The sequence below is a fragment of the Schistocerca serialis genome, chromosome 6 (assembly GCF_023864345.2).
Source record: "Schistocerca serialis cubense isolate TAMUIC-IGC-003099 chromosome 6, iqSchSeri2.2, whole genome shotgun sequence".
NCBI lineage: Eukaryota > Metazoa > Arthropoda > Insecta > Orthoptera > Acrididae > Schistocerca > Schistocerca serialis.
In genome coordinates, this window is record NC_064643.1 from 347,153,200 (window position 1) to 347,714,920 (window position 561,721).

At 43.1% G+C, this 561,721-nt stretch overlaps 1 protein-coding gene across 3 annotated transcripts; it reads left to right on the forward strand.

Moving 5' to 3' along the window:
• The first annotated feature begins 95,105 nt into the window (after nt 1-95,105).
• On the forward strand, nt 95,106-385,529 carry LOC126483607 (dystroglycan 1). 3 transcript variants are annotated; one of them, XM_050106644.1, is made up of 14 exons: nt 95,106-95,143; nt 329,064-329,388; nt 345,010-345,249; nt 345,743-345,871; nt 346,078-346,200; nt 357,985-358,143; nt 373,047-373,334; nt 377,417-377,563; nt 378,082-378,362; nt 381,416-381,562; nt 381,646-381,997; nt 382,777-383,019; nt 383,143-383,313; nt 383,402-385,529. In XM_050106644.1, exons 2-14 carry the CDS (start codon nt 329,092-329,094, stop codon nt 384,332-384,334), a joined length of 3,510 nt encoding a protein of 1,169 aa, XP_049962601.1. In that variant the 5' UTR covers nt 95,106-95,143; nt 329,064-329,091; the 3' UTR covers nt 384,335-385,529. The 3 variants fall into 3 exon arrangements, with proteins under 3 accessions (XP_049962601.1, XP_049962600.1, XP_049962599.1); XM_050106643.1 differs by lacking the exon at nt 95,106-95,143 and adding an exon at nt 236,388-236,407; XM_050106642.1 differs by lacking the exon at nt 95,106-95,143 and adding an exon at nt 279,357-279,388.
• The last annotated feature ends 176,192 nt before the right edge of the window (nt 385,530-561,721 follow it).

Genomic DNA, 561,721 nt, shown 5'->3' on the forward strand with positions numbered 1-561,721 from the left:
CTCTCACGTAAGTCTCAAGGGATGATTTCCACACTTGGAGCATTAGTACACTTCCACACCCACGCATTAGTTACAGTTTTTGAATTAATATTCACTCACACATGAGTACAGTTTATGCTAGGGGAAAAAAATTAGGCGATTATTATAGCAAAATTATTTTTCGTAACACAGTTCAATTAAGTTTTTATCATAACTATTTATTGGCGTCGTTCTTTTATTTCACGCAATGAAATTAGCGCTGGTGAGACGATTTACAGTTTTACTTTAATAATAATTTGACTCCGAGCGCCCAATAGCAGTACTGTAGGCTGCTACAATCGAAAGTTACTCAATCAACTCGAACAGAACCACAAGTCCCACTGCCCTCTTTGTTCTAACAGTTAACCACATGTTCACTTACGCCGATGTACACTCCTGGAAATGGAAAAAAGAACACATTGACACCGGTGTGTCAGACCCACCATACTTGCTCCGGACACTGCGAGAGGGCTGTACAAGCAATGATCACACGCACGGCACAGCGGACACACCAGGAACCGCGGTGTTGGCCGTCGAATGGCGCTAGCTGCGCAGCATTTGTGCACCGCCGCCGTCAGTGTCAGCCAGTTTGCCGTGGCATACGGAGCTCCATCGCAGTCTTTAACACTGGTAGCATGCCGCGACAGCGTGGACGTGAACCGTATGTGCAGTTGACGGACTTTGAGCGAGGGCGTATAGTGGGCATGCGGGAGGCCGAGTGGACGTACCGCCGAATTGCTCAACACGTGGGGCGTGAGGTCTCCACAGTACATCGATGTTGTCGCCAGTGGTCGGCGGAAGGTGCACGTGCCCGTTGACCTGGGACCGGACCGCAGCGACGCACGGATGCACGCCAAGACCGTAGGATCCTACGCAGTGCCGTAGGGGACCGCACCGCCACTTCCCAGCAAATTAGGGACACTGTTGCTCCTGGGGTATCGGCGAGGACCATTCGCAACCGTCTCCATGAAGCTGGGCTACGGTCCCGCACACCGTTAGGCCGTCTTCTGCTCACGCCCCAACATCGTGCAGCCCGCCTCCAGTGGTGTCGCGACAGGCGTGAATGGAGGGACGAATGGAGACGTGTCGTCTTCAGCGATGAGAGTCGCTTCTGCCTTGGTGCCAATGATGGTCGTATGCGTGTTTGGCGCCGTGCAGGTGAGCGCCACAATCAGGACTGCATACGACCGAGGCACACAGGGCCAACACCCGGCATCATGGTGTGGGGAGCGATCTCCTACACTGGCCGTACACCACTGGTGATCGTCGAGGGGACACTGAATAGTGCACGGTACATCCAAACCGTCATCGAACCCATCGTTCTACCATTCCTAGACCGGCAAGGGAACTTGCTGTTCCAACAGGACAATGCACGTCCGCATATATCCCGTGCCACCCAACGTGCTCTAGAAGGTGTAAGTCAACTACCCTGGCCAGCAAGATCTCCGGATCTGTCCCCCATTGAGCATGTTTGGGACTGGATGAAACGTCGTCTCACGCGGTCTGCACCTCCAGCACGAACGCTGGTCCAACTGAGGCACCAGGTGGAAATGGCATGGCAAGCCGTTCCACAGGACTACATCCAGCATCTCTACGATCGTCTCCGTGGGAGAATAGCAGCCTGCATTGCTGCGAAAGGTGGATATACACTGTACTAGTGCCGACATTGTGCATGCTCTGTTGCCTGTGTCTATGTGCCTGTGGTTCTGTCAGTGTGATCATGTGATGTATCTGACCCCAGGAATGTGTCAATAAAGTTTCCCCTTCCTGGGACAATGAATTCAAGGTGTTCTTATTTCAATTTCCAGGAGTGTATATACCTCGTAATTCGTACTCACAGAAATAATCGAAGCACTTCCAGTTCACCAAATATATGCTTGCACACTTGCCCATTTAAACAGTACTCTTTGTCGAAATAAATCAGCGCGAAAAATTCTTAACTCAAACGACCAAATGGGCCACCCACCGGCCAACTTCGCCACCCACATGCTCACCAATTGGCGAACGACTGCCCAAGGACTCACCCCTTTGGCCAAGGTGGCCGCTCGCTTTTATAGGCTCGGATGTCTACCTCCCCTGGTTATGCAAGTACCAATCTCACTAGTTAAGGTTACAAATTTTGACGCATACATCTCTCAACAGAAATAAGTACACTATCGGAACCGCGCTAAAAAGTACGTCTTATTCAATGTTACATTAATTTCTAGGATTATTCCTTCGCCCGTAAATCAAGTTTTAGTTCCTGCAAAATTTCGTCACTTAGCGCAAATTTGTTTGTTTACATCTGTGCTGCAAAGTTTTAACATAGAATTGCATATGGCACTGTTTTTAGACGTAATCTACAGCGATCTTCACATTGCACTGCTCAAAATTTTCATATCTATAATAATTAATTAATTATGGGCAATAAATGTTAATAATAATTTGCAAACAATGGAAACTATTGCAAGTTAAGTGTACAGTATTACTTAATTAGTTTAAAAGAAGTGTGATGCCACCCAAAATATTATATAGTGCCGTTCTTTACGTCATAAATTTTCTATTGCATTTTATAAACAATTTCCCATCAAATTTTGTTTATTGCTTTTTACGAGCCTAATTATTTATCAATCTTTACATATGACTACGGCACTCGATCCTATGACGAGACGTTTCTAATGAGCCCTCGCTCATCCCTGTAAGTTGTTATTTACTATTTTTACTAATCTTTCAGTATTTGTGATATTAAACAATTTTCAAGTTGCTATCACTTTTGCGTCTCGTGACTTAAAGATCGATCTTTCAGAAGGTGCATATTGCTGACCATAATCCACTGCCGCATCACTCTTCACCGTAAGTTACATAGTTTTCGCGTAATTCGCGAAAAACCAAACAATTCCGCAATCTGCGGGTCACGTGGCCGCCCGGCGGCGGAGACATCCCACCGACACGCTGCAAATCTCGCGCGGGCGCGCCACGCACCTCCGCCAATGGCGCACCATGTCGTGCGCTCGCTCTCCACAAAGCAATCCTTTCATACCAGACCTATTCATCTAATAACGGGGGTTGGTACCGCCACACCATACTCCGGATTTTCGAACCTTCCACATCGCATGCAAATGTCGCTCGGTGGAGAGACGATCACAATTCATCACAGTTGAGATTTCTCTAGTACACAAACGTGGATCTTATGGATTAATGCGTTTACACCATCTTCATCAAATCCTGAATGCCTTCCTGAACATGGAGTATCATTAATGCCAAATGATCCTCCTTAAAACGAGAAAACCATTTTCTTGCCGTGCCCTGACCCCATACACACTGCAAACGTTTGTGGCTGCATCCACTGCTGTCACCTCTCTATCCAATTCAAACAGAAGAATATGTCGGGAATGTTATGAGTTCTCCACCTGTCACATCACTCTTTAACGTCCACAGCTCTACTCACTATGCTCAGAAGACAAAATGACACTACGTGAACTCAAACAGCAACAGTGAACTACAAATAAAAATGACAGACGATAAATAAACCCATGGCAACCGGTGTACCAACATGCAAAACAAAGACGCTACGAACTTATGCACCAACCAATCCGACAGGAGATTAGATTAGATTAATTGTTAATTCCATAGCCCCATAAAAGAGGGAATCCTCCTGGGTGTGGAACATGTCAGATAAACACATTACAGAAATGTAATTAGAAAAACTTGAGTTTCATTAATTTTAATGATCCTCAGTCAATAAACAGTAAAATTATGTACATGGATTAAATTTAAACTTCTAATACACTCCTGGAAATTGAAATAAGAACACCGTGAATTCATTGTCCCAGGAAGGGGAAACTTTATTGACACATTCCTGGGGTCAGATACATCACATGATCACACTGACAGAACCACAGGTATAGACACAGGCAACAGAGCATGCACAATATCGGCACTAGTACAGTGTATATCCACCTTTCGCAGCAATGCAGGCTGCTATTCTCCCATGGAGACGATCGTAGAGATGCTGGATGTAGTACTGTGGAACGGCTTGCCATGCCATTTCCACCTGGCGCCTCAGTTGGACCAGCATTTGTGCTGGACGTGCATACCGCGTGAGACGACGCTTCATCCAGTCCCAAACATGCTCAATGAGGGACAGATCCGGAGATCTTGCTGGCCAGGGTAGTTGACTTACACCTTCTAGAGCACGTTGGGTGGCACGGGATACATGCGGACGTGCATTGTCCTGTTGGAACAGCAAGTTCCCTTGCCGGTCTAGGAATGGTAGAACGATGGGTTCGATGACGGTTTGGATGTACCGTGCACTATTCAGTGTCCCCTCGACGATCACCAGTGGTGTACGGCCAGTGTAGGAGATCGCTCCCCACACCATGATGCCAGGTGTTGGCCCTGTGTGCCTCGGTCGTATGCAGTCCTGATTGTGGCGCTCACCTGCACGGCGCCAAACACGCATACGACCATCATTGGCACCAAGGCAGAAGCGACTCTCATCGCTGAAGACGACACGTCTCCATTCGTCCCTCCATTCACGCCTGTCGCGACACCACTGGAGGCGGGCTGTACGATGTTGGGGCGTGAGCGGAAGACGGCCTAACGGTGTGCGGGACCGTAGCCCAGCTTCATGGAGACGGTTGCGAATGGTCCTCGCCGATACCCCAGGAGCAACAGTGTCCCTAATTTGCTGGGAAGTGGCGGTGCGGTCCCCTACGGCACTGCGTAGGATCCTACGGTCTTGGCGTGCATCCGTGCGTCGCTGCGGTCCGGTCCCAGGTCGACGGGCACGTGCACCTTCCGCCGACCACTGGCGACAACATCGATGTACTGTGGAGACCTCACGCCCCACGTGTTGAGCAATTCGGCGGTACGTCCACCCGGCCTCCCGCATGCCCACTATACGCCCTCGCTCAAAGTCCGTCAACTGCACATACGGTTCACGTCCACGCTGTAGCGGCATGCTACCAGTGTTAAAGACTGCGATGGAGCTCCGTATGCCACGGCAAACTGGCTGACACTGACGGCGGCGGTGCACAAATGCTGCGCAGCTAGCGCCATTCGACGGCCAACACCGCGGTTCCTGGTGTGTCCGCTGTGCCGTGCGTGTGATCATTGCTTGTACAGCCCTCTCGCAGTGTCCGGAGCAAGTATGGTGGGTCTGACACACCGGTGTCAGTGTGTTCTTTTTTCCATTTCCAGGAGTGTATTTACAGGTTTAATACTTACATCTGCTTTCATCAAATCCATCATGCAGACATTTGCTACTTTCTTGGCTATTACAACCAAGTATTGTCAAAAGCTAAAGTAAATTATTCATTTGAGTGATCCTCAGTTAAGAACAGTCAGATTATGTACAAGATTTAAAATATAACTTCCACTATTTACAGACTTAAGACTTACATCTGCTTTCCATTCATCCATCATTCACACAGTAGGTAGTTCCTTGGCTGCTACAACCAAGTGTTGTCAAAACTTAAAGTATAATAAATTTTCATTAAAATGGTCTACTGCACTTGTTGAGAAACTCATGGATGGAATAGAAGGAGTTGGCCACCAGAAATTCTTTTAAATTATGTTTAACTTGTGCCTTGTCTGAAACTAAACTCTTAATGGTTGCTGGTAACGTATTGAAAATATGCGTTGCTGAATACTGGACTACTTTCTGGGCAAGAGTAAGTTATTTTAAATCTTTATCTATATTGTTCTTATTCCTAGTATTGATACTGTGTACTAAGCAGTTAGTTGGAAAAAGAGATGTATTATTTACAACAAACTTCATTAAGGAATAAATATACTGAGAAGCTGTGGTTAATACGCCCAATTCTTTGAACAGGTTTCGACATGATATTCTTGGATTTACACTACTCATTACTCTTATTACACTCTGTACTCCCTGTTTGTGGAGTTACCCCAAAATATGATACCATATGACATAATGGAGTGAAAATAAGCAAAATATGCCAGTTTTTTTATATTTGTATCTCCTATGTCTCACATCATTCGCATTGCAAACACAGGCTTGTTTAGGCGCTTGAGCAGTTCGTTAGTATGTTGCTCCCAACTGAATTTATTATCAAGTTGTAATCCCAAGAATTTTACACTCTCAACTTCTCCTATTTTCATGTCATCATATTTTATACACACACCAGAAGGAAATCTCTTGGAAGTTCTGAACTGCATACAGTGGGTCTTTTCAAAGTTTCATGACAGTGAATTGGCTATGAACCACTTATTAATGTCAGTAAAAATTTGATTAGCTGCTCTTTCTAAATTTATATTTCATTTACTATTTATTGCAATGTTTTTATCATCTGCAAATAAGACAAACTTGGCATCTGGTAATGTAACAGATGACAGGTCATTAATATACACAATAAACAGTAGTAGATCTAGTATGGAACCTTGGGGAACACCACATGTAATTTCTTCCCAGTAACATGATGTCTGATGGACTACTGCTGAAGTGTTACGCAATGACACCCTTTGTTTTCTATTAGTAGGATATGACTGAAACCACTTTGCAGTACTACCAGTGACGCCATAATATTTTAATTTACTTAAAAGAATGCTGTGATTCACACAGTCAAACGCCTTTGACAGGTCACAGAATATACCAGTTGCCTCTAATTTGCTGTCCAATGAATTAAGGACATCATATTAACAGGATCTTCCGTCGGTTCTTGGTAGAACAACATTATAATAATAAATGAAAAGCACCAGTTTGCTTTTGTTATACAATATTACTTTTATTGCTAACCGGTTTTTGGCTTACAAGGCCATCTTCAGCAAACTGGTGCTATTCATTTATTATTAATTAAGGACATTTTTGCTTGAAGTTTAAATAGCTTTCTCAATATCAGAACCCTTAAGAAACCCAAACTGTGACTTTGACAGTATGTTATTTTCACTAAGGTGCGTAAGTAGACGCTTGAACATAACCTTTTCAAAGATTTTTGAAAAAGCTGGCAAAAGTGAGATCGTTCGGTAATTTGACGGCATTTCTCTGTCCCGTTTCTTGTGGAGAGGTATAACTTCAGCATATTTAAGCCAGTCCGGGAATGTTCCTGTGACAAGTGATTGATTAGACAAATAAGATATGACTAAGCTCACATGAACACTCTCTTATTAACTTTGTTGATATGTTATCGTAACCACTAGAATGCTTTGATTTCAAGAACTTTATGATGGATTCTATTTTTTTGGGTGACGTAAGTGTCAATACTATACAGGCTTAGCAAAACGTCCAAGATCTACCGTATTCAGGGTTGCTCCTTACTGGATAACATGAATAAACAACCATGCGTCTCTGGGCACTCATCTGGTGTGGTTGTAGAGCTCCAGTTTGATCGCCATTGGGTGGAAGTCCTCCTGGAGAGTGCCCACCGTCAGCTGCTGGCCGCAGCCGGAAGCACATGCCGGCTCGCCCACTTCCGGCCTCCTCCGCCGCAGCCACGGGCGCCCGCATCTGCGCTGCATTAGCTGCATCACGCCATCCAACTTCATCCCCCGCCGCTCGCTACTTCGACAGTTAAACGCCGCCGGAAATTACCTCGAGCGCACGTTGTTTTGTAACAGCTGTGGGTGCCTAGCGTGCACATGAGAACTGAGAGCGCAACAGGCACCGATTAAAAGTACTGTACGACATTTGTAACGCGGATGTGACACGAGGGTTGGAGCTTTAATGCTGGCAACTACTTACGAGGGTCACTCCAAAAGAAATGCACATTATTTTTTTTAAATCCATCTTTTATTCTACATGTTTAGGAATAATATTTTCATTCCTCCACGTAATTTCCACCCTTCTCAACTGCCTTACGCCATCTTGGAACCAGCGCCTGTATACCCACACGGTAAAATTCTCGACCAACCTGTTGGAGCCACTGTTTGGCAGCGTGCACAAGGGAGTCATCATCTTCAAACCTTGTTCCATGAAGAGAGTCTTTCAGTTTCCTAAAGAGATGAGAGTCACATGGAGCCAGGTCAGGACTGTAAGGCGAGTGTTTCAGTGTTGTCCATCCGAGTTTTGAGATCGCTTCCACGGTTTTTTGACTGACATGTCGTGCAACAGCAAAACATCCTACTTTTGCCGATGTAATCGAACACGACTCAGTCGAGCTTGAAGTTTCTTCAGTGTCGTTACATATGCATCAAAATTTATGGTGGTTCCACTTGGCATGATGTCCACAAGCAAGAGTCCTTCGGAATCGAAAAACTGTTCCAGCAGAAAGTGTGGTTTTTTTTTTATTTGCTTGGTTGAATTTGCATGATGCCACTCCATTGATTGCCTCTTTGTCTCTGGTGAAAAATGATGGAGCCATGTTTCATCACCTGTCACAATTCTTCCAAGAAATTCATCTCCACCATCCTCGTACTGTTCTAAAAATTCGCTGCATACCGTTTTTCTTGTTTCTTTGTGAGCCACTGTCAACATCCTGGGAACCAAGCTGGCACTAACCTTTTTTTACGCCAACACTTTCAGTATTCTGCCAGCACTTCCTTCCCCTATCCCAACGTAGCGTGACAATTCGTTCACTGTGATGTGTCTGTCAGCAGTCACCAATTCGTTAACTCTCTGCACATTGTCTGGAGTGTGTGCAGTACGAGGCCTGCCGCTGCGAGGACAATCCTCAATATTGCCGTGCCCGCTTTCATCGCGTAACCTGCTTGCCCACCGACCTGCGACCGACAGCAGCATCTCCATACACCTTTTTCAACCTCTTGTGGATGTTTCCCACTGTCTCGTTTTCACAGCTCAGGAATCCTATGACAGCACGTTGTTTCTGACGAACATCAGGTGTAGCATCCATCTTGAAGGCATGCTGTGACGGCGCCACTCACAGGAACAGGTTGAACTAAGTTTGAAAACAAGCGGGAAGGATGTATCTACACTCTGTAAAACTTTCACACATGCAGAGTGAAAACCGTATTTTTACAAAAATAGTTTGCATTTCTTTTGTAGTGACCCTCGTATTTACAACTTATAGAAAATAAGAGGTTTGTCAGAAAAGTAATGAGACTGATGATGACACAGCGAGCGACATGGCGACGTTATGTTGTTCTACTTGCGTAGACCGGTGTGTTCATCCTTTCCAGATTCGCAGTCCGAATTTCAGATCCGTACAGACACACGTAATTTTTGAAAGCGCCAATACTGATGTTTTTTGTTCTTCGATACGAAAATAGGACAGCGGAATTTAGAGCAATGTTATGCAATAATTTTTTGTGTTAAACTTGTGGAATCCACGAGTGTAAACTTGAAAATTTGTAATAGGCCTATGGGGAACTTTCTATATTTAGAGCACACCGACATAGTTACGTTACACACCACCATTTTAAGCGTTACAATTCGGGGACCTCTAGCAGTGGAGGTCTGCGGATATGTAGACATCAAGAATAAAGATATAGAATCTTAATAAAGTTTGTTTTATTTAAAAACCTTTAGCAGTTTTCACATTAAAATTCGGAGGCATTACTTTTCAACATGCACTCGCGTATAAGTGTGGCCGCTGCAAGAATTATTACAACTAATTTCGTCTCTGAGTCCACAGAGGTAAAATGCACACCGCTTTTCAAGTAGCTTAGGAGAAAGAAGTGGGGATGTCGAAAGCCAATGTATTGGTCGTCTCCTACCTATTGCTCAAAGTACACTCCTGGAAATGGAAAAAAGAACACATTGACACCGGTGTGTCAGACCCACCATACTTGCTCCGGACACTGCGAGAGGGCTGTACAAGCAATGATCACACGCACGGCACAGCGGACACACCAGGAACCGCGGTGTTGGCCGTCGAATGGCGCTAGCTGCGCAGCATTTGTGCACCGCCGCCGTCAGTGTCAGCCAGTTTACAGTGGCATACGGAGCTCCATCGCAGTCTTTAACACTGGTAGCATGCCGCGACAGCGTGGACGTGAACCGTATGTGCAGTTGACGGACTTTGAGCGAGGGCGTATAGTGGGCATGCGGGAGGCCGGGTGGACGTACCGCCGAATTGCTCAACACGTGGGGCGTGAGGTCTCCACAGTACATTGATGTTGTCGCCAGTGGTCGGCGGAAGGTGCACGTGCCCGTCGACCTGGGACCGGACCGCAGCGACGCACGGACGCACGCCAAGACCGTAGGATCCTACGCAGTGCCGTAGGGGACCGCACCGCCACTTCCCAGCAAATTAGGGACACTGTTGCTCCTGGGGTATCGGCGAGGACCATTCGCAACCGTCTCCATGAAGCTGGGCTACGGTCCCGCACACCGTTAGGCTGTCTTCCGCTCACGCCCCAACATCGTGCAGCCCGCCTCCAGTGGTGTCGCGACAGGCGTGAATGGAGGGACGAATGGAGACGTGTCGTCTTCAGCGATGAGAGTCGCTTCTGCCTTGGTGCCAATGATGGTCGTATGCGTGTTTGGCGCCGTGCAGGTGAGCGCCACAATCAGGACTGCATATGACCGAGGCACACAGGGCCAACACCCGGCATCATGGTGTGGGGAGCGATCTCCTACACTGGCCGTACACCACTGGTGATCGTCGAGGGGACACTGAATAGTGCACGGTACATCCAAACCGTCATCGAACCCATCGTTCTACCATTCCTAGACCGGCAAGGGAACTTGCTGTTCCAACAGGACAATGCACGTCCGCATGTATCCCGTGCCACCCAACGTGCTCTAGAAGGTGTAAGTCAACTACCCTGGCCAGCAAGATCTCCGGATCTGTCCCCCATTGAGCATGTTTGGGACTGGATGAAGCGTCGTCTCACGCGGTCTGCACGTCCAGCACGAACGCTGGTCCAACTGAGGCGCCAGGTGGAAATGGCATGGCAAGCCGTTCCACAGGACTACATCCAGCATCTCTACGATCGTCTCCATGGGAGAATAGCAGCCTGCATTGCTGCGAAAGGTGGATATACACTGTACTAGTGCCGACATTGTGCATGCTCTGTTGCCTGTGTCTATGTGCCTGTGGTTCTGTCAGTGTGATCATGTGATGTATCTGACCCCAGGAATGTGTCAATAAAGTTTCCCCTTCCTGGGACAATGAATTCACAGTGTTCTTATTTCAATTTCCAGGAGTGTATGTTCTGGTTCTGCAATATGCGCTGGGGCCCCATCACGCTGGAACCACATCCCCACATCCTCTCTCTTATACGTGTGGATACCTTTTCTAGTAGCGTCGGCGGATACTCTTGCAAGAACTCTCCCTCCACTGGCCTCCCGAGTCGAGGAGGCAACATATGGGGCCCAAGTAAACAGTCACCCACGATATAGGCCTTCAACGATGTCTGAAGACGTTAGATTTTGCTTATCTCCTTCGCCGCGGGCGTACGTACGCCTACTTACTGCTCACTGAATATACGTTTCCGACGCCCGATTTGTTTTCAAAATACATTTTTTGTGGGCTCCGTTGTAATGTATGTTATTTTGGTAACTGCATTTTGGAACACCCTGTGGAGATGTTCTGTGTACATTGCCAGAAGTAAAATATCGGCATACTCTTGTCAAACCACACAATTTGATACTGCTCGCACGTGCACAGTGAGGCTATCGTCCGCCTCGCGAACCCACTCGTATCGCCGCCTGTGGAGGACCCCTTTCGCCCTTTCGTTGACGGTCCACCTGTCTGGACGGCCGTTATGGATGGCACTCCTAAACAAAACACCAGCGCTGCCGTCGCTGATGGACACTCGCAGTCTGTGACGCGCCTCCTTGTTTGTTTTCAGGGTCATCAGTCAGCGAGTGGCCTTCTTTACGAGACAGGGCCGCTCGTTTGGCTGCCGGCTTTTTTACTGGACCAAGCATTGCGTTGGAAAAGTTTCAGAGCAGTCAACGCTTATTCACGTTTAAAAACTATCAGAAAGGTGTAACTTGCTGGGATTCAGCAGCACAGTGCGTTATGATTATCACTGCACACGAGCCATTTATTCTTATTATTTTCTTTCTTTATGTTTTTCCGTAATTGTGTGTTTCTATGAACTTCATGTGTAACATTTTCCCAAGCTGATTTCTCAAATTAAGGCCAATTCTTTCGGTTCGCCTGGTCTGTGGCCCCCTCTTCAGATGCTTAGTTCGTTGCTAATTCCATATCTGCTACGCCTCAATACTTTCCTCTTACTCTAGATTAGTCTTAGTCCATAATGCATCATGAGTAGACTATTCATTCAACTGAACAAAGACTGTAATCCTGCCTCACTTTCAGTGAGGACACTAATGTCATCAGGCAATTTTATGATTAATATACTTTCGTTCTGAACTTTAATCTACTCATGAACCTTGCTTTTATTTCCATCATTGCTTCTTCAGCATACAGTTTGAACAGTACAGGAGGAGGACAACACCCCTGCCTTACAGAATTTTTAATCTGATGACTTGATGTCTTCGTCTTCCATTGATATTGCCCCATTTTGAATATTGAATGTATTGTATATTAGTCGTCTCTTCATATAGCATATTTCTACTTTTCTAAGAATTTGCAACATCCTGGTCCATTTTACATTTGTCGATTTTGTAGGTTGACAAATTCTATGAAAAGCTCTTGATTTTTCTTAAGTCTTGTGCATTGGACTTTCCCAAAACCAAGGTGATCGACATCTAATAGATTCACAGTTTTCCGTTTTTCTGTGTGTTACCCATGTCAGTAATGATTAATAACAAATATGCACACAAAACATTTTGCCCCATCAAAATGACGTTTTTAAACATCAATGAATGTGTTCATTTGAGCATAAAAATCACATTTACATCGTTTGGTTTTCAGATGACAAGCTGTCAGTGCAGGACACCATACAGATGATATTGCAAAACTATACAAGGTAAAATCAAGATAAGAACAAAAGCGAACGAAAACTGTCATTAGGCCTCATTTTGTTAGTTCAGTTACAACCTAAAATACGTTTAGTTTTCACAGTTGTTCTATAAACAAAACCCACTCATAATGGCACAGAGGTGCCGAAACATGTTTGGGGATAAAAAAAAGTGTTTTGTATAAAACCGGAACCTATACCCAGTATTTTATACAGCATAAAGTAGATGATCATTTCGGAAGCGGTGATTATATCAGCATGACACTCACCCTGTCACAAAGCAGCATCTGTTGGTTGGTTGGTTTGGGGAAGGAGACCAGACAGCGTGGTCATCGGTCTCATCGGATTCGGGAAGGATGGGGAAGGAAGTCGGCCGTGCCCTTTCAGAGGAACCATCCCGGCATTTGCCTGAAGCGATTTAGGGAAATCACGGAAAACCCAAATCTGGATGGCCGGACGCGGGATTGAACCGTCGTCCTCCCGAATGCGAGTCCAGTGTCTAACCACTGCGCCACCTCGCTCGGTGCAGCATCTGTGATCCAATGGTTTGTGGACAACAACATTCCTCAAATGGACTGCAATGCCCTGCCCAGAGTTCCGCCCAACTCAGTGTAACATATTTGGAATGACTTAGAAGGCTGACTCCACTCCAGACCCCAGCGTTCCACATCCCTGCCTTTCATCTGCCTTGGTAGCTGCGCGGTAAGCGCTCACATTGCTAACCAAATGGTCCCAGGTCGATTCTCCGCTTGGGAACTACATCTACATCTACATTCTACATCTACATTTATACTCCGCAAGCCACCCAAAGGTGTGTGGCGGAGGGTATTTTACGTGCCACTGTCATTACCTCCCTTTCCTGTTCCAGTCGCGTATGGTTCGCGGGAAGAACGACTGTCTGAAAGCCTCCGTGCGCGCTCTAATCTCTCTAATTTTACATTCGTGATCTCCTCAGGAGGCATAAGTAGGGGGAAGCAACATATTCGATACCTCATCCAGAAACGCACCCTCTCGAAACCTGGCGAGCAATCTACACCGCGATGCACAGCGCCTCTCTTGCAGAGTCTGCCACTTGAGTTTATTAAACATCTCCGTAACGCTATCACGGTTACCAAATAACCCTGTGACGAAACGCGCCGGTCTTCTTTGGATCTTCTCTATCTCCTCCGTCAAACCGATCTGGTACGGATCCCAAACTGATGAGCAATACTCAAGTATAGGTCGAACGAGAGTTTTGTAAGCCACCTCCTTTGTTGATGGACTACATTTTCTAAGCACTCTCCCAATGAATCTCAACCTGGTATCCGCCTTACCAACAATTAATTTTATATGATCATTCCACTTCAAATCGTTCCGCACGCATACTCCCAGATATTTTACAGAAGTAACTGCTACCAGTGTTTGTTCTGCTATCATATAATCATACAATAAAGGATCCTTCTTTCTATGTATTCGCAATACATTACATTTGTCTATGTTAAGGGTCAGTTGCCACTCACTGCACCAAGTGCCTATCCGCTGCAGATCTTCCTGCATTTCGCTACAATTTCCTAATGCTGCAACTTCTCTGTATACTACAGCATCATCCGCGAAATGCCGCATGGAACTTGCGACACTATCTACTAGGTCATTTATATATATTGTGAAAAGCAATGGTCCCATAACACTCCCCTGCGGCACGCCAGAGGTTACTTTAACGTCTGTAGACGTCTCTCCATTGATAACCACATGCTGTGTTCTGTTTGCTAAAAACTCTTCAATCCAGCCACACAGCTGGTCTGATATTCCGTAGGCTCTTACTTTGTTTATCAGGCGACAGTGCGGAACTGTATCGAACGCCTTCCGGAAGTCAAGAAAAATAGCATCTACCTGGGAGCCTGTATCTAATATTTTCTGGGTCTCATGAACAAATAAAGCGAGTTGGGTCTCACACGATCGCTGTTTCCGGAATCCATGTTGATTCCTACATAGTAGGTTCTGGGTTTCCAGAAATGACATGATACGCGAGCAAAAAACATGTTCTAAAATTCTACAACAGATCGACGTCAGAGATATAGGTCTATAGTTTTGCGCAACTGCTCGACGACCCTTCTTGAAGACTGGGACTATCTGTGCTCTTTTCCAATCATTTGGAACCCTCCGTTCCTCTAGAGACTTGCGGTACACGGCTTTTAGAAGGGGGGCAAGTTCTTTCGCGTACTCTGTGTAGAATCGAATTGGTATCCCGTCAGGTCCAGTGGACTTTCCTCTATTGAGTGATTCCAGTTGCTTTTCTATTCCTTGGACAATTATTTCGATGTCAGCTATTTTTTCGTTTGTGCGAGGATTTAGAGAAGGAATTGCAGTGCGGTCTTCCTCTGTGAAACAGCTTTGGAAAAAGGTGTTTAGTATTTCAGCTTTACGCGTGTCATCCTCTGTTTCAATGCCATCATCATCCCGGAGTGTCTGGATATGCTGTTTCGAGCCACTTACTGATTTAACGTAAGACCAGAACTTCCTAGGATTTTCTGTCAGGTCGGTACATAGAATTTTACTTTCGAATTCACTGAACGCTTCACGCATAGCCCTCCTTACGCTAACTTTGACACCGTTTAGCTTTTGTTTGTCTGAGAGGTTTTGGCTGCGTTTAAACTTGGAGTGAAGCTCTCTTTGCTTTCGCAGTAGTTTCCTAACTTTGTTGTTGTACCACGGTGGGTTTTTCCCGTCCCTCACAGTTTTACTCGGCACGTACCTGTCTAAAACGCATTTTACGATTGCCTTGAACTTTTTCCATAAACACTCAACATTGTCAGTGTCGGAACAGAAATTTTCGTTTTGATCTGTTAGGTAGTCTGAAATCTGCCTTCTATTACTCTTGCTAAACAGATAAACCTTCCTCCCTTTTTTTATATTGCTTTTAACTTCCATATTCAGGGATGCTGCAACGGCCTTATGATCACTGATTCCCTGTTCTGCACTTAAAGAGTCGAAAAGTTCGGGTCTGTTTGTTATCAGTAGGTCCAAGATGTTATCTCCACGAGTCGGTTCTCTGTTTAATTGCTCGAGGTAATTTTCGGATAGTGCACTCAGTATAATGTCACTCGATGCTCTGTCCCTACCACCCGTCCTAAACATCTGAGTGTCCCAGTCTATATCTGGTAAATTGAAATCTCCACCTAAGACTATAACATGCTGAGAAAATTTATGTGAAATGTATTCCAAATTTTCTCTCAGTTGTTCTGCCACTAATGCTGCTGAGTCGGGAGGTCGGTAAAAGGAGCCAATTACTAACCTAGCTCGGTTGTTGAGTGTAGCCTCCACCCATAATAATTCACAGGAACTATCCACTTCTACTTCACTACAGAATAAACTACTACTAACAGCGACGAACACTCCACCACCGGTTGCATGCAATCTATCCTTTCTAAACACCGTCTGTACCTTTGTAAAAATTTCGGCAGAATTTATCTCTGGCTTAAGCCAGCTTTCTGTACCTATAACGATTTCAGCTTCGGTGCTTTCTATCAGCGCTTGAAGTTCTGGTACTTTACCAACGCAGCTTCGACAGTTTACAATTACAATTCCGATTGCTGCTTGGTCCCCGCATGTCCTGACTTTGCCCCGCACCCGTTGAGGCTGTTGCCCTTTCTGTACTTGCCCAAGGCCATCTAACCTAAAAAAAACCGCCCAGCCCACGCCACACAACCCCTGCTGCCCGTGTAGCCGCTTGTTGCGTGTAGTGGACTCCTGACCTATCCAGCGGAGCCCGAAACCCCACCACCCTATGGCGCAAGTCGAGGAATCTGCAGCCCACACGGTCGCAGAACTGTCTCAGCCTCTGATTCAGACCCTCCACTCGGCTCTGTACCAAAGGTCCGCAGTCAGTCCTGTCGACGATGCTGCAGATGGTGAGCTCTGCTTTCATCCCACTAGCGAGACTGGCAGTCTTCACCAAATCAGATAGCCGCCGGAAACCAGAGAGGATTTCCTCCGATCCATAGCGACACACATCATTGGTGCCGACATGAGCGACCACCTGCAGATGGGTGCACCCTGTACCCTTCATGGCATCCGGAAGGACCCTTTCCACATCTGGAATGACTCCTCCCGGTATGCACACGGAGTGCACAATGGTTTTCTTCCCCTCTCTTGCTGCCATTTCCCTAAGGGGCCCCATTACGCGCGACCGCCCGGATCTTGCAGACTGAGGGGCAACCTCTGGAACAGGACAAGCAGCCATGTCAGGCCGAAGATCAGTATCAGCCTGAGACAGAGCCTGAAACCGGTTCGTCAGACAAACTGGAGAGGCCTTCCGTTCAGCCCTCCGGAATGTCTTTCGCCCCCTGCCACACCTTGAGACGACCTCCCACTCTACCACAGGTGAGGGATCAGCCTCAATGCGGGCAGTATCGCGGGCACCCACAGTCGTAGTCCGATCGGGGGATGCGTGGGACGAGCTGGCCGTCCCCGACAAACCCCCATCCGGACCCCCACAGTGATGCCCATTGACAACAGCCTCAAGCTGTGTGACCGAAGCCAACACTGCCTGAAGCTGGGAGCGAAGGGATGCCAACTCAGCCTGCATCCGAACACAGCATTTGCAGTCCCTATCCATGCTAAAAACTGTTTTGCAAAGAACGTCTGAACTAATCTACAGAGAGCGCAAACAAATCGACAAAATTTAAACGGTTATTAAAATACAAGATTGCCTAGTAAATGCAGTAATGCTGCTACTTGTGCACTGCTGACACTGCTCGACAGCGGAAGGAGACTACGCGAATTTACACTATTCAGGTACTAAAACGCGATGCTACAACTCTCAAATACTATAATACGCCCGAAATTTACGAATTAAACAATGCAAGTATCAAAAACACGCAAAGAAATTAAGAATTAAACTATGTAACAAATGAGTGAGCTAGGAGTATACGACTTGCTGCTGCAGCTGCTTATCGTTATAAGTGACATTCCACTGCTGAAGGTGGCTTTATTGGCAGCGGGCCGGTGTGGCCGCTACGGTCGCAGGTTCGAATCCTGCCTCGGGCATAGATGTGTGTCATGTCCTTAGGTTAGTTAGGTTTAAGTAGTTCTAAGTTCGAGGGGACTGATGACCTCAGCTGTTAAGTCTCATAGTGCTCAGAGCCATTTTTTTTATTGGCACCTCCCCAAAGCCAATAAATTAAAAAAAAAGAAAACACTATCACCTGCTACGGAATCGGTTCTCGATAAAGAATGGGCTTCTAAAATTGAGACACGTTATTGAAACTGTCTCTAGCAGAGTGCCAGTCTCATAAAGACCAAGAGTGGACGCCTTCCTTATTGATGTCCACTGTAAACCAGTCCTAAGCAAAAAAAGGAAAGCGTGTCTATATAAGGGAAATGTACTTGAAAGCAATATTACAGAAAGGGAAGTGGACGTAGATGAAGCTCTGAAAGACCTAAGTCGTAACAAGGCCCCGGGAGTAGACAACATTCCGTTAGAACTACTGACAGCCTTGGGAAAGCCAGACGTGACAAAACTCTTCCATCTAGTGCGGAAGATGTGTGAGACAGGTGAAATACCCTCAGGCTTCAAAAAGAATATTCAAATTCCAAAGAAAGTAGCTGCTGGGACTTCAAATGGCTCTGAGCACTATGGGACTCAACTGCTGTGGTCATAAGTCCCCTAGAACTTAGAACTACTTAAAGCTAACTAACCTAAGGACATCACACACATCCATGCCCGAGGCAGGATTCGAACCTGCGACCGTAGCGGTCGTGCGGTTCCAGACTGTAGCGCCTTTAACCGCTCGGCCACTCCGGCCGGCTGCTGGGAGTTGTGAAAACTACCGAACTATCAGTGTAATAAGTCATGGTTGCAAAATACTAACACGAATTCCTTACAGAAGAATGAAGAAACTGGTAGAAGCTCACCTCGGGGAAGATCAGTTTGGATTCCAGAGAAATATAGGAACAGGCGAGGCAATACTCACCCTACAACTTACCTTAGAAGATAGGTTAAGGAAAGGCAAGCGTACATTTACAGCATTTGTAGGGTTCGAGAAAGCGTTTGACAGTATTGTCTGGAACGCCCTTTTTGAAATTATGAAGGTAGCAGGGCTGAAATACAGGGCGCGAAAGACTATTTACAACTTGTACAGAAACCAGACAGCAGTTATTAAGAGTCGAGGGGCATGAAAAGAAAGCAGCGGTTGGGAAAGGAGTGCGACATGGTTGTAACCTGTCCCTGATGTTATTCAATATGTAATTGAGCAAGCTGTAAAGGAAACCAAAGAAAAATTTGTAATAGGAATTAAGCTCCAGGTAGAAGAAATTAAAACTTTGAGGTTTCCAGGTGATATTTTAATTCTGTCAGAGACAGCAAAGGAGTTGGAAGAGCCGTTGTAAGAGAAGGACAGTGTCTTGAAAGGAGGACATAAGATGAATATCAACAAAAGTAAAACAAGGATAATGGAATGTAGTCGAATTAAAGCAGGTGATGCTAAGGAAATGCTAAGGAAATCAGATCACGAAACGAGACACTTGAGTTAGTAGATGAGTTTTGCTATTTGGGCATCAAAATAACTGATGATGGCCGAAGCAGAGAAAATATAAAATGTAGACTAGCAATTGAAAGAAAAGCATTACTGAAGACGAGAAGCATGTCAACATTGTGTATAATGTGTCAGAGAGTATTTGTCTGGAGTTTCGCCTTGTATGGAAGTGAAACATGGGTGACAAACAGTTTAGACAAAAATAAAATAGGAGCTTTGGAAATGTGGTGCTATAGAAGAATGCTGAAGGTTAGATGGATCGCTCCCGTGACTAATGAAGAAGTACCAAATAGAACTAGGGTGACGAGAAATTTATGGCACGACCTGACCAAAAGAAGGGATAGATTGATAGACAATTCTGAGACATCAAGGGATCAACAGTTTAGTACTGGAGGGAAATGAGGGGGTAAAAGTCGTAGGGGGAAACCAAAAGATGAATACAATCAGTAGGTACAAAAAGATATAGGTTGCAGGAGTTATTCTGAGATGAAGAGGCTAGCGCAGGATAGAGTAGCATGGAGAGCTGCATCAAAACAGTCTTTGGACTGAAAACAACAACAACATGTGTCAGGATATGTTCGATCAGGTAGAATATAACATTCAGTAACTCAAAATGACGTTCTCGTGGCTTACCACTTTCTTCATTCGACCGCTTCTATTGTACAGACTATATCTATTCACTTGAGCATATGTTTAACTTATCTCAGGAGAAGGGTGGAGGAGACAATAGGTTTCTGGAAATCAAGTTTACAGGAGTAGGGGAGTCACCAGGCAGAAAATAGAAACACATGCTCCACCCGCTCCTCCGTCAGCCAGAAAAACTGCGGGACGCGAATAGGAGCAGGTCCGTTGTCACTCTGCCATGAAAATGCATCACACATATCGCGAACGTCGCCGTCTCATTAAAATTCTTTTTGCAAGGGAGTGTAATATATTCATTGCGTGCCGCAGGCAGATTTTCCTCGGTGACACACAGCGACGTCAGCGGCCGCAGTGTCCACGTAACAGCCGCTTGTAGCGGCACGCTCCCTACGACCACAGGACTCTTGCACGCTGTGATGCATAGTAAGTGCACCTGTGATCTCAACCTTGTGTTTACATCCGAGAAAGCGAAATACTCAGTCATAAACCAGGTATGCTACGTTACTTTTGTCAAGAAGGTCTTGGTCAGGGGCCTCTGTAGTATGTCATTAATGACATCTGTTGTGTGAATATCGACGTCAGTGTCGGGTTGATAAAGAAATATAAACAATACACTGATTATGTTACGTCATAAGTGTCCTTTAAATTGAGAAAAAATTGACAAAGCTTTCCCAGCATATTATAACGGAATTGAATATATAAATCTTTCTCGTAATTCGGTTATTGCAGAGTTAAATAGTTCTGCTTCAGAAGGTGACGATAGGTTACAGGGTTGTTTATTTTCATGTGTTGTGATCAGAACTGTTTATTTCTGGTCCGAGCTGCCGGAGTCGGCTGTGAATAGTGCGTGAGGTATGCTAGTTTGTGTGAATGAATGCTGTGTGTTTCTCTTTCTTCTTCTGACGAAGACTGTGGCCGAAAGCTTATGTGTAAGTGTCTTTTTAATAGCGCCTGTCTGCAACTTGAAGTGTCGTCTTTACGGTAAGTAGCAATGTATATTTTCCTACGTAACTGTTTATTTCTTTCTTCACTGTTTTCGCCGGCCGCTGTGGCGGAGCGGTTCTAGGCGCTTCAGTCCGGAACCGCGCAACTGCTACGGTCGCAAGTTCGAATCCTGCCTGGGGCATGGATGTGTATGATGTCTTTAGGTTAGTTAGGTTTAAGTGGTTCTAAGTTCTAGGGGACTGATGGCCTCAGATGTTAAGTCCCCTAGCGCTCAGAGCCATTTTGAATCTTCACTGTTTTCAAAGGATACAACAGAATATTTACACAACACATGCACTGGTCTTCTCTTTTGGTTTTTAGAAACCCACTTTCTCGTGAATTTCATTCGGTTTATATGTACTCTTTTAACTCAAAAAACTTTGTTATAAGTAGCCTCACAATGTTCCACTGTGTTTGTACCCACGCATGATTTTGATTCAGTACTGTGTTATTGCCAATACTTTTTTGTTGCGATTAAGGTTCACTTTGAGAATATAATGTTTCCGTGTTCATTGTTTAAATTTCTATTCACTGTAATGTAATACTTGTGTCGAGTGCAGAACCGGATAGTTAATGTGATATATTGGCTCTGAGCACTATGGGACTTAACATCTATGGTCATCAGTCCTCTAGAACTTAGAACTACTTAAACCTAACTAACCTAAGGACATCACACAACACCCAGTCATCACGAGGCAGAGAAAATCCCTGACCCCGCCGGGAATCGAACCCGGGCGCGGGAAGCGAGAACGCCACCGCACGACCACGAGCTGCAGACAATGTGATATATTGTCATATTTCTTTCTGAAAATGTTTTCTCACTTCTTGTAATATATGAGCTGGGTATCGTTAATCGTATACCGTTGATATTGTTTGTTACGCAAAGAACAATGATGATGGTACCTCCTTAAGTACATTTTTCTAAAAATTCTTTTTCAAATGCCTTTGAAGAACGCGCCTGCATCAATATTTAGAAACATGAGCTAAAATTAAATTGCTTCTCTATTATACAACACATAATGTCGATAAATTTTTAAAATTAGTTTTTGTAGCTACAGTCTTCATGAAAATAACAGCATTGACCATTGTGTCATTCACAATCAAGCCTTTTGATAAACTTATCACATCAAGGGACGACTTAGGGGAGAACAAATCTAACATATCGTAAAAGATACATTTTGCGGATAGATAAAAAGAACACTTTGGAGACTTCTTGTTCTTTGAAAACATCGTACGCGCTTGGTCGTCAGCTCCGTCTCTTTAAACAACCATTGCGAACTTCATTGTAAATATATTTTGCTTGGGAAAACACTGAATCAATAAATAAGTGAACTTCCTTACTGAATACCTACTTCGTGTGCACAGTTTATCAGCTGTATGTCGCTTTTTCATTTACTCTGATAGGACTGACTACTTTTGTTTAGTTATGTATTATGTTGAAGAAGGATCTCTGTCACCAACAAAATTTCGATATCTATTAGTTCCTGAAATTTGCATGGCCGTATATGAGAAACTTTGGTACTGGACCAAAACCCCCCACCTGTCCCCAGAAGTGTTGGTTGTAGTGACAGACTAATCTGTAGCGCAGCCCATGATGTCTAGGAGGTGACAATTTGGTTGAGAATGTGAAAGTGGAAAATCTTGTTGTGGTAACAAACGGGTAGGTAGCGAACCTTAATGTTTTACGTCCGCTCCTTGTTGAAAAGATGTAAGTGGGCTCCAGCACGTAAGTTTTACCGAAACTTTTTGCTATTTTACTATCATCAGATGGAAGGGTAAAACTGTCTTCTGGAAATTGTCGCGGATGCAAATACTGTATTTACAATTTCTTCGTATGTTAAAGCATGTGTTTCCAGTAACGAACAAATTTTCCAAAGACAGAATACCAATTTTTTCCACTCTCCTAACGAAGTACAACCACAGCAAAAGCTATAGTTCTGTAAGAACAGAAAAGTTTATGTGAAATGTGTTAATGAAATTCTGTTCGCAAGGTACAACGTAGGCTTTCGAATATCTAAACAGTGCAGCGGCTATCAGAGGGGGAGTAAAACATTTAGTTCAGGCACTCTTTTTCCTGTAAGAAAGTCCAGTCGCCCCTTTTACATCGCTCTTCCTCTGTCCGAGCGAGACTGTGCATTGGCAAGACTGGAAGCTCGCGTGAGAGGACGCCAGTTCAAATGTCCGTCAGACCAGAGAGATTTACGTGTTCCGTAGGTTTCCTGAACCTCTTGCGGCAAATGGCAATATAGTTACTTTAAAGAAGACATAGCTGACTTACTTCCCCCATCCTTTCTCAAACACGAAAAAATAAAGAAACAAGCCCACTTGAAACTCAAACCTGACGGCTGAATCACTGGACTAAGCAGACTTCAGTTCAACAAACTTCACTGCACTTTTGATTGTCGAGCATAATAAAAGTTGAACCACAACACCACCGGCAAACTTCCAGAGCTGGTACTATGAACCAAAGCAAGCAAGAAAAGTGTAGTAAGTACGGTCCATAAAGGGCATAGCTTAAGGCCTATGGACACTTCCTCAGCGGAAGAGAGGTTTCACTCTAGTAAAGACGAACATGTGCTCATAGCTTTTACGGTATGCACTTTAGAGCCCAAGTTTACTGTACATTTCTTTCTTATTTTGGTAGGTACAACCAGTTCTGAAAGTTTGTCGGAGTAGTTCTGGTTCACCCTCTATTTGAGCGTCTTTTGTTTGTAGCCTAACATCAGACTTTATCGCTTACGGGCTTTCCTCGCACTACACGCTACTAGCACAGAGGGACCCAACAGATTTCAGTTGTTTATCCAAAATTTACATTCAAAGTTTTATGTTCGCACTGACATCAGCACCAAGCGTTGCTCGAGAAGCATCGAAACGGTAGTCAGTTTCATTCGACACAAGAATCAATAGGTCCCTGTTTATTGAATAGACATCTTCAACAATTCGATTTCTCAGCTCTTGAAGAGTAATTGAGGTAGGTGAGACAAAAACCGTATTTTATGTACCCCTATAGAAAACAAAATAGTAAGGTATGAGGTCTGGTGACCTGGGAGGTCAAAGACAATGAACAAGGTCTTGTCCATCATTTCCAATTCACCATTTCTGATGGTGTAGTTAACATAACGCCGCACATAAAGGTGACAATTTGGCGGGGCGCCGTCATGCATGAAAATGGAAATCATTGGAATGTTCTGAAGTTGAGGAAACAACCAATTTTGCAGCATGCTCAAGTGTGACATTCCTGTCAGTTTCCCCCGCAAACAAAGAAAGGTCCACAAACTGTGCGAAGAGAAACAGCACAAAACTGATTCAGTATCGATGAGTCTCTTTCATGTTCGACGCCAGGATTTCGTGCCCCCAAATTTTTCAAATATGGAGTTGTATTTTACCCGATAGATGAATCGTTCGGAAAAAGTGTCCTCTGCTATATACTGAAGAACTGAAATGCAAAATTCATATCCTCTGTTACGGTCGCCGGGACGCAACAGACGCAGTAATATAACTTGCAAGGTTTCATATACAGGAGTCATTTCAGAACACATCACACCAATCTTTGAAGATCTGGCCTGCTCAGTGTGAACATATGTCGGATATGCTCGGTATTTTCGTCAGACATGTGTGGCCGACCAGTCCTTTTCCCTTTACATGTGCAACCAATATTCTTAGAATGTTGTACGCAAGTCATAAATCTTCCTGTGCAGAAGCAGCTTCCTGCTTAATCCACGGCTGAATGCACGTTGCGCTTGAACAATGGGCTCACTTTGCACAAATTCCAACAAACACTAGTCACCATGTTGCTGCAAAAAAACGAGGGGGCAGTTGTGTTAAAACTTTGAACCTTCCTCTGCCCAGTGAGAGTCGCGATATTTTTCTGTCTTTCATAGTTTGCCTGTAATAAACAACTGAAATTTGTTCTTTCTTTTCATATCACCCAGAGTAAACTTAAAGCTAAAAACGGTGCTGAGAGCAGTATAACAACCTCTCCTCCTTTCTCATCGAGTATGAAAAGTCTTTAAGAAATCACTCTTTACGATGACAAAGTAATCTGAAGTCACTTCTCTTTTAAAGTAGTTGCCGTGTCACGGCTGCTGCCCTTCTCAAGCAAAGAAAGGCCCATATTTTTGTCACTTTTTGTCGGCGCCATCTCTGCTGCGCTCTTGAACAATGGGAGGAAGCGCACACCGTTCAGAGGTCGTGAGTAGCATTGGAACACCGACCCATGGCAGCCCACTGACTGCATTAGCCTGACGTATAGTCCACCCACGTTTATAGCCTTTATTGTATTTAGAAAATTGTTTTTCACACTGTCGACTGGAATATACGCTTTGTCGTTCCGACGTTATCGGGGGTAAGAGACGGGGGGAGGGGGGGGGGGGAGAGGGAAGGGAGAGAGAAAGGTTGTGTAAAATCTGTACTATTAGCACAGTGCAAACTGATAATAAGGACCGTTGTTGACTATAGTAATATTAGCGCAAGGTAGGTAGGCATGTAGAGTAGTATCAAACCTAAGGAATCGTCGTTGATTTGCTTCAAGTGATTTAAGGAAACCTCATGTACCTCTAATTTCAGAGAGTTCTGCGGTGATGGTTTTTAAAATTACTGCGTGTCTGATGTGTTTAGCTGACGTGTACATAGGCCAGTCAGGTTGAAGTACGTCAGTGATGTTTACGACGAGCGGAGTAGTTCTGCTTAAAACTACCTGTTTCTTATGTATCCAGTTCCGTTCGCATATCTGGTCTTCGTAGACGAATATAGGGAGGCAGCCAAATTGCATCTTACGCAGTACGGCAGTGCCGTAACTTGATTGTATACAGGCGCTTCGCTATGTGAATACTTCTGTTGACAGTTTCGTAACAGACCGCAATTCCAAAGGCCCAATTGGGTTTAGATCGTGTGGTATTCCAGTCCTTTCGCATAGTCTGATTAGGGCGATAGTTTAGTTTTAAAGCGCCATAAATCTGAACCATTTTGCTTGTATGTCAGTGCCCGTTATATAGCCGGAGCCGAGAAAGTAGAAAATGACGTATCCCGTGCCAGAACGAACTGAGGTGAGATGGGTCTGTGGAATCTTGTCAGAAGAATCAAGTATTTCGAACAGATGTTTCGTTACGCGGGCTTGATTTCGCGGAGGATGTTGACGGTATGTTTGTTGTATATTTCCTGGCAATGAGTCCGTATATTCTTGAATTCTAGTCCTCCCGCGTTACAAGGTAAGGCTGTGGTTTGGAAGGATGCTTGCAAAAGTTTTTCCCGTCAAATATACCAGCGCCCTATAGCAAGAATACTTTTTGCACTCTCACTTGTCCATTGGGCAGGTGAACTACATTCTAGTGTAAAGTTACCAAAACATACACTGGCACACAGAGAACAAGAAGAAATTACATTTTTTAAGGGCAGAATTCTCAACATACAGGGTGTTCTGCTATCAAACAAACTAAAGGATGCGAGTAGAGGACAACGATACAAGAGAACAATACTAATAAACGTACGTCCGGCAATCAATGCTATTACGAGTTGAGTACATGAACACCTTATAGCAGTCCCAGAGCTTCCAAACAGCAGATATGCACTTGAGGACGTACACATTACAATAGGTGTTCCCCATGGCCGCCGTTCGTGAGAGGAGGATGGCTTCAACATGTTTCCTGATGGACGTCCGCACAGATTCAAAAATACCAGGTGTGTTCCGAATGCGTTGACAACCATCTACAATGCATTGCCAGAGTTCATCAGTACTGTCAGCAGGCTGGAATACACAAAAGCTTTTGAATATCGCCACACAAAAAAAAAACAACGGGTTCAGGTCGGGGCACATGGAGGCCATTGTATCGGCTAGCCACAGTCGATCCGCATGTCGAAGATTCGTACTACACTATGGCCGTTAAAACTGCTACACCAAGAAGAAATGCAGATGACAAACGGGTATTCATTGGACAAATATATTACACTAGAACTGACATGTGATTACATTTTCACGCAGTTTGGGTGCATAGGCCCTGAGAAATCAGTACCCAGAACAACCACCTCTGGCCGTAATAGCGGCCTTGATACGCCTGGGCATTGAGTCAAACAGAGCTTGGATGGCGTGTACAGGTACAGTTGCACAAGCAGTTTCAACACGATACCACAGTTCATCAAGAGTAGTGACTGGCGTATTGTGACGAGCCAGTTGCTCGGCCACCATTGACCATACGTATTCTATTGGTGAGAGATCTGGAGAATGTGCTGAGCAGGGCAGCAGTCGAACAATTTCTGTGTCCAGAAAGGCCAGTACAGGACCTGCAACATGCGGTCGTGCATTATCCTGCTGAAATGTAGGGTTTCGCAGGGATCCAATGAAGGGTAGAGCAACGGGTCGTAACACATCTGAAATGTAACATCCATTGTTCAAAGTACCGTCAATGCAAACAAGAGGTGACCGAGACGTGTAACCAGTGGCACCCCATACCATCACGCCGGGTGGTATGCCAGTATGGCGATGACGAATACATGCTTCCAGTGTGCGCTCACCGCGATGTCGCCAAACACGAATGCGACCATCATGATGCTGTAAACAGAACCTGGATTCATCCGAAAAAATGACGTTTTGCCATTCGTGTACCCAGGTTCGTCGTTGAGTACACCATCGCAGTCGCTCCTGTCTGTGATGCAGCGTCAAGGGTAACCGCAGACATGGTCTCCGAGCTGACAGTTCATGCTGCTGCAAACGTCGTCGAACTGTTCGTACAGATGGTTATCGTCTTGCAAACGTCCCCATCTGTTGACATAGGGATCGAGATGTGGCTGCACGATCCGTTATAGCCATGCGGATAAGATGCCTGTCATCTCGACTGCTAGTGATATGAGGCCATTGGGATCCAGCACGGCGTTCCGTATTACCCTCCTGAACTCACCGATTCCATATTCTGCTAACAGTCATTGGAACTCGACCAACGCGAGCAGCAATGTCGCGATACGAGAAACCGCACTCGCGATAGGCTACGATCCGACCTTTATCAAAATCGGAATCTTGATGGTACGCATTTCTCCTCCTCACACGAGGCATCACAACAACGTTTCACCAGGCAACGCCGGTCAACTGCTGTTTGTGTATGGGAAACTTTCCTCATGTCAGCACGTTGTAGGTGTCACCACCGGCGCCAACCTTGTGTGAATGCTCTGAAAAGCTAATCATTTGCATATCACTGCATCTCCTTCCTGTCGGTTAAATTTCGCGTCGGTAACACGTCATCTTCGTGGTGTAGCAATTTTAATGGCCAGTAGTGTATTTAGTTGAACTGCTATCGGCGTACAAGCCCCGTGACCAGTTATAATTATCATCAGAGGGTGTACAGTGTTGGTGAAAAAGATTCTACACGTGTATAGTGAAGTGCAAAAAACGGAGGATATGTCACCTTTGACAGTACAGTAGTAGCGTAGTTGAAAACGTTAAGGCTAGACGTAAATAAATGTATAGGGAACATATCAGAAAACATTTAGCCTACATACTGTGTGTGTGTGTGTTTGTGTGTGTGTGTGTGTGTGTGTGTGTGTGTTTGTGCAGTTATTGTCTGGTGTCCTGGGCGTGTTCTTATGTTCTTTCTTCACTCGTGTCTTAGTGCTCGTTGTTTCTGTTCCAGGTGAGTCGTCCTTTGGTGTCCAGAAGCCAGGCGCCTAACGCTTCGTCTGCAGCCGTAAGTAGTTTTTGCGGCAGCGCGCAAGCGGCTGGCGGTAGCCTTTCTTTTGTCTCGTGAATATCTTTCATGTTTCTCTCTTCCGCTCTCCGATGAAAAGGCAGCTGCACCCGGTCTGCTGTCTGCGCGGTGTGAATGCGGCGCTTCCATTCGCCCTTAGTTCCCTTTCCCTTTTCTCCGTTCCACAGAGTATCGTTGCCGTCTCAATGGCTCAGAGTACACGCTGCAAAGTTTAAACGAAGTGCTCTTCAGTTATCTTCCATGTGAAGTAGCTTGTCTCGGTGATACTGTTTTAAAAGAGCTCTCTTAATGTTTGCAGGTTTGAAAAACCTGCATTTAAAATATTTTGCTTCACTTTCATATGTCCTTCTGCCAAAACGCAGAGGTGGTTTTTTGACTAGAGTAGTGCCCGATTCACTCTGAAGACGCCCTTATTCCAGAGAAAGTGCTCCTTTCGACATTATCTTTCCAGCACAGTATGTGGAACAAAACGTCTATTACACTTCCCGCTGCCAAGAAACACGTTTTGTATCCATCCCACTCCATTTTTCTCCTTTTCGTTCAGTAAACATTTCCACATCATATTCAATTCCTCACTTTCACAGTTCGTTCCTCAATCCGTGCTTCTTCAGAACTTCTATGACGCTTCATTCTGCTTCCAACTTGCTACTGTGTCTCTATTTTCGTTACCTTAAGTCATCTGCAACACTTGCGCGCTTAAATAAGATTCCCCACTGTACAGTTTTGAACATGGCTGTCTTTCAACAACCGTATATAAGTTTCAACGAAGAAATAACACAGCCGTACGGTTGCAAAAAATTGTTTCGTATACTGACCTAAATTTAGACACTTCTAAGGATGTCTTAATCAGAATGAAATTTTACAATTTGTAGAGCAGACACGATCAAGCCAAAAACTAAAAGCTAAAAATGATCCAACCTTCAGTTCATATAAAGTAACAGCATCTGACTGTTCTAAACTTTGGCTGTTGTCTTCTCGCAGTGTAACTTCACGAATTCCAAAATTTCATTGTGATGAAGACATCCTTGAACGTGTCGAAACCTAGATCAGTGTACTAAACAATTATTTGCAACCGGTTGGGTGTGTTAGTTCTCTTCGTTGGTTCTCCAGTGTGATTCCTCTAATGATGTGTTTTACTCAGAAGCTGGTTTTTTCTTTTCTCTAGAGCACGTTTCGTTTCCTGCTTGATGAAAGATACTCTTTCATCAATCTGGTGTTTTGTCATCGTATTTTCTTGTTTTTAAATTTTTGCTGAATCTCCTAATGACCCAGAAGGAAAGCTGCAATTCGTAGAGAAATTGTCATCTGAAGCAAAATGGTTCATACAGATATGGTTTCTGAGCAAAAACGCTTGGAAATCTTTTATGGAGTATCGTAATTTGTCTGGTTACTGATTTCAATCATCTCACTAGGCCTATACTTTTCCATAGTACACACGACATTTTATACACTATGCATTCACTGTAATGCAGTTTTACGCAAAAAAGGAAAGGAGGATTATGGTTTAAGGGAGGCCGACTTGGACCAGGAGACACACCACAGGACATTTTAATTTCCACTGTTTATACTTTTACAAATAAATTCATAAAACTTTGTCAGCATGACCAGGAAGGATTCAGGAATGTGAAATTTCATCATTTTTTTCACTTACTAAAGTCAGTATTTGTTGCTACAGGTACACTTTTCTTCATAAGTAAGAGAGATTCTTCCATGAATTTTGCACAGCATACAAACCATACTTAAAGGTGTATGAAACTGCAGAATTTTCCAAATCTATTAAAAATTGTGATAAAAATTGAGGTAATTAACTACAAAATTTGTGTTTTTTTCTAAACATAAAGTTTAAAATGCAACAGCTCATTCGTTTTTTCATAAATTAAATAAATTCTAGAGTTTCATACACCTGTATGTATGGTACGTATGCTGTGCAAAATTGATCGAAGAATCTCTCTAACTTATGAAGAAAAGTGTATCTATAGCAACAAATGCAGCTATTAGTAAGTGAAAAAATGATGAAATTTCGCACGTAAAAAAATTTATTTTGTTATGTTTTCGAACTTCCACTGCAATGAGTTTGAATCCTGAATCCTTCCTGGTGATGCTGACAAAGTTTTATGAACTTATTTGTAAAAGTATAGACACTGGAAATTAAAATTTCGTGTGATGCCTCCCCTGCTCCAAGTCGACCCGTTTGACGTCCTACACCCCCCTTAAGGTCTCGTCAATGACAAGATCATTAGAGATGGAGTATCAGCTCGGAGTTGGGAAGGAAGTCGACCGTGCTGTTCCAAAGGCACCATCCCGCCATTCTTCTTATGTGATTCAGGGAAATCACAGGAAATGTAAATCTGGACTGCCGAAGGTGATTTTAAAGTTCAGTGGTTTACCACTGCGACACCTTGCCCGGTTTTAGTTTTGCCCCGTTCCGACTGAGTTTTGTCGGTAGAAGCGACGCGCGAGCGGAGGGTGGAACTTTGGCATCGGCTTATCAGCCCATTCCTTCGGCTTTGACTCGCTTGCTTTGCGCATAGTATGACTATGACACAGTGTGTTGCCCTCGTTTGGCGTGCAAAGGAAAACATGACACACAGACGTGCGAATAGGATTGGTTGGTGTATCTATATATCCTTATGGTACAGCTATTTCTTCCGCCTTATGCTTATTCTTCGCCCTTACGTCATTAGCTTGGAATGGGCCTTAGTTGTGCGTTCTGTACTTCATCACTGAAAAGCCTAACGAAAGCCGTACAAGCCAGAGTAGTACAGGGTGATTCAAAAAGAATATCACAACTTTAAAAATGTATATTTAATTAAAGAAACATAATATAACCTTCTGTTATACATCATTACAAAGAGTATTTAAAAAGGTTTTTTTTCACTCAAAAACAAGTTCAGAGATGTTCAATATGGCCCCCTCCAGACACTCGAGCAATATCAACCCGATACTCCAACTCGTTCCACACTCTCTGTAGCACATCAGGCGTAACAGTTTGGATAGCTGCTGTTATTTCTCGTTTCAAATCATCAATGGTGGCTGGGAGAGGTGGCCGAATCACCATATCTTTAACATACCCCCATAAGAAAAAATCGCAGGGGGTAAGATCAGGGCTTCTTGGAGGCCAGTGATGAAGTGCTCTGTCACGGGCTGCCTGGCGGCCGATCCATCGCCTCGGGTAGTTGACGTTCAGGTAGTTACGGTTTCATAACTAACCTTTTTCGTAGGACTCTCCATACAGTTGATTGTGGAATTTGCAGCTCTCTGCTAGCTCTGCGAGTCGATTTTCCTGGGCTGCGACAAATGCTTGCTGGATGCGTGCTACATTTTCATCACTCGTTCTCGGCCGTCCAGAACTTTTCCCTTTGCACAAACACCCATTGTCTGTAAACTGTTTATACCAACGTTTAATACACCACCTATCAGGAGGTTTAACACCATACTTCGTTCGAAATGCACGCTGAACAACTGTCGTCGATTCACTTCTGCCGTACTCAATAACACAAAAAGCTTTCTGTTGAGCGGTCGCCATCGTAGCATCAACTGACGCTGACGCCTAGTCAACAGCGCCTCAAGCGAACAAATGTACAACTAAATGAAACTTTATAGCTCCCTTAATTCGCCGACAGATAGTGCTTAGCTCTGCATTTTGTCGTTGCAGAGTTTTAAATTCCTAAAGTTGTGGTATTCTTTTTGAATCACCCTGTATATACACTGATCAGCCAGAACATTGTGTCCACCTATCTAAAGCGTTGTCGCATGAAAGTCGTGAGGATTTGCTACTTCGAGCTCGCTGAAGGGAGTTGGGACCACTTGTCCCCTAAGCCCCCTAAATTCCGGGGAGGGGGCGATGATATCTGGCACCACGTTCAAACACATCGATTTGTTCGATCTGGTCCTGATCTGGCGAGTTGGGGGTGCCGGAACATCAAATGGAACTCGCCACTGTGCTCCTCGAACCACTCCATCACACTCCAGTCCTTGTGACTTGACGCATTATCTTGTTGAAAAATGCCAATGTCGTCGGGAAACATGACAGTCATGAAGGGTTGTCTGCAACCTGTGTGTTATACCCCTTGGCCTTCATGGTGCCGTGCACGAACTGCATTTGGCCCATGGATTATTCACGTGAATGTTTCCCAGTGCTGTTCCCCTGGAAGATGACTGATTCATGCCCTCCCATCGGCATGATGGAGAAGGTATCGGAATTAATAATATTATGCAACGCTCTGCCATTGCGCCAACGTCCAGTGCCGATGGTCACGTGCCCATTTCAGTCGTAGTTGCCGATGTCGTGGTGTTAATGCGTAGGTCATCGGCTGCGGAGTCCCAACGTTAGGAATGTTCGGTACACTGTGTGTTCAGACACACTTGTACTCTGCCCAGCCCAGCCACAGTTCGCCGCCTGTCCTGTTTTATCAGTGCGCCCAGCCTACGACGTCCGGCTTCTTTAATGAGTGCTGACCGCCCAACCCCACGATGTCTAGATGTGATTTCACCTTGGTTTCCTCACGTGTTGAAGACATCATCACAGCACGCCTCGAACACTCGTGCAGTTTCCGAAATGCTCGTACTGAGCATCTGGGGCATCACAATTTGATCTCGGTCAAAGACAGATCGCGTACCTTCCCCATTCTACGCACGGACAGCACGCTCTCTGATACTAAAGACACAATGGATGTGTCCGACTAGCAGTCATTTCTCTCCAAGTGACGCTGCTGTCGCTTGGGCGTCTATATCGATAGCAGGTCCGTGTTTATACGCAGGGTGATTCAAAAACAAGAAGCTTACGAACTGACGTGACACATCGAGCATACGACAAGGACCAGTAATCACGGTCATGAGATCGAAGCTTCACTGCGAGTGTCCTCTTCACCCATGAAGCTGCGTTCTTATTCGAGGATGTGATGAACGTTCACAACTTCCATAGGTGGACGGATGTGAACTCACGTCCGTCACGTACACATGCCCGACAATGCAAATTTACTCTAACGTGTGGATACATTGGGCTGTTCATTCTCCCGGCCGAATTGACAGTCGCACCTACAAAAGTACTAACGTTAATCAAGGACCTATTCGTAAAATAAGATAACTATGTTAATGAATAAACCTTATTCCTGAGAGATGTTCTGCCGGGCATGATGAATGATGCTTCCATGCCTATCCGGAGCCGCATTGGATTTCAACACGACGGAACCCTGCGCATTTCATCAGACAGGTGAGGACACTCCTGCAGTCCTTTTCCGGCCGCTGGATGGATCACGGTGGGCAAGTCGCATGGCTACCACGATCACCTAATCCGTTCCCAGTCGATTTTTTCCTGTGGAGGCATCTGAAGGGCCTTGTGCATGAGACACCTGTTACATCGCCGGTATCTTTGAGAGTATCCGCCACTCAATACAACATCGATGTCAGCATCTGCTGTAGTGGGCATCCATTTGTAGCGTGTAACTAAATAACTGCAACGCCATTTAGTAGTCCGGGATGGCCTTTGCGACCCTCTTCCTACGTGATCATTGATCCTTGTTGTGTGTCCTGTGTGCCATGTCAGTTTGTAAACTTTTTTTAGTCACCCTGTATCGTACACTACGGTGCGCTATTTTGTGTTCTTCCTCGCCCTCGGTGGTGATTTGCGATTAGAATATTACTAGGGAATCTGATTCACCTGAAACTTTGCAATTCTACCCATTCGCAGATTAAAACCATGGGAAATATTGTTGCTGTAGTTACTGTCTTTACAGATCCTTAGGTGGAAAAGTCTCTCTCATACCCTGTATCCCGATGATCTCAGCCGATCTACACATTCATTTTGTGCGACTTTAATTTCCAGTCGAGGTTTCCTTTGCAACACCAGTAAACAAAGCTCAACATCAGAGAGAGGGAGGAAGACAAGCGGACAGAGATGGGAGAGGAAATTAAGAGGATGAAATGAATAAAGGGGGGGGGGCGATGGAAATTAGGACGTACGTCCCATTCTCATGTATATTTACCTATTGCGAAGCATTACCGGATTCGCTAGTACTGTTATGATACCCATCTAGCCGCTTATTTAAGTTGATCTGAATTATCGAATCACTAACTAGTTTTAGAGCCACTAAAGGCTCATCGTAGATGGAAGTGTTAAAACAGATTTATAAAACCATTGGTCGCATATAAAGTACATAAACCGTCAACAGTTGTTCATAACGTTGTTAATAGATGATGATGAATATCTTCAACACTTACGTTCTTTTCCTTTCTAATCGCATAAATTCATTGAATCGTAACATCTATAGTAAAACTGTATACAGTTACACAATGAAACTGAAATTCTGCTTTATATGCTTTTAATTCGAAAATAGCTTCAAATGCAATTTTTGCAGGATAACAAATTTTCGTCGGTTCAGCTCAGGGGTCTGTGGAACCTAAATATAGCTCTGTAACACACACACACACACACACACACACACACACACACACACACACACACACACACAACAAACGGCGCAAGAACGCGATATGGGACGCAGGGATGCGGTTCAGTTCAGTATTTGCGTTTGCAATAAACAGGAATTTGCTACTCAGTCAACAGAACAGCCACATTTTGCATTTGTGCAGCTGCCGTAACATGTTCACTAAGAGCATGCAAATGGACATATCTGCACTTTGAAAAACAATCTTCATTTTTATCCGTATCTGTAGCTCGGCCCCTAATTCTATTAAGCGGAATACTCCGTCCATTTTGCGATGTTCTGTCCCCTTTCCACGACGGCAAACCGTTACCAGTTCTGTAGAAGGAACATATATGCCGTTTCGGTTCACGTTTCAGCATGTGTTCTTCCCCATTATTTGATCACTGCTCACTGAACATTACTGTTAACCATCAAATTTTCTTTTGCTACACTGTCATTTCTTATTTGAGCACTTATCATTGATGTGACAAATAATTTTACTACATTCCTCTTCTATGCCTATCGTAATAACGACGTATTACGACCCACAACAGGATGGCCTCAGAAACAGCCAACCGGTGCTGCTCATACACAGACGGAAAACTAATCACTATATCAATAAGGATTTACGCGACGTAAATGGAAGTTGGTAGGCGTGTCTCTACATATGAATAACGTTGTCTGTTCAGATTTTGCGCCAGTTTCGTAAGAATGGCGCTAGTAGCGCTAGTGAGGGGATGCAAATCAGATTTGCTTTAAATACTCGCTGTAACGGACATGAGTATTAGCTACCTTTGCGATTGGTCTTTGTGAGTTGTTGTTAGTCAAAAAAATTTTAAGGTGACAAAAACGCCATTGTCAGCACCTCACTGAGTATGAACGAAGTCGCATAACAGGGCAACGAGAATCCGGAGGTTCCTTCTGCGATATTGCAGAAAGACTTGCCATGAATGAAACCACCGCACCCGGTTGCTGGCAACGGTGGGAGAATGTGCGGTCGCAAGAAGATCGGGCTCTAGTCAGCCACTTAGCACTACCAGGAGGGAAGACCATCGTCTTCGGCATATGGCTCTGTCGCACCGTACTGCATCTGAAGCTACAATCTGAGCGGCAGTTGGCACTACAGTGACAGAACGAAGTGATACAAATCATTTACTTCAAGGACACTCCGAGGCAGTCTCCCTGTAGCGTACATTCCACTGACCCCAAACCACTACCATTGGCGACTTCAGTGGTGTCAGTTGAGCCCTAACTGGAGGACTTGGTGGAAATGTGTTTTCTGATGAAAGCTGGTTTTGCCTCGGTGCCAGTGATGGCCATGTGTTGGTTAGAACGAGGCCAGTTGAGGTCCAACCTGTCCGTGTGCTAGACATACTGGACCCAGACGGTCAGCGGTGCGATTTCCTATGACAGCAAGACCACTGCTCCGGTTATCCCACGCCACTCTGGTGATTAGACGTGTTGTGCTGCCATTCATGAACAGCATTCCAGAGAGCGTTTTCCAGCAGCATAATTCCAGCATTTGTAGACTTAGAGAAAGCTTTTGACAATGTTGACTGGAATACTCTCTTTCAAATTCTAAAGGTGGCAGGGGTAAAATACAGGGAGCGAAAGGCTATTACAATTTGTACAGAAACCAGATGGCAGTTATGAGTCGAGGGGCATGAATTGGAAGCAGTGGTTGGGAAGGGAGTGAGACAGGGTTGTAGCCTCTACCCGATGTTATTCAATCTGTATATTGAGCAAGCAGTAAAGGAAACGAAAGAAAAGTTCGGAGTAGGTATTAAAATACATGGAGAAGAAATAAAAACTTTGAGGTTTGCCGATGACATTGTAATTCTGTCAGAGACGGTAAAGGACTTGGAAGAGAAGTTGAACGGAATGGATAGTGTCTTGAAAGGAGGATATAAGATGAACATCAACAAAAGCAAAACGAGGATAATGGAATGTAGTCGAATTAAGTCGGGTGATGCTGCGGGAATTAGATTAGAAAATGAGACACTTAAAGTAGTAGATCACTTTTACTATTTGGGGAGTGAAATAACTGATGATGGTCGAAGTAGAGAGGATATAAAATGTAGACTGGCAATGGCAATGAAAGCGTTTCTGAAGAAGAGAAATTTGTTAACATCGAGTATTGATTTAAGTGTCAGGAAGTCGTTTCTGAAAGTATTTGTATGGAGTGTAGCCATGTATGGAAGTGAAACATGGACGATAAATAGTTTAGACAAGAAGAGAATAGAAGCTTTCGAAATGTGGTGCTTCAGAAGAATGCTGAAGATTAGATGGGTAGATCACATAACTAATGAGGAAGTATTGAATAGAATTTGGGGAGAAGAGGGGTTTGTGGCACAACTTGACAAGAAGAAGGGACCGGTTGGTAGGACATGTTCTGAGGCATCAGGGGATCACAAATTTAGCATTGGAGGGTAAAAATCGTAGAGGGAGACCAAGAGATGAATACACTAAGCAGATTCAGAAGGATGTAGGTTGCAGTAAGTACTGGGAGATGAAGAAGCTTGAACAGGATAGAGTAGCATGGAGAGCTGCATCAAACCAGTCTCAGGACTGAAGACCACAACAACAACAAAAATTCTCGCCCACATACCGCTGTTGTAACCCACCATGCTCCACAGAGTGCTCGATCACCAGATTTATCTCGACTCGAGCACGCATGGACTATCATCGGACGATAACTCTTGCGTCACCCATAACCAGCATGAACCGTCCCGATATTGATCGACCAAGTGCAACACAACTCGGTTCCATTAGCTGACATACGGCACCTGTACAACAAAATACATGCACGTTTGCATGCTTGCATTCAATATTCGGGCTGTTACATGGGTTTTAGTGTAACAGCATTTCACAGTTGCAGTGGTATCGTTAGAAAACAGTAAATTTAGCATTTTTCATCAGAGATATGGAGTTTGCAAACACACATTTTCCTAGGAATCGAGGAAAGAAAATTCTTCGACTGCCGCTTACGCACCACTGAGGCTGTTAAACGAAAGCGCAGCTGCATTAGCGGCCGAGAAATCTGGTTGCCAAACAGAGAACCCGTGTTCGATTCCCAGTTGTATTCTGCAGTTCATTTGTATTTTTTTCCGTTTCGAAATTAGTAGGCGTAGGGTGGATAATAAGGGAAGTAAATCAGTAGGAAACAATAACAACGTAGGCAAATAAATTTCTTTAACGCCTTTAATTAGTAAAGAATTAAAATTTTAAACCTCCTTGTATGAAAACAGTGCCTTGTAAGACTGCTGCGAAGACGAGCTATCGACGCATGTTATCACATAACGGCAAAAAAATAACCCTTCTCGCAATTTCTAGGGTACATAGAGTAATGCATTCGTCCACGGTGCAGTATTCCAGCACAGCGTCTAAAAAAATTGTTGCCTGAAGATTTCCTGTACTTATGCGAAACTAATTCCGTTCCCTTCCATTCCTTCTTTAAGCTGGAGACGAAGCCGACACTACACGAAGCGACTGGTTCATAGCAACCTGTCTGTAATGTCTCTGCGATCAATAGTGCAAGTTGTTGCTGAGCTAGGTGATACGAGTCCGCATTGATCCCAAAGGGGGCGAGAACCTTATTACGTAATGCGCACACGTTTGTGGCGAGGGAAGTAGTGCTGATGAAGGCATTCAGTACACCACTAAAAATATAGGTTGTATCAAAAAGAATCACCCGATTTGGCACGTCTATAATTCTGAAACCAGTAAACATAACCAATGATATTGTTTTTTGATGAAAAGGAAACTGAAAGTTTTATTTTCATACCTTTTCAGAGGTATTCAGTATGCCCCACTCGAGATGCACGGCATATGTCAATGCAATATTCAAATTGTTCCCACACTGCAGCGAGCATGTCTTGAGTTATAGCTTCCACAGCTGCTGTTACGCGATGTCTTAGTTCATTCATTGTTGTTGGTAACGAAGGCACATAAACAGTTTAAGAAATAATCACAGTCAGGTCCGGTGACGTTGGAGGCCAGTAATGTAAGGCTGAATCATTTGGTCCAGTGCGACCGATCCGTCGTTCAGTAATCCTTTGACTTAAAAACTCCCCACTTCCAGATGCCAGTGTCGTTGTGCTTCAACCTGTTGGTAAATGAAGTCGGTTCGAAACAGTCTCCTACTGTGGAAAAAGAAAATTCTCAAGCCTATCGAAGTATGAGCTTCCTGTAGCAGCGTTCTCGGGAAAGAAAAATGGACCATATACGTTTCCACATGAAACTGCACAAAACACGTTAAATTTTGGAGAGTTCCTCTCACGTTGTACAACTTCATGTAGTTGTTCTGTACCCCATATTTTCACATTGTTTGACGGTTCACCTTTCCATTTAAATGGAATGTTGTCTCGTCACTAAACACTAAACGTGAAAGATAACTTCATCCTCCATCTTGCCAAGAACGAAATTACACAACTCCTCACGTTGTTGTCACCTTCATGAAGAGCTTGCAGTTGCGGAATTTTGTATGGTTTCATGTGTAAACGTCGACGCAACACACGCCAGACGGACACTGGGCGCAAGCTGAGCTGTCGAGCTGCACGGCGAACGGATTTCTACGGACTGCTTGTGAAACTATGGTGAACGCGTTCGAGGTCTGTATCAGACACTTATGAACGACCCGGCGATTTACCTTTACAAAAACAACCTGTTCCTCGGAATTGTTCGTCCCATCGTCTAATGCTATGTGCTGTAGGAGGATCCACGCCATACTTAGTGCGAAAGTAACACTGAACAGTTATTACTGAGCGACACTGCACAAAACATGGAATACAAAACACTTTTTGTTGTCCCGACACCATTTTTACTAGAACTGAAGTGGGCGCACACTGCTGCTACCTAGCAGGAACCATGTGAAACTCGAGAGTTCGCTCTTACCAACGTTACGTTATGATTATTTTTTTTTTAAATCGGATGGTTCATCTACATCTACATCCATACTCCGCAAGCCACCTGACGGTGTGTGGTGGAGGGTACCTTGAGTACCTTTATCGGTTCTCCCTTCTATTCCAGTCTCGTATTGTTCGTGGAAAGAAGGATTGTCGGTATGCTTCTGTGTGGGCTCTAATCTCTCTGATTTTATCCTCATGGTCTCTTCGCGAGATATACGTAGGAGGGAGCAATATACTGCTTGACTCTTCGGTGAGGGTATGTTCTCGAAACTTCAACAAAAGCCCGTACCGAGCTACTGAGCGTCTGAGGTTCTTTTTGATACACCCTGTATTTTTCGTTACAAAAAATGGTTCAAATGGCTCTGAGCACTGTGGGACTTAACTGCTGTGGTCGTCAGTCCCCTAGAACTTAGAACTACTTAAACCTAACTAACCTAAGGACAACACACACATCCATGCCCGAGGCAGGATTCGAACCTGCGACCGTAGCGGTCGCGCGGTTCCAGACTGTAGCGCCTAAAACCGCTCGGCCACTCCGGTCGGCTTTTTCGATAAAGATCATATGCAATACTCTAAGCATCAAACATTAACGTTTATTGTGCTGGTACCACTTCCGGGGGGGAGAGGGGGGCACGGGGTCAGATTTCAAAGCCCCGTCCGCCCATGCAAGTTTTCAGTGATTTCCCTCAGTCGCCCGAGGCAAATGCCGCGACGATTCGTTTGAAGTGACACGGCCGATTTTCTTCCACCATACTTCGCCAGTTGTATTTTGTGCTCCGTCTTTAATGAGACCGTCTAGGGGATTATAATTTTCACACTCTCATAAGTGCACGCAATTGTCAATTGTCATGCTGTTTTAATTTTCTTGAGGCATCAGTCTTCTGATTGGTTTGATTCAGCCCGCCACGAATTCCACTTCTGTGGCAACCTCTTCTTCTCAGAGTTGCGCTTGCAACCTACGTCCTCATTTATTTGCTGGATGTTTTCCAATCTCTGTCTTCCTCTACAGTTTCTGCCCTCCACAGTTCCTTCTAGTACCATGGAAGTCATTCCCTGATATCTTAACACGTGTCCTATCATCCTGTCCCTTCTCCTTGTCAGTGTTTTCCACATATACTTTTCCGATTCTGCGTAGAACCTCCTCATTCATTACTTTGTCAGTCCACCTAGTTTTCAACATTCGTCTGAAGCACCACATGTCAAATACTTCGAGTCTCTTCTGTTCCGGTTTTCCAACAGTCCATGTTCCACTACCATACACTGCTGTGCTTGAAGCGTACTTTGTCAGACGCTTCTTCCTCAACTTAAGGCCTATGTTTGATACTAGTATACTTCTCTTGGCCAGGAATGCCCTTTTTTGCCAGTGCTAGTCTGCTTTTGATGTTCTTCTTACTCCATCCGTCACTGGTTATTTTGCTGCCTAAATAGTGGAATTCCTTAACTTCATCCACTTCGTGACTATCAATCCTGATGCTAAGATTCTCGGTGTTCCCATTTCTGCTGTTTCTCATTACTTTCGTCTTTCTTCGACTTACTCTCAATCCATATTCTGTACTCAGACTGTTCGTCCCATTCAGTAGATGACGTAATTCTTCGTCACTTTCACTCAGGATAGTAATGTCATTAGCAAATCGTATCATTGATATCCTTTCGCCTTGAATTTTAATTTAACTTCTGAACATTTCTTGCTTCTTCGGTGTACAGCTTTGGCGAAAGACTACGTCCCTGTCATACACCCTTTATATTCCGAGCACTTCGTTCTTGATCGTCTCTTCTTATTGTTCCCTCTTGGCTCTTGTGCGTATTTTTTATTACCCGTCTCTCCGTATAGCTTACCTTTACTTTTTATTTCAGAATTTCAAACATATTTCACCATTTTACATCTTCGAACGCTTTTTTAATGTGGTATGTTAATAGGTGATCACAGTATCGAAAAAAACAGGTAACCACAAACTCCTGTGCTTTCCGATGCACTCGCAAATGGAGCGAGAGAAAAATGACTGTAGAACAAACGCTAATTTCTGTTACCTTGTCCTCGCGGGCTTCACACGAAATGTACGTTGGCGGCAGTAGTATCGTTCTGCAGTCAGCTACGAATACCTGTTTTCTAAATTTCCTCTATAGTGTTTCGCGAAAAGAACGTCGTCATACCTCCAGGGATCGCTGTTTGAGTTTATGAAGCATTTGTACAATACTCTCATATTCTCAGAACTCACCGGTAACCGCTACGGTCGCAGGTTCGAATCCTGCCGTGGGCATGGATGTGTGTGATGTCCTTAGGTTAGTTAGGTTTAAGTAGTTCTAAGTTCTAGGGGACTGATGACCTCAGTAGTTAAGTCCCATAGTGCTCAGAGCCATTTGAACCACCTGTAAGTAGTCCAGCTGTGCGCATCTGCATTGATTCGGTGTCTCCCTTTAATCGGACCTGGCGGGGATCCCAAACACTCTAGCAGTATTCTAGAAGAGGTCATCTAAGTATTATATACGTGATCTCCTTCACAGATGAGCAACACTTGCCTAAAACTCTCGCAATAAACTGGACTTTTCGCCTTCCCTACTACCTTCCTTTAATGAGCTTTTTCCATTTCGTACAGCTTCGCAACGTTACGCCTAAATATTGAATCGACGTGACTGTATCAGGCAACACACCACTGATGCAGTATTCGAACATTACAGTATTGTTCTAGCTACTCGTCTTTAGCTGACATTTTTCTAACGTAAGTGCAGGCTATCTTTCATCACACCAAATAGAAATTCTAAGTCATCATCTATTCTCATAACGACGACACCCTCCCGTATCTCCCCAGCGCCGTCAGGAAACAGCAGCAGATTACTGCTCACCCTGTTCGTTAGATCACTTATGTATAAAGGGCGTTCAAAAAGTTTTGCATAGTCGTCTCTAACTTTTTTATTTTTTGCAGGAGGAGAATGAACTTTTTTGTGAACATACTTGGAAATTTTAGCTATAAGTTGGAATATGAAAGTATTTTATTTACAGGTGAGACAAGATGGACCGTGAAGTAGATGTCAGGTTGCGACAGTGGTCTTAAAGACCGGCGATGACTCTGCCACATAGATTCCCAGGAATTTGCTCCCTGTTTATGGGGAGGACACAGCGGTGTTTGCAAATGTTTAAAGAAGGTGATTTCTCTTTACTGGACAATCCACCATGCGGTAGACCATCGATGGCAGTGAGTGAGTGAATGAGACCATTGATCAAATCATCCAAAATGACAGATGTGTGACGACACGACAGTTTGCTCAAATGACTCGTTTGTCGTTGAGTACTGTAGTATCACTAGCACAGTCACTAGGGTACAGAAAAATCTGTGCACGTTAGGTGCCTAGATTATTGACAAAAGAAATGAAAACGACGAGAAAGAATATGTTCGAGGGTCTCATGAAGACCTCTCCTGAAGAGTGGAAACAGTGTTTTGACGGCGTCTTTACCCAGAATGAAAGATGGTTGTTTTTGTCCAAACCTGAGAGCAAGACCCAATCCATGGGCTGGCGTCATTCCCCTCGAACGAAGAAACCAAGACTTTCACGAACAGCAGGCCGAAAGGGCCTCCTCCTTCTGGGATCAGTGTGGTGTCATTTTCATTGACTTTTTGGAATCTGGCTCCACAATTAACTGGGACTGTTACTGTTTGTCATTGGACAAGCTGCGACGTGCCATCAAGACCCACAGGTTCAGCTCATAAGAATACACCATGACAATGCCAAAGCCCATACAGCCCTTATGACGCAGGAGAAAATCCGGAAAATGGGTTGGAAAATTGTTCCTCATCCTCCCTTCTACCTCTCTGGTCCTCTGAAGGCCCATCTGCGTGGTAAAACATTTGATAGTGAGAAAGTCCTTATTTCCTGCATCAAGCGATGGTTTAAAAGTCAATCCCCAGGATTTTACCAAAGTGCATTTACATCATGGAAAGAGCGTTGGGCCAGATGAGCCACAGCAGATGGAGGCTACATTGAGTAGGCTCAATGTATAGCTAAATATTCCAAGAATGTTCACAAAAAGTTTCATTCTCCTCCTGGAAAAAATAAAAAGATAAAGATGACTGTGCAAAAGTTTCTGAACGCCCTTTGTATGTAGAGAATAAGAGTGATTCTATCACACTTCCGTGGGGTGCTTCTGACGATACCCCAGGTCTCCGATGAACGCTCTCCGCCAAGGACAACTTCCTGGATTCTATTACTAACAAGTCTTCGCGCCAGTCAGGTATCAAGGAACTTATTCTGTATGATCAGACGTTCGTTAAGCCTGCGGTGGAGCGTTGTAAAACACTATCTGGAAATCGAAGAATATGGAATCTGCGTGTTGCGATTCGTCCATGTCTCGCAGGGTATCGTGTGACGAAAGGGCCAGTTGAGTTTCGCACCAGCGATGTTTTCTATAACCGTTCCGATCTGTGGGCAGAAGCCGTTCTGTCTCAGGGACATCATGTTCGCCGATGCGTCCACCTATGGCCGTGCCATGCTCGTTTTCCATTGAATGTAACTGCCTTTTCCAATGCTTATTTGCAGTTAGATAGTCTCCATATCCATCTTTGCGCTTGATGGGACCTAAAGTTGAAATCGGCCTGCAGTGCTGAACAAAATCTGTCGAAATGTTAAAGAAGGAAACAAATTCCAGGTTGCAACTTTATTGCAATCCAGGGTTTTTCCTAGATCGCATGAATGGTCGTCATTAATAAAACAACGTCCAAAAACTGCAGTAAATAGATGAACGGACATCAAAGTTAACAAAATATCACGTATCTTTGGCTTAAATGGGCAGAAAATATGGTCACCAAATTGAGCCGAAAACATGGATTAGTAGTTTTCAGTCCAGACGCTTTCCTACATAAATTGAAATGGCACGGATTAAAACAACGAACTATGTAAGAGATGCACTGTTTTTTAAGGTGGGTAATTTCATGATGGATCAAAACAAAACAATAATTGTATGATGACGCTAATTATACAAGCAGTCAACATTGCGTTGTAGGCTAGATTTATAAAATAGACAGAGAACTGATAGTAAAAGCGCCAGAAAGCTAATCTTTTTACGTGGAAATCTTAAGCTGTAGTTATCATGCGGAGATTAAAATGTTTTGCGATACATAACAAGTTAGTGATGTTCTTTTGTAAGAAAGTATTTAGCTTTTACTATTACACTGAAGCGCCAAAGAAACTGGAATAGGCATGCATATTCAAATACAGAGATACGTAAACAGGCAGAATACGGCTCTGCGGTTGGCAACGCGTACGTAAGTCAACAAGTGTCTGCCGCAGTTGTTATATCGGTTACTGCTGCTACAATGGCAGGTTATCAAGATTTAAGTGAGTTTGAACGTGGTGTTATAGTCGGCGCACGGGCGAGGTAGCGATGAAGTGGGGCTCTTCCCGTACGACCATTTCACGAGTGTACCGTGAATATCAGGAATCCGGTAAAACATCAAATCTCCGTCATTGCTGCGGCTGGAGAAAGATCCTGCAAGGACGGGACCAACGACTTCTGAAGAGAATCGTTCAACGTGACAGAAGTGCAACCCTTTCGCAAATTGCTGTAGGTTTCAATGCTTGGACATCAACAAGTGCCAGCGTGCGAATCATTCAATGAAACATCATCGACATGGGCTTCCAGAGCCGAAGGCCCACTCGTGTACCCTTGATGACTTCACGACACAAAGCATTACGCCTCGCCTGGGCCCATCAACACCAGTATTGGACTGTAGATAACTGAAAACTTGTTGCCTGGTCGGACGAGTTTCGTTTCAAGTTGTATCTAGCGGACGGACGTGCACTGTTCAAACTGGTGGAGGCCCTGTAATGGTGTGGGGAGCATGCAGTTGGAGTGATGTGGGACCCCTGATACGTCTAGCTACAGCTCTGACTGGTGACATGTACCTAAGCATCCTGTCTGACCACTTGCATCCATTCATATCCATTGGGCATTCCGACGGATTTGGGCAATTCCAGCTGGACAATGCGACACTCTCAGACGTACAAAATTGCTGCAGTGGCTGCAGGAACACTCTTCTGAGTTTAAACACTTCCGCTGGCCACGAACTCCCCACTTCGTGTTGCGGCACTTCTGCGTGTTACACGATGTTAGGCGAGTGTACAGTTTCTTTGGCTCTTCAGTGTAATTCCAAAAGCTCAAGAAGCTAATCTTTTTACGTTGAAATCTTAAGTAGTTATCACGTGGAGAACAGAATGATGTGCGATATATAACAAGTTAGTGACGTTTATGTATAAGAAAATATTTAGCTTTTGCTGTTTTGCAAGGTACTAGTACACACACTGCTAGGGCTCCCGAGAACCTAAAAGCCACTCCTTGTTACACCAACAGGTGTGCTTACATTGAATCGGAGGGGGAAAGAGTGGTCTAACTCTGACCCTGAAACAACACCGAATGAGTATCTGTCTATACGAAAGTTTTTGCTTCAGATAACCGTCTGTCAGCCTCTCGGAGTATTGACCTTTCCTCCTGGGTAATGGCATCTTCGTCGACAAGAAGTTAAGCTCTAACCTTTTTCCCTCGGCGCGCGACCCGCTTGCCCTTAAAGCAAGGCGCTCTGAATAGCGGGGCGCAGCGCGTGCTTCGAACGCTCGTCGGAACAAATAACAGACGAGAGCTCACCTCTTGGCGTCCGTTTGTTTATCCCACTCAGAAGCCTTCATTCTCTGCGTAGCGAACAATAGATGCGCGATACGCTACGGACGGGACATGTCGATACGTGTGCGTAGATGATACGAACTGCCGGCAGTACCAGCGAATCGACCTCGGAGATGTAACTTTCCGTTTGGGAATAAGATCCACAAAGACAATACTGAACATTCTTGACTGAATTTAACTCGGTGACTGATAAAGTCTCACATGAATGCTACAAATGAGTGCGTCACATACTTGTAAAAAACGACGCCGGTTGGGAAGAAGGAAAAAGTGGCACCAATTACCAGCGAGTGTTCAGGAAGCTGTAAAAATGTATTACTCGATAAAGTGATCCTTGGGCCGGTCGCAGCGTGTAGCGATTCTCTTTTCTATTAATTTTGAAATGATGTTTATAACCCGAGCCAATGAAGTTTTTGTATCGCTGCACTCGGGTGAGCATTAATTAACCAGCACACACTTTGTCAGCGGACCTGGACCACGCATCTTACTACTTGAATAATGTTCAGCTCCCAGTAAATATCAGAAGAACACTCATAAAACAAAGCTCTCACAGCATCACTCATTGGAATTAAAAATGGAAAAATCAGGTAAATTGACTGAAAATAAGACACACATTTTTTCATATCACTCGGTAAAAGAAACAAATGTTTGCAGAATACAGGCAGCTATATTCTTGATTAAAGTACGCAATACGCCTCGCGTTTGTAAACTTCTGACTTTCAAAGGAATGGCTAGACCACGGAAACCCTAGAAGTCCACAATGAAAACAATATAATTACTGATGTTATACGATGCGTGTTTTTTAAGTAAGTACCGTCTTGAAATTTAAAAAAAATGTGCTAAGATATCTAAATTTTATTTTTACATGAAAGCCTGTACCTTAATCTATCCACTGACGCCATTACAGTCTGATTGTTCCTTGTTTACGTTGTGTACTGAGTGTTTAAGATGTCTCCGATAATCGTGAGTCCCTCCGACTGTGAAGTAAAAGCTGTTATAAGATTTCTTAGTGCTAAAGGCCTAAAAGCGATCGATATTCATCGTGAGATCTGTGCAGTTTACGGATAAAACATTATGAGTGACGGACTGGTAAGAAAGTGGGTGAGAGCATTTAAAGATGGACGCACAAATGTGCATGATGAACAACGGGGTGGGCGTCCTTCGGTCGTTAATGAAATTTTGGTGGAGGAAGGTGAGAGAAAACACACGCCTTACGATTTCCTCCTTGCGGGATGACTTCCCTAATGTTTCTCGTAGTGTTTTGTATGGCATTGTGACCGAGCACTTGAATTACCGAAAATTTGGCGCACGTTGGGTACCGAAAATGTTGACGGCTGTGCACAAAACCAAACGTTTAGACAGTGCATTGACTTTCCTTGAGCGGTAGCACAACGACGGTGATGTTTTCTTATGCCAAATTGTTACGGGCGATGAAACATGGGTGGCCTACGTCACACCAGAATCAAAGCAACAGTCCATGGAAGTTGAGCAAGGGCATCGTTTTGCTGCAAGACAATGCCCGTCCGCATGTGGCGAATCAGACCAAAGATCTCATCACATCTTTTCGATGGGAAACTCTAGATCATCCTCCGTATAGCCCCGATCTTGCACACAGTGACTACCATCTGTTCCTGCACTTGAAGAAACACCTGTGCGGTCAGTGTCTTAAAGACGATTACGAAGTCAAAACAGTGGTGATGCAGTGGTTAACAAGTCAGGCGACGGACTTCTATGAGGAGGGTATTCAAATACTATTACAACGTTAGGAGAAGTGCATCAGTAATGACGGAAATTATGTAGAAAAGTGGATTAAGATACATGCTTTCATGCAAAAATAAAATTATTGTGATATCTTAGCACGTCTTTATTTAATTTCATAACCGTACTTACTTAACCCTCCTAATACCACGGGGTCTATAATGACCCCAGGCCGTAATTTTCTGTAAAATATACCTTATTTCCCATTCCTAAAAATTATGAAAGATTCGGACTTTTCCTGAATTAAGTAATGAGTTTGTAATATATTAATATAACTTTTCGAAAATATTTAGTTTTACAGAAAATCAAGAGAGAACCACTGAATACCATTGGGGTTAAATGCGACCCCATTTCTCTCTTGCAGTATTATTACCCAATAATGCTGCATTAAATCCGTAACTGTTGCTGTATTTCCTTTGTTTTATTCTTGTAAATATTGTTATAATGTGTGATTGTTGCCAACTTTATAAGCCGACAGTTATTTGTTCCATACAAGTGGAGACCACTATTGAGTGTGTTGCATTTAGTGGAAACTGTCTCGTCACCTTTCCGAAGATGAAGTGCTTGAAATATTACTGAAGAATAATCCCCTATCTGGAGAATCAAATAGTGATATCAGCGATATAGTTTCTGATGTCTCATGCAGCGATGGGGAAATTGACGTCTTAGAAGAGAATATTCCTCAATCAGACGGAAGTTCAGAAGAAGATATGGACAGCGCAGATGTCCAGCCTGAACAGGAAATAACACATGTTTCTGACTGTTATGTGTAAGTACACACTGTATTTTTGTAAATGTGCATTAGGGTCTAGCGCCAAGATATACCCTTTGTATTTTTTATTTTTTTATTTATTGTAGGTCTAAAAACAAGAAGAATTGTGGCACAAACACAAGTTGAGAAGAGCTTTTGGAAGAGAAGAGAGATGGAACATAATGCGAGTAAAGTCAGGTCCAACAAAATTAGCAGTAAAAAATGTAGACTCCATATAATCAGCTTTTCAGTTGTTTCTTAGGAGAAACATTGTTGATGTAATTCTTAAGTGGACTAACAAAGAGGGTAGTCTTGTTTACGGTAGTAAATGGAAACCAGTACATGATATTGACCTGAAGTGCTTTATCGGTGTCTTGAGCGTAGCAGGTGCTTACAGGATGCATAATGAAACAGTTACACATCTGTGGAACAAAGAGGATGGTAGACCCATTTTTAGTGAAGCAATGGCTAGAAATCGCTTTGCGCAAATTTCAAGGTGCATCTGATTTGATGACGCAGATGTGAGACATCACGACCATGCTCCTGACAAGCTGGCTTCCATTAGAGAAATATTTGATATGTGAGTACACACATTTCAAGAAGCATGTGTTCCTACAGCAACGTAACAATTCATGAACAACTTGTGGCATTTCGTGGTAGATGTTCATTTTGGCAATATATTCCTTCAAAACCAGGAAAATATGGGTTGAAATTATGGGCTGTATGTGATAGTGAAACGTCTTAAGTTCTCAATCTCCAAGTTTACACTGGTCGACAAGAAAATGAGACTCGTGAAGTTGGTCATGGCAAGAGAGTTGCTTTAGATATGGTGAAAGGCTTAGAAAACAGTGGCAGAACTGACAACTGACAATTTTTTCACTAGCCTTAGTTTGGCGAGAGAACTTGTGAAAATCAATCTCACACTCTTACGAACAATTAGAAAAAATAAAGAAGTACCATAAGCTTTCACTCAGACCAAAGGTCGAGTCAAATATTCAACTGTTTTTGGATTCCAAGAGCATACTTCAATTGTTTCATATTGTCTGAAAAAGGGAAAAGTTGTAACTTTGCTCAGTACAGTGCATTCAAGGAAGGAAGTGGAAGATCGGAAGTATGCAAGCCAGTAAAGATTCTGGATTATAATAAAACAAAATCAGGAGTAGATACCATGGACAAGCTGGTTAGAACGTACACTACAAAGAGGATGAGCAGAAGGTGGCCCATTGTGTTATTTTACAACATGATTGATATCAGTGCACTGAATGCATTTCTCATATGGCTACATCTTACACCAGACTAGGCAGAAAGGACCAACTACAAGAGACGGGCATTTCTCATAGAATTAGGAAAGCAGGTCGTCGGAAGAAAGCCAGACAAAATTATTTCCACAGTACTTTCAACAACAGGACAGACAAAAAAAGAGGAAGGTGTCTGTTTTGCAAAAGGCCTGAGAACAGAAAATTCACCTATAAATGTTCAAAATGTGGATGTTCTGTCTGTAAAAACCACTCTGCAATTTATTACTGTAAGTGTAATGCGTCATAAATGTCAATTCGGAATTTAATCAAACATGTTTGTAGTTTCATGAAATTGTTTGTAAATTTTACAGAAACAAATAATTTTAAAAAAATGTGCATTTTAATTTAATGTAATGTCACTGACGTTATGTTTTAGATTGTGGAAAAAAGAAGGAATGTGATTTTATTCTACCATTATTAAAACTATCCTCAATAAAAAACAAATTCCGTTGGGGTCACTAAAGACCCCAATGGTGCGCAGTGTAACAAAAAATACTCGGTATTAGAAGGGTTAAAAAACACGCCTCGTGCAATCAATTTTCAGTGTTTGTTCTTCAAAAAACATCGGCTGGTTGTGCTCGCCGTGCCTGTTGTTTCTTAACTATTGTTCTGTCGCTCCGCCGCTTCTACATTGGTCTTCACGGTACTCCATACCCCGGGATTCGAAATTGGCTGGAGGAAGTTCTTAATTGACGAGGATATGAGACTTTTTTTCCACGAATATTAAAAAAAGTATATTCCCCATTTGCTATTCATCTCCCATCATTCAGAACAATATGCAATTACTGTTCCTCCTCACTTGCATTTGATATGAACACTGGGAGTTTCAAAATTAATTTCAGCGGTTTAAGGTTTTGTAGCATTTATTACATTCAGATCGCTGCTATAAACAATACATCAAAAGGAAGAGCAATCAAACAGCGCTGATAGTATTTCTGTCACACGTGCATGCACTGTTACTTCTGTTGTCTGTTAGAAAGCGCTACTGACTGACAAAGATGGCGACTAACGAACAGAAATATTTTGTGTTTTACACTTTGCAAGCACTGAATCTGGTGTTCATGTACATCTACAGGGATACTCTGCAAATCACATTTAAGTGCCTGGCAGAGGGTACATCGAACCACCTTCACAATTCTGTTATTCCAATTTCGTAGGCCTATAGCGGGCGGAAAAAACGAACAACTACTTTCCGTGCGAGCTCTGATTTCCCTTATTTTATTATGATGATCGTTTCTTTCTATGTAGGTCGGCGTCAACAAAATATTTTAGCATTCGAAGGAGAAAGTTAGTGAATGAAATTTCGTGAGAATATTCCGCGGCAACGAAAAACGCTTTTGTTTTGATGATGTCCACCCCAACCCATATACCATGTTAGAGACTCTCTCTCCACTATTTTTTGGTAGTAAAAAATGTGCTGCCTTCCTTTGAACTTTCTCGATTTAGTCCGTTAATCCTATCTCATAAGGATCCCACACCGCGCAGCAGTAATCCAAAAGAGGACGGACACGCATAGTGCAACCAGACGCTTTAGTACATCTGTTGCATCTTGTAAGTGTTCTGCCGATAAAACGCAGTTTTTGGTTCGCCTACGTATTTAGTTGAATTCAACTGCGCGGTTATCAGCGTCCGTACAATCCCAACCTTTGCTCAGCCCAATTTCGCCACTTGCCTGGATGAAGATGAAACGATGAGGACACTACAAACACCCAGTCATCTCGAGGCAGGTGAAAATCCCTGACCCCGCCGGGAATCGAACCCGGGACCCCGTGCTCGGGAAGCGAGAAAGCAAGACCACGAGCTGCGGACAACTCCTATTTATGGTGTTTTGCAATGTTCACTTAATACAGATACCATTTTTCAGTTGATTTGAACTAAGGGTGACTTACTAGACAACAGCCGACCGGAGTGGCCGAGCGGTTAAAGGCGCTACAGTCTGGAACCGCACGATCGCTACGGTCGCAGATTCGAATCGTACCTCGGGCATGGATGTGTGTGATGTCCTTAGGTTAGTTAGGTTTAAGTAGTTCTAAGTTCTAGGGGACTTATGACCACAGCAGTTGAGTCCCATAGTGCTCAGAGCCATTTGCACCATTTGAACTAGACAACAAACGACAGTCTAAGACGGCTGCTCAGATCGTCTCCTAAAAATAAGAAACAACAGAGGGCCTATAACACTACCTTGGGGAACGCCAGAAATCTCTTTTGTTTTACTGGATGACTTTCCGTCAGTTATTACGAACTGTGACCTCTCTGACAGGAAATCACGAATCCAGTCAAATAACTGAGACGATATTCCATAAGTACGCAATTTCACTACAAGTCGCTTATGAGATACGGTGTCAAAAGCCGTCTGAAAATATAGAAGTACGGAATCAATTTGAAATACATTCTCAGGAGCACTTAACACTTCGTGCTTGTAAAGAGGCAGTTGTGTTTCACAAGACCGATGTTTTCTAAACCTTTGTAATCCTCCATGTGATAAAGACATCCGTCATCTTCAGTTTTAAGACATAGGCTGTCTTTGCAAGGGATGACCAAGAGTGGATGAAGAATTTATTGGACGAGTTGGTATCTTCAGAGTGTCGCCCTAAGAAATTAGTTCGGAAGGCTACTCCTGAATTACAGAACACACTAACAGATCAATGAATAAAGGAAGAGATCGGAAAGAAACATCACTAGGCGTCTGAGCTCCAATGAGTTGATTCTGTAACGGAACAAAACGTGAGTGGTTAAGAGAAAGAAAATCTCCTTCCTCTGGCTCCCACCGTCATGTTCACATGTATCCGTCAAGTAGATACGTGTGTATGGAAAAGGGAGACAAATGTCTCCCCGTTGCCACGTCCAGCTTTTGTCGCAGCCTTGTTCGTCGGAAATTCTGGAAATTTTGTTGAGCTTCACACACCGTTCCCATGGGAAGGGCAAAGTTTTGTAATTTGCAGACACGCTGTGGGCTGTATATTTTGTTTGAGGAAAAGTGTCTGGAGACCTCATACAGCAGCATACCGGGAAGTGGGCAGTTGAGGACTCGACTCGAAGTTGACTAACAAAGCAGAGTTCTCACCCCTTCCACCAGTTGTTTCCCGTTCTGCTGTAGAAGGCAGCAGTCTTCCGTTCCGCCGCTCATTCTCCCCCGAGCTGAGCCAGGAGGATAGTCCTTACAAAGGCTCGTCCGACTGCCCATACGTCCCCCTAGCTTGAAACCTTGCGCTTTAATTGACCGGGAGCTCTTTCAGAACGTGCGAAAGTTTCTCCTGTTTTCGTCCCAGCTACAAGATTCAAATGGTTCAAATGGCTCTGAGCACTATGGGACTTAAGATCTGAGGTCATCAGTCCCATAGAGTTAGAACTAATTAAACCTAAGTAACCGTACGGGCATCACACACATCCATGCCCGAGGCAGGATTCGAACCTGCGACCGCAGCAGCCGCGTGGTTCCGGACTGAAGTTCCTAGAACCGGCGACCGGCCCCAGCGACAAGAAGTTCCCATGGTCGAGACAGGTTGCATTTAACGGAAAAACTACACTGAAGAGCCTACTGGTATACCTGCCTAACATCGCGTAGGGCCCCCGCGAGCATGGAGAAATGCCGCAACACGACGTGGCATGGACTCGACTGATGTCTGAAGTAGTGCTGGCGGGAACTGACACCATGAATTCTGCAGGGCTCTCCATAAATCCGTAAGAGTACGAAGTGGTGGAGATCTGTTCTGAACAGCACTTTGCAACGGATTTCAGATATGCTCGATAATGTTCATGTCTGGAGAGTTTGGCGGCCAGCGGAAATGTTTAAACTCAGTTGAGTGCTCCTGAAGCCACTCTGTAGCAATCCTGCACGCATGGGGTGTCGCAATGTTCTGCTGGAATTTCTCAAGTCCGTCGGAATGCATAACGGACATGAATGGGTGCAGGTGATCAGACAGGATGCTTACGTACGTGTCACATGTCAGAGTCGTATCTAGTCATATCACTCCAACTGTACACGTCCCACACCATTACAGTGCCTCCACCAGCTTCAACAGTCCCCTGCTGACATGCAGGGGCCGGCCACTGTGGCCGAGCGGTTCTAGGCGCTTCAATCCGAAACCGCGCTGCTACTACAGTCGCAGGTTCGAATCCTGCCTCGGGCACGGATGTGTCGAATGTCCTTAGGTTAGTTAGGTTTAAGTAGTTGTAAGTCTAGGGGACTGATGACCTCAGGTGATAAGTCCCATAGTGCTTAGTGCCATTTTTTTTTTCTTAGTGCGTGGTCCGTGAATTCATGAGGTTGTCCCCCTACCACTACACGTCAATCCGCTCTATACAATTTGAAACGATGCTCGACCGACCAGGCAACATGTTTCCAATCATCAACAGTCCAGTGTCAGTGTTGATGGGTCCAGGTGAGGCGTAAAGGTTTGTGTCATGTAGTCATCAAGGGTACACGAATGGGCCTCTGGCTCCGAAAGCTTATATCGGATATGTTTCGTTGAATGGTTCGCACGCTGTCACTTATTGATGGCGCAGCATTTAAATCTGCGGCAATTTGCGAAAGGGTTGCACTTCTAATACGTTGAACTATTCTGTTAAGTCGTCGTTGGTCCCGTTCTTGCGGGATCTCTCTCCGACAGCAGCGATGTCGGGTATTTGATGTTTTACCGGATTTTTGATGTTCACGGACTCTTAAGACGGTCGTACGGGCAAATCCTCACTTCGTCGCTACATCGGAGATGCTGTGTCCACGTTCAAACGCACTTAAATCTTGATTCCATGGCATTATACCAGCAGAAACCGATCTAACAACTGCGCGAACTGTCTTATATACGCGTTGCTGATCGCAGCATATCTCTGAATCTGAATACACATGCCTATACCAGTTTGTTTGGCACTTCATTGTACTATCATAATGAAATGTTCTATTAGATACTGAGGAGTATTACCTACGTCGTTACACGCTGCCTCTTAGCCAGTCAAATAATCAGCACGCAAAACTACACTAATGCTCATAAATTAAGGATAATTAGAGAATGTGGGTTCCACACAATGTGGCATTACACAAAACTGGCGCTAATAGCATAGCCACATAGGGAACACGCACGACACAGTTCTGTAAGTCCATGGTATTGGTGATACGTTGAGAAAACCGTCCCGAGACACATGTGCTACAAAACGCCACTGTTTCCTCCGCATGTACCCCGACATCAATATGGGATATGTTTACCAAGCACACGTACACGGGCTGCACAACGGGTTGGCATATTCTGGATCAGGTGGTCGAGCAGCTGCTGGGGTATGTCCTCCCAGTCTTGAACCAGTGCCTGTCGGAGCTCCTGAAGTGTCCTAGGGGTTTGAAGACGTGCAGCGTAACTCTACCGAGGGCATCCCAGACGTGCTCGATGGGGTTTAGGTCTGGAGAACAGGCAGGCAACTCCATTCACCTGATATCTTCTGTTTCAAGGTACTTCTCCACGATGGCAGCTTGGTGGGGCCGTGCGTTATCATCCATCAGGAGGAAGGTGGGACCCACTGCATCCCTGAGAAGGCGGACATACTGGTGTAAAGTGACGTCCCTACACACCTGACCTGTTACAGTTCCTCTGTCAGACATGCAGCGGTGTACGTGCACCACCCCACCCCACACCATCGAACCACGACCTCCATGCAGCCCCCTTTCAAGGACATTAAGGGGTTGGTATCTGGTTCGTGATTCACGCCAGATGAAATTCCGGCGAGAATCACTGTTCAGACTATACCTCCACTCGTCCGTGAACATAAGCTGGGACCAATGTTTTAATGACCATGTACTGTGTTCTTGACACCAGGCTTTACGGGCTATCCCGTGACCAGGGGTCAGTGGAATGCACCTTGCAGGTCTCCGGGCGAATAACCCATTTCTGTTCAGTCGTCTGTAGACTGTGTGTCTGGAGACAGCTGTTCCAGTGGCTGCGGAGAGGTCACTAGCAAGGCTACCTGCAGTACTCCGTGGCCGTCTGCGGAGTGTTTTACACTGTGGACGTCCCGTACTGTAGCGCCTGGACACGTTTCCTGTCTGCTGGACTCGTTGCCATAATCTTGAGATCACACTTTGTGTTATGACCTGCTGTATTTGACCAGCCTCCAGTCGCCCTAATATTGTACCCCTCATAACGTCACCAATATGTGTTCTTTGAGCCATTTTCAACACACGGTCACCATTAGCACGTCTGCACACTTACTCGCTGGACCGTACTCTGACATGCACCAACACACCTCTGCGTATGTGGACTGCTGCCAGCGCCACCGTGCGACGACTGCAGGTCAAATGCACCGCATGGTCGTACCCCGAGGTGATTTAAACCCGCAAACCGCCCACCAGAGCGTTGGTTCACCATGTATCAGCATTATCCTTAATTTATGAGCATGAGTGTAGTAAAAAGTCGACAAATAAAAACTGGATCTGGAAGTAAACGAAGCAAGAATGTCTCGTACTCAAATTCAATTTTCAAATAGGGTAAAATGTGAGGAGAAAGACCTGAAACAGGCCGCCGCCTCACTGCTTTGTGAGGGTATGGGTATAAATGTACGCTTTCGGGTGGTTGCTTGTGGCCTCTGACCAAAGACATGTGATGATAGCGTTTGCCGCCGGTGTGCTGCTGGCCTCGTAAGTGCAGGCGGTCCCCAGGGAGCGCCCTGACGTACGCGCCGGGCGGCTGCCCCGGGCCCTCCCAGCGGGGCGGCTGATGTGTGTCCCGACATGATGGCCACCGTAAGGGGCGCGTCCCCACGGAGTAACCCAGCTGCACCTGCAATTTGCGACCTTGTCGACACGCGCCATTCTACCGCCCTTGACGTCTATTCTTACGTAAGCTCTTTCATTTTTGTCGGTATTATCGAAAGGACATTACGTTCACTTGTGCCATGTTAAGCAGAGAGAGTTACATCTACTTCTATGCACTGCAAACCACTGTGAAGTGTATGGCAGAGGGTAATTGCCGTTATACTATGCGTTAAGGCTTCTTCCATTTCATTCACGCTTGGAGCTCGGGGAGAATTGAAAAGTGTAAATGAAAAACGTTCTAAATGCCATATTTTTCGAAAAATGCGTTTTCAGTGCTCTGGGTACTCCATGGCATGTCTCTCGACTCGATACAGATGCTAACCCATGGAGGAAGTCTTTCAAACATGCGTTAGTAGTTGACGCATGGGCTTTGTGCCAAACTGTGCTTCTCTCTGGTGTTCAGAAATTTAAAAATTGTGATAAGTGGTTTTTGTTGATTGCACTTCCACCAATCAAAAACTTCCTCATCATCATGAACATTTCCGGATTAGACGTATTTGCCTGTTCCGAAACCAAGCTATGTAAAGCTGATCGCACCATCTTCTTTGTTTTCTTCCTATCCTCCTCCAACCCTTCGGTCTGTAGTCATAGCCAGTTTTGGTCCATAGGTAGTAGTTGGTCAGGCCATTCCTTACTATGTTGTTGTATCTTTTGTACTACTTATAGATCACAGAGCTCCTCTCTTGTCTCACTGTTGTTTGTTGATCATCTAACACGTATGCTGGCAAAGGTGTTGGAAGTCTCATTTCTGCCACTATTCTACTGTCCTTGATTGCTCGTTAATGTCGATACTTCGGATCCAACAGCTGTAAAGGTACAGTCATAATGTTACAAAATGTAAATGCTATGTCTTTCCGGGTTTTGTTCAGGAGCGTTCAGTTAATCGCACCTAATATGTGTAAGTAACTTTGTAGTTTCGGTGTGGGACCATTATCATAGGCATATGAGATACTGTAGCCCCAGTACCTGAATATATGAACTCGTTCCGATATGTTACTCTCGACTATGATCCTTGCCGTAAGATGTTCTCTCCCAGAAACTGTCATAATTAGAAACTTGTTTCTGTACACAAATAAACCGTAGTGCCGCAGTATTAATGTCACTTGCAACAGAAGCTTTCTTCCAGTTATTTTGTCGAAAACTGACATTTTTGAGATCGTGACTGCGTACAAAAGACGATTCTTGCAAAAAAGGAAACGGAAACCAGCCACCGATATTAAAGCTACTCATTTGCGCAAAAAGCGCCGTTAGCGGTTTCGAGCTGACAGGTTCAGTTTCAGACGGCTGTTCAAGTTTATATCACATTTATTGTCGCTTACATTAGTTGTTGCAAAAAAAAAAAAAAAAAATTAAAGAAGACAGAGAGAGAAGCGAAGCTGTCGGTTCGAAACCAGTAACAGCGCTATTTGCGCAAATAAATAGCATTAGCTGATTGCCGTTACCTTGTCTGCAATTCGTAAAAATTTTCTCATTGGCATTTACACTACTGGCCATTAAAATTTCTATACCACGAAGATGATGTGCTACAGACGCGAAATTTAACCGACAAGAAGAAGATGCTTTTCAGAGCATTCACAAAACGTTGGCGCCGGTGGCGACACCTACAACGTGCTGACATGAGGAAAGTTCCCAACCGATTTCTCATACACAAACAGCAGTTGACCGGCGTTGCCTGGTGAAACGTTGTTGTGATGCCTCGTGTCAGGAGCAGAAATGCATGCCATCACCATTCCGACTTTGATAAAGGTCGCATTGTAGCTTATCGCGCTTGCGGTTGATCGTATCGCAACATTGCTGCTCGCGCTGGTCGAGATCCAATGACTGTTAGCAGAATACGGAATCGGTGGGTTTAGGAGGGTAATACGGAACGTCGTGCTGGATCCCAATGACCCCGTATCACTAGCAGTCGAGATGACAGGCATCTTATCCGCATGACTGTAACAGATCGTGCAGCCACATCTCGATCCCTGAGTCAACAACAGATAGCGACATTTGCAAGACAACAACCATCTACACGAACGGTTCGACAACGTTTGCAGCAGCCAGCTCGGAGACCATGGCTGCGGTTACCCTTGACGCTGGACCACAGACAGGAGCGCCTGCGATGGTGTACTCATCGACGAACCTGGGTGCACGAATGGCAAAACGTCATTTTTTCGGATGAATCCGGGTTCTGTTTACAGCATCATGATGGTCGTATCCGTGTTTCGCGACATTGCGGTGAATGCACATTGGAAGCGTGTATTCATCACCCGGCGTGATGGTATGGGGTGCCATTGGTTACACGTCTCGGTCATCTCTTGTTCGCATTGACGGCACTTTGAACAGTGGACATTACATTTCAGATGTGTTACGACCCGTGGCTCTACCCTTCGTTCGGTCCCTGCGAAATCCTACATTTCAGCGGGATAATGCACGACCGCATGTTGGAGGTCCTGTACGGGCCTTTCTGGATACAGAAAATGTTCGACTGCTGCTCTGGCCGGCACATTCTCCAGATCTCTCACCAATGGAAAATGACTGGTCAGTGGTGTCCGAGCCACTGGCTTGTCACAATACGCCAGTCACTAATCTTGATGAACTGTGGTATCGTGTTGAAGCTGCATGGGCAGCTGTACCTGTGCACGCCATCCAAGCTCTGTTTGATTCAATGGCCAGGCGTATCAAGGCCGTTATTACGGCCAGAGGTGGTTGTTCTGGGTACTGATTTCTCAGGATCTATGCCCACAAATTGCGTGAAAATGTAATCACATGTCAGTTCTACTATAATATATTTGTCCAATGAATACCCGTTTATCATCTGCATTTCTTCTTGGCGTAGCAATTTTAATGGCCAGTAGTGTAGAACGAGTTAGTTTCCTCGTATGTCATCTTAAATGTTCTTAATAAAGTACTTAATTTCTTCTTTTCTAATTTGCGTTGATATGGTAAGCAGAATAATACTATGATATCAGAATACATTTTTAGTTTCTTTTTTTATGTATATAAATCAGTTGTGTACAAATAGAGGTACATTGTTTTTTCATCCTTCAGACAAATTTCAGATTGGGAGTTAGAACATTTTCCATTTCCACTGAACTATTGCTTAAACGCCTCTCTGTAACTAATCCAACATATACATGATCCCTACGGGAGCGAGGTGTAGAAGGTTGCACTACATTTCTTGCACTATATTTCATTTCTTAAAGCAGGCTCTTGTAACTTTGTAGGTAGGCTTTTACGGGATAGTTTGCGTCCAGTTTCAAACGTCTGCCTGTTTAGGTTTCTCAGCATCTCTGTGACGTTCTCCAATGCGTCAAATAGCCTGAGACTATTAGCAGAGCACTGCATCCTCATGGGGAATCACTACGCACACGCACGTGGGTGGCAGTTCACTCACTAGGTGTGACGTCGCGGTCGCTCACCATGGATAGGGAAACATAGACTCTACACAGCTTCGTCACAGCGTATCGTCACTAATGCGCCCGGCAAGCGTTGGAGCGGAATTACTATTAGAATTTGTTTTTATCAGTCGATTTTCTATACTTGCTATGGAGCAAGTGTATACTGTATACGTGAGATTCACGAAGTGTTACCACAGTATAATGAAAATTAAAGTGATAATCGAATACTGAATGTTACTGAAGCTCATTGTTTAGCTGTGGAACTGTATATTTGTGTGAAAGAGTAGTTGATGTAGTAGTGCTCATTTTTAGTCAGCTGCTAAAATCACACTGACATTGAGACATATTCTGAAAAGAACAAATTAAAAAGATTCATGTTCAGAAGTGTGACGACAGACTAAACTGTCAACTTTGTTTGTAATTGACAACAAAAAAAACTTCAATCCAGCTACATCGTAGGCTTTAGTGAGTAAATCGAGCAAATGAACTAGTAAGACTCGTTACAGTTGATAATATAAACGGAAAGAGAAAGGAAGCCTAAGGTGTAATGCTGAGAAAGAGATTATCTCTATCTGGACAATTATTCAAGTAAGGAGATCATTCAAACATTTGTTCGACAAAAATAACCTGTAACTTAAATAACGAATGGCAAACAATGTTACTGTATTTTCTTTGCTTACTTCTTGCTCTTAGTCTGTTTTCCTCTGGTTCAGTGCATTTTCTGTTCTATAAATAATTTATTAACGGTTTGTCCACGCACGTGCGTTAAGTTCGAAACTAAAAAACTAAAAGCTTAGAGTTCGATCCCCGACTGGTTCCATTATTTTCTCTGTACGTATCACATCTTTCACCTATAACAATGGCAACAATGCTAAGTCAAGTTGCATCGTATTTCGGAGCACATGTTGAAATGTAATTCCGCCCGCTAATTGGCTGCATAAGTCTATTCATAGTTGAAAGGACACTCCTACTTCCAGACGCACCAGTTTTGGGTCGAGGACTGATGACCTCACTGGTTGGTCATCTCCCCCTCCCCCCTAGCCACAATAAACTAACCAAGCAAAAATAGAGATCGTTTCATCACATGCAGACTGCAAGGTGGATGTGGAAGCTTCTTAGGATAAGAAATGCTTTATTTTCTGACTTCTGAGCAAATGAGTACACACATCCCACCAATTCCCTAGATTTATACCCAATCAAGAAACTGAGGAATCACTTCGATCGAAGTGTTCTCGCCATGGCTCCTCAATCGAGAAACCTAGCGCTGCTGGACAGGACATTCGTGTCAGTATGTTTCTACATCCCTATCAGTACCTTCCAGAATACCATTGTCTCTCTTTCTGCACATTTGGGCTGCAGAGGGTAGTTACTCAGGCTTTCCAAAGGTGGCCACATATATGTGACCGGATCGTAGAATAGTGAAAGGAATGTGAAAGAAATCGGATCATGAGTTCCGAATGGTGATTTAATTTGGAATAATTTAAGGGGGAATCACAACGCATTATTTGCCAAAAACTACAGCAGAATTTTTTTTTAAATGTTTGCTGAAGAAGATTGTGAGTCAAAAGTCGTATATCGTTATTATGATTAAAAACGAATTCAGGAGTGCCTTGCATAAGCATAACGTATTTTCTTTACTGTCAGAAGGACAAATCTGCGAAAGTCAGATGAAGTTTCTGCTGAGATGGTAGAATAAAAAGCAGTTTCTCTGGAAACTAATTTAAAAGAAATGAAAAGTACATTCATTTAATGAATAACAAAGAACTGGAGCAATAAATGGCACTGGATTTTAGATTTTTCTTTTATTCTTGACACTATTTATTCACAGATGGCGAATAAGTGTTTTTTTTTTTCGTGTACGTGAATAATATTTGGAAAACTAAACTACCAGATAACACATAATAATATTAATTCGAATTTACATTTTACACTCAAAACAAAGAAGAAAAAATTTTACCCTATGTGTGTGCCCTCTCTTCAGCAATAGTCATATCTAAAACCAACTGATGTACTACCCCATGTTTAGGAAAGCTATGTGACAAATTAGTCAGAACCGTCAAATCCTGCAATTACAAAACTTCATTTTATGTGAGAGTCACTGCAGCCCATTTCCTGTTCATCACCAAGAGCAAAACAAATTTATTAAGTTAAAGAGGTATTTTCAAAATCACTTGCAATGACTGCAAAGAACTGTAAGAATGTATTGGTCAGACAGGCAGGGCCATAACAATTAGGCTGATTGAACACAAACTTCTCCTTTGAAGAGCGTGCTGAAGGAAGGACACAAATACCAAGTCCACGCAGAAGTACTACATATAGCCAATAAAGGAAGAAAAGTAAGCCTATTGGAAGCACTTGAGGTAAGCAGACATTTAGCTCAAAATCCCCATGTGCATCCTATTGATCGATTACAGCTGAGCACATATCCGCTTTTAAGTTTCACATGATGCTTTCAACCAGCCACACACCGAAAAAGCGCGACAATGACACGTACTGCTACACGAAATGAAAGAATAATAGAATTTCTTATTCCTTACCCCACAAACTACAATATAACTTATAATACTTTAATATTGTATATTTTAACCATGTACCATATTTAATATTGCCCAATGCATGAAAATAGTATTTATAATGAAAAGATGTCTGTTGTTCAACAAAAGGTACTAGTGCTCAGTTAGACAGTTCTCAACTGATGTCACGAACTCACAAATTATGGAGTCATAACCATACAACCTGTAATACTGTAAGATTATGTATTCTAATTGTTGTTTATAATACTGTCCATTGCCTAAAGTCTAGTTTGCAGTGTTCAAAAACACGTTTGTTGCACAATACACATGAAGAGTACTCAGTTCATCAGTTTCTCAGGCAATGTCAATTCCGAACAGGAAATATAACAGTTCTACCTGTAATATCGTGTAGTTTATTTATTGTGCTGAACATTGTCCGTTGTGTGAAGTGTAATTTCAACGTGAAGAAACATGTTTGATGCACAACACTCGATGCAAGTGTTTGTATCTTTGACTATGATGTTTGGTTATCAGAACCAGTGTCCCTCTAGACGCTAGTCAGTTGTTTCCTACAGATGGCCTAATAAGCCGAAAACTAGTTCGAAGTAAACAAAAATCAGTAAACAAAAACAGAGCCATTTGTTATTTAATCTTAAATATGAAATTGTTCTACCAGGAAGTAATGAAAGAATGCATAAATAAAATTTATATCTGTATTCGTTATTTGCATAAATTTCACCCAACTCTGGTCGTAAGCGAAGCGCATGACGCATGCGCACTGTGCTAATTCGTATCCTTTGTGCAAGTGAGTGCAAGCGCGTGAAATCGACGTGACTGCAGCCAAGCGTTCATGCGGCTGTGCCAGCCCTGTGTCCAGTGCATATGCGTTCTCGCGGTTGTCATTGGCATCGGTAATCTTCGACAACTTTCGCCAACGATCGGTAAAAGTTTCCGGACTCGCTCTCGCACACCACAGTGGCGTGCGGACACTCGGATTGGCCATGCGCTTCCAGGGCTCTCCTGAACTGTCCTCCTTCGTACATGTTCAGTATATGGTACGGATTCTACACACTTGAACAACATTCTCGGATAGGAAACACGAGTGTTTTCTAAGCAATCTCCTTCGTAGATTGGCTGCATTCCCCCAGCATCGTACCAATGAACCTAACTCTGCTACATGCTTTACCCTACAACCGAGCATATATGACCTTCCCATTTTATATTCCTGCAGAGTTTTACACATAGGTATTTCTGACACTTGAATAACTCCAACTATGATAAATTGTTGGTGTAACCATAGGAGACAACTTTTTGGCGTATTCAGAAGGATATAATTTTGCATTTCTGAAGATAATGTTATGAAATGTTATCAATAACTGACTGAATGTTTGTGAAGCTTTTTTATTTTCTAAGATGGTATTGAACGAAGGTTATTTTTTACCATGTCTACAATTAAAATCAAAAATGTTTTATTTGCAACACGTAGTACCAACTTTCCAGTACCGTCGTCACAGAAGGCAGCCACAAGTGCTTTCAGCCAATCCTCCACGCTTCTGCCGCTCATTGTTTGTGCCAAAATGCTGTCCTAACTAGCTTTTCATGTAAGCAAAGAGATGAAAATCAGAGGGAGCCAAGTCCGGGTTGCTTGGTGACTGACCAAACACTTCCCATCGAAAACACTGTAGGAGCGCCTTTACTACAGATGCAGGGTGCATCCGAGAATTGTCATGAAGGTCAATGCTTGATGACAACATTCCTCTACGCTTGTTCTGAATTGCCCTTCGCAGACGTTGAAGACTCGTGTGTATGAAGCGGCAGTGATGTTCAGGACACATTCCGTGAATTCCAGCAACAAAACTCATTTTCGCTCCAAGAACACAGCATCCATACTCCTAGTGGAGAAGCAGTTCTTTGATTTACTCGGGGAATGAGAATGCATCCACTGTTTGAATGCTTTCGCTTCTTCATATTCTAAATGGACCTATGTCTCGTCCCCTGTGACAATTTTGTTCCAAAAATATTCTTCATGGTAGCGCTGGAGAAAAGTTATGCGGGTCTCTAATCGTTGTGTTTAGCGATTGTCGGACAACATCTTGGACACCCATCTCTCACGACAGTATAGAAACCTGACAGTCAAATTTCGGAAAAAAATCACTCTACGCAGAAATGTGAACCGACGGCATTCTCGAATCGCCGGATCAACCCGCTGAACAAGATCATTGTTTGAAACTCGCTCCCTTTCCTGACCGCCTGTATCATGGACCTCTGTACGTCCTGCTTCAAAGTTCTAGCACCCCTCGGCACGAAGAAATCGAATGACAGCACCAACTTTACACTTGGTGGGAGACAGTATTGTTGGAGGAATGTTTACTAGCTCACTGCGCGCTCGGAATTGACAAGTGCCGGCCGTTGTGGACGAGTGGTTCTAGGCGCTTCAGTCCGGAACCGCACTTCTGCTACGGTCGCAGGTTCGAATCGTGCCTCGGACATGGATGTGTATGCTGTCCTTTAGGTTAGTTAGGTTTCAGTAGTTCTAAGTCTAGGGGACTGATGACGTCAGATGTCCCATATTGCTCAGAGCCATTCGAACTGACAAGTGTAACGTGACGTCATCGACGGGCATATTGGAGACACTACGCAACACATCGGTGAAAAACTTCTTAGGATTTTCACTGCGGTTTTAACTTCGCGGCCGATAGAACCTTCAAAAAATGGTCCCCTTAAATAACTGTCGAAAAGTCGATGTTGTCTGCCAGGTCATTAATATGCTATGACGCAAGCAGATTAAAATTAATGACAGTAATGAAGCATGAATTACACAAAAAAATACAAACATTACCTGGTTCATTCTTGCATGTTATCGTATGACAATAATACTAATAATACATCAATGAAAATAAAACTGCCGGCCGAAGTGGCCGCGCGGTTCTGGCGCTGCAGTCTGGAACCGCGATACCGCTCCGGTCGCAGGTTCGAAACCTGCCTCGGGCATGGATGTGTGTGATGTCCTTAGGTTAGTTAGGTTTAACTAGTTCTAAGTTCTAGGGGACTAATGACCTCAGCAGTTGAGTCCCATAGCGCTCAGAGCCATTTGAACCATTTTTGAAAATAAAACTAGTCGGTCATGCGACCAGCCGCACTCTGCTTGTTCGTACAAGCCAATCAATTTCCGTCTCTCCTCCCCTTAGCTTTCATATTCCAGTGAACGCTACGGCGACCTCGGAATAAATATTCCAGGTGAACTATCACGAAAAATGACGTCTGTAACCAATCGTCAACAGTGCAGATGTCTAAGCCGCCGATGTAAACGGTATAGGTAACTTCGTCAGAGAGGTTTATGACATTATGTGCCTACCAAAGTTCATACAGGTAAGTCCGTTTCTCGTTAGAGAGTCAGAGCCAACTATAACATATTTATGAGGTAACTTATGCTTAGTGTATTCTGCGATTATCGCGGTCACAATGTACAGTCGTGGACAAAACGAGCGAGACCCCTCGCCTTTTCGTTATGCTAATCCGCACAGCTTTAAAGTCTGCTACACAGCATAACAGGCAAGGAAGCTATCTGCGAGGATCATGAGACTGCAAAAAAAGTACAGATAAATTTATTATATAGTAGCCAGGCGATTCGTGTGTTTGTATCTAACTTCGTCTACTGTTGTCAACAATGGTTGGTTCTAGTGACAGTAGCTTTCGAATACATTTTGGAAAAAGTTATTGTGGCATTTAGACAGTTCATGCTTTCAGCTGACAAGTGCTAGAATCCAGAATGAGATTTTCACTCTGTAGCGGAGTGTGCGCTGATATGGAACTTCCTGGCAGATTAAAACTGTGTGCCGGACCGAGCACTTGCCCGTGAAACGCAAAGGTCCCGAGTTCGAGCCTCGGTCCGGCACACAGTTTTAATCTGCCAGGAAGTTCCAAGTGCTAGAATCTTTAGAAATTGTTTTATCTCACTTACTAGAGAAAGTCACAAAGAAGACAGTGCGTTTCAGTACCGCACAGCAAAAAAACTCTTGTTAACAAACAGAAGCTGAATGAAAACTTTGTCGTCCATGTCGGGCTGTTGCAAGGAAGTGCGACTGTTTGACAATAAAAGTTCAAATAAAACAATAATCTGTAAGAGTCACTTCCACGGAGGGTTTTGAGAGTTCATGCACTCATCTTCAGTTGGAAACAGTTATATTGTTACATATTTGCTAGTTGGATGCAGCCAGTTGTTTGTTATGGTTTCATTTTGCTGAAAAAACGTATAATAGGCACGTGTTACAGTAATATGGCGCTAAGATTATTAATTTTAAACGGTGATAGAGCTACTTACAATCTGTTTCACGCATAGAACTGGATTGTAAGTAACTCTATCACAGTTTAAAATTTATAATCTGCACCCAATTACTTTAACAAGTTCCTGTTATACATTGTTGTAGCAAAATGAAACCACAAAAAGCAACTGGCTGCATCCAGCTCACAAATACGTATCATAATATCATTGTTCCAACTGAATATGAGAGTATGAACTCTCGAAACGCGTCGTGAAATGAAATAAAGAGAGTGACTGACACAGATACTTGTTTCATTTGAACTTTGATTAGATGAATGAAGTCAGGATGCGCGTTAGAAGTGTTCTATGAATTCACAAGTAAAATTTTACAGACAAACCTAAGAACCTTTGGTCGTACGTCAAGTCAGTTAGGTGGTCGAAATATTCCATTTAGTCGTTAAGTGACCATACTGGCACTGAAACGGAAGGTGACGGCAAGGAGACGGAAATACTGAATTCTGTCCAAAATTATTTCACTGCGGAAGTTTCTCCTTTCAATCATAGTACGAATTTTGAAATGACAAATACTGAGATATTTCATCGCGGAATTAAAAAAAAAAATGCTAGAATCACTCAATGGTGGAAACATATGTGGACAGATGAGCTCTATAAACCTCAGTGACATACTTTACAGTTGACAGAGAGGTTTACTGTTAAATTTCCCAGAGTTCGCGCTCCAAGAACTCAGGCAACGTACTACAACCTCGAACGTATGAAGATAGGGGAAAAAAAATGTGAGCATAGCGAGAAATGCAGTCTCGAACATAAATGCAGATGCTAGCAAAGCCTGCAGATTACACTGTTCTATTTGACCAGGAACGGCGCCTGTGCAAGTTCCTCAACATGTTGTGTCAGTCGGGTGAGAACAGTGTTCTGAGTCGAGTTCATTATGTAACTGAATCCGAACGTGGGCAAATTTTTGGAGCTCCTATGGCGGATGCCTCCGTAACTAGGGTAGCCGGAGAGTGGTGTTTCAAGAGGCATCGTATCGAAGATTTACTCCGCATACAGGGAAAGTGGAAACAAACATCATCCGCTAATTCACAACGTGGACTAAAATCCGTGTTGTGTGATCGTGACGAACGGTCATTGAAGAGGATTGTTCAAAAAAATGGTTCAAATGGCTCTGAGCACTATGGGACTTAACATCTGAGGTCATCAGTCCCCCAAAACTTAGAACTACTTAAACCTAACTAACCTAAGGACATCACACACATCCATGCCCGAGGCAGGATTCGAACCTGCGACCGTAGCGGTCGCGCGGTTCCAGACTGTGGCGCCTAGAACTGCTCGGTCACGCCGGCCAGCTGAAGAGGATTGTACGAAAGATACAAAAAACAGCTGCAAAAGTCACTGCAGAACTGAATGTCGTATTCATGAAACGTGTCGCAATCGAAACAACACGAAGTTAGCTTCATAAACAAGGAATCGCAGTGGGAACCGGAATCCCAAAACAACTCGTCACTGATGCAAATGCCCGTAACTGGAAAACGTGGTGACGAACCTTTAAAACCTGGACCATGGAGCAATGGAAGAAAGTTATTTGATCGGATAAGTCTTCTGGAACTCTGCTTCCAACTAGAGCACGGAGAAAGGCCGAGAAACTAGAGCTCACACGGGGCTCTGTGACATTCTTGCTTCCCACATACTGCCCACATACCATTCGCAAATGGAGCAAGGAAAGGGGCGTGGGGATCAGACAGAGGCACGAGAAGTATCTTTCGCCACGAACCGTATGGTGGCTTGCTGAGTATAAAAGAAGATGCCACTCATTTTGAGTTCGTAAGACTCTGTACAAGATTGGGTTATCCCGTACTGTAGAAGTTGTTTTTGCCGACAGAACGACGTTTTCTAGTTATGTAATAAATTCATGCTGTCTGCTACACTGGCTCATTTCTACATTACTTTAGAGCTTTATAATATGAAAGTATATAGAAATTGTAATAGATATAACTGAAACAAAAAACGGCGTTTTAATAAATGAGTACGACAAGGGCGTCCAATATCACTCATACTCTTTATAATAGTTTTTTTTTATGACAAGACCACGCGCAGTATCGCCGTTTGGGCGGGGGTGGGGGACTTGTTGCTTGGTTCCTATCTGAACTAGGAGCTTGCGATGGAACGCTTTTCGTGTAGCTCGGTTCAGTGGCCATTTGTATAGTCGTTCGAACATCCGCCTTACTACAGCTGTATTACAGTACATTAAGCAAGGTCCGAACGACGAACAGATCCAGTGCCTCTTCGTTAGTTAGCTGGTCTCCCATTCTAATCTTCAGCAGTCTCCTGTAGCACCACATTTCCAGAGCTGCTACTTTCTTCTTCCCTATACAGTTCACCGTCAAAGGTTCACTACGATACGTAGTTGCTCTCTAGACAAAGAATAACAGAACATTCTTTCCTATTTGATGTTGACACACAGCTACTTTTCGTTTTCATTGAAGGATTTTGTACTATTGAAGGCTGCATATTTATATTTCCTTTATTTCTGTTATTATGTATTTTTCTGCGCAGAATGCAAAATTAGTCTGCTAATTTGTCTCATATGCTAATCAAATCTCCCCCCCCCCCCCTCCCGCATCACATGCTTTAATTAGACCATAATCCTTTTTATGTTTGTGATTGTTCGTCGTGTAATTTTCAGTAATGTAGTCCACACCAAAACTTGAAGTTTAAAGAGTTCAGCAACGTCGGCCGCTGTGACCGAGCGGTTCTAGGCGCTTCAGTCCGGAACCGTGCTGCTGCTACGGTCGCAGGTTCGAATCGTGCCTCGGGCATGGATGTGTATGATGTCCTTAGGTTAGTTAGGTTTAAGTAGTTTTAAGGCTAGGGGACTGATGACCTCAGATGTTAAGCCCCATAGTGCTTAGAGCCATTTTTGAACTTCAACACTCGGATGTTGTCTGAACTACTGTTAATGGCCAGTTCGGGCTCATACACTTCAATTCGGTACATATAAATGTGTGGCTACGCACTAAGCCTTGCAATAGTTCTAGAGTTGCAGCCCAAGTGCGGTAACCACAACACGGCACTTCACTATTGTGTGGCCAACAAGCAGTCGACGTAAGTGACAAACTAAGTAACACTCTAAAATAGCAACACATTTTAGACAGGATATCACAATGGTCTTCAACTCGCGTAGGATCATTGTTTGTTAGAAGTGCACAGTAAGCCTTTATCCTCATTAAACAACACTGCCATTGTGGGTCATTCTTAGAGACCGACACAGCCAATGGTACCACGAATAAGTTCACATTAAAAGTATCAAAAACTACGACTCAGTTACACAGTACTAAGCGGCAGGGCACAAGACACGTCGCTAGCTCGGTAAACGTTCTTGGTTTAACGTATCCACCGGACCGACTACGGTACATTTCCATATATACATGTCATACAGGCAGATGTACACCTTTACAAACTCAACAGAGATTGACTCTTTCGTTGTAGAGATGGGTCTTATGAACAGTCGCTTAAGAACGAACTGTTATTTTGGAAATTACAATTTTTTTAAAAAATTGGTTAGATTGGAATTTACTACTTTCGACGAACTACAAGAAGCAATGGAATATTGGATTAGAGAAAAATGTTGCTGGTTTCAAATTTAGAAAAATATAAGGACACTATTTTTCTTTTGCAATGTGAATCCCCTTGTTTACATGAACATACGCCATACTGAAAATAATATTACTCTATAGGTCTGTATGATATTGTTAATTAAGTAATTGTTTAGTTCTGTACGCAAGGTTATTCAGGAAGTTATAGGCAACAGAAGTATGTAAGCTAAGTCCGGACTCTCACAGATGGTATTAGCAGTTAGAACAGTTTACAGTGGAATGTGTCCGCCTCTTTGAACTTCAAATTGAATTAATACGGAAGATAATTAATTTCAGGAAAAAAAATGCGTTGCTTGAAAATCGGAATATTGTGCTATAGAATACGTCATTATACTGAAATGTGTATATTAGCTCATTAAAATCTGCAGAATCGTACTGTATTAATACTTCTAGTTAATTATACTTTCTAATTATACTAATGGATTCACAATAATCAGATGAATGATTTGAGTAATAAAGTTAAATTAGGGTTATTTTCGGATTTGCAATTGTGTCTCTTTGTCACACACTTTGCCAATGGCTTTATCGCCGATAAAAGAAATTTGGGGAAAAAACGTAGCATATGGGTGTCGGTACTCAGGTTGTTACGTTTCACATTCAACTGTCCTTCAACTTCTTTACTATCTCTGACAGAATTCCAATGTCATCGACAAACTTCAAAGTTATCGTTTAGTCTTTCTGAATTTAAATTCTATTTCCATGCCTGCCCTTAGTTTCCCTTAGTAGTTGCTCAGTGCACAAATCGAATAACATCGGGAATAGGCTACAACCCGGTCTCACTCCCTTCACAATAACTGCTTTCCTTTCAGTCTGTTTCCTGTACGAGTTGCATGTAAACTTTCGCTCTTTGTATTTTATCCTTGAAAATTCAAAGAGCTGCTACTATAGGTTAAGGCAACGTACTAATTTTAGCGCAGCGAGCAGATTTACCGAGATGAACCGGCCCGAATATATCTGAGGGCAGCCGTCTTTTACGAGCGCGTTAACGCTGGGTGAAAGGTTTAATCAGTGCCTGTGTTTGCCCAGCACACGGGAAACCCGGGCCGTTACCCGACCGTCTTTATTGTCAAGAACCGAAGTGTCTGAGGGTAATAGCAGTTCTGACGTGCTAGAATTTAATTTTTTCAGAGATTTTTTTTAAAAATCTTATGGTACTTAACTGCAAAGGTCATCAGTCCCTAAGCTTACACACTACTTAACCTAAGTCATCCTAAGGACAAACACACACACACACACATACACACACACACACACACACACACACACATGCCCGAGGGAGGACTCGAACCTCCGCCGGGACCAGCCGCACAGTCCATGACTGCAGCGCCTTAGACCGCTCACTTTTCCAGAGAATGAAAGCACTGTACTGAAAGTTTGCAATTCTGAGTTCTTTCAGTCAACCTCGGACACTTTCACCTGTGTGGTTTCTGTATAAAATACGCTGACAAAAATTTGAAAGCGTTTCTCCATAAATACCTTGACCTAACGCTACCAAGGTAATACTAAAGTATTTCAATTGATGTGAAATATGTGGATTAAAATTTAATCCGTATGCAAGCTTATTACGAGTACAGGAAAAATCATTCCTCTAAATGAAGAATGATACATGTCTTCGTTGGCTGGTTGGTATGCATCACGTTGCTGGACGTTTTCAGGTGAGACTCGCAACACAGTATGCAGTATTTGGAAATTTGTGGTAAGGACTATGGGACCAGACTGCTGAGGTCATCGATCGCGAGGCTTACGCACTATTTAACTTATGCTAAGGACATCATACACACCCATGCCCGAAGGACGACTCGAACCTCTGACGGAGGGAGCCGCGCGAACCGTCCATGACGCCTCAAACCGCGCGGCTACCCCGCACGGCCAGTGTGCACTGCATGTACAGTTTTTTCGCCATTTTTCGAACGGAGAGAGTAGTCAAATCACTGTGATAGGGTCAAGTGAGCTTCATACTCAAAATGGTTGAAATGGCTCTGAGCACTATGGGACTTAACTGCTGTGGTCATCAGTCCCCTAGAACTTAGAACTTCTTAAACCTAACTAACCTAAGGATATCACACACATCCATGCCTGAGGCAGCATTCTAACCTGCAACCGCAGACTGAAGCGCTTAGAACCGCTCGGTCACCCCGGCCGGCAGCTTCATACTAACAGATCGCCCACACAATTGGCTGACGTCCCCATTTCTTCCAGCGCAATGGAAGCAACGAGAATGAAGTACGATGTCTCCGATTCGCAGCGTCTCTCTGGAGATGACTGAGCATTTCTCTGTGTAACTCTCTCGCGTCAGCTAAATAAATCAGTGGTCAACTTCGGAATACTGTCTGTCATTTCCCTTATGTAATAAGTTCAGAATCGCAGTACTCTAGAATCAGTAGGCTGCATTTCACCTGTGATCTCGATGAAATCATCTGAACCTGGCGAACGAAACTGAGGAAAAGAGGCCACAAACCACTAAGGATGGAAATCGAACGTATAGGACCGCTGTATGCGGCGCAGCTTTTTCCGGCGACGTCTGCCAAACGTTACCGAAACCGCGCGTATGCAAATTAACCTGCTAAACAAAATCACGAAACTAGCTGAGTGATCAGAAATTTTCGATGGCGTCGAGCCACAGTCGCGAAATACTTTTGAAAAGACTAAACCGCCATTTGACTGTGTATTATCATATTTATTTTTTATGCTATCCAGATTTAGGCATTTATGCCATTATAGAGTACCATTATTAAGTCGTATTTGTTAAGGCAGTCCAAGGGAGGTAAACATGGCTAACACATGACTGTTACATTCTAAAGACAGGTGTTTGCCTTATTTACCAGCTTGGGACTGTCTTAACAAATATGACTTAATAATGGCCTAACAGCTTTTAGCATTGTGCTTAATAACGGAATAAAGCCTAAATCAGGATATTACAAAATATAAATAATGCACAATCAAAGGGCTGGTTACTCTTTTTCAAAAAGTGGACTCACACACTATCTTATCCAAAGTATCGGTACACCTGTCAGTGAACGTTAGTACGGGGAGTGTCCACTCTTCGGCTTTGACAGCTTGAATTCTGCCGGGGATGCTTTTAACGAGGTCTCCAAATGTATGTGGAGGAATGGCAGCCCAATTTTCCTCAGGAGCTGAAAGCAGAGAAGTTGGAAGCTGGGCTCTGGAACGAACTGAACATTCTAACTCTTCAACAACTGTACCACTGGGTTCATGTCATCGCTACCTCAGAGATGCTGTGTCCCATTGCCCGTTCGCCGACCTGTTCAAACCCATTTAAATCGTGATAACCTCCCATTGTAGCAGCAGTAAACGATCTAGCAACTGCGCCAGACACTTGTTGCCATATATAGGCGTTGGGGACCGCAGCGCCGTATTCTGCCCGTCTACATATCTCTATATTTAAATACAGATGCCTATACCAGTTTCTTTGGCGCTTCAGTTATAACATTTCTGAAAGCAGTATACAGTTAGTCTGAGTAAGAAGGACGCTAAGTCATTTGAGTAGTTCTTGGATGCAATTAAAAGAACTACGGTGATAAATGAAAAAAATGTTCACTTAAAATAAATGCACATAAATAGATTTACCATAAAGGTTTTTGACATTTTAGATCAAAAAACAATAACTGATATCCCCTGACTTAAAAATACCAAAGAATCCCTCCAAACGTCTTTGGCGAAGATCTGGTACATAAAGAGATTTTTAAAACAAGACGCCTTGCAGCTTGGGACAGAGAACCGCACAGAAAACCACACATAAAGAACGAGGAGATTCTGGGCTCAGAAAAGCTAAGCTTGCTGCCAAAAGCCACAAGACTTAAAGCGGTTCTGATCGACAAAAACGAACAAATAAAATAATGAAGTTGTATGTTAATATTAGCGCTTTCTTTCGTACGATATTAATAATAGTGTTTACAATGCTCAAGCATTTGCGGATAAAGCATTTTTACGTCATAAAAATTTCGTTAGTAATCGGAAGGCATATTTGTTCGCTGTCTGTTTTCTTTCTCTTCTTTTAATTTCTTTGTTGTGATTCAATAATATAAAACTTTTTGAAACGCATTATCATTGGCTTTGACTATTAAAATATAGTCATGAAATAATGTAAATCAATTTTTGCTCTTTAGCCATTTTCAAGTGGCAGCTAGTGTAAAGTGCAGAACATTGTACACATTGAGATTTGAATGATTTCTGTTACTTGGTGCCATTTTGTAAACAGATGAATGACTCAGTGCTGTATGTGCATTCTCCTTATGCAGTGCGCTGTACTCCAATTGAAAATGGTCAAATTGCCGAAATTGAAATTTTGGATATTGTTGTATGGTTTTAATAGTCAAAAGGAGACAATTATGTCTTTCAAGAACAGTCTACAAGTTCGGAACATGACGCTCTCACCTTTCGCCCACGGGAGTGATTCATGAAACGATTAGAAACATCAGAACGTGCACAACGCAGAAGACTGCAGCGATTTATTTAACAACTGCGGAAAGTTGAGCAAAAAGTCGAAGAAAGTCCGAATTATTTTAATAACTAAAATCTGTCCAACTATTCAAATAAATCCGTGACGCACAAACAGCACCCTACATCTCTGGTAGAATAATTTTCTTAACTTGCATAGTAGTGGGAAGAGATATTCCCATCTAAGTAAATAACTGGCCAAGGGGAAAAAAAAGGAAACTGAAATCGTCAAAACGCGGAAGTCCACTGGAGCTGACGGAATATAGTTCGATTCTAGATCGAGTATGCGAAAGAACTTGTTCCTCTTCTAGCGAGAATGTACCGTAGGTCTCTCGAGGAGCGAAGCGTTCCATATGATCGGAAAAAGCGCAGGTCATTCCCGTTTTCAACAAAGGTCACCGAACAAAGACATAGAACTTTAGGCCTCTATCTATGATGTAGGTCTGTTGTAGAATTTTGTAACGTATTTAATGTTCACGTATTATGACAATTCTAGAGACTGAAAATCTCCTCTGCATGAATTAACATTGGTTCAGAAAACAGCGATCGTGTGAAATCCAGGTCGCTTTGTTTGTCCATAAGACACAGAAAACAGTTGGCAGAGGCGCCCAGGTAGACGCCGTATTCCTTGACTTCCGGAAGGCGTCCAATACAGTTCCGCAGTGCCGCCTAATGAAAAAAATTTGAGCGTGCGGAATATCAAACCAACTGTCTGATTACGTTGAAGAGTTTCTAGCGAACAAAACACCGCCTGTCACTGTCAATGAAGAGGAGTCTTCGGCGTACTCCAAGGCAGTGTTGTAAGTCCTGTGGTGTCCGAACAAGACACAGCCAGACCAAAAGCACCACAGACGCAAAGACGGGAGCTGGTATCGGTGCCATAGAGACACGCCATTGCGCTGAGGATGAACATAGCGACTTCGCCTCGGCCAATTGCCGACGAAGTACAATCCGCCAATGACCGGACGACAACGGACAGTAGCGTGTTCGGAAGACAGAAGAGCAGCTCTCGCCCACTTGGTTATAGATCATCTTGGAGAGTTATCTTAGACAGGGAACGTCGTTTAGTGAATTATTAGAAGTGGACAGACTTATTGTAAATCGCATTTGCTATGTACTGTGAAGTTTACCTACAATTATTTGCACTTAGAGATTGAGGGCCTTTTTTGTGTTATATTACAAACAATGTTGCAGACTTCGTTATTCAACTAGTTGCAAAAATAAGTAAACATTTTAACTCATTTGTGTCACTTTGTTACTAATTTGTTGGAGTGTTGTAGAACCTTCGTTCTCCTATCCTGTTACCTGACCCTGGGGCATAGGAGAAATATTTTTAGCGGTGTGCTGCACCAGAAGCCGTTTCACGAACTCAGCCTATCGTAAAATAGTGGCAACTCGGTCTCCACAGTACTAGCGACGAGGCCTTTACAAAACTGGAGACGAGGGTCTATAAAAATAAGACTACTACTTTTCACAATATATATAAATGACCTAGTAACAACATCGAAAGTCGCATGAGGCTTTTCACGGATAATGCTGTTGTTTGCAGAGAAGTCACAAAACTAGAAAATTGTAGCGAAATACGGAAAGACCTGCAGACGATCGACGCTTGGTGCAAGAAGTGACAGTTGGCATCAGTAGTTGCAGAACGGTCACTGGACGCACTTAATTCCATAAAATATCTAGGAGTACGAGTACGGGAGATTTGAAATGGAACGACCACATAAAATTAATCGCAGGTAAGGCATATACCAGATTGAGATTCGTTGGAAGAATCCTCAGTAAATTTACTCCGTTGTTCGAAAAACATTTCGTTACTGCCATATAAGATTGATAGAGGAAATACAGAAGATCCAAAGAAGAGAAGCACGTTTTGTTAGTTTCATTTAGTAAGCGCGAAGTGTCACGGAGATGCTGAGCTAACTCAAGTGGCAGGTGCTGCAAGACAGGCTTTCTGCATGTAGGTGAGGTGTATTGTTAAAGTGGCGAGACCGTAAGCTCGTAGAAGAACCAACAAATATACTGCTTCCTCCTATGTATATATCGCGAGAAGGCCATGAGAATAATTAGTCTGTTTCGAATCCACATGGAGGCTTACCAACGATCTTTCCAACGAACCATCCGCGACTGTAGCAGGAAAATGGGGAACTGACACATAAAGTACTCTCAGCCACACACTGTAAGGTGGTTTGCGGAGTATAGATGCAGTTGTAGTATAAAATAAGTCATTCTTATTTGTATTTTCATGTTTAATTGGAACTTATCGGGAATAACTGAATACTTAAGTCATGTTAATCACTTCTGTAACGAACTGTGAGAATTTTTTACCTTTCGCGCCGTACACAAATGTTACGTCACCTTTACGCAGAACTGTTAACCAGTTCATCACGGTGTTCATTGTCACGCAGCGTAACTTCATTAGAATACGTAACATGCGTTCGACCTGGCACGTGCCCACACCTAAATGCACTGTCCGCTGTAAATATTACCGTACGTGAAAAAAAAAGTCAACAGTAGTCGTTCTTTCGAATAGCAGTGCAGAATAAAACAATGTTGCACGTTGTAGTTCTGTCAGACAGTGTTTAGAGGGGGAGATAAAAAGAATTTCAGCAGTTTAATTTGAATCTCAACGTGCTGTGTTTTCCTCATTAACGAGGATGCAGAGTCCCCGCTTTCAGCAAAAACGGAAAATGGAGACTGCATACGTATACAGTGACTCTGAGAAACCGCGCTTCGCGATTCTGGATAGGCAGAAGCATTCGCCATTTGGCGCCTCTGCTCTTGTCTTCTTCTTAACATGAGTAATAAATGGAAGTCCCCTGCTCGCTTTTATCTGTATGTTCGTGTTAATGTCACGAGCTACTGTTGTAACTTTGGTACGATTTTCACTGTTAGGTAGAACGATTTACGTCGCTGAACTGTGACGAAGTGAAGGCAACCACCGTTGTACTGTTGTGTAAACGATGTCATTGCTATCTAGCGGTGAATGGTGTAGCTGTCATCGCTGGCTGGGACTGCGCGATTGCGAGCGTCTGTTCATATCTCCACCGCTCCTTGCAGAGTTACGATTCTCCGCTCGCTCCGACGCACCATCTTCGCGGTTCTGTGGTCCTCTGTCGTTGTCCGTTCTCGCGTTTGTATGCCCACGCATATTCATGGATCAGCCCAATGTTGCCCATTACGGATATGAACGGGCGTCTAATTGAAAGATCTGCACTAGGCCACTGGGCCATACGAACTATTGATACCACTTTTTGTACAGCTCTATGTATCATCATCATCTTCTTCTCTTTCTCCTCTTGCTCCTCCTGTACATCTTACAAATTAAAATCGTCTTTTACTTTTTTTTATCTGTATCAAACCTCAGGAACAACTGCGAAGATTTTGATAGGGTTTTCAGTAACAGGTAGACTGATCCAGGGCCAACCGGGCGGCTTAGTAGCTCACAACTGTCATCATTGCCACGAGATGTCACTCCGAACGGCAACTGCCTTCTGAGAACTCTCCTGCTGTGTGCTGCTTACATCGTTAAGTTATACGAAAGTGATATAATTCAGTTGTCTAACCTTGTTCTCTGGACTTTAATCACAGCTCTACGCACTGGCCCATAAATATAATTACCGCTAAGCCACACAAGTGGGCCGGCAGTAGATAGCGCTACCCCTGCCGTTCGGGGCGGCTCGATAGTAGCCTTGCAATTGAGCTTTCCGGTTCCATGACAGCAGTCGCTAAATTGCTCGGAAATGATTCAGCACTATCCGAAGGCAACTGGTTCAAATCAGGACGATGAAAAATTTTACATCGTAGGAGTATCCCTATCAAACGAAAAAACTATACTTCTTGCCAACGAGTACTGCAACAGCATGTTGTGTTACACTGCAAAACTATCCTCTGCGTTTTGCGGAGCGAGGAGGATATGACTAATGAAGTACGTCTGTTAGGTGGGCATGTTATATTCATGGGTTTTTGTATTTATATTTGTTTTATTTATGCGTTATTTATTTATGCGTTTATTTCAAAATGTTCAAATGTGTGTGAAATCTTATGGGACTTAACTGCTAAGGTCATTAGTCCCTAAGCTTACACACTACTTAACCTAAATTATCCTAAGGACAAACACACATACCCATGCCCGAGGGAGGACTCGAACCTCCGCCGGGACCAGCCGTACAGTCCATGACTGCAGCGCCTCAGACCGCTCGGCTAATCCCACGCGGCGCATTTATTTCACCTGGGAACATTAGGGCCTGCAGGCCCTCTCTTACATACAACCAGACTATCTTCCTGTGGTAACGTTACAACTTGTGTAGTACGTTGAGCAGTACATACAGATTATTATTATTATTATTATACAGGGTGACTCACGAAGTTTTCCCCCGGTTTCTGGAGGGTATTCCTTAGGTTATTTGGAACCGAAAATGTAAATAAAAGTATTGGAACCAGACCCATAATTAAGGAGCTACGGTAATTGAAAAACTCTTGAAAATGGCAGAAAAAGACTTTTACTGTAGGATTTCACTATCAAAAATGCACGTAATAATTTTAAAAAAATTTGTAGCAGTCCCTTGCATTCAGGATGGATTTAAAGCAAGTGTTCAAAATTTCCTCCCTGCATTTGAAGGCAAAGATTTGCACGGGAGCGAACCGCTTGAGTAGAATTTTGTAATTTCACACGCTCTTTCCGGCATCGAAAATGCGTTGTATCAATCCTTCTCGTGTTTCCACCTTAACTTCGTACACGATGTCTTTCATCCACCCCCAGACGCAGTAATCCAGGGGTGTTAAATCTGAGTATCTGGCAGGCCAGTTGATAGAGCCCCTGACCTATCAATCTATGTGGGAATTGCTGATTAAGATAAGCTGTTACCATATGGTGGAAGTGTGCAGGTGCCCCTTCATGTTGGACGTACACGTGGCGTCTTGTTTCCAGAGGAACATCTTCATGAAGCTGCAGTAAGTCTTCTCGTAAAAAGTTACCGTACATCTGACCATTTAAATTTTCCAGGAGAATAAACGGCCCCAGTAAATGGTCACACACAGCACCACACCAGACACTGGCATCGAATCTGCGTTGAAACTGAGATACTACTGTGGCACGGGGATTTTCGTCTGCCCAGACATGCATGTTATTGATGCCATCCCTTGTAAAGTGAACATCATGAAGCGATAGAGCTGCCGATTTCCATTTAACTAGTTACAAAAAAGCAAATGGTTGGCACAAACGTGTGGCTCTAAATGGTGAACTTCCTGCACATGAAAATGACATAGTCCATTCTCATGAAGAATCCTACATACCTTTGTGAAACGTTCAGTCGGGTAGCTAGGCGTCTTGTACTTGAATGAGGACTGCGCTCTACTGAATTAAGAATGTTTTCCTCTTCTTGAACGTCACGATGTGTTTCGGAGTGAATACGAATACTGGCAAGAGTACCAGTTTCTAGCAATGTTCGATATGTTCCACTAAATGTGTTAGTATTCGGAATCCTACGATTAGGATACCGACTGTGATATTCGGCAACTGCAGCTTTCGCATTACCATCACAGAAGCCCAACATGTACACCATCTCTCCATACTCCTGCGACGAAAACTTGTACGGCATCGCAAAGTGTACTGCACACAGAAGACAATAACAGTAAACAGTGACTGCAGTATCAACAACGTGGTTGTTTTGCAAACGTACCATTCGCTGCACTTGTCTACCTAAGACTGATTGTGTGTCCTGTGAACACAAGTCTAGCGCTCCATACACCGTGGCATGTTTCGGAACTCTTTTGTCGCTCCTCCAGCAACTTGGGGGGGGGGGGGGGGGGGAATTACGTCGTGACTCACCCTATATGTGCAAGTCACCTAGCAATTGTGACGTGTATTTCTAATATTTCAGTTTAAATTTTTCTTGTAATCTCTGCCACAGGGTGGTTATAATTAAACTTCCGCTGCTTGAGCAATTAAGGACGGAAAACAGTTTAACTTATGGGTGCCCAACTTTATAGGAGTGCTGGCCAGGCAGTGCGCTGCAATATTGGCGTTGCTAATAGTGTTAGTGTCACGACTTGCCGCTAGGCGCCGACACTGGTACTGCGACGTAGGGTTCAAACACAAGCACCACTGTGCATTACAGCTGCAGACAGTCAACGTGGGTCTGGACAAGATGTGCAGAGCTTTACTCGTAAAGCTGTTTTATCAACTAATAACGCTGCTACTTTTCGCGAGTATCGACGCATTAAAGGAATACTGAGAAGTGCTTTTTCACCACCGGAGTTGAAGACCATGATCCAGAAGTTCGAGATAACTGGCCATTTGGGAATTGCTCCTGGGAGAGGCCGACGGCCAATTGCACCACAGGGTGTTGAAGAAGTTACTGGTGTCGTGGCTGAGAATGCTGGACGTAATGTGCGATCTTCAGGCAGCACACGAGTTGTGTAACGACAGCCGAATATTCCGTGGACCACCGATAAAAAAGTACTGCGAACAATTGCGAAATGGTATCTCTAGAGCGGCTACAGGCTGTCATGGATGCAGATGGTCGTCATACTGAGCAACGTTTGTAGCACGTTATCCTCTCTTGCGGAAATTAAAATATGTTTCTTTCATTGGTTTAGTCGTTACTTCTCTTCAGCATGTCGTCACAATTGTTTTCACAAACTGTCATTGTCCTAAGATCACTCGTTTTTCACGGGGGCCCTCTCAAGTAGAGAAAGTCTAATTACAACCACACTGAACAATTCACGTGGCGTACGTTGTAAGAAAGATCATCGGTTAAGAAGAGGAAGTCTGTTCGTGTGGAACGTGATACGCCGACAAAATGCCCCCTACCCACCCGCTGCGGATAGCCAATAAGGAACGTGGGAGGGAAGTCATGTTGCCGCATGGAGCTTCGATTTCGGGCCGGAAGCTCACCGAGGCTGACTTGCGGCAGGTGACGACGTGATTCTTTTCGCAATCCTTTTTCCGGATTTTGTTCCTACATCATAGTTAACTTCACCTCGTGGCCCGCCAACACGAGCTGACGGCTTCACATACCGACATTGGGGCGGCAGTCTGTATTCTGTACATTGAATATACTGTTATCAATATTTTTAACCGTATCTTTCATTGATTAATGATGCCCTCATCCTCGCCAACCTGATCAAGTCACTTCTGCACATATACAGAAATGTCATTGTGTCATGTTATTTCCTCGTTTCGTTCTTGTCGAATGTAAATATATCTAACAGAAATGTGTGGCAGTAGTATAGGAGGAATGAATGTGGAGAAGCCAACTGGTAACAGAAATAGCCAGAAAAAATAAGATAATATTAGGAGACGAGTTGGAAGGAAGTAAACAGAAATAGAAAGGGCTGGTGAAAAACTAGATTACAGTATCAAAGAGATGCTGGTTTCCTGATGGACGAAAGGATACGTAGTAGGTGGTACGTACAGAAAGGAAAGCTCGCTGATGATAAAAGATAAAGGTACGAGCGTATGGATTAGATTCCCAGATATGTGAGTGGCTCGAAGACTTCTTAAGACTTGAGTAACAGGTATCAGAACATACATACATACATACATACATACATACATACATTAATCCTTGTTCCGTGGATCATGAATACGACATTTCGTAATGATGTGGAACGTGTCACTTTAACATAAGTTTTTTTACACATTTTTTTTGTGCAATTACTGCTTTATATCTAAGAATTCATCTATTGAGTAGAAGGAGTTGTCATTCAGAAATTCTTTTAATTTGGTTTTAAATGTTGATTGGCTATCTGTCAGACTTTGATACTATTTGGCAAAAGACTAAAGATTTTTATGGCAGCGTAATGCACCCCTTTTTGTGCCAAAGTGAGATTTAATCTAGAATAGTGAAGATCCTTTCTTCTAGTCTTGTAGGTATGCACTTCGCTGTTATTTTTTCACTGGGATGGATTATTAATGACAAATTTCATAAGAGTATATGTATGTATTGCGAAGGTACTGTGAATATCCCGAGTTCCTTAAATAACTGTCTGCAAGGTGACCATGGGTGGGCTCCAGCTATTATTCTGATTATACGCTTTTGTGCAATGAATACTTTCTCTGTTAATGACGACTTGCCCCAAAATATGATGCCATATGAAAGCAGTGAATCGAAATAGGCATAGTAGGCTAATTTACTGATATATTTATCACCAAAATTTGCAATAAACCTAACCCTTTCAGCAGATCATCGATGTGTTTCTTCCAATTCAATTTCTCATCAATGCACACAACCAGAAATTTTTAGTATTCTGCCGTAGCAACAGACTTGTGTTCATAGTCTATATTTATCAATGGTGTTATTCCATTTACTGTACAGAATTGTATAATCTGTGTTTTCTCAAAATTTAGTGAGAGTCCATTTGCAGAGAACCACCTAATAATTTTCTGAAAGACATTATTTGCAATTTCCTCAGCTGATTCTTGCTTGTTGTGTGTGATTACTATACTTGTACCATCAGCAAAAAGAACTAGCTTTGCATCTTCATGAATATAGGGTGGCAAGTCGTTAATGTATATTAAGAACAAAAGGGACACCAGTGTTGATACCTCCCCAGTTAGAGGACTCTACGGCAAACAGAAATCAGAATGTAACTCTTCAGGCTTTCCCGGCGATCTAATGACATCTTGGGTTGTCGGGTGTTCTGCTGGATATCAGCGTCGTACTTGAACGATATTTCGGTCACGTAGCTCGAGACCTTCATCAGGTGCGACCTGAGACTGCTCCTCGAGTGGGCCTGGTCCAGTATTTATGCCTATGGCCTTCCCGCTCCACCAACGGCTGCAGGCGCTTCCTCTGTGGTCCGCGCCCATTCCCTGTGACTTGCTGGAGCGTTGCTGCTCCGTTTTCCGTCCGCTGCGGTTCTAGGTGTTCCCTCTGCGGTCCGCGCCCACCAAACCCGCTCCTGGGGGTTTCATCTACGGTCTGGGGTACCAAGCGTTCCCCCTGCGGCCCGCGCCCGCTCACCACGACCTGTTACAGCAATGCCGCTCCGTTTTTCGTCTGCTGCGGGTCTGGATGTTCCCTCTGCGGTCCGCGCCCACCAGTCCCACTTCTAGGTGTTCCATCTTCGGTCTGGTGCTCCTGGCAGTCCGTCAGGGGCTCGTTTACCATCTCCATGTCTCTGGTTCTTCTGTTTGTGTGGTGTTGCAGCTGGCCCCGTTGCTCCTTTAACAATTCCAGAGCCGGATCCCAGGCTCTGCTTAGCTGGTACCCTGTGTCACGATTCATAAGATCGTCAGCCATTTTAATCTCAATCGATTCTCTTATAACACTGTCCCAAAACCTGGATGTTTGTGCTAGAATCTTGGTATCCTCATACTTCATGGCATGATCTAGTTCTAGACAGTGTTCAGCAATGGCTGACGTAGTCACCTGTCTTAATCTAGTGTGCCTCTGATGTTCTTTGCACCTGATCTCCACAGTTCTTGTCGTCTGGCCAATGTAGGACATGCCACATTGACAAGGTATATTGTAAATCCCTGGTTTTCGTAACCCCAGGTCGTCTTTGACACTCCCCAGCAGTCCCCCGATCTTGTTGGATGGACAGAAAACACACTTGATATTGTGTTTACGCAGGATCCTACTGATTCTGGCAGAAATAGAGCCAGCATAGGGCAGATATGCCACCTTCCTTGCTTCATCTTGGTCTTCTTCAGGAACCTGTGGTATAGTGGGTGGTCGGAGTGCCCTCTCAATTTGTCTGTCCATGTATCCATTCTAGGAGAAAACTGTTTTGAGACGTTCTATCTCTATGGGTAGATTCTCTTGGTCTGATAGGGCACGTGCTCTGTGGACTAAAGTCTTCAGAACCCCATTCTTCTGTGCAGGGTGGTGACAACTGCTGGCCTGCAGATATAAATCAGTGTGTGTAGGTTTTCGGTACACACTGTGGCCAATTGATCCATCTGCTTTCCTCTGGACTAGTACATCCAGAAATGACAGCTGGCCATTCTTCTCCAGTTCCATGGTGAACTTGATATTAGGGTGGCATGAGTTAAGATGTTCAAGAAACTCATTGAGCCTGTCCATCCCATGTGGCCAGATCACGAAGGTGTCATCCACATACCTAAAGAAGCACGTGGGTTTAAATGTGGCTGTCTCCAATGCCCTCTCCTCAAAACTCTCCATAAACATGTTGGCAACCACAGGGGACAGTGGGCTGCCCATAGCTACACCTTCAGTTTGCTCGTAATATTGGTTTCTGTACAGGAAATACGTGGATGTCAGTGTATGACTGAACAGGTCCAACAGAGCACCATCAAATTTCTCTGCAATCAGTTCTAATGGGTCCTTCAGTGGGACCCTGGTGAACAGGGATACCACATCAAAACTAACCATGATGTCCGAATCTGTGATGTGCAGTTGCTTGAGGCGTTGCAGGAAATCTTCTGAGTTGCGGATGTGGTGAATACATTTCCCCACATATGGAGCCAGGAGACCTTTCAGGTACTTGGCTGTTGTGTACGTAGGTGCCCCAATATTACTGACAATAGGACGTAGGGGTACACCCTCCTTGTGTATTTTAGGCAGACCATACAGTCTAGGTGGCACTGGCGCTTTTTCCCCTAGTTGTCTGATGATCTTATCGGGCATCCCTGTTTCCTTCAAGAGAGCACTAGTCTTCTTGGCCACCTTGTCCGTGGGGTCACACTCCAGAATTCTGTATGCAGGGTCTTCTAGAAATTGGCGTACTTTCTCATCATAATCCACTCGCTGCAAGATGACAGTGGAGTTCCCTTTGTCTGCTGGCAGTACCACAATGCTGTTGTCTTCCCGTAGTTTCTTGAGTGCAAGCCTCTCCTCGGTTGTGATGTTCGATTTCGGCGGCCTGGCCTTGGTGAGGGCCCTGCAGGTCTCTCGGCGGACTTCCTCTGCCACATTAGGTGGAAGTGTGGCTGCAACGTGCTCTACTGCACTGACGAAACCTGAAATGGGTACGTTTCTAGGGGTCGTAGCAAAGTTGAGACCCCTGCTGAGTACCTTTAAGGTTGTATCATCAAACTGTATGCCACTTAGATTCGTCACCGTGCGTGTCTCTTCCATCTGCTGTGCTTTCTTGCTCATGCGGTCAAACTTTGCAGATTGGCAAGATGAGGCATTCCTTCTAGCACACTCAGCTAAAGACCAGGAGGCACGGTCTACCCAATACAACCTTAAAGGTACTCAGCAGGGGTCTCAACTTTGCTACGACCCCTAGAAACGTACCCATTTCAGGTTTCGTCAGTGCAGTAGAGCAAGTTGCAGCCACACTTCCTCCTAATGTGGCAGAGGAAGTCCGCCGAGAGACCTGCAGGGCCCTCACCAAGGCTAGGCCGCCGAAATCGAACATCACAACCGAGGAGAGGCTTGCACTCAAGAAACTACGGGAAGACAACAGCATTGTGGTACTGCCAGCAGACAAAGGGAACTCCACTGTCATCTTGCAGCGAGTGGATTATGATGAGAAAGTACGCCAACTTCTGGAGGACCCTGCATACAGAATTCTGGAGTGTGACCCCACGGACAAGGTGGCCAAGAAGACTAGTGCTCTCTTGAAGGAAACAGGGATGCCCGATAAGATCATCAGACAACTAGGGGAAAAAGCGCCAGTGCCACCTAGACTGTATGGTCTGCCTAAAATACACAAGGAGGGTGTGCCCCTACGTCCTATTGTCAGTAATATTGGGGCACCTACGTACACAACAGCCAAGTACCTGAAAGGTCTCCTGGCTCCATATGTGGGGAAATGTATTCACCACATCCGCAACTTGGAAGATTTCCTGCAACGCCTCAAGCAACTGCACATCACAGATTCGGACATCATGGTTAGTTTTGATGTGGTATCGCTGTTCACCAGGGTCCCACTGAAGGACCCATTAGAACTGATTGCAGAGAAATTTGATGGTGCTCTGTTGGACCTGTTCAGTCATACACTGACATCCACGTATTTCCTGTACAGAAACCAATATTACGAGCAAACTGAAGGTGTAGCTATGGGCAGCCCACTGTCCCCTGTGGTTGCCAACATGTTTATGGAGAGTTTTGAGGAGAGGGCATTGGAGACAGCCACATTTAAACCCACGTGCTTCTTTAGGTATGTGGATGACACCTTCGTGATCTGGCCACATGGGATGGACAGGCTCAATGAGTTTCTTGAACATCTTAATTCATGCCACCCTAATATCAAGTTCACCATGGAACTGGAGAAGAATGGCCAGCTGTCATTTCTGGATGTACTAGTCCAGAGGAAAGCAGATGGATCAATTGGCCACAGTGTGTACCGAAAACCTACACACAATGATTTATATCTGCAGGCCAGCAGTTGTCACCACCCTGCACAGAAGAATGGGGTTCTGAAGACTTTAGTCCACAGAGCACGTGCCCTATCAGACCAAGAGAATCTACCCATAGAGATAGAACGTCTCAAAACAGTTTTCTCCTAGAATGGATACATGGACGACAAATTGAGAGGGCACTCCGACCACCCACTATACCACAGGTTCCTGAAGAAGACCAAGATGAAGCAAGGAAGGTGGCATATCTGCCCTATGCTGGCTCTATTTCTGCCAGAATCAGTAGGATCCTGCGTAAACTCAATATCAAGTGTGTTTTCTGTCCATCCAACAAGATCGGGGGACTGCTGGGGAGTGTCAAAGACGACCTGGGGTTACGAAAACCAGGGATTTACAATGTACCTTGTCAATGTGGCATGTCCTACATTGGCCAGACGACAAGAACTGTGGAGATCAGGTGCAAAGAACATCAGAGGCACACTAGATTAAGACAGGTGACTAAGTCAGCCATTGCTGAACACTGTCTAGAACTAGATCATGCCATGAAGTATGAGGATACCAAGATTCTAGCACAAACATCCAGGTTTTGGGACAGTGTTATAAGAGAATCGATTGAGATTAAAATGGCTGACGATCTTATGAATCGTGACACAGGGTACCAGCTAAGCAGAGCCTGGGATCTGGCTCTGGAATTGTTAAAGGAGCAACAGGGCCAGCTGCAACACCACACAAACAGAAGAACCAGAGACATGGAGATGGTAAACGAGCCCCTGACGGACTGCCAGGAGCACCAGACCGAAGATGGAACACCCAGAAGTGGGACTGGTGGGCGCGGACCGCAGAGGGAACATCCAGACCCGCAGCAGACGAAAAACGGAGCGGCAACGCTGCAACAGGTCGTGGTGAGCGGGCGCGGGCCGCATGGGGAACGCCTGGTACCCCAGACCGTAGATGAAACCCCCAGGAGCGGGTTTGGTGGGCGCGGACCGCAGAGGGAACACCTAGAACCGCAGCGGACGGAAAACGGAGCAGCAACGCTCCAGCAGGTCACAGGGAATGGGCGCGGACCACAGAGGAAGCGCCTGCAGCCGTTGGTGGAGGGGGAAGGCCATAGGCATAAATACTGGACCAGGTCCACTCGAGGAGCAGTCTCAGGTCGCACCTGATGAAGGTCTCGAGCTACGTGACCGAAATATCGTGCAAGTACGACGCTGATATCCGGCAGAACACCCGACAACCCAAGAAGAAATCAGAATGTTGTCCTCGACGACGGGTGTTCACCAGCAACAATGCTCGAGTCTGGAGTGCCCCAGGGAACTGCGTTAGGACCGCTGTTACTTTCTATACACACAAATCATCTGGCGGACAGTATCGGCAACAATCTTCGGTTGTTTGCTGACGGTGCTGGGGTGTATGGGAAAATGTGGAAGTTGAGTGACAGTAGGAGGATACAAGTGACTAAGACAAAGTTCTTGGTGGTGTGGTGAATGACAGCTAGCTCTAAATGTAGAAAAATATAAGTTCATCAGATGAGTAGGAAAATAAAGTTCGGATGCAGCATCAGTAGCGTCCTGCTTGACGCCGTAACGTCGTTTAAATATCTGGGTGTAGTGTTTCAAAGCGATATGAAACGGAACCAGCATTTGAGGATTGTGGTAAGGAAGACGAAAAGGCCCGCCCTGTTAGCCGTGCGGTCTAACGCACTGCTTTCTGGGCAGGAAGGCGTGCAGGTCCCCGGAACGAATCCGCCCGGCGAATTAGTGTCGAGGTCCGGTGTGCCAGCCAGTCTGTGGATGGTTTTTAAGGCGGTTTTCCATCTGCCTCGTCAAATGCGGTCTGGTTCCCCTTATTCCGCCTCAGTTACACTATGTCGGCGATTGCTGCGCAAACACTTTCTCCACATACGCGTATACCATAATTACCACGCAAACATTGGGGTTACACTTGTCTGATGTGAGACGTTCCCGGAGGAGTCCACCGGGGGACGAACCGCGCTATAACCCTGGGTTCGGTGTGGGTAGGCGGTGGGGTGGGTGGACTGCTGTGGTCTGTTGTGTGGTTGTGAACCACTGAGGGCTACGGCGGGGACGAAACCTCTCCGTCGTTTCTAGGTCCCCAGTTCAATACGGTACAAAAGGAAGGCGAATGTTTGGTGCATTGGGATAATTTTAGGAAAAATGTTGTTCATCTGTGATGGATACCATAAATAGGACGCTAGTGCGACTTGTTCTTATGTACTGCTCAAGGTTCTGGTATCCCCATCAGGTCGGATCAAAGGAAAACATCAAAGCACGGTAAGAGGCGGGGTGCTAGATTTGTGATCGATAGGTTCGTGATCGGTGCGAGTGCGCTTTTGGTAGTCACTGTGCTCGCCTATCTTCGCTCAGAGATTTCTATGGCTTCCCTGGCCGGCCGTGAGAAGGCATGGCCTGAAAAGGTGATTTAAACGACTCCTCTAGGGACTGCAGCGCCTATGAGCAGTTTCCCTCGTGGCTGCTGGCTGGTCACAAAACCAAGAGTCGGCTTGGCCGGCGATTGCTTATGAGGGTGCGCGGCGGACTGGGATTTACATAGGTGTCGGTGTTCGAGGGGCACTGATTAGATGGAATTGTCTTTCAGAAAGGAGAGTAGCGAAAACGTATGAATGTTGGTCAACTTTTGTAACAAATGTGGACTGATTTCCGCCGAGAAAAAGTTGCACATGGTTGTCACTATTGTCTCGCCTGTAATTACTGTTATTCAGAGGGTGCTGCTGGTCGACTATTCAGACGCAGTTGATCTAATGTTACTTTAGCACATGAGCTCGTGGAGGCTTTTGACTGACAGTCAGGTGGCTCACTATAAATTTTGAACTGTCACCCATAAGCGGAAGCAATCTATGGTGACTGGATTTTGAACGTCCTTGCAATTGAAATAAAATTAATTTTACTACTTGCGCCTGTTCATGTAAGGCAACTAACATTCAGTTCACTGAAACTTGGCATTTCGCCAGCTTTTTTGGCGTCTGTGCAGCTCGAGTAACCTCGCATTTCAGCAAAATTGCCGTGTATGTATATTTCCTTTAAAATAGTATTCCTTGCACAACTGCAGTTGAATAACTGTGCCTCCCATTTAATTAAGAGGCTTAAGCTGAACAGTCCTTGTGTTTTCTTTTAATTTGCTTGCCTGTTGATTAAAATGTTTTGTTATTACGGATGCACTTTTATAAGTATGTTGTTCTCTAAACGCACTAAGTCACCTTCTCCGCAATCCTGCCAAACAGCGTTTGCATACAAATTGCTTTGCCTTCTGCTTCCTGATCGTCTCCTGCGAAACCTGTTTTGAATTTTCTTCGTTGTATGTTAAAACGCCTTCTCCGTTCCCTGTTACGATTTTGGAATTTTCTCCAGTAATTGTAGAAAGGTTATCTGTTGCTATTTTGATTAAAAACTGTTGTAACTCTTTGTTAAACAGGTATTGATAAATTCTTGTACAGAGGAAGGGTAAACTTCTTTTCTAGGAACACTATTCCGAAATTTCAGAGAAACGCCATCTCAGTCTGACTGCAGATTGGGTCTACTGTCGCTAACATACATTTCTTAGAAGAACCGCGAAGATATGATACGAGAAATTAGGGCTCATAGGATGGCATATTGGCAGTCGTTTTTCCCTCTCTCTATTTGCGAGTGGAACAGGAAAGGAAATGGTGGTAGTGGTACAGGGTACCCTCCGCCAAGCAACCTACGGTGGCTTGCGGAGTATGAACATAGATGCTGATTCAGTTTAAAGCTTCGTATTGAATGTAGGGTAGTATTGGACAAGAGGCGGGCTATACGGCAGTTTGTTACACAGTCATAAGACTGAAGTGAAGGAGGAAAAGGTGGAACGAGATTTAGTGGTACGCAAGCAAAGGTACAATGGAGGTGCTGGACCTGTCCGATTTGATACTGCAGTTACAGAATGATGGTATTTAATATTTAAGGAGAGGTATGTCCAAGGCTTTTTGTTTTGCTCACCATGTACATGGCTAAACGGAAATCTAAATTTGTAATCATTTTCTGTAACAGATGAGCAACGTAAATTGAAGTAACTTGTTTCATAACATCTTGCTGTTAATAAAACAATAACTAACAACAAATATTAAGATGGATTTTGTACTATTTTTCCCCATTTTTATTGGAGTGTTGCTGCATCTATAATTTTGTAACTCTGTGTCACATAGTTTGGATTGGACACATCACATAAGACAGGAGATTTGTCACGTCAGATGTGTGTGAATCGACCCTAACAGTGTTGCCTCAGGTTTCAATACCCCTCAATGCCTGTTATTTCTTTTTGTAAGAATCACTTTCGTGCCGCCATTTATTTATGGGCTGTCTGCCGCTGTTAGCGCTGTTGTGGCCGTATTCAAGAGGTCGACATGGCAGTATCGACCTACTTCCAGTCAGTCATAGTTATTTCAGTGCAACCCAGCTGTCGATTACAAAACACGACATTCGGCTACAGCAATCAACTACGCGCAGTTAGTTCGTTTGCAAAAACTGATGCGGTGTACCTTAACAACCTTTGTGGTTCATGATGTCGACATAGTTAAGTTGCAGCATATTACTGAAATAGTCCTCAGTCTCACTAAAGTTACCTAACAGTAAATCATAATTACCGTAGTCAGCCGTTTTATGCCGGGTGCTGGATGCAAAGAGCGCCACAGCTATGCGCGTTGTACTCGTATCTAGCTAGGCCGGTGTGGGCGTAGGACTTTTTCTCCAGGGTTTTTGCTCCTAGTCCTCACGTCATGCATCCTTCTCCATACAAATAATTATGATACAGTACTCTTAAATTTCGCCAGAGCGTGAGTAGTGCAAGAGCACTAACTCCGAGAGTTGTTCACTATCATCAATAGGGGGTGGCCGAACACCGTCGCTCTATAGACCAACAATAACATAATAATGTTCGTAATAAAACCTTATACGAGGGCGAGTCAAATGAAAACCTTGTATATATTTTTTAAATACTATTTATTGTGCAGGAGTGGTACAAAGCTGTGTCACTTTTCAACATAATCTCCCTCACGCTCAATGCAAGTCCTCCAGCGCTTACAAAGTGCATAAATTCGTTTGGAAAAAAATTCATTTGGTAGTCCGCGCAACAACTCATGCACCGCGTGGCGTACCTCTTCATCAGAACGGAACTTCTTTCCTCTCATTGCGTCTTTGAGTGGTCCAAAGAATATGGAAACCACTTGGTGATGAGGAATGGTGCCATTCCTTGCTCGCTCTCTTCGTTTCCGGTTGGTGGAAGTGAACCCAGGTTTCGTGCCCAGTAACGATTCTTGCAAGGAAGCCATCATCTTCTTGTTCAAAGCGCCGAAGAAGTTCTTCACAAGCATCAACACGTCGTTTTCTCATTTCGGGATTCAGCTGCCGTAGCACCCATCTTGAAGACACTTTGTGAAACAGGAGCACATCATGCGCAGCATGGTGTGCTGACCCATGACTAATCTGTAAACATGTTGCAATGTCACTCAGTGTCAGTCGCCGGTTTCCCTTCACTACGGCTTCAACTGCTGCAATGTTCTGTGAAGTCACAACTCGTTGTGCCTGACCTGGACGAGGAGCATCTTCCACTGAAGTCACACCATTTGCGAACTTCCTACTTGCTGTTGTGACAAACATACATCACCGTACTGAACCTTCATTCGTTGCTGAATTTCAATAGGTTTCACACCTTTACTATGCAAAAACCGAATAACAGAACGCCGTTCTTCCCTGGTGCAAGTCGCAAGTGGGGCGGCCATCTTTATACTGACACGGCGACGGTATGTGTGCATCTGCACTATGCTGATATCTACAGGCCATTCTGCTCGCTGTTTGTAGCACGCTTACCAACTTACAGGATAACGGCGCGAAATTTCCATTTGTTATTACAAATTTAAGGTTTTCATTTGACTCACCCTTGTATAACGACATTTCGGCTATTGCCATTACATCATCGGATCTTATACCTTGTAAAACACCTTTAGTTGAGTTGACAGCCAACTTAGGCAGAGGTTTCATTCATACGACGCTGAACATTTCTTTCTTTCTTTCTTTCTTTTCCAATTTCTACGCTTTGATCTGATGACAGTGGCTTGAACCGCGTTTAAACAGAAAGTAATAAATTAAGCGACATTCATAAGCTACGGTTTATTTAGTTGACCTCGACATTTCCAATCCACTAGCTGACAGATAACGTTGATATCAAACACTGCATGCAAATTTTCACCACTCTAGGCATGGCGCTTACCATAGTTACGAACGCCATCATGGTTGAAGTGAACAATACAAACGGGAGGAAGTTTAGCACTTCAGTGCTGCACTGGATAATCCATGTACAGAACTGAACTCTGGATTTAAGAACATTGAGCCCCACTATTTGTGGACTTTGTTTACGACAGGGATGTAACTGCTGTTACGCTAGCACTCTCCACACTCTATTCAAGTGCACATTTGACGGAAAAGTTGACTGTTGCTTATAGACGAATCTTTTTTCCACACCATCTAACACTTACTCTTCGATTTACACTGTGCAAACAGATTTTTGCTCGGAAAGTTGATCAGAATTCTGTGGTTTAAATGGCAGAGTCCCTCGTAATCTTAATGCATATCTGCAAGGTCTTCCATCTTCCACAACCGGTCATGAATTGTAAACTCTGGTAATGATTATGTGAGCGAGGCCCACTCGCATTGCTCATTTAAGACCTTGCATCGCCTGAAATTTTCATTTTCGTCTGTTAGTGCCATATTTCAGAATACTCATTCTACACTTTTTCATCAGGCTTCTGAGCTGTTTGATGTGGCCCGCAACGAATTCCTCCGCTGCGCCAACCTCATCATCTTAGAGTTGCACTGAAATTCTACGTCCCCAATTACTTGTTGGATATATTCAGACCTCTCTCCCGTAGTTTTTGCCCTCTCTATCTCCCTCTAGTACCTGTCCTTTATTCTGGTCAGTGTTTTTCATATGTTCCTTTCTTCACGAATTCTGTGGAGAGCACCTCATTCCTTTCTTTATCAGACCACCTAGTTTTCAGCATCCTCCTGTACCACCACATCTCAAACCCGTCGATTCTCCTCTTTTCCCCGTTTTCCTACAGTCAATGTCTCATTGCCATACAGTGCTGTACGCTCTACCTACATTTTCAGAAATGTCCCCTTCACATTAATGCAGATGTCTGATGCTAGTGGACTTCTTTTGACCATGAATGTGTTCTTCACCGCCTTCATATTATTCACAATGAAGCTTTAGCCCGCCTCCTTTGTTTACTCACTTCTTAGCAATATTTGTTTGTGTTCCAGGTAAGCTGTCCTTTCGCGCCCAGAAGCCGTATCCAATTCCATACGTAAGTAGTTTTCGCAAGCTGTTACAAATCTGTTTTTTTCTCATGAATACTTTCCATGACAGAGATAATACTAAGTTCCTCTGGGCGCATAAAATGTTTAAACAGCAGCCGGCTTAAGTCTTAGACACCTGTACACACCCTCACTTTAAAGGAATAAATGCAACAAGAGAGCGCCGTGCAAGGAAATTCAGAACCTCGGCATGCAGAAAACACACACACACACACACACACACACACACACACACACAGAGAGAGAGAGAGAGACAGAGAGAGAGAGAGAGAGAGAGAGAGAGAGAGAGATACCTTCTGAATGGCTCAGATTGCACGCATTCCTCATTAAAGCTAGAATTGTTATATGCGCTACCGTGCGACGCTGCAGTACTATAAACAGTAACATTTAATGAAAGCAAGTGAATATTTCATTTGTGACTCCAATAGTTTCGCCCAAGATTGCAAACATGTTATTCACTCAAAGAACTACAACTAATATTATTTTACAGCGTTCCTTTCTTACATACAATTTATTTTTGAAATAATTTAATTTAATGATTTAACATTTTAAGGCAACCTCTGTTACTTGCATCACAATAAAAAAAACTGTATTTAATCATATAGCATCACATATTCCACACATCTGTGTGCAGCAAGCAACATGTGATGGCGCTCCTAATAACGGTTGCTTACGAACATGGTAGAGGATACTTTCGGGCACAACTATCTCGCACATGAATTCTGTGTGCAAAAAGAGAAAACTGCGACTCTAGCTGCACACAGAACTCACGTCTGAGTTAGTTATGCCAGTAACTATTCCGTCGTTTTTCGGGAGTGCATCCGGGATATTATTAACTCTTGCTCCGTTTACCGGTTTGTACTTTCAAGCTCATAGATGCTACCATCCTTCGCGAACTGTGAGAATACATAAAACTTTAGCACACAGGGCTCATGTAGTATCGGACGCTGACAACCTGCAGAGTGAACTGGTACACTTGGATGAAATATTCCGTAAGAATGGATACACAAAACATCAAATTGATATAACTTTCCAAACGAAAATGCCAGACCAACCAGAAGAAGAAAAATAAAGGTTTTATCATCGCCAACCTACATAGACAGAAATGATCGTCATAATAAAATGAGAGAAATAAGAGCACGAGCAGAAAGTGCTCATTTTTCCGAAGCACTGTTCTGGAGTGGAAGGATAGAGAAATAGTCCGAAGGCGGTTCGAAGAAGCCTCTGCCAGGCATCTATGTGCGAACTGCAGAGTAGTCTTGTAAATGATGCTGAAGAAGAGAGAGATGTGAAGCCTACGGGCTTTCTACCGTACGTGGGAAATACATCTTCAAAAATCACAAGAATAATGAAAAAGAATAAAGTGGATGTGATCTTCCTTCCACAGGGAAGAATGATTTGCTTTTATGAAAGGCGGGTGTACACGAAATTTCTTCTTAGCTGTAAGTGGTACATAGGGCAAAAAATACGCAATGTAGAAGAACTTTGAATTGAACCCCAGCGATACACTCTCGTATTAGAGCCCAACAAATCTGTTGTGGATGACCATTGTATCTCCATTGACCAGTCCATCGATTATGGGAGAGTCAAAATACTGGCGACAGTCTCGTCCTACAGGGATTCAGTAGTCAAGGAAGTTGGAAATATAGTTAGGAGACAAATCATGGAAACCCCCCGTTTCAAGTCTGCTTTCTCAAAGGAAATTTGTTCTAGGTCTTCACTGCTCGTCATTCCAACATATGTCGTCCATAATAACCAAACAAATACTTCGTAAGCACTGTCGATTCACTGACTCTTCGCTTACATTGTTTTACTCTTAGTGGCGCAGAGATTTACCTGTAACTGACGCCCTTTTTACGAACAATGTTACCTCTGACGCAGGCGCGTTTACTCCACAGTATAAAGTGATTTAAAAATCTTGTAAGCGACCCATCCTGAGAATGGCTGGAGAATTGTCATCCGAATTATCGGTACAGGAGTTAATAATGTCCTGAATGCACTCCAGAAAAATGATGAAATATTCGATCCGCCGGCATAAATTCGAGAAACGTAATACGCTCTTTCAAATTCTGAAGGTGTACAGAAACCAGATGGCAGTTATAAGAGTCGAGGGACATGAAAGGGAAGCAGTGGTTGGGAAGGGAGTGAGACAGGGTTGTAGTCTCTCCCCGATGTTATTCAACCTGTATATTGAGCAAGCAGTGAAGGAAAAAAAGAAAAGTTCGGAGTAGGTATTAAAATCCATGGAGAAGAAATAAAAACTTTGAGGTTCGCCGATGACATTGTAATTCTGTCAGAGACAGCAAAGGACTTGGAAGAGCGGTTGAATGGAATGGATAGTGTCTTGAAAGGAGGGTATAAGATGAACATCAACAAAAGCAAAACGAGGATAATGGAATGTAGTCGGATTAAGACGGGTGATGCTGAGGGAATTAGATTGGGAAATGAGACACTTAAAGTAGTAAAGGAGTTTTGCTATTTGGGGAGCAAAATAACTGATGATGGTCGAAGTAGAGAGGATATAAAATGTAGACTGGCAATGGCAAGGAAATCGTTTCTGAAGAAGAGAAATTTGTTAACATCGAGTATAGATTTAAGTGTCAGGAAGTCGTTTCTGAAAGTATTTGTATGGAGTGTAGCCATGTATGGAAGTGAAACATGGACAATAAATAGTTTGGACAAGAAGAGAATAGAAGCTTTTGAAATGTGGTGCTACAGAAGAATGCTGAAGATTAGATGGGTAGATCACATAACTAATGAGGAAGTATTGAATAGGATTGGGGAGAAGAGAAGTTTGTGGCACAGCGTGACTAAAAGAAGGGACGGTTGGTAGGACATGTGTTGAGGCATCAAGGGATCACCAATTTAGTATTGGAGGGCAGCGTGGATGGTAAAAATCGTAGAGGGAGACCAAGAGATGAATACACTAAGCAGATTCAGAAGGATGTACGTTGAAGTAGGTACTGGGAGATGAAGAAGCTTACACAGGATGGAGTCGCATGGAGAGCTGCATCAAACCAGTCTCAGGACTGAAGACCACAACAACAACAATAGCCTGGTAAGAAAACTTCATTGAGGACGCCATCAGATGTTGCATCCTCCACACAGAGCTGTGAAATATATGAGAGGTATACTGCAAGTAAGGCAGCACACTTTATTCTCCGCAAATTTCGGTTGAAAAAATACGGAATTTGTTGTGGCACATCTTGGAATATTCCCGCTTCAGCCCCTATAGTTTACCGAAGTTCCGATAGGTGGCGGCGCTATAAATAGCTTTCAGTTTGGCGTCTGTAATGGAGTGCATTCCAAGCAGAGAGCGGACATTGAGTTTCTTTCGGCGAAAACCAGAGCATGGAAGATATTCAGAGTGTTTACGGAGACCTGGCAGTGAACAAAAGCACGATGAGTCGTTGTGCGTGGGGTCTGTCATCATCGCAACAAGGTCGCGAAAACCTTTCCGATCTCCCGCGCGAAGGCCAACCGCACACACCCCCAGGAAATTGAAGAAAAGACTTCAGCGTGTTTGTCGCCACAGTAATTCAAACCAACTTCTCCGAGACATCCGAAGGCCTCACAAAAATCTGTTCACCTGAGAGGCGCTCACAAAGCTTCTTTGGACTGTTCTTCTCATCCACCTTAAAACCCGGACCTCGGGTCTTACATATATTTCAAAAATGAAAACAGCCTATGCAGGAAAATAACTTCCCTCAAGAAATTCACAGAGGCTGTGGATCCATCTACACAAAAATGTAATAAGTTTTGTCTTATGTGGAAGACTATTGTAAATTTGTTTCGTACTATTTGGAATACAAATTTAAGAAATGGATGTCCTTACTCGGTGGACACAGAACGTTCCTTTTTGCCGTGTATATATTTATGTATACTATAGATAAAAACATATATGGGCCATGGAGGAAATGTACATTTTATTAGAGCTACCATTACAACTTACGCTCGTCCATTTTGGTAAAAAACTGTTTGATGCGAACATCAGATACACATGACAATATTTATCTTTGGAGAGTGGTGCAGTCGGAAATTACGTCGAGGAACACGTTCCGTGTGATGCAGCGGCTCGCGTGTAAGCGTGCACGTACCACGATGGAAATCACGTCTGGTATGCTCTGAGACAGGAAACACGTCCCGTGTGAGGACGGCGTAACAAAGTGATACGTGATGTCTCCTCGAAGAAACCAGTACTTTTACTGTGTGCTTTATGTAGCTTACTTCCGTCGTATTAGGTCACGTTCTACGTAAGCGATAGAAGGGACCGTCAGCACGCGACAGTTTCAGACGACGAAACGCAACTGCAGATCTACTTACGGAAGTGTCCTAGTTGAACATCGTCCGCGGCGCTGCCTGTCCTCCGCTACAACTAGCGACGACATTTGAATTCGAACGTGTTGATCTAGTCGCTGCAAAGCGACAGCTGTGAGTCCTCGGCAAAGCGCTGGAGCGGACGCGCCGGCCACTATGAAATACTTATCATCCAATTTTAAGAAAATTATTCGTTTAAAAACTTCTATAATTTCTCATCTTACAGCTTGATACCTTAGCTCGCCAAAGGACTGGCTTTGTTTTCGTTATTCGTCTGCAGCACGAAACTAATTAAATGGCTGCACGGAATTTTTGAGTTTTTGCAGAGTAAAAACGCACTCAGTGGACTTCGCGTATAGTACATTTTAAGTCTTACATATCTGTGTATGAAATGTAGCCCAGATATCGAAATTGTATTTAAAGTTGAGAATAGAACGTTCTCTCTCTTCATTCTTGAGATTTTGTGTTGTACACTCATGTTCAGAAAAACAGGACATGCACATTAGTGCGTTCTGCAGAAGTGACTAGCATTTCAGTCACGTCGGCAAAGTACGTGTCCTGATGCCTAATAGGCAAATGGTCCACCATGTGCCCTGATAACTTGTTCCATGCACGATGGCATCCTGTGGTATAGCCATCCATGCTGCATTCATCTTTTTCCGTAGTTCATGTGTGGTGGTTGGTGTCGGGTCACTGCGCTGCACCCATCGTTTCACCAGATCCCATACAATTTCAATCTACGACAAGTCTGGTGATCTGACAGGCCAGGGCAAAAAGCTGACATCCTGTGACATCAAGTGTCACGTGTTCATGCAGCAACATGTGGTCGTGCGTTGTCTTGTTGAAAAACGGTGTCTGGGGTGCCGTGCATAAAGGTTACGGCTACGGGTCGCACGATGTCATTCACGTAGGTCACACTGCCCTGGACACGCACCAACAGTGATTTGTGGTTTTACACAATAGTTGTACCTAATAACACCCCACACCATAAGGCCTTGAGTTGGCGAATGCAGTCGCTGTGATGCCACTGCCACTGTCTGCAGCGAACCAAAGTGCACTAGACAGAACCTGGATTCATCCGAAATCACTGTGTTACGCCTTTGCTGTTGTTTCGAGTGACGTCATTTCATACACCAGCATGTTTCTGCACTTTCGTCAGAGGTAGGCGGAGAAGTAGACGACGCGCACGTAGCCCAATATAAATTGTGTGTCCCTTTGGAAGTCAGATCAGGAGAGATTGAACAAGAGTTTCTGACTGTTCTTCTCACCGACGTCGTCTTCTAAAGTTGTGTCACCAGGGCAGAAGACAGCTCGTCGGTCGTGGGATCTTCTTCAGCGGAGGCTGCTACTTTGTCAATTTGAACCTGTGATTGTGCTTTTTGCAGGATGGTACATCTCCAGATTAGTCTCCGTATCTACAGAGTGCAAGATCTATAATATTGACAATGATGGTAGGCGACACTTCTCATTAATGTATCCTGGTTGGTTATTATTCATATATTTACACTGTCTTTTACAACACTCGACATAGCTTTCTTAATTGTATGGTACCTTTTCCATCCAACTTCCCAAATACCATACACATGTCCGGCTCTCCGATGCTCCCTAAGTTACGCCCGATACAGAGTACAACATGTCCGGCTGTGGAGAACACCCGAAACAGAGTGACAATTACATATTTACATCTACGTAAAGCTCGATACTGAGATACGTTTCCGGCCCCCCAGTACGCTCGAAACAGAGTTAATAGCGCAGCCGAAGTACGTCTCCCAGGCGCGCCACAGCAACCCGATGGTGTCCGAAGCACTTCGGTTGCAATATCGTTACTCTTATGTTTCTCAAAACCAGTGAAATTTAATAAACAAAAATGATAGTCTCATGCGGTAACCATGGGAGACTGTCATAGTAAAAACTGGGTTAAGTACAATGAAAAGTATATAAATAATTAGTAAGAGAAGTTAGGCGTTTTGGCGCCTAGCACCGGAACGTGCCGATCAATCAGAAGCAAGTTCAGTACAATTGCCGGCCTCTCCCACGGGACTGGTACATATTGTACCATCTGTTACTTGTACCTCACTCCACTTTTGTATTATATGCTGCTTCACGTGTACCAAGCTGCAAGGCGAGCATCTAGTAAAATAAAATACTGGTGGCCACAGCCAGGAATATCATACCAGGCCGTAATAAACAGCGACGGACTGTCATCCCTGGTAGTATAAGATGTGTTACACTGCTCCAGTGCTGCGTCAGAGCCGAGGAGGACTCAGATCTGTCTTGCAATGCCAATCGAATGTGTCGGATGTTCTCGGATGGTGGTCTGGGTGGTGCCACCTGACCCATCCTGTCGTGTTCTAAGGCCTTCGCCGGCTAGGGTGGCCGAGCGGTTCTAGGCGCTTCAGTCTGGAACCGCGCGACCGCTACGGCCGCAGGTTCGAATCATGTCTCGGGCATTGATGTGTGTGATGTCCTTAGGTTAATTAGGTTTAATTAGTTCCAAGTTCTAGGTGACTGATGACCTCAGAAGTTAAGTCGCATAATGCTCAGAGCCATTTTTTTGACCTTGAATCTACAGGCCGACATGGTTCAAATGCTAATAATTTCTGCAGAACATACTAATGTACATTCCATGTGGATATGAACGTCCTATGTCTAGTCGTTCAGGTTGTTCTGATTTTTCTGAACATGTGTGTATATCTGGTGGACTGGTCGAGCGGGGCGCGCCCAATTCCATCCCTGTGCATCACGTGATCGTAAAAGTCGTCATATCTGGTAAACGGTTCAAGATATCGAAAATGACAGCACGCAGAGGATGTATTTTGCTGTCTGGTTAACACTGGAAATGATTTGTTAAACATTTAAGTGGAGCGACTCCCCACAAATTACGCAATAGATTTTTGTCGGAATCTTACAGCGTGTGGGTCCCGGTGAGGTGCGAACAGCTGTGGCGGACAGTGGGCGTCTAGGAGGCCACGGTGGGGCGGAGTAGGCGGCGTCGTCGTCGCCGGCCATCATCCCATCAGCAGCGGCGCAGCGCGCAATCTTGACCCAGGCGGCTGGAGGCCGCTAGCTGCTGCCCCCGGCTGACGACTTCCTCATCAGCGCAGCGGGCCCTCCCAGCACACGCCGTCGTCTCGGCAAGGGCCGGGCCTCGGGCAACTCGCCACCTCATTAACGCTCCCTGCATCCTCTGCTCCGCGCTACGCTGCGGGCTGAAGACGCCTCGCCACCACGTAGTCTACATTTGCATTAAAGCTCCGGCGGAGGTCGACGAATAATGCGCACAGGCTGTAGCTGCAAAGGAGCACTACGGGTCTATGAAATTTCAACAATAAAGGCCAAAGGCGGCCTGAAACTCTAGAGAATAAACGAGTACAGCGCGAATGGGGCGCAGTTTCACTGCTTGTCAATAAAATTGCAACAGGAAGGCTCAACTAACCAAATTTTACTTACTCTGGGTGTACAGTTTTAGCAGGATGGACAAACTTTTAGTAGCTAAGATCTCAATCAACACTTTTTATGGCTGATGGCCGGTTTCAACACTACAAGCGGCAACCTTAGGCACCGTCCTGGATCTGCACCTTCCTTATACAGACTACTTACGTGAAGTCAAGGATCACGCAAGACAACAATGGCAGAAAATGTGGAACGTTTCTCAACAGATAAAAGGCGGTTATTACGCAGTGCTACAACCTCGGACTCCTTCACAGCCGTGGTTCATGAGGGCACATCTTGACCGATCCACGATTTTTACCATCATAAGACTCCGCTTCAATCATGCCTCTTTCCCACAACATCTACATCGGATCAACGTTTACAGTTCACCAGCATGTGAGTATGATCCTGAGTCGGAAGCTGATGTCAACAACATCTTATTTATGTGCCCCAAATTTGACCGTGAACGGTTGGTCTTTCTGAAGACATTGCTGAGTATGGGCTACCATCTTCCTCAATCAGCTTCTTCTCTTTTGTGTACTAAAGACGTTCGTCTATATAAAGTGATAGTTAACTTCATCAAGAGTACTGGTCACAATCTGTAGGTTTTAATGGTGTACGTAAATTATAAATATGTCTTGCTGATCAAGATATTTCAGAATTGGTGTGAATTGTAAGCCAAGACACTTTTAATTATTTTCCAATTCAATTCAATTTTTAAAACATTATGTACAAAACTGTAACAGTTAAGCTTTTTATTTTTGTAAATATGCATTTCTATATTTGTTTATTCAATTATGTGTACATTGTCACTATGCCGGCCGGTGTGGCCGAGCGCTTCTAGGCGCTACAGTCTGGAACCGCGCGACCGCTGCGGTCACAGGTTCGAATCCTGCCTCGGGCATGGATGTGTGTGATGTCCTTAGGTTAGTTAGGTTTAAGTAGTTCTATGTCTAGGGGACTGATAACCTCAGAAGTTAAGTCCCATAGTGCTCAGAGCCACATTGTCACTATGTGTTGCCGATGGCTAAATTGAGTATACACTCAAAGGCCAAATAAATATTAAAAAGAAAAGACTGTCATATTCTGATCTTCAAAGAACTTGTTGTTACACGTCCTGTTCCATTATAACACGCACAGGTTTGTTAAAAAATAAAGCCACGCGGAGTGGCCTCGCGGTTTGAGGCGCCATGTCACGGATTGCGCGGCCCCTTCCGCCGGAGGTTCGAGTCCTCCCTCGGGCATGGGCGTGTGTGTTGTTCTGAGCATAAGTTAGTTTAGGTAGTGTGTAAGTCTAGGAAATGATGACCTCTGCAGTTTGGTCCATTAGGAATTCACGCACGCACGTTACAAATAAAGACAGATTTGTCAAAAATAAAAACAATACTGTTAAAACTCACCTTGTGTAACTAGTCATGTCGACACACACAACATTCCACTGATGCTTGTATAACGTTGAATTTCATAACACTCAACATTTGTGCACATGTACACATATACAAGACAAGTTAAATAAATCATGGATCCAAATTCTTTGAGGTACACGGTTCAATTCAGACCATGTGAATCCATGATGTACTTAATTCGTCATGTACAAGTAAACACGTGCACAAATTTGCACTGTTACATAGTACAAGCATCAGTAGGGAACGTTGTGTTTGTGGACATCCCTAGTTAAACAACTAGCTTTTTATGTGCATTGTTTTTATTTGTGGCACATGACGTGTGATAAAGTCATATTGGAAGAGGGCGTGTAGCAAGACGTCCTTTGAAGACAAGATGATGACAGTCTTAACTGTTGAAACCAGTTATCAGGAATAAATAGTATCGAATGCGATCAGGGCTACTAGAAGTTTCTTCAAAGCAAATACGATCGCTCCTTCAAATCTCTAATTACAAGAAATTTGAGTAATACGATGAATACATAAATTTGTAGGTGTTTTGTCGGGTATACGGCAAAAAAAGAATGCCACCCCTGGTAGCAAGAAAATCTACAGGGTGTTACAAAAAGGTACGGCCAAACTTTCAGGAAACATTCCTCACACACAAATAAAGAAAAGATGTTATGTGGTGTCCGGAAACGTTTAATTTCCATGTTAGAGCTCATTTTAGTTTCGTCAGTATGTACTGTACTTCCTCGATCCACCGCCAGTTGGCCCAATTGAAGGAAGGTAATGTTGACTTCGGTGCTTGTGTTGACATGCGACTTATTGCTCTACAGTACTAGCATCAAGCACATCAGTACGTAGCATCAACAGGTTAGTGTTCATCACGAACGTGGTTTTGCAGTCAGTGCAATGTTTACAAATGCGGAGTTGGCAGATGCCCATTTGATGTATGGATTAGCACAGGGTAATAGCCGTTTGTATCGTTTGTATCGAGACAGATTTTCAGAACGAAGGTGTCCCGACAGGAAGACGTTCGAAGCAATTGATCGGCATCTTAGGGAGCACGGAACATTCCAGCCTATGACTCGCAACTGGGGAAGACCTAGACGAGCACACCAGCAATGGACGAGGCAATTCTTCGTGCAGTTGACGATAACCCTAATGTCAGCGTCAGAGAAGTTGCTGCTGTACAAGGTAACGTTGACCACGTCACTGTACGGAGAGTGCAACGGGAAAACCAGTTCAAATGGTTCAAATGGCTCTGAGCACTATGGGACTCAACTGCTGTGGTCATAAGTCCCCTAGAACTTAGAACTACTTAAACCTAACTAACCTAAGGAGATCACACACATCCATGCCCGAGGCAGGATTCGAACCTGCGACCGTAGCGGTCGCTCAGTTCCAGACTGTAGCGCCTTTAACCGCTCGGCCACTCCGACCGGCGGAAAACCAGTTGTTTCCGTACCATGTACAGCGTGTGCAGGCACTATCAGCAGCTGATTGACCTCCACGGGTACACTTCTGCAAATGGTTCAGCCAACAATGTGTCAATCCTCATTTCAGTGCAAATGTTCTCTTTACGGATGAGGCTTCATTCCAACGTGATCAGCTTGTAAATTTTCACAATCAACATGTGTGGGCTGACGAGAATCTGCACGCAATTGTGCAATCACGTCATCAACACAGATTTTCTGTGAACGTTTGGGCAGGCATTGTTGGTGATGTTTCGATTGGGCCCCATGTTCTTCCACCTACGCTCAATGGAGCACGTTATCATGATTTCATACAGGATACTCTACCTGTGTTGCTACAACATGTGCCTTTGCAAGTACGACACAACATGTGGTTCATGCACGATGGAGCTCCTGCACATTTCAGTCGAAGTGTTCGTACGCTTCTCAACAACAGATTCGGTGACCGATGGATTGGTAGAGGCGGACCAATTTCATGGCCTCCACGCTCTCTTGACATCAACCCTCTTGACTTTCGTTTATGGGGGCATTTGAAAGCTCTTGTCTACGCAACCCCGGTACCAAACGTAGAGACTCTTCGTGCTCGTATTGTGGACGGCTGTGATACAATACGCCATTCTCCAGGACTGCATCAGCGCATCAGGGATTCCATGCGACGGAGGGTGGATGCATGTATCCTCGGTAACGGAGGGCATTTTGAACATTTCCTGTAACAAAGTGTTTGAAGTCACGCTGGTACGTTCCGTTGCTGTGTGTTTTCATTCCATGATAAATGTGATTTGAAGAGAAGTAATAAAATGAGCTCTAACATGGAAAGTAAGCGTTTCCGGACACATGTCCACATAACATATTTTCTTTCTTTGTGTGAGGAATGTTTCCTGAAAGTTTGGCCGTACCTTTTTGTAACACCCTGTATAACTCATGTGGTCATTGAGCCTGAGCTTCAGACACGGTTATGTCATTGTGCTACGTAATGAATGGAAGGGCTAGGTTGAGGTGGATGTGATACTTTTCTTCAAAATACATTACACTTTTTGTCGTAAATAAAAAGTTTCATTAAAAGAAAACAACAATATTCATAACTCACATCGAATCAGTTTAAAAGAATGTACATATATTTTGTATAGTTAAATGGATATACCTCCACCACTTCCTCCGCGATTGCAAAACGCAGCTAGAAGAATTTATGTCACAACACCTTAATAAAACAGTTATAAATCCCTCGGTATCCATGCATTGAAAAAACGGCTACGACATGATTGGCATTAAGCGTCAATAAAGCATAAAAGAATTCTATACATAATAAACAACCATCCATATTTGTCAACAGCCAGCTTGCCTTAGGACAGCCATACCAACGGTTTTCTCAATCGCTACCATAGACTTCCTGCATAGGAAGTGGGGCCAACCAGCACTTACGCGTAGCCGGCCGTAGTGGCCGAGCGGTTCTAGGCGCTTCAGTCTGGAACCGCGCGACCGTTACGGGCGCAGGTTCGAATCCTGCCTCGGGCATGGATGTGTGTGATGTCTTTAGGTTAGTTAGGTTTAAGTAGGGGACTGATGACCTCAGAATTTAAGTCCCATAGTGCTCATAGCCATTTGAACCGTTTGAACTTACGAGTATGCAACGAGATACACACAGAGGACCATTTGCACACTGGATCACTCGATGGTAGACGCCGCCATTGCCGATACGGAGCCAGCAAAGAAACATGTCCAGGGCTCTGGCGGCTGGACTCCGTCGATAGTCGCTATGGGTTCCAAGCTGGCGGCGAAAGAGAACTCGTGTAGTCACTCCACAGCAGACGGCAGCCAGCTCCGTTAAGGCGGCACAGCACTACAGTCGCACTGCTAACAGTACAGCCCAACACTGCGCGCGGAAGTTAGAACATATCGTAGCTGACCGAGGGAGGTGGCGCGGTGGTTAACACACTGGTCTCGCATTGGGAAGGACGACGGTTCAATCCCGATTCCGGCCATGCCGATTTGGGTTTTCAGTGATTTCCGTAAATTGCTCCAGGCAAATAACGGGATGGTTCCTTTGGAAGGGCACGGCCGATTTCCTTCCCCGTCCTTCCATAATCCGATGAGAGCGAACTGCTATTTCTCAGTACAACCTTTCCTGCAACATGCTTACAAGCTTTTCTGGCCACCATGTATCTCGTCGGTAGGACGATGATTTGAATCCTGCTACCTCTGTCATTGTCTTAGTGGATCCTTTGGACTGTCTTAAATTGACGAGGATGCAATTAGAGAACATAAATTTATGACTGCGTGTCCTTCAAAACAATCAGGGGCAAGGGAAACGCGTAAATAAGCCAAAAGTCGTCAAGTGTTCAGTGGAGCAATATGTCCACCTTCGTAGCTTTATTGGTCAGCTTGTTTGGGTACCATGTGGAGGGCTCTGAATTCGGTTCCTGGTACTGAATGGGTCGTTTATTAGAGGACTGGAACTGGGAGCACTGCCTTGTTTTGGTGTTTGAGGTGATACTTCAATAATAAATATCGGCTCAAAGTTTTGGAAAGTTGGCAACAGCCAGGAGAGCTGTGTCCTGACCCCACCCTCACCCTCAATATTGCATTAAAATGACGCCATTGGCAGACGATAACTTGGCGGCCAGTCGGTTGTGAACAGTCCGTTAGGGACAGAACACGGGAGAGGAAAGTTACCGTATATCATGATCATATGAAGAGTCAGAAATTAGTACATGAATACGGCTGCATATTAACTCTTCACTCATGCGTTCACATAACACTGTTTACTTAAATAACAGAAGTAAGCTTAAAATTACGTTACCCTACATAACCCGCTGGTATCTATAGCGCCTACTAAATTTCTGTTCGAATTCCCTTTTTATCTCTAAACTTTTCTTGATTACAACATAGCTTCTCTTACCAGAGCGGTAATACAGGCGAAGGCTGTAATATTGTCTTACCCACATCGTTTTTACTGTATAAGCTGACGAACGAATGAGTTTAAATCACCTAGCAAATGTCGGCGAAAGCTCAGTCCGCAACAGACTGGATTCAACACGAAAAATGGTGCACCAGTTAAATCCGGCCCCTTAAGGAACACACAGAGGAGTATTCTATAACACATACGAGTATCTTTGAATGTTCTATTTGGAATGTTTCTCCGTCAGTTGGAGAGACGACATCACAGTTACAGGTAAGTTTCCTTTAATTTACGTCTGTGGTCACAAACTGTTTGATAATATTGCCGGTTTCGGTCTTTAATGACCATCATCAGATATGTTTCATAAAAACAAAGTCCTAATGTACTGGAGCCATAGTGGCAGGGAGAAATTGTCTTAGCGGTGTACTGCACCAGAAACCATTTCATGAACTCACAAACTCAGCCTACCGTAAGAACAGTGGCAACTCGGCCCCCACAGCAGTAGCGACGAGGCTTCTACAAAACTGGACCACGAGGGTTTGCAATAGAAAGTATACGTATAAGTGGTGCAGAGACGAATGGGCAATGATTCTAGCGACGATACAGGCTGTGAATGGTAAAATCCACTGACATAAGAGACTTTGACAAAGGGCAGACTTTTACGACTCGGCGCCTCGGACCGACTAACTTTGAAATGCCGAAACTGTTTGGCTGTTCGCGTGGCCCACCAGTACAAGTTTCCCATAATGTTTGGATACTAAGTGTCTAAACTTACTATGAAGCGACTTCAGCACATACGCTGTCACATTACTGTTCACAATCGTTGCTATTCAAAAATTAATGAATTATTTATCGTTTAGTTGGGCTCATCTTCAAATCAAACACATCCGCCGACCAGTATCCGACAAAGTTTACAATATGCTGCTTCTGAGAAAAGCTCATTACATCGTAAAACTGCTGCCACGCGTTGTGCTAACCTAGGTAGCAGTGTTTATGTTTCGCCTGTTGTAAACAGATTACGCGCCTCATAAAATGTGTGTTACTAGCATGAAAAAGCCTGATGCAGATATGGATAAGAGCAAGGGAGATAGAGATTCGACGGCACGCAGGTGACGAGATCTCCAGAGACGAAGCAGAAGCTCGGAGAGCATTAGGATGTTGGATGAAACAGAAACAGTTTCAAACGAACCAAACGATCAGGTGTATTTTGTGGGAACTTGATCTCTTAAGCGAACTGGTAGATTTTGTTCAGTTCTTTCTTCAAGTCTCATTTTCATTTCAAACAGCCGCACACGCATTCTTTGAAGCAAATATTAAACTACTGTTCCCTTCTAACGCCTTCTATAGTACATATTACTTCGTTTAGCATCTGCGCTTCTTTCTTTTCTGTCCGCTCTATATTGAACACTCAGTATTAGATTTAATGTCCTATCAAAAAGCGAAAGACGTGGGCCTACCACTTTATTTGTTTACCGTGCCTTGAGTTTTTTCCGATACCACGCCTTTAAATTCGCCGTTCGTTTCAATACTGCTTATTAAATTTCTTAAAGGCGTTTTAAAAGAGGCGGCACAAACAAGACACGAAAAAAGAGGATGAGGGCTGCTTTGGCATTCAGTTCCCAGCCCTCGCCCCACCCCAGCCTCTCCTGCTTTGCTCCTGATTCTTCTTCTGCTGACGATGCAGCGCTTCCGACAAAACAAAATTTGTAAGAAAGGCCCTTATCCAAGAAAACTGAAGACCTTTTGCAGCAAACTTTTGATAAGAGTTCGAGGAAATGACTGCGCTAGTAACTCTGTGTGCATCTCATTGTGGAAAATAGTTTGTTAAGATAAACTACGAACTGCCGTACGTTAAAAAAAAAAAATACTCTTGCCCGCCATCTGACTGAATGCTTATTTCTAGTAAAATTCACAGGTGGCAATGAGTAGTCCAGTTTATTCAATTACAATTTTTTTTTTTTGGTAACAAACCATGGTTCAGCAGTCAATACGAAACCCACATCACGCTTCTTTTACAGTTCATTCATTCCCACCACTATACGGTGGCACGCCTCACTGCCTTCGCTCCCTCCCCCCCACCCTCCTCCCGGCCATCTTACTTTTACTAAATTTATGTCAGGTTTCGTGTTAAGGGAGACAGTTCCCTTTGGAAATTATTTTCCAAATTCCATCGTACAAACGACAAATTAAACAAATAAAATTCCTCTCTGGCAGTAGCAAATCTGTTTGATTAAAATAACATTTTGCACGATATTCACTCAGTTTCGCTTTAACTTAGTTTACCAGTAATTTCAATTTTACACGTTCCAACTTAAAAAGTTATTCTGTGTTCGTAACCATCTTGTGGAAAATACCTCTTTAGTTCTTGTCGGACACTCTCTTGAAACAAAGTTACAAGGAATATAAAATCGGAAAAAGGAAATACTTCTTATTCGGCAACTAACAATTTGCACACGATGTCTGAAATGAACTGGGCTTAAAGCTTTGATAAGAAAAGCGGTGGGGCATACCATGTTTTTTATGAAAAAGAAAGGTTAGTCGCCGCTATTCTTCACACTTTTCATTTGGTCGCTTCCTAGTCTGTCTGTTCGGTACAAATTATGCAATTGATTTTGAACTAACGGCCCAATGAATTTAAGTTCTAAAACTTTAAACATGTCTCGGAACTCAATGACAATTCAATATTAACTTATTTTCTTGTCTGCATGTTGGGGGGGGGGGGGTTGATAACGATTGGTAACATCTGACGCAGCTGCCCTGCAGCACTGGCATGTTGTGCAGATAATATCGAAATGCGGTCCAGGCGGTATTCGTGTATGGCTGAACAGAGAAAGGAGGGGGGTAGGAGATGGACGGAGAAATGGGGTCGAGCAGTTGCGTACAATACATGTAACACGTTTGCATGCGCGAAGCATGCATAAAAAGCTAGCTGAGGACCCGGCATTGTCCGGGTATGTATTTATCCCAATTTTCTATGAGTCCATCTCTTCCTTCCCCCGCGCTCTTTCTCCTTCATCCCCACTCTCTGACCAGTTCTTCCACCCATCTCTCTGTCCATTGCCTCCCCCTCTAATTCCATCCCCTCAGCCCTTCTCCCTCTCTGACCATATGCTCCTCTTTCCTTTCTATGTCCATCTCCTCTTCTCCCACCTCACAGTCCATTCCATCCTCCTTCGCACTACCTTTATCCATCTCCTTTTCCTCCCCCTCTCCTCTCGTCTGTCCATCTCCTCCACCTCACGTCTCTCTCGACATCCTCACCCCACCACACTGTACACGGTAAGGGTCACCCCCACAGTATTTTCTTTACAGGTCAGTTTAATATGTGTATCAAATGTGGTTGCAACCCCTCTCATGGGCTCTTGATCACATCAATTGGACCGTAAGCGACTGAAAAATCATGGTCTGGTTAGATAAGTCCCGATTTCAGTTGAAAAGAGCTGATAGTAGGGTTAGAGTGTGGTGCAGACCCCACGAACCCATGGACTGAAGTTGTCAACAAGGCACTGTGCAAGCCGGTGGTTGCTCCATAATGGCGTGGGCTGTGTTTACATGGGGTGGACTGGGTCCTCTGGTCCAAGTGAACCGATAATTACTGGAAATTGTTACTTTCGGGTACTTGGAGTCGATTTTCAGCGATTCGTGAACTTCATGTCCCCAAGTATGTCACCTTCCACACTTGTTCGGGATAGCCGTCTGGGTTGGACGAGCGGTTCTAGGCACTTCAGTCTGGAACCGCGCGACCGCTACGGTCGCAGGTTCGAATCCTGCCTCGGGCATGGATGTGTGTGATGTCCTTAGGTTAGTTAGGTTTAAGTAGTTCTAAGTTGTAGGGGACTGAGGACGTCAGATGTTAAGTCCCATAGTGCTCAGAGCCATTTGAACCATTTTGATTTTGTTCGGGATTGGTTTAAAGAGCATTCTGGACAATTCGAGCGTATGATTTGGCCACCCAGAACACTGACATGAATCCCATCGGTAATTTGTGGCACGTAAACGAGAAATATTTTGTGCACATAATCCTGCACCGGCAACACTTCCACAATAATGGACGGCTGTAGGAGCAGCATGGCTCAATATTTCTGCTTGGGACTTCAGGATTCTTGTTGAGGCGAATGTCACGTCGATTTGCTGCACTATGCGGGGATAAAGGAAGAAGCCAGACATCATATTACGAGGTACCTCATGACTTTCGCACCTCAGTGTATAAAATAATTTATTATAGTCACATACAAGTCCTATCTCCACACAGGATAGTCTTGAAAATTTGTGTTTGTGAATTTTTAATAGCTGTGTCATTGTTTGTAAGATTCCTAACGAAAAACGAGGTGTGAATGAAATAGGTAGGAGGTGAACTATTCATGCATCAGTTATAAACTGCATCAGCCCTGCGTTTTTCGTTAGAAAACTTACAAGTATTGTCACAGTTATTAAAAATACACAAGCACAGATTTTCACCACTATCTGTACGGGGTTAGGAATGTGTATGGGGGCTAGGAGAAATTATTTTATGCTTTTCATTTAGATTTAAAAACGTGTTATATAAAAAATATATTTTTATTTTAATAATTATTAGGCATTGTGCTGCACTTCACCGTGTTGCTGAGACTCTGCTTATGGTGCGGTGACACTGCAAAATGGCTTTTTAGTATGCCAAAGTGAAAGTCTCCTGAAATGAATGATATACAGCAAATTAGCAATTTATCATTCTTTTATTATTATTTAGTGACAAAATGCTTTCTTTTGTACTTCTAGTGTAATCTTTGTTCATCGTTAGTGGAACTAACTGACTACACATAACCATTCATCACGTCATAAGAATTTTGTTACTATTGGAAAATAACTACAGTGCTGTGGAAAACTTAATAACACGAAGGAAGTGATTCAGACTCCCAAGTTGTATGCAAAACTTACCTGCAGTTGTATACTACTAGAAATTTGGGCACACTTAGCGCATTGCTCGATAGTTTAGCCCCACACTGCTGAATTCTTCCAGTATTTATTGGCCCATGCAGTCACATAAGCAGTCCCTAGGATTTTCAGCGTTCGTGACAATTTATCTCGATACAACAATTCTTAGCAATATAATCAAAACTTACCTTTTTAAAAAGTAACTTTTTCTGCATCGACGAATTTCCATTTCCAACCGTAACAGCAATAATTCTCCAGAAACTTAGTAATCAATAACTGTGAGAACAGAACAAAGTGAAATACTGAATTTTCAGCTTAGTGCAAGAAGGTAATATCTTCATAACAACCTCACGTGGTTCTTACTAAAGGAAACATTTTTCTTTAATGAGGAAAGAAATTTTCTGTGACGAGGAAGGGAATTTAAAATGAATAATAAAGATAATTTTACTGTTGACATTGTAGTCATCATTTTTGTCTGGTGACTGATTCGATGCAGTGTATCCTGCGCAAGGCTCTTTGTCTGTATATTTTTTGCCAGCTATATCCATTTGAAACTGCATACTGTATTCAAATCTAGGTTCTCCTACACAATTTCACCCCACGGACATCCTTCCATTACTAAACTGACGATTCAGCACCACCTCATTACTTACTTGATCCACACATCTAATTTTCAGCATTGTTCAGTAGCACCATATTTCAGAAGGTTATATTTTCTTCTGATTTGAACTGCTTATCTTCCATGTTTTGCTTCTAAAAAAGCCTACACTCCAGAGAAATAACTTCAGAAAATACTCCCTAACATTCCAGTTTATATTCAATGTTGATAAATGTCTCTTCTTCAGCAACGCTTTTAGTGCCATTGCTGGTCTACATTTTATATCCTCCCTACTTTGGACATCATCAGTTATTTTTCTCCCCAATATCAAAACGCATCTCCTACTTCGTTTCTCGTTTCCTAATCTAATTCCCTCAGCATCGCCTTATTTAATTCAATTACATTGCAATACCCCTTGTTTTTACTTTTGTTGATGTTCACGTTACAGCCTCCTTTAAAGACACTATCAGGCTCAGTTCAGTGGTTCAGTTTTACTATTGCACTCAGTTACAATCAATAAACGTTCAAATCATTCATTATTCAATATGTAATTTATATTTTAGGATATTAATTTACAGCCAATGTGTATTTCTGTGATGATACAACTGATGTAGTTTCCAATAATCACTGATATTAAATAAGTGATATTGCACATATCGAGAAAGGGTGTATATATATAAACACGTTTTGCCAAGCACAGACGGACATTTCAATTTTATACGGAGCCTTCTACCAGGTTCGTCCTTGTCCTGGCGAGTGGTTGGGCTGCCGCGCTGTTGAAACCACGCGTATCCGCGACCACTGCCCGCCTGCATATGCAGAGGCAGCTCCCCTCCCCCGGATTCTTCACACGCGGCCAGTGTTTTTTGTTCTGCCGCGCTCAGTGTGGCGGGGACCGAGGTGTATGTCCGTGTTCGTGCCTCGGGCGCTTCCCACGACGACGTCCACCGCCGGTTACAGCTGTTATTGCATTCCGCGCGTCGGTCGATGCTACCCGCAGGCCGCAAAAACGACGTCGCAGCCGTTTGGGAACACCCCTCAGCCAGCACCCGGTGCCATTCTCTCCTGGATTCGCTGTGATTCACCCCCACACAGCTGCGACAAACCGTACACGGCCAAGTATAGGGACGGAGTGCTTACCATACACTCTACAGGCCATTAAAACAGCAACATTGGGAAGACTACGTGCAATAAATGTCAAACTGGCGAAAGGAGTAGTACACGCCTGGATTTTCAGTCGATTAACGTTGCAGGTGGGAGAAACACCATCTGCATCTACACTGGTCAGTCAGAACACTATGACCACCGACCTACTATCGATATAAACCAGTCCAGGAGACAGAAGCGTCACCTGTCGAGAAATGACTGCTAGTCAGAATCACGCACGGTGCTTGTGGTATCGGTGAGCGTGCTGTCCGAGTATAAAATGGCGAAGGCGCGCGATCTGCACGACTTGTCGGGTGTTCCAGGAGTGCTGTGCTGAGTGTCTTGGACACGTGGCGAAACCAAGGTGAAGGCACGTAGACGTCGTGAGGTTGGGCGACCACCCGTCGTTACAAATGTCGGACGTCGGAGGCTGGGCAGACTGGTAAAACAAGACAGGCGGCGAACTGTGGCGGAACTAGCATTAGACTTTAATGATGGGTAGATATAATTGTGTCTGAACACAGAGTGCACGGAACACTTCTGACGATGGTCCGCCGCAGCCGACGACAACGGTCAAGAGGCAGAACCTCGTCCTCCAGATTTCGTGTATGCACATTACGCAGCGTCCCTGCATGTTCCTGTGTCTGATAGGAGCCATCGGCACACAAACGCGAAGGAAGGGCTTGAACTGTTGTGTGATGTGGTTGCTGTCTGTGAGAGTACTCCTTTTGGTATAGCTATGCTGTCTCCCGACCGTTTCCATCTGCTTGGCCGGCATGAATACCGGGCCATTTTGCTGCTTACAGTACGCTGCGTCAATTACACAGTGTGCAACACACAAGGAACACACGGCACATGGTCAGAGAAACTTTCATTCGTCAGCGCCATCTACCGCGGTAACGATGCATTAACGGACAGATGTTCATTTGACCTCTTTTCCTTCATTTCCAGTCAGGAATTCGTTCCTGCTGCTGGTCGATTTTATTAATATTCACCCTATGCATAGGTTGTGTTAGTCACTGTTTTGGTCTCCTTCCGCGATGTCAGTTCTTTCAGGTGCTCTGGTCCAACACAGTATGCAGAAAACTTCTCTGAAATTTGCAAAGCAGGAGAGACATGCTGGCTGAAGTGAAACATCGAGAGCGAGTCGCGTCTGGATTGCTCAGTTGCTAAGGGTATTGCCGGTCAAAGTTGCGTTTTCGGTTTCGGGACTGTCTGTTTACGTGCATGTTATAGATTAAAGCCTTCCACCACTTTCTCTGCCTGTATGTGAAGGAACTACTGTAGGGTTAATGATACCAACACATGTCTTCATTTTACACAATTCGCTTCGCTACTTCAAATGGTTCAAAGCACTATGGGACTTAACATCTATGGTCATCAGTCCCCTAGAACTTAGAACTACTTAAACCTAACTAACCTAAGGACATCACACAACACCCAGTCATCACGAGGCAGAGAAAATCCCTGACCCCGCCGGGAATCGAACCCGGGAACCCGGGCGTGGGAAGCGAGCTACATCGTGACATCAAAAATTGCAGTACTCCTTACAAGCGACAATTCTGATTACGGGCCACTGGGTACAGTTACAATTATAATTCAGGGAACAACGTTAGGTAACTGAATACTAACTCCAGATTCTCCTACAACTTCAGCGATTTAAGCAGGGCACTCCCGAAAAGTTCTCCGGAGGCATGACTTAATCGAATTATATCAATATAGTTCAGCCAGTTTGCACGAAATACTTGTAAATTATAGGCAGAAATTTTCCTCGTGAATCAGGCTATTAGGAAATATGGTATCATTATTTACGTAAGTTTTCGGGTGGGTCAGCACGAGGAAAGTGTCTGAATTATTTCGTTAAGCCGGCCGGTGTGGCCGTGCGGTTCTAGGCCCTTCAGTCTGGAACCGTGTGACCGCTACGGTCGCAGGTTCGAATCCTGCCTCGGGCGTGGATGTGTGTGATGTCCTTAGGTTAGTTAGGTTTAAGTAGTTCTAAGTTCTAGGGGACTGATGACCACAGATGTTGAGTCCCATAGTGCTCAGAGCCATTTTTTGATTTCGTTATTTCGCGGAAAGGCGCGCGGAATTAATTTCGAGATTTATGGTTAAACCAGCATCGTGTGCGTGGATCATAAACTTTCGTGGAGCAACGCATTGATAGGAGGACGTAAATGAAAAGGCTTCAGTGATCGGTGATTACCTGTATAATTTCGTATGGAAACGTAACGTAGAAATGGTTACTATGGAATCAATGTGAAACGAGCTTAACTGTTAACACAGGGTTGGAAGAATTTAGACAAAGGACAAAAAACAAAATAATTTGGCTTGTACTGTTATTATTAGAAAGTGACAGATTTCCTTTTTTCAACTGAACCACTTCAATATATGAAAAATATAACAGGCACTTGTCGGCACTGGATATTGGCACTAGCGTCACACAGCCGTTTCCACTCTGTGCGCGTCCTCGAGCAAGCGGAGGAAATTATCGTTGAGAACCTAAACTGTTTTGTGATTTAAAAACATTCGTTGTTTTAAACGCCGGTTGTGATTAATTGTGAACAAATTTGTTTAAAAACAATGAAAATGTGATGATTTGCTTTGTTTCTAGAAATTTGGAAATTTGTGACAAGTTCTATGGCACCAAACTGCTGAGGTCATCGGTCCCTAGGCTTACACACTACTTAATCTGACATACGATAAGGATAACACACACACACCCATGCCCAAGGGAGGACTCGAACCTCCGACGGCCGCGCGAACCGTGGCAAGTCGCCCCAGACCGAACGGCTACCCCATGCGGCTTTTGTTTCTGGCAGTCAGTTTTAACAGAAAACTAATTTACAGCGTCTTCCCGACTTATGCCGATCAGATCCAGGACGGCAGGGTTTTGAAAACAGTACACGAAGTGTTTTCTTATACTGGTGATCAATTTACGGATTTCACACCCTCCGCTTTCTGACCGTGACGTGATGTAAGAGATTTACTGTTGCTGCAGTGCTCTAGTGGTACTCTATGGAAGTCTTTGCTCCTCATTATTTGCGGCTGATAAGCATAAGGGAAGTAATATGCAGAAATAAGGCGCACTACTGGTCACAGAATCAGAGTAACAATGTATCAGGCACTCCTCCGACAAGAATGTGGATATATCGCCATTTGCATCATAAGAATAGTGTACGTACGCTGCAACATATGATATCTAGAACGATCGAGGGTCTATAGAAAGTCCCACAGTCCCTTAAAATGAAACTTAACTGAAGCACCAGAAGTCCACGCTGTTCGACCAAAAACGGTGTTGGCAGAATACCTCTCGTACACCCGTGAGCAAATGTGATCGTGCATTCATACAATAGACTTAGTGTTTATTTAACCTTGTATAGAAAAAAGCTGCCATCTTTTGGTGTTAGTTGAAACAGTTTTGAAATTTGAAGCCATACTGCATCACAACAATGAACGGAAACACTATAAAATGTATTCGAAACTTTGAGGTACATGACTGTTTTCCAATAGGTAATAAAATATTTGGTATTACAAAAATAGGATACACCGTGCTATGGGTTTCTTGAAACACTTCTGTTTATGACGTTATATCACATGGTAAAAACGTCAGGTGTAAATAGAATACTGTAGAATCGTTTTTAAAAACCCAAAATATACTTCAGCTGTCTCCTTGAAACTTCTTTCTTTGAGCCTTCATCGCACTTAAGGAACACCACAACAAAATAATTCATATTTACATTGTGAAATTCTGAAAAAAAAAGATTTTTGATATTTTTTCCTCGGAAATCTTTAAATTCAGCTGCACAGTATTACTGTTCTGTAGCCATCAAAGCAACAACGATCTTCGTCATTGATGTCCTCAGTAGTTTTTTGTCTCAGGTGCGGGTCAGTAGGCGGAGGGCGTGAGAGTTTTTTTTTTTTTTTAAATGGACTTGTAGTCCGGGGTGATATGTTACAATACAGCATCACCGGTCTATTGCGGTCTAGCTGTGTTGGTGGGGCAGTAAATTTCCACAGGGCAGTGACTGCGTCACTGCAATTCACTTTGGAGGTGTGGCGGTGGGACTTGTAGTCCCGTACCACCCTCTGACGGTGATAGTACTACATGAGTCAGGCAAAAAATTTAGCCTAACATGGGCGGGTGAAAGTGCGTCATGGGGCGTGAGAGAAAACAGTCTCTAAATTCAAGCCATTGCCGGTTGAAATTGACTGCGAGAAACAAAACAGACTAACACATTTTTATATCTTTGTAATTATTGTTCTTAAACAAGTTTATCTACAATCAATCACAACCAGTGTACGTAATAACAAGTGCTTTTAAACCTCAAAACAGTTTAGTTTCTCAACGATTATTTCTCAATTATTACATATAATGCAATCACCTCCGTGGCCGAGGACACGCACCGAGCGGAAATATCCATGTGTCCTTTCACTAAAGTCAGAAAAATCGAGTCTGGTAGCCGCAAAAATGCGTTAACCAACGAAAGAGACAGTGGCAGGTGTGTAACTCATGTCCCCGCGACAGTACACAGTTTACATTTTATTACTGCAACGTCACAGAGTTATTACACTTTGCTGCGTTCAAAGGGTAATTCCTCTTCGCTGAATAGTAACTGGGTGTAAAATGTTGTACGCTACCCCAGGTAAGTCATCCAGCCGTGGATACTTAGTGCTATCCGTACGAAGGTGGGATAGGTAGCTAGTTCTGTATATTGAATACACGCTGTCAGTTCTTACACAAGTCTTTATCTGCTTCTAGTCTTCCTGGGATTCGCAACATTCCTTTAATGACTTAACGATGGTTACCGTTTCAATAACTTCTGAGTAGTTCTCTTTGTAGTTTTATTCCTATTCTGAAATTTTCATACGCTTCGTTAATTGCTTAATCGACGAACAATTTAAGCACATAAAATTACATTCGGGTATGAATAACTACTCCACCAACGACCCATTCGTACTGGCGTGAATTTATTAAATACATAACACCGTCACACACTGCAGTAAATCGCGTTTGGAATCGCAGTTTCGCACTTCTGACAACGGCAGTACCCTGTGCGTTATGCTACCCAGCCACCATTGCTGTGTTGCGGGCGGCCTACGCGTGCAGGCTTAAGTGCTCCGCTGCGCGCTGTCCGACGCGGACTGCTACACAGGAAAGGGTGCGGGGGCGGTGGGGCAGCGCAGCCCGACTGCAAAGCCGCTTAGCGGGCGAGCCCGTCTGGAGAGCGCTCGGCCGCTCCCTATTGTCCCGACAGAACCTCCGCAGCTTCCAGAAAAACACAACGCAGCATAATATTTTTCCCTTTAAAAGGCCCCTCTGTGAACTGCATGTTTCTTTTCAACGTCGGTGGGAGGTCACATCACGGAACAGCATTCGGCAGTGTATTGACGGTAGGCGGAACGTCAACACCACATCACATCGTCGCACTGCCCAGAGCTGATCGATGAAAGTATCCGACAAAACGGTGAAACACACTTGCACCACTGTTGAGCTAACAGTGGTGGGAGGACTAATGGCGAAAACAAAATCGTAATGGCTGTTTTTCACAAAGGTACCTGCCGAGATACAAAAAACACAGGTCGTTATTTTTTCACGAACGGTGGTCAGAGAGATTCACGTAATTACAGATCAATATCGCTAACGTCAATCTTCATTTTTAGTGATTCAGAGATTGCTAGGTATTGGGTAAAATCGATTGCTTTTCTTTTCGCAACAGCATGAACAACTTCCAAGTTGAAGGAAGGAAAATTTTGTGGTTATGGCGTGTGTTATTGCTCCCGATTTGGCATGTTTGTCTAACGACAGATCGATTAGTCTATTAATTCAGCATCGTAACGTGCACTTCCCCGAAACTTCCTGACAAATTAAAACTAACTGTTAAGTTTAGAATGTATCAGGGAGTTACTAGAAGCTGTGAAAGCGGATCGTGAATCTCAATCTGCCCGCGAAGGGCCAGGTATTGGATTCGTGTCTCGCTCTGTCATACCTTTGTTATGAGTAGTGTTGTTTAATCCGTGTTCTGGAACTTCATCCCTTTTTCAGATGTGACAGTTACTACAATAACAACTTACTTTGCTTCCTGCCAGTCACACGAGACGTAACTGGGAGTTTAAAACTGGCAAAGTTTCGTGAGGGCACACCGCGAACTTTAATGTTGTGGAGCATTCCCAAACTTCAAAGGCGGAAACAAGGCATGTCAGATACGAGTATGTGCTTCGTGGTGAGGAGTGCCGGCACTTTGAGGACCTTTGAAGAGAGGGGCGTTTGTGATACGATGTCTTATAAGAAAATGATCAGAAACTAGATCTTTGTGATTAAAGACTTTTCGCTTTTCGTATCATAACATGCGACTCAGATGATTCAGTTGCTGAACAGTTCAAAGAAAACTAAAATCTCATTGCAAATAGATACCCCACTCACACAGTAATAGTTGTTTGGTGGTTTGAGTCTACCCTCGACATGTTGGCGAAAATACATGTTCAAAGTCTGTGATAGACATAAAACGTCGTCCGAAATCGTTCTGAATGTGTTCTCAAAAAATTATTTTGAACAACTAGATCAGGAACCCACTCGAAGTATAAAAGGTTGCGAAAACATATTTGAACTCTTAGCAACAAATAATCTTGAGCAAATAGGAAGCATCTTAACGGACACAGGGATTAGTGACCACAAGGTTCTTGCAGCGAAACTGAATATCGTAACATGAAAACCCACCAAAAATAAAAACAAAACAATTCTACTTTAAAAAAAGAAGATAAAAATTCGTTGGAGACCTTGCTAAGAGACAGTCTCCACTCCTTCCAATATGAATATGTAAGCGTAGACCACATGTGATTTAAATTCAAATAAATAGTACCGACAGCTATTGAGAGTCGCATACCACAAAATTAATAAGGGATAGTACTGATTTCCTCACGGTACATTAAATGGGTAAAAACACTATTGCAGAGGCAACGGAAGAAACGTGCCAACTTTACAAGAACGTAAAACCCTTAAGACAGACGAAGGCTTACAGAAGCTCGAAATGTAGCGCGAACATACTTTCCACAACGAAACTGTCTCGAGTTGTGGAAGAAAATCCAGAGAGATTCTGATTATATGTCAAGTACACAAGCGGAAAGACAGTGCGCGGTAATGATGGTGATGTTACTGATGGAAGCACCGCTCAAGCAGGGTTACTAAATACAATTTTCCGAAATTTTTTCACCGAATAAGACGTAGTAAATATTCCACAATTCGAACGAAGAACAACGGCCAACATGAGTAATTTACGAGTAGATACCCCTGGTGTAGCGAAGCAGCTTAAAATACCTAAAAACGCAAGGCTTCCAGTCCAGGCGATGTACCAGTCAGGTTCCTTTCAGAGCATGCTGATACAGTAGTTCCATACTTAGCAATTATATTAAAGCGCTCGCTCGTAGGAAGATCCGTAACGAGAGACTGGAAAGTTGCATAAGTCATACTGATACCAAGAAAGGAAATAGGAGTAATCCGCTAAAGTACAGACCCATATCAAATGGCTCTGAGCACTATGCGACTTAACTTCTGAGGTCATCAGTCGCCTAGAACTTAGAACTAATTAAACCTAACTAACCTAAGGACATCACACACATCCATGCCCGAGGCAGGATTCGAACCTGCGACCGGAGCGGTCGCTCGGTTCCAGATTGTAGGGCCTAGAACCGCACGGCCACTCCAGCCGGCAGACCCATATCGCTAACGTTGATTTGCAGTAGGATTTTGGAACATATACTGTGTTCGAAGAATGCCATTTGTTGGCAAACAGCCAATATGGATTCAGAAAACGTTCTTGGGGAAACACAACTAGATCCTTATTCCCACGACGTAATGGCTGCTTTTGACAGGGGATGTGCAATTGTTTCCTGATTTCATCTCGGTTGTGCGGCTTGATTGGTGATTTACTGTCAGAAATTTCACGGAAAATCGAGTAAAACAGAAGTAATATCTACCATTATGCCGTAATAAAGAACCGAAAATGATATAATGTATTACTGGTACTCCAAGAAAATTTGCGTCGCGAGAACCACACTGAAAAGTTTAATATCAAGTTGAGGCGTACTTATTTGTGAATCTGGATATGCGAATGTGCACCTTAATCCAAGTTATGCATTTTAGTATGGCTTACGAAATTCCGAGCCGCTTTGAGTATCCTCTGATATCCTATTTCGTTTATGACGTAATGCAAGATGTCTTAATGCTACACTATGTGATTAAAAGGATCCGGAGACCCCCAAAAACAAGCGTTTTTAATATTAGGTGCATTGTGCTGCCACTTACTGCTAGGTATTCCTCGGCAGTCATTAGACATCGTGAGAGAGCACAATCCGGCGCTCCGCGGAACTCACGAACTTCGAACGTGGTCAGATGATTGGATGTCACTTGAGTAACACGTCTTTACGCGAGATTTCCATTCTCCTAAACATCCCTAGGTCCACTGTTTCCGATGTGATAGTGAAGTGGAAACGTGAAGGAACACGTACAGCACAAAAGCGTACAGGCCGACCTCGTCTGTTGATTGACAGAGAACGCCGACAGTTGAAGAGGTTCGTAATGTGTAATAGGCAGGCATCTATCCAGACCATCACACAGGAATTCCTAACTGCATCAGCATCCACTGCAAGAACTATGACAGTTAGGGGGGGGGGGGGGGTGGTGAGAAAACTTGATTTCACGGTCGAGCGGCTGCTCATAAGCCACACATCACGCCGGTAAATGCCAAACGATCCCTCGCTTGGTGTAAAGAGCGTGAACGTAGGACGACTGATCAGTGGAAAAACTTTGTGTGGAGTGACGAAGCCGGCCGGACTGGCCGAGCGAATCTAGGTGCTACAGTCTGGAACCGCGCGACCGCTACGGTCGCAGGTTCGAATCCTGCCTCGGGCATGGATGTGTGTGATGTCCTTAGGTTAGTTAGGTTTAAGTAGTTCTAAGTTCTAGGGAACTGAAGACCTCAGAAGTTAAGTCCCATAGTCCTCAGAGCCATTTGAGCCATTTGGAGTGACGAATCACGGTACACAATATGGTGATCCGATGGCAGGGTATAGGTATGGCGAAAGCCCGGTGAACGTCATCTGCCAGCGCGTGTAGTGCCAACAGTAAAATTCGGAGGCGGTGTTGTTATGGTGTGGTCGTGTTTTTCATGGAGGGGGCTTGTACCTCTTGTTGTTTTGCGTGGCACTAAAACAGCACAGGCCTACATTGATCTTTCAAGCACCCTCATGCTTCCCACTGTTGAAGAGCAATTCGGGGATGGCGATTGCATCTTTCAACACGATCGAGCACATGTTCATAATGCACGGCCTGCGGCGGAGTGTTTACACTATAATAGCATCCCCATAATGGACTGGCCTGCGCCAAGTCCCGACCTGAATTCTATAGAACACCTTTGGGATGTTTTTGAACGCCGACTTCGTGCCAGGCCTCACCGACCGACATCAGTACCTATCCTCAGTGCAGCGGTCCGTGAAGAATGGGCTGCCATTCCCCAAGAAATCTTCCAGCACCTGATTAAACGCATGCTTGCAAGAGTGGAAGCTGTCATCAAGGCTACGGGTGGGCCAACGCCATATTCAATTCCAGCGTTACTGATGGAGGGTGTGAAGAACTTGTCATTTTCAGCCAGGTGTCCGGATTATTTTGATCGCATAGTGTACATACTTGCGAACATACGTTATCATAGCTGTGCACACGCAGTAACTCGCCGGCAGTTATTGAGAACGGTGTTTGAAAAGCGTTACTTTCAAAAAAAAATTTCAAGATGAATTATGTTAGGTGTGAGAATGTGCTGCGAAGTTCTTAAATCATAGAGCGTTTGACTCTGATTTAAAGCCCAACACTTCGAGGGCCAGTCACTCAGAAGAAATTCGAACCCAAAAGACCAGACGTCTGTGTCATCATTTTTATTTTACTGGCACGTTTCATGTATCTTAAAGTGTCACACACACACACACACACACACACACACACACACACACACACACACACACAAAAGACCAATATTATATGTGGAAGCTTAGCTTTCTTGTAGCCGTACTATGCATGGTAATTTAAACCATTAACTTCCCCTGTTTTTATATGTTCGCACTACGTAACAGTGATGTTATTGGCTGTCCTATGCTCTGAATATCCGCTATCATCAGCTGGCGAGATCATCTGACATGAGCTATGATTGGTTTGCAAAAGGGCATCGCAATTTCGATTCCAGTGCTTCGGAAACTAACGTGCTGTATTTGGTGGAATTCGGATATATACTTTCGGAATGCGAAAATATGCATCGTGTCGTAATAAGAAAATATGCAGCGTACACGTTGCTGCACGTCAATGATCTTTCCAAAACGCGTTTTTTTTCTGAGTTCCTTTTTTTAAAGCGCTGGGAAGTTCTACGCCGGTGTATAAAACCTTAACCACTCAAGGGATTGATACGTTTACTGTTTCGAGGGATTATGCTGCTGTCACTTAACACGCAAAAGGTATATTTTCATCCGGGAAAACGTGTATTTTTAACCGGGAAATCCGGGAATTTTTCTCCTTGTCCGCATATACAGCCTGGATTTACATGAAAAACTGAGGAGGCAATCTGATCAACTATCTTAGATTGTTTGCAGATGATGCTGTCAATTAACGTCTTATAAATTCAAAACAAATTGCAAAACGATTTATACAAGTACGAAAAGTAGCAAATGATTTTAAATAATGAAAACTGCGAAGTCATCCTCACGAGTACCAAAAGGAATCCGCTAAATTTTGTTTACACAATAAAACACACAATCTAAAGGCTGTAAACTCAACTAAATACTTAGGGATTAGAATTACGAAAAACTTAAGTTGGAACGATCACGTAGATAATTTTGTGGGAAAAGCAAACCAAAGACTACATTTTATTGGCAGAACACTGAGAAAATGCAACAGGTCTACTAAAGAGACTTCCTGCACTACACTTATTCACCCTCTTCTGGAGTTCTGCTGTGCGGTATGGGATCCGCATCAGATAGTATCGACGATGGATATCGCAAAAGATCAAAGAAGGAATGCTCTTTTTGTACTATCGCGAAATAAGGGGGAGAGCTCCACGGATATGATACGTCAATTAGGTTGGCAATCATTAAAGAAAAGGCGTTTTTTGTTGCGGCAGGGTCTCGTGATGAAATTTCAATCACCATCTTTCTTCTCATGATGTGAAAATATTTTGTTGGCGTCCACCTACATACAGATGAATGATAATAATAAAACAAGAGAAATCAGAGCTCGCACAGAAAGATTTAAGCGTTCGTTTTTTCCGCGCGCTTTACGAGAGTGGAACGTTAGAGGAATAGCTTGAAGGTGGTCCGATTAACCCTCTGCCAGGCCATTAATTGTGAACTGAATTGCAGAATATCATGTCGATGTAGATGTTATGAAAGTATGTCGTTTCAGGGTATCATCACACTGAAATTTCATCAAAGCCACGTCATTGGTATGATTTGTCATTAAATGTGAGTTAATAACATACCAGCAATTTAAGCCTTCAACATGTCGTAAGATTAAAGACAGTGTTGCATATTAACTGTGAACATAGGATAACTGACAGATATGCTATCAGTGAGCTGATACGTTGCTAGTTCGCTTCCGCCTTTCGGCATTTCTTTTTATTCTTATGTTTTCAGAAATATGTTGGGACATTGTTATTAATGTAATATAAGTATGTTCGGAATATTAGATGATTTGCGTAAATAAAAGCACGCTTCATTCACGAGTGAGTTCTTTTCGATTTTGTGAACTTGCCAGGGAACATGAAACAATGAATTGCAAGAGTGCTGTCTACGTCACACGTTGATCCCTCGCATTTCAGTACGATGTGTACTACGGACAGAGTAACATGGCTACCATCTGGAGAAGGGCGGTAAAAGTGCTTTTTAATAGACGCAGTAAAAGGGGAACAGTGTTTTTACAACATTTAGAGTAACAACTAGCATAATAAATTTTGACGAGCCAAGGCGCTGTCCCGCGTGTTTAAAAAAGTAAAGTGCGTTAGACCGGAGGTAATGACTGCATAGGAATGACAAAGCAAATTTTTAAATATGCCCAACTATTCGTAGTGTAATCCATCGACGTGTGAGCGATCTTCTTGTCTATTTTCTCTGCTGGTTTTCGACGATCACTAACAGAGCTGAAGTAGCTACTTAATGCGCGTCCATTTTTGTAAAAAAACATGGTGGCATGAGCTCTAGATATGGTGGACAACTGATGGTGGAGAACGCTTAGTGGTAAATCACTATGAAGAGCTCGTTCCGTGTTATGCACCAGCTCGCGTCTGAGTGTGCACCAACCAAGTTGGAAAATCACGTGTGGCGTACATCACGATGAAAACACGTGCGTGTAAGGTCGTCTTCATGACAGCGTCTGACATTTGATCCCACGCATTTTGTTAATTATTGTGAAGACGAATTCACTTCTTGGCACCTCAGCGAAAGAAAATTTTCGCATTGTGCTTTACATTTTCTTCTTTTATTTGTTTATGTGCGGCACTGCGGAGATAAACGAACACGTGCTCAATAGAATTAGAGTGAAAGGTGTAATTACCATTAGGCTGTTCCACTGGAAAAACCTGATATTCCCATGAAGTGAATTTCGAAACAAGGGCTGCTCTGAGAAACTTCAGAAAATTTAAATACATGTAGCCTCAGTGTGTGAAAGCTTGTCTACCGCTATGCTGGTTTTGTGCAAGTTACTACCCTGTCTGTGAGGAAGGTTACGTGGCGTAACAGAATCATCTTCCCTTCGCTTCCATCTGCCCTCCACTGTCTCCCTTCCTGTTTTATTAATGAATATCGCACAAAAGTAAGATTGTCAGCACTTCTCTGTATACTTCCTAATTTCTCCAGTTTTTACTGCCAGTAGGCGAAATACAGCTGGATACAGTTGTAACGATCACTAAGAATGATACTAAGGAACTTATTAAAGTCCAGTAATTTTGTTTTTTGCTTCCGTTGATCTATAGAAGCACGCTGCAAACTTCAATAAAATCGTAGCAGATAGTTCCGCAGTAGATACTTAAATTTTTATTATAAGGTCAACATTTGGATAACAATAATATCTTCGCTGTAATTAAAAAACCTGGAAGTTCTTTCATGTAGGATCTCCTCCGTGCACTCCACCAAATGATGAACTCAGTTTTCTGGCCATTCTAGCATTTCAATTTAATAACAGACTGTTTCTTCATTGCATAAATCGAACCGTCTCACAGTGTATAAATGGTCTACACGGCGACTCTTGTTGGACAAACTCGATTATCTTGCATAGTCCTGGTAGCCATTTCCGCCGTATACAACATTTTACAATGAAAGTGTTAGATGACACTGCTTGAGTTCACAGTTAATTGGACTTACAAATACAAATTATAGTATTAGAAAACTGTATTCAAAGAAAATTTTCTGGAGTGTAAACGTTACAAAATTAATCTAGTCAACAATGTTTTTAATGTAGAGATAAAATACATTGCACCGAGCGAAGTGGCGCAGTGGTTAGACACTGGGCTCGCATTCGGGAGGACGACGGTTCAATCCCGCGTCCGGCCATCCTGATTTAGGTTTTCCGTGATTTCCCTCAATCGCTCCAGGCAAATGCCGGGATGGTTCCTTTCAAAGGGCACGGCCGACTTCCTTCCCCGTCCTTCCCTAATCCGATGAGACCGATGACCTCGCTGTCTGGTCTCCTTCCCCAAACCAACCAACCATAAAATACATTGCAATGAAGTAAACACGGCATGAGTCAAAAAGGACTTTACAACTTTAGAATGATACAGAAATTTTTGAGGTAACTTACAGAATCGGTAGATGGGTCTTTTGTAGCAAACAAGGTCAAGTTTGATTCACGTAGTGCATCAGTACCCCATTCAGCCTCCAGGAGCGCCAGCGTAGTGTACAGTTAAAATGTCTGCTTTCACCGCTGCGAAGCGTGTTTTCGTTTCATGAAACGAACACTGCTGTCCGTGTGTTTGTTCCTGCTCTACCAAACAATTTAGATTACCTGAAAAATGGAATCTACGCTGCCGCTTCACAAGTTACGCCTGATTTGCTGCAACGAGTGTCGAAAGAAATTGTTTAGCGGTTGGATGTTTGCCACATCACAAATGGTAGTCACATCGAACCAAAGTGACACTTGACGCTTTTACATGGAACTTGAGGTTGTTCACCACAAAATAACCTATCTACTGATTCTGTAAGTTATCTCAATAAATTTCTATATCATTTCAAAGTTGTAAAGTCCTTTTTGAATCACCCTGTATACACGTTAATGATATGTTTTCGAAATTGAAGCTGAATTTTTAACCTCTTGTGACCGTTACTTTGGAAATAAAAGATCAAATTTGCTTTTGAACATACGCATGGTTGACGCTTTTCAACAGAGGCAGTAATTCAGAATAAACTGTGTTTTGCATATTTAATAAGGTTCCTGTACTTCATTACAATATCAGATGCTGACTAATAAAGTATTGAGCAGAAATTTTCGGATTGTGGTATTTACGATACTGTTTCAGTTGCTTCACTATGAGAGTTTATCGAATGTTAAACTAGAGGTATCCGTGTGGTAGAATACAGTGGCTGTGGGAGTTCAGAGAGTAAGGGTATCCCTTTCTTTTATTGTCTCCCACTGAAGCTTGTTGACCATCTGTGTTGATTAAAAAGACCCCCTGACAAGCGAAGTAGACTGTTAAACCATTAGCAGAAGGAATGATGCTTTTTCCGTGTTATTTAAAACTCTTAAGGCAGCTGATGGGTTGGTCTCTTTTTAAAGAACGCGGTCGACTCTTCGTTCTGCGTCCTTATCCACTCTGATTTTCTTCTCCATCTATTAAGCTCGTGACGATTCTCACAAAGCCTCTGTCTGAAACTTCTCTCTGTTCTATTGATCTTACTTGGGTAGGGTCCCTGATGCACAAACAGTACTAATGTATTGGTTGAACAAGAGTTTTGCAAGTGCTTTTATTCGTGGTTTGCATTTCTTTAATTTCTTTCCTGTAAAGATAGTTCTGGTATATACAGAGCGACCAAAATAAAACTGTCCAGAGAAAATATTTCGTGCACCTACAGCTAGGCACCCCAACTTACATAAACTCAAGTTGCAGGTAATGTATGTTGGATTACCTTATCGGGCACGAAATATTTCCCATTGACAATTTTATAAGGGGCAGTCAAATGAAAACTAGACAGATCGAAAAGAATAAGTGAACTGTTTATTATTTCAAACACGATCGCCATAACTGTTAACACATTTATCCCACTGTCAGACAAGACTGTTACTGCATCCATAGGAAATATTTTCGATTGCCTGCTGAACGATAATTTCGTGCGAAGCAAATCGAATTCCACAAATGTCGTTCTTAAGGGCTCCAAAAATACGGAAATCGTAAACGTACGGAGGATGAGTAGGACGTTCCAAGCGAAAATGCTGTAGCTTACTCGAAAGAACCTCGGCAACGTGTGGGCCCGCCCGCGGGTACGCTGCAGAATTCTTCCGCTAGTAAATCCATACACATCTTCCATGCGCCCACACGTTGCCAAAGTTGTTTCGAGTACGCTGCAGCATTTTCTCCGGAAAGCCTTTTACGTCTATTATACAGTTCAGATCTCTCTGCATGCGGCTTCAATATTTGTGGAGGCCTGAAGAAAGACATTCGTCGCCGTCGATTTGCTTCGAACGACGAGATGCACGCCTGGGTGCAATCATGGTGCAGTAGGTAATCCCAAAAGTTTTCCGTCTAGGTATTAGATTGTCTTCTCTCACAGTGGTATAAATGTATCAACAGTTGAAATAATTAACAATGTACAACTTCCTGGCAGATTAAAACTGTTTGCCGGACCGAGAGTCGAACTCGGGACCTTTGCCTTTCGTGGGCAAGTGCTCTGCCAACTGAGCTACCCAAGCACGACCCACACCCCGTCTGTTCTGCAAGGTATGCAGGAGAGCTTCAGTGAAGTTTGGAAGGTAGGAGACGAGGTACTGGCGGAATTAAAGCTGTGAGGACGGGTCGTGAGTCGTGCTTGGGTAGCTCAGTTGGTAGAGCACTTGCCCGTGAAAGGCAAAGGTCCCGACTTCGAGTCTCGGTCCGGCACACAGTTTTAATCTACCAGGAAGTTTCATATCAGTGCACACTCCGCTGCAGAGTGAAAAATCTCATTCTGGTACTTATATTTATAGACAGAGAGAGTGACGTCAAGTATAAAAGTATAAGGACGTTAAAGAAACCTGCTGTTTCTTGTCTGTCTAGAACATGTATATACTAATTAATTCTTTCGTGGGACAATCTTTAGCCGTATAACGTCTCCCTCGTTTTCACTTTACTACCCGTTATATTTCGCCCACCCTGTACATTAGCCGCAGTAAAATCTATCCTGACAGACAAGTAGGTTAACGATGTGCGTGTCTATTTTTTGAACCTCGCACTACGTTTATCCGCGTTGCTGCTAGTTGTTACATGGAACGCTGATGACCTTCATATTTTCCTGACTTCCGCTGCAGTTTTCCGTTGACGCGACCTTTCTAAAAAAAAGACCATACGGCGTTTCGAACAGCCCCTGTGCACTGGAAACTTTATCTGCCACGTGATTTGCATACGCCAGGAACAACATTTGCCCCTGTCTTGAAAAAGAACGTAGTCGTCATTTTCTGCTTTTAATGTACTCTGTACGTATTCAGTGAGCGACGTATTCACGAAGAAGAGCCCGAGCCACGAACGTGGAAAAGCTCTCGGCGTGTGTACGTGTTTGAGGCGTCTCTTTCAACACACGGGCCGCCCTGCGCATGTGGCGGGTAGCCGTGCGTCCTGGTAGCTAGGCGTGCAGTGCCTTGCCGGCCATTAGCGGCTGCATAATGCACGACCGTGTGCCTGCCGAGGTGCAAGCGGCGCTGGGCGCCAGAGTGGCGTGCACCTGCTGCCCCATATAGCCCTGCCTGTAGTGCAATACGTCACGAGACGCGCCTTCACTATTCCATGGAAGGATGCGAGCCAGGCTGTGTCGAGGTCACCTGGATGAGAATGCTGAAAGAGAATTTGCGTTGGCTCGGAGCTCGCCGTAAGCCATTTAGGGAAAGGACGTTCAATTTGGTAACACATGACTCCAACATCTTGGTCCAAGACTACCGCTGGAGTCGGATGTGCCTCTGTCGTTGGGGATGATACCTTTCATTACCGGCTCCTTGACCAGTGTTCAAGCTTTACAGCTGAGCTTCTTGCTCCCTATCAGGCTGTTCAATATATCCGCCGCCATCGTCATTCTCCCTATGCCATCTGCTCTGATTCCTTGAACGCCATTCAGAGTCTCCGTGACCATATTCGGACCAGCCTCTCGTGCAACGAATTCAACGGTCCCTTCAGTCGCTAGCTGATACCGGCGCTCGTGTCCTTATTGTGTGGATTCCTGGCCACGTTGGTGTGCCTGGGAAGGAAGCTGCTGATGCTGCGGCCAAGGCCTCGGACAGCTTCCTTTTGTGTCCCGTCAACTGATGTTAGTGGGGTTCCTTGTCGGCGCGTTTCATCATTGTGGCATGAGGCTTGGTCCTCTCTCCATGAAAATAAGCTTAGGGCCATCCAACCGACCCCGACGGCTTGGACGACCTCCTCACGCCCTTCCCGGCGAGAGGAGGTCATTTTGGCCAGGTTGCGGATTGGGCATTGCCGATTTAGCCAGCGCTACCTGTTGTCCGGTGACCCCGCCCCGCAGTGCCCCTGTGGTCATCCATTGACGGTGCGCCATGTTTTATTGTTCTGTCCCCGTTTTATTCACTCTCGTGTTGTCCTGTCTCTGCCGTCGACCTTACAGGAACTTTTAGCTCCTGACGCTCGAGCAGCTGCTCGTATCCTTAGTTTTATTACATTGACGGACCTGTCCAAAGAGATCCAAGGTGGCTTACAAAACACTCGTTCGACCTATACTTGAGTATTGCTCATCAGTGTGGGATCCGTACCAGATCGGGTTGACGGAGGAGATAGAGAAGATCCAAAGAAAAGCGGCGCGTTTCGTCACAGGGTTATTTGGTAACCGTGATAGCGTTACGGAGATGTTTAACAAACTCAAGTGGCAGACTCTGCAAGAGAGTTGCTCTGCATCGCGGTGTAGCTTGCTCGCCAGGTTTCGAGAGGGTGCGTTTCTGGATGAGGTATTGAATATATTGCTTCTCCCTACTTATACCTCCCGAGGAGATCACGAATGTAAAATTAGAGAGATTAGAGCGCGCACGGCGGCTTTCAGACAGTCGTTCTTCCCGCGAAACATATGCGACTGGAACAGGAAAGGGAGGTAATGACAGTGGCACGTAAAGTGCCCTCCGCCACACACCGTTGCGTGGCTTGCGAAGTATAAATGTAGATGTAGATGTAGAACTCTTTTATTTTGTTTATCTGTGCCTTTGTAAGTCCTTTCTGGTGTTGTCCCCTTGCGTTTTTGTACGCTACGTTTGTGACTCGGCGCTAATGACCTTAGTAATTCAGCGCCCTAAACAAAAAAGAAACAAAAAAATCCAACATATTGAACATTCTTATCGTAAGGAGGATCGAATGCAGGATGGTTTGTTTTGTTTTGTTTTAGGGCGGAAAACAACTACGGTCATCCGCTCCCCATGTCGAAAGTAAAGAACGCGAAGACAGAGAGGGGAGTTAAATATGACTACACGTCCATCCCAGCTGACGGAAGAGAAGATAGCTAAAAACAGGGACGTAGAGAAAGTCTATAAAATACGCCACAGAGGAACGGAGGTCCAGAACTAAAAATTAAACGGCCTTCGCCATGTTGCTGGGACGGATAAAAAGTAAAACGCGGTCGACAGCCTGCGCGGAAATGGCGGACAGTAAAAAGCTGAGCGCAGTGTGCACAAACGGGGGAGCACCACATAACGATGATGATGAAGTCCCATACTCCTCGTCAGAGCGTAGGAGAACGATGCGGGAGACCGGCACCGCCGTACTAGGCAAGGTCCTAATGGAGGTTGTTTGCGGTTGCCCTCCTCAGGTTGTAATGGGGATGAATGATGAAGATGAAGATGATGATGATGATGATGATGATGATGATGATGATGATGAAGACGACACAACAACACCTAGTCATCTCAGGGCGGGTGAAAATCCCTGACTCCGCCGGGAATCGAACCCGGGACCCCTTGCTCGGGAAGCGAGAATGCTATCGCGAGACCACGAGCGGCGGGCACATAACAGATGGCGATGGCTGAAAAGACGGTGCCCAATAAGCAATCTAGTTAAAATGATCTCCCGACGGGAAGGGACGAGAGGAGGTCGTCCAAGCCACTGGGAGAGGCTTAATAACCCGGAGCTTGTTTCCATGAAGGGAGGACCAGTGGTGATGCCAAAGTGACATCACCTGCTGACAGACGTCAACAAAGAGACCATTGGAGAGACGAGGACTGCAACCTTGGCAGCAGCGTCAGCTGCCTCGTTTCCTGTCAGAACGGAGTGTAGATGCAATGGGCACGGACAACCTTTTGAGATTTGCAAGAAGCGTGGTCACATGAGAAACAATGCTCAACTTATGATTAATTCTTGAGAAAAGACTGAAGAAAGCTCAGCACACATACGAGGGGCGTTTCATAATTAATACGACACATTTGTTTTCCTCGGCCACTTTCAGTTGAAAAAATGTGGTCTTTGTTGGGGATTATTCCCTGTTCAGCCGATACAGTTTCATGAAGTTCCAATTGCTGACGGTGCTATAGGTGGCCTTCAAAATGGTGTCTGTAACGGAGGTACATTGCAAGCAGAGAGCTAACACTGAGTTTCTTTTCACGGAAAATAATGGCATCGCAGGCAACCATAGGCGCTCGCAGTATGTCTACGGAGATCTTGCAGTGAACAAAAGCACGGTGAGCCATTGGGCGATGCGTTTGTCACCATCGCAACAAGGTCGCGCAAACCTGTCCTATCTCCCGTGTGCTGGCCGTCTACACATAGCTGTGACTCCTGCATCGACCGATGATAAACTCAACTGGACGTCTCTGTCGGTAGTACTGACCCGCTTGTCCACCAGGTAGGGCGTTCGAAGGTGTGTGCCCCCTGGGTCCGACGTAGCCTAACAGAACACCATAAAGTGCAAAGAAGAACAATCTAGGCGGAATTTATTGTTCGTTGTGAGGCTGATTGTGACAGTGTTGTAGATCATCGTCACAGGCGGTGAAAACGGGTTCATCAGTTCGAACCGGAAACAAACAGGGAATCCATGGTGTGGCGCCACACCACCTCTCCTCCGAAGAGAAAGTTAAAAGCCGCGCTCTCAGCCGGCAAAGTCATGGCGATAGTCTTACGGTGTTGTAAGCGGATTATTCTATTTGATGCCCTCTTTCGCCGTGCATCGATCAACTCTGAAGTCTATCGTGTTACCCCCAGGAACTACTTCTCCATGACAACGCAAGGCATCACGTAAGTCTGCACACCGAGAGGAGCTCAGAGCTCACAACACTTTGTTGCACTGTTCTTCCTCATCTACCCTACAGCTCGGATCTGGCACCTTCCGATTTCCCCCTGTTTGGTCCAATGCGGATAATGGGGAGCTTATTGATGCAGCAAGATGTTGGCTCCGATGTCGACCAGCAGAGTGGTACTATGCGGTCATACAGGCCCTCTCAGTAAGGTGACGCAATACCGTGGCATTGAACGGAGATTGTGTTGAAAAATAGGATTCTCTAGCCAAACTAAAACTAAACCTAAACTCCTCCCGAACAGGCCGTGAAGGCCCAACGGTACCGACCGGCCACCGTGTCATCCTCAGCCCATAGGCGTCACTGGATGCGGATGTGGAGGGGCACGTGGTCGGCACACCGCTCTCCCGGCCGTATGTCAGTTTACGAGACCAGAGCCGCTACTTCTCAATCTTTTAGCTCCTCAGATTTGCCTCACAAGGGCTGAGTGCACCCCGCTTGCCAACAGCGCTCGGCAGACTGGATGGTCACCCATCCAAGTGCTAGCCCGGCCCGACAGCGCTAAACTTCGGTGATTTGATGGGAACCGGTGTTACCACTGCGACAAGGCTGTGGGAAATAAGATGATGTACTGTAATCCTGAATAAAACCAACCTGCCTCCAGAAGAAAATGCGTTACATCACTGATAGAATGCCTCTGGTATATTGCCTTAGTCGAGGCAGAAAAAGGGCTCGACCGGATAGACTGCCGAAACTTTTTAGACAGACAGAGAGAGAGAGAGAGAGTGGGAGGGAGAGAGAGAGAGAGAGAGAGAGAGAGATAGGCGTTAAGTATAAAGGTGAGGACGTTAAAGAAGCCCACTATTTCTTGACTATCCAGAACGTGTAGATACTAATTAATTCTTTGGTGGGACAATCTTTAGCCGTATAACAGGGACGTAACCGCAGCTGCCACCTTTATATTGAAGGAATACAGTGCTTAACATTCTGTACCCCGACCTCAAGGCCAAGCAGTTTGAAATCCAAGAAATATTAATTGTCTTCAGTCCTAGCTGCTTTGCCGAGGAAAAATTGGCAAGATGCGAGGTGGACCCACGCACTGAGGACTTCATGCAAACTTAATTATTTATATAGACAGTTCATCCATTCCGGGTTCAAATGGTTCAAATGGCTCTGAGCACTATGGGGCTTAACTTCTGAGGTCATCAGTCCCCTAGAACTTAGCACTACCTAAACGTAACTAACCTAAGGACATCACACACATCCATGCCCGAGGCAGGATTCGAACCTGCGACCGTAGCGGTCGCGCAGTTCCAGACTGTAGCGCCTAGAACCGCTCGGCCATCCCGGCCGGCTCCATTCCGTGAATCGAGGATATTGACGACATTGATACTGGCAAGATATCGCTCCTGCTTTCCACAACGTGTTAATTTCAAGTTCGAAGTCGGATAACAAATGAGAAAAGAAATATTTTCTTCGTGTGATATAACTATAAATGAAAAAATTCTGATTTTTTTACCGTTACTTGTACTGTGAAACCATTTTTCTTGCCAAATTTAATGATTATATGCCATAGTTTGGACAAGAAGAGAATAGAAGCTTTCGAAATGTGGTGCTACAGAATAATGCTGAAGATTAGATGGGTAGATCATATAACTAATGAGGAGGTATTGAATAGAATTGGGGATAAGAGGAGTTTGTGGCACAACTTGACTAGAAGAAGGGATCGGTTGGTAGGACATGTTCTGAGGCATCAAGGGATCACCAATTTAGTATTGGAGGGCAGCGTGGAGGGTAAAAATGGTAGAGGGAGACCAGGAGATTAATACACTAAGCAGATTCAGAAGGATATAGGCTGCAGTACGTACTGGGAGATGAAGCAGCTTGCACAGGTTAGAGTAGCATGGAGAGCTGCATCAAACCAGTCGCAGGACTGAAGACCACAACAACAACAACAACAAAACAACAACAACAACAACAACACGCCAACGGGAGGCGCCCTGCAGGTTTTGGTGAGTAAGTTTTCTAGTCTCAAAACATGTGATTAGAAGTTCCAAGTCTTGCTTCGCCGAAGGACCATACAGCTTAATACGTGACAAATTTGAACGTGATGCGTATACTCGTTCCTGAAAAGTCAAGAACTCCTTGGAGTCGGACGACAGCAAAGCGATCCCATAAGGGTTCTGTTTTTACGGATTGAGACACGGAACCCTGAAATATGGCCAACGGAAATCTGCCAGACTTCAGATTGGCTGATGACGGATTCAATTTCCCGAAATGCTTCCAAGTAATTCTGTCTTACAGAATAAATGAGGTCAGTGATCACAGGAGGAAGGATGGCGTGCAGGTACGCACATTGGGGGAAAGTTTAACGAACTAGATTGAAATTGAGAGGTCGTTTATTTGCAGATTGGAGAATACTTTGAACTGCATTAATCACGGAAAACGTATAAAGTCCTAACACTATGGTTCCATAAGAACTAACAGAGTTAACCGTTATTATTCAGCGGGGATTGACTGGGTCAGGGGGCGTTATGTGGCTGCACGTAACATTCACATTCAGTGTCTCATACATTCACGGAATTACTGAAGATGATGATCCCCATTTTCTCGCCACGATTTCGGGGCCCGGAATTTGTGGAAAGAGACTGATATCGAGGAGGTTTTCTGATTGTGTGGGCAGGGATTATGGTGACCACTCCAACACCTTTTCATGAAATTATACGGGTGAATCGTCAAGGTTTAACAGCTGCCATGTATTATCACGAGATCTTGGGACGGTTGTTGCGAGGTGCTGTGGATCGAGACTTCATACTGATGGACGATAATGGTCAATCTCATAGAGCAAGGGTGATTGGTGTTTTCTTGAAAGATATTGCACGCATGGTGTGGCCTGCTCGCTCTCCCGATTTGAATGCACTAGGGAGACGGCCTCAATCACCTCACCATCCACCAACCACTCTCCAAGACTGCAAGCAGCTCTGCAGGTAGAATGGGCGTTATTTCCCCAACATAAGATTGATGACATCATTCACAGCAAGCCCCGTCGTTGTCAGGCCTGTATTACTGGCAGAGGTGGTCACACCCCATACTGAGAACGTTAACCAGTTGCTGGAATGTGTGTGCAAATCCGTTAAGTTTGGAGATAAAGAAGAACATTTTCTTCTATCTTTATGCATCCAGAATGAGATTTTCCCTCTGCAGCGGAGTGTGCGCTGATATGAAACTCCGTTGCAGAGTGAAAATCTCATTCTGGAAACATCCGCAATATCCTTTCTTTCAGGATTGCTAGTTCTGAAAGGTTCGCAGGAGAGCTTCTGTAAAGTTTGGAAGGTAGGAGGCGAGGTACCGGCGGAAGTAAAGCTGTGAGGACGGGGCATGAGTCGTGCTTGGGTAACTCAATTGGTAGAGCACTTGCCCGCGAAAGGCAAAGGTCCCGAGTTCGAGTCTCGGTCCGGCACACAGTTTTTATCTTTATACATGTTGCAGTTGTTTACGTTATGTATTCTTTACATTGTTTCTACTTTACTATGATCTATTTATACTGTTTTGTAGCAAAATAAACGCAACTTTGCAAAATTTCCGTTTGTTGCTTTAATTTTGGACACCAGTGAATTTCCGGGTCTTCCCTGAAACCTGACCACTGAGCTAAGGGAACGGTCGCTCACTTGCGGTCCAAAAATATTTTTTTTAATTATCAATTATCTGACAATTGCACTTAGTCGGAAATGGATCCTTTGTCGTGACATTTGACCTCGATTTTCTTTTTCACAAATAGAAACATATTGAGCTCAAACTTTCACATAAGCAACAGTCGACTGGCCTCCGATTAGAATACCGGAAGTCAACGAAATGGTTGTCACAGCGTCGCGTCCTTGTCAGTTGTGAGTGACGCGATTGCGACTATTATTGTCAAAATGCTGGGGTCTCATGATCGGCGGTAACTGAAGAAAACTTCACAAGCCAAGATGGGTACGAAATCATTTTATTGGGTAACCGGTTTCGACAGAGCTATGCCGGCCGCGGTGGTCTCGCGGTTCTAGGCGCGCAGTCTGGAACCGTGCGACTGCTACGGTCGCAGGTTCGAATCCTGCCACGGGCATGGATGTGTGTGATGTCCTTAGGTTAGTTAGGTTTAAGTAGTTCTAAGTTCTAGGGGACTGCTGACCATAGCTGTTAAGTCCCATAGTGCTCAGAGCCATTTGAACCATTTGACAGAGCTATGTAACATCGGTTCCCGTCCGATCACCGAAATTAAGCGCCGTTGGACTTGGCTAGGACTTACATGGGTCACCGTCCAGGTCAGGCGGGTGCTTCTGGTAGACTGGGTCCAGTCAGCTCTTGCCAGGCCAATTGAGGAGCTACTTGACTGAAGAGTAGCGGCAACGGTCACGTAAGCAGACAATGGCCGGGAGAGCGGTGTACTGACCACATGCCCCTCCGTATCCGCGTCTGCTGACGTCTGCACATCGCTCCCCATTCCGATAACGTCAGGAATACATAACGCAATAGAAACGCTCCGGTCTCTCCCTCTCCCTCTTCCTCCTCCTCTCCCACGAACTTGTAAATTCCAGTGCGATGTTGCACCATCCTGCTGGAAGATCACATGTGCACTATGTGATCAAAAATACCCGGACACCCCAAAAACATACGTTTTTCATATTAGGTGCATTGTGCTGTCAGGTACTTCATACCAGTGACCTCAGTAGTCATAATACATCGTGAGAGAGCAGAATGGGGCGCTCCGCGGAACTCACCGACTTCGAACTCGGTCAGGTGATTGGGTGTCACTTGTGTCATGCGTCTGTACGCGAGATTTCCACACTCCTAAACATTCCTAGGTCCACTGTTTCAGATGTGATAGTGAAGTGGTAACGTCAAGGGACACGTACAGCACAAAAGCGTACATGCCGGTCTTGTCTGTTGACTGACGGAGACCGCCGACAGTTGAGAAGGGTCGTAATGTGTAATAGGCAGAAATCTATTCAGATCATCACACAGGAATTCCAAACTACATCAGAACCCACTGCAAGTACTATGACAGTTAGGCGAGTGGTGAGAAACCTTGGATTTCATGGTCGAGCGGCTACTCATAAGCTACACGTCACGCCGCTAAATGCCAGACGACGCCTCGCTTTGTCTAAGGAGCGTAAACATTGGACGATTGAACAGTGGAATAACGTTGTGTGGAGTGACGAATCACGATACACACAGTGCGATCCGATGGCCGGGTGTAGGAATGGCGAATGCCCGGTGAACGTCATCTGCTAGCGTGTGTAGTGCCAACAGTAAAATTCGGAGACGGTGGTGTTACGGTGTAGTCGTGTTTTTAATGCAGGGGGCTTGTAAAATGGTTCAAATGGCTCTAAGCACTATGGAACTTAACATCTGAGGTCATCAGTCCCCTAGACTTAGAACTATTTAAGCCTAACTAACCTAAGGACATCACACACATCAATGCCCGGGGCAGGATTCGAACCTGCGACCGTAGCAGCAGCGCGGTTCCGAACTGAAGCGCCTAGAACCGTTCGGTCACAGTGGCCGGCTGAGGCGGCTTTCACCCCTAGTTGTTTTGCGTGGCACTATCATAGCACAGGTCTACACTGATGTTTTAGGCACCTTCTTGCTTCCCACTCTTGAAGAGCGATTCGGGGATGGCCACTGCATCTTTCAACACAATCGAGCACCTGTTCATAATGCACAGCATGTGGCGGAGTGGTTACACGACAGTAACAACCCTTTAATGGACTGGCCTGCACAGAGATCCCTTTAATGGACTGTCCTGCACAGAGTCCTGACCGTAATCCTACAGAACATCTGTGGGATGTTCTGGAACGCCGACTTCGTGCCAGGCCTCCAGGCCTCACCGACAGACATTGATACCTCTCCTCAGTGGAGCACTCCGTGAAGAATGGGCTTTCATTCACCAAGAAACCTTCCAGCACCTGATTGAACGTATGCCTGCAAGTGGGGAAGCTGTCATCGAAGCTAACGGTGGGCCGACACCATATTGAATTCCAGCATTACCGATGGCGGGCGCCACGAACTTGTAAGTCATTTTCAGCCAGGTGTCCGGATACTTTTGATCACATAGTGTATCTATAGGGGAAGAAACTGAGGGATAGCAATTTTATCAAGCATGTCCGGATAAACGGTACCTGTTACTGTTTGTTCGATGAAGAAAAATTGCCCAGCCAAGCTGTCTTTCATCATCGCAGACAACATTCACCGTTTCGCTCTCTCTTACTCGCTCATGAGAACTGTGGGTGTTTTCCGCACCCCAGATGCGAATTTATGCCCATTAACTTTACCATACGTGTGGAAATTTGATTCGTACGAGAAAACGACATTTCCTAGATAGGGTTTTTTCTGATCTGACAAAACATCTTAACAGCAAATTCGTGGCGAAGTTTCAAGTCGTTTCGCTTCAATGCATGCACAATTTGAATTTTGTAAGCTTGAAAGCGAAGTCGTTAATGCAGCACCTTGTGAACTTATCTGGTGGCTCCCTTTGAAGTTCACACATTAGGTTCTCGTTTCTGGTAATTTTTTGTCACCTGAAACAAAACAAAAGGAATGACTTATAAGAAAAGTTAGATAACTTTGCGAGCTGCTTTACATAATTCTGCAGACCGCCAGTGTCCAGTTAGTTACATGTTGCAGAGATCATCTGAGCGGTACTTCTATTGGGATAATGTGGAACGAGTCAGTTTGCAGGTACGTATGCTTGATTAATGTTAACATTAATGAACGTATTATGTTTTAGTCCTACTCATGCAGCCGGCCGGGTATGGCCGAGCGGTTCTAGGCGCTACAGTTGGAACCGCGCGGCCGCTACGGTCGCAGGTTCGAATCCTGCCTTAGGCACTGATGTGTGTGATGTGCTTAGGTTAGTTAGGTTTAAGTAGTTCTAAGTTCTAGGGGACTGATGACCTCAGAAGTTAAGTCCCATACTGCTCAGAGCCATTTGAACCATTGTTCCTACTCATGAAAATTCACTTGTTTGTGCATGGATGGAAGGAACTGACCTGAACAAATGGCTTTAGGTTTGATTTAAATTTTTTGCTTCGTGATCTATAAGACATTTCATGTTTTTGGGTAAACGATAAAAAATTCTTGTTGCAGAATACTGTACAGTAGTCCTTTACGAGCCAATGATAGCTTTTATAATGAATAATAAAGGTCATTTGTCCCTCTAGTGTCCCATGGCCACCACTACTCTTCTCAGATTTTGATGGATTACTTATAAGGGATTTCAAAAGATGGTTCAAACGGCTCTAAGCACTATGGGACTTAACATCTGAGGTCATCAGTCCCCTAGAACTTAGAACTACTTAAACCTAACTAACATAAGGACATCACACACATCCATGCTCTTGGCAGGATTCGAACCTGCGACCGTTCGAACCTGCGACCGTAGCAGCAGCGCGGCCGGCCATAAGGGATTTCATCAGTGAATATGTCTACGAGGGAGATCTGATAAGTCCGGTAAATTTCCGTGAAAGAATGGACCATTTTCGTACGTAAGCTTGATTACTCCAGGGAACATTCAAAGATTTCGACAGTGTACAGCATGCAGTTCATTGTTGACAACCGTCTGAATGATACAGAGTTCATGCGGACTCTGCACCGTCATTGAAGACCATTTACTTTTCGAATGAAAATTCGTGAGACTGCATAATATCATGCATGGAGAGTTAGCTATGCAGAAGCTGTGTGCGAGTTGGTGCCGCGATTGCTCACAATGGACCGTATCCATCCAGAATAACGTTTCAAGAGAACGTCAGGCGATGTTTAATCGCAATCCGCTAGACTTTTTGCGCTGATTTGTGACTGTTGATGAAACGTGAATCCCTCACTGGACCTCAGAGTCTAAATGGTAGTCAAAACAATGGACGAAGGCTCGTGAAAAAACATCGAAAAAGCGAAGACCTTTTTGCTTATTGCCTTGGGAGGGCCAGCCGTGATAATTCTCTTCCAGGCAAAATGCCCTCAGACTTCAAAAAGAATATAATAATTCCAATTGTAAAGAAAGCAGGTGCTCATAGGTGTAAAGATTACGGAACTGTCAGATTGATAAGTCACGATTGCAAGATACTAACGCGAAGATCTTTGCAGACGAATGGAACAACTGGTAGAAGCCGACCTTGGGGAAGATCAGTTTGGATTCCGAAGAAATGTAGAACCACCCGAGGCAGTACAGATCCTACGACTTACCTTCGAAGGTAGGTTAAGGAAAGGCAAACCTACGTTTGTGGCATTTGTAGACTTAGAGAAAGCTCTGGAAAGTGTTCACTGTAATAGTCTCTTTGAAATATTTGAGAGTAACAGGGGAGAAATACAAGGAGAGAAAGGCTATTTACAACTTGTACGGAAACCAGATGGCGGTTATAAGAATCGAGGGGCATGAAAGGGAGGCAGCCGTTAGGAAGGGAGTGAGGCAGGCTTAGACTCTATTCCCGACGTTATTCAAACTGTACATTGAGCAAGCAGTAAAGGGAACAAAAGACAAAATTTGGAGTAGGAATGGATAAAAAATTAAAACTTCGTGGTTTGCCGATGACGCTTTAATTCTGGCAGAGGCAGCAGTGGACTTAGAAATGCAGTTGAACGGAATGGACAGTGTCTCGAAAGGAGGATATCAGATGAATATCAACAAAAGCAAAACGAGGATAATAGAATGTATTCGAATTAAATTAGGTGATGCCGAGCGAATTAGATTAGGAAAAGAGTCACGTAATGTAGCAGATTTGTTTTGCTGTTTGGGCAGCAAAATAACTGACGATGGCCGAAGTAGAGAGGATATAAAATACAGACTACCAATGGTAAGAAAAGCACTCTTAAAGAAGATAAATTTGTTATCGAGTATGTAAGTGTCAGGAAGTCCTTTCTGAAAGTATTTGTACAGATTGTAGCCATGTGTGGAAGTGAAACACGGACGATGAAAAGTGTGGATAAGAAGAGAACAGAAGATTTTGAAGTCTGATGCTACAGAAAAATGCTGAAGATTAGATAGATAGATCATTTTACTAATAAGGCGGTACTGAATGGAGTTGGGGAGAAGAGAAATTTGTGACATAACCCTACTAGAATAAGGGATCGGTTGGTAGGACACATTCTGAAACATTAAGGGCTCACTAATTCAGTACTGGGGGGGGGGGGGGGGGGAGGGGGGGTAGTGTAGGGGGTAAAAATCGTAGAGGGAGACCAAGAGATGGGCACAATAAGCAGATTCACAAGAATATGGGTTGCAGTAGTTGATCGCAGATGAAGAGCCTTGCACAGGATAGAGTAACATGGAGAGCTGCATCAAACTAGTCTCCGGACTGAAGATCACTACAACAAGATTTTTCTGATGGGTTGAAAAGCTGGAGGATCGCTGGACCAAGTGTATATCACTCAAAGGAGATGAGATGTTTACGAAACAAACACTCTTTTTTGCTTTTGTTTTGCCGAACCTACAAACCACCCTCGTATTGTGATGGAGCAGTTAGAATTGCTAACTCATTCAAGAGCGAAGGTTAACACCACATAATATCCTTACAGCTCGCTTTTGTGCAATCAGTAGCTCTTTTTAAGTGATGAGTAATCCTAGAAAATTACTTCTTATGGCATGACCCATTGAAATGTGCAACATTGGTTTCTTTATTGATTTGTTTCCAAACTGGCAGTTATAGAAAGAGCAAACGTCGTTGAACTTGTTTGAGAAGCTCCATAATATGCTTCTTCTACTTCAAGTTACCATCAAAATGCACACCAAAAATTTTGAGCATTCTACGCTATATACTGACTCTTGTTCATATGCTACACGAGGTGCTGGTATTACTCTGTCTCTCGAACAGAACTGAATATAACATGAAACTTCCTGGCAGACTAAAACTGTGTGCCGGACCGAGACTCGAACTCGCGGGCAAGTGCTCTACCAACTCAGCTACCCAAGCACGACCCACTCCCCGTCCTCACAGCTTTAATTCCGCCAGTACCTCGTCTCCTACCTTCCAAACTTCACAGAAGCAGTACTAGCACTCCTGGAAAAAAGGAATTAAAACTGTGAGGACGGGGCGTGAGTCGTGCTTGTGTAGCTCAGTTGGTAGAGGTGAAGGAGAGTGCATTTACAGAGAATCACTTAACAATTCTTTGAAAAACACCATTAATAATCTCTTCTGTTGATTTATTATAACGTCAGTAGCCTCTGCAAAATGCCCGGGAAAGGCAAAAGTCCCGAGTTCGAGTCTCGGTCCGGCACACAGTTTTAATCTGCCAGGAAGTTTCATATCAGCGCACACTCCGCTGTAGAGTGAAAATTTCATTCTAGGAACATCACACAGGCTGTGGCTAAGCCATGTCTCCGCAAAATCCTTTCTTCCAGGAGTGCTAGTTCTGCAAGGTTCGCAGGAGAGATTCTGTGAAGTTTGGAAGGTAGGAAACGAGGTACTGGCGGAATTAAAGCTGTAAGGACGGGGCTGAGTCGTGCTTGGGTAGCTCAGTTTATAGAGCACTTTCCCGGGAAAGATAAAGGTCCGAGTTCGAGTCTCGGCCCGGCACACAGTTTTAATCTGCCAGAAAGTTTTATGTCAACGCACACTCCGCTGTAGAGTGAAAATTTCATTCTGAATATAGCGTGATTTCTCAGTTTTAATGGAGAGTGCATTTACAGAGAATCACTTAACAATTCTTTGAAAAACACCATTAATAATCTCTTCTTATTATAACGTCAGTAGCCTCTGCAAAATGCACCAATTTTGTACGTTAAATGTCAATTGGAAGGTCATTCAGGTATATAAAGAATAGGAGTGGACCCAAAATTGAACCCTGTGGGGCTTCCGTGGTGATTTCTCGCCACTGACCAAAATTTTCTACCTTTCCAAAATTTTTTGAATTGTTCAGCACAATCTTTTGCATTCTGTCTGTTAAGTATGGTTCAAACCAGTTGTGTGTAAACCCATAAGTTTTCGTTTGAAGATGAGATAGCCTGTAGCCTAGAACACTTGCAGTCCGCCTCGCGCTGTCGCCCAGTTGGCCCCTCTGACGCGACGTGCCGCGTCTGTATTCCGCGTCGGTCCCGGTGTGGGGTGCGGTGCGGAGGCAGAAGAGCATCCGGCCGCGGGCGGCGGCACGCTGGTCACGTGGTCTGAATTACGCGCACCTGTCTCCCCTGCGGTGCTCACGCGACCCCGACGTCGCGACAGCACGTGCCGGCGCCGAAAAGCGGCGTCCTTCCCCCGCGGAGGCCAGGTTCCTGAACCCCTGCCGTACTGGAAATTCCGAACCAGCGGGAAAACTGGAGACGTCTTTCAAAGCTTCGTAGTTACATTTAACTAAACAAAGTTGATTGTAATGTAGGATATACACTGATCAGCTAGAATATTATGACCACCGACCCACTATCGATATACGAGGGGCGTTTGAAAAGTCTGTGCAAAGTCCGAGAGATGGCACCACCGGCGCTTATCGAGGTCATGTTTAGTTAGTAGCATCTTTGGAAAGAATGCACACCACGTTTCAGCCATATTAGTCTATTTATTTGTTTTTGGAATTCATGTGAATCAAGGAAGTCGAGTGATTGTCAAAAAATGCGAAAAGTGAAAGGTCCCCACTGTTGTGGGTTGGCAGGGTTACTAGAGGAAGCCGAAAGGCACGCGTTTTAGCTCACGCAGGCTGGCGTGAGGTCTGAAACAGGACAAGGAAATTAGAATTTAGAAAAACGGACGTAGCTGGTAACTTTAATCCAATAATGATGAGCGTCGCTCTTGACTGTACAAGATTCACAATATCAATAGTAACTGAACATGGCGCCTTGCTAGGTCGTAGCAAATGACGTAGCTGAAGACTATGCTAACTATCGTCTCGGCAAATGAGAGCGTATATTGTCAGTGAACCATCGCTAGCAAAGTCAGTTGTACAACTGGGGCGAGTGTTAGGAAGTCTCTCTAGACCTGCCGTGTGGCGGCGCTCGATCTGCAATCACTGATAGTGGCGACACGCGGGTCCGACGTATACGAACGGACCGCGGCCGATTTAAGGGCTACCACCTAGCAAGTGTGGTGTCTGACGGTGACACCACACCGACATGAATGACTGTGCTGATAAACCTCTTACATTATTTGCTTTTCAAACAGCTGAGCAAAACTGAACGTACTCAGACATTACTCTGTTTACTTACTCTGATCAACACTAAACTGACACACAATATTTTTAGCGCAACGCAGTCTGACTTTCAAAAATCCTTACAAAAGAATGGCCCTGACTAACAATAACCTATACCTTTCATGAATCACTTACCTCACAAAAATCTTCGTTACTCAAACTACTGCAATACAGCGAGCGCCAATACTGCCAGCTAAATAAAAGATTCTAACTACTGAAGGCACTAACTACTGATGGCATAGTTAGCAAATGAAAGATTTTGATAAAGAGAAAACAATGTATTTACCTTAATAGTGTTCAAAAGTCATATATATATATATATATATATATATATATATATATATATATATATATATATATATATATATATATCAGTTCATGACATTCAGTCATAAATTTACTGTATCTGATGGACACACGTCCAGATCATCCGCTCTCAAAACTCCGCCATCTCTCTCCCCACATCCACCACTGCTGGCGGCTCACCTCCAACTGCGCAACGCTTCGCGCTGTTAACATCCAACTGCCCAACACTACAATGGCAAACATTACAACAATGCCAACCAGCCACAAACTGCACACAGCACAGTCAGTGATTTTCATATAGAGCGCTACGTGGCGTTACCAACATAAAAACCTAAACAGCCTACTTACAAATGGACGAAAAAAAATTTCGTGTGGTGATTAAACATTACTTTATGAAAGTCAAAATTCCTCGGGAGACTAAAGAGAAGATTGATAAACATTACGGCGACTCTTCACCTTCGATTAGAACAGTTTATAAGTGGTTTCAAAATGGCTCTGAGCACTATGCGACTTAACTTCTGAGGTCATCAGTCGCCAAAACTTAGAACTAATTAAACCTAACTAACCTAAGGACATTACACACATCCATGCCCGAGGCAGGATTCGAACTTGCTACCGTAGTGGCCGCTCGGTTCCAGACTGTAGCGCCTAGAATCGCACTGCCACTCCGACCGGCTTATAAGTGGTTTCAAAATTTTCGGAGTGTCGATATGGGCACAAGTTATGCTGAACGTTCTAGACGCCCCGTGGAGGTTACGTCTCCAGATATCATTTCCAAAATCCATAATATGGTGATGGATGACAGAAGAGTTAAGGTGCGTTAGGTTGCTAGTGGTGTGGGCATCTCGAATGAACGGGTACATAATATTTTGCATAAACATTTGGACATGAGAAAGCTATCCGAAAGATGGGTTCCGGGATTGCTCACTCTTGACCAAAAACGGAATCGTGTGAAGTGTTGCACGGATGGTTTGCAGCTGTTCAGGAAAAATCCGCAGGACTTCAAGCATCGTTTCGTCACTGTGGATGAAACATGGATACATTACTATACTCCTGAGACCGAACAACAATATAAACAATGGGTTACCAAGGCAGAATCTGCACCAAAAAAGGCGAAGACCATTCCTTCGGCCGAAAGGTTATGGCGACTGTCTTTGGGGATTCGCAAGGGATAATCCTCATCGACTATCTGGAAAAGGGTAAAACTATTACAGTTGCATATTATTCATCGTTATTGGACCGTTTGGAAACCATGTTGCGAGAAAAACGCCGGCGATTGGACCGCAAAAAAGTCCTTTTCCATCACGACAATACACCAGCACACACCTCAGCAGTTGTGATCGCAAAATTAATGGAAATAGGATTCCAACTCTTTTCACATCCCCCCCCCCCCTATTCTCCAGACTTGGCTCCCTTAGACTACTATTTGTTCCCCAATTTGAAGAAATGGCTGGCGGTGCAAAGATTTTATTCAAACGGAGAGGTGATTGCAGCAACTAATAGCTATTTTACAGACTTGGACAATTCCTGTTTTTTGAAAGGGATCAACAAATTAGAACAGCGTTGGACGAATTGTATAAGTCTAAAAGGAGACTATGTCGAAAAATAAAAAAACTTTTACCCCAGACACGTAAGTAGTTTTTATTTTTGCACGAACTTTTCAAACGGCCCTCGTAAACCTCTCCAGGCGATAGCAGCGTCACCTGGCAAGAAATGACTGCTACTCAGACACACTCGCCGGCCGCTGTGGCCAAACGGTTCTAGGCGCTTCAGTCCGGAACCGCGCTGCTGCTACGGTCGCAGATTCGAATCCTGCCTCGGGCATGGATGTATGTCATGTCCTTAGGTTAGTTAGGTTTCAGTAGTTCTAAGTTCTAGGGGACTGATGACCTCCAATATTAAGTCCCATAGTGCTCAGAGCGATTTTGAACCTTTTTTTCTTTGTTAGACACACGCACGATGCATGTGTTATCAGTGAACGTGCTGTCCCTGTGTAGAATGGGGAAGGTGTGCGATCTTATTTTGACAGAGGGCACATTGTGATGACGCGGAGGCTCAGCACGAGCATTTCGGACACTGCACAACTTGTCGGGTGTTCGAGGAGTGCTGTGGTGAGTGTCTTCAACACGTGGCGAAACCAAGCTGAAACCACAACCACACATCGTGCGGTTGGGCGGCCAGTCCTCATTACAGATCTCGGACCTCGTACTCTGGGCATACAGGTAAAAGGCGGGACAGGCGGTGAACTGTGGCGGATCTGGGCAGAGTACAAGCGTTTGTGAACACCCAGTGTACCGAACACTCCAAACAGTGGGCCTCCGCAGCCGACGACCCGTGCATGCGCCAATGTTGACATCACGACATCGGCAACTACGAGTGAAATGGGTACGTGACCACCGGCACTGGACGTTGGCACAGTGGCAGAGCATTGCATGGTCTGATGAACCCCGATACCTTCCTCAGCATGTCGATGGGAGGTCGCGAATCCGTCGTCTTCCAGGAGAACAGTTCCTTGACAAGTGTACCGCGAGACGGAGACAAGCTGGCGGCGACTCCATTATGGTCTGAGGAACATTGTATTGGGCAACAATGGGTCCAGTGGAGCGCGTGCAAGGCACCATGACGGCCAAGGAGCATTGTACACTAGTTGCAGATCACGTACACCCTTTCATGACGGTCATGTTTCCCAACGGCAGTGGCATTTCTCCACAAGATAATGCGTCCCCCCCCTTCCACCTCTCAAGATCTGAACCTGATCGGAGACATCTTGGATGTGACTGAACATGGCGTTAGAGCTTACCGCCCCTCTCCGGAATTTAGGAGAATTAGCTGCCTTTTGTGTGGAGATGAGGTGCCAACCCACTCTAGCGACCTACCACGGTCTCGTTGCTTCCATGCCACGACGCGTCGCCGCTGTTATCCGTCCCAAATGTGGTCATACCGATTGTTAGGTTGGTGGTCATAATGTTCTGACTGATCGGCGTACAGTATACCGTCTTTAGCCACTGTAATCAAACAAGACGATGCGCGTTTCACTTTATTTTTTTATGTGGTTTTTCTTACAAACTGATTTTTCCGATATCCATTCATTTCTTACTCTTCTCGCCCTTTCGCTTCCTAAACCGTCCTCCGTTGCTTTCTTAACTGACTGTATCGGGAAACCGTATATCTCATTAACTAATCTCTGATCCTCCTCCAGTTCATCTAATCTTCGATTTAATGGTTGCTGATACGAACTTTTCACACTTTCCCCCCTTTCTCCTCCTGTTTTATCTTGGTCTTACTCGGGAAAGAGCCGGCCCGTGTGGCCAAGCGGTTCTAGGCGCTTCAGTCTGGAACCGCGCGACCGCTCCGGTCGCAGATTCGAATCCTGCCTCGGGCATGGATGTGTGCGATGTCCTTAGGTTAGTTAGGTTTAAGTAGTTCTAAGTTATAGGGGACTGATGATCACAGCAGTTAAGTCCCATAGTGCTCAGAGCCATTTTTTTTATGACTTCAGATGTTAAGTCCCATAGTGCCAGAGTCAGTTGGACCATTTTACTCGGAAAAGAAATTTTTGGAGTAACTGTAAAATGATCGGAGACACAACCTGCTTCTGTTTGTACCACCTCAAGTACCCGCTGCTTCTACACTATTACATAGTCTATAATTGACTTTAGGTTCCTTGACGGGCTGGTCCAGGTGCATTGACGTACTTTGTGCTCGAATTGGCCATTCATAACAGTACACTTCAGAACTTTAAAGACGTTAACGAACTCCCTCCGTTATCGTTTTCTACATCCTCTCCCCATTGTCCTACAACGTCATCATTTAAAATTTTTCCAATTGTCGGTTAAGTCCCCCATTATTAACCTCACGTTCATATGGATATTCGTCAACCGCTTCTTGTAAGTCAACGAAGATGTCCTTTTCATGAGGCGCGTTTTGGTTAGGTCCATACACCTCAATTTCTTTTATTCCATACATTTTTATTTTTACAGTGATTGTCCTTCACTCCCCTCCAATTAATTATTTCTTGTTTCCATTTTCTTCTTATAAGAACTGCTAATCCTGATTTTGATCTTTCATTTTTTTCCACTCCACTCCAAAACAGAATATAACCTCCAATTACTTCTCGTCCAGAGCCTTTCTTTTTCGTGGTCGTGCAATGTCTTGCTGAAAAATGGCGACTGGGATGTTGTGCAGAAAGGGTATGGCTACAGGTCGCAGGATATCATTCACGTAGGTGACACTGTTCTCAGTGCTCTGGACATGCATCAGCTGTGATTTGTAGTTGTATCCAGTAGCACTCCTCTCCATAAGGCCTTGAGTCGGAGCTGTATGTTTTGTGCGAGTTTAGCTACTGTGATGCCGCTCCTCCTGTCTCTGGCGAACCAAAATGCAACCATCATTTTCAAACAAACAGACCCTGGATTCGTCAGGAAACACTATCTGATCCCATTCCTGCCTCCATTGACGTTGTTCCATTGCCGTCTAGCATGTTTCTGCACTTTTGTCAAAGCTTGGTGGAGAAGTGGACGACGGACACGTAACCCTTGCCGTAATAAACGGCGATGGACAGTCACCCCTGCCAGCGTACAATGTGGAACCCATTTCACCCGTGATAGTGTGTGATGGGGACTGTTTCACTAGCGCCGAGAACGACGCGGATATATCGTGCAATGTCATTCGGATGACATGGCAATCTTCTTGGGGGATGGTCTGGAGTGGCCGCGCGGTTCTAGGCGCTACATTCTGGAGCCGAGCGACCGCTCAGGTCGCAGGTTCGATTCCTGCGTCGCGTATGGATGTGTGTGATGTCCTTAGGTTAGTTAGGTTTAATTAGTTCTAAGTTCTAGGCGACTGATGACCTCAGAAGTTAAGTCGCATAGTGCTCAGAGCCATTTGAACCATTTGATGGTCTGGGTGGTGCGACCTGACCCACCTCGTCTTGTTCTACGGACTTCCGTGAACTTTTCGGCACACACCCGAAGCACTGCCGAAACACTTCGTCCCACACGAGCAGCAGTTTCCCGGATGGATGCATTACATTCTCTCATCCAAATAATGCGCCCTTTTTCAAATACTCTGGTTTGACGGTACGGTTCGCGCATAGTCTGCAGAGTTCTGTTTTTTTTTATGAACATCAGTGTATATCCAGTTCACACATATATATGCAACAGCATAGCATTTTAGTGTTCGATAGTATGTAGAAGAACCAAGAGCGCACAATAAAAATGGAAGCCCAAGAAAGAAATGGTCGATTAAATAGTGTGTAGGTGGAGAAGCAGTTTTTTTCCCTTACTGTTAAAGTTGTACATCGAAACAGCAATTTTCGAATAAAGATTCAGATGTGGATTAACATTTAGGATGAAAGGATATGTGATAGATCCGACGATGATTTGCTATCCTCATTGAATGCGAGAAAGAATTGCAAGATCTATTGCATGAAGTGAACAGTCTACTGGATTGACAGGAAACTGCAAAAAGAGAACTAACGAGAAGCAGCAGAAATGAGAAAAGCGAGAAACTTAACATCAAAATTGTTGAGCGTTAAGTAGTTTTTAAGCTGAGGAAAAAAAATGGTTCAAATGGCTCTGAGCACTATGGGACTTAACATCTACGGTCATCAGTCCCCTAGAACTTAGAAGTACTTAAACCTAACTAACCTAAGGACAGCACACAACACCCAGCCATCACGAGGCAGAGTAAGGTGAGGAATTCTGATACTTCAGAAGTAAATTAGCCCTTGTTAGACGATGCAAGGAGGATATAAAAAGCGGGTTAGCAGCGTCAAAAAGGCATTCCTCGGCTAAAGAAAACTTGTAACATCAAACATTGGCCTTAATTTGAGGAAGGAGATTCTGTGAATACACGTTTGCAGCACAGCACAGTATGGTAGCGAATCATGGACAGTAGAAAAAGCGGAACAGAGGAGACAAAGCATTTGAGATGTGGTGCTACAGGAGAATTTGAAAATTAGATGGCTGATAAGAAGTGAAGAGGTTCTCCGTAGAATTGGCGATGAGAGGCACATAAGAAAAAACATTGACAGCAAGAAGAAGAAGATGAAGATGTGTTACGACACAAAGGAATAACTTCCATGGTACTTACGGGAACTGTAGAGAGTAAAAGCTATAGGGGAAGACAGAGATTCGAATAAATCCAACATTTGAGGACGTTGCATCCAAGTGCTATTCTGAAATTAAGAGGTTGACACAGAAGAGGAATTGTGGGAACGCATCAAACCAGTCAGAAGATCGCAAAACACTGTAGTCCGACCTGGCACTGAATGTGAAGGAAGCGCCATGCGAAATGCGAACTAATAGACATCAAGCACATGCTCTTGTTCACTGGTGGATCGAAACTGTTCAAAAGGAAGAGAAGAGATTATGTTGGAAACGAAGACACTGGAGTCTGATCTGGGAGGCCAGCTGTTCCAATAGCCGTTCGATCAACTAGAAGCCAGTTTTCCATGGTTCCCACAACTCGCTTAAGTCAAATGCCAGAATGGTTCCTTTGAAAATGAAACGGCCGATTCCTTTCATCTTCCTTCATTCTAGCTCGCTTCGTTCCTCAACAAATCGTTAAATATGGCTCCCACGTATATGCCGTGTTCCTTGAATTCCGTAAGGCATTCCAACTTCCGCACTGACGCCTAATGAAGAAGATAAGGTTTATAAGACCAGCTGTCTTGAGTGGATTGAAGAGAGCAGCAAATAATCCTCAACGGAGAGAAATATTCAGAAGAAAGAATAACTTCAGGCATACAGTATATATTATGGTTACTTGACACTGTCAGTAGAAAAGCGATGTCTGAATTTGAATGTCGTAGTCTTCTTACTAACGAAGTTTATTTACTCAGATCGCAATAAATATACACTGACAGCTAGTTTCGGCGAGTTATATTGCCATTTTCAGTTCATCTGCATACATGGACCATTGTGCCATTCTTTGCTGTGCACGGTCATGTAGTTATGGACGTATTTGGGAACGGCTTGCTGATGGAGACGCTCTAGTGTGACGTTACACATCGTACAATGAAAGCATGATTAAGTCAAACGCGTACAAACGCGTCTGCCCTGATCAAATACACGTGTCTCGTTGGAATGGCAGTTGTCCATCAGCATAAACAAATGAAACGTATTTCGGTTAAATAGGAAGGCACATTACTGAAATTTCCTTGCTGACTAAAACTGTGTGTCGGATCGAGACTCGAATTCTGGATCTTTACCTTCCGTGGAATAGGGCTCTACAGACCAAGCACTACTCACGATCCATCCTCACAGCTTTACTTGTGCCAGTATCTCACCTCCTACGAGTTTCATATCAGAGCACACTCCGCTGCAGAGTGAAAATTTAATTCTGGAGAGCCATTATTGTACAATTAAGCGATTGCAGAACGATCACCAGACGCATTTAATTCCATAAATCATGTAGGAGTGTTTTTACGGAGCTATTTCAAGTGGAACGAGTATGAAAAATTAATGGCGACTAAGGCAGATGCCAGACTGAGATTTACAAAAATCCTCAGGAACGTAGTCCACCCACAAAGGAGGCAGCTTTCAAATCCCTCGTTCGACCAGTACCTGAACACCCCTCGACAGTCTCGGATGCGTGCCACATAGGATTCATAGAGGAAATAGAGAAGATTCAAAGAAGAGCAGCACGTTTCGTTACAGGTTCGTTTAGTAAGCGCAAGAGCGTCACAGAGATGCTCAGCCTACTCGGTTGGCTGCAAGAGAGAGCTCTGCATCACGAAGTGTTTTACGGCAACAGTTCTTGAGAGTCATCGTTCCTAGAAGAGACAGCCAGTGTACTGCTTCCTCCCACGTACGTCTCGCGACAATAGCATGAAGGTAAAATTAGATTCGAGATCACACATGGCGACTGACCAACAGTCGTTCTTCTTGCGAACGTTTCGTGACTGGAACAGGAGAAATTAGAATTAATTTTTAATACCTGCTGCTGATGGGTGTTGATATATATCAACGGGGACAGGTGAAAATGTGTGCCCCGACCGGGACTCGAACCCGGGATCTCCTGCTTACATGACAGACGCTCTATCGATTTTTTTCTCATTTTGTTCATTACTGTTCGTTGTATTTGTTCGCGGCGGACGTCTCATGACGCTTGTATAAATTTATCGTTGATCCATTAACTCAATTTTTTTATTACAGAGGACAGCTATCCCTCTTTTTTGTTGTTTTTTTCTGGTAGATCTCATTTTGTTCTATATTGCTCGTTCAATTTGTTCGGCGCGGACGTCCGATGACACCCGTTCAGGTTATTCGTTGATCCGTTCACTCAGTTTTTTTATTAATCCATCTGAGCCACCGAGGGCACAGAGGATAGTGCGACTGCAGGGACTATCTCGCGCACGTCTCCCGCGAGGTCCACATTCTCACCTTGTATTTCCACACACTACATTCATACATTCATAGTGTCCCACTGCAAAACACTCATTACTCGTGGAAGACATTCTTGTCGTTGTTGTGTTGTGGTCTTCAGTCCTGAGACTGGTTTGATGCAGCTCTCCATGCTATTCTATCCTGTGCAAGATTCTTCATCTCCCAGTACCTACTGCAACCTACATCCTTCTGAATCTGCTTAGTGTATTCATCTCTTGGTCTCCCCCTACGATTTTTACCCTCCACGCTGCCCTCCAATACTAAATTGGTGATCCCTTGATGCCTCAGAACATGTCCTACCAACCGATCCCTTCTTCTGGTCAAGTTGTGCCACAAACTTCTCTTCTCCCCAATCCTTTTCAATAGTTCCTCATTAGTTATGTGGTCTACCCATCTAATCTTCACCGAGCGAGGTGGCGCAGTGGTTAGCACACTGGACTCGCATTCGAGAGGACGACGGTTCAATCCCGTCTCCGGCCATCCTGATTTAGGTTTTCCGTGATTTCCCTAAATCGCTTCAGGCAAATGCCGGGGTGGTTCCTTTGAAAGGGCACGGCCGATTTCCTTCCCCATCCTTCCCTCACCCGAGCTTGCGCTCCGTCTCTAATGACCTCGTTGTCGCCGGGACGTTAAACACTAATATCCTCCTCCTCCTCCATCTAATCTTCAGCATTCTTCTGTAGCACCACATTTCGAAAGCTTCTATTCTCTTCTTGTCCAAACTATTTACCGTCCATGTTTCACTTCCGTACATGGCTACACTCCATACAAATACTGTCAGAAACGACTTCCTGACACTTAAATCTATACTCGATGTTAGCAAATTTCTCTTCTTCACAAACGCTTTCCTTGCCATTGCCAGTCTACATTTTATATCCTCTCTACTTCGACCATCATCAGTTATTTGGCTCCCCAAATAGCAGAACTCCTTTACTACTTTAAGTGTCTCATTTCCTAATCTAATACCCTCAACATCACCCGACCTAATTCGACTACATTCCATTATCCTCGTTTTGCTTTTGTTGATGTTCATCTTATATCCTCCCTTCAAGACACCATCCATTCCGTTCAACTGCTCTTCCAAGTCCTTTGCTGTCTCTGATAGAATTACAATGTCATCGGCGAAGCTCAAAGTTTTTATTTCTTCTCCATGGATTTTAATGCCTACTCGAATTTTTCTTTTGTTTCCTTTACTGCTTGCTCAATATACAGATTGAATAACATCGGGGATAGGCTACAACCCTGTCTTACTCCCTTCCCAACCACTGCTTCCCTTTCATGTCCCTCGACTCTTATAACTGCCATCTGGTTTCTGTACAAATTCTAAATAGCCTTTCGCTCCCTGTATTTTACCCCTGCCACCTTTAGAATTTGAAAGAGAGTATTCCAGTCAACATTGTCAAAAGCTTTCTCTAAGTCTACAAATGCTAGAAACGTAGGTTTGCCTTTCCTTAATCTTTCTTCTAAGATAAGTCGTAAGGTCAGTATTGCCTCACGTGTTCCAACATTTCTACGGAATCCAAACTTATCATCCCCGAGGTCAGCTTCTACCAGTTTTTCCATTCGTCTGTAAAGAATTCGTGTTAGTATTTTGCAGCTGTGGCTTATTAAACTGATTGTTCGGTAATTTTCACATCTGTCAACACCTGCTTTCTTTGGGATTGGAATTATTATATTCTTCTTGAAGTCTGAGGGTATTTCGCCTGTCTCATACATTTTGCTCACCAGATGGTAGAGTTTTGTCAGGACTGGCTATCCCAAGGCCGTCAGTAGTTCCAATGGAATGTTGTCTACTCCGGGGGCCTTGTTTCAACGCAGGTCTTTCAGTGCTACATCTACATCTACATTAACATTTATACTCCGCAAGCCACCCAACGGTGTGTGGCGGAGGGCACTTTACGTACCACTGTCATTACCTCCCTTTCCTGTTCCAGTCGCGTATGGTTCGCGGGAAGAACGACTGTCTGAAAGCCTCCGTGCGCGCTCTAATCTCTCTAATTTTACATTCGTGATCTCCTCTGGAGGTATAAGTAGGGGGAAGCAGTATATTCGATACCTCATCCAGAAACGCAACCTCTCGAAACCTGGCGAGCAATCTACACCGCGATGCAGAGCGCCTCTCTTGCAGAGTCTGCAACTTGAGTTTATTAAACATCTCCGTAACGCTATCACGGTTACCAAATAACCCTGTGACGAAACGCGCCGCTCTTCTTTGGATCTTCTCCATCTCCTCCGTCAAACCGATCTGGTACGGATCCCATACTGATGAGCAATACTCAAGTATAGGTCGAACGAGTGTTTTGTAAGCCACTTCCTTTGTTGATGGACTACATTTTCTAAGCACTCTACCAATGAATCTCAACCTGGTACCCGCCTTACCAACAATTAATTTTATATGATCATTCCACTTCAAATCGTTCCGCACGCATAATCCCAGATATTTTACAGAAGTAACTGCTACCAGTGTTTGTTCCGCTATCATATAATCATACAATAAAGGATCCTTCTTTCTATGTATTCGTAATACATAATTCAAACTCTTCACGCAGTATCGTATCTCCCATTTCATCTTCATCTACATCCTCTTCCATTTCCATAATATTGTCCTCAAGTACATCACCCTTGTATAGACCCTCTATATACTCCTTCCACCTTTCTGCTTTCCCTTCTTTGCTTAGAACTGGGTTTCCATCTGAGCTCTTGATGTTCATACATGTGGTTCTCTTATCTCCAAACGTCTCTTTAATTTTCCTGAAGGCAGTATCTATTTTACCCCTAGTGAGATAAGCCTCTACATCCTTACATTTGTCCTCTAGCCATCCCTGCTTAGCCATTTTGCACTTCCTGTCGATCTCATTTTTGAGACGTTTGTATTCCTTTTTGCCTGCTTCATTTACTGCATTTTTTATATTTTCTCCTTTCATCAATTAAATTCAATATTTCTTCTGTTACCCAAGGATTTCTACTAGCCCTCGTCTTTTTACCTACTTGACCCTCTGCTGCCTTCACTACTTCATCCCTCAAAGCTACCCATTCTTCTTCTACTGTATTTCGTTCCCCTGTTCCTGTCAATTTTTCTTTTATGCTCTCCCTGAAACTCTGTACAACCTCTGGTTTAGTCAGTTTATCCAGGTCCCATCTCCTTAAATTCCCACCTTTTTGCAGTTTCTTCAGTTTTAATCTACAGGTCATAACCAATAGATTGTGGTCAGAGTCCACATCTGCCCCTGGATATGTCTTACAATTTAAAACCTGGTTCCTAAATCTCTGTCTTACCATTATATAATCTATCTGATACCTTTTAGTATCTCCAGGGTTTTTCCATGTATACAACCTTCTATCATGATTCTTAAACCAAGTGTTAGCTATGATTATGTTCTGCTCTGTGCAAAATTCTACCAGGCGGCTTCCTCTTTCATTTCTTAGCCCCAATCCATATTCACCTACTATGTTTCCTTCTCTCCCTTTTCCTACACTCGAATTCCAGTCACCCATCACTATTAAATTTTCGTCTCCCTTCACTATCTGAATAATTTCTTTTATTTCATCATACATTTCTTCAATTTCTTCGTCATCTGCAGAGCTAGTTGGCATATAAACTTGTACTACTGTAGTAGGTGTGGGCTTCGTATCTATCTTGGCCACAATAATGCGTTCACTATGCTGTTTGTAGTAGCTTACCCGCATTCCTATTTTCCTATTCATTATTAAACCTACTCCTGCATTACCCCTATTTGACTTTGTGTTTATAACCCTGTAGTCACCTGACCAGAAGTCTTGTTCCTCCTGCCACCGAACTTCACTAATTCCCATTATATCTAACTTTAACCTATCCATTTCCCTTTTTAAATTTTCTAACCTACCTGCCCTGTTAAAGGATCTGACATTCCACGCTCCAATCCGTAGAATGCCAGTTTTCTTTTCCTGATAACGACGTCCTCTTGAGTAGTCCCCGCCCGAAGATCCGAATGGGGGACTATTTTACCTCCGGAATATTTTACCCAAGAGGACGCCATCATCATTTGACCATACAGTAAAGCTGCATGCCCTCGGGAAAAATTACGGCTGTAGTTTCCCCCTTGCTTTGAGCCGTTCGCAGTACCAGAACAGCAAGGCCATTTTGGTTCGTGTTACAAGGCCAGGTCAGTCAATCATCCAGACTGTTGCCCCTGGAACTACTGAAAAGGTTGCTGCCCCTGTTCAGGAACCACACGTTTGTCTGGCCTCTCAACAGATACCCCTCCGTTGTGGTTGTACCTACGGTACGGCTATCTGTATCGCTGAGGCACGCAAGCCTCCCCACCAACGGCAAGGTCCATGGTTCATGGGGGGAAGAGATTTTTACCATTCTTACCCTACTTGGTAAGACATTCTTACTAAGTCCGAAAGAACAGACACCATATCCATATAAGGAACAGGAGAAGGTGAAGTGACAATGCAGCGCCCCGACACACACCGTAAGGAGAACAGATGGAGATCTAGATATAGACGTTCTTCTATCCGAGCTTGAGCACCGCCTGTAATGAACTCCGCTAACGACGTTTTCGTCGACGTTAAACTCTCATCTTCCAATCCTTTTTAATTGCCTTAGTCCTTTAGACGCAAAGTTGTGTACGCGAGACGTACATGCGGCGTGGAGTCTTGTGACATTTCTGCAGCACACCCTGCGGCCACTGCCCGAGTGTGTAAACAAACTAGTCTCTTGAGTCCCTGCGGTACGCTCTAGCAGCAGCTGCCGGGTCGCCCTGGGGCAGAGGCGACGCACGGCCGGATATTGACCCTCGAGGCAACCTCAAACCCCACTCCACCACCACCACACCCCCACCTACCCGCCCTTTTGCAGCACCTCCGCAGTTTTAATTTTTTCTCTGTTTTCCACGCAGCTTTAATACCGTGATTTATGTACGACCACGGGTGCCACAGGGGTGCGGTTCCAGCCACAACCCGACCCTCCTCTCTCTCTCTCTCTCTCTCTCTCTCTCTCTCCCCCCCCCCTTCTCCCTCACCCTCTCCTTTCTTTTCCTCTACCTAGACTAATCTTCTCAGGGCATCGGGTGGTGGCAGCTGTGTGCGCTAATAGCTTCCATTGCGGTAAAATTCGTAACGGCAAGTAGAGTACGGTGTCAGAAAGACGTTCAGCTTTCTCCCCCTGCATCGTTCTTGAACATGTACTAGTGGAAATTGAAAAGTGAATACCTCGAAGCAGAGCTGCCAACCACGAAGCAGGAAATTGCGGGTTCACACGAGTATTTTCGCGTGCGGAAGTTGTTGTGTTTATGCCACCTTGTGGGTAATAATTTAATTTCAGTACAGAATTACCTTCAGTGCAATTGCTGCTGTTGGTTGTGTGTTTGTGTGTGTGTGTGTGTGTGTGTGTGTGTGTGTGTGTGTGTGTGTGTGTGTGGCCGGCCGTGGTGTCCGTGCGGTTCTAGGCGCTTCAGTCCGGAACCGCGAGACTACTACGGTCGCAGGTTCGAATCCTGCCTCGGGCATGGATGTGTGTGATGTCCTTAGGTTAGTTAGGTTTAAGTAGTTCTAAGTTCTAGGGGACTGATGACCTCAGATGTTAAGTCCCATAGTGCTCAGAGCCATTTGAACTATTTTTGTGTGTGTGTGTGTGTGTGTGTAGCGGGAGGGTGAGTTTCAGTAGGTGGGATAACTTATCCTCGAGGTACAGCAGACCGTGTAAGCTACAGTATAAAGCAGACGGCAATATGCCTTCAAGTGATAGTAAAAGATAAGCAACTCATTAAAAAAAAGCAGATTGTAGTGGAATCCTGATTTAAACCATCGTTTCTATCTGCAATATTATTTGTTAAAAATAAATTCGGGAAATTTATTCGGGTTCGGTCTCAAACGGAAGTGCGCTCCGCCCGCGCAAGTGGGGAACTATAAAACGTGGTCATTAAGCAGCCTGGCTCGGTGCTTGGTGATTATACGTAACTCATCATCAAAGGAATAAATTTTAGTTTTGTAGTAAAAAGGGAAATAAATGTTTAAAGTGTTGCGGGCAACGTTTGATGCGATATTGAATGGCCAAAGAAAGACACTCGTGATAGTAACATTAGCGTATCGGCTTTTCCTGGGTCTCAAGTGACATTGATTTTATACACTCCTGGAAATTGAAATAAGAACACCGTGAATTCATTGACCCAGGAAGGGGAAACTTTATTGACACATTCCTGGGGTCAGATACATCACATGATCACACTGACAGAACCACAGGCACATAGACACAGGCAACAGAGCATGCACAATGTCGGCACTAGTACAGTGTATATCCACCTTTCGCAGCAATGCAGGCTGCTATTCTCCCATGGAGACGATCGTAGAGATGCTGGATGTAGTCCTGTGGAACGGCTTGCCATGCCATTTCCACCTGGCGCCTCAGTTGGACCAGCGTTCGTGCTGGACGTGCAGACCGCGTGAGACGACGCTACATCCAGTCCCAAACATGCTCAATGGGGGACAGATCCGGAGATCTTGCTGGCCAGGGTAGTTGACTTACACCTTCTAGAGCACGTTGGGTGGCTCGGGGTACATGCGGACGTGCATTGTCCTGTTGGAACAGCAAGTTCCCTTGCCGGTCTAGGAATGGTAGAACGATGGGTTCGATGACGGTTTGGATGTACCGTGCACTATTCAGTGTCCCCTCGACGATCACCAGTGGTGTACGGCCAGTGTAGGAGATCGCTCCCCACACCATGATGCCGGGTGTTGGCCCTGTGTGCCTCGGTCGTATGCAGTCCTGATTGTGGCGCTCACCTGCATGGCGCCAAACACGCATACGACCATCATTGGCACCAAGGCAGAAGCGACTCTCATCGCTGAAGACGACACGTCCCCATTCGTCCCTCCATTCACGCCTGTCGCGACACCACTGGAGGCGGGCTGCACGATGTTGGGGCGTGAGCGGAAGACGGCCTAACGGTGTGTGGGACCGTAGCCCAGCTTCATGGAGACGGTTGCGAATGGTCCTCGCCGATACCCCAGGAGCAACAGTGTCCCTAATTTGCTGGGAAGTGGCGGTGCGGTCACCTACGGCACTGCGTAGGATCCTACGGTCTTGGCGTGCATCCGTGCGTCGCTGCGGTCCGGTCCCAGGTCGACGGGCACATGCACCTTCCGCCGACCACTGGCGACAACATCGATGTACTGTGGAGACCTCACGCCCCACGTGTTGAGCAATTCGGCGGTACGTCCACCCGGCCTCCCGCATGCCCACTATACGCCCTCTCTCAAAGTCCGTCAACTGCAAATACGGTTCACGTCCACGCTTTCGCGGCATGCTACCAGTGTTAAAGACTGCGATGGAGCTCCGTATGCCACGGCAAACTGGCTGACACTGACGGCGGCGGTGCACAAATGCTGCGCAGCTAGCGCCATTCGACGGCCAACACCGCGGTTCCTGGTGTGTCTGCTGTGCCGTGCGTGTGATCATTGCTTGTACAGCCCTCTCGCAGTGTCCGGAGCAAGTATGGTGGGTCTGACACACCGGTGTCAATGTGTTCTTTTTTCCATTTCCAGGAGTGTATATCGCCAGATACGTTTCCTTATTTTGCACAATTGGACAAATAAACACGGCGGCATTCGGTTTTCTTAAATCAGAAATAATTTTGTAGTGCCGTTAGTTGCGATCCCAATGATCACACGTTTAGTGTTGAAAACAGCTGTGTTCGCGATACCAGTAAGGACAAAGAGACATTTTCAGAAGCCATAAGGTAAAGCACGCTTCTCCTCTGTCAGCAGATCACCGAATGCAGTGGTGTGGTGTGGTGTGGTGTGTTGGGGCTTATAGGCGCTCAACATCGAGGTCATCAGCGCCCTGACACACATTAAAAGGAACGAATGTGGACAGACCTAAGAAAACTAAAGCACGCACTCAAACAAAGCAGGAAAAGAAGGAAAATGCTACCTAAGAAAGTAAAACCTACGGAAAGGGGAAACATAGCATCAAGAATGTCACAGGAAATTGTTATTGGCTGGCCACTTACATAAAATATGGGCGAGCTTGTCACACAGTGAGCAAATTAAAATCCTCTCCCTAAAATCTTTGTAAAAACATTTGACAGGATACAGAACTTTAAAACTTTAACCACATTCGTCCGAGTGTTGCCTAAAAGAGATGGCAGGTCTGCTGGCAAGTCAGCCGCGACCCGCTGGTCAGAAAATAAAACGCAATCCAATAAAACGTGGCGCACAGTGACCTGGACGCCGCAAGCACCACAAATTGGAGGGTCCTCTCGCCGGAGCAGGAAGCCGTGCGTCATAGGGCTGTGGCCTATTCGAAGCCGAGTGAGGAGAACCTCGTCCCGTCGATGGGGCTGAAAGGAAGTACACCACACACGCGTTCTGGGCTTGACTATACGGAGCTTATTGTCAGTCACTTCCAGCCACTCATCCTCCCACCGACGCATGACCCGTGAGCTCAACAGCGAGGTGAGTGCGTGCAAAGGGATAGCACACTGAGATACTTGTGGGGCGAGACACGCCTCCTTGGTTGTGAGATCTGCCCTTTAATTCCCAGCAATGCCAACATGCCCCGGAACCCAGCAGAAAGTTACAACCTTCCCCAGTCGCTGTAGTCGGAGGAGGGCATCCTAGATGGTCTGGATAATTTTGTCTGCCGGATACAAACGTTGCAATGAGTGAAGGGCACTGAGTGAATCGGAACAGACAAGAAATTTAGGAGAGGAAGAATGTCTCATGTGCTATGCAGACTACTGGGATTTGCTCTCGTAGTTTTTCCAGCGAAGCCGTCCATGTGCAATTTAGGGAACAACTTAACGGAGTTACCAAATTCATATGCAGAAAGGTTCCCCTTCCCAGAAATCGCTACAATGTGTCCCATTTAAATAGGAAAAATTACAAGATAAATGATTAAACGATTTTTTTTTCCATGATGGATTCAAGAATACCGCGAATATGCCGTGTGTCATTGTGGAAGGGATTGCAGCAATCAATCGCAATGTTACCAAATTTATTTTAGTGTTCTTTGCCGGTTTCTGGTGTTTCCCCACACATCTACGCGAGGTGCATGCTTAAGTTATTATTTAAAACATACACTAGGCCTAATATTTACTCTTAGCAGTAGAGTTTGCTTTTTCTTTTCCTACTGTATTGGAAGCACAAAGGATTGTGAACACAGCTTGTGTATCTCTTACATAGCACAGTGACACAGCCTGACAGGAGTCTGGAGGTACAGTATATTTTGTTTTTCATTTACGACTTTAACAAACTTTTACCATTATATATGGCTGTAATTTGTTATTTTGGCGATTGCTTGGCTACTGCACTGTGTATAAGTTGGAGTTCAGATGCTTATATTTACGAATAGGTGCCTGATTCGTACGCTCGCCTTCGACGGCTCATTGCATCGATAGCCACAAACAGTTCAGGAGTTAAACTGAAACATTTCCAAAGTTTACGCGCTGCAGTCAGTTCAGCTGAGGTTTCGAACACACACACACACACACACACACACACACACACACACACACACACACACACACACATTATACTACGTATATATTTTTGTTTTGGTGATGTGTAGTGTACAGAATACGAGCATACTGAATATCCTACCAAATTTGTAATTGGATATAGGATTTTCTTGTAGACAAAACTCAACATGTCGTTCGTAACGGAAGAAGATCGACAGATGTAGAAGTTATTTCGGCAGCTCATGGTCTAGTGGCTAGAGTTGCTGCGTCTGGATCACGCGGTCCCGGGTTCGATTGCCGGTCGGGTTGGAGATTATCTAGGCCCGGGGACTTGGTGTTTTTGTCGTCCTAATCATTTCATCATCATCATTCGTGACAATGGTTAGACTGGACTGTGTACAAAATTGGACAGTGTAAAAAATTGGGGCTTTTTACGGGTCCCACAGTTGAATGCCCCACAAGCCAAACATCATCATCATCGGGAGTAAGCCAAGGGAATGTTATAAGGCCGCTACTACTCCCAGTTTATATTAATAACTAGCCTTTTCTCCGCAGCTTTGCTCGCGTACTCGTTTGACACATATATTACTTAAATCTCCTCCTCTTCTTTGTGTCCACCTCTTCCTTCCCCCATCTATCTGTCCACCTCATCCTCCCCTCTTTCTCTGTCCCTTCATGTCCTCCTCCCCTCCCTTTTTCCGTCTCCTCTGGCCCCTGTCTCTGAATATATCTTCCTTCCTTTGTCGTCATCCCCTTGCACTCCCTTGGTCCTTGGTCCATTTCCTCCTCTCCCATTTTCTGCCGTTAATTCCTCCCCCATCTCTATCTCCTCCTCCTTTTCTCAGTCCATATCATCCTACGCTCTCACTATCCATTATCCACTCCCCCCTCCTCTCTCTCTCTCTCTCTCTCTCTCTCTCTCTCTCTCTCTCTGCTGTGCTGGTGCTCATCTGAAGTTATAGCCCCTGCCGGGCATGCTATTACTAGCCACGCAACATGCCTGTCATGCAGGTCAGCTAACATGTCCGGGATATGAAACCCCTTTTTTGCCCATATCTCCGCTTCTACATGAGCTAAGGTATTCTAACCTCCACAGTACTAATTCTCATATACAAAGCAGTATGTGTGCCAACTTTGGGTGAAATTGATCCATTGCTTTAGGAGGAGTTTCTGGACATAAATAAATTCTGTTTTATATATAAAAGGATGTAGCGAATAACACTGGAAGTCCTGTGAGGCTATCTGCAGACGATGTTGTCTATAGGAAGGCTGCAGCTACAGAACACTAGCAAAATACAGAAAGACACACAGAGGATCGACTTTTGGTGCAGCAATGGGAGCTTGCGTAAATAAGTGTGATGCATTGTGCATCAATAGGCGAAGAGATACTCTATTATACATTTTCGTGATTGGCGCCAAATTGCTACAAACACTAACTTCCATAAAATAACCTAGGAGCAACCTTTTCAAGCGACCTTAAGTCGAGTAATCACAGATAGTAGGATAAGCAGATGGTGCACAGATGTTCTTTGGGAGAATCTTCAAGAAATGTAATTCATACAGGATAGGCGACTTACAAAACACTGTTTCTACCGATTCCTGTTTATTCATTACAATGAGACCTCAGCAAGTTGGGTTAATAGAAGAAATACACGAGGCCCAACGAAGATCTGTGTGCATAGTTATTGGATCGATTACTCGGTGCGAGAGCGTTACAGACATGCTCAACAAGCTTCACTCGCAAACGTACAAGAGAGTTGTTGTGCATGATGGGAGACGTTTACTGTTGAAATTTGTAGAGCGTGCGTTCCAAGAACAGTGGTAAAATTTACTTTCTACAATATTCGTCTTTGGAAACGATCACAAGGAGAAAATCAGAGAAATTAGATGTTATTGGGAGCTTTAGCCACAGTCATCCTTCCTACTCGCCACCCGTGAATCGAAAAGGGAAAGGGGGTAGCAGATAGTGGTATCAGAAGTATCCTCCGATACACGCCATGAGGTGGCTTTGGGTGTATAAATGTAAAAGTAGATGCTCAGCTCTTTTCTACATCATATTGTACCTTATTTTTTTATAGCTTGTACTCATACTCCGACATAATTTCACTACTGTATAGTACATGTATCAAATTTCCAATCTTTTTTAAGCGGCATTCTCACGTACCTGGGAACAGTGTCCTCAGATAAGGTGCTAATTCTCAGCTGAAGCTCGAGAGCGCTATTACAAACTTTGCTGATTTCTGTCTGCCCTTTTTGTGCATCAAAACAAGGCGTAACTAATTTTCTTCTTTGCCTTAGGAGCAAGCTGTCGTAACCATCACGACTGTTCGGAACTAACTTTCTGACATCATCTGTAATTAATTTTAGTCTCGAAATACAGTAGTACTAAACAGTTTTGTGGAACTTAGTTTTCGAATAACAGCTATAGGTGAAGTCGAGAACGGATATACTTCAGTCGTTTGATGAAGACATGCCTTACGACCCTAATCTCCTTTCATAGTAAGTGGAAGAAACAGCCCGTCATCAACTAGAGTGTCAAAGTGCGTGATTTACACGTTTGCTACGAATATGCGACACGTTAAATGCACTGTAATTTGTTTGACTAAAATGTAGATGGAAATGGAACGAAATATATTTAAATGAGAAGAAATTGGAAAGTGTCTATCTTTCCTCTAATCGGATAGGACGCTTTTAGCTATGAGACCAGCGAGCCGCCAGAAATGCGAATTACGACCTCATTCCTTGAGGCGCTGCAGAGGGACTCTAGATTTAATTCCGGATTAAAACACGAGGACTACAGATCAAAGCGCCTGCGGGAAACAGCTAATTAGCGAACTCTCCCTCTGGGGGCTTGTGGTATCCGCGTAACGTTCCCGGAAATTCTGCAGATAATTTCTGAATTGATAAAGCCAAGCGATCTTTGGGAACAGAACGAGCTGAGCCCGAAAATACATCATGTTTCAAAGAGAAAAAACTGATTTGAACCATTTATAACTAATGATGGACGTATCTTACAAAAACAGAGAGACTACACATTCTGAAGTATAATACTCACAGGAACTTTGTTTGCTACGTTTTACTATGGTCCATAACCAGATGACAAAAAGTTACGAATTATTATTTATTTAATTGTGTGTCTTGACTACAATTGCTTTATTAACATCTTGACGTGTTTTGTGCTGTGGCGATCGTTTAAAGTACATAAAACAAAATGATACGAATTATCTCGACAACGTTGTCAGTAAAACTCATGAACACAAACTAGATCTCTCTTAACGTGAACAGCAACGGTTCTGACACACCTCTCTGATGCAGCAATCGGGTTACTTCTACATCTGTTGATGACTCTCCATCGAAGATAACGTGCTGCGTCCTTTCTACCAAGGTACCCTCAGTCCAGCCAAAAATGTCGCTTGATAACCCATATAATCGTACATCCACAGTGTAAAACCGTCGTGTCTCTCTGAACACACTAATATTGACAACTGCTAAACGAATTTTCATGGGGTTTTTACAGGTAACGTGAGCGTAATTTGCTGCAATTATAGGCTTTATTTTATCAAAATGGGAACATGGAAAAAAAGATATCGTTAGTCAAAGTTTTATCTAAAATCGTCTGCTCAGCTCAGTAGTTCAGGTGTTTAATCATCGTGACACAATACACCAAATAACCAATAGATGGCGCTGTTAGTTGTTTTCTAGTTCAGTGACATGTAATTTTGAAAGTCTGTAACGATTACGTCTAAAGTAAGGTGTGATGTTTATGGATAATAAAGAACAGTTGTATCAAGTGGTGTTCTGACTGCGTATCTGATTACATGTATCTGTGTATTTACCTGACCCTGTTTCAGACAATCTGTGTACTAGCAATAAAGCCATACCAGTAAACCCAAACTAATTAAAACCTGTGCACGATAATGGCAAATTTGAGGTAATTACATTCAGATCTACTCGATCTTATTACGGCCCTGTAAATCTGAATAAGTACAAAAGTGGTCCCTGTGCGAAAATCCATAAACTGTGTGAAATAAATTTCTTACCTCGTATTGGTGTCGCCTTGGATAACGCATTGTTCTGCTCTCAGCTCTAACTACAGTTGCAAAAGCCAAAATGCAAGATATTTGACTGAGACTCATTTAGAATTTGATTCAATAAAGACGACTTGGAATTGGAAGGCGGAACATGACTGAGGAGAATGTCTATTATAGCTTACTTCAAAATCTTCCTATATTGTGAAACTGACATGCAATTGTTAAGTCATATCATAAAAATTACATTTAAGCAAACAAATGATCTTCACAAAAAATTACAATAAAAAACTCGGGGTTACATACAAAGCTGGTCTCAATCAAATTCGTTCTACAGCAAAAGAGCATAAATACATGAATATTGATTACCTTATTGTAGAGCGATGTAGCAATATGTAGAAAGATTCTTCATCAAACTTTTATTATAATATTTGTAGCAATTACTTTTACTTCAAATATTACTTCTTCCATGTATCGTTAGCAAATCATTAACACACAACACTGAAATTATTATTGAATATTTAATACTAAGCAACTGCCCACTCAGGAGCATCGCAACAGACACTGCCAACTTCTCGCACGCTACTCCTGCTATCCTGAGTAGCCACTACTTACTAACATGAGCTCTTTGTTACACATACTCTCCCTCAGCAACAGCTGCCTCGCAGCGTTCTTTCACACGTACATCTTTGTAATCGACATATCGCTTATGCTCTTGGATAATACGTTAAAATTTACAATTTTCATTATATGTACATATTTTGAGTTCATGTCGTGACAGAACCAAGCAACAGTCTTATGTTGACGAATACAAAATAACAACGAACTTACTTGGCTGTGATACACAGTTCGATGATTTTTCTTCGTGTATTAAAAATTTAAACACTCTGCTTTGCTACATTCGATAGGTTTTATTTACATCATTTGCCAGAAAAAAAGAATTTATTAAGTTTGCTTTGTGATTTGAGTGCCTATTCATTACATTTTGATTACGTCTTGTTTACGAATAAAAACGCCTAGGATATGGTTGAGTCTTTCTGAATACATCAGAAAGGCTAAAAGACTGAGGGCTATGTGGTCTTAAGAATCCAAAGAAGATCGTGAGGCGAGACTTGAGTGGCTCGACAACATCAGGCTTTAACTCGCTCTTTGCAAATTCCTTCTGAAAGCGAGGAGCAACGTAACTCTGATCCAGAGCGTCATGCATTATCTCGCTTCTCAAAACCCTTCGCTCACAGAGGTTTAAAGTGACTTCCCTCCAGTGTAACATCATAGAAGCGGAAATTTTGGCAGGAAATGGTGCAGGCAGGCGAGTTTTTATACCCCAAATCCCAGTTACTCCTAAGAACTTACTGTTTCAGTTTAAAGGTGTACAATTGCCAGAGGGGTTATGTTAGCCCACGACCATAAACAAAGCACAAAGCCAGACGCTACGTGCTGCGGACGTGGACATTGGTGTCAGTTGCTTTTCGCACTACCAGTTCTACGTGACTCTCTTCCCTGTTAGCGAAGCAACCAACCTTTTTGTTCAGTCCCTATTCATACTACACTGAAGCACCAAAGAAACTTCTATAGGCATGCCTATTCAAATACAGAGATATGTAAACAGGCAAAATATAGAGCTGCGGTCGGCAGTGCCTATATGAGACAACAAGTGTCTGCCGCAATTGTTAGATCGGTTACTGCTGCTAAAATGGCAGGTTATCGCGATTTACATGGGTTTGAACGTGGTGTTATGGTCGGCGCACGGGCGACGGGACACAGCATCTCCGAGGTAGCGATGAAGTGGGGATTTTCACGATTTTCACGAATGTACCGTGAGTATCAGAAATTCGGTAACACATCAAATCTCCGACATCGCTGTGGCCGAAAAAGATGCAGATGGGACCAACGACGGCTGAAGAGTCTCGATCAACGTGACGGAAGTGCAACCCTTCTGCAAATTTCTGCAGATTTCAATGCTGGGCCATCAACAAGTGTCAGCGTGCGAACCGTTCAACGAAACATCATTGATATGGGCTTTCTTGACGACTGCACGACATAAAGCTTTACGCCTCGCATGGGCCCGTCAACACTGACATTGGACTGTTGAGGAGTGGAAACATGTTGCCTGGTCGAACGAGTCGCGTTTCAAATCGTTTCGAGCTGGTGGACGCATGCGGGTATGGAGACAACTTCTCCGTGGGCCCTAAATGTCAGCAGTTGATTGTTCAAGCTGGTGGCGGCTCTGTAATGGTGTGAGGGCTGTGCAGCTGGAGTTATATGGAACCCCTGATACGTCTAGATACGACTCTGTACGTAAGAATCCTATCTGATCACCTACACCGTCTTGGGCAATTCCAGCAGCAAAATGCGACACTTCGCAGTCCAGGATTGCTGCAGAGTGGCTCCAGAAACATTCTTCTGAGTTTAAACACTTCCACTGGCCATCAAACTCCACAGAAATGAACATTATTGAGCATATCTGGGATGCCTTTCAACGTGCTGTTCAGAGTAGATCTCCAGCCCCTCGTAGTGTTACGAATTTATGGAGAGCCCTGCAGGATTAATGGCGTCAGTTCCCTTCAGCACTACTTCAGGCATTGGTCGAGTCCATGCCACGTCGTGTTGGGGCACTTCTGCGTGCTCGTGAGGGCCCTACACGGTATTAGGCAGGTACAGCAGTTTCTCTGGCTCTTCAGTGTACTTCAAACGTTGTATACGAAGAAGCTTTATAAGTCAAAAATAAATTCCATGTTTACAGAGTCTCGGGCACGGATATGAAAAATTATCCAGCAACGCCAGGTTTCTCAGCTAGTTCTTTAATAAGCGTTAGCGTAGTACTGCGTCAAATGCTTTACAGGTCAGAAAGTTCTGTATGTAGCTAACTGCCTTAACACACGGCTTTTTATCCAACTTAATTTGTTGAAGTCTTGCGTTATAATGTGACCGCTATTACAGGCTGCAGGTTATTCCTTTATGAAACTATGCTCATGGGTTAGCCACCCAGGGACATCAGCGGAATCCCGATGATCATCCCAGCAGAGGGATCTAAAGGTCGAGCAGTGAAGAAGTTTGACGAAGAATTTGACGCGGTCAGACGACTGAGGTGATTTTACCATCTAACACAATGCCCATGAAAATCTAGATACTTCTGTGACCTCTGTTTCCTTATTTAAAACTACAAACTGCGTTGGATGTTAATGCAGTTTTCCTCGTCCCCTGGTCGCTGGAGTTCAGAGCGTGTGAGTGTTCGTACGTGGGCAGACAGAGAATGTCACACATACTGTAGAAGTTTTGCAGGCTGAGGAAGCTCGGAACATGCACAGATTACACGGGCACTTGATGGCAAGTATCTTGCAACATCTTGTGCGAGATACGGTGACATGTATTTATTCAGTCCAATGGCTGTTGAATATCCTCGCAGTCTGCAATAATGAAGTCAGTGCACATGTAGTATTAGTTGGGCTGGACCTGATTTTCAGAGGACCTAGTCATACTTGAGAACGTACACTGGCGTGGAACAGTTGTGCTTTCATTCTGAGGAGAACGAAAATTGCAATGGATTTCGAATCTCTGTTGTGGAATGTACGAGTATTATCGCCTCAGATAATCGTCAGAGTCATTGGGTTGCAGGTGGTAATCATTAGACTGTAATCAAGAAAGGAGGCACAGTAGTTAAGATGGCATCTTAGAACAAATACTAGTTCTGATCTACATAAATACCCCAGGTATCAGATGGAAGGAGTTGTCGTTGCTGTGAAAGTAATATTGTAGTTGCTGAGAACTCCTTGCAGGCAAAACAACTGAAACCCCCGAGGAAGTTTGCAATTGGACAATATGCAACAAAGTTGCATTCACCATATAAAATAAATGGCATGAATTTGTTTGAAGGTGGAAAATGTCACTCTTAAATTAAATGACTACCTCTATTTGTCTTGTGACAGCCAGAGCGAGAGCACCAGCAGCAGCGAGTACTGTTTGTATAAAGCGTTTATTTTGCATTTTGTTTACGACCTTCCACTAAGGAAGGGATTCTATTTGTGTTTATCTGCTCTGCATAGTAACTAACAGTTCTTGATAAAACTTTACGTAGTTTTCGTGTTAGATTTCTTAGTGTTTTCTTGATCGTTTAGAACAGAAAGCGCCCTAAAACCGTCTTTTGTTTGTTTCGCGGCCGTTAGCCACTAGTCACTTGAATCAGCAGTTGTCTTGTGACAGCCAGAGCGAGAGCACCAGCAGCAGCGAGTACTGTTTGTATAAAGCGTTTTTGTACTTATTTGCTGCGCTTAGCTTTTAAATAGTTTTTCTGGGAAAACCTAGCGTAGTTTTCGCGTCTCGTATTTCAGTGAGTGTTTCTTGTTTATCAGAGTAGCTCATCAGAAGATTATCTTGGGAATTTTAGAGTAGGGTAAACATAGTCATGTGTAGGGACTGTGGTTATTGTGAGCGGACGCAAGGAGAATTGGCCACTCTTCGGGGGCAGGTGGAGGCTTTGTCTGTTAGGCTCATAGAGCTCGAGGCGCAGGCGTCGGCTCGTAGTGGCGTTGGGGCAACTGTGGTGAGACCTATGCCTACTTCGGTGGCCTTGGAATCACATGGAACCCCTGATGTCGCTGCGTCTTCCGGCAGTGAGCATCTTACCGGTCAGCCATCACTCCAGGGTGAATGGCGGACAGTGGTGGGCTCGCGCGTGCCTGGCCGAAAGGCGAAGGTGGGATCTGGCCGCGTGGCAGCTGCCTTACCCCTTTCCAACAGGTACGGGGTGCTTCCTAGTGGCGATGACATCGTTTCCGAGCCACCACAGGATGCCCCGCCTGTTGGGCCAGTGGCCGATTCTCCGGCAAGGTCCCGACAGTCACAGAGGGCGGGCCTATTAGTTATAGGGAGCTCCAACGTTAGGCGGGTTATGGAGCCCCTCAGGAAAATAGCGGGTAGGTCGGGGAAGAATGCCAGTGTGCACTCGGTGTGCTTGCCGGGGGGTCTCGTACGTAATGTGGAGGAGGCCCTTCCGGCAGCTATTGAACGCACTGGGTGTGACCGGCTGCAGATAGTAGCACATGTCGGAACGAATGACGCCTGCCGCTTGGGTTCTGAGGCCATCCTTGGTTCCTTCCGGCGGCTGGCTGATTTGGTGAAGACAACCAGCATCGCACGCGGAGTGCAAGCTGAGCTTAATATCTGCAGCATAGTGCCCAGAGTCGATCGCGGTCCTCTGGTTTGGAGCCGTGTGGAGGGTCTAAACCAGAGGCTCAGACGACTCTGCGACTATAATGGTTGCAAATTCATCGACCTCCGTTATTGGGTGGAGAACTGTAGGGCCCCCCTAGACAGGTCAGGCGTGCACTACACACCGGAAGCAGCTACTAGGGTAGCAGAGTACGTGTGGCGTGCACACGGGGGTTTTTTAGGTTAGAGGGACCCCCCCTTGGGCGAAACGATAAAATACCTGACGGCTTACCAGAGAGGACATTATCATCGTTGGTAAAGAACGTCCGTCCTCAGAGACCAAAAACAGGAAAAGTTAACGTAATATTGGTAAACTGCAGGAGTATCCAGGGCAAGGTTCCTGAATTAGTATCTCTTATTGAAGGAAATAGTGCGCATATAGTATTAGGAACGGAAAGTTGGTTAAAACCGGAAGTGAACAGTAACGAAATCCTAGACACAGAATGGAATATATACCGCAAGGATAGGATAAACGCCAATGGTGGAGGAGTATTTATAGCAGTAAAGAATTCAATAATATCCAGTGAAGTTATTAGCGAATGCGAATGTGAAATAATCTGGGTTAAGTTAAGTATCAAAGGTGGGTCAGATATGATAGTCGGATGCTTCTATAGACCACCTGCATCAGCAACCGTAGTAGTTGAGCGCCTCAGAGAGAACCTGCAGAACGTCGTGAAGAAGTTTCGTGATCATACTATTGTAATAGGGGGAGACTTCAATCTACCAGGTATAGAATGGGATAGTCACACAATCAGAACTGGAGCCAGGGACAGAGACTCTTGTGACATTATCCTGACTGCCTTGTCCGAGAATTACTTCGAGCAGATAGTTAGAGAACCAACTCGTGAAGCTAACGTTTTAGACCTCATAGCAACAAATAGACCGGAACTTTTCGACTCCGTGAATGTAGAAGAGGGTATCAGTGATCATAAGTCAGTGATTGCATCAATGACTACAAGTGTAATAAGAAATGCCAAGAAAGGAAGGAAAATATATTTGCTTAACAAGAGTGATAGGGCACAAATCGCAGAATATCTGAGTGACCACCATCAAACGTTCATTTCTGAGGAAGAGGATGTGGAACAAAAATGGAAAAAATTCAGAAACATCGTCCAGTACGCCTTAGATAAGTTCGTACCGACTAAGGTCCAAAGCGAGGGGAAAGATCCACCGTGGTATAACAATCATGTACGAAAGGTACTACGGAAACAAAGAAAGCTTCATCATAGGTTTAAGAGTAGTCGAATCATAGCTGATAAGGAAAAGCTGAACGAAGCGAAAAAGAGCGTAAAGAGAGCAATGAGAGAAGCATTCAACGAATTCGAACATAAAACATTGGCAAACAATCTAAACAAGAACCCTAAAAAGTTTTGGTCATATGTAAAATCGGTAAGCGGATCTAAATCCCCTATTCAGTCACTCGTTGACCACGATGGCACCGAAACAGAGGACGACCGAAGAAAGGCAGAAATACTGAATTCAGTGTTCCGAAACTGTTTCACTGCGGAAAATCGTAACACGGTCCCTGACTTCAGCCGTCGCACGGACGCCAAAATGGAAAATATTGAAATAAACGATATCGGAATTGAAAAACAACTGCTATCACTTAGTAGCGGAAAAGCATCCGGACCAGACGAGATACCCTTAAGATTCTACAGTGATTATGCTAAAGAACTTGCCCCCTTTCTATCAGCAATTTATCGTAGATCGCTGGAAGAACGTAAAGTACCTAGCGACTGGAAGAAAGCGCAGGTCGTTCCCATTTTCAAGAAGGGTCATAAATCAGATGCGAATAATTATAGGCCTATTTCGCTTACGTCAATCTGTTGTAGAATAATGGAACATGTTTTGTGTTCTCGTATTATAACGTTCTTAGATAATACAAATCTCCTTCATCATAACCAACATGGATTCCGCAAACAGAGATCATGTGAAACTCAGCTCGCCCTATTTGCCCAAGAAATTCACAGTGCCGTAGACACTGGCGAGCAGATTGATGCCGTATTCCTGGACTTCAGGAAGGCATTTGATACGGTTCCGCACTTACGTTTAGTGAAAAAATACGAGCTTACGGAATATCGGACCAGGTTTGTGATTGGATTCAGGATTTCCTAGAAGAAAGAACACAACATGTCATTCTTAACGGTTCAAAATCTGCAGATGTAGAGGTAATTTCGGGAGTACCGCAGGGAAGCGTGATAGGACCTTTATTGTTTACAATATACATAAATGACTTAGTTGACAACATCGGTAGCTCCGTGAGGCTATTTGCAGATGACACGGTTGTCTACAAGAAAGTAGCAACATCAGAAGACTCGTACGTACTCCAGGAGGACCTGCAGAGGATTAATGCATGGTGCGACAGCTGGCAGCTTTCCCTAAACGTAGATAAATGTAATATAATGCGCATACATAGGGGCAGAAATCCATTCCAGTACGATTATGCCATAGGTGGTAAATCATTGGAAGCGGTAACGACCGTAAAATACTTAGGAGTTACTATCCGGAGCGATCTGAAGTGGAATGATCACATAAAACAAATAGTGGGAAAAGCAGGCGCCAGGTTGAGATTCATAGGAGGAATTCTAAGAAAATGTGACTCATCGACGAAAGAAGTAGCTTACAAAACGCTTGTTCGTCCGATTCTTGAGTATTGCTCATCAGTATGGGACCCTTACCAGGTTGGATTAATAGAAGAGATAGACATGATCCAGCGAAAAGCAGCGCGATTCGTCATGGGGACATTTAGTCAGCGCGAGAGCGTTACGGAGATGCTGAACAAGCTCCAGTGGCGGACACTTCAAGAAAGGCATTACGCAATACGGAGAGGTTTATTATCGAAATTACGAGAGAGCACATTCCGGGAAGAGATGGGCAACATATTACTACCGCCCACATATATCTCGCGTAATGATCACAACGAAAAGATCCGAGAAATTAGAGCAAATACGGAGACTTACAAGCAGTCGTTCTTCCCACGCACAATTCGTGAATGGAACAGGGAAGGGGGGATCAGATAGTGGTACAATAAGTACCCTCCGCCACACACCGTAAGGTGGCTCGCGGAGTATAGATGTAGATGTAGATGTATTAATCTGCAAGAAACACACAATTTCTAGTAATGATATTGATTTTCACTTTGAAGTAATGTGAACGCACAGATGTACTTGCAAACTGAATGTCATCACCACGTCATGCCCCTGCAATCCTGTTATCAGCGTGTAACAGGCAGTGTCATCTATTTACGTTCTATTCAATTCTTAGCCAAACTACAGAATAAGGCATTGAGAATAACAACAAAAAGAAGCAGTCAAACTGAATGTAAATATCTCTTCAAAACATTGAGGATTGTAACTGGATAGTGTGTAGAATTACCAGTTTAGCTACGCACATCAAAAGTGATTACTGTGCAACCAGTTGTGTCAACGACCATTTAACAAGATCTTGACTGCATCTAAGATGAAATAATAAACTTAAAACTCAAAACATAATTTTCCAAGGAATGAAATTGTACTATAAAATGCCAACAAGATGAGAGAGATTACTACAATCGTTTAAAAGGGTAGTTCAAGTACCTGTTAAGCAGTGAATTCCATACAGTCAAGGATTACTTTGAAAACACATAGGGTTCGGTAAAAAAAAGTGAACCAAATAAATAATAATGATAAAACATTTCACATGACGTTTTCGCACTGTCTCATCAAATATTGTTTTCATTTTACTCGGTTCATTTATTTAATGCAAACTGTTACACAGTCACGGTTTTGATTATAGTGTTAATGTTTTTCATGTTTGCTCATTTTGTATTTGTTTATTAATGATAATTTTTTCATCATTTAATTGGTTTGTGTATCACTCTCCATGTTTTATACCTCATGAAGTAGCCTGGTCAAGTATTAATTTTTTATTTTATTAGTTTTGTTTATTAATAGAAACCGTTATTTAGGCATGCAGTTTCTATTTTGTGTTAAAATTTTTCCTGTCTACTCCGTTTTTATTTATTTACTGTTCAAATTTTTTACTTTTTTACATTGCACAACCACCACAATGCCAAAGATGTTACTTATTGTATGTTTCTGCTTCAATGTAGACGTGTAGCTTCTCTTCCAATGTTGTTTACAAACACTGTCACTTCTTTGGTGACAATACTCAGCAAATGTCTGAAGATGGCCTTGTAAACCGAAAACCGGTTAACACAATAAAAGCAATACTGTAGAACAAAAGCAAACTAGTGCTTTACATTTATTATAGTGTTGTTCCACCAACAACCGACGGAAGAATCAGTGAACATGATAAGTTGTTGTACTTACGAATGACCAACAGCTGAAATCTGGACCGTGTAACAATAAAATAAAAATTATAAGATTCAAATGGCGGCCACATCATTCAAAAAATATCCATAATAAGTTTTCTGTTAATTGCGTAAATCGATTAAGGCTGATGGTCTGTTTGAAAAAGATACGGCCAACTTCCTTCTCCGTTTTTCCTCAATCCAAGCTTGTGTTGAGATTCTTATGACCTCGTCGTCGACACTACAAAAAAACAGTAATTTCCGCGTCATCGGACTGGACGGGTAGACAGGCGAAATCGCGTGTGGGAGAACATTTAAACAAACAAGTCACTGATTGTTTTGTGCTGAAAGTAAAGGAGAACTGTCCAGGTACCCCTTTCCGAGTCTTGCAGGCTATCGATCAGAGAGTGATCTGCGAAGTAGGTATGTAGACGTGAAAAACGCGCGCGGTGCTCGCCTCGCTAAAAACGGCCGCTATTTCTGGAGAGAGTTAGCCTCTCCAGGCGCACTCCAGCTGATTACTGGAAGGGGCGCTGGCCGGCTCTTCGCAGTCAATGTCAGGCCGCCGCAAGCCTCACTTGGTCTCCTGCGCTTCTAACGCATTGTGAAACGAGAGTTTCTCACCGCGTGTAAAGTATTCAGGCAACTTATGGGCGTGCAGCAGGGTGGCGTCTTCGAGAACCGCCGGTGTTTCGACAAGTGAACAGACCATCGGTTTAAAGGCACAAGTACAACGAGAGAGCGCTGTGCTTAGTTCGTTAGTTACCTGTCCCATAGAACATTTGAAAGATTGTTTTCTCGAAATGATGTGGAGCGCGTAAGTTTCCAGGATGTTTAGTGTTAACATTAATGAACACATTATTACGTTTAATCCAACTCATGCAAATACAGTGTTATTCACCATCAGTTTTTAAGCGAAAATTCGTAAATGGAATAGGAGTAGTTGCCCAGGAGAAATGATTTTAAATTAGCTTTAAAGCTTACGTCGTTACCTGTCAGACATTTTACGATGTTGCGAAAATGCTAAAAATATTTTTTTACATATTGAACTCCTGTCTGAGCCAATGACGTATAGACGTCACATACTTCTATTAAAAAAAAAATCTCTAAGCACTATGGGACTTAACATCTGAGGTCATCAGTCTCCTAGACCTTGACCTACTGAAACCTAACTAACCTAAGGACATCACACACATCCACGCCCGAGGCAGGGTTCAAACCTGCGACCATAGCAGCAGCGCGATTCCGGACTGAAGCGCCTAGAACCGCTCGACCACAGCGGCCGGCCTTACGTCTGAAACTGTAATGGATTATTTACGACGAATTTCATTAGCGAATATTTGTATTCTGACGTCGCAGTTAATATTCCTAGCTCCTTGAAGGGATACCTATATAACGTCCGTGGGCGAAAAGTACGTACCATTCTTCCTGCTCGTTTTTGTGCAGTCAGTACAGTCTTTCTGAGTGATGAGTTACCCCAGAAAATTATTCTTAAGACACTGCGTGGTAATATGCAGAATGTCAGAAGGTTCATACGTTTGTTTTCAAGGTTAGTCATTATACGAAGAGTAAAAGTATCTAAATTTTATTATTTGAGACGCTCAGTAATATGCTTCCTCCCGTTGAAGTTTTCATCATAATTTTTAATCAAAAATTTGGAATATTCTACCCTCTTCACTGCCTCCTGCTCATGTGCTGCATCAATCGTTTCTATCACTCTATTTGCTGTACAGCGTAGTATGTTCTTTTTTTTTCAGAATTTAAGGATAGTCCGTTTTCAAAGAATTGCTGCATATTTATTTTGAAAACATCATTTACGAACTGTTCTGCTGCTTTCTTTATAATGAGATTTTTTGTAACACTAACATTGTCTGTAAAAAGTACCTGTTTCGCTTGTTGAATGTTAAGTGGTAGGTCATTCACATAATTCACATACACTGCCGGAAAAAAATCGCAATGCCGAAGAATAAGTAATATAGAGTAATGATCTTTAGAAAATACATTTGCGTAGGTAACACATTTTAGCGTAACTTTGAAGATCACAGATTAATGTAGGTGCGAATTAAGCCACAGCAAATGTGAAATGCTGGAACATTAGTAACAGGTGCAACCGCCAGAATGTTGATGAAAGCATGCAAACGTGCACGCATTGTGTTGTACAGGTGCCGGATGTCAGTTAGTGGGCTGGAGTTCCACGCCCGTTGCACTTGGTTGGTCAATACAGGGACTGTTGAAGCTGTTTGTGGATGACTCTGGAATTGTCGTCGAACGATATGCCATACGTGCTCTCCTGGAGACAAAACTGGTGATCGAACAGGCCAAGGCAACATGTCTACACTCTATAGAGCATAATGGGTTACGTCAGCGGCATGTGAGCAAGCTTTACCCACTTGGAAAGGGATGGTTCAAATGGCTCTGAGCACTATGGGACTTAACATCTATGGTCATCAGTCCCCCAGAACTTAGAACTACTTAAACCTAACTAACCTAAAGACATCACACAACACCCAGTCATCACGAGGCAGAGAAAATCCCTGACCCCGCCGGGAATCGAACCCACTTGGAAAACAGACCCTGAAATGCTATTCACGACAACAGTTCGAATCACCGGATCGACATCCAAACTAGCAGTCAGGGCGAGTTGGATAGCAAGTGTGACATGAGTTTGGAGGACATATTGCAGCACACGACCACGTGCACCAACAACCGTCCAAGAGTGGTAACCGCGCTGATGAAGGAACGAAACGCCTTACCAAAAGAATCACCTGCCAACCTTGTGGCCAGCATGGGAACACATTACAGAGCATGCATTGCCTTTCGTGGTGATCTCACACCGTAATTACCATGTCCAACCTTTTGTAGTGTCCAGGGAACCATCATGAATTGCGGTGACTTCAGTGTAATTACTGTCTTTAGCTAATTTTGTAATTTTCAGAATGAGATTTTCACTCTGCAGCGGAGTGTGCGCTGATATGAAGGCAAAGGTCCCGAGTTCGAGTCTCGGCCCGGCACACTGTTTTAATCTTCAAAGAAGTTTCATATCAGCGCACACTCCTCTGCAGAGTGAAAATCTCATTCTGGAAACATCCATCACGCTGTGGCTAAGCCATGTCTCCGCAATATCCTTTCTTTCAGGAATGCTAGTTCTGCAAGGTTCGCGGGAGAGTTTCTGTAAAGTTTGGAAGGTAGGAGACGAGGTACTGGCAGAAGTAAAGCTGTGAGGACGGTCCGTGAGTCGTGCTTGGGTAGCTCTGTTGGTAGAGCACTTGCCCGCGAAAGGCAAAGGTCCCGAGTTCGAGTCTCGGTCCGGCACACTGTTTTAATCTGCCGGGATGTTTCAACGTGAAATTTTGTTTGTCTCACTGCGTATTTCATTCACTTACCTTCTGCACTTCACAGGAGCAGTTCATCCCGTGTGGGTTCCAAGTTTCATCGAGCTATGTTACAAGACAATGACACATCATGCGAAAGTTACTTCCGTACTTAATTTTTGCTCGCCAGTGTATTTTATTGCTTTATTTCGTGAATTACTGATATTTTGTTGGATTCGTGACATATCATACAACAGAATTTCGGACAATCGACTTAAAAAAAGTACCACATCCGTAATCATTTTCGTAATACGAGATAATCATGAAATCATCCGTGTCTTAAGTACCAAAGAAATCTACCTGTAACAAATATTGGGTGGATAATCGTCACGTCGATAGGATATAATAAATGTTGAATGAAATTAGAATTATATTAATACCTCCAGCTGCTGACGGGCGTTGATATATATCAACGAGGACAGGTGAAAAAGTGTGCCCTGACCGGGACTCGAACGCGGGATACGCTCTATCCACCCTTTTTTTTTCAATTTTGTTCGTTGTTGGTCGTTGCGGACGTCACATGACATTCGTTCAGGTTCGTTTGTTGATTCTTCCACTCAGTTTTATTACTACAGAGGCCAATCAGCTCTCTGACTGCACACGCTGAGCTACCGTGCCGGCGCCCATCTGAGCCACCGAGGGCACACGCCTCCCGCGAGACCCACATTCTCACCTTGTACGTCCACACACTACATTCGTAGTGTCCCTACCCAACACTCTCATTACTCGTGGAAGACATTCTTACCAAGTGCCGTAAGAGTTCGGGGAATATGTGTGCATCCGCACAGAAGAAGAAGGTCATGGCCGGTATGCCACAACTGTCCGAAAGAACAGGCACCATATCCATATAAGTATATAATAAATGTTTGTGTCACCTATAAAATGAGTTCTTGTAGCATGAGATGTCTCGAAACTGGTGAACTTATTCATACAAAAAAATGGCAATTTTTTAGAGTCTTAAATAATCCCACCCAGTGGATAAAATTCTACTGAGGCCGCGTACGCCCATGGACCTCGAGTAATTTCTTCCCTAGGTATAGAAAAAAAGGAAAATCGACCACAAACAAATCAGCAGTGAAAGAATATTCTTCTTAACCACACACCAAAAACCTCACGTTCGCTACTAATGCGCCACGCTGCGTTTTAATTACTTGGCTATAAAAACGCATTATCCGCATGTCAACGGATGTCTGTCGCAAACAATCTGCATATTAATAGCGGATAATTTCGTCGGCGAGGACGGCAACCACACGTGTAAACAGCGCCAGCTGACAGCTGAACAAACTCCGGATGTTTTATAAAATGTCGGCGGGACGGCCATTCCGCGCTCAAATTTATTCCCGTGACACAAAACGCCAACATAATGGAAATTTGGTTATTGTCCGGTGAGCGTGTACATAATGATAGCTAACCGCGTGCCCAAATTGCGACGCATTGCACCGATCTTTCAACGAGCTCTGCAATATTGTGTGACAAAGTAACAGTGCAGTAGAACAGCCTTCTCTCTCCAAAATTTTGATGGCTAGATGGGCGGCAGCTATTCACCATCGTAAATTTTAGCATCGACACCCAAATGAAACGACTATACAAACGGTCTCACTTTTGCATTTCCTCGTTGACAGAAATGCTACAACACTATAGCCCAGCTAACCAATTACTGTCAAACTGTTCCATGTTTATCACCTGTAATTTCAACTGCAGCACTGCGAATGCAAGCTGATACAAACGAAACTCCGAACCGTTCAATGCTTTGCGCATTTTTAACAAAAAAAAAAAAAAATGGTGCCTCTAAACGTCAGGGAATTCGGTTTCAATATGAAACATAAGACGAAAATCTGTGAATGTATCCTGAGAAATGGAAATTTTGTGTCCGATTGCGATTCGATTTCGGATCTACTGCTTATAGCGAGCAGTCGCCTTATTCGTGAGGCAATCTGAAAACGTCTTCAGGTCTGAGTCTAGATTTTCACTGTCGATCACATTTCCGCCTGTTACTACCGAAGACTAACAATCAGAGGTTATCCTATGGATCATGCGGGAATGGCACCACTAGGAAACGGAGGCCCTTAATTTACCCTGCTATAGACATATACCAACTCAATTAAATTCGCTGAAATGAATTCAATGAAATTTTCTTTTTTCACCACTTCCACTCGCATTTACAGGTTCAGAATTTCCCTTTCATTTCTCGTTGTTGCATTTCATTGGTTTCTGTCCTGGAGATTCCGTCAAATTAACTTCAGTGAGTTTAATACAATAGGGACGAACGCATTTATTAATAAACCACCTGCGTCCATCGGTGTTACTCACGGTTAAAGTTATTTATAAAGAAATGTGAATGCCCAAACTCACTATCCACTCATATGCGCCATCACAAAAGTAATAGAGATATTGAGGCGCGAGGCACTTGCGGCCCAGCAAATCGCGCTTGTCATCGGAAAAACATACATCAAATTTTGAGGCCATGGGACAAGCTGACAGAATATATGTCGCTCTCAACTCACTCTTTTACTTAAGAAAAAAACTAATCTCTACGCGAAACTTAATACAACCATTTCGTAGTTGACTTGAACGGTTGACTTTTTAGTCACGTCATCCATCCCACTGGAACAGCTTACCTTTTTTTTTTTTTTTTTTTTTTTTTTATAATGAAAGGTAACCTTTGTGTTAATTCAGGGTATCTCCACTCCGAAGTTCATCCAGAAGTAATACAACATATTAACTCGACGAAGAAAGAAAATAAGAAGTTCCTAGTTCGGTGCAGCACAAATTGTACGTGCAACATCATCTGCTGCCACGTGTGCACGTGTGAGCCTGTTACCAGTGGATACGCTCGATATTATAATCAAGTCGGGCCTCATTAAATGCCTACCACGTTCTACATGTAAATCCATGTCCTGTCTCTGCTGTACAGCATTTGATTGATACCGTCGTTGAGAGCCCACGCATCACAGAAGCTGTAAGATACGCCTGATGCACAGCAGCTTGTATGAAAGAAGATTGTAAAAGCATTGTGTTAATTACGTTGAATTGTATTATGTAGGACATATTAAACAATAAAAGCATTTTCACAGAAAATGATACCAGTTCAAAAGTTAAAGAGTAAATAGCTTTTTCTAACAGTACTTATTGTTCCACTCTTCATGTTATATTCTTCAGATCAGTAAATATCTCGTACTACACACCTCTAAAAGAAGTCCGTGTTAATTCAATGTACAAGCTAATTCCATTCCAAATCCGTCGTGTCGTTTCAGCGTGAAGGAGTAACAAACACGCTTCCACACAAACTTTCGCATTTATAGTATATATGGGATTTATTCCAGACAGATAAATACCCCGTGCTTAAACTCCTAGTGGTCAGGTGATCAGTCATGGGGAGAGAGAGAGAGAGAGAGAGAGAGAGAGAGAGAGAGAGAGAGAGAGAGAGAGAGAGAGAGAAAATTCTCCCAATGTTTTTACCGTCATATGAAGCAAGGCATTAATTTTTTGCAATTCGTCATCCCTTCTAAGGATTTAAAGGTGTCCTCCCTGTTTTCCCAATATTTTCATCTCTACATAGTGTACAACTTTGCTTCCGCCGTTTTTTCCCCAACATTTGAGGCTTTAATGAAACAAATTGGTCACACACGTATCATTCCAAGTACTTTCCATCGCTGGCCACTACTTTCTCCTATCTTTCGGGCAGTGTACTAATCCCGCGTCGAAAAAATTGTTCATCTTTTGAAGCGATCCACGAATCGATCGGCCGCGCGGGATTAGCCGAGCGGTCTTGGGCGGTGCAGTCGTTGAATGTGCTGCTGGTCCCGGCGGAGGTTCGAGTCCTCCCTCGGGCATGGGTGTGTGTGTGTCTGTCCTTAGGATAATTCAGGTTAAGTAGTGTGTAAGCTTAGGAACTGATGGCCTTAGTAGTTAAGTCCCATAAGATTTCACGAACACACACATCGATCCGATTTATGACTTCTTCATGAGATTGGATGCGCCATTAATCTAAACAGAGTCGGAGGGAGCAATGTCTGGAGTATACGGCGGGTGGGGTAGGACTTCCCATTTTAACGTTTCCAAGTACGTTTTGACCTCTTTTGCAACCTGGGATCGAGCGTTGTCGTTCTGCAAAATCACTTTATCGTGCCTCTCGCTGTATTGCAACCGTTTGTCTTTTAATGCTCTGCTCAAACCCATTAATTGCGTTCGATAACGAGCACCTGTGATTGTTTAACTTGGTTTTAACACCTCATAGTACACGACGCCGAGTTGGTCCCACCAAATGCAGAGCATGACCTTGGAACCGTGAATACTCGGTTTGGCCGTCGACGTGGAAGCATGGCCGGGATGTCCCCATGATTTTTTGCGTTTAGGGTTATCGCAATGAACCCATTTTTCGTCCACGGTCACAATGGAGTGCAGAAATGCCTTCCGTTATTTCATCTGTAGCAACTGTTCACGAACATATTAACGCCGTTCAACGTCTCTTGGTTTCAGGTCACACGGGACCCAAGTTCCTTCTTTCTGAATCATGCCCTTAGCCTTGAGACGTTTTGAAATGGCTTGCTGTGTCATTCCCACTAATCGCCCCAATTCTTCTTGAGTTTGACGCGATTCTTCACTCAGCAATGTCTCGAATTCTGCATCTTCGAAAACATTCTCTCTTCCACCTCTATGTCGGTCTACGACGTTAAAATCACCGTTCTTGAAGCGTTGAAACCACTCACGATACGTTCTTTCACCAATAGCGTCCTTACATACGTACTGGAGATCATTCGATGAGGCTCAGTCGCTGTTTTCTTCATGTTCATGACGAGAATTAGGATCGTAAACTGACATTTTCAATCAAGAACAACCTTATGACGAAGACACAAATCGACTAATGTTTGAATGAGGTCATGTTGACCCATGGTCCAAGCTAACTGCCTGACGCCGGCGGTATGTTTCTTTCGACCGCTACTTACCGTTGTCGCCACCTATCGGCAAACGGCGGAAGCAAAGTTGTACACCTTTTACGTACATTCTACCTCCTACATTGTCGTCGGTCTACATATCGGATCGAAATCGTCACATGCAGACGAACATCTGGAGCACCCCAAGTGAGTGTTACAGGGTTGTTTTGTTTGTTTGTGTGTGTGTGTGTGTGTGTGTGTGTGTGTGTGTGTGTGTGTGTGTGTAATACCAGTATATTCAGGAGCGACGAAAGACCTAAAGTGGAACAACGACATAAAACTATATGCATGAAAAGGAGATGGCAAAATCAAGATTCGTTTTGGACGAATCCTAAGGAAACACGTCACGTTCAGCCCCCCCTCTCCCCGTCCCCCTCCCCCCCTCCCCCCTTTTGTCCGCATGCTAGTTCAAGTCTCTTCATCCCTGCGTAACTACTGCAAGCGACACCCATTTGAACCTGTTTAGTGTAGACACTCCCTGTTCTTTCTTTACAGTTTTAACCCTGGCACTTCCCTCTATTACCAAATTAACAGTGCCTCGATGTCTCAGGATGTGTTCTATCAACAGATTCTTCCTTTAGTCAAGTTGTGCGTTCGGTTTATTTTCCCAGCGGTTCAATTCAGTACAGCTCCATCAGTTATCTATCTAATAATCTGCATCGTTCTATAGAAAAACATTTTAAAAGCTTCTATTCTCTTCTTGCTGTAGTGTTTCTCGTACTTTTCACTTCTATATAACTACTGCACTTCAGACAGACACCTTCGGAAAAGGTGACACTTCAGTTTAATTACTAGTTAACAAAATTCTCTTTATAAAAAACGCTTTCCTCGCTGTTATCAGGTTACGTACATTCTATATCTTTTCTACTTTGGTCATCGTCAGTTATTTTGCAGCTTATATGGCAGATGTTATCCACTAATTTTAGTGTTTCATTTCTTAATCTAATTCCCTAAACATCGCCTGATTTAATTCTGGAACATTCCGTTAACCTTGTTTTTTTTATTTTTTTTCATCTTATAACTTATTTTCAAACCATTATAAAATGTATTCTGTTGAAGTTGTAGATAAGCTTTTGCTCCCTGTATTTTATTTCTCATAACTTCAGAATTTCGAACAGTGCAATCTAGTCAAAAATGTGAAGAGATTTCTCTAAATTTACAGGTGGTATAAAAGAAGGTTTACATTTCTTCAGTCTGTCTTCTGAGATAACTTGTAGAGTCAGTGTCGCCGCATGCATTCGTCCATTTCTCTGTAATCTAAACTGATTTTTCCCGATGTCGGTGTCTATTAATCTTCCTATCCGCCTGCAAACAATACGTTTTAATATTTTCTAACCAAGACTTATTGAACTGATGTTTCGCTAATATTCACACCAATCATTATCTGCCTTCTTTGGAAATAGTAACAACAGAAGCCGCTTAATGCCGTCTTCTTCTAGAAACAGAGCCACTTGATGTGCGTCACGCTATCGCGGTTTTAGACTTTGTTGCCGCGCATGCTTTCCGTCAGTTTGTGGTAACGTAACAGAGAAAACTGTAATTGAGTAAAGAGACGAGTGTACTCGTGGCGAAAGGCAACAAGATGCTGCGCAGGAGGGCGGCGGCTCGGTTGGGAGCTGGGGGGGGGGGGGGGGGGGGGAGGGCGGTACCTGGGTGCAGCCAGCCACCGCCTTCTCAATTAGCGGCCCTAATGAAGGCTGCCGCAGTCCATAACGACGCCTCGCCAGCAGCCAAACCACTTCCTGTCGTCGCGTAGGCGCCCTGCCCTATGATGGCAACAACTGCACCTTCTATTTCTCTACAAGGTGATTCAAAAGATAGCGCACAAAATGAACTGGTGGAAGATGTGGTGGTCCACCTCGCTTGCCCACCGCTTCAATTACTAAATGGAACCCAATGAAGGTAATGCCATACCTTGTGGTCTTTGAAGAATCGGACTCGGTCCGATTTGCAATTACGAGGGTCACTCCAAAAGAAATGCACACTATTTTTGTAAAAATTCAGTTTTCATTCTGCATGTGTGAAAGTTTTACAGTGTGTAGATACATCCTTCCCGCTTGTTTTCAAACTTAGTTCAACCTGTTCCTGTGAGTGGCACCGTCACAGCATGTCTTCAAGATGGATACTACACTTGACGTTCGTCAGAAACAACGTGCTGTCATAGAATTCCTGTGCTGTGAAAACGAGACCGTGGGAAACATCCACAAGAGGTTGAAAAAGGTGTATGGAGATGCTGCTGTCGATCGCAGTACAGTTAGTCGGTGGGCAAGCAGGTTACATGATGAAAGCGGGCACGGCAATATTGAGGACTGCCCTCGCAGCGGCAGACCTCGTACTGCACACACTCCAAACAATGTGCAGAGAGTTAACGAATTGGTGACTACTGACAGACGCATCACAGTGAACCAATTGTCACGCTACGTTGGGATAGGGGAAGGAAGTGTTTGCAGATTACTGAAAGTGTTGGCGTTAAAAAAGGTTTGTGCCAGGTGGGTTCCCAGGACGTTGACAGTGGCTCACAAAGAAACAAGAAAAACGGTATGCAGCGAACTTTTGGAACAGTACGAGAATGGTGGAGATGAATTTCTTGGAAGAATTGTGACAGGTGATGAAACATGGCTCCATCATTTTTCACCAGAGACGAAGAGGCAATCAATGGAGTGGCATCATGCAAATTCACCCAAGAAAAAAAAATTCAAAATCACACCTTCTGCTGGAAAAGTTATAGCTACAGTGTTTTTCGATTCCGAAGGACTCTTGCTAGTGGACATCATGCCAAGTGGAACCACCATAAATTCTGATGCATATGTGACGACACTGAAGAAACTTCAAGCTCGACTGAGTCGTGTTCGACCACATCGGCAAAAGCAGGATGTTTTGCTGTTGCACGACAATGCACGGCCACATGTCAGTCAAAAAACCTTGGAACCGATCACGAAACTCGGATGGACAACACTGAAACACCCGCCTTACAGTCGTGACTTGGCTCCATATGACTACCATCTCTTTAGGAAACTGAAAGACACTCTTCGTGGAACAGGGTTTGAAGATGATGAATCCCTTGTGCACGCTGCCAAATTGTGGCTCCAACAGGTTGGTCCAGAATTCTACCGTGCGGGTATACAGGAGCTGGCTCCAAGATGGCGTAAGGCAGTTGAGAGGGATGGAAATTATGTGGAGAAATGAAAATATTGTTCCTAAAGGGTGTATCTACACACTGTAAAACTTCCAAACATGTAGAATAAAAGATGGATTTAAAAAAAAAATAGTGTGCATTTCTTTTGGAGTGACCCTCGTACTATTGAACATTGATTAACCGAAGCTGATCACGGGAGCCGGCCGGAGTGGCCGTGCGGTTCTAGGCGGTACAGTCTGGAACCGAGTGACCGCTACGGCCGCAGGTTAGAATACTGCCTCGGGCATGGATGTGTGTGATGTACTTAGGTTAGTTAGGTTTAATTAGTTCTAAGTTCTAGGCGACTGATGACCTCAGAAGTTGAGTCGCATAGTGCTCAGAGCCATTTAATCACTGGAGTTTAGGTGAATCCGAAGGACAGTTCTACAATCATAAACAAAGGGGAAAGCCCAAATTCGACTCTTTAATTGCGATACAGTCCGAATTTAAGATTGACGAGGCAACGGAAAAAGAGTATGAAGTACTGAAATCTGGGGAAAGAGTGCACTAGCGTTCAATATCAAGTACACATTGAAATGGCAGGAAGCTAGGATGTGGAATCGGTAACGTGCTGAGCGTAAAGAAAACAATCCTTTGAATATATTTATCTTCCACAGCAAAGTGAGTAATACCTTTTCCCGACAGGGGCCTAGTTTAACATCAACAATCACGAACCATTATGTTCACGGGAATATCCCAAATAAAAATAAACTGATTTCAGTTCTTATAATACTTCAGAGAACTTTTTTTTTACTAAAAACCAAACACTCTTTGAACTCCATAAATATCTGAAATCCGTCCCCGAGGCTCTTACTGTGTCTAACAATAATTTTGATTAATTGAAAAACATAGAAGATCATAGGGTACATACATTTTAAGAACACATCGATTAATCAACGCAAGTAAACGGCTTGAACTCGGCCTGTGCCCCGAACTGTTGCTCGATTCAGGTCAGATTCTAGAACCCGCACGCATGAAAGACATAAGATTTACTTAACATATAAACGACAAATAGCATGCACGCCGCACACGTTGACAGTGAAAATGGGGGCTGACAGCTGAGTCCGATAGCCCTGCAAGTACTTGTGATACAGTAGGGTGTAGAAACTAAAATAAATTACGACACACACATGGACCTTTTAATTTTAATTGACACTGGAAAATATTACAGATACCTAAACTTGGAGAGGAGGTGCAGGTAGCGGCGAATCTGTATAGATTAGAGTTAACTGACACAGATTTTTCTAAAAAAATACCTAAATCTAGAAAATGTACGCACCATAGAAGAGTTAATGACAAATCTTTGGTTCAAATGGCTCTGAGCACTATGGGACTTAACATCTGAGGTCGAGGTCATCAGTCCCCTAGAACTTAGAACTACTGAAACCTAACTAACCTAAGGACATCACACACGTCCATGCCCGAGGCAGGATTCGAACCTGCGACCGTACCGGTCGCTCGGTTCCAGACGGAATTGCCTAGAACCGCTCGGCCACACAGGCCGGCGACAAATCTTTCTAGATCAAGGTTAACAGACAATAATTTTTAAAAGAAATTAAATATAACCAAACCTAGGAAACACACGTGCCAGTAGCTTAAGTAGCAGCGCGCCGAGAACAGGTACTCCCAAATAGCACACGGTAAAGTGGAAGCCCTCTTAAAATCTTTTTACCGGGATTTCGGCCAAAACAATGGTTAGCAGTATAAGCCTTTCAGCCTACGGCGAGAACATCAAACGAAATTCAGTAGGAAAAGCACAGGATATTTCTCGAATCGCAGCGAACACTGTACCCCACCCAAGAAATGGCACTGAGAGTTATTCTTGCGTCAGGCCAAGGAAAATCAAGGACAGTATATGTGGCAATGTCCACCAACCAAGGCAGCAGGAAACAGGCCTAGTCGAACTCCAGAGTAGGGCCCGATGACGCACAAGTACAGGGAAGTGGCGACTCTCTAGCAGGCGTAGGCGCGCTCCACAAACACGCTGAATGGACCGTCACAGCTAGAGAGCTCAGGCTGCGATCCAGAGGTATTCCTTCCGAGACAGTCAACCCCCAGCACACGGACAGCTACTGACAATAAAAGCTGTTCGCGTAGTTAAATCCCGCTCGAGGCGCTGAGAGGGTGCCAGGTAAACCGTAGCTAGGTAACGTAACCCAAAGACGCACTGCAAGCGAAGGTATCGATATCAGCGTCGTAGGCTGTAGCATGTCAGCCTGTTGTGTTGACGGCGGCCGGCGGTTGTCCACGACGTCTCCTGTGATGCACGCGGGTGCTACATGTTGACCACTTCAGGACACCGACAAAAATGAGGCTGCCGGGTCCTGTAGTAGTTAACTGTAACGTAAACTGTGAGGGCCGAAGCACCAATTGCTCAATAAATACCTCGCCATATTTCCCATATAAAATGTCACACCTGCACAAAACGATGTGTGTTGTAAGACGATAGTTAGTCGGATCTTACGACATAGTCAGCATTTCATTTTGTGTGTTAATATTTCTCACAATCAATATTTGTATTATACATTCTGCAATATCTAACGAGACTTTCGATCTGGTTTCTAGTGTAGCAGTAGTAAGTATGTAAGTAAGTAAGTAATTCCTGACCTAGCCATCGACACTTCGAGAACAAGTTTTGGTACAATTTTCTGGTGTTGTGCCTTTCCTATATACGTCATCTTTTCAACGTTAGCCATCAGATTATCTTGATACGTAACAATAACTTTCAACAGCATCTTCGACAGATGGTCGTATTCGCCTCTGCACTTTGCGAGATGTCAGAGTTTGCAGACAGCTGTGTAGAGAGCTTGTCAAAGAAGCACGAGTTGCCTGCCGTGGTCAATACTGAGAGCAAAACTAAACATCTGTTAGCCTGAAAGCTTCAGGCGAAAATCCTGTTACCCAGTTCAATGCAAATTTTTGAAGTTATTGTGTGTCGAGGTAAGTACTTGCAGAATATAAAATTGTAAAGGATTTCTTGTACCACTTCGTGTCGTATTGCCTATTGGTTCGACCGACGGTTGTTTAATGACTTTCTGACGTTTCGTCAGCACGAGCTCGAAGGTTTATCCTCCAGTGCTGGCGGCGGACTGCAGGCGAGTGCGCGGTCAGAGTTCTATGACTGACGTTGACGCCCCGCACACATACAGGTTTTAATAAGTGACATTGAACATTGTAAGTTCTAAGTTTTGATCTAAGATATCAGTAGCCGAAACGATGGTTCAAAGCAATTCATACACATATCAAAAGAAGTTTTGCATCACCCCGGTTCCCTGAATTCCTGAAGATGGATGTTGACTGTGGATATTGTATCACAGACACAGTCCCTTTGACTTGTCAGAGATGTCACTAAACTCGCGCAAAGATGTAAACAACCATGCATGAGCAGCGCCTATTAGACGGAGGGGGTCCGACAGCCGATCAGTTCCAGTCATTCCACCAGAAAGGAGGTACACGGCTCATGTTGTCTGTAGTTCAACCATGCCTAGATGGTCAATACCGCGGTTCGATCGCGTCCGAATTGTTGCTTTGTGCAAGGAAAGGCTCTCGGAATGAACCAAAGCGATCTTGTTCGGACATGGAGGAGATTCAGAGAGACAGGAACTGTCGATGACACACCTCGCCCAGGCCTCCTAAGGGCTACTACTGCAGTGAATGACCGCTACCCATGGATTATGGCTCGGAGGAACCCTGACAGCTACGCCACTATGTTGAATAATACTTTTTGTGCAGCCACAGCACGTCGTGTTAGGACTCAAACTGTGCGCAATTGGTTGCCTGATGCTCAACTTCACTCGCGATGTCCATGGCGAGGTCCATATTTACAACCACGACACAATGCAGCGCGGTACAGATGGGCCCAGCAACATGCCGAATGGACCGCTCAGGATTGGCATCACGTTCTCTTCACCGATAATTCCGTTGAAGTGGATTGGATGTGTATAAAAAGGGCGACCTTGACGTTAACCGCAACTGTTTTACATGCACAGGAAATCCAGCAGCGCCTGTACTGCGCAAACTGCTTAGAGTGATGTTATATTGCTCTATTCTGGGAAGCGAGTTTGCTAGATGAACACGAAACGCTTTTCTAGTTGGCGTAGCTATGTTCTAGTAAGGGGGCTTCGCGTGCGCTGTGCAGACGTTCGTGTCCACACCAGAGGTGCAATCTATGGGTCACACGCAGCCCTGTGAAAATTGGCGAATTACGCTATCAGCTGAATCAGAAGGTGCAGAGCTGGGGAAAGACCCCTGCACGGAATGGTTACTGCAGAGTGACGAAATCTGGATGAATTAGAAAGTTGGTAAACCAATAGTACAAAGATCAGCACTTATGATTCCCATTTCAATGGTTTTAATGTCAATTTAGGTTTCAAAACTGTAACAACGAAAATGCGACATTAATATTATGCTCATGCAATGTACTGTGTTCCGATTCTCCCCTCCATTAATGTATAAAACAGATTTACGAACTTGATAAATATCTTTAATTATTTTTAAATCAAGTGAACTTTCTTATAGTGACAAGTCACAATGAGTGAAAAAAAGGTGACTCATCGACGAAAATGTGGCTCTCTGAAAGAATAATTTTTGGTCTAGGTGGTATAATCCAGGTTTCGATTTTCGGATACGAACACATTCACTTGTGTTTGGCGACATTTGTTGTCATCCTGAGCGGTGGCTTATGGATGCGGAAAGATTCTCTCTCTAACAGTGAAGACCCACCCTAGATATTTTGAAACTTCAATTCATGTATAAACTCGCACTTACTATAACCCACCCGTCTTGTGCAGTTTTTATCGAACGCTCATTATCAGCTAACACATGACGTGCTGTTATGTTCACTAGACACCTGTCTGCAATAGACTGCACAGATATCATGTGTAGCTCAGACACGGTCTCTCTATGTGGCGAAAAGCGGCAGTTGACCCTAAATAATGAAAAGTGTGATGTCATCCACATGACTACGTAAATGAATCCGTCAGATATCGGTTACATGAAAAATGGCACAGCCTAAAGGCTGTAATGCGATTAAATACCGAGAAATTATAATGACGAACAACTTAAATTGGAATGATGACATAGATAACGTGGCGGGTAAGGCAGAACACTTAGAAGACGCAGATCATCTGCTAAAGAAACGGCCTACGCTACACCTGTCTGTCCTCTTCTGGAGTACTGCAGCACGAAGTGGGATCCTGATGAGATATGAGTGGCAGAGGGCGTCGAAGAAGTTGAGAGAAATATGGCTCGTTTTGTACTACCACGAAATCAGAGAGTGTGTCGGGTATGATACGCAAGTTGAGATGGCAATCATTAAGACGTGTTTTTCGTTGTGGCAAGACCTTTTTACGAAATTTCAATCACCAGCTTTCTTCTTCGAATGCGAAAATATCCTGTTGACGACCACTTATATAAGGAGAAATGAGCATCATAGTAAAATTAGTCAGATCTCGAGCGGTAAAATTCAAGTGCTAGGTTTTCCCGTGCGCTGTTAGAGAATGGAACGGTAGAGAAATAGTGTGGCACTGGTTCGAACCCTCTGCCAGGCACTTAAGTGTGAATTGTAGAGTAGTCATGAAGATGAAGATGTAAACATTCGTGCGTCATACACAGGGCACCACATGGGACAACCATTCCCGTCAATTTTGACCACGCAGTTTAAATTTAGAAACATCTTTCTGTCTCGTAATATGGTCATCGGTTTTCCTGGAGCAGAAAGTAAATATTGGGAGGCGAAATTTGATTCACGCCTTTTATGTCTTCACACCGAAACTGAAGTTTTACTGAGTTCCTAAGTTTCTGAAAAACACTGGCCAGAGTTGTTTTAATTCGTGTGACTTAATTTCTCGTCTGCTCCCTTGTGACAGCTAATAATTTTATCCGGTATCCTTTTGATTTGAAATTATGTGTAGGGAAGAAATTAATAGGGTGAGGGATGGGAGGAAAATTATTTTCTTAGTGACGAACAAGCGTTGATCTACGCTGTTTGTATACATTGTGATATACTAGGAAATGTGTTAGTTATGAAATGACTAAAGTCTTGAGCAAAGAAATCCAATTATTAGAATTCAGCCGTGCTTTCGTTAAATTTAATATGTAAAATCGTTAGAAGATATTGCCTCAGATATCTGCGTCATTTCACGGCGTCAGGGAGAATGTGCAGAAGTATAATTTCCTGTGAAGAGATTTATGGAGTTTAATAACAAGGAAATCGAAGGAGTGAGCGTAATGTGGTGCCAGTAAATCTTAGGTGGGTTTATACTCGGACAGACGAGATCGTAAGTGAATTTTAAGTTACGTATCAATCGCACTGTTTGGATAGCTGCCAGAATAGTGGCGTCTTCGAGCTGCACATTCTTCCCCTCTGCAACTCAAGTTAAGAACTCGAATGAAACTTTTCGCAGTTTATCACACGCCACCACTTACTTATTCGTGTTGGATTGTGGCTCACATCGTGGTGAGCTGAAGTCCAATTTTTGCGAAGCGACCATGTGGAATGTTTCAGCATAGAAGTGTGACGAGTAGCTTCCAGAGGGAGAACAGTTGTATGTGTTTTTATCGCGTTGTTACGAAGTTCTGAGTTAAGGCAGTGAACAGCTGTGATTCAAACATTCGTCCTTCTCGAGTCAACAAACAACCTTGATGGGTAATTTCTTCGATGTCATAACGTCCAAGGCCTCGCCTAAACTAATAAAACAGCATTGACGTTTGTGATAATTCGAAACCAGTAGCTTTCTTATAAGTTTTTAATTAATGTCAGTGTATTTGTGCCTATCCTTCCCGCTCAAATTGCCAATAAGTGATACATAGTTCCAGTTAAATTAAAAACACTGAATGTAAGTGGTTGGAGTCATTGGCGAAAAAATCGATGACCAGGCAGTGATTCAAAGTGTCAGTGGCAGTTGTTCATAAATGACGAATCTGCAATGTAATGAATATGCTGCGATTATCAAAACCAGTAAAAGTGAAAAATAATCACAGGACCTGTTGAATAGTCTAATGAGTATAGAATATAGACTGAGGGTAAACTGAAGAGAGACGAAAATATTAGCGATAAACTTATCAAAATTGGTTTCCAAGAATAAGATAGCGTGAAGGCATTCTGCAAAATAAAACACAATATGGAAGCAAAGAGACAAAAATCAAACTAGCACAGGCCGAGAAGGCATTCATGGCCAAAAGAACTCTACTAGTATCGATCATCGGCCTTAATGTTTAAGGCTGAAATTTCTAAGAATGTTCGTTTGGATCACAGTATTGCATGGAAACGAATCGTAGACTGTGAGAAAGAAGAGTCGAATCGTCAGAAATGTGTTGTAGTAGAGTGTTGAAAATTAGCCAGACTGATGAAAATGATATAACATATGAATATATTTCGATACTTCTTATTTCGCTGCTTCTGTATCTTTCATAGGCGATCTAGTTGGATTCGAGAGACGCTTGCGCGCTTTCTCATACATCACTATAGCCATTTTCATTCTAGTTGTTGTCTATTAGAAATTATAAAAGACAAATCTGCCGCTTTGTGAACCCCACTTGTACGATAACCCAGTCCTGCAATAGATCTTGCTGCGCCTTAACTTCAGCATTAGCTCTTATTGACCCGATTAATTACAATAAATATTTATACAGGGTAAAGTTCAGCCACTCATTGTGAACGTAGTTGTGTGGAATGCGTTCTAAGGTAACGTAATTGTGAAACCAATTAAAGAAGTCATAGAGTGAGCTTATTTATAACTGAATTATTTATCGATCCTTATTACTTAAGTACTTAAGAAATACTTTTAGTAAACCAACCGTGATTAATTCGAAACATAAGCGAAAGTTTATCTGGAAGACTAGGATATAAGATTCGTTATACAGACTAGTTTTTACTTTGTTGATCCGCAAGTGTCAAATTAAAACATTCAGTTTGTTCAGACTAGAGCCTGCAATAATGAGAAAGCTTAGCCAAAGCCAACACATAAGACACGTGTTACTGTCGTAATGCATGCTACAACTCAAAAACACGCACATTTACCGCTACTTTCATAGTAGTCGTAATTTTGTAATAGTGCCTAGTAAGCGCTATTATATTGTGGTGGTTCTGCGTAGAATCAGCGAGGGGAGAAACACATGGAAAGTGCTGGGAAGAAGTGACTGGAACTGTGGTTGTCAAACTGCCGCCTTACTCAAAATATTCATGCAGCCCGCGGTTGTCAGCCGTATTTTGTGATGGTACGCATCTAGCAACTAAAAGCCGGATCCAAAAGCGTTAACTAGTTAAGATTTTTTTAGGGGTGTAATTTTCCTGCTCATTAGAAAACAAAAATACTTACAGAGATAATAATGTTTCAAGATACATTTAATTTTAATTGACGTTGCTGAATTCGGCCGTGAGGTTAGTAAAGTTGACCACTTACCTCAAAGGCTGAGGAGTTAGTAGCGCGGCGGCTGCAGAGTTAGAGAAATTGAACGGGGGGGGGGGGGGGGGAGCGTTTTATTGCTTGTCTTCCAGTGCAGACAACGCAGGGCGTGCGCGACTCGTACCGATCAGAAGCAATGGTGTACTATAGGTTTTGACGCGAAAGTAATGTAGATTCGTGAATGTGCATTATAGAGGCAGTTATCATAAAATGCGATACGTATTTTCGGCAATGAATATGAAATTAAATTGAGACTGTTGTAATACAGTGCAGTGAGTAGGAGGAAGATGACAATTACAGAATTTTGTAAACGTCTGTGACCCTGTCTCTTATTTCATAGAGCAGTTAAATATAGGTACAATTACTGTTATTAACCAACTGATTATTTACTCATTCAAACAACACAACACCACTTCGTCATGCAATTAGTCTCGCAAATTTCGGGTCGCTGAGGGCGGCAGCAATGTAAAACGGAGAACAGTGGACGCGAAGTGTTCCGAAGGGTGACGACTTCTGACGGTCAGTACTTCAGGGCGGCAGCAAACTTATCGTGCAGTTACTATACAGGCTCTCTCAACGAGTCAGCCAAAGCAGACTGCTCATCACATCTTTCATGCGACGCCTAGCGTCGACCTGTTTCCCGCTACAAACAATTATTTTCAAAGCATAATTGTACGTATCCATTCGATAGAGCGGTCCCAATTAGTATAGTGCGATATTCAATTTATCGGTATCTATTACTATGGACAGAACCGCAGCAGCGATTGAGTAGCACTGCTGCACGGTCGTAGCAGGCAGTGTTTTCGTTGCTGAAGTACTCGTTATGCTTTGTGTTTTACTGTCCGTGTTAATACATACCGATGAAAAAAATATCACACCGCTTTATCGAGTGCGAGCATAAAATTCCGCTTTTAAAATTCGGTTTGCTTACAATTGTAAACCAACTGACGCTTTCCGTCGACAATGAGTGTCGCATATGTGATGTGACGAGCACTACTTGCTTGGGCTGACTACAGTTACAAATTGCAAAAACTAATTTGCTAATGCCTGCCGAAACTTCAGAGAAAATGTACCTGACGAGTCTTTGGAGAGGCGCCTGGTATATCTAGTTTGTTGAAGGCTCATAGAATACTTATTTAAATACGTTACCAGTTAACGATAAGATCAGTATATTTGCGTTCCTAGGGCCGTTACACAACGTCAGTATTGCCTCTTGAACAAAACATTTTAACGACTACGGGACTGGTTGATAGGACGTGTGTTAAGACATCAAGGAATAACATTCATGATGAACCTTCCTGGCAGATTAAAACTGTGTGCCTTTCGCGGGCAAGTGCTGTACCAACTGAGCTACCCAAGCACGATTCACGACCCATCCTCACAGCTTTAATTCCGCCAGTACCTCGTCTCCTAACTTCCAAACTTCACAGAAGCTCTCCTGCGAACCTTGCAGACCTAGCACTCCTGGAAGAAAGATGATACTTGAGGAAGCAGCAGTGACTAGAAGCTGTAGGGAAGACGGAGATTGGTATATATGCAACTAATAGAGGACATGTGATGTAATTATTACTCTGAGATGAAAAGGTTGGCTCAGGAGAGGAAGTCGTAACGGGCCTCATTAAATTACTCAGAAATCTGACGACACCTCTTCTGCACTCTGAGCAGACACCTCGTACATTAGGCTGTCTGACCTGCTTCCTGCTTGGTCCAATCTGTCAAGTCTTCCCTGCTCCTGTTTTAAGGGGCAGTCAAATGAAAACGAGACAGCTAGAAAAAATTTATTACACTATTTATTATTTCCAAGGTAATCGCCCTAACCGTCAATACATTTATCCCACTCTGAGAAAGCCGGACAATGCATTCTTGGCAAGATGTTTACTGTTATCTATGGGATCATGACTGTACCACGCGTGCACCCCTTCGTCTGAAAAGAACCAACGGCCACAAATGTCTTCCTTTAAGGCGCCAAAAATAGGGCAATTGCATGGGGAGAGTTTCCCATTGCAATTCCTGTCCGCCCCCGGTAGCTGAGTGGTCAGCGCAACAGACCGTCAATCTTAAGGGCCCGGGTTCGATTCCCGACTGGGTCGGAGATTTTCTCCGCTTAGGGACTGGGTGTTGTGTTGTCCTAGTCATCATCATTTCATCCCCATCGACGCGTCAAATCGAAAGAGTTGCACCAGGCGAGCGGTCTACCAGACGGGAGGCCCTCGTCACACGACATTATTATCGCAATTCCTGCAGCGTACGCCAAACAACCTTGGAAACATGGGGGCCCATTTCGTTGGGAACCCCTTACATAGCGCCAGATTCTGCACGAGAGGCGACTTGTACCATGGAATGGAGTACCGTTAAAATTCCAAGCACATGCATTCCATGCAGACTCAACCACAATGTTCCTTTCTACCAAATAAATACCACATAAATCTGCCGGCCGAATGTGCTCGACGATTTTTTTCAGCATCAGGATTCGAAGCAGCTATCTCCTAGTCGGATCACCACCGCGCAACCCTGCGTTCCATACCTGTGCTACGGAGGTGGGTACCGTTTTCTTTGCAGAGACGGCTCGCGTTCGGTATTAGAGCTGGCATGAAACAAGTTTGTGATTCACAGAGCGCAGTGGCTGCTGACGCAGTGCAGCCAGACATGCATGACACGGCTTTGCACGTCCTTTCAAAACGGGCAACATAATGATTGGTGGGCGGTTTGCCCCTACCACTCGATTCACTTAAAAGTCAATCACAATTTAATCAAAGTTGTAGAAGTATTTGCTTTGGATCCCTGAGGTCCTCACGTAGTAATATAATCACAAAGCCAGACTGCACAAAATAACTAGGAGCCTAGCTACGGACGACACGGAAGAACACTAGACAACGGTATAGGTCGGGTGCTCATTTGTAAACGACCACCACGTCGTAGGGGAGGTGTAGTCAGGCCGCAGACAAACGTATCTCTCACGTAACTGATAACATGCTGCTAGCAAGTCTAAAATCAATGTTACTAACAGGTTATGTCAGTTTGGGTAGTAATTCATCAAATAATTAATAATTTCTTATACTATATGGCTCTGAGCACTATGGGACTCAACTGCTGTGGTTATAAGTCCCCTAGAACTTGGAACTACTTAAACCTAACTAACCTAAAGACAGCACACAACACCCAGCCATCACGAGGCAGAGAAAATCCCTGACCCCGCCGGGAATCGAACCCGGGAATCCGGGCGTGGGAAGCGAGAACGCTACCGCACGACCACGAGATGCGGGCCTTATACTATACTACTGAAAAATATCTTCTTGTCTGTCGGCCCTGCGGCATAGAATGCGTCGTCATGACATTTTTTAATGAATGTTTATTTGGAATAGACGCCCATATTGCATCAGTGAGTAAATTGACTACTCCTTATTGGTTGCTAGGTCATTATAATCACGTAAGTTATTTGCATAGAATATTTTCGTGAAATACTTTGGACAGCCGGATAGACAGTTTATTCTGGGTGATGCTTCAGGTTTACAGTATAATCTTTGCTAGTCAGTGATGTTAGTTGCGTTTCGTTGACCTTATAATTTTGTTTCATTTGTATCTAAGGTTATCTTTTGGTTCCTGTTTACTCGGATTTTTATTCGTTCGTTTCCCAAAATGTCAGCAAAATTTTCCAGGTAACTTTATGTTTGAGATCGATTTGTTGTTCTAATTCTTCCAAGATGTTCATGAGATGACCTTTTGGTATTCTGTGTAGAATTTGTGTTTTTGAGTTTTGAGATGCAGTTGAAAGATTAATTGTTGTCGCAATTTCTTGTGTGTTCTTTGAATCGAATGTTAAAATTTCGTCCTGCGTGAGCGATATAGGATTTTGCGCTGTAGTTACACGAAATTTTCTATTTGCTCGGGTTAACAAAAGTCGCGATTTTGGTTTTTAGAGATCGAATTTTCGTTTCTAGATTGTTGTTTGTTCGGAAAGCTAGTTTTATGGTTCATTGGTTTAAGATTTGGCTTATTTTATTCGATATTTGTCCCAAGTATATCGTCGGCAGGTATGTTGTTTTTCGCTTAGTTTTGCTTTCTCTTATTAATTTTATGTCGTTCTGTGTGGTTTGGGTTTTAGGTTTAGTGTATTTCTCGTACAATCTGTGAACTATATTCGAGTTAAATTTATTTTGTTGGGCTATATACAGGAATATTGTAAGCTCATTTTCTCTCATTTGGTGTTCTAATGGTAAATTGGTTATTCTGTTGACCATTGAGTTGAAAGAGGATTTTTTTGCGATTTTGGGTGACAAGAACTTCGACTGATTATGCAGTCTGTAATAGTTGTTTTTCTGTAAATTTCAAATACTTGATGACGGTTTTGGTTACTTATGAAAATAATAAAAGCAATGAAACGCAACTAACATCACTGACTACCAAAGATGATACTATAAACATAAGGCATCACTGACAATAAGCTGTCAATCCATCTGACGAAAGTATTTTATGCAAACAAAACTTATGTGATTATAACGATCTAGCAATCAATTGACAGTCGACAGTTTATCCACTGATGCAATGTGGACATCTATTCGAACTAGGTGTACAAATTTTATAAACGGAAGTAACTCACCAAATGTACCATCTACAGGTTTACTTGAGAATGGCAGTGCAGCCGAAACGAGCTTGTGGTCAAGAAGCATTACTAATAAAACTATTTGCAGCTTACCTCTAATTATTCATTAAAATGTCAAAAGACTGAAAAAGATACGAAGGATCAACCAAAACTAAAAGAGATGGACAACACACCTGCAGAGGGAAATCTCACAAAACAAAAAGGGTAAAAATATATTGCAGTGGACATCACTCAGTACGATCACTTAGTACGATACTGGCAATGTGAAATAAAGAACATATCGTGTGGATATTGTGTGTCAGTTCAGTGATAACCTGTTAGGCAGTACTACCTAAATTATAAAATTTCCTCCTTTGCACCTTTCCGAAGTAGTGAACCCCTGTGAAGTACTTGTAATGATGTTTGCCTCCTCCTGTATTCCATTTATTGAGTGAGTGCACTAGTTTCTACAGTCTCCCAAAACATAGCTTTTAATACGATTTCTGCGTCTTTATTTGCCTCATCTGACAGAAGTTAATGTCGTTGCATAGAATCACATGTACCTCATATGAAGAACTTTCCCTGCACATATGGTGGGCAAAAAGTGTGGCGCCTAGAGAGACGACGACAATGCCCGACGTGCACACGTTGGCAGGTGACATCCAACTCAGGCGGCCACCCTACAGAAGAACGTGGTGGACTCGCCCACTGCTCACAACGAGAACGCGTTCCCGCGCCAGTGCAGAGTTATTCTGCGCGAACTCGACTTCGAGAAAGTAAGCGAACCAAATGCTTCTCATGGTCGCATAAAGGCCGCCACACACGAGCGGTCTATTTCGCCTGATGTCGTTGGGATTCAGTCCGTTTAGTCTTCGTCCAAATTAAGGGGACACTTACAAGTGGACCGTACTGATCTGCGTCATGCTGCCAGTCTGCTGTTGTTTGTGAAGTGTTTGCAGTGAACGACTGTGGCTGTAAACGAAGAGAAATTCCTTAATTTAGCTGCCGCCACTTTTGGCTTTTATATAGTGAAAAGAATATGACAGAAAAGACGGCTTTCAGCTAGAAGACAACTGGATCAAGAACTCTAGCTCGAAACTGGTGGTTGGCAAAATTATCTCCGAATGTATCAGGCTATGTAAAACAGATTACTTCAAATAGGCTACCTAATGGTCAAGAGATAAGGGTACAATCACGACACAAGGCATCACCTAGCCCAAGAGATTGACTGATACGCTTCGATACATTGCATGTCAGTGTATTGTGAGAAATATTTCCAACAAACTTTTCACCTGATTTTTTGCAGGTACATATACCTGTCAAACGATTCTGAGATATCTAAAAGTCTACAGCGAAATAATTGTTACAGCAACATATCAACAGGAAAATTTACCAAAGTTTATAGGAATATCATTGGTGGGTGTTAAGAGGGAGGGATGGGATATGTGGCGGAAGAGAAGTGTGTTACACGCTTTTTCGTTGTTGGGCCCGTGTTTTCCTGCTGTTAGCTGCGCTGTTTGTTTTATCTCTCGCGACACTGTTCGGTGAGGCCGTTGCCCTCACACCCGGCGCGACGTACCGGCACTTGTTGGTAGCCATGACGCGGGGAGCCCATCGCCATCTTCGCTGCTGACGTCGTCAGGGTGCTTCTGAATTTAGATTCCCCCCCTTTACTTTGCGTTTGCGTATCCACGACGTCCTGGAAGTAATCGTGCTTCTTGAAACTTAATAGCCTGCCGGCAATCGCGAGGTGCTCTGCCAGTGTCGATCTGTGGAGTCGCGTGTATTAGTAGCGCAGGAGCCTCATTGGACATCGCCGCGACCGGCTCGTCACTGATCCATAGAAAGTTGCCAGTTGCCAGCAAGCCGTGCAAGTCACGATCAGTCTGCCGTACAGCCCTCTCTCTCTCTCTCTCTCTCTCTCTCTCTCTCTCTCTCTTAAAACACACCGACGTTATTGCAGGACCAATAAAATCTAGCACATATGACCACGACGGTCTGGTGCGACATACACAAAAAGAGATATGTCGACGCACCCTCTCCTCAGCTAATTAACCTTAGCCCTTCGGAAGCCCGCTGCAACTCAAGCGAAACTACTGTAAAAATTTCATAAAAGGACGCGGCTATACACCCTGAAGGAGTTTTTGGAAATTTGGGTAAGTTCCTATGGGGCCAAACTGCTGAGGTCATCGGTCCCAGGCCTTTTTTTTTATCAGTCTTCCGACTGGTTTGATGGGGCCCGCCACAAATTCCTCTCCTGTACTAACAACTTCATCACAGAGTAGCACTTGCAACCTACGTCCTCAATTATTTGCTGGTTGTATTCCAATCTCTAGCCCTCTACAGCTCCCTCTAGTAACATGGAAGTCATTCCCTCATGAATGAGATTTTCACTCTGCAGCGGAGTGTACGCTGATATGAAACTTCCTGCCAGATTAAAACTGTGTGCCAGACCGAGCCTCGAACTCGGGACCTTTGCCTTTCGCGGGCAAGTGCTCTATCAACTGAGCTACCCAAGCACGACTCACGCCCCGTCCTCGCAGCTCTACTTCCGCCAGTACCTCGTCTTCTACCTTCCTTCGAGTCTGGTCCGGCACACAGTTTTAATTTGCCAGGAAGTTTCATATCAGCGTACACTCCGCTGCAGAGTGACAATCTCATTCTGGAAACATCCCCTAGGCTGTGGCTAAGCCATGTCTCCGCAATATACTTTTATTCAGGAGTACTAGTCTTGCATGGATCGCAGGAGAGCTTCTGTAAAGTTTGGAAGGTAGGAGACGAGGTACTGGCGGAAGTACAGCCGTGAGGACGGGGCGTGAGTCGTGCTTGGGTAGCTCAGTTGATAGAGCACTTGCCCGCGAAAGGCAAAGGTGCCGAGTTGGAGTCGCGGTCCGGCACACAGTTTTAATCTGCCAGGAAGTTTCATTCCCTCATGTCTTAACAGATGTCCTGTCATCCTGTCCCTTCTCCTTATCAGTGTTTTCCTCATATTCCTTTCCTCTCCGATTCTGCGCAGAACCTCCTCATTCCTTGGCTTATCAGTCCACCTAATCTTCAACACTCGTCTGTAGCACCACGTCTCAGATGCTTCGATTCTCTTATGTACCGGTTTTCCCACAGTCCATGTTTCACTACCACACAATGCTGTACTCCAGACGTACATGATTAGAAATTTCTTCGTCAAATCAAGACCGATATTTGATATTAGTAGACTTCTCTTGGCCAGGAATGCCCTTTTTGCCATTGCTCCGTCCGTCATTGGTTATTTTACTGCCTAGGTAGCAGAATTCCTTATCGTCATCTACTTCGTGACCATCAATCGTAATGTTTTCTCGCTGTTCTCATGACTACTACTTCTCATTACCTTCGTCTTTCTTTGATTTACTCTCAAACCATACTCTGTACTCATTAGACTGTTCATTCCGTTCAGCAGATCATTTAATTCTTCTTCACTTTCACTGAGGATTGCAATGTCATCACCGAATCGTCTCATTGATCCTTTCACTTTGAATTTTAATTCCGCTCCTGAACCTTTCTTTTATTTCCATCATTGTTTCCTCGATGTACAGATTGAACAGTAGGGGCGCAAGGCTACATCCTTGTCTTACACCCTTTTTAATACGAGCACTTCATTCTTGGTAGTCCACTCTTATTATTCCCTCTTGGCTGTTCTACACATTGTATATGACCCGTCTCTCCCTATAGCTTACCCCTACTTTTTTCAGAATCTCGAACATCCTGCACCATTTTACATTGTCGAACGCTTTTTACAGGTCGACAAATCCTATGAACATGTCTTGATTTTTCTTTAGTCTTGCTTCCATTATTAACCGCAATGTCAGAATTGCCTGTCTCGTGCCTTTACCTTTCCTAAAGCCAAACTGATCGTCATCTAGCGCATCCTCAATTTTCTTTTCCATTGTTCTGTTTATTATTTTTGTAAGCAACTTGGATGTATGAGCTGTTAAGCTGATTGTGCGATAATTCTCGCACTTGTCAGCTCTTGCCGTCTTCGAATTGTGTGGATGATGTTTTTCCGAAAGTCAGATGGTTTGTCGCCAGCCTCATCCATTCTACACACCAACGTGAATAATCGTTTTGCTGCCGCTTTTCCCAAGGATTTTAGAAATTCAGATGGAATGTTATCTATCCCTTCTGCCTTATTTGATTTTAAGTTCTCCAAAGCTCTTTTAAATTCTGGTTTTAATACTGGGTCCCATATCTCTTCTAAACCGACTCCTATTTCTTCTTCTATCACATCAGACAAATCTTCCCTCTCATAGACGCTTTTAGTGTATTATTTCCACCTATCCGCTGTCTCCTTTGCATTTAACAGTGGAATTCCAATTGCTCACTTAATGTTATCACCCTTGCTTTTAATGTCACCGAAGGTTGTTTTGACTTGCTTGTATGCTGTCCTTCCAACAATCATTTCCTTTTCGATGTCGTCACATTTTTCCTGCGGCCATTTCGTCGAAGCTTCCCAGCACTTCCTGTTTATTTCATTCCACAGCGACTTATATTTCTGTATTCCTGAGTCTCCCGGAACATTTTTGTACTTCCTCCTTTTATCGATCAATTGAAGTATTTCTTCTGTTACTCATGGTTTCTTCGCAGTTACCTTCTTTGTATCTATGTTTTTCTTCCCAACTTCTGTGATTGCCCTTTTTAGAGATGCTCATTCCTCTTCAACTGTACTGCCTACTGAGCTATTCCTTATTGGAGTATCTACAGCCTTAGAGAACTTCAGGCGTATCTCTTCATTCCGTAGTACTTCCATATCTCACTTCCATATCTCTCTTCCTAACTAATCTCTTAAACTTCAGCCTACTCTTCGTCACTACTATATCGTCATCTGAGTCTATATCTGCTCCTGGGTACGAATTGCAATCCAGTATCTGATTTCGGAATCTCTGTCTGACCATGATGTAATCTGATTGAAATCTTCCCGCATCTCCCGGCCTTTTCCAAGTATACCTCCTCCGCTTGTGATTCTTGAACAGGGTATTCGCTATTACTAGCTGAAACTTGTTACAGAACTCAATTAGTCTTTCTCCTCTTTCATTCCTTGTCCCAAGCCCATATTCTCCTGTAACCTTTTCTTTTTCTCCTTCCCCTACAACTGCATTCCAGTCGCCCATGACTATTAGATTTTCTTGTCTCTTTACATACTGTACTCCCCTTTTAGTATCCTAGGCTTACACAGTACTTAATCTGACTTAAACTAACTTACGCTAAGGACAAAACACACACACACACACACACACACACATCCACTTTCACAATATGTCTAGATGTGTGTGCTTTTCGCGGTTTTCCTGTTCTTCGTTATTGTTAACTGAATTGATGTCTATGTAGAATGCTACGATGATTGTTTGTCACCTTTCTGGTCTAGCGGTTCTAGGCGCTCAGTCCGGAACCGCGCGACTGCTACGGTCGCAGGTTCGAATCCTGCCTCGGGCATGGATGTGTGTTAGGTTAGTTAGGTTTAAGTAGTTCTAAGTTCTAGGGGTCTGATGACCACAGATGTTAAGTCCCATAGTGCTCAGAGCCATTTGAACCATTTTTTTAATGATTGTTTCCTCGTTTGCAATTGGCGAAGCAGCAGTTGCTTGTCCAGTAGCTATCCAAAATTAGAATCATAAATTTAGCAACTCAATCAAGAAAATTACGTCGTTTACTATTACCTGGCATTAACGCACCTTAAACGTTAACAAAGCTTGCAGTTTCTGCAACATGTCCGACACTATAATCGTGTGGTAGTTTTGGTGTTTCCACAAATAGTTCTTTTATTCGTTTCACGATTTTTTTCTTTACTTGTGGACGTTTGAAAAATGATGATCTTTATGAGACGGAATAGGTACTGACTGCTTGCCTGATATCTATGTAAATATGTCACTGTAGTCTTGACGCCGCCTAGACCAGATGGTAAGAACCTTCAACATCGCAGCGCGTCAGCAATCGTTGGTTAATATATTAAAAAACTAAAAACACGCCTCGATTGCCAAAAAAGGACCTAGTGTTAAGTGTTAACCCAGGTTTCGGCGGAGATAACTACACCTTCTTCAGAACAACAATAAAACCCGCAAGTGCCTAATAAGACCTTTGTCAATGATTGAAAGAACACCATAGCTATACATTTATAAACGAAAAAGAAAAGGAAAACAGTACATATGTGCAAAGTCAAAACCACTACTTAACTTAGGCTGGTGTGAGGTGGAGCGTACACCATTAAGTTAAGTAGTGGTTTTGACTTTGTACATATGTACTGTTTGTGTTTTCCTTTTTCGTTTATAAATGTGTAGCTATGGTGTTCTTTTAATCAATTCCCCACGTAACTTGTATGACATAAAAAGTAAAATCGCCGGCCGCTGTGGCCGTGCGGTTCTAGGCGCTTCAGTCCGGAACCGAGTGACCGCTACGGTCGCAGGTTCGAATCCTGCCTCGGTCATGGATGTGTGTGATGTCGTTAGGTTAGTTAGGTTTAAGTAGTTCTACGTTCTAGGGGCTGATGACCACAGATATTAAGTCCCATAGTGCTCAGAGCCATTTGAACCATTTTTGAACAAGTAAAATCGCGCAATATACGACCTGTTATACAACACGCGACAAGTCTTTACTTGAGAAATAAATAAATAAAAATTTCCTGATTGCATGACCGCCTTAAGCGAGCACAGCCTGACTGGTCAGGGTGACCGCACCAGTTCCTGTATATTATAGAGTATGGGAACCATGATTGAATGCTAGGCCATGGTTGACTCTAAAGACGTTAAACGCGTCTTTATCCATGGGCGTCTACATCCAGCAAAGGCTACTCATTCCTGGCGTTTCTTTCTGTAATCATTCAGCGTGAGGAAGCTAGCACAGTAAGAAGTAAGGCTGAAAGGAATGTGTACGACTGATGAAACAGACAGGGCCTAAAAAGGGAAGCCTGCAATAAATTTCTATTGGTTGTAGGCGAAAGCAGGGGGAGGTTACCATGGGAAAAAGATTGAATAATCAACGAAAGGATACCGTTCTACGAGTCGGGGCGTGGAATGTCAGAAGTTTGAACGTGGTAGGGAAACTAGAACATCTGAAAAGGGAAATGCAAAGGCTCAATCTAGATATAGTAGGGGTCAGTGAAGTGAAGTGGAAGGAAGACAAGGCTTTCTGGTCAGATGAGTATCGGGTAATATCAACAGCAGCAGAAAATGGTATAACAGGTGTAGGATTCGTTATGAATAGGAAGGTAGGGCAGAGGGTGTGTTACTGTGAACAGTTCAGTGACCGGGTTGTTCTAATCAGAATCGACAGCAGACCAACACCAACAACGATAGTTCAGGTATATATGCCGACGTCGCAAACTGAAGATGAACAGATAGAGAAAGTGTATGAGGATACTGAAAGGGTAATGCAGTATGTAAAGGGGGACGAAAATCTAATAGTCATGGGTGACTGGAATGCAGTTGTAGGGGAAGGAGTAGAAGAAAAGGTTACAGGAGAATATGGGCTTGGAACAAGGAATGAAAGAGGAGAAAGACTAATTGAGTTCTGTAACAAGTTTCAGCTAGTAATAGCGAATACCCTGTTCAAGAATCACAAGAGGAGGAGGTATACTTGGAAAAGGCCGGGAGATACGGGAAGATTTCAGTTAGATTACATCATGGTCAGACAGGGATTCCGAAATCAGATACTGGATTGTAAGGCGTACCCAGGAGGAGATAGAGACTCAGATCACAATATAGTAGTGATGAAGAGTAGGCTGAAGTTCAAGACATTAGTTAGGAATAATCAATGCACAAAGAAGTGGGATACGGAAGTACTAAGGAATGACGAGATACGTTCGAAGTTCTCTAACGCTGTAGATACAGCAATAAGGAATAGCCCAGTAGGCAGTACAGTTGAAGAGGAATGGACATCTCTAAAAAGGGCCATAACAGAAGTTGGGAAGGAAAACATAGGTACAAAGAAGGTAGCTGCGAAGAAACCATGGGTAGCAGAAGAAATACTTCAGTTGATTGATGAAAGGGGGAAGTACAAACATGTTCCGGGAAAATCAGGAATACAGAAATACAAGTCGCTGAGGAATGAAATAAATAGGAAGTGCAGGGAAGCTAAGACGAAATGGCTGCAGGAAAAATGTGAAGACATCGAAAAAGATATGATGGTCGGAAGGACAGACTCAGCATACAGGAAAGTCAAAACAACCTTTGGTGACATTAAAAGCAACGGTAGTAACATTAAGAGTGCAACGGGAATTCCACTGTTAAATGCAGAGGAGAGAGCAGATAGGTGGAAAGAATACACTGAAAGCCTCTATGAGGGTGAAGATTTGTTTGATGTGATAGAAGAAGAAACAGGAATCGATTTAGAAGAGATAGGGGATCCAGTATTAGAATCGGAATTTAAAAGAGCTTTGGAGGACTTACGGTCAAATAAGGCAGAAGGGATAGATAACATTCCATCAGAATTTCTAAAATCATTGGGGGAAGTGGCAACAAAACGACTATTCACGTTGGTGTGTAGAATATATGAGTCTGGCGATATACCATCTGACTTTCGGAAAAGCATCATCCACACAATTCCGAAGACGGCAAGAGCTGACAGGTGCGAGAATTATCGCACAATCAGCTTAACAGCTCATGCATCGAAGCTGCTTACAAGAATAATATACAGAAGAATGGAAAAGAAAATTGAGAATGCGCTACTTGACGATCAGTTTGGCTTTAGGAAAAGTAAAGGGACGAGAGAGGCAATTCTGACGTTACGGCTAATAATGGAAGCAAGGCTTAAGAAAAATCAAGACACTTTCATAGGATTTGTCGACCTGGAAAAACCGTTCGACAATATAAAATGGTGCAAGCTGTTCGAGATTCTGAAAAAAGTAGGGGTAAGCTATAGGGAGAGACGGGTCATATACAATATGTACAACAGCCAAGAGGGAATAATAAGAGTGGACTATCAAGAACGAAGTGTTCGTATTAAGAAGGGTGTAAGACAAGGCTGTAGCCTTTCGCCCCTACTGTTCAATCTGTACATCGAGGAAGCAATGATGGAATTAAAAGAAAGGTTCAGGAGTGGAATTAAAATACAAGGTGAAAGGATATGAATGATACGATTCGCTGATGACATTGCTATCCTGAGTGAAAGTGAAGAAGAATTAAATGATCTGCTGAACGGAATGAACAGTCTAATGAGAACACAGTATGGTTTGAGAGTAAATCGGAGAAAGACGAAGGTAATGAGAAGTAGTAGAAATGAGAACAGCGAGAAACTTAACATCTGGATTGATGGTCACGAAGTCAATGAAGTTAAGGAATTCTGCTACCTAGGCAGTAAAATAACCAATGACGGACGGAGCAAGGAGGACATCAAAAGCAGACTCGCTATGGCAAAAAAGGCATTTCTGGCCAAGTGAAGTCTACTAATATCAAATATTGGCCTTAATTTGAGGAAGAAATTTCTGAGGATGTACGTCTGGAATACAGCATTGTATGGTAGTGAAACATGGACTGTGGGAAAACCGGAACAGAAGATAATCGAAGCATTTGAGATGTGGTGCTATAGACGAATGTTGAAAATTAGGTGGACTGATTAGGTAAGGAATGAGGAGGTTCTACGCAGAATCGGAGAGGAAAGGAATATGTGGAAGACACTGATAAGGAGAAGGGACAGGATGATAGGACATCTGCTAAGACATGAGGGAATGACTTCCATGGTACTAGAGGGAGCTGTAGAGGGCAAAAACTGTAGAGGAAGACAGAGATTCGAGTACGTCAAGCAAATAATTGAAGACGTAGGTTGCAAGTGCTACTCTGAGATGAAGAGGTTAGCACAGGAAAGGAATTCGTGGCGGGCCGCATCAAACCAGTCAGGAGACTGATGACAAAAAAAAAAAAAAAAAAAAAAAAAAAAAAAAAAAAAAAAAAAAGAGTTTCTGTCATTGTGTTCATAGTGGACGAGGACTTGTTTAAAGCAACACAGCAGTAAGAAATACCGAACTGACACAGCTCCTTCAGGGATGCATGAAATAGTAAAAAGCAATACGTGAAGATATGAGACCTTGCGCTGAACCGCCGATCCTGTCGCAGCAACTCAGTAAAGATGTCTGCAGCAGGGGAAAGAAAGGCAGTCTGCAAACCAACTGGCTTCACAACAGCCTAACCATGTACCCAATATAGACGGTCCGCCGCAGATCAAATTATAAGTTCTTTTCCCAGTTACTTGAAAAATCTATAAAGAAAAACATTAAGCTGTAGCAGGTTCAACCTAGAAGATAAGGATAGACGCAGCAAACTTCACCAGTCCCTGTTGTAGACAAGTTTTATCGTAGAAAAACATTTTTTGACCGTTCAACAAAGTCACAGAGTTTCTATATATTCGTAGTGCGGTCTGACCCTCCTTGATATCTTCGCCAGAATAAATGGAAATTCTCCTGATTTTACCTTAAATAATTAATTAATGTCAGTAAAGACTCAATCCTGTTCTCATTCCACGAAATATTCCACTTTAAAACCGATCCTCCCGACCACAATCGCCGATAAAGTTTCAAAACAGAATCCTAACACACTTCACAGTATCGATTATTTTCAAAATATCAATACGTGTCGACCTCTCACCAATAAAACTTCAAACCAGTTAACCATTGAAGATCGTCCACACTCTCGACAAAACCCTGCCAGAACCTCTCAAGAAGTCTGAATTTTAATAAAACTTGCAAATCTCACACATAAGTAATATTTACGATGCATGTCGTAAGAACAGAGTCAACTGACTGTTCCAACTTCCAACCCGAAGTTTATTTAACAGTTGATAACCAATTGACATCAATTACAAACTTTATCCTTACACATTCAACAGTGAACTTCTTTTCCTTTTATAAAAAAAAACATAAAACCTATTTTAATAATGGTCAGCATGATGTTTCAACGGTTCTTCCAGCCGCCTGCCGTCGACCGCGATGCAATAGCGGTTAGCTCTCGTCGTCCGCAGCGTCTCGAGTCCCCACTGGATCATCTAGCTGCCACGCTCGACATGAAAGAAAAGAAACAAAATCTTTTTAAATAACAAGTTTCCGCTTAACATACTACAAATAAATAAATATATATAGTAACGTTTCTTACCTGGCGTCGCTCAAGCGGTAAAGAAACGCGATGTTTCCTGATTAGACTTTCGAACACCACAACCTTATAATGCTATTTCTGGTGAATTTTTCCAAAAATCCAGGCCAAGAATACGAACAGATGTTGGTGCACGTTTCGGATGCGACAGCGTTTACAGATATCGTGTCACATTGCTGTAATATAAGTAGATATCTTAAGGAACAATTCGGTGCAGTTCAAAATATTGTTATGCTCTTTAGTAATATAGGAGTTCCTAATAAGGGATTTCCAGCAACAGTTCATACCTGGGCTGGACAGTCAAGTGAACTATTTGATGCTTACTGCGCATTACGTCAACACATATTCGTTTCTTGTGAATAGTTTTATTTACAACGAAATACCGTGATTAAGGAGAATGGAATGAATATTATTAAAGAAATAAAAAATGGCTATGGAACACTTCTCTGGCTATGTTGCATAAATGTTGTGTCGCTGCCAAAACATGAAAAGCTTTAGAACATCATGAACGGCTTCCTTGTGCTGCTCATTGTACTAACACTGCAAATTGTAACACTTTCGATGGTAACTTATTGTTCAGTTACGCCCCGGACACCACTGCGATAATAAATAGTGCAAAATGCGTTGTTCGATGCGTGAAAAAAATGGTCTCCGTTTAAACGAAGAGTGTTGCGACATTATTCCACAAACATGGGACTGCAATACCTCGGTGGATTGCTAAGTCAGCGCCGGAAATCGAACCAGACCTCCCGAGCTATGCCAGCCAATCTGAGTGTCTCCACACACGTCGAGGTTCGGCTCGGCGCAGTACCATTTGGCTGGATGGGTCGTTCACACGTGGTGGTCTTGAGGAGCCAAAAGCTCCTTATTTCAAAACTTAGCGCATCACTTTTGACAGACGTTGCGCAATCGTTAATCTATTGAGCTTGCATTCGGAAGGAGTATCATCCAAATCCCAGCCAGGACATTGAGGCGCACGTCTACTGACGATGGTTTATTTGAAAAAGACACGTCCGCTTTTTTGCTTTCCCCTCTTATGCCGTGGAGTTTGCGCTCCCTCATCTAGCCTTCCTTCATTTCCTTCAGCGAACAACACAGAACAACATTTTTTTTAAAGTTTGAAGATAGCGTTGAGAGTCAGTGCTGTAAATTCTGTCTAAGCAGATTGTCGCAGGGAACTGTGTATAGAGAAGGGAAAGACGTGGTGGATGTAAAAGTTTCTGCAGTGGCTTTCCATCGCGGAGCAGCTAGCAATTTTGGAGTGAACTTGAGCACTCGTGTCGGTGTTGCCTCTTTTGTTTAAAAATGCCTGTCAAGAGGCGGCCAGCAGTCGGGAAGATACACAGCCGCAGGCAGGTGCTTGCCTTGCACTTGGCGAGTACGCGACGTGAGCCACTGGGTGGCTGAGAACACCGGAGCAGGTGCCGGCGTCCCGGGGGAAATTCACACACACACACACACACACACACACACACACACACACGCACACACGCACCGTGCCGTGAATAAAGGATGAGCGTGGGCGGTACTTGCTCCCCAGGGAGGCTAGCGCGGCCAGCGCCGCCTCGGCCCACGACATGGTGTGTGTGTGTGTGTGTGTGTGTGTGTGTGTGTGTGTGTGTGTGTGTATGCGCGCGCAACGAGGCGCCCTACGGGGCCCATTTCAACCGGCGCCCCTGTTGCTCATTCAATCACGGGCTGCAGCGCTTTCTTCGCCACCTCTCTAACTGCCGGACAGGCGCATTCGACGGCTGTTCGTAGGCGACGGCTACATTGGCAGTAGTGTTGACAAATTGAACCCAACAATTCGTAGTTTAATTCAACCTACCGATACCTCACGTCGACTTTGACCCGTGACGTGACGTGGTATGTCACGTCATACCGGCGGCGGCGTTGATCTATGTCGTAATGATATTACGGCGTCTGGCATCACACAAGCGAAAACAGAAAGGTTGATGTCTATATTATTTTTTTTGGAATGTAGATGTTGATTGATGTGTATCGTACACGAGCTCTATGTTAGTTTGAAAGATGGCAAACCGGTATTGAAAAATTCAGTTAATTCAATGGTTCACCATTTCTTGTAAACATGTTGGACAATCCCGTTGATACAGCTGTAAAACAAGCAACGTCATTCGACGTATGGTCATGGGCACGTCGAAACACGAAAGCTATTTTCTGTGGTTATCCCACTTCATCAGCTTGATCCATCTTACTGTGCTGATCCGACACAACAGATTGGGTATTAGACACGACTTCGCTGCCGTCATTTACGTCAGTGGGGGAGAATCACACGGCAACATGGTTTCACTTCTGCGCCATCTACATCGCTGCAAAGCGACCATTGTCGTCTTGTAAGGGGTGGCTAATATTTTCTTGGGCGAGCTTATTTTCTGCATCTCTGTATACATACTTCGCTATGTGAGGACAAACTGCAGGGAGCGATCGCTGAGAGAAAAAGAAGAAAAAGACATATCCTCCTGAGACCTGATGTCCATTATAATGGACATAGAGTTTCCTGTCCTGCTGTCACAGATTCTGCATTTTCCGTTGTAATACCTGTAGCACATTTGAATGGGTTGTATGCTGCAGCCATCTGGTGGGAGAAACAGTCACTACGATCACTTGGCGCCAAGTAACAGCTTTGTTTACGACGTGTGACGATGGCAGGTGAGTTCCCCGTCATTATTGTGTATTTTTCGAAACTTATTTGATGAAAAAAAGGACCTATTGTAGACAGTATCTATAAATGGTGCTTATACGACCTTTCTGTGCAATAAGGTTTCGTAGTACTGTGTATTTCCATAAGTTATTGTTGCAAAACAGTAATGTCCACTATAGTGGACGCTGGGACTTGCGGCCACATTTCTGAGCACTATTTCGTAGGAATTAGTGGTGATTACCTTCGCTAATTTCCAATACATTTCGTATTGTGACTGTTGCTCAATGACATTATGTGATGCACTACTATCATTATTTCCTGTAAGGAAAGTAGGCACTATGTTAAAACAATCATTTTCTTAAAGTATACACATCAAAGCTCAGTTCAGAAGAAATTTTAGAACTTCTTTTGAATGGAGACGTGTCAGGTCTTGAGATTAGTGAGGAGGAGGATGGTGATTTTGATCTGGCAGATGATGCTGTGCGACAATCGAATGTTCCTTCCCCAAGTGAACAGAGTAGCAGCTGCACTGATAATTCCGATGATGACGAGAGTTCTTCACAGAATCGCAGGATGTTTTGGGAGAAATGCGAAAGGTAAGTGAGATACCTTCTAGTAAACAATTTTCTATTATTCCTGATATTTTCGATCTTTCCTTGATGCTTTGTTTCCAAATTTCAGGTTTGAGGGACTCCAGGTTACCTTCTCGCCCACGGAAGTTGCAGAACATAATGAGAACCAGATCATGGACTACTTTCAGCAATACTTTGACTTGGCCTTTTTTAAGGATACTTCTGAACTTACCAATATGAGATATTTACAGCAGACTGGAAGGTCTTTAAAGCTGTCTGCCAAGAATTGCGGGTATTTATTGGAGCAACAATACTAATGTCTTGTTTGAGATACCCTAGAGTTAGGATGTACTGGGGTAAAACAACAAGAGTTATTAGCATTACTGAAATTATGACTCGAGACCGATACTTCACCATTAGAAGTAATTTGAAGGTGACAGACGATAATGCTGTAACAGAGGAAACTAGAAGGAAAGATAAGTTGTGGAAAATAAGGCCACTTTTAGAACGTGTAAAGAGAGCATGCCTCAGTTTACCTCGATCTCCTGAAGTGGCAGTGGATGAACAAATGATCCCGTTTACTGGAGCATGTGCAATAAAACAATTTGTCAGGGGAAATCCAAATCCGGAAGGGCTTAAAAATTTTGTGTTGGCTGCTCCTTCAGGACTAGTCCTTGACTGAGATTTATCAGGGTAAAGGAACATTCCCAGAAGCTATTGGTCAACAATTAAAACAAGGAATAGGGGCCTCAGCAGTCCTCAGGTTTTGCCAGAGCCTTCCAGAAGGAACACATGTGTTCTTTGATAGGTATTTTACCTCTGTTCCGTTACTGGAATCATTGGCTGAAAAAAACTTGCCTGCCACTGGAACAATCATGAAGTTAAGAATACCCAGAGCAGTCCATCTGACAGCAGACAAGATTCTTGCAAATCAAGGACGTGGGTCTGTTGACCAGACACTGAGAAAAGACAAACTCATTTCTATTGTAAAATGGTATGACCAAAAGCCACTCATAACTGCATCAACGAAGGTTGGGAAGAACCCTATGGATCAATGTAAAAGGTGGTCGAAAAAAGATCGGAGATACATTCAGGTTCCCCATCCAGCAGTAATCAGCTGCTACAATAAAAATATGGGTGGCATAGACCTGATTGACAGAATGATGAGTTTTCACAGGATCTGCACCAGAACCAAAAAGTGGACCGTAAAAACTATTTTTCACTTCATAGATCTGGGAATTGCAAATTTAAAAATTAGAATTGCTGAGCATTTGTTAAGGGGCCAAGAGGAACAACATTCTGATGAAGATGATGAGGAGTCAACTCCTAAAAGGCGAAGATTACTGCCGCCACAATCACCTTCACCTTCTGTAACCCATTTACCAGAAATGACAGGGTTGAAAAATAGCATGAGGTGTAAGAACACTGGCTGCACTAAGAAAACCAAAATAAGGTGCAAAGGTTGTTCAGTTTTCCTCTGTCTGACATCACAGAAAAACTGTTTCTCTGAGTATCATCAGAAATAAAACTGTCAAAATTTGTCATTTATTTTGCTTTTTAAATTTATATTAATTATTTTAAATTAATAATCAGTGTGTGATTCAAGTAATATCTGCATAATAAGACTGTATTTTGTTCAATAAACTAAAAATAAAGTACTTTTTTTACATTTTCAACTTTCTTTCTAATGTTTACTTATACGTCTCCAAGACCCAGTGTCCATTGTAATGGACACTTTACTTCTTTTCTAATGTTTACTTACATGTCTCCAAGACCCAATGTCCATTGTAATGGACACTTCAGAAAACCATGAATTTAAAAGAAAAAAAGAAAAATTTTTGTGAATCTTATTTCACTACCTTCTGTTTAACAGGTACAGAATATCTGTTTCCAAAAAAATCATGACAATTGTCGCCAGGTCTCAGGAGGATATGGGCGTGTGGCCAGAAATGTTTTTCAGCGGAGGTACGCCTGCTTGAAGGTGGAGATAAAAGATCCTGGACAGTGTAGGTTTCAACGACTGAAAGCACACATGAGACCACACCAGGCAAATGGGAATTCACTGTTTGTATTATAGTGTTTTAGCTCCAAACTGAAGAGGGCAGTGAGCTGGAGCACCAACATGTAGTAGTATCATTTACCCATCGTACCACCAAAGGCACGTCTTCCAGCAGGGGAGGCGGATCAGACGCAAGAAGTGCAGATACGCCTCGCCTGTGAGGTGTTGTCGAAGGATGACTGGTCCCAGGAGGCAGTCGTAAATAATTCCCGGCCTTACATTGAGGCTGAACCGGTGCTGATGATTCGCTGCCACCATACCATGGTATTCTTCGCAGCCCAAAAGTGGGTACTGTGAAGTTTGATGATGTAGCCTCATCTGTGTAATAGGATAAATGACAGAAATCGCAGCACCGTGGTGGCCTGTGTGTCGAAACGGTCGTCGCTGGGGAAGAGTGCAGGCAATAATGCCTGAAAGAAAAGTGGAGAGATTCGAGCTCATGCGGAGGCTTATCCAACAATCGTCAATACATGTTGTGGATGACGCTAAAGTTGTCGTCCGATGATGTCCCATACGTGCTCGCTTGGTTTCATATATTGTGATCTAGCAGGCCAAGGCAACATGTCGAAGTCTGTAGAGCATGTCAGCTTGGAACGGCGCCATGTGGACAAGCGTTATCCTGTTGAAAAACACCCCGTGAAACGCTGTTCATTAATGGCAGCGTAACAGATCGAATCACTAGACTGACTCACAGATGTGCAGTCATGGTGCGTGGGATAACCACGCGAGTGCTCCAGCTATTATACGAAACCACACCCCAGACCATAAGTCCAGGTGTAGGTCCAGTTTGTCTAGCACGCAGACAAGTTCGATGCAGGCCTCAAATGGCCTCCTCCTAACCAACTCACGGCCATCACTGCCACCGAGGCGGAAGTAGCTTTCATCAAAAAGTACAACAGACCTCCACCCTCCCCTCCAATGACACCACTGAAGTAGAAAATGGCGGTGGTTGGGGGTCAGTGGACTGAACGGTACAGGGTGTTTGGCTCGGAGCTGTCCTTGAAGGAATCGATTTTTGGAAATTCGTTACGTTACTGAGGTGCTAACTGCTGCTCATATTGCTGCTACAGATGCAGTAGGATGCTCTAGAGCCATACACCGAACACGGCGCGCCACATGGCCGTCCGGAGACCTGTTCTCTTGCGACCGTGACCTCTGCTGCCAGCATTCCTTTACAGTGGCTGCATTCCTGCCAAGTCTTAAAAAGGAACACCCAGCTTCTCGTAGCCTTATTACACTACCTCACCTTAACTCAGTGATGTGTTGATAATGGCAAATTTGTCGCCTTAGAGGGATTCTTCTCTAACATCAACTCACCACGTCCAATGTCAAAGGTAGCTAACACTCACAACCGTTAGTGTGTGTAATTAAAGCAAATCTTATACCTGATTTGCGATCTCATAGTGGTGCAACCAGCGCCACTCTTGTGGAGTCACCCGAAATTTGAATAAACACAATCTTTCAGCAGCAGTAATAGTAGTAGAAATGCGCCTGCCAACTTTTGTTCATGTCGCACAACTCCTTGGTGTCGCGATATTTTTCCGTCATTGTAGTCTGGGTATTTGCGTGCGGCGAGTTGTCATGATGTACACAGTTTCTGACTCTAATACATGTCTTACTGTGTTAAACTTTTAACGTAAGTATATACCTCTTAAAGATTAGGGTGTGGCAGCGTTTTAAATTTTCATTCAATAATTATATGAAGTACTGACAATCTTCGCTACTGTGAAACATATCTTCCACTAAAAAAGTGCTCGTCGCTCTTCAGGTATGCATTTTAGAGTCCATATTTACTAGACTTTGCTGCTTTGCTGTCATCTCTCTGAATGTAGAACATTCTGGCTGTGACGCACTCCACCTGTGTGAGGAATGTGTACTGAAAGACTGGTCGTATCTTTCTGCTACACTCTGTATATGTGTTCCTGTCTGAATGAGGAAAGACACATTCCTATACATCCGCTTGGCTGGTAACATCGTGCACACACAGAGCGTCTATCATGGAGCTTGCCTCGCAGGGGGAATATAGGGTGGCTCTCGCAGACTTGCGCTCGCCGCTGGAGGTAGCTACGGCTGCACATATTTCGCGGACTTACCCTCGGCCGTTACTCGTCCTTAGTGGCCGGTGTTTGGTTTGTAGCTCAGGGCCCTAACTTGGCTGGCGGCTACCCGTTATACAGCCGGGACCCTTCTGGGGCTTAATCCCGCGCAGGGCTATGGAGTAATGCCCGCGCGTCCTCGTGCAACTTTCACGAGACGCCTGCTACTTACGGTAGGAGAGGGCCGCCTCTCGCCCCACTATTTATTCTCCGCGCCCCGCTGCACTGCGGGGTTGCGGCAGGTCCGCAGAGAGCAGCGAGCAGAACCACTGCAGTGACGCCGCGTAATATGCATGTCGCTCACTGCGCCTGCTGCCTCGTCCCGTCTCTGGAATATCGTGGAATATAATCTCAGCTGGCGGACTGGCAACGTCATTATTCATTCAACTCTCTCTCTCTCTCTCTCTCTCTCTCTCCCCCCCCCCGCCTCTCTCTCTCTCGCTCTCTCTCTCTCTCCCCCTGTCTCCCTCCCCCCTCTCTCCCCCTTATCACCCTCCCCCCTCTCTCCCCCCCTCTCCCCCCTCTCTCTCCCCCTCCCCCCTCTTTCTCCCTAATAGCGAAAGCCTTGTCAAGCCGATCACTCCTACATCATCCTTCGGTCCTCCATATCCACTCCAAGAGTATCACAGTGTCTATTCGTACGCAGCAATGCTGTGATATTACCCGGCCGCTGTGGCCGTGCGGTTCTAAGCGCTTGAGTCCGGAACTGCGCTGCTGCTACGGTCGCAGGTTCGAATCCTGCCTCGGGCACGGATATGTGTGATGTCCTTAGCACTCCGTCTTCAGGACACGAGTGGCCTACCGGGACCATCCGACCGCCGTGTCATCCTCAGTGGAGGATGCGGATAGGAGGAGCGTGGGCTCAGCATACCGCTCTCCCGGTCGTAATGATGGTACTCTTGACCGAAGCCGCTACTATTCGGTCGAGTAGCTCCTCAATTGGCATCACGAGGCTGAGTGCACCCCGAAAAATGGCAACAGCGCATGGTGGCCTGGATGGTCACCCATTCAAGTGCCGACCACGCCCGACAGTTCTTAACGTCAGTGATCTCACGGGAAACGGTGTATCCACTGCGGCAAGGCCGTTGCGTGATGTCCTTTGGTTATATTTAACTAGTTTCTAAGTCTAGGGGACTGATGACCTCAGATGTTAAGTCCCATAGTGCTTAGAGCCATTTGAACTTTTTTTCCTATGATATTCGTCAACTAAACACCTGTCTCCAGGAGCTCCTAATTCTTTTACAGTGCGGACACTATGAGGCGGCAGTCGGCCGCGAACACAGAAGAGTATATGTAGCATGCGGTAATGGCTACGACAACTGCTTAGTGACGTTGGCAGTGTCGTAGTACAGGCACCGCCTCCCCTCCTCCCTCCCCCGATATACACACACATTAAAACGGCCACGTCAAACCGCCTTATAACTTTTTTTCCATTTTTTGTCTCTCTCCATCCATTAGTTGCCATTCTCTTCCGTCTCTCCATCTGACTTCTCCAACTACGCACTTCCAATCTTCCCTTCCCCTACTTCTTCGCCCGCACCATTCCCTCTTTACTCCCCCTACCCTTTCCCCTGAATTCCTTCTTCCACTAGCCCCACCGCTTCCTCTTTACCTGTTCTTCCCTTACATCTCCCTCTTTATCCATTCGTTCCCCCACACCTTCGCCTTTCCATCTTTGCCCCCGAGCTCTTCGGCCCTCTTCCCCAATTCCTAATGGTCTCGTCCCATTCCCACTATTTTCCTCACCTGTTTCCCTCTCCTTCTTTCCAAGCGTTTATCGATAAGAAGGCGATGATTTGCAGCATCTAAATATTTTTGAAAACACGTGTTTTGTGCAATAAATTATTTCAATAAAAACTACCAGTTACATGTGTACCTGAGGATCATTGGTTCTACACTACTGGCCATTAAAATTGCTACACCACGACGATGACGTGCTACAGACGCGAAATTTAACCGACAGGAAGAAGATGCTGTGATATGCAAATGATTAGCTTTTCAGAGCATTCACACAAGGTTGGCGCCAGTGGCGACCACTACAACGTACTGACGTAGGGAAAGTTTACAACCGATTTCTCATACACAAACAGCAGTTGACCGGCGTTGCCTGGTGAAACGTTGTTGTGATGCCTCGTGTAACGAGGAGAAATGCGTAGCAACACGTTTCGGACTTTGATAAGGGTCGGATTGTAACCTATCGCGATTGCTGTTTATCGTATAGTGACATTGCTGATCGCGTTAGTCGAGATCCAATGACTGATAGCAGCATATGGAATCGGTGGGTTCAGGAGGGTAATACGGAACGCCGTGTTGGATCCCAACGGCCTCGTATCACTAGCAGTCGAGATGACAAGCATCTTATCCACATGGGTCGTGCAGCAGCGTCTCGATCCCTGAGTCAACAGATGGGGACGTTTGCAAGACAACAACTATCTGCACGAACAGTTTGACGACGTTTGCAGCAGCATAGGCTATAAGCTCGGAGACCATGGCTGCGGTTACCCATGACGCTGCATCACAGACAGGAGCGCCTACGATGGTGTCCTCAACGACGAACCTGGGTGCACGAATGGCAAAACGTCATTTTTTCGGATGAATCCAGGTTCTGTTTACAGCATCATGATGGTCGCATCCGTGTTTGGCGACATTGCGGTGAACGCACATTGGAAGCGTGTATTCGTCATCGCCATACTGGCGTATCACCCGGCGTGATGGTATGAGGTGCCATTGGTTACATGTCTCGGTCACCTCTTGTTCACATTGACGGTACTTTGAACAGTGGACGTTACATTTCAGATGTGTTACGGCTCGTGGATCTACCCTTCATTCGATCCCTGCGAAACCCTACATTCCAGTAGGATAATGCACGACCGCATGTTGCAGGTCCTGTACGGGCCTTTCAGGATACAGAAAATGTTCAACAGCTGTCCTGGCCAGCACGTTCTCCAGATCTCTCACCAACTGAAAACGTCTGGTCAACGGTGGCCGAGCAACTGGCTCGTCACAATACGCCAGTCACTACTCTTGATGAACTGTGGTATCGTGTTGAAGCTGCATGGGCAGCTGTACCTGTACACGCCATACAAGCTCTGTTTGAATCAATGGCCAGGCGTATTAAGGCCGTTATTACGGCCAGAGGTGGTTGTTCTGGGTATTGATTTCTCAGGATCTATGCACCCAAAATGCGTGAAAATGTAGTTACATGTCAGTTCTAGTATAATATATTTGTCCAATGAATACCCGTTTATCATATGCATTTCTTCTTGTGCAGATCATGCTTTTTCAAAAATACGTTTCTTTGGCTTGCTTGTATTTTATGAAAGTTGTGTATTTTAGAGTCATTCAGCAACTACTCGGCCACTGTCTTGTTACAAATAGCAGTGATGAACTGTGGTATCTTCTGAATTAGCGATCTGTCTTTACTCTAGAAAACTTCAAACCTCCTCTCGGTATCACGTTTTGAAGTATAGGTTCTCTCGCACTGGAGCTTAGGTTTAATGGCATACTACTTCGTAATTTGTGCAGCTCTTCAAGAAAATACATGAAAGCAAAAGCTGCGAGGTCGTTCGTTATCTATGTATCCCATCTCAGGAATTGAACGCAGTGGGACTGCTGTTTACATAGATTTGAAATACAGAGTGCATGTGTTGTTTAGGAGGACAAGTGAGAAACCGGAAAATTCGGATTCGGGTTCGAGTCCCGGTCCTGCACAAATTTTCGTTGTCATTGCATTATACAGCTGATGGTTGTCCATAATTGAGCATACATTTCAGGTTCCAACAGCGTGATGTGTGCCCTTTTCAGCTCCGCCCCTACCCATGCTATTTCAGACCCATTTACTGGTGTAGTTAGTAAGTTACAGACCCAGTATTGACTCGGTGTTTGCGAGTGTGTGACGTCAGCCCTGCAGTGTCATGCACAATCTGGGTCGAGCTTCCTGAATGCTTTACTAGCATTGTTGTACTAGGCGGATCGCACTCCTGACTCATCACACTGCCTGAGTCAGAAACTCCACTCGTAGAACCACTATAAATTTCGCAAAGAAGTGCGTTTTTCGCTAAGAAACTGTACCATCCGGCGCATTGTTTTGTAATTGTACACCTCTGTGAGAAGAAAGCACATACATCAACTCAAGTTTGGTGTTCATTTGAGTGGTCCACACAGGGCTATTTGAATCTGTTTGTTTACAGTTTTGTACCAAATAACAAAGGCCCTCCACATCCCCTGCCGTCAGTTTTTTTGGTTTTGCATTGATGGATTCTGTGAGGCAACGGGTTGTGGGCAGACTAGAGTAACTGCAGAGACTCCTATCATTCACAACATAACCGTACTCGCTTTCAACAGCATCTTCGACAGACGGTCGTATTCGCCTCTGCACTTTGCTAGATGTCTGAGTTTGCAGACTGCTGTGTGCAGAGCTTGTCAAAGAAGCACGAGTTGCGTGCCGTGGTCAATATTGAGAGCAAAACCAAACATTTGGTAGCCTGAAAGCTTCAGCCGAAAATCCTGTTATCCAGTTGACTGCAAATTTTTGAAGTTATTGTGTGTCGAGGTAAGTACTTGCAGAATATAAAATTGTAAAGGCATTCTTCTATCACTTCATGTCTTATTGCCTGTCGGTTTCTGTCACGGGATCTTCGACCGACGGTTGTTTAATGACTTTCTGACGTTTTGCCAGGTCGAGCTCGAAGGTTTATCCTCCAGTGCTGGTGGCAGTCTGCTGGCGAGTTCGCGGTCGGAGTTCTATGATTGACGTTGACGCCCCGCACAGATACAGGTTTTCATAACTGACATTGAATGTTGTAACTTCTTAGTTTTGATCTAAGATGTCAGTAGCCGAAACGATGGTTCAAAACAATTCATACACACATCAAAAAAAGTTCTGCATCACCCCGGTTCTCAGATCTCCTGAAAATAGACGTTGACTGTGGATGTTGTATCACAGACACAGTCCCTTTGACTGTTCAGAGATGTAACTAAACCCGCCCAAAGATGTAAACAACCATGCATGAGCAGCGCCTATTAGACGGAGGGGGTCAGACAGCCGATCAGTTCCAGTCATTCCACCAGAAAGGAGGTACACGGTCAGCGTTGTCTGTAGTTCAACCATGCCTAGATGGTCAATACCGCGATTCGATCGCGTCCGCATTGTTGCTTTGTGCCCGGAAGAGCTCTCAACAAGGGAAGTGTCCAGGCATCTCGGAGCGAACCAAAGCGATGTTGTTCGGACATGGAGGAGATTCAGAGAGACAGAAACTGTCGATGAATTCAGAGAGACAGAAACTGTCGATGACATGCCTCGCTCAGGCCTCCTAAGGGCTACTACTGCAGTGGATGACCGCTACCCACGGATTATGGCTCGGGGAAACCCTGACAGCTACGCCACTATGTTGAATAATGCTTTTGTACAGCCACAGGGCGTCGTGATACGACTCAAACTGTGCGCAATAGGCTGCCTGATGCGCAACTTCACTCCCAATGTTCATGGCGAGGTCCATCTTTGCAACAACGACACCATGCAGCGCGGTGCAGATGGGCCCAACAACATGCCGAATGGACCGCTCAGGGTTGGCATCACGTTCTCTTCACCGATGAGTGTCGCACATGCCTTTAACCAGACAACCGTCGGAGACATGTTTGGAGGCAACCTGGTCAGGCTGAACGCCTTAGACGCACTGTCCAGGGAGTGAAGCAAGGTAGAGGTTCCCTGCTGTTTTGGGATGGCATTATGTGGAGCCGACGTGCGTCGCTGGTGGTCATTGAAGGCGCCGTAACGACTGTATGGTACGTGAATGCCATCCTCCGACCGATAGTGCAACCATATCGGCAACATATTGGAGAGACATTCGTCTTGATGGACGACAGTTCGCACCCCCATCGTGCACATCTTGTGATTGACTTCATTCAGGATAACGACATGGCTGGACTACAGTGGCCAGCATGTTCTCCAGACATAAACCCTATCGAACATGCCTGGGATACATTGAACAGGGCTGTTCATGGACGACGTGACCCACCAACCACTCTGAGGAATCTACGCCGAATCGCCGTTGAGTGTGGGGTAGTCTGGACCAACAGTGCCTTGATGAACTTGCGGATAGTATGCCACGACGAATACACGCATGCATCAATGCAAGAGGTCGTGCTATTAGGTATTACAGGTATCGGTGTGTACAGCAATGTGGACCACCACCTCTGAAGGTCTCGCTGTGTGGTGGTACAACATGCAATGTGTGGTTTTCTTGAGCAATAAATAGCGCAGAAATGATGTTTATGTTGATCTATATTCCAGTTTTCTGTATGTGTTCCGGAACTCTCGGAGCCGAGGTGATGTAAAACTTTTTTTGATGTGTGTATAAATAATTTAAAGTCCTCGCTGTGTTTCTCTGGCCGTATGTGAAAGCTAAGCTCATCAACTACTTTAGGGATTTTGATACGGTTTTCAGTAATAAATATACTGATCAAGAAGAAGGTTTGTGTGTACAGTTTATTATCGCTAGACAAATCGACCAAGTCTTCGATACTTAAAAGGGACATGTCTGGGTACAAAAAGGAATTTGTTTTTAAACGTTTATGCACAGACCGATTCCACACTTCTAACTACGCCCATGATGGCGTGTGATTGTTTTGCTCTTGGTTTGCACATAGCAGCGCTTACAGTCTTGATGGAGGGGGAGGGGGGGGGGGGTTGACACGTCAGTAAACCATTTATCTCAGCAGATAGGTGAAGTGTTCAGTGTACATGTGTCAGTACTGTCATACATGTACAGTAAAAATGAGCGGAATAGTTAACGTTAGGAATGTTTCAAGTATTGTGGCATATAAGGTAAGAAGGCGTTATCCAACGGAGGATGGTGTAGGACATTATGACACTTCTGGTTTGGTGGCTCTGATTATTTAGAAACATGAATATTCTTTTGACAGCTCAATTGAAGTTATGTTACATAGAATAGTGGATGAATAAAACGACATTATAGATAATAACGATTAATAGTGTTAAAGTTTGTAGTCCTAGTGACAGTGATGTAAAGAGTACTCCTCAAACAGAAGCTAACAGTTCTGGTGACTATGAACGTTCACCAGAAAACAAATCCACTATTGATTTATTAACAAAATTTTTGGAAGAACGTTTTCAGTGTATTCATGATGACTACCACGTAAAGTTGCGACCTATAGCCCGTTACTGACGAGACGCCATTCAATAGGAAGAGCATTGAACATCAAAGTAATATTTAACTATATGGAGAAGAAAAGACGTAATGAACATCGTTTTCCCCAAAAAAATTAATCGAGAACTGGAGATAAAACAACTCATGCTGTCTCAACTTGACATAGCAAGGAATGAAGGAAAATGTGGCCATTACTAGCACCTGAAAATTTGGGTAATGCCGAAAAGAAAGGAAATGGGGCACACAAAGTTTAAATGTTCTGCAGCTTTCGTAGCACGCCTCAAGAAAAAACACAGTAGGTCCCGTGGACGTATCACTGCTTTTATGACAGCCAGAGATGTACAGAAAGAACAAGGTATTCGACAGTCTGAGGCCCGTTTTGTCAAACAATTAGGAAAACTGCAAGTTTTCACATACAGCCACACTGGCATTCGGAACACCGTTCAAAGTGGATTTAATTTCGAAATAACTTGTGGTGTGACACTTACTAAAAAGGGGAAAAATCAACAGTTGCGTTGGCCCAGTATGCACACAATACGACTCATACACTACTGGCCATTAAAATTACGACACCAAGAAGAAATGCAGATGATAAACGGGTATTCGTTGGACAAATATATTATACTAGAACTGATATGTGATTACATTTGTACGCAATTTGGGTGCATAGTTCCTGAGAAATCAGTACCCACAACCAGCACCTTTGGCCGTAATAACGGCCTTGACACGCCTGGGCTTTGAGTCAAACAGAGCTTGGATGGCGTGTACAGGCAGCTTCAAGACGATACCACAGTTCATCAAGAGTAGTGACTGGCGTATTGTGACGAGCCAGTTGCTCGGCCACCATTGACCACATGTTTTCAATTGGTGAGAGATCTGGAGAATGTGCTGGCCAGGGCAGCAGTCGAACATTTTCTGTATCCAGAAAGGCTCTTACAGGACCTGCAACATGCGGTCGTGCATTATCCTGCTGAAATGTAGGGTTTCGCAGGGATCGAATGAAGGATGGAGCCACGGGTAGTAACACATCTGAAATGTAACGTCCACTGTTCAAAGTGCCGTCAGTGCGAACGACAGGTGACCGAGACGTGTAATCAATGGCACCCCATACTATCACACTGGGTGATACGCCAGTATGGCGATAAATAAAAATGTCGTGTGACTAGGGCCTCGCGTCGGGTAGATCGTTCGCCAGGTGCAACTCTTTCGATTTGACGCCACTTCGGCGACTTGTCTGTCGATGGGGATGAAATGATGATGATTAGGACAACACAACACTAAGTCCCTGAGCGGAGAAAATCTCCGACCCAGCCGGGAATCGAACCCGGACCCTTAGGATTGACATTCTATCGCGCTGACTTTTCTTTCTTTCTTTTTTTTTTCCCGCGTTTGTTCGTTGTATCTACTCGGGGCGGACGTCGTAAGACATCCGATTAAGTTCGTTGATGATCGATTAACTCAGTTTTTTTATTGCAGAGGGTACGTAACCCTCTGTCCGAACACGCTGAGCTACCATGCCGGTATTACTCAGCTACCAGGGTTTGACAGTATGACGATGACTAATACACGCTTCCAATGTGCGTTCACCGCAATGTCGCCAAACACGGGTGCGACCATCATGATGCTATAAACAGAACCTGGATTCGTCCGAAAAAATGACGTTTTGCCATTCGTGAACCCAGGTCCGTCCTTGAGTACACCATTGCAGGCGTTCATGTCCGTGATGCAGCGTCAAGGGTAACCGCAGCCATCGTCTCCGAGCTGATAGTCCACGCTGCTGCAAACGTCGTCGAACTGTTCGTGCAGATGGTTGTTGTCTTGCAAACGTCCGCATCTGTTGACTCAGGGATCGAGACGTGGCTGCACATGCCGTAACAACTATGCGGATAAGACGCCTGTCATCTCGACTGCTAGTGATACGAGGCCGTTGGGATCCAGCACGGCGTTCCGTATTACCCTCCTGAACCCACCGATTCCATATTCTGTTAACAGTCATTGGATCTCGACCAACGCGACATTACACGTTTCCTTCAACTCAAAGTGCTTTGCTGTATCTGTCAGTGACTAAGCAGTTTTAATACATTTCAGGCAATTGCGAGCATAAATTTATAGCATGAATGATGATTAGCGCCAGGAAAATGTTATGGCCACTCCAATAATTCTTGTTTGGTCGTACTACAATATTTATTGATGTACTCATAAATTTAACACCTAGTTTATGATTGCGAAACATCCCATTCCGCGCCTCTGCCTTCGGTATACCCAAGACTCCTCAGGATCATTTTCTTTGGTGCTTGGGCAGATATTTTCAATCTCGTTTTTGCCATGTGTAGCCGAAGTCAGCACAAACAAATAATCCTCGTCAGGTCTTTCATGCGACGCTCATTGTCGACGCAATACGTTGGTTTGTTTCCTGTAACGAACAAAATTATTTTTAAAGCGGAATTTTACGTGTTTATTCATAGAGCAGTGCCAAATTAGTCTGTTCCGATATTCGTTTTGCCGGTATATATTAATAGGGGCAGCGAAACACGAATGATAACCTACACTGCAGCAGCCGCTGATCAGTTCTTTAATGTTCCTGTTAACAAAGGCTGGGGCAAAAAAATGACCCAGAGAACAGCGCTCCAGGCTACAGAGAAACACAGCAGAGGAATGGATATACAGTAGTAACCTGATTGCAAAAGACGTTAAAAGTGCGCACCATTCATCTCTCGGCACTTTGGGGCCCTGGTCAGCAAGTTGCTGAAGGCTGAGCGAAGGTGGCCTACTGGAATTGCTGCAGTCTCATCCGAAATGTCCTGCTGCATTTCTTGAAGACTACTTGGGTTGTTGCGATACACCTTAGACTTGAGGATCGCATACACGAAGTAATCGTACATTGACAGATCAAATGGTTTATATGGCTCTAAGCACTATGGGACTTAACATCTGAGGTCGTCAGTCCTCTAGAACTTAGAACTACTTAAACATAACTAACCTAACGACATCACACACAACCATGTCCGAGGCAGGATTCGAACCTGCGACCGTAGCAGCAGCGCGGTTCCGGAGTGAATCGCTTAGAACCGCTCGGCCACAACGGCCAGCTGACAGATCAAGTGACGTGCGTGGCCAGCTAGGGCTGCGACCGTACTGACTTCTGCCAACAACCCTGTAAAGTGCGAAGACCGTGTGAAAGTGCTCGAAGGTTCGGCCGGCTGTATGAGCAGTTGCTGCAACCTGATGGAAGTAGCCGTAGGTCTTTTCCTCCTCCGTTAATGCTGCACAAATTCACGTCCAACTGTATCCACTAGTCCGGGCCACTTTTGTTTACTCCACCCTGTTCATATCGATGAAAATAAAACTAATGTCGCCCATATTAATTCGGGGCCTCTACAGGGTGAAAAGTATTCAAACCGACAAACTCTGGGAGGATGTAGAGGATGTTGTTGTTGTTGTTGTTGTTGTAGTCTTCAGTCCTGAGACTGGTTTGATGCAGCTCTCCATGCTACTCTATCCTGTGCAAGCTTCTTCGTCTCCCAGTACCTACTGCAACCTACATCCTTCTGAATCTGCTTAGTGTATTCATCTCTTGGTCTCCCTCTACGATTTTTACCCTCCACGCTGCCCTCCAATACTAAATTGGTGATCCCTTGATGCCTCAGAACATGTCCTACCAACCGATCCCGTCTTCTGGTCAAGTTGTGCCACAAACTTCTCTTCTCCCCAATCCTATTCAATACTTCCTCATTAGCTATGTGATCTACCCATCTAATCTTCAGCATTCTTCTGTAGCACCACATTTCGAGAGCTTCTATTCTCTTCTTGTCCAAACTATTTATCGTCCATGTTTCACTTCCATACATGGCTACACTCCATACAAATGATTTCAGAAATGACTTCCTGACAGTTAAATCTATACTCGATGTTAACAAATTTTTCTTCTTCAGAAAAGCTTTCCTTGCCATTGCCAGTCTACATTTTATACCCTCTCTACTTCGACCATCATCAGTTATTTTGCTCCCCAAATAGCAAAACTCCTTTACTACTTTAAGTGTCTCATTTCCTAATCTAATTCCCTCAGCATCACCCGACTTAATTCGACTACATTCCATTATCTTCGTTTTGCTTTTGTTGATGTTCATCTTATATCCTCCTTTCAAGACACTGTCCATTCCATTCAACTGCTCTTCCAACTCCTTTGCTGTCTCTGACAGAATTACAATGTCATCAGCGAACCTCAAAGTTTTTATTTCTTCTCCATGGATTTTAATACCTACTCCGAATTTTTCTTTTGTTTCCTTTACTGCTTGCTCAATATACAGATTGAATAACATCGGGGAGAGGCTACAACCCTGTCTTACTCCCTTCCCAACCACTGCTTCCCTTTCATGTCCCTCGACTCTTATAACTGCCATCTGGTTTCTGTATAAATTGTAAATAGCCTTTCGCTCCCTGTATTTTACCCTGCCACCTTTAGAATTTGAAAGAGAGTATTCCAGTCAACATTGTCAAAAGCTTTCTCTAGCGGATATCAAAACAAATATTTTTCTCTGATGTCATTTTTTCCTATGAGGATTATTTAAACTGGTGGAGGCCGTATTACGCTCTTCAGTTGCAGGCAACTGCTGTCCACCAGTGTAGTAGTGAATTGTATCTGTTTACTACTGGAGCGATACACCTGTAGTGAGTACACTGATATGGTTGGTGCGTACTATGTATCGCACCACAACGGTCGAGCTGCACAGCGGATTTATCAACAACGATATCCTAATCGCCGTACCCGCACCTTTGATGCTATGTACCAACGTCTGCATGAGACCGGGTCATTTAGCAAATTACCTGGACAGGGACGCCGTCGCACGGTAAGAACGCTGCAGTTTGAGGAAGCTGTCTTGCAGCATGTGGAGCGGGATCCTTCAATCAGCACTCGTGCAACTGCACGTAACATGGGGACGAATCAGATGAATGTAAGAACAGTCCTTCGAGAGCAATTGCTACGTCCATTTCAACCTGGAACCAGTTGATTATCCACCCAGAGCACAGTTTTCGCAATGGTACCTGGAACAGTGTGAAATGCATCCTCTGTGTTGTTTACCGATGAAGCAACGTTTGGGCGTGATGGAGTCTTCAACATGCACAATTTGCAAAAAAATGGTTCAAATGTCTCTGAGCACTATGTGACTTAACATCTATGGTCATCAGTCCCCTAGAACTTAGAACTACTTAAAACTAACTAACCTAAGGACAGCACACAACACCCAGCCAGCACGAGGCAGAGAAAATCCCTGACCCCGCCGGGAATCGAACCCGGGAACCCGGGCGTGGGAAGCGAGAACGCTACCGCACGACCACGAGATGCGGGCACAATTTGCATGTTTGGTGTGAAGATAACCCACATGCCACAGTTTCTAGCTCCCATCAAGTGCGGTTCTTCGTTAATGTGTGGGTCGGTGTTGTTGGAGACTGTTTACATGGACCGTATCTGCTACCTAGGCCATTGAATGGCAGGCACTATTACAATTTTCTCGCCAGAGCATTGCCAGAATTGCTGGAAGACGTCCCGCTCCCTACAAGACAACGCATGTGGTTACAACATGACGGGGCGCCGGCACATTTCAGTCGTCGTGTGCGTCGATTCCTGGACCGACGGTTCCCAGAAACGTGGATTGGCAGAGGTGGTCCTGTACAACGGGTTGCTCGATCCCCAGATATGTCCCCTCTGGACTTTTTTGTGTGGGGAGAGATGCGCAACCTTGTTTACGCAACTCCTGTTGCATCAGAAGAGGATCCGGTTGCCCGGATAGTAGCAGCAGCAGGAACAATTCAGGATACTCCTGGGGTTTTTGCCCGTGTCAGACAGAACATGATCCGACGGTGTAACCTTTGTTTACGTGTCAGTGGAGGAATTTTTGAAAATTTACTGTAATTGAAATTGGGTTGCGTTAATGTGTTGTCTCTCGGTCATAAAAAATATGGAAAAGTGTTTGTTGTTTTAATTAGTTTGCCGCCAGAGAAATCTTCCTCTACCGGTTGAAATACTCCTCATAGGAAAAAATGAAATTAGCAAAAAGTATTTGTTTTGATGGCTACTACAACCTCCCAGAGTTTGTCGGTTTAAATACTTTTCACCCTGTATGTCGAACGGACAAGTAAAATTCCGCGTTAAAATTCGTTTCGTTCGTAACAGGAAACAAAGCGACGTTTTCCGCCTGCACAGGGCACCGCATGAAAGATATGACGAGTCGTATTTCTCTGAGCTGACTCGAGCGACACATTTCAAAACGAAATTCAATTACCTGCCGAAACACCCAAAGAAAATGAACCTGACGATCCTTACGGACGCCCTCTTCGTCGCAGTTCGCTACTTTGCTAGCATGCTCGACATGTGCCAGTTGGCCAAAATGAATCATTGAAAAGCACCTGTTGAGAAGGGCGGAAATCCGTTCGTTGTTTGACGCGGGGGGCGGAATCCCAGAGAGGGCGGCTGTGGTCAGGGCGGGAGGAAACACAGACACCTGAGGCGCGAGGTGTGTGGGGCATGGAGAGTAGGCCGCGGGCGCTGACTCACAGGAAGAGACGGCACGGCCAGGGGGACTCTCCCTGGTCCTGTGTGTCCCCCCTGACAGGCTCCAGCGCAGTACAGCCTAGCGTTCCTCAAGCAGCGCATCGTCTCACGATCGACCGGTCTTCTGTTACAGGTGAGCCGCCACTGGCCGCACCTGCTGCAACTACTACCGTCATACCTGTAATGTAAGTACCTACTGTCAGTTACTACCTCGTACTGTGTGATGACCTCAACACTCGGTAACGGTCCGCTTATAGTGACCGTATTAATTTACTTTAATAGCCAAGCCATCTGTCTACTTGGGAATACTGTTTAATGTAGATGCAGCTGAGAAGACAATATGGGGAGTGGGAAGTAGGGGGGAAGGGAGAGATTTACACCTACAACCGTATTAAAAAAAAAATTACAGAAAGAGCGATGTAAGTAAACTGGCGCCGCCGCTGTGTGCGCCCCGACCTCTGGAACAGGACACTAACGGAGGACAGCCGCCAAAGAGTACGTGTCCTCACTGGAATGGATTCAGTTCATTTAAAATATTGTAACGTGAAATAGTCATATGTTGCAGTTGGAGAAAATGTACCTGGCGACTTTTGGGTGAGATTTCCTGTACATCGCAGATCGTTACTTCGCTAGCAGCTGCTGTAGAAATACGACAAAATTTTATTGATGCGTGTTTAAACCACTTCAGCGTGTGATTCGTATTTCGAATTTGGAGACGTGTTAAAATGAATTGATGTGACGAGTCCTACCTGTCCGAACGCAAAACTGATATGGGGTATTTCTAATACGCTGTTGAAAGCCCCACTTTTTTTAGTGAAACTGACAAGCTATTTATTCCGTGTATGACTTTTACGGTAACAACCATGGGTGCTATCGTCCTTCAATCTCCGAGTACACAGATATTTATTAATTCAAGGCTTAATTTGCTATTACTACTGGTAGTTCTACAGGGTTTGTGTCCAGGCCTCGGATAGTAACAACACTGCATCATCTTCAAAATCTAGAAAAAAAAAGCGTTATAGTACTTTGGATTTTATGCATTAAGTATATACGAGGTGTGTTTTTTAAGTAAGGTCCGTTTTGTTGTAGACACTACTGGTTCACGCGGATACCGCGACGAGTGCGCGCGTCGTGTACCGGCATGCCTCAGGAACAACTGTACTCAGTTTCAGCTCTGTAGCTAACCTGTACGGTTCTGTTCTGTACTTTCAAAATGTTTAAGACTATCAACTCGCCTACCGCGTGTGAGGTTCGGTCAGTGATACGGTTTTTGTCAGGAACCTGTCTGCTGCAGAAATTCATCGTCAGATTTGGGAAGTGTACGGTGATACTGTTATGAGTGAAAGCAAAGTGCGTTAATGGGTACGAGAATTCAGAGAGGACCGCTCCGGTCGCCCTACTTTGATTACAGACGATTTGGTAGCTTCAGTTGAAGCGAAGATTCGTGAGAACGGGCGCTTCACAATAACAGGTCTCTCAAACGAATTTCCTGGCGTGTCGAGATCAGTGCTTTATAACATTGTTCCTGAACACCTAAAGTTTAGGAATAGGAAACTGTTCTCCCGTTGGGTCCCGAAACTCCTAACAGAGGACCACAAAAACCAAAGATTTGAGTGTCTGATGAAGTTCTTGGCTCGTTATCACGAAGAAAGTGACGGCTTCTTGGGTCAGATCGTAAACGAGGGTTTCGCATATCACGCCCGAATCGAAACAGAGCATGGAATGGAGACACACCCACTCGCTTGTAAAAGTGAAAGCCAAACAGACTCTGTCCCAGCGCAAAATCATGGCGTCGGTGCTTTGGGATAGGCAATGGTGTTTTGTTGGTCGACTTCTGCAACGAGGAACCACTATCAGCGCAGAAGCATACTGCCAAACCCGGAGAAAGCTACGCAGAGCGATTCAAAACAAAAGACGCGGCATGCTGACAAAGGGAATTGTCCTTCTCCATTACAGTGCAAGACCTCACACTGCAGGTTGACCCGCGATTTATTGGACAGTTTTGGCTGCCAAGTTTTACCCCACCCACCCTGATCTTGCGCCGAGCTTGTACCATCTGTTCCTCCACCTCAAACAACACCTCAGTGGCAACCGTTACAATTATGACGACGACTTGAAAACGGCAGTGAACTCTTGGTTATCGGAGCAGGCGGCAAGTGTTTATGAAGAGGGTTTTTTAAAACTGGTTGAGAGGTATGATAGGTGTTTGAACAAACTTGGCAACTATGTCGAAAATTACAGTGAAGTATGTACTTTCCGAAAATAAATTTACTTTTTTGTAAAAAACCTTTCGTTGTGTACTTATGTTCCAACGGACCTTACTTAAAAAAACACACCTCATATATATATATATATATATATATATATATTAGTGTGCATAAAATCGGAAGTAACGTAAGGCTATTTTCCTGACGTTGAAGATGATGTAGTGGATAAATCGGTCGGAAGTACCATAAGGCGTTCCATGGATGATGTACACAGAGAAGTCACAAGACTAGAAAATTGTATCAGAATGCAGGATGGCGCACAGGCCCAACGCTTCGTGCAACAATTCGCAGTTGACTCTCAACATATGGAAGTGGAACGTACAACTTCCTGTAGACAAAAACTGTGTACCGGATCGAGACTGGAACTTGTGATCGCTATCTATCACGGACAAGTGCTCACCAACTGAGCTAGCCAAACACGACTAACGTCCCGTCCTCACAGCCTTACTTCCACCAGTACCTCATCTCCTACGTTCCAACTGGCGGAAATAAAGCTGTGTAGACGGGTCGTGAGTCGTGCGTGGGTAGCTCTCTTGGTGAGCGCTTGCCCTTGAAAGGCATGAGTCCCGAGTTTCTTGTCAGTCCACACTCCGCTGTAGAATGAAAATTTCAGTCTGGAAATGTAACGGGTAATAGACAGTAAGACTCATGATTGTAAGACTACAGGACTACATCCAGATACTGTTCTGCACTCACATCTATTCAGTATCTGAGTTTGTGTACCGAACAATTTAAGGTGGAACGGCGACGTAAAACTATCAGCAGGTAAGGCAGATCAGGATGTGTAGTCCACCTGCAAAGGAAGTAGCTCAAAATACCCTCATTCAACCAATACTTGATTACTGCTCGTCAATCATCATGGAACATATTTTGTGTTAAGACATAATGACCTTTCTAGACTCTGAGAAGCTCATCTGCAGAAACTAGCACGGTCATGCAAGACACAGCTGGCCCTCTTTGTGCATGATATACAACAGGCTCTAGATACCGGCCGGCCGGAGTGGCCGTGCGGTTCTGGGCGCTACGGTCTGGAGCCTAACGACCGCTACGGTCGCAGGTTCGAATCCTGCCTCGGGCATGGGTGTGCGTGATGTCCTTAGGTTAGTTAGGTTTAATTAGTTCTAAGTTCTAGGCAACTGATGACCTCAGAAGTTAAGTCGCATAGTGCTCAGAGCCATTTGAACCATTCTAGATACCGGCTCCCAGGTTGATGCCACATTTCTCGACTTTCGAAAGGCGTTCGACTCTTCCGCACTGTCACCTCCGCCAAAAAGTGCGCGCTTACGGTCTATCCGATGACATATGCGGTTGGATAGAAAGTTTTCTAACAAACAGAGAGCAGTATGTCGTCCTGAATGGCGTGACTTCAACAGAAACATGCGTAACTTCAGGTGTGCCCCAGGGCAGCGTAATAGGTCCGCTGCTTTTTACGATTTACATAAACGATCTGGTTGGTGGTACTGACAACGGCATTACACTGTTTGCCGATGATGCTGTAGTCCACAGAAAAGTAGTACCACACGAAAGTTGTGAACAAATCAATGAGGATTTACAGAAAATAAATGCGTGGTGTAATGACTGGCAGTTATCTCTCAATATTAGTAAGTGTAACCTGCTGCGTGTAACAAGGCGAAAATCCCCATTAATGTACGAATACAAAATAAATTCCCAGTCTTTGGAAGCGGTAACATTCGTCAAGTATCTCGGTGTACTATTCGAAATGATCTCAAATGGAATGATCAGATTACACAAGTAACGGGCAAGGCAAACTCTAGATTGCAGTTTATTGGTAGAATCCTGAAGCGATGCAGTCCTTCAACAAAGGAAATTGCTTACAATGTGTTAGTTCGTCCAGTCTTAAGAGTACTGTTCGTGTGCGTGGGACCCTTACCAGTGGGTCTGATTCAAGAGATTGAGAAGGTCCAAAGAAGAGCGGCAAGATTCGTGACTGGTACATTTAGCCATTGCGAGAGCGTTACAAATCTCATAGAAAGTTTGAAGTGGGACACACTTGCAAATAGACGACGCGCTGAACGGAATGGGCTGCTCACTAAATTCCGAAATCCGATCTTTGCCGAAGATGTAGAGCGTATGTTATTACCACCAACTTTCAAATCGCGCAATGATCATCATTCAAAGATAAGGGAAATTAGAGCTCGTACTGAGGCGTTCAGACAGTGGCTTTTCCCTCGCCCGATCTGCGAGTGGAACGGTGGGGGGGGGGGGGGGGGGGGGGAGGGGGAGGGGGAGGGGGATATGCCACATACCGCTTGGGGGCTAGCGGAGTATATATGTAGATGTAGAATCTGTGATCCGTACTAAATAGGGCTGATAGAGGAAATAGAGAAGACCGTAAGATGAGCAGTATGTTTCGCTACAGGTTCATTTAGTAAGCACGAAAGCGTCACATACATGCTCATTTAACTCCAGTGGCAGACGCTAAAAGAGAGGCGTTCTGTCTCACGGAGGAGTTTACTGTTAAAATTCCGATTGTGTCGGTATGTTGCAAGAAGAGTCAACTAATATATGTCTTCAGCCTACGTAAATCCCACGAAAAGACCGTTAAAGTAAAATTAGAGTGTTTCGAGCTCACACATGGAGGCTTACCAATAATCGTTCTTCCCACTGACCTTTCGTTAGTGGTACAGATAAACGGTGAAGTCAAAGCGGCACACGAAGTACCCTCTGCCACACACCGTAAGGCGTAATGTAGGAGCCGGCCGCGGTGGCCGAGCGGTTCTAGGCGCTTCAGTCCGGAACCCCGCTGCTGCTACGGTCGCAGGTTCGAATCCTGCCTCGAGCATGGATGTGTGTAATGTCCTTATTTATATTTAAGTAGTTCTAAGTCTAGGGGACTGATGACCTCAGATGTCCTCTATTGCTTAGAGCCATTTTTTGTAATGTAGGAAATGATACGAATTGCCCTTTAACCTTGATTATGAGTAACACTTGTAATCTTTCCTCGGGAATCTCCTCGTCTCCTCGGCATCGTCGACAGTAATCACTCGAAGTTAATAGGCGGACGTGCTCTGATGGGAACGACTTCGTAGCGCCTGCGAAATGCAAGCCGACGTGCTCTCCCTCACGCGCGGGCGCCGCGCCGAACGCATTACGTTAATCGGAATCCGCTTCACAAACGGGCGAAACGGCTACCCAATACTCGCCACCGTCGGAATTCCATCCAATCGCGTAAAGTACCGCGATCTCTCTCTCTCTCTCTCTCTCTCTCTCTCACTCCCTGTCAGTTTCGCCCGTTTTCAGTTGTAACTTTGCCAAATGACAAATTTAATTAGCTGCTACAGGAGCGAAGAGCTGACGTGACGCAGTCAATCTGTCGGCCCGATTCCCGGATCCGGCCGCGGCTGGCCACGCGTCGCGCGTCCTGCCGATTCGTAGCCGGAATTCGCCGTTCTTTCATCTTTTTGTATCGTGTCTGACTGCGTGAATGGCAATTAACTTGCACGCTCCTCTCTCGCTGTCGCTCTCCGGTATGCGGCGCCGCCCGTATCCGTCGCGCTTTCAATTTCCCCCGTGCATTATGAAGGGATTCGGAATTCGACCGTCACGAACAATTACACTCGATTGCGGATCCAATTAGACTGAGCACCGTTCTTCTCAAATTGGCTGCAAAAACTCTTCCGATTACGCCGGCAAAACCGAAAAGGCCCGATCTGCAGTGCGTGTCGGCTTTCGCAGGCTTTGACAGCGGCGATTCATCTTGTGCTCCTTCGTGGCCGCCCGTGTCAAAGCATTCTCATCCGTCAAAGGGCGTAGTCTGTCTTCGATTATTCGGATCCAAAGTACCGAGCGAGGCAGCGCAGCATTAAAGCACTAGACTCGCATTCGGGAAGATGGCGTTTCAAATCCCAGTCCTGTTATTCAGATTTACATTTCCTGTAGTTTCCTCAGATCGTTTAAGGCAAATGCCGGGATGGTTCCTTTGAAAAGAACAAGGCTGAGTTACTCTCCCATCTTTCACAATCCGAGAGCGTTTGTGACAGTTAAGACGCGTTTACACATGCCACTCTAGTGGCGTCACCGATGTTGCGTGTGGAAACACCCAGATTCCCGTGGCGCCACCTCGAGTGATGCCACTTTTAGCCATGTCACAAAAGTTAAAAGCGCTTCAACTTTGTAACGTCACTTTCCTTCTCCCACGACCGATTAACGTCAGAAGAGGCCCCTGTCTTTGAAGCGAACAGGCGTATTTGATGTTTCCATATTTATACTTGTATATTACGAAGAAATGTAGTTTCACTGATACGCAGCATTTGGGATCTCTGCGGAACACATTTTTTTGAGTACGGTTTGTTATGCTACAGTGGTAGGATGTGCCACTTGGATGTACACTTGTCCCAGCCTGAATTATTTCAGGCAAATCGCGGGGTGGTTCCTATTATAAGGCCACAGCATTAAAGCGCAGCATCGCGACATCCTTTTCATTCGAGAAATACCTGTCTGTAAATGTCTATATATGTGAATTACTTTAATTGTGTTCTTCTTAAATTTAACACCAGTGCATGTCTTATAACCTTGTAAAACAGATCTACAGATAAATAAAACCACTACCGCCACATAAATGCTTTGCCACTGCGGTTATGAGCAAATATAATTTAATTTACGTGGTGAAAGTATATTATGTTTCAATTACATGATGCCGGCCGGTGTGGCCGAGCGGTTCTAGGCGCTTCAGTCTGGAACCGCGCGACCGCTACGGACGCAGGTTCCAATCATGCCTCGGGCAAGGATGTGTGTGAAGTCTTTAGGTTAGTTAGGTTTAAGTAGTTCTAAGTTCTAGGGGACTGATGACCTCAGATGTTAAGTCCCATAGTGCTCAGAGCCATTTCTGGACCAATTACATGATGCGCAAACAGAATTTGTGTGTGGGTAAGCAAATATTATTTATTTAGTGAACGGCGATTTTTCGTTTCACAGTAGCTCACTTTATTCTAAATGGTGTAAGTTGATGCAATATTGGCACTTTACTGAGGTAATCAAATTAAATGGTTCAAATGGCTCTGAGCACTATGGGACTTAACATCTATGGTCATCAGTCCCCTAGAACTTAGAACTACTTAAACCTAACTAACCTAAGGACAGCACACAACACCCAGCCATCACGAGGCAGAGAAAATCCCTTACCCCGCCGGGAATCGAACCCGGGAACCCGGGCGTGGGAAGCGAGAACGCTACCGCACGACCACGAGATGCGGGCTACTGAGGTAATCAAATTCTAACACTTGCCCGCCCAGTAGATCTGAGTAATGAAGAACAAGGTTATGGTGGCAGTATTATTTCATAATGAGTGTAGCTTTTAATAAAGGTAATCAAATGTCAGTAAATGAATCCAAAGATGTAAACCCATCTTCTTCTGAAATACACATAACCTAAAGACAGTTTAATAACAACTACGACTACATACCTGGAAACATACATGTCAAATAACGCGTCATACAGAGACTAGATTACGGCAAAGAGGTGGGATAAACCATATATCATAGAACTTAACCGAAATAATAAAAACCCATACTTACTAAAATTTCACATTCGAAAAACACCAAATAATTAAGCAATCCGACACTTTTAGGACAAAAATATATTGGCAGTACACTTGATTGTACGCAACATTAGATATGTTGGCCCCTATGATCGGGGATTTGTCAGATAGGAACATTTAAAATCCAGAAATAAAACCAATCACATAAAATGGCGAGTCATGCTATGACCTGCATGCTGACCGGTGGGAAACGGAGTGTGAACGCCAGGAAAACAAGGCAGGTTGCGCGTTCGACGTGATGGAAGTACATTTGCGGCATAAACAACTAGTACGGGGAAATGCATTGTGGGAGCGGGAGTGAAAGAATATTGAGAAATAAAGTATGTTAAAGGACGCTATTGTAAAGTAAAATATACTAACTTACATTAAAATCCTTATAAGACAACTAGTACATTATCGTACGAACAGTAATAAAGTTAATGCGTGAAAACGACTTGATAAACGCACGTGACGATGAAAGAGATTAGTGCGTGGGTTATGGTACAGTTAAAAACATACAGTAACAAAAGTGGGTAAAATCAATGTCTTCGTAAAATATAAAACTACGCCGCCCCGCTCGGTATAATGCTGTGGGGGAATTACGAGAGCGTGCTTGAAACTAATGGTTCCGAATTTTTTACGTAGAAACTCTTAAAGCTTTTTAATTAAAACTAACATTATTAACTTTCTACATCTTTATAGTTCATACGTATATACTTATTTCTTAACACACTCACCCTGGTGACGAACACATTTCTTCCAACGAGAAACCAGTTTGTTGATTACGTCGCTGTAGCGCTGCAGCCATGGACTGTGCGGCTGGTCCCGGCGGAGGTTCGAGTCCTCCCTCGGGCATGGGTGTGTGTGTTCGTCCTTAGGATAATTTAGGTTAAATAGTGGGTAAGCCTAGGGACTGATGACCTTAGCAGTTAAGTCCCATAAGATTTCACACACATCTGAAAATTTGAACGTCGCTGTAGATTATTTGACTTTGTTGACTGAGCCACAACTTTACCTCTTCTTGTACCGTTTTATCATCATCAAAATGAAGTCTTCGAAGGTTTTCTTCGGAGTTTGGAAACAGAAAAAAAATCTGATAGGCCCAAGTCGAGTCCGTGTGGAGAGTGATCGGTGACAGTGAAGCCAAGTCGTCGGATTGCTGCAGATATCGCAGCGCTCTTGTGTGGTTCGGCGTTGTCATGCTGAAGGAGAGGATGCTCCGTCTGTGCACGAACTCTTCAAATTCAAAACACGATTATAGCATGCTGTTACTCACTCACCAACATAGTTACATTGCACAGCTCCATGTTACACGCTACAATTCGGAGCCCTTTAGAGGCAGAGGGTTGCAAATATGTAGGCATGAAGAATAAAGATTAAGAATGTTAAATACGTTTGTCCAGTTTGAAAAGCAGCGTTTAAGAGTTTTCACATAAATTTGGAGCAGTTCAGGTTGCAGTCGCTATTAATCACAGTTTTTGTTAATAACACTGTGGTCTCTGTATACATACCACGAAAACTGCTACCTTAGCTTTTTATACTTCTTATTTTCGTTAATTCGTGCCAGCTTCGTTTCTTCTGATCTTCCTCTTGACCAATATTTTGTTAATCTCATGCTTCACAACCTTCTTCCCTCTTTTATGTATGATGGTTTTGCTCTGGGTCTAGTTCTGTCCTGGAAACTTGCGAAAGCCTGAATTTTTGTATTAAAAATCACCTTGTTATGTATCTCTGATTCCTGTATTCGCATTTCTACCTGATCCCTTTGTATCTGTTGGTTCTCTGTGACAAGAAACTATATTATGCGCTGTGTTAAATTCCCTTGGTCTATTCTAAGGGTGTGTCCGAAGACCACGCTCCTTCTTTTCCTGATAATATAAGAGATTCTCTCTATCTTAGTAAACAATTCATGGCTCGCTCTTCTAATCTGACCATCTTTTGTTCTTTGAGGACTCAATATCCACCTGAGAATCTTTCTGTCCAACAGTTCCACTTTCTTAAATATTCCGGCTTATATTTGGTTGATTTTCTACTCAGTACAAGGGCCCAAGGCGGATTACTACCCGGTGATGTCTCAATTTTCCATTGATCGAAATAATCTAACATAGATGGTCATAGGTAGTCCTTGTTTTTACTAGGGCTTCCATTGCTTCCTTTTCTGTAATCGTAGTTGCTACTCTTTCTCCTAAGTATTTAAATCTCTCGATCTCGTATATTTTCCTTCCTCCTATTGTCTCGCATCTAGGAGCTGCCTTGATGTTTGTCATATACTGCGTCTTTTCGATAGCGATCTGTAGGCCTGCATTAGCCGCTTGTCTCTGGAGTTGGATGGTTTGGTTAACAGTCTCTTCTAATGATTCAGACGATATCACAATATCGTCTGTGAATGCTAGACAATCTACCCGTGTTCATTTTGCCCTGTGTCCCTGTCGTACTCCACCCACTCCTTTCATTTCGCGCCGCCATTTCCTCATCACCTTAAACGAGCACAGTTAAAGAGCGAAGGGAAGATTTCGTCTCGCTGACGGACACCGGTTTTAATCTTTATGGTCTCTGAAAGCTTTCCTCCCGACTTGACCTTGGGTGTTGGGTATGTTACCGTGTTTGTGGTCAGTTCATTGGTTTTCTTTATCCAAACGCATCTACTCTGAAGTTTGGAACATTGTTCGTCTACCTACCAACTCATAAACTTTCTTGAAGTCTACGAATGTCAACATCAAATTCTTGCTCCTCTGTTACTGATACGCGATTACCAGTTTCAGAATCAAAATCTATTCTGCGCGTCGTCTCTCCTTACCGAAGCCTCCTTCGTACGCAACAGTTTATGGATTTAGTTTTTCAGTAAAATGAAGATGAAAATTGTAATGAAAGTGCAAGTTTAACGCCGCATTGCAATTTATTGGCCGGCATCAGCTTTTAGTATCGCTCTTCACCCGTGAAAGGATTTTGACGTATATGTCGTACGGATGTTGTGAGAAAGCTAGTGGGAATTCGCTGTGGTACTGATGTCACTCTGCTAAAGGGAAGTCTGTTAAGGGTTTCCAGAATTTATAGGTTGTGCTGTGTACCAAATGGAGAGGTGAAACAAGGACTTTGTGTTAAAAAGACCGATTGACGTTCCCAAATATTTATTAAAACTAAGTAGTCACAAGATAATAACAGATTACTAATATATTAACCATCAGTATTAAGTACACTCTTCTCAGTTTTATGTCCCAGTGGAGGGATTAATGAAAGATCAAATGAAAATAATCCGCAAAGATGTTGAATTCAAAACTACAGCTGGTTCCTTTAAGATTTCAAGTTTCTTAAAAATTTAAAATCAGCAATAATTATTTAAACAAACTCAGTCAGTGTAAGAGACATAAAATTCTGTGACCAATGAAATATAAATTAAAATCAAGATTTTAATAACACTGTTTACACAGCTTGCACACAAGGGAGGCAAGTAACAGTGACAATAATTTAAAAGCTTTCGGTAAAATGCTAAAGGTTACGACCGAAACTCGGCCAACACTATCGAGGCGCCCCAGTCAGCTGTAGAGCCGGTAACATAAATTGCCATCGCTCGCCATACAGTAACAGATAGCGTCGCATTCACCCTATTGACAACATGTACTGGATATGCAAAACCCATCCAAGAATATCATACTTGTACATGACACATTTCTGTAGATAATATGAAAATATCGATAATTAATTCCTCGAAACCAACACCACTAATACCTGATCGGCACAGGAAATTACCGAAGTCGCAATATACTTACGGTGAGCGCGTTGACGAGAATAACCTCTTCCTTAATTCAGTTTCCCTTAGTAACAATGCAGTTTCCTCACATCATAAGTTAAGCAATAATATAACATCAAGATTTTTACACAAGGAACTATATCCATCAGCGTACAGAGTTTAATCAAAAGATATGGGATGCTTATAGCAATCACTTCAATAAGTTTACGCTTCATTTAATTGTGAAGACACAGCCACGCGGAGTAGCCGCGCGATTTGAGGCATTGGCGGCCGAAGATTTCCGGCATAAGAAGTCAGCCTTATTCTGCCAACGGCCTTGTCAAAGAGGGCGGAGGAGCGGATAGAGGTTCGGGGCACTCTCTTGTCCTAGGGGTAGGAAATTGCCCCTAAAGGCGGAAGAATCAGTAATGATCAACGACATGAGGATGCAGAAGGCAATGGAAACCACTGCATTAAAGACACGTAACGTGTATCCACAGGACATGTGGCCTGTAACTGAAGAAGTGTCATGATGATCTCTCCATTGGCAAAAGATTCCGGAATAGTCCCCCATTCGGATCTCCGGGAGGGGACTGCCAAGGGGGAGGTTACCATGAGAAAAAGATTGAATAATCAACGAAAGGATAACGTTCTACGAGTCGGGGCGTGGAATGTCAGAAGCTTGAACGTGGTAGGGAAACTAGAAAATCTGAAAAGGAAAATGCAAAGGCTCAATCTAGATATAGTAGGGGTCAGTGAAGTGAAGTGGAAGGAAGACAAGGATTTCTGGTCAGATGAGTATCGGGTAATATCAACAGCAGCAGAAAATGGTATAACAGGTGTAGGATTCGTTATGAACAGTTCAGTGACCGGGTTGTTCTAATCAGAATCGACAGCAGACCATCACCGACAACGATAGTTCAGGTATACATGCCGACGTCGCAAGCTGAAGATGAACAGATAGAGAAAGTGTATGAGGATATTGAAAGGGTAATGCAGTATGTAAAGGGGGACGAAAATCTAATAGTCATGGGCGACTGGAATGCAGTTGTAGGGGAAGGAGTAGAAGACAAGGTTACAGGAGAATATGGGCTTGGGACAAGGAATGAAAGAGGAGAAAGACTAATTGAGTTCTGTAACAAGTTTCAGCTAGTAATAGCGAATACCCTGTTCAAGAATCACAAGAGGAGGAGGTATACTTGGAAAAGGCCGGGAGATACGGGAAGATTTCAATTAGATTACATCATGGTCAGACAGAGATTCCGAAATCAGATACTGGACTGTAAGGCGTACCCAGGGGCAGATATAAACTCAGATCACAATATAGTAGTGATGAAGAGTAGGCTGAAGTTCAAGACATTAGTCAGGAAGAATCAATGCGCAAAGAAGTGGGATGCGGAGGTACTAAGGAATGACGAGATACGTTTGAAGTTCTCTAACGCTATAGATACAGCAATAAGGAATAGCGCAGTAGGCAGTACAGTTGAAGAGGAATGGACATCTCTAAAAAGGGCCATCACAGAAGTTGGGAAGGAAAACATAGGTACAAAGAAGGTAGCTGCGAAGAAACCATGGGTAACAGAAGAAATACTTCAGTTGATTGATGAAAGGAGGAAGTACAAACATGTTCTGGGAAAATCAGGAATACATAAATACAAGTCGCTGAGGAATGAAATAAATAGAAAGTGCAGGGAAGCTAAGACGAAATGGCTGCAGGAAAAATGTGAAGACATCGAAAAAGATATGATTGTCGGAAGGACAGACTCAGCATACAGGAAAGTCAAAACAACCTTTGGTGACATTAAAAGCAACGGTGGTAACATTAAGTGTGCAACGGGAATTCCACTGTTAAATGCAGAGGAGAGAGCAGATAGGTGGAAAGAGTACATTGAAAGCCTCTATGAGGGTGAAGATTTGTCTGATGTGATAGAAGAAGAAACAGGAGTCGATTTAGAAGAGATAGGGGATCCAGTATTAGAATCGGAATTTAAAAGAGCTTTGGAGGACTTACGGTCAAATAAGGCAGAAGGGATAGATAACATTCCATCAGAATTTCTAAAATCATTGGGGGGAAGTGGCAACAAAACGAATATTCACGTTGGTGTGTAAAATATATGAGTCTGGCGACATACCATCTGACTTTCGGAAAAGCATCATCCACACAATTCCGAAGACGGCAAGAGCTGACAAGTGCGAGAATTATCGCACAATCAGCTTAACAGCTCATGCATCGAAGCTGCTTACAAGAATGATATACAGAAGAATGGAATAGAAAATTGAGAATGTGCTAGGTGACGATCAGTTTGGCTTTAGGAAAAGTAAAGGGACGAGAGAGGCAATTCTGACGTTACGGCTAATAATGGAAGCAAGGCTAAAGAAAAATCAAGACACTTTCATAGGATTTGTCGACCTGGAAAAAGCGTTCGACAATATAAAATGGTGCAAGCTGTTCGAGATTCTGAAAAAAGTAGGGGTAAGCTATAGGGAGAGACGGATCATATACAATATGTACAACAACCAAGAGGGAATAATAAGAGTGGACGATCAAGAACGAAGTGCTCGTATTAAGAAGGGTGTAAGACAAGGCTGTAGCCTTTCGCCCCTACTCTTCAATCTGTACATCGAGGAAGCAATGATGGAAATAAAAGAAAGGTTCAGGAGTGGAATTAAAATACAAGGTGAAAGGATATCAATGATACGATTCGCTGATGACATTGCTATCCTGAGTGAAAGTGAAGAAGAATTAAATGATCTGCTGAACGGAATGAACAGTCTAATGAGTACACAGTATGGTTTGAGAGTAAATCGGAGAAAGACGAAGGTAATGAGAAGTAGTAGAAATGAGAACAGCGAGAAACTTAACATCAGGATTGATGGTCACGAAGTCAATGAAGTTAACGAATTCTGCTACCTAGGCAGTAAAATAACCAATGACGGACGGAGCAAGGAGGATATCAAAAGCAGACTCGCTATGGCAAAAAAGGCATTTCTGGCCAAGAGAAGTCTACTAATATCAAATACCGGCCTTAATTTGAGGAAGAAATTTCTGAGGATGTACGTCTGGAGTACAGCATTGTATGGTAGTGAAACATGGACTGTGGGAAAACCGGAACAGAAGAGAATCGAAGCATTTGAGATGTGGTGCTATAGACGAATGTTGAAAATTAGGTGGACTGATAAGGTAAGGAATGAGGAGTTTCTACGCAGAATCGGAGAGGAAAGGAATATGTGGAAAACACTGATAAGGAGAAGGGACAGGATGATAGGACATCTGCTAAGACATGAGGGAATGACTTCCTTGGTACTAGAGGGAGCTGTAGAGGCAAAAACCGTAGAGAAAGACAGAGATTGGAATACGTCAAGCAAACAGGAAAGGAATTCGTGGCGGGCCGCATCAAACCAGTCAGTAGACTGATGACAAAAAAAAAAAGAAAAGAGGTCACGGATTGCGCGGCCCCTCCCGCCGTAGGTTCAAGTCCTCCCTCGTGTGTGTGTGTGTGTGTGTGTGTGTGTGTGTGTGTGTGTGTGTGTGGGCGTGTGTGTTTTGTTCTTAGCATAGTTGGTTTAGTTTAGGTCTAGGGACTGATGACCGCAGCAGTTTGGTCCCTTAGGAATTGGAATTCATACACATTTGAACATTTTTGTGAAGACACATCTTTTGCATACTCATAGACATGTTTCTCTGTAGATATGCATGGTATGCTTGCCAATGCAATTCGAACAATCAGGAACACGGTTCTGGTGCTGCACACAAAATACTGTAAGCCGTATTAGCCCACCAAGGCGTGATCTATGGTATTGAGCAACTGTAAATGCAGACCGCCATTGAAAACAGCGTAAATATAGGAGTTAGGAACACATAAGTAGTAGCGCATCAACCCTTTGCTGGACGTAGGTCTGTCACCATATTACTCCCGTAAGGAAGTCCAATAATCTCCGCTTCAGGCCACGGTTATAAGGCACCTCCACATCCAAATTAGGCTATCAAATCAGGGTAAGCACTGACATGTCCAGAAACCAACTCAATGGCCTTCCGCCAGATCAGAAACCGCCAGCACTACGCTTACCCAGCAGACACCAAACGGCTTCCCGCACCGGAAGCCGCGAACTAACCCGCACACCACAGTCCTCCTATTTCGGCCAGCGGTGGCGCCACCTCCCAAGTCGCAGATGTGCCAATGATCGGCACAGCTGGCGCCACTCTTAACCTTCCGCATCACTACATATTGTCGCAAGGAATTTGCGCCTGCGGATAAGCAACCCAACAAACAGATTTGCCAAGCGGACTGCTGTCGCGCCTTCCCAGACGCTTCGTGTCACTGAACTGCACGCACGTATTGACGTTTGCCGCCTCAAAATGGTTCAAATGGCTCTGAGCACTATGAGACTCAACTGCTGAGGTCATTAGTCCCCTACAACTAAGAACTAGTTAAACCTAACTAACCTAAGGACATCACACACATCCATGCCCGAGGCAGGATTCGAACCTGCGACCGTAGCGGTCTCGCGGTTCCAGTCCGCAGCGCCAGAACCGCGCGGCCACTTCGGCCGGCGTTTGCCGCCTCACAAACAGTCTCCGTGTTGTAATGTGAGTTACAGACTAAGATAGATGTTCTATCTACATATGTGTGTTTTTACTCGTAGTATGTCTCGTAGATTTTATTCTGGTGTCTTTCGAGACCTTACAGGCACTGCTCAGTTTACAGATTGAATAACATAGCGGACAGTCTACAAACCTGTCTCATTCGTTTCTCAACCGCTGCTTTCCTTTCATGCCCCTCCACTCTTATAACTGCCGTCTGGTTTCTGGAAAAGTTGTAAATAGTTCGTTCCCTGTATTTTAACCCTGTTGTCTTCAGAATTTCGAAGACGGTATTCCTGTCAGCATTCTCGAAAGCTTTCTTTAAATTTACAAATGTTGTAAATCTGCGTTTGCCTTTCCTTAACTTATTTTCTAAGTTGTAGCATCAGTATTGCCTCGCATGTTCCTACATGTCTCCGGAATCCAAATGTAAGGACACGCGACGCAGTAATGGCCTACGCCTTAAAAGATAGGTTACGGAAAGGCAAGCCTACGTTTATAGGATTTGTGGTCTTAGAGAAAGCTTCTGACAATGTTGACTAGAATACTGTCGTTGAAATTCAGAACGTAGCAGGAGTAAAACACAGGGAGCGAAAGGCTATGTACAAACCAGACGGCAGTTACTAGAAACGAAGACCACGAAACGGAAGCAGTGGTTGACAGTGGTGGGGAACTGGGTTGTAGCCTATCGCCAATGTTACTGAATCTGTACATTGAGCAAAGAGTAAAGGAAATCAAATTTGACATAGGAATTAAAGACCAGAGATAAGAAATAAAACTTTGAGGTTTACCAATGACAACAAAGGACTTGGAAGAGTTGTTGAACGGAATGGATAGTGTCCTGAAAGGGGAATATACGATGTACACCAACAAAAGCAAAATAAGGATAATAGAATGTAGCCGAAATAAATCAGGTAATGCTGAGGGAATTGATTAGGAAACAAGACACTTGAAGTATTACATGAATTTTGCTATTTGTGCAGTAAAATAACTGATGGTGGCCGAAGTAGAGAGGCTGTAAAATGTAGGCTGGCAATGGCAAGAAAAGTATTTCTAAGGAAGAGAAATTTGTTAGCATGGAATGTAGATTTGACTGTCAGGAAGTCTTATCTGAAAGTATTTGTATGGAATATAGCGCTGTATGGATGTGCAATAGTTTAAACAACAAGAGAATACAAGCGTTTGAAATATGGTACTATAGAAGAATGCTGAAGATTAGATTGGTAGGTCACGTAACTAATGAGGAAGTACTGAATAGAATTGGGGAGTCAAAAAATCTCGGCTAAAGGAAGGGATCGCTTGGATGGGACACATTCTGACACATTGTAATGTAATAAGATAAAAATAGTTGTGGGTCTTTTTCTTTACTATCAGTGTAATGTAATAGCATGAATATGAGCCGTGACATATAATAAAGAAACACACATTAATGCAATGGCTCAGTATAAAAGAGAAATAACTAATCTAGAAATATAACTAATCTAGAAATATTGTTGTTGTTGTTGGGTCTTCATTCCTGAGACTGGTTTGATGCAGCTCTCCATGCGACTCTATCCTGTGCAAGCTTCTTCATCTCCCAGTACCTACTGCAACCTACATCCTTCTGAATCTGCTTAGTGTACTCATCTCTTGGTCTCCCTCTACGGTTTTTACCCTCCACGCTGTCCTCCAATACTAAATTGGTTCTTCCTCGATGTCTCAGAACATGTCCTACCAACCGATCCATTCTTCTAGTCAAGTTGTGCCACAAGCTCCTCTTCTCCCCAATTCTATTCAATACCTCCTCATTAGTTATGTGATCTACCCATCTAATCCTCAGCATTCTTCTGTAGCACCACATTTCGAGAGCTTCTATTCTCTTCTTGTCCAAACTATTTATCGTCCACGTTTCACTTCCATACATGGCTACACTCCATACAAATACTTTCGGAAACGACTTCCTGACATTTAAATCTATACTCGATGTTAACAAATTTTTCTTCTTCTGAAACGCTTTCCTTGCCATTGCCAGCCTACATTTTATATCCTCTCTACTTCGATCATCATCAGTTATTTTGCTTCCCAAATAGCAAAACTCCTTTACTACTTTAAGTGTCTCATTTCCTAATCTAATTCCCTCAACATCACCCGACTTAAATCGACTACATTCCATTATCCTCGTTTTGCTTTTGTTGATGTTCATCTTATACCCTCCTTTCAAGACACTGTCCATTCCGTTCAGCTGCTCTTCCTTCCAAGTCCTTTGCTGTCTCTGGTAGAATTACAATGTCATCGGCGAACCTCAAAGTTTTTATTTCTTCTCCATGGATTTTAATACCTACTCCGAACTTTTCTTTTGTTTCCTTTATTGCTTGCTCAATATACAGATTGAATAACATCGGGGATAGGCTACAACCCTGTCTCACTCCTTTCCCAACCACTGCATCCCTTTCATGCCCCTCGACTCTTATAACTGCCATCTGCTTTCTGTACAAATTGTAAATAGCCTTTCGCTCCCTGTATTTTACCCCTGCCACCTTCAGAATTTGAAAGAGAGTATTCCAATCAACATTGTCAAAAGCTTTCTCTAGGTCTACAAATGCTAGAAACGTAGGTTTGCCTTTCCTTAATCTTTCTTCTAAGATAAGTCGTAGGGTCAGTATTGCCTCACGTGTTCCAACATTTCTACGGAATCCAAACTGATCTTCCCCGAGGTCGGCTTCTATCAGTCGCCCGTAAAGAATTCGCGTTAGTATTTTGCAGCTGTGACTTATTAAACTGATAGTTCATTATTTTCACATCTGTCAACACCCGCTTTCTTTGGGATTGGAATTATTAAATTCTTCTTGAAGTCTGAGGGTATTTCGCCTGTCTCATACATCTTGCTCACCAGATGGTAGAGTTTTGTCAGGACTGGCTCTCCCAAGGCTGTCAGTAGTTCTAATGGAATGTTGTCTACTCCGGGGGCCTTGTTTCGACTCAGGTGTTTCAGTGCTCTGTCAAACTCTTTATGCAGTATCATATCTCCATTTCATCTTCATCTACATCCTCTTCCATTTCTATAATATTGCCCTCAAGTACGTCGCCCATGTATAGACCCTCTATATACTCCTTCCACCTTTCTGCTTTCCCTTCTTTGCTTAGAACTGGGTTTCCATCTGAGCTCTTGATATTCATACAAGTGGTTCTCCGTTCTCCAAAGGTCTCTTTAATTTTCCTGTAAGCAGTATCTATTTTATCCCTAGTGAGATAAGCCTCTACATCCTTACATTTGTCCGCTAGCCATGCTTGCTTAGCCATTTTGCACTGCCTGACGATCTCATTTTTGAGACGTTTGTATTTCTTTTTGCCTACTTCATTTACTTCATTTTTATATTTTCTCCTTTCATCAATTAAATTCAATATTTCTTCTGTTACCCAAGGGTTTCTACTAGCCCTCGTCTTTTTACCTACTTGATCCTCTGCTGCCTTCACTATTTCATTCCTCAAAGCCACCCATTCTTCTTCTACTGTATTTGTTTCCCCCATTCCTGTCAATTGTTCCCTTATGCTCTCCCTGAAACTCTGTACAACCTCTGGCTCTTTCAGTTTATCCAGGTCCCATCTCCTTAAATTCCCACCTTTTTGCAGTTTCTTCAGTTTTAATCTACAGTTCATAACCCATAGATTGTGGTCAGAGTCCACATCTGCCCCTGGAAATGTCTTACAGTTTAAAACCTGGTTCCTAAATCTCTGTCTTACCATTATATAATCTATCTGATACCTTTTAGTATCTCCAGGGTTCTTCCATGTATACAACCTTCTTTCATGATTCTTGACCAAGTGTTAGCTATGGTTAAGTTATGCTCTGCGCAAAATTCTACCAGACGGCTTCCTCTTTCATTTCTTAGCCCCAATCCACATTCACCTACTATGTTTCCTTCTATCACTTTTCCTGCTGACGAATTCCAGTCACCCATGACTATTAAATTTTTGTCTCCCTGCACTGCCTGAATAATTTCTGTTATCTCATCATACATTTCATCAATTTCTTCGTCATCTGCAGAGCTAGTTGGCATACAAACTTGTACTACTATAGTAGGTGTGGGCTTTGTATCTATCTTGGCCACAATAATGCGTTCACTATGCTGTTTGTAGTAGCTTACCCGTACTCCTATTTTTTTTATTCATTATTAAACCTACACCTGCATTACGCCTATTTGGTTTTGTATTTATAACCCTGTATTCACCTGACCAAAAGTCTTGTTCCTCCTGCCACCGAACTTCGCTAATTCCCACTATATCTAACTTTAACCTATCCATTTCCCTTTTTAAATTTTCTAACCTACCTGCCCTGTTAAGGGATCTGACATTCCACGCTCCGATCCGTAGAACGCCAGTTTTCTTACTCCTGATAACGAGGTCCTCTTGGGTAGTCCCCGCCCGGAGATCCGAATGGGGGATTATTTTACCTCCGGAATGTTTTACCCAAGAGGACGCCATCATCATTTAACCATACAGTAAAGCTGCATGCCCTCGGAAAAAATTACGGCTGTAGTTTCCCCTTGCTTTGAGCCGTTCGCAGTACCAGAACAGCAAGGCCATTTTGGTTCGTGTTACAAGGCCAGGTCAGTCAATCATCCAGACTGTTGCCCCTGCAACTACTGAAAAGGCTGCTGCCCCTCTTCAGGAACCACACGTTTGTCTGGCCTCTCAACAGATACCCCTCCGTTGTGGTTGTACCTACGGTACGGCTATCTGTATCGCTGAGGCAAGCAAGCCTCCCCACCAACGGCAAGGTCCATATTATTAACAGTGTATTACGTTGTTTAATTTAGCCCGACGCGGTTAAGCACTCAGTAAACCAGCTCAGTGCCCAGGGGTTACGGAATTGTAAATATTCATTTGTTTAACTATTAAAACACCATAGATATTCCTCAATATATCCCTAGTCGACGCCAAGTTAAAAGTCGTGCGTTTATAGCACCAGAGAATATTTCACCAGTCCGTTCACTGTACAACAATAAATTCCGTAATTCAAAATCGTGGTTTCGTCTTGATTCCCAATATAAGATAACAAGCGTAGCTTTTCCAAACAAAATCTTATACCAGAACTAGAATCCTGTAACCAGTCCTTCCAGCCTGGGATGTTATCTTGCAAATTTGAGAAAATCTGAAAGTGAATTTTATTAAATTACTTACAGTGACCGCCAGGCTCGTAGAATATGAAAGAAAGGTTTAGTTTTCTAACCGGCGGCACGTCTCTACGATGAGCTAAAACAAAGTTCTTAATTATTTTTTAAGATGGCGCCTGACAATGAAGAATTTCTGTTAAGACCCATGTCTACAATAGACAAGCAAGGCTTAGGATTACAAATGATTTCAACACGGACACAATTTTCAAATAAAAAACAAGTCTATTTTCAGTTTTGTTAATAACTTACATTGGCTGATACAGCAAGATGAACCTTCGTTAAACGCTCCTTACGGTTCGCGTCCAGATCATAAGCCAGAAGAAGAATAGTAATGACAAAAGAAGTAAGAGTTCAAACACAGAATCTCAATTCCATAGAATAGGCATACATTGTAGCATAATATATTGTTCCTTGGTAAAACTCGCAAGTTACTCATACAATACTTATCGTAAAAACATGTAATCTATAGATTTCATACTTATGTCCACCCAGGAGAAACAGTACATCAAGGGATCGCCAATTTAGTATTGGAGCGAAGGGTGTGCGTGGGGGCTAAAAGTCGTAGAAGAATACCAAGAGATTAATACATTAAGCAGTAGTTGGGAGACGGAGAGGCTTTCACAGAGTAGTGTACCATGGAGAGTTGCATTAAACCAGTCCTCGGACTAGAGACGATAGCACCAACAGGGGCACTTACGATTGACTTGTATATCCAACACCCTCCAGTCCTGAAAAATGAAATGGCGGAAAATATTTTTTTTCGTATTGGTACTTCAGACTACGGTATTATTTAAAATAGCCGTACGTTAATGTCTTTCGCTCGAAAAAGAAAATGAAACGGTTAAAAGCATCTAACCGCATCTCACTTTCCAGAGTGAATCTCTCACTCTGCAGCAGATTGCACTTACGGGAACACCGCGAGAAACGCACGCTTAAGCATAAATGCAGCTGCTAACCGAGCCTGCAGGTCGCGCTGTTGTGTTTGCTCACGAACGACGCCTGTACAGTGTCCTCAATACGTTACAAGTGTAAGTCGTGGTCAGAACAGAGTTATGTGTAGCGGTGAGTGCATTATGTCGAACCTAAGCGAACTGGAACGTGGGCAAGATGTTGGTGTTCGCGTGGTGAACACTTCTCTAACCAAGTGAGCCGAAGTGTCTGGTGTTGCGACAAGCGCCTTATCGAATATTACTGCCGCTTGCAAGGAAAGCGGAAAAACATCTGATGTGTTGGCAGAAGAGCCAACACCGTGTTGCTAGAGGAGGCCGAAATGCACGCGTTTAAGCTCACGCAAACTGGCGTGAGGTCTGGAACAGGACAATGTAATTAATATAGCCAATAAGGTACGTTGCTGCTGGAATACTTAACTTTAATCCATAATTGGTGTACATCGCTCTTGACGGTACATGTTTTACTATCTCAATATAAACTGGTAATGGCGCCTTGCTAGGTCGTAGCAAATGACGTAGCTGAAGGCTATGCTAACTATCGTCTCGGCAAATGAGAGCGTATTTGTCAGTGTCGCATCGCTAGCAAAGTCGGCTGTACAACTGGGGCGAGTGCTAGGACGTCTCTCTAGACCTGCCGTGTGGCGGCGCTCGGTCTGCAATCACTGACAGTGGCGACACGCGGGTCCAACGTATACTACCGGACCGCGGCCGATTTAAAGGCTACCACCTAGCGAGTGTGGTGTCTGGCGGTGACACCACAACATCATCCGCTAAGTCACAACGCGGACGAAACTGAGTGCTGACTGATGGTGGCAAGCGGTCATTGAAGAGGATTTGACTAAAAATAAGAGGACGCAGCTGTAAAAGTAACTGCAGCACTGAATGTTTCACTCGCGAACCCTGTGGCACAGAAAAGACACAAGGGAGCTCCTTAAGAAAGAATTGCTGGGCGAACTGGAAAACACTCATAAGGATGCAAATGCCAGTAAGAAGAAAATGTGGTGCAGAAACCATAAAACTTGCTCGGTGAAGCAATGGAAGAAAGTCATTTGGACGGATGAGTCTTGCCGGCTGGTGTGGCCGAGCTGTTTTAGGCGCTTCAGTCTGGAACTGCGCGAACGCTACGGTCGCAGGCTGGAATCCTGTCTCGGGCATGGATAAGTGTGATGTCCTTAGGTTAGTTAGGTTTAAGTAGTTCTAAGTTCTAGGGGACTGATGACCTCAGAAGTTAAGTCCCATAGTACTCAGAGCCATTTGAACCATTTTTTTGGATGAGTCTTGTTTCTCACGATTTCCAACTTCTGGCAGTGTTTACGTTCTACGAATGAAACATGGCGGGATTTCCGTGAAGATTTGGACAGTTGGTTAATTAGGCCCATCCTATGGAGCAATGTATGTTCCCCAGTGGAGACCTTGCGTTCCAAGGCGACAGGAACCTTATTCACAAAGCCTGCATCGTCCAGGATTGGTTTTGTGAGCTCGACCATGAAGTTTCGCGTCTCCCCTGGCCGCCACAGCCGCCAGATACGAATATTATTAAGCCTTCGTGGTCTGCTTTGAAGAGAAGGGTGCGTCGTCGCTATTCACACTAGGAGTGCAACATTTCCGTGTACTCGTTACGTCTGTGTGCCATTTCTATCCCGCATCACTATGTACAGTGGTAGACTGATCCTCGTTTGTTTGTGCATTCAGACCTTACTTTTATACCACAGTGAAAGGATAGAGTGTAAGCGAACATGATTTCAGCGAAAGCTTCGACGAAGGTTGTGACAACAGCAGCTTTCACATCTCGTGCGCAGGTCGTTTACCAGGTCCATTGAGTTGTGCATCCAGGCAAAAGGCATTGATTTAAAGACCTCAATTAAATAAACATTCTGTAGTGGACTGACAAGGCAGCCACTCCACAGTGACGGGTAGCCGAAAGAAAGGCACGCGTACACACACGCCGACTGGCGTGAATTCTGGAACAGGATAAGTAGTGAATTCTAATAAGAAAAGTATGCAGCTCCTGGAATATTTAACTTTTATTCTTTGTTGGTTTACAACGTTCTTGATGAGACATTTCATACGATAACTATCAAACTATGTAAGGCTAATGGCGCCTTGCTAGGTCGTAGCCATTAACTTAGCTGAAGGCTATTCTAACTGTCTCTCGGCAAATGAGAGAAAGGCTTCGTCCGTATAGTCGCTAGCAAAGTCGTCGTACAACTGGGGGCAAGTGCTATTCCGTCTCTCGAGACCTGCCTTGTGGTGGCGCTCGGTCTGCGATCACACAGTGGCGACACGCGGGTCCGACATGTACTAAATGGACCGCGGCCGATTTAAGCTACCACCTAGCAAGTGTGGTGTCTGGTGGTGACACCACACATTCTGTCACCAGATCGTCTCCCTGAATTATCTACAGCAGGGTGCAGGCACCCTAAAACTTCGAAACTTTCTAACTCCCTAACTAAAATTGATGGATAGTTGATTTAAACTGTTTTGTACACAGTTGCTTTAAATACGTCAGCCACATTATTGAAAGAAAATGATGTTCTATTTTAAAAAGCTGTAGCTAGATGCTGTAACTCTCTGTAAAATAACTAAATAATCTCCGCAGAGAGAGTATAACGTTTCTTACTTTTACCCATCTTAAATATTCCTTGGACTGCCTGCTATGTAAGTTACAAATAAAGACACTTAACATGAAACCCATTGTATATGACGAGATTGCGTACAAAGCATTCAGACTTGTTACATGAAAAAACTGCCGCTTTTTCAAAATGTTGTTATTGTTTATTTGAAGAGTGGAAATGGAAAATGTACTAAGTGCCAGATCTCATATTTGTCAGAAGAATGAAACAATGTATCTCTGTTTGTACACAACTGATTTCTATCCACAAAATTGATAAGATACTTTGATCCCACAGAGTTATGCTGCTCACCACAACACCGAAAAAAATGATATAAATTAGAAAATAAATACTTTATTAAGAACGCTCTAATTGCAATACCAGGAAACTGATTGAATCTACGTGCCAGTAAGAAAGTTCCCAGAAGTCGATTGTTGCAAAGAAGAAAACAGCAATCAACCACACTTAATAATGCTGTTTATCCACACAAACAGCGCCCTCTACCGGTTTGGAATTGACAGCTTGGTCATCAGATGGTTGGACAATGCACAGCCAACAACTAATGTAAACAACAACAAATGTAATATAAACGTGAACGCCAGTCTGAAGTCAACCTGGCGCTTTGTAACCGGTAAAAGTGCTACTAATGTGAATAAGTAGCTCTATGAACAGTTTCTGGTTGTTGGTTTCGTCTTTCTTATTGTCACTTACAGACCAGTTAGTTTCCTGGTATGGCACCTAAAACGTTGTTAATAAACTATTGATCATCTAATTTGTCTCATTATTTTGCGGTGATGCAATGAGCAGCATAATTCTGTGGTATCAAAATATCTTCTCAAGTTTTAAGGTTTCGTACCATATTCAGTAAGAACGGAACCCTCGTGTGTCTATTCTTAGAGATCCCTTTTTCTCATGAACGCGTAGAGGTGTCAAGTTGAAAAAAATATCTCACATATTAAGGTCTACGGTCCCTTGACGATGTAAAAAATTTTAGCTTCTAAGTCAATGCAGTCAAATGACATGGCAATTGTTTGTTTGTTGGCAACTAAAAAAAATGGTTCAAATGGCTCTGAGCACTATGGGACTTAACATCTGTGGTCATCAGTCTCCTAGAACTTAGAACTACTTAAACCTAACTAACATCACACACAGCCATGCCCGAGGCAGGATTCGAACCTGCGACAGTAGCAGTCGCGCGGTTCCGGACTGAGCGCCTAGAACCGCTAGACCACCGCGGCCGGCTGTTGGCAACTCACTCATCAAAACTTCGCGTTGCGTAGAACCATGGACTTTCTCAACAAGCAAGGTTTCACAGTACAGGTAGAATAAAAAATGCAAAAATTGTGAATCTGTAAAATTATATCACATTAATTTTTGTTGCCATTACAAACTTACATTGCATTCGTAATTCGGCAAAATCTCAGGAACTACTGAAGTGATTTTGATCTAGTTTTCAGTATTTGGTCGTGTGATTAACAAGGAAGCTTTGTGTGTATAGTTCACAAAAGATTCGTGCTAATTGGCTGATCTACGAGGAAATGAAGTTCGCTGTGAAAGAGATGCCTCTGCCATCTAGCGGTGACAGGTGAGGGACCGTCCGGCTACCTCGCGTATATATATATATATATATATATATATATATATATATATATATATATATATATATATATATATATATATATATATATATATATATATATATATACGACACATACAGCATCCATAATGTTTCAGACCAAAGCGCTACTGGTAATTGTTGCAGGACTGCGCTCCTGTTGTTTGGGATGAGGTTCTGATAACCCTTAAACTATCCATTGTAGCGTTCCACAGAACAATTCGACATTTGCGTAACAAGAATACCCCCATGGCGGGATGTGCCGTTTTCGTCTCTGGAGACTTCCGTCATATCTTAGCAGTAATGCAAACAGTCAGATCTTAGTAGTAATGCAAAAAGGCACGAGAGCAGATGAAGTCAGGGAGTCTGCAATAGCTAGTTAGCGTAGCATGTTAATAGAACTCCAAAATCAATAAGATGGATGAAAAATTACAATAGTGAATACGAAATTATACAAAAAATTTAGACTTGAAATTAAAACTTTCTCGAAAGTCGTGGGATTCCTGGTATCTGTGTATTGATGTATCGATATCGGTAACAGAAAAAAATCGTCGAGATCATCGATTCCCAGTATTTGCGGAACCGTCATCATGCGAGTCGTACGAGCAGTTATCCAAATTTTTAATGCAAATCAGTTGTGAACAGAGTTAAATTGTCTTTCATTCTCGTGACAAATGTGGGAGTTGGCACTTACAACGTTCACCATCTCCACTATTCAAATGAGCCCTAAAGCTTAGAGTGAGATGACAGCAATTATTTAATTTGAAAAGTATATTATTTCTGTTGCCCCCCTCCCCCCCACCCCCCATCCAAGGAAAAATCGTATTTAAACTAGCTTAGGCTCATTAACGAAGACTTTGTGCTACCAGCCGCTTGGATGCAACGCACCAGCTCATTTCCCTTCCGCCAACACCAAAAGGTGAATTCCCCGGTTCGAACTCGGTCGCTTTCGCGTCGGGCGGTAGCTTGGCGCACCAGACAATGGGCACGAGATATTTAATTCAGATCTCCGCGCAGTCCCGAAATTCCATTAGCGAGATGGTATCGTTCTCACGGCACGACGCGAATATTGTGCCGCGAGAGCAGATTTAGGACTGGAATTTCCGGGCTATAATTAAAGAGGCTGCGTGCTCGCAGGTCGCGCGATGGACTGCCGGGCCCCTGCAGCTGTAAATCACCGCGCTCGGCCGGACCCGCGCTGCGGCGCTTCCTAGCGCACGTCCCCGCTATTCATCTCCACAGTCCGCCTAGCCCCGCCTACTCCTATTCGGCTGCGCGTCGTCTATCCTCCAGTTGTCATCTAGGACGTTTTCACCGCCCTGTCTGCGGGGGGAGGGAGGGAGCGGTGTGTCTGCTCCGCTAAAACGCGATACATGCGCTTTTAGTGCCGGACCCAGATGTGCCTTGCTTATTTATGACGCAAGCTTCGTCGCGTATCTGTAAAACATTGTAAGTGTCCGCACCGCTACAATTTTATTCGGGCAACGGGAACGATTACCATATTTCAACAGACTGCTTTGCTTTCGGTGCGTCTTCCGCAGACTCTCGGAAGCTTGCAGATGCACCCGTAAAAAGGAACGTTTGATGAACGGCTGTTTCATGTGCGACGATATACAGAAACGGGCTGGCGGATGCGTTTTGTACTTTTTTATGACGCTGTTCACAGGCGACGCAGTCATGTACAGGGGGCTAACAACGTATTACGACAGGTAAGGAGAATTGCTGATGATCAGTGCACTGTACAAGTTTGGCACTCGCTCCTCAAAGAATGTAAATAACAAACTGATAGTAATATATCCTATGAGGTCAGCAGACCTACGAATTTTGTTGACTTCTTTTGTTTCTGATAACACATGTTGTTTAGGGGACGTTCATTAAGGGGAGGTTTACTATCTTTGGCCCGAAAAAAGCATGTTGAGAATTTTTTTCTCTGGATGTGTTATAGACATCAATGTCAAATTTGGTCTAAATATTTATTGATATATCCTCTACAAACTGGAATTTTTTCGAACGGAAATGTCGAAGAGCAAAGGCGGAAGTGCCGTCGGAACGAAACAAAATTTCGATGTAGACCTCCATGCGCGGTATGTCACAGGTCAGCCGGCTCGTCTGAAATCAAAATTGAGTTGACGTTAGCGAAGTATATAAGATTCTTTAGGAGATGTACCTCGCTTAAGTTATATGGACCATAGGAAACAAAATGGCGGCCATTTGAAAAAAATAGCGTTTTTTTCATCGATTTTTCGACCTAGTCAGCCAAATAAAAATATTTATAGTTGATGGATCGGAATAAAGTGGTACAACTCCTAGAAAATTTAGTTAATTTCGTCGGAAACAAAGAATCACGCCAATCGGTTCAGTAGATTTGAAGCTACCATACCGCGCGATGAAAAAAAACATCAAAAAAATGGTTCAAATGGCTCTGAGCACTATGGGACTCAACTTCTGAGGTCATTAGTCCCCTAGAACTTAGAACTAGGTAAACCTAAGGACATCACAAACATCCATGCCCGAGGCAGGATTCGAACCTGCGACCGTAGCAGTCTTGCGGTTCCAGACTGCAGCGCCTTTAACCGCACGGCCACTTCGGCCGGCAAAAAACATCATTTCGAGAAAAATTCGTTTGATGTTTTGACTACATATAAATGCAATATTATGCAACGTACGTTCAATGTGCTATTCCGGGTACATAAACTACTCGTTTCCTCTTCCTCCTAGAGGGCGTTCTGCTCGGTCTGGGCCATCCTGCGCTGCTCCAGAGCCGTTCGTACGGCCGGTGACAAGCGGTTTTCGGCCGTTTGAATCCGGTGGTCGTCCGAATGCTTGGTGACCTGCGTCGAATAGAGTCCCAGGGTGACATCCATCGTTGTCATGGTCTTCAGAATTGCCGAATACCCTTCGTTGAAGTTGCTCACTGCCAGGAAAGTCGCAATCTCCACACTCTTCGCACCAGAATGCGAATGCCTGGGGGCTAACTTCCAAACACACGCGTTCAAACTTTCATTTGAATTTTGTGTGTTTCCTCCCAATCACTGGTACAATAACTCGTCCTCCAAGAGATAAAAACTGGCGCGTGAAAAAGGTCGATTTCAGGTCGGCACATTTTTTTGTTCAACCGCGAATAACAAACATTTCCGTTCCGTATTCGGGAAAACCGTTTCAGGGGTGGATTCTAAACACTTTTATGGTCCAAAAACGCAATTTTAAAAAAAAGTCGATTTTTTGAACCTCCCCTTAATTACGTGAGGGACTTCCTTTAAAATTTTGGATCCTCTTTTCTCCCTTTTTCGTTTCTTTTAAACAATGAATAATACACTCATGGAACACAAACATATTATTATTTGACGAGAGCACTGTTGCTCAAATTTTAAAAGTTGTTTGTGGTTTCATGTAACTTTTACCATTCTGATGAAGATAGTCTTAGAACTATCGAAAGATAGTTAGTGCGATTTAAAAAAAAAAAAGAACTGTGTGCAACCGGTGGAATGACTATTATATTCTGTATAATTACTTATACGGGCACTGAGTTCACAGCCACAAAATGTTTAAAATAAAACATCATGAATAATACATTTCAATAAAACCATGTTTTATTTGTAAAGTGTATTAAGCAGTGTTTTTAACACATAACTAAAAAAAATTATTTTAAACATGCCACCCCTTACGGACGGACAGACATAAATGGACAAAAAGGTTCCACGGAAATAGTATTAACTGTTCACACCTACCTCTGAATTATTGACTTTATATAGGGGTATTCGTATACATTAAATGTCAATTAACCCGAAATGTTAATATCTCCGGGCGGGTTACGTCGCAATCTCTCTATAGGTATATTAGGAATCAAAGCTTAAAACTCTTCAGGCTGAGCGTATCTTACGTAGCTCGCAGTCCAAGGAAGTTCCGGTCGCGTCTAACCACACCTCTGTATATCCCAAAATTAGTAGAGAGGTTGACTCCGCTCTAGCGGTCAATTTGTGGGCACTGAATATTATAAATACTTCAGAAAAATTGTCTTTTGGTGTAATTACGTGAGTTGAGACCAGAGAAACTATTCTATTCGTTTATCCGTTACTATGTGAACCAGGGATGACTTAACACCAAGATCGGTAAACACAATTATCTCTGGTAATCGTATTAAAATTCTCAAATGCAGGAAAATATTGATCATGTAATTTGTGCTAAATTTAGACGCCTCTTGAATAACAAAACTGCTAATATTTCACTGATGTGTACCGTATCAGATCACCATGCTTAGAAATTATTCCTATATCCACAATTAATAGCACTTCTCGTAAACTCGATAAGTCAGATTAAACATTGATTTCTTGCAGATATATAAATTTTCATTCAGTAAAAGTCACCGCTCTTCCTGATCTTCACACACTTCAGTATAAATAAACTGGAACCATCAATTTTCAAAATAATTAAATCCTTAACACTTTTCTTTCAGAAGAAACACGTTTTGTTTCGTAAGAACATAAACAAATGACTGCTATGTAAGTTTTTCAACGTACATCTGCCATCAAGCGTGGCCCTTTTAGAACAGTTAACATCGAACTCTGACAGAGTAGTGAAGTTACAACATTACATTTTCGTTTATTAAAAGTAATTTCGTTATTAAAAACATAGGCCCGCGTAGCTGCTGCGCCGCTCATGAAACATAATAAACAAACAAACATACACACACACACACACACACACTTTTAGGTTTCAAAACAAATCATCATAATTTATACAAACATTGTCCGTGTTATATTATACTTAACATGAATAAGTTCAGACGGATATTCGCCATATGTCATTGCTGCACCTCCCGCGTCCGGCCATCCTGATTTGGGTTTTCCGTGATTTCCCTAAATCACTCCAGGCAAATGCCGGGATGGTTCCTCTGAAAGGGCACGGCCGACGTCCTTCCCCATCCTTCCCTAATCCGATGAGACCGATGACCACGCTGTCTGGTCTCCTTCCCCAAACAACCAACCAACCAACCATTGCTGCACTAACCGATACTGCAAAAAACCCTGCATCAGTACAAAATTTTACTTACTAAGATGATGAAAGACAGTTTGTTTGCGCTTCCTTCGAACCGTATGATTACGTAGCTTTTAAATCTCTTGAGTTATATGATCACTAAAAAAATTCTTGTTGGTGAACTTCAGCTTAGCTTCCTTCCACAAACGCTTAAATTCTTGCTCGCTCGCTGTTTAACTCACACATTGTGAAAGTTTTGATAGAAACTTATGTTGAACACAATAACATCGGCTTTATATGCGCTGCAGAATATCACGACTGACTCACTGATTGACACCCGGTGATTTCGATCGACGTGGTAGAGAACTCTCCGAATGAAATTTCACACTTGTGCGGCTCTTGTTTCAAATTGGAGACTCCCGGGAACGCACATGACTAAGTTCAGTTCAGAGAGATCATAAAGATAGTTGGGATTAATAATATAAAACAAAATGTTATCCATTATAATAATGTACAATAGTGTCCAAAATTAAAACAACAAACGGCTGTTTCCCCGTTCTGTGTCTAATTCACGATATAATCATACAAACCGTCAACAACGTCGTTGCGGTCGTGTTCTGAGTGGAAGATGGCGTCCCGATAGACGGTCAACCACACTAGCAATGGCGTCAGGGCTCCTATCAAACGGGTTAGTATTTGCAGGGTAGTCCCACATCCACAATCGCTGTGTACGCACTCACAGACGGTGCAGTATGGCACAGAGAAGACGCCAACACTCTCTCCTGTGGAGGGCCTTAGGAAAAATGGAAGCATGAGAGTGTCAAACTGAAGTGGCCCGATGGCTTAATGTGAATTGTTCTGTTGTTTCTCGCATAAGGCGTCTGTTTATAGAGACCGAGACTAGGACAGGGCTGACCACGTGTGACATGAGAAGAGTGGACTGTTATTTGGCTGGAAGGACACGGCGGTATCGCCTTAGTACTGCACTGCAACTGGCATCCGACATCTGACCTCGGAGCATCCGCTGGACGTGTTGTATCGAGGCAAACGGTGTAAAGAAGGCTTCAGCAGAATGGCCTTTATTGTTGGAGATCTGCTGTCTTTCTCTGGGGTGTCTTCACAGAAGGGAACGACTAGAGTGGACCCGTCAACATGCCACCTGGACGGTCGAACGGAGGGCTCATGTTCTTTTCGCATATGAATCCCTATTTGGTCTGGAGAGTGATTCTCGACAGATTGGCATCTGGGGGGCACGTGGAACACGATTTCGGGACCCAAACATTATGGAAAGTGACCGATACCAAGGAGGATCCCTAACGGTGTGGGCAGCAATTATATTGACCACTCGAACACCTGTTCATTAAATCCGGGTGAATCAGCAAGAATTACCTGCTGTCACGTACTGTGAAGAGATCTTGGGGTTTCATGCGCGGTTGTTGCGAGGTGCTGTGGGCCCAGACTTCGTATTGATGGACGATGATGCTCCACCTCACAGAGCACTGGTGGCTGATGTTTTTTTGGAAACAGAAGATACTGCACGCATGACGTGGCCTGCTTCCTCTCGCGATTTGAATCCCACTGAGTACGTCTGGGGTGCAGTAGGGAGACGGGTTGCATCAAGTCGGCATCCACTAACCACTCTCCACGACTTGTGAGCAGCTCTGCTGGAAGAATGGGCATTATTGCCTCAAACATGAGATTGATGACATCATTCACAGCGTGTCCCGTCGTTGTCTGCCCTTTATTGGTGCTAGAGGTGGTCATGCCCCATACTGAGCACATTGACCAGTTGTCAGAATGTGTGTGCAAATCCGAAAAGTAGGAAAAACAACGAAGAACAGTTCTCTACCGTTATGCATGTTGCAATTGATTACGTTCTGTATTCTTTACATTGTTATTTACTATAACTTGTTTGTACTGTTTCGTGACACAATTAACGGAAACATGCAAAATTTTGTTGCTTTAATTTTGGACACCAGTGTATATCCTTTGAATTAAAAAAGGTTGACGTGGAATTTCCATTGTCCCTCCCCACCCCGCCACCCGTTTAAATCAATTTGTTGAGATTTTGCTGGACCCCTTCCCCCCACCCACCAACCCCCGCCCATTTTGAGCTCACGTAACTAATGAACGTCCCCTTACAATATTATATCAGCATACCCAGTTTTCAAACATGAGCGTATAGTGTGTAGTCTACATGTATACTATCTCATCAAGAGTTACTCCGCGTCCGCAGCTCGTGGTCTGGTCGCTAGCGTTGATTCCTCTGGATCATGGGGTCGCGGATTAGATTTCCAGCCGGCTCGGGGATTTCCTTCGGCCGGGGACTGGGTGTTCGTTTTGTCCGCCTCATTTCATCATCATTCGGGAAGACTGGCGAGACTGGACAGTGAAAAGATTGGGAATTTGTACGGGTGCTGATAACCACGCAGTTGAGCGCCCCAGAAACCAAATATCTTCATCATCATCATCGAAAGTGTTCCAACTCTTATTAGTGTGCAATAACGAGGGCTAATAACGGCTTGAGCTCCATTGGGTTTACTGGATGTCTTGGGGGAAAGGAAGCCTATTCATCCTCAAGGGACGAGACCAGAGGAGGTAATGTTATTCGGCACTGGGTTCTGGAGCGAAATCGACGTTCTAACTCACCCCAAAGCTCACATTGGACTCGGGTCGGGACTCTGGGCAAGCCAGGTCATTTCATATTAAGGTCCACAAACCATTGCCTCAAAGATGTTGATTCTACATCTACATGTACATGGTTACTTTGCAATTCACACCTAAGTGCGTGACAGAGGGTTCATCGAACCATTTTCATACTATTTCTCTACCATTCCACTCTCTAATGGCGAGTGGGAAAAAGGAAACCTAAATCTTTCCGTTCGAGCTCTGATTTCTCTTATTTTGTTATGATGATCATTTCTCCCTACGTAGGTGGGTGTCAACAAAATATTTTCGCATTCAGAAGAGAAAGTTGGTGATTGAAATTTCGTAAATAGATCTCGCCGCAAAGAAAACCGCCTTTGTTTCAGTGACTGCCACCCCAACTCGCGTATCATATCAGTGACACTCTCACCCCTATTGCCGCACTTCTTAGCACTTTTTCGATGTCCTACGTCAATCCTACCTGGTAAGGATCCCACAAAGCGCAGCAGCATTCCAGCAGAGGACGCACAAGTGTAATGCAGGCTGTCTCTTTAGTGGGTTTGTTGCATCTTCTAAGTGTTCTGCCAACAAAGCGAAGTATTTGTTTCGCTTTCCCCACAATATTATCTATGTGGTCTTTCCAATTAAAGTTGCTCGTAATTGTAATTCCTGGTATTTAGTCGAATTGACAGCCCTTAGATTTGTGCGATGTATCGTATGCCCAAAATTTATCGGATTCCTTTTCTTTGTTTAGTGCCAATTGCCAATTTTCGCACCATACAGAATTTCTCTCTAGATCATTTTGTAATTGGAATTGACCGTCTGATGATTTTACTAGACGGTAAATTACAGCGTCATCTGCAAACAATCTATGGGGGCTGCTCAGATTATCACCTAGATTATTTATATAAATCACTAACAGCAGAGGGCCTATGACACTATCTTACGGAACGCCAAATATCACTTCTCTTCTACTCGATGATTTACCGTCTATCACTACGAACTGTGACCTCTTTGACAAGAAATCACGGATCCAATCACACAACTCAGACGATACTCCATATGCACGCAATTTGATTAATAGTCGCTTGTGAGGAACGGTATCAAAAGCCTTCTGGAAATCCAGGAATACGGAATCTGAGATCCCTTGTCGAAAGCACTCATTACTTCATGGGAATAAAGAACTAGCTGTGTTGCACAAGAACGATATTTTCTGAATCCGTGTTGGTTATGTATCAATAAGTCATTTTCTTCAAGGTGATTCATAATGGTCGAGTACAGTATGTGCTCCAAAATCCTACTGCAAATTGAGGTCAGTGATATGGGTCTGTAATTCAATGGGTTACTCTGTTTTCTTTCTTGAATATTGGTGTGGCCTGTACTACTTTCCAGTCTTTAAGAACAGACCTTTCGTTAAGTGAGCTGTTGTATATGATTGCTAAGAAAGGCGCTATTGTGTCTGTACACTCTGAAAGGAACCTGATTGGTATACCATCTGGACCAGAAGACTTGCCTTTCTTAAGTGATTTTGAGTTGTTTTGCAGCACCTATGATATCTACTTTTATATCACTCATGCTAACAGCTGTGCTGGTTTCGAATTCTGGAATAATTACTTCATCTACTTTCGTGAAGGAATTACTTAAAACTGTATTTAGTAACTCCGCTTTAGTGGCACCATCATCGGCATCATTTCCATCGCTATCGCGCAGTGACGGTATTGACTGTTTGTTGCCACTGGTGTACTTTACATACGACCAGAATCTCTTTAGGGTTTCTGAGGCAATGTTTCATTGTGGAAACTATTAAAAGCATCTCACATTGACGTCCGCACTAAATTTCGAGCTTCCGTGAAACTTAGCCAGTCTTGGGGATTTTGCGTTCTTCTGAATCTGGCATACTTTTTTTTTTGATTCTGCTACAGTGTTGTGACGTGTTTTGTGTATCATGGTGGATCAGTCCCGTCTCTTACTAACTTATGCAGTATGAATCTGTATATTGCTGTCGATACTATATCTTTGAATTGGAGCCATATCTGATCTACACTTACATAATTAACTTGGATGGAATGGAGACTCATGACAGGGTGCATTGTGTTTCTCATGCAATAAATCATTGTCTTCGAACGGTTGATCTACTTCACACACTACAAAAGGATGTAAATTGTGTTCATGTCCTTTGGCATTTAGCGATTTCTTAAGTGTAAAAAAGGGCTCGACATCCTAACCACGAAAAACACCCACATAGTGTACGACTACCACTGTTGGCACTACACATGACGGCAGGTCAAGTTCTGTCGGCATTCATCAAACCGAAAGCCTTCCATCAGACTGCCACAGAGTATCGTGTGATTCATAACTCCTAATCACTCGTTTCCAGTCGTCCACTGTCCAGTGGCGCCGCTGTTTACATCACCTGAAGCGTAGCCTAGCATTGACCATGATGAATATGAGACTTATGAGGAGCTGTTTGACCATTGCACCGCACTGCACTCGGCACGCACAGTCATTGTGGTAGCTGGACTGCTGGTATCACTTCAGACCTCACGCGTAATTCCGTCCCCACATTTGATGCGGTTTTTGACAACCACTCTCTGCAATGCTCTAAGGTTCCTTAACGACGCTATACCAGGTCTGTATGGTCTTGGTTTAGCTGCGGTTGTTTCTTCACGTTTCCACTTCACTAACACCAACAGTCGACTTGGGCAGCCTTATAAAGGTTGAAACGTCCGTGATGGATATTTTACTCAGGTGACATCCAATGAGTAGCCCACGTTCGAAAGCAGCGAACTGTTTTGACCGATCCTTCGTTACTGACAACAGAATATTGCCTGCCTCCTTTTATACTGGTGGGTCCATGTTTCGTGATATATAGTGGTAAATACAGCATTACATAGGGATGAGCATATATTTTCTGTGGGATTCGTGCAACTTTCACCATATCCCACATATTTATCGCCATCGGTTTCTACGTCCCCAACTTCCTCGTCTTCTTCTATTTATCTTTTTCTCGTGTCGTCCTCCACCCTGTCTAACCAGACAGCTTTCCGGTCTTTCTGTTCTCCTTCTTCCCTGAGGATGGTACATCAAGATCTTCTTTGGACATCTGTTCAAATAGCTCTGAGCACTATGGGACTTAACATCTAAGGTCATCAGCACCCCTAGAACTACATCTACATACATACTCCGCAATCCACCATACGGTGCGTGGCGGAGGGTACCTCGTACCACAACTAGCATCTTCTCTCCCTGTTCCACTCCCAAACAGAACGAGGGAAAAATGACTGCCTGTATGCCTCTGTACGAGCCCTAATCTCTCTTATCTTATCTTTGTGGTCTTTCCGCGAAATATAAGTTGGCGGCAGTAAAATTGTACTGCAGTCAGCCTCAAATGCTGGTTCTCTAACTTCCTCAGTACCGATTCACGAAAAGAACGCCTCCTTTCCTCTAGAGACTCCCACCCGAGTTCCTGAAGCATTTCCGTAACACTCACGTGATGATCAAACCTACCAGTAACAAATCTAGCAGCCCGCCTCTGAATTGCTTCTATGTCCTCCCTCAATCCGACCTGATACGGATCCCAAACGCTCGAGCAGTACTCAAGAATAGGTCGTATTAGAGTTTTATAAGCGGTCTCCTTTACAGATGAACCACATCTTCCCAAAATTCTACCAATGAACCGAAGACGACTATCCGCGTTCCCCACAATTGCCATTACATGCTTGTCCCACTTCATATCGCTCTGCAATTTACACCCAAATATTTAATCGACGTGACTGTGTCAAGCGCTACACTACTAATGGAGTATTCAAACATTACGGGATTCTTTTTCCTATTCATCTGCATTAATTTACATTTATCTATATTTAGAGTTAGCTGCCATTCTTTACACCAATCACAAATCCTGTCCAAGTCATCTTGTTCCTCCTACAGTCACATAACGACGACACCTTCCCGTACACCACAGCATCATCAGCAAACAGCCGCACATCGCTATTCACCCTATCCAAAGGATCATTTATGTAGATAGAAAACAACAGCGCACCTACCACACTACTTAAACCTAACTAACCTAAGGACATCACACACATCCATGCCCGAAGCAGGATTCGAACCTGCGACCGTAGCGGTCGCGCGGTTCCAGACTGAAGCACCTAGAACCGCTCGGCCACTCCGGCCGGCTTGGACATCTGTCATTGCCATTGTACTCCTATGTCGCTACCAAGTAAACTGCCGTTTTTCTGTTCTACGACCGTTTCTTGAGTCTTGGTCATTGACCGGAAACTTACGATCCGATTATGTACTTTATGCTGGACCTTGACACGGACATAGAACCTCGTCTTACTCAATGAATATCAAGACACGATTCACGCTTCTCCCTCACAGTTTCACTTCAGTTTGTAATTGTCTCATGCTTTCCAAACCTCTCATTCTCGTGAAAACCTAGAGGAACTAGCGCTCCAGGAAGAAAGGATTGCGCCGGCCAGAGTGGCCGAGCGGTTCTAGGTGCTACAGTCTGGAACCGCGCGACTGCTACGGTCGCAGGTTCGAATCCTGCCTCGGGCATGGATGTGTGTGATGTCCTTAGGTTAGTTAGGTTTAAGTAGTTCTAAGTTCTAGGGGACTGATGACCTCAGATGTTAGGTCCCATAGTGCTCACAGCCATTTGGGGTTCTGGTAGAAGTAAAGCTGTCAGTAGTGGATAGCTCAGTCGCTAAGAGCATTGCCCGCGTAAGACGAGGTTCTGGGTTCGAGTCTGTCCCGCACACATTTTTATTCTTCCAGGAAAAAATGTCAAGGTCCTCGCGGATGTGTGTGACATGCCGTATGAGTAGTTCTAAATTGTAGTGAGTGTAATGGATGCGTGTATATTCCAGTGTTGCTTTAGTGTTGGACGATGACTATGAAGATGGTGGTGGCGGTGGTGATGATGATGAGGGAAGGGGAGGAGCTTTAAATAGCTTATTAGTCTCGTATAATAGCAAGTGGACAGCCGAGCTCAAAGTCCCTAACCGACGGACGGATCACCATGAGCATTGTTACATGCCCAAAATGCGGAGGAATTTAAATCAGGACATGGGCCTAAGGACTGGTGACCCGGGACTTGAAATCACCACCTCTCCTCCCACTGCCGGCCAAATACTGGCAGTGAAAAATTTCCACCACCAGGATTCGAACAGACTTACCTCTGAATCTAGTGCCACGACACTAGCGTGCATTTGTGACTCTATCCGTTCGAAAAATGGTGAAAAAACTGTACATGCACTGCGCGGGGTAGCCGCAAGGTTTGAGGCGTCATGTCACGGTTCGCGCGGCTCCCCCCGTCGGAGGTTCGAGTCCTCCTTCGGGCATGGGTGTGTATGATGTCCTTAGCGTAAATTAAATTAAATAGTGCGTAAGCCTAGCGATCGATGACCTCAGCAGTTTGGTCCCATAGTCCTTACCACAAATTTCCAAATACTGCATACTGTGTCGCGAGTCTCAGCTGAAAACGTCCAGCAACGTGATGCATACCAACCACCCAACGAAGACATGTATCATTCTTCACTTAGAGGAATGATTTTTCCTGTACTCGTAATAAGCTTGCATACGGATTAAATTTTAATCCACATATTTCACAGCCATTGAAATACTTTAGTATTACCTTGGTAGCGTTAGGTCAAGGTATTTATGGAGAAACGCTTTCAAATTTTTGTCAGCGTATTTTATACAGAAACCACACAGGTGAAAGTGTCCGAGGTTGACTGAAAGAACTCAGAATTGCAAACTTTCAGTACAGTGCTTTCATTCTCTGGAAAAGTGAGCGGTCTAAGGGCGCTGCATTCATGGACTGTGCGGCTGGTCCCGGCGGAGGTTCGAAACCTCCCTCGGGCATGTGTGTGTGTGTGTGTGTGTGTGTGTGTGTGTGTGTGTGTGTGTGTTTGTCCTTAGGATAATTTAGGTTTACTAGTGTGTAAGCTTGGGGACTAATGACCTTAGCAGTTAAGTCCTATAAGATTTCGCACACACACCCACGAGAAAGGAAGGCCATGAGACGTACGCACCTCAGCTCCGGTGAGTAACTACAGTCCTGGAAATGGAAAAAAGAACACATTGACACCGGTGTGTCAGACCCACCATACTTGCTCCGGACACTGCGAGAGGGCTGTACAAGCAATGATCACACGCACGGCACAGCGGACACACCAGGAACCGCGGTGTTGGCCGTCGAATGGCCCTAGCTGGGCAGCATTTGTGCACCGCCGCCGTCAGTGTCAGCCAGTTTGCCGTGGCATACGGAGCTCCATCGCAGTCTTTAACACTGGTAGCATGCCGCGACAGTGTGGACGTGAACCGTATGTGCAGTTGACGGACTTTGAGCGAGGGCGTATAGTGGGCATGCGGGAGGCCGGGTGGACGTACCGCCGAATTGCTCAACACGTGGGGCGTGAGGTCTCCACAGTACATCGATGTTGTCGCCAGTGGTCGGCGGAAGGTGCACGTGCCCGTCGACCTGGGACCGGACCGCAGCGACGCACGGATGCACGCCAAGACCGTAGGATCCTACGCAGTGCCGTAGGGGACCGCACCGCCACTTCCCAGCAAATTAGGGACACTGTTGCTCCTGGGGTATCGGCGAGGACCATTCGCAACCGTCTCCATGAAGCTGGGCTACGGTCCCGCACACCGTTAGGCCGTCTTCCGCTCACGCCCCAACATCGTGCAGCCCGCCTCCAGTGGTGTCGCGACAGGCGTGAATGGAGGGACGAATGGAGACGTGTCGTCTTCAGCGATGAGAGTCGCTTCTGCCTTGGTGCCAATGATGGTCGTATGCGTGTTTGGCGCCGTGCAGGTGAGCGCCACAATCAGGACTGCATACTACCTAGGCACACAGGGCCAACACCCGGCATCATGGTGTGGGGTGCGATCTCCTACACTGGCCGTACACCACTGGTGATCGTCGAGGGGACACTGAATAGTGCACGGTACATCCAAACCGTCATCGAACCCATCGTTCTACCATTCCTAGACCGGCAAGGGAACTTGCTGTTCCAACAGGACAATGCACGTCCGCATGTACCCCGTGCCACCCAACGTGCTCTAGAAGGTGTAAGTCAACTACCCTGGCCAGCAAGATCTCCGGATCTGTCCCCCATTGAGCATGTTTGGGACTGGATGAAGCGTCGTCTCACGCGGTCTGCACGTCCAGCACGAACGCTGGTCCAACTGAGGCGCCAGGTGGAAATGGCATGGCAAGCCGTTCCGCAGGACTACATCCAGCATCTCTACGATCGTCTCCATGGGAGAATAGCAGCCTGCATTGCTGCGAAAGGTGGATATACACTGTACTAGTGCCGACATTGTGCATGCTCTGTTGCCTGTGTCTATGTGCCTGTGGTTCTGTCAGTGTGATCATGTTATGTATCTGACCCCAGGAATGTGTCAATAAAGTTTCCCCTTCCTGGGACAATGAATTCACGGTGTTCTTATTTCTTTTTCCAGGAGTGTATTTCAGATGAGTTTAATACTTCTTGAGCGCATGTTTAAATCCATGCAAGTTCTCGATGACACACGACAAAATTAAGGCCTTTGTGGGTACCTTTTCAAATAACTACTGTTTTCCCGTGGGCCCTGCACGGAGCCGACCGTTCGTGACTTATGCCAGACAAGCTTACTTGTGTGACGTCACAAGTTCGTTGCAGGGTCCGTATATTTCATTTCGGCCCCGTATAGGGGACGGTTACGTGCCAGGAAGTTTCATAAGAGCGCACACTCCGCTGTACATTGAAAGATTCACTCTCGAAGTTGAAACTTTACTCTGTTATCCGCTTACATGTTTTCGCAGGCTGCATAATTGCCTTCGGCGCTCGCGCGGGCCCAGCCAGCGGCTGGCTGGCTCACGGTCTGATCATCCGGGCAGCGGCGTCAGCCGCCGCGTCGCCCCGGTAAGCCCTGGAGAAGTTCGGCGCCACTTTGGCCAACTTGTGTTCCTCGGGCGCTCGGAATTCCGCGCGCGGCCACGATATTAAGTAGCCCGCTCCGGCGAAAGCTTTGCTCGTCACGCTCGATAAAACACTGGGGAGGCAGCTGCCCCGCTGGGTGGCTGGCCCGGCGAAACGGCGGCAAGAAACGCCCTGTCGCCCGCACATGGAACGGCACACTCCGCCACCCTTCGCAGCTGTTGTTCCTTGCAGCCCCCTGAGTTCTCTGGTACATCGCCGCCTCTACTTCACCGAACAAGACGGCGGTCTAAACAGTACCACGATATGAAGACGTACCCCACTGAGTGGTACTGGCTTGAGCTGATGGACGTACACCACGGTTTCCTCTATTTCTGTTGCCAAGACGATAGTCATGTACGAGGGTGAGTCAAATGAAAACCTTAAATATTTTTTAAATATTATTTATTGTGCAGAAGTGGTACAAAGTTGTATCACTTTTCAACATAATCTCCCCCAAGCTCAATGCACGTTGGTTGGTTGGTTGGTTTTGGGGAAGGAGACCAGACAGCGTGATCATCGGTCTCATCGGATTAGGGAAGCATGGGGAAGGAAGTCGGCCGTGCCCTTTCAGAGATACCATCCCGTCATTTGCCTGGAGTGATTTTAGGGAAATCACGGAAAACCTAAATCAGGATGGCCGGACGCGGGATTGAACCGTCGTCCTCCCGAATGCGAGTCCAGTGTCTTACCACTGCGCCACCTCGCTCGGTCAATGCAAGTCCTCCAGCGCTTACAAAGTGTATAAATTCCTTTAGAAAAAAATTCTTTTGCTAGTCCGTGCAACCACTCATGCACCGCGTGGCGTACCTCTTCATCAGAAAGGAACTTCTTTCCTCCCATTGCTTCGTAGAGTGGTCCAAACATATGGAACTCACTTGGTGACGAGGAATGGCGCCATTCCTTGCTCGCTCTCTTCCTTTCCGGTTGGTGGATGTGAACCCAGGTTTCGTCCCCAGTAACAATTCTTGCAAGTAAGCCATCACCTTCTCGTTCAAAGCGCCGAAGAAGTTCTTCACAAGTATCAACACGTCGTTCTCTCATTTCAGGAGTCCGCTGCCGTGACACCCATCTTGCAGACACTTTGTGAAACTGGAGCACATCATGCACAATGTGGTGTGCTGACCCGTGAGTAATCTGTAAACGTGCTGCAATGCATTCAGTGTCACTCGGCTCTTTTCCTTCACTATGGCTTCAACTGCTGCAATGTTCTGTGGAGTCACAACTCGTTGTGCCTGACCTGAACGAGAAGCATCTTCCACTGCAGTCACACCATTTGCGAACTTCGTACTCCATTCGTAGACTTGCTGCTGTGACAAACATGCGTCACCGTACTGAACCTTCATTCGTCGATGAACTTCAATAGGTTTCACATCTTCACTACGCAAAAACGAAATAACAGATCGCTCTTCTTCCCTGGTGCAAGTCGCAAGTGGGGAGGCCATTTTCATACTGATACTGCGTCGGTATGTGTGCATCTGCACTATGCTGCCACTTACAGGCCATTCTGCACGCTGTTTGTAGCACGCTTACCAACTTACACGATATCGGCGCGAAATTTCGATTTGTTATTACAAATTTAAAGTTTTCATTTGACTCACCCTCGTATATACCAACTTGTAGAATACCTTTTACCTACTATCTTCAGAACTGGAAGTCAAGTTTTGAACGCTAAAGGCTGGTAACGAATAATCTTTTCTTTTATTTTAATAATTTTCTCTCTTTCTGACCGCGACTTCGCTTGGGTACGCAAGTATCTCATATATTTATAAAATATAACAGACAGTTTTCCATTATGGATGCGGAATGGGACTGCGATGAATAAATGATTTCATAAGCACATCAGGACATGTGGGAACTTGTCACAATGATGCGGGTTGGTGAATCTGAAGATCAACGTGAATGTCACTTACAAGGAAATGCGCTAAATATTCACTGACGCGCGAAAGAAACTGATATAGCCATTCGTATTCAAATACAGAGATATTTAAACAGGCAGAATGCGGCGCTGCGGTCGGCAGCTCCTATTTAAGACGTCAAATGTCTGGCACAGTTGGTAGATCGGTTACTGTTGCCACAATGGCAGTTTATCAAGATTTAAATGAGTTTGAACGTGGTGTTATCGTCAGCGCACGAGCGATGGGACACAGAATCTCCGAGGTAGCGATGAAGTGGGGATTTTCTCGTACGACCATTTCGCGAATGTACCGTGAATATATGGGTTTTCGGAGCCGAAGGCCCACTCGTGTACCGTTGATGACTCCACGACACAAAGCTTCACGCCTCGCCTGGGCCCGTCAATACCGACACTGGACTGTTGATGGTTGGAGACATGTTGTCTAGTCGGACGAGTCTCGTTTCAAATTGTATCGAGTGGATGGACGTGTATCGGTATGGAGACAAACTCATATATCCATGGACCCTGCAGGTCAGCTAGAGACCGTTCAAGCTGGTCGAGGCTCTGTAATGGTGTGGGGCGTGTGCGGTTGGAGTGATATGGGACCCCTGATACGTCTAGATACGACTCTGACAGGTGACACGTTCGTAAGCATCCTGTTTCGTCACCTCCAACCACTCATGTCCATAGTGTCTTCCGACGGATTTGGGCAGTTTCAGCAGGACAATACGACACCCCACACATCCAGAATTGCTACAGAATGGGTGCCTCCAGGAATACTCTTCTGAGTTTAAACACTTCTGCTGGCCACCAAACTCCCCAGACATGAACATTACTGAGCATATCTGGGATGCCTTGCAACGTGCTGCTCGAAAGAGGTTTCCACTGCCTCGTACTCTTTATGGACAGCGTTGCAGGATACATGGTGTCAGTCCCGTCCAGCACTACTTCAGACATTAGTCGAGTCCACGCCACGTCGTGTTGCGGCACTCCTGCGCGATCGTGAGAGTCGCCCACGTACCAGCTTCTTTGGCTCTTCAGTGTATAACGATTTTCAGAAATTAGTGTAATCTTTATTAAAAGGAAACTCCTCCAGTTGTACTTAATATTTTATATCATATATTTTCATTTTTAATAAAAATTATACCAGCTTATATCCCACCATCATCCAATTTAAATGTTGATGTACGAAGAATAAGTGTAATTTGTCGTATTTTGAAATGGTTCAATTTTTATTACATCAAGACATGTTTCAAGTTGTCTAGTTACTCATCATCATTAAAAATGTGTACCACCTGCTGAGTCGCTTTTCAGTACTGTAAAAAGCCTTTGCATCTAATAATGTTACAAGATCCGATGGCAGCGTATATCTGTCAGATCAGTAATAAAAAAGAATTACTAGCGATCTTGGCAACTTGAATCTTGAAGAATAACATAGCTCTCAGATCGCCCCCAACATCGACGCAATGTCGAACATATAATTTCCTTAATACGGACTGACTAAACATGTTCGGTCAATGACCTCTTCCCGAAACTGCTGAGAACATATTTCGGTGTGTTTGGTCGGTTTCCAATCATTTATTCTCACAGTACAAGTATTCACCCAGAGAGGTTTTCGAGATGGACTGATAGGAAATCTGAAGTTAAATGACAGAAATAAAACCACAACAGTTAAAGTAAAGAGCACAACAAAAATGCATGTATGTAAAAGAAAATATCGCTTCAACGAGTCCACTTTCATCAAGTTTGTGACGTCATGACAACTCCCCTCATTATACCTCTATGAGCATTCAGCAGTTGTGTTGTGGTCTTTGGCCCCAAAACAAACTGACGAAATTATTGGCCCGGTGTAGTGTTCATTCTCGCGATCCAGTTGGCACACTGAGCAACACAAAGGGACTGATTGACCTTCACGCTATCACAGTATTCCACGTTAAATGAATACAGGAAAGAAATAAGTGTAATAGGGCTATCCTGCCGCTGCATTGTTTCGACACAAATAATATCATATATACACCAAATTTAGTTGAAACTGCTTCAGGCGTTACAAGGGGTATGCCGATATGTCACTATCCTGCACTCTCCCTCCACACACCTACATGTGAAGCATCGTCGGAAAAGTCACCAACGGACCTATCTAACCCGAAAACTATCGATTCGGCACTAATATCGGAATAGTTTCATATCTTACGGCTTCTCGTACCTCCGATCTCCACCCCTATGGAAAGCAGATGGTTCTTACCCTCTCAGTGCTTTTTTCCAGATTTATACCAAATTTGATTGAAATTAATCCATTGGTTTTGGAGGAGATGTGTAATGTAGATACATACATACATAATGATACGTCGCTTTTGCGGAAAAATGTTCTAGAACTGTCCTTGAAGAAGAAGAAGAACAACAACAACAAAATTAAAACATGGGTAGTGGGATGTAGTCGAACTAAATTAGGTTTGCTTAGGAATTAGAGTGGGAAATGAGATATTAAGACTAATAGATGAGTTTTGCTATTTGGGCGGCAAAGTAACTGATGAAGGTCGAAATAGAGAGTATATGAAGTGCAGATTGGGAATAGCAAGAAAAGCATTTCTGAAAAGGTAGTGAGTGTTAGAGACTCATGTTACGAAATGAGTCACTAAAAGCAGTATTTTAAAACTTCTTTTAAAAAAATTGGGATTTATTAACATGTAACACAAACTTATTAGGAAATTATTTCTTAAGTGTAGCCTTGTATGGAAATGAAACCTGGACGATAAGCAGCTCAGGCAAGAAGAGGATCGAAATTTTTGTAATGTGGTGCTACAGAAGAATGCTGAAGCTTAGAGGGGTGTATTGAGTAATTAGTGAGGTGGTCCTCAGTCGAATGGAGAATAAAGAAACTTACGGAAAAACTCCCTCAAATTGATTGTACACATCCTGAGACATCAAGAAACTAACAATTTGGTAATAGATGTGGTGGTGGTGGTGTGTTGGGGCTTATGGGCGCTCAACATCGAGGTCATCAGCGCCCTGACACACATTAAAAGGAACGAATGTGGACAGACCTAAGAAAACTAAAGCACACACTCAAAGAAAGCAGGAAAAGAAGGAAAATGCTACATAAGAAAGTAAAACCTAAGGAAAGGGGAAACATAGCAACAAGAATGTCACAGGAAATTGTTATTGGCTGGCCACTTACATAAAATATGGGCGAGCTTGTCACACAGTGAGCAAATTAAGATCCTCTCCCTAAAATCTTTGTAAAAACATTTGACAGGGCACAAAACTTTAAAACTTTAACCACATTCGTCCGAGTGTTGCCTAAAAGAGATGGCAGGTCCGCTGGCAAGTCAGCCGCGACCCGATGGTCAGAAAATAAAACGCAATCCAATAAAACGTGGCGCACAGTGACCTGGACGCCACAAGCACCACACATTGGAGGGTCCTCTCGCCGGAGCAGGAAGCCATGCGTCATAGGGCTGTGGCCTATTCGAAGCCGAGTGAGGAGAATCTCGTCCCGTCGACGGGGCTGAAAGGAAGTACACCACACACGCGTTGTGGGCTTGACTATACGGAGCTTATTGTCAGTCACTTCCAGCCACTCATCCTCCCACCGACGCATGACCCGTGAGCTCAACAGCGAGGTGAGTGCGTGCAAGGGGATAGCACACTGAGATACTTCTGGGGCGAGACACGCCTCCTTGGCTGCGAGATCTGCCCTTTCATTCCCAGCAATGCCAACATGCCCCGGAACCCAGCAGAAAGCTACAACCTTCCCCAGTCGCTGTAGTCGGAGGAGGGCATCTGGTAATAGAGGAGAGTGTATACATCCTGTAGTGAAGGCAGCATAGGATCAAATAGGCAAAAAGGCACGGGCCGGCCCAGAAGAAAATGCAAAAATGCGGTAAACGAAGTAGGCAAGGTTGGGGTTTTGACGTCTGAAATGAGACTGGCAGAAGTTGCAAAAATAGCAAGCTATTGTAGGATTCATAGCTGTGGGAAAGATACTGTTTACAAGAAAATTAGAAAGATCCCTGGCAGAGAAACCGCTTATTTGAAATTTAAGAGTGCAGATGGCAAGCCAGTACTAAGCAAAGAAGGAAAAGCTGAAGGTGAAAGGTGGGGCAAGTAAGAGAAGAGGATGCAGATGTGTGTGAGACAGGGGATAGACTACTGCTAGAAAAATTTTACGTAGCACTGAAAGGAGCTAGTCAAAACAAGACCCCTCGAGTAGCCGACATTCCCTCAGAAGTTTTGAGATTGTTGGGAGAACCAGTCAGGACAATACTATTTCACCTGGTACACAAGACGTATGACACTGGCGAAATACTATCGGTGTTCGAGAATAATGTAGTAATTCCTATTCCAAAGGAATACCTTTACTTTTGTAAGTCATGGTTGCAAACTACTGACACAAATTATTTACAGAAGTATGAAAGAACTGGTAGTTGATCTCCGGGAAGATCAGTTTGAGTTCAGGAGAAATGAAGGAACACGAGAGGCAGTACTGACTCCGTAACTTATTTTAGAAGACAGGTTGAAGAAAGGCAAACCTACATTTAGAGAATTTTTAGATTTAGAGAATGTGTTGACAATTTTGACTAGACTGCGTTCTTCGAAATTTTGAAGATAACATGGATAGTATACAGGGAGCGAACGGTTATTTACAACTTTCACAGGAACGGTACTGCGGCTATAAGAGTTAAAAAACATAAAAAGGAGCAATAGTTGACAATGAAGTGAGACGGGGTTGTAGGCTATCCCCGATTTTAGGTACTATGCACACTGACCATTCAGTACAGGGAACCAAGTAGCAACTTGGAAAGATGGTTAATGTTCAGGGAGAAGATATAAAATCTTTGAGGTTTTCCAATGGCATAATTTCGACAGATAGTGCTAAGGGCCGCGAAGAGCAGTCGAATGAAGTGGATGGTGTCTCGAAGAAAGATTTTAAGAACATCATCAAAAGTAAAACAAAGGTAATGGAATGTAGTAGAATTAAGTCAGACGATCCTGAGGGAATTAGATTAGGTTATGAGAAAGTAAAAGCAGTAGATGAGTTTTCCTATTCTATTTGGGGAGCAAAATGACTGAGGATAGACAAATTAGGACATAAAAAGCACGCTCTCAATAAGAAGAAAAGTAAGAAACACCGAAGTTTATTAATGCCGAATATAAATTTAAATGTTAGGAAGTCTTCTCAGAATGGACCTGTAAACCCTGATTCTTTAAAGAATCAGACTCGTGTATAAAACGGCTTAAACGTGTCATTACTTTATAACTCAGTTAATGTGTAAAATATTTGGCTTTAAAAATGTAAGCGAAAAAAAGTTTGGAGAAGGTTTGAAATTATGTGTAAAGTTTATTTGTAGTAGCTAGCTGCTCATTCTCAGATACTGGATGAATAAAGTTCAGGTATTTGTGCACAGTCAGCTACACTGCTTAAGACAAACACGCAGTTTCCAACTGTAATACTTGACTTATTGTGCTGAACTTTTTGCATAAGATTATACTTCTAATCAGTAGGTTATGACAACCTTTTAATGTTTTTAAATTCAGTCAATAATTATGTGAAATAGATCAGAAAATAATACAAGCTTTTGAAATATGGTGCTACAGAAGAATGCCAAAGATTACGTGGGTAGAAATGATAGCTACTGAGGGGAAACTGAATGTAATCGGTGTGGAACGGAATTTGTAGCACAATTTGACTAAAAGAAGACATCGATTGATCGAACGCACTTTGAGTCATCAAGGAAAACTTAATTTTGGAGTGGTTGTTGGGTGTGTGGGAGGAAGGGAGGGGAGGGGGGAGAGAAATTGTAGTTGGAGCCCAAGACTACAGTAAGCAGATTCAAATGGACGTAGGATGCAGCAGTTAATGCTGAAAAGAGTCTTGCACAGGATAGGCTAGCGAGGAGAACTGCATCAAATCGGACTTGGGACTGGTAATCAGAACCAGAACAGTTCCAGATATCAAGAAGTGTACTTCAGCAAGTATTGTCAGAAACGTTCATTTTGAACACGTCTTTGTTTAATTATACCGGGCAGATGTAATTCAAGTACAGCTACTCACGGAACTCCAGTGTGTATTGTAATTGTCGTATGGCAGCGAAACTTGGTAGATATTCTAATGCGGTGATGCGAAACCGATTTATGCTGAAAAAAATTAGATCCTGTTTTGACCACCTGATGCAGTTCTCTCGCTGTGAACGCAAGAAAGAAGAATAGAAATGTTTCTACAGCCTATGGATTAGGAACAGGACATGGGCAGAAAAGGACAAACAAGTAAGAAGGGCATAATGTTGATTTTATTATTAACCGCCGCTTACACAGTTTGTTCGATATGAGCACCGGAGACGTCTACGAGATGCTGTACAGCGCCAGATTAGCACCTGGTGGCCAACAATGGAACTAATTTTTTCCAGCGTAAATCGGCCCCGCAGTAACGCATTAGAATACCCACCAAGTTTCGTTGCCGTACGACAATCACAGTCCATATTGGACCTTCTTTAGCAGCTGCGCTTTAATTATAACCATTCGGTAAATTACGGGTTTCATTGTGTCATTTGGGATGTAGCGATCAACTCGAAATTAGCAGCTGCCCTGTGCTGTAATTGGAACGTTCTGCTGTGTTTCTGCAACTGACGCTATCGCTGATGACAACGAAATGACGGTTCGGGCTCGCCGCAACTGATTTCACATGTGTTCTGATTACCTATTTACTAGCGCCAGATTAGACAGGCCATCAATGGGTGCAAGGGAAGTGCTTACCGTCACCTGCTGGCCCAGCGCCAAAGTTGCGACGCTCAGTCAAGTTCCCCTGGCAGTGACTTCAGCAGTGACGCATTCGCTTTGGAAAAGTAAACATCAGGAGAGATATAGTGAAGGTATCCTTCTGGTGAAAGTCGTCACGCTTCAATAGGGCGAATACTCTTGAGGAAGCCGGCTTCGTTGATCAAGAAGTCTAACAGAAGACAATCGGTGTCACCTTCGCCAGGTTAGTAAATAATTACTGATCCAGGCTAATGGACGCTCACAAATGTAGGCAATGCCGGTTTAAGGCCCAAGCGACAGAAGCGGCTACATGGGGCGCCAAAATGAGAAAAGCGTCACAGACGCCCAAAGGTAAAATGTGTACACAAGAGTGTACCGCGATTAGCAGCGAAAGACAATACGGGTAAAAGTTTACGATAAAAAAGAGAGAAATTTTCAGTATTCACTGATGGCTACGAGCTGCCACTGACTTCAATATGAAATATTGTCCTAGTTAACATTACTGTATTCGAAACGTAAACTTTTTAAGTCCCCATGTTGTTGGGCTTAAAGTGTACCCAAGGTTTACCTTAACACGAAACCAAATACTGCCTCATACCGATACAAGTGACAATTTACTGTACACTCGCGTCTGTTAAACATGGTGTTACACTTGTACTTGCCTTTGGATGCAATGCTATACTCTCATCTGTATTGAATTACGAGTTCTTTCAAACGCCTCCAGATGATCACGTAAATCTTGATAAGAGTGTATAAATCGTTGCTCCAATTGTTCAACCGTATCGGTTTTTAAGACGACCGCGTACAGAAAAAATTCGGAGGAATGAGGTCAGGTGACCTTGGAGGTCGTATTGTCGCGTTAGCTGTCGACTTTATCAGCAGCAAATGCACTTACCACACTCCCTATTGTCGCACAAGGTAAGGAAGGCTACAGGTGAAATTTGAGGACAGTTTAACATTTCAAATACATTTATACTAACTAGGACGATATTCCACATTGACGTCAGTAGTGGCTCGCAACCACATATTCTCATTTGTCTCGCAAATAGCTTGTTCGAGGATCCATGTTTACGCTACATTTTTGCTTTTGTTATCACAAGTTTCACCCACGACAGTTTTCGGCATTAATTGTGATTCACCTTGTATCAACAAGAAACTGTTTGTTACAATGTTGATAGATAAATAAGTAATAAATCTCATGTGGTTCACAGCTTTGCACAAATATTTTCATCAGACGTCATTTCAGTGATGGCCGCGCTGGTTAAAAATCATGCTGTCACCATTAATCGAAGCCACGTCCACAGGATGTTTTTTCTTGTTTTTTTTTTCTTTCGTTTTTGTATCTCTTCCTCCCCCCCCCCCCCCCAAAAAAAAAAAAGTTTTCGTTTTCAATTACATACGTAAATTTTTTTGATCATTTTAAGAATTATCAACAACTATAATGATAAATTTTTACGATTGTAAGTGATTGCTACTGAGTTTTTGTCACCTGTAACATACAACTTACACAATTAAAGTCTTATGTAGAAGGCGTGACTATAAAATAAGATGGCACTTTTTTTATTTCCACCTCATTTTTGTAAAAAGTGAAATAATTCATAACTTGCAGCATTCAGAACTTGCATTATCAAACAGAATAATGACAGAAACTTCCAATTTTCTTTTTTTCTACTCTCTGTAATAGACAGCACGGTTTTATTGTAGCTAGAACAGTACAATAAGTTTAGCTCTTCTGCTTTCACTAGAAGCTTTTAACCATCACAGGAAGTACCTCAAATGGGAATGGATTGTTACTTGTTTAATTTTTGACAACGTATGAAGATACCGAAATGTATTTCTGTTACAGATTTACTATGTGGTAATGGTTTTAAAATAAAAAAGAATTAATTTTCAACGATCGTTAGATTTAGTTTTAAAGGTCGTACCAAGTGAAGACAGCTAATATATGGAGGAGGAGGACGACGACGACGACGACGACGACGACGACGAAGGGAGCGGAGCGGGGGGAGAGGCCAAATGATACGTCGTTGTATCGAAAAAATGTTCGATAACGGGCCCTGAAGACACCTAGCATCATATCCACGACCATCAATTCCAGCCTATTTATCAGATGCACCAAGGACAATAGGAAGTCTTGGTCTTCGGCGTTTTTGCAAGCCGTACTACTGCCCACGCTGTTTTACAATCACCACAGCAAGAGAGTACGTTACGTTTGCGATTATGCAGTGAATACGTCAACTGTGCGTTACTTTGCTCACAGCTATTCTCTATCTGTGGACTACGCATGTAAACACTTCACTCGTAGAAAACTGCACACCCGTAAGTTCGATTTTGATGGAATACGGAGTTACGGGAGGAAGCTCTCAGCTTTTTCACTGAATTTTAAGTAGCACCCCATTCCTTGGAAAAGTCAACGGAGTAAAGGTATTCAAGACGCTTTGGTTGTGCTTTCTGAGAAACAGAATGACGACGAATAATTAATCGTTTGCAAAAGCTGTTGCGGGACAGCTCCTGCTCTGCATTATTCAAATCAAGGATGCCACTCGTGAAAGCCGTAAGATTCCATTTACGCAGTTTCCTTAGCGGTAATAGATGAGATCCTTCTAGGTATCCATCGATGCAGCCAAAAATAATAATGATAATAATAATAGTGGTAATAATAATGTTTAGGATGTTGTAGCGCCTGTGTTGTTCAGAAATACAACGTAAAGTTCCTACGACATTCATGCATGTCCGAAGGACAGGCACTGCAGCGACAGGAGCCATTATGAAATACATGAAATGTGTTCGCAGTTGCGAATATGGACAATCAGCAGGTATATAGTGGAACGGCGACAGTAAAAATGTGTGCCCTACCGGGACTCGAACCTGAATTCCCCGCTTATCGCGAGCGGTCGCCTTACCATTAGGCTACCCCAGCACACTTCACGGCCAGACCCAAACTTCCATACGTCATGAACCGTGTGCCTACGAACTGCACTCGTACATCCATTGTGTATATTCCCGTACAGGGATACACATTTTAATTGAAAGTCGCTTGCCTTTGTTGTTCTGAAGTACGATGCATGTTCCTTCACACATGCACGCATGTCCGAAGGAACAGACTTCAGCCGTTATGAAATACATGAAATGCATTCGTAGTTGCGAGTATGGTCAGCCATCAACTACATAATGGAATGATGACAGTGAAAATTTGTGCCGGACCACTCGCGATAATTGGGAAATACGGTTTCGTGTCCCGGTCCGACAAAAACTTCATTGTCGTCATTGTATTACGCAGCTGATGGTTGTCCATATTCGCTAGGGCGAGTATATGTGGTGGTGGTGGTGGTGGTGGTGGTGGTGGTGGTGACTACGATGACGACGAAAAGCTGAAAGAAACAATTAGTCGTAACTTGCTGATGAAGATATAAATAGTAACAAAATTTGGTAATTACCTGTGAAATGGTCTGCTAGCCGTACTGGTGACGTTATATCCTTGGAAATGTAATGGACATGAAAGTTATTCATGATATTTCGTACTAATGGATAGATAGGAAGGTCTACCAGAAACTGGGTTCGAGTGGTATAGATGTGGTGTTAAACAATACGCTTAGACGATGTGATTTTGCAATTTGCATGGTTGCAAGGAAATTATCTATAATAGGATAAAGAAAGGGGGGTGGTTAGACCAAAGAGATGTGTGGAGCCATTCTTTTAGGTTTTTCTTTCTGGAAAACTGAAAACAGAGCAATGGGCTGAAGTAGGGGTTCAGTGCTTAGAAGAGATCGGAGTAAACATTCAAAAACAAAGAATTCTTTTAAAAGTGGGATGAAAGAAATTTTCTTGTATTTTAAGACCTGCTGTGATTGCTGTATAAAGATTAAGAAGCCAGATAACATACCGCGCAATCAAAGATTAGGGACTAAAAAAAAAGTATTGCAACTAGAACTGAAATTGAACTCTCCAATTGAAGTTTTCTGACGGAAATTCTACCCAGTGTACTAGCTGTACAGCGCTACTGTTCAGTATTGAAGGAAGAGACCACTTGTACAAGTGATTACAGAATTACCAAACTGCTTTTCTATGATGTCATTTTCTGTCGAAAATATGCACGTGACGAAATTTTGTTAATATTAGTATACAAGAAATCGCCCTGCGACATCCAAGTGTGTAAATTTTGTTTCGCCTAAGAATAATAATCTACTGTGCCTGTAGGCGGTATATTTAAGTAGCAAACTTTCGTAAACACTCTGGGGTTTATCCCATAGCCTTTGGAGGATCAGAAACCTCATTATACGGGAAGTTTTGATGTAGCTAGACGTTTATGAAACGTACCTTAAGCTGCAGAAATTAACATCGGCACAGTTCCTTATTACCTCGAAAATATGAACCTGAACTTGGTTCTGCAGTGTCTTGCTAGCGGATTACTTCGGCCACCAGTAAGGAAGAAACTCTGGACAAAAGTCGTTTCAGCAGTAGCCCCATTCTGGGCTCGGCCGTTTTCTTGTACGTGCAGCGTAACAATCGAAAGTCGGTCCTCGTTTCACCTTATTAGGCGCGCCAGAGACGCGTCCAAGGCTGTCCAGTTGGTTGGCGACGTCTCTCTTCTGCGATCAGCTACTTGCATGACACGCATGGACCTATCGTATAGGTGAAATGGGTAGCCGCTTGGGCAAAGAGAGCGCCAAATTATGCGTGTGAATAGAGAAAATTTCAACAAATTTCGTTTTCTGTCTCTTCACGCGGTCAGTGGTTTCGCCTCTCGACCAACGAAATGAAATGTACGTGCGACTAGCGCCTCCCGCCAGATACACCGATCGCCTGGTGCAAGTCTGTTTGTCGCCAGGTCGATGACTTCAATTTCCAGCCCGGCTGGGAATCGAACCCGGGCCCTAGACATGGCATTCTGCCTCGGTGACCACTCAGCTATGGGGGCGCACGACCAACGTTACAGAAGAGCGCTGTATTTGTGCAGTTGGTATATCACAGCTCGTGAATATTTTGATATATATGTTTATGTATGTATTATTCGTGTTGCTGACACCTAATGCCATTCCTTGCTTAACGTCCAACTTCTTCGCAATGTCCTTCTTGGAAAGTCCTAGAGTCCACGTTTCCTCAACATCTGTCGCCCATCATCTACGCAATTCGAGCTAGTTTAATTTTCCTCTCTCGTCTGCGCCTCCACACATCCTTTGACTATCTATCATGATCCATTCGTTTTTTAAGGCCGTAGGATAACAACCTGTTCATCTTGATAGACTCCGTTATTTTTCCTTCCACTTCCATAACTTTTCCGATTTCTTCATTTCTGATGCCGCCTAATATTCAAACACCAGCTCTTCATCTCCTGTAATCCATTTCCAAGCGTAACAGTTCACCTTTTGTAATGTAATAAAATAAGATATGAGCCGTGACTTATATAAAAAGAAACACACATTAATGCAATGGCTCAGCATAAAAGAGAAATAACTAATGTAGGAATATCAATAACAGTGTAATATGTTGTTTAATTTAGCCCGACGTGTATGAGCACTCAGTAAACTAGCTCAGTTCTCAGGGTAGTTACGTAATCGTCGATCCTTTATTGTCCTTTTCTTATTTATTGAACACTAGTGAATATTTGCCAAGTCTGTTCGATGTACACTACTGTAATACGTAACTTAATGTCGTGGTTTCGTCTCGATTCCGCAATATAAGATAACAAGAGTTGCATCTACAAATGAAATCCTATAATGGAACTGGAATCCTGTGACCAGACCTTTTCTGCTTGGGATGTTATCTCGTTATATAAAGAAAATCTGTAAGTAAAATTGTTAAATTATTAGTAGCTGCCTCCGGTCTCGTGGGATCTGAAATAAAGTTAATTGTCCTAACCGACGGCACGTCTCGTAGATGAGCTAAAAGAAAAATGTTAAAGATTTTTCTAAGATGGCGCTTAACAATGAAAATTCTTTGTTAAGGCCCATATCTACTTAAGACAATAAAGGTATCAGACTTAAAATAGATTGACCACATAAACAAATTCTTTTGACAAAATAACCATTATATTTTTCGGGTTTTAAGTACAACTTACATTTTCAGCTGGTACAGCAAGATGAGCTTTACACAAGAACGTCCTCTTAGGTCCGAATCCAAGCAGATAAGATAAGCAAATGACAAAGGAAAGATATTTCATGCATACACGCGCCATCTATAGCAATAAACTTAATTTCACTATTAATTATTGGACAAATACTTCTATTAATCCTAGAATCAGCAGTAGCAATAATTCAAGCTTATGTTTTCTCAATTTTAAGAACTTTATATTCTAGAGAAGTATACTAAACCTATGTTAACAACTCACTCAAACCACCCATTCCACTTAGAGTCCACGGAATAACCTGTCCATTGTAGTTCTATCTCTTCTTCTTTGGCGTACTTGTCGATTATTTATAAAATTTGTAGTAATATTTAGTTTACAGTTTTTCTTAAACCCAAGTCCACCCAGGAGAAACAGTACACTTTTTCTCTTTCCGGATTCCCATGTATCAAAAGTAGCTCTGGGTCATGCGGATCTGACCACCAGCTGTCACGAGAGTCCAGGCGTTAACAGCGGAAAGAGTGTATCACGAGAGCTCAATGACTTCGAACGTGGTCTAGTCATTGCATGTTGCCTGAATAACAAACGCATCAGGGGCGTTCCAACACTTCTAAAGTTGCACAAGTCGTCTGTTGGTGACGTGATTTTGAAGTGAAAACTTGAAGGAACAATCACAGCCAAAGAAAGACGACGCGCCGCGCGGAGTGGCCGCGCGGTTTGAGGCGCGATGTGACGGATTGCGCGGCCCCCCCGACGGAGGTTCGAGTCCTCCCTCGGGTGTGTGTGTGTGTGTGTGTGTGTATGTGTGTGTGTGTGTATGGTGTTCTTATCGTAAGTTAAAGTAGTGAGTAAGCCTAGGGACCGATGACCTCAGCAGTTTGGTCCGTTAGGAATTCACACTCATTTTTTGAAAGACGACGCGCAACCTGTCCGTACAGAACAGGGACCGTCGAGCTTTACGAAGGGTAGGTATAAAAAATTGCATGAATTCAGCGGAAGATATCACTCGTGAGTTGCAATGTGCTACCACCAGACCAACTAACGCAAAGACTGTGCTTATGGACTTACTAAAAATGTGCTAAAGCCGCTCCTCATTAGCAAACATTTCTGGAGTCAGTGCTAAGCCAAGCTCGAGATCGTGTAAAGAGCGACCCCACTGGACAGAGGATGACTGGAGGGATTTTTAGTTTCGAATCACGCTTTATCCTGTGGCAGTCCGATGGAAGGGGCGATCGCCCAGCAGTGAAGTACGGTGGAGGTGGTGTTACATTATGGCGGTGTTTTTCGTGGTTATGGTGTGGTCCCGTTATCGCGCCCAAGAAAATGGCAAATGTGGAAGGATATGAAAACATTTTCATTTTATAGCACTGTGTACTGCGTCCAGTAGAGGAACAGTTCGGAGACGATGATTGTGTAAGCATGACAAAGCACCCTGTCATAAAGCTTCATCTGTGGCTGTAGTCACGGTTTGTCAATAGCAACATTCCTGAAGTGGACTGGGTTGCCCCATGCTCCTGCCTGAATCTAATAGAACACTCAGTTTCGGCTCTTGAGGGAGAATGGGCTGTCACTCCTCCACATACTTTGACACCTCATTGAAAGCGCCCCAGCAGAATTCACCATCCACTATCATGTACTCAGATTTCTCCGTGTTTCTTTTTAAACTCCACTTCTTCTACCTTACAAAAATTCCAATTATATGGCAGCACGGTCTATTTATACGACAAACCTCCATTTGCCTTCAGTTTCGACCGACTACGATCATCGGCAGCCAACGTAAAATTATTATCGAGTGTGCCACCATATAGACTGCTATGGTAATTATGGTTGCCTGATAATCTTTTCAGACGGTGAAGAATAAAGTACCGAAACTCTCGCCACCATGCGGGCACTAGCGTGCAGTCCCTCACAATGACACACACTGGTTTAGGATATCCTATTCCTGCCACCTATGGCCTGTATTGGCTTGTCGTTTGGAGAACGGACAATTTACCGTTGTGGCCGCCACAAAGAAGAACATAAAACTTAAAAACAGATAGTGTTACAAGCTACGCGTGAGATAGTATTCTGATACTTCCTCTTCTCCTCTCTCCTTGACATACCAAACTGGCCTTTCGCTGACGATGACAAACAGAAAAGTTTACAGTTTAGCGACAGGTTTTCCGTATACCTTATTTAGATACACGCTAAGATACGGATCTGTGATTTGTATTTTGAAAAAGTTGGGCGAATTTTTGCGATGAATCGTTTTTAATAATTTCATGTCCTTCCTTTATTCATAAATCTCATTACTCGATACTGGTCCAAATTTGATGAACAAGATACTCGGGAGTACCTTTGGCAACAGCACCGAAAGATAAGGATTAGCTGAAACGTAAGCAGAAAAACACTTTTCGAAACTTTCTTCGATTCACTCTCAGGGGTACAACAGAAGTAATTGTAAGAGAGAATTGAAGTTAACTTAAATCCCTCAAATTTTGTGTTTCATATTATGAAGAAATGATTTCGGAAACAAGCTATTAAAGAAAATTTGAGTTCAGTTTTTTTTCTTTCCAAGTTGATGCAAGTGAAAAACGCAGTACTTTCAAAGAAAGAATAATTTGATTTTTATAAAGATGTGTTTACCACTATCAAGAAGCAGTAGTTTAACTCAGGGAAACGGAAACACAAAAAGAAAGAAGAAAATTCCCTACTTTAAAAGGAAGATAGGTTTTGATTTAAAATAACTCTAGCTTTGTGAAACAAAGATTTATTTTAAGAATTTTCAGTGGCGAAGCATGATAATTCAAGAGGAGTAAAGTTTAGTTTCATATTAACATGTGGTTTCATCAAACAAGCCAGTTGAGTTCATCCATCTTCCTTTATTCTTTTACGTAATTTCCATTCAAATAAAAAGCATTATTTGTAAAGAGGCAGTAATGCCGTTTTATAAAAAAAAGTGATATTTCAAAATTATCAAGAGGCAAAACTTCCAAATTAGAAATAAGAAAACAGGTACATCACAAACGATGAAATCATTTACATTATAGAAAAGAAAGACGTCATGTGATGATTCCTTTCAAAATTAAAATAGCTTTTTATTAAAAGAACATCAGTGACGGGGAAATAGATTACGAGAAGGAAATATATGGCGAGCGAAAGGAAGGGAGGAACGGAAGAAAGGAATCTCATTTCCCAAGAAAAGTGTAGTAGAGCTAGCGAAAAAAAAGTAATAAAAAAATTAAAAAGTGGTTAATTGGTAAGGAGCCAGAGTACGGTTCTAAAGATCGGGAAATCTACATCCGAATGGGCACTTACATATTAAGCTACTTTTGAGGTTCACAGATTGGCATTCTACGGAATTTATGCCTTCGTTTTACTTTCTTAACTCAATGTCACAAGTCTGGCTGTTGATTCGTAGATACCATTAGTATGGCAATGAGTAATTGTTTGTTGATCCATAACAGTTTTTTTTTTAGGCTCCGTTCGCCCGGTGTGGTACTTGTTGACGCTAAGAAACGTTTCATGTCCTACCCGCTCGGGTTCTCTCATGCTACTTGATAAATTGGTTGAATTTTTTACATGGCTGGTACGATTGATTCGTACGCAATGAATGTATAGCCTGATCTTCAGATTAATCTGGATCCCTTTAATGTTAATTAACTATGTAGTATCCCTCTTAGTTTATCTTGTTTTCGTAGCGCTTGAAGATGGGATTTTCATCTAAACTGTGGATCCCTCCTATGACTGGCTGGGGCAGTCAGTTCAGAGGAAAGCAGCGGCTTACAAACCCCGCTGAGACAATGCCCAGTCAAATACTGCGGTGTAAAAGCCAACCTAGGTCTTGTAGACTGGCTGTTTTACTTGAAGTACCCTCCACCACGCACCGTAACGGGGCTAGCAAAGTATGTATGTACCGGGTGATCAAAAAGTCAGTATAAATTTGAAAACTTAAGAAACCACTGAATAATGTAGATAGAGAGGTAAAAATTGACACACAAGCTTGGAATGACATGGGGTTTTATTAGAACAAAAAAAAAAAAAAAAAGAAGTTCACAAAATGTCCGACAGATGGCGCTGGACAGCAAAACGTTAGTGACTGCGCATGACAATCGTGTATAAAAGGAGCTGTAATGAGATAGAGTATCAGATGCGCCAGCAGTCGCAGCATGTTGACGTTACCTGAAAAGGCGCTTTTAGTGAAGCTGTATTATCAGAATGGGAATGTGCTAGTTCAGCGTTACGATCCTATCGCCATAGGAAGGGCATTCGAACGGGTAAAGGTCCGTTGACAAATGCAGCTGTGGCGAGAATGATTTCGAAGTTGGAAGCCACGGGTTGTTTACACGATAGACCCCGTAGTGGCCGACCGAGCACAAGGCGTAATGCTGCTGAGACAGTTCAGGAAGAAATGGAGACTGTAGCGGGTTCGTCCATGCACGGGGAAGTCAGCGCTCGTGCAGTCGCACGTCGCACTGGCATTCCATACACTACTGTTTGGTTGGCACTTAGGCGTACCCTCTGATGCTATCCGTACAAAATCCATCGGCATCATGAACTGTTACCTGGCGATTTAGTGAAGCGGAGGACATTTGCGGTGTGGGCGTTTCAGAAGATGGCGGAAGATGACGATTGGTTGAGTAACTAGTTGTGGATCACGAAGCTCATTTCACGCTCCGAGGGTCTGTCAACGCCCACAACTGCAGAATTTGGGCTACCGAAAATCCTAGAACTGTCGTGGAAACTCCATTGCACGACGAGAAAGTCACGGTATGGGTTGGATTTACCACATCTACCGTTATCAGACCTTTTTTCTTCGAGGACATCCGTGATTCTGGTTTTGTAACTGCTGCCGTGACGGGTGAGAGGTACGCCGATATGTTACACAGAATCGCATCATCCCCAGCCTAGCTGATAAACACCTGCTGGAACGTACGATGTTTATGCAGGATGGCGCTCCACCCCATATTGCTAGACGCGTGAAAGATCTCTTGCGCGCCCCGTTTGGTGATGATCGTGTGCTCAGTCGCCACTATCGTCATGCTTGGCCTCCCAGGTCCCCAGACCTCAGTCCGTGCGATTATTGACTTTGCGGTTACCTGAAGTCGCAAGTGTATCGTGGTCGACCGACATCTCTAGGGATGCTGAAAGACAACATCCGACGCTAATGCTTCACCATTAACTCCAGACATGCTTTACAGTGCTGTTCACATTATTCCTCGACTACAGCTATTGTTGAGGAAGTATGGTGGACGTATTGAGCATTTCCTGTAAAGAACAAAATCTTTGCTTTGTCTTACTTTGTTATACTAATTATTGCTGTTCTGATCAGATGAAGCGCCATCTGTCGGACATTTTTTTGAAGTTTTGTATTTTTTTGGTTCTAATAAAACCCCATGTCATTCCAAGCATGTGCGTCAATTTGCACCTGTCTATCTACATTATTCCGTGGTTTATTAAGTTTTCAAATTTATACTGACTTTTAGATCACCCGGTGTTTGACGGACACCTCACGGCGAAAAGTGTGTCCCCCTTCTCTCCTTTTGCTGTCGAGGCAAGTATGACATCAAAAATCGAACTTCCAGAGCGAGGCAGACACCTGGTACGCAATTCCAGCACTCCACGCGCGGGCCGTTTCAACGCCTTATTTATGGGGACTTTTTTGTCGTTGGCCATTCAATAATTCAAAACCTCAGTCGCCGCCCCTCCCCCTTCGGCACAACCGAGTTCTGTTATTTTCATCGTCGTGCAGCGCGCCCGCGGCGGTAGCGGCATTTCACTCTGGTAGCAAATATTTGCTGCAACACAGCAGATGCAGCAAAGTGAACAGACTTCGGCGGGCGCCGTAACTCTCCAGCAACACGCAAAGACAAACCTAACTTCGCTTTCGGAGCGGAAAGTTGCGCCCAAGCAGAGCCGCGCTCAAGTCTGGGAAATATTGCCGATCGAAGTCTATTTCGCAGTCAAAAATGTACTGAGTTAGGAACTACGCCGCCATAAATTTCGAAACACACCGAGACACATGAGTAGGAAGCTGGAGCGCTGAACTAATACGTATTGTTTTATTACTGTAATTCAAACTGTTGAAGCAGGGAGGATGCAGTTCTTCTTACAGTGCGTAACAAGTTTGGCTGCGATGGGGACATGAACATAACCAAAGACTGCTGTAAAAGAACAGCTGTCAATAGCTAAGTAACTGCGCCTCCAGTTTTCTAACCTAATATGATCTTGGTTCGGGTTTTCTAACCTGATATGACCTTGGATCTATTCTTAAACCTGTTGCGATTAGTAAGGTTCGTACTCTACATATCCTGACATCAATTACACTAGCGAAGAACTGAATGTTAAGGATGTACTTTACATGTGATGTTATCGTAGATGTACATGTAATACTTTCGCAGAGTTGGGGACGACGTACATGGATCTTTCACATCATACCGTATCAACGAGGAAACAGGTTTTTATCTCTGCCAAGTGTTACACTGCGAGTTATGGTGTTGAATTGTGTGCTGGTAACATTTAGCTGATAAATTGTCATTAAATCTGGAGTGTGTTTCCATTCCCCGTTGTTACAACGAGGAATATTTACACACCTTCCAAATACCATATCAGAGGCGTTGACATGATGTTCGCCGTATGGTCAGATGTTCTTGACATGTGCTACAGTATGTAATGTGACGAATGACCATCGGATAGTAATAATAATGGTACTGATACCTCACAACAAGGGTTGGGATAATTTTTAAGAAAAACATACAGAAGGTGGACCCACATATTTCATCATTTGCTGTTTCATGGAATACACTTTATTGCTAAACAACAATATTATAATTACAATAAATGATAGTTAATTGAAACCCTCAGCTGCCGACAGGTATTGTTGATATACCTCGATGGGGACAGCTGAAAATGTGTGCCCCGATCGGGACTCGAACCCGGGATCTCCTGCTTACATGGCAGACGCTCTATCCATCTTTTTTTCCGTTGTTGATCGTTGTGTTTGGTCGTTGCGGACGTCATACGACATCAGTTAAAGTTCGTTTGTTGATCCTTCCACTCAGTTTTTTTTTTTATTACAGAGCCAACCAGCTCTCTGACAGAAAACGCTGAGCTACCGTGCCGGCTCCATCTGAGCCACCGAGGACACACATGAATAGCACGCCTCCCGTGAGACCCACATTCCCAACTGTCCACAATCTACATACGTAATGTTCCTAAGAGATATTTGCCCATCCACTCATTACTCGCGCCAACTAAGGTGGCGATTCCCGTAAGAGTCCGGGCAACCTTTGCGCATTTTCAGCTGTCCCCATCAAGGTATATCAATAACACCTGTCGGCAGCGCTCACAATATTTAAAAAACTTGAAAAGGCTCAATTCATTACTAACAAACTTTAACGATTGATACCATTAAAAGCAGGGCATCATACCAGGAGTATACAGTTCCCAAATACAAAAACGAAGTCACACCAACTAGACGTAGTTGCAAGCGGGTTAAACAAACGATTTTAATGTACTAACAGTTTGCAAGTATGGGTAACACATTACACAAGTGGATAACGCCCATCCGAAATACAGAAAGGATAATAAGTCAAACCACTGACGGTGGCTGCTGGAAGCCTCTTAACAATGTATATGTCTTGATAAAAATCCATTAGGTAATAAATACAAAATCCCCCAAAACTCAGGCAAAGCTGGAAGGACATGCAATTTAAATGTGACTCCCAACTGGTACACACCAGCAGAAATGTTGACAATAAGCCTTAATAAAAATACAACTGCCAAAAATACACCGTAAGATGAGAACTACAGCAGAAGGCTATCTCAGCCAACAAGGAACAAGCAGGCAAGTTTCACAATGAGTGGAGTTAGTTAATGACTATGGATCAAAGGAAAGGTGCAACAGTTCATATTGATAAGTAAAAGACCTTAAAACTTACTCGTTCTAGAAGTAGCAAATAAGCGTGCAAAGTATAAAGGATTAGTTAAAGAGCACATATAGTGAGGAGGAACTTCGGGCTCGTAGAACACACATTAAACCTCACGAGCTTACTGAATTCACCAAATAGGACAGACCAATGGTTCCCGATTAATAGGCGACACACCGCTATGGCACGCATCCAAAATCACTTTACTTTACTTGAGCCAACGCAATCCAGCTGGAAGAGCCACTGAATAATGGCCAACCCAGACACCGTGCGACGACGGAATTACCGCCGCAGCAGAAAGCAAACACGCCTCTGCTCCGGGCCCAAGGAACAGGTTCAAATGATTCAAATGGCTCTGAGCACTATGCGACTTAACTTCTGAGGTCATCAGTCGCCTAGAACTTAGAACTAATTAAACCTAACTAACCGAAGGACATTACACACATCCATGCCCGAGGCAGGATTCGAACCTGCGACCGGAGCGGTCGCTCGGCTCCGGACTGTAGCGCCCAGAACCGCACGGCCACTCCGGCCGGCCTAGGGAACAGGAACGCGTCGTCCGCTGCCAAATCTATCCTGCCAAAACACACCGGGAGAGAACAATAATCCGCGAAAATAAGGCTACAGACGAGAATGCCTAAGATCTAGGAACTCTCAGCTTATCGCGAAAGCTACTACACCACAAAGTTACAAGCTACACACTCCTTAAAATTACTTTTATAATAATATCAGCACCTGCTAATGGAATTATTAAGGTATTTTCATATACAGAGGGTGCATTGTCTCCGACGCAGATTATGTTACAAATTCAATTTCGTCGATGCAGTTTATAACAGAATACTTGTACACTTGCACGAAATACGGCAATCAGTTACACCGGCCAATGATCATACAAATAATCACTCGGAGGCGCATTAATACAACAGGTACAATTCCACATTAAAACAGACGTGGCTTTGCAATATCAGGTCCCTCCCCCCCCCCCCCCCCCCCCAAAAAAAAAAAGAAAAAGACATTTAACTGCATTCAGATGTGAAGGAGCCAAGACTTCCAGGATTCCAAGCCGGTGCGTTATTTCCTCCAACCCTAAAGGCGGTCTTCGAGGTGTGCCGACCAGGTTGCTCTTCCTGCAACTCGCTGCTACCAGTCCTCAAGAGAGCTGGCAGGGCTTGCTCCGACCGATGTAACCACTCATGGCTTCTCGAGCCCCTTACCGGACAGTTAGTTCCCCAAAACCAACAACTTGGCCTCCACATGCCCTCCTTCCAGCCAACTGACTGTCACAGGGCTCGCCAAACCAACAACACACGTCTTGACCAAAGACCCTTCCTCGCGCCGTGTAATCAGGCCGATATTGGCAACACAAGTAGTTAGTGGCGCCAGCGGAGTGCCATGCAGTAAAAATTAAAGCCGCCACGATTCAGGTAGGTTACCTGTTGTTAGTAAACACGGTTAGACTTCTATGGTGTAAATTGCAGTGTTTCATAAGGTAGTAATTATGAAATTTATGTGTTTATTTGCACGGTAACTTTTTCTTTTTCATCATTCTGTTGACTAGATTGATGCGGACTGCCACGAATTCCGTTGCTGGGCCAACATCTTAAACTCAGAGCAGCACTTACTACCAAGGACTACTCGTACATGAAGTGACAAAAAGTGTCTGGGCACCTATTAGTGGACCGATGACCGTTGCAGTCTGGTCACTTTAATCCCACAAACCACAACCACCTATTAGTGGACATTAATATTGAGTGTGTCCACTCTTCGCCTTTATTATGGCTTGAACTCTGTGGGAAAATGGTAGCCCATTCTTCCCCAAGCGTCAAAACCACAGAAGGTGGTGAAGTTGGACTTTGGGGTCTGAAGTCGACTTTATGACTCATCCCGACAGTGTTCCATTGGGTTCAGGTCTGGACTCTGCGAAGGCCAGTCTATTTCAGTAGTATTACTGTCCACAAACCATTGCGTCCACATGCTGCTTTATGACAGCGCGCGTTATCATCCTCGTACAATCATCGTCTCGTCCGCAGCTGTGGTCTAGTGGCTAGCGTTGCTGCCTCTATATCACAGGGTCCGGGATTCGATTTCCGGCCGGGTTGGGGATTTTCTCTAGCCGGGGATTGGGTGTGTGTGCTGTCGTCATCATCATCATCATCATCATCATCATCATCATCATCCGTGACTGTGGCTAGATTGGACTATGTAAAAATTGGGACTTTGTATGGGCGCTGATGACCGCGCAGTTGTGCGCCCCATAAACCATTCATCATCATCGAAATGTTCCTGCATAAAAATACTCTAAAATGTGTCCATATCGGTCCGCATTTAGCGGCTTCTGAAGAGCAATAAAGGGACTACACCTAGCCACGAAAAGCACCCCCATACCGTAACACCATCTCCTCCGTATTGCACGGTCGGCAAGTAACGTTCTTCCGTCGGACTGACTCATCACTCGTAATCACTCGTTTCCTGCCACCCACTGTCCAGTAGCATCACCGTTTACCCTACCTCAAGCCTAGCTTGGCACTGTTTACAGCAATACACTCCTGGAAATGGAAAAAAGAACACAATGACACCGGTGTGTCAGACCCACCATACTTGCTCCGGACACTGCGAGAGGGCTGTACAAGCAATGATCACACGCACGGCACAGCGGACACACCAGGAACCGCGGTGTTGGCCGTCGAATGGCGCTAGCTGCGCAGCATTTGTGCACCGCCGCCGTCAGTGTCAGCCAGTTTGCCGTGGCATACGGAGCTCCATCGCAGTCTTTAACACTGGTAGCATGCCGCGACAGCGTGGACGTGAACCGTATGTGCAGTTGACGGACTTTGAGCGAGGGCGTATAGTGGGCATGCGGGAGGCCGGGTGGACGTACCGCCGAATTGCTCAACACGTGGGGCGTGAGGTCTCCACAGTACATCGATGTTGTCGCCAGTGGTCGGCGGAAGGTGCACGTGCCCGTCGACCTGGGACCGGACCGCAGCGACGCACGGATGCACGCCAAGACCGTAGGATCCTACGCAGTGCCGTAGGGGACCGCACCGCCACTTCCCAGCAAATTAGGGACACTGTTGCTCCTGGGGTATCGGCGAGGACCATTCGCAACCGTCTCCATGAAGCTGGGCTACGGTCCCGCACACCGTTAGGCCGTCTTCCGCTCACGCCCCAACATCGTGCAGCCCGCCTCCAGTGGTGTCGCGACAGGCGTGAATGGAGGGACGAATGGAGACGTGTCGTCTTCAGCGATGAGAGTCGCTTCTGCCTTGGTGCCAATGATGGTCGTATGCGTGTTTGGCGCCGTGCAGGTGAGCGCCACAATCAGGACTGCATACGACCGAGGCACACAGGGCCAACACCCGGCATCATGGTGTGGGGAGCGATCTCCTACACTGGCCGTACACCACTGGTGATCGTCGAGGGGACACTGAATAGTGCACGGTACATCCAAACCGTCATCGAACCCACCGTTCTACCATTCCTAGACCGGCCAGGGAACTTGCTGTTCCAACAGGACAAAGGACGTCCGCATGTATCCCGTGCCACCCAATGTGCTCTAGAAGATGTAAGTCAACTACCCTGGCCAGCAAGATCTCCGGATCTGTCCCCCATTGAGCATGTTTGGGACTGGATGAAGCGTCGTCTCACGCGGTCTGCACGTCCAGCACGAACGCTGGTCCAACTGAGGCGCCAGGTGGAAATGGCATGGCAAGCCGTTCCACAGGACTACATCCAGCATCTCTACGATCGTCTCCATGGGAGAATAGCAGCCTGCATTGCTGCGAAAGGTGGATATACACTGTACTAGTGCCGACATTGTGCATGCTCTGTTGCCTGTGTCTATGTGCCTGTGGTTCTGTCAGTGTGATCATGTGATGTATCTGACCCCAGGAATGTGTCAATAAAGTTTCCCCTTCCTGGGACAATGAATTCACGGTGTTCTTATTTGAATTTCCAGGAGTGTATGTGCCTTATGAGAAGCTGCTCAACCGTTGTATCCCTTTCTTTTTAACTCCTTATGCACAGCCATTGAGCTAGCTGGACTGTTGGTAACACTGTGGGAGTCACGAGTGATTCCTTCCGCTGATTACGCGCTATTTTTTTACAGTCATCCTTTTCAATGCTCGAGGGTCCCTGTCGGTCATTACAGACAGTCTGCCTGGCCTTGGCTTAGCTGCGGTTCTTTCGGCTTTACAATCACATCACCAAGAGTCGACCTGGGCAGGAGTTTTTACTCAGCTGACATCCAGTGATTAGTCGTCGTTCGAAGCCATGGCGTGAAATCAGCGGAAGGAATAACTCAAGAGTTCCAAAGTGCTACCTGCCGGCCGCGGTGGCCAAGCGGTTCTAGGCACTTCAGTCCGGAACCGCGCGACTGCTACGGTCGCAGGTTCGAATCCTGCCACGGGCAGGGTGTGTGATGTCCTTAGGTTAGTTAGGTTTAAGTAGTTCTAAGTTCTAGGGGACTGATGACCTCAGATGTCAAGTCTCATAGTGCTCAGAGCCATTTGAACCGTTTGAACCAAAGTGCTATCAGTAATCTAGCTAGCACCATGACTGTTTATAGTTAGTTAAAAATAATGGTGTACAGCGGTCGAGCAGCTCATCACAAGCCACACATTCAGTGCTAAGCGACGTTTGGTCCAGTATAGAGAGCCACGCCACAGGAGAGTTGATGACTAGGAATGAGTGATTTGGAGTGACGAATCACGCTATACCCAGCGGCAATCCTATGGAAGGGCTTAGGTTTGGCGAAAGCCTGAAGAAGCTGCCACAAGATATAGTGCTAACAGTGAAGTATGGAAATGTATTTTTCGTGGTTAAAGTGTGATCCCCTTATTGCGCTTAAGAAAACACTAAATGCGGAAGGATATGAACGTATTTTACAGCGTTGTCTACTGCGTATAGCAGAGGAACCGTTAGACGACGATTCTATCAGCGAGACATTGCACCCTGTCAGGAAACGGCATTCGTCGGAGAATGGTTTCTCGACAATAACATTCCCGAAACGTACCGGCCTGCTCTGAATCCCGACGAAAACACAATGGAATATCTTTGGTATGTCATATAATGTCTACTTCATTCCAAACCCTAGCGTCCAACATCACTACCTTCTCTGCTTTCGACTTTCGACGAAGAACGGGCTTCCATTCATCCACAGGTATTCAGATACCTCATTGAATGAAAGTGTCCTAGCAGAATTTAAGCCGCCGTAAAGGTGAAGGGTACACATTCCTCGTATCAGTATCGACAGCAGGTGTCCTGACCTTTTTCGAGCAGATAGTATATCTGCTTCGTACGGTTACCACCACCACCTCTCGCGGCTTTTGAATAGTGTATTTGCTATTACTAGCTGTAATATATTGCAGAAATCAATGAGTCGTGTTCCTATCTCATTCCTACTAACGGGTCCATAATCTGCAGTAATACTTCACATCTACATATACGTGAGTACTCTGCTATTCACAGTAAAGTGCCTGGCAGAGGGTTCAATGAACCACCTTCATGTGTCTTTCTACCGTTCCACTCTCGAACGGCGCGCGGGAAAAACGAGCACTTACATTTTTCTGTTCGAGCCCTGATTTCTTTTATCGTGATGATCATTTATCCCTATGTAGGTGGGTGCCAACAGAATGTCTTCGCAATCGGAGGAGAAAATTGGTGATTGAAACTTCGTGAGAAGATCCCGTCGTAACGAAAAACGCCTTTGTTTTAATGGTTGCAACTCCAATTCACGTGTCACGTCTGTGGGTCTACCTCCCCTATTTCGCGACAATACAAAACGACCCACCTGATGCGGATCCCACACCGCACAGCAATACTCCAGAACCGGGCGGACAAGCGTGGTGTAAGCAGTAAGCAGTCTCTTTAGTAGACCTGTTGCGCTTTCTGAGTGTTCTGCCAATGAATCGCAGTCTTTGGTTTCCTCTACCCACAACATTATCTATGTGCTCGTTCCAATTTATGGTATTTGGAATTGTAATCCCTAAATATTTAGTTGAATTTACAGCCTTGAGATTTGTGTGACTTATCGCGTAATCGAAATTTAGCCGCTTTCTTTTAGTACTATGTGAATAACTTCAGACTTTTCTTTATTTAAGGTCAATTGCCATTTTTTGCACCATACAGATCTTATCTAAATCATTTTAAATTCATTTTGGTCATCTGATGACTTTACAAGACGGTAAATAACAGCGTCATCTGCAAACAATCTAAGACGGCTACTGAGATCTTCTCCTATGTCGTTAATGTAGCTCAGGAACACTTCTTTTCCATCCCCTAACACACCGTTCCAATCGGCCATAATAGTTTTTTTTATCTCTCTTATGAAAATGATGTACACATTCGATATTACCACATCCTTTCTCCATCTCGTCTTGTGAGCTCGCCTTAAATACAGAACTATGGTTTTTGCGCTGGCTTGGTATCAGCTATGAGAATAATCCTGTCACTGACCTGAACTGAGCACATTTTCTTCTGTTGCATTCAGGAGAGCATTCGGATATCGATTAGAGCCTTTCGGACCAGCCAAGTTCAGAGTCTGTGTGCAGAGGCTGGTGAACCACCAATCTGGATTCGCCCACGTATCCTTTCCGCTCGACAGGCGCTGTAAATATCAGCGTTACCTCAGCCATTAACATTTCGTTTTGTGGTTCAACCCACCTCTGAAAGCCTGTTCAGGAATCTGCCCCATGAGATCAAACCATTTCGGATACGTGCTACAGACTGCCTCAAGGATCTGGAGCTATCAGGCATCAAAATCATACAGCCAGGGATGGAACGCATTGCCGCTTTGGCGTGTTCAGAGGCTTAAAGTTGTTTTGAGCTTGTCACAGTACAAGAAAACTTGTACTGCAGATTACGTTTTTACAACTTTGGTTTTGTCCATTTTAAGTATGTACCACCGTTTTATTGTTGTTTATACAGATGGAGCCTAGAAAGAGAATGTCTTCGGTTCTGCTGTTTTCCCTGTTTTCAAAGTGCGTTTCCGGAACAATTTACAAATTACGATGCGGAATTATATGGCCTTCTGATGGCACTGGAGAGGGTTCACAGACACCACCTTTCAAGGTTTCTTGTCTGTTCAGACTCGCTTAGTGCTTTGCAAGCACTTCACCAAGTGTATCCAGTATACCAGCTGATTCAGCTCATCCATGACTCCTTACACCGGCTCCAACACTGTGGCACGGAGGTGATCTTTTACTGGGAACCTGGCGAGGTCGGGACACAGGGCAACGACGTGGCCGCCAAGGAATCATGTCGGGATGGCGCTGTCTGTCAATGTGTCATCCCGTTGCACGCCATCATCTCATTTTCCGACAGACGCATCCTGCGTCAGTGGGAGACTGAATGGTTACAAATGACAGAATACAAACTGCGGTCACTCAAATCGCCACAAGGGCATGGCGGATTTCATGTCAGCCTCACCGCTGTAGTCTGCAGCTTGTGGTGTAGTGGCTAGCTTTGCTGCCTCTGGATCACGGGGTCCCGAGTTCGATTCCCTGCCGGGTTGGGTATTTTTCCGCTCGGAGACTGGGTGTTTGTGTTGTCCTCATCATTTCATCATCAGCATTCGTGACAGTGGCTTTACTGGACTGTGAAAAAATTGAACTGTGTAAAAATTGGGACTTTGTATGGGCACTGATGACTGCGCAGTTGAGCACCCCACAAACCAAAAATCATCATCATCTCTCCGCCCGCCCCAATAGCTGAACGGTCAGCGCATTGGAATGTCATGCAAGCCAGCCGCTGTGACCGAGCGGTTCTAGGCGCTTCAGTCCGGAACCGCGCTGCTGCAATGGTCACAGGTCCGAATCCTGCCTCTGGTATGGATGTGTGTGATGTCCTTAGGTTAGTTAGATTTAAGCAGTTCTAAGTCTAGGGGAAAGATGACCTCAGATCTTAAGTCCCATAGTGCTTAGAGCCATTTGAACCATTTGAATGCCACGCACGGGGGCCCGGGTTGGATCCACCCTCTGTGTAGTTTATGGCGTGCCCCTTTCAGTTCAGCATATTTTGGCAACGTGTATCCTGTGTGCTGATATTAGGGCAACCCTCAGTCTCGATGGAGATCAGCCCACCATCCTCGCAGATACTGATTCCAGTGTTACGATGATGGTGAAAATTTGTGAACTTTCCGGGCTCCTCCCTAAATTGGTGGGGAAGGGAGGCAGAATTTAATACATTACAAACTGCTCCGGATGTGGGGACAGCCTTCGTCCACGAGATTAGGATGCTAACTTTTCGTAAGGGCGCTGATGACCATGATGTCGAACGCCCCTCATCTCAAAAAATTAATAATCATCATCTATTGCATAACAAAAGTGAAGCAATACCAAATTTTATAAAGTGGCTACCACATATGTACGAGGGTCACTCCAAAAGAAACGCACACTATTTTTTCTAAAAATACAGTTTTCATTCTGCATGTGTGAAAGTTTTACAGTGTGTAGATACATCCTTCCCGCTTGTTTTCAAACTTAATTCAACCTGTTCCCGTGAGTGGCGCCGTCACAGCATGTCTTCAAGATGGCTGCTACACTTGACGTTCGTTAGGAGCAACGTGCTGTCATAGAATTCCTGTGCTGTGAAAACGAGCCAGTGAGAAACATCCACAAGAGGTTGAAAAAGGTGTATGGAGATGCTGCTGTCTATCGCAGTACAGTTAGTCAGTGGGCAAGCAGGTTACGTGATGAAAGCGGGCACGGCAATATTGAGGACTGCCCTCGCAGCGGCAGACCTCGTACTGCACACACTCCAAACAATGTGCAGAGAGTTAACGAATTGGTGACTACTGACAGACGCATCACAGTGAACCAATTGTCACGTTACGTTGGGATAGGGGAAGGAAGTGTTTGCAGATTACTGAAAGTGTTGGCGTTAAAAAAGGTTTGTGCCAGGTGGGTTCCCAGGACGTTGACAGTGGCTCACAAAGAAACAAGAAAAACGGTATGCAGCGAACTTTTGGAACAGTACGAGAATGGTGGAGATGAATTTCTTGGAAGAATTGTGACATGGAAGAATTGAAACATGGCTCCATCATTTTTCACCAGAGACGAAGAGGCAATCAATCGAGTGGCATCATGCAAATTCACCCAAGAAAAAAAAATTCAAAATCACACCTTCTGCTGGAAAAGTTATAGCTACAGTGTTTTTCGATTCCGAAGGACTCTTGCTAGTGGACATCATGCCAAGTGGAATCACCATAAATTCTGATGCATATGTGACGACACTGAAGAAACTTCAAGCTCGACTGAGTCGTGTTCGACCACATCGGCAAAAGCAGGATGTTTTGCTGTTGCACGACAATGCACGGCCACATGTCAGTCAAAAAACCAGGGAAGCGATCACAAAACTCGGATGGACAACACTGAAGCATCCGCCTTACGGTCCTGACCTGGCTCCATGTGACTATCATCTCTTTGGGAAACTGAAAGACTCTCTTTGTGGAACAAGGTTTTAACATGATGACTCCCTTGTGCACGCTGCCAAACAGTGGCTCCAACAGTTTGGTCCAGAATTTTACCGTGCGGGAATACAGGCGTTGGTTCCAAGATGACGTAAGGTAGTTGAGAGGGATGGAAATTATGTGAAGAAATGAAAATATTGTTCTTAAAGGATGTATCTAGACACTGTAAAACTTTCAGACATGTAGAATAAAAGATGTATTTAAAAAAAATAGTGTGCATTTCTTTTGGAGTGAACCTTGTATCAGCTATTAAAGTGTGTGGGTGCTTTTTTTGGACTCCGTATTTGACAGTCCCTTCTTTAACGAGTACGCGGCCACGTTTGATTAATGTCCCAAGAAAAAATGAAAAGAAGTACGTCGCGTGAGCTCTTGTGGAAAGTTCCGTTGTGGTGAAGTTAAGTTCCAGTGAGTGTGGTCAGAAGCCGAGCGGAGAGGGACGCAGTTAACTACGCCCCAGGGAGCGCCGGAGGCGGAGACGCAGGGTCGGCTATGTTGGCGGCGCGCGCACCTCGCGGCCGCGCGTTCCTCTTGCAGATAAGCGGGGCCCGGCGGCCGCAGGGAGAGAAACGGCCGCCAAATGGAATTAAACGCGCCCACGCAGAGCTCCGCCCTAATCCTCTCCCCGCGGCGCTCTCCTTTTAATTTCGCCGTATTTAGTTTCAAATTCGGTAGCATTACTTCACCTTCAAGTAAAACGCGCGCGGGCGCAACGAGTTGTGCAACAAGTGGTCTTACGTCGTTTCACCGTACCACATGCAAAGCTGCTCACTTCTGCGGAAAAGCGCTTCCAGGTACCCAAAGTCCCTTACTACGAGCCTAAATGTGTCTAGAATGATGCGAAAAGAGTTTCGAATAAATTTCACAGTAAACCGAAACAAGCAGTTGTGTTCTTGTGAAGCCGGCCGAAGTGGCCGCGCGGTTCTGGCGCTGCAGTCTGGAACCGCGAGCCGCTACGGTCGCAGGTTCGAATCCTGCCTCGGGCATGGATGTGTGTGATGTCCTTAGGTTAGTTAGGTTTAACTAGTTCTAAGTTCTAGGGGACTAATGACCTCAGCAGTTGAGTCCCATAGTGCTCAGAGCCATTTGAACCATTTTTTTGTTCTTGTGAAATAAAACAGCAAAGTTGTTTACACTTTGAAACATCATTGGCGATTGTGCAGTCGCTGATCCAAGGTTCGGTTCTTGGAGAGAGGAGAGGGGGAGTCGCAGTTGGTCACATCATTTCCCCCACCTGCCGCCCCCCCCCCTCCCCCTTCAATGTAACTTACCGCTTCGAAAGAGGCAGAGATGCCTACGAGCTAGCATTTTAATAATAATAATTTATTTAATTTAATCGTATGGCTAGGACCCCCCGCGAGGCACTCCGTTCGCCGGGTGCCCGTCTTTCAATTTGACGCCACTTCGGCAGTCGGTGAGGATGATAGGATGATGATGGTGACAGCACAGCGCCCAGTCCCTGGGCGAAGAAAATTCCCTGTCCCAGCTGGGAATCGAACCCGGGCCCAGAGGATTGACAATCCGTCACGCTGACCATTCAGCTACCGGGGACGGACATAATAATGTCATGCGTAAAATAATAGATTGGTAATGCTGGAAAGCATGGGAGAGGAGGCGGGGGACAGAACTGTAGAGGGAGACTATGGCTTGATTAGGATACACCAGCGCGAGAGCCTTCTTCGGACTGAAAATAACAGTTTATAAAATATTTTAAATGTTAATAATACATTTTACTTGCATGACTACATCGCTTTAGCACAACTCACATCAAAATGAAATTCAGAGAATTACATAGTTTGCAAAGTAACCGATCAAAAATTTGAGGACTGTAATAGCAATAAAGTTCCACAACTTTGACGTCTTCAGAATTTATACGGTACTAAATCTAACTGAGCTCTCAGCATTAGCAGTACACTATCTGACCAAAAGTGAACACTACTACGGGATGTGTCCACCCTATGCCTATATGACGGCTTCAGTTCAGCTCGGGATACTTTCAGTGAGGTGTCTGAACGTCCGTGAAGGAATGCCAGTCCGTTCTTCCTCAAGGTAGAGAAGATAGCAATGGTAATGGAAGCTAGAGTTTGGAGCAACCACTACGTTTTAAGTCACCCAAAAGTGTTCTGTTGTTTTCACGTAGGGACTCGGGACAGACCATTCCGTTTCGGGAACGTTACAGTCTACAAACCAATGCTTCACGGATGCTGCTTCATGACAGGAAGCACTGTAACGCTGGCACAAACAATTATCGCATCGGAACTGTTACTCCATTGTACACTGTGTTCGTATCCTTCCAAATTCAGCGTTTTCTTCAGACCGAGCGGGGTAGCGGAGTGGTCAGTGTAATAGACTCGCATTCGGGAGGACGACGGTTCAAACGCGCGCATCCGGGCATCCTCATTTGGGTTTCCCGTGATTTGCCTAAATCGCTTAATGCGGGGATGGTTCCTTCGAAAGGGCACGGCCGCTTTTCTTCTCCATACTTCCCTAGTCCGAGCATGTGCTTTGTTTCTCATATCCTCGTTGGCGACGGGTCGTTAAACACTAACCTCCACTTCCTCCCCCTCCTCTTCCCCCTCCGTTCTCTTCAGCACCATAAAGCGACCACTCCCTAACCCCGATACAATAACACTATCAACTCTGTACTTCACTGTTGGCATTACACATGATGGCATGTAAAGTTCTCTAGGCATTCGCCAAGCCCAGTTCACTTCCACCGGATATCCACAGAGCATAGCGTGATTCATCACTCCAAATTACTCGTTTGGTCGTCCACTGGCACAGTCTCCTGTGGCGTCGGTCTTTACACCACCTCAAGCATTGCTTAGCATTGACATACATAAATATGTGGCTTATGAGGAGCTACTATTTTCAACTTCCCACGCACTGTCATTGTACTAGCTGCAGTGCAGGTAGCACTTTGGATCTCAACAGTGATTTTATTTTTTTAATTTTATTTTTTTTTATTTTATTTTATTTTTTTTTATTTTTTTAACGGACACCCTCCGTAATGTATCGGTTCCTCTCCGTCAGTATGTGAGGTCGGCTTGCTCTCGGTATAGTTGCGGTTGTTCCTTTGCGTTTTCACTTCACAATCACAAAAGTTGACTTGGCCATAAGAATTGAAACGTCTCTGCTGGATCTGTCACTCAGGTGACATCCGACTAATTCACATCGGATGTTACTGAGCTCTGCTGACACAGATTTTACTGTTACTACTTCTCTATTGACAACACAATATTCTCACTTCAGTATTCACAATATTCTCCGCCTCTAGTGACAGCTAGCGGTCAACGCCGCGTTACGTTGGGGTGTCCTGATGCTTTCGACAGTTTGCTGTATTTCGCTTACCACAAAGATTATGAAAACTTGTCTGCAAACTATTGCCATACTTACGTGTAAATGAAGAAAATACGGCCGGCCAGAATGGCCGAGCGGTTCTAGGCGCTACAGTGTGGAACCGCGCGACCGCTACGGTCGCAGGTTCGAATCCTGCCTCGGGCATGGTTGTGTGTGATGTCCTTCGGTTAGTTAAGTTTAAGTAGGTCTAAGTTCTAGGGGACTGATGACCTCAGAAGTTAAGTCCCATAGTGCTCAGAGCCATTTGAACCATTTGAAGAAAATACGGTTTCTTTCGGTCGTTTCCTCCTCATTTCGAGGAAGTCGGTTTCTCTGTTACTTCTTCCTCATTGGAGGGACTTTTCCCTCGTGGTGTGCCTTATTCAATGTGCCTTAGTCAACTTCTTGTCTGTCGTCGCTTCTACCTGTGGAGGCTTTGTTGCTGGCCACAGTTAGGGCCAAGCTGTGAGTGGGTGTTCTTCCTCATTGGTATGTTTTCTGCAGCAAGTCGGGACGTAAAGTCAATCCACACAGGAAAGCAACTGAAAAGTGTCCTGTGTTAGACGAAGCTTGTGATTTTCTAGATTTCCTTACCGTTTTTGAGGCAATCTTATGCTCCGAAAGATAACAGAGAAATTTGGAAATAAATGTATGTGAAAGTATAAACACTTCCGGTGAAATGTTCTTACGATGGGGCGGGGGATGAGAGTGGGGGGATCATGATTCTCCTCCCCCTCTCCCCTTGAATCCACACCTTTCATACTGTGTCCTCAGTCTTTCGCGCCGGCATGCCTGAGTAAAATATTCTCGTCGATCAAAAGTTTCACTTCTGATGACGATGGCGAAGACAGCTGTCGAAAACTCGAGAATTTTATTCGAAATGACGCGGCTTGATAACCGATAAAATTTCATTCATTAAAGATTTTACTGTTGAAGAGCTAAAGAAATTATTTTAATTAAAACAGGAAGGAAAGAAAAGGAATTTGACGGACTAAAACATTATGAATGTGGTTTCAGAAGCATCCGTTACCCTACGGTATTTCTTTGTTTCCTTAACCATTGTTCAGGCTGTCACCGCAAGGAAGCTCGTTGATTGATATCATCGTCCGCATCTCGTGGTCGTGCGGTAGCGTTCTCGCTTCCCACGCCCGGGTTCCCGGGTTCGATTCCCGGCGGGGTCAGGGATTTTCTCTGCCTCGTGATGGCTGGGTGTTGTGTGCTGTCCTTAGGTTAGTTAGGTTTAAGTAGTTCTAAGTTCTAGGGGACTGATGACCATAGATGTTAAGTCCCATAGTGCTCAGAGCCATTTGAACCATTTTTGATTGATATCATCGAATTGACGTAACTTGCTAGAAAAGCATCCCAGTCACTGCCATGTTCAGTTTTTAGAGCTCTAATCAACGAAACTAATAATGTATCATGTTGTCATTTGAAATTCTAGAATTACAAAAGTTATCTTCTTTTTCCGTTGAATTGTAGAGGAGGTTTCTTCACCATCCGATTAATCAATAACTGTTACCTAAAACACGTTTTACCCGAAGAAATTCAGACGAATAGTTTTTGAGAAATGCGTGGTAACTTAGGTATTTGGGTAGGCCTGGAACATTTGGTATATGCTTATTTCAATGCATAAATAACCATGTATTTGCACACGTTAGTGTAAAGTGCGCGACGGTCGACAAAAAGCAGCAGAGCATGATAACTGGAGTATAAATCAGCTTTTATCAAAGCAGCGCAATTCCACGCGTCTGGCGGGATTTTCATTAACAGAAATTTTACAGAAATTTTAGAGAAATATCGTACACAGCATGTTACTCGAAGAACAAACAGCTTTCGGAAAGGAGGTCCTGTTCAGATAACATTTTGTCATGAAACACATAATAGAAAAAGAAGAGAAAACCATTTAAAAAACCTACATTGTCATTATAGAATTCAGTAAAGCTTTTGGTAATGTGCAGAGAGAGAAAATACGGAATACAATGGAAAAAAGAGGAATACCACTACATTTGATCGAAGTTATCCGATGAATCCATAGGGGAACACGGATAAATGTAAAGGTGGAATCTGGAAATATCGCCCTAGGATATATTAATAAAGTGGTCAGACAGGGGAGGGGGAGGGGGTTGTATTTCATCGATACTTTTTAATTTACATTTAGACGACATTGTGAGGGAATGGAAACAACGTGTTATGAAATTTAATACAGAGGACAGCTTCAAAGGAGGAAATTTTATCAAAACTCATTTGAAAGTTTCCAGCCTTTTTGTGTATAGCAGATATGCTCTCACACTTACCTATGAGACAACAGGTTTATATAATCTGATATATCAGGTTACCTTCCATTCAGAAAGCTGTTGCGCTCAGCGACTGTTATATTGACTCGTAAATAATAGATTGCAGCGATCAGTCGTTCTCTGTAAGTTGATTGGCAGATCTAGATTTCAGCTAGTATTTAATGAACTATGGACGAAGCCCGACCAACAGGCATTACATGCATTGAGCGAAAATAATAGTGGATTGAGAATGGCTAACTTCTAGCTGAAATCTAAATCTGCAAAATAAAATTTAAAAAGGACGAATATATAATTTTTTTTTTCTCAACGATGACTGTTTCACCCAAGTCGTACGATGTTTGACATAAAAATTGGAAATGGCCTAAGGAGGTGTCTAGATAGTGAAATATGCAGATTATAACAGTCAAATGATGGAAATATCTTTTCGAAAATTTTGAGTGTTGGTCCAGAAAGAGAAAAAAAATCATCAAAACCGTTATGTTTGCGGCGGCCGGATGGTAGTGCGGATATCAAAGAGAGCTATATAAACTATATAAAACAGCAAATCAATATAATTTGCGCATACCGACAAACAAAACCAAGTGGATGGCGTTTCAAGAGTTGCAACTTTTAACGTATAAATTCATATTAGGAAACAAAACTTTTGAACAAAGTAATATCTTCATATTCTTGGGCTGTGACGTATCATATCGCGGCGAAGTGAGTACTGAAAGAAAAATTCAGAGTGTCAGTATGAGATGTGGCACCTTCAAAGGTTACGGCAGCTCCTTGTGGACTGTATACAAGCAATAAGTGGACTACGAACTCTACAGCAAAGAGAGAACTCTAAACAGCCCAGATGAGTTTTTTGAGAACAGTCCAGGAGGTATCAAGAAGACAGGGATTGAGTAATGAGGCTATCCGGCAGAATGCAGAAACTTACAACGAAACGAAGAGACTAAGGATTACAGAACAGAATGGAAAGAATGTATAGAAAAAATAGATGGTGGATTTATTCCAAAACAGTAGCTACAGTACATCACTAAAGAAAGGAGGAATGTCTGTAGACCGAAGAAGAGATGGAGTGATAAGAAGTCGCAATGGGCCAACTGACCCAATGCATGAGAGAAGAAGAAATTTTAAATGTAATTAGAATAATACCAAGTGTTTCCGCTCTATGGATGATGTCTTTGTAATATGAACCCACGACGAAGAGGATCTGGATATCTTCCTGGTACTTCTTAATATTATCATCCCAAAAATAATTTTACGTTGGAGAAAGAGCAACGGGCAACTTAATTTTTTATTATGTCATCATTAATCAAACGGACGGACGGAACTATGGGCCAAAATTGTACAGGAAAGCAACACCTACAGATACGCAACCATCGCCCTAGACATGAAATTAAAACTTTACTGGATAGGACAAATAAATTATGTGACCCAGTTTTCTTTCCGAGAAGAACTGTTACTTACGCCGGCTTTTAAGAAAAATGGTACTCCACTGACATAGTGGAACGAGCTCTGAATTGAAGTGGAGAGGATTCCAGGACTAATGAGGAACAGCGCATGCCATAGGAAAAGTTTTCTCTCCTTTTATTACAAAGGTTACGGAAAGCGTCGGTATAGTTTTGGCTAAGCATGAGATTCAAACGATTTTTGAATCCATCAGGAAAATAAAATAATGCTACGAACTACAAAGGATGTACGTCATCCACTAGCGACATCCGTTGTGCATAAACTTTGGTGTAGTTATGTTTAAGTATACATTGGAACCACGGAAAGTAGTAGTAATACTTGCTTAGTCGAACTTAAAAGGGACTGTCGCTTCGGAGAAAATGACAAAACGTCTGTAGCAAAACATGTTTACGAAATGAGGCAATGAAATAAAATGCAGTGAGACTAGTGTTTTAGCTAAGACTACGCATTATCATGCGCTTTCGTATAAAGAGACAATCGAAATTCATAAACACTATGTTACTGTTGACAGAAAATAAAAGGGAGTTACGTAAAATTAAATATGGATGCCGAATTTACTCCAAGAGACTAATGATCGATTAATTTTAATCGAGAACGATGTTACCAGCCACGGATAATCACGTAACAAATGGTAGTGCCCCCTGTACAGCTGGGTGATTTCCGGTCGTCCTTGAATTGGATGCGACTTCTTATTTATATCTGTTGTTTCCCTATGTAACAACCGTACCACAACAAAGGTCAGCATTTAATAACGATTGTGGTGTTGCTCACGCTACTAAATACTGCATTTTCGGGCAACAACAGTCATATTATGTGGCAGGTGTCATTAGAGCACAATTAATAAAGTCATTTGATGTAATAATCAAAAAACTAGGCACTCATCTTTTTGTGTTTCCCACGCTGATCTCGTTGTAAAATCATGGCTCAATCGTTGAAAATCTAGGTGGTTATGATTCCAAGCTCGGATGCAAAGAGGCCTAGGTTTTATTCTGCTATATTCAAAAGTTTTGTAGATGCGCTTCACAAATAATTCTTAAAGATTACACTTTTGCTGGACAATGGTGATGTAAAAAAATAATCAGCACTCCGAAATTGAGTTACACTTCCTTTAAATTGCTTTTATTGCAATATCACGTAAACACAAAACATCACTTCACAATACAAAACATACTTGAAACCATCTTCCTCACATTTTATAAGCCAACTACAAAATGCATCTTTGCAACATGACGTCCAAGACTTGACCTTTTCAAGGTCTGACTCTCTAACAACTCAACAACTAACTGACAATCGCTTACGCGCCCAAAAATCAGAGTTACAAGTACGTCAAAGATCATAGTGACAAAAGAAAGGAAACACATAAGAATAATATCATTGCAATATAAACATATCGATGTATCAAAAGTGAAATCAAATCTGAATGTTTTCTCAGAAGTATGTTAAGTAGTTAACAGAAATGCAGTAGAATATTACTGGTATCGAGAGGTTCAGGTGAGGTACCATAATGGTTACGTAATTCAAGTACCATTACACCCACCACTGGGGACGAAACGTCAGTGAATAGTTTCATATATTGGCCACGGCTTCTTAGTGTGGAAGTTTTAAGCGAAAGTGCGTTTATATATTTTTATTTAAGTCGTGCAATGCACAGGTTGAATATGTCAGTGTGCTAGTAATAATGGGGTATGTGAACTGGTTATGCCTATATTGCTTTTCTTTTCTTGGTGTGTGTACGTGAGCATGGTGCCATGGATAGACTGTCCAGCATCAAATCATTAACGTTACGTGATCAAAACGAATAGGAATGAAGACATTTAATAGGAACAGCGACTCAGAGAGTACAGTTCATAAAGCCGACCGTTGTGACCGAGCGGTTGTAGGCGCTTCAGTCCGGCACCACGCAGCTGCTATGGTCGCAGGTTCGAATCCTGCCTCGGGCATGGATGTGTGTGATATCCTTAGGTTAGTTAGGTTTACGTAGTTCTAAGTCTAGGGGACCGATGACATCAGATGTCAAGTCCCATAGTGCTTAGAGCCATTTTTTTTAACAGTTCATAAATGCAGAAACACATGTGACTAAGGGCATAAAAAGTCTTTCGCAGAAATAGGTGATAGTCGTTATTACGCTCAGTCTTCCGAATACGGTTATTCGAGGGCAATAGAAGTCAGAAGAGCAGGTCTACTGGTAGGCTTTAGTTGAAAGTTAGCGCAGCTTGAAGAAACAAATCATAAGAGCTACTTCTTACTTGTTGCACTCCTTGAATTGTCCTACATCTATAAACGTACTCTGCAAGCCACCGCATAATGTATGGCGGAGGGTACCATCGTTTGACATTTGTGGATGAATGAAGGAATCTATCAATCAACAGGCCTGTGACACACACACACACACACACACACACACACCTTGAAATAAGGAATGATTGTAAAAAGCAATTAGATTAGGACAATTAATGGACTTGGAAATCGGTGTTGTTTAATCTCAAATTATTTTGGCATGTACTTGGATCAATTGTGAATAGGAAAATTTCGTAGATCATGTCACGTTCGATTGCAATCGTCACTTTACAATCTTTTGACACTTCAAGAGAACGGATTTCGTTCTGCGCAAATATAAGATTAATTGCCTATATAAGACAACAAGTGTCTGGCGCAATTGTTACATTGCTTACTCATGCTACAATGGCAGGTTATCAACATGTAAGTGAGTTTGAACCAGGTGTTATAGTCGGCGCACGAGCCATGGGACACAGCATCTCCGATGTAGCGATGAAGTGGGGATTTTTCCGTACGACAATTTCACGAGTGTACCGTGAATATGGTAAAACATCAAATCTTCGACATCGCTGCGGCCGGAAAAGTATTCTGCAAGAACGGGACCAACGACGACTGAAGAGAATAGTTCAACGTGACAGAAGGGCAATCTTTCCGCAAATTGCTGCAGATGCGCGGCCATCAACAAGCGTCAGCGTGCGAACCATTCAACGGAACATAATCGACATGGGCTTTCGGAGCCGAAGACCCAAGCATATACCCCTGATGACTGCATGACACAAAGCTTTACGCCTCGCCTGGGGCCGTCAGCACCGACATTGGACTATTGATGACTGGAAAAATGTTGCCTGCTGGGACGAGCTTTGTTTCAAATTGTATCGAGCGGATGGATGTGTACGGGTATGGATACAACCTCATGAATCCATGGACCCCGCATGTCAGCAGGGGCCTGTTGGTGGAGTCCCAGTAAATGGTGTGGGGCGTGTGCAGTTGGAGTGATATGGGACCCCTGATACGTCTAGATACGACTCTGACGTACGTAGGCGTCCTGTCTGATAGCCTGCATCCATTCACGTCCGTTGTGCCCTCCGGCGGATTTGGGCAATTCCAGCAGGACATTGCGACACCCCACACGTCCAGAATTGCTACTGAGTGGCTCCAGGAACACTCTTCTGAGTTTAAACACTTCCGCTGGCCACCACCAAACTCCACAGACATAACATTTTTGAGCATATCTGGGATGCCTTGCAACGCGCTATTGAGAAGATATCCCCCCCCCCCCCCCCTCTCGTACTCTTACGGATTTATGGACAGCCCGGCAGGATTCATGGTGTCAATTCCCTCCAGGACTATTTCAGTCATTAAACGAGTCCATGTCATGTCGTGTTGCGGCACTTCTGCGTGCTGGCGGGGACCCCACATGATGTTAGGCAAGTGTACCAGTTTCTTTGACCCTTCAGTGTATATTATTTACTTTCTAGATGTCTATTTCGGCTGTGGAAACGTTTCTTAAAGACGTTTCTGGAGATTTTTTCCTCCATATTTTCAATAAGGAACCTTCAGTAATTAATGCTGTGTATCTATGATAAACAATTAGTACCCGCAGTCGAAGCCCGATAATTGTGTCGATAGCTGAATAAGCGGTGCTGGCAAGTATGCCTCGTGCTCTTGTAGATCAACACTAAACATCTTTCTCGGAATCCAAGTTGTGGTAGACAGTATAGAGAATTTGTGAACAGGGACTCTTTTCTGTTCCAAGGTCATTTGTTGTGTATCTGTCTGCGGTGAGTGAGTGAGTGAGTGAGAGAGAGAGAGAGAGAGAGAGAGAGAGAGAGAGAGAGAGGGTGTTGTAGAGGGGAATGAGTACGTAATATTTTGAAGAGGAACCAATGTCCATAAACTTACCGTTTCCGTGCTACAGCCGTTTGAAAATATGTTTGTTAGGTATTTATACAACAGGGTAGTCATGGTGGGGGATGACTACGTCGGATCAGCTGATGTCATTTAACGTGTGTCCTACTTCTCTGACCTGGTTCGAACCTCATTACGTGTCTGTGAGTGTTAGAGTAATATGGTTGAATGCACGTTTGCAGAATACATCGACATGGGCCTTCTATATGGCGAAGCTCACAGTAATGAAACAGCTGCTCGTCGCCTTTATCAAGATCGTTCTCCACAACGTCCGACCCCGTCGCATGTCCTTTTCTCCATAATTACGCAACAGCTTCCAGAAAGGGTACCTTCACCGTCAGCAGGCGTGGCTGTGGAGCTCCAACGAGACGCCGCACACCCGAATTGAAAGAAGGCGTACTGCATCACGCTGAAGAGAACTTGTCGAACGAGTACACGAGCAGTTTCTTTAGCTATTAACGAGTGGCACTGAAAAACAAATGATGTACTGGGTCACGCCTAATCAGTTACTCGTAAAAGTGGTCGCAGAGCATTAGTAGGAGTAACGTTCTGCGGGAAGGAGAAGTACTTTGGAAAATGATTGATGTGACTGGAATAGTTTGGGTCCGAACGGGTTTATGTGTGTCTGCATTTTGGGTAGCGGTTATTTGCACGGAATCCGGGTAGAATGAGGGAGGACGGAGGCTCTGTGACAGTATTTTGATCATCACCCGTTGAGATGACGATTTTTTCTGTTAATGTAAACAGTGATTACACTGAAAGTTTTTGAAACAACGCCTCCAATGAATAATATTTGTATTTTATTACTTTACACGATGCTTTTCAAGCCTTGTGGGCACCACCATCGGCTTTTCTATGCAGTTACTTTGTTCTGTTGAGCGAGGAGGGCGAAGAGTTTTAAATTTATAGGTGGCGAAAAAAAAAACATAGCGAATGAAAAAGAGAATAACAGATAAAACCTGCGAAACTTACCAGATAAGCTGAGTAAAAAATCCTTGGACGCTATGTTGTCTTATGTTGAAAATTGTGTATCCCCAGACATGTCAATGTTTTGCAAAAGAACCCAGTCTACCCACAAGAATCTAGATCTATCCGCAGAAACTAAAAGAAGGTGAATCACCGTCAAAATAAACATATAGAATTTGCTACCCGCAATTATCTCAGTTATTTTAGAGACTTGTTCTTAATATAATAGCTGTGAACAATGAAAAGAGTTATTCTTCATGCCATAGCTGGTAAAGATGTAACTACCATACAAATATCAAAATACAGTGTAACTTCAGCTCCGGAAAGGAAGGTATATACTCATCTGTAGTTAATGTTTAGTATATCATATGTTAAACTATTTACATCTACAGGGTGTGAACGATAATTGTTTACGAGAACACAGTGGTGCAGTGAAATCTGAGACGAACAATTTAAGGCACTTGTGGTTTACAAAGTCGGGAAACAACTTCAGACTAGCGCCGCGTGATGTTTTGGAATTCTGCTCGTCCTGTCATGCCATGGACTTAATCGAGCATCTACAAATTGTAGAACTGTCGTTTATGTACAGTGTACCTCACAATTTTGTGAATTTTAACTGCATAAAATTAACAATTAAATCGTTTTGTTTCTCTTGCCTTCTTACTACGATATTATTGTCTCTGATAGGATAACGTTTAGATCGAATTGTAGACGTACGTACTTTTGGCATAACGCGTTCAGAAGACATTGTTCTTCCATTACCCTCACAGGGAAGGTTAACCTGCCTATTTAAAGGAAGCTAGCTGCGTGTGAGGGCGAGAGGGTATTCAACATATTGCGCGGCGCCCATGCGCTGTATCTTAGGAGCTTTGTAGACCAATTAGAGGTTTTTTCACGGCTCGATAGACCGCAAGTGTCTTACAACGAATAGTTCGTTTTGACTTTTTCTACATCACTGTGGTACGTTGTAAATAGTTACAGTTTGTCATTTACAGATAAACAGGTGCATCTTGAGCGAAGCGAAGTCGTATGGCGGTATAGTTACCTGGTTAAGTTTCGCGTTTTGTCTCATTCTTATTGGCATTCGTTTCCTTCTTCCACGATTTCCGGAAGTTAACACCTAAACATCTGAAAACAGAAGCACACTGTTCTGAAGCATCATCAGAGCTCAGGGACAAGAAAATTAATGTAACCACCTAGATAAACCTGAAAATGTGTCCACAGGTCCTGAAATGCGTAGTGTAGTGTAATAAAAGACAAATATAAGTGTTGGTTGGTTGGGAGAGGGAACCAAACAGCGAGGTCATCGATCCCATCGGATTAGGGAGAATGGGGAAGAAAGTCGGCCGTGCCCTGTCAAAGGAACGTTCTCGGTATTAACATGAAGCGATTTAGGGAAATCATGGAAAACCTAAATCAGGATGGTCGGACGAGGGTTTGACCCGTAGTCCTCCCGAATTCAAGTCCATTGTGCTAACACTGCGCCGCACCACTCGCTCAAATATTAGTGCTTGAAGGCTCTGTTTAATATACTCTGAAAGTATTCAGTACAATCACATGCGTAGCTGCAGAAATCCATAAAATTAAATTAATGGTGTTTTGTTGGCCACGTTCACATTGGTCCTCGAAAAATTTTTCGTTTTTGCTTTGGTTTCGTGCATCCGATAATTTTCTGGTAAACTAAGATTTTTTTCTGTTGTTATTTGACATTGCCAAATCGGAAGATACGCGAACTGTTATGTTAAAATATGTAGATAAAAAAAATCCTAGGTCAAGATCGCTAAAACTCGCTTATTTGATAACTAGTTTCAGCTTATTGACGAGCCGTCTTCAGTGCTAAAGTACAGAAAATTGCACAACAGAAATGAACAATAGCGAAATATATTTTGTATTTAAACTTCCATTCTGTGATACATAGCAATAAAAATTTTATTATTTGATTCCGTGTATACCAGCCACCAGTTATTACATTACGTCATAATCTGTTCGGCTGATCGCTCTTGTTGGCATGTACAAACTGACTTTTTTTGTATTGATTGTGACAATATAAAGACATATAAAATGCTTTTGCTAGGTGATATACAGCTATGATCTTACCTAAAGTAGGTCGTCATAGTTACATATACTCTATCACTAGCCAGCCATAAGACTAACTCGCAACACTACAGGAGCTAGCAAGTTGCTGCAGGACGGCGGTCGGAGAACTAATCACATATGTAACATTATTGCTACACGAAAGCGGTATCAGATGGCGCTTCCAGCAAACGAAGTTTTACAGAGTTGAGCCTCTATTATAACTAGTGTCAATAACTGCTTCTCTTATATGAAGAACCTTCACTCAATATATTCTAGTGTATCCATTGATTATTTTATACTTATGTACTTTGCGATACAATTTGACGTTCTTTTTACCTCTGTTAGGTGGGTGTCACATTATTACGCTTTTATGCATATAATTTATGCTGAATCTCCATATATGCAGCTATTAGCTGTGAGCTACTTCACTATATGTATTACCGTGTGCCCAGCACTTAGATCTTTAGCTACATTTGGTCTGCATCTCTTCTCTATGGCTTACATCTTCGCTTCTTGGCTTTGAACATGTAGTCATTCAATTTGTGCTTTTACACATGTGATCAAGTGGTACCCTATTCTGTTCATGTATGAACTTAGGTTATCTGTTCATTCATTGGTGTAATGAAAACCACGTATCTCGATGATTATAACTGGCACCTACACCTCGAGTTACAGTATTTACTCGCTTTATTATTCAGTGTAATAGTTGTAGATCATTGCCACTGTTAATACTTTCCTGTATCTTAAATATTGTGCTACTTTCAACTATGACCATTTTATTTGCTTCTTTTTAGTGGTTTTCTGGTTGTTACTGCTTAAGAAATAGCCTATGTTCGGTATAAGATTACTACAGATTGTAGAAATGTAACATATGTCACGAATCGCGCGGTCCCTCCCGCCGCAGATTCGAGTCCTCCCTCGGACATGGGTGTGTGTGTGTTGTCCTTAGCGTAAGTTAGTCTAAGTAGTGTGTAAGTCTAGGGACCGATGACCTCAGCAGTTTGGTCCCTTAGGAATTCACACAGATTTGAATAGAAATGTAACATAGTTCGTTACGCTGCCATTCTGTATGTTACTATAGAGGCAGGATTCTGTAAAACTTCGGTGACTGATAGCGCCATCTGACAGCGCTTTCGTGTAGCAATAACGCAGCATTTGTGGTTAGTTCTCTGACAACCGTCCTGCAGCTGCTTCCTTGTTAACACATGGCTAGTGATAGACTGTACGCAACCACGACGACCTACTTTAGGTAAGATCACAGCTGTATATCGCCTACCAAAATCACTTTGTATGTCATTATATTGTCACAGTCAATACAAAAAAATTCAATTTGTACATGCCAACAAGAGCGATTCAGCCGAACAGATTATGACGCAATGTAACGACTGGTGGCTGGTATACACGGAATCAAATAATAAAATTTTTCAAAAATGTTCGAATGTGCGTGAAATCTTATGGGACTTAACTGCTAAGGTCGTCAGTCGCTAAGCTTACACACTACTTAACCTAAATTATCTTAAGGAAAAACACAAACACCCATGCCCGAGGCAGGACTCGAACCTCCGCCAGGATCAGCCGCACAGTCCATGACTGCAGTGCCTTAGACCAATAAAATTTTTATTGCCATGTATCATAGAATGGAAGTTTAAATATAAAATGTATTATGCTATTGTCCATTTCTGTTGTGCAGTTTTCCGTTTCAGATTTGAAGCTGATTCGTCAATGAGCTGAAACAAGTTACCAAATAAATGAGTTTCATCGATCTTGACCTAGGATTTTTTATCCACATGTTTCAAGATTTTTTTACTGTCTAGTCCAGTGGTCGTAAAAAAGGCGGTTCTTGGGCTGCTTGCGGCCCACATCAAATATCAGTGCGGTCCGCGATTCTCACACCGTATTTTATAACGTGCATCTAGCAGAAAACAGCCCAATCCAAAAACGTCAACTGACGTTAAGAGCGTGTAACGCTCGTTTCGCAGTAATTCCCGCAATCGTGACGTCATTTTGACGTCACACAGAAAATCGACGACCGCATGATTGGCTATCGACTTACGTTAGTATTCGTCACAGGCCTCTCGCAAGATTTCATGCGCTCCTACCGGACATTTACAAAAACACTTCATTCTTGGAATTATTTATTATAATTATTGCTATAATAAAATGTCACGTAATGATTTATCGACGGTTAGTGCTTTCATATAAGAGTCCTCCCTTCGAAGTGGGTTGTTATCATCAGTAATTTACAAAGTAAACATGAAACAGACTTGTTTTGTAATTTGCAGTATGCCGTTTCAGTGTAACGGAGCATTGAAAGTTTATCAGAAACACATCACCATTATCATCAAATGTCACTTAATAACACAGACACCACAACAAGTATCACTTAATAACGCGTCAAAAATACAAGTCTGCAAGATAGAAGATGATGACCAAGACCGGAGTTAAACATCGCAGGGTTAAGTGCTAGCATGTGAGTAACGTCGTGGTTTCTGGTGTCGAAAGCTGTTGGTTTGCATCCCGTTACATGCAAGTTCAAATGGCTCTGAGCACTATGGGACTTAACTTCTGAGGTCATCAGTCCTCTAGGACTTACAACTATTTAAACCTAACTAACCTAAGGACATCACACACATCCATGCCCGAGGCAGGTTTCGAACCTGCGGTCGCGCGGCTCCAGACTGTGTCGCCTTGAACCGCTCGGCCACATCGGCCGGCTACATCCAAGTTTTTTTTCATATTACCGTTGTTAACACGTGTTTTTACATTCTCGTGAATGTAATACAGGTATGTTCTGCAATATTCGATATTATTTACATTCAGTCTGATCTGAGGACAAAGTATGAAATAAATATTTACAGATTTCCGAGTATGTGGTTTGGCAGGAACCTAAGAGGACACCTTAAACTACTACGACCTAATCGAGGAGCAGTAACATTATATTCTTCTTTTTTACAAAGTCAATAGCCGATCATGCGGTCATCGATATCGTGCGTTACGTCAAGATGACGACATGTCTGCGGGAATTGTTGTGAAGTGAGCATTACCCGTTAAGAGCTTCCTAAGAGAGTAGTTTTCCCGCTCAGTAAACAACAAGTTGCTATAGAGACAGCAATATATTAAGAAGTTCTCAATTTTAATTGACGTTGGTGAATTTGACCGTGAGTTAAGTAAAGCTGGCCGCTGACCTCAGGGACAGAAGGGTAAATAGCGTGGCCGCAGCGGTGTTTAGAGATGAGAGGCAGAGAAAGTTTCATTGTCTGTCTTCCATACCGACAACTGACTGGTTTGCGCGACTTGTACCGATTCTCTGCTACTTCATTAATTTTGACACAGAAGAAACATGGATTCGTCAGTGCGCACTATAGAGACGGCTATGTTCTAAAGCGGTAGATATTAGTAGCAAGAAGTATTAAATTAAGAGTGCTGTAATGCTACACAATAAGTTGAAGAAAAGGGGCCGGCCAGGGTGTCCGAGCGGTTCTAGGCGCTACATGCTGGAACCGCGCCACCGCTACGGTCGCAGGTTCGAATCCTGCCTCGGGCATGGATGTGTGTGATGTTAGTTAGGTTTAATTAGTTCTAAGTTCCAGGGTACTGATGGCCTCAGAAGCTAAGCCCCATAGTGCTCAGAGCCATTTTTTAGAAGAAAAGTGATAGTCAGAAACTTAATAAACATCTGTGATTGTCTCTCACATTCAGTAGTGCATTCGTATATAAGTAGAGTTACTGTTATTAACCTGTTACTCGTCCGCTCACACGGAGAACACAACAAAACTTCGTAAGGCAACTAAAATACTATGGCGTCGCTCAGAGTGGCAGGAAACTGAAACAGAGAACAGTAGCCACGAAGTGTTTCGAATTGTGCCGACTTTTAACGATCAGTGTTAGGGGGCAGGCGACCTATGTATCGCGCCCTTGCTATAGCTACGCTATTTTGGCCTCTTAACATACTAATTTATGTACTGTTGCAATTAACAATATGACTTTTGCATACGCAGCCGGACGGCCCAAAATGTCTATACTGGCTCTTGAACAACAGAGCTGCTATTCTCCTGGTGTTAGAGAAGTGAACACGTTACCTTAGATGTGATTCTTGAAGCTTTCCCAGCGTACTGAACATTCTGTTAGGTTTCGGGAGTGCAGCCCGATCATGTTGACTTCTTGCCACAATATTTCGGCTGGCACCCGTCTAGTCACCTTCAAGTGCGTGTCCGCCACAAGAAGTCAACATGATCCGGCTGCAATCCCGAAACCTCACATAATATGTTACCTTAGATGTTTTACAAATGCAGAGTAATTATCTGATGTTTCCAGGTTGAATATGTTTTTCTTTTGCAGCAAAATGAGAAGTGGTGGTACTTTTCACTGAGCCCGCGGTGTGTTTTTGTGTGTTGGCAGGCGGCCGGCCCATGCGCGAGTGTTCGTGATGGCGGCGCCGCGCACCCGCCCACGGCCGCTCTCCGGCCACTGCCCCCTGCTCATCTTCCTCCTGGTGGCCACGACGGCCGCCACCGTCCCCACTTCTTCGTCCTCCTCCTCCGCCCCCTCCTCGCCCTCTGAGGAGGACTTCGCCTTCGAGCCAGAGGAGGGCGCCCCGCCTCCCGCGCCCGACGGCCCGCTGCGGCGACAGTGGGGAGTGCCCGACCGCCTCGCCGTCGCGGGCCGCCTGCTGCAGATAGACATCCCTGCAGACGCCTTCTCCGGCGCCGTCGACCGATACGACGTGAGTACTGGACAGGGGACTGCATCGGCGTAACGAAGCGGCGCCCACTTCACATCGCTCACTTTTACCCGGCTCGGCTTCACGCGGGCGTGTGATCGTCGAGTGTGGATCAAGAGATACGTGACCTACAAGAGGCTTAGGCTGCGTTCACAGTGGTACCGAGATCGGTGGAGTCTTCCGACAACCGACATCGGTTGAAGATGGCCAATATCGACCAGTCGAACACAGCTAGTGTCAGCCGATGGTGGTCGGAAACGGCCAATATTGACCGAGATCAGTCGTAGGTGATACGTGTCGTCCGACGTCGGTCGGAGTTGTTCGGTGCCAGCCGACGTCGGTCGGAGGTGGCTGATGTCGGTCGGAGGTGGCCGGTGTCGGGTGACGTCGATCGGAGTTGGTCGGTGCTGGCCAACGTCGGTCTGTGCTGGCCGACGTCGGTCGGAGGTGTCCGACGTCGGTCGGAGGTGCTGGCCGACGTCGGTCGGAGATGGCCGACGTCGGTCGGAGGTGTTGGCCGGCGTCGGTCGAAGGTGGTGGCCGACGTCGGTCGGACGTGCTGGCCGACGTCGGTCGGAGGCGGCCGGTGTCGGTTGGAGGTGGCCAGTGTCGGCTGACGTCGATCGGAGTTGGTCGGTGCCGGCTGACGTCAGTCGGAGGTGGCCAGTGTCGGTCGGAGGTGGCCGGTGTCGGCCTATGTCGGTCGGAGTTGTTCAGTGCCAGCCGACGTCGGTCGGAGGTGGCTGGTGTCGGTCGGAGGTGGCCAGTGTCGGCCGACGTCGGTCTAAGAGGGACTGACGTTTCCAAATAAGTACGCCAGTCCGCGAGCTACCACATTGCGGGCGATCTCAGCAACCAACTGTAGAATTAGGACGATGATCAGTGAAATTCAGATGAGTTTGTCTTCTTCGGTTGAATCGGCTGACATTCTCACACATGAAATATAGACTGTGAGGATGAAAATAATCATTGGAATATAGCTGAAATCATAGCTTTACAGGGAACTTCGAGTAGGCAAAATCTGTACCAGAAGTCTGAGGAGTAATTTGCAAACTTAAAAATTACTCTGTTTAAGGGAGAAAGATGGCGTATCTTACACTTAAATTTGTTGTACTAAATGTTCTTGGGTCGTGGTAGAGGGACATTAGCTTACCACGAATAATAATAATAATAATAATAATTATTATTATTATTATTATTATTATTATTTCAGAATGAGATTTTCACTCTGCAGCGGAGTGTGCGCTGATATGTAACTTCCTGGCAGATTAAAAGTGTGTGCTGGACCGAGACTCGAACTCGGGACCTTTACCTTTCGCGGGCAAGTGCTCTACCACATTATCTACATCTACATGGATACTCTGCAAATGCCGGCCGAAGTGGCCGTGCGGTTAAAGGCACTGCAGTCTGAAACCGCAAGACCGCTACGGTCGCAGGTTCGAATCCTGCCTCGGGCATGGATGTTTGTGATGTCCTTAGGTTAGTTAGGTTTAACTAGTTCTAAGTTCTAGGGGACTAATGACCTCAGCAGTTGAGTCCCATAGTGCTCAGAGCCATTTGAACCATTTGAACTCCGCAAATCACATTTAAGTGCCTGGCAGAGGGTTCATCGAACCACCTTCTCCATCAGCATCGACCACGCTGATGTGGCCATCCTCAAACTGTTGGCAACATTTCATTACGAACTCGACGTGACATTGCAGTTGGTCGATATACCATCAGTATTTAGAAGTTTTGCTCAAGCACTTCAACTACGGGGTCCGTTTCCAGTTGCTGTGCCGTTTCACTCCCACGCTGTGATGCACCTCTTATCCGTACTGAGCAAAACTGTGTCTGCAGGTAACCCGGGACATGTACTCTCTTTTGAAAATGCTCAACTTTTGTGGCGTAATGGTCTTACCTTCTGGTGTCCATACTTAGATTTTTTAATTTTTTTATAAAAGTTATGGAGCATAACTTAAAGATTTTATATTACAGACTTCTTCCGGGTCCTTGGTGGACTGAATACTGTGAAATTTACAACGTAGACGAGAGGTGTTGAACTGCAGCTGTTATAGTAGTTCGTGAGCCGTGCAGGGATAGCTCATTCGGCAGAGCATTGCGTTATTATTATTATTATTATTATTATTATTATTATTATTCGTGGAAAGCTAATGCCCATAATAATAATAATAGTAATAAATATTATTATTATTATATTAGGCAAAAACATAAATTTTAGAGTAATATATTGTGAACAGGGTATCATCTGGAGTGCCCCAGGGAAGTGTGGTAGGTCCGCTGTTGTTTTCTATCTACATAAATGATCTTTTGGATAGGGTGGATAGCAATGTACGGCTGTTTGCTGATGATGCTGTGGTGTACGGGAAGGTGCCGTCGTTGAGTGACTGTAGGAGGATACAAGATGACTTGGCCCAGGATTTGTGATTGGTGTATAGAATGGCAGCTAACTCTAAATATAGATAAATGTAAATTAATGCAGATGAATAGGAAAAAGAATCCCGTAATGTTTGAATACTCCATTAGTAGTGTAGCGCTTGACACAGTCACATCGATAAAATATTTGGGCGTAACATTGCAGAGCGGTATGAAGTGGGACAAGCCTGTAATGGCAGTTGTGGAGAAGGCGGATAGTCGTCTTCGGTTCATTGGTAGAATTTTGGGAAGATGTGGTTTATCTGTAAAGGAGACCGCATGTAAAACGCTAATACGACCTATTCATGAGTACTGCTCGAGCGTTTGGGATCCCTATCAGGTCGGATTGAGGGAGGACATAGAAGCAATTCAGAGGCGGGCTGCTAGATTTGTTACTGGTAGGTTTGATCATCACGCGAGTGTCACGGAAATGCTTCACGAACTCGGGTGGGAGTCTCTAGAGGAAAGGAGGCGCTCTTTTCGTGAATCGCCACTGAGGAAGTTTAGAGAATCAGCATTTGAGGCTGACTGCAGTAAAATTTTACTGCCGCCAACTTATATTTCGCGGAAAGACCACAAAGATAAGATAAGAGAGATTAGGGCTCGTACAGAGGCATATAGGCAGTCATTTTTCCCTCGTTCTGTTTCGGAGTGGAACGGGGAGAGAAGACGGTAGTTGTGGTACGAGGTACCCTCCGCCACGCACCGTATGGTGGATTGCGGAGTATGTTATAGATGTAGATGTAGATGAAAATGGAAAAACGTACGCCACATCTGCGAATCACTTCGCATAACAGAATCGGCACCTTACTGGCATAAAACTAATAATTTGTATTAATAATTTGCATACAGCTAATGGCTACCTACAATAGACAAAAAAAGATCCACCAGAGTAACTTTAAGCATAAGATAAGGCATCCTTCTCACTTGAACAAATAATTTTTTGAGGTTATAATTTATGCCTGGAAGTTCCGGTAAAGATTTTGCCTACTTGTGGTTTTCAGGACAGTTGCAATTCCAGTCCATAGATTCAGTTACATCCCTATTATGATATTTTTCATCCTGTGGATGCCACAAACTATTCCTTGCAATCCATGTTTAGTGTGTCTTGCGTCGGCCTACTCGACCGAAAGAAACAGACTGATTCGAATTTCAGAGATTGTCGTCCGAAGTCTGTACTTTCGGGCGATGAGATCGACTGCATTGTGACTATCCATGTATTGGCGTACTGATATGAAAAGATCGACAGTGTTCGGTCGTCGGAGGAATCAAGCGGTTGTCGGTGCCACTGTGATCGCAGCAGCATTAAGTCCGTTTTACACGGGCGAGTTTTTGGCCGAAATCGTCGACTCGTTGTGGATGCGCGTCATTTGCTTGCGTGTAAATCAGATGACCACCACGTCGAGGGGATATCAGTGACGTCAGTGATCAACTGACAGTATCAAGCGGTGGAAATATAAAAATAGACTAGTGTGCTGCAGGCTGTGCATGACTAAGAACAGGAGACCGCGGGTTCCTATGCTAACATGGGAAGTTAACCCATTTTCGTCAACTTATTTCTGTCATAGGCCTACTAACGGATCTTGTTTCTTCTTAATGTTAATTTTGTTGTTCGCTTTGGCTTCGTGATTCATAGCGAAGGTTCCTCGGTGGCCTGGTATTTTTCCTACTAGCGTTCTTTCACGAAAGAAATGAAATATTCGAAAGCAAAAAGATATTTATGTGTTAGAGTACCTGAACAAAGAAGAAGCCTGCACTGTGCATAAACAAGAATGTAAATGAAGAAACATTTTTGATGAAAATTGTTTCAGCATTGAAAAATTCAGTTTTATTTAACAAGGAGAATAATTTTCAGTGTTCTTTGACACTTAAAAAGAAAGAGGACAAAATAAGAACATGCCGTTTTCTGTCTTCTAAACATTGTTTGATATGTTTGTAGGTATATACAGGGTTTGGACAAAAATATGGAAACAATGCGAGAAATGCGTGCTTGAACGTAAATGCAGATACTAGCCAAGCGTGCAGGTTGCGTGTTGTGTTTGAATGCGAACGGCTCCCACGCAATGTCCTCAGTACGTTGCAAGATGCAGTCGTGGTCAGAGCATTGTTCTCTGTAGATGAAAGTGCACTGTGGTGGAGCTACGTGAATTCGAAAGTGGGCGATTTGTTGGTGCTCACATGGTAACCAAAGGAGCTGGAGTGTTTGGTGTTTCAAGAGGCTTCGTATCGAAGATGCCTACCGCGTACAAGGAAAGCAGAAAAACAACATCCGTTAAGGAGAGGTTTACAATCTTTGGCCCGAAAAAAAGCATGTTCTTTGAGAATTTTTTTCTCGGGGTGTGTTATAGATATAAATGTCAAATTTTGCCAAAATTTTTATTGATACTTCCTCTACAAACTGGAATTTTATCGACCGGAAATGTCGAAGAACAAATGCGGAAGGACCGAGGAACGAAACAAAATTTCGATGTTGACCACCACGCGCGGTATGTCACAGGTCAGCCGGCTCGTCTGAAATCAAAATTGAGTTGACGTTAGCGAAGTATATAAGATTCTTTAAGAGTTGTACCTCGCTTAAGTTATTTGGACCATAGGAAACAAAATGGCGGCCATTTGAAAAAAAAGGTGTTTCATCGATTTTTCTACTTCGTCTCCCAAGTAAAAATATTTATAGTTGATGGATCGGAATAAGAGTGGTACAACTCGTAGAAAATTTAGTTAGCTTCGTCGGAAACAAAGAATCGTGCCAATCGGTTCAGTAGATTTGAAGTTACCATACCGCACGATTAGAAAAAAAAAAAAGGTCATTTCAAGAAAAACGCGTTTGAAGTTTTGACTATATATAAATGCAATATTACGCAACTTACGTTCAATCTGCTATTCCGCGTCCTCTTCCACACAGAAGGCTTTCTGCTCGATCTGGGCCATCCTGCGCTGCTCCAGAGCCGCTCGTACGGCAGGTGACAAGCGGTTTTCGGCCGCTTGAATCCCGTGGTCGTCCGAATGCTTGGTGACCTGCGTCGAATAGAGTCCCAGGGTGACGCCCATCGTCGTCATGGTCTTCAGAATTGCTGAATACCCTTCGTTGAATCTGCTCATTGCCAGGAAAGTTGCAACCTCCACAGTCTCCGTACCAGAATGCAAATGCTTGGGGGCTAACTTCCAAACACAGACGTTCAAAGTTTCATTTGAATTTTGTGTGTTTCCTCCCAAGCACCGGTACAATAACTCATCTTCCGAAAGAAAAAACTGGTGCGTGAAAAAGGCCGATTTCAGGCAGGTGCATTTTTTTATTCAACCGAGAATAACAAATGTTTCCGTTCCGTATTCAGAAAAACCGTTTCAGTGGTGGAGTCTAAACACTTTTATGAATCCAAAAATGTAATTTTTAAAAAAATTGATTTTTTGAACCAAAAGATGGTAAACCTCCTTTAGTAACAAAACAGACGAAAGAGTCTTTTGAGTGAATGTGACAGACTCTCATTGAGAAGAACTGTGACGAAAAATAATAGAACGACAGCTGCAATAGTAACTGCAGAACTGACTGTCGCCCTTGCGAACCCTGTTGGCACCAAAACAAAACTAACGAAGCTCCGAAAGCAATGAACTGCAGGTCGAGAAGGAATTCCAAAACCACTCACCAGTGATTCAGAAGCCTGTAACATGAAAACGTGGTGCCGAAGCCCTGAAACCTGGACTACGAGCAGTGAAAGAAAGTTATTTGGTTAGATGAGTCTTGCACAATTTTTCCAAATTATGGCCCAGGCAGGCCCTGGCAGGGATTCGGTGATGATTTGACAGCGGCATTCCACGCAAGGTCGCATTGCTACGAAGGATTATGCGACCATTTTGGCTTATCACGTCCATGCCATGGTACAATGTATGTTTCCCAATGGTGATGCTGTATTCAAAGACGACTCAGCCGCTGTTCACACGGCTCGCATCGTCCAGGACTGGTTTTGTGAGCAGGAGGATGAATGTCGCAACTTCCCTGCCCATCACAGTCGCCAGATCTCAGTATCATTACTTTGGAGAGGAGAGTGCGTGGTCGCTATCTACATCCATGATAGTTATGTGGACTTGCTCAATATTTTGTAGGAAGAGTAGTATAAGATTCCCTTGAAAACCACAGAGGAACTGTATTTATCCATTCCGAGACGACTAGAAGTTGTTTAAACCCCAACGATTTTCCTACACCGTATTAGACATGGTAATGTTTTGTGTTCTTTGTATTTCCATATTTCTGTCCACCCCTGTATTTTCTCAACCAAATAAATTGAGAGATTTTGAAATCTTTGGACGACATAGTTCCTATTCTTTCAGTTCTGAAGAGTGTGAAGAATTTACCATAGGGTATTGTCATTAATAAACTCTGTTATCAGTCTTCTTCCTACATTCTTGTTACAACATTTGGATTTTTCATACAAAGTATGGTCCTCATAACAGCACTTTCACTGTTCGGGAACCATACTGCACAGCGGTTTTGGTGTTGACGTGTAAACAAAAACGATCGCCTGTGACAGACGATACTTAGTGCAGGAATAAAAAGCCAGGGGCGCTGCAGTAGACTTATAGAGCAAGTGAATAACTTCAGTTACTTGGGAAGTGTAACGAAGGATGATGCGTATTACCTGCTCGCGTAAGGCAGAATACCATGCCACTACTGCTGCTACAAGCAGAATTTATCACGAGAGCCCACTGAGACAAGAAAGTTCGCTGGAGTGAAAGGTGCTTTAGTACCTATTTAGACGTTCGTTGAAGCGCGCAACAGATCGAACGGGAAACGTTCCGTGTGATTTAACACGCCACAAAGAGCACGCCAGTGCTGCACGCGCGGAGAGCAAGCTGTCGTGGCGTCGAGAGCTAAAAGGAAATAAGCAATTCTTGCCTTCTGAGCGGCCGCTGCCGTGGCAGTGAATAACACGGAAAGAAAGAGACCATTTTAGGTGAAAAAAGTGATGTGTACATGGTAGGAGGAGGGGAGCTGAACATTTCTTCGAAAATAACTTCTAATGTAGGCTATATCACTTCATGTGGATAGCAGATTTCATCATATGTAAATAAATAGATGTTTTCCACTGTAAATAACAGATTACGCTCATTCAGAAATGACGTCGTAGCTGCAGATTTAGACACGCTCGGCACTGCCCAGAAAACAAGTCTGTGTAAACACTTTGGTATCAAAACTGCCGCGAGAACTTCTCTTTAAAGCCTCAATGGAATGTCTTTGTCGGGACTACTGTTAATGTAGAGTTTTTATTCTCTTTTTAGTTTTCTCCGCTGCTGATGCGGCGTCTACTTCTTTAACATACAGCAAATTTCGTTTAATCCTGTGTCACACTTGCTCCTGTTTTGGTAATCTTTACTTACGATCTCACAAAGACAATGTTTCGGTTCACATACGTCAATTAAAACACGTCTCCTTTGCACCAGGTTTCCATACTCGGCCGTCTTTCACCTCTAAATCACTTCGCGCAGTACGGAAGCTGTGAAATGCGCAGCTGTAAACGTTTTCCCGCTTGAAGGCACACTTTTGGACGAACGCTTCGTCTTTTTTCAGCAACATGCATGTAATATCGGTTTGACTTTCACAAGTCGATGTAGACTTGGCTCCGGTTCCGTGCAACATGCAGCAGCAGAGTGGGGGTAGCGAGTTTAGTCGGTAGGTGGAAGTGGTGGTGCCGGGTTTAGAGACGTGTGCAACAACATTCTAGGAAAAAAATTCTTGTCGTCAGCACAAAGAACTGAATTTAAAACAAAATCCAATCAGGAGAGGAACCCCCAGATAGCCTTGCAATTTTATAACCACAATGTATAACAATCCCAATGCACCATCATTAAAGAAAGTGCGAAGAACCACCACTTACGTGGATGAATAAAGAATTTACAAAATTTTAAGCTGTCTAAAATCAATTTTGGTAAACATTTTTGGAAAGCAGTGATCAATTAATTGTTATATTTTGACTAAAGTTCAGTCTTGATCACGTCATGTATGTTTCAATGACACAGGTAACCGGTTTCGGTTCTTTCTACAAAACCATCATCAGACCTGTGGATAAATTTTAAGAAATACTAGATACCAATCTTTAAATAAGATGAAAGTGTCTAATGATGTCAAAATTTAACAAGATAAAATAAAATTACATGGGTATAATTAATTTTATTTTATCTTGTTAAATTTTGACATCATTAGACACTTTCATCTTATTTAAAGATTGGTATCTAGTATTTCTTAAAATTTATCCACAGGTCTGATGATGGTTTTGTAGAAAGAACTGAAACCGGTTACCTGTGTCATTAAAACATACATGACGTGATCGAGACTGAACTTTAAAAAAAATATGTCTAAAATCAATTAGCAGTACGAGAATAGAAAGAAAAATCCTTAAGATCGTAGGTTTATAGTATCACCTACATTCCCTTTGGGAACGGCCTTGCCGCAGTGGACACACCGGTTGCTGTCAGATCACCGAAGTTAAGCGTTGTCGGGCGTGGCCGGCACTTGGATGGGTGACCGTCCGTGCCTCCATGCGCTGTTGCCATTTTTCGGGTGCACTCAGCCTCTTGATGCCAATTGAGGAGCTACTCGACCGAACAGTAGCTGCTCCGGTCAAAGAAAACCATCTTAACGATGGGGAGAGTGGTGTGCTGACCACACGCCCCTCCTATCCGCGTCCTCTGCTGAGGATGACGTAGTGGTCGTATGGTCCCGATGAGCCACTTGTGGCCTGAAGACGGAGTGCTTTGCTTTACATTCCCTTTAAAACAACATCATCATTATTAAAAATACTCAAATATGGTTTCAAATTCAAGCTGGCACTTACACAAAACTAAATCGTAACCACCAGAGGTGTGAGGAAGCACTCTAGTTTAAATGGGGCCCACAAAATACACAATAGCCACAATGAGGGCCGTGAAAACACTAACCAATAATTACAATCGTTCTTGAAAGGACTCGCAGCTATGACCATCCGGTAGGCCATGCAAGTAAATACAAAATCTCTCACGATCAATTAGTAATGAATAGGAAGCATTTGTAACAACCACAGTCACCTCATAACTTGAAGTTCATCAAACGTCCGTAAGCGTTAGCACGCAACAAGTTTCTACAGAGCTAAAATTCCAATACACTTGAAATCCAGGTGAGACCACGCCTCGAAATCATCTGGCGGCTGGGAAACCCGTTGATGGGTCCCACTTGCCACCGGATCGAGGCACGTACCAAATCGCCCAACTGTGTCCGCTCGCCACGGATTGTCCACCAGATGTTTGCTTGTTGGTCTCTTGACAGGTGTTGAGACCGGCCCGGAAAGCGGCACCGGCGAATCGGGCAACGTAATGCCCTCTCACCACACCAGCTGCTGCCGACGTCAACATTTCTCTGGCCTCGCGTGGTGCAGGCTGTGCCGGAGGTGTTGACAGGGTATTCAAAGCTGCTCGCAGACGTGATGGAATTGAAGCGTCACCGCCCCTCCCCCAGTTTTTAACCCTAAGATACGGGAGGATTGAAAAACACTGAAACTTCAGATCCAAAAAAAGCCTAGTCCAAAATTCTGGACTAGTCTGTAGCCCCCGTAGACAGCACAGACCGAACTTGGGTATACTCATAAAGTTTCCAATCACAGTTAAAAGTTGTTACGGTTATGTAATCTGGTGATAAGCGTGATTGATATCGAGGGTAGTAAAAATCTTCGTCTTTTGAAACCAGCCAAAAACATGTATGCAGGTCAGGTAATGTTATTGACTGGAGAACAGTCTTTTTGTTGAAGGCTCGGTAATCCACAACAGGCTGTACTCCATCACGCCCCTTGGGTATATCAAATATGGGAGAAGAACAGGGTGATGAGCGTATAACTTCCTCTTTCAACATCTCATCTCATGGCGATCTTAAGCTGCTTAATACGACGTGGAGAAAGCCAATATGGCGGATGTCTCACAGGGATATCGCCTGTAAGCTCTGTTTTATATTCTTCACCTTTCACTTCACCCAGATGATCGGACAAGAGATCACTAAACTTATCACACAGCCTGCGGATCCGATCCTGTTCAGGAGATAAATGTCTAAAATCATAGCTGTCTTCCTTAACCACGTCCATCGTGACCACTCGTTTGCTTCTCATTGCATCTCTCCAGCTGATGCTCATAAAAACCACAGGTGTGCACCCCGTGCCAAAAGAAAACTTGCCTCTCCTCCAATCCGGAATTAGGCCCACATGTTGAATAAAACTGGCCCCAAAATAGGGGGAAAGAACAAATTCAGAGCCACCTTGACTTTAATCACCCAGGTAAAATTTTAAGTACGCTCATTAATGAGAATTCCCCAAACAACTGTATTCCCCCAGAATTAGCTGCTCTATGTGACTGTCTCGCCAGTGAGCTCAGGAAGCTTGCATACTGCATGGCATGCCACATACCAATCTTGTTAAGCAGGCTTGAAGAACCTTTTATAAAATGGGGCCCAAGTTGAGGTGGGCATTCAAACCAGCTCAGAGACCGTGTGGGATTGAACCGTCACATTACGCAACTCCATAGACTCGTGTTACACACTAAAAGGAAAGTGTGAATAGGTATACATACTGGTCACTTGGCATCACATTACATTAGTGGTATATCCGCTGATTACATCAGATTTGCAGTAATAGCTGTATTACAGCTCCAGAATGGTCCCTTGGGCTTTACACTGCAGACTTGTACCAGTGACCAGGGCACTGGGTGCGATGGACCAGTTCATCAGCAGTCATAGAATCAGAAACACAGCCAAATGAATACCATACTTAATTTAACAAGAACTCGTATGACAGACGAAGGTGGTGTTGCAAAGGTGTGGGTTGACACTGGCTGGCAGAGACCACCTTGGTACCACACGAGGTAGCTTGTTGGCTGTGCGCAGATGCTGGGAGGTAGAGTTGCAGCTTTAGCAGCCTCGCAGCTTGTGGCTGTGGCAGATGTTCCACCAATAGCAAGTCATGTAAGCTCAGAACACCAACAGCTAGCAGTAGTAGGTCAGGTGCGATATGTGCCCATATATGTGGACTTCCAAGCCAGGACTCCTTGAAAACACCCAGGTGGTAGCTGATGACAGCCTGGAGATGACCCTTGCTGGATGGCGCCCTTTCAGACACCAGCAGCATCAGGTCTAGGAGCAGCTAGCAGTCGGCAGCTAGTTGTAGGTGAGAGTAGGTGACCCACACTGGTTTGACAGCTGTCAACAAGTGGTTCTCAGTGCAGACAGTAGTCAAAGACAGATCCCCTAGGTCTGGGCGGCAAGTATTTATGGCAAATTTTGCCCAGCTTGTTATGCCTTCATCACAGCACTGATCACATAGAGAGGTCAAGGTGGCACAGCATTGGATTGGGGGTGGGGGTGGCGGCAGTCGGGCGGGGGGGGGGGGGTGGAGTGGGGGAGAAGCTTGATGTAACTGCACTTGCCACTTTGCCAGGCTGTGTCTTGCACCATGCTGCCTCAGCATTATTCTGGCCCTGACAGTAGAATTTCACAGGTGCCCAGCTGGTCCACTTTCCCCTGAGCTGTGAAGCCTATTGGGAAAGGTGTTGGTGTAACTGCTGATAACCAATCCCATCGTCACGTTAATGGCATACAATGTAATTATTCTACATTATTGGGGGATAAAATCTGAAGAACTGTAAAAGTACACTGAATGGTATCTTTTAGTTATATAGTGGCTATATGCTGTTTCCTAGTGTTTATCCTCTTGCATGGGGTCTGTTGTTTTCATGATTTGTCAAAGTTATTTTTATTTTTACTTTGGGAACAGATGTTTTTGCTGTCACCACAGTCACATTCACACCTGTGTGCTGTATGCCCAGCATGTCCCACATGCAAGAAGAGGTATGTGTGTGGATACACAACAGTTTTACTGGCTTCCGAGAGTAAATTACCTAGTTACGGTTTGTCTGGTCACTGTCAGCACATGCAACAGTCTTGCTTGTTTGCTTTAATTTTACTATTACTAAAAGCAAAAGCCAATAAAACATTACAGTTGCCTCCTATTTTAGAGCACACTCCCACTGGCATTGCTCAAACGACGTTTTCTACCCTTCAGCTTTGGTTCTTCCTATAGACACTGATTACCAGTGCAATTATGTTGATTATGGCACAAATTACATGCCAGAAGTGAACAACAGTCACTCATTAAAAGCCAAATGCTGGCCACTTCATCTGACAGTGTGGTGGGTTCTTTTCGTCAGAACAACAATCCTCTCCAGCTGCCTGTCCAACTTCATCCCCAGAGGATGAGGATCCACTTTCACTTTCAGGGGCACTTCACCAGTAGCTGCCAACTGACTACATAACAAACATGCTCACTAGTCTTTCTGTCACCTCTCATACTAAACATAGCCTGACAAGAATTCATTCTGTTCCCAACTTTGACATTTTTACTAAGTCATCTACTGACAGTAGACATGTAACTTTCCACACTGTCACTCTGCCTGCAGTAAGTAATGATGTTAACGATATATTTATACTTGGAATGTCACTAATGCCAAAAAGCAAACTGACATTGCAGAAAATGTCATCTCAAAACAAAACACATACATGAAATAAAATATTCTTATTACTGGTGACACTACTACTAGTGCTTTGTGTAAAAATATGCAAGAAATGTGGATTTAAGTTTTTACTGTTAATTATGAAATTGATGTCATATACACAGTTATGGTACACAACTTTAATTAGAAAAGAAATCAATGATTGAACTATTTGAAAAGCAAACTGGACGTTGTCTCAAACAACACTTACCTGGTTGACAAAATATAGTGACTGTACTTTCACAATGTTGCCGCTGTTTTGAAATTACAGAGGTTTCTTACTGGTTCATTCTTTCTTGATATATAACACTGCCAATGTGGTAAGGGTATTGCATGGAATCATGTGGGTGCTGGGAACTGTCATTAGTCAATTTTAACTGAACTTTAGCATTTAGAATGGTTATCTGTTCTCACAAAAAAGTCACAAAATTACTGCCGAGCCAAAATATAAGCTTTGAATATCTCACAGTTTAATCAATGACCTCATTAGCTGTCAAAGAGGTTCAAAATCTTGCTCATTCAGTTAGTTTTACACCTCTGATGCCCATTGCTTGTAAGGAATCTTGTCATTAAATTGTACTTTGCCACAATAAGTGTATCTGTAACTGCTTTATGGGCACCCATTCATTCAGTTTCTGTCATGCAACAAATCCCATCAAGTTAATCGTTTCTCTTGCTGTGGAAGTTAATGATGTGCAGCTAATGCCACACAGATTTCACATCACTGTTCTTGTACCACACAGCATGCACAACTGTTTATTATTTCAAAAGAATTGCCATAGGTGTTAATACATTTTTTCTCACTGAGAGACAAGATGGTCAATGCCTTCATGGAAAAAATGTTTGCAGTTGCCTATGGACTCATGATTATACCCAGGCATGCATTACTTTGTCTGAAGCAAATCGATGGCCACAAATGTGTTCCTTCAGGGCTCCAAAAATATGGAAATTGGATGGGCAGAGATTGGGCCTGCATGATGTGTAAGGGCTTCTGCGCAAAACTTTTGCAACATAGTCAAAATATCCTACAACAAAATGCCCACCCACATGTTGCCAGGTTGTTTCAGCTATGCTACAGAAGTTTCAGTGGGAAGCCCTTACACATCCTCCATACAGTCCTAATCTCTCCCTAGACAGTTATCATATTTTTGGAGCCCACAAAAGCATTAACCATTTTTTCTGAAAGTGGGACAAATGTGTTAATGGCTGGCTATGATGTCTAATTTTGAAATAATAAACAAATTACTTAATTTTTTTCTCATATGTCTCATTTTCATTTGACTGCCATATATATATATATATATATATATATATATATATATATATATATATATATATATATATATATATATATATATATATAAAAAAAACAAAGATGAGGTGACTTACCGAACAAAAGCGCTGGCAGGTCGATAGACACACAAACAAACACAAACATACACACAAAATTCAAGCTTTCGCAACAAACTGTTGCCTCATCAGGAAAGAGGGAAGGAGAGGGGAAGACGAAAGGAAGTGGGTTTTAAGGGAGAGGGTAAGAAGTCATTCCAATCCCGGGAGCGGAAAGACTTACCTTAGGGGGAAAAAAGGACAGCATTCATTTCGCTTGTGGATGGGAAGTTCACAATTATGCCATGTTAATTGAGTGAAAAGCCATCAAACCAAGTGGAGAAACTTGAAAGCAAGTACCAGCGGTAAGGGTGCATCGCCGTTCTCATGACCACACTTTGTTCCAAACCTCTTTCAACACACAGCAGTATGTCTACCAATACTAAACTTTTCGCATTTATCAGTCTTATGTGTGGTATCGTACAGCCTCTCAGAATGAATTTTGCCATGTGTCTTTTTGAAACCTTGGATCAGACATAAATGTTTGTGTCATGCACATAGCTGTCTTATCGTACATATATTATCCATTGTTGATTCATGTGTTTTGTTTAGGAAACAAATTTTTATTTGTGGGTATGTGACCACCTCTCCCTCCTTGATAGTTATTTTTGAAAGGAATTTGATTTCGCATGGATAACATGAGGATATGTGACTCATAAGGCACTTCTCCCAGAGGGTTTGCAATTAAATTGAACAGCAGAACTATAAAAATAATTTTAGGCTGGCTACACATTGATGATAAATACTGTACATATTTACATAATCCATAATTTAGTTATCTAAATTAAGAAGTTATCTCTAAGTAAACCCCTTGCAATGTACTAACCAGAGTAAATACAACATTTACTGAAGCAGGGAATGAATCCGTATTATTTGTAATGCACATTAAGTTGAAATAAATTATTGAATGAAATTCTTTACACAGAATTTATCACTTATTTAATGTCTCCTATCTTGCAGTGCGATTATTGAAAAGAGCTACTATGAAAATAGTACAAAGCAATCCTCATGCTACATAACAATGAACTGGAATGTGCATGTGAATAAGAAACACATACTTAATATGCTGTTCCAACAATGAACATGCAGTGGACCTTGCCATCAACAGTTTGTCATTTTCTTTCATCATAAATTTCAATACACATACAAAAGAAACAGAATACTAGATGTAATGTAATCAGATAGATAAAAATCTACTATTTATCCAATTCCATTATACTCTCAGAATACTGTTTGTTCTATACACAAAATTCTATGCATTATTTTCAGGCTTATGGACCATCTGGCAGGCCTCTTCCATCCTGGTTGTTGTTTGACAAGTTAAGAGGACAATTTGAGGGAGTGCCCAGTATTGAAGATGCTGGAGAGTACTACATCACAGTGAAAGCACTTGGGCAGCAGCCTGAGAATACAGCCAAAGATGTTTTTTCGATAGAAGTTATACCAAGTAATGTTGCAGCAGAAGCAATAGCTGTTGATAACTCTCTACCAATTAGTCCACACCATAAGGTATTTTTTTAATTTTGTTACTTTTTTAATGGAAAACATTATTTTCTATAGTGATATAAGATTATGCTATCCTGTATAGCAAAAATTTGTTGATAAAGCTGTGTATTGTGTCTGAATTGCATGTCTGACTAACTGAAAAACTTTTAAACATATTCTAAGAAATGGAAGAAACTGATGGCAGTACACTACATTTCAGGATTTCATAGGTCCTATAATCTCTCTTTGTAAGAATTATTGTGAGAACTGAAACTGAAGGAAAAAAAGAGTTCATATTTTATCCATACAATATTCGATAAGGTACTATTGTGGGAACAATGAGAGATTCCCTTTAGTTTCCTTAAATTATACCTTTGGCAATCCCTTTATAGTACTCGATGTAATATTCATTTCGTCTGAGAAAAAAACCTGGGCATTATAAGCAAGGTAAATTTCTATGCTAATGTTGTTACTTTACATGATGTTTGGGATTTATATACGTTCATTAAATTTTCAGGTAAAATGTGATCGAGGTGAAGACCCCACTTTTTTAACTATTGCTTTAGATGTAAAATACGACAGTTTGAAGCCATCACAACGAATTTCTGCTATTAAGAATCTTTCAGGATTTTTAGGCCTTCACCATGTAAGTCAAATTTTAGTACATAATTTGTTCGTCATACATGTTACAACATGTTACCTCTATTGATAATCATTTTGTCACCTTGCATCTATTATTACTTAAAATAGTGAATGAGCTATTAATTTGAGTGTTTGTGTAATTGTTTTAGTTTGTAAATGACTAATTAATGTTATGGTTCCCATAACTGATCTGCAATATTTTTGTAACAGAGTTTATTTCACCTCGAGCCACATAATACTCAGGAAGACTTACTAAGTGAAAGTATCGTGCTGGCTGGACCAGGAAATTTAAAGCAGAGATCGAATAGGCACTCATCAGCTGTAAGATGGCAGGTAATATGAATCATTCATACACAAATTTCTAACAGACTGGCCATAGCACAGCATTAGCTGTTAGTAATTATTTGTGTGAGAAGAGTTTATTTCCCGAGATCTTTGTAGCCACTTTTCTTTATTTATATTTGTATCTAACAAGAAATGACTGTTTTAATCTACATACATAATAATCACTACTTACAGAACAGCTACTATTTTTCTCAGTATTTGTCAAAAGTAACAACCAGTGAAAACGTTCAGTAAGATCCAATTACCTCAGGTGGTATAGACATAGAACCGATAGCAGATATTTGGACAGATTACAAAGGTAATATAATTTGCACATAAACATCTGGCTCACTTAGAGTTGGTTACAAAAGAAAATTTTGGTGCTAAGAAGGAAATACTTTTTGGTTGAAAATTTAGAGAGATTTTGCAGAAAAATCAATGATTAACATATATTGAAAGCTAATACCATAGATAATAAATGTTTTGCAATATTCATGCTGTGTTTGAAAGTCTCTACTAAGACAGCTGAGAAAAATTCTTATGGAAACTAGAAGAAAGGATACACATATTTGGAATCACAATATTTTGTATCAGAATTTTCTTTAATTCTGTGGATTGCTTGTAATCAAAATTGAAACAGAGTACAAAGCAGTATGGTATTTGAAAGCCTCAGCAATGTCAAAAGAGAGTCAAAAAGCTTTCTTACAATTAAGAAATAAAACCAGGTGCATTTACAAATAGCAAATACATAAAAAAATACCATGCAAATGCCATAAAATGTTGTGAAAACGTACTCTGCACAGAAATTGAGTTAGTGGAGTCCAAATTGTCATCATAGCAGATGACCCAAGCAATGATCCCTTCAGCTTTAACATAATTCACTAATAAATATTCTTAATGTTCATGGTCAGAAGAACTCTCTTTTGTCAGTATCATTTACTGTGGCAACAATACATTTCCAGACACATGTTCATAGGACCTTATTTCCTCCATCTGCCCCTGCAGTTTGTTGGTTTTATTAATGTTCACCCTGTATAAGCAGAGCAGAGGTGACTGGGAATCTTTCTAGCACTGAACCAGGCTGTAAATGGGAAAAATCTGCTGACATAAATGATTGTGACAAAGAGGAGATCATTATGGCCTAGCACCTAGGAACAAGCATTTTGGAAGTGGCTGAGTATGCAACAAGGTGTTGGACATCAACATCTAATTACAGCACCTGAAGGTTGGAAACATGCCCACTTTGCAAAGATGGATACAAAGTGAAATGTGGCAGATCTGTTAACAGTCCAATATTGGTGCACTCCGTATGTTTTTTGGAAGTAGCTTAATATACATTGGAACTGTTTACTTGTGCAATAAACTCATTGGGAACCTGGGATACACTGGTCAGCACAAATTGCTGGACATAGGACTGTGTGTTCCCACATTGACTCAAACGATGTCATCAAATATGATCGCAGTGGCCACAGGAACATCAAAATTGGACACTGGATCAATGAAAATATGGTACCTGGTCAGGTGAATCATCCTTTTGATACGCCAGGTCGAACAGTCGTGTCCAGAAACGACAACATCCAGGCCCACAGCTGCTTAAAAAATACACCACATAGACACAGGCCAGTCAGGATGGTACTACACTAAGGGGACAATGATAATAAATTTGTGCTGATGTCTTACTCATCAAGTTTGCTTCATCTGAACCTGATGGAATACATTTTGGATGCTATTGGTTTTCAGTTCTATGTCCACAAACCACTAGCCCATAATTTATGAGAATTATGAGAGCTATGCACAGACATCTGGTACTAAATACCCCAAGAAACCTTCCAGGGACTTGGCAAATCTATGCCATACAGAACCACTGCTGATTGCTTTCTACAGGTGCAGCAACACACTAAAAAGCCTGTGGTCATGATGATTCGGCTCACCAGTATACCTTAATAAAGCAATCTTTAACAAGTTACCATCTGACATAATGCATTAAAAAAAGAATTCCAACTCAGTTGTAATTAAAAGACTACTTTAGACTACTAGAAACTACGTGAATATCTGCATTCTGGAACATTATGCCCATGAATTACATTTTGTTGGGTTTCATTGAGTTTATTGCAAAATTAAAACAAGGCTAGTTACAAAGATGATTTCAGTCAACCATGCTCCATAAGTGTCAGTTTTTGTATGAAAAATACATATATCGTATCCAGAAAGTTAGTAACAATGTATATTAAGGTTTTTCTATTAAACATTCTGAGTGCCTGCTCATGTAACATTTAATTGTATGTATTTGATTCTTACCATGTTCTGCTGTGTGTAATGTTTTTCTGTGATATGTGGTCATAAAGGCATGTCAGAATTCCACTGAGATACTGTGTAATAATTCTTATTGGTCAGTATACTCAGCCATTTTACCTGTGTTCAAGATGACCAAAATATAAATCTCTCTGCAGCTATCCTGATCTATGATGTCCACAGTTTCCCTAAAAAACTTCAGTTTGCCAATGAATATTGAACCCTAAACTCCATTCCTCCTGCTTCTGAAATGTGGATACATGTATTTTTTGGGGGAATTGTGCCCCTAAATGAATACTGGGAAAGGTATACAGCTTAAATTGTATAATATGTGATGGTAGAATAAATCACATATCAGGAGGCATTCTCCTGTTAGTAAAATTTCATAGCATATATGCACCCAACTGCAAACTGTAAAAATTGTAACAAACCCAATGAAGCTTGTCTCTCTTAGGGGCACAGACAGTGTGATTAGCTACTATTTGGTTGTGCATAAGACTTGGTTGAGTACATTCGTGAGCAGCTGAAGTACGCAACTGGTTAGCACCAGGTAAATCCAGTTTCATCTTGATTCTACCATTTTCTTGTGATTTTACTAAACATAAAAAGTGTAGAGCAACCATGCTGATATGTGTTGACTTAACTACCACCCACAAGATTTATTGCAGATGAGGCCCATTGTACCTTATGGCATCCCATATGTGCTCAGTAGGATTTCAATCATGTGACCTGGGAGGCCAGTCTATGCTTGAAGAATCCAGTGGCATTCTTCCTGTTTCCATGCCTGTCAGTGTGCATTGTGACGTACAGTGTCAGAGGAACATACAAGGCATGTTCAATAAGTAATGCAACTTTTTTTTTTTTCCGGTCCTGAAAGCAGATTGGTTTCAATCAGAATTCCAATACACCATATTATTCCCCTCTCTTTTCGTCGCAAAATCCTATTTTTTCAACATAATCTCTGTTCAATGCAACAGCCTTAAACAGCTTTACTGGGAGGGCGTGTATGCCCACATGGTACATTTTACTGGTCGATGTCAGAGTCAACATCTTGCTGCATCAATAATCTGCCCTTCACCTATATATTGCCTCCCTTGGAATGTGTCCTTCATTGGGCCAAACAGATAGGAGGAGGAAGGCATGACATCCAAGCTGTAGGGAGGATGAGGAATAACAGGCCAATGAAGTTTTGTGAGTGGATGCACAGACTTGTGTGAGACCTTATGCTGTCATGGAGAAGGAAAATGTCCAGAATGAGATTTTCACCCTGCAGCGGAGTGTGCGCTGATATGAAACTTCCTGGCAGATTAAAACTGTGTGCCAGACCGAGACTTGGGGCTTTGCCTTTCGCGGGTAAGTGCTCTACCAACTGAGCTACCCAAGCATGACTCACGCCCCATCCTCACAGCTTTACTTCTGCCAGTATCTCGTCTCCTACCTTCCAAACTTTACAGAAGCTCTCCTGCGAGAGCACTTGCCCGTGAAAGGCAAAGCCCCAAGTTCGAGTCTCCATCTGGCACACAGTTTTAATCTGCCAGGAAGTTTCAAGGAAAAGGTCATTTGCATTTTTGTGATTATGAACATGATGATGTGGTTTCTTCAATTACCTGAGGGTGGCACAACATACAGCAGAGTTTATTGTTGCACCATGAGGAAGGACATCAAACAACCCTTTCAGAGTCCCAGAAGAGTGTCGTCATGACAGTGTCTGAGGGTGTGGCTTTGAACTTTTTCTTCGGAGGAGAGGTGTTGTGGCATCACTCTACGGATTGCCACTTTTTTCCAGTTGTTCCATCACTTGTGATGATGTTGACAAAAAATTGTCACAATATCCTCCACACAGATGGCCCTTCATTGTTCTTTATGATCTCCTGTTAGGTGATGATGAACCCAGAGGACACACACATTTGAGTATCCCAGCTGGTGAATAAGTGTGTCAGCTCTACCAACAGAGATGTCCAGTTTTCCAGTGAAGTGTTTCATTGGGATACATTGATCACCTCGAATGAGTGCGTCAGCATGTTCCAATGTTAGAGTAGTTTCAGAATTGTGCAATCGCCTGGCATGTGGGAGAGCACATAGGTTTGTGCAACATTGTTGCTTTGGCGGCACTTTGCCCAACAACTCACCATGCTTTTGTTCCATTCCAGGTCTCTGTAGACATTCTGCAAGTGCCTAAGAATATCTGTGATGCTCTGGTTTCCCTCCAAAAGAAACTTTGTGACGTCTCTCTGCTTGGAATGCACCACCAGTACCAGCACAATTTTGAAGGCTACATATAGCACTGCCATCTGTTGGAACTTAGTGAAACTACAGGGGCTGCAGCAGGAGTATTCCACAATAAATTCTGCATTTTTCAACTGAAATTGGCTGAGATAAAAATATGTTGCATTAATTATTGAAAACCCCTTGTATTTAGGGCAGCAGCTTCTGTAAACCATAATGGGAACATGGTTCCCAACAGTTGCCTTCCAGTTGTTGTCCACCATTGAATTATCACTGTGTTGGATGGCAGATGTCATTGTTAATGCAAGTTTATGTACCGTCTCACGTTGTGACCTGTAAGACAATGCTAAAAGAAAAATGATGGTGACTCAAAGGTTAGTTTGTACTTCGCAACCATTTCAGTAAGTGGTGTTACGAGTTTTTTACCAAGTTGGAAAAAGTACAGTATCATTTAATTTGCATTTTGCTTTTTGGTGAGAAAACTGGTGATAGGAAAAGTGAAGTTGGATGATATTTATGTTGACCATTCACTATCAGTGATAGTGAGTACAGTTATATATTAGTTCCATGAATGTAAATGTGGTCAAGCCATTTTTAATGTGGACGGCCCGGAACTCGTGAAAAATTTGATTACCAAAGAAATAATTTTAAAAATGGTCATTCCTGATCATTAAACAAAAGTGCAGAGACTACAGGTGTGTTGGCAGGAAAAGCAATCAATATTTTAAATGATAAATTGTCGTAAAAAAAATTGTAGGCCCAATGGCTGTTGTGATGGTTGATGGTGGACAGGGGTGCAGCTTTCAATTTTGAATGTATGTTTATAGTAATTTAGGCAATATCTGAAAGACTTTTTGCCCAGGTTATCACCTTGGATGCGACCTAGTTTAATTTTACCTCATAATCCAAGAAACAATCAAAATGAAGGGTTGCTGTGGTGAAATTGGTCCCGTCCCCCAGAAGAGTTATTGTGACAGTTTCTGGGATGTGAAGGGTGAAGTCGTCGTAGGGGTCTTAGAAACAGGAAAAACTATCTCTGGACATCACTATAGACCAATTTGACTAGAAACTGAAGGAAACATGGCTCCATTTGTTAAAGGAAAAAAATGCTTGTTTCACTACTGTGGGGATCCAATGCATTTAGAGTTGTTACTCCTGCACAGCCCCTATTCACCTAAGCTGGCTTCTCATTACAAAACATGAAGATAAGGCTCACAGATATAAAATTATACTCAAACGAAGAGGTCATTGTTTAGATAGAGGTGTATTTTAGAGAGCTTGCTATTTTTAAGAATGATTAAGAAATGGCCAGGATGTTCGAAATAGCATATATCCCAAAAAGGAAACTATATTGAAAAATAAATGTTTTTTAAAAAATGGCATCTACATTCCTAATCTACTTCTGAAACAACAATATACATTGAATACAGTGCAGGAGAGACCCTTTCCTAGTTCATATTCACCAACAGTCTTATGCACATTGAATAGTCTTGCAACACTAGGAAAGACTGGAAGACACTTCTGATTCTCAAAAGGAATAACTGCACAGAACTGCACACTAATACCCTTCATATGTTTCTGTTGAAAGACATGAGAAGATATCCTAAGCAAGAACATTGTGACATTTATCGAGGAAAAGAGGCTTTTTCCAAAAAAACTGCATGGTTTTAGAGAAATCAGTTGCCAGTCACATACATTACATAATGTCTTACAAATAGTGTGTTCAATAAATTTTCAAATAGCAATGTAATCTCTGTATTACTGTTGACTGTGAACTAAGTTATTATTATAGATATAGATATGCGAATGACCGCAAAATTTTTTGACTTAGATAACCCAGTAGATTACACTAGATAACAAATATGTAATAGAATTAAAGATACTGCTTATATTATAAACAAATAAAATGATTTGTTAGATAGGGTCAGTAGCACTCTTTTTGTTCACAATGCTTTTGTGTGCAAGAAAACATTTTCCTTAGGTGAGAGGAAAAAATACACGCAGAATGGCCTTGACAGTACCGTATTTCTACTTAATATGCACTCCGTCTTCAGGTCACGAGTGGCCTACCGGGACCATCCGACCGCCATATCATCCTCAGAGGAGGATGCGGATAGGAGGGGTGTGGGGTCAGCACACCGTTCTCCCAGTCGTTATGATGGTATTCTTGACCAAAGTCACTACTATTCGGTCGAGTAGCTCCTCAATTGGCATCACGAGGCTGAGTGCACCCCGAAAAATGGCAACAGCGCATGATGGCGGCCTGGATGGTCACCCATCATTTCTACTTAATATACACAATGAAAATGCCTTTTAAATAAAAATAAAAGCAAAATATGTATTGCTATGAACAAGCGTGAGAACCAGATCATAACAGTCCACAAGATTAGTGGTAAAGATGTGGAGCTCACGACATCATTTAAATATCTGTGGGTTCACTGGCATGTAATTGTGTCTTTGTCATTTTAATTTTACATGGAAGTAAGGCTGTCCTCTTCTGGTTTGGTACATTTGCAGCCTACTTAATTTTTCCAGGCCAACCATCTCACAATGTTCAAAACAGCTGCTAAGAATTTCTGTAATTTTATGCTTCAAATGAGCAGGATACATGTACTGTCATAAGTTTAGTAGATTGTAAACCAAGAGTTGTAGCAGCATTTCTTTTAGAAATAGGACCGGCACTATTTTAGGTCCTATTTATAAAATAGGCCACTTATGTGCAAGACCACATCACACACACTGGTAGACTATAAGCCCCGTCTGTCGACTTCCCTTGACGAAATGTGTGTTCCATGAGTAAATACTTACTACATTTAGGATGTCAAATCAAACACCTTTCAGCCATGTAATTTCCAAACTGTTATTTTATTTGGCTACCAGTTTTGGTGATTTACTATGCCATCTTCAGGCACCCTGACTGACATGTGGGAAGATTCCAACCTCAGTTCCAGTCAAAACAGGGATCAGCATTCAACTACTGGCATCTGTAGGTTTCTGTTTGATACAGTGATCACTTTAACCATGATCTGCCAAGATGATGATGGTTGAAGTTATTGCTTATCAAGCAGAAATCTATAGATACCGGTATTTGAATGCTGGCCCTATTTTGACTGGAACTGAGGTTGAAATCTTCCTACACATTGGTCAGGGGGGCCTGAAGATGGCGTAGTAAATCGCCAAAACTGGTAGCCAAATAAAATAACAGTTTGGAAATTAGACAGCTGAATGGTTTTTGATCCAACGTTCTGTACTGAACAGTTAAGTCCCGTAACCATCTCTGAAAAGATGGACATGCACCAGAAAATGTGGATAATACAAAATGGTAACCAGTAAGAGCTATATCTTGGACATGCAATCTACATATCAATACAAGACAGCTTGAACATCCTGCCCGAATCACATGCCACAAAATTTAATATTTCACCAGATTTACATTGGTCAACTTTAACAAATGGTCGCAGGTACCCGTTTTTGTAAGGACCAGTAGTACATGTTGTGAAGATTCACATGCTATTGGTACATAGTGCCTCACCTATGAAAAACGTCCTGGCAGTTGGTATCTGCACCCATTTGTTCAATTTGTCACTATGAAATTTGCAGTGAAATATGAAATTTTGTGGCATGCAATACTAGAGGACAATCTAATGTTCAATCTGTTTTGTACAGACATGCAGATGTATGTCCATTGTATATTCCCATTGACTACCGTTCTGTACTATCCACTTTTCCTAGTGTTTGACCTATTTTTAATAACTGTACAATCATGGGACACACATTTGACATTGTCAGGATGTCTGTCAGTGCCCAGACACTACTGCATACATAATACAACACTTACAGGCAATGAACGTTATCCAGGGTGTCCCATTTATCTTGACCACCCTAAATAACTGTTTGTCCAGATGCAAAGTACAAAATGTTTCAATCAAATGTTCTCTAGCCGTCAAGGGGACATCAATCAGCATGATTGAATTAATTGTAACTTTGTTTTTTAGAAAGATATGAACAGCGGTATGACTTTTTTAAATGGCATCCTGTATTTTTTATTCGGTAATTCATTTCCTCTCCAAAAGAGCTATTCAAAAATGTATCACAGTGTACCATTCACTGAAACACAACATTTTTAATTACATAAAACAACATTGACGTTCAGGTACCCGGGGTAATGGAACACTCTCACGTGCTGACGTTGACAGAGGACAAATGTAAACATAAGTAGAATGCACACCCTTCATTCCATCAACCATTGTCAGTTGAAGAGTTGTGTGAGTAGAATGTACACCAATGAAGAGAATGTAGAAATGCTACTCATCTGTGGGGAACGTAAGTTAGCAGAACAGTAATTGCAATACTGTTTTCTTATGTATGAGTACATTTAGTACAGTAGTTTAGCCCTTTTAAATACTGTTATGTAGAGTTATCATACACATACAGTAAAGGCTGTCCTTCCTGCATATTGCATTGACATAACGTTTCTTTTATTGTTGTTGTTGTTGTTGTTGTTGTTGAATGTAGGCGGAATGCTACGCAGGTAGTGGAACTGTGCAGTTAGCAATATCCTGACAAGAACCCACCTTCCTGACAGATGTTTTTTCGTCTTGTTGCAACCCACAACAATGCAGTCATCATAGCACTCGCACAGACGAAGCTACCGAAGTTAATGTCCCCGCTTCCGTTGCTATGAATCCACATGTGAGCACACGACAGCTTAAACATGAGATTGGCATTCCTAAAACCAGTGTACCTCATATTCTTACATGTTACCTCTTCCATCCTTACCATGTACACCTACATCAAGAATTGCATGGGAATGATTTCCAGAATTGTGTACAGTTCTGTCAGTGGGCACAGCAGCAAATCCTCACCAACCCGAACTTCTTCTCCAATGTTCTATTTTATCGATGAATGTTCCTTCTCAAACGAAGGACAGGTAAACTCGAGGGACATGGATCATTGGTCCAGCAACAACCCACAATGGCTTAGACTGGTGGAGCATCAGTGTCAGTGTGGAGTTAATGTCTGGTTTGGGATGTTTGGTACTACAATTATTGGCCCTTATTTCATCAGTGGTAGTCTAAACGGCACAATGTATGCCAATTTCCTCAGATGAATTCTTCCTCCTATTCTGGATGACATGCCGCTAAGAACCAGAATGCTTATGTGGTATCAACACGATGGATGTCCAGCACATAATGCCTTGCGTGCACATCGTGTTCTGAACTGAAGGTGTCCTGCCAGATGGATTGGTCGAAGAGGAACAGTTTCTTGCCCTGCTAGGTCTCCTGATTTAAATCCATTGGACTTTTTTCTTTGTGGATGCATTAAAGATGTTTATCTCGATATTCCAGCAACTCCAGATGACATGCAGGATGGTATCGTGCTTGCTTTTAATTCTCTTCACCAGGCAACACTGGAAGCAGCAAATAATTCTTTCGTTCAACGGGTGCACCAGTGTATCAGTGTCCAGGGTCACCACTTTGAGCACCTTTGAATGTTCTACTCCTGGGCAATGGCACAGGAGAGTCAAAGTCAATTTTGTGTTTTGTTTTTACTTGGTTTTCATTTGTTTTCAGACAACTCCAGCAAGTGGAAGAGTTTGTGATCCTGGGCTCAAAGTCAATGTTGTGTTATGAAATTAATAACATTATGTTTCAGTGAATGGTACACTGTGATACATTTTTGAATAGGTCTTTAGGAGAGGAAACGAATTAACAAATAAAAAATACAGGGTGCCATTTAAAAAAATCATACCGCTGTTCATATCTTTGTAAAAAACAAAGCTGCAATGAACACAATCATGCTGATTGATGTCCCCTTGATGGCCCAGGAACATTTGCTTGAAACATTTTGTAATTGGCCTCTGGACAAACAGTTATTTAGGGTGGTCAAGATAAGTGCCTTCATGATGGGCATGTGCAGAAATTTTTCCAAGAGAAGGCAAGATGTAAAACTTGTCAGTTTTATACAACTGATTCGATGAGTTTGAAAATCTGTCATACCCTAAGAACTAAATTTAACAAGTAGTGCAGAAAACTAATTTTATCTTAAAAGTTTGATTGTTATCTAGTTAGTATTTTTAAGGCACATAACTTGGGTGTGTAAACTGTAAGCATGTGTCAATCGTATATGCAAAGTATGTGTGTTTATGCTACTAATATGAATGTGGATGCCACGTGGGGTAGCCGCATAGTCTGAGACGCCTTGTCATGGTTCGCGGAGCTACCCCCCTTGGAGGTTCGAGTCCTCCCTTGGGCATGGGTGTGTGCGTTGTCCTTAGTGTAAGTTAGTTTACATTAGATTAAGTAGTGAGTAAGCCTAGGTACCAATGACCTCAGCAGTTTGGTCCCTTAGGAACTTATCACAAATTTCCAAATTTGAATATGGATGCCACCTTTTTGATTCAACGAACTGAAATTACATCCTCATATGAAAAAATCCAGGATATCCAACAAGTTAAGAAATAAGGCTTAAAAATATTCACAAAAAACAATTTACTGAAATGAGGCAATCATTTTGTTAATTTTTTCTTTGACGTAAAGTCATTTTTCAGTTGTACTGGTAACTGATTTTCACTGATCGTGCCAAACATCCTGATGTGTTTCTAAATGTTAAATTATGGCATACAATTCCTTTTAAATAACAAAGCTGAATGTTAAATCTTCTGCATCTGACCGCCTACACAGAGATTATTAATACCCCTTCTCATCCAATAACTTCTCTCAGTAACATTTTTGTTTGTCATTGAAAATGCTGTTGTTCTGGTGGGCACATTGTGCATCATTATCTGTGAATGTTAAATGTTGATGAGAGATCACAAAAGTACATACAAATTTGTAAGACACCAAGTGACCATCCTCCATGAGGATGCTTTCTATTATTAGGAAGCTGCAGCCTTGTATGATGATCTTTCATTAAAAACTAAAAGAGAGATTTCTGCCGAAGGGAAACTGATATATAATAAATCTAGTGCTGGACTGAAAACATTTGTTTTCATCTTAGGGTGGCAGGCAAGTGCATCACAGAGCAGCGACAGACCTGTAGGGATCTTTATCTCATATGATGACAAAATGCTGAAGAACTATTTAAAGCGAGAAATTTATGCTTCCCAGTTTTTCTGGTGTCTGTTGCATACACACACTTCTTTGCAGATGATTTCTTGATTACCAGCCCAGTTTCACTAACTGTCAAGAATGCTTTTTTTTTTCTCCCATGATTGTAGTGAACATTGTACTGTTAGAATTTCAGTGTCTTCCTAATTTGTGATTTGTTCGGCAGGTGGGCTGTGAAGGTCAACTGCGAAAGCACTACTCACAACTAGTCAACCAGCTGAAGCAACAGGCCCATGATGGGACACTGGCTGAAGTTCTCCAGCTGCCTGTTATTGGCTGGCATGTAAAGACTGAAACATCTTCCAGTCACAGAGAAAGGAGAGAGGTAACCACTTTACAAAATTTTATTCAAAACCAAATACAGATACTGGAAGTGTAAACAATGAAAACTGTGCCATTTTTATGTTGTCTTACGTATTAGTATTAGTTTTTTTTATGTGTTTAACCGTTCTATCGAACTCTCATAAAATATATATGACTTCAAACTTCTGATTGCTTTACAAATGGGTTAAAGCAGGTAAGCAAGAGAGAGTTTGAAACGATGTTTAAAGTTTATTGGCTGTTAAGGCCACTCATTCACAAATACTGGATGAATGAATTACTGGTACTTGTGTGCGGTGAGTAGCACTGCCACAAGGCATATACACAGTTTTAACTATAATGCTTGTCTTATTGTGTTAAACCTTTAACTGTACATTACATCTGTTAATGATTAAATTGTGACAACATTTTACATTTTTAAATTGACTCAGTAATTATATGAAATACTGAAAATCAAGTTTTTGTTGCCCATGGAAGCCATGAATAGGCAACCTCCAACTGGGATAGGGTGCCATGAACTGGGCTAGCCATTTAGTAATATAGTACATGGTATTAAGAGTCATAAACTTACGCAGAAAATTCAAGCTAATACACAGTATACAAACATCTGAGTATTGAAGCCAGTGTGCTGATATGTCTAAAGAACATTACTATCTGTATTGGATGGTAGAATCAAACAGTGCCAAGTCCAAGTTGTAATATCAACAATATCAAGAAAAGGATAGATTGCAATTCTTCGTAAAGATGGCACGTTGAGTTGTTGCAGACAGACATGATGAAAAGACTGTTGCTGCTTATAAGCTTTCAGCTAAAGCCTTCTTCACAAAAGAGAACCCCCCCCACACACACACGAAAAAAAAATCCATCTGTGGCACAGAAAAGTGTCTGTGCCTACATGATGTTAGAGTGCACCCAGAGTTGACTAATACAATTGTGATGAACTAAAATGTAATCAGATGCAATCTGAGGTGAATTTTAACTAAAATAATCCAGGAATCAAATTAGATAATAGTGATGGAATTAGATTAGGAAATGAGACACTAAAGGTAGGTAATCAGTTTTATTATCTGGGCAGAAAAATAACTGATGATGGCTGAAGCAGATAGGATATAAAATGCATACTGGCAATATCAATAAAATGCAATTTTGTCATATGATGGCATGATGGAGACTGTGGCTGTTGTTTGAAGACAAATGTTGATGGTGTTAGGATAGCAACCAGCCACAAATTTACTTTGAGTTCCTTTATTCAAAGGAAATCGTTACCGGTTTCAAATCATCGTGATTCATCATCAGACGGTTTACATGCTTTCTTTATGACATTTGGTGTGTTTTTATAGATTAATTGTGAAACGTCAGTTTCGAGTGTTTGTTTTCATAACTTTCGTCCAACCGATGTAAATGCATTCCCACTGCAGCCTCGTTGTTGCGCACGTAAATAGTTCTCACTGTACACGCGTGGTTAAAATGATCTCAGCGACAAATCTAAAGTGTACAGTGAGAACTATTTACGTGTGCAACAACGAGGGTGCAGTGGGAGTGCATTTACATCGGTTGGACAAAAGTTATGAAAACAAACACTCGAAACCGACGTTTCATGACAATTAATCTATAAAAACACACTAATTGTCATAAAGAAAGCGTGTAAACCATCTGATGATGAATCACAACGATTCGAAACCAGTAACGGTTTCCTTTGAATAAAGAAACTCAAAGTAAATTTGTGGCTGGTTGCTGTCCTAACACCATCAACATAGCAATAAAAGTTTCTGAAAAAGAGAACTTTAACAGTGAATATCAGTTCAAATGTTAGGAAGTATTTTGTGGTAGCTTTGTATAGAATGTAGCCTAGTATGGAGGTGAAACATGGGTAATAAGCAGTTCAGATGAGAAGACAACAAAAGCTTTTGAAATATTGCGCTACAGAAGAATGTTGAAAATTAGATGGACAGATCAAGCAACTAATGAGGATGTACTAAATCAGATTGGGGAAAAAAGAAACTTATGGCACAACTTGACTAAAAGAAGAGGTCTACTGATAGGACACATCTTGAGGCATCAAAGAATGCTGCATGCTGTGCAGATTTGAACAGTGTGTGAGATGTTGGTTGCCCTGGTGAGGAGGGCAGCTCAGTGCTGACCACTAAGACCCTGCCAGCGAGGTATAGCTGGCCGCTACTTCAGTGAAGTACAAAAAGTCATTCATTGTTGAGGGAGATGGGGTAGCTGTGATCCATCATTGTCATTAAGGGAATCGAGGCAACTCAGATGTCTTGTACAGCGGAGTGATCAGCGAGCCACATGTGTACTTTGGAAAATAACGTGGAGGATGGCAGTTGTGGGTGGAATTGGCATATGTTGCATGACAGCAACAAAAGCGATTCTGCACTGGCATGAAGTGAGCAGGGGCATGTTGCACAGGTGCAGACATGATGCAGTTTGTCATTTTCTGCGCTGGTGGAGATGCATGTGTGTCAAAAGTGGGGGTTTCTTGATGGTGTGCAAAGGTCACTGCTCTGGCCAGGGAATGGTGACATCAGCTTCGGTGAAATTCGTGCAGGATGGGGCCAGCTTGTTGTTGGTGAGCCATCATTTGTATTGTCGTCGTAGTTGTGTGTCATGCCAGCTGCCTCTGTTATCAATATTATCAATGCACAGTCTGTGAGAGTATATTCGATCAGCGAGTTGAAGGCACAGGTCCAATGGTTCATGCTTGTGACTGACCATGGCTAGCTGGACTTGCAGGGGGAGCTGGCAACCCTTTTTTCCCCTTTATTAAAACAACCATATATGTACATAAACACAAAAACAAAATATTGAAGAGCTGGAACTGATTCAACACGAATTGTATCCTACAATAGACTGAAGAACACATTTCAATATAGTGCCATTTGTAAGCTTACAAAATAGAACATAAATAGTAAACTGACAATAGCCTCTTCAGTCCAGACAGAGACATAGATCTGAAACGCAAACATATATATAATTGATTGTCTTAACTGGAATGACAGTTCTGTCCTTTGATTCATAATCGTCCAAACTCAAAGTCATTTGGAGCACATAAACGGATAACAAGAGATGCACAGGAACATAAATTAATGAAAACGTCATAATGAAGTTAATAACACCATTGAGAAGTCGGAAGTAGTCCTAGGAACTGGTATAACCCCTTATTCGTTGTGTATTTTGTTCGCTACATAGTCTTGCATGTGATTTGTGTCCTTACCGGCATCGAGAATTACCCTACGCCTTGTTTTTCAAAAATTATGTCTAACATGTTAGCAAACATCTTCCTGCAATTTGGGTAACGTTTCATCTTCCAGCATGCCATTCTCATGTAAGCCTCGAAACTAATGAGATTATCTTCACTATTGTGGATGATGATACATGTCACAAACTGTCCTAACATCCACATCACGGTGTTGTTCTTGGTAGCGGGAAAATGTTTCGCGTCTGGCCAGAGCAGGATGTCGGTGCAGTGGCTGGCTGGGCTGCTGCGGGTAATCAGGCCCAGCCTCTGCTGCACCCATTTCCAGTTAATGAGATGACCGCCACAAGTGAAGCAATGGCGTAAGGTGTCGACCAGACCACAGCGGACGCATTTATCACTGTCAATTAAACCAATTCTATGCAACCTTTCATTAGTGGGTATAACATCGTTTACCACTTTATACCATGTGGACGCCACTTCAGCAGTGTGGACGGTTAAACTTATGTTGTCCCAAACTGCCTTCCAATGAACACTCGGGTATTTAAGTTCAGTGGGATTCCGGACTATTGGAGATGTCCATCTTTTTAATAACAGGTGCGTTGTCAGTAAATCCTGCGTGAAACAATGTCCATCAATATAGCTTACTTCAAGAAAAAACTGCTTGACATGTCATAGTTTGTAATGGGTGGATGCGTATCGGTGGGTTGTAAGGTTCGGAAGAGCCAACTGGTTACGCTGAGAGGTTCCTTATCCAACAAATGGGTGATTCGTTTAATATATAACGCAGTACACTTTCGGTTAATGTCAGGCATGTTTAGTCCGCCAGCCTGTCTGGAAGACGTCAGTGTGGTGTATTTCACTTTGAACAGATGCCCTTGCGAGATATATCTATTAGAGAGTTTCATCATGTGTTTGGCCTGCATCTTGGGGACTGGAAATAGTTGGGCAATATAGTACGTTTTACTGAATATATAACTGCTGAGGAGTCGTACGCGTTGGAGAATGTTAACGGACCGCCAATTTTTTTCATAGATGGCACCTTGCATTTTATTGGTGACCTGCTTCCAATTTTTTGCATTCATTTTTAGCGGGCATTTGTCGATAATCATCCCCAGAGTGGTGTGGGTTTCGACACGCTTCGCCCAAGGTATAATAACTGCATCGAATCCTCGAATGTTGACAAAGGTGCATTTACCGGCGTTGATTTTAGCACCGGAAGCATGACAGTACTCGTCTACCGCGGGCTTGAGGGTTGATACGTCTCTGTCGTTGCGCAACAACACTCCGACGTCGTCGGCGTAAGCACGAACCACGAAGGACATCCCGGCGATTGAAAGGCCTGCAAGTTTGTCATGAATAGAGCGTAAGAGTGGCTCGAGCGATAAAACAAATAACATCATGGAGAGAAGGCTCCCCTGCGGCACTCTTCTTTGGACCTCATTGGGTTGAGTAAGCTGTCCATTTAGGCTGATTCTGGTTGTAATGCCCGTGACGAAATGTTGCACGACATTTATAACCCGTTGCTCAAAACCACAACGCTGCAGTAGCTGTAGGAGGTACTCGTGGCGGACGCGATCAAAAGCCTTGCAAAAGTCGATAAACAGCAATGCGAGATTCACGTTAGTGACTGACACTATGGCTATTACATGTCTATATTCCGAAAGGGACGTCATAATAGTGCGACCAGGGATGCATGGTTGATGGTTGTGAATCACTTGCTTCATTAACGGAGACAATCTGCTGTTGAGTGCTCTGGCGAAGGTTTTGTAATCAAAATTGAGTAAAGTAATAGGTCAGAAGTTATCTAAGGTTTTTCGGTGTTTGCTTTTTGGTATCAATACAATTCGGCCTTCCTTCATTTCGGCCGGCACGTCACTCCCTCGCATCACTTCATTGAGAACATCTGTAAAAGCGTGTCCAATTACGGGCCAGACGCGCACATAAAATTCCCGTGGCAAACCATCAGGGCCAGGGGATTTATTTGATGGCGAGCCAGAAATCAGTTCAAGGACTTCGTCTGGAGCAAAATTGTGTACGACCGCCGAGTTGTCCGCAGGCGTGACTATGGTGGGCAGAGCACGTACGATATCGCCGTCATCATCACCATATGTATCGCATTGCGAGTACAGATCCGTGATGTACCGGTAAACTGCAGTAAGAATCTCAATCTGTCGGGTCAAACGGAGTCCGTCATCTGTGTTCAGCTCCCCGATAAAAGCTTGCTTGCGATGGGTACGATGTTTTATGAGGTGATACAGCAATGCAAGTTCGTCCTGTTGAAGCGATTTTGCTTTACATCTGATCTTCAGTCCTTCAAGCTGTGTTCGCTTTGTGCCTATAAGCTACGCCTTTTTTTGTTTGATGGTCGTGAGCTGTGTGTTGGTTGGTGTCATAGTCGCATACAACTCTCGCAGAACTGTTTGGTAAAAATCAATCGTGCGTTTGACATCTTGCGCCCGTTGCCAACTGTAGTTTCTTAAAGGTAATCGCATTTTCCATTTGACCACAGCATTCCACCAGGCTATCTTGCTCGGATATCTGCAGCATTGCTTGAGACAATCCGCCCATGTCGTGGAGATGACATCTTGTAGCAAGGCATCGGCGAGAATAGAAACATTTAGGCTCCACGGAATCCTATGCCATTTAGTATGCTGTTTGGCCAGATTTATCATGATACAGAGGGCGCAGTGGTCGGAGAAGCTAGCCGGAATGACATTGGCGTCCAGAACATGTTGGCAAATGTTCTCAGAGATGTACAAACGGTCTAGATGGCTACATGCAGTGGTGGTCAGGTACGTGTACTTTACCAGGGTAGGAAATTTTAGTTCCCATGCATCCTTCAGCTGCAGGTGGCGCACCAGATCATGTAGTTCCCTACAGTAATTAAAGTTTGGCGATTGGTCTTTCCTGTGGATCACACAGTTGAAATCACCACTAATTATCAACTGGGTTGGGTTGCGGCGTAGCAAGTATATGATGTCTTGTTTAAAGAAGTTAGCTCTTTCTGATTTTAAGGTCGTTTCAGATTGAGCATAGATATTGACGAGGGTGACATCAAAAATTTGGCAAGCTGTGCCTCTACCGGAGTCCAACATTTCAATATTGCTCACTGGGATTCCGTCTCGTGATAGAATGGCCATATCTGTACCCCCCCGTCTGCCACGGTGTTTACAATTGTTGCAAATCCTGATACATGAAAACTTAAGATAGACACTTCCTGTAACAGAATTATATCAGCTTCGGACTCATAGATAAACTGCCGTAGCATTGCTAATTTTAAATCTGTCCTAACTCTATTAATGTTCAGGGACAAAAACTTATAAGCTAGACTCATGATCGTCCGAGACTTGTGGGTGATGGGAAGTGTAGGAAGCCCAGTCCATCTCACCGTCGGACTTCGAACCTACATCCGCAGGTTTTGTACCGGTTTTTGGCTGACTTTACTTTTTGAGTTACTTCCGGCCACGGAGTCCTTTGGTTTAACTTTATTTTTCCGTCGCAAAGGTGTCTGAAGTGTCATTGAAGACGGCGGAGTCAGCGAGTCATGGCTGTAAGCAGTATGTGAAAGTCCTTGCTTCGGAACGGGTGATGGCAAGTCCGACGACGCGGCTTCAGTAGGCTCACTGTGTTTGTTTGGAGCCGCACTGGCTGTTTGTATACAGCTGTCCGGGTCCTCGTGTTGTTTGGAAGCAGTTTTGAGGTGGCGGCTGTTCCAAGATGGCCGCCGAGTAAGTGACGCCAGAAACCATTTCCAGAAAGTTAAGTGATTTAGACAGGAATATAATTTAGTTTAACGCTGACAACAAATTAAATACGTGCATTAGTGTATCGTTTAGTGTTGCCGTTAAAGGTTTGACTTTTATTTGCATATTTTTTCAGAAAACACGAAAAGATCGTAACTTCGCGAAGTCGTGCTTAGGCTTAAATTTTGTAAACGTGTTTGTTTCTTGTTTCAAGGTAATTTAACTAGTTTCTCGGTAACAAATAAGTAAACTACCGTAAATAGCGTATAACTTCATTGTTTTAATACAGATTTCAGAAAAACAGCGTAACTTTATATCAGAAACTTGCCTATATACATTTGTTTATAGGCCTATTCTCGTAACGTTTTTGGAGAATCAAAGTTAAAGTATCTCGTTTAATTGCCCTTTTTTCATTCCATCGAGTGAAATATATAATAAATAGCGTATACCTTCGTTGTTTTAATACAGATCTCAGAAAACCAGCGGAATTTTAAATCAGAAACTTGCTTATATACATTTGTGAATGAGCTTAATTCATGTAACGTCTTTTTTGATTTTCGGTAATTTAATTGATTTATTCTAGCTAAAGTATTATTTTTGCCATGAGTGAGAAGTGCCTGACGTGCCGTAGAATTGTTAGTTCCGGGGTTTGGTGTGATGGATGCAGTAGTTTTTTTCACTGGGGGGACTGCAGTGGCGTGGGTGTTGGGAAAGTGGATCAGGCTCATCAGTGGTTATGTAGGATTTGCAGCAGAGATAGGAAGATAGTGGAACAGGAGGGGAAAATTGCTGCCCTTCAGGCTGAGCTAGATCAGGCTAGGGAAGATCTGGACAGGTTAAGGAGGGAGAAGGGCAAAGAGAGGTGGGAAGTGGCAACAGGTAGCAGAAGGAACAGGCCTAGAACTAAGTCTGACAGTTTTGTGGTGAATGTCAAAAATAAGTTTGACCTGTTGCTTCAGTTAGAAACTGATGAGCCTCAAGCAGAGGTAGGTGTAGACAGGACACAACAAACTTTCAATAGGAAATTGAAAAAGAATGTAGGAAAGTCATCGAAAAGGAAGAAAGTTTTGTTGTTAGGCAGTTCTCATGCCAGAGGTGTAGGCCAACTTCTGCAGGAGGAATTAGGACCAGAATACCAGGTCACAAATTTTTTCAAACCAAGTGCTAGTCTGGATCAGGTGACAGAGGATTTAGGCTCACTCTGTAAAGGATTTACCAGGGAAGACACCGTGGTTATTGTGGGAGGGCCAGGGAACAGCATCGACAGAGATCCTGGGTACAGTATAGAGTGTGACCTGGTAAAGATTGCGTCGGCATCGAGACACACCAATGTTGAATTTGTATCTGTCCTGAGACGCCATGACCGGCCTCATTTGAACTCTTCTGTTGGGAGAGTTAATTTGGAGTTGGAACGGCTGTTTGTGTCGGGTGCGGGGGCTCATATTGGTGTGGTTCCTGTTGATTATCTCAGTAGGTGGAACTATACCAGGCACGGCCTACATCTCAACAGGAAAGGGAAGGGGAAACTGGCTGGGGTAATAGCAGGAAATTTAAGGGGGGGAGGCACTGCCATGAATGGTAAAATACCAGTGGTTACAGGTGTTGGAGCAGCACCTTTTTTAGGATAGGTAAGACAGAAAGATGTCAAGTTCTACGAGAGGTCAGGATTGAAACAAATCTTCAGTTTAGGAAAGAAATTCAACAGCACAAATCTAGCACATTGGATCACCAATCACAGCTATCAATTATAAATTTTCACCAATCACCAGAAATTTTATCTCCACCAAGTTGTATCTCAGTCGTAGGTAATTGCATTGATGAACTAAAGTCACCCAACCCAATTGACATAATCTGCCTCTCTGAACACCATGTGACCACTGGTATAGGAACTAGGCCTAAGCACAATGAGAAACTCAGACAGGAGAGTACTGCAAATGTTAGAATAAGGAAAGGTTCTCATAAAAGTATAATTAAAAATAATGTAAGTATATTTCATCAAAATATTGGGAGTTTAAAGAATAAAGTAGATGAGCTTCTGGTTTGTTTGGAAGATTTAGAAGCTGAGAATGAAATAGATATACTATGCCTGTCTGAGCATCACATTGTTACTGATATGGATAAGGTAAATGTAAGTGGTTATAAGCTCTCTGCACATGTAATGAGAGAAAATATGGAGAAAGGAGGAGTTGCCATATATGTCAAAAGTTATCATTGTGCAAAAAGTATAGAAACAAAAAAGTTTTGTGTAGAGAAACATATAGAAGCATGTGCCTGTGAGCTTAAATTAAATAAAGGCACATTTATAATTGTAACTGTATATAGGTCCCCATCAGGAAATTTTCATCTATTTCTGAAAAATTTGGACTCCTTGTTGTGCTATCTGTCAGACAGGGGGAAGCAAATTATTATTTGTGGGGACTTCAATGTAGATTCTCTGAAAGAGGGTAATAGGAAAAATGACCTTGAAGTATTACTCGGTTCTTTCAGTTTGACACCCGTTATTGATTTTCCTACTCGGGTGGTAAAGGATAGCAGCTCACTGATAGATAACTTCTTTATAGACCAAGATAAGTTTAACCAGATAAATTCTCAGCCTGTTGAGAATGGTCTTTCTGATCATGGTGCACAGCTAGTTACAATATATGACATAGCTCCATTCAGCAATACTAAACAGTCCTCCAAAGTAGTACGTTCAGTCAACAATTTAACAATTGCAAATTTCAGGGAAAGCCTACAGCAGTTAGACTGGGATGAGGTGTACCGTGAACCTGATGCCAATTTAAAATATAATTTATTTCATGACATTTTTGTAAATGCATTTGAAAACTGTTTCCCCAAGAAAATAGTTAAATATACTCGTAAGAAACCTTGTAACAAACCATGGCTTACTAAGGGTATAAAAATATCTTGTAACCGGAAAAGGGAAATGTATCTGACAGCAAGAAAGAGTAGTGACCCAGAAACTATCAAAAATTATAAAAACTACTGTGTTATATTAAGAAAAGTTATTAAAAAATCCAGGAGTATGTGTATCATGTCTGAAATCAGCAACTCTGATAATAAAATTAAAACAATTTGGAATATTATTAAAAGAGAAACAGGTCAACCAAGAGCAGAGGAAGACAGTATTACCATCAAATTGAATGAAAACTTTACGAACAAAAAGTCAGAAGTTGAAAATATTTTTAATAATCATTTTCTAAATGTTGTGGATATAGTAGGATCCAGGTGTTCATTAGAAGATGCTAGGCTGTTAATGGAAGAGGCCATACCTATGCAATTTGATACAATTGAAATCTCACCCACTTCTCCCTCTGAAATTAGGAAAATAATAAACTTGCTTAAAAGCAAAAACTCACATGGAATTGATGTCATTTCCAGCAAAATACTAAAAGCTTGTTCTCAACAGATAAGTAAGATTCTCAGCCACCTGTGTAATAGCTCTCTGGAACAGGGCATTTTCCCTGATAGACTGAAATATGCTATTGTTATACCTTTGCATAAAAAGGGGGATAGATCTGATGTCAACAATTACCGTCCAATCTCCCTTCTAACAGCTTTATCCAAAATTTTTGAGAAAGTAATGTATTCAAGAGTAGCTTCACATATCTGTAAAAATGAAGTACTATCAAAATGTCAGTTTGGTTTCCAGAAAGGAAATTTTGAATGATCTGAATAACCGAACACCACCCATTGGGATTTTTTGTGATCTCTCAAAGGCTTTTGATTGTGTAAATCATGAAATTCTGCTAGACAAGCTCAAGTATTGTGGCATGAGTGGGACAGTGCACAAATGGTTTAATTCGTACCTAACTGGAAGAGTGCAGAAAGTTGAAATAAGTAGTTCTCGTAACATGCAAAGATCAGCACATTCCTCAAACTGGGGAACTATCAAGAATGGGGTTCCACAAGGGTCAGTCTTGGGTCCTTTGTTGTTCTTATTATATATTAATGACTTGCCATTCTATATTCATGAAGAGGCAAAGTTAGTTCTCTTCGCTGATGATACAAGTATAGTAATCACACCTGAGAAACAAGAATTAACTGATGAAATTGTCAATACTGTCTTTCAGAAAATTACTAAGTGGTTCCTTGTAAACAGACTCTCACTGAATTTTGATAAGACACAGTACATACAGTTCCATACAGTGAATGGTATGATGCCATTAATAAATATAGACCTTAATCAGAAGCTTATAGCTAAGGTAGAATATTCCAAATTTTTAGGTATGTCCATTGATGAGAGATTAAATTGGAAGAAACACATTGATGATCTGCTGAAACGGTTGAGTTCAGCTACTTATGCAATAAGGGTCATTGCAAATTTTGGTGATAAACATCTTAGTAAATTAGCTTACTACGCCTATTTTCACTCATTGCTTTCATATGGCATCATATTTTGGGGTAATTCATCACTGAGGAATAAAGTATTTATTGCACAAAAGCGTGTAATCAGAATAATAGCTGGAGTCCACCCAAGATCATCCTGCAGACATTTATTTAAGGATCTAGGGGTATTCACAGTAGCTTCTCAGTATATATACTCTCTTATGAAATTTGTTATTAACAACCAAACCCAATTCAAAAGTAATAGCAGTGTGCATAACTACAATACTAGGAGAAAGGACGATCTTCACTATTCAAGATTAAATCTAACTTTGGCACAGAAAGTGGTGAATTATACTGGCACTAAAGTCTTTGGTCACTTACCAAATAGTATCAAAAGTCTGACAGATAACCAACAAGTATTTAAGAAGAAATTAAAAGAATTTCTGAATGACAACTCCTTCTACTCCATAGAGGAATTTTTAGATATAAATTAAGAAAAAAAACAAAAATATTAAAAAAAAATAAAAAAAATAAAAATAAAAAATAAAGAAAAACAAAAAAACACAAAAAAATAAAGTTCTTATATTAACTTAAGTATGTTGTTAAATTAACCTAATTATGTCATGTATTGGAAAATTCGACTCGTTCCACATCATTACGAAATATCGTATTCATGATCCATGGAACTAGTATTAATCTAATCTAATCTAATCTATGTTATGCTCTACACCGCGTGCTTCATCCGCCGTGTTTACGAGTTGCAGTTGACTGACTGCCGCCTCTTGTGTGTTGGCCACCTGCAGCGAGTCGGCAAGCGACATCGGAACGGATTGCTGTAAACACTCAGCTGCACTCGTATTGACAGTTTTTGCGTTGGGCGGTTGAATGGGAATTTGGCGGGCCGTAACTGAGCCATCCGACACATGCGTGTCCTGTGTGGAGGCCCGTGGCTCCACATCATCGGTTTGATTTTTTACTACCTGTTCGCCGGAACCACTACCGTCACTTATAGTACATCGTCGTTTGTTACCAACAGATAATGCAACACCGGTGGCTAAGGGGTGACTGGCCACAGGTTTTTGAGGCAAGGGTGGGAAGGTGCTGTTACCAAGATCGTTGTCTTCTGACACAGATGCACTCGGTTGGGAGTCAGTCACAGAAGGCGTCTGATTTTGAGTTAGGACATCAGCCAATGTTAATCTCTGTCGTTGTTGCAGATTGTTTCGAAGTACGACAACTCGCCGTGGGCAATCCTCTCATAAATGGCCACTCGTGTTACAGATAAAACAAGTGCCTACTTGCCCCTCGTAAATGACATGAGCCTTATAACCACAAACCATTATATAGGATGGGATATTGACTTTAATGGCCCATGTCAACTGAGTGAACCCCACTATAACATTGGAGTTTGTGACGGCTCGACCATTTTTTGTTTCTAATCTGTCGGATGTCACCGTATTTGGCGAGGACATCTCTAAGAAAACAATTCTCAACCTCAGGTGGCAAATTGAACACTCGCACTTGTTTATACTCATTGTCAGCATTAGTTATTGAAACTGTACTCACCGACTGATCACGATGTCGGAACTCTGCTTTCCCACCAGTATTCACCAAAATTTTCTCCAGTTGTATCTGGTCTAAAAACTTCACAAAGAAACATTATTCCGCCATGTCATAATATGCTGTGTGGACCTGATCGGATGTGATGCCAATAATATCTACTATCCAGCCATGGATCTCTAGAGAACTTGGTTGCACATTCCTGGAAGATTTCTCAAATGCAAAACACAGGGTATTCTTACGTGGTACACTGGGAGCCATAACTGCACTATATGAGCGGTCGGGACCGCTGTGAGTAAATTAAGAAGCTTGTGTACGACGGTAGTGAAGAAGCACTGAGAATATCACAGGTCACAATCCAAGAATTATTATAAACACTGCTTGCGGCGCTATGACTACGCGGAAGTACCGACATGTCCGGTCACTGTTGCGTCCCAAGTGGAACTGCCCGTAGGGTCCATAACATATTGTGGGGCATGAGGTTGAAGGTCGATATGTCTGTGGAGGCATCACCATAATAGTGATGGAGTCTTATCATAGACTTTCATTGTAAATGATGTGATAGATGATTTATTTGATTTATTCATCTGGGGAGCTGTGTCTGCATGTACCACCCCCCCCCCTCCCCGAAAGTGGCTTAGTAGAGCAACAAATTTTGTGCCATTGCTGATGATGGCCCTTGATGCATAAATGTTGTCCACAATGGTGAACTGTAATGATGGATGATCTGTCCAGAATAAAGTAGTAATGTTCTAGAGAATGCCACTCTCACTATGTATCATGCAGGCTTCAAGCATGGTGTTATCTGTAGTGTCTAATGTCTTGGCATGAAAAACATCGTCCACAGGCATGAATTGCATGGCACACTGGGGGCACGACAGCAGCATTATAGTTGCGCAATAGTCAGAAATGATGAAATTGCATGAAAACATGGTCATGTGCGGTCACCAATGTAGTTCTTCAGGGTATAGATGATGAAACTGGTGAATAATCACATAATCTGGATACAATGTAGAATGCTTTTGTTGTATATTACACAGTGTGTGCACAAGACAAATGACCAAACACAACAAAGCCATAAGACAGACTGATTGTCACACTTTCTGCTCAGTGTTCTGGTTGACTACCAGTGATTTTATTTGTCCTGCAAACACAATCATAATTTCAAAGTACTTTTGTGATCCACAAATTCTCCAGATCTTAACCCAGTTGAATATCTCAGTCACTGTGTTCATGGTGTGAATCTTCTGCCAGACACACTTCAAAAGCTGGGAATCACTGTAAAAAGCTTAGTATAAGCCACTACAGAGGCCACTAAGCGCCTGATTGAGTCATTTTCAAGTTTTTAATAATTCCTTGTGACACACAGCCTGTAGAAAGCTATTTAGTGATGTCAGTTTTACTTCATTAACTATCAGACAGAAGTCCAGATGTTTACTGGAATCGCTGTCCGGTGTGGCCGAGCGGTTCTAGGCACTACAGTCTGGAACCGCGTGGACTGCTACGGTCGCAGGTTCGAATCCTGGCTCAGGCATGAATGTGTGTGATGTCCTTAGGTTAGTTAGGTTTAAGTAGTTCTAAGTTCTAGGGGACTGATGACCTCAGAAGTTAAGTCACATAGTGCTCAGAGCCATTTGAACCATTTACTGGAATCAGCTGTTTACAAATGTTTACTAATAAATTATTATATTACTTAGATTGCTCTCCACCACATAACAGATATGCTGAGTTGCAGATAGGCACAACAATAACATGGTCAAACAAGTAAGCAGATTTTCCATTGTTTGATTATACTAAGTATGAGAGATGTTCAACATTACTTATTTTTCTCATGCAGGAAAAACAATATTATTTTCAATAGTAAAAAGAGTATACACCAGGCATTTTACTTCTAGCTATTTGATTTAACACATTTCATAGTTCTTTGTGGATGCAGCTGTCTTTCTTTTTGTGATTTTTGTGGTATCTTGTATTTTTTTGTATCTGTTTCTAATAAAGAATTTAAGATTTGATAGTTCTCACTGAAATGTATTCATTATGTTCATTCTGAGGATCTCGTTTCAGGTTGGTTCAGGTGACTATGATGATGAAGATGTGCCAAGTGGATATGATGGTGACATTGAGAGTGAGACTGATGCTATTCCTGAAGCCAGAATTGTGCCTACGATGGCTTCACCTTCATTCCCAGAGGCCACAGCATCACCTCATCCTCATAGACATCACCATGGGGAGGACGCAGATCAACTTGAGTCAGAGGCAGAACTCAGCTCAATGCTCACATCTGTTGCTGCTGGATATAATCTGCCAACAAGCCCTGTACATTCTTTCACAATTCTTCCTACACCAGTCCTAGTAAGTAACACACTCAATAAGTGCAAACACCATGGTTCATTCATGATTCAATGCTCCAGTTTTATCATGGAAAAGATTCAGTGACGGCAATAACGAATTAATATGGTACTGCAAACAAGATGGGGGGCAGGCAATAGTGGAAGTAAAGGATATCATCTCTCTCTCTCTCTCTCTCTCTCTCTCTCTCTCTCTCTCTCTCTGACACACACACACACACACACACACACACACACACACACACACACACACACACACACACCACTCCCTCTATCTTCCTGCCTACAGGAAAAACCTACAGAATTTTCCCATCCAGCATTTGTTGTATTCTCTTTTACCAAGCTGAGGCTGGCAGAATGGTGGCCCTTGCATTATGATTTTATGATTGTTTTGAGGATACCATAGCGCAATAAGCAGCTCGTCTTCTGAGCTGTTAATGGGAAGCTCCTTCTTCCAGATGACCTATGGGCTTTGTCAGGGATTTCCTTGGCTAGACTGATGCCAGGAGAATAGTGTGATTTAATAGGGATGTATTGTAAAGACAGTTCCCATCCGTGTATTTCAGTAAACACCGACACCACCACACAGCCAAAGATGACTGACATCACATATTATCAGTGGTGAAAATTGGTAGCCAATGGGAGAGGCACCATTAACTCTGCCTCTCTCTTTTTGGACAAGGGAGGGAGCAGTATTCCACACAGAATTTAAGCAAAAATATCTGTTTGTAAAGTTACTTTATAATTTAATTTAAACTGCTTTCTTAATAACACTATTCCAGTAGCTGAAGTGTGTGCCAAAATCTTGATGTTATATTCCATAGGATGACTGGTACCCGAGAAAATATTCAGCAATATCAAATTTGCTCAGCTGCTGAGGCTTGGGTGACACATGCTCAGTGCAGCAGTTCTCCATGGTCCTGATAAATTGACCAGTATATGAGGCCCCACAACTGCAAGGAATACAGTAGAAACCCACCTTACATAAACCAAGATCATCCTTTACAGAATCTAAAAGGACTCTTATCTTAGATGGTGGTTGAAAAACACATTTCACATCATATTTTTGCAAAATATGACCAGTCTTGTTGGAAATGCTCCCTGTGTAAGGCAAAAAGACTGTAGACATTGGTGCCACCTCAGTACTGTCATCACTCACCCAGTTCACGGTTGGCTGACAGCATAACACATGTTTGATCTTTCTTTGACTGTAACCATTCTGACAACAGGTGAACACAAGATGGGCTAACACAAGTGGCAAATTCTCAGGATCTGAATGACATGGGCCCTGTGAACCCAGGTATGAAGTACCCCTTCATGCCGATCTGGATGGAGACAACTATCAGCCTATAAATATAGTTCAGTGTGAGTAGGCTTCCTATAAACACATGTCCCAAAATACCATCAACATTTCTCCTGACCAACACATCAAGGAAGGGAAGGTGCCCATCTTCTTCCTTCTGCATCGTGAAATGAATATTCAGGTCAATTGAATTCAGGTGTTCTAAAAAGCCATTCAAATGGTCTAGCATGGAGTGCATCAAACTAGTTTTTGGACGGGTGACCATATCATCATAATAGCTGAGCAGATGATCAAAACTGAATTGAGAAACCATTTTCATTCATAAGTTTACACATTAAAGCCTAAATTGATTTTGTTAGTCCAGTCTAATGTCAGGTTTCCAATTGTCGGTCATCTTATATGAATTGCCTGAGGAAATCAGTTGTTTAGTTTCTGATTTAGATAGCACAGTGTCCATTTGTCTTCAATTAAGGAGGTGCATAACTTCTTGCTCAGTCTAGTACTTCGTTTTCTGCTGAGGCACACAGGAGCCATCCCATCGAGATAGCCAACATTTTTAAAAGCAAGTAGGAGGCCAACAACTGAAGCAAATTTCAAGAGTAGTTGAGCACTTACATGAAAATGAATATCAATTGAGGAAAGGATAATCTATCAGTTTGAACTGCATTTTCATAATAAATTCTGAAGTGTTAACATGAACTGTTAGAAGTGGTATTGAGAAAGCACTTTATGAAAACCGTATTTGGAAGCCCCACATAAATGTGGTCATTCAGTGACAATTATACACCATGAAAATGTCAGTAATTTAGTACAGAGGCTCATTCATACAATACACTGGATTAATGGTCAGATATGGATGGCGAACATCCTTTTCCAAGCTTCAAATGGTGGAGAAGCCCCCTATTTGTCACATCCAAAACAGATCATTTATTGTATTGATACATCCTCAGTTTATTTGTTGCATCAAATCTTATAACATTAGTAGTTCCACAAGGCTTTTAACAGATGATGCTGTTGTATGCAGAGAAGCTGCAATGTTAGAAAATTGTAGAAAAATGGAGGAGGGCCTGTATAGGATCAGCACTTGGTGCAGGGAATGGCAGTTGACCCTCAACATAAACAAGTATAACTTATTGCATTTATGTAGACAGAAAGACCAATTACTGACTGATTACACAGTTGCTGAACACTCACTGGAAGCATTTACTTCAATAAAATATCTGAAGTGGAACAACCACATAGAATTAACTGCGGGTATGGCAGATGACACACTGATGTTCATTGGAAGAATCCTCAAGAAATGTAGTCCATCAACAAAAGAAGTAACTTTCAAAATACTTGTTTGTCCAGTACTTGAATAGTGCTCATCAGACTAGGATCCATAAAAATAGCATTGATAGAGGACATAGAGAAGATCCAAAGAAGAGCAGCATATTTCATTACTGCTCATTTAATAAGCACAAAAGTGTCTCAGAGATGATCAACCAGCCCCAGTCACAGATTCTGCAAGAAAGGCATTCTGCAACATAGTGTGGTTTATTGTTAAAGTTCCAAGGGTGTACATTCCTGGAAGAGTCAACCTACAGATATGGCATGAAAAGACCATGGAGATAAAATCAGGGAGAGTCATGCCTGTACAGAGGCCTACCAGCAATTGTTTGTCCCACAAACCATTTTCAACTGGAACAGGTGAAGGGGTAAGTGACAATGAACACACATTACCCTCCACACATACCATAAGGTGACTTCTGGAATGCAGATAGACGTGTACATAGATCTAGATAGCCACAGTCCCAGTTATAGTTGTTTCCATATATTCTAATTTCTGTTGCTTCTTTAGTAACAGAATGCCAGTATGTAAGTGTGGGACAAGATTTTAGTTTCATAGGACATTATTCTGTGTTTATTTGTGAGACTGTGTTCAACAACTGCTAATTTCCCAAGTTTTTAAACTTTAATGTGGCTTTGGTGTTCTGCACAACAGCTGGCAATGGTACGGACAGGCTGATGATTGTAGTTGCTTCTTCACTCACAAAGAACGTGATGAATTCCAGTGTTACTGGGACTGAGGTTGTCCTTAATGGGGCACAGCATCTTCTTTACCTTCTTTGGTGCTTGGAAAATAGGTCTTGCACCTCTTCTTCCCAGGATGTTATGTATTCTACTAGATGTAGCAGTGTAGAAAGTGCAGAGTATGTAGATCACCAGATGATTATTCATTATTTTCTGGATAGAGTTCTGTCAGCGCAGTATAATGGTGATGCATGCCTACCAATGACATCTATCTATGGGCTTTAAATTATCACTACAACAGCAGCCACGACAATCAGTTGTTCCTGATGAAGATGAGGGGGTGATTTCTTTGAAAGCTGGAGATTTTATCCAAATCTGATATAAGAAGTAAACCAAAAATGTTTTACACAATGCTGTCCTTTTGCAATACTTCAATCTCAGGTCACCTGTTAATTTTACTGTGCAAATGAGATTACCTACTGCATACTGTATTGTGACTGCTTACTATTATTCTGAACAGTCATGATAAAATTCCACAAAAAGATCATTTCTGAAATTTCTGACATACTAAAAAGATTGCTTGTATCTTAACATACAATTAGACACTGTGATTTGCATAAGGAGTAAAGCATGGCCCCATGGACTGCATCCACGCCTGCAGACATATTTTATTCCTAATTCATTATATCAAGTTACAATGTACTCCCTTTTATATCTCATTACCTGTTTTTGATAAATTGTTGCTGTGAAACTCTGTAACTCTGTTTTAGATACCCATCAGACCTACCAATTTAATGAGCATGGAGGTTTTGGTGGAACCCAGCAGAGTATATGAAGCAGAGGTGGTACCATCAGCTACACCAGTTTTTGTAACTGAGGTTGAGCCATCATCCTCACCAGAGTCTCCAAGTACACAGGTATGTCTTGGTCTGAAAATAAAACAGAAATATTTAAAATATTAACAAGAAAATCTTAAAAATGTTTACTATCAGAATACATACATATTTGTTGTTAAGTATCTTGCTGGCAGATAATATAAAATTGCAGAAAAAGTCTGAATAGACTGGTGGCAGCACTCATATTGAATCAATTAAATTTTTTAAATATCTTGCATTGAGATAAGACTGAACATTAGCAACACATAAGCCAAACACAATCACACTGAGATAAGGAATGTGATGAAAGAACATACACTACAGATCTTACCCAATTTTTAAAATACCTGCAATAAAGGCAGTTAACTAGTCTTATTTATCACTGTGCAATATTAAAAGCAAAGTCGAGTAAAATATTAACGGTACCTATTACAAAAGAAAACAGTGTTGAAATTTCTACTTAATGTTTTCTCTTGATTGTTTTGCAAATATAATTTCTCATAATATGTTACTACCATAGTATTTATATTATAAAATGACAACCATTTCTTGTCCACCAGGTGACTGAACCTCTTCCAACTTGGAGCAGTAGTTTTGGTTCTAATGAAACCAGTTTCACCAGTAGCAGTATTAACACCAGCTTCAGTGATACAAGCAGCACATCACTAGCATCAACCACAGAAGAAGAGCCAACACCTCCTCTTCCTGCAGTTACTTCTGAGAAAGCAGTCCCTCTGCCAAAACCAACAGATGAAGATATTGAATATGGCGTGAAAAACATCCCTCCTACAATTGAGCACAGACTTCGCAAACTACCCATAACGGCTGGTAAAGCTCTCAGGTATGAGATATATTAACACTTATTTTATCCATCCTAAATGATATATTAATACTCTTGAAGGATGAACTGAATTAGGGATAACTGCCATCTTGGAAGAAATGGTTCAGTGATTGTGATATCTTTTGACTTCACACTTCCTATCTCAATGATAGCAGTAGACAGGATGAGTGTGATTATCAGCTTTTGGCATCCAGTACAGATAAATGCCTCACAGCTCTCATCTACGTGTTTATGGTCCGCAGTTATATATGTCATTATTGCTCAAACATGTTTCTAATACCGTCTACTCACATTTCCATTAGGGCATAGCCTATGTGTTTACCTTTACCTTGGTCTCCAACAAAGTAATTCCTTAAATTATTTGTCATCTATTGGCCTGGTTGCATTACCTACCCACTTCCTTTTGTTTTTGTTACACTCATATTATACCTTCAACTCAGGTTTGCCCGTCTCTGATTCCCAGCATTAATCTCTTCAGCAAAACTCAGTTTTTGAATAGTTTTCATAGTGATAGTATGTATCTTGCTGCCTTAATTCAAAGCCAGCAATACATGCAGTTAGTGAACTTTCTGTTTCAGACACATCAGAAGCTTTAGTTGTAAAAAGTCTGTTATGTTTGCTAGAACCACTCCAAGCTATTTGTATTCATCTGTTTATTTCTTTTGCTGCTCATTCAATAATCTTAAACTGTCCTAAATACAAAATCTCACCAACCGGCTCTGTGACTTCATTGTCAATTTGTACAGTTTTCGTTTCAGTGTATTCATTGCAAGGTAGCTCATCCTGTTTGACCACTTCTAGGTAGTCAAGATCATCAGATGGGTGGGGGGGGGGGGGGGGGGGCTGGGGGCTGGGGGCTGGGAGACAGTATCAAAACTTCATATAAGTGCTGGGTGCTTACAGGCTAATGTGTGTACATTCTGTGGGAAGCTACCCAAGAGATGTCATTGTTGGCTAACCCCGATTTTAACAGCATTTAGACAGTGCAAATTGCAACAAGTCACTAGGTAATTCAGAACTGGACAATAAACATGTGAACAGTCTAATAGATGTAACTTGTTGCTAAGGGGTCCAGATGCCATAGCTCGCTGAGCAGTTAAGGTGGTGGTGGTGGTGGTGGTGGTGGTGGTGGTGGTAACTTAACTATGGAAACCAAAGTGTACATTTATCATTCATGGCTTTTGCAAGAAGACAGTCTGAATCAATAAATGAACTGTCTTGCATTTATGTCAACACATGAATATCAAATCCTTAGTGTCTACCTTGCCATGACAATAAACAATACTTTCCACTACATCCCATGTGGAGCAAAAAAAGATTAAGGTAAAGACATCTCGCTCTTGTGACAGCCAGGGCTCATTCCGAAAATGAATTCAATATCATCAGTGAATGGACATGCTGCTGGCAACAAACCTGTACTCCACAATGCCTAAAAATGCCCTGCATCCAGGAGAAGCTCTTGAATTTGACCAGCCTTGGGCAATTTGGACTACTTTGAATTGCATCTGAAAGGGCCATGTAAGATGTGGAGACTCTCCCACAAGTAGGGCAAATCTTCATCGCCATCTTGTGCCAGTGGTGCTGAATGACAGGAGTGATAAACTATATAAAATATTTTGATGTTTGTTTTTAGCTGTTGTCATTTGTATTATATTGTGCTGTAGAGTTGTGTTGTAGTTTTTGTATGTAGAGGTTTAGTAATCTTTGTATATGTATAGCTACCCTGGTTCAAAAACTTCTAATGTTTCCCATACAATGAATAAATAAGAAAATCTGTTTCACCATTATAGTAGACAGCTATTGTGATGCAGTACAGCAATGCAGCATGATAGTGTGTTGACAGTTCCAGAATTTTAACATCGACGTGGAGCTTGCATCTCTCATTCATAAATTGTAATATGTGTAGAATAGTAAACTCCTTCAGTAGTCAGAGGTTTTCTCAATCAAATTCTGAAATTTGCAGATAAATGTTTTTATTTCACATTAAAATCCCCATGCCCGAGTACTATAGCACATTGTCGTAGGAGACAAAGCAAAATAGTACTGACCATTGATAAAGTGAATTAGAGTGTGATAATTCATTTTTGGCGGCAGCAGAAATGTTGCAGCTGTATCAGGCCAATTCAGATGATTAAAGAAGACACATGGATTGGCCTGACGTACCTGCAACATTTCTCCTAAAAATGAATTTCACTTTATCAAAGGGCTCTGCTATTATTGTAGCTCCTATAGTAGTGTGCTATAGTACTCAGGCATGGGGATTTCAGTGTGTACTAAGACTGCAGAGTGGTATCTGAAAATTACCAAAATTGATCACATAGCTTTACTTTTTCAAGGTGATAAGTAAAACTTTGATTGTTCCTTGTACTAAATAAATAAGGACTTTTAGTAACAACATAAAAGCAAGAAAATGTAAATGAACTGAAGATAAATTGGCTTGATTATTTTATATGCAACATCTTTGAAGGGAAAAAATCCTGGGAAGTAAATTGATATTCAAATGTAGAAAGACGATATTCCAAAGTGCAGTGAGTGGGCCAGCGAGGTGTTTTCTTTGATGGCAGAGATAAGCAAATGTTATGTGAAATACTGCCAGAATGGTTAAAAACAGTAAAACTACAACATGCAAGGATCACATCGATGTAAAGCCTCCACAGATATTAATGATACTTTGTAGTGTTTGTGAACATTCTTTTAAGTCACAGTATCTCCCAAAAAGCGTGTAGAGACAACTTGTTAACACTGATTTTAACGTAGTATATTGCAGATACTTCTAGTGAAAAAGTTAAATGTTATTTTGTGTACATTATTGCTTAAGACTTTAGAGGAATGGGATCAGTAACACCACTGAGAGGTTTGTCATAGGTGATGGTAAATTTTTCCTATTTATACATCATCTCAAGAAATCCATACAAATGTGGTGTAATGTACGTTAAGACTTTTTAGAACTTTTGTTGTTTTGAATTTATCCATACTTGATTGTGCTGAAAGGTAATCCTCGGAGTGCTTTCATTTCTTCATATCATATACTTACCTCTTCATTAATTTTGCAGGCACATTATACCAGAGGATGTTTTCTCAGATTTGGAAGATGGCAATACAAGAAACTTACGGCTCATGTTTAAGACTCTTGAAGGAACATTGGTGCCTCCAACATACTGGGTGCAGTTTGACAGAGAAAAACAAGAAGTCTATGCTTTGTGAGTTGAGAACTTTGTTAAGCATATATAGACTATGATTGTTATCCTGTTAGTTATTCATCTCATCTGAATTCATTCTGCAGGCCACTGGAGGAGCAAGTGTCAAGGTGGACCTTTGTAATTGAAGCAATGGATAGAGAAGGAAAGACTGTCTCTGACAATTTAGAGATATTGGTTCAACATCACAAAGGAAGGCGTACTGTTAACCACGAATTCACTCTCCATTTGCGACTGGAAAAGAAATATGAATTTCCAACAGCAGTTGATTGGCAACTAAGAGTACTGGACACTCTGGCAGCACTCTACGGAGATCCAGATACCAGCAGAGTAACTGTTAGAAATTTGACTGTGACAGATCCTATCATATTCACATGGACAAATGATTCCTTGCCAAGATCACATTGCCCAAAAGATGAAATAGATAGATTATATAAGGTAAGAATAAACAGTGCAACGTAATATAGCATTGAAAGACAGGTATTATTTTAATGATGTCTTCTATTAGATGTGTCATCTATTAGATATTTGATATAATATGCTGTATTTAAACCTCTTAGAGTCTATTTCAATGCATTGTCTCAAAATGTGACAGGGTCACAGGTATGGTCTAATATCCTGGGTATGGCCCATGAGATCTGGAAGTGGAAGGAAGGATATTTACTCTTTTTTGAAGACCTCTGCAATATCTTCAGTTTGTTTACACAGACAGCTTATCATTGCGTGTGTGTGGTATCCATGAGTTTTCAAGCAAGATGGGGAGGTGGGGAGGAGTATTTTAGAATTCGAGGGGAGACAGCTATCGAACTGAAAATATTGTTCATGGTTAGTGATATTAATGTATTGTTATGGTACCACCATCGGGGTAGAAGTTAGAGCCATAAGTGTGTTTTAAAAAAAAGCGTCTAGCATGCAGAGCCTGAAATGGAACAGGCTTGGTGGTACATACATATTTTTTGCAGTTACCTTAAATTTGATGTCCAGGGGCCTTGAAAGAAATTATTTGACAGTAAATGGTGATTAGATTATTTTTTACAGACAATGCAGCAGGAAAAGTTGTAGCCAATATAGTATGTTACTCTGTTATGTTAGTAAGTTAAGCAAAGGGGAAACCTCATCACATGGTTGATTAATGGTTTCAAAAGGAAAAAGCATCCTGTTTCAGTTGCATTTCTGTTTAGAGACTATACGTTTTTGTTTGCTTTTTCGATTTGCAGAGATTAACTGCAAATGAAGAGGGTGAACCATCAAAGGCACTAAGAGATCTTCTTGCACATGATTTCATTAAAGTGAAAAAAGTATCATACCGAGGAATTGGACAATGTGAACCACCATCAAAACCAGATCAGCCAATAGTGCCTCCACCAAGCACTACTGAGAACTTCCCTCCTGTACCTAGGAATCCAATTGATCATATTGAAGCAGTTGTTGGAGAGTTGCTAGTTGTTGTTGTACCTGAGGTAAGACAAAAAAATGTCCCCATAGTTAATTAAAGCAGCTTTGCTGCTGTCTTCACAAACAGTGTCGTCTACTAATTTCTATTGACTAATCAGAAACTACATTACGTTTTAACTTGTTTACAGGATTCATTTTATGATCCAGAAGAAGGAAATGTCCGTAATATGCATCTTACCTTGCTTACATTAGAGCTGAACAAAATTTCTTCAGACAACTGGCTTCAGTTTGATACAAAGAATCAGGAATTTTATGGAATACCAATGCCAGGTGATGAAGGCAGCAAGGAATACCATCTGGTAAGTGAAAGCATAATTTTGTTTATTTTTCTCATCAGATTCAGAGAGTTTAAAAAAAAACTGAAATTATTGTTTGCTCTCTTTTCAGGTGTGTGAAGATAAAGGAGGGTTAACTGCACATGATGTACTGACTGTAGAAGTAAAGCCTGCAAGGAAAATTAATTACAATGTTGAATTCAGAATGAAGTTGGATGTCCCATATAATAAATTTAAAAGCAGTGCTTCAGACAAAAGAAAGTTTATTGAGAAATTACGTGATCTTTTTGGAGACAATGATGCCTCTGCAATTGCTTTAAGTGACATAATAGAAGGTTCAACAATTGTAACATGGCACAACAGGACACTGAATACCTCTGTGTGTCCAGAGGATGAAATTAGAAAACTGAGAAAAATTTTATTGAATAATGATCATAGTATATCAGATCGTGTGGGTATGGTCCTCGGCCCAGAATTCCCTGTGGAAGAAATTGAGGTAATACCAGCACAGATATGCCAAGGAGAGTTTACTTTGATACACCCTATCGAGGAAAAAGTACCACCACTTGAAGAAGCAGCTGTAGGATCTTCAGATGAATACCTCATTACTTTTATCGTACCAGCTGTGATTATTGTAGGCATGATATTACTGGCTGGGATTGTTGCATGTGTGCTGTACCGAAGGAGAAGACGTGGCAAACTGAGTGTGGGTGATGAAGACGAGCGTCAGACTTTCCGTAATAAGGGAATACCAGTGATATTCCAAGATGAACTCGAGGAGCGACCCGAGCCAGAGAACAAGAGTCCTGTGATCATGAAGGACGAAAAACCACCTCTTCCACCACCAGAATATCAGCGAAGTGAGGCAGAGCCTAGTGCGCCACCAACAGCTGCTCACCCACTGTTGGGAGAGAATAATGCGGCTACTGACGACACACCGTACCAACCGCCGCCTCCTTTCACAACTAGTCGAGATTCTGGACGCCAAAACCGTCCCAAACCCACGCCGACTTACAGAAAACCACCTCCTTATGTGCCTCCTTAACATAAGACTCCTTGCCTTCTCTGTTACTTGCACATATTTCTTCACAGTGCTTTAGTGGAGATGACAGACATATAATCAATCACTTGGTGCCTTCCATGTACCACACTTGGCTCCATTTAAGCATGACTTGACAATACATATGCAGTGCAGGAACTCCGTTGCACTACAATGCAATAATTCAATAATTAGTCCTGAGTATCTGTATCCTAATTTTAATATGGAAATGAAGTGAACGGAACTTAATACTGTTATAACAGAGTAGAGTGAGGTAAGTGTTTGTAGATTATAACACTGCCAAAAAAGAGGAGTGATATGCTTTGTGAAATAAGCTTACCTCTATTATTCATAAGTGATAGGTTGTATTATTTTATGGTAATTAAAATCTGTAAAGCTTTTTATATGAAGAGAGATAACTAACTGCTACCAATATTGTAGTTTTGATATGGAAATTGGCCACTGGCTTGTGTGTCCAAATACCAGTGCCAATTACTTATGTTCTATTCGTAGCACAATTACTCATTGTTTTTGTATTCATGAAATGATGCCTTAAGAAACAGACATACATGTACTTGAACAGTAATTTGGCATCCAACCATGCTATACTGTACAATAAAATTGTAATTTTCAGTTGCCAGTTGTTTGAAGGATCAGAAAATATAAGTGTAGACAAGTTACCAATGTTGATTTCTAATACTTGAGCATTGTTACTTGTGGCATACTACATTGTAATACTGTTGTGAAAGTCATATATAACTATATGCAACTGTGTCATATCACAATGGACCATCTGAAAACGAAACATAACAATTTGTCCAAATTCTTGCTCATAAAGGACATTCATAGCCACAGTGTTTCAAGCTGTTCCCTTCCTGGCTCCTTCAGTAAGTTAATTATTGAAGGAAGCTCACAAGAAGAAGCAATGTTTATCATCAACTCCCAGTCTGAATTGTCTGTTATGAACATGCTGAATATAGATTTATTTTTATTTTTAAATTGTGTGTAAGTTAAGTGAATGGAAGACTATGTGATGAATGTATGGGCTGTGTGTGTTCTTAAAAAATGTCATGAGCTGAAACCAAATTATAATCTTTTGTATTTGATTTTTATTGTCACATAGATACAGAAGTAAAAATGTAGAATGAAAGTGGAAAATAAATTTAGAGGTACCATTTTGTGTTTCGCATTTTTAATGTAACTGTGTCTTTCATTACTGTCCCTTGATTCATAATATATATGGCATGCAATTAAAACTCAATTGTATGTGTAGAACTGAGGTGCCTCACTGAGCAATTCATGATGTAAAGGTGAAATTGTGAACTTGTAGCTATGAAAAGCCCTACTGCAGAATGGTCCCTGATGTATTCATTTTCTTTAAATCATTCCAGGTTGTGTTGAATTCTTATGAAAGACTATATTGGCAATTGTGAATGCAATATGTTCAATGGAAGGAGTAAAGTTAGAGATAACCACTCACATATAACGGACATGCTTTCTTGCAGGTTCAGGTTTCATTTGTAGTAATCCTACCGCACAACTGTTTTTCCTCATTAACTCCATGTTAAGCCAGACACAAAATGAGTTCATTCAGACTTCTCTTTGGATGCAATATGCCACAATGGGAAAATTTTCAAAACTAGAAAATACAGATTTTTATCTGTTCAAATTCTCACATAAATTTTGGTGCATATTTTTCTGATGTTCTTAACAGTTCCAGCCGAGCGAGGTGGCGCAGTGGTTAGACACTGGACTCGCGTTCGGGAGGACGACGGTTCAATCCCGCGTCCGGCCATCCTGATTTAGGTTTTCCGTGATTTCCCTAAATCGCTCCAGGCAAATGCCGGGATGGTTCCTTTCAAAGGGCACGGCCGACTTCCTTCCCCGTCCTTCCCTAATCCGGTGAGATCGATGACCTCGCTGTCTGGTCTCCTTCCCCGAAACAACCAACCAACTTAACAGTTCCAGTGACATTGGTCACTCTGGTTTAAGTGACACCCATGATCTGAGCTTTATAAGGTTCCCAGAAATCACTTCCACATGGGCCATAGCCAAGGTCCTTCCGTGCTTCTATCAAATCTGAACTAATGCCCCATCTCTGATCATCTTGATGCCCAAGACCCATTCTACTCTAACTTTCTGACTTCTACTGCTGTCATACATTTTTTAGTAATGTGAGAGCTAATACACCATTTATTAAGGTAGACTGCATGTCAGATGAATAATATTTCTTTATTTTATAATGAGAATAGCATGTCATGAAAACTGTGATGTATGTCCAACTCTTGATATGAAATGTTTGCACATGTACATATTTGCTGGAGGACCTCAAAGCACTTACACTGGTTTCTTGCTCCCTACTTAAGAGATTGAGTGGATCAGTATGCCAAAATCGCTATACATGGACATTACCTACACATCCAAAGCAAAAGTGCAGTGTTATAAAAACATTAGTGGATAAAGTGATGAATATCTGCAAACAGGAGTTGCTCAACACAGATCTGGAATAGCTTATCAGAATGTTGCTAAATAAGAGGTATTCATCTGCTGAAATAAGAATGTTAAGATGCTGATGTAAAGATCTTACTGACATGCAGCTATCTGTGAAATCCAAAATTTTCTTGCCATTCACTAAAGATATCACTGACCATACAGAAGAGACCTTGAAAAACTGGAGCATCACCATAGTCTACAATGCCACCCATAAAAAAATAAAATGAAAATAAAAATAAAAAATATTATGTTGGCCAAGGATGCTCACAAGCTACCGGAAAAAGTAGTAGTTTACAGAATACTATGAATTTGTAGAGATGTGTGTTTACTATCAAAAGAGTGATAAAAAGTAATGACCGCAGGGTCAACTGTTGAAGGGAAGGAATGGATAAATTAGCTGTCGTGGAACATGCTTTGCAGCCATGAGACCATCAGATTTGAGTTCGTAAGGTATGTCCTAACAGCCATGAGCAAATATTGTGATAGACTTTACTGTTCACTTTAACGTATATACAGAGAGGTGATAAGGATGCCAGAAATTTTATTAGGAAAATGAAGGGTACAAAACTGAATAGTATCTGGATTCTGGTGCTGAAGATGGTGCCCAGCAATCTTCCATCATGGGACAATGCAGTAGCAGATGACAGAAATGGATAACAGCCAGTTGGGCTAGAGTTTTTAAAAAATGAGACTTCATGCCTCTGTGCAGCAGCACATGGAAATAAACTTTTGCTGCAGTGAGTAGTGAGCCAGGGTGTGAATCAGACATTTGTAGAAGCTACAACCTTCCTTGAAGATGCCCTCCATAGATAGGGATGAAACAACAGATTTCTCCCAGAAATTCATTCAACCATGGCCTAACAGCTCTGGATGTTTTGATAAGTGTGATATTTCCAGCTATGAAATTTCAAATTTTAAAGAACATCATATTTAATTTACTTTTGCACACAGAACCATAAAAAATGAACAGTAATCTATGAGTTAATGTGTTTCCTAAAATATAAATTTTCTCCTGCCCCATTTTTAGAAAATTAATATTTTTGAAGCAGACATTTACCAAGACAATATAAGCACACAGCATCTTTCTGTTGAAGGTGTAGACCATCCAATAACCTATTGTTGGATAAATTCTCAAAATGCAAATCAAGATAATGAAACTGCTCTGATCCTAATTTTATGAGCTGGCCTACATCTGACTGTTAAGTTCAGAATTAGAATGGTTTTAAAAGTAACTGTCTACTTGCATAAGAAGGATATTTTCTTAATACTTGGTGGTTTTGCCTTGCTCCTGAGAAAACTGTTGATTTACCATTCCTTAAAGTACTGGAGTTTGTCTGCAACAGTTGATTGTATGTTTATTGAAATCAAGCACTGAAAGTGTGAATTATTTTGTTTTATTCACACAACCACTTCAGCTTAAGTGTGTGTTTCAGTTAAGAATGATTTGCAGTTCAGCTGAAACAAGTTGTGTGATTAAAACAACATATTTTGTACGAGGTCGGTTCAGAAAGTAACCTCCGATTGGTCACAGTGCGGGTTGTGGGGGGAGTAGCGACGCCATCTGTGCGTTCACGCACTCAACAGGTCAGTCGGCATCAAGCCGTGGTCGAGTGAACGTCGTACCTGCGCTAGTTTAGTTTTTGTGGCAGTTTGAAATGTGTGCTGCAATAGAAAACCCCGCCAAATGTGAAGTGCGTGCTGTCATAAGGTTTTTTACAGCCAAAGGATATTTTGCAGCAGCTATTCATCGTGAGCTTTGTGCCGTGTACGGACCAAGAGTTATGAGTGAAGGAGTTGTCCGTGAATGGGTACGTTTATTTAAAAGTGGACGAGAAAACGTTCATGATGAAGAGAGGAGTGGTAGACCATCATTGGTGACTGACGAACTCGTTCAGACAGTTGATGCAAAAGTTCGTAAAAATCGACGTTTCTCAATGTCGAAGTTGTCTACTGGTTTTCCACAGATTTCTAAGACTCTCTTGTACGAGATAGTGACAGCAAGATTGGGTTACCGTAAGTTCTGTGCACGATGGGTGCCCAAAATTCTTACCGACCACCACAAAACTCAAAGAATGGCCTCTGCATTAGACTTTCTGTCACGTTATGAGGACGAAGGAGAACCATTGTTAAACAGAATCGTGACCGGTGACGAAACCTGGATTAAGTACGTGAACCCTGAGACAAAAGAACAATCAAAGATGTGGGCACATTCAAATTCGCCTACCAAACCAAGAAAAGCCTCGCAAGATTTTTCTGCCAGAAAACTGATGGCAACGGTGTTTTGGGATGCCAAAGGGGTGTTTTTGGTTAAATTCATGGAACGTGGTACGACCATTAATCAAGACGTGTACTGTGAAACAATAAAAAAGTTACGACGGGCTATACAGAACAAACGCCGTGGTATGCTGACTTCCGGTATCGTTTTTTTGCACGATAACGCCCGTCCTCACTCTGCTCGCAGAACAACGGCCCTTCTTGAGTCCTTCAAGTGGGACGTTATCAACCATCCACCTTACAGCCCAGACCTGGCGCCAAGTGATTATCACCTCTTCATGCATTTGAAGAAATGGCTCGGGTCACAGCGGTTTGATGACGACGAAGAGCTCAAAGATGCGGTCACAGGCTGGCTCCAGGCACAAGCGGGTGATTTTTATGCAGAAGGAATTTCAAAGCTTGTGAAGAGATACGATAAGTGCCTCAATCGCTATGGAGACTATGTAGAAAAATAGTGCAAAGATGTAGTTGTAAGATGTATATATTAAAATATTTTTATTTAACTTGGTGTATTTTTTTAAATCAACCGGAGGTTACTTTCTGAACGGCCCTCGTAAATGTATAATTTGACTTCAATCAGAATTACATGGTTGCCTTACAATATTCACCTGCAGCAGATTGATGCATACACGTACAACTTCATAGAAACAGTTATGTACATGAAACATTCGGAAAAAGAAGAACATTATGCTTCTACATGTTAAGAAGGAAGAGAAAAAGCAGGTGAGTAATGATCACAATCAAAAGCTAGTGAAAATTTGTGTGTTGCATTTGTGGAAATGGCACCCATTGATCAACTGTAGGTGAGGGTTCACTATCCTCATTTTTGTTTGTAATTTTTGTTTTGTTTCACATTCTCATTGTTTTATTTAATTCATATTTCCTTTAAGTCATTTCAGATAATCATTTTGAAAATGAGGTTACATTTAAATTAATGAAAAGGAACTACTCCAACAACAAGTAAACTGATTGTTGTAACCTTCCCAAAATTTGTTTCATTTTTTCACATGAAACTGCTCTCCATTGGATACCTTAGATATGTATATTTATTACATATTGCTATCACACTAACATGATTGTGTGCCGAGAGCTTAAAAATGACACAACTGCTCCATCAAAGGAAGATCAATGTTCACTACTTTAAGTATGAGCATTTTTTAACTGGGCTTTACCATGACTGTCACTGATACTGAATGAAACATCACCACATATCTAATGCATAACCAACAATGAAAGGAGCCTGTGACTGCTGGAGACAGTCCCACGTTACCCAAAAGTTATAACATAACATACATATGCCTCATTAATCCGCATAAATCCACCTGATGATGGAGGTTTAAACAGTTCTTCTATTACATGTCCTTGTTAAGCATAAAATAAACACAAAATCAAATCAAACTCCATTAATTTGTTAACCCCTTACTGCATGATTTTTTTTTATTTTTCTGAAAAAAATGTTACATGTTATGTTCGATGTTCTGATTTCATAAAAAATGCTTAAAAAATTCTAAATCTTATGTAGGGGCGGTTATTTTAGAATTGAGGATTTGTGCCATATGTGGGACAGCATGCAGTAATGATTAATACCATGTGATACCAGTTTTGGGAATGATGATGCACAATGTGGAAAATATACAATAAGATACGTACATGAACTAGCAGAACTGTATTTGTATAAAACAATTACACTTTCTATTCATTACAATACACATATGTTGAGATAATAACACAAATTCTGTTTCCATTTTTCTCTATTCATTATGAAACTTGATGAAGCAATTTCTCTCCTTATTCAAGCACAATGTCGCACTGCACTTCATACATGCTATATAGGATTTTCCCTTGCATTCTGGATACTTGCAACGACCACGGTTTTCCAGCCAGATAGGCATACGATCTATCCCATCGAGTCGCACCTGACGCTGTGGAAGATCTACTGTAGGGCCTCTCTTCTTCTTGCAGTCAAGCTGTTTTTGTAGTTCATTGCTTGGCCTACCACGTTTCTTGGATAAGGATTTCCCAGTTTTACAGAGGGCCTCTGCAACTGCGACCTTGAAATCAACAAGGGGCATGTAGTCTGTATTTCTTCTTCTCCATAACAGCCAGCTGTTCACACAAGCCAAGTCAACTAGATGAAAGAATATCTTCAAGTACCATTTCTTTGATCTGATTTGAATTCTGTAATATCCTAGCATAGAATCTAATAGATCGACACCCCCCCCCCCCCCCCCCCCCCCCCCATGTAGTCATTGTAGATCATCACAGAGTGTGGACAAGGTACCATTTTGTATTCTTTTTCCTTCCTGAAAACCCTTTTGATCTCGCCTTCTGGTTTGCATCCAACGAAAGTTGACAAAGTGTTGACTACTTTGTTATCAAACCAGGAGACTACTGACAATTGCACACCGTCTACTGTTGCTATCTTTTCCTCCATGCTGCCTCAACCATTCTTCTTCATTGCTGCCTCATTAAGTAAAATGCAACCACGTACTCGATTGGACCGGACTGTCTCTAGTGATTGTATACCTTCCTTGTGCGAATACACTTCCAAGAGTACACTAGTCAACCAGTTATCAAAAAATAACTTGTGATTCATATGTTGTGAGACTGTTTGTGTAACACGCACAACAACATTGCTGCTAGCTCCTAGATCCATAGCACCAAAATTATGATATTACTCTGAGCTCCAGCAAAAATTTCATAATCATAGCTGAAGCCTGACACTCTACTGAGGACAAAAGCTTTGAAACATAATCTGTTCATCCACAGCTAAGAATTCCTCTTTTGGTACTCGCAACAGTCTTTCACGCAGTTGGTCTAGCAGTGGGCAAATTTTGGAAAGTTTGTCATGGTTGGTTTCACCAGCAGGAACTAGATTACTGTTATCACAGAAGTGTATGAAACGCTTCATTTCTTCCCATCGATTACAACTAATTATGTCACCCACAGCAGGGTGGCCAAGATATTTGCACCAATAATGTCTTGTTGCTGGGAGTTGAATGACTGACATAAACAAGGCAGTACCAATAAATTGTTCAATTTCTCCAGCACTAACATTTACACATTTATTGGGTCGGCACTGTTTCGAATACAGATTGGATTGTTCGACTATGTACTGCACTATGTCTTTAGTGAAGAAATACTGGAAATATTCCACTGGAGTGTCAAGTTCCAATACTTCCTGAGAAAGAGCAGTATTTCTGGCGAATTTCGTCTCATCATCCCCTCTAATCAAATGTCCTGGTTTCCAGTGTATGGTAGGTTTCCCCACCTTAGTTGAAGGTTTTGAATCTCGTTGCATTGCTGTCATCCTGTCTACAAGAGGAATGCTTTCAAGATCACAATCATCAGTAGACCAAATCTCACTGTTGTCTTCTGTTTCTGACTCTGTTTCTGATATCACAGCACTTTTATTTTTTGTATTGTAACTCTCAGGCCTAATATCATCATCACTGTCTGATTCCGAACAGAAAACGAGATGTCCATTTTGCAAGTATTTTTCCATGGACAGTGTTTCGTCATCTGACATATCAGGATCCTCACCAGCATTTCCGTCCTCTATAACTCTTATTGCGGCCGAAGAGCCATAAAGCTTTCTTACGTTCATTGCAGTAACAAAGCTGAAAAGATAGAAAATGAAGTGCTATATTTTAGTAGGAAAGGTTAGGCTACGTTCAATTTTTACTCCACGCTTTCAAGGCTGCATGTTGTGCCATATCTGTCACAGACCTATTTTTCAATATTATATGTATTCTAATAAACAAATATATAAACTTACCTCTTTATAACTGTCCACAGATGTCCTTTTCCCTCTGCAAATAATATAAACACTGAAATCAATCGTTTACTGCACCTGATGCAACTGTTTGTGTGACCAAACTTGGATGTAAACAGCTAGCAACACAAAGCAAAGATTCATAACACATAATTCCTTACTCTCCCAACAGATGGCATACACTACTTGCACAGCTGCTCTTGACTGTGTGCCATATCTGTCTGCAGTTTGGCAATATATTCTCAGATATGAGATTGACAAAGAGAAAAGTGGTATGTACCATATCTGGTACAGTATGTGGTTAGGGGTTAATAAAGACTGCTGGGTGACTGGAGTTTGATAGTGGGAAAAAGAAAAATTATAGAACAACACTATTTTGTAGAAATTTGATGTATAGGGTGTTACAAAAAGGTACGGCCAAACTTTCAGGAAACATTCCTCACACACAAATAAAGAAAGATGTTATGTGGACATGTGTCCGGAAATGCTTAATTTCCATGTTACAGCTCATTTTAGTTTCCTCAGTATGTACTGTACTTCCTCGATTCACCGCCAGTTGGCCCAATTGAAGGAAGGTAATGTTGACTTCGGTGCTTGTGTTGACATGCGACTCATTGCTCTACAGTACTAGCATGAAGCACATCAGTACGTAGCATCAACAAGTTAGTGTTCATCACGAACGTGGTTTTGCAGTCAGTGCAATGTTTACAAATGCGGAGTTGGCAGATGCCCATTTGATGTGTGGATTAGCATGGGGCAATAGCCATGGCGTGGTATGTTTGTATCGAGACAGATTTCCAGAACGAAGGTGTCCCGACAGGAAGACGTTCGAAGCAAATGATCGGCATCTTAGGGAGCACGGAACATTCCAGCCTATGACTTGCGACTGGGGAAGACCTAGAATGACGAGAACACCTGCAATGGACAAGGCAATTCTTCGTGCAGTTGACGATAACCCTAGTGTCAGTGTCAGAGAAGTTGCTGCTGTACAAGGTAACGTTGACCACATCACTGTATGGAGAGTGCTACGGGAGAACCAGTTGTTTCCGTGCCATGTACAGCGTGTGCAGGCACTACCAGCAGCTGATTGGCCTCCACGAGTACACTTCTGCGAATGGTTCATCCAACAATGTGTCAATCCTCATTTCAGTGCAAAAGTTCTCTTTACAGATGAGGCTTCATTCCAACGTGATCAAATTGTAAATTTTCACAGTCAACATGTGTGGGCTGATGAGAATCCCCACGCAATTGTGAAATCACGTCATCAACATAGATTTCCGGTGAACGTTTGGGCAGGCATTATTGGTGATGTCTTGATTGGGCCCCATGTTCTTCCACCTACGCTCAATAGAGCACGTTATCATGATTTCATACGGGATACTCTACCTGTGCTGCTAGAACATGTGCCTTTACAAGTACGACACAACATGTGGTTCATGCATGATGGAGCTCCTGCACGTTTCAGTCGAGGTGTTCATACACTTCTCAACAACAGATTCAGTGACCGATGGATTGGTAGAGGCGGACCAATTCCATGGCCTCCACGCTCTCCTGACCTCAACCCTCTTGACTTTCATTTATGGGGGCATTTGAAAGCTCTTGTCTACGCAACCCTGGTACCAAATGTAGAGACTCTTCGTACTCGTATTGTGGACGGCTGTGATACCATATGCCATTCTCCAGGGCTGCATCAGTGCATCAGGGATTCCATGCGATGGAGGGTGGATGCATGTATCCTCGCTAACGGAGGGCATTTTGAACATTTCCTGTAACAAAGTGTTTGAAGTAACGCTGGAATGTTCTGGTGCTGTGTGTTTCCATTCCATGATTAATGTGATTTGAAGAGAAGTAATAAAATGAGCTCTAACATGGAAAGTAAATGTTTCCGGACACATGTCCACATAACATATTTTCTTTCTTTGTGTGTGAGGAATGTTTCCTGAAAGTTTGGCCATACCTTTTTGTAACACCCTATATACATGGACACAATGTAACACACTCGAGTCACAGAATGTACTAGACACTACTACCATCAACAAATTAACCATCAGCAACAAGACTATTAGCCATTTTCTCTGGCCAGCAATGCTAATGTTGGTGCAGAGAGCCCGATGGGGAGGTGACAACTCAGGGGAGGGGGGGGGGGGGGGGGAATAAGCACTGGTGAGGGTGCTGGGTGTGAATGGTGCAGCCCATTCGGGTGAGCATGGGAGAGGAGGAAGATGTATCCCCCATTGTGTGTGCACCAGTTGGGTCTGCAAAGAGCTCGTCGTTCAGAAGGGGCAGACAAGTGGAGGAGATGGCCAGGTGGTCATCATCGGTGAAACGTGCATGCAGAGTTGCAGGTGTTGACTTTATCAATTAAGGGGAGTAGGCTACTTCTCAGAAATGGGGTACCAGGGACTCAGGTGATACTGTGCAGTCATCATGAGCTGCTGTGACTACCAGCTCCTTCTCTGTATCCTTCAGGCTAAGATCCTCTGGGCAGAAGCAACTAATGTCAAGTAGCATCTGTAAAGGAGGAGATGCAATTGCAAGAGAAGGAGAGTCGGGAGTAGGGGAGGAAGCCACCATGATGGGAGAGTCCCTATCAGGGGGCTCATCGATAAGCTACCAGGCCTGTTTTAGTCACTTGATGGAGACCGTAACTGGTTTGCCATTAAGCAGAATGTCATAGGTGTTGGGGCCACATCAGAGAACTCTATGCATGTCTGAGAATGAGAGCTGGAATGTGGTGCAGACAGCATGACATGGTCACATGTGACTAGGTCTTTGGAAACGAAAATTTTAGGAGGACTATGGGGGTAGGGGGAGAACGTGGAAGTTGGCAATGTGGCACTGGATGCTGTCAATCAAGAAAGGGAGGGAGCTTGGCATAATGGGCAGTTGGAAGAGACAAGATCACCAGGGAGGGATAGTGTCTCGCCATATAAAATCTCGGCTAGTGAGCTACTGAGGTTTTTTTTATATGCCATGCGGACAACAGCAGCACCCACAGGAATGCATGAGACTAGTCACTTACATGGCATATAAAGCAGCAGTCGTTCTGTAACAGGTAATGCCACATAGTTTACAGATTTTGGCAAATGGCAAGAACTCAAATTGCCCGCCTCGGTCCATAGTTATGAAGGCAAGGCAGCTGAAATGCACAAGCCAAGTAGACATAAGATATCTGGCAACTGTTTGAGCAGTGATGGCTTGGATGTGGATAGCCCCAACACACTGTGTTACCCAGTCAACAATGCAGGAGTTGCCAGATGGGAGTAGGGGGCTGACGAGGTCCACATTAATGTATTGGAAGCGTCCCTTTGGTATCTGAAAGGTGCCTAGAGAGGGCTGCGTGTGCTGGGTGATTTTCCATTGCTGGCACAGTACACAAGCCCTCACCCACAACCTGCAGTCTTGCTTAAGATGGGGCCAAACACACTGCTCAGGAATAAGGCAAGTACCAGGCTTGACACTGGGGGGAGGGGGGGGGGGGGCAAGGTTGTGAAACAGGTCGAAAATAATTCTGCGGTTGTGGGACGAGCAGGTGTGTGCACCCATGTGATATGTAGCAAAGGACAGGGTGGGTTGAACCAGTGTAAAAATTTGGCTCAATGATGAGGGTGGAGGAGGCACCGTTCAAGATGACCTATAGCTGAGGGTTGTCCTGTTCGAGTTTGCATGAGCTTGTCGAAGTTGATCATGGCTGCACCTTTCACATGACAGATGTCCTTAGTAAGTTGCACAATGTATTCAAGGTGATGGTAACAGCAGAGGCAGTTGTCCTTGAGTGGCTATGGATGGTCTCAGCTAGGGGCCTGTGGAACTTGTAAATGACAAGGGGGCGTCCTTCAGTCTCCTCTCTGAAATACTGTATGGACTCGTAAACAGTCTGTAACTCCTGGTTGTCAGCGAAAGCCAATCACGTGCACTGTGTCTTGGTCAGCTTACAGGAGAAGCAGTGCAAGGGTTGATTGCAGCCATCGATCTCTTGCTGAGGGATGGCTGCTATTGCTAAAGCACTAGTGTGTGAAGTCTTGGACGTTAGGGGCCGGGTAACTGTCCATTACAGTGTGAGCATTCAACGCACAATTTTTTTGAGTCTGACTAGTTTGATATGGCCCGGGATAAATTCCTCTCCTGTGTCAATCTCTTCATCTCAGAGTAGCACTTGCAACCTATGTCCCAGATCTACTGCAATTTGTCTTCCTTTATAGTTTTTTACCTTTACAGCTCCCTGTAGTACCATGCTGTAATAGTCCCTGCAAAGTATGGGCAAGCCATCCTTCTTGGGGATGCCGTAGATGGATGAGATCCAGTTGTTACCTGATGAGCAGACGATGCCACCTATTAACAACTCGTCCACCACTGTGCAGAGGCGGTCAGGTGGTTGACGTCTGAGGCACTGACTAACAGCCGGGCTGGGTGCAGTGTTGATGCAGTGCACTCTGCCATTGTTGATGGCTGACAAGTTAAGAAGATCACGTGGGGTGAAACCATCAGTCCAGAGTTTGTCAGCATTGGTCGTATGGTGGTTGGTGCCCTGAGCAACAGCAATAACGTTGGATGTCGGAAGTAGGCTGGTGCCAGGCTGCCCTAGCATGGTGGTAGTCCGCACATGTGTGGCACAGTTAGCAAGCCGTGAAGGTTTGGACACAGTGCAGCAGGGAGCCTAGGGTGCAAGCACTGGCTCGGTACAGGCAGTGGAGTACAGCGTAGATGCAGGTATAGCACAGCAGGCATCATCTGGCACAGCTGGAGGGTTGGGGGAGGTGAGCAGCAGTCATGCATGTGCGATGCAGATGACAGCAGGTGGTGAAGGAGCGAGGTCGGAATAAGCAGCAGATGATCCACTGTCCTCAGTAAATGGTGAGGCGAGGGGTGGCTGCGTCAGGCACTTAGGGGTGTCAGGTGACAGGTGCAGATCCACAAGTGGAGGCGATAAGTGAGGAGCAGAGGTGCTCAAGAGTGGAACAACCCTCTGGAGTTTGGATTCAGCTGCATAAGATACATTGTCTTCAAAAATGGTTCAAATGGCTCTGAGCACTATGGGACTCAACTGCTGAGGTCATTAGTCCCCTAGAACTTAGAACTAGTTAAACCTAACTAACCTAAGGACATCACACACATCCATGCCCGAGGCAGGATTCGAACCTGCGATCGTAGCGGTCTCGCGGTTCCAGACTGCAGCGCCAGAACCGCGCGACCACTTCGGCCGGCGATGCATTGTCTTGTCAGAGGCGAGTGAATGTCTCTTGCGAGTCCTTATGCTGTTGAGAGACATACCGGGTGATCAAAAAGTGAGTATAAATTTGAAAACTGAATAAATCACGGAATAATGTAGATAGAGAGGTACAAACTGACACACATGCTTCGAATGACCTGGGGTTTTAATAGAACCAAAAAAAAATACAAACGTTCAAAAAATGTCCGACAGACGGCGCTTCATCTGATCAGAATAGCAATAATTAACATAACAAAGTAAGACAAAGCAATGATGATGTTCTTTACAGGAAATGCTCAATATGTCCACCATCATTCCTCAGCAATAGCTGTAGTCGAAGAATAATGTTGTGAACAGCACTGTAAAGCATGTCCGGAGTTATGGTGAGGCATTGGTGTCGGATGTTGTCTTTCAGCATCCCTAGTGTTGTCGGTCGATCACGATACACTTGTGACTTCAGGTAACCCCAAAGCCAATAATCGCACGGACTGAGGTCTGGGGACCTGGGAGGCCAAGCATGACGAAAGTGGCGGCTGAGCACACGATCATCTCCAAACGACGCGCGCAAGAGATCTTTCACGCGTCTAGCAATATGGTTTTTTTTTATTCTAATAAAACCCCATGTCATTCCAAGCATGTGTGTCAATTTTTACCTCTCTATCTACATTATTCCATGGTTTATTGAGTTTTCAAATTTATACAGACTTTTTGATCACCCGGCATGTTAAGCAATCAGTGCAGTTCACATACTGTTGTATTTACCGTTGCATGAACATGGCTGAAAGCAAAGGAGTGTTAGCATCGGTGTGTTGGGGTGGTGAGGCAACTGGAGCAGGCAGTCAGGAGGCGTCTAGGTGAGCTCATTTGCGTGCATTAAGGGTACAAGGTGAAAGGCCAATAGGAAATCAACACCCGAGACTGGCTTTATAACATCAGCGCCTATGAATGACCATGTGAAATGTGTAATGAAGAATCAGTGTCTGGATATCCATAATGGTGGTAGGGGAGCCGTTAGCAGCTGTCACGCTAAGGCACGAGTCTTCAGATGTAGGCAAGGCAGGCGTGTGATGTGCCGTGCTGTTGGTCAGGAAACGTAGTCCGCTGATGCACTTGAGGGCGTACAGATGGTTGTTTGGACCGACGTCGGAAACTGGTGGGCAGGCGAAGACTTCGTGTATGTCTAGGCAGCTTACGTATTGTTCACGGCTCGGTGCACCCCTTGAGGGTCGTGAGGTGAATGTGGGTAATCACAAGGTTGATGACAGAGGCGCACAATGTCAACGAAGCGAGTGTCGCACCAGCAGAGGTGAGATTGCGTGTGCATGGCTGCTAATGTACTAGGAGTGACAACTGGAGCTGAGTTTTTTTGTAAACACAGGGGGCGGTGGCCGCTGTGACGTCAGCATCAGGCTGGGCCAGGAGCCACAGCCACTGTCGGTCGCTTAAGGAGGTTGCACTCGTGGCAGTGCAGCTTGCATATCCACACCAATGTTAGGTCCTTTGTTAATGTTGTGCATACGCTGAGAAAAGGCGAAAACGCGGCTGGCCAGGGGCAGGCGGGCATCGGGAGATTGGTTACTGATGGTGAGTAAAGTCATTTGCACTTGGGACGGGAGCTTGATGATCTAGATCGTCCACAACGCCTCGTCAGACATGGTGCACAGATCCGTTTTGTTGTGAAGACACCGCCACAATTAGAGGAGGGCCCATCCTGTAAATGTTCGTTGCAAAGTACCTGGTGTAGCTGCATTTCAGGAGTCCGGGAGAGGCATCATAAGAGCATTGTTTTGGCGGTCCCATACTTTTCCGTAGACTATGGTGCCAGGCTGACGTCGAAGATAAATGTCAGCGTGGGTGCCAAGGTGGCTGAGTTGAATGAAGTACTGACGATGGCATTCAAGGGGAATATGCTTTCGAGGATCACGAATCACAAGTGCGATTTGTCTGGCCGGAACGGCTGTTGTGTGAGCCGTGAAGCAGTCAACAGTTTGGTTCGGTAATGTGGTTGGAATACGGCCCCACAGCACGGAGGGAACCATGGGTGGGCGGTGGTGGTAATGCTGGCGGCTGCTTGGACCGGAGGGCGGACGGTTCGTCGAGCGGCGCGGCTAAGATGGCATGCATATTGGATAGAGACGTGCCAGGTGCGTACGGCAACGGCCTCGACGCGTTTGTCACGTATCATTAGCACATTCCGTGAAAATGCATGCCGTTGACGGAATGTAGGGACAGACATTACACTGGTACAGTCCGTAACAAAGTCAACAAGCGGATAATCAACCTCATTGCATTGTTGTGTCACTGTGATTTGCATCGAGGCTACACTGTGAGAAGTGTCACTGACACTTTTAATCATTTGGGCAACATACGGAGCACTATTCGTGTTTGTCGATAGCGAGCGCCGCTAGAGTTCAACGAAATTCGCGATCGGAGCTTCACAATGGGGGTGTGAAGGCTATATTGTCGCGACGCGAATGTGCACTACTTTAGTGTTCACTCGAAGTTCGAGGTCACGAATATGGAACTCCAGTACATAGTGATAGTGGATGATAGACAACACAGTGGTACAGTGTGCACAACACACTTTCTTTTATAGAAATTGGGTACATACAAGGATACACGATATGATACACTCGAGACACAGAGCGAACTTAACTGCTACCGTCAACCGTCAAAGATAAGACTGCGAGTCGTTTTCTCTGGCCAGCGATGCTGATGTTCCCATTTAGTAATAAGATGGACATTTAAAAACCAAATTTTAAAGTTGAAAACACTTTCAGGGGTAGATGTGGACTCAGGTCACAATTTATTTATTATGAACTGTAGATTAAATCTGAAGACATCGTAGAGTGGCAATAAATTAAGGACTATGGACCTGTATAAATAGAGGGAACCAGAGGTTACAGAGAGTTTGTGAAGGAGCACTATACTTGACTGAAACAGAAGAAGCAATACAATACAAGATGAACGAGTAGCTTTGAGAAGTGAAATACTGATGACAGCTGCGGACCAAATAGGCAAAAACAGAAGGCCCAATAGAAATCCTTGGATAACACGCAAGATAATTACTTTAATGACAGCAAAAAATATAAGAATGCTGCAGTAAAGTAGGCAATGAAAAAAAGAGACCTACTAAATGAGGCTGGCAGAAAGTGAGAAGTGGAAAGCGAGGAAGGCTAGCGGAGACGTGCAAAGAGGTAGAATGCATTTATGACTATAGGAAAAATGTATGATTTATACACAAAAATTATGGAGACTGGGAGAAAAGAGAAACAGCTGTAAGAATGTGGTATATTTAGATGGCAAGTCATTAATCCCGGTAAGTAGAGAAGACCAAAATGTGGAATGGATATACAGAAGAGGTATACAAAGGAAACAAACTTGAGTACAATGTTACTGAAAGAGAAGCGGAAGTCAATGGAGATAAAATGAGACAGTATAATACGAGCAGTATCTGTCAGAGCACTAAAGACCTCAGACAAAACAAGGGACGTGGAGTGGACAACGTTGGAAGAGTATATTAAGGTCCATGTGAGGATATGCCATGATCAAATTATTCCGCCTGTTAGGCAGGTTTCGTGAGATAAGTGTCAAAAAAGACTTCTGAAAGCATATAATAATCTCAGTTCCAAAGACGGCAGCTGCTGACAAGTATGACTATTACTGAACCATTAGTTTAATAACACGAGTTCAGTTTCCTTCTGTAACTGGCGTGAAAACAGCTAATATTTATTTTTTCGGGTGTGCTGATAACGAAAATGCAACATTATCTATCATTTTGAAGTTATGATAACCTTACGTAATTGCCTATATGAGCTTATGAATGTATTTACCTAGGTGTTATCCAGCAGAGGAAGATCACTGAAGGTGCAACTGCTTTGCCTGACGTTTGCCGTTTTCTGCTGCGGATTCCATGATTAGCGTCCAGCAGTAATCGGCTAACACTGATGCATTCTACTTTCCATGGTATCTCATTTCGATGTCCGAAATATGCTAGTGGAAGTGTGTCTGTTCTCGTTGGTTACAAAACTACAGAAGTCAGGAAAGAAGTACAAGTAAGAATCTAGGAAGAGAGAGGTGTGGGATCCTTACCAGATAGGATTGACAGAGTACATCGAAAAAGTTCAAAGAAAGGCAGCATGTTTTATATTATCGCGAAATATGGGAGAGAGAGTCACTGAAATGCCAGGATTTGGGCTGGACATCATTAAAACAAAGGCGTTTTTAGTTGCGACGGAATCTTCTCACGAAATTCGAATCACCAACTTTCTCCTCCGAATGGGAAATTATGTTGTTGACACCGACCTTCGTAGGGAGAAATGATCACCACCATAAAAGAAGGGAAATCAGAGCCCGTACCTAAAGAGATAGGTGTCCGTTCTTTCCGAGCGCTAATAACATAGAATTGTGAAGGTGTTTTGATGAACCCTCTGCCAGGCACTTAAATGTGATTCGCAGAGTGTCCATGTAGATGTAACTTTAAGGACATTTTGCACCCCAGTGTATTATAGCAATGCAGAAGATTTGCCATAAGATATTTATAGTTTTCTGCCCTCTGGCTTATTAAAAAGTTCATTGACGTTTGAACAAAGGCATTCCAAGCTAACTTTTCATCACCTTTCAGGATTGTGTTGAAATACTCGTCTTTGTACAGTTTGCGTGTCTGGAGACCCACAAAAATCCGCCCTTTCATATTTGCCCCACTAAGATGTGGAAATTTCTCGTGCAAATAGAGAAATGCGTCCCCAGTTTCGTGCATCACCTTAACGAAGTTTTTCATTAGGCCCAATTATGTATGAGCAGCAGGGAGATTTATGTTCTTCGATTCGACAGGTATTTAACATTGAGAGATCCTGGTTCATAGTAAAAAAAAAATAGAGATAAAAAAGATAAAAAAAGATAAAAAATAGGAATGCTGATAAGCTACTACAAACAGCATAGTGAACGCATTATTGTGGCCAAGATAGACACGAAGCCCACGCCTACTACAGTAGTACAAGTTTATATGCCAACTAGCTTTGCAGATGACGGAGAAATTGAAGAAATGTATGATGAAATAAAAGAAATTATTGAGATAGTGAAGGGAGACGAAAATTTAATAGTCATGGGTGACTGGAATTCGGTAGTAGGAAAAGGGAGAGAAGGAAACGTAGTAGGTGAATAATGATTGGGGCTAAGAAATGAAAGAGGAAGCCGCCTGGTAGAATTTTGCACAGAGTACAACTTAATCATAGCTAACACTTGTTTCAAGAATCATAAAAGAAGGTTGTATACGTGGAAGAAGCCTGGAGATACTGACAGATTTCAGATAGATTACATTATATTAAGACAGAGATTTAGGAACCAGGTTTTAAATTGTAAGACATTTCCAGGGGCAAATGTGGACTCTGACCACAATCTATTGGTTATGAACTGTAGATTAGAACTGAAGAAACTGCAAAAAGGTGGGAATTTAAGGAGATGGGACCTGGATAAACTGACTAAACCAGAGGTTGTACAGACTTTCAGGGAGAGCGTAAGGGAACAAATGGCAGGAATGGGGGAAAGAAATACAGTAGAAGAAGAATAGGTAGCTTTGAGGGATGAAGTAGTAAAGGCAGCAGAGAATCAAGTAGGTAAAAAGACGAGGGCTAGTAGAAATCCTTGGGTAACAGAAGAAATCTTGAATTTAATTGATGAAAGGAGAAAATATAAAAATGCAGTAAATGAAGCAGGCAAAAAGGAATACAAACGTCTCAAAAATGAGATCAACAGGAAGTGCAAAATGGCTAAGCAGGGATGGCTAGAGGACAGATGTAAGGATGTAGAGGCTTATCTTACTAGGGGTAAGATAGATACAGCCTACAGGAAAATTAAAGAGACCTTCAGAGAAAAGAGAACCACTTGTATGAATATCAAGAGCTCAGATGGAAACCCAGTTCTAAGCAAAGAAGGGAAAGCAGAAAGGTGGAAGGAGTATATAGAGGGTCTATACAAGGGCGATGTACTTGAGGACAATATTATGGAAATGGAAGAGGATGTAGATGAAGATGAAATGGGAGATATGATACTGCGTGAAGAGTTTGACACAGCACTGAAGGACCTGAGTCGAAACAAGGCCCCGGGCGTAGACAACATTCCATTAGAACTACTGACAGCCTTGGGAGAGCCAGTCCTGACAAAACTCTACCATCTGGTGAGCAAGATGTATGAGACAGGCGAAATACCCTCAGACTTCAAGAAGAATATAATAATTCCAATACCAAAGAAAGCAGGTGTTGACAGATGTGAAAATTACCGAACTATCAGTTTAATAAGTCATGGGTGCAAAATACTAACGCGAATTCTTTACAGAAGAATGGAAAAACTAGTAGAAGCCATCTTGGGGAAGATCAGTTTGGATTCCGTAGAAATATTGGAACACGTGAGGCAATACTGACCCTATGGCTTATCTTAGAAGCTAGATTAAGGAAAGGCAAACCTACGTTTCTAGCATTTGTAGACTTAGAGAAAGCTTTTGACAATGTTGACTGGAATACTCTCTTTCAAATTCTGAAGGTGGCAGGGGTAAAATACAGGGAGCGAAAGGCTATTTACAATTTGTATAGAAACCAAATTGCAGTTATAAGAGTTGAGGGGCATGAAAGGGAAGCAGTGGTTGGGAAGGGAGTGAGACAGGGTTATAGCCTCTCCCCGATGTTATTCAATCTGTATATTGAAGGAAACACAGGAAAAATACGGAGTAGGTATTAAAATCCATGGAGAAGAAATAAAAACTTTGAGGTTCGCCGACGACATTGTAATTCTGTCAGAGACAGCAAAGGACTTGGAAGAGCAGTTGAACGGAATGGATAGTGTCTTGAAGGGAGGATATAGGATGAAAATCAACAAAAGCAAACCGAGGATAATGGAATGTAGTCGAATTGAGTCGGGTGATGATTCATCAAGGGATCACCAATTTAGTATTGGAGTTCAGCGTGGAGGGTAAAAATCGTAGAGGGAGACCAAGAGATGAATACACCAAGCAGATTCAGAAGGATGTAGGTTGCAGTAGGTACTGGGAGATGAAGAAGCTTGCGCAGGATAGAGTAGCATGGAGAGCTGCATCAAACCAGTCTCAGGACTGAAGACAACAACATCATCCTGGTTCAACTGATTGAGACTCAGGCCAATCTTTCTTTTTATAACGAAGTGCTTTGGCGCGCGGTTCAACTGATTGAGCCTCAGGCCAATCTTTCTTTTATTAATGAAGTACCTTGGTGCAGCTGTCCCAGTGACACAGGAAGCAACAGAATTTGGTGCAGCCGTGTTGTAGCACAAGTATACGCCTGTTTTTCAGGTCCCCGAAAATCTGCCATTTGAACTTGTCATAGGTCAGTTGCAATAACAGCCGGCAGGTGTGGCCGAGCGGTTCTAGGCGCTTCAGTCTGCCTCGGGCATGGATGTGTGTGATGGCCTTAGGTTAGTTAGGTTTAAGTAGTTCTAAGTTCTAGGGGACTGATGACCTCAGATGTTCAGTCCCATAGTGCTCAGAGCCATTTGAACCAAGTTGCAATAACATTGATTATGTTCTCATACATTTCTTTCCTATAAGGTGTAAACCCAATCGGAATCGACGGTAATACGTTGCCATTAGGCAGTAGCTTGACTGACTTGGGGCGAGTCGATGAACGACCTCCACTGATCACTTTTATAGTCTGCCATAGCTGTCGTTACTCCCTGTAGGCCTACATCACTAAAAAATATCAAGTTCTTTTAACTTTCGGAAAATAGAAGGTATGGCACATGGCGGTTACGGAACGCTGTTATAAATACCGTCTTATGAAGACAATTCCGCTGTCATAGTCTTGAAGCCAGCTGTTCAACTTTGCGTTTCGGCAGTTCCAGATCTCTCACTAGATCAATAAGCTCACACTGTTTTATTTTTTTGACTCTCTGTACACTCATCTTATACACAAAATCTGGGTTTTGAGGGTGATGATGCAGCACTGGTTTTACTATCACCCTCGTCACTGTCACAATCAGGTGGGACAAGAACAGGCGGTTTGTCTCCGGGAGGCACTGGTCGCATGGCCGACGATATGTTACGATATGTCGAGGAAGACGTTTTCCTCTTCGAAATACCATATGTTAATGGAGTTGTCACACAAAAACAACAATCATTCACATGGTGTCATGGTTGTCTCCAGAACAAAGATATAGCAAAGCCAATGGAAGAATTTTACGACTCAACCACAAGTAAAGAATCGAGACACTAGATACGCAACATACATGAGCCCAGGGCTAGTCCCGGTCCCCGATTTCACAGCCAAAGTAGAGTCTGAGCGCCTTCCTAATATACGACATTTTGACTTCCTTAGCGGTATAAAAGTAGCCTGTCTGCAAACGTATCAAAAATTGTCAGCACTTTTTACGCGTTTTCTAGTCATATCGAATCGGAGGAATTACAGCGACTACACGGACTAATTACACTTCAGTAACACGCTCTTTCAGCATGCGAACAGAACACAGTTTTTAACAGAATGAAACTGCGCTAAAATGAAACGTGCTCCGCTCTTCCCTTCCTCTTCCCCTTCCCTTTTTGCTACGAGCCCGGGCTAAAAACAGCGCCAAAATACAGGCAGTTACTGTCGCCTAAAACTTCAGAACTCTGTTACCGTCAGCAGAATTTCGAAGCCTGTATGGGAATAAATTGACAATGAACGTTAATAAAATATAATTATAATTAAATGCACCCCTCTATAGGGACCATTTATATATTACGTTACACGAATCTCGTGGTTTTTGGAGCCCCCCCCCCCTCTCCTCGTCACAGGGGTCACATTTGTACGACCACCCCTCTCTTGGGGTGACGTAACATGTTTTCCAGTTTTAAATTTAGAAATTTTAGAATTAAAATACCACTTTTCTATATAATTTTGTCGTGGAATCAAGAATAAATCCAATGTTTTAGAATATGTAAAAAAAACATAGCAAATCAAATGAAATGTGCAAAATTTAATCATTTTATGTCCAAGGACATTGAAAACATTCCTTTTATATTGTTTATGATTGGCATAGCAGTTACCTGGTTCTCGATTTGGATGGTGTTAACGGATATTCGATGTGTCCGCATCATCTTCATTCAGCCACAAGTATCGTCATTGTTTATCAAGCACAGAACATTCTTGGCACGTCTAGCTGCATTTCTTTTAGGATGAATCTTCGTGATGGGCAAAACCTCTTGTTGGCTCTTTCGTGATTGTATGTGCTGGTTAGTGGCTTTGAATGACGGAAAATATGGGCCACAGATGCCACAGGATCTAATAAGTATGCCTCGACACTGGGACAATACCCAAACTTGCTTCAAATGTGATGAAGCTCGGAGATTCAAAAGTAGCTGCAGTAACAGAGGAGCAGATTTACCTTCGGAATCGTTTCCTGCGGATAGAAATCCTTCTGAAGTCTAATCAAAACAGCTGGTGGTAAAAGCCCCCCAATCGTCACACGCTAGATCGTCGCACATGCAACAACCATGCATTTTACAGTTTTTGAAAAATGTTGTGATTCATTTACGTGTTTTGCGTACCAATTAGCATAATTTTTCAATGTTCTATCCTGTACGATATCTAGTCTGGTATATGTTAACATCATGTATTCGGCAGCCACAGAAAAATCATCAGTGACCAGTTAGTTGGCTTCAAATATTAGTCAATACGATATCTGCACTCTCAAAGATCCGTTTTTCTACCCCCAAGTCAGTAGTTCGATTACTGGAATCGATATGTGAACCGGGACTGTCACATTTCAAAGCAACACCAGTAACTTCGCGACTAAAACGCGCCCTTCATCTCTCCACTCTGTTATACGCACTTCTTCCTGGAGCATTTGTGCCAATGTAAATCTTTAAAATGTTGTCCAGCTGAAACTCTTAACTCGCTCGTATCGTGGATTCTAGTCGGGACCACCATCGCAAGTGAAAATAAACGCTGGTTTTACAAAACCTTCTCCAGTTTTCAAAAAGTGGTAATTCAGAAAGTCTGTGTACGCCTGTGGCATGAGTCTCTGCGTTAGATATAATCAGTTCAACTGGGAGGAGAGAGAATAAATTCAACTGGGAGGAGCACACCACGGAACTGCTGAAGCGTGTTAACAAATCTCTATTTGCAATGCGAATTGTATCAGACATAGGGGATATAAAAATGAGCATACTATGCTTACTTTCATTCCATAATGTCATAAGGGATTATTTTTTGGAGTAATTCATCAAGCCAAACTAAAGTTTTCCGGGCACAAAAACGTGCAGTAAGAGTTATATGTGGTGTGAACTCAAGAACATCCTGCAGAAGCCTGTTTAGGGAACTAGAGATACTAACTACTGCTTCACAATATATTTATTCCTTAATGACATTTGTCATTAAAAATATATCACTTTTTCAAACCAACAGCTCAATTCATGGAATCAATAACTTCTGCACCGTTTGAGTGCAGTAATGTGTTCATTGTAAATAAGTGTGCGTGCGTGCGTGTGTGTGTGTGTGTGTGTGTGTGTGTGTGTGTATGTAAGTATAATCTAACTTCTGCACCATTTCAGTGCAGTAATGTGTTCATCGTTAATAAGTTTTGTAGTAGTTCTAATTACATATTTATTACCTTATAAATAATAAACTTTTTTAAAAAAAATTCAGTGCATTAGCGTTTGTAAAATGATTCTTTCATATATTGTTCTTTAAAAAAATGACGATCATTCCGCTTGGGACCAGTGGAAGGTACATTAGCTTATTTGTTTCAGTTGTAAATATTTGTCATGTATTATTGTTTTTCTGACATGTTCTATATCCTGGAGGACCTCCTCACAACGAATCAAATGGAATGAAAGTAAATCTAATCTAATCTAAAGAGGAGGAATGTTTTTCACTAGCAATCGTTACGAATGTAGGTCCAGAGTGTGTCTCAGCTTCAAGTTTCTCTTCACCATCTTTCTTTATTACAGTAACTGCAGAAACAGAGGGAATAACTTTGTTTTTCAACGACCACGAAGTCATGATCCAGTAGTCAAGGTGAATAAATACTGGGGCTTGAGCATTTTCTGCTGTAGCATCTAATGGTACACGTGCTTTGTCATCCATAGATGAAAAGGATACTTGACCAGAGTCCAAAATTGAAACTAAAGATTCTTAAAGTAGCTGAGCAGAATTCGCCATCTTTGTGTTTTACACGAAGCGTAGAGCCTGGCTTGTACAATTTAACAGGGACAGTTACCATGTGTTCCTCCTCCTCCCCCCCCCCTTCCCCCTTCCCGTGTCCTCACCACTGACTCGTCTGGAAAGGAGTCAAATATAACACTGACCGACTCATAGTATAGGCTTGTTCACAAAGCTCGGCTTGTAAGTCGTCCAGTGTTCTGCAGCAACTTATAATTTCAGAGCAACGTTTATCATCAGCTGCACCACCAAAAATTGGAATCTCCTTCATGACTTCAAGTAAACCAGACTGATGATCAACTACTCTAGGCCGACCAACCTTATTTCGAACTTTATGTGCTACTGCTAAGTAGGAATTACTTTCATAAATTTCTAGACTTTTTTGCTTTTTAGAATAATGACTTTTTTCTGTCGTTCGGCTGCGCTGATCTCTCTCTTCAGTATGTTCCTTTCCTGTTGAATGTCTTTGCTTAGTGCTGCTATTCTCTTTGTAGTATCGTCTGTCGTCACGCCAACATCGTGTGCTAACAGCAAGCTACTGAGCTCAGATTCTAGTACTACAATTTTATTCCTAGAAGTGTTCTGTCTAGGCGTTGATTTGGGTCTTGTTTGAAGTAGCGGACTTCCACTTGGTTGCATACTAATGTCTTTAAGTCTTCTGGTACGTCCTGTTTGCTTCATTCGTGCAGTTAAACGGGTAAGCATGTAAAATGTTGAATATGGACATTTCACACCTTATGTATATTAAATCAACCTGAAAAATCCAGCTACACGATAATGAGAACTGCATTGAAATAGCCGCTGTACCTTCCGATATTACCTCCAACAGACAGGCAAAAAGATACTGTTGACGATTTTGGTTTATAATAAGTGGTGAATAAAGCCGAACGCAACGGACTGGGTTGCTCCGTTTTTCAATTTGCCACGGATCACTAAATATATTTTTAGCGATGGAGAACAAAATGTTAAAATAATATAAAACTCGAATTTACTTTTACGCCCACGGGCTCTAGCTGTTTTGGTGGTTTTGACGACGAAGAAATTTTCTAAAAAAATCTAAGTGTCGCTTTCGTTTTCGTCAGTTTTCTTTGCAGTTCTTTGATTTTCAAATCCACTTCACTTGTTTCTTCTTATCAGCATAAGCTGCACTGTACGCTTCAAATATTTTGCGGTAAGGAGTACCAGAATCAATTTTTATCTCATTTAAAATTTGATAGACAAAATAGCAGAACCGACAAAAACATCTCCATCACTCAGTGAAAGTAAAGTTTCGACTGACTGACGTAAAAAATTCAACATAGACGAAATCAGAGCGGTGGTATTTCTCTTCAAAGCCACAAAGGCGGTATTGGCTTTTCGGAGTACGTGAAAGGCGGTTCTAGGCGCTTCAGTCTGGAACCGCGAGACTGCTACGGTCGCAGGTTCGAATCCTGCCTCGGGCATGGATGTGTGTGATGTCCTTAGTTTCTAGGAGACTGATGACCTCAGAAGTTAAGTCTCATAGTGCTCAGAGCCATTTGAACCATTTTTGAAAGGCGGACGACGAGCGACACCGTAGGTACATCGCGCGGATGCTACCTGCCAAAAAGTGATACAAACAGATTTAAACCCTAGTACAGTTTGTCGTTAGAGTTGTAATACAAAACAAAACTTTATACATGCAATGTTACTAAGCTTACGACCCGTTCTGTCGCCGGCCCCCCCCCCCCCCCTCCACCCCGCTTGTCACACACTGTTGAGCCCCTCCTTCGCCTTAATATGTGACGTAATTTATGGATTGACCCTTAACTTTCAAACGAGAGCTAATTCGCGTTTTTCATTGTCGTTTTCGTTATCAGCGTGGTCGATATAGTACTCAAACGTTTACTTCGCCCAAGTTAAAATTTCTCTGTTGGCTAGTGTAATTTTTTGCATACCGGTGTTACTAATACAAATTATATCACACCATTATAATCTTAAGTCTTTCCTGAACACATTTGTCTGGCGTGTAGCCTTGTACAGAAGTGAAATATAGACAAACGCGCGAAGAGAAAAAAATGGCTCTGAGCACTATGGGACTTAACATCTACGGTCATCAGTCCCCTAGAACTTAGAACTACTTAAACCTAACTAACCTAAGGACATCACACAACACCCAGTCATCACGAGGCAGAGAAAATCCCTGACCCCGCCGGGAATCGAATCCGGGCGCGGGAAGCGAGAACGCTACCGCACGACCACGAGCTGCGGACTTCGCGAAGAGAACAGAACCTTTTCAAATGTGATACTGCAACAGAGTACTGACGATTAGATGGCAAAACTGGATAACTAATGAAGAAATATCAAATAAAATCAGGGACAAAAGAAATTTAGGTACGTCTTCACTAAAGGAAGGGATCAGTTTGGTGATGGAGAGAAGTGTAGCGGTCTGTGGTGGAGCTCTTCAATGGCTTTCGAGGCTTAACCTCCACAAAATTTTTAAGAAAACTTATAGATAGAGTTATAATACAACAATGCGTTGAAAACAGTGTAAGTTTGTTTTGTATTTTACTGCAGTTTCATTCTACACATCCACAACCTGAGAAATTCACTGTGCTGTGCTTGCTATCCAGATGAACAGTTCACTGGAGGCTTCTAGAAACAGCCTCTTGTTTCCATGCAGCAGCAGGCAAGGAGTCACATGAATCGTAGGAGAATGGAACTGAGGCTTACCTCAGCTCTTAAGGCACTGAGACTTACCTCAGCTCTGAAACTGTGTGTTACTTGGTGTGCTGTTCAGTCCTGGTTTAACAAACTTGTTTCAGTGGTATAATTTGAGAGTGCATGTGATTAACTGATTATATTATTGCTTGTGCACACGAAACATTTTGTCTTTATTTCGAGAATTAGATGAGAAGCCATTGTGGAGCTGGACTTGCGAAACAAACTGAGATAATAAACGATTCACACCACAGTTAGATGTTAAAATCGTTGAGGGGAAACAAAACAGAAAATTTTAGTTTTCTTGGTGTAAAAAGTATCTTTGGCTTACAGGTTGCTGTGTAACGAATAAATTGTATTGTTACGAATGTAAGTATTTTGAAAATGAAGAAAAAGAAAAAAAAGAAATGGACGCCAGCTTCCATCGGAATATATGTGACAAAACTTTTAAGAGAAAAGCTGATGAACACCAAAATTCAACAAGGCACCTTAAGACTCAACAAAGTTTTCAGTTGGGTCATGGACGAATTGAACATTCAGTTTTGAAGGAGCCAAACTTCTTGCCAGAAAGCATTATGCGATTGTGAAATGAAATGGAACTGTAATCAAGAGACATAATGATGTTTGTTTCTTGGGCGAGCAACAGCTTGCATTTAGAGGACACTTTGAAGATGGAAGTTCCGACAATAAAGGTAATTACCTTGAGTTATTGAAACTTTTGTCCAGACAGGAAAAGTTCATTCATGATCTGTTGCAGAGCAATTCTGGGTTGAAAGCAACACCAAGCGCAGTTAAAAATGAATTAACTGAAGCAGCTGCTGGTGTCATTAATGATCATACTGAAGAAGAGTTACAGTCGTGTGAGTTTGTTTGAGTGCAAGCAGATGAAATCCTGTATGCTTCTCGTGAGTAACAAACGAATATTAAAATGGTTCAAATGGCTCTGAGCACTATGGGACTTAACATCTATGGTCATCAGTCCCCTAGAACTTAGAACTACTTAAACCTAACGAACCTAAGAACATCACACAACACCCAGTCATCACGAGGCAGAGAAAATCCCTGACCCCGCCGGGAATCGAACCCGGGAGCCCGGGCATGGGAAGCGAGAACGCTACCGCACGACCACGAGCTGCGGACAACGAATATTACTATCAGAATTACACACAAGACGTTCCCATAGAAAGATTTATTGATTTTCACAGTGTGCCGAAGGTAGATAAGCCAGGTCGCGAACCGGAATCCCGTCCCGGACCAATATCGCCATTCCACTGTCGTTGATCGAGTGCGGCGAGGTGTAGGAGATGTATCCATGTACTTCCTGGAACTCAGGAATGTAAATTTCCTGCACCAACAGTATTTCCACATCCGACGCGTATATCATGTCCCTAAACAACTGCTGTTTCACGGGCGATCTAATGGTATTTACATTCACTGTCTCTATTCTGTATGCCTGGGGTCGAGTAGCTGTCATCTCCACATGATGTTAAAATGTCAAAGTGTCACCGTATCGATAGTCCCTTTGCACATCCGCAGAGGGTCGCCCGAGGAACGTGTCCCTGCGGCATTAGGTTTCTTGAGAGACGGACGGATGCAAGTCCCCACCAATAGAATGGTCCGCATCGGTGATTTCGTCGTCCTGCTCATACCAGCTGATATTATTGGGGTGCTCCAAATTTTCCTGTGCGGCATTGATGTGTGACATCTGTTGTTCTTTCGCAGCTTTAGACTCCACCGCAGAAGGGATAGCAGGCCCCTGAGCGGATGCGTCGTCGGAACGACATGACATCTTTTCACTGTCCGAATTCATATGGTCTGCGACATCCGAAGCTTGTGGTTCCAAGTCAGACAGGTCCATAGTGTCAGACTCATCTGGGCTCCCAAGGAGAGAAGGGAGCGTCTCCGCAGGGTTTAGTCGGCGCTTCTTGCGGCGCTTTGGCGAGCGTTGTTTGCGGGCCCCAGCCTCGGCCTCTGGTGTTGGCGAATCTTGCATCTCCTGCGTTCCCGCCGCCGCCACAGTGACCTGGGGCCGTTCCACTTCAGCTTCCATGCCTATTGTGATGCTGTCATCCTCTTTCTGCACCACCTGTAGTGTCTGGGATTGGAGGTTGGTCGGAGCCATTCCTTCTTCAGAGGGGTCCGAAGGCGCCTCAATCAACTGCGGCGTCGGTTCGATAGTGCGCTCCGACCTCGGCGTCACCTCCTTGCGAAGCGCCGTCACGTAAGTCATCGGCAGTGACGTTGGTGTAGTCGGATTCTGGAAGTCTCCGCTGGGGAGTTGCACGAGTCTCCCCTGCATGCACGCAGATCGAAGATATCCTTCACCACCACACATACGTGTAGTATGAAAACAACTTGATGTAGATGGATATTTTACATCGTTTCTCTGCAGCATTAAGTTCCATACTGTAATTAAATAATGTGCTGCTAGGCTCAAAATGCTTGTAAAAGTTTTTCACACCCATTATGCACCATACCACATGTATAACAATAAATATTTTTGAGTAAATAAGTTGCTGCAAACTCATAACTTCAGTTCTTTATTTCTCAAAACTAACTAAATGTCACTTAGTTCGTTCTGGCAAAAGACATATGTGCGTACTGAGGGTTGCAGTGTTAGTGATTCATTTGTCATGATCATCAGTGGTCAGATGGCGCTCAGGAGGCCCGTTTGCGCACTCTCTGTTTTGACTCTATGGGCAGTAACTGTGCTGAGTATAGAGGTGAACAGTGTTTGCAACATCCACTCTAGCGTACAACCATACCCCACTGACGAGCACGTAATGCTGTTGAACATCTTCGGCCATTTGAGCAAGGTCGCATTATGCACCTGTGGGAAGGTTGATGGACATATCAACGGAGTGCCGCACTTATTGGGCACATTGTATCGGTGGTGGCGTTGCTCTTTTAGCAGTGGTCTGTGGAAGATTCCCACGCGTGTAGACTAGGTTGTGGACGCCCAAGTAATACAGACGTACTTCAAGATCGACTCTGGTAAGAGTTGCTGACGGAACATCATCAAGGGACAGCATGTTTCACCTGCTGTGTCTTCAAAGAGCATTGGGAACAATCTGCTTATAGCAGAACTAAAGTCACTTGCTCTTTGCCCAGGCTACCAGTGACACTACAACACGGAAGAATGTGGCTGCTCTAATGTTGTGAAACGGTTAATTCGAGAGGGGAATATTCCAGAGTGCATTCGCCCATGACGCTCAGGTCCCATCCAAGGCTTCATGGTGTGGGTTATAACTCGCTATCACATTTGGTGTCTCTACAGGGTAAAGTAACTAGTGCTGGTACATTTCATAGGCTGTTATCCCCGTGATATTGCCTCTTCTTTGATAGGGAGGACAATGCACGTCCGCATACAGCTGATGCCCCAGAAATGCTCCTTGTGGTGTACAACAACTGCCCTGGGTAGCAAAATCACCAGATATTGCGCCAATTGAACATGTCTGGTACGTGATGAAGTGGAAACTTATTCGTTCTCCGGGGTGTACAAGAACCATTCCCGAACTGTAACAAAATACGCAAGATGCTTGGGACAAACTATTGCAGGATACGATGAGGCACCTTAAAAATCGTTTGCATATGAGAATACATGCCTTCGTTGCCACCAGAGTGGGGAACACTGTGTATTGATGCGACTGCTTGGCCACCCTTTACTGTGACATCACTTGGTCATAATCTGTTATTCTGTACTTCTATAGCCGGCCAGTGTGGCCAAGCGGTTCTAGGCGCTGCAGTCTGGACCTGCTCGACCTCTACGGTCGCAGGTTCGAATCATGCCTCGCGCTTGGATATGTGTGATATCCTTAGGTTAGTTAGGTTTAAGTAGTTCTAAATTCTAGGGGACAGATGACCTCAGATGTTAAGTCCCACAGTGCTCAGAGCCATTTGAACCATTTTGTACTACTACAAGGACTAACTACCCGTCATTTTACTTCTCAATAAAATGACATTGTCCTTGAGGGTGTTGCTTTTTTTCGGCGGTGTGTATTGATGAAAGGTGAGTTCACAGACACCTTGTAAACACTGCATATCATACAATGAAGGCTTTCACGACCGGATGTTTCAGCTGCTGAAAATTCTTCCGGTTTGTATGGCCGTAGTCCATGGAACTCTTCTATCCCCGACGGTTCGTCCAAGGCTATGTTGGACATCTTTGGAGGTGCTCCTGGTTGTGCTGAGTCTGGCCGAATGACGAGTTTTGCGACCGAATAACAGGAGACCTAAGGACAACTATAGGACACAACGATGGAAGAACGTGGTATCTCTACCCATCATCAAAAAAGTAACGGATCAAATCGGCAAATTTTAAGGAAACATATCGTTCGACCGATTTTCAGACCAACTAAGAAAATAGGCCAAGCACTTCGTTCTGTTAAGGATAAATGTCCCCCTCTGTCTACAAGTGGTGTATACAAGATCCGTGTATGTGTGGTAAGGTCTACATTGGAACTAAAAAGAAAAGTGTGAATACATGGTTGAAGGAGCATAAAAGTCTTTGTCGACTAAGGAAAACAGACAAGTCAACCGTGGCAGAACATGCTCTTCAGTCAGGTGTTCACGTAGTGAAATTTTAGGATGCTGAAGTTTTATGTGTTATGACGAACTATTATCCAAGGCTATGTAAAGAAGCCATCAAAATATATAAACATGGGGATGTTTCTAACAGAAAAGGAGAAGCCATGAAACTCATCGATATATGGACAGTGGCGCTACGGAATCGATGAGAAGTTTTTATCTTTGACACGCTATGATCGATAGTTATATTTTATCTTTGACAAGGTTTATCTCCGCTATCACGTGAAATCCAGACCACGCCCACTTTCCATGGCATTTAGGCCGCTCTTCGGTGTCCGACTCGGCAGTCGGCAAGACTCAGCACAACCAGGAGCACCTCTGAGGATGTCCAACGTAGCCTTGGACGAAACGTCAGGGATGAGTTCCATGGACCACGGCCATACAACCCAGAAGAATTCTCAGCAGCTGAAACACTGCATAGCCACCGATCTTAACACGTCAGAAATGTAACGTTTGCTGCCCAGATCGTCGGCTGTGTGAAGCAGAGGCGATCATGGTGTATACCCAGTGCCGTCCCATTTCTTTACATCCTGTGGTGAACCCTGTGTTCAGCATTGTTAGTGGGCGCACACTGTTGGCGCGCCTTTCTGCTGCCGCGTCAAAGGAAGCCGCAGTGATGGTCACCGTGCTGATACTCCATGGTGCTCTAAACTTCATTGCACAGTCCTTGATGATACCTGTCTCACTGTGAACTGAATCGAGATACGTGACATTACATGAATGAACAATTTGTGTGACCTCTCATGTGGTCTTTGTGAAGGCCTTGAGATTCTGCAATGCTTTGAATATGGCGTCCAGAACCCACTGATTCCATACTCGCATCATTGTAGTGGGACGCCGATCAAGTAATCTTCTCGATACTCCACGATCCTGCTGCTGTCAACTCCCCAAACCTGCCAGTAAATGTTTCTCCTTCTAACACGAAACATAACGCGATCTTCTCTCAAACATACATCATTCAGATGCCGTTTTGTGAATGAGATACCCACTGCCCCTGTGTAATCTTCCCGTACGCAGAGTGACTCAGCTGTTACTACCGATAGGTTTTGTGCAAACCACAATACCTTCAAATACCAAGCATAAGATTTTCATATTCTCCCACCCACTATGTGCAAACTATTAGTCCTACAGAAAAAATGACAAGAATCTTTCTTTTTTGTAGGAAATTTAATGTAGTCAATTTTTGTACTGTGAAGCCACAGTCTTCGAGATATTCGAGGAAAACTTGTCCGAAGGACACTTTCGTACGTTTTTTTAGTAATTCGAAAACTATGGTATGTAGGGAGAACGTATCCCACTACAAAATTTAACTACAATAAATTTCCTAAAACAAATAATTTCTGTGCAGCAAGTGAGATAATATGAATATCTTGCACGTGGTACTTAAAGCTGTTGCGGGTTGCATAAAACCCATCAGTAGGGGTAGCGTAACCACCTTGTACAGAGAATGTAGATGACGTTACACCTAATTTGTGTAGCTATACTGAAATTCTAATTTACAGACTACTTAAGATTTGGTATTAAATTTTAATTAAGTAGTTTTTATTGTAACGCAAAAGAATATTTCATTCCCTCCCATACCCTCTCCCACGCCCCTCCCCCTGCCCCCCGCTCAACTTCAGTAGGTAAATACCCCTGGTTGGAAACCACTCAAGTAGTTCGTTTATGTTACACAGAGGTTGGATAAAAATTTAGGAACACCGCGAGAAATGCATGCCAGAAAGTAAATGCAGATGTTAGGCAAGCCTGTTGTATTTGACCTTGAACGACACCTGTGCAATGTCCTCAATATGTTGCAAGTGCCAGACATCTTCATAACAGAGTAATATCTTGTTTTGAGTGCATAATGACGATGCTAAATGAATTCGAACGTAGGCACGTTGTTGGTGCTCGTATGGTGTGTGTTTCCGTAACCAAGGTAGCTGTAGTATTTGGTCTTTCAAGAGGCATCACATCAAAGATTTATCCCGCACATAGGAAAAACCATAAAACATCTCTAAATAGGCCTACCATGTTTGTTTAGGTCCAACTCAGGACATATTACCATTTTTTTTTTTTTTTTTCTTTTGGCACAATCAAGGACCTACTCTGGACATTACTTAAAAGTGTTAACAGTTTAAAGGAAACATTAAACCTTATTTATTCAGCTGTACTTTTCACAAGACAAGACTTTTTTTTTCAGATATGGTTTGTGAACAATGTTAGCTGAATAGCTAATCCCTAAACTCGGTCTACCTAAATCGGTATGCACTTTTCTGAACATATTTTCATTCCCTTCCTCTTCACGCCACTAAAATTACTGTTAGTGTTACTAGCAGTGCAACAAACCACCATTTCATCAAGTTCGTAAATTTTCACACACTGCAAAGATGCTGCGCCAAAATTTGGGAAGTTTCAGCTGACACTGTATGCCTGTACCGAAATTTTAAAGTTTAGCTTTAATTCCTTCTTACAAACTGAGATATCCTACAACAATCTGAACAAGTTTTGCTTCACCTCTGTCTGAGCTATTCATCCTTATTGTTACATAGTTAACACACTTAGTGCCAAATATAAGTGGACAGGAGACGCTTGAAAATCACCAAACTTGTAAATTTTACGGGCCACTACATTTCATTTTCTGCAAAACACTGCATCGTTACTTTCATTGGTTTGTTCAGCATTAAACGTTTTACAGTTGTCTAGTAACAAAATCCGTCCACAGATGGCATGGCAGTATTATTTAGAGCGTCGTAATTCGTCTTAAAATTTAACTTTGCGTTCTCAGTATTCTTTATATCGCTGACTCATTTGTAATCATATTTCGTCCAAGTTTGTCAGATGCAGAAATCGCGGATTTGATTAACGGTAGCGACACTCCGGACAATGTAGAGAATGAGTCAGATGGTTCTGAATACAGTGGTGTATTTGAAGGTACCGGTACTAATTTGCAAAAGGATATCACTGCTGGTAATTGTGCAGTACACACATTTCTGCTGAATGTGTTTGTTCTATAAGCGATGTATGTAGTTTCATACAATGTGACATTCTTTCTAGTGAATGGGATCGATGACAGCTACTATTCAGATGCAGACGAGAACGATGTTAAATGTGTTGGGTCGAATCCAATGGCTGTGCCATATCCAAAAGTTGGTGACTGGACTGAATCTGACACCTAACGACTTCTGCCTCGAACATAACACCCAGACAGATACTAGTCAATACGGACGACTCGATCTGTACTGGATTGCTGTAGAGCCTTCCGTACTGGCAGTGGCACAAAGGAATTTAAGATGCAGACAAATTTATATGCATCACAGACAATCCAGAAAGAAGGAAGAGTAAATAACGTGAAGCCTCAGTTCTGAGCTCCTGGAAACCAGTGACTAAAAGTGAGAATGCATTTCTAGGGTGTTCTTTTCCATAGGTTATTTCAGGAAAACGAAAAGTTACAGATCCTGTTCTTTTTACAACTGTCAACATTACCGGCAGCTGTAATTTCATTAGAAATTTATTGACGACTGGTTTCGACGATACACTTCGTAATCATCAGGCCATCTAAATACATAGTGGCTGAAATTTCCTGAAAGACACCAGTCAGAAAATAACCGGTATCCGCATCAACTCTTGTAAGCAACCACGCGCCGTGAGACCACAAACAGTGTGTGGGTACCGGTTATTTTTACGTGGGACTTTGTCATTGATGCTTTGGGGAAAATACAGACACTATATGTTAAGAGAGCCTGATGATAGAGTGTATCGTCGAAACTGGTTGCCAAGAAATTGATAATGAAATTACGGCTGACGGTAATGTTGAAAATTATAATATTCCTATCGACTCTGGTCCTCTCTTCCTATTTAACAAGGATGGATATATCGAAATCGTGTTCTTAGTTGTTACTTCTGTCTCTCTAAGTTATGAGCCGTTCGCGCTTTACTCAGATACTGTCGTGCTTACATCTTATTGACAATTCTAAACAGAAATACCAGGAGAAGATGGATTTCATCCAGTTTAGAAGGTTTTACCGTACTATGATAATTTGAAGGAGCGACGGATAAAGGCATATTGTTCCTCAGAGACTGACAACTGATATAGGAATACGCCCAGACAGAAGGTAATGCCTTGTCAATGAATAAGGCCTCAAATCCTGGTACATAACAGGCTTGCTTCGAAAGTATTCACTGCTAACGGTTTAAAAATAGAGGCGCGATTAAAGGCTAGATAGGAACCATTTTACTGCCACGAATTACTCTAAAACAACGCATATGGTAATATTGCCAGAACATGTTAAAGATGGCCGTAAGAGTGATAATAATAGCAGAGAATATTTCAGTTTGGCTGCTCTAGCAACTCCTATGTCAATTAACAAATCAAATACAAAAATTTCTTTGCTAAAATACACTCATGCTCATAAATGAAGGATAATGATGATACATGGTGAAACAACACTCTGGTGGGCGGTTTGCGGGTTTAAATCACCTCGGGGCATGACCATGCGGTGCATTCGACCCGCGGTCGTCGCACGCTGGCGCTGGCAGCAGTCCACATACGCAGTGGTGTGTTGGTGCATGTCAGAGCACGAAGCAGCGAGTAAGTGTGCAGACGTTTTCAGACGTGCTAATGGGGATTGTGTGTTGAAAATGGCTCAAAGAACACATATTGATGACGTTATGAGGGGTGGAATACTAGGGCGACTGGAGGCTGGTCAAACACAGCAGGTTGCAGCACGGACCCTTCGTGCGCCACAAAGTGTGATATCAAGATTATGGCAACGATTTCAGCAGACAGGAAACGTGTCTAGGCGCTACAGTACGGGACGTCCGCAGTGTACAACACCACAAGAAGACCGATATCTCACCATCAGTACCCGCAGACGGCCACGGAGTACTGCAGGTAGCATGCTCGGGACCTCACCGCAGCCGCTGGAACAGCTGTCTCATACGCACAGTCTACAGACGACTGAACAGAAATGGTTTATTGATTGGCGACTCCATAGTGTCCTGTGCACTACGACCAGATAATGGGTATATTTGGAAGGAGAGACAGTGAAACACGTATGTAACATAGCAGCGATGGCGAGGCATTGTAGCATCTGTGACCAGAGAGTATGCGCTTGACCGCGCGAGTGTTGCGAGCGGTTCTCAGTCTGTGAGTCAGTCGTTGCGAGTCTGTAGCTCTGGCTAGTTGAGAGCAGTACTCTGTCAGTAGTCGTCGCGTGCAGTACGCTAATAGTCGTCATGCAGAGCAGTCGGTCAGTAGTAGCAGCCCAGTGCGGTTGTGTGATGTAGGCGGTCGGCAACACTGGTCAAGATGCTGAATGAGGTATACTATTAATTAATATAATCATTAGATAATGTAAAAATTTATTTATTGTAATTATTCTCCAACAAGTTCCCCAATAATAATTTTTATTTCAAAAGCATTTTCTCAAAAATTTATTGTTTATTGAACTAAAGATTTAATTGCACTTCCCCTTTCATTCCACTTCCGTTAAAGAAAAATTTCAGTAAAATCAAAAAAAAAAGGAATATTATGATTTGCAATGCAGTTCCTCCAAGCCGTGCGGAAAGATAAGAGCAGAAATGTGACATCCATTTATTCTGAGGTAAGACTTTAATTCTGATTGTTTTGCACAGGGCCAAAGACCGATATTTCGGTTTAATTGAATTTTCTTATCACTGAATGGACTTTAATTTTTTGTGAAGAATTTATATTTGAGTCAGATTGCGAATTTCACATTTTTGTTGCCATTGTCAGTACATTTCATTGTGGGCAGGTTACGCGTAGCGCAATGTCCATTAGCATCCCTAAATAATATTGTCCATTCTTTTAAATTTTGTGGGGAGGTTACACTTGGCGACACCCAGTCCAGGATCGTATTTCGTTGAGAGTCTTTTGAAAAACAGTCAGATATCTGCTCTTATTTGCTTAAATATAATTAGGATTTGGCGCAACGCTTTTATTAACTTGTGACTTTCTTTCTACAGGTCAACGGCAATTCTTTGCTCTGTTGTATTTGTGTGTTACTTTTGCATTGTGCTTATTTGTTTTGTGAATAATTGTGACTATTGCAAAAATGCCGCGAAAGACTGTGAATAGTGTATCGCGAGGTATTATGAATGAAATTACCGACGCAAACAATTTTACCGATAGGACATGTGACACGCAGTGTAATGATGACAATCCTGCGTTCACTATCAATGAGTGCATTCCAACCAATAGTGATGATTTTTACCTTGATAATGAACAAACGAACTCAATTGTCTTGTCTGTTAATTTGACGACAATTGATGACGCAGAACGCTCTATTGTAATGAGCGCTGCCGAGCTTAGCACACCCGATTTAGAAAATCCAAGTAATGTACAGACAAATTTGTCTAATGTAAATGGACAGTGTTCTGAAAGTACGACGGATCCATTTAATTCCGAAATAATGAACGACAGTGTACGTTCGACTGACAAATCTTTTTGCAAATTACGGAATGACCAAATGGTCACACAAAGCGCGACAATTCCAAGTACACAATCAAACAGCACAGATAATGGAGTAGGTAATGTTACTTTGAAACAATTTATGGCATTAATGCTACAGTTTAGGAACGAACAGAACGAAAAACAAGACAACTATAGTAAAGATCTTAGACAACTTAATGACCAGGTCAAACAACAAAGTGAAGATTTTAGACAACTTAGGGAAGATAACAAACACTTAAATGAAAAACTTGACAATAATAACGAAAAACTCAAACAATACTTAAATGAAAAATTAGACGACAATTCCAGACAGCTTGGTGAACAAATTAGAGACGTTGCCGCGCAGTGCCATGACACTAAGGAACAGTTGCGCGCGGAAATTGAGGCTTGTTCACGAAAAAATAGCGAAGAAATTAAGTCTGTTGCGCAAGAATTAAGGGAAATGCAAACAGCCGCAACAGAAACACTCAGAGACGAAATTAGCGGAGTCGCTAAACAATGCTCTGAAAAAGCTACACAATTACGCGACGAGTTTAAAGCAATGACGGTAGAACTTTCGCGCACAATGGACGCAAAGATAGACGCGAAATTCGAACAGCAGAACATTCAGATTAACGAGCGCTTTAATCAGCACATACAGAACAGTGATACGCGTTTCCGCAAATTTATTCAGGATCAAAATAAAGTCAAACGTCAAGTCATGGAAACAATCACTGCTCAAAGACAAGAAGACAAACGTAAAATGTTTGCGAAGGCAAAAACGTATGTAGACAATAATATTACTACAGTGTCCGACAAAATTAATACCATAGAACAGTTGAACGCGGAATTACGGGATGAAATTTCTGATCTTAAATTAAAAACAGATACACACACAGTAAATATTCAGACGGTGACAGACAGATTCGAACAATTAGATCTAACACAGGATTGCGATGTCATCAAAGCTGATGTTAAAAAACTGAGCGAAACTACGCGTAAGTTGCAAAAACAGATTAATGCGTCTGATTCTAAAACGGATGATCAGGTTAAAATACTGACTGAAAAATGTGATGAATTGGCCAGTCGTATTGATGTTATCGAAAATACTAATGACAATAAATCAGACGATACCGCACCGGTTTCATTTAACCAAACACCTGAATTTCAAAATTTACAGCAGACAATTAATGAGATCGATTCATCTAACAATACGTTACGTAGGAAGTTGTCAAATTTACAACAAGAAGTAACAGAGATCAAAAACATTTCAGTTAATAACATACCGCAACAGACGCCACTTTATGAACATGTGTCAGACTCACGCAGTGCGTATAATTTGGGTAATCTACAGAGAGTACGGGACTTAGATTCCGATCAACCACAGTTCAATAGATTCTCTTACGATCCTGAACCTGTTCCATCACACAGAGATGATAATTTCGACTACAAACATTTTCTGTCAGTGAGAAAGTTTAAGGTTTTCAAAAACGATAGAACGCAGATTCACCCACTGGATTGGATTCAACAATTTAGCTTTGCTCTTCCACCGACTTGGCCTGTAACGCATAAACTTGAATTTATTTGCAGTTTTTTGGAAGGCGAACCGGCAACTCGTATGAGACCGATCGCGAGGCAATGCTATTCAGTAGAAGAGTTTCAGAATGCTTTTCTATCTGCGTATTGGTCGAAGACGACACAGCGCGGAATTAAAGATCAGTTAATTAGTTTGCCGAATTACGAGAACTCAAATTTTCCCAGTGTCACGCAATTTTTTGAGCATATGGTACAACAAAACCAGTACCTAAGTGAACCGTACAGTGAATCCGCAATTATACAATTATGCATCTCTAAATTACCACGGTCATTACGAGTGTCACTTCTAACGGGCCAGCAAAAAGAAAATATTTCAGCGTTCAGAGATCTTTTACAGCTCTTGGAAGTACAGCAATCTGATTATTCTTTTGTAAACAAAAACTTTTCTTATAACAACCAAGGTCAACAACAGTACTGCAATTATGATCAGGGACGTAATTCCAATCGGAAAGATAACAGACGTTTTAGGAACGACAACTACCAGAACTTAAATCACAGACAAAATTCAGATTATCAATATCGTCAAAATTTTCAGCAACAGGAAGCACATTTTGGTAACAATAGACGTTTTCCACCACAACAGCATGAAAGTCAGCCGGTTGGAATACATAACCAACAATGTAATGCACAAGGTCAACCGGGCTTTAATGTTCCGCCGCGAGCACGTATAGTCCCTGATACAACAAATAGTAACGTACGTCAGCAAGGAAACAACTACGTACAAAGAAGACAGTATTTCAATTCCTATCGCAATGCACCGTATAGGAATGACTTTCACGACAGACGTAAAAACGATGAGCACAATTATCAGCGTACATCTAACAACAGTCGGTCATACCAACAGCAGAATTATCCGCAAGAATCTATTCTCATGAACGAACCCGACAGTAGGTATCATCCAGAGCGTAACACGTCTGGAAGAAGTAATAGGACAGTTCAAATAGTCGAAATGCCACAGAATCCTCCTAATAATAATAACACGTCAGATAGAATCTGACTAGATAATGTACAGGACGCATCTTCCAATAATACAAGCACTACCTTAGACATGCAAAATGTTGTTCACGAAAATGTAATTACTTTTGACGACATCAGAGACACTCTTTTACAGGAAAGACCAGTTATTCAGAAAACCATTTCACATCCTGTTATCGAAATTAAAATTGGTTCATCGAAATTCTCAGCAGTAATTGATTCCGGATCACCAATATCAGTAATAAATGAGGAGACTTTCAACGAGTGCAACAAAGAGAATACGTATCCGACATTACCATTAGGCAAAACAAAAGTGAAAGGAGCAGTACGGAGTAAAGGAGTAGACGTTAAATTACAGACGCATTTATCATTTTGTATTGGAGGTCATACTTTTCACTCTAATTTTTGGATTGTTCCTTTATTGACAACAGACGTTATTTTAGGTACGAATTTTCTGGTACAACACGACGCAGTTATCGATTTTCAAAATTCTTATTTAATGCTAAAGGATGAAAATGTGCAATTGGCTTTAGAATTTCAGCACTCTTTATCTGCGGAAGAACAAACAATTAACCGTACAGAGGTCATTTCCGCAACACGTGACATAGGCTGTAATCCCACATTGTTCACGGATACGTACGTGCACAACTATAATACTCCAGACGAAGTGGACTACGACGTAATACAAATGATTTCCGATAAAGTTAGACAAAGCAGTGCAACTACAGACGACGAACGAACGCAATTACATAAAATTCTTTTACAGCAAGCTCCAGTTTTTGACAACATTCCTGGTACTATGTCCGGATTTATGTATGAATTTCAAGTCAAACAGCACGACACATTTAAAGCTAAGCATTATCCTATTCCGTATATTCATAGAGAACAAGTTAAAAAAGAATTGCAGGATATGCTTGATCAAGGAATTATTGAACCAGCAGTTAGTCCGTACATAAACCCGCTACATATTGTTAAGAAAAAAGGTGGCTCACTTCGCCTTGTACTTGATTCACGTCACATTAATGACATTGTTATTAATGAAACAGATCGACCACAGACATTAGAGGAACTTTTACAGAAATTTCACGGCACTGCTATTTATTCCACATTAGATTTGAAATCGGGATTTTGGCAAATTCAGCTTCATCCAAATTGCAGAAAATATACAGCTTTTCTCTGTTTCGGCGACTGTTATCAATTTTGCAAATTACCGTTCGGCTTAACTATTTCTTCTGCAGCTTTTATTCGCGGTTTGAACACTATACTTCCGACAGAACTTAAAGACAGAATTACGACGTACGTAGACGATATTCTTATCGCAGAAGCTAACTGGTCTGAACACAATCTGATTCTTGAACAACTGTTACAAACTTTTCATGCACAAGGACTTACAGTTAATCTTAGTAAATCGCACTTTGGCAAAACTTCCATAAAATTTCTTGGACACGTAATTTCAGCAGAAGGCATTGCACCTGATCCGGAAAAACTTCAAGCTCTACGTGACATTACTGTTCCTACGACGAAGAAGCAATTACGCAGTTTTTTGGGCTTAATTAACTTTTTTCGTAAATTTATTCATCACTCCGCTTTAGACACGCCTAGACTATGCCAATTAACAGGTAAAAACACTATTTGGTCTTGGGATAAGCAAGCACATTCTGAATTTGTGAACCTGAAACATGCTTTGTTGAATGCTCCACTTTTATCGCACCCAGATCTTACCAGAAATTTTTCCATTGCCACCGACAGTTCCAATACCGCTTTAGGCGTACACATTTTCCAGGAAATTGAAGAAGAAGGCTCAACAGTAATTAAAAACATCGCATTTGCAAGTCGCATTTTGTCACCTGCTGAACGAAATTACTCCGTTACAGAACTTGAAACATTATGTGTTGTATGGGCTTTTACGAGATTTCGGCACTTTCTTTATGGCAGACATACCACCGTCTACACAGACCACAGAGCAATACAATTTTTGCTTTCAGCTAAATTTACTCACGACAGATTAAGCAGATGGAAACTTTATTTGCAAGAATTTAATTTTACGATTGTTCACATTCCCGGCACACAAAATGTTATAGCAGACGCACTATCGCGTTCTCTCGGCAACAATCAGCAAGACGTAGCAACCAACTTCTGCAAAACAAATTTCAGTGTCATGTACATTCAGCAAGTCGCATTTGAAAACTTTATTTCATCGTCACTACAGGACATAGCGCAAGAGCAAAATAAGGACAATGTGTGGAAAGAAATTAAACACCTTTGGCAAGATAGGAAAAATGTTACGATTAGGAACCACTACACTGTACGCAATGACATTCTGTTTCGCCGCTCTCATCCTGACAGCAACAATTGGTTATTATGCATTCCTGACGAACTGGTTAACAAATTAATCTGGTACACTCATTTAAGCTACGCACATTACGGAGCAAGAAAATGTTTTCTTATACTGAGACAGAACTGTTATTTTACTAACATGGAGAAACGTATACGACGAGTTTTAGCGTCTTGTAAAATTTGCCAGAAAGCTAAATCAGACACCACTTCACATATTCCTCCATTATATCCCATTGTACCTGTTAAATTAAGACATATGGCCGCTGTAGATATTTTTGGTCCGATTCACAGAACTAACAGAGGTTTTTGCTACATATTTGTCGCTGTTGAGCTTACTTCAAAATTTGTTACTTTCACTCCATTACGCAAAGCTACTGCTAAAACTGTTTCGAAAGCATTTGTAAAACATTTTCTATCTCATGTAGGGCATGTAATGAAAGTAATTTCTGACAATGGATCTCAATTTCGTAGTAGCGTATGGACACGCATGTTACGAGCCAGAAACATTTCTCCGATTTATATATCCAAGTACCACGCTTCTTCGAACCCCTGTGAAAGATTAATGAAAGAAATTGGTAAGCTGTGCCGAATATACTGCCACAAAAGACATATTGATTGGGACACACACATATTCTCATTCCAAGATGTAATTAATTCCATACCAAATGAATCCACTATGCTATCTCCGTCTGTTATACTGAAAAATGCTGAACCACCTAACAAAATCAAAGAATTAATAACATTTCCTACATCTCGTCGATTACGACACCACGAAATAATTGACATTGCGCTGAACAACATCAAACGTGCCGCAGAGCGCCGGAGAAGACAGCAAAAACAGGTTTGTACACGCCGCGACTTTCACGTTGGACAGAAGATACTAGTACGTACTCACTATTTATCCAGTAAATTAAAAGTTAAGTGTAGTAAATTTGAACTTCTATACGCAGGTCCATATCGGATTCGCAGCATCCCTCACCCCAATGTTGTACACGTCGAAACTTTGAGAACCAGAAAATCGAAAGGCAATCACCACATCTCAAATATTAAACCGTTTATTGAATGAAGACACTTTATGATTCAACACACTATGATGCCATTTACTAATGCAATTATATTCACCTGACTAATTACTGATGATTATCGTATTTTTTTTGGTAAGTGCCCGGCAAGGTAAGGTTAGCAGGTCGCTTTTCTTGTCGTTACGCATCAGACCGTGCACATTTTCCATTTTTTGTGTGTATGATTGTACTCGAGTTTTGTTTGTATGCACTGTGAAATAGTTAAGATATAACACACAACCAGTTGATTTTGACATTCTTTTTGCCCAATGACATCTCAAGATCGTGACTGTTTTACATTTTTGCTGCTGCATCGTATTATTCTGTGTACATTTTTGCATCTGAACACTGTCAATGTCTTTGACATATTACGTTTTCTGTCATGTTATGCTGTATGGTTAATTGTGTCACCATAAACCAGTCATTATTTAGTGGGTATATGATTTAAATGCAAGACATTAATCTTTGTTCATCAATTTCGGAAAGAAATGATGTATGTAAGAAATAAATTCAACAGAAATGGGAATTTCACCTACGGAATAAACGAAAGGAGATGCGACAACTTTATGAGGAAGAGTAAATGGATCGGGATTAACAAACATTAACAAGAATATACTATACTCATCGTAGAATAGCAGTCTTAACTAATTTTTTCTTTCAGAATACAAGGTGATTGATGCAGGCTGTCAGACTGAACTACACATCTTAGTATTAGTGATGAAATATGCTAGAGATAAGGAATAGTTGTATAATGAGTAATGAAGTGATTTTTTGCAGATGATAATGAATACTGATGAATAATGACGAAGGAAATGGTATTATGAATAATGAAGTTTTTCTTTGTAGGTGATGATAATAATGAAGTTATGATAATGTGGATAATGAAGTGATTGATAATGAAGTTTTTTCTTTACAGATGAGGATAGTGTTGAAGTTATGTATTTATGCTACGTAGTTATTTAAGTATTTGTTGCAGTTTGCTTTGACAGCAGGTGTTATATTGCATAGTAGGATGACGGAAAGTTTTGGAAAGGACAGCTATGGAACATATTTTATACACATTTCACTACCTGTTAATTCGAAGTTCACTACTTTTCAGCATAGTGTGCGTTTCTTCTTTCAGGTCAATAATCCATTTTGTATTTTTTCCAGGAGAAACTTTTCATGATACTTACTAAACCTGTTACTTATTATACCTGTTCTAGTACTTGCATTTTTATTTTTTACCCATTTGTGTTTATCATTTATAAATGTGATCACATATACTGCCTTGTTACATAACCTTGCTACGGCTGACTCATGACGAATGACGTTGCCTATTGTCATTTGCAGCAATAGGTCAAAAACAAATAGTGTTATGCCTCAGCAATTAATTAACGATCCCAACGCAATGCATTGCTAACAAAAAAAAAGTATTACCAGTCCCAAGTAGTGATACCAGTTTGAGAAAGTTCTGAGTAATGCTGATTAGCTCTGAATAGTATGTCACTTGAGTAATGACTTCTTAATGAGACAAAAAAAAAAGTATATATTTAAGATAATGCTTTGTCACTAGCTAATAATTGCCACTGTTTATTGTAATGAGACTACTTATAATGCCCATGATTATTAATGCTATGACTAATTAACTGATTTTAATAATGACTTTGTAATGATTTGAATACTACTGAAGGAGAAACACTGTTTATTGTAATGAGACTATTTATAATGCCCATGATTATTAATGCTATGACTAATTAGCTGATTTTTAATATTGACTTTGTAATTATCTGAATAATACTGAATGATGAACTATGTTTTATTCCATTCAATACTTGCTGGCCACTGAGTGCCAATAATTAATGTCACTCGATGAATTGTTATTAATTATGCCATTAATTAGCTCTTGTTTTCAATGTTCATACTTTGTAATTGGAAATGAATGTGACTGTTTAATAATGCTTTGTAATTAGGAAAAGGCTAATAATTAATACTATTAGAATGACAAATGATTAATTAACTCTAATTAGGAAAAGGCTAATGATTATTATTAGAATGACAAATGATTAATTAACTGTAATTAGGAGGTTAATGATTCTTAATTATACTCTGTAACTGAAAAGAATGCGATTATTTCATAATACTTTGTAACCAGGAAAAGAAGGCTACTGATTCTATGTAAAACAATTAATGAACATTTTTCTGTAATACTACATACTTGGTACAGAAATGTTCAATAACTAGGCTATGAATGCCACAAACTACTCATGAAGACTGTAATTGTCAATATTATGTGACTTGATGTCCTTCACCTCATAAGCTGACTACCCTGAATTACTGCAATGTCCATTTGTCCTGTTTATCCTAGTGATCATGGAGCACTATATTTGGTTTTGCACTAATTCTACGTGGGTGTGCCTTGTAAGAGCGTGGTGTTGACACGACATGCTGTCCACCACCGTGAGCGATGAAGACATTATTATGGTCCCACTGTTTGGTGTACGTAATGTACTGCCAAAATGAAAACATGGAACATTACTACGACAGTTCAGTGTCTTGGCTACACTGATAAATTCTGATGGGAAAAGAACTTCAAGTTGTGTCACTTGGTGTTGTACTACTGTGGAAAGATATGGACTTTCAGAACAGCTATGTGCAATCTTAAGTGCTACAACCATGATGCAATCCTTCCCTTTCCTATCCTGATTCTTGTCACATAAGGAAAAAAATTTTTTGGCTAACATTATTTATGTTCATGGCTATACATTTTTTTTTTTTTTTTTTTTTTTTTTTTTGATTTGCTCAACTCCAGTGCGAGTACACTTATGGCGCTGGTCGACATGATGTTTTGCCATTATGTTTATTTGTTGTGAAAATGCTAAAGACATTTTTTCAGTGCGTGTGCACTTTGGACATGATTTTTTTTTTGCCATTATGTTTATTTATTGCGAAAATGCTAAAGACATTTTTTTTCGATTTGTTCCGAAGTACAGTATATGTACACTCTCGTCTTTTATATTGTGTATACATTTTTATTTTTAAAGATATGTTCTGAACTACAGTGCATGTGCACTTATGTTAGGTGTTAATATGTTTTCTACAGAACTTCAGTGCCTGTGCATTTTTCTCATTTTTCAATATGATTGTACTCATTCTGTATATTCAATACTTCAATGCGTATGCACTTATGTCATTTGTTACTAATTGTATATACATTTCATCATTTACTGATATGTTCTCAACTGCAGTACATGTGCACTCATGTCACTTGTCAACATAATATTTTTTGCCAGTCTGTTTATTTGTTCTGAATATGCTAAAGAATTTTTTCAGTGCCTGTGCACTTTGTTTTCTGTCAAATAATTTGTATATACATTTTTCTGATTTGCTACTATGTTTTGTACTCATATTTTGTCTTTGTCTGATATATTTTGTACTTAGTGCGTGTGCACAACATTTAAATATTCTGTAAGTTGTAGAATTTTGTTAATTAAAGAAAAATTTTGCCGCGCTTGGCAAGTCCAAATGACTCACCATCGCTGCCAAATTTTTGCCCCCCCAGTGGAGGGTTATGAAACACGTATGTAACATAGCAGCGATGGCGAGGCATTGTAGCATCTGTGACCAGAGAGTATGCGCTTGACCGCGCGAGTGTTGCGAGCGGTTCTCAGTCTGTGAGTCAGTCGTTGCGAGTCTGTAGCTCTGGCTAGTTGAGAGCAGTACTCTGTCAGTAGTCGTCGCGTGCAGTACGCTAATAGTCGTCATGCAGAGCAGTCGGTCAGTAGTAGCAGCCCAGTGCGGTTGTGTGATGTAGGCGGTCGGCAACACTGGTCAAGATGCTGAATGAGGTATACTATTAATTAATATAATCATTAGTTAATGTAAAAATTTATTTATTGTAATTATTCTCCAACAAGTTCCCCAATAATAATTTTTATTTCAAAAGCATTTTCTCAAAAATCTATTGTTTATTGAACTAAAGATTTAATTGCACTTCCCCTTTCATTCCACTTCCGTTAAAGAAAAATTTCAGTAAAATCAAAAAAAAAAAGGAATATTATGATTTGCAATGCAGTTCCTCCAAGCCGTGCGGAAAGATAAGAGCAGAAATGTGACATCCATTTATTCTGAGGTAAGACTTTAATTCTGATTGTTTTGCACAGGGCCAAAGACCGATATTTCGGTTTAATTGAATTTTCTTATCACTGAATGGACTTTAATTTTTTGTGAAGAATTTATATTTGAGTCAGATTGCGAATTTCACATTTTTGTTGCCATTGTCAGTACATTTCATTGTGGGCAGGTTACGCTTAGCGCAATGTCCATTAGCATTCATAATTAAATACTGTCATATTTCTTTCTTTCAAATTTTTGTGGGGAGGTTACACTCGTCTCCCATTTGTATTAAGTATTGTCATTTTCTTTTAAATTACTGTGGGGAGGTTACAACAGCATTGGTCGTATATTTTTGTTTATTATCGCAAAATCGATTTTCGGTCACTTAGTGACCATCTTCAGTGCTGTAATAATGGTTTATTCGCCCAGAGACCTGGAAGGTGCATTCCACTGACCCCTGGTCACAAGGAGAGCCCGTAAAGCCTGGTGTCAAGAACACAGTACAAGGTCATTGGAACAGTGGTCCCAGGTTATGTTCACGGACGAGTCCAAGTATAGTCTGAACAGTGATTCTCGCCGGGTTTTCATCTGGCGTGAACCAGAACCAGATACCAACCCCTTAGGAGGAGTACCTTGAAACAGAAGATATCAGGTGAATGGAGTGGCCTGCCTGTTCTCCAAACCTAAACCCATCAAGCACGTCTAGGATGCTCTCGGTCAAGGTATCGTTGCACATCTTCAAACCCCTACGACACTTCAGGAGCTCGGACAGGCACTGGTGCAGGAATTGGAGGCTATACCCCAGCAGCTGCTCGACCGCCTGATCCAGAGTATGCCAACCCGTTGTGCGGCCTGTGTACGTGTGCATGGTGATCATATCCCACATTCATGTCGGGGTACATGGGCAGGAAAGAGTGGCGTTTTGTAGCACATGTGTTTCGGGACGGTTTTCTCAACTTATCACCAATACCGTAGACTTACAGATCTGTGTCGTATGTGTGCCCTATATGCCTTTGCTACTAGCGCCAGTATCGTGTAGTGCCACGTTGTGTGGCACCACATTCTGCAGTTATCCTTAATTTATGAGCATGAGTGTAGTACACTAGCCTACGTCGGTCCCAAACATTTAACTTGCAAAATATCGGAAGTAACTACCACTGGACTTCCACTACAGCCATATAGCAGACATTTTTAACGGCCGTTAGCCACAGCGTTTTACATGTTTTTAAGTACGTGGTAAGTTGAAGTACATAGGAAATGGCTTCTCGATACAATATTAGTCCGGATGTATAAATTGTGCAGGAACGTTACTTGATGATGTTACACTGAATGTAGGAGTAGTAGTTGTCGCTCTGCACAGCTAAACCTTCGGGACGCCAGCCTTAGTGGCTTGTTTCGTCATTGCCAAACAGCACCGCGCCAGGGCTCGCTGCTTTCGACATTGGTTGGTTCACTCACGTCTTCCATGAGTCCACAACCCGGCCCCGCTGCGGCGTGTCATGTGTTATACTGACTCGTCCGCTGTTTGCTGTGCTTCCTCGTCTCACTATCTGTCTTTCTTTCTTTTTGTGTGTGTGCGTATTTGAGGTAAGCCGAAGTACTACCTTGCAGTAAGCTGGACTTCTGGGATGGCTGGGTACAGCGATTTATTCAAGCTTTATTCAGACGTAATCAGGTGGGGGGGGGGGGGGGTAGGGCTCGTAGCCCCAGGCCCTACCAAAGGTGTCGGTGAACGCTGAATCCACTTAATGGGGGAAGAGGGGGGGGGGGGTGCTCGATGATTGCACTCGGTGTCAGCGCTGTGGAACGATAGAACCAGTACATTCCAGGTATGGTGTAGTGAGCGTGAGTTTATCGATCCTATGAAGGAGTTTCTGCGTTGCATATGTGATGTGATCTGACATGCGTGGGATGTTCAGTTCGACGTGAAGGTCGGTAATGCGGGCCAGTCTCAGAGCTCCTAAGGAGAGGCGGAGGCATTTTTTTTTTGAATGACTTGTAGTGTACGAAGGTTGGATGGGCTGGTAGTTCCCCACGTAGAGCAGCCATAAAGAAGTGCAGGCAAAACTGTCTCTCGATGTAGCTGAAGTTTCGTTCGAAAATCTGGCAACTGCGCAACAATGGCTATAATTGATGTAGGAGGTATAGTAGTTGAATCCTTTTGTTGTGTATATGACGTTTGAAAAGGTGTTTGCTGTCCAGGGTGACCCCCAAGTATTTTACTTCGTTCATCCATGCAGGTTCTCGATGGTGAAGAGTAAGCCCCTCCCGCAAGTCGGGGCGTATGCGAGTGAAGAGGACAGGCTTAGTTTTGTCGGTGTTAAGACGAATGTGATTATCTGATGCCCACTGTTCCGTCAGTGTGAGATGACGCTGCGGTCTCCCCACGGTTACAGTAGTTCGCTGGCTACCAGTGAGTAAGGCTGTGTCGTCCGCAAACTGAGCCAGGACGACCTGGGGCAGGATGGGTATAGTATGTCGGTAAACTCACAATGTAGTACCGGCCCTGCCGCGGGGCGCGCTTTAAATCCGTGGCGACGCCGTGTATAGATACGTCTCGGCTGCATTTATTTTTAGACAAATGCATACAAAAAACGATAGCTTCTACCGAAACACAACATTATAGAGTAAATAATATTAACTTAGGAACGGAAGTCGGGATTCTATTACAAACATAGAACCAAATGCCTGTTCATGTGACCGTATGTTCCTCTATTGCTATTCGTAAAACGAACCACATATAATGCAATCAGTCTGTAGAATTTTAATCAGAGGGTTGGATCCCCTCATTCGAAGGCGCCAGATTGCAAGGCCTGGGCTACTCTCAGGTTGGAATCTCCGCTTTCGAAGATTGTGTCCGTCTGTCTGTCTGTCTGTCTGTCTGCCCGTCTGCCCGCCGCTTGCTGCTGTAGCTGTTCGTTCGTTCGTCCGTCCGTCCGTCCGTCCGCCTGCCTGCTCGCTGTCCGTCTCCGCCGCTACCGCTGCTGCTGTCCGTCCGTCCGTCTGTTCGCCGCCGCCGCCGCCGTCGCCGCCGCCGCCTGGTCGCCGCCGCCGCCGCCGCCGCCGTCGCCGTCCGACCCTGGTCTTCGGCCGCCCTCGTCTTCCTCCGTCTTTGTCTTCGTCTGCCCCGGTTTGTGTCCTTTCCCTTTCGTTCTGTGCGTTATTGTTTCTCCCTGTCGTCATGTCCGCCCCCGCCCCCGCCACCACCGCCACCACTACCACCACCGCCATAGTTTACACTTCCCCTTCCGCCGCCTCCACCACTGTAACGTGGTGTGCCCAGTCCCACCCCCCTCCTTCCATCCCACCTCTTCTCACTCTCCCTTCGCCCTCGCTCTTTGTCGCCCCCTCTCCAGCTTCTTCCTCCCGCTCCTCTCGATCTGATCCTTTCCCCCCACTCCCCCAGCCTGTCACTGCAGCTCCTGCTAGGGTGGTGGCCCGTCGGGCCACTGTCCATGCCCAGCTCTCCCCGTCGCCATCGCCATCACCGCCGCCACCATCGTCATCGTCGCCGTCGCCGTCGTCTTCGCCTTCACTGTCACCGTCACCATCTCCGGCGCCGACTCCAGCCCCGGGACCTGCCACTCCCCGCCACATACCAGTTGTTCCCATCCCCCACACCTCCTCTGTCGCCGTCAAGCACCCCAGTGGCACCCCTGCCTCGTCTGCTCCAAAAAAGGCTCCGCCTCGTCCCCCTTCCCCCACCCCTGATGCCATGGATGTCTCCCCGCCCGTCCCTGCCCCCTCCTCCTCCTCCTCTACCCCCTCCTCCTACCACTACCTCCTCTCCCGTCCGGATCCCTCCCTCCTTGAAGCCCGGAACCTCACCCTCTTCCTTCGCCAGAATTGTCCTGGTGCCCCCATCTCCCTCCTCACTCCTCGCCATGATTCGGTACTCATCTCCTCCCCCAGCCCTACCCTCCACACAGACCTCCTTTCCCGCATCCCTGTCACCCGCTTTGGCCCTCATGCCTCTCTCACCCCTGCTCCCTCGCCACCTCCCTCCCGCCAACCCCAACCTCCGTGTCGCCCGCCGACCCTCACCTCCATGATCACTCGGCTCAGTCCAGTGATCACGGAGGAGGAGGTGTTGGCGGAGCTTCAGGCCCATCCCCATCTGGAGGTGCGTGCAGTTCGCTGGATCCATAACGCTGCCGGCCCCACCTGCCTTATGCAGGTTTTTTCTGAGCACACCCCCTCCATAGACCGTCTCCTGAAGGAGGGTGCCCTCCTTTTTAACCAGCGTTATAAGGTTGACCCCTCCCGTTCCCCTCCTCAATCCCTGCGCTACCAGAGGTGTCTGCACTATAACACGCACCCCACAGCTGAGTGCCGCGAGGCCCCCACCTGCCCGCATTGTAGGCAAGCGCACTTCCTCAGGCAGTGCCCTAACCTCCAATCCCCTCCTTCCTGCAATACCTGCAATCTCCCCCATCCCACCTACTCCCAAAAGTGTAAAGCCCGACCCCCTCCGACCACTCCTGAACTCACCGTCCCTGTCCGTCCCCTGGACGCCCCCACCCCTCCTGGCAATTCCCTTCATCCCCCCCCCCCACCGCTGAGGACATCATCAGGTTCATCACCATCGTCCTTCGAAATGTTCATCCCTTTCAGCGCCCCCACACCCTCCAGCAGATCTCCCTTGCCGCCTGTTCCATATTCCAACTCAAGATGTACGCCACCTACTCCAACAACCAGGCCCATTTCACCTTCTCCCGTCTTGACACCCTTGTCTAAATCCCTGTCATGGCGCGACAGCAACGTATCCTTTTTAACAATATCCGCTCCCTCTCCACCAACAAGAACCTCTTCCTGCACACCCTTGCCACCCGCCACGTGGATGCCTTCCTCCTCAATGAAACCTTCCTCCAACCCCACCACTCAATCCACACCTCACCCTATCTCCTCCACCGCTCCGATAACCCCCTCCCAATTGCGCGTGGTGGAGTTGCCATTGGTCACCACCGCCAGATCCCCGTTCGGCTCCAACCTCTCCTTCCCGACCCCACCGAACACCTGATCCTTAGTCTCCTCTTCCCCGGCCTTACCGTTACCTGCGCCACCATCTATGTCCGCCCTAACGCCCCTATTCCCTTCGACTTCCTCTCCCACATTGACCGTACCTTCTCCTCCTACGTGATCGCCGCCGACCTCAACATCCATAGTCGTTCCGCCGCCCAGTTACGGCGGTGGCATCGGTTCCTCTCCTCCCTTCAAGGCGCCCTCATCCCCATCCCCCAGCACACCCGTCCCGATTCCAACTCCACTCCTGATGTTATCCTCTCCTCCCCCAACCTCCTTGGCCGCATAACGGTGAATGTCCTGGAGCCTATTGGTAGCGACCATCTCCCTGTCCTCCTCACTGTTTCAGACGGTCGTCGCCCTCGCCCCGACCCTCGTACTGACCCTCCCCCTAAGTATGTCCACGACTATTCCCGTGCCGACTGGAATGCCTACCGGGATACCCTTTCCACCCAGGTCGATAGCCACCCCTTCACCTACCACCACCCTGACGATGTCACCCATGCCGCCTCCTTTCGCCAGCAGACCTTGTCTGAGGCCGTGGAGGCCCATGTCCCTACTGTCGCCATCCACCCCCACCGTCCTACCTTACCCCCACAGGCCGTTCTCCTCCTCCGTGAATCCCATCGTCTCTACCGTGCCTTCCTCCGCACGCATGACCCGGACACACTACGACGCCACCGGCAACTCCAGCGACACATTCGTAATTTGCTCGCGGCTAAGAAACACCAGGACTGGCGACAGACATGCACCCGTTTAAATGCTACCCTACCAATCAACTCGTCCAAGTTCTGGTTGGCCTTCCGTCGCCTTACCGGAACTAAACCCTCCCCCTATTATCCTCTTCTCCATGATGATCACCCTTTCCCTGTCACCCTTAGTAAGGCCAATCACTTTGCCTCCTACCTCTCCGATGTATTTTCCATCCCCGATGATCCCCAGTTCAATTACTCCCTCTTTCCAGATGTCCGCGATCGAACTGACACCTCCGTCCCTCCCCTCGCTCCTGGTTTCCAGTACTTGGACAACATTGCACACATGGAACTCAATGCCCCTATCACTACACAGGATCTCATTGCTACACTGCGCACAAAACGCAACACCGCTCCTGGTCACGATCGTGTCACTTACCGTCACCTTCGTGAAGCTCCTGTCTCTTTCCTCTCCACCCTGGCCAGGCTCTACAATGTAGTCCTGTCCACCGGTTACTACCCCGACCTGTGGAAAACCTCCCATATCCTCATGTTCCTTAAACCTGGCAAACCGCCGTCCGCCATCTCCTCCTACCGTCCCATCAGCCTTACCTCGGTCTTCAGCAAGGTCCTGGAATCTATCCTCACCCGACGCATCCACCAGCATCTCCGCCAGCACCGCCTCCTTCCCGTCACCCAGCGTGGCTTTCGGCCGTCCGTCTCTTCCGACGACCTCCTCCTACACCTCACTCATCTCCTTTCCGAACAGCTAAATTCCCGTCGCTCCGCAATCTTCCTCTCCCTGGACCTCGAACGTGCATATGACCGCGTATGGCATTCCGGTCTCCTCTTCAAGCTCCAAACCTTCGCCCTTCCCATTAACTATGTCCATCTGATCGGCTCCTTTCTCTCCCGCCGTCCTTCCTATGTCACCATCCATAACACTGATTCCTACACCTTTTTCCCCTCTGCCGGTGTGCCCCAAGGCTCCGTCCTCTCCCCCCTTCTGTACCTTTTGTACACGGCGCACATGCCGCCGCCGTCAGCCCCCGTCCACCTTCTCCAGTTTGCCGATGACACCGCCTTCCTTGCCCTTGCCCCCACCCTACAGTGCTCCCAACACCTTCTCCAATCCCATCTTGGCCGGTTCACCGCTTGGTGCAACCAGTGGTTGCTCAAGGTCAATCCCTCCAAAACCCAGGCGATCATTGTAGGCAAAACCACCCCTTCCTTCCGCCTCCTTGATTTCTATCTCACCATCTATGGCCGTCCTATCGCCCTCACTCCCACCCTTAAGTACCTTGGCGTCACCCTCGACCGTCGCCTCTCCTGGACTCCCCACCTCCAGACAATCCAAGCCAAGGCACGCTCCCACCTCAGTCTCCTCAAGCTCCTCTCTGGCCGTACGTGGGGTCTGGACCCCTCCACCATCCTCCACACCTATAAGTCCCTCATCCGCCCTATCCTTTGTTATGCCCATCCGGCTTGGATCTCCACCCCCCCTACCTTTTATAAATCCCTCAAAATCCTTGAACGACATGCTCTCCGCCTCGCCTATCGCATCCGTCTCCCCTCCACCACGCGGATCCTGTACAATCTCATCCCATTCCCCCACCTCCTCCTTTTCCTTGACAGGATACAGATCCTGTACACCTCCTGCAAACTCGATCCTCCTCACCCGCTCGTCTCCCCGATCCCCTCCCACCCCCGCCCGCTGCCACACCTGTATTCGCACGTCCCACCCGGTCTCCATCTCTCCACCCTCCTTACCCTCTCCCAAGGTGGCTTCCGCCAGCTCCCCCTCCCTGATGATGTCCTCCTCCCCTCCATCTACCCCTCCTATCAACTTTGACCCTGCCCCACCCCCCACTTCCGGTGTCCTTTCCTTTGGGCACCCTCCCTCCCTTCTCTTCCCTTCCCTTCTCTTTCCTTTTCCCACGTCCCCTCCCTCCAACCCTCTTCCCCGGGTTTCCCCTCCCCCTTCTTCCCTCCCCCCTTTCTCCCCTGCCCGTGGCATCTCTGCTCTCCCCTCTCGCTCTCCCACTCCCCTTCCTCCTCCTCCTCTCTTGGCAGGTCCCCGGACTCGCACACGCATAGTGAACATTCGCGCGCCGGAGATCATCGACATCAGTATCTCGTGTGTGTGCTTTGTTTTGTGTTTCGTGCAGTTACGACTCCACAGTTCACATGTGCCATCGCCGTTGTCCGTGTTTTGTGCGCCGTGTCCACAAGTGTTAGTGTTTTTATCGTCCAACGTGAACGGCTTCATGTTTATTGTTTTTTTGTATCTCCATTTTTTGCCCGCCGTTTTTTGTATTGTCTGTATCACCTCTATGTCGTGTTATTGTTCCACTTAAGGCTGAAGAGCAGCGTAATGTGCTGCTGCCAGTCCACCTGTATAGGTGATTAAAATTACAATAAAGGAAAAAAAAATAGAATTTAAAGCTTGTTCTTACTTTGTGTTTGCCGGCCGAAGTGGCCGTGCGGTTAAAGGCGCTGCAGTCTGGAACCGCAAGACCGCTACGGTCGCAGGTTCGAATCCTGCCTCGGGCATAGATGTTTGTGATGTCCTTAGGTTAGTTAGGTTTAACTAGTTCTAAGTTCTAGGGGACTAATGACCTCAGCAGTTGAGTCCCATAGTGCTCAGAGCCATTTGAACAATTTTTTACTTTGTGTTTCTACTAAAAGGTAGAAGTTTTCTTTGAAGGACTGCTTTGAAACTTAACAATTCTTGCAAAACGAAGAGTGTTTAAAACGTAAGCAGAAATTTATAATTTTGTGTGTTGTATTAGTCCGATTTGCACTACTTTTTTGTCACTGTCTTCGTAAACATGCCTCAAAAGTACGTGTACAATGTTATGCATATTGGGTATTTACTCAGTTGTCAGCTGTCAGGGAGGTTTCCTGTGTTTTGTATAAAAATAAAATAGAGAATCTGTATTTAATTTTGTTATAAGAATGGAATAAAGTATAGGAACTGTTTAGAAATGGTAAATACTGCTTTTGGTGAGCCTGTTATGAGTAAACCAAGGGCAGACAAGTGACTTAAACATTTCAAAGCAGGCCTAAAGGACTGCGGCTTTACAAGCATGGATCAGATTAAAAATGCACAGTTAAGAGACCTATAAACTATCCTGAACAAACAGTTCCTAAAGAGTTTCGGGAACTGGAAAAAGCACCGGCATAAGTGTATAGTATGTAATGGGGAATATTTTGAAGAGGATAACATTGCTGTAGATTAACAAATAAAGTTCTTACCAAAAAATAAAAATTAATATGTGAACACACCTCGTACGTCAAGCTTTTTGCTTAGAAGCCCAGATTCGGTGTACATGTTTCGAAGGAAATTTCAGCAGTGTTTAGAATAGCTATTGCGCACATGTTTTAAGCAATACGTCTTAGAATAAGGTGAATAGTGACCGAGGTAGAGATTTAGTGTTCAAAAAAAATGTTCAAATGTGTGTGAAATCTTATGGGACTTAACTGCTAAGGTCATCAGTCCCTAAGCTTACACACTACGTAACCTAAATTATCCTAAGGACAAACACACACACCCATGCCCGAGGGAGGACTCGAACCTCCGCCGGGATCAGCCGCACAGTCCGTGACTGCAGCGCCCGAGACCGCTCGCCTAATCCCGCGCGGCCCATTTAGTATTCCATAAGCATCAAAGGTTTTACGTGATTTTGAAACTGTCTGTAACGATGGATTTCCTCCCAAAATTATTAGTTTTCCTTCGTGGCGATTCCAATAAACCATGCGGCTTATTTTTCCGTTCCTTCCTTATGCGTTCTATTGGTGAGGTTTCCATAAACTGCAGCCCTTTGATTGGGTCTGGTAATATTAGCCAACAGTTCTTTTTGGGTCGCCCCTTTAATGCACGCTGTAATAACATTAGAGACGATAGAATTCTCGTTACTTCGCAAATACTTCCTCTTCTTCGTATGCTGCACGTTTTCTTGCAATGCTAGACGATTATCCATCACTTCCGGATATCGAAGTACATCAGTAAGTACAGAAAGGTAACTCACTGAAACTGGCAACTAAGATCCCACGAACAGAAACGACGTATATCACTGCACGCCGATCTACACCGCTAGACAGATAACGGGTAACAGATTTTGGGTACCTCTGCAGGCCAGTGGCAGCGTTCTTCCGGGAAAGGCCGCAGGCTACTTCCCCCGCCAAAAGCGTTGCTCGCTCTTGAGTTTACAGACAGACTATAAGTCGTTAACATAAACGATGAAAAGAGTTGGGCCTCTGGCTATCGCGCGCCACACCCTTATTAAAATCCCGTCCTCGTGACCTCGCGAGCCCTCTAGTCGCGCAGCCAGCGCTGCAACTACCGCTGATGCGAATCGATAGCCGAAGAACTCAGCGGCATACATCACAGTGTATTTAGACCGACTTTGTTCCAGTCTAGAGCTATTCCAACAACTGTCTGAGAAAGGCACTGGGGCTTTTGGAACCGTGAACAATGTAGGAAACATATACATAAAGATTCAGTTGCTACTAATCTGAAAAAGGGCGAAATGTCTTTCATGGGAAAAGATACGGTATTGACGATGAAGTGAAAGGATAAAGAGTATGTGCATACATTGTCTACGAGGCTTCAGGTCGTATTTGGTACACATTGTAAGGGGCTCATTAGGGGTTCATTACTATTCGCTAGCGCACTTGAGCAGATGTAATTTAGATGGATTGCTCACGCGCTGCCTACGATATGGAATATCTGTGCTATAATAGAATCGCAGGTCAGAGCAGTGTTGGCAGTAATTCGAGTTTAGTAGCTCGCAGAGAGCAGTCGTGTTTTGTAGCTCGCACAGAGCACTTGATGGTTCAAATGGCTCTGAGCACTATGGGACTCAACTGCTGAGGTCATTAGTCCCCTAGAACTTAGAACCAGTTAAACCTAACTAACCTAAGGACATCACAAACATCCATGCCCGAGGCAGGATTCGAACCTGCGACCGTAGTGGTCTTGCGGTTCCAGACTGCAGCGCCTTCAACCGCACGGCCACTTCGGCCGGCAGAGCACTTGAGTTCTGGAGTTCGGACAAGGCAGTCCGGAGGTTGACTTCTGCAGGGCCAGTCGTGCAGAACGATGGCAATGCCTCAGCGATGTAGTATAAGGTAATAAAAAAATATTACTGTTCTTTGTTGCCACAACTGATTTAACCATAATTATAATGTTAAAGTCCCATGTAATTCCTTGCAGAAACGTTTCAATAATAACTTTTGTTCTGAAGAAAACTTTTCCCAGTCATTTATCTGAGTTTAAAGAGTTTACGAATTTTTCCTGTGTATACTCATGTTGATTAAGCAAAAGAAAATCAGATGTTTTCCTACAAATGAAAATCTAGTGGCCAGCATTGTACTGGGCTGTGCCAAAAATTTCTTATAAGAGAAGATATATAGATAGCCTTATCCGGAGACATCATTGTGAGGTAAGAATTTTTCAGTTTATTCAGGATGATTTCACACAGCCATGACGCAGCGCTGCTGACGTCAAAACTTATTACTCTCCATATGCAGTCAGTCTTTAATGGAAGGTCGCATTAAAACTTGAAATTTTATTATTGGAAAGAAATTTTTCTATTGGGAACATAAACGAGATTTTTCTCTTGGGAGGTTACGCTAAATGTGAATATTATGAATATTTTTCTGTTCGGAGGTTACAACATACTAACAAAAATGGGACTCCAGCACTGTAACCACTTCACGTATTGGATTACAATCTATTGAAGACCTGCACTTGCAGTATGATTATTCCAGCACAGAACTATGAAATGGTGGCGAAAATTACATTCCCATGTGCTGCTGATATGAGATCAAATACAATTTGGCTGTGCAATGCGGTGCACAATAAGAAATTCGTAGTAACAGTAATTTATTACAATGCTTGCAGCTCATATTGTTGAAGTCGTACAAAGAAATGAAGGAACTGTAAGCTCGCTAACACAGAGATATTTTTTCTCAGCACATACCTCCAGCTACTAAGAAATATCCCAGTCGTGTGTGTCGTGTGCTGTTCCAGAAGCAAGAAAGAGAAAGGCAAGGCCTCTGGCAAAGAGACACGCTACCAGTGTGAACAATGTGGTGTTGCACTATGCCTGGAACCTTGTTTCAAAATTTCCCACACTAAAAACAGATATGATTCTGAGTACAGTTTATATGATTATCTGTAGACAGACGTTAAGATATAATGTAATACCATAAAATTAGCTCCATCCAAACAGGCCCGGAAAGCCCTACGCTACTGACTAAACAGCATCTCATCCTCAGCCGACAGGCGGCACTGGATGCGGACATGGATAGGCATGTGGTCAGCACACCGCTCTCCCGGCAGTTGCTTCAAATGGTTCAAATGGCTCTGAGCACTATGGGACTTAACATCTGAAGTCATCAGTCCCCTAGACTTAGAGCTGCTTAAACCTAACTAACCTAAGGACATCACCCACGTCCATGCCCGAGGCAGGATTCGAACTCTCGACCGTAGCAGCAGCTTGGTTCCGGACTGAAGTGCCTAAAACCGCTAGGCCACAGCGGCCGGCCCCAGAAGTTGGCCGTTATCGTGACTGGAGCCGCTACTTCTCGATCAAGTAGCTCCTCATTTGGTTTCACAGGGGCTGCGTCCACCCTTCTTGCCAACAGTGCTCGGTAGACCTGGACACTAGCTCATCCAAGTGCTACGTAAACCTGACAGCGCTTCGGTGATTTGAGGGGAACCGGTGTTACCACTGTGATAAGGCTGTTGGCAATACTGTAAAATTAGTTAAAAATAAAACGAAATTTAAGCTTCCTTCCTTGTATGACTTTTCTAAATTCTTAAAAACATCTAAGTGATTTCTATAACTGTAACTCAAAGCCACACATTCCAGTGAAGTTTCTTTCGCGTAGTATTAAAGCAGATAAGCGCAGCTTTAAAATGGTACAAAACTTGCCACAACCAGTCAGCAGATTTGATGAAGTGATTTTTAAGCAGTGCTAAAAATGGCCTGCTTTGTATGGATAGGTGCATAAAATAGGCTTGGTTCTGAGAGAGTTAATGTATTCTAAGGAATCCAACACGTTATCAGACTTAAACGGTGAAATGACGTTAACAACAATTCCTTCGTTTTTGGTTCTAGCAGGTGACAATTTTGGTCCATATAAATTTTTAACCAATTTGGATGTGCCGTCTGAAGTTTTGAAACTGACTGTGATGCAAAAAGAGATAGCCAGAGTTGCAACTAAAATGGTTGTTTATTTACATGGTGACACATTTCGGACTACGCCCATTTCCAAATCAACCAATTATTGCCAAACAAAATGCCCGTACATCAACATTCGTTCGGAAACTAAGTTAATAATTTCCAAAATCTGACTCCGAAATCAGAAGATTCCAAATGTGTTACCACATTAGATGCTTCTTCACATTATGTTTTTGTCCCACTCTATAAAATAATCCTGGATAGGAATAGGTATTAAATAGGGATTCGGGGACAAATTTGACATTGGGCTGCGTGCATTCAGGAGCAAGAGCAATCATATAAGTGGTGTCATTTCTCTCATGAATGACGTCGTCATCCTTATCAGTCACAAGCCATGTTGTTTCATTTTTAATACTTCGCTGTGATTGGTTGGTTATAGGGGGAGGGGGGGGGGGAGGGGAGGGGGAGGGGAGAGAAGTGGATTGAGGACGTGACTTGACACAGACAACGAAGATGACATCATTTATAAGAGTGATGATATCAACTATATTATTTCCCTTCCCCCGGAATGTAGGCAACAAAAAGGTCAAAGGTCAAATTCGTACCGTAATGTCCACTAAATTCCTACTGACAGGCACTGCAAAAGTTGGATAAACTTCGTTTGACTGATGACAATGAATCAGTTCAGAAAACCATCTAGTTGAGTACAATTTCTTCACAACATGTCTGTTAGTTGCAAACAGTTTCATTTATTTTTGCCACTAAGCCATAGTACCACTAAAGAAACATAAACGCATTGTACTTTTTCTTCAAACTGTTGCAGTTCCACTATATTAACGGTGGAATCATCTAATACCAAATTTAAATTATGTGTCGAAAATCGTATAAACTCAGCTGTTGGAACCCGTGCTTTAATTATTTATAATAGGAAGGAAATAAGGACATTAGCTGCTATTGGGCACTGAAATACATCAAAGTGGGAAGCTGAAATCTAGTGCCAGACCGGGACTCGTACCAGGATTTTTCCGTTTCTCGCTAACGGTCACCTTGAGCGTCTCGGCCATTCGGACATGGTCCCTGTCCAACTCATATTTCCGACTAATCTCATCCACACACTACTGACGTAGTACTCCTGCCAATTAGTCCTCACTATTAGCAGCGATTTGCTGATTCCTGTAAGACTTCGAGCGTGTTTGAGTATTTGCAATGAAGGGATCATTTGGTCTTGTCGGCATACGCGGTGTTCTTTCTTTCGGACATGTCTGTAATGTCCTTACCAAAGATGAACATACAACACATACAACTAGATAGGTGCAGAGGTGAAAGATATGATGGTGCTGCGTCTAAGAGTGGCAAATATTCATGTTCAGAGTCAAGAATTAAAGAATAAATACATGCGATGTCTGTTCTGTCGGATATATAAATATGTGCATGGCGAAACGCCCAGCGATCCCTTCAGTGCTGATGCACAAATACGCTTGATCTATTACAGCGAATCGATGCGAGTAGTAGGGGTGGCCGAGCGGTTCTAGGCGCTTCAGTCCGGAACTGCGCTGCTGCTACGGTCGTAGGTTCGAATCCTGCCTCAAGCATGGATGTGTGTGATGTCCTTAGGTTACTTAGGTTGTGTAGTTCTAAGTCTAGGGGACTGATGATCTCACATGTTAAGTCCCATAGTGCTCAGAGCCATTTGAACCATTTGAGTAAGGGTAGTGGACAGGGGCACTACGACAGTAGTGTGTGGATGAGTTGGAAATTTTAGTCGTTAGGGTCCGTGCACGCCTCGGTCAAGGCGACCGTTCGCGACAAACGCAAAAATCCGGGTTCGGGTCCTACTCCAGCAATAGTTTTCAACTTTCCTAATAAATGTATTTCAGTGCTGAGCAGCAGCTAATGACTTTACTTCCTTCCGATCATAATGGCTACGGGTTCAAAAACGTCCGAAAGAACAGACACCACAATAATTCTTGAGTGCGAACCTAAGTATTTGCCACTCTTAGATTCCGTAAGATCACCGAAGTTAAGCGCTGTCGGGCTGGGCTATCACTTGGATGGGTGACCATCCGGTCTGCCGAGAGCTGTTGGCAAGCGGGATGCGCCCAGCCCTTTTGAGGCAAACTGAGGAGCAATTTGATTAAGAGGTAGCAGCTCAGGTCTCGTAAATTGACATACGGCTGGGAGAACGGTGTGCTGACCACATGTCCATCTGTATCCGCACCCAGTGACGCCTCTAGTCTGAGGATGACACGGCGGCCGGTCGGTACCGTTGGGCCTTCATGGCCTCTTCGGGTGGAGTTTAGCTTTTTTCTATTTGACGGATGTGCTCTTAGAAAAGGATCATAGCTGGAGAGGAGGTCTGTTATATTTTAGAAATTGCGGCTCTTCACCTATTTTAGACTTTCTATGGCCATGGAAAGGGATTTAGTATAGAGCTAAAGTCCTTGTTACATCCAGTACTGTAGAAATTGTAGCATTCATTTAGTCATGCTCTTCATCGAAAAGTTGTAAGTGGTTTTGCCAAGTTTCCACAAATTGTAGGTAATACACACATTTAAATGTGCAGAGCAAGTTTCATTTAGTTTTATTTCCTTGCTTGGACCTTGACAATTTTTAATTTAAATGTGCAAAACAAGTTTCATGTAGTTTTATTTTCTTGCTTACACCCTGACAATTATTAATTTGTCCATCACGTCACGCATTTTCTTTATCTCCAAATAACCAACACGCTACACAATATACTGCATTAAGGTACGGCCATAGCATAGCCAAAACCATTTAATTCTCTGATCTATTTTAGAATAGCTATAATTCCAGTTAAACGATCTTTTGGTTTTAGTGTCTCTAAGGAAAGGACCTCGAGGCTTGTGTGTCCCGCTGTTTGTTAACTTCTGGTTTAGTATCTTCATTCACTTTGGAATAATCCTGTTCTAAATGTGCATCTTGTTCATTATTTTGAACTAGAGGGGAATTTTGATGGTAATCGGCATCTATTCCTGATGCTCCGTTTTCATTATTCTGCGGCACCATAGTTTACACCCGATTCATTTTCAAAGCTGTTACCATGTCCTCTATGAACTTTCAAACTATCAGAACCTTCACCCTTTCGTTTTTGCAACCGCAGAAAATTTAATAGTCAAGATTGGATTCAGTACTATTTATTCCTGATTACCGGTTTCATCACTTCATCTCCTGATCTTTAAAAAAGGTGTTGTACGTCCCGTCCCGTTATGACTGCATCACACATACCGTGCTCACATTCTAGTGGATATTATGTAGCAACTGTATTGACTTCTACTTCCAACTTTTAAATTGTCAGATTTTTCTCCAATTTAACTTTCGTTTCTCGGCTAGTAACTAATTTTAAAACATTTCTGAGGTCTGCGGGGCCTTCATTTACGCCAGTGGCATTCCACTATGTATTGCACCTCCTACTTAATGCTTGCGCCCTCGTAAATGCCAAAGTTCTTTATGCCGTATCGTTCGAGCTGTATCCGAATTTCATTGTTAACATAACAAATGAATGTGTAATTTGTAAATACTTTAAATACGGTACACTGTAATTTACTGAAGAGCTGAGCAGGTAGAGGAATTTTTTAAAAAGTACAACGAGTTCTTCTGTGATGTCACCCGAACACGCAGCAAGCGCCGAACGTCTAGGCCTCGGCTGAATACTCCCAAATTGTAGGTTGGCTGCATTTTTTGCTGGTCAGCTAGTTGTGCACGATGCAAACAATACAACAGTGCTGTTCGTACGATGCTCCCCAGCGAACGCTCACCTCTAAAGGCCCTTCTACGCTGGAAGGAATGGAGGCGCATGCAAGCGAATCCGTATTTGCCGAAAATTCACCAGTGTTCACAACCATTCGCTTAAATCTACAGTAGAGGGAACGGAAGAGAACACGAGGCAACGAACGTAGCCAATGACCGCTGCGTTGTTGTTTTTGGTCGCTAACAATCGGCATGCAGGATACATAACTACGAGGGCAGTTCAATAAGTAATGCAACACATTTTTTTTCTCGGCCAATTTTGGTTGAAAAAACCGGAAATTTCTTGTGGAATATTTTCAAACATTCCCGCTTCGTCTCATATAGTTTCATTGACTTCCGACAGATGGCAGCGCTGTACTGAGCTGTTAAAATGACGTCTGTAACGGATGTGCGTTGCAAACAACGGGCAGTGATCGAGTTTCTTTTGGCGGAAAACCAGGGCATCTCAGAAATTCATAGGAGCTTGCAGAATGTCTACGGTGATCTGGCAGTGGACAAAAGCACGGTTAGTCGTTGGGCAAAGCGTGTGTCATCATCGCCGCAAGGTCAAGCAAGATTGATCTCCCGCGTGCGGGCCGGCCGTGCACAGCTGTGACTCCTGCAATGGCGGAGCATGCGAACACACTCGTTCGAGATGATCGACGGATCACCATCAAACAACTCAGTGCTCAACTTGACATCTCTGTTGGTAGTGCTGTCACAATTGTTAACCAGTTGGGATATTGAAAGGTTTGTTCCCGCTGGGTCCCTCGTTGTCTAACCGAACACCGTAAAGAGCAAAGGAGAACCATCTGTGCGGAATTGCTTGCTCGTCATGTGGCTGAGGGTGACAATTTCTTGTCAAAGATTGTTACAGGCGATGAAACATGGGTTCATCACTTCGAACCTGAAACAAAACGGCAATCAATGGAGTGGCGCCACACCCACTCCCGTACCAAGAAAAAGTTTAAAGCCATACCCTCAGCCGGTAAAGTCATGATTACAGTCTTCTGGGACGCTGAAGGGGTTATTCTGTTCGATGTCCTTCCCCATGGTCAAACGATCAACTCTGAAGTGTATTGTGCTACTCTTCAGAAAGTGAAGAAACGACTTCAGCGTGTTCGTAGGCACAAAAATCTGAACGAACTTCTCCTTCTTCACGACAACGCAAGACCTCACACAAGTCTTCGCACACGAGAGGAGCTCACAAAACTTCAGCAGACTGTTCTTCCTGATGCACCCTACAGCCCCGATCTCGCACCGTCGGATTTCCATATGTTTGGCCCAATGAAGGACGCAATCCGTGGGAGGCACTACGCGGATGATGAAGAAGTTATTGATGCAGTACGACGTTGGCTCCAACATCGACCAGTGGAATGGTACCGTGCAGGCATACAGGCCCTCATTTCAAGGTGGCGTAAGGCCGTAGCATTGAATGGAGATTACGTTGAAAAATAGTGTTGTGTAGCTAAAAGATTGGGGAATAACCTGGTGTATTTCGATGCTGAATAAAACAACCCCTGTTTCAGAAAAAAAATGTGTTGCATTACTTATTGAACTGCCCTCGTATATACATTGGCGGAAAAAATTGCAACACCAAATATAATTAATGCAGAGTAATGAAATTTCTGGAATATGTTTTCTAGGTTACATATTTAAGCGATTAATATTGCAAGGTTAACATAAGCACGAGATAAGTCATTGCAAATGTGAAATGCTGGTACATTAATAACTAGTGTAACCGCCATAATGTTGAATGCAAGCATTGTGCTCTACAGATGCCAGAAGTGCCGGCCGGAGTGGCCGAGCGGTTCTAGGCGCTACAGACCGCTACGGTCGCAGGTTCGAATCCTGCCTCGGGCATGATTGTGTGTGATGTCCTTAGGGTAGTTAGGTTTAAGTACTTCTAAGTTCTAGGGGACTGATGACCTCAGAAGTTAAGTCCCATAGTTCTCAGAGCCATTTGAACCATTTCATGCCAGAAGTCAGTTTGTGGGATGGAGTTCCATGTCTGTTGCACTTGGTCGGTCAATATAGGGACGGTTACTGCTGGTCGTGAATGACGCTGGAGTTGTCGTCCGATGATGTCCCATATGTGCTCGATTGGAGACAGGTCTGGTAATAATAATGGCGTGTGACGAGGGCCTCCCGTCGGGTAGACCGCTCGCCTGGTGCAAGTCTTTCGACTTGACGCCACTTCGGCGACTTCTGCCTCGATGGGGATGAAATGATGATGATTAGGACAACACAACACCCAGTCCCTGAGCGGATATAATCTCCGACCCAGCCGGGAATCGAACCCGGGCCCTTAGGATTGTCGCGCTGACCACTCAGCTACCGGGGGCGGACACAGATCTGGTGATCGAGCGGGCCAAGGCGACATGTCGACACTCTGTAGAGTATACTGGGCTATCACAGCGGTATGGGCTAGGTTATCAAGTTGGAAAACAGGAAACCCCCTGGAATGATGTTCATGAATATAAGCACAACAAGTCGGATCATCAGACTGACGAACAAATTTTCAGTCAGGGTGCTGTCATCTGAAATCACGTCCCAGACCATAGCTCCAGGTGTAGGTCCAATGTCTCTCACACGCAGACAGATTGGTTGCAGGCCCTCAGCTGGCCTCCTAACCAGCACACGACTCCCAATGGCACCGAGGAAGAACCAGTTTTCATCTGAAAATAAACAGACTTCCATCCTGCCCTCCAATGAGCTATTGCTTGACACTATTCAAGTCGTAGATAGCGGTGATTGGGTCAGTGGAACGCACGCGAAGGGCAGCTGGCTCGGGGCTGTCCTAAAGTAACCAATTTGTAACACTTGTTTTGTCACTGTGGTACCAAATACTGCTCAAATTGCTGCTGCAATTACAAAAAGGTACGGCCAAACTTTCAGGAAACATTCCCCACGCACAAAGAAAGAAAATATGTTATGTGGACATGTGTCCGGAAACGCTTACTTTCCGTGTTAGAGCTCATTTTATTACTTCTCATCAAATCACATTAATCATGGAATGGAAACACACAGCAACAGAACGTACCAGCGTGACTTAAAACACTTTGTTACGGGAAATGTTCAAAACGTCCTCCGTTAGCGAGGATACATGCGTCCACCCTCCGTCGCATGGAATCCCTGATGCGCTGATGCAGCCCTGGAGAATGGCGTATTGTATTACAGCCGTCCACAATACGAGCACGAAGAGTCTCTACATTTGGTACCGGGGTTGCGTAGACAAGAGCTTTCAAATGATCCCATAAATGAAATTCAAGAGGGTTGAGGACAGGAGAGAGTGGAGGCCATGGAATTGGTCCGCCTCTACCAATCCATCGGTCACCGAAAATGTTGTTGAGACGCGTACGAACACTTAGACTGAAATGTGCAGGAGCTCCATTGTGCGTGAACCACATGTTGTGTCGTACTTGTAAAGGCACATGTTCTAGCAGCACAGGTAGAGTATCCTGTATGAAATCATGATAACGTGCTCCATTGAGCGTAGGTGGAAGAACATGGGACCCAATCAAGACATCACCAACAATGCCTGCCCAAACGTTCACAGAAAATCTGTGTTTATGACGTGATTGCACAACTGCGTGCGGATTCTCGTCAGCCCACACATGTTGGTTGTGAAAATTTACAATTTGATCACGTTCGAATGAAGCCTCGTCCGTAAAGAGAACATTTGCACTGGAATGAGGATTGACACATTGTTGGATGAACCATTCGCAGAAGTGTACCCGTGGAGGCCAATCAGCTGCTGATAGTGCCTGCACACGCTGTACATGGTACGAAAACAACTGGTTCTCCCGTAGCACTCTCCATACAGTGACGTGGTCAACGTTACCTTGTACAGCAGCAACTTCTCTGACGCTGACATTAGGGTTACCGTCAACTGCACGAAGAATTGCCTCGTCCATTGCAGGTGTCCTCGCTTTCTAGGTCTTCCCCAGTCGCGAGTCATAGGCTGGAATGTTCCGTGCTCCCTAAGACGCCGATCAATTGCTTCGAACGTCTTCCTGTCGGGACACCTTGGTTCTGGAAATATGTCTCGATACAAACGTACCGCGTCACGGCTATTGCCCCGTGCTAATCCATACATCAAATGGGCATCTGCCAACTCCGCATTTGCAAACATTGCATTGACTACAAAACCACTTTCGTGATAAACACTAACCTGTTGACGCTACGTACTGATGTGCTTGATGCTAGTACTGTAGAGGAATGAGTCGCATGTCAACACAAGCACCGAAGTCAACATTACCTTCCTTCAATTGGGCCAAATGGCGGTGAATCGAGGAAGTACAGTACATACTGACGAAACTAAAATGAGCTCCAACATGGAAATTAAACGTTTCCGGACACATGTCCACATAACATCTTTTCTTTATTTGTGTGTGAGGAATGTTTCCTGAAAGTTTGGCCGTACCTTCTTGTAACACCCTGTATAGTACGACGCTCCAGAACCATACACCGACCACGATGCTCTATCAACTTGGTACTGCCGTGCAGTCTTCCGGTACACGAGCTTCTTGCGACCGTACATTCACGTGACCATCGCTGCCAGCGGTAATGTACACTGGCTACGCCGGCCGGAGTGTCCGAGCGGTTCTAGGCGCTTCAGTCTGGGACCGCGCGACCGCTACGGTCGCAGATTCGAATACTGTTTCGGGCATTGATGTGTGTGATGTCCTTAGGTTAGTTAGGATTAAGTAGTTCTAAGTTCTAGGGAACTGATGACCTCAGAGGTTAAGTCCCATAGTGCTCAGAGCCATTTGAACCATTTTTGAGGTGTTGATAATGGAGTCTTTGTCGCTTTAAAGGAATTGGCTGACATCAACTTACCACGTCCAATCTCAAAGGTAACTAACGCCCACGACTGTTACAGTGTGTAACGTAAACTTGATTTGTATCCTCATAGTACCGCTAAGAGAATCACTTTATACGACTAGCGCGAAATATGAATAGATATCATCATCCAGATATAAAAACACGCCAACCAACTTTCATTTATGTCGCACAACGCATTCTTGGTGCCATGACCTTTTTTCCATCAGTGTAGTTAGAACCATCATGCAAAACTTTGGTATTCAGAGAGGATTATTTACCTCAGATGTTTAAAGAGAGAACACTATTTTTTTTCATGGAGCGTGTTGTGGCGTAGCAAGACAGCCACGCCACGGAAGTAGCCGAAAGGCACGCATTTAGCTCACGCAGAATAGAGATAGGTCTGCAACAGGATACGTAATGAATGCTATAAAGAAAAGTACGTAGCTTCTGGAATACTTAACTTTAATCCATCCTTGGTACATCGCTATTGACGATACTAGTGAGACTCTATAGTTTCAGACAATATACCGCTAATGGCGCCTTGCTAGGTCGTAGCCATTGACTTAGCTGAAGGCTATTCTAACTATCTGCTCTGCAAATGAGCGAGGCTTCGTCAGTGTGCATCGCTAGCTACGTCATCCGTACAACCGGGGCGAGTGCTAGTACGTCTCTCGAGACCTGCCGTGTGGTGGCGCTCGGTCTGCGATCACTGAAGTGGCGACACGCGGGTCCGACATGTACTAATGGACCGCGGCCGATTTAAAGCTACCACCTAGCAAGTGTGGTGTCTGACGGGGACACCACAGAGCGTTTATCAACAAATCTGTCAAAGTTTCAGTACATACGTTTGGCGACCAAATGGTTCATTCTCAAGCCTGACCTCATAAGGCTACGTTGAAAGTGCCTGATCTTAATAGCGCACATCAAAATGCGAATATACGCTTTACGAAGCAATCATCGATGACTTTTACAGTCAACATACGCCTGCTTAGCAATGCAAAAGTAAATGGCAGTTTCTGACTTGCTAAGACCTCAGTACTTTGCAAGTGTAAATCGTGGTCGGAAAAATGATATATGTAGTTGTGGGCGTATTACAACGGAGCTAAGTGACTTCGGACGTGAGCAAATTGTTGGTGTTCGTATAGTGGGTGCTTCTGTAACGAAGGTAGTTGGGATTTCAAGAACCATGATATCGAAGATTTATAGCGCATAGAGTAGAAGCGGACACAGCGCGGACGAAAATGTGTGTTGAGTGACAGGGTCAGACGGTCATCGAAGAGAACTGTGAAGAAAAACAAGAGGACGACAGGTGCAAAAGTCATTGCAGAACTGAATATCACACTCGCGAACTCTGTCAGCACCAAAACAGAAAGAAGGGAGATAAATACACAATGTGATCAAAAGTATCCGGACACCCCCAAAACATACGTTTTTCATATTAGGTGCACTGTGCTGCCACTTACTGCGAAGTACTCCATATCAGCAACCTCAGTAGTCATTAGACATCGTGAGAGAGCAGAATGGCCGCGCGGGATTAGCCGAGCGGTCTCGGGCGCTGCAGTCATGCACTGTGCGGCTTGTCCCGGCGGAGGTTCGAGTCCTCCCTCGGGCATGGGTGTCTCTGTTTGTCCTTAGGATAATTTAGGTTAAGTAGTGTGTAAGCCTAGGGACTGATGACCTCAGCAGTTAAGCCCCATATGATTTCACACAAATTAAAAAAAAAAAAAAAAAAAAAAAAAAACAGGGCAGAGTGGGGCGCTCCGCGGAACTCACGGACTTCGAACGTGGTCAGGTGATTGAGTGTCATTTGTGTCATAAGTCTGTACGTGAGATTTCTACACTCCTAAACATCCGTAGGTCCACTGTTTCCGATGTGGTAGTCACGTGGAAACGTGAAGGGACACGTACAGCACAAAAGCGTACAGGCCGACCTCGTCTGTTGACTGACAGCGACTGCCGACAGTTGAAGAGGGTCGCAATGTGTAATAGGCAGTCATTTATCCAGACCATCACACAGGAATCCAAACTGCATCAGGATCCACTGCAAGTACTATGACAGTTAGGCGGGAGGTAAGAAAACTAGGATTTCATGGTCGAGCAGCTGCTCACAAGCCACACATCACGCCGGTAAATGCCAAATGACGCCTCCTTGTTGTTTTGCGTGGCACTATCACAGCACAGGCCTACATTGATGTTTTAAGCACCTTCTTGCTTCCCACTGTTGAAGAGCATCTTTCAACACGATTGACCACCTGTTCATAATGCACGGCTTGTGGCGGAGTGGTTACACGACAATAACATCCCTGTAATGGAATGGCCTGCAAAGAGTCCTGACCTGAATCCTATAGAGCATCTTTGGGATGTTTTGGAACCCGCCTTCGTGCCAGGCCTCACCGACCGACATCGATACCTCTCCTCAGTGCAGCACTTCAAGGATTCTATTAAAGTACATAAAAGGATAATAATGTCAACAAATCGAGAATGCACTAGATGAACATCAGTTTGGGTTTAAGAAATTTAAAAGTACGAAAGAGGCAATTCTGACGTTGCGATTAATAATGGGAGCAAGACTAAAGAAAAATCAAGACACGTTCATGTTTTATTGGCAGGACACTTACAAAATGTAACAGACCTACTAAGGAGACTGCCTACACTACGCTTGTCTGTCATCTTTTAGAATACTGCTGCGCGGTGTGGGATCTTTACCAGGTAAGACTGACTGAGTACGTCGAAAAAGTTCCAAGAAGGGCAGCACGTTTTCTATTATCGCGAAATATGGGAGAAAGTGTCACAGAAATGATACAGGATTTGGGCTGGAAATCAGTAAAAGAAAGGCGTTTTTTGTTGCGACGGAATGTTCTCACGAAATTCCAATTACCAGCTTTCTCCTCCCAGTGCGAAAATATTTTGTTGACACCGACTTACATAGGGCGGAACGATCACCACCATAAAATAAGGGAAATCAGAGCTCTTACGGAAAGATATAGGTGTTCATTCTTTCCGCGCGCTATACGAGATTGGAATAATAGAGAATTGTGAAGGTGGTTCGATGAACCCTCTGCCAGGCACTTAAATGTGATTTGCAGAGTATCCATGTAGATGTAGATGTAGATAGAATTTGTCGACCTGGAAAAAGAGTTCACAATGTAAAATGGTGCGAGATGTTCGAAATTCTGAGAATAGTAGGGGTAAGTTATACGAGAGACATGTCATATACAATAAGTAAAACAGCGAAGAGGGAGTAATAAAAAAGGACGAGCAAGAACGAAGTGCTCGTATTAAAAAGGGCGTAAGACAAAAATGTTGCCTTTCACCCCTACTGTTCAATCTGTACATCGGGGAAGCAATGATGGAAATAAAAGAAAAGTCCAGGAGTGGAATTAAATTTCATGGTGAAAGGATATTATTGATACGATTCACTGATGACATTGCTATCCTGAGTGAAAGTGATCAAAAATTACATGATCTTCTGAAGAGAATGAACAGTCTAATGAGTACAGAGTATGGACTGATGAGAAGTAGTAGAAATGAGAACACCGATAAGAAGTAGTAGAAATGAGAACACCGAGAAATTTAACATCAGGACTGATGGTCACGGAGTAGGTGACGTCAAGGAATTCTGCTATCTAGGCAGTAAAGTAACCAATGGTAGATGGAGCAAGGAGGGCATCAAAAGCGGACTAGAAATGGCAAAAAGGGCATTCCTGGCCAAGAGAAGTCTATTAATATCAAATATTGGCCTTAAACTGAGGAAATTTCTGAGAATGTACGTCGGGGTACAGCATTGTATGGTAGTGAAGTATGGACATTGGGAAAACCGGAACAGAAGAGAGTCGAAGCATTTGAGATGTGGTGCTACAGACGAATATGGAAAATTAGATGGACTGATAAGGTAAGGAATGAGAAGATTCTGCACAGAATTGGAGAGGAAAGGAATATGTGGGAAACACTGATAAGGAGAAGGGACAGGATGATAGGACATCTGTTAAGACATGAGGGAATGACTTCCATGGTACTATAGGAAGCTGTAGAGGGATAAAACGGTAGAGGAAGACAGAGATTGTAATACATCCAGCAAATAATTGAGGACGTAGGTTGCAAGTGCTAATCTGAGATGGAGAGGTTAGCAGAGGAGAGGAATTCGTGGCGGGCCGCATCAAACAAGTCAGAAGACCGATGACAAAAAAAAGAAGCTGAACGTACAGTTGACCTTTCAAACAGATTATTTGATAAAATCTGCAATATAATTTTTCAGGGGTCGGACAGCGTGATCCCGGGCAAACCATTTTTATTTATCATAAAAAATCTTCAACATAACAGTAGTACTTAAGCCGTGTTATTGCAGATACCATGAACGCAAGTAATGAGAGTGATCATGTCTTCCGCATATTTTTAATTTCAATCAGCTCGATACATAACACTTGCTTCCTTTCAGTTAAATTTATTATGCTTTTCCTTTTTAATCGTGTACATTACAAAGCTCGAATTTATTCACTTCCGTTCTCGCCTGATGGAAGGATCTAATGATTTTATTGTCTTCCTTCGAGTACTTCTGCAATTTTCTACCAATCATATTTCTTTTTCTTCGGCATTTGGCGCTCCCAGAAGCACGTTGTAATAGCTACATTCTTCTATCAATAATATTACATTCTCATCCGACCACTTCATTGCTCACACAACTAGTGTCAACAACAACAAAAGTATACAAGGTAGCAGACGAAACTTTTCTCCACTGCTACCATCGAAACGCAGAGGACCCGAATGCTTCTCTAAGAGATGAACAGTTAGAGAAAGACAAGCGAATGCGAACCGAACCAGAACGAATGGTCACGCGCATCTAGCTTTTACACTAGAGAGGATTCTCGTTGGATGTTGCACGTTCGCTGTGTGTTCGGTTCGGCGTGAACAGGGCTTTACAGATTCGACCTGCATTGGGCGTGGAAGGTCATGTACCGCACTTGGAACATTTCGCATCACCGAGAAAGCCCCGCCTCCTCCATACTGCACGTTTCTCAGTAACGGCCGTGCCTTGTCCCTGAGTAGCGAATCTCCCCGGCCGAAAGTTGGCCTTGAAGCGTTTACGAGAGGTGCGTGACGTGAAACGTAAAACCGCTTCCGGCGTCGGAATCGCTTCTCGCCTTGCCACCCTGCTGTTGCGATGCCGCTTCAAGTTGGGTTACCACATGCAGGCAAAGTCGGGTTACCATATGCAACTAGAGTGACGTCACGGAAAGTAACACCACGGCTCACACTGCAGTTGTGGTGTTACAGGCTGCGATCAAAATCAGGATGGAACCCCTTTTGTAGTTTTTCCTTTCTCAGTATCTTTAGGGTTCTGTACTGCAATCGGTAAAAACGGAAACCTTGTAGGATCACTTTGTTCTCCATCCGTCTGCCTGCCTGTCTGTCCGACTATTCAAAATCCTTTTTCTCAGGAACTGGGAGGCATTTCATTTCAAGTTGAAAAGGCAAGCTGCTAAGACAGTGCAATCAAAGTATACGGTCATTTAAGTCACATACTTTGATATAAACAGATCCATAAAAACCTGTAGTGTACTTCCTGTTGGTTTATAATCATGAAATTTGGCAAGAAGCAAGGTTTCACTGTAAAAGGAAAGGAAAATATTCTGAAAATTGTGAATTTGCGATTATATCACCAGAAAAAAATCTGTCATTTGTTAGAATGAGATTTTCACTCTGCAGCGGAGTGTGCGCTGATGTGAAATTTCCTGGCAGATTAAAGCTGTGTGCCGGATCGAGACTCGAATTCGGGACCTTTGCCTTTCGCGGGCAAGCGCTCTCTACTTGGTAGAGCACTTGCCCACGAAAGGTAAAGGTCCCGAGATCGAGTCTCGATCCGGCACACGGTATTAATCTTGTCATTTCTTATCTGACTGCATGTTCGTCCGTCCATCTGCTAAGACTCTTTTTTTCTCAGGGACGGGTAGACGTATTAACTTGAAATTTATGTCATATACTAACGTCTACAGTTACTAGCCGGTGTAATGAATGTAAGCTTCTAAGTCAATGCAACGACTTGTTGTTGGTTCCACGATTTTAGGACTAGTGTATTGCCCTGTCTGCTCTGCGTGATTTTGAAATTACTCTGCGTAATCTGCTGGGTAGCGCTCTCTCTCAAAAAATTTGTCATGGTTGATGTAGCTGTGGTTTTGTAATGTGCCCAGTTGTCACACATAGCTATATCACGGGCTTACATCTGATCTAGGTTTTTAAAAATTGTTATAAAATTCTTATGCAAGAGAAGCAGCTATGATAGGCTTTAATATTTTTTTACGATGTTTTAGAAGCTGGTGGGCTCTCTGGTACTACTATTATCGAGCCCTTTTAAGCACGTCGTGAGCTCCTGCTAATGGTAAGGTCCTAGTGAGTTGTTTAATACATTCTTTCCTGGAAGAAATTACAAATTTTCAAATGTGTGTGAAACTTTATGGGACTTAACTGCTAAGGTCGTCAGTCCCTAAGCTTACACACTACTTAAACTAAATTATCCTAAAGACAAACACAAACACCCATGCCCGAGGGAGGACTCGAACCTCCGCCGGGACCAGCCGCACAGTCCATGACTGCAGCGCCTTAGACCGCTCGGCTAAAAGAAAATACAAGTTCCTTTTGTAGTTCTCCGTTAGCGAAGCTTATTTCCTAGGGCGTATCAACCTATTAGAAATGCTCTATAAGTACAATCATGGTTAATCCATAACTTTTACTTGTAGTACAATCCAGTCAGATACTTATCTTTGTTGTTTGTTAACAGCACTTACTAAGTTGCTGGGAGAGTGTTCCGAGTCGGCGGCCTCTTGTCGCGTGGGCCTGGCTTACTGGCGGCCGTGTGCACGGCTCTCGAGCATTTCCTAGCGCGGCTTGCTATTTGTTTGCAGTCGCGCGTTCTGGCTGTCTGTGCTCAGATTGAGTATCAAAAAATGGCTCTGAGCACTATGGGACTTAACTTCTGAGGTCATCAGTCCCCTAGAACTTAGAACTACTTAAACCTAACTAACCTAAGGACATCACATACATCCATGCCCGAGGCAGGATTCGAACCTGCGACAGTAGCGGTCGTGCGGTTCCAGATTGTAGCGCCTAGAACTGCTCGGCCACTCCGGCCGGCTGTTGAGTATTTTATGTCATCTGACTTGTACTGTAAACGAAGTTTTACCGTCGGACAAAGAGGCCTTTGATTAACTGACTCCGTACAAGAAGTTTTCCCTTTAATGCTTAATAAATGCTTTATCGTTATTCTACGTTTATTGTGAATCTTTTGGTGTATGTTCTGAAGAAATTTATCTACAAATGTTTTAATTATTTTAATTGGCTGGTTTGTATAAAATTATTTAATTTAAAAATTTTAAGAAGGCCTATATTGTTAAGGTCTTATTACCGAACTTCTTTGAGGTTATTATTATTGAAAATTAACAGCTGTCTCATTCACCATTTTCATCACCTGTAGTAGCAACTTAACTTTAATTTTTCTATCTGTTTTTCAAAGGGGATCTGTTATCAAAAAATATATAAAATCATTGTCCAAGGATAAATGATGTTAGTTAAAGGGGCCTAGTCGTTTCATGTCATTTTTCTGGTCCTGGTAACTCCCGATTCCACTTTCCAACGGAAGATCATTTCATTTTCGATTTCTTTTCATTCTTCCTGTAGCCATTTCGCTTAAGCTTTTTTACCCTTCCTTTTGATATTATTGCTAAATGTTCTATGTTACTTCCTTTCTTTTCCTGAACTTTTTTGTACTTTCTACTTTTATTGGTGAACTGAAGTAACTCATCCGTCACCTAAGGTTCCTTCACAGTTCCTGCACCATACTTTTCTGTCCAACTTGCCCTTTTGCCCTTGAAGGGATGTCTGCTCTTCTTCAGCTGTACTGCCTACTATGGTGGTGATTATCGCAGTATCTGCAGATTAAGAGAACGTCAAACACGCTTCATCATTCCTCAATAATACTGTGTCCTACATCTTTACGCACTGATTCTACCTGACGATTCTCATAAACTTGGTTTAGCGCACATCATTACTAAATTTAGCTCTGAGTCTTTATCTGCTTCTGCGTACACCATACGATCCAAAACTGATTTCAGAATCTCTGTCTTAACATGGTGTAATTCAGCTGGCATAATTCCTTATCCTCAGGCCTCCTCCTTCTATGATTCTTGGAGAGTGTATTCGCTATTACTAGCTGAAATATATTGCTCAATTTAATTTTCCTTTCTCCTCTGTCACTCCAACAGCCGAGTTCACACTCTCCTGCAACTGCGTGTTCTAATCCTTCCCCTACCACAGCGTTCTTATCCGCCATGGCTGTTAGACTTTCGTCTCTTTACGTATTGTGTTACCGCTCAGTGTCCACATATGCTCTCTCTATATCTTCTGCTTGTGACATCAGCATGTCCCCTAGTCCTTCCCCTGTTCGCAAATAGCTGAAAATAGTGGATTCACCCACAAGCGTCAAGTATCTACTGGGTGGTTATAAATAAGGTGCTGCTATTCACGGAGGTCCAGAGAATTTGGCAGAGAATTTGGAAGACATGCTAGTGCGTTAATGAGGAACTGAATTATGCTGAAAAAAATTAGTTCCAATTCTGATCACGAGGTGCAAATCTGGCGCTGTGTAGCACGTCGTCAACGTCTCCAGTCCTCATACTGAACAAACTGTGAAAGCAGCTGTTAATAATAAAATCGAGGCCTTTCTCACTTGTTTGACCTTTTCTGTCAACATCTCTTAAGGAACAACGTATGGAAACACTTCTATAAGACTTTCCTGCATTCACAGCATCAGATCTGCGCCTGGTGGCCAAAGTTGCAACTATTTTTTTTTTCCAGTGTAAACTGGCTCCCCATTAACGCATTAGCATATCTACCAGTTTCGCTGTCATACGATAATTACAGCCCACACTCTGTGGGTGGCTGCACTTTAGTTATAACTGCCAGATACAAGTATGTGTTGCGGTCGATTTATTTAATATGGAACAGCCACTTATTCAAGATGATTTTGCTCTATGGGGACGAACTGTAGGAAACGATCCCAGCGGGGATAAGCTAAGAAGAGTCGTATAGACAAATGGCCGGAAATGCATTCCCAAGGAAGCTCGAGATAAAAAAAATATTAGATGGTGTAGGTTTCAATGACTGAAAGCACACATGAGAAGTCACCAGACAAGTGGGAATGTTCTGTCTGAACTAGTGTTTTAGCCCCACACTCAAGAAGGCAGTAATGTTATTCATGATGGAGATGCAGAAGGCAATGGAAACCACTGCATTAAAGACACGTAACGTGTATCCACAGGACATGTGGCCTGTAATTGAAGAAGTGTCATGATGATCTCTCCATTGGCAAAAGATTCCAGAATAGCCCCCCATTCGGATCTCCGGGAGGGGACTGCCAAGGGGGAGGTTACCGTGAGAAAAAGATTGAATAATCAACGAAAAGATAACGTTCTACGAGTCGGGGCATGGAATGTCAGAAGCTTGAACGTGGTAGGGAAACTAGAAAATCTGAAAAGGGAAATGCAAAGGCTCAATCTAGATATAGTAGGGGTCAGTGAAGTGAAGTGGAAGGAAGACAAGGATTTCTGGTCAGATGAGTATCGGGTAATATCAACAGCAGCAGAAAATGGTATAACAGGTGTAGGATTCGTTATGAATAGGAAGGTAGGGCAGAGGGTGTGTTACTGTGAACAGTTCAGTGACCGCGTTGTTCTAATCAGAATCGACAGCAGACCAACACCGACAACGATAGTTCAGGTATACTTTCCGACGTCGCAAGCTGAAGAGGAACAGATAGAGAAAGTGTATGAGGATATTGAAAGGGTAATGCAGTATGCAAAGGGGGACGAAAATCTAATAGTCATGGGCGACCGGAATGCAGTTGTAGGGGAAGGAGTAGAAGAAAAGGTTACAGGAGAATATGGGCTCGGGACTAGGAATGAAAGAGGAGAAAGACTAATTGAGTTCTGTAACAAGTTTCAGCTAGTAATAGCCGAATACCCTGTTCAAGAAAAACAAGAGGAGGAGGTATACTTGGAAAAGGTCGGGAGATACGGGAAGATTTCAATTAGATTACATCATGGTCAGACAGAGATTCCGAAATCAGATACTGAATTGTAAGGCGTACCCAGGAGCAGATATAGACTCAGATCACAATATAGTAGTGATGAAGAATAGGCTGAAGTTCAAGACATTAGTCAGGAAGAATCAATACGCAAAGAAGTGGGATACGGAAGTAGTAAGGAATGACGAGATACGTTTGAAGTTCTCTAACGCTATAGATACAGCAATAAGGAATAGCGCAGTAGGCAGTACAGTTGAAGAGGAATGGACATCTCTAAAAAGGGCCATCACAGAAGTTGGGAAGGAAAACATAGGTACAAATAAGGTAGCTGCGAAGAAACCATGGGTAACAGAAGAAATACTTCAGTTGATTGATGAAAGGAGGAAGTACAAACATGTTCCGGGAAAATGAGGAATACAGAAACACAAGTCGCTGAGGAATGAAATAAATAGGAAGTGCAGGGAAGCTAAGACGAAATGGCTGCAGGAAAAATGTGAAGACATCGAAAAAGATATGATTGTCGGAAGGACAGACTCAGCATACATGAAAGTCAAAACAACCTTTGGTGACATCAAAAGCAACGGTGGTAACATTAAGAGTGCAACGGGAATCCCACTGTTAAATGCAGAGGAGAGAGCAGATAGGTGGAAAGAATACATTGAAAGCCTCTATGAGGGTGAAGATTTGTCTGATGTGATAGAAGAAGAAACAGGAGTCGATTTAGAAGAGATAGGGGATCCAGTATTAGAATCGGAATTTAAAAGAGCTTTGGAGGACTTACTGTCAAATAAGGCAGAAGTGATAGATAACATTCCATCAGAATTTCTAAAGTCATTGTGGGAAGTGGCAACAAAACGACTATTCACGTTGGTGTGTAGAATATATGAGTCTGACGATATGCCATCTGACTTTCGGAAAAGCATCATCCACACAATTCTGAAGACGGCAAGAGCTGACAAGTGCGAGAATTATCGCACAATCAGCTTAACAGCTCATGCATCGAAACTGCTTACAAGAATAATATATAGAAGAATGGAAAAGAAAATTGAGAATGCGCTAGGTGACGATCAGTTTGGCTTTAGGAAAAGTGAAGGGCTAATAATGGAAGCAAGGCTAAAGAAAAATCAAGACACTTTCATAGGATTTGTCGACCTGGAAAAAGCGTTCGACAATATAAAATGGTGCAAGCTGTTCGAGATTCTGAAAAAAGTAGGGGTAAGCTATAGGGAGAGACGGGTCATATGCAATATATACAACAACCAAGAGGGAATAATAAGAGTGGACGATCAAGAACGAAGTGCTCGTATTAAGAAGGGTGTAAGACAAGGCTGTAGCCTTTCGCCCTAGTCTTCAATCTGTACATCGAGGAAGCAATGATGGAAATAAAAGAATGGTTCAGGAGTGGAATAAAAATACAAGGTGAAAGGATATCAATGATACGATTCGCTGATGACATTGCTATCCTGAGTGAAAGTGAAGAAGAATTAAATGATCTGCTGAACGGAATGAACAGTCTAATGAGTACACAGTATGGTTTGAGAGTAAATCGGAGAAAGACGAAGGTAATGAGAAGTAGTAGAAATGAGAACAGCGAGAAACTTAACATCAGGATTGATGGTCACGAAGTCAATGAAGTTAAGGAATTCTGCTACCTAGGCAGTTAAATAACCAATGACGGACGGAGCAAGGAGGACATCAAAAGCAGACTCGCTATGGCAAAAAAGGCATTTCTGGCCAAGAGAAGTCTACTAATATCAAATACCGGCCTTAATTTGAGGAAGAAATTTCTGAGGATGTACGTCTGGAGTACAGCATTGTATGGTAGTGAAACATGGACTGTGGGAAAACCGGAACAGAAGAGAATCGAAGCACTTGAGATGTGGTGCTATAGACGAATGTTGAAGATTAGGTGAAGTGATAAGGTAAGGAATGAGGAGGTTCTACGCAGAATCGGAGAGGAAAGGAATATGTGGGAAACACTGATAAGGAGAAGGGACAGGATGATAGGACATCTGCTAAGACATGAGAAAATGATTTCCATGGTACTAAAGGGAGCTGTAGAGGGCAAAAACTGTAGAGGAAGACAGAGATTGGAATATATCCAGCAAATAATTGAGGACGTAGGTTGCAAGTGCTAATCTGAGATGGAGAGGTTAGCAGAGGAGAGGAATTCGTGGCGGGCCGCATCAAACAAGTCAGAATTGCCGATTCACTCTGGTGTGAACGTTTGTCGCGTAGTGCAGCGCTGAGAGACGATGGCCCGGTATACCAGCAAGATACAGGCCGTCGTGATCTTTACTGACGGACAGGCAAATTGCTATGGAAAGACGGCAACGCGACTCTACCGGTAAAAATTTCGCCGCCGACATCACCTGCGCCATAAACAGTTTGCAACAGTGTTTCGCGATTTGTGTGAGATAGGCTCGTTTACGGGAATAGTTAACCACGAGGGTTGGGTGCGCCCAGTGCTTACGCACAGCTCTTGGAGGTGTTGAACTCTGCAGAATTTGACCTCAGTATCAGCATGGGCAGGTGGCCCACCAACGCGGCGTAAACCAGACGACTGTGTGGAATATTCTCCACAACTGCTCCTATCCCTCTCACATACAACGCGTGCAAGCGTTATTAACTACGATCTTACCTTTATGGCGACGGTTTTGTCGCTGGTTCGTCGAAAAGGCCACTGCGGCGTTGGGAGTCTTGTTATCCATTTCGTTCACAGGTGAGCCTGCCTTAACGAGGGACGTTATCGTCAACCTTCCCAGCACCGACCAGTTTACTTCGGAGAATTCCCGTGTTATAGTAGCAGCGAACCTTCTGCACCGCTTCAACCTCAATGTGTGGGTGGGGATTATTGGCGTCTGCCTTATGGAACCAGTCCTAGTGTGTGTGAGCCAATTTTATTGCAGTGTACACTGACCAGCCAGAATATTATGACCCACCAGCCTGTACATCCACCTTTGGCATTCATAATAACAGCGACGCATCTTGGCATGGAAGCAGTCAGACCTTGGTAGGTCGCTGGAGGAGTTGGCACAATATCTGAAAACAAAAGAGAGCATAAATTCCAGGGAGGGAGGCGATGAGCTCTGACGCTGCGGTTCGATCGGGTTCAGATATCGTGAGTTGGGGGGTGGGGGGGCGGGGGGCAGCACATCAATTGGAACTCGCCACTATGTACCTCGAACCACTCCATCACATTGTTGGCCTTATGTTATGGCGCGTTGTGTTGATGAAAAATGCTACTGCCGTCTGGAAACATGATGGTCATGAAGGGGTGTACGTGGTTTGTAACCAGTGTACGATGTTCGTTGGTCCTCACGGTGCCCTGCACGAGCTCCATTGGACCCATGGATGGACACGTGATTGTTCTCCAGAGCATAATGGAGCATCAGCTTGTCTCCGTCTCACAGTGCAGCTGTCAAGGAGCTGGAAGACACAGGATTCACGCCCTCCCATCGGCATGATGAAGGTATCGTTAGTCATCAGACACGCAACCTCTGCCACTGTGCCAACGTCCAGTATCAATGATCATGTGCCCATTTCAGTCGGGTTGCCAATGTCGTGGTGTTAACATGGGTACATTCATGGGTCGTCGGCTGTGGAGGCCCATCCTTAGGAGTGTTCGGTGCACTGAATGTTCAAACACACTTGTACTCTAGCAAGCATTTAAGTCTGACGTTAGTTCCGCCACAGTTCGTCGCCTGTCCTGTTCCACCAGTCTGCCCAGCCTACGACGTCCGACATCTGTAATGACGGGTGGTCGCCCAATCTCACGACGTGTGGGCGTGGTTTCACCTTGGTTTCTCCAAGCGTTGAAGACACTCACCACAGCACTCCTCGCACACCCGACAAGTTGCTCACTGATACTGCATGCACCGTGGATGATTCTGCTGTTATTTCACGCTGGTGACACTGCTATCGCCTGGACGGGTTTATATCGGTAGTAGGTCGGTGGTTTTAATGTTCTGTCTGATCGGTGTATGACCACAATGATTGGGAAGAACAACATGAGAACCAACGTCACATGACGCAGATATGTCTAACTAGGCACCTGTCGGGACGTCATCACGACACTTATGGGGCGGGAGGTTATTGTTTGGTGAACTGTAGTGCGATCCATGAACGATTTCGTTCCGTGCAGGTCGAGGCGCGAACGGGGATTGCACTGTTGCCGGTTCGCGGATAGACGTGATTTGAAGAAAGCATGTAGGTTATCTTGCAAACTATATCCCTCGTTTGCATACGTAGAATTTGCTGGCTGGCTGGCTCTGAGCACTATGGGACTTAACAGCTGTGGTCATCAGTCCCCTAGAACTTAGAACTACTTAAACCTAACTAACCTAAGGACATCACACACATCCATGCCCGAGGCAGGATTCGAACCTGCGACCGTAGCAGTTGCGCGCCTAGAACCGCGAGACCACCGCGGCCGGCGTAGAATTTGCTGCTTACGACTAGTATCAGCGATGATAACACGCGACAAATGAAATAAAAATTTCACTAGGCTCACGTTTAATGCTCGCATTGTCTACTACATTCGCAGTCGATCGATCAGAACTTTAATGGACGCTCATTGGCTGTCGGGTAATGCGTGATGTAGCTGCTCAGAACATGCCTAAACTCGCCCACCATCGTCCATAACGTTCTCACCCACTGACTTATAACTATTCCACATTAATAATTTTTCTCTCATTTATTTTCTTTTCAAATGCCTATACTTGGAGGAGGGATTCTGTACGATATTTTATTTTATTTTATTTTATTTTATTTCTCTGATTAGCCATTTTTGATCAGCAGCCTCATGCCTCCTCACGTACTAAACCTTTGGGCAACATCAAGAATGAAAAGGGAACTTGTCGGCGGAGTTGCAAGTCAATAGAGGTTTCCACCTTCTTTCTTTCTATGGGAGGCCAGGGGACGTCGCATAGCTTTCCTTTCAGTATTAGTTGGTGGACCCAAATCTTAACTGCAGCCAAATATTCCCGGCCATTCTTAAAATCTTACCATTTTACTGGTCCTGCGACCTGCCGGCTAGAAGCTTCTCGAAGCTTTCTGTGTTCTGAAAGAACTGAGGAGAAAAAATGGTCGCATTTTCCAGCACCTCTGAATGGCTTAGCGCATCATATTTGTTGTGGGCGTAGAAATGGAGGACAGATACCGAAGGTTGCGTCTGGCCTAGTGAAATGAGGATTGTGAGAGCGAGTCTGCTGCCGGGACCAGGTGAGTATGGATGCTCTGCTGAAGTGTGGAAATGTAATTCTCAGTCGCGTTATAATTTGTGAGTTAGAATATGCTTAAACATGTGTCAGCACCTTCAGGCATAGCGTGTTACTACATTTACACTTACATTTAAATGATTTTTCTTCCTTTGTGTGTTGTTTCGAGTGAAACTTGGTATAACGACTTTTTAAAGGAACGCAACACCATTTGACTGTTTCCCCTAAAGCATACCATTATTGTTATGTCCACAACCCAAAGATGCAACAAGTTTTATGTAAATAGCCTGTAAGTCAAGTCAAGGTTAACTGAATATCCTGGAAATTCTGTCATCTCCCTGTACTTACTTAACATCGTTTTAATAAATAAGATAAGTATCTATTGTAATTAAGATAGGTTGCACACATACACTAATCAGTTTATGCTATGTAACACCAAAGTGGCTTTCATTAGCTACTGTTTCTTACTAAGCGGTAACAACTCTGTTTTATACAAGGGTAACGCATTTTTCCCATTTCTGTAGACATATTATGATTACTGTATAGTTTCCTACTTTTACTATATTTCATAAATATTGCCTTTGACTGCAGCCTCATGTTTTCTATCAAATTTCTTCTGGTCTCTCCCCCATTCGTGACACCCCCTCCCACTACTTTGAGGCTTCAACCACTCGCCTATAGGTAGGTCCGCTGAAATCTTGCAGCCCCACCAACCCCCATCCACCACCCTAACTTTCTCCCACCTCTCCATTCCCATTTTGAATTTTCCTGTTTCAACATTTAATCAAATATGCACTCATATTCCTACTGTCATTTTATTCAGCCCCCACTCTAACACTGCAACTTGGTTTTACGGTATATTTCAGATTTCACAGTAAAACCGGTCACAAACAAAACAAATTTTCAGTATTATTTATTTTTGGCGCACTTATGTATTTATTTATTTAGCGTATGAAGATACAATTTTTCTCTGGTACAAACTGTCAGCATATGGATAAATGCACACAATTTCACCAATTTTTGGATTCAAGTTACCACATAATCGTGACCTATTTAGTCGTATAATCGAAAAAAGGTCTTTTACACAAATATGTTGATCGAAATATTATTCGGGAGACGTGGAAACTCAACCTGACGAAAGCGGTGTAGACGCCGTAAAAGGATCTGTCAGTAAAACGGGAGTTACCTTGCAGATCAATCAGTTACATCTGCACATGCACAACGGCGCTTTCATCTATAACTGCAAACAGACTCGAAAACAGATCAAGGCTGGCAGTCTTCAAAACTTTTGGGAAACTATACCTTTTATTCTCTAAAGGCCACAATGAATTTTTCAAAGCTTGCGTTTTCTTTAACTGCAGTGAGTTTATGAAACTGGACTGTATTTCTAGAATAAGTCCCTCCTATAACACGATTTTCTTTTTAAATGCAACCCCATAAAATAAGAGGAAGTTCTGTCCATTTTGCAACGGCTTATTGTGTACAGTGTGCCGTCAAGTCTACTTGAAATACGAGTTCGGCAATACATTCCAGATGTTCTCATTTTCGTTCTTGCACTTTTTCCTCCATAAATTCAATAGTAGCGAGTTTTCAATCGAAAAATCGTTCGAGGCATGCCCCTTGACTTAACTAACATACTTTGCACTCATAGATGAATTCTCCATACTCTTCGTTCAGTTCTCTCCAAAACTGTTGCAACAACAGGCAGTGTAATAATGCTTGCGACATCAGAAATTTTACAGAACAACAAATCCTGTCTGTCGATCGTTGTAATTTTTTACTCTTTCGTTGTCAACTAAATCCTTAAATTCTTTCTGCATGAGATTGTAATATGCAGTACCCGTCGCTTATGCAACTGTATAATTGATACTCACGAGGGAAACTTCCCATCGCACCCATCTCAGATTTAGTGTGAAGTTGGCCCCGTTGTATGGCCCGTCAAAAATCGAACACATATCAAGCGTAAAAACAGGAAGAAGGTGTACTGAACTTTGCAAAAAAGAAGAAAACTAGAAAACTAGAAACAGTGAACGGTCGGACTTAATATGTGCAATATCAAGCGATGTTTATCGGCGTTGTGTCGTGGTTGTGTGGTCATCGTGTTGGAGTGAGGCAGGGGAGATTCGGGTACAAATCACACTCCCTCCCATTTTTTTCCCCACAAAATTACGAACTTTCCGTCCGGTCATTGACGTGTCTGTTTGCTGTATTCAAATTTGTGTGCATGTTGTGGCGTAATGTCAGTTTGCAACAGTGACGTATAATGTAGGGACCTCCAGACGTACGTACGTCCTATTAGTTCTACACGGGTACCACATGTTAAGCCTCTTGGGTTCGGTTTTGGAAGTTTTGAGTCTCGAATTTCCTTCGTTCTAACACACTTCACACCCGTTTATTTGTTGTTTTCATTTCTGTGAGACGTCTACGCGGCATCTCGCCTGCTGTCACTATTCACCACATTTACTTGCTACGGTAATATATTCTTACCAAGTGACTCTTGCCCACCAAATCGATGGAAAACCCCTTTCGGTACCCTCCTCTAGACGAACGAGGATGCATGCGAAGTACTTCATTTCCCCGCTACATAAGAAACTGTGCTTTTTTTTCTTTGCTGCAGATGGTAGTAGTTTTATTATCTTAAAAAAATGGCTCTGAGCACTATGGGACTTAACAGCTTAGGTCATCAGTCCCCTAGAACTTAGAACTACTTAAACCTATCTAACCTAAGGACATCACACACATCCATGCCCGAGGCAGGATTCGAACTTGCGACCTTAGCAGTCCCGCGGTTCCGGACTGCAGCGCCTAGAACCGCACGGCCACTGCGGCCGGCTATTATCTTAAATTTTGTTGCCATAATGACTGAAATACAAAACTTGCAGGGTGAATGCATGTCAGGTATTGAAAACATGTTTCCTGTGATGGGGCATTACCAGCGTTGAAGTCCACGAGTGATATATCGGAAAACACACTGTTTTAACATTATAGCGTGTTTAAGTGCAGAGCCTACTCGGCTCTGCCTTAGGTGAGCGTGCGTTTACGCTCTACGATCATTTCTCTCCTTCTTGGTGTGGACTCCGAACACTAGAACAATACTCTAGAATTGTTAGCTCAAGTGATTTATGTAAAATGTTTCAAATTCCTTTCGTCTGGAGCTCCCTCATGTATTAGGCATATATTTCTTCTTCTGCTTGACCGTCTGTTAGATCACCACAACACTCTGAAATGCATCATGATCGTATCTACAACCTTCACAGAACGGCAGTTACGATACTGGAGTGAGAATACTGATCTGTATCACTAGCGTCGGTTGGCTGTACAAGTTTGGAACACGTGTCATGCTCTTCCGAAATCAAAATATTGAAGTGTATTGACGACGTGGAACTCAGCTCGTTCTGTTCCTTTACAGAACGTCGAATGTATTAGGTACAGGTCCTCCTACTTCTGGCCAGTTCCAAATTAAATCGGAGACAATGTTGCAGGGAGTGCAGGGAGCGCTGGTTAAAGACAGACGAAGAGTTACGAGATGCGTATCCTTAGCCAACTGGTTCAACGAAGAGGCAAGCAGCTAGCTTCGAAACGGAGAACAGAATTCTGCTATCGATATTATTCGTTTGTTGGGGTGGTAATCATCAAAGGTGTTGGTGAGATCTTTCAGTTTCCGACATTATCCTACGAATGCGAGAATACTTTGTGACTCCCATTCACAAAGGGAGAGATAGCCAATCGTAATAAAATCTTACCGATTTTATAAAGTGTTTCGGCTAAGGAACGTAGTTTTTGCACCTCCTCTCTGCTGCGGCTGTGTGCCACACTATGAAACAGTGTTTGTGTCACGTGATGTATGTAGTGTAACAGGGTTCACGATACGTACACATGTATATAGCACTCGCACAGTAATGGATGGTTTAGCAATGATATAGAAACTGAGAACCATGTTGCCATGTCGTTAGCTGATAGCGTCACGAGATCGACGTGATGAGACTTTTTGTTGATGAGAAAAGTCGCTGAGAGCAGTGGCTTTTGAACTCGAGTAATTTGATAAAATACGTTGAAATTACAGACAAACCTGGTAAAATTGCGTAACTGATGGGAAATACGTAAAATTGAGGAAAATTACGACAAAAATGATTGTTATAGAGCTCGGACCTCGGCAGTTTGCTCATCCATCGACAACAGTATCGTAGACCGAATTCGTACTTTTACTCTGTTGAATGTTATGAAGTAACGAGAAGGGATGGATGCGAATTGTAGCTTGCTGTCAGATGTAAAAATGACTGTGTTGTTCTTCCGACAGGCGAATAGATACTGCGAAAGCTGCTGTTCTGTACTGATATATATGCGTCTGGACTGCACACATACAGATTATTTATATGACTTCCACAGACACTGATTTTGAGTGCTCAGGCTACGAGAGGTTGCTGGAAGTGAACGGTGGTAGTGGGGCGGTCGGCGCCAGGGTACTGACAAGGGAACCTCCCCATCGCACCCCCCTCAGATTTAGTTATAAGTTGGCACAGTGGATAGGCCTTGATAAACTGAACACAGATCAATTGAGAAAACAGGAAGAAGTTGTGTGGAACTGTGAAAAAATAAGCAAAATATACAAACTGAGTAGTCCATGGGCCACATAGGCAACATCTTGCTGAATGTGCGCTCAGGAGCGCTGTGGTCCCGTGGTAGCGTGAGCAGCTGCAGAACGAGACGTTCTTGGTTCAAGTCTTACCTAGAGTGAAAATTTTACTTTATTTATTTTTGCATAGTTATTATCTGTCCGTTCGTTCATTGACGTCTCTGTTCACTGTAATAAGTTTAGTGTCTGTGTTTTGCGACCGCATCGCAAAACCGTGCGATTAGTAGACGAAAGGACGTGCCTCTCCAATGGGAACCGAAAACATTTGATCGCAAGGTCATAGGTCAACCGATTCCTCCACAGGAAAACACATCTGATATATTCTATACGACACTGGTGACGGCATGTGCACCACATGACAGGAATATGTTGTCGACCCACCTAACTTGTACACTTGGCGATTCTTCTACCTTGCCCGATTTACGTTTTCTTGTGGATGTGATAATCACTCCCAAAAAAGTGATGAAAACATAAGAGTTTGTCACATAAACTGAAAATAAAAAATAAAAATTTTCCCTCAATGGAAGATTCGAACCAAGGACCTTCCGTTCCGCAGCTGCTCACGTTACCACAGGACCACTGCGCTCCTGACCACACATTGTGCATGATGTTGCCTATGTGGCCCATGGACTACTCAGTTTGTATATTTTGCTTATTTTTTCACAGTTCCACACAATTTCTTCCTGTTTTCTCAATTGATCTGTGTTCAGTTTTTCAAGGCCTATCCACTGTGCCAACTTATAACTAAATCTGAGGGGGGTGCGATGGGGAGGTTCCCTTGTGAGTAATGATCGCCACTGTGGCCTCAATGGCTGCCTGTTACTGCACTTGCTTCTTCCCAGCGTGAGACGTAGCCGAGGGCCATAGCATGCTGTTGACCATTCTGACGAATAGTCGAGTATTTCGCTATTGTTCCAGCGGTCAGCATTTCCTAGAAATACGTACGATTTCTGCAGACCTGAAACAGTATTTCATTGTCAATCTGACGTTGACCAAAGCAGAACATCGCCAGCGGATGGATCTCTTTGTGTACCATCAGTGAGAGGACAGAACAGGCTTGGGAAAGCAGAACTGTTGCAGTTCAGCTCAAATTAGGTTCTGTTTAGGCAAAGGTTAGCATATGAGTTTAAGTTGGATGACAGTTAGTGGGTACGTAGTTTTGGTAGAACGTAGATTTTTTTATTGAGTGGAGGGTCAATTTGGGCTACATTTCATACAGAAACATATATCGAGGGGCTTGCAACACACACACACACACACACACACACACACACACATAGAAAGCTGTTTTTGATACAGTGAAGCGTCCTGAGACCTATACTAGACACCCTCCGGACATTTTACCTGAAGGATTAGATCTTAAATTAAATGTTTCCTGAGACATTTAAGTCTAATTTATCTACGATAACCTTGGAAGCTGTAGAAGTGAATTAAAATTTGTGCTGCAGGCAGGACTCGAACCCAGGTCTTCTTACGTACTTGTCAAATATGCTGACAATTACACCACCAAAGCATCATTGCTGCACGAACTATCCACACACTGTTGGGGAGGGTATTGGACTTGCGTAGTTCGTGCAGCTATGTTGATTATAATGCTGTGGTGGTGTAATGGTCAGTATAGATGCCCAACGCCGGCACGGTAGCTCAGCGTGCAAGGTCAGAGGGTTAACTACCCTCTGCAATAAAAAAAACTGAGTGTGCGGATCAACATAGAACCTGAACGGCTGTCATCGGACGTCCGCCACGAACAAATTCATCGACCAATATAGAGGAGAAAAAAAAAAAAAAAGTAAGCAAGAAGACCCGCGTTCGAGTCCCGCCCGCAGCACAAATTTTAATTCACTTCTTCAGCTTCTAACGTTATACTGAAAAATTAGAATAAATACGTGGGATGATGGGTTATAACAGCGTGCAGTGGCAGAGGCAAGGAGTGTCCACACTGCTCTCCACCTGGCAGAGGCAGAGTGCTTGAATCAGCGCACTGTGAGATGACTATTATAGACGTCTGTATGTGTCTCAGTTTAGTGGGATATATTATTTCAATGTTTTTCCTACATGAGACTGATCTACTTAGATAAGGATCACTTTCAGACAGTGTCGGAACATGCAGAATTTTTGAAAGCACGCGGACATCATCAGCGACAGGCTAGAACAGGCTTGGAAAACTGGTATCCCTATCTATGGGAGAAGGACAGGCAGGGAGGAGGGGAGGTAGGAGGGGAGGTGAGGCTAGTTGTTAGCTGGTTGGTCTGTATACGCAAATCAGGGCAAACACATGTACAGCTGCCACCACTCGCTCCTGGTGAGACCTTTTGGGGTATGTTTTTGCCGCAGTTATGTTATTACGACGATTTTTTTCATTTCTCAGTGCCTGTGTTGGTGTTGCATTACGGCCCGTTGTTTACACATGGTGGTTTTTTTTCACGACAATTTCGATATGTAATTATAGCAGTGAAGCATTTTCCATCAGTTGTGTGTATTGGCTTTTCTACACGTCAGTGATAGTTTGCTGTGCTGTCCCTTCTTACTATGTATGTATCTGTACAACTTCCGCAGCAGCTGTTGCACTCAAAGATCCATAGGAGGCTACTGTTCCTACACTTCAGTGATAGTCCTATCCCCTCTTCCATGTACCTGTGTACAAACTCCCCAGCAGCTATACATTTGTAGATCAGTACCAGGCAATTCTTCTGGCAGTGGCTGCAAGACAGTTCCCCACTACACAGCGAGGTGAACATGCACACACATGCAATCAGAAAGGAGGGAAAAACTCGTTTCAAGCGTCCTCAGTTGAGGCCCATACACCAAGGAGAGCACCTCTGGTTAATTCAGTCAGGGGCAGTGGAATAGGACAAATTTATCTCCTGCACTGAGGGTTAACCTGCCATTTCAAAGAAATGATCTGATCCAGCACAGACAGTAGTCTCTATAAGTTGTGAACTGCATCCTGTTACACCACCATTATTTTCCTGAAAAGTATTCACCCGACGTACGGTCTCCTGTCCCTTGGAACGCATTTCCAACCATATGTACACATGACCATTTTTGCTCCTTACTATTCTATGACATAATCTCGTTTACAGGCCACGACTGTATTATTGGAAATCAAGGTTTATACAAAGGGTACACTATGTGCGCCACGCCACGTTCCGTAAGATTTCCAGTATGTACATACGTAAATGTCTTAGTAAATGTAGAGTGCTTGGTACTAGTATTCTGCAGTAGCAGATCAGAACTGCGCACTGGACTATCCTTCTCAACGGTGACTGTTGAGGGAAACTTGAGCATAATGCGCGTCTCTGATTTCTAGTTTCCTCGCAGAATCTGCAGCGCATCGCACAACGCTGGATCCACTCAAGGAAAGCTAAATACGTGGATGACTCAGACAGCGAGTGTTCTGAAGCGGATGAAAGGCTTTCACCCGCTATCGTGCTCGTCGTCGCTGCGAAATTCGATCGACACAGTCAGTAACGTTCATGAAAGGGAAAAGTGGGAGGAGTCTTGCTTTACATGTTGAGCTTCTGCAACTAGGAGATACCTGGTGCTGAGTGAATCCTGTACCACGATGAATTTTTTGGCAGAGGACTGAAAAATAGTTGTTTATAAATCCTGATTACCTCTTACTTGAAGAGTACGAAGAGTGAAAGCGTGCAGCTCCAATAACATATTGTATGTCTACATTTTCAGTTTCTCGCATAGCGTTTGATGCACTGAAGAGGTGAAGAATGATTGGCTCCAACGCCGAATTTACACTATGGGATATCTATCAATATAATCAAATTCGTGTGTCTGTTGGTAATTCTTCTATTACTAGAGTAGTCTGCATCTACACTGAAGAGCCAAAGAAAATGGTGCACCTGCCTAATATCGTGTAGGGACCCCGAGGGCACGCAGAAGTGTCGCAACAAGACTTGGCGTGGACTCGACTAATGTCTGAAGTAGTGCTGGAGGGGACTGACACGATGAATACTGCAGGGCTGTCCATAAATCCGTAGGAGCACGAGGGGGTGCAGATCTCTTCTGAACAGCACGTTACAAGGCGTCACAGATATATTCAATAATGTTCATGTGTGTGGAGTTTGGTGGCCGGCGGAAGTGTTTAAATTCGGAAGAATGTTCCTGGAACCACTCTGTAGCAATTCTGGACGTGTGGGGTGTCGCATGTCGGAATGCACAATGAACATGGTTCAAATGGTTCAAATGGCTCTGAGCACTATGGGACTTAACATCTAAGGTCATCAGTCCCCTAGAACTTAGAACTACTTAAACCTAAGTAACTTAAGGACATCACACACATCTATGCCCGACGCAGGATTCCAACCATCGACCGTAGCGGTCGCGCGGCTCCACACTGAAGCTGCTAGCAATGAAAGCCTTGAACTGGTAGGGCGTTTAACACGTCGGTCACAATCTTTTGAGTGTTCTTCTGAGTCCCAAGGCATTTTCGAATTATTCATTGGCAGTCCTCTCAAGAAGATTAATGCACACGTTTCTTCGATTGTCCTTCTGATCAGTTGTGAGGTTTTTCCGCACCATTTTAGCACAAACATTTCGCATGTGTAAAACTTCGGTCAAAATTTGGTGTACAATGTAAGTGTTTAATAGGTCACCAATCGTTCTTGTTGGTAAATGTCGGTCTGATCTCATAAGAGCATACACACATCCCACGTTTTAGTCAGTTTTTGAAGTTGAAGGTCTCCCTGAGTGAGGTTCGCCTTCAGCGTGTTCTCGGGCTACCAAAAATGATTTGTTCTGGTGTTAAACATTTGCTCTTGATAAGGAATGTTCTCCATAGACCTGTTGCAACTTTTCACCGTTCACACTCACGGATTCTCCAAGTTTAACACACGACTTGATTCCATAACGTTGCTCTAAATTCCACTCTTCCATTTTTGTAACACACAACAAAAACACAAGTTCACTGATGGCGCCCTCAAAAATCACATGATGGCTGTACGAATCTGAAACTCAGACTGAGCATCTGGCACAGATTAACACACCAGTCTACACAAGAAGAAGAACACAAAGTTATCAGATCATCCGTAGTGCTGTCCGTCTCATTACTTTTCTCACGCATCTCGTAAACCATTCATATAGATCAAGAACAGCATAGGGCCAATAACGCTTCCTTGGGGAACCACTGAAGTATCTTTGGCTTCACTAGATGACTTCCGGTCAGTTACCACTATGACCTTTATGACAGGTAATCATGAATCCAGTCGCACGGCTGAAACATATTTCATAGGTACATAATTTGATTAGAAGTCGCTTTTGAGGAACAGTGCAAAAGCTTTCTGGAAATCTAGAAACATGGGATCAATTTGAGATCCCCTATCGATAGCACTCATTACTGTGTGTGAATAGAGAGTCAGATGTGTTTCACAAGAACGATATTTTCTGAATCCGTGCTGGTTATGTGTTAATAGATCGTTTCCTTCGAGTCATAAGGTCTGGTAACAGTTTATGCCTGAAAATCCTACTGCATATCGGTGTCGCTGATTTGGGTTTATCACTCAATGGATTATTTCTACTTCCTTTCTTGTGTGCTGTTGACCTGAGCAGTCTTGACTAGAAGACTCCCATTTGTTAAGTGAGTTAAGTTGGTTTGCTACAGCAAGAGTATCTACTTCCAAATTACTCTTGTATTACTCTGGTATGTTTACTACATCTACTTTCTTTGGTGATAAAATTACTGAAGAATATGTTTAGCAACTTCGCTTTAGTCATGCTGTCGTCAGTAATATTACAGTTGCTATCACGCAGTAATGGTGTTGATTGTATACTGCCACTGATATATTTTACATACTACAGAATTTCTTCGGATTTTCTGCCAGATTTCTAGAAAGAATTTCGCTGTGAACATTAAAAACATCTCTAATGAAAGCCTGCACTAATTTTGAGGTTCTGTAAACCGTCGCCAGTCTTGGGGATTTTGTGGTCTTTTAAATCTGGTACGTTTCAAAAACTGTAGAGGAAGACAGAGGTTGTAATACACCCAACAATTAATTGAGGACGTAGGTTGCAATTGCTACTCGGAGATGAAAAGTTTGGCGCAGGCGGCGGGCTGCATCAAGCCAGTCAGAATACGGACGACTAAAAATTAAAAAAAAGTTTTTTCCGTTGCTTCTGCAACAGCTGCCTCATCTGTTTTTTTATACCATCGGGAATGTCTTATCTCTTTTACTAATTTATTTGGTATAAAGCTCTTAACTACCATCAATACGATTTCTTTGAATTTGAGCCACGTTTTTTCGACGGTTACGTAGAGTGGAAGGAATGGAGGTTGTCTCTTAGGAAGAAGTCAAGCGAATTTAATCTAATTTTTAAATATATATTGCATTTATTTTTGGTCTATCTTGAATGTCACAGATTCAATCTCCTTACAACGACATCGTGGCCACTAATTTCTGCATCCGTCATGGCGCCCTCTACTTGCCCAGATTTGACTGTTGCTAAGAGGTCTAGTACTTTACCGAAACTGCTCATAATAATTCTATAAGAAGATATTTAGTACAGTTGCGATGTTTTGTGCTTTCCGCCGACGTTAAACATATATTTTAATCAATATGTTGAGGGTTAATTGAAGTTTCAATCGAATATAATTGTACGAATCGTTTACCTATTGGAAATGAACACAAATTTTCCTTGATCCTTTCAGCAACTATATCATAAAATACATGTCCGAAGGAACATTGCATCGAACTATACAGACATTCTCAATTACAGACTCTGTACTAATGCATTTCATGACAAGGCCAAGGCAATGTGATGAAAAATATAAATAAGTCTCTCCGTGTGTAGGAATCACATAACTGTGCGAGCACTATGTGAAGCCGACTGTGGAAAGTATGGGGATTTAGATCGGCCCTTCGAAACGATCTCTGATAGCCGAAGTGGTTAAGGCGACCGCTCGCGGCAAGCGGGAGAACAGGGTTCGACTCACAGTCCGGCGCAAATTTTCGTGCGTTTGCAGTAAATGGTATAGCTGTTGTGGTACTGTATTGGCAGATTGCGAATACATTTCATAATATACCATCTAAGTCGAGGAGTCGATGAAAGCAACCATTTATGAACAATAAAATATTACGTAGAATAGTCTTGATCGCATGAAAACACTTTTATTCATAAGTAGTGACCGGCTTCGAACCGATGTGGACCATCTTCGGGCCATTCTCTACAATTTAGAGTGCAACAGATTAGAGGATAAAATTTAATGTAATAAACATCAAGTTAAACACAAACTATACGATGTTATACCCAGTGATAACGCGTGGAGATTCTGGCATGCAGGAGGAACTGTGGACACCACCCACTGATGTCGACTGATGACTATGTGACGGCGTCATGTAGTTAAACAGTAGAATTCCGCCCTTACCTTTCCCCTACGTCATCCTTAGCAAACAGGGTGCAACATATGCGATACATATCATATGAACCTTAATACTACGCTGGGTATTGTCGTACCTTATATCTGAGTAATAATTTATGTTACATAGCATAATGTTAAAAAAGTGTAATTGTCAAGCTAGTGGTATCATGTTACTAGACTGCCCTCTGTGGGACTTTCTGTACACCAGGGATGGGCTGCAGGGGGCCTCTGGTCACCTAAGATGTGGACGCCTTGTCATTAAAGATCAGTGATGCTACGCTGCTGCCAAACTGCATACCGATCTTCATGTTTACCTTGAGCGAATTCGTCCTTCACCGTGAACCCGCAAAATTTTACGCAGTGTCATGTAGTGCATAAAACCAATGTGACTATTCTCCAATATCGCCAGAAGCATAGCCACCCTAATACTAAGTACAGAATGCTGTGTAATCGTTGTCTTGGATTTAATTATAAATAAGTGTTTGTGAAAGTTTTTTGCATTGGTGCAAAAATGTATAGGAAGCAGTTTAATACGAAATAACAATTTACATGTTATAAAAGTAAAATTTTACATAATATTACGTGAAAAAATGTAATCGTCCAACCAAGGGTACTCGTTAACACTTTGGTGGAATGCATTCCGCGGAATTTTGCGGACGCCGCTAACCAGCGTCGCGTACAAGTTAACGATAGCGGTCAAAGATGCTGTGCTGCTGTCGTACAGCTTTCGGTTCGGCCGCGTATGGTCTTTATATACGCGTTTGCTAAAGGTCGTCCTTCATCGGCGATCGCCAATACGGAATGCAGTGCCATGCATTGCTGAAATACCAGGCAATCATGCCCAGCCTAACCAGCGATTCAGCCACGTACAGAATGCTGTATAATCATTGTTTTGAATCTAATTACAAATAGCCCTTTAAAAGTTTTTTGCTATGATGCTAAATATGTAAGAAACAGTCTAATGTACAAGTCTAAAAAATGTTTCGTGAAATACGTGATTGTCAATATCTAGGAATATTAAAAAAGGAGAAATTAATACTGCATGTTGTGCCATGCTCAGCAGGAAACCCATGCAGTCATTGTCTAGCCTCACCAGCAATACAGCCTCCCCAACAACTTGTACAGAATGTTGTGCATTCATTATTTTGAATTTAATTGGAAATAACTGTTTAAAACTATTTTTTTGCATTGATGATAAAATATGTAAGAAGTAACTTAACACACAAGCCTACAAAAAAAATGGCTCTGAGAGCTATGGGACTCAACTGCTGAGGTCATTAGTCCCCTAGAACTTAGAACTAGTTAAACCTAACTAACCTAAGGACATCACAAACATCCATGCCCGAGGCAGGATTCGAACCTGCGACCGTAGCGGTCTTGCGGTTCCAGACTGCAGCGCCTTTTAACCGCACGGCCACTTCGGCCGGCACACAAGCCTACAAAATATTTCATGAAATACACGATCGTCAGTATATAGTTAAATTTCAAAAAGAGCAAGCAATTTCTTTTTTTTTCGCAGCAAGTCATCAAACAGATTGAAAATTTTCTTTATTTTAAATCTATTTGCTGAGTGAGTAATACTGACTGATTGAGTGATATTGACCGATCTTTTTCGTACTGTATGAAAATTTCAATTTCTTCTAGTCTACTTAGCAGAAGACCTTCAGAGGTATTGTGTAATACTTTGAGCTTATAATTGACCCACAAGAGTGATTATTCTGTCCAAATAACGATTTACTGCTAGCTGTGCCTACTCTACGTTTGCAAAATGTGATGCGGATGTTATATCCAGCTTTTCCGATGTATTGTTGTCAGGTATTGTGTGTTAGTTTATAAACTCCAAATTTTAAAAATCTGTTATTAAATTTGTTTGTTGTATGTTTTATTTTATTCTGTAAGTATTGTCAAGAGTGAAGGCCACAGTGAGATCTGTGTTCTTGAATAATCTACTAATTTTGTGTGATATGTTGTCACTATAGACCATACTTGTATATTTCCTCTCATTAAGTTCGGTATTAACATACGTTTTCGGTAAATTTGTAAATAATGGATCTACGATTCCAGTTTTAAAACTGTTGGTTTTCGCTGTTTGCCCTAGTATATCAGTTTCGTTTTGAATGTCAGTTTTTTTCCAGTGGCAGCTTAAGAAGTCTACGAATCATCGCGTGAAAGAAGGCCTTCTTATAGTAGTGTGGCTAGCAAGAATCGGCATTAATTACCATATCAGATGTTGTTGATTTTCTGCATGTTGCAAAGCGGTGTTCGTCTACATATTCTGAAATCGAAAGATCTAAGAAATGTATTACTTGTTAAGTATTGATTACATTGAACAAGCAGTAAAGGAAATAAAAAAATTAGAGTAGGTATTAAAGATCAGCGAAAAGAAATAAAAACTTCAAGGTTTGTTGCCAGTGATATTGTAATTCTGTCAGAGACAGCAGAGGATTTGGAAGAACAGTTGAACGGAATGGACATTGTCTTGAAAGGAGGATGTAAGATGAACATCAACAAAAGCAAAACAGGGATAATGGAATGTTATTGAATTAAATCAGGTGATGCTAAGGAAATTAGCTTAAGAAACGAGACACTTACAGTAACAGATGACTTTTGCTATTTGGGCACCAAAATAACTAATAATGTCTGAAGCAGAGAGCATATAAAATGTGGACTGGCAATGGCAAGAAAAGCATTTCTGAAGAAGAGAAATTTGGTAACAACGAATATAGATATAAGTGTTAGGAAGTCATTTCTGAAAGTAGTGGTCTAGGGTGTAGCAATGTGTGGAAGTGAAACATGGACTATATACAGCTTAGATAAAAAGAGAATAGAAGCTTTCGAAAGGTGGTATTACAGAATAATTCTGAAGATGAGATGAGTAGATCACGTAACTAGCGAGGAGATACTGAATAGAATTAGGGAGACACGAAATTCGTGACAAAACTTGACTGAAGGAAGGGATCGGTTGATTCTGGGATTCTGAGACATCAGTCTAGTATTGGAGGGAAGTGTGAGGGCTATAAATCGTTGAGGGAGACCAAGAGATGAGAACAGTAAGCAGATTCAGAAAGATGTAGGTTGCAGTTATTCAGAGATAAAGAGGCTTGCATCAGGATAGAGTAGCATTGAGAGCTGCATCAAACCAGTCTTCAGACTGAAGACCACAACAACAAGAAATGTATACTTTTATGTTTTTATGTTCAACTGTAAATGTTAACTTGCATTGGATATTATTTAAAATGTTAACTAATTCATCAATTCCCGTCGACCCTCAACCTTCGTCTGGCAGTGTACATCCACCGCTCTGGAGTCTGAAGATGACTCTATGAAAAAGTCGAAACCGGTCACTCACTACAATAAAAAAAATTGCGATCAAGACTGTTTTAAATTTTAATTTTAACAAATTTTAAGATCGCTGACTATGTTTTCTAGAATTTCAACCATTTTAAACAGGAAGTTTCCCGTGTGGATGCCTGTACCGGCTAAAGGCAGTTTCTCCAGTTCATTCCTACTGAAAGTACAGTGTCTGTTTGTCGTGGATGCAGTGTGCCCTGGACTTTCACTATGATGTGACGTCTGAATACTGCAAGATCCTTAGCCAAATTATCGTGAAACAACAGACAGCGAACTTGAAAACCTATGGGAAAATGACTCAATTATCCCTAGATAATAAACAAATCTATAATCACACAACATGAGCGGAGTGCAATGACCGTTATCTTTTCTGAATAATAACTGATCGTTGAGTTTGGCCAAAATGCATTACAATAAAACCACCTCAGTGATGACAAACTTCGATCTACAATACGTTATATTTATTATTACTGGAAAAGTTGGACATTAGTTAAAATAATCCTGAAATTTAAATCAAGTCTAACGGATTTTTATTTGCTGTGAATGCTAGACAAAGTTCTCAAGAAATTGACAGAGAACAAAGTTCTGCATAATCTCGATTGAACCGTCTCAAATTGCTGGGGACGTAACAAATTATGTGGAACACTGCATGGAGAAATTGTAACAGGATATTCTTATCTGCAACAGTTCACAAATTCAAAGTTAATGAGGTAAAATCAACAAGTATAATCAGATAGGCAAGTCAAGATGCAGCCAAGACCAATAAAACAGGGAGCTGCTCAGAATATGGATCACACGGTCGCCAGTGCGACATTTATGTTTCCCCAAAAACAGCAAAGCGTGCGCTCATCAGTACGAAACGGCACGCGGGAGACCAATGGTACAGTCGCCAGTATACGAAATGCCACGAAGCTCCATTCTCCACCCTCAGCTCCCTGCTTTTCGAAAAACTGTACATCGAAGGGATGACTAAATGCTGTTGTCAATGTGACGGACAAGAATACTGCTTGTTTCACGAAAAAAGTGAGGAACACAGCAGGAACTTCCCGGAGTTGGAGTACAAAACGCACTTCGACAAACACGAGGTTCGTACCAGCCTGGAGCAGTGTCTTCTCGAATGGTCGGCTTCTTCACGCCAAGCATGGTAGTGGGGCGACGCATACAACCGGATAACCCAAATTTTTTGAAAGCGAAAGCAGATGTCTTCCTCTTGCCGACCGGGCAGCATCGTGGTATTTCGGCCTTTGATGTTCATGCAGATGAGGCAAAAATATCTTGTTCAATTATTCCTTGGTAGCACGGCGTACTCTTCCATCAGCCAAGGAAACAGAAGAACGAAGCTGAACACAGCCCCAATTTCGTGAAATTGCCCATCTTCCTGGGAAGGTTTGTCTCTCCTAACGAGATTGTCTAACTGTCTTCTGTCGACAAAGAGGAAGCTGAGATCGCACCTTAAGAACACACCACCATTGAAAAACCCGTACTTGCAAGCTATCATGTCCAGTGCTCTCAATAAAATAATCACGAAACTGTGGCAGAAAAATGAAACAATATAGCTTAGCGGTATGTGACAATAATAGCACAGTATGAACAAGAAACTGCGACGTTGATCATTGACTCAACAGCTGACCAAACGAATTAAACGGAAGAAGGAATTTTCGTGCTGGAAATTATCCGTACTTTTTGCAGGATACATCGTCGTACCCCTCCTAAAGACACCATGTATAAATGAACTGACAGATACTCTCGGAAGCTCAGCGAGGCTTTTCGCACATGCTGTTGTACACTGAAGAGCCAAAGAAACTGGTACACTTGCCTAATATCGTGTAGAGCCCCCGCGAGTAAGCATGGACTCTACTAAAGTCTGAAGTAGTGCTGGAGGGAATAGACACCATGAATCCTGCAGGGCTGTCCATCAGTCCGTAAGAATACGAGGGGGTGAAGATCTCTTCTGAACAGCACGTTGCAAGGCATCCCAGAATAACGTTAATGTCTGGGAAGTTTGTTGGCCAACGGAAGTGTTTAATCTCAGAAGAGAGCTTCTGGAGCCACTCTATGCAAATCTGCACGTGTGGGGTATCGCATTGTCCTGATGGAATTGCACAAGTCCGTCGGAATGCTCAATGGACACGAATGGTTGCTGATGATCAGGCAGGGTGCTTACTAACGTGTCACCTGTCAGAGTCGTATCTAGACATATGAGGGGGCCCAAATCACTCCAACTGCACACGCCCCACATCACTACAGAGCCTCCACCACCTTGAACAGTCCCCTGCTGACATACACAGTCCATGGATTCATGAGGTTGTCGCCATACCCGTACACGTCCATCCGCTCGATACAATTTGAAAAGAGACTCATCCAACCAGGTAACATGTTTCCAGTCATCAACAGAGCAATGTCGGTGTTGACGGGCCCAGGCAGACGTAAAGGTTTGTTCCGTGCAGTCATCAAGGGCACACGAGTGAGCCTTCGGCTCCGAAAGCCCATATCGGCGATGTTTCGTTGAATGGTTCGCACGCTGACACATTTTAATGGCCCAGCATTGAAACCTACAGCAGTTTGCGGAAGAGTTGCACTTCTGTCACGTTGAACGATTCTCTTCGGTCGTCATTGGTCCCTTTCTTATAGGATCTTTTTCCGGCCGTAGCGACTTCGGAGATTTGATGTTTTACCGGATTCCTGATATTCGCGGTACACTCGTGAAATTGTCGTACCGGAAAATCCCCATTCATCTACCTCGGAATGCTGTGCTCCATATTTCGTGCGCCGACTATAACATCACGTTCAAACCCACTTAAATCTTGATAACCTGCCACTGTAGCAGCAGTAACCGATCTAACAACTGCGCCAGACACTTGTCTTAAATAGGCGTTGCCGTCCGCAGCGCCATATTCTACCTGTTTACATATCTCTGTATTTGAAGACGCATGCCAATACCAGTTCCTATGGCGCTTCAGTGTATAAGGGAACTTTAGAAAGTAAGTTAGACGCTATTATGGCATGTTAAGTGACTTTTATTGAATGCTACACAGTATATTTCAAAATGACACAGATACCTGACGCTATTTTCAACACAGTTAACAGGTCTCTGCAAATAACGGCTGAAACGTCCTAACAATCGTTCAATTCCTCGACATAGAAATCATCTCCTTTCTCACAAAGCCATTCAAGAACTGCTGTGTGAACGTCCTCTCGTTGGGAAATCTTTCCCCACATTTTGTTCCCGGCTATTGTCTTCTGTGAACGATGTCGATGGACTTCCTTTCCGATCAGCATCACCTACGTCTGTGTGGCCTTGGTGAAATTTTTGGTATCTTTCCACTAGGGCTGGACGCGAAGTTGCATTTGGCCCAAATATACCCATAATTTCACGGTGAATCTGCGTGCATTTTAGGCTTTTGCGTACAAGAATCTTAGTGTCCCGAGTACTTCAACTTTGCAACACGTTTCCGGTTGCTGCACCTTTCCACTCTCACACTGCGAAGCACCTGTTATCAGTACCGCAGCAGAACTGTATGTGTCGGAAACCTGGAACATGTACTCCCTTCTGATAATGTGTCACTCTCGATGCGCAGTGGTTTTAGTGTGGGACAACATGTGTAACTTACTTCCTGAAGTCCTTACATACACTATGTCATCAAAAGTATCCGGACATCTGGGTGAAAATGACTTACAAGTTCGTGGCGAACTCCATCGGTAATGTTGGAACTGAATATGGTGTTGGCCACCCGCTTCCACTTTCGGAGGCATACGTTCAACCAGGTGCTGGAAGGTTTCTTGGGGAGTGGCGGCCCGTTCTTCACGGAGTGTTGCACTCAGGAGAGGTATCGATGCCGGTCGGTGAGGCCTAGCACGAAATCGACGTTCCAAAACATCCCAAACGTATTCTATAGGATTCAGGTCAGGATTCTGTGCATGCCAGTCCATTACAGGGATGTTACTGTCGAGCAACCATTCCTCCATAGGCTGTGCATTATGGACAGGTGCTCGATCGTCCCCCCCCCCCCCCCCCCCATGAAAAACACGACCACACCATAACACCACCGCCTCCAAATTTTCCTGTTGGCACTACACACGCTGGCAGATGACGTTCAACGGGCATTTGCCACACCAACACCCGGCCATCGGTTCGCCACATTGTGTACCGTGATTCATCACTGCACACAACGTTTTTCCACTGTTCGATCGTCCAATTTTTACGCTCCTTACACTAAGCGAGGCGTCGCTTGGCATTTACCGGCGTGTTGTGTGGCTTATGAACAGCCGCTCGACCATGAAATGCAAGTTTTCGCACCTCCCGCTTGTCGTAGTACTTGCAGTGGATCCTGATGCAGTTCGGAATTCCTGTGTGATGGTCTGGATAGATGCCTTCCTATTACACATTACGACCCTCTTCAACAGTCGGCGGTCTGACAGTCAACAGACGACGTCGGCCTGTACGCTATTGTGCTGTACGTGTCCCTTCACGTTTTCACTTCACTGTTACATCAGAAGCAGTGGACCTAGGGATGTTTAGGAGTGTAGGAATTTCGCGTACAGATGTATGACACAAGTGACAACCAATCACCCGACCACATTCGGAGTCCGTGAGTTCCGCAGAGCGCCCCATTCTGCTGTCTCGATGTCTAATGACTACTGAGGTCACTGATACATAGTATCTGGCAGTAAGTGGCAGCACAAAGCACCTAATATGAAAAGTATGGTTTTGGGGTGTCCGGATACTTTTAATCACATAGTGTATATAGCGAGGCCAAGATCCTATATGATTATAGCGAACTGCAGGAAGAACTGCAGACAATCAATGCTGATGCACGAAACCTTAGTTGGACCTAAGAGAAATATATGTTATTTAACCATGTTGGTTCCTGTCAATCTCTTTGGCTGTTACTCTATTAATGGTTGTTAGTTGAAAATTAGGTGGACTGATAAGGTAAGGAATGAGGAGGTTCTACGCAGAATCGGAAAGGAAAGGAATATGTGGAAAACACTGATAAGGAGAAGGGACAGGATGATAGGACATCTGCTAAGACATGAGGGAATGACTTCCACGGTACTAGAGGGAGCTGTAGAGGGCAAAAACTGTAGAGGAAGACAGAGATTGGAATACGTCAAGCAAATAATTGAGGACGTAGGTTGCAAGTGGTACTCTGAGATGAAGAGGTTAGCACAGGAAAGGAATTCGTGGCGGGCCGCATCAAACCAGTCAGTAGACTGATGACCAAAAAAAAAAAAAAGTGAAGAATGCCACCAGTCACAAATGAATGTACCGTAATGCGGATAAACATGCACTCATTAGCATTCATTTACATTTTTGGCGACAAAACTCCGAAACAACTAAATCGTAATACATCTAAAGTTTGCAGCTGGAGCGTCTACCGTGGAATAGCCACATAAAACGACACTGCCTGATAAAAAAGTGACACACCCAGAAGACATTATTGCATATCAAATTAACTTCATATACGTACATAGCGTAGGTAGGTACGCAGATGATTGGAGTTGCATTTCTCTCTGACAGGTAGAAGGGCCACCAAAGTGTATTAGTGTGTTCGTGTTTATTGTTGTTATCAGGCCTGGTTGAGCACATAATGGGCGTGAACAGCTTCAAATGATGAGTGATCACTGTGAAGGATATGGAGATGCCGCCTACTCGAGGAAGACAGCGTTATCAGCACCTGGCAGTGAAAGAGGCCTCTCGTTGTGTGTCTCCATATGACAGTAGCCCTATATTGGATTGCATGCCAAATTGGGAGCAGGCACGCTCGTCGTCAAGGATCCGGTCGGCTATGTTTGACCACAAAAGGGAGGATCGCCGTACTTTGCACCAAGCACATCGTAACCCATTCACATCGCCACCTGCCATCAGAGGACATACTGTTTCATCCTCCGCCATTGGCGGAGATAAGTAGCAGCTGGACCAGGCTGCTATTAACAGCACAACACAAACAGCTGCGTATGCAGTGCCGCCGTGACCGGAAAGTTTGGATTGCTGATGAATGGCTTCGCATTCTGTTCAGCGACGAATTGCGGATCTGCACTGCGCCGGATGACCATCATCGGCGAGTATGGCTGCGACGTGGGGACAGATTCCATTCTTCCAGTGTTTTGGAGCGTTCTCTTACTCATTGCGTCACGGTCTAGGGAAACATCGGGTATGACTTCAGGTAACGGCTGGTAGTGAATCATGGAGCGCTGACGGCACAACGGTACGTTAGGAACACGCTACGTCCTCATATGTTATTTCTCATGCAACAGTACCGTGGTGCCATTTTTCAAGTGGACAACGCTCGTCCACACATGGCATTTGTCTGCATGACCCGTCTGCATGCTAATGAGATACTCCAGTGTCTAACGAGATCCCCAGATCTGTTCTCGACAGGACATGTGTGGGACCAGCTCGGAACTGAAGTCTGTCCCTGTGGCAGTACCCGTAATTTCAAGCATGAGTTCTAACATTTTCGAGACAGCCTGCGTCAGGAGAGGGCACAACGGCTTCATGACACCCTTCCCAGCCGAGTCATGCATCCAGACCAGAGGGGCTCCATTGTAATAATGAGAAGTGGCCTCGCGCTGCCAAATTCTTCGTAAATTTGACTCGAGTTTGTGATCACTGAAAAACATCACGTACCCTCTCATCCCGTAAAGTTTCATTTCATTTCCTCCTTCCCTTGCGGATGTTTAACATTTCTCGTCAGGAAGTGTAGTTGTACCGAAGGTAGGTGGCAGATTGAGATTCACTGCAAAAGCTCTTGGGATACGTAATTCTTCCATGAAAGAGGTAGCGTATAGAACGATCATTCGATGGATTCTCGCGTCTTGCTCTTCGGTCTTTTTTCTTTACCAGGTAGGACTGACAGAAAAGAATAATGGAAGAGTACAACTTATTGTCACGGGTTAGTTTTGTAACTACAGGGTGGTGCAAAACAGGTATCAGAAAGTTTTTGTCTTCTACAAAATGACATAGGGTGATAGATTCTTGTTATCATATTTACGCTATAGCAGAGAACCGGAAAATTAATGCAAAAGGTTTTCAGAGTGCTTTCCATTTGCAGTAAAGAGTGTGTAAAGCCTTGAACTGAATTCCGTGACGATTTTCTGAAGAATATTATTTTACACTTCACGCATCCCTATGGAAATTGCAATAGCAACATTCTGGAAGGTTGCAGATGAATCACTGTAGACTCTATTAGAAATAATCGCACGGGTTGAGATCGGGATTACAAGAGGGGTATTCCGTACTGTGTGGCGTCCCCGCACTCCAACAGCGTGCTGATATTATCGACGCCGTAGAGCTGCTACTGCCACAGCTCTCGCAGGGGAGTTGAGACACGATGCGCGATGACGTAGGTCCCCGTTGGTGAACGGGGGACAGAAATGCGAACTCTTACGATGGATGCTTCCTCTGATTTAAGATTTAATGATTCATTGCCCGGATATGCAGTAGTTGTTAAATCTTATCTCATCCGCATCGTACACACCACCAATTGCGAGGAAACATTGTAATTTTCAGTCTTCTCGTACGTTGCTGGCTCGTTGCTATGGGGTTGTTGAACCTGTATGAAGCGAGATCCACAGATACTCTTTGATAACGTCTGAGTGAACCTACGCCGTAATGTAAAAAAAATGTTCAAAAGTTCTCTTTTCAATTAATGGAGTAGGTATTTTGATATTCAGATTAAATTTTCCCTGGTGAACAGTCGTTGGTTAACTATCATTGATTAAATCACTTAATAATGTAGTCCACGCTTGATATTTCACTTCGAACGAACAGTTTATTGTTCCTTGGCCACTAAATACTTTATAACTTTCGCACCACACGCACACGCAGTTGGTTGGTAAAGTCAGTTCTATTAAAATTAAGTTTCTTGACAATTACGACAACTTGACTATTCAGCGTAATTGTATTATCTTCGTGAAGTCGTGTAATTGTGTCCTACTCGAGACTAATTGAGTGTAGTCCTTTGATATACTATCCACTCTTATTTTAGTTCCAACTATTTGAAAGTCAAGTCCAATATTCACTAGTTTCGTCAATAAAGTTCAATTAACCCGGTATGCAGGGTTAAACGCGTCTATCGGCTACTGTCTCTGCTTAGAAAATCAGTTTCCGAAGTTCGTGAATCACGTCACGCATGAAACACTTCTGAATGCAAAACAATCTCGTCGCGTTCCGTACTCTCAACAACTAAGACAAGAATTGTTCTCGCACATCTTTACAGGAAGAGAGCCAGCAAGCGACTTCTTCTGTGAAAGAGTATTGTAGGCGCATTGAATTTCTTCGTTGCGCTTACAACTCTCTTCCACATAAAAGTTATCTCTGACTAACATCACCTTGGACTTAGCTTTCAAGATATTAAGTGCAATTATCACTCGGATATTTGTCCATTAATTAAATCTGAGGTTTCTTCCTCCTCTTTTCATAACAAAAACTCTCAGTGATGTATAATGTTGTCGTTATCAAAACTTCTTGGTGTTAGCTTATCGGCAAAGATGTCGTATTTGCCAAGATAACTCTTCCCTACTTCATATTATGATATTCTGTCTTAATTGACTTTAAGGGGTCGTTGGGGTGTTATAGTACCATTTCCAGTGAATGCTAAGGTGTCCAGGGCAACGAACTGTTCTCGCAACAGCCTTTGAAAGAAACTGAAGACGTCCGCAGTAGTGTTTGGATGTATTCCGCTCTGCATGAACCAGCAGTTTCGGAGCATTCGGCTGCATCGTGCAACCGGTACAAATTCATGTTCCAGCAATTGTCCGTATTTGTCTCCTGTGACAAGTCCGTCCATAAAAATGGACCCAATAATGCTTGTTGCACATATTGCGCAACAAAAAAATGGTTCAAATGGCTCTGAGCACTATGGGACTTAACATCTATGGTCATCAGTCCCCTAGAACTTAGAACTACTTAAACCTAACTAACCTAAGGACATCACACAACACGAACCAGAGAAAATCCCTGACCCCGCCGGGAATCGAATCCGGGAACCCGGGCGTGGGAAGCGAGAACGCTACCGCACGACCACGAACTGCGGACGCGCAACAAACAGTGAGTTTTTGTTGAGAAGGTGGTGCAGCACCTTGAGTGTTTGGGTTCTCCGTAGCCCAGTAGCTCCAGTTCTGTTTGTTGACGAAGTCATGGGGAGGAAAGTTTGCGTCATCTTGACGAACTCATGAGGAGGGGAGTGTGACTCATCACTAAACCACATCTGATCAGTATCGAGTGCTCCAATTTCAAAGGCCTCAATCATCTCAATTCCAAAATAATATCGCAGCTCCAAGCCCCTGTTCTTCAAAGGTTGGCAGGGTTGTATTTTGTGATGGAAAAGTTAAAGCTTCTCTTCCATTATCCTCTGGAGAGACCATCGTGACATCCGAAGTTGCTACACTTGTTGATGTGCTGAGCTCCTCACGGAAAAAGGTTCGCACTCGTTCCATATTCTCCAGGGTTAAAACTGACACTAGTTTTCCTGACTAGCCTTTCTTGGAAAATGTAGGGATCCTATCTTTTCAAAACAACTCACGGACCCATTAAAAAACAGCGAAAACATTACATATAACCTGTATTAGCGGATTCTTGAATTTCATTATTACGATTTAACTGTACTTCTGCAGCAGCGTCCTCCTCCCCTCCCCCTCCATCCTCTCCCCCCCCCCCCCCCCCCACCGCCTTTATAAATGGTCATTCTGGACGGTATTGTTCTTGGACCAAACGTGCTTTGAATGCGCGTCCCGCTACAACGATACGTCCAGAATTTGCTTGAAAGGTCTTTCAACCAGAAAACGCTATTCCAATGGTAGAGCTTCCATTCTGAAATGTGCAGTGAGACATCAGTGAGTGAGGTATAAAATTTTGAGAGATGCAGCACCACGCCATTACCAGGAGAATCATATTATTCTTGAGGAATCAAGTTAGCCAAGTTCGCTAGTAATTATTTTAATTACTATGACCGGTTGCGACAGGTCCACGCAGTCGTCATCGGATCTTGTAACAATATTAACTGTACATACTTGTTACAGTACTGAAAATCACATAGCGATGTTGCGTCAGATAAAACGTGGCGGGGAACATCACAATGCACAAATAAAACAGCTCATAATTAAAACACACATGTTGTACTGATGTCCCACCATACACCAGTCGCTTGACACGACAATGTCGGATCATCACTATGTGACTTTCAGTACTAGTATTGGTTAAAAACAGTATTGGTTGCAATTTTAGTTTTTTATTTTTCAACGACGCGTTTCGCCTTATTTAGGCATCTGCAGGTTATCTTAATTTGGTATTTCGTAGAAGAATCCTTTAGTCAGTGTAGCCAAAGTACTGCAAGAAGCACGTACAATTAATAATGTTACAAGATCCGATGATGACATCGTAGATCTGTCGAAACCGACCATAGTAATTAAAATAATTACTAGCGACATTGGCTAACTTGACCGGCCGCTGTGACCGGGCGGTTGTAGGCGCTTCAGTCCGGAGCCGCGCTGCTGCTACGGTCGCAGGTTCGAATCCTGCCTCGGGCATGGATGTGTTTGATGTCCTTAGGTTAGTTACGTTTAAGTTGCTCTAAGTCTAGGAGACTGATGACCTCAGATGTTAAGTCCCGTAGTGCTTACAGTCATTTGAACGATTTTTGGCTAACTTGATTCTTCAAGAGCAATATAGTTTTCAAATGGCCCCAAATTGACGCAATGTCAGACGTAAAGAAGGAGAATCATTTACAGCGTACAAAAAAACCACAGAATACAAATACTTTCTAACAGCTATATTGCGCTACCCTGTACGAATGTAGTGGTAGACTTTATAGGAGAGGCGATGAGCATCTCTGTAAGGTTTACAGTTAAAATCCCCAGAGCATACATTCCAAGAAGAGCCAGGCAACAAATCACTTCCTCCCACGCACGAGAACATCCCATGAAATGACCACAACGGAAAAATTATAGAAATTTGAGCTCCTATGGCGGCTTACTGACACTCTTCACACTCATAGTTCGCGAATGGAACAGGAAATGAGGGAAATGATTGTGGTATCCGAAGTACTCTCCGTGACAGTTTTCTCTCTCCTCCCCCGCTCCCCTATCTCTTCTCCCCATACGCACGCACACGGACGCACACACAGCGTAAGGTTGTCTGAGGATACAAATGTGCATGAAGCTGTAAACAAATCCTTTTTTTTCTATCCAGGATCCACACTGGGAATTCCTCCTACACGCGAGTGTCACCAAAATACCGTGGTGTGACGTAGCGGTCCTGGAATCACAGGCGATCCCACACAGCGTTGTTCCGCTTCCATAAGTCGCTCTGCAGGTTTCGCAAGGAGTAGACCGACCGACCGACCGACCGACAAGCTCGCGCGCCAGAGAAAGTGCTTCAGCCTTTGTCCTCTCGTGTACGTTACCTTTACTAAGAACTCGACAACAGTCGCAGCTTGGGGGCTTTTTCATCTCCCTGCCACTCTGCATGCAAGGGTTCACCCACAGTCTATCGACTTACGAGCTTTCTCCGAATTTTTCCTCTGCAAATACAACAATTCACTTTGTTTTCCTACTTGCCACTACTTCACTTATAGTGTATATGGTTCTTGTTCATGTGGGCAGACGACCTTTATGATGTCAAAACGTTGTCTCAATCAAACTTGTGTACATTAACTGTCTTCCATTCGTCTGCATCAGATTCTGTATCTGTTTTATACAAACAATCTCATTCATCAAATCAGAAAATATCCCTTAAGAAATTGCGTAATTTTGATGGGGGATTCATACTTTCCTTGGGGCTGCTTGATTCAGGATTGTATACTTGACCCAGAGCCTAGTTCAGGTTTCCATGGTTTCCTCATACCTCCTCACGCGAACAACCAGGTCTTTCTTACCAGTTCGCCATAGCCGACGTCTTCCTCTATCCATCTCTACGACTAACATTTGTAAAATGACGTAAATCTTGTGCTGAATAATCATTATTATTTATGCGAATGAGCACACTTAGGTCTGCGCAAATTTGTTAGAAACATTGGTTGTCTTTCCTCTGTAACCATATTTCTTTCATTAAATTACAGTCGTCGTATTTCCTTGCTTCAGATCCAGTTTCTCCATTCTTCTTCAGTTTCTCATCCTAGTCAACTGGCTATTGTTGAAAATAAGACCGAAAAATTTTCCTGTACTCTGGGTATCTTATTGATTAAGTGCCGAAAATTTTACATCCTTTTTTATCCTCCCAAATCATTTCATGGTCTGTTATCGCTGTACGCCTATTTTCATGTCAGCTATTTATCTTATTAATCTGTCTGGGGTGGTACTCTAAATATGGCCAAAAAACTTTAATCTGCATATTCTAATGCCCCAATAAATTTTTGTGTATCATTTGATCTCTTCACTGCTTCTTGCAGATAGTCTGAACTGACTGCTAATGCATTTGGGTTCAAGGATCTTTCTCAGAGATTTTTGTACTATTTTCCACTGCTTTCGATATCAGCATTCCTGGCCAAAATTAGTATGACTGGTGCAAGGAGACAGTGTGGTTCAGTGATGGAATTGTGTTTTAGGTTGGTGCGTTTGGAGATGCACTTTTTGTTGTAGAATTTTGGGTGGTCAGGCGTCTGATTGCCATGCAGCGGACCAGAGTTCGATTCCCGGCGAGGTCGGAGGTTTTCTCCGTTCAGCTACTAGGTGTTGTCCTCATCGTCATTTCATCAGCGTCGACACGCAAGTTGCCCAGTGTGGCGTCAACTGAAAAGACTCGGCGGCCGAACTCCCCCACGTGGGAACTGCTCGCCAACGGCACCATACTATCTTTTTTTTCGACCAACTAACTTCATTAACGTCATTTCCAATCCGATATTCCTTAATTATCGCGTCGGCGTACTTAAAGCGTTGAACTCACCTGATTTCGGCCAATATGTTTCTGTGTATCTTTATGATTTCTTGTTGAAACTTATTTCGAGTGAAATCTACAGACCTATTTTTTCTGCAATTTGTTTTACGAGTTCAATCTGTCTATGGGTTGTTGTATTATAATATTATCTCTGAAAGCAAGGTTATTTAATTACTGGTTATCATTTCCATTCTAAATCTTCGTATTTCAAACGTTTACATTTATCATCCTTTTCTTCCAAAACGTAATTACTTCTTCCATAACTGACACACATGTAAAGTTAATAAAAAGTAAAGCAAATAAACATAAACAAATTCAGTCAGGTCCATGAGATATACTGCTCCGATGTAAACTATGCGACCACTTGTGTATTGAACATAACACTACTATTAAATCAACACTTCCGCCCTACCAGTTTAAAAACTCCTTCCTCCTGAACCCAGTACCTGAATAAAGGAACAGTAAGGTTTGAAGTTCCTTCAATAGCAATGTCAGTAGGTACAAGCTCAGACTGGACAAATATGTTGAAGGAAATTAAATGTAAGCCTCTCGGCATATATCTCAAACTTCCTACAAACCATAGTAAACCTAAATGTGGGCGACCAGATAGTGATTCGAATCCGGCTCCTGAATGTCAGTGCCTTAACTGCTCTGACAACAGCTGAGGGTATATCATTTCTAACTATTGTTCTAAAGAATATTCAGATCTTCAGAAAATCTAATGCCTGTGACAGATTACATTTAGCAACATTAAATATTCAACAATTAGCGTCCGAGCTACGTCCCCAAAAATACTGGACTGTATTTCCATCGACCATCTGAGCACCTTCTTTTCAAACGCCCCACTGCTTCCTTCTCCCCGGTTTCTTCATATCTATCAAGGACATGCCGCCCATTTGCGTAAGAAAATAGCTTTAAAGCGGTATCATATTATATCTTTCTTTTCTGTTTAAAGTAATACTTATTTAACGGAGATTAATAAAAAGACCATTTTAATACGAATACTTCGGCGACAGTTAATTATGCAGCCAAATGAATGATTAAACTCATTGCGGAAATGGACTGCTTTTTATACGAAAAAGAAATTATCTTCAAATTAACAAATAAAGTTATCAAACAGAACTTGATACACAGCGAACTGATATAATATGGCTGATCTGTTGCTAAAGTTTGATTAAAGTAGGGTGAGAAGTAGAAAATAAATGGCTACGTGCAAGTAGGACACGCGCTCTGGGGTTTCCGTACATACTTAAAGGATGTACATAGACAATTCATCCATTCCGGGAAGAGAAAATCTCGACGAATTTTATGTGTCATTGACATTGATACTGAAAGGATATCGGTGCCGGAAATTCGAAGTCATTAGAGAATGTTTTAATTTCAAGTTTGCTGTTGTATAACAAATTAAAAGAAAAATTTTTGTGTGATATAATCACAAATTAATAATTTTCTGATTTTTTTTTCCTGTACTTGTACCTTGAAATCTTATGTAGTGCCAAATTTTACGATTCTAGTCAGAGGGAAGCACACTATAGTGAGTATGCGTGTATCAAAATATGTGCCATACATGGCCTTATGTTTTGTTTACATTGACTTAGCATACTTTCACTACACCACTAAGGGACCATAGACCTTAGCATGTGACATAACATAGAAACTTTGTCGCTATTCCAGAGAAAAAGGGGCCTTAGTAGATGGACAGGCAGACAACAAACGATTAAAAATATTTTTTCATGTGACATAATTAAAAATGAGCACTTTTCGGATTTTTCCTGTACTTGTACAGTGAAACCTTGCTTCCTGCCAAATTTCATGGTTCTAGGTCAACAAGAAGCACCCTATAGCTCTTGATGAGTGAGCTTGCAAGGATCAAAATATGTGACGTAAATGGCCGTATATTTTGATTAGATGGACTTAGAAGCGTAAAATCCTTACGGCGCCAAGGGATCATACGTAGTATGTGACAAATTCCAATATGATATTTTCCTGAGGAAGAGGATTTTTAACAAGTCGACGGACAGAGAGACAGATAGACGGATGGAGTGATCATAAGTGTTCCGTTTTTACCGTCTGAGGTACGGAATCCTACAAAGAACTTTCTCCGTAACTTACGGTAGAGCAACAAAAAAATTTCAAATAACTAAGAATTCAGTTTTACCAAAGTTTGACTTCTTGAAGTGGAATCAAGAGAAACTCGAAGTAAGGGCATCCCTTACAACAATAAAGTAGTATTACTGCAGTTTCAATAACATTTGTATTTCTGTACAAAGAGAAACAGAAAGTAAAAACTATACCTTAAAAAGAATTTGATCTTTTGTACCAGTCTCATTAATTGTTATTTATTTTTGCATTTCAAGCGAAAATCGCCTACAAACTTCCTAAAAAAAACACAAGAACAGTTCAATTTTATTTTGTAAAGAAATCAGAGATCTTTCTCTGCTTCAGTCGCCTACAGCGAGTAGGGTGATGTGAATCTTCGGTCTTAAACAAGGCCGAAAACCAGGCAAAATCGCCGTGAGCGTTGAGGCAATTATGCCTTCGACGCACCAGGTAGATCTAGAACACCGTCTCGTACTGCATGAAGAAGTCCGTAACTGCCTGCTGCACATCCTCGTGTGACAGGAATCGTCAACGTTCAAAGCCTTTTTTGAGGGACAAAAGTCGTGATAAACGCATGGGGAGAGGTCAGGACTATAGGGAGGGTGTTCGAGTGTCTCCCATTTGAGGTGGCGTAACTACGGTGTTACATTTGTGATGTTAGGACGTGCATTAACTCTACCAGTATGGATCTTGTCGCATCATCCCACAACAGTGGTTTTTGACAGATAGGCCACCCAGGACTGCCAGCTACCCCGATTTGGGCGGGATTGTCTCGATTTTTCTGTTGAAAACCAGACTCCCGATTAAACCCTGTCGGGATACATAAAAACCCCGGTCAGATCGGAACGGATAATATTTCACACAATATAGTCTGTTCATTATACGAGTTAAGAGGCACTCTTGCAAGTTGTAACTGAACTTCAAAATAGAGCTCGTAGTCCTAAAAGACTAGAGCTCAACAACTGTTCTGAGTGCCAACTCAAGTTGTCTGATCAGCTCCCTAGGCCTGAATCGCTGTATGACGATGACTAAACACCAATTTAGGACAAAAAAGTCCTCAATCGGAAGAAGTTAAAAGGCTTTTGGTCGACAGTAATTTGTTTCTGGCTGCAGCCAACGTTACGTACAAGTGTCGCTCCAAAAGAAATGCACACTATTTTTGTAAAAATACAGTTTTCATTCTGCATGTGTGAAAGTTTTACAGTGTGTAGATACATCCTTTCTGCTTGTTTTCAAACTTAGTTCAACCTGTTCCCGTAGTGGCGCCGTCACAGCATGTCTTCAAGATGGCTGCTACACTTGACGTTCGTTAGAAGCAACGTGCTGTCATAGAATTCCTGTGTTGTGAAAACGAGACAGTGGGAAACATCCACAAGAGGTTGAAAAAGGTGTATGGAGATACTGCTGTCGATCGCAGTACAGTTAGTCAGTGGGCAAGCAGGTTACTTGATGAAAGCGGGAACGGCAATATTGAGGATTGTCCTCTCAGCGGCAGGCCTCGTACTGCAGACAATGTGCAGAGAGTTAACGAATTCGTGACTGCTGACAGACGCATCACAGTGAACGAATTGTCACTCTACGTTGGGACAGGGGAAGGAAGTGTTTGCAGAATACTGAAAGTGTTGGTGTCAAAAAAGGTTTGTGTCAGGTGGGTTCCCAGTATGTTGATAGTGGCTCACAAAGAAACAAGAAAAACGGTATGCAGCGAACTTTCGGAACAGTAAGAGAATGGTGGAGATGAATTTCTCGGAAGAATTGTGACAGGTGATGAGACATGGCTCCATCATTTTTCACCAGAGACGAAGAGGCAATCAAAGGAGTGGCATCATGCAAGTTCACCCAAGAAAAAAAATTCAAAACCACACCTTCTGCTGGAAAAGTTATGGCTACGGTGTTTTTCGATTCCGAAGGACTCTTGCTTGTGGACATCGTGCCAAGTGGAACCACCATAATTTCTGATGCATATGTGACGACACTGAAGAAACTTCAAGCTCGACTGAGTCGTGTTCGACTACATCGGCAAAAGCAGGATGTTTTGCTGTTGCACGACAATGCACGGCCACATGTCAATCAAAAAACCATGGAAGCGATCACAAAATTCGAATGGACAACCCGCCTTACAGTCCTGACCTGGCTCCATGTCACTACATCTCTTTGGGAAACCGACACACTCTCTTTGTGGAACAAGGTTTGAAGATGATGACTCCCTTGTGCACGCTGCCAAACAGTGGTTGCAACAGGTTGGTCCAGAGTTTTACCGTGCGGGTATATAGGCACTGTTTCCAAGATGGAGTAAGGCAGTTCAGAAGGATGGAAATTATGTGGAGAAATGAAAATATAGTTCCTAAAGGATGTATCTACACACTGTAAAACTTTCAAACATGTAGAATAAAAGATGGATTTAAAAAAAGAGTGTGCATATCTTTTGGAGTGACCCTCATACATAGCTGCAGAGTAGTGTGTGAGGTAGCCACTGTTGTCTCCTATGTTACTGTGTGTTGTACTTCACTCTGTTTCTAGTGTTTCTTCCCCTTGATAGGTATACGTAATTGTTTGCAGTTATTATCTTTATTAAAAAGATCAGTACATATGAAGATTTCAGTTTCGATAGCGAACACCATTTAATCGATTTTTATCTCTGATTGCAGAAGTAGCTGTGGGTTGTTCAGTCCGCTCGGTGGCCTTGAATGGGAGGGTAGGACTTGCAGTCGGCTAACTTCCATAGAATTCAGAAGTGAGTCAGAAATATCGATCGAAACAGTTTGTTATTGTTACTGATGGTGAACAACTTTTACAATTGGATGTTCCTCAGCGAAACTAATGATTTACCATTGCCAAAAAATAAGCAAAAAGTGAATTTGAATACCAGCTTTAATAGCGAATGGTGTAAGGTTTACTGATGGCTTCCAAAACGTAAAGATGATTAACTAGATCACTGTCTGCAATGTGCGGTCGTGTCTAGATAAGCAACCATCGAGGCGAACGGCTGTGGAGCCTGATAGTGAGCTCTCGTTGACCACAATATCCGCCTGATGCAAACCTGACGGAACGCATCTTAGACGCTATCGAGTGCTATTTGCGTACAAGTCTGTATAAACAGGAATTCCATGAACTTGGGCGTAATCTCATGCCACATACTTCTGGAAACATAGCATAGACTTGTCTAATCCATGACACGCCGAATCACTACTCTATTGCGTCGAATGGTGGAGGAACATGCCGTTGATCATATCGTCATAACGTTGCGGCCTTCGCGCCAAGCTAACTTAAAGGTCAGTCAGAGTTCTTTTGAATTAAAGTTGGTGAAAATGTAGATCACTTTTTGAACCTTGTCTACGTTCTTTTTTTTTAATTTTTTGTTAACCAGTTTACCTTTACAGTAGGGTTTTCTGACGCGTTTCAACCAATTTCTGTTAATTTTTCGTGCCTGTTTTAATGTTTAACCTATTCTTTTCCACCAGTGTGCTCATCCTTTCCCACCAAATGTTGCAGAGTTAGTTTTCCATCTTCCATTACTAAGTACAACATAGGTCAGGCTTTCCGGAAAACAGTGATTTTTCTCTCGTGTGTCGTGAAATTTTGTTCTGTAGAGATGTTTACAAGTTTACAATACAACGCATTTACTTTATAACATGATGTGTATAATTTGTCAGCGAATCAGGGTCTGACACAGCAGGCAGGTATCAGTATTACCTGTGGTAATTTGAGCGACTATAAAAAATTGAAGAAATTGTTGAGAGTTAGCCGACTCTCACCAAAAAAATTTTCGCACGTTTATTTAACACAATAATTCACATAAGGGACACTTGAGCACACATAATTATTCAGTCAAGCACTTATAGAATCGCTGTTCACCATTAAGTTCCGTGATGACTGCCACAACTGTCACACAGTAGATACTCCTTGGTGAATGACCCTCGTGTCAGACTGAAACCCTAGATTCACCGCATGCAAAGACTCAAAACCAACAGTGTCTGCTGTTTTTTTGCCCCTTCTGCTCCCTCTAGTGTCATGAAGGTTATCCCCAGATGTCTTATGAGATCTACTGTCCCTTCTTTGGCCGGCCGAAGTGGCCGTGCGGTTAAAGGCGCTGCAGTCTGGAACCGCAAGACCGCTACGGTCGCTGGTTCGAATCCTGCCTCGGGCATGGATGTTTGTGATGTCCTTAGGTTAGTTAGGTTTAACTAGTTCTAAGTTCTAGGGGACTAATGACCTCAGCAGTTGAGTCTCATAGTGCTCAGAGCCATTTTGTCCCTTCTTCGTTTTAATGTTTTCCTTATTTTCCTTCCTTCACCGATTCTGTGGAGAACCTCCTCATTCCTCATCTTACCAGTTCACTTAAATTTAAACATGCTCCTGTAACACCACATCTCAGACGCTTCGATTCTTTTCTGTTCCGGCTTTCCCATAGTCCACGTTTCACAGCCATACAATTTTGTGCTCCAAACGTACGTTGTCAGAACGTTCTTCCTCAAATTAAGGCCTATATTTGATACCACTAAGTTTCTCTTGGCCACAAATGTCCTATTTGCCTGTGCTAAACTGCTTTTTGTGTCTGTCTTGCTTCGTCCATCATGAGTATTTTGCTACCTAGGTAGCAGAATTCCTTAGCTTCATCTATTTCGTGCTCACCAATCCTTTGTTAAGTTTCTCGCTGTTCTCATTCCTACTGCTTCTCACTACTTTCCCTTTCCTCGACTTACTTTCAGTTCCAATTCTGTACTCATCAGAATGTTCATTCCATTCAGAGGATCCTGTAGTTCTTCTTCACCTTCACTGAGGCTAGCTATGTCATCAGCAATCTTACGATTGATAGTCTTTCATCTTGAATTTTAATCCCAGTCCTGCACCTTCCTTTGGTTTCCATCATCTCTTCTTCCATGTACAGATTGAACAGCAGGGGCGAAAGACTACTTCCCTGTCATACACCCTTTTCAATTCGAGCACATCGTACTTGATAATCCAATCTTACGTTTCCTTTTTGGTTCTTGTACGTATTGTACACTGAAGAGCCAAAGAAACTGGTCTATATGCTTAATATCGTGTAAGGCCCCCGCGACCACGCAGAAGGGCCGCAACACGACGTTGCATGGACTGGACTAATGTCTGAAGTAGTGCTGGAGGGAATTGACACCATGAATACTGCAGGGCTGTCCATAAATCCGTAAAAGTACGATGGGGTGCACATCTCTTCTGAACAGCGCACCCAGATATGCTCAATATTGTTCATGTCTGGGGAGTTTGGTGCCCAGACAAAGAACTCAGAAGAGTGTTCCTGGAGCCACTCTGTAGCAATTCTGGATGCGTGGGGTATCGCATTGTTCTCATTAAATTGCCCAAGTCCGTCGGAATGCACAATGGGCACGAAAGGATGCAGGTAATCAGACAGGATGCTTACGTACGTGTCGCCTGTTAAAGTCGTATCTAGACGTATCAGGGGTCCCATATCACTCCAACTGTACACGCCCCACACCATTACAGAGCCTCCACCAGTTTGAACAGTCCTCTGCTGACATGCAGGGTCCTTGAATTCATGAGGTTGTCTCCAAATCCGTGCACGTCCATCGGCTCGATATAATTTTAAACGAGACTCGTCCGGCCATGCAACATGTTTCCAGTTATGAACAGTCCAATGTCGGCGTTGACGGGCCCTGGCCAAGCGTAAAGCTTTGTGTGGTGCTGTCACCAACGGTAGATGAGTGGGCCTTCGGCTCTGTGATGTTTCGTTGAATAGTTCGCACGCTGACACTTGCTGATGGCCCAGCATTGAAATCTGCAGCAATTGGCGGTAGGGTTTCACTTCTGTCACCTTGAACGATTCTCTTCAGTCGTCGTTGGTCCCGTTCTTGCAGGACCTTTTCCGACCGCAGCGATGTCGGAGATACGATGTTTTACCAGATTCCTGAAATTTACAGTACACTCGTGAAATGGTCGTATGGGAAAACCCCCACTTCATCGCTACCTCGGAGATGCTGTGTCCCATCGCTCGTACGCCGACTATAACACCACCTTCAAACTCACTTAAATCTTGATAACCTGCCATTGTAGCAGCACTAACCGATCTGCGCCAGACACTTAACCGATCTAACAACTGCGCCAGACTCTTGTCTTATATAGACGTTGCCGACCGCATCGCCATATTATGCCTGTTTATGTATCTCTGTCTTTGAATAAGCATGCCTATACCAGTTTCTTTGGCACTTCAGTGTATATTAGTCGTTCTTTCCTGTAGCTAGCTCCAATGTTTTTCGGTATTTCGAACATCACATAGCCACCTCTAAGCAGCTACGGTACTGGGCAAGTTTGACGTGCTAGCCATTTCTAGCATGCTGCCTGTCCCATGTACTGCTCGCGCCCCTCACTCCGCACGCACCTGGTCTCAATACCAGCCGGTACATGCGATAGTCACGTCTTTTCGCGGTGTGCTAAAGAAACTCCAGACAACCGAACACCGCCGCTAGCTTACCAAAATATGGATTTACAGTACACTCGTTACCTTACTCTCCCCTCCCCCCCCCCTTGCCCCAAATGAAAAACAGATCAATAACATTCTGCTCAGTTGTTGGTCAGTGTCAGTGTATACATCGCCAAAACGAGTACTCGTCCTAAAATTATATTTCAGTTTTATGATGGAGACTTATTATTTGTAATTGGCGAGCTAGTGCTTAAAGTGATGAAAGGACATTTTACTAAACGTTATCGACAAATTTTATGTGAAAGTAAAATAACAGCTTTAGAAAAATTCAAGCACATGTCGCTGTGTAATTGTCCCTTCTACTATACGACATCTGCAAGAACCAAGAGGGGAGAATAAGACTGGAAGAGCAAGAACGAAATATTGGGATTAAACACGGGGCAGGACAGGCATTAGACTTTCGCCCCTACTGCTGACTCCATAATTCGAAGAAGAAATGACGGAAATAAAAGAAACGTTCAAGAGTAGGATCAAAATTCAAGGAAAAAGAATATCAGTGATCAGATTCGCTGATTATATTACTATCTTCAGCGAAAGTGAAGAATTACAGCATCTGTTGAACGGAATGAACATTCTATGAGTACAAAATATGGACTGACAGTAAATCCAAGAAAGATGAAGGCAGTGAAAAGTAGTAGAAATGGGAACAGCGAGGAACTTCACATCAGAATTGGGGATTAAGAAATGGATGAAGTTATGGAATTCTGCTGTCTACGCATCAAAATAACCCATGATAGACGCTATCAAACATAAACCTTAATTTGAGAAAGAAATTTTTGGGATTGTACTTTTAGAGCACAACATTATAGGGAAGTGAAACATGGACTGTGGAAAAAACCTGAACAGAAGAGAATCGAGCTATTTGAGATGTGGTGCTACTGAAGAATTTCGGAAAATGCTGACATGAAGGAGGGACAGAATGATAAGACATTTGTTAAGACATCAAAGAATAACCTCTATGGTACTAGAGGAAGCAGTAGAGGGCAAAAACTGTAGAGAAAGACAGATATCGGAATATATCCAGAAAATAGCTGAGGTCGTAGGTTGCAAGTGGTACTGCGAGGTTAAAAGATTGGCCCAAGAGAGGTATTCGTGGCTGCCGCATCAAAACCAGTCAGAAGACTGAGGACTCAAATAACAGAGTGAAAGGAGTCTACTGGGGTACACTTATATGTGGAACCCGAATATTGTCATGATATTAATGTAAACTAAAATGAAATTATATATTGTAAACGATGTGTGTCTCTGAAGGGCTCTATAAAGCGGATCGCTGACTCTGCATGACCGCAGAGCCAAAGATACTGCTTCTGGTCTTAGATTGCAGTGCTGGAGTAAGAGAGCGCTTGGCGCACAGTGGTGGGTGTGTATCAGTCGATGAACGATAGAGAATGCAGTAGGCAGTTTCTGTGGTGTGCACTGTAAAGCCACCAAATGTTCGGTTATAATGTAGCAATTTTCTCATACCAATATTTTGTGTTACAACGCACTTAAAATAGACAGTTAAAAAGATGATTGATTTTATAATGGGATGTAAGGTGAAATGATGAAATATAAATATAATTGTGACAAGGAAGGATTATTGAATTGATATTACAAAGAAGTTTTACGAGTATAGGTATTATTGAAAATATAAATGTGGAAGCAGAAGTGTTCTCGCAGTGAAGGTAAAGAAGTTAATTTTTTATTACTTTCCTATTGCTAGCGCATTAGTGTAAATGAATTGACTGATAATTTTAACAGTAACTTCTATTTTGGGTAACCCCAAAATGTACGTAAACAGATTTGATGTATAGGCTAGTTAGATACTTCCATTTTGTAATGTTTCTAAGATTTGTTAACGCAGGTATACCTAATTTGATGATTCGTCTTTATGCTTTTTAGTGATGTTAGATAATACATGCTGTACAAATCTGATTGTTTGTGACTACGTCAGGAAGAAAGGTTTTCATTTAGTAAAAACGATGTAATTTTTCTGAGTAATTTAATTTCAGTTGTCAGATGTTGAAAAGCCAAACTTAACTTCGAGTACAACATCAGTATTAACAAGATAGTGTTAGTAATTCACCCAGATCAGTACCGCTTCCCTGTTCCGGTCATATGTTTTTTGTTTTGTTTTTTTTTAATGATATTCAGTTTATCTTACATGTTTTCATTTATCAGCCAAAATAATTTCATGTGTATTTCAAAGTATTACGGCCAGCATTGCACACCGCTGAGCCTGTAGCTAGTATATTTTATTCTTCTTCATGAGAGATCAGAATATATCGCCTCCACAATTGCTGCTTTACAGGTAAGACAATTTTATTTATTTCTTATATTCACATGGACCGAAGTTATCAGTTATGAACAGGACCAGAGGATTCAGTATCTAAGGGGCTGAGGGTATTTTGCAGTGACTGTATTTATTTATTGGTATTGGGAGTTGCATTGCCCAACCAGTTCGTGTAAAGTTTTGCTAACAATAACACAGAATAAGCACACCACTTACAGTTACAACAGGCTAAGCGATAACTCGGGTTTTGTATGCATTCCCAGTTGTTGCATTCATTTAAGTATTACAATAATTTTAAACAACGTCGCATAATTTAAAAGAACGTTGCAAGAGGTCCCACATTTCATCAGTGGTACAGGTGACCCCGACGTTACTGTGGCCACAACCAGAGGGCTCCATTGTTACGAAGCTGGATATGCTCTAGCATCTCTACCAGCAGCTGATATTATCTTAGGTCGACTAGGGGTATTACGGAAACAATCCAGGCTTTCCGATCCGTGCTTTCATAGCCAAATAAGTTTATTTTGATCTGCTTGTAAGAATCCCCTCTAATGCGTGTCGGCAGCTCGCAATGCAAGCAGCTTTTTAAACTGTCGGGCTTGTGAGGTTAGATCGCAACAAAACAACTATGCAGTGACCATTCGTATCACTGATCGTGGTAAAACGCGTGTTCGTTCGGTGATGAAGTCTGTTTTGCAAGTGATGCGTGGAAACAAGAATTAGTGTCCTTTTTTCTGTTTGCACACGTGGGGTGCCATGCAGCTATTGTGAAACGGCCAAATTTAGTGCGAAAGAAACACTATGTACCTAACGAACAGTGATTATCAACATCACCGTGAATATTAACCGAAATAATAGAATTAATACGGGAATAAACTATAAATTTACAGAGAAGCGACTTTAATTGAATTAAATGTCGTATGGCATTCTTGGCTGGGATATCCCACGAGTTGGGCTCAGCCACGTTCATTGCTCCTTTTCCTTGCGTCCATTTGAGAGTTGTGTCGTATGTGTTTTCCTGGTGTGTAGATAAGTGTAATGGGTGGACGTATTGTGTGGTGTTACGTCTCTGTTGTATAACGATGGTGAAATTAGGGAGAGGGTGAAAGCTGGTGTGGGCACATTGTTAGACCGCACGTGGTAGCCGTGCGGTCTCAGGCGCCTTGCCACGGTTCACGAGGTTATACCCGTCGGAGGTTCGAGTCCTCCCTCGAGCGTGGGTGTGTGTGTTGTCTTTAGCGTAAGTTAGTTTAAGTTAGATTCAGTAGTGTGTAAGCCTAGGGACCGATGACCTTAGCAGTTTGATCCAATAGGAGCTTACCACAAATTTCCAATTTTTTGCAAATTGTCTACTCCTCTCGAATAGCTCCAAGGGGGCCGCCATGCTGACGTACAGACCACCACCAACAGTGCCACATGTCCTCATTTCATGAGGCACTGCGTTGCGGAGAAGCCTTGAATTTCATCCAGAACTCCGGCTCAATGGCTGGTGATCAGGAACTTTACGCCACCTACTCGAAAGATTGCTGTACCTGCCTTGGGATTAAACTGCACTCTGAAATCTGCTGATATTTACTGTATTTGTTGCCAGGACCGTCTGAGATCGGTCGCTTTGATTCTGTGTACGCCAAATTGACTTTCCAGACGTACCCTGCAGAGATTTTAGCTCAGAAACCTAAGGTTTGCCCCGAAAAATATGTGAAGAGGCCATTAATAAGTTATTTAATTGTGTAGCGGATAACTCGGGTGTTAATCTGCATGAATAATTACAAGTGTGTAAGGGTTGGCGGAAGTGACGTCATAGACATGCAAGCATCACTGTCTTCTAAATACAGGTAATCAGTCCTTTCTATCATCTCTACTACTGTACACTTTTGTCATAACAAACAGTGCACTGAAGTTGCTTGCAAGGACCACATGATGGGGAAAGAAGAGTTTCATTTAATTTCCACTGTTATATTATTCTAAGAAAGATCAAACTTGACTTGCCACGAGCTTACGTTCTCTTAATTAATTATTCGTTACAAAACCGATCCCTTCAGATGAATTTAAACACTCAAACTTCATTTATTTACCCTTCCTCACTGCTGGTCAGGGTGAGGAAGCGATAATTGTACATGGGTTCATAAAAACAGGAAACATTCATTTTCTCAAACATCCGCTTGCAGGATCCCACTAAGTTACCGAACTTAACCATGCACCAGACGCTGGGACACAAAACCTGAGGCGGCCGTCTGGAACCGCGCGACTGCTACGGTCGCAGGTTCGAATCCTGCCTCGGGCATGGATGTGTGTGCTGTCCTTAGGTTAGTTAGGTTTAAGTAGTTCTAAGTTATGGGGGACTGATGACCTTAGATGTTAAGTCCCATAGTGCTCAGTCATTTGAACCATTGAACAAAAGCTGATAGCTTTTGTAAACATAAGCTTGATACCGAGTGTAGAAAAGAAAATATGAATAAAGCGGTTACTAAAAAAGAACTGATGTACTGGTGAAACGAAATCGTAGCAATTATCTGCTCAAGCTCCAAAACAAAGAACTACGAAGTAAACAGTATGTGGTTGGATCAGTGGCCAAAGTTAAAGTATCGTTCAGAAAGAAAACTATCAAAAGCGAAATGCTTCACACGCCAACTGCATAACGCTACGCTTATTACGGTACACGCAGTCATTTCAGAATTGTTAAGAGACAGAGCAAACAACCACTTTCCTGGATGAAGACAATAGCAAAGACATACTTCACAAAGGAAACTAGTTAAAATTACATGATTTCGCACGGAAACTGTAAATTACTATGGTTAATATAATACGTACGATCATTTTATGATAGTTCTACAGTGGTAAGAGACAGAGTAACGACCACGTGGTTGTCTGAAGGCCGCAATAGCAAAGATGCAGTTCACAAAGAAAATAGTTAAAGTTACAATATTTCACACGAAAATTTTATATCAGGCTTATTATACCACTAAAAATAAACGCAAAATATATGTAAATAAAACAGCAGATAAAAATTTGCTTGATGCCTCCCTAAGAGAGTCTCCATTCCCTCCAAGCTAATTACCAGATATGGCTCAAATTCAAAGATACAGTATCGATAGCAATAGACAGATTTATACCGCATAAGTTAATAAGAGACGGGACTGATCCACCATGGTACATAAAACACGTCAGAACAATGTTGCAGCAGCAACGAAAAAAATATGCAAATTCATAAGAAAGCAAAGTCCACAAGACTGGCTAAGTTTCACGGCAGCTCGAAATGTAGTGCGGACGTCAGTGCGAGATGCTTTTAATAGTTTCCACAATGAAACATTGTCTCAAAATATGGTAGAAAACCCATAGAGATTCTGGTCGTATGTAAAGTACATCAGTGGCAACAAACAGTCAATACCGTCACTGCGCGATAGCGATGAAAGTGTTAAATGGTTCAAATGGCTCTGAGCACTATGGGACTCAACTGCTGCTCGGTCATTAGTCCCCTAGAACTTAGAACTACTTAAACCTAACTAACCTAAGGACATCACACACATCCATGCCCGAGGCAGGATTCGAACCTGCGACCGTACCAGTCGCACGGTTCCGGACTGCGCGCCTAGAACCGCGAGACCACCGCGGCCGGCATGATGAAAGTGTTACCGATGATGGTGCCACTATAGCGGAGTTACTAAATACAGCTTTCCGTAATTCCTTCACGAAAGAAGACGAAGTAAATATTCCAGAATTCGAAACCAGAACAGCTGTTAGAATGAGTGACATAAAAGTAGATATCTTATGTGTTGCGAAACAACTCAAATCACTTAAGAAAGGCAAGTCTTCCGCTCCAGATGGTATACCAATCAGGTTCCTTTCAGAGTATGCAGACACAATAGCGCCTTCCTTAGCAATCATATACAACCGCTCACTTGACGAAAGGTCTGTTCCTAAAGACTGGAAAGTAGCACAGGTCACACCAATATTCAAGAAAGAAATAGCAGTAACCCATTGAATTACAGAACCATATCACTGATCTCAATTTGCAGTAGGATTTTGGAGCATATACTGTACTCGAACATTATGAATCACCTTGAAGAAAACGACTTATTGATACATAACCAACACGGATTCAGAAAATATCGTCCTTGTGCAACACAGCTGGCTCTTTATCCCCATGAAGTAATGAGTGCTGTCGACGAGGGAGCTCAGATCCATTCCACGTTCCTCGATTTCCAGAAGGCTTTTGATACCGTTCCTCGCAATCGACTATTAATCATATTGCGTGCATATGGAGTATCGTCTCAGCTGTGTGACTGGATTCGTGATTTCCTCTCAGGGAGGTCACAGTTCGTAGTGATAGACAGTAAATCATCGAGCAGAACACAAGTGATATTTGGCGTTCCGCAAGGTAGTGTCATAGGTCCCCTGCTGTTCCTGATTTACATAAATGACCTAGGTGATAATCTGAGCAGCCCGCTTAGATTTCTTGCAGATGACGCTGTAATTTACCGTCTACTAAAATCATCAGACGATCAATTTCAATTACAAAATGATCTGGAGACAATTTCTGTTTGGTGCGAAAAGTGGCAACTGGCACTAAACAAAGAAAAGTGTGAGGTCATCCACATGGGTACTAAAAGAAATTTTGGGTATACGATAAATCGCACAAATCTAAGGGCTGTCAATTCGACTAAATACCTATGAATTACAACTACGAGCAACTTAAATTGGAAAGACCACATAGATAATATTGTGGGGAAGGTGAAACAAAGACGGCGCTTTGTTGGCAGTACGCTTAGAAGATGCGACAATCCCACTAAAGAGACAGCCTACTTACACTTGTCCGTCCTCTGCTGGAATACTGCTGCGCGGTGTGGGATCCTTGCCAGGTGGGATTGACGGAGGACATCGAAAAAGTGCAGAGAAGGGCAGCTCGTTTCGTGTTATTGCGCAATAGGGGTGAGAGTGTCACTGATATGATACGCGAGTTGGGATCGCAGTCACTGAAACAAAGGCGATTTTCTTTGCGGCGAGATGTGTTTACGAAATTTCTCTTCCGAATGCGAAAATATTTTGTTGACACCCACCTACGTAAGGAGAAATGATCATCATAATAAAATAAATCAGAGCTCGAACGGAAATATTTAGGTGTTCCTTTTTCCCACGCGCCATTCGAAAGTGGAATGGTAGAGAATTAGTACGAAAATGGTTCGATGAACCCTCTGCCAGGCACTTAAGTGTAAATTGCAGAGTAACCATGTAGACGTAGACGAAGATCATTTGAAAAATGTTCAACAATGGTAGGAGACAAAGTAACGACCACATGGTTGGCTGAAGGCCATAACAGGAAAGACGTGGATCACTAAAGAGACTACTTAAAATTACGAGATTTCAAACACATTTCTATATGAAATATAACCTACTCGGTCTTCGAAAAGCTAACATGAACCCTAACTCAGTTCTCAATTCGTAATTTGAAACTGAAAAAAAGACTATCTCACGGCAATGGACTTTCGGCCGAAAAAATTCAGAGAATGTCCCACGCACCTCTCTCTGTGTTAACGTTCGGACCAGACTCTGAGTGGAGGAAACAGGTACCAACTGCCCTCCACCCTCCACAATGCATGCAAAACCGGTGGTTCCATGACACCATAAGGTTAAACCCTTTGGACCCAGTTTCGTCTACCCAGTAGTTTGAGCTGGCAATACTACGGCAAAGCGCATAAGATTACCAAACACTCTGCGATGAATCGAGTTTTGAACTGCTCTCTTTTGCTTTTTTCTCATTCATACATGATGGATGAAAGGAAGAGGGGCTGTGCAAGGACAGAATACTAACAAAAGTGTAGAGAGAGGCACTCATTCTCCTCCAGAGGCGCTGTGTGGGACTGGCAGTGCACCGACTCGAAAAAACACAAAGCCAGCCTGCTAAGGCGAAAGTCACACTTAGCAGTAATCGAAGAGTTTCAAAACATAGCTCTTTCAACCTCTTCTCTCCTTGACAGACAAATACTGGCATTGAATATTTCAAACCTGCTTACCTCCGAGACGAGTGCCACGGTATATGTATGCGTTACAGACCTCGGCTACGGTCCAGTGTAGTTAATCTAATCGTGTTCAGCGACTATTTATTTATTATTATTTATTTTATGGCCTTCATTGGACCACTCTAGTCAAAAATACAAAGTCGTAAACAAGTTGTTACACAGGGATACAATTTGGTTCAACAATAACTTAATATGATATTTAGGTAATATTATTATTAGAGTCTATTTTTATATGAAAGGTGTTTTGCTCTTCTGTCTGCCCAATATTTCTTCATTCTTTCAGATATTTTCTTCCTTTCTTCATCTGAGACCACTCTTCCTGTACTCCTTTTATTGATTTTCATTTGTAGTCTTGTTTGCGGGTCTGCATTATTCTGGTTTTCTCTGTCTTGTTTTTTAGGTCATCTAGTGTAATTTGAAGTTCTTTTATATCTTCCTTAATTTCTGTGATCCATTTAATGTCGCTCTTGCTATTCCACAATTTTTGTATTATTTTTTTTACTAATTCTGTTTCCTGGAGTTCTCATCAAATGTCAGTATATATTTTCTTATATACTGTTTCATTTGATGCTATTCTCCAATGTCCATTTATTTTATACTGTTTATTTATACATGTCCTAATTATTCTTCTTTCTATTTTTAGTATTCTGTCGATTTCTGCTATATTAGTTGTTTTGAAGATAGTTTCAACTGCATACATTATTTCTGGTTGTGTAACTGTTTTACAGTGTTTTAATTTTGCATTTTACAGTGTCTTAATTTTGCGTTTTACAGTGTTTTAATTTTGCATCTATAGATAGGCTTTTTTTGTTGTATGTAGCTTTGGTAATGTAATTTGCGTAGTTCAGTTTTTTTATTCTATTCTGCCATGATGGCTTCTCATTTAGATTGTATGTTATTATTTCGCCTAAATATTTAAATTTATCAACAATTTGGATTTCCTGTTCTCCTATTGCAATTTTGTTTGCAAGTGGTGGATCAGTTAGCATAATCTCCGTTTTTTCAAATGATATTCTAAGGCCTACTTTCTCTGCTATTTCTTGTAGTGATTTCACTTGTTGCCTGGCTTCTTGAACGGTGTTGGCTAGGAGAGCAAGATCATCAGCGAATCCCAAGTAGTTTAAGTTAATATCATCTTTTGCACTTCCAATTCTTATCATCTTTGGATTGTCCTTGTACCATTCTCTCATTATGTATTCCAGTGCACAGTTGAACAGTAATGGCGGTAGGCAGTCACCTTCTCTTAAGCCTGTTTTTGTGATGAATGGTTCCTAAATTTCTCCTCTAAACTTCACTTTTGATTTGGTGTTGGTTAGAGTGAGTCGTATTATTTTAATTAGTTTTGGATGGTGTCCTAGATTTCTTAAAATTTTTAATACTGAAGGTCTGTGAAGACAGTCATATGCCTTCTTAAAGTCTACAAATGTTATTGCCAGAGGTTTGTTCCGTTTCTTGTAGTATGCCATAATCAATTTTAAGGGGCTCCGGAAAGGCTCAAAATCATGAAAAGTTCAATTTTTACTTTTTTGCGTTTTCTGAATCTGCAGACTATTACCTTTTAATAGATATATAATTTATTCAATTCCGAAGACTACAACTATTTTTAAATTTTTTTTGAAATGTGTTCTACGTGGGTGTGACCCACTGTGGCGCTGTTAAACTGCTGTCAAATGGTGTTATTATTAACGTCCGTGTTCATCAGGTACATTTTAGTGATGTTAGATAAAGTATGTGTTGTGGCTACCCTGTGATGGTTCAATATATATCGCTGGTGTGATTGTAGATTGTTTCATGTTTATTTACTCTGTCGTTATCTCGAAAATATTCGTAATTAATTCTGTTTCTTGAGTCTCTGTTTTGTTGAAGTATAATAATGAGTAAAAGTAAAGTTATTAGAAATCCTCTGAAGGCTTTTAAGAAAAGGAGAAATGTTGGAAAGCCAAAGGTATGTGTTATTACTGTAAACAATAAAGACGATAACCAAGTGAGTGAACCTAACCTCTCAAGTACACCTGCCCATAGCAGTCAAAGTGGGAAAGAAAATACTTCACAGAAGAAGCTTGGTTCAATGAGTGAAAACTATGAATGTTTTATGGGCGAATCGGATGTGAATGAAATATTTGATATGTCGGTTCTCAAAGGAATTTTTTCAAACTGTGTAAGATGTATTCATTGTAGTGAAGTTGGTCTGGAACTCTCCATAATAAAGCACGTAGGACTTGCTAGTGAAATACAACTGAAATGTGATAAGTGTTCATACATGACCACCTTTTGGAACAGTGTTGCAGTAACTGCAACTGAAGAAAATGGTAGCAAAATCTACGAACACAACAACGAGCGATGCTTGCTTTAGACAAGGAACGCCTTCGGGCTGCAGACAGGGCTGTAAAGAGTCTAGAAACACAAGCAAGAGTAAACAGGAGGAGGAACAAGAGGAAGCTGGAGGAGGAGTTTGCAGAGGATGAAGATAATCCATCCTATGGACCTGGAATGCACTAAAAAGTTAATCCAATCTTTGTCGCTCGATTCCCAAAACTTTTATTTTCTCATACTAATTACATGTTTTCTAAGGATCTTCCAAACATATTTGTTTCAAACTTTCAGTAAATGTTACACAGTACCTTCTGCATAATTTAACACAGCCTTTTTCCAAAAAACTGTATATTTTTGAATATATAAATAAAAAATTGCAAAAAATGTTGTGAATTTTCATTACAATTGAAAAAAAATCATCTTTAATAACTGAACTAAAATTTTGTAAAATCCCTGTGTTAAGTTGTAGCCCATATTCCAATAAATAATCTGTAAAAAGTTCAACTTCCTACCTCAAATACTTTGTGAGGAAAGATGTAATTTATAAGCGTTATTTTAACATTGCAAGTATAGGGCGCTCTGGAGCCCCTTAAACTAATTATCTGCTCTGCACAGCTTCTCCATGGTCTGAAACCTCCCTGATATTCCCCTAACTCCTGTTCTAATTGCTCCTTGATTCTTTCATATGGGATCTTGGATAGAATTTTGTATGTGCAATCTAGGAGAGAGATTGCTCTGTAGTTGTCTGGGTTGCTCTTATCTCCCTTTTTGTGTAGTGGGTGGATGATAGCTGTGGTCCAATGTTCGGGAAATCGTTCTGTTACCAAAATTTTTGTTAGAGCCATGTGTAAGGAGGTCTTGACTGTGTCACTTGCATATTTCCACATTTCAACAAAAACCTGATCTTCTCCACATGCCTTATAATTTTTTTGTTCTTTAAGAATTTTTTCTACTTCTTGGAAAGTTGGAGGGTCTAGTTTGTTAGGTTTGGTTTTTATTGGGGTATTTATGTTGATTTGTAAGGTTTCTTTGGGTTCCTCGCAATTCAGAAGTTTGTTAAATGCTTTTGCCATGATTTCTGCATTTTCCTTGTTACTGCGTGTCATTCTTCCATCTTCATCTTTCAGTATTAATGTAGGGGCCTCATATTGTTGTAGTTGTTTCCCAAAGATTTTGTAGTAGTTCCTGGAGTTGATTTTATGATAATTACCTTCTATAGAGTTTATAATATCTTTATGAATTCCTCTCTTGATTCTTCTAATATTTTGTGTGAATTTTTTTCTTTCGTTTTTTAGGTTGATGGCATTTTCTTCAGTGTTACGTGTTTGAAACTTTCACCATGCTTGGTGTCTATCTTCATGGAATTTGTCACATTCTGATGTCCACCATGCATGTTTCCTTCGTGGGTTCAAGGGAGCTAGATTCTCTGCTTCTTTTTTGAGATTAGGCCCTAGTTGTTCTAGATCATCTGTTAATTTGATGGTTTGTGTTATTTGTTGGTACTTATTATTTTTAATTAGCTGATGTGGGTCAAACCTCCTTTTAATTTTATTAGTTTTTCCGGCCCTCTTCTTCAACGGAGTGAATCTGATTTTAATTTTAACCATATAATGGTCTGAGCCTGTGTCTACTCCTCTCAGTACTTTAACATTGTGGATCTGCTTATGATAATTTTTGTCCATACAGACATGGTCTAGCTGCCACTCGCCCTTCCTCCAGTCTGGATGTTTCCATGTTTTAAGTTTACTTGGCTTCCTCTTAAAGTATGTTGATTTAGATATATGGTTGTGTTCTCTGCAGAGTTCTACAAGTCTTTGACCGTTTTTGTTCGTAAATTTATGTGGACTCCATTTTCCAATTATATCTTTATATTTCCTTTCTTTTCCCAACTGAGCATTGAAATCTCCCAATAAGATTTTTACATTCTTGTTATTTACTCTGTTCACAGTTTGTTCTAGAAGTTCCCAAAATTTATCTACCTCTTTCTTTGTTTTTGTTAGACAATTTTTTTCATTTGTTATTGTATAGGTTTTATTCATTATTTTAAAGCTTAGAGTCGCAGTTCTTGGTGATACTGCTTGGAAATCCGTTACTGAATCTATTATTTTTATGTTTACTAAAAACCCTGTTCCAAACTGGGGACATTGTTTCATTGCCCTCGGTCCTGGTTTCCCATTATAAATTCTGTATCCTTGTGATTCGAATGGGTCCTCTGTGGTGTTTCTCATTTCTTGGATCCCTGTTATTAAAATTTTTTGTTTATTTAGTTCATCTGTGAGCTCCTTGAATTTTCCCGTCTGAAGTAGTGAGTTTTGTGTTTTAGTGTGCATTTGGATGGTTGCAAACGCTCCGATTCGTTGCTGTCTTCTAGTTGATTACCCATCGAATCCGATGTAGCCTTTCCCTGCCTTTTTCAGCAGGATGGTGGAATTTTTTTCCTAAAAGACCTTTCCATTTTTGACTTTCGAAGGTTGTCAACCTTAGTTGGAGCAAGCTCCGATTTACAACTACTGTTGTTAACCGAAGAGGGTGTGTTTGGTCCGCGAGAGCTATTTTATTTCACTCAAGTCCGCCGGTAAACCGGTGAGGACTTCCCTATCCACCACCTGGGGCGCGCCACGTAGGAGTATCACCTCTCCTCCTACTATGACAGCATAGTAGGTTCGTGGCGACTATTTAATTGACTTTAGTTAACACTAAAAACTAAACTCCGTCCGAACAGGTCTCGAAATACCCTGCGGTACTGACCGACCACCGTGCCATCCTCACCCTGTAGGTGTCGCAGGATGCAGATATGGAGGGGCGGGAGGGCATCACACCACTCTTCCAGCCGTTGTCAGTTTTCACGACCAGAGCCGCTACTTCTCCGTCAGGTAGCTCCTCAGTTTGCCTCACAAGGGCTGAGTGAACCCTGCTCGCCAACAGCGCTCAGCAGACCGGACGGTCATCCATCAAAGCGCTAGCCAAGCCCGACAGTGCTTAACTTCGGTGATCTGACAGGAACCGGTGTTACCTCTGCGGCAAGGGCGTTGGCAATTAACTTTAGTTAATTACACAAAATGTCGACAAAGCAGCAAAGTGTTTTTTGCGGACTGGCTCATAATAACGATGGATCACAATTACTCAACCATTAAAGTGTGAACACGTATTCACTTTAATTGTGGTTATTCGAACAGTTTGCTAAAAATATGTCCAATCCTAGGGCCGCGCGGGGTAGCCGCGGTCTAGTCCTCTCTCGGGCATGTGTGTGTGTGTGTGTGTGTGTGTGTGTGTGTGTGTGTGTGTGTGTTGTGCTTATCGTAAGTTCGCTCAAGTTAGATTAAGTAGAGTGTAAGCCTAGGGACCGATGACCTCAGCGGTTTGGTCCCATAGGAACGTACCACAAATTTCCAATTTTTCCAGTCCTAGTGACCACAATCCTCTTTTATTGCAGGGGTACTGCTGCAGTGACTGGGAAGATTCTACAACAATGTCAGTATATAATCGGGAATTAGTGATTATGATGTCATTATAGCAACTATGGTTACGAAAGTTAACAATAAATCAATCAAGAAAAACAGAAGACTGTTTCTGCTAGAAAGAGCAGATATACAGTTGTTAGCGTCTCAGATGGTGAACTGACATCTCTTAGTTCCCGTAAGACTGACTTAGAGCAATTACGGACAAAATTTAAGCAGACTGTAAATCGTGGTCTGGAGAGTTACGTGCTTAGTAAGTGGATTAAAGATGGAAAAGACCCACCTTGGTTTAATAATGAAATTCGGAAAATGCTGAGGAAGCAGAGGCTATTGAACTCTCGGTTTAAAAAAGAAAACACAAATGATGACAAGCAGAGGTTAGTAGAGATTCGTAGGTCTGTGATACGATATAAACGCGAAACGTGTAACAACCAATGTCATATCTTAGTAGAAGATCTAGCAAAGAACCCGAGGAAATTCTGGTCCTATGTAAACTCGCTAAGCGGATCTAAGGCTACCATCCAGTTCTTTGTTGACCAGTCTGTTGTGGCAGTTGAAGATAGCAAAACGAAAGCCGAAGTTTTAAATTTCACGTTCAAGAAATCGTTCATGCGAGAGAATCTTACAAACATTCCGTAATTTTACCATCGGACAGACTCCGGTATGGACGACACAGTAATAAGCATCGCTGACGTAGAGAAACAACTACAACACTCGAAAGAAAATAAGTCACCAGGTCCGGATGGAATCCCAGTTCGGTTTACAAACAGTACTCTACGGCACTGGCCACTTACCTAGCCTACATTTATCGCGAATCTCTCTCTCAGCGCAAAGTCCCGAGCTACTGGATAAAAACGCAGGGGACTCCTGTATTTAAGAAGGGTAAAATGTAACGGACCCGCATAATTACAGACCCATATCTCTAACTTCGCTTTGCTGCAGAGGCTTTTAACATATTCTTAGTTCGAATACACTAAATTTTCTTGAGGCAGAGAAGCTTATGTTCACGAATCAGCATGATTTTAGAAAGCGTCGCTCGTGTGAACTCGGCTTTCCCTTTTCTCATACGATACACTGTGAACTATGGGTGAAGGCCGACAGATAGATCCCATATGTCTAGATTTCCGGAAAGCATTTGACACTGTGCCCCAGTGCAGGCTTAACGAAGGTACGAGCTCATAAGTTCGCAGCTATGTGAGTGCTTCGAAGAATTTTTAACTTATAGAACCCAGTATGTTGTCGTCGACGGCGAGTGTTCATCAGAGACAAGGGTATCGTCAGGAGTGCCACAGCGAAGTGTGATAGGACCACTGTTGTTCTCTATATACACATCACTTGGCGGACAGGGTAGAGAGCAATGTGCGATTATTTGCTGACGATGCTGTGGTGTACGGTAAGGTGTCCTACTTGAGTGACTGTAGGACACAAGATGAGTTAGACAAAATTTATAGTTGGTGTGATGAATGGCAGCGAGCCCTAAATGTAGAAAAATGTAAGTTAATGCGGATGAGTAGGAGGAGCAAACCCGTAATGCTGGGATACGGTATTACTAGTGTCCCGCTTTGACACACTGACGTTGTTTAAATATCTGGGCGTAAGGTTGTAAAACGATGTGAGGTGAAACGAGAGGGTGAGAACTGTGGTAGGGAAGGCGAAAGGTCGACTTCAGTTTATTGGGAGAATTTTAGGGAAGAGTGGTTCACCTGTAAAGGAGACCAATATAGGACGCTGGTGCGATCTATTCTTGAGTACTGCTCGAGTTTTTGGGATCCGTAGCAGGTCGGATTAAAGGAAGTCATCGAAGCAATTCAGAGGCGGGCTGCTAGATTTGTTATCGGTAGGTTAGAACAACACGTAAATGTTAACGGACGTGTTTCGAGAACTCAAATGGGAGCACTTGCGATTTTCATTCTGAAATGAAGGACGAACCAGAAAACAGAAGTTTCGTTGTTTGCATATAACAATGTGTAGAATACATGGTAGATATAAACGTATGCACATTCCTGAAAACGTCCTAAGAGGAATGTGAACAGCTGTATAGCTTATTTCCAAATTAGTATCATAGGCCTAATTTTCAGCTTATCACAAGCTTACAACATTCAGTGCTTCAAGATTGTCATATGTCTCGTTAGCTGTAAATGTAAAGTAACGCAAAATTTGACGCCAGTTTACCGCTTTGTACATGTAAATAGCATTCATACGGGGTGTTCAAGAAGTCTCTCTGCAGTGCCGTATGATTGTTACCCGCGCGTGCCGTATGATTGTTCGCCTGCCTGGGTTACTTCCCTTCAAGTGGACTCTCACATTCCACTGTTTCGTTTATCTCAGCCAGCGTCAGTAGTATCGTTGGTGTGTGTCGTTATGTGTTGATGTGAACGTTTTAGTCCCTTTGCTCATTTGTTTCGATTTTGTCAGTGTTAAAATGCTATCCATTGAAGAACGTGTGTTTTTAGTCGAACAGGTGTTCAAAGCTGGCGGTAAATACAGTTTAAGTTCCCGGAGACAACACTCCCACATCGCGATACTGTGCGAGATTTGATTAACAAATTTCGAAGTACGGGTTCAGTGACAGATGCACTGAGGAGTGGTCGTCCTAGTAGCGTTTTGTCTGATGATAAACTACTCGATATGTCCACGAGTCCGGACAAGCCAGTAAGAAAACTCGCCCAGGAGTGTCGGAACGGCCCACACAGCTGTAAGGAAAAAATTAGAACTTTTCTCATACAAAGTGACAGTCGTGCAAAAACTGAAAAATACTGATCACGGCAAGAAACTGCATTATTGTCAATGGTTCAAAAATATCGTTCAACAAAATGTAAGGGATATTCTTAATGAAACGTTTTTCACTGATGAGGCGTGGTTTCATTTATCCGGGTACATGAACTCGCAAACTTCTCGTATGTGAGCACTGCAAATCCATTGTGTATTCATGAGAAACCACTTCATTCTGTGAAAACAAGAGTTTGGAATGGAATTTCTAGATGTCGGATTGTGGGTCCCGTATTTTTCAACGAAACAATAAACGCACAACGATACTGCAGTGAGTTTCATTTCGGCATATTCACTGCAGCATACGGCACGCGCGGCTAACAATCATACGGCACTGCGCAGAGACTTTTTGAACACCCCGTATAATGTCCATAAGACGTTAGCTTATAAAAATAATTTTCAGAAAGAAAATAAATAAAACCCACTTAAGGCAAGACAGAAATTGCTGAAACGTGTCTGGCTAAATTAACACTAATCAAACGGTGACTTACATAAGGCAAAATCTCTCTCCGGCTTTTGTAAAAATAGTCTTCCTGCTGCGTGGATCAAAAGCCACTGGAGATGTTATTACTGTCGATGCTAAGTGAAAAGACGGAAGTAAGGCAGCGGCGTTGGGTCACAGGAAGTGTGTAACGCCGCTCGGGCGGCACGTCGACCGCACGATCGAGGCCGTGACGGCTTTGTCAATGGCGCGACGGTCTTCCCCGCGGCGATTAGCTCAGCTCCACAAACGCCGTCTCGCATGCGACATTGGCTGCACGGCTATTGGACACGTGCACTTCTTACGAATATCATTCGTGTACAGTTGAAGGAAAAAATGAATTAGGAAAGTCCTAGACAGAACAGCCGTTTCTTCCCGTACCCTCTAGGAAAGGATACAGTATGAACTAAAGTGTACGTCTGCAACACCGAGAACTTTTTTATGAACTCCAACGGCAATATACGGGATGCTTATGTTTAAACTTTCCCTATTTAACACGTTATAACACGGAAATTAATTACCGTTGCATGGGGGCTTAATTAAATAAAATGCAAATAATTTTTAATTTTGGTGGCTGTATGTCCGATTACGCTGTTTCGTAAACGGTTGGCCCTGACTAGTATTATTACGCAATCTGACTGCATAGAACAACAACAAGAACGAAATGGAAATTTTCGTTAACACTATTAATTAATTAAGTCCCCAGCAACTATAAAACCTACGAAGCCAAAGCACAAGTATAACTGTTCTGTGTGTGGAAGTATAACTCAACGTACACATCTGGCACGGTTCTCCTTCAATAAGACAAGAAATTTTAAATATCATTTATACTGAAGTAATTAAAGAAAATAGAAATCCTATAATCACACAAGAAAACCAGAATTACACTCTATACAAGAACACGAGCCAGACGCTTTGTTGACTGAACCTGTAATGACGCATTATTTAGGACACTGAAATAATGAGAGAGAAAAGAAATTTTTTTTTGCCTTCATTTATATTGATGAAAAGCACTCTAATCATTACAATATATCACCATACCGAGTCGCTACTACTACATCTCAACAAGAACTTTTCAGTGCCACATCTCAGCAAGCACTCTTCACTACGACATCTCAGCAAGCACTTTTCACTAGCACATCTCAACAAGCACTCTCTGCTACGAGTTCTCAACAAGCACTGCCCACTACGAGTTCTCCCCAAGCACTGCCAGTGGAGGCGGCTGAATAATACTCTTTGGCACAATCTCTGGCGCTGTGGCTCAGTGTAGCCACCTTTCATATGCCCTTCCTCCACGGGCCAGAATTTGATGGTATTTTTGGGAGCATTGGTGGTGAAAATACCACCAAATTCGTCCACAAAAATACAGACAAAAATAAAAGATAATATTAATACCTAAATATCACATAATTAGTTAAAATTTTGGCTTTGCACTGACCTTTCAATAACCTAATATATAAAATACAGTAAGCAATACAACTTCTTTTCATACATGTGACTTTACATAATAGGTCACACAATACACAAAAAATCAGTTTATACAAATGTTCACATAAAATGCTTTCAATGATTAGTTCCAGCAGTAGCACCTAGCAATGTTGAGCAGGTGCAGACAGCAACAAGTGACATTATTTCAGTAGAAGCAGTTCCATCTGTGGCACCCAGCAATGTTGAACAGGTGCAGACACCAACAAGTGACATTATGTCAGTAGAAGCAGTCCGTCAGTGGCACCCAGCAATGTTGAACAGGTGCAGACACCAACAAGTGACATCATTTCAGTAGAAGCAGTTCATCAGTGGCACCCAGTAATGTTGAGCAGGTACACACAGCAACAAGTCACATTTCTCAGCAGAAGCAGTTCCATTAGTGGCACCCAGCAATGTTGAACAGGTGCAGACCCCAACAAGTGACATTATTTCAGTAGAAGCAGTCCATCAGTGGCACCCAGCAATGTTGAACAGGTGCACACAGCAACAGGTCACATTATTTCAGTAGAAACAGTTCTAACAGTGGCACCCAGTAGTGTTGAACAAGTGCAAACACCAACAATTGACGTTATTCCAGTAGAAGCAGTTCCATCAGTTGCACCCAGCAATGTTGAACAGGTGCAGACACCAACAAGTGACATTATCTCAGTAGAAGCAGTCCATCAGTGGCACCCAGTAATGTTGAGCAAGTACAGACACCAACAGGTGACATGTTTTCAGTAGAAGCAGTCCATCAGTGGCACCCAGCATTGTTGAACAGGTGCAGACACCAACAAGTGACATTATGTCAGTAGAAGCAGTCCATCAGTGGCACCCAGCAATGTTGAGCAAGTACAGACACCAACAGGTGACATCTTTTCAGTAGAAGCAGTCCATCAGTGGCACCCAGCAGTGTTGAACAAGTGCAGACAGCAACAAGTGACATCATTTCAGTACAAGCAGTCCATCAGTGGCACCCAGCAATGTTGAGTAGGTGCAGACACCAACAAGTGACATTATTTCAGTAGAAGCAGCCCATCAGTTGCACCTAGCAATGATGAGCAGGTCCAGAGAGCAGTCCATAATATTCACTATCACTGATCACACTGTTCATCAGAGTTTATAAGCAGAAATTAAACATGCCCTAGTGGCACCAATCATGTAGAAAAAGTACAAGTAACAGTCCATAATACTCACTATCCTAATCACACAGATCATCAGCAGAAATTAAACATTTCTAAGTGTCACACATCAATGTTGAACAAGTGCAGGTAACAGTTCATAATATTCACCATCACTAATCAGACAGTTCATGCATGAACAATAGTTTGAATCCATATACAATGCTTTTACACACTAAACATATAAATTCTAATAAACACACAAATGATATCAGATAATTGTCATATGAACTATTACAAATACTCAAATATCAGTAAACCTATAACATTTATGAGTGTCAGTGCAAGCCACACCAAACAAGTAAAATAATATTTAGGAGATAGGTTGGGACTAATTATTTGGGATTAGGAAAGGAAAACACACAAAACACACTCACTCATCTTTCATCCACATTAAGTACTACTGTGTAATTGAATAGTGTTAACTGTGTAAATGCAATTCTGTCAAAATTTGATGTTCATCATGTGTATCAAGTAGTAGTGGCAGCAATGTATAACAGTCAATAATAGTTAAGTCAACGTCATAGTCATCATGTCAAGACCAATGTTTGCCAAGCCAGATCAAAATGTACGGTTGCTGAACAACTGTCAGTGAGCCAAGATATGCAATTACTTCCTCTCTCCAAAAAAAAGTATATACTGCTTAGTGATTTAACAAAGTGTGTGTATAGACTATCTTCCTTCTACTTGAGTGTTCTAGTCTGCTATCTTCATCCTCCTTGTTCCATATAGACCAACAAAAAAAAAATATGCACCTCACTTACTTTACCTCTTATCCACCAAAACTCCAATAATCATCAGCATCACATAATCTCAATACTTCAATAATACCTCTTACGTCGATACATATAAATCTTATCATCAATATCATTTACCTTACCTCTTGTCCACAAAAACTCCAATAATCATCAACTTCATATAATCTCAATACCTCAATAATATCTCTTCAATATGTCGACACATATAAACCTTATCGCCAATATCATTTCACTTCCATAACAACTCTTTCCTCTAGTCAGTCTCCTCGAACAAGTACAGATAAAATCCTAATGCAAACCTCATCATCCCATACAATCCGAAGACACACTGTCAACACACAACCTCTGTGTAATCCATCTGAGCCAAATCTTCTACTCATTATGAATTATAAACAAAGAAATGCATACATGACCTCTAACAGACTTAGTTCGAATAACTCTCAGTAATTAAGTACGATTACGGAGTGTGAATGATCATAATATTTCACAGTGTGTACACCACTTCAAGAATTATGGCAAACAGAAGCAAACATGTGGAGTATTTCTTGTGTCAAGTGTCACTTCCTATTTCAATTGCTCACGAAGAATGCAGTATAATAATTGTTAATGGTCTAAACCTAGTTTTGGTATGTCATGTCGTTAGCTTCCTTCCTATTAGCATAAATTTATACAGCTTCCATAAAACCTCCAGCTCATGTGACTTCTATGAAGTTTCTTGTACTAATGTCGTTTATGTCGAATTATAGCAGTTCATTTTCCTATCTTAAAAATGTAAGGCACTGAGCGTAAGCAAAACATGCAATAGCGAGTAAATATACCAGTAGAGAACAGAATGTCAACAAGTGGATGCAGCACAATTCTGACAACGAGGCTCTGCCAAGCGAACAATCTATAATTAATACAATAGTGTGACCTAAACTCTATGTTTGTACACAGTATATCAGCATTTCTATATACCAAATTAAAGAGTAGTTATGATAACAAACAGAAATGTATAAATATGCAATCCATACGCATAGCAGCAAATATGTTATCTAACATAATAAACAGGTCATTAGCATCATATCAGCATAAGCAAATAAATGTTCATATGTCTTCTTAATAAGTAAACATGAAGGCGCAAGCAGATAAATCACAAAGTATAACTTACATACATATCAGCACAACTAATCAGGTGACAATTATAATTTAAATAAATAAGCACAGCAAGCACATAATAAAAAAATATGACATCAGTGAAAAAGCAGTGCAGCCAATCGATGCATAATATACACAAATAACAACCCTGTTCACTAATAAAACATTGACAAAAATCAGCAAATGTACGCAAGCACGTCGCTTCACAAGTAAATTCATAGAACATGAAATTAGCACAAAGTATGAATCACGTAATTGCGAGCAGCAAATTACGTCTAAAGTACGTACCTAAGTGGAAATATGTTACCTGAAAAATGAACTCAATTAATAGTTACCTTTTTTAGTTTATTAGTTTCTTCTTCGAAATTACATTCTTCCTGAAAATTTCTCGATAGCAAGTCGTCTTAACGCCGGACACGCACAGAATTTACCTGAAGTTCTTAAATATTTTACAGAACCGTATCCTGAAAAATACTGAATGTTAATAACATAATTCATCAAGTCACTGTAGCTTTATACTGCATTTAGTCGGAGAAATTAGACTGTGTATTTGTTTACGGCTGTCAGTGCATTCGCACTGAGCGCTCGATCAGCTGTAGGCGCGTGACGTAAGAAGTAATTGTTTGCGGTCAACTACTGCCTTGTGCGGCGCGCAAACTTGACTGTTGCTTTGAGTATGTGCCGCCGCCAAAACACAGCGCGGTATCCTTGTATTCTCTGCATGTTTACATGTAGCTGGTAGCAATTTTCCCGTAATTTATGAAAGCATTTTCTGGGACCAAAGTGTGCATAACTGAAATGCGTATACCAAATCGGCTTATTAACCCACTCATCAGGAATACAAACTAACCAAACAGAGTTGTCGACCGATTTTCGTTTAAAAAGAACTTTCCAGATAGATCGCAAAAACGAGGTGTGGCCAAATCGTCCAATCTAACAAAGCGTCTAAGAAAATTACAGACACCAAGGAAACTACGAACATCACGTTTTGTGGTAGGAACAGCATAATTACGAATAGCGTCTAATTTCTCTGGATCAGGAAGAATACCTTCTGTAGAAATAATGTGACCGAGAAATTTCACCTGAGAACGACCAAATTCAGATTTTTCTAAGTTCACTGTAATGCCAACTCTTGCAAAAATACGTAATAATGAATCCAAAATTTTGTTGTGCTCACTCCAAGAACGTTTAGCAATAGGAATATCGTCAACATATGAAGTAATATTGTTACGAAGATAAACAGGTAAAATTTCGTTTAAACTACGAATGAATGCTGCTGAAGGTACAGTAAGTCTACATGGTAATTTCCGAAAACACTTTTAGGTAAATAGTCATATCCGGTTATTGTTTACTTACTCTCTAGATAGATTGATAGTCGAAGAGTTGTTTTGACAGATGCAAAGAATAGTAAAAGAGTAGGCAGCGGTGCAGAAAACTAAAAGGGAAATAGCACCACTACAGCTCGGGGCCCTATGCACGCTACGGCACATATTCACTTAGAGCAGTGAATCCCCTGAGGACATTAATAGCCGCACATAATTTCCAGCTTATGACTTAGTGGCAAATTTGGCGGGAGTGCGTACATAAATTGATCTAACCATGCACATGGATGTATGTCATTCTTAGAATTGCGAAATATCTTAATCTTCCGAACAGTTAAGAAGTGTTTATAGTCAATGTTTTCGCGTCGTGGCGACAAAGACCTACCGCGACTGTCCCAGTCCCAATGTTGATTATTGTCAAGTTCGCGCGCCTGGCGCTCTCTTGTTGCATCCCGTAAATGAAACAAATTATTTTCTTCAAACCCTTCTGCTAAACTAACACTTGTCAATTTATCTGAGATCTCCTCAACTCTTTCCGATGAGTCACTTAATTGTTCTTTCTGTTTATTTACGTCTTCTGTAGGTGTCGCGACTCGGGTTTCAGTATTGTCACATTTAGTAGTTAACTGTTCATATTGTTGTGTTAGGTTATTTAATCTGTCATTTGCTACGGATTCCCCGATTCTCTCAAATATTTCTTCCTTATCCTTTGCACGTTGTAAATTTAACTCTGAAAATTTCTGTACTATCACGCGATCTCTTTCTTCCTGTTCTCTATCCTGTTCCCTTTGTCTAATCTCTACTGCAACTAATCTATTATTGTGAGCATTCAAAATCGGTTGTACTTCTTCTCTGATTTCTTTCTTTAATTCATCTTTCATATTTTTGAAACACGTCCCTATTCGTGAATCTAACCGTGTTTCCAAAGTTCCCATCTCTGTTTTTAATTCAGATCCAAACCGTGTTTCCATTGTTCCCATATCAGTTTTTAATTCAGATCGTAAAGTTCCCATCTCTGTTTTAATTGTTCCTATCTCTGTTTTAAATTCAGATCGAAACTGCTCCATTGTTCCCCTATCTGTTTTTAATTCAGATCGTAACTGCTCCATTGTTCCTATTCGTGAGTCTAACCGAGATCCCAAATTTAATATTGCACCCATCAACTGCTCCGTACTAACTTGTTCGAAATTCTTTTCGCCCCTAACATTTCCCACAAAACCAACTTCCTTCGTCATAGCTGTAAGGCTATCTGTGTTCGATACTATTTCAGAATCTTCTATCGTTAATCTCGTATTCTGTGAATTTTCTGATTGAGAAAAATTTTGAAATGGTTCCGGACTGTCTTCCCGACTTATTAAATTGTTTTCAACTCCATTATTCATCATACTGTTGTCCTGTGTTGGCGAGTTCGCCATGTCAACAATTTCGTCATTCTCACTATTCATCATTTTTGCCTTTTTCATTGATCGCGTAATCATTTACAAAATATACAAAACTCGTCAATATATGAAAATTGCACACAATGACACTATATCTCCAACAATACCATTCACACGAAATGTTTCCCTCAAACACGATTAACGAACAATTGAAATAATTGCACTAAATTGTCAAACGTGTATATACAAGACATCAAAAATTAATTTTTGAAAAGTACCATTAGAAGAATGCCAATTACCAAATCTACACATGCAATATAGACTACAATTACTAAACTACAAATTACTACAACAATACTACTGTCTACTATTTTTACAATCAGAAGATTCCAAGGGACGATCCGAAGCAGCGGTCGCCACGTGCATGGGGGCTTAATTAAATAAAATGCAAATAATTTTTAATTTTGGTGGCTGTATGTCCGATTACGCTGTTTCGTAAACGGTTGGCCCTGACTAGTATTATTACGCAATCTGACTGCATAGAACAACAACATGAACGAAATGGAAATTTTCGTTAACACTATTAATTAATTAAGTCCCCAGCAACTATAAAACCTACGAAGCCAAAGCACAAGTATAACTGTTCTGTGTGTGGAAGTATAACTCAACGTACACATCTGGCACGGTTCTCCTTCAATAAGACAAGAAATTTTAAATATCATTTATACTGAAGTAATTAAAGAAAATAGAAATCCTATAATCACGCAAGAAAACCAGAATTACACTCTAATACAAGAACACGAGCCAGATGCTTTGTTGACTGAACCTGTAATGACGCATTATTTAGGACACTGAAATAATGAGAGAGAAAAGAAAATTTTTTTTTACTTTCATTTATATTGATGAAAAGCACTCTAATCATTACAATATATCACCATACCGAGTCGCTACTACTACATCTCAACAAGAACTTTTCAGTGCCACATCTCAGCAAGCACTCTTCACTACGACATCTCAGCAAGCACTTTTCACTAGCACATCTCAACAAGCACTCTCTGCTACGAGTTCTCAACAAGCACTGCCCACTACGAGTTCTCCCCAAGCACTGCCAGTGGAGGCGGCTGAATAATACTCTTTGGCACAATCTCTGGCGCTGTGGCTCAGTGTAGCCACCTTTCACCGTACGAGGATCAAACTTGGTAGCATTAATGTCAAGGACATGGGGAAGAGAAATAATGCAGAATCAATTCGACTGAAACGCTTTTAACGTGCTGCTACGGTACATCATACCATTACAAATGGTTCAAATGGCTCTGAGCACTATGTGACTTAACATCTTGGGTCATCAGTCCCCTAGAACTTAGAACTACTTAAACCTAACTAACCTAAGGACTTCACACACATCCATGCCCGAGGCAGAATTCGAACCTGCGACCGTAGCAGCCGCGCGGTGCCGGACTGCAGCGCCTAGAACCGCACGGCCACCGCGGCCGGCTCATATCATTACATACCGGTACCAGCACTGCTTCAAAAGGGACTCAATATGGCACCCATCAGTGTCCAGAAGAGTCTGAAAGCGCAGGACTGCATTCTGCACAGCACAACGAAGCGTGTCAGTATGTCGGCTACCTCTCTTGATATACTGCGCTTCAGATCAGCACATGTGTGAATGTTCCCCTGGTAAACCGTGTCCTTCAGGTAGCTCCACAAACAGAATAACAGGGAGTTATATCAGGTTATTGTGCCGGCCAAGCATTTGGAAACGGTCGGCTGATAATTCGAAAGGTTCAAATGGCTCTAAGCACTATGGGACTTAACATTTGAGGTCATCAGTCTCCTAGACTTAGAACTACTTAAACCTAACTAACCTAAGGACATCACACAAATCCATGCCCGAGGCAAGATTCGAACCTGCGACCTTAGCAGCAGCGTGGTTCCAGACTGAAGCGCCTAGAACCGCTCCACAACAGCGGTTGGCGGCTAATTTCCAAATGTATTTCGGAGAAGCAGGTGAACTTCACGAGCGACGTCCGGTGGGGTCCCATCTTGCATGAAAGCTATTGAGTTCAATGCGTCTCTCTCCTGTAGGGTGGGTATGACATGGTGGCGAAGCATCTCGCAGTAACACTGGTCAGTCACACTGCACGTCTTAGTCGTGAAGCCACACCATACGGTGACACGTACACCATGCAAAGGAACTTCATGCACAGTGACTGGAGGTGAAGATCCCCACACTCGGAAATTCTGTGTCCACCTCACCCGTCAGAGAAAAACGAGGTTCGTCTGTCCATACGATGGTCCATGGCCAGCCCTCATCAACTTCAATCCTTGCGAGAAAGTGGAGAGCGAAGTCAACACGTCGTTGTGCGTCCTGTGGTTCAAGCTGCTGTACGATACGGATCTTGTACTGATACCATTTGAGAATGGATCGAGGCACCTTCCGTACAGTGAACCACGGGATTTTCAACTGTCTTGACACAGCACGCGCACTGCCTGACGATCAGGAACTGCGCGCAGCGTTGTCTGCCATAGCAACAGCGATTTCATCAACCACCTGTGGTGCAACCGGTCCTTGGCCTTTTCCCGGAGCGACGCCCAGTTTTGCAGTTGATTCGAACTTCTTCATCATGCTCCGCACAGGAGGTGAAGAAAGAGGATCCTTCCGTAATCCTTTCAGCCGACGATTTTCGCGAAGTACAGCTGTAGTATTACTGTTGTTTTAATAACAGAGCTTCACCAATAATTCCCTGCTCCTTTTGTCCAAGCTCATGTTGACACGTCACTGAGACTGGTCAGTAGTGTGAGATTATGAATCACGATGACTGATCACGGCACCTGGTGGCTTTAGTTGGAACTGGTGGCGCTGTGAGGCATGGAAATCATGCACCCCATACTCTGAACATTAATGCTACCAAGTTTGGTAATTGTACTGTAATTAGTTTCCGTGTTATAACGTGTTAAATAGGGAAAATGTAACTATGACCACCCGGTATTTTTTGAACACTTTTTGTTAAGGACTAGCTTAATCCAAGCATCGAATCCAAATCTGGCCTCACTTCTTTTTCTATCAGTTTTGTCACAAGGTGACAGTTGTCTCCCAACGTATTGTTATTGTAGTAGCCCTGACTCTCTCCTTAGATCAGTTTTATGTCTCGATGAAAGCGTTCACATTATTCTTCAGTGTCTTCCCTCAAATATTCAGGGGGGAAAAATCAAGGCGACTATTCGGCACGTGAATCTTGGAGCTAATCAAACAGCCTAAACTTCAACGTTTCCAGAATGTTGGCTACAAAAACCTGGAAACAATCTACTTCTATGATTCTCAGCCTAGAGGGTCGTCACGTCTCTCCTCCTTTTTTGGACGTGAATAGGTTGTTGTCCATCTTCTGTTTGGTTAGATGATACAGCTGCGCGTACTCGCCGCGGTTTTCAACGATTGGAGGTTGTGCATTGCCTCATCCCCTTGGGGCGCTGGGGGTTGTCGAAAGTCCGTCTTCCACGCTGCCGAGAGGCTTTAATGTTTTTGGTAACGGTAGTGCACGGTCAAGTTTGTCGGCTAACGCCGTGTTGGTGGCCAGAGTGAAGCCGCCAGCACCATTGGCGTGTTGTCCTCCTAAGACGGCGAGATAATGTGGTAGCACTCCCTTTTGAGCTATGTTTGCACGTTTTGTGCGTACTAAACCGAAATTTCACCCGCCATACGAACGTTTATGTTTTCCGCATCGCAGTCCCTATCATCACTGTGTTATCGTTGGGTGAGCACCAGATGGTACCTTCGGCCGAGCCGGCTCATCTGTCGACCCGTGAGCGAGCGGGCCTTCCTTGTGCTGGGTAACTCTAGTAATACTGAAGCTACAGTGCTCGCCCGGCCTTTTAAGAACGCGGATCGCGCCACTACTCGTGCGGTCACAGATACACAAGCGCCAGCAACGTTGCTCAGCGGCAGGAAGCTACGTATAAACTGAATCCTTGGATAGCTGGTCGATGTTTCATTAGTTGTTTCACTGTAGCGACGTCTTCGAGAGTTTACTAAAGAGAGCACCGGTTCCATGTTTAATCTGTGCTGAAATCGCTATCTCCGTGAGTTAACAAACGAATATCCATCGCCTGTTTCCCCACCGAGTCACAAAAAAGTCTTCTGAGCTCTCTCAGCAAGATTGTTGAGAAGGTGATTCTCAAACGCATCACTAGGCACTGCATAACAAATGACTTCCTGAGATCGGAGCAATTCGGCTTCAGGAATCACCATTCCACAACGCAACAACTCTTACGGGTCGTTGAACATATAACACATGGCTTCAGCACAAACAAAGCAATAGGGGCGGTGTTCCTGCGCACCGAAAGGGCTTTCGACCGCCTATGGCACAACGGCCTCATTCGCAAACTCAGCGACGCGGGGTTCCCCGACGGGCTGGTGCATCTCATACACTCGTACCTCACAGACAGAAGTTTCAACACTGACGTGCAGGGAAAGCAATCAACACGACACGCTATACACGCTGGAGTACTCCAGGGAAGCATCCTAGGGCCCCTACTGTTTAACCTCTACATAAACGATCTCCCAACCACACACAACACAAAGATGGCAATCTACGCGGATGACACAGCCATCCTCGCGCAAGATTGGAAACCATCAAACATTACGTCACGCTTACACACCGCACTCAGAGTGGCTGAGCCTTGGCGTGTTAGAGTAAACGTCGACAAGTGCGAAGCCGTTCTGTTCACTAGAAGACCGAAGCAACTGCGCAAACACCGATACTGCACACCAATAACTCTACATGCACGCCCAATACGTTTCCGGGAGAAAGTCAAATACCTTGGTGTCTGGCTGGACCGGAAATTACTCTGGGGGGACCACATACAACACATGACCAACAGACCAAGCGCGAGGCTCAAACAGCTCTACCCTATGCTCAACAGGAGTAACACACTGGACAGAAGGGTGTCGAGGTCCATGTACATGCCACTTAATCGACCCCTGATGACGTACGCAGCCCCTGTGTGGGGATACGCTGCGCCCACGCACCTGCGCCGCCTGCAAATCATACAAAACAAGGTACTCAAAATCATAAGCAATGCTCCACGATACACACGAATCGTGGGCCTTCACCGGGAATAACGACTTGAGACTCCCACCGAGGTAATCCACAAACTCACCACAAGACTATACAGAAACTCCAGACATTCACAGAACTCGTTTATTCTGAATCTGGGGAACTACGACCACAACCATAGATGGAAACATAAAAGACCAAAAGACATACTTGTAAGGACCTAACATCTATGGCCAAGTACACGCAAACACTACGGGCAGGTGAGACCCTGTTAATCAGACACCTTTACTGGATATCCAGTTGGAACACACTTGCCGAATAACTGGCACCACGCAGGGAAGCCGTACCGTACACTACATGCAAACAAGCTCCACCCCCACCTCCCCCACCCCCCCCCCACCCCCCCACCCCCCACACACACACACTCACACTGTGAGATGATCTATGGCCGATCTCCCACTAATATTTAACGATCCTGACTGTTACACGAATGCAGCGGCTGCAGCAAACTCGGATACATCGCCATCGCTTGCCACGGTAATGATGCTTGGTACCCATACTAACAATCTCAAGCTTGCATGAACTATCGCAGCTAGTAAGCCACTACTGCTCTTACTACCCATCCCACGGTCGCGGAGGTTTTTTTCCCACGGCAGGAGCCTTGGCTCTTTTTTTCCCCTCTGCTCTTCAAATTGCTACCCTCATTCGCGTTTCGTCCACTATCTATCACCTGATGGACCTTGTTAATGCGTAGTCTTCCCCAGACGCACGGATAACATCACAGCCCAGCATCCTGTGATCCACCTATTGGATAACTAACATGCTGACGGAGGTGACAGCAGAACTTTTGGTTTGGTCACCACGTTGGTGCGGGCGTGGAGGGGCATCTCTCTTTTCGTGGAACGTACGTGTGGTCTTCCCGATGCCATGTATGACAGGCCACACTCGTAGGAGGTCTTGTAAATGCCAGCCTTGCGGAGCATCACCTTCAACGGAACCTCTTTAACGGAACCTAAAAGTGCAGCTGTCTTCGGTGGATGGCAATAATTCGCTTTTACTTTGTGCTTAATTAGGTTCTGACCTATTTTTCATGGCAGTCGTTCCACATACGGCAGGAATGTTATGGATCTGAATCTCTCTAGGTCATTTTCATCACTCCTTGAGTCTGCCTTCGGATTTATCTGTAGCTCTTTATGTATCTGTTGTGGAGAGTACTCACATACTTCAAAAACTCTCTCTAGTGGAGAAGCTCATCCTGTGAATTTCTACCTTCAGTGATACTATGCGCTCCATGAATCAAAGTTCATCCATTGCGTGGGAGCGGTAGTGCACCTGAATACAAGTCCGTATGGGTCGGTTTCCCATAAACTTCGTGTTCCAAAACGTTCTCATCATTCCGTCTCCAAGTCCTCCATAAACAAACTGGCCAGCTAGGGCGACAAGAGACTGCCCATGGCGACATCGTCAGTCTGTTCGAAAAATTCATTACCAACTAAAAAATAAGCTGAGGTCAAAACATGTTTGAAAAAAGCTGTAACCTCCTTATCAAATCTTTTGTCAGTAGGCGATAAAGATTCTGAAAGAAGGAACCTTCGTGAATAAGACAACTATATCCAACTGACAAATAAATCAGTACCGTTCAGTCGGAGAGATTTCAGTTTGCCAATAAAGTTGGAAGAGTTGTACATATGATGGGCACATTTTCCCACACTAAGTGTTGGGCAGCGTCTTAATTTGGAGAGCCAATGCAAATAGCTTACACCACCCTCCCTAGATGATATAGATGATAGGTGTTCTCGGAACTTTGGTTCACAGGTCACGTAACGTTACCAATGAGAGCGATCTGCAGGATGAGCTGCTACACATGAGAGGAATTTATAATGTAAGTGCATACTCTCCACGACAGTTATGTAAGGCACTACCGATAAAACCGAAGGGGCCTCAACGAATGAGGAAGACGACAGAGAGGTTCAGAGCCACGGCTTTCTTGCGTATGTGTGAAGGCCATCATCAAAAATAGATCCGGTAATCACCAAGGACAAAGTGAATGTGATTTTTCGCCCCCCACGGAAGAAATCAGCCATTTTGGTTCCCATCAAAGATGACTTGATACTCCGTAAGGCTGCGATTTACAAGATCCCCTGTGAGTGCGATCCGTCATACATCGGTTAGCGGTACATACGACTGTAACGAAACTGGTTGTTACAAGTCCCAGAGCGATCTTTATTCCATCTGAAAATATCTGTTTTCTCATAACTGTGCTGGGAGAACGTAACATGTGTCGACTATTGAAGTCAAGTTATAATATTTTGTCTTGTGCGAGTCAGCATCGTGCTCGGGAAGACTAGTCGCTTCGGAAAGCAGAGCTGTTTCCCCCAGCTTCACAAGGGCGGCGAAACTCCAAGAAATCACACGATGCCTGTGACCGCTCTTGTTTGTTGGCAGGACAGAGCGCGTACCCTTTGAAGTCTGGAAGTTCCGTTGAGCCCCAGCAGTATCCGCAAGAGTGACGACTTCGCTCTCAGTGCAGGGCGCTAAAGTACGCGACTCCCCCATTTTGTGCTCCCACAGTGTGAGAAGTTTACATATACTGGGAGCTCCAACAGGCACCTACCTCTGGTTTTGGTTTACGCAATGAGAGGCCAGCTAGAGTCGGCCTGCCAACATTCAGATACCTAAAGAAACCACACTGGGCGCTATGCAAGAAGTATTAGCAGTTTCTTCCCTGCGATTTGTTTTGGAAAGATATATCCTGGGCTGTCAGGAGGTAATCGTGATAGACACTTCCCTCGATAACGTGGTCATCTGGAGTGGAGGGTGTCGTTTTAGAAAGGACGTATATGTAAAAATACGATAAACTGAATATTTTCAATACGAATCTCTCGCCACACTATGCTGTTCTCTCACTGGTCCACTGCGTGCTTTCCTCTTTGTGTTAAGTGTGTTATGTATATGATGCCCTGCCCAAAGCCGGCCGCGCTGGCCGAGCGTTTCTAGGCTCTTCAGTCCGGAACCGCGCGACTGCTACGGTCGCAGGTTCGAATCCTGCCTCGGGCATGGATGTATGTGATATCCTTAGGTTAGTGAGGTTTAAGTAGTTCTAAGTTCTAGGGGACTGATGACCTCAGATGTTAAGTCCTATAGTGCTCAGAGCCATTTGAACCCTGCCATTTGAACCCTTTCAATGTGGCCCAGGTAAGCTAAAAGATTGGACACGCTGTTCTACATCAACGAAAAAAACTAGATTAATTAAAAGTGATCCACTTAACTTAGTTAGCTCAACTTCACGACTTTGAATAAGCGACCCCTCATTACTGAAAATCTTATAAATATGTTCAGTCAAATTTGTTTATTTGAAACTGTGCTTTCATTGTACTGGCGATCCCTTGTAATACAGGTATCCCCACTCAGATCATATGATGACTTTTCAGTGGACATATTTGATTGTTATATTCTGTATGAATGATTACTCAACAAGTAGAGGCCTAATTAATTATTCTGAAATCGTGAAATCGCTGGTAGCCTTTTTTTCTGAATTGTGAGAGCCGCAGACAGACTACACGGCCGCTACCAAACCTCATAATGTTTCATTTCAAAATTAAACTAATATCAAAACAGTAGTCTAGGAGGAAAAAGTAACATTTCACGGTCCATGAAAGACCACTTCACACTAAAGGTCACCAGTCTCTTACAGCCCAATGAATCAGCTGTGGTGGCGTACTGCATCAGCGCGGTCATTCTGTGCGATACGGCAATGTCGAAATTCTAGCGTCGACTTTATCTTTTTGGTGTCCTGTGGTAATAGAAGTAGCAGAATTTAAGTAAGAGTTATAGCGGTTTATGCCTGGACACGGCGTCGAATCCGGCACTCTGTTTAGTAAACTCCCAAAGACGTCGCTACAGCGCAACACCTAATGATACATCGATATCCCAGTAGTGACTGGCCAGCCAACCACAGATTTACGAGACGTATTCGGAAAGTACAATAAAGACACTGCCCAACACCTCTGTGAAAAGTTTCATCGGATTTTCACAATGGTTTCCATTTCGCGCCTAATCGGTCCTTACTTCCAGAATATGCCTCGTAGTATTCATCATACCTCCTCCATAACTAAATGAACATTTTCATGCACCTCGAGCATCACCATTATACCGTAGCAATAATAACATTACCATCAGGGATCGTGTTTTAACTGTAGTTTAAAAGCAACTAAAATTTTCTATATCATAAAAACTGCTGATCGATGTGTTTTTTATACATGTTTTAATATATTTTCTTTTAAATATATATAAAACCTCCACCTGGAAAGCGGTTTTTGTCGGCTGCCAGCCCACCCCTTCGTGGTGAGATGAAATAACAATAAAGAGAAAAAAAACTCGCTTCAATCTATGGACTCACTGGGAAGATGGTCGAAAATTATACGGCCGAAATATCAGGTTAAGAAACAGAGTTTCAGCTATTGTACGCCGGAAATCTAATGGATTAACACTGGTGATGACCTCAGAGTTTTGTACATGGTACAGTTATTGAAAATAAAGTACTATTTGAAAAAAGTTACACAAATATCTAATCGGATCCAGATAAGATTTCAAAGTGGTGTAGGGACCGTAAACTTGTTTTCAATGTAAATAAGTGTAAAACTCCTCGGTTGACGAAAAAATCCAAAAAATGTCTTATGATTTCAATGCTGTTTGAATCGGTTAACTCATGAAATTTATGGGGATGTGGAACGGAATGATCACAAAGGTTCTGTCGTAAGTAAAGCAAGTGGCAGTGATTGGCACTTTACTAGAAAAATACAGTCAATGTGCAAAGGAGACTATCTACTTACAAAACGCTTGTTTCCCATTTTAGAATATTGGCGAACTGTGTGAGGCCCATACGAACTAGGACTAACATTGAATATCGAACGTATACAAAGAAGGGCAGCGTGAATGGTCACAGGTTTGTTTGACTCAAGGGAGAGCGTCACGAAAACACTGGTAAATCTGAATTGACAAAACTTGATGATAGACGCGAGCTATCCCAAGAAAGCCTACTTATAAAGTTTTAAGAACCAACATTAAGTGAAAAATACACTACAACCCCCTCAGTATTGCTTCCCTAGGGAGCGAGAAGACAAAATTCGATTAATCATATAGCGACCACAGAGGCATTTAAGCAATCATTATTCCCGCGTTCCATATAAGAATGGAATGGGAAGAAGCCCTAATAACTGGTACAGGGGCAAGCTGCTTGTACCATCCGTTTCTCAGTGGTTTGCAGAGTATGTACGTAGATCTACCAGGTGACAAAAGTCATGAGATGGAGACACGCACATTCGGAGATGGCGGTAGTATGGCGTACACAAGTTTTAAAAAGACAGTGCGTTAGCGGAGCCATCATTTGTACTCAGGTGATCCATGTGAAAAGGTGTCCGACGTAACTATAGCCGCACGACGGGAATTAACAGACTGTGAAAGCGGAATGGTAGTTGGAGCCAGACGCATGAGAAATCGTTAGGCAATTCAATATTCCGAGATCCATAGTGTCTAGAGTGTACCCCAGAATACCAAATTTCAGGCATTAACTCTCACCACTTTCGGCGCTGTGACCGACGGCCTTCACTTAACGACCGAGAGCAGCTGCGTTTGCGTAGAGTTTTCAGTGTTAACAGACAATAACCGCAGAAGTCAGTGTGGGACGTGCGACGAACGTATTCGTTAGGACAGTGCGGCGAAACGTGGCGTTAATAGGCTATGGCAGCAGACGACCGACGAGAGTGCCTTTGCTAAAGCATGACATGGCATGCAGCGCCTCTCCTGGGCTCGTGGCCCTATTGGCTGGCCCCAGACGAATGGAAAAGCGCCACCTGCTCAGATGAGTCCCGATTTCAGTTAGTAAGAGCTGATGGTAGGGTTCGAGTGTGGCGTAGATCCCACGAAGCCGTGGATCCAAGTTGTCAACACGGCATTGTGCAATCTGGTGGTGGCTCCGTAATGGTGTGGAACAGATTGGGTCTTCGAATCAATCACTGACTATAAATGGTTATGTACGGCTACTTGGACACCATTTGCAGCAATTCATAGACTTCATGTTCCCAATTCGGGACAATTCGAGCGAATAATTTAGCCACCCAGATCATTCGACATGCATCACATTGGTCGTTTACGGGACATAATTGAGATGTCAGTTCATGCCAAAAATCCTGCACCGGCAACACTTTCGCAATTGTGGACTATAGAGGCAACATTGCTCAATATTTCTACAGGGAAATGGAAATGAGCGTTTGGCGTAATTGCCCTTGCAGGGCAGGTCCGGCAGCGTTGGTGCAGGTCTTATTACATTCGACGCCACATTGGGCGACCTTCGCGCCGGATGGGGTTGAAATGATGATGAAGACAGCACAACACCCAGTCCCTGAGCGGAGAAAATGCCCGACCCGCCGGGAATCGAATCCGGGCCCGTAGGACGGCAATCCGCCACGCTGACCACAACTATCGGGGCGGACATTTCTACGGGGGACTTCCGACGACTTGTTGAGTCCAAACCAAGTCGCGTTGCTGCACTATGCCGGCCACATGAGGTCCGACACCACGATATTAGGGGGTATCACCTCAGTGTATACAAAGTGTTCAGAAATTCCCCTAACCAACTTCTAGGACTTGTAGAGGGGAATGAGTACATAATATTTTGGATAGGAACCCACGTCCCAAACGCACCGTTTCTGTTCCACGACGGTTCCAGTTCAGACGTGTAACGTGTCCAAGTCTGCTGCGGGAAAGAGAAAAGTCCTGGTTTGCAGTAGGGTAGACAGGGTAACGTGTGCTACGTCAAACGGTCACCTGATGCCATGTAACGCCTGCCTTGCATCAGTACTGTTCTGTACGTACAGTACGCTCGGTTCCTTTTTGTGTTGGAATAATGTAAGCACATAATGTTTAAATGTTTATACAAAAATATGTGCTTAAGTGATTAATGAGTCGTTCGTTATATTTCCTTTCGAATTTTTACCTAATAATTGTACTGCTTCACGCCTAGTTCAATTCGTCAAGCAGAAATGGATGAGTTAAACATCCGAACTGAAACCACCGCAGAACGGATATGGGTTCCTATTCACTCTCCTCTGCGAGTTCTAGAAGTCTGTAACGGGAATTTCCGAATACCCTGTATATATGGTCTTCTTGTGCACAAGTCGGTTCCATAACAGTATCTCCAGTTACTCTAAAGTAGAAACAGTCCAGAACAATGAAATATCCTCTTTCACTTCACCTTAAATGGTTAGTTCCCTGCATCTTCAGTAATGAGAAATAGGTTGCGGCTGTGACAATATTTTAAGTGCACGTAAACTCAATCGCACCTGATTGACAAATCTGTGTCAATTATCCCAGTACTCTCTGTTAAATAATCTATAGCACTGCGAGTTATAAATTCATCCACCATGTCCCACACTGATTTCCTGGAGGGCCTAACCTCGCTAGATACGGAACAAGGGCTCAAATGGCTCTGAGCACTATGGGACTTAACATCTGAGGTCATCAGTCCCCTAGAACTTACAACTACTTAAACCTAACTAACCTAAGGACATCACACACATCCAAACCCGAGGCAGGATTCGAACCTGCGACCGTAGCGGTCGCGCGGTTCCAGACTGAAGCACCTAAAACAGCACGGCCACACCGGCCGGCTACGGGACAAGGCTAAGGAAGTCTTACCTAAGAAACAATCCCAGAAAGCGCAGTGTTCTCTTCAAGCAGTCGCGTCCGTTGACATTGTCCATTAGTCTTCTTTAATTTTACCATCGTGTCCAGAAAACGATTAAAGTAATGCAACTTGATACTACAGAAGAACAGGAGCTTAGTTTTATGCGTATTTGACCAAGTAGATAGAACATATTTATCTGCTACACTGTAGCTGCTTCCGAATGACTAACTGGCTTTCAAGCCGCAGTAAGCTCATTATTGCACCGTAAACAACGTGTTGATGGTCATGCAAGCCCTAGTGGTGTCATAGAAACAGAATGACGTACAAAACAGTTTAATGTCTTACAGTGTACGACATGCTATCAAATATTTAGCACTAGGAATATGCTCATTGATATCCACGATGTTACATACATCTACAACAATCAGTGCTGCTCACCTGAGGTGATGTTGTTGTTCTGGTCTTCAGTCCTGAGACTGGTTTGATGCAGCTCTCCATGCTACTCTATCCTGTGCAAGCTTCTTCATCTCCCAGTACCTACTGCAGCCTACATCCTTCTGAATCTGCTTAGTGTATTCATCTCTTGGTCTCCCTCTACGATTTTTACCCTCCACGCTGCCCTCCAATACTAAATTGGTGATCCCTTGATGCCTCAGAATATGTTCTACCAACCGATCCCTTCTTCTAGTCAAGTTGTGCCACAAACTCCTCTTCTCCCCAATTCTATTGAATACCTTCTCATTAGTTATGTGATCTACCCATCTAATCTTCAGTATTCTTCTATAGCACCACATTTCGAAAGCTTCTATTCTCTTCTTGTCTAAACTATTTATCGTCCACGTTTCACTTCCGTACATGGCTACACTCCATACAAATACTTTTAGAAACGACTTCCTCACACTTAAATCTATACTCGATGTTAGCAAATTTCTCTTCTTCAGAAACGCTTTCCTTGCCATTGCCAGTCTACATTTTATATCCTCTCTACTTCGACTATCATCAGTTATTTTGCTCCCCAGATAGCAAAACTCATTTACTACTTTAAGCGTCTCATTTCCTAATCTAATACCCTCAGCATCATCCGTTTTAATTCTACTACAATCCATTACCCTCGTTTTGCTTTTGTTGATGTTCATCTTATATCCTCCTTTCATTCCGCTCAGCTGCTCTTCCAGGTCCTTTGCTGTCTCTGACAGAATTACAATGTCATCGGGGAACCTCAAAGTTTTTATTTCTTCTCCATAGATTTTAATTCCTACTCCGAATTTTTCTTTTGTTTCCTTTACTGCTTGCTCAATATACATATTGAAGTGATATATTTATCATAATAGAGTGATGTACTGACACATGAAATATGTCTGACATCGAGTGCGAAAGTTGACAATGACTCCTCTTCTGCCCTTCACTTTGTCCGACTTACAGGTCACCCAGGATTGTCACTTTTAGGTCTATTGAAATCCGTCAGCTCAGAAGTGATGCAGTACGAATACCATTTGACAAAGTTAAATAGGTTAATACTCACAATACGTATAATGGAACGAGCAGTCGTGCTTCCACGTTTCTGCTGCAAAAATTCACATCACAAACAATTACTTTCGAAATAGAAAGGTGTACCTTTCGTTCCCACCGCGAAATTGTTTCCCAGAAAATGCTACAGAAAGGAAGTTTCTTGTGAGTCTTGGCCTGTACGTGTGTTTTCTTGTTCTGTTCTTGTTTCATCATCCGGTACAAACGAAAGGAAGTCAGCTGAAAGGTAATAGTCCAATAGATGTAGGAACGTGACAGAAGTTAAGATCTGTAGCAACCTTCGACATGTGAGTGAGCAGATTGTTTTGCAAGGGTGAACTGTAATAACAGCATTGCTCCATGAAGCTGTTATGAAAGAACGGAAAGAAAAGACCACTGTTTCTACTTGTGGCAATTTCGTTCCACTTCGCAGTTACTTCAAGATCTGCATTCACACACATTAAAGAACGCTGCAAGTTTAAAAACTCATTGAATCCTATGCTGTAAATTAGTGCAACAAAAGCAACAACAATAATATTTATCCATCTGTTGATCATTATGTACAATGGTACAAACAAGTCGATTTCTAAAGAAGTATATAAACTGACAGAATGGAGATAATATTGAGTGCAAAAAATTTTTGTGTCTAGATCACTTGTAAAAATATAATTTTAAAAAAGGTACATGATAGCCCACACCCTTGTGTTACACCTTGGTTAATAACGATTTCTTCCACATGAAACGTTTCTTTCGTCCATGCTTCAGAGTCTCCGCGAAATCGAGTGAAGACGCGGTCGCAGCAACGACAGGCACTCGTGAATGCGCCAGAGAACATTGACCATTGAATTGAAAGATACCTTTCTACGTCGCTGCGTAATTCTATCGAAATTCAGAATTTATTTATTTACTTATTCATCCAAAAAACTTTCCAGAAGGTCAGATACGTAATTTCTTTGCACTGTGCATGATAGTGCGCACAATCACACTTTTTTTTTTTACCATTACGGTATCCATAACTGACGTGTTCAGCAAGCACAAATCTAGTTTCAAGTGTTTTGATCCCATCTGTTACGTACTGATGGTGCACGTGACGAATGCTGACAAGAGCCGTAGTGCCTCACATCAGTCTTATGCTTTCCATTGATGTTGACAACTCCTGTGTTTCCATAACTTGAAAACGACCTGTGGTCGAAAGTGCAGTCGTTTTGTAAACTGTGTCATGGCGAACATGTTGTCATTTAAAAGGACACATGCATACACGAAACGTGGCGACGTACTCTTGGCGCAGGGAGAGATTTATTCTAAGGCTGGATTATCTAAAACAATTCTTGGTCTGACTGGCTATTGTTATCGGAATGCTATATTTTCACTTTCTTGCTAGAAACATTTGAATTTCATTCCTTGTATATTAGCTGGTATACTGATCTCTGAAAGTCATCTTCATTCCTTCGAATAATAACAATGTCATCTGCAAACAGAAGCATAATCTGATACTCGTCATTCTCGATCTTAATTCTTTTGTTTACTTTAGTTTTCCACTTGCGAAGAATGAAGCCAATATAATTTTAAAAAAGGTACATGATAGTCCACACCCTTGTCTTACACCTTGGTTAATAACGATTTCTTCTAATTTATTCCTACTTGAGTTTATTACAACGTGTGTATTTTTATAAAAAATTGTCACCACCTGTTTTAGGTACAGGTACAGGACTGAATCAGAGGTAGCAACCTGATAACCTGAAAGGAGGAACGATTTGACATTACAGACTATATGTCTTTGACATTGGGGAATCTTCGAGAATATGTTAAGACATCAAGGAATAAATTCCATGTTATTACAAGAAATTGTAGGGTGTAAAAATCGTGGTGGGAGACAAATGGAATATATCAACAAATGAGGACGTAGGGCGCAAGTGCTACTCTAAGATGAAGCGGTTATTGCAGAAGAGCAGGTCGTGGCGAGCCGCATCAAACAAAACAAAAATAAAGAAATAAAAATAAAACCTGTTAGTTATTAGCTGTTAGTGATGTTCATGTTGCCGACAGAATATTCAGCCCACATCTTCGTGTCTTCCTTCTTCTGCTTCCACAGAGCTAATGTGGAGCATGATACAGTGAGAGGGTATTACTCGAGTACCACGCTCAGACTGGTTCACGAACACGAACCCCAATCAACTTATTTGGAGTTTGCCTGCAACATGTAACGTAGCTGCTGTTCTAGTGTTAAAAGATTGCTCGTTTTGAGTAGAGGAGAAACGACCATCAGGAGATCACGCTACCATAAATCTATCCATCCAGCGCGCTTTCGATGCCTTTTTCGCTATTCGCGGTCATCATAACCCGTATTAGGATACAGGGTGGTTATAATTAAACTTTCTCTACTTGAGAGGACCTTCATGTAATAAAGTGATCGTAGTGATCGTCGGGCAATAAAGTGCGAACATTTATAAGGATCTGCGGAAGAAAAATAACGAATAAACCTTTGAGAGAAACAGTTTTTAATTTGCGCATGAGAGGGTAACATTTGTTAACTGTGTACTATGTTTACGTTCCAGGTTACAAACGTTGCTCAATGTGACGACGATCTGTAACCGTGACAGTATGGAACCGCACTACAGATACCATTTCACAATTGTTCGCAGCACTTCTCGATCGGTGGAGCATGGGATGTTCAGCTGTCGTGGCACAGCTCGCGCACTGTTTGAAGATCGCACATTGCGTCCAGCATTTTCAGCCATGGCAACAGTTTATGGCGCAATGGGCCGTCGGCCTCTCCGAGGAGCAATTATCTAACCGACATTAAATTTGAACTTACACATCATGTTCTTCACCCCAATGGGGAAAGACGACCTCTCCTTATTCCTTTAATGCGTCGATACTCACCATGAGCAGCAGCACTATGGCTGTTATTTTGATAAAACAGCTTTACAGGTAAAGCCCTGCTCGCCTCGTGCAGACCCATGTTGACTGTCTGCAGCTGTAATCCTCACTGATGCTTGAGTTTCAACCCAACGTCGGCGTATCAGTACCGGCGCCTATCGGCAAGTCATGACACTAACACTAGTAACAATGCCAATCATGCAGAGCAGAAACTGAACATCACTCCTATAAATATAGGCATCCATATGGTAAACAGTTTTCGGTCTACGTTGGCCCGACTAGCAGAAGTTTAATTGTAACCACTTTGTACATTAATTAGGACTATTCCACCTATTCTGAGCTATGCTAATAATGCAGGAATAATCCTCTGGAGCTTTGAGTGATGCAGAAAAGAATTACATAGTATTTGCGTCATTATATTCCAGAATGTGATATAGTACCTCCAGTCTTAACACCTAACGACGATGATAGAAGCAGTCATCGAAAGCTTTGAATTTTATCCGATTCTGATGAGGCACATTAACTGAGAAATTTTTATCGTAGGACTGTTTTGCGAACGACTTTGTAGACATAAAAGAAAAGTAGGAACTTTTTCTCTACGTGGTTGCATCGATTGTAAGGACCAAAAGTGATTGAAATGAGTGTTTTAATCAATTCTTAACTGTGTCTATCAAAATGGACAACGAAAATTTTTGAAAAGTCTACCTTAGGTATTAACTCTTGCGAACAATCTAAATTTTTCTCTAGTGATGTACCATTTGACGAGCATAACTGAATAAGCTGCTTTTTCAAACCAAGGTAAGGGCTATTTGTGGAAATCCAGTCAATAATTTCATTAAAATGTATTTTGCAATGTCTGTAGTTCTATTACAATTGCTCATTTCTTCCCCCAGAATCGATGTGTACATGTGCTGAGTAAGTCATGCAACTTTCCTCGGCGTCACCCAACAAGGTGGAAAAGCCTCTTCCACTTCCTGGGGACTTCCACCTAGACAATAACAAACAAGTTGCGTGACAGAAGATACGCAGAACACCGCTTGACCTTGCATGAGGAATCAGTGAATACACTTGTCAAATTTAAGTCAGGTTCAAATGAATATTTTTACAATGTTAGCAGGCCTTGCAACAGGTAGAATTGGTGCCTTACTCTAATAGCTCTATTAGATTTCAGCTCCGATTTCCAGAGATTTTATCTTTCTTTCTAAGACTCCGCAAATTCCAAGGGCAGACAATAAAGTCTAAGGACCGCAGTGCAACAGGCAACACATTCCTGAATTGGGTCTAATTCTTAGATATCAGATGGGAAGGGCTTAAATCTGTTGCCAATATTTCAATTAGTTGCAACTGCAATGTATCATAAGATTGTATGCGGTGTGTAGGTGTTGTCAGCGTTGTGTACTGTTACGTTATTTTCAGAGGTATAAAAATCGACGTACAAATAACGTACAATTTTCAACGTTGTTCAGCATTCCGAAATCTGCCTTTGCTATGTTAAAAGTTGACTTTCGGTAATTGATAGGTGAGTGGGAAGAAATACTATACTTAACAATATCTACATTGCCCTGAGTGCCAAATAGTCTGAAGTCCATGGATATTAAGCCCTAGTCTCTATCCCAAAGGGTCCACCCCTATAGCTGAGTGGTCAGGGCGGCGATCTGTCACGCCAAGGGGCCGGCGTTCGCTTGCCTGCTGGGTCGGAGACTTTCTCCGCTCAGAGACACTGTGTGTTGTGTTGTCCTCATTATCATTTCATCCTCATCAGTGGAAGGCAACGGGAAAACACCACTGGAATCATTTCCATAGACGCTCATGCGGTAGACCTCTATGACGAGGCTTCCCCCATGACAAGACACAAAGTTTCTTCTGTCCCAGAGGAAAGAATCACTCGTCAGTTCCAAAGCACTTCCAACACTCCAGGTAGCACAATGGCTGTGAGTAGGGCATTAAAAAGAATCGAGCAGTTCCTCATGACCTACACATTTCTGTAGTCAGTGAAAATGGCTCTTGAGTACTATGCGACTTAACTTCTGAGGTCATCAGTCGCCTAGAACTTAGAACTAATTAAACCTAACTAACGTAAGGACATCACACACAGCCATGCCCGAGGCAGGATTCGAACCTGCGACCAGTCAGTGAAAAGCTTGAAATAATGTAAAGAGCGACGCTATCGGACAATGGATGACTAAAATCATTTGTAGTGATGAATCACCCCATTCTCTATGGCAGTCTGATGGAAGAGTTTGGATTTGGCGAATGCCTGGAGAACATTATCTGCCATCACGTGTAGCGCCAGCTGCGCAGCACAAAGGAGGTCGTGGTAACGGTACGGGGGTGTTTTTCGTATTTGGGGTATGGTCTCCTTTCTATGTTTAAGTGGAAGGATAAAAACACATTTTACAGTATTGCCTGCTGCCTACAGTAGAAGAACAGTTCGTAGATGGTTTGTGCCAGCATGCCAGTGCCCCCGTCACATCACAGCATCGGTAAGGCATCTGCAGGCATTCCTGAAATGGACTGGCTTGCCCAGAGTCCCGACGTGAACTCAGTGGAACACCTTCTGTATGAGTTAGAGCAATAACTTTGCTCCAGACCCTAGCGTCCAACGTCACTACCTTCCTTGTTTCGGCTCTTGAGCAAGAATGGTCTGCCATTCCTCCACAAACATTTAGACACCTTGTTGAAAGTGTCCCGAGAAAGGTCAAGCTATCGTAAAGGCCAAGAGTGACCAATCGCATATTAAGCGACACTAATACCTGTCTGGATACTTTTGATCAGCTAGTGTATGTGGAGACAGACGAACTTCTTTGCCAGTTAGCTGATAACCCAAGAGAATTACTTAGTAAGTAAAGTAAGTCTTCAAGTAAATGATCTGTTTCAGACATAAAAGTACCGTTACGTAAGAGGATTGGAAGCTAAATAGTGGCAACTATTTCTTCACAACCGATACAAAAGAGTTACATATTTGCAGCTGTTACTGTCCTTCAGAGTAGTCACCAGCGTTGTGCAGAACCCGTTGCCAGCGATGTGGAAGGCGTAGAATACCGTTAGCAGAGCCTGTTCTGTTGATGATACCAATTGAAGTACTGCACCATCCACCATACTCGCGGGACTAAGTCCTTGAGACTTTGATTTGATTCCGAAGATGAAGGAACCACTTCATGGCTTTCGCTTCAGAACTGTTCCAGAGATTCTACAGGCAGTAGACCACTCCATTCGCACCATCAACAGAACAGGCTCTGCTAACGGTATACTACGCCTTCCACATCGCTGGCAATGGATTCTACACAACGCTAGTGAATACTTTGAAGGACGGTAACAGGAGCAAACATGTAAGTCTTTTGTATCGGTTGTGAAGAAATAGTTGCCACTATTTAAGTTCCAACCCTCGCATATTGGTCGGTTCAATCGTTCATTTATATTAATAATAATGGTGCTAATTTATCATAAGGAACGAAAATGGACCTCTCCTGGAGAATGAAGAAGGATTGTGTTGAAAAGGACAAAACATACTCGAACGTGGAAATTGTAGGCATAAAGACATGATCTGGACGAGTATCACGATCAATACAAGAACAACATTGCAAGTTGGGTCCCATTCGAATAGTATTAAGTGAAATTATGGGTGACTACGGTCGATTTTTCTTTCGCACAGCGGGCCCTTGCCTCATTTGCTTGGACGGCAACTTTCATCTTGACAGTTCGGGAATATGAAACCGTGGAGCACGGCGCCTAACATTGTCTCGGTCAGATCCCAATGAAATGTCTGTTATTCGATGCAGTAAAATAATGCCCCTTTTTCAGGTTACCTTCCATTCAGGAAACTGTTGCACTCAGCGACTGTTATATTGACTTGTAAATTCTAGATTGCAGCGATCAGTCGTCCTTTTTAAATTTTTTATTGGCAGATCTAGATTTCAGCTAGAAGCTAGCTGTTTTGAACAGTAGTATTTAATGAACTGTGGATGAAGTCCGACCAACAGACATTACATGCATTGAGCGAAAATAATAGTGCATTGAGAATGGCTAGCTTCTAGCTGAAATCTAGATCTGCTAATAAAACATTTAAAAAGGACGACTGATCGCTGCAATCTATAATTACAAGTTAATGCCCCTTTTTTTCTTTAGATATATAGGAGAATGTCCTTTCAGGTGCTTGAAATTTTATGTTTCTTCTGCTTGTCTACTATGCTTCGAGCCATTTCAACAGATAGCAGAGATGAAGTGAATCATCAAAAATGGCATCTACGCAAGACGCTCGTTACAAGCGACATGATGCAATCGAATTTTTAGTTGTGAAAAAAGAAACCGTGGGGAACATTCGGAAACATTTGTTGTGTGGAGTATGTGGTAATGATGTAGTTGATAGTAAATGGTTCAGATGGCTCTGAGCACTATGGGACTTAACTACTGTGGTCATCAGTCCCCTAGAACTTAGAACTACTTAAACCTAACTAACCTAAGGACATCACACACATCCATGCCCGAGGCAGGATTCGAACCTGCGACCGTAGCGGTCACGCGGTTCCAGACTGAAGCGCCTAGAACCGAGCGGCCACACCGGCCGGCAGTTGATAGTGCTGTTGGGCAACGAGTAAAGAGAATTAAAGTTTCAGGAAATACAGAAATTGAGCTCTATAATCGGCCACCCATTGATCCCGACATGGTGAACATCACGGATGCCATTATTCATGAAGACTAGTGCTTCACAATTCGACATCAGGATATGCAGCTATAGGTGAGCATTGGTAGTGCTTGTCCGGTGATGGAATCTCGGATGTTCAAACGTTCCATGAGTGCTCACAACAGACAACAAGATTCAAAGAAAACCATTGCATTTGAAATGTTATCGTAGTTAGAGGTCTATGTAGAACTCCTTCTATCTTGAATCGTTGTAACTGACGAAACCTGGGTGAACTCCTTCGAATTGGAAACACAATGATTGTCACTGTCAATGGCAGGCACCGCCAGCAGTCAGTAAGAAATACTAAATTCAGATCAGCTCCCTCCACTGGTAAGGTCATGATGTCAGTCTTTTGGAATAGTGATGGTATAATTCTCGTGGATGTGTTGCGGAAAGGTTTAACCATTAATTTAGACACACATGTTTCAGACTTCCAGCAAAGTCAAGAACCATTTCCGACGTGTCCAGTTTGACAAGAACCCTGAAGAAATATAGCTGTAGTAGTAGTTTATCCTGTAGTGAAGTAGAAGTGGATAGTTCCTGTGAATTATTATGGGTGGAGGTTACACTCAACAACCGAGCTAGGTTAATAATTGGCTCCTTTTACCGACCTCCCGACTCAGCATGTTATACTCTTAGGTAGAGATTTCAGTTTACCAGATATAGACTGGGACACTCAGATGTTTAGGACGGGTGGTAGGGACAAATGGCTCTGAGCACTACGGGACTTAACATCTATGGTCATCAGTCCCCTAGAACTTAGAACTACTTAAACCTAACTAACCTAAGGACAGCACACAACACCCAGCCATCACGAGGCAGAGAAAATCTCTGACCCCGCCGGGAATCGAACCCGGGAACCCGGGCGTGGGAAGCGAGAACGCTACCGCACGACCACGAGATGCGGGCAGGGTGGTAGGGACAGAGCATCGAGTGACATTATACTGAGTGCACTATCCGAAAATTACCTCGAGCAATTAAACGGAGAACCGACTCGTGGAGATAACATCTTGGACCTACTGATAACAAACAGACCCGAACTTTTCGACTCTGTATGTGCAGAACAGTGAATCAGTGATCATAAGGCCGTTGCAGCATCCCTGAATATGGAAGTTAATAGGAATACAAAAAAAGGGAGGAAGGTTTATCTGTTTAGCAAGAGTAATAGAAGTCAGATTTCAGACTACCTAACAGATCAAAACGAAAATTTCTGTTCCGACACTGACAATGTTGAGTGTTTATGGAAAAAGTTCAAGGCAATCGTAAAATGCGTTTTAGACAGGTGCGTGCCGAGTAAAACTGTGAGAGACGGGAAAAACCCACCGTGGTACAACAACAAAGTTAGGAAACTACTGCGAAAGCAAAGAGAGCTTCACTCCAAGTTTAAACGCAGCCAAAACCTCTCAGACAAACAGAAGCTAAACGATGTCAAAGTTAGCGTAAGGAGGGCTATGCGTGAAGCGTTCAGTGAATTCGAAAGTAAAATTCTATGTACCGACTTGACAGAAAATCCTCGGAAGTTCTCGTCTTACGTTAAATCAGTAAGTGGCTCGAAACAGCATATCCAGACACTCCGGGATGATGATGGCATTGAAACAGAGGATGACACGCTTAAAGTTGAAATACTAAACACCTTTTTCCAAAGCTGTTTCACAAAGGAAGACCGCACTGGAGTTCCTTCTCTAAATCCCCGCACAAACGAAAAAATGGCTGACATCGAAATAAGTGTCCAAGGAATAGAAAAGCAACTGGAATCACTCAACAGAGGAAAGTCCACTGGACCTGACGGGATACCAATTCGATTCTACACAGAGTACGCGAAAGAACTTGCCCCCCCTTCTAACAGCCGTGTACCGCAAGTCTCTAGAGGAACGGAAGGTTCCAAATGATTGGAAAAGAGCACAGGTAGTCCCAGTCTTCAAGAAGGGTCGTCGAGCAGATGCGCAAAACTATAGACCTATATCTCTGACATCGATCTGTTGTAGAATTTTAGAACATGTTTTTTGCTCGAATATCATGTCGTTTTTGGAAACCCAGAATCTACTATGTAGGAATCAACATGGATTCCGGAAACAGCGATCGTGTGAGACCCAACTCGCTTTATTTGTTCATGAGACCCAGAAAATATTAGATACAGGCTCCCAGGTAGATGCTATTTTTCTTGACTTCCGGAAGGCGTTCGATACAGTTCCGCACTGTCGCCTGATAAACAAAGTAAGAGCCTACGGAATATCAGACCAGCTGTGTGGCTGGATTGAAGAGTTTTTAGCAAACAGAAACAGCATGTTGTTATCAATGGAGAGACGTCTACAGACGTTAAAGTAACCTCTGGCGTGCCACAGGGGAGTGTTATGGGACCATTGCTTTTCACAATATATATAAATGACCTATTAGATAGTGTCGGAAGTTCCATGCGGCTTTTCGCGGATGATGCTGTAGTATACAGAGAAGTTGCAGCATTAGAAAATTGTAGCGAAATTCAGGAAGATCTGCAGCGGATAGACACTTGGTGCAGGGAGTGGCAACTGACCCTTAACATAGACAAATTTAATGTATTGCGAATACATAGAAAGAAGGATCCTTTATTGTATGATTATATGATAGCGGAACAAACACTAGTAGCAGTTACTTCTGTAAAATATCTGGGAGTATGCGTGCGGGACGATTTGAAGTGGAATGATCATATAAAATTAATTGTTGGTAAGGCGGGTACCAGGTTGAGATTCATTGGGAGAGTCCTTAGAAAATGTAGTCCATCAACAAAGGAGGTGGCCTACAAAACACTCGTTCGACCTATACTTGAGTATTGCTCATCAGTGTGGGATCCGTACCAGATCGGGTTGACGGAGGAGATAGAGGAGATCCAAAGAAGAGCGGCGCGTTTCGTCACAGGGTTATTTGGTAACCGTGATAGCGTTACGGAGATGTTTAACAAACTCAAGTGGCAGACTCTGCAAGAGAGGCGCTCTGCATCGCGGTGTAGCTTGCTCGTCAGGTTTCGGGAGGGTGCGTTTCTGGATGAGGTATCGAATATATTGCTTCCCCCTACTTATACCTCCCGAGAAGATCACAAATGTAAAATTAGAGAGATTAGAGCGCGTACGGAGGCTTTCAGACAGTCGTTCTTCCCGCGAACCATACGCGACTGGAACAGGAAAGGGAGGTAATGACAGTGGCACGTAAAGTGCCCTCCGCCACACACCGTTGCGTGGCTTGCGAGGTATAAATGTAGATGTAGATGTAGCTGCACACGAAAATGCATTGTAACACGAAAGTCCCGCAAGCAGGGAACTCATCGCCGAATTTTGTTGGACATATCTTGCCTCATCCGCCCTATAGCCCAGGCCATATCCCCTCGGACTTCGGTTTGGACCACTTGAAAGAATAATGTTGAAACTTCTAAACTCTTGTTTCCAAGCATCTGCTTGGTATCTGAGAAATCGGTAAAACTTATTTTGATATTTAAATACATAAATCTCAGTTCAGGGCAACAGGATTGTGTTATAATTAAATCTTGAACTGAAGTATGTGAAGCACCCGCTACACGATTCAGACTAGTCGGTACATTGAACAATTCGTCTGCGAGAAAGTAATCGTTTTCCATGGAATTTACGTATTCCATCAGACTGCAAAGAAAACTGATTTAGATTAAAATGTTGGCGCTGAATATTGTTTATCTTTATCTTAGGTCTTGCAAACAATAACTGTACGAGAACTGTTAAGTTCATTATACAGCGAATGAACATAAAATTTAATGCATTTAACTTACTGATAAGACTGCCTGAAAACTCACAGCATGCACTTTTCGGGAATCCTTAACTGATTTATACGATATTTTTACACATAATTTCCCCCAATCACTGTCGTTACAGTGGACATGAATTTTGATGATAATTAAATTTATTGGCCTACCTGGGAACGCTCCTCTGTTCTACAACCTGATAATATTAAGATAACAATGGAACTGTCAAAGTCAAATTTCATTTGCCGTACTTGCAATGAGCAATGCAAGACGGTGTCTTATCACTTTTCATAAAAATGCTTCTGCAGCACACAACTCGCTATGTGCAATGCGAGTATACAAACACATGCATAAAGGTAAAGAATGAAAAATGAGCCGGCCGAAGTGGCCGAGCGGTTCTAGGCGCTACAGTCTGGAACCGCGTGACCGCTATGGTCGCAGGTTCGAATCCTGCCTCGGGCATGGATGTGTGTGATGTCCTTAGGTTAGTTAGGTTTAAGTAGTTATAAGTTTTAGGGGACTGATGACCTCAGATATTAAGTCCCATAGTTCTCAGAACCATTTTGAATGAAAAATGAGGAACTAAACTTAGCGGCTGATAAATGAAAACAAAGACTACAAGTATACCTATGCTTCATTAAGTCATTACAACAGCACATCCCTTCACTAAGTTCTCTCAGCTAGACGCATTAGCAAAATATTTCTTAATGATTTTCCTGTGCTCAATTGCTTTCGTTGACTGTTGTTTCAATTACAAGACAAATCTATGTATTGCATTATAAAATTTCTACACGAAATTTCAATCATACGCAATGTACTCACAATAAGAAACTACACAATTGCAAATATGAAAAACTGGATTACCTTACACTTTGGCTTACATAATTCCTCCACTAATACAATCCCACTTAATCCGTACTTTTCATCAAAACATATTATTGCAAAATCCTTTCTAAATACTGCTTCCTACCTCCACTTCATGGTAGGCCAGCATCCATCCTTCAAACCAAGTACATTGCCAGAGTAACACGCACTGGCTGCCTCTCTCTTCAAGAAAAAAAGTCCATTTTCCGACCAGCATCTGTGGTCTCGGGAAAAGACTTAAAAAATATGGTTATATCAGTACTACAGAGGTTGAATACATTTATCAAATTCGCAACTTTCTTAACATTTATGGTCAAAACTTCTTGAAAATCGTCTTGGCAAATAAGACAGTCCCCTTTCACACTTAAAGATTCTCTACGTGTGTGACTTGGGGACTTTTTGAAGCCATACAATACGCTTGGTGCGGCCACAGTGGCTGTCCACGACGGTACCTGTCACAAAAAAACAGGGCCAAATAAAATTAATGTTGTAATTCCAACCACAGATTTGGGATACCAGCAAAATTCCGAGCTTATTAATAATAATCTCATACCAGACAGATAATAATAAAATAGTCATAAAACTCAAAATTATGGAATTAGATGCATTTTTCCTAGCCCACGAATACAACCGATAGACTGCCTACATGGAGAATCATCTAATGGAAGGGGCGAAGTAATTTCCACATTGATCATTTGTTTAGTGTAAAAAATACTCAAGATGGCGAAATTCTTTAAAGGCTGCTAGGCACTACATTTGAGTTTAAGTTGAAGTCACGCGGTGGTGAAAGCACGCCAGTTCCTCCCTCGTTCAGGGTCATGGTGGCCAAACAGGTGTCCCAACTTGAGAGACTAAGAGACCGTGCCACCCGCCTCAATGAGGCTGCACCAGTGGTTCGATTTCCTCCCTCTGTCACGTTTGTTGCGGGAACATATTTGTTAACTGTAAACGCACGATACGGTGTGGCTTCCGAATTTACAAATAGGATGGAGAGGCAATCCGCAGTTCCATTTGGTTGCTGATCTTGGATGTAGTACACATCGCAGATAGGAGTGCGACAGTTACAGCCATTTCGGTATCCAACTGTCACCCTCCATCACCTAGGGATTAGCCTTGCGTTAATATCGCCACATTGGTTGGTTAATTTGGGGAAGGAGACCAATAGCGATGTAATGGGCCCTATCGGTTTAGGAAAGGATCGAGTAGAAAGTCGACCGTGGCCTTCCAAAGGAACCATCCCGATATTTGCCTGAAGAGATTTAGGGAAATAATGAAAAACCTAAATCAGGATGGTCATAGCGGGTTTGAACTGCCACCCTTCCGAACGCGAGTCCAGCGTGCTAACCACTGCGCCACCTCGCTTGGTGATCGCCACATCTGGGCAGCATGTTTCACGTGCTTGCTTTGTTACGATCACGCTGTTTTCCACCGCGAAAATCTCGCATCACCACTCCTGATCATAATGTGGTCTATTGCCACTGTGTGCGTAATACAGAACTCATGGTTAGCAACTCAAAGTTTCTCGATTCATTTCAGTCAAACATATCTCGTTCTCCCCCCTCCCCCTCTATGGACTCAGCCTATTGTCATGTAGATTTCTCATTGTGTTTGACGAGTTTTTTTTATGTAGTTTCATTCCTTGTCCTACAGCAAGGCAGCATGTCTCAAATTCATTCAAAATTATCGTGGATGCTTTCTGTAAAACAGTGTGCCAGGCTACCTCGCATTAACACGTTGTAACACGGAAACTAATTACCGTACGAGTACCAAACTTGGTAGCATTAATGTCCAGAGAATGGGGTGCACGATTTCCCACAGCGCCACCGTCAAGTTCTAACTATGGCCACCAGCTGCCGTGATGAGTCATCGTGATTCATAGCCTCACACACCTCACCAGTCGCAGTGCACGTGTTGACCTATCAACATGAGCTTGAACAAAAGAAGCAGAGCATTATTGGTGAAGCTCTGTTATCAAAACAACAGTAATGCTGCAGATGCACTTCGAGAATATTTCCGGCTTCAAGGATTTTGGAAGGGTCCTCTTTCCCCACCTGCTGTGCGGAGCATGATGCGTTACTGCGATATGCTTCGCCAGTATGTCATATCCACCCTACAGGAGCAAGACGCATTGAACTCAACATTTTTCACTCAAGATGGGCCCCATCGCACATCGCTCGTGAAGTTCTCTTGCTTCCCCGAAACACATTTGGAAACGATCGAATTATCAACCGATCGTTTCCAAATGCTTGGCCGGCACGATTGCCTGACCTCACTCCCTGTGATTTCTGGTTGTAGGCTACCTGAACGACCGTGTTTACCACGGGAACATTCACACATGTGCTGATCTGAAGCGCAGCATAACAAGAGAGGTAGCTGGCATACCTAAGGGTATGTCTGGTTCTACTGCGCAGAAAGCAAATCCTGCGCTTTCAGATTCTTCTTGACATTGATAGGCGCCATATTGAGCCCCTCTTGTGGCAGAAATGGTACCGGTATGTAATTTACGTACCGTAGAAGTGTTTCAATTGAACTGATTCTGCATTATTTCTGTTCCCCATGTCCTTGACACGGTAATTAGTTTCCGTGTTTTAACATGTTAAATAGGGAAAATGTAATTATACCCATTCGGTATAATGAAGTTTTATCGCATTTATTGGCTATCATCGTTTTGTAGCTTTTGCACTATCCCTTTTTTTTAAAATGTTAAACTGTGAGTTAGGTATGAAACACCCGACAAGTAAAGAAGCCCGATTTCTTCACGATCCAGGGACAGAAGATTAGGAGGTGTATGCTACTTACAATCTGGTAGGCAAAATGTGAATTGGATTGATTCCCACAGTTTCATTCACATCATGCATCAATTAGAGACCAGTCGCCACAGTGGGTCACGCTTCTAAGATCAGGAGAGCAGAATTCATGCATTAAAAACGTGGCAACAAACACAGGACAAGAGCTTCTACAACAGGGAATTCATCCTCTCACACAACAAGGCCATAGAACTTGATGAAGACTATGTAGAAAAACAGAACATTTAAAAGAAATGTTGACTAATGTTGTTGTTGTTGTTGTGGTCTTCAGTCCTGAGACTGGTTTGATGCAGCTCTCCATGCTACTCTATCCTGTGCAAGCTTCTTCATCTCCCAGTACCTACTGCAACCTACATCCTTCTGAATCTGCTTAGTGTATTCATCTCTTGGTCTCCCTCTGCGATTTTTACCCTCCACGCTGCCCTCCAATACTAAATTGGTGATCGCTTGATGCCTCAGAATATGCCCTACCAACCGATCCCTTCTTCTAGTCAAGTTGTGCCACAAACTCCTCTTCTCTCCAATTCTATTCAATACCTCCTCATTAGTTATGTGATCTACCCATCTAATCTTCAGCGTTCTTCTGCAGCACCACATTTCGAAAGCTTCTATTCTCTTCTTGTCGAAGATATTTATCGTCCACGTTTCACTTCCATAGATGGCTACACTCCATACACATACTTTCAGAAACGACTTCCAGACACTTAATCTATACTCGATGTTAACAAATTTCTCTTCTTCAGAAACGATTTCCTTGCCATTGCCAGTCTAAATTTTATATCCTCTCTAGTTCGACGATCATCAGTTATTTTGCTCCCCAAATACCAAAACTCCTTTACTACTTTAAGTGACTCATTTCCTAATCTAATTCCCTCAGCATCACCCGATTTAATTCAACTACATTCCATTATCTTCGTTTTGCTTTTGTTGATGTTCATCTTATATCCTCCTTTCATGACACTGTCCATTCCGTTCAACTGCTCTTCCAAGTCCTTTGCTGTCTCCGACAGAATTGCAGCGTCATCGGCAAACCTGTAATTTGACTAATATTATCACCAAATTCTAATTCTTAAGAATAAACATGTTGCAAGAAAAAAATTGTGGAGCGTTATTTACTGAACGGTCCTCGTATAAAACGACATTCCGGGCTACAGGACACAAATAAGACTGAAACTACACGAGTTTCCCCTAACTACACGATCCTGCGATTTCTTTAGCAACTTGCTACCGCAGATGATTGTTTTCTTTTCATCAGCAGTAGGTGGTACCGGCGTCTTCCGCCTTGGGTTTTCCGTAGCCGCATCCTGAAACTTCAGAGAAGCACCCACTCGACGGCGAAAGGGACTCCTAGAGCGGAGGTGACCCAAG

Coding starts and splice junctions, on each gene's coding strand:
- LOC126483607 (XM_050106642.1), top strand. Junction 346,201..357,984: donor CATCAGCTGTAAGATGGCAG/GTAATATGAATC, acceptor TTTGTTCGGCAG/GTGGGCTGTGAAGGTCAACT. Junction 383,314..383,401: donor GCAGCAAGGAATACCATCTG/GTAAGTGAAAGC, acceptor CTCTCTTTTCAG/GTGTGTGAAGATAAAGGAGG.